Source organism: Phlebotomus argentipes, unplaced genomic scaffold (genome assembly GCF_947086385.1).
Source record: "Phlebotomus argentipes unplaced genomic scaffold, Phlebotomus argentipes genome assembly scaffold_4, whole genome shotgun sequence".
Classification (NCBI taxonomy): Eukaryota; Metazoa; Arthropoda; class Insecta; order Diptera; family Psychodidae; genus Phlebotomus; species Phlebotomus argentipes.
The window spans coordinates 9,262,345-9,801,109 of record NW_026776174.1 but is presented as its reverse complement, the minus strand read 5'-3'; the positions used below and the strand labels follow the sequence as shown (position 1 = coordinate 9,801,109).

Below are 538,765 nucleotides of genomic sequence, written 5' to 3'. Positions count from 1 at the left end.
CCTCGAGCTTTCAATCTCCCACCCTCCGGAAGGTTCAATAAATTTGATTTACGTGTGGCACGCACACTTGATGGTGAAAAGAAGACATTCCATTGTGTTTTCTCAAAGAAATTCCCTCCATCCGAGGGGAATGTGTAAGGTAGATAGACTTCTTTCACATCTTAGGAGAAAAGCTTGCGCTCAATCACATTTTTCCTCACTTTTACATTACTTCTTCTTCTGTCTGAATATTTATGATATGGGGAGCTTCTCATGCATGACACATAAAATATTAAATTGATTTTCCAACTCTCTCTCTCTCTCTCCCTTTCAAATTACTGTCACATTGCGTGGAAATTCATGGGAATTTTCAACTTTATCAATTTGCTCTTTCGCTTGGGGGTTTCTCACCTTCGCAAGTTCTTCTGAAATTTACTGGCCGCCGAGAAGAGTTGCTTGATGGTGGTCTTCTTCTTTGGATTCCTCCGCTGAAGCGCCGGAGTCTCCAGAGGAATATTGCTGGCATCCTCCGGACGTGCCAGACGCACAGCTGCGAACAACTCATCTAGCACTCTCTGACGTCCCACAAAGCGATTTTCACGCTGCTCCACGTCATACCAGCTCGATGGCACAACACTCGAGGGACAAGAAGTGCGATAGTGGCCGAATCCCTTGACATTCCCCAGGCATGCCCTGAAGAAGTAGCGGCGGCCCTGCGTGAGATCTCCAATGCGACATGTGGCCCCCATCGTGCCCTGGAAGCTATTCCACTCACTGATGTCGCACTCGCCCACGATGTTGCTAAAGTCCGCCCTGGATGACCATTGAACTGCAAAAAGATGAGATGGAGGAAGTTGTGGTCAGCGATAAAATCAATTTTCACCCTGGGATTTGACAAATGAGAAACTTTGTGCTCACACACGTCTTCATGACGATCTCACGGGATTCCTCATCAGCCACATCATCAATTCGCCCACACTTCCTCTTCATGGGGGACATTTTTAGTTGTGTCCATCAACCAAATGACTTCCATAGGGGAATAATTAGATGGGACACCTTTCTAATAGATCCCATTTAGACCGACACTGACACCCTCAATAAATACATGACAAGCTTGCAATGAAGACTCCCAATCGGACATATTGTGCTGTAAGGCGTCCTATTTACATTAAAGCTAGATCCTTCGACATGTCAATTGGACAACATTCAATTACTACGTATTTGATGGATTATGAGTGATTGTGGAGAAAAATCTATTCTTTTTTTATTAATACACCTGCCACAGAGACAATATCATGCCCAATTTTGGAATATGTAAGCCTTCCGTCTATTGACTAAAGTCTCCACAGAATGGGGCCACTTATTGGGTTCAAATACTCCCCCGTTCGTCATCCATTCATCCATGTTACGTACGGTTTCTGTGGCCGTCGTGTAATTGAGTATGTCTGCCGACCGTATTTACACCAGTCATTTTGCCTGATGAATATTTGAAATATGTCGCAACATTCTACAACAGCATGTTAAATAAACAGAGCAACCACAGTCCCGGTCATCCCCTGTTGATGAACATGAATATGAAGCCACAGTACGACGAAATTGGTCAATTGAAATGTTATGTTTCCGTACACCTGGTCGCAGAACTAAAAATATTTGAATTGCCCTTGAATGGGGGAGAAGGAGTTATATTTGGTGACGCACAAGGACATTATATATCTCTTCCACTCTGCTTAACTTGGGGACGGCACGAGAGGGATGATCAGTGACTCACCTTTAAATTTTGTGCCTAAGGGCCCTTCTACGGGCTCGTAGATGCGAATGGACACTGATGATGGTCCAACGACGTCCACGAGGACGGAATTTGGTGGATCCGGCGGACGAGCCTGATCCCATCCCAGCAGCATTCGTCGCAAACCTTTCACGCGACGCTCCCACAGGCCAATTTGCTTATCCGTCTCCGTTCCAGTGCACCCAGTGACAGAGGGTCCAGTGTAGGCATTTCCTGGAAAAGAAGATATTAATTTTAGCACTTTTCCAAGCCAAAAACTTCCAAACACTCGATTTTAGCAACGACAATAGCGAACTATTGATTTGAAGCAAATTAATTGTGATTACAAAAGCCAGAAAAACTTTTCCTCTTTCAGTGATAGAAAGCACTTTTTGGTCTTCCCAGAAAAGTTATGAAACTTCCATACTTTTCCAACTCAGAACTCCTCGTGTTTTGCTGTAATTTCCACCAAAGCCTCACAATGCTCACCTATAATACTGGAGAAAGACGCCCTTGTGCTATATGGCGTCTGGGGGATTTCTTCAGCACTGCCCAGTTCTTGAATGCGATTTTCAGCATCCCTCAGTAAGGAGTTCAGGTGATTACCCAAAGTGTTGCCGCCTTTGACTGCAAAGAGCAGAGTTGGGGTGAGCTTTTTCAATTGTCGCCCTGTTGGACCTCGTACGTATGATTTATTGCTTTATAATTGATGCCTCGTCCGCAGAGAAAAAGGCTGGCATACTCACACTGTGTCCTGTCTGTGGCGCCGTGCTGAAGGAGCATCTTTGTCATTGAGCGATTATTGCTCAACACGGCCACGTCCAAAGGTGCCAATCCATCACTGTTAACGCTGTTAACATCAACATCTGTGGATTCCAGGATTGTTCTTGCCTTCTCCAAGTGCCCATGCTCCACGGCTGAGAATAGAGCTGTGGCAATACAGATATGAGATATAATCATTGCTCAAGGAATAAGAGATATTTTCTCAAGAGGATTATATCGTCTCTTGAATTGTCGTGCGAAGATAAGCCCAAGACAAGAGGATATATGTGTGTGTGCGCAAATGGGGTAGAAAATATAGAAGATTTTCCCTGTCTGGCGGAAAAAATCCGCTCAGTATGATGGAGTGTGATTACAAGCAAAGTGGATACTTTAGCAGGGTATACAAATTCCCTTTGGAACAAAATTCATCCTAATGCATCCTGATGCTCAAAAGATTCACTCAAAGTTCGCTCCTTACCGTGCAGATGAATATTTATCTGGGTCAACTTATTCAACTGTGCTTGCGCCACCTTCAATTGCTTCTTCGTCATTTTGGCGTGATGCTGTGCAAATTGGCTCTGCTGCTGGTGCTGCTGCTGCAGGAGCTGGTGATGGCTCTGCTCGTTGATGCTGTGCGACCTGACGAAGGTCCCATTCTGCGATGATGCCATCTGTCGTGGCTGCGAGTTCGTCGGTGGGTGGGGAATAAGGAACTCCATCTGGCCGTTCGGCTGGCGCTTCTCGCACGGGAAATTATTGGATGGCAGGAGATTCTGGGGACTCTTGGCGGGCTCCGACCGTGTAGAGGGAATCGGAGATGTTGGTGGGCATTGTCCGGCCGTCAAACTCCGCTCCGGGAGGGTGAGTTCTTGTATGTCAAGGAAAAGGAGGACAAAAGAAAGCGCATAACAGAAAAGAAGCAAACGAAAACATAAAAGGAATATCAAATTGGGTTAAGGGATTCTTGTGAGTTTCTCTAGTCACCTAAATTTGGCGTGCACGAAACCCTATTTTCACGTTTAGCTGTCGACTGTGTCGCTTGCGAGCTTCTTGCGCGCCTTTGAATGGATTTTTTGGAGGACGAGACAGTTTGTGCACTTAAATTCGTCATTAGCGATAGTGGATCCATTGTTGAGGGCTGAATTTGCACCACCTAAAAAACCGCTTTTTAGGTGACACTCGCTCGTAAATGCGCGAAAATCTCTCAAAATGATTGTTTCCTTTTAATTTAATTAAGGCACATAAGGCCTCTCTCTCTCTCTCTCTCTCCATCTCAAGATTATCCCTCTGTAATCACAGTATCACCGATGAAATGTATTCTGAACGAAACCACCAAGATAAGTCGGAATTACATAACTTTCGAAATTCAAGTTTATTTCCTCCATCCTCGGCATATTTTTGGAACTTTCTTCCTCTTTGCCAGAAAGACGGAAAAAGCCTCTCCGATGAGGTGGGAAATCCAATATAAAAAGTTTAAAATGAGTTTTATGTTTATTGATCGATGTGACTGTATAAATATGCTAAAGACACCTTGTTTTCATACAATATTATGTACGTAGGTGTTCTTTTTTCGTTGAACACAAATATGAAAATGAAATTAACGATATAATTGAACTTTGCTATAATGCTGGCAGTGGGAAAGTTGTTTGAAAATTTGTTGGGTGGCTTTTGATACATTTTTTCTCTCCATTCATGTTCTATGGCGCGACTTTTCCCCACAACGATAAATAGAATTAAAAACTATTAATAGTATTTATCTCCTAACGTTGTTATTTGTTAGATATGCATTAACTTATCAGGATTCTATAATTATAGTTGCATTTTTGCAACATCCATTAAATGTTAATTTGTTATTCAGAGCTCATTAAATTAAACGAGGCATCCTTGAAACTTTCGCCCATGTCCTGAGAATATTTGTTACAATTTCCGAGCAGTGAAACTTTCGTTAGCATGTGAGAATGATTTTTTTCCACGACGATGAGTCTGATAAGAAGCTTTCTTTAGGGATGGCGAAATAGCATAGAAGAAACACTATGCGTACTTACGAAAATGGCTCAAAGCTTTTAGGTGCTTTTTAAATTTAACACAACCCTCGGACAGACACCAAGGCAAATGGTGTCCATGAATGTGAGATTCCATCTGTGAAAGGCGATAAATTCGTTATGGACACATTTTCGTGACTATCGGACAAATTGCCTGCGGAGGTGGGGGTGACTATATTGCTTTGGTGTCCCCAGGAGAAATTAAGACAAGAGAATGACCAAGAAAGTTGCAACATAATGAGAAAATCGTGGAAATAATGATTGTTTGAGTGAAGAAAGTCCATCATTGTCAGACAAGGGTTGGTTCGCTTGATTTTCCTTCAGGGGTTGGGGAATAATGAGTATTCAGATAATTCACTACTATCTTATTTAGCTCGAGACAACATCCAATGTGCAATTAGAGGCATTCTCAACAACCTAATTGTGTACACAGGCGAACTTTCACAAGGTTTGATTTGAACTTTCTTGGGGATTTTCCGTGAACGTGAAGTCCTCAAGAATTACATGGTGAAATCAGAGAATTAACACTAGATATCTCTGATCCGACAATTCGACAACGACTTTTCCAAACAACAAAACTTTGATTCGCCCCAAAATGTGAGCTTTCCTCAGCATACAATATATATATTCAATGCAAAATCACTTTAATCGAATTTTATGTTCAGAAATCCTGTATGTGTTCTACCGTACGAACTCTGGTAGGTGAAGTATTAAATAAATAAAACAGTGAACGAATCCAAATCCGTCTTATATTCTTACTCGTGACACTGTTGGCCCAAATTGATGCTCTTCTGATTGTGGCAATTCTTGGCGTCGACTGCTTCTCCTTGGAACTCTCAGCGAGACCACCCTTAAGCGAGATAGATCTCTTGAGTATCCTGAAGGCTCCCCTTTTCTTCGATTTCGGCGCCATTTCGCGTGACTCATGGTCACAATTGTTAGTCGGGATGTTCTCCTTTGTGGGATTCACCTTCTTTTGGGCATTCTCAGCCCACTTTTTAGCACACTGCTCAATTAGAAGAGCTCTCTCGTCGGAAGAGGACATTTTCCTGCCACTCGACAACGATGATGACCTCAAGCGAGAGCCGAGGAGCCGAAAGGAGGCGCGCATTGAGTTGGAGCGCGAAAGTCCACTGGGATGAGCCGCAAAATGCTCCATCGTATTTTCGTTTTTCGCGAAATGATAGTCACGTTTTCTTGAAGCGCAATGTAATGTCAGCCGCTGATCCTGTGTGACACTTTAACACGTTGTAATTGAACTTTTTCCTCACAGTATGTGGGATGAGGCGACAAAAAACGTCCCGACGACAAAATCAATTTCAATTGTATGGGCTTGAAGGGCAATGTCAGCGCTAGATGTTGCTTTCTCCACGCTCGAGCACTCATGAGAAATTCCACTTTGCACTTTTATCAATTTATGCAATATTCCTGTCAGGACGAAGGAGAGGGGGAGAATGAGAAAAAGTCACTTAATTTCCGACTGTTCAGCAAGACTGACACAACTTGAGTCAATTTTCTCAACGTCTGACGAGTTACGTAAAAAACACCCAATATTGCAGCTGTTAAACTGAACAGAACAATTTATTCTTTCGTCCGTCCATGTCAATAAATGATAAGAAACTCCATGGACAGAAGGTTCCTCTGCTCACGATGGATTCAATATTGAATTCCATAGACTATTACGTGATGTGAAGTCACATTGATTAAACACACTATTCACAGTTTTCCGTATTAGTGCGCCTCTCTAAGCGAATATGTGGCCGATATACTGTTGCAAACAATTATAATCCTTTGCGAAACATGTGAAAATTCCACCCTCTGCCAATATCACATGGCAACTGTGGCACTTTAGTGGGGCTTTTCGCGAACTCGCGGATTGAGCGATAATTGTGCACCATTAATATGTAAACGATAGCGATCACCAATCGCTTATCTTGTAAATATAACGCGCACTGAGGATGTGCTTTCTGGAAGTTAAGCACACTTTGCCAAAAACACACGAACTCGATTAACTTCTATTATCATGACTCTGTTTTTCCACCTTCGTGCTTTCCGCGTTGCCTGATTTTCCGCCCCTTTCACGCACACTTGTCGCGATTGAAGAGGTGAGAGACTTGATAAGAATTTCCTGTCACAGAGACTCACTGGAGAAATTGCTGAGTCGATGAGACTCAGTGAAAAAGTGCGAGCTGGCTGTTTTTCGGCCATTCCACGAATCTATTTTGTCATGCCTTTCACTATTTCTCTCCCCCACTTTTAGGCCTCTTCGGATCGTGGAAATGGACCTATTAATTTTAATTAGAGCTGAAATTGCCATAGACAATGAGTGAGAGTGGCAATTTTCTCCCTTATCTGCAACACCTTCTCAACTCTGATACGGATTTCACACATCAGCCCAAGATATCTTTCTTTTGCCGCAGCATCAATAAAAATTTCTCACAACTTTCATGACTTATTCCACGCGGGGATGGAAGTATAAAAGGCAAAATACATCCCCTATGCTATCGCCAAATCTCTCTGAAATGGGAGGCAATTTCCTCACTCCGTCGACGATGAGGAATTTGGCGGGAAATTGGTGGGAAAATCCACTTGTGAGGAAAGAAGAGTGTGACACAGTGTGTGGATTATTTCATGAAAATCACTTTGCTTCCACGCAATTGGCACAATGCGATAATCTCTCAGAATAAACACCCCTCCTTGGGAAATCGTTAGCAAGTATGTTGAGAATAATTAGTGAAAATCTGCTATTATATTATACAAGAATTTCCTCCGCGGAGCCGCACGTGGACAAGTTTAGGGGCAAAGACTTCAAGGCAATAAATGCCGAGATAAATCTAAAGCTATATATAAACTGGAAGCAGTTCTGAATGTTTTCATCTGGCGCGTGTTGAATTTTTACGGGGTGAAGGATCGCCCAAAAGCTTCTCGTTTGTCGCTTTAAAGACTTTTGCCAGTGGCGTAGCGCCAAAACAGTTATTTAAAACTCTTTTCACAAGTATTTTTAAGTAAATCTTGGATACTCTAAAAGCACTTTTTTTTCACAGCAAAACATTTTAATTCTTTGGAGTAAATACCATTTACTAACTCTTGTGTCACTGGTTTTCACGAACACTTCATGTTGGAAAGCAATTTGCTGACAAGAAAACAGAACTTGGAGCGTAAAAATCAGCAAAAAGCAGTTTGTAGAAAAAATACACAACTTTATGTCTCCTTTGGAAAGAATAAATTCAGCCATAAAAGTCACGAGTGAATATTTTGCCTGGGAAAATTCTATGAGTCATCTATGAGTATAATGTGGGTGTGTTTTAATGTAAATTTTCCCTGAAATTATTTACAATTACAACCCTTTTAACTCATCTTAATCCGACCTGGAATTTTTTCTGTCCGACTCTCTTTGATGGCATTTCGAGCGTGAAAAATTGAAAGTCTCGTGTCAGAGTGTCGTCAAGTATTTATTCAGTTGAAAAAATGTATAAAATGAGATGAAAAACTCTCCAATTCAGGGATTTTCTAGGACGACATCGCTGACCATGAAGAGTTTAACAGTCGAGAGTGATTCATTTTTAATTGATAAGTATAGTAAAAAAGGTGAAACAACAAGAGAAGCTCGCAAGTGAAGCAGTAGAAAGCAAGAGCATCATATTAATTAGAAAATTTAAATGATCGTGAGTGAATTTTCTAACATTCACTGAGTGTTTGAGCACTTTAAATGCGAATGAGAAGAGGAATGAGGGTGAAAACTTATGGGAAAAGTTAATTTTCGGCCACATACAGGCAATCACGTACTCATCAGTGAAATCTCTCAATTTTTGGGTGAAATTTACATAAAATTGTTTTGAGATGGTATTTTAGGCGGCATCAGCGAAAATGTAATTAGACGTTAAGTCATCAAATTACTATGGTTGTAAAACACAGTCTTTCGGTTTCCTTGGGAGTTTTCTTCCCGTGGAAAACACTGAATGATGGGGAGATTAATTAATTAAAATGAGGGAAAAGTTTATTATTTGGGTGAAATGAGGGGTAAAAATCACGACTTCCCCCCTCACAGGTCAATTCATTTGCTTAGAGAATGCTTAAGCGGAAAAAAGAGCACTTTGTGTTGGGGAAAATTGGGAAAATTACCTTGAACAGGAGAATCACAATGAGCTTGAAGGTGAAACGAGGAGATGATCACTATTAACCTACTTTGGGGAGAAGACGTCTGTCTTCATTCCACGATAGACAACTTCTTCCAGAAAGTGTCTAGACGCGCTAGACATATTTCACGACCTTCAGGAGGTAATCTGCAGTTTTTCACACATGAAATCATAATGCGGAAAATTTCCCGCCCATCTAGAGCAGTGACATTGCTAGAATGTTTTTCCTATGAGGGGAAAGAAGTGGAGTTTTGGGGGAGTTTTACAAAGGCGTCCAAGTGGTGATGTAAAATACAAGCGCACATGTGGAAATGTCGTGTGTGATTTGCTCTGTGTGTTGCCCTTCCTGTCGCCATAAATGAGAATGTCAACAACATAAAAATCATAATGGCAGATTATATTTTTACAATTCTCCACACTCTATGAAATTGATTTTGTCGCTAATGTGTACTTCAAGTTCACAAATTTCTAATCGGGAAAACTATGTCACTCGGTGTGAAAACTTCACAGTTTTTCTCTCAGCACTGCGAAGGACTTGGAAATCACAGCACATAAATCTCTTTGGGTGGCACAGAATGCAATTACACATTTTTATGAGTTGCTCTATGGGTGGAGAATGGACACTGATGGGGTGAAGAGTTCAATTTTCCACGAATTTTCTCCTCGCAATTGTATATTTTATCCCAAAGCACTCAAAACAAGCAATTTTGTACAATCAAACGCCACGAATTATTTCACCCAAACTGATGAATAACGATTGGGAATTGCTGTCAGGGTTTATGGGTTTCTCCTCCGAGGTCGGGGTTCGTGGAAGAATATACGGGTGAAAAAGAAGCCGAGGAGATGAAATGGGGTGAAAGTGTGTTAGTGATTTTGTCTCCCTGTCCCGCACTAAGGGTTGGAAGGGGGATTTTGAACTGCTCTTCGCACTCTTGCGCCTCTGCAAGAGCCAGGCCAATTCACGGCCAGCAGATGTGTGCGTTGAATTTTTCGGGATTTACAGATGGGAACCGGCGTGACGACCAGCCGGCGTCTCGCAATTGAAGAGACATTCTGGGCCCCTTTATGTCCCTTCCAGTATTATTTCCAGTCGCTAAAACACTGAGAGAAATCGTATTCAGATGGTAATATCTCTTGAGATGGTTAGAGACCGAATTATTCGCCTTAATCACTGTCTCGAGCGTGTGTCGCCGAAATTGATAATTAATATAAACCGAGAGAAATAAATTTTCCTTGCCTGTCTTAAGCCTTTTCACCTTTCCACCACAAATTCTTGCACTCAACTTGCTCATACGCTGGTGAAAATCCACCAAGTCAATGCCTGATGGAAATAAATTGACTGAAATATTTTTTGCATGTCACACTTCGCGACAATGTGACAGCTTTTTTCGATGGATATTTATTATGATTTCATAAGCAAATAAATGTAATTTTTCTTATCACTCCTATGACGTGTGGATGTACAGAAAAGTAGGGTATTACCTATGGGAAATAGATGGAAAGTTTATTTACCATTCGATTTGTGCTCGAATATGCGAACGATGATTAAATATAGAAAGTTTGAGGAAATAAATTCTCAAGTTGCATCATCATCGATTAAATTCTCAGCAATGTAATATTGGCGAGTGAGCACAATGTGCGAAATTCATTTACACCTTTTCTATTGTTTTAAGAGTTCTTGCAGGAAGAGATGAAGAAATTAAACACCAAAAGCCAGCAGACGTTGCTGTACAATTGAGAGATAATTTGAGAAAAAATCTCTGGCATCCGTATGATATCTCCAACTATCCATTGAACAGAAATTACTCATCGTTAGCAAATCCAAATGCGCAGAATTATACACTTCGCAGAGCTCATGGAATAGTGCGAAGGAGAGATAGACTCCGCAGCATTGTACACTTTTTCATGACATCAATTTGCTCGTGTGAATATGGCGAAGTGGAAGGTACAGGAAAAACCCGTGAGCACTTCAATGTATCGATGGAGCGATAAAAATCGCATTTCAGTAGGTGGGTGAATATCGAGGGAAGCAGTGTGGAAAAGGTGAGGAAAAAAGTCCGAACGATAACAATAAAAATCACATTAATATCAGACAAATAAAATATACAAATATTATTGTGAATTTTCTGTTCGTCTCTTCATCTTTTCTCCCCCATTTAGTGCCCATTTATGGGACTTCTTTCAAGTGATTTTGTGGTCTCGTTATGTCTTCCGGCGACATAATCAATTTGTTCAAAGTTTCCCGGAGAGAAGGAGTGAACGTCCCAGGAAGAGAACATCCAACAACGTCAAGAATGTCGTGACTGTCGTCAGCGAGAAATGTTAATTCGTCGTGTCAATAAATTCAATTGGAAAATATCACTGTAAATAGAGATAAAGAAATTTCTATTCCTCCGCCGCCCCATCATGTTGATTTGAAAAGTATCTATTTTTATTCTCATTTGGGTAAACTTGTCACCGTGACCTCGATGCCGTGGAGTCTTGGAGGAGTTCCTCGTAAAACGGTCGTGGTAAATTGAGATACACACTGCACATAAATAATAAATTTAATTTTTTACGACACGACACATTGATTAAATGGTCAGAGTGTCAGTGTTTTTCATGACCCATCAATTTTATCATGATGGATCTTCTGGCGAAGCAGTGAATGAAAATTCCCTCCTTTACCAATGCCACGCTCATTGGCGAAATTTCACTCGAGTGAACAAGAGAAGGTGTCAACCCAAATTTAATGCTTCTGATTCCGTGCTCTCGCTGTGTCGCTGGATGTGTCCAAAGGGGGGAAATTTATTGATATAAAATGTAGAGCCGGAGTCGTGGGGCGGAGGTGGAAGAGGATTAAGAGAAAATGTTCCATCTGCGTGAGGAGAAAAGTCAAGTATGGTGGGAAGAACTTTTGATATATGGATACGGGAAATTTCGGTGTTTGTCACTGTCCCACTCTCGGTCGGGATGCCGGAGAATCTCGAGAATACTCTCAAAAAGTCAACAAAAGTTTAATATGTCGGAAAATTTCACCCTCATCCATGTCCATCACTTTTTATCTATATTCCCTTCCCCGTCGCCATATCAAAGGGGATCCATAGAAGTAGAGCAGCAATTACTAAACCGCATTACATTTCGCATTATGTTTCGCTCGATTTAATATTATCTCAACTCTGAGCACGAGAATATTACGGACTTGTAATCATAATACTGCGAATCTCATAGAGATAATTTGCGAACTAATGAGGAAAGAGTAAATTCTACTGCCATTGGCATTACCTATTAGCAAATTTGCACTATTACCACATTTATGGCGTATTAGTGATTTAATGTCAACCTATATTGGCTTCCAGACATTTCTAGGTATTTGTGAAAGCTCTGAAAATTACCATTCCAAATGCCAGTGGAAAATCCATGAAATTGCACTGTTAATGAATGAAGTTTTCACTAACTACATTCTGTTATATATGTAGAATTCGTTAACCCTGTGTGGATAAAAATATGTTTTTGTCATAAATTTTATTTGATGTAACTTTAAAAGAAAGGCAATATATAATTGTTAAACCTTCTGATATCTTTTTGAATCCATTAAATAAATAGAAAATCTTGTAAAAGTTCATGTATCAAGTAAAGGATTAAGCGGAAATGCTATTCTAAGCTCTCTTTCACTAACAGCACTTCATTTCCCAATATTTTTATACGCTCAGAAGCAAACAGAAAATTGATTATATATATATTTTGATTTAGCAGTAAAGTTTAATTAATTTTTGTGCAATTCTGTGTCAGTGATGTAGAAATACTTCCAGTTGACGTGGGTGTCAGAAAGTTGCGCCAATTAGCAAACTCTCCAGTGAATATTGTTGTGTAAAACCACAAAACAAACAAGAGCATTATTTATGCCGGAAGTTTGCAGAAATATTTTCTTCAGTCTCCAGTCTCACTTGGTAGAATTTCGCTCGAGGCGCAATTTCCAATTACTAAGAAAACGCTAAAACAATGGGGTGAAATGCTGGAGTGTAAATAGGTAAATTTCAAGAGAATAAAACAATTAGTGTAGTTAAGTTTATCAAGAAGAAAGGGAATTGAGTCTATCTGGATTCTTGTGCAATTTCCCGCTCAATTTATTTATTCTCTCGGCTCAACCCCATCTGGGGAGGAGAAAAAATTCCCGCAGACAGGGAGGGAATTCGCGATCCTTGTCACACACACTTTCGCACCCTTTCCACCTTAACCGGATGATTCTAGCTGAGAATCTCGGGGTGTCTGTGTACTGTGGTAAATAAAAATAAATGAAGCCACCCCCATCCGATGCGGAGTCAATGACAAAAAGGCAAAATAGCTCCGGGGGGTGGCTTTCGCCTCTTGTTTTTCCTCCCTGTGCGTGTATGAGTGGAATATTACGGTTTTGTTATTGCTAAACAAACACTGAATCCCCAATAATTTAATCAAGGGACCACGACAATTCTCGCAACCACCCACAATTCATCGCCTTCTTCATACATACATACATGCCTGAGTATATTGCTTCGTGAGGGGTTGGCGAAAGGGGTGGAAAAGGCATAGAATAATTATTTGTTTACGCACAAAAATGTACACACAAACCAGTGGTGAATGGCTTTTGTGTTGTTGGACAGACATTTTCAATTAAAACCCAATCGAATCGATTGTGCGACAACATTTTCTGGACACATCTGTAGAGAGATGCAGAATCAAATTGCCTCGTTTGCGAGCATGTCTCATTTTACGCAATATATCCTCGCCTTTGCCTCTGTTTTTATTTATTTTCAGTACGATTGATTAGACACATAATCATCCAGTGAGATTAAATGGTTTGGAAATACCACACGAAATTTCTCATTTCCTCCCACTCGCACATTCTCCGTCACGAAAGATGATGCTTCGACATCAAGAATCCGTCTTACTGGAAATATGATACACCTTCAAGTGTACACAAGATTTAGAGAGTGTTTTAATTTAATCAAATTTGCTGAATAAACACATTTCTTTCTCAGCTTCTTCGGACGCAGAGCGATAAAAAATTGTCTTTTCTCCTCTCGGTTCATTCAAGAAGGACTCTCGGCGGGCCCTCAGGAAGTTAATTTAGAAATCTGGAGTTGGAGAGCAGAGAAAAGTTGGTTAGTGGAAAAACTTTTCACGAGGCACGAATAGATTTTACCAAATGAACCGAAAAAAGCCCGGAGAGACTTTCAATGTATATAATTCGATTTGAAATGTGCATAAGTTACGATTCTAGTTCCTCTCTTGTTCTACTTTTTCCCTCAATCCTTCCCATAACTTAACGATGGGTTGAATTTAATTTCACTTTCCCCAGAGACGAGATGGCAAATGGTAGATGTGGACAAGTGGATTGACTTCGATTTGTGGATCTTCTTTATCAAAATCTCCAATTCAGATTGGACACAAGAGTGTGGGAGAAAGCCGCAAAGTCCGCTTTTTGACTTTTAAATTTCAATTTCTTCTTCCACATCGGGCGTTGATGTTTTCCGTCGCTGAGCTTTTCCTGCTGGAAAATCGAAAAAAGCTCTTTTGCCATCCCACATCGTCAATTTATTGGTTTTCAGCTGCCGCTTAGACTATATGTGGCCGTTCGCTGTCTGTTTTTGCCATTTTTCCTCCCGCACATTTAATGAAAAATCAATGGATTTCCCTCCACAATGGCCCACTCTCCGCCTAACTCTGGCACGGGAACAATAAATTCCTCTATTGAATGGCAAAGGGTGATACACTAAATGGTATAATATTAACTGGCTAGACAGCATTTTTCATAATACTCACTTGGCGGTGTGAATTTATTGATTTAATTGACATGCTCACATGGGCAGAGTTTAATCAACTGAAAGCTTTGTGCTCTTCTCCACACAATTCCATCGTCTATTCAATTGCACCAAATGCGTTATATTCTCTGCAATTTCTCGATTCACTTTCATGCCATTTCATCACATATCAACTGTGCCAATTAATTGGTGTGTTTTTCGCCGAGGCGGGGAAGTGGAGGAAGATAATAGTTGAGGTATAGAATATAGTGAGAGTCCTCTCAATTGCCATCACAATGCTTCAATTAACTATTACACCGTTTACGTGCTGGTGATTTTTCGAGAGCACTGCCTTCATTGAAAATGAAAAGAATGACGCGCGATGGCATTGTGAGAGGCGCAATGGCAGAAAAACATAATTTACATTGTGTGTACTTTCAATTAACTCATGCAATTAAATTTCTTCGCAAAGCTCACAGAGCGGCCACGTCCATTGAGGAACCCGATAATCATATTCATGAGGGAGTGTGAAGAATATTCTTGAAGATTAGTGGCGCTTTCACAGCTGTCTTCACACTCTTTTCGCGCTCATGAAAGTCTCTCTCCCTATACTTAATGTCTTAATCCGAAATCAAATGGAGATTCCCATATAAAAATTAATGTGAGTGTCCAACAATGTTTGGAGACGTGTCTGATGGTTTTGTAAAGACTGAAGAGAAAGAAAGTCCGAAGAGAAGGTTTTAATGGCATTAATACTCTGACTACCAGATTTTTCAATTCCATAGGCGTATTAATGTTTAACTTGCACAATCTAACCAAGACTATATTTAGGCACACAACGATCTTCGTCAACGAGGAATGACAATCAGCGTAAGGTGCAATTTGACTTACGACGATTTCCTTAACAAATTAATAGATTTTGAGGTTTATTCCGCCATAGTTCAGTGATCCATCAATTTTACTATTTTTCATGGATACAATGTCAAAACATTGGTAAATATGGTGTTAAGAATGGATAGAGAACGTAAATGTTAGTAACATATTTGCTTTATTATTCACTCCACGAGGTGGAGCACAAGAAAGAGTGTATAGAACAATTTGTATTGTTGTGTTCACAATTCCATTCCGTGTATCATCATCAATTCATTTTTCGTCTCTTGAGGAATTTATTGACTTGACGGATGGAATATTTCTCTTTGGGAAAGAATTTGACCGACGCGCCACTGAATTACTCACGATTTAGTTGACAATTTATTCAATCACTCCTGGGAACTTCCTCTGGATGTGTCAACATTCAATAGTTTTTATAGAATATTCCCACGAACTCCTCAAGAAGAGAATCATTCAAATTCCGTGTCATTCAGAGGAACAGTCGGTGTATTGAGTGAGTTGTTAGGAATATTTGCACAAGTGTAGCATTCATGCTCAAGTGTAGCACTTTGTAGTGGCATTGTGCCACTAAGAAGCTCCAACGTGATTTTCCACGCCTATAATATTGATTTTTCCATCACGAAGAGACAATGAATAGAAAGATACACAGACTTTTTCTGCCAACGAAAGCGAAATCCACGATTATAGCGAGAGAGTTGGAAAAGGGTGGGAAAGAGTGTATAGGGAATTTTTCAATGTAGCCGTATTTAATGATGCATAAATCAGCAGAATATGATATGCGACCTTTCTTCTCTTATGTGAATTTCTTCATGGGCACATTTTGACGCTGATGCGATAAGCAATTGTCGGATGACAAAGAAAACTGAATTTCAGTGTGTGTTGTAAGTGTTATAAAAATTTGTTGTTCAAGTGTGCAGAAAGAGGAGTGAAAAGAGGAAAAAAAAGCAAACAACAAAGGCTGCAAACGACATTTCTTTGGACACGGGAAGTCTCCTCACTTCCGCTCTCGCAACGTTTCTCTCTCTCTCCCTCGTCTTCACTTGATATCAAAATATGGCCCTTTTCAGTTCTGGCGTCCCTCATAATAAAATATGCACGGTAAATTGATATTTAGGTTTTAGAGCACTGTCGCGCCTTCCTTTTACCTCTCCTCCTCGCGAAGAACATCTCAAAGACGGATTCCATTATGTTATCCCACATTGCAAGGCCTCTTCGCTGACGTCTTCTTCCCTCTAATAAATCCTGGGAACTCCGCCCCGGAGATCACTTGAGAACCACTTCTCTTGGCGCACTTAAATATCGCACTATTTGAGATTCAGTGTCTCACCCGGCAATCGGGCTGATGCGATAAGAGAAACTGATTGCTGGATGATGGGGGCAAAAGATGAGAAATGCCACTGAGTGATGACAATTGAGGGTCCTCCAGAGAAATGCTGGGGGATTTACTTTGTCGTGTTGGAGAGCAAATACCACCGGAAAATGGGGGGAGAGGTGAAGACTCGCCGAGCATTTCTCCCACCAACAAATCAAAGACTGTGAACCAAACCGAGTGTTGTGTATCTTCAAATTGGAAGAACACAAACTCAATCCCGAGAGGGATAATCTCATAGGAAAACAAGCGAATACAATAAACAACGTAATTGGGATGCATTCTACATATGAAAATATATATTCAATTATCCAATTGTCAAATTCAATCCTCTGTTCCGCCATAATTGAGCTCGTTGTCTCAATAAAAGGCGATAAAGACTATTGCTTGTGATGCACATCAGTCAAATATAAGACCATGAGAAGATATGAAATTTATCTCATTTCTCTCCCATCAAACGACAATTTCCGTAAAACTTCCACATTGGAAGTGAAGGAGGGAGAAATGGCTTTGCTGAGAAAGACGATGATCCAATTGTGGTTCATTTAAATCAATTAAAATTGGTTGAAGTTTAATAGCAAGTCTCTGTTGTTTACTGTAGTCATGCTCTTCGCAGAGAACATCGTCGTTCACTCGTCACTCAATGTCATATAAATGAATTTTCATGAAAATGTGAGGAAACACTGTCACGGCCAAGAGGGGACAAAGGAGATCCTTCAGTTTTCTCTCGATAAATCACCACAATAAAATGTTGATTGATTCATTGGAGGGAAATTGATTCAATCCAATGCATGAGAAGCTTCATTTTCTTCCACCGCTGAGAGAAAATACATTGTGGAAATATTTTGATATTTTCGACTTTGATACGCGCGCGAATTTGAATAGAATTGAGAAAATTTATATGTTTTGTGATGCTTAAATGTAATTACAGTGAGAAAGTGGTCTTTGTTTTCTTGCGCTTCTCCCACTAGACAAACTCACAGAATGAAATTGTTGGATGAGAGAGGAAGGGAGAAAAATGTGGGAAAATTACCTGATATTTTCGTCGGTTCGGACGGAAAAAATTGCAATAAAGATTGAGATTTCCAGGTGATATTTCACCGTCACACTTTGTCTCTCGGGCCTCCGGACTGATTTATATTAACTGCACACGAGCAATGAGATTGTGTCCTTCTCGCTGAGGAAAAATCGTTGCAATTTTTCTAGCCTTTCTATATCTCACAGTCACAATGCCTTCGTAAAATAATCAACTGTACAGCCACATGATTAATTGGACACGATAAAGAGCTCGATGCGAGGTTGAGATGCGATGCCGCCCTCTTTGACCTCTTGACACTCTCACGTCAACTTTATTCCTCTCAGGATCAAGCTTCTTCCAGACACCATCAATTTATCCTCCCATGAGCTTCACTCGCGCACCATCAGTGTTATTGTACACTTCTCGTCCGGGACTTCAATTAAGCACCAAAAGTAATTGATTGCAAAATGCTGTGACTCCGAGAAACGTTCTTTCGGTGTGTATTCTGTGCTGAATATTCCTTATGTGAAGTCACACGCACATCCACAACTTCAGTGTGCACTTTCGAGAGATCACAGAAGAGTATTGTACCCTTCATTAATTCCTCTACACATTAAAATACCTTCACGATCAATTAATCCATTTGTCTTCACCACTGATCACACTCTCGAGTGTGAAATGCACTCGAGCATTAATTAAGGCGCGAGTAATGATGAAGAAAGAAGATCAACATGGGGATAAATAACAGTCGAAGACGCGTAGAAAATGCACAGTTTCGATTGCTAGTGGTTGATGAGGAAACACACACCTTTCTTCCTCACCTCACAGATCACGGGTGGAATTGAGAGTAATTATATGGGTTGATTTGGACTCGTAGTTCACGGGGATTTGACACAAGAGAGCACAATTTTGATGCCTCATCAACGAAGAAACCGATATAAGTGGAGTTGAACAGATGAAATGGCCATTTTACAAGCGCGATCGCGAAGTCTTCACGGAGCAGCACACAAAAGGAAAGAAAGCCAAGCAAGACAGACAACAACTGAACACCTCGAAGCAAACCAGTCGGTGGAGGCTTGAAAATATGTTTTATGAATACACTGAGAAAACGCAGAGGCGTAGTTGCACTAACTCTTTCTCATGTCTGCATCTCTCGATTTTAACTCGAACTCTTTCTAGTCGCTTATCTAATTAAAAGATTCACTCGTGCTATAGTGAGTAAGCTCTCAATTAGTGAGTAATTCAGTATTGAAGAGACTTCGCCACTGGATTTGTGATCTCACTTGGCAATGATGTAAAACTAAAACGATCTCTTTCTTGCTCATGTAAAGGAACTTGCGTTGTAACCGTTTTCAAACGTACTTTTCTGTCTGTTCTTTATTTCTTCTTCCACGACACACATTTCTTGGCGATATTTTGTCTTGCTCAGTGATCTTTTCCCTTCCCCACGGCTGAGCAGCAGCAGAGCGAGAGACACCATCCAGAGCCATCGATCGTATCCAGCGTGTGAGGAAAAAATCAAGTGATCTCTATACGATCACGGATGTTCGGAGAAATTGCTTCTCTGTGCGATTTCAATCCAAAATCCATAGTTTTCGCCTCCATCAGGCAGAAGAGGGACGAAATTCACTTTCCACGATGGAAAGTAAAAGCTAGAGAGATAATTTTTCAACTATTTACCAACAATGAATTAATCATCATAGTCGAATATTTGTGTTGTTTTTGCTTTGCAAAACATGCGCGCTTCCGTGCTGCCGAAGTAAAAGTTTAGTAGCGAAACAGAAGGAAAATTAAAATAGAGGAAGACACTATCTTGAGGTATTGTTAATGTGTTTTTAAATTCATCAACTTCACTTCGTGACTCAAATTTCAAAACACTCTTTTGCACCATGTGCGGGATTGCGAGAGAAGCGCAGAGTGTCTAAAATACGTGTATTTTACGCGACAGTCGACAGCATGGTGGAGTCATGTGTGTTCAGGTGAAAAACCAACACAGATCTCAGAGAGAATTACAGGTAACATCGCGGCTGTGTTTGTTGCCGTACATGTGGTAGGAGGAACACATTTGTCCCAAGAAAACGACGTGAACAGGGTAGAGATAAAGTTATTGGCTTGTTTTCTTGGGTTGTAAAGAGAGGACAGAGACTCCTTCAGCTGATATCGAAAGAAAGAGGCTTATCGTTATAAGACCCTATCTTTAATACTGGAATATTATCCCATAAACAACCAGAATATCCGTAAATCCATCACAGAGTTGAGTTGGATGATTGAATTAACCCATAAGATTAACATCTCTGTGTTGTATTTATTCTGACTGAGAAAACTGTTTCGGGAAAAAGAAATCATTCTGCAGCACTTGAAACATTTTTTGACCAAGTAAGCGTGGTAACCTTGAAAAGACCATGTTTTTAGTCCAATAACGCAAATAACACACTCTAGTGAAAATTGAGTTGCCTCATAAAACATCCTCCATGTTAAGCCAAATAATCCCTCATGATGGGAAATTTACTTAGCAAAACTTTCCATCAAGTGAGTTAACATTTTACCACTTGCGCACATACATTAAAATTTTAATAATAATATCTCAAGCTCAACTTAATATTTGATATTCATCCTTCCACTCCCCTGATTTCTCGCCGTCTTCAGCTGACAACAGACAATTTCCGGCAAGAAATTGACTTTTCAATGACGATATGAGTCTTTGCCGCACTATTTTGATATCTTCGGAACTCAAAAAGCTCTTCAAACTTTACCATTTGCACACACACGGCGTCTTTTCGGTTGGGATAATATTCAAGAGGACACTTACCGGTAATTCCTCGGTACGCCTTGCTGCTCCTTCTGCCCGTGGAGGGGCTCAGAAGACTCTCGCGACGGCTGACGGGCTCTGCGTAGTTGACCTGCAGAAGCTGAGTGGATGGCGGAACTGGGGCCACAGTGACAATGGGCATCGGGGCGGAGGAGGGCGCGAGCGAGGGTCGCGGAGATTCACTCCAAACCGCCTCCACCATCGAGTCGATGCTGGCAGAGCGCGGAAGACGATTATTTTGGTCTCTCCTGCAAAAAATAAGACCCAGATAAGACTTCTGCGATAAGATGATAATGAAATCTGTCCAAAGTGAGGAAGTGAGACAAAAAGAGTGCGTCAGCCGAGAATCGAACTCGGATCAACTGCTTGGAAGGCAACTATGCTAACCATTACACCACTGACGCCGCTATAATTGGGCAAAACCCACGACGTCGCGGAGAAGACACTGGAGTGAGAGGAAGCAATGCCGGAGAGTGTGCGGCGAAAGCTCAAATTTCGCCAACACAAATAGCTCTCGATTTTACACTGAATGAAGCTCCATCAACTTCGTCAAAAGTTAAACTGCAGTCACGCCCAGCAAATATAATTTCTAGTTGAATTTTTGAAAGCTCTCCAGCCACATCAAAAGCTCTCCCCGAGTCCTCAAAGAAAATTGTGGAGGAAAAGTTTAATTGACATCCGAGATGATGGTATGAATGTTGAGCCATAATTAAAATTGTACGAGAGAGCTTCAGGTGGGGGTGGAATATGGCTAAATTGAATTTTCCTAAACCGTTTTCTCTCCTTTGGATATTCTTTAGTGTGAAATATGAGTGTTATTGGATCAACTTTCCCCGGGTATTATTCGCGGATCTGATGGAGTTGTCAGGCTGTATAAATGGTGGGAAATTCAAGGAGTTTGTGTGAGGGGGATTCTTATTGAGAAATTGCATTTCACACACATGTTCTCAGTTTCATCTTGAACCGCCACTCGATTGAATTTCTTCGCAATTCCATTTTCCATTATCACCCAATCTCCTCCGTTTTTCCGTGTCAAGTGCCTTCTATGCAGTGAAAACTCCATTCAGCCATTAATGGTATTTTTGGGGCATTACAGGAGCGAATTTCCCCACCCTTTCATCATATATAATTTTCCATGCAGTAGCGGTCAGAATAGAGACTAAAAGCTTCGTGTTCAACTGATTTGATGGCCACTCAACGAGCCGTGGATGAAAGTATAATTGTCTATATTATTATTTATTCATTAGGCCTGTGTGTATTTCCAGGATCATTCATCTTTCCGCATGGATCTTCCCAGGAGACTCCTGTTAATTGTCACGGAGACTGACAGTATCATATATTTGCCATCAATAATAAATGTAGCGTAAATGCGACATCAAGACGGAAGTCAAGGCGGGAAAATGTAGGGTGAGAAAGTGTGTGACACTCTTGATTTTCTCCACCCCGAGAGTCCCATATCAAGTTGAGGGATCCTACATAAATTATTTACTATTGATCAAAATGTCACTCCAATTTCCCCATCAACACTTGTCCGACACTTTTGGCATTCGTGTGAAAAGGTGTGCATAGTGTTGAGGTGCTTTTCAAGGTAACACAAACTTCAAGAGGGTCTTGCAATTTAATTGCCAAATCGATAAGCAAGCCAGAAAGATTACTTGACTGACCGAAAAATCACATAATCCACCCTCAGATTCACACTTAATTTCATTTCTTGCATATCGTGCAAAAAAGTGGACAGCAAAAAGGCAATAAGCGAGCTTTCAATATTCAAAACAAAGCGATGTTAAAGCTCTGTCTTGTTTTTCCTCCACAAATTGTTCTAATCTCTCTCTTTTGCCCTCTGGCATAAATCACCGCCAATGTGCTTTCCATCGACATTGTTTTTCCCCGAGAGTGATTTTCATAATTCTCCACATATTGCGTTTGAGAGGGAACAGAGCGAGCACAGTCGTTGAGATTGAGGGATTCCCCTAGACACGCGCTCAATCTTCAGCTTCGAAGCAAAGAAGTCAAAATATATTTGGATTTCGTCTCATCCTCGCAAGTCCATCTTCGTCTGGAGCATACACCCAAACAGATGATAATCTCACATATATGCATATCTTGGGAGAAAATGGAGCATTCGACGAGGGGTCTCGTCGCAAATATTCCCCTCAGTGGTTTCTTGTTTACTCAGTCAAAATTTCAATCATGTGCCAAAACGCTGGCTCTTGGCGGATGAAAATGGTTTGGAAACCGTGTCACTGGCTCTGTTTACAGCATCCCTAAATCACGTCACTTCCTGACTGTTCCCATTTTACTATTTACAGTGGTGCTCGAAAAAGCTAGACAGCACAAATGAAAGTTTTTGTCAACAATTCGCTTTACGAAGAGAATCTTTGTGACCAATTTGCAGTTACAAAGCAATTACGATCCTTCTTATCTCTATTTATTACTGAATTGAAATATAATTTCGTCGAAGATTCCGAGACAGTAATAAAGCGAATAATAAACTCAAAATACTCTTCAAAATTAATAAAGCGCATGTAAATCAATTCAATACGTTCAGTGTCTATATGAAAATCTATATTCTCGTGAAAATGTTTGATAGAAAGAAGGGCAAAGATTGCGTCATCGTTCTTTATGCAAGAAACTGGGTTTATTAGGTCAACCTCTGCCAGGGTGGATATTCCCACATTATAATTTCCGTTAGAAAATAGATTGACCACTCATTTTGCAATTACTTAAATACAATTTGAAAGACAGAATAGGAATAGAAATTTTGCTTCGCTGTCAAGCATATTTGGAAACATGTTCAATAAAGCGTGATTTGTAGAAAAAAGATAATGAAAATGCTCTTTTTTAATCATGATGACAACTTGAGCAATAAGAATTTTCCTTTCGTACTTTTTGTATTTAGTGTGTCTATTTCGATCTTTACCTCTCCCATGAAAGTCGCCGCGGAGCGTCGTCCTTGAGGACAGGACTTGACGTGGTCTTGGAGGACTGATTGAGGAGCCGGGCCAGTTTGTAAAGTGCTGTTCCGCCCTGGGAGCTCGTTGACTGACCGGCGCTGGGAGTGCTGCCGCTCGGGACCCCCAGAGTCGCCGGGGCGGCTGCAGCTCCTGATGGCCCGGAAGCGCTGCCGCCGGACATTCGATAGGCTCTCGCGGCGACGACATGAGGCGCAGGAATGCTGATAATAGAATTGTCTGGTGAGTCAGGATAATTGCGCTGCGCCATAATATTTTCAGGTAATTACTGACGACACGGGACTGTCTTTGTTCAGTCCTTGGCTAATAAATTAAATTACACCCGTGATTTCACGTTGAATGCTGAAAGGGTTTTAATGCTGAATCCCACCCACTCCGTGTAATGATTTAATTTCCTCAATCTTCCACATTTCCTCACCCATGGTCGGGAAATTATTGATTTGAACGATTTGGTGGGTGTTTTCCATCAAAAGTTCTTCGTCATCCGAAACGCAATTACAATTTCAAATAAGTTTTTCCAATTTCGCTCTAAAATAAGTTACAGGAAATTCTCCACAATTTGCACGAAGTAATTTGTACTTTAATCATGAACTTGCAAAGTGCTTTAACGCGTTGCCTAAAATATCTTGCTAAACTATTACACAATTATTGCTGTTAGTAGTTTTACGACTGTGGGATGTTAAGGTGAAAGTCCTCGCATGAGGCATGAAGACACGTGTCCTAGCAGCTCCTAATATTCTGTAATTGCTCCATTTGGTGTGTGAAAACTGAATTTCTGGGTCTCTCCCCATTTAATTTGCGGGTAATCCAATTGAGTGCCATGAGACAGTTTCCTGCGGAGCGGACACAAGATTTATGAGCGCACAGTCATTTTCTCCGGCTAAATTGCGCCCAATGAGGGAAGGTGGCTGGGAAAAAGTTCCCATAGTTGAATATTAATCTCGCATCTTCCTCGAAGCTCAACTAGCGTGCTCCCATTCTCTTCGCCTTTCGAGGAAATTGGTTTAAATGAAAATTAGAGGATTTATTGTCACTTTTCTCAGCAAATTTCGCACCATGGCTTTTTGCGAACATGTCTGAGAAAATTGCACTTTAATGAACTTTTCCCCATGCAAACACTTTAAGTGACTTTTCGCGCGATGGAAAACCTCGACGGTGGTGTAAAGAGAAAGCTCTTTATCTCACGCCAAAGTTCTCATTCGCTTAAGTGGTGCATAGTTGGATTTTTTGCGTCAAAACCTATAAAGTTTTCTTTCTGTACGTAAATTGTTTGCTTTTCATTAGAGTGGAATTTTATGTCAAATATTTATGTCTACAAGTTATAAAATTTGCAATGCAAATCTTCACGAGAGGTCAATTTAAAATAATAGCAAAAGGTACTCCAATCCCTCGCAATCTATCATGGAGAGGCGTTCACCCCGTGGAAAGGGGGAGTTTATTGTTGGAAAAATTGAGCTGCTGTGGGATTTCCGCGTAATTTGTCATCATATTGAGGCGAAACACGGTGCAATGACACGTACTTCGCGCCAGGAGGAAAGGTGAGAAACCCTAGAAGGGACGCGGGAGGGTGAGGTAAAAACTCAAGGAGACACTCACCGCAGCACCACAGTTCCGTCCGGATGGCGTTCCAGGTCGTCAAAGGCATAGATATAGGGCTCGGCGCTATTGATTGCGCTGTTGCTCGTTGTCGATGTCGTTGGGAATGTGTACGGAGAGCCGGCACTCCTGCGTCGATAGTCAAGACTCGTGTCATCGCTGGTCAGGGAGATCCTGGGCGATGTGCGTGGCTGGAGGGAAAGACGGGCAGCAAAACCCGTATTGGCGAAGCCCTCTGAAAGATCCACAAAAACCCTTGTAAGTAATTTGGCCAATTTCTTCTTTCGCCAGGCTGTTTTTTTTACCAAACTCTACTTCTTCTAAAGTCTTTTTGTTATCAATCACGAAGTTTTCGACAGGAAAATTGACACAAGGCACAAAAACAGAAAAACAGGATCAGAAAAGCCACAAGCATACAAAATAAATAAAATCTTGAAAAATATTTTGCAAATGAATCGTTTTTGTGTTTCCAAAAATTAATTAATTTGAAATGTTATATAATCAACACATAACATAATAAACTTCAGTGCGTAAATATTTGACAATCATTAAAATCAAATAAATTGTAATTCGCAGAATAAATCGATTGTTTCGCGATAAAATGCACCAAATTAATTATCTGTAATTTCAGCAGGTTAATTAAAATTTTTATGGAGATAATTTTAAACATTTAACATATTTTCACCTTTAAACAGAAATATAAGCTGTTCCAAACTTGCCCGAAGAAGCCCAAAACTCATAAACTAACTTAAGAAGATTGTTCTGAAAGTTAGCTTCTGTTTTTGTGCCAAAAAGAAAGAAAAATCCATGGGGGAAATCCCGCAAATCATCGAAGGTTTGGCCCCAATTTGTGTTAACATAAAAACAACATGGAAATCGAGATGGATTATCATTGATTTGTCCTAAAATACTGAGGGTGAAACCCTTTTTACTCGTGCCTTCTTTAGGGATGAATGGCTAAAAATAATTACATTTAACACAGTGATTTATGGGACACTCTCGCTGATCAGTGAAGTCGAGAGTATTTCCGGGCCGTGTGTTCTCCAAAATTAAGTGAATCAACATCAATCTCAATTAGATTTAGATTCTATCGAGGCTCAGAAGAGAGTTTATAGGTCGATCCTAATCAATTCTCGCTTATGGTGTTCTTTTCAACGGGAAGGGTTCAAGTGTATTCTTTGTCGAAAGCTGGTAAAAGTTCCCGTCAATATTCACCCTTGTGAAAGTTTATACTTTTGAATCACTAAGCATAATATCTAAAACTTCCAAGATATCTTCAACGTGACCCTCAGGAAAGCAATTCCAGTATGTACACTTTCTGATGCGATGTTCAGAGATTTGCACAAATTTGAAGGGAAATGAGAAAGAACCACAGAAATGCACTCGAAAATTCTCACAAAACTTGTCTCCCTGGAAATTCTTCCAAGCATATTCTCTGAAGAAGCGTGAACCCCCATCAAGAAGAGGGTTTAATTTATTTAAATGCTGAATTATGCAAAATATCACATTGAATTTTAATTGGATCACTTTCACGTGTTAGCGAATTTTAGCCATGGCAAATTGGCAGAGGTGGTATTGAGAGATACATTCAGAAATTCAATCAAAAGCCATTCTCTCTCATGTGTTAAGTGGATAATTTAGCAATTGAGGAATGAATTAAAATCATTTCAATGTTGTTTCCGCACCAATCCCTCATCCCCAAAGTGTCTAATGGAGATTTGAATAATTTTCCCCATTGTTCTTTCGCGTATGGTAATTAAATAATAATCTCGTGCGAGTGCGTAGCATCATAATGAATTAATTAATCTATCAATGGCAAAAACACCATTCATGAGTATTGAGGAAAGTCCATGACGAAAATTGCAATTACTCTCCCAATTTCCACAGAATTTATTGTCTTCAGCCGGGAAAATGCTGTGCAGAACGTGTGTGGGATTACTCATAATTGAATTCTATTGAATTCACGAGATTGATTTTTCTGGAAACAGCATAGATGATCAAATTTTCCTCTTTCTGCATCACCAGTGATTCCACTCCGACATTCATTATAAACGTATGGGTTCTTTTTTTGCGAAACATTTTCCCAACAAATTTCCAAGTCAATTTCCATGTGCATCAATTGATTTAATTATAAGAGACAAGCGTGACAACTCACCCGTGTGGAGGCGATTTGGGTCGATTTGCGTGTGCAGAATTGATATTCCGGGCACTATGATGGCAGGCAGTGTTCGGGAGCGTAGAAGTGGTGCAGGACGGCCTCTCGAGGACTTTCCGCCGCATGTCTGAGCGGCCAGGGCAGCGGCAGCTTGAGCAGCTCTGCAAGAGGACATGAAGTGGTGAATCCAGAGAATATGCAAATTGCAGCGCGCACGTATAGTTTTCAAGATAGAATCCACTAAAATTTGACGACTTCTGTAAAATTTTATTTCCATTCAGAAAATATTCTCACGTGTGAACTCGCAACATACTTAGTACGCAACACAGAAGTACTGCATACTGAATATATCTGACTCATAGCTGATAGACATCCCCCACTGAGAGCAATGGGATGAATAGAGAATTTTCCGTGACTTTTGCAATGTGATTGTGTAATCATTGATGGTCATTGACTCAGTGGGGTTGCGATGGAAGTTTCCATCAATATGAAACTTTAGTACGTCCATCAATGGTCCTCTGGCCAAATGAGCCCCATCATCAATATTCAATTACACCCATTCGCCAGGACCCCGGCATTGTTTATAGTTCCCCCATGATCGATTTTCACTCTCACGACCAGCTTTCAATGGAAAAAGTACACGACAAAGTTCTTCCTTACTCCGATTCCTTCTCATTTTTTCCGGCTAAGCAAGATGTACAAGAAAAAAATCAACATCTGCCGCAAATGCTGACTTCTTTTACTGGGAAACACCCAGAGAGAGCAAATGAAATTAAGGCAAAGAAGTGAGTCGAGAACGAACTCCGCGTGATCTTATTTTATTCATAATCCAATATTCTGCATTGTGAGGATTTTTCCACCAAGCACACACCTTCCAAGGAAATTTCCACTTGTGTGGCTGAAATGAAGGCGCACAGTTGGAAATATTCCAGGGAAGAATCGCAAACGAGCTTAAGATGATTCCATCTTGAGACGAGGATCATTTAGTGGATTTCAGTGCTACTTTGGGGGAACTTTTAGTGCCCTCAACGCTAATTCTATTTCTCAGTGCAATTAAGCCAATCCATTGTGGCTGAAGAGAAGGCAAATTTAATTCTTTTCACATGAAAAATTCTCACTTTTCTAGTGAAAAATTCATCTCTTTCATAACCATATACAAGTCAGTTGAGTGAGTAAGGAAAAGCATAAATAACCCAAGACGTAAATTTCTCCCTCAATAAGACTTCTCGCAAAGCACTTAGGCAAGATGCTTATTGAAGGAGTGAAAGTATTCGAGCAATATTGTAAATATTTCAACCACTGTTGTTCTCATTCTGTTCTAAAATTGATTTTTTTTCGCTCATGCACAAAGAAAAACGCAAGGAAAAATGCTGCGAATACGTGATGAAAATTCTTGTGCGGGAGTATTTTGGTTGTTTTATTTTTATAATTTTCACAGTCGTCTTGCAAAACATCAATCATTGACATTGACTAAGTGCTGAACCTTTGGTATTCAACTAATGAGAGAAATGTCCAGACTGAGAGAGGATTATTTTATTATCCACCAACGCTTTATCGTGGTGGGCAATCAAAAGGACGAAGGCTAGAGGAATCCATAGTAAAATAATCTACTCAATTTTAATTATTGCACATTAAGTGAAATTCTGCCTCCCATTTTATTATGAAATAACAGTCAGTCCTAATCCCAAAATAATTAAGACGTATAACTTTTTCGTCTCCTCGTCAAGTGAACAGCAAAAGTATGCTGATGACCAAATTGAATTATTCATATAATTCGTGATGATTTCATCTCTCTTTGTCTCTGGTAGTGACAAAAATATTCAGGAGCGTCCTTTATTATTGACAAAACAATAATAACAGAAAAAAACTGAAAATGATTAAATAATAAAAAGTGGCGTATACAAAATGAAAATATCTCACTGCAGACTTTGAGCTCATTTCAACTGCATTTGCAAGCATGAAAAATCATTGCATTATGAAGAGTGGAAAAGGAAAATGAGGACATGAAAAGTTTAAATTTATCCTCACGGAGTTACATTAAAATTCCTAATTAAGCAAGAGCGCCGGGGAAAAAGTTGTAAAATAGAGCACAGAGCACTGAAGGTGGAGGAAAAAGTGTTAGAATTGTATGAAATATTGGGCATTTTCTCACAATGCGTGATCACTTATGCGCCGTAAGTTTCCAGGAATAGGATTTAATACTCTATTTCCTTACACACATTGTCAGCAGCCATATTTAGTATTTCCCACCCTTTCCACGAGATTAACTTGCCGCTCATGTTGGCGGAAAAAACTATGTAAAATATTCATATGCCAAGCTGCCTTCTCGTAATTTTCAAGCATCACGCCAGGGGAGATTAATGAATAAAAGATTGAAACAAAACCACTTTATGACGCTTACCGGCCACATGGGACGGCGCTGCTCAACCACCCTTAAGGCGTGTTCCCAAGACTTTTTTTGCAACACAGGTAATTCTTCATGCTGCTTTCTGCGCTCATTTCAGCGTGGCAAGATAGGTTCAAATTATCCATCGTTCTGCCTCTTTGATTTATCGCGTGGCGTTAACGTATAAAATCGCAGACGAGGTGGTTTTTCCACCCTCATCATTTTCCACAATGAACCTCTGTGTGGCATTTGATAAACCCAACATCAACATCTTTCAGAGGTTCAAGAATACTTCCGCATGATATACGATGTGGACTACTATTAATTAATTAATCTCCAATTGCATGAGGCGCTTCTCATCTCCATTCACCTCGATGAACAGATAATTCACCCCACAGAGCGTGCAATAATTCAATGATTATCACGCAGAGAAGCATATTGAGCTTGACTGCACAAGTTGAGAGTGCAGAAATCGCTTGACATTTATCAAATACAGCGATGGACTTTGTAATGTTCCCGATGAAAGGGTGAATTTATGATCAATAACTCTAAATAGCAACAACGTTGTGTGAAACTTACAACTTTAAAGTAGAAAAGATACATTCTTTCTGAAAACTCTTTGTTGAACTTTCCCAAAATCATTAATTTAGTGCTGCAAATTTCATATTTCCACGGATGTGCAAACAAGAGCGGAGATATGTTTTGCAGGATTTTCTTAAGCTCGTTTCACACATAATTAAATGACAGGAAAAGTCATGGCACAATTATATGTTGCATCATTTAATTATCCTTGTTGGGAATGTGTCGTCTTCCCTGGAATTCTCTCACTTCCCTCTTTCTCATATTTACACATTCAATTTTCCACCTTTTGCCATTTGCACCTCGTGCACAAGATGTGTAGCAACTTTATTAAATTGAATGAAATCTAGAGTGGGAGAAATTGTTTATATCATCAAATATGGAAAAGGATTTCCTCGGCTCGCTCGCGACGGATTCTTCACCACGTTCCTCACCATGTAGAATCAGACAAATCAGCAAAAGGCGAACATAATGCTACAATAGAGACGACAGAATGAGCTCTTCGGCTACGTTATACAGCTTCTCAAGTTTATTTAAAGTGTCTTTTGTGGATGATTTAGCGCTTGAGTGGGTGGTATATAGGTTTTCGCACAGACAATAGTATTATCCACGTTTGCTGAATAAATCAAAAGACTATGAGAGACATAAAATAAATCATGACAATAAAACCTACGTACAGTGATGGCAAGGAAATATTTTGTGAGTCTATTCACTTCATCCTTTCTCGCCATTTGGCATCTCTCCTCCGTGATGCATAAGAAAGTTGAGCAAAATTTACACTCAAATTTACGACCATCAAATGAACCTTCGCGCCCTGCATTGCGCAAACATAAGGCGTTTGTGAGCGACGCAGGGGGAAGTTGTAATTTGTATGGGTCGTAAATAGAGGTGCTTTTTAATTTTCCCACGCAATTAAATTGGAGATGAAGCTCCCAAGGGTGCTTCTGTGGAGAATTCCAGATACGTTATCCGACGCAAAAGAAGGCGTTGTGACGACATGGCTGGAAAAAGCTTTCCAATCATGTGGAAATTAATTTAATGATGTTGCCTTGCTTCCGCCTTTTTTCCACTCTCCCTCCAAAACTCAATTGGGTGCCTCCGCAATTGACTGATACTGTGTGTCATTGGAAAAGGGGTGAAAATATCTTTCTACATTTCCCTCCCACTATGATTTCATCACTCCCCGACGAGAACTTTCTGCCAATGATGGGTGTGGAAATTATGACGTAAAATTAACGTCAAATGAGTGGGTGATTAACAAGTTTATTTAATAATAGTTGTGAAATGGGTGAAGCAATTCCTCACTCTGCCACTCATCACCAATGGTATAATTGTACTGCGAAATGTACTTCAAGTTGCCTCCACTTTATACATTCACAAGTTCAGAGGAAATATTTCAATCCTTTCGCCATTGCATTCACTCCCATGTCAGTCAGCGTGGTGTAAAATTTCACGTGTACACCACACTAATTCTGTCTTTCTCAGGATATAAATTGGCAGCAATTTGCTGCAATTATAGCGACACAGAGACGGTGCTTTTTTATGTGTCTACGTGGAGGCGCCTGGTGGGTGTGGAGGCGCCTAGTGAGCACTAAAGTCACCGAAATGTGTCGGAAAATCGATATGAATGCGACAGAAATGGTGCTCAATATTGATTTCCACGGGGAATATTGATTATAGGGCAGAGATAGAAACAGAGCTGAATGCGGAAATTAACAGAAAACAGCTCTAAATTTAGAGAAAACAGAAGGAGAGAAACTTTCCTGGGCAAGAGCCAAAATTTGAGGTGGCTTAAATTGTAGGGCTGCAGGCGTGGTAGCTCGTTAAATATTGAGAATTTTCACTTTCCCTCACACTCATCAGCAATGCAGCTTAATAAGTCAGGCAATTCTTCACCCTGTTAGTGTTGTTTGACCCAGAAAGCCTTTCTTGGGATGTGGAACCTATTGTGAAAATTCATGGAAAAAATCTTGTGTTATTTTTGTCTCTTTTTATCATAGAAAATCTATACTTTGATTGCTGCATTTTGATATGGCTTATCTGGGTCAGTGACTTGACATTTCAATTTTAGCATCAGTTGACCTAAAAGCTACGGATTTCAGGTGAAAATTTGTCAAGTTCGCTAGAAATGGGAATCACTTTATAGAGCAAAACATATAAAATTCTAGTTAAGGACGTTTCGACATTTCGTTATGGACGACTCTTTTCAATCCTTTTGAAAAATATCAACTTTACAGAGAAATTTTCAGCACAATTCACAGTGGATTCGACTTGCTGGCGTTTTATTCTGCTTAGGAGAAAAAGAAGGAAGGAAGCTGTCTCAATTACCCATCTGTGGCGCATAGTTTAAGAATAGTACTCACTGTTTCTCCTTTCGTTGTTGACGCTTCTTCTTGAAGGCCTTCTTGACGCGCAGCAGGAGGAAAGCCGCCCGGTCGATGGTGAGACTGGGCGCCCCCTTTTTCTGGGCCGACGAGGCCTCCTCCATGCTTGAGAGACCGTCCTGGTCTCGAACACAAGCACCCAGTGAATTCACCTTTTTAGCACCTTCACCATTAATTCATCACAAAATACTGTGGGAAAATCCCACGAAATTTCGCCACACACGGTTTTTCCACCAGTGCGTGGACAGAGGATCAAGGGGGCAGTTCGGCAGGGAGAGAGTTCTTTTGTGCTGCCTTCACTTTGCTTGTTCGTTCACCTGTCTGGGCGAGTGAAAATGAGAATGAGAATGTATCTGAAGGTATAATTCGAGGACGGGCTAAATTGTGGCTGGAGGGATGATTTTCCTCGGGCGTGGGTTATTTTTTCGTGGCGGCGTGTAAATTATTCAATTCACTACTTTCTCTCTATCACGATGCCCTCTTCTTCTCCCTCTACACATATATGCCTCTCAATTGTAACAGAAATGATTTGATTGTTTCTCTGAATGTCTTGGATTTTGATGGTTTCGCATTGATGCTCTCTTTGTCTCTATATGGGGGTAATTCTCGATCACGACATTTTTCCGGGGGAATGTACGGACAGGGAGAATAACATCATTTTTATCCCCCTTTCTTTCATCATCGTAAACTTGTTTGCCACAACATCGATTTGTTTTTTGCCCGTCAACACTGGTTTTCTGGTCATTTTTTCGATGGTGAGAGAAAAACTTTCCTCCGAAGGAGTGTCTCACACTCATCACACAATTTTCCCATTCATCTGTGACTCTGTGAATGCTATTTCACAGCTTGAAATTTTCCACTCTAAGCATCTAATGAATGTGACTTTCAGCAGTTGCTGATTTTTTCTCTCCTGTTTCTCAATTGCGTCTCAAATGTGAAATTTCTCTACATTTTGAGACTGGTATCTCAATTATTCATCCCCTTTAATTTTACCGCCCCAAGAGAGAGAGAGAGAATAGAGGCAAAGCCAAAAATTGTGGTGAAACATCAAAAGCTCCTCATGTCGTGGCACTCTAACAACCCCTTTTCTCCTGCTGTACAATTCCCTTCCGCCTCTCTTGGTCGTTATCGTGTGTAATCAGAGAATTACAACAAACACTAACTGTGTCAGTGGAAAAATTCTTGGTCAGTGCCGCAAAGTGGGAGGGGGGAGGAAAGGAAAAAGTGCTCCAGAGAATGAAATTCTATTCCATTAAGTTTTCTCATTTCTTCACTCGTTTAATTGCACATGGAATTCTTTCAGAAGCGCATCTAAACTCGCATTTGTCTTGTGCCGGACGGAGAGGGTGTGTTCGAGATGAGCATAAAAAGCCATGAGAAATGCCGTGGAAACGTAGGAAAGATACACGAATGCCTTAGATATAAAATAAAATATCATGGAAAAATGAGTGAGTACAACTACGGAATTTGTTATATTACTTTTGCTCTTGCAACGCACTTTTCCACATTCCGCTTTTCCTAGACTCTTTAATGTCGAAAGCTTTCGTAAAATAGATCTAAAGGATCAGAAAATGGTTGGAAAATTATTATAGGTATTTCCAAGCTCACATGATTTCAAACGGAATGTATTTGGCAGCTCGTGAATTCCTCTGAATTGCACTATTAAAAATACTTTTCAATTCCGCTAACAGGTGAAAAAAATGATTAATTAAATAATAAAATATCAATTCCGAAAAAATATCAAATTGCGTCAAATTGATAACATTATCTTATTCAATAAAAACCACATTACTTAGTGGGAGAAAACATCAGACACACTACGATTTGTCAGCGGTGCATGATGATGCTTCTTTCTTCCATTTTTCACATTTATTCAACTCTCTGGTGCCACAATGGAGTCAGTTTGAATAAGAGAGTTAATCTATTTGCATGACAAATGGCAATGGCAATGCACAAGTCTCACAAGGGATGCGCAACGGTAGATGAATGTCTTCAAAGGGTTGAACAGTGAAGCAACTATTTGCCAAGTCTTTCACTCCCCCGTCCCCAAACTAAAAGGAGCCGAATGCGAGGGGGAAAACCCCTGAAAATTATTTATTTATTGCGAAGAAAACGGACGAATTGAATTAACAACGAGGCGGAGAAGAAACTTTTGCTCCTCTGTTCTATTTCTGATCAATTCGCAATTTTACACGTTTTCATTCATTCCCTTTCTGGTCTGAGCATGGGAGCTTTTTTTCACCCCTCGAGGGATCATAAAACACCCACATTTTCTGACCAGGAAAAAAGAATAACACACGTGCAAACAAACTCTCACAGTTCCTTTTCCCACGCTGTGATGTAAAAAATGTCCTAATAGTGAACGCCGCTGTTGGGGTGGAAAAACGCGAAAAGTTGAGTGTTTGTCTTTGAGCTATTTGGGAAGTTTCCTGAGCCCACCCCACAATCTCAGTCACTCGCGCCTTTCCCGCTTTTCCGTCTGCTTCACACGAGGATCGCGACACGACTGAGGGACCTCAGCGCGGAGCGGCAAATCCTGTTGGCGCCGAAGAGTGAATCATTGGGGCTTACAAATCCTCCCCCATATGAGCTTCTGTAGCCACACCACAGAGGGACCTTGTGTGCAGTTGCTAAGTCAGGACACAATCAAGGAAGAGTGTCTCGCTTGAATCCATCTCAATTTTTCCGTTCCTTTTCTTCTTATTATCACTATTTCAAATTACACACAATTTTACAATTTATCAATCAGCACGGGGAAACTCACTTGGATTTCTTATCCTTGATGGTATACTTATCGTAGGTCTTTGTAGGATCGTACGGCTCCCATCTGCTGGCCGGGAAGATGTGCTTATTCCTCTCGTACCACGATCTGAGCAGGACTTTTCCTGCGTGCGACTCCTCTTTCTCGATTGTCGCATCGCTGATCATGCGGATGTCATCATGGACGTCAAACTGGAACAACGGTCCACTCTTGCCTCTCGCCTTCGTCACAATGAAGTCGTAGAAGGTGTAATGATGAGGCAGAATGAGATCTTCTTTGACGTACATAAGCTGATCTGCCATTACGGTTTTCAGTTCGCTGAATTCCTTCCGCAACAACTCGAGGCACTTCTGCAGGAATTGGTAAATGGAGTGTCCTTTCTTCATAGTCACACTGCGTCTGTGTCCAGAACCGTCCCAGTAGCTGAAGGTAATGGTGATTTCCTGGTCTTTCGTCGCCGCCTGCTGAGCTACCCATTCCTGCCTCAATTCCTCCCGCAATCGGTTCTCCCTCTCCTCTCGCTCGCGATCTGGCAGAAAGGATGTGTCCACATCTGGATTCTTCTTGATCTTCTTCTTGGGCACCTCATCGATGTCCATCCAGCTTCTTTTCTTACTCTCCTCCTCCTCTTCTGATTCCTCTTCATCATCTTCCTCTTCCTTCTCCGCCTCTTCCTCCTCCTCCTCATTGTCTTCCTCGTCCTCTAAATTGAAAGACAGCGCCTGGATTTGCTTCTGCTGCTTGTTCTTCTCAGCCTGTTTGGCCTCCAGAGCACGTAGCTTCTCCCTATCCTTCTCCTCCTTCTTCTGTGCCAACTTCTTCTCGCGCTCCCGCACAATGTCCTCCTGCTTGGCCTTCATCTCATCCAACGTGACCAGACCGATGGTGGAGCTCTTGAGCTGCTGCTCCACTGCATCATAGTGGCTAGCAAATTTATTCTCAATGTTGTGCACTCGCAAATCTTCCTCAATCTTTTTCTTCCTGAACTCAATCTCCTGTTGCGCTATTTCACGCTTCTTCATCAGTTGCATGGCGCGCCCCGCCTCACTGGCTGCTCCTTTGTAGTGAGCCATCTCGAATTGGCTGGAAATTCACTGATTTATATGAGAAAACACCACAAACAACCTTTGTTTACGTTTTCCTCCTCAATGTGTCAATAGTTAACAATTTTACCCGCTACGCGGCGATACTAGCTTACAAGAAGAAACTGCCCGCAGAATTTCTCTAAACAGCTTTTATTTCCTCCATTAATCTATTTCACAGTCTTCAAGCATGACCAGAATGCCTAGTCATCTAATTTATCGTCAGCAAACTGAGAAGACACCCAGGCAAGGCCCCACTTCAGATTTGTGAGCAGAAACTTGAGGGCCTTGGTCCACTGTTCCTCAGAGTTGAATTGGATCTTTATCGAATACGAGTTGCCAGTGGCCGAGTCCTCAATCTTCCCCTTATCCATCTTGTAGGGCAGGCAGAAGCCGGAGTCGCCCTTCTCCACCTCGTCCTTGAATTGCTGCAAACAGTCCAGGAAGGCCACCATGGCGGCATCGAATTTCGTATCCCAGTAGAATCGGATTCCTCCGGTCCCATACAGAGGCAGCTGTTTGCCAGTCTCCAGCTCCTCGATGTACGAGTGATTTCCATACGGCACGAGTTTGTAGCGCTTAAAGGTGAGGTTCATCTTGCGCGCCAGCGCTGAAAGGAGCAGCGCCGTCTGCCCCCAGGCTGCATTTATCTCTGACCAATCCACAGGGGCGGATGGCAGACGTCCAAGCCGGAAGTTGTTGATGGTGCCAAAGTGGCCAGAGTGCCAAATGTGGAAGGTGACGTTGAAGACGTTAGTCTTCTTGAGCCTGTCCAGCTGCGCCTGGGCAGACGCCAGATGATTCTCCACGCTCCGGAACTCGTCCTCTGTAGCCATAAGATCCCGTCTGTGTTTGGTGTACTCGCGCCAGTACTTTACTTGCTCATCCCGAAGGCGCTCCTGCTCCGTCTGTTGATTCTCTATCGATGCTTTTATAGCCTCTTCCTGCGTCTTCAGCATAGCCAATTCAGCCACGAGGCGCTCCTCTTCGCCACTCAAGTCCGTGAGCTCCTTCTCCAATTGCTCAATGTTGGGAATATCCTCAGAGGCCTCAAGTTTCTTCAAATAGCTCAGATAGTCGTTGAAATCATTGTCAGCCAGCTTCAACTGCTGATCCATCATCTCCAGCAGAGTGTCTGTGCACTCATCGCACAGCGGATGGTCAATTTCCGAGTTGGATGAGAGTTTGTCGAAGAGCTCAGCCTTTACCTTCATCTTGTGACTGCCCACGTCGCCCTCAGACACATCCGAGATCAGCATAAAGCCATTCGTTCCTGTTCCGGAGTCCGTCAGTCTGAAGGGTGGCACGAAGTGGTCGAAACTCATAGCCTGGGACTCAAGATCCACGTCGATGTTGGAATTGATGGGCACTGGAAGCCACAAAATAGAAGATTTCAAGGGAAAAGTGGGGGAAAACACTTGTTTGTCTTACGTGAAAGTTCAGCCAATTTGTGTTCATCAATCCTGTCAAAGGAATCGTCAATCTTGATGGGCTGCAGACATCTCTGACACGCAAAGCTCACACTTATCCTGCCGTCTCCCATTTCTTGGAGATTTCACTGAATTTCCTCGCACGAAAAATCCCCTTGTTTTCTTTTACCCAAAGCAAACGTCAACACACTGACGCACAGAGACCTCTGGCGTCACCCTCCCAACTCTGCATAATTTCCCCAATTTCCCTGAGTAGGTCAACATTTTATTTCATTTCTTTATTCTTGCAAAGATTACATGGAATAATTACAATATGAGCGTGCAAAGATGTTAAGAAAAATGTAATATGGCGATCACGAGGCCGTTCGAAACGATTGGACTTGGCCAGATGACCGCTCCATTGAAATGGCAAATTAACCAAGGATATTTATAGACGAGGTGGCCGAGTGGTTAAGGCGTTGGACTGCTAATCCAATGTGCTATGCACGCGTGGGTTCGAATCCCATCCTCGTCGTTGTTTTTTTCCTTCCTTTTCCTCATTCCTTTTTGCCATGATAAGGCTTCGTTCGATGGGCTCTGTACTCTTCGTCGTCGTGGATATCCTTAAAGCACTCCCGGCAAAATAGTTCCCCGTCGCATCCAAGGCACCGAATGCTGGCATCCTCGTTACAAACTGTGCACCACGGCAGCTCCTCGGTATCTCCGGACGGTGGAGGCAGACTACTGATAAACTCCTTTTCATCAGGATCGAGGATCTCCCCTTCAAGAGCGGATTCGGCAAGATAGCGCTGAGCAAGCTTTTTAGCAGCAATTTCCTCGTCCTCACTCTCTTCGTCGACGTTCGCAGTAGCACCAGCAGCTTCTGGGGCTTTGGCAGACTGACTAGAGCCAGACGAGGGAAGAGGATTCTTCTTCAAAGCTGCCAGTCGCTTTTCAACGTCTTTTGCGGGATCGAAAGCCTCTCTAATCGATGCTTCCTCCGAGTACTGCTTCATCAGATCATCCATCTTCTGCTGATCTGATCTCTTGTCCACGGCGAAGACATGAGCGTTTGAATATTCCTTGTATTGCTGTCCTCTCAGCTCTGCCAGTCGCTTTCTCATTTCCTCCTCGGACGGAACACTCTTTGGCTGTCTGTCTTCCCGTAATTTCTCCAGACGCTTCATGATTTCATCGTCCTGGGCAACTCCTTGGGATGCGCCGGCTGTAGAGCCCAACTTCTCAATGCGCCTGCAATGAGTCATCAACTGATAAACTCCTCAAACACATTCATAGAATTATGCAAAGTATACTTCAAATAAGCCTCTGGAACTGGACGTTCGCCATCCTCAGCCTCTTCTGTTGACGACTTCTTCTGGGCATTAAAGCAGGAGAGACACACTTTCAGTTTCCTCTTCTCAGGAGATCCGTCGATAGAGTATTTTATACAATTTTTGCAATAAGAAAATTTGCACTTGGGACACCCCACCTAAAAAGAATCAAAGAGGGTAAATGATTGCATGACACGTAGAGAAATGTGGACAAATTACCTCTTTGAGGAATAATCCGTACTTCTTTGTACACCCACGGCACGACATATTCCTGGAAAGTGCACTTTTCGTAACAGAAAATCCCTAGAAAGAATTCCTCGGGGACCCCTTCTTGTTGATATAGAATGAAGTTATGTGACAGTCACTGTCAAGAATCTCACCACAGAAGGGGAAATTTGTTTTGCTTTTGGATGTTTGGGAAAAGTGCGGAGAAAAAGTGATTTTTCGCCCAGTTATCTTGTGAAAATTGAGTGAAAAGTGCAGCAAAGGGAAGCTATGGATCCCGAAGACAATGGTCAGGGTGAGGAAGCTGAGGGAGAAGATGAGGCAGAGATGCTGTCCGATTCTTCAGGTGGGATTTGCGTTTCACTTCTTAATGTCACTTTTTCTATAATAATTTTATATTTTCCAGTGGTTGAGGATGATGGACAGGAGAGAGATGAGTCTGGCTTCAGAATTGGTGTCTTCAACATCATGCGGGATAGAAATGTGGCAAGGATTTTCCGGGGATTTCGCGGATTCAATCGCGAATCAAGTTCCGGAAGTGAGGATGTGAGTTGAAAAAGTTTGCAGGCTTTTTGGGGATATTCCTAATTGCTTGTTGTCTTCCTTGCAGTCCTTTCAAGTCACAACTCCCTCAAACGAGGAGAGCGACAATTCAGACAGCGCGAGCAACAACCAGCCCCAAAACTTTGACACAGAATTGCCCACAAATCACTCAGTGAGTTTTCCTGGTTCTTCTAAATTGCGGTCCATTTGTTGATTGTTTGGTGATCTCTTTCCAGTATCTGGGCAGGATGGAGTCCGTGTCAGGCGTTGAGTACTATGAGCCGGGGAGCAGATACAAGATTCACATTTGTCCGCATCACACAATCATCTTCCCTGGACAGACTCTGCCCGTGATTCTCTCCACGAGCCAGGCATTTCATCTGACCGCCCAGAGTGGTGAGCACTCGGTGGGACTGGTCTTCCCGCCGATTAACAATGAGCAGTATGGCGTCACGTGCCAGATGTATGAGAAGAATGTGAGGAATCCGCTGTGGAAGTCAGACTTGAGAGCCAAATTGCGAGCTCACCAGCGATTCCGCGTGTGCAAAGGCACGATAAGTCATCCCATTTTGTCCACCTTCGTGGGCGACGTGAGAGAGGCTGAGGTGGAGATTTTGCCTGAGTTGTCTCTGGGCGATCCCTTGAGCGGTCATATTCGTGGCAGCTTGGACAAATTCCTTCCTCACTCGTCACGAATCAAGCTCCTCTACTCTCACGCCAGAGCATGGCCACTTTTTGTCTACGAGCAGTATGACATTGGGAAGGTGATGATGAAGATCAAGCATTTCGTGGCAGCTCACAATCTGGGTAATGAAGCTTTCTGATCGCTGACTTTTAAACAATACAATAACGAAGAGTCTTTCTGAACAGAGAACATGCCCACGGATCCTATTGTATGCTCCTTCTGGTCAGCCAAGAACCTTCCTCTCGAAGAGAGCGACAGAGAGAAGATTTTTGCCACGAATTTCGTGGAAGTGCGCATGAAAATCATCGCAGAGAAGTTGAATGATGTGAGTGGAAAGTATTCCTGATGTGTTTGCTATAAGAAAACTAATACAAATTACTTCTTGCAGCCTTATTACTACCACTGCATCGAGTGCCAGCAGAAGGTGGCGAAGTTTAGTGAGGTCTTCGCCATGTCTAAGGATGGCGTGCAGGCAAGCTACTGCAATCCAGGCGGCTTCATCCACGACACAGTCACACTGTTCGGCGTGGAGCTAAATGCAGTGATTGTGGAGCGCTCAAAGTCTACCCAGTTCAGCTGGTTCCCTGGCTATGCGTGGAAGATCACCGTCTGTGGGCGCTGCCATAGACACTTGGGATGGCAGTTTGTGGCGGAGAAGAAGAACCTCAGGCCACACTCATTCTTCGGACTCACGCAGCGCAGCATTGTGCTGAAGCTGTAAGGAGGATCTTCTCTATGGACTGTTTTTAATGGGCATAAATGCAAACATTTGAGTATTTTGACGCACTCAATAGCCTTCTTCATCCGCCTCCAACTCGAGGAACGTCGTGAGCTTCACCCGACAGAAAGGACACTGACCCATGGCGACGGTAAACATTGTCTTGCTGCTCGGGAGAGTGGCGAAGTAGTGTTTCAGGCACTGCAGATGGAAGATAACGTCGCACTTATCATTATCACAGCGAATGATGGGAATTGTGTTGCCCTGGAGATAGTCGAAGCAGATGTTGCAGGGCGTCTCCACGTCATCCTCGCGCATTGGGAAGTATATGAGATCGTACATCCTCAGGAGATTCTTGTGTACATCCATTTCGACGTCCCAATCTGCTATCTTCTCGTTGTAGATCTCCCGAAGGGGCTCCACTTCGGCGATGGGTCCAATAAACACCAAGGCTACTTGGGACGGAATCAAGGGATCAATGCTTATCTTCAGGAAGATTTTCTCATTGAACTTTATAATCCTGGACGTGGTTTTTGTTGTAATGTTTGCTGGTCCCACGATGAAGCAGAGTTCGTCAATTGTGTGCATATTGTCGTAGAACTCATTCAATTGTTCCAGGAGTGCGTTGAAGTTGGCCAAGTGACTCTCGATGCTTCCTATTTTCCAGAACATCTTTTCCAGCTGTGGCGGCAAACTGTGCTCAGTGACTTTCACCTGAGCCTTATCGGTCACGGCGAATTCCAAATAATGATGCTCATTTTCAGATATTCCGTTGATCTTGATCTTCGAGTAGTCGGCAGTCACTTTAACGTTGTGACCAGATTTCTCGAGAGATTCCAAATTTTCCAGCAGCTTATCAAAGCGCTTTACACTATCCAAAATCTCATCTAATTCACACACTTCTTCACACTCATTCGCCTCGAGGTGCGCCTCCAATCGTCTCACATATTTCTGAATGGATTCCTTGGGATCCGGTGGGAGATCTAGAGGAATTTTCCTGCACGAGTTGAAGACTTCAATTGTAGCATTGCCGGCCTCTGGATATTCCGGCGCTGTGAGGTGAATCTTGAAGGAATTCCCCTGAAATCACAGAGATAATTTATCTGGCGCATAATTCGTTTAATTTTTACTTACCTTTGTCGTAAAGAATCCCACAAATTTGTGTATATTTTCGTCAATTTCCAGGAAATTCTCAAGGAAGTTGTTCATTTTGTTTGTTTACATTTCAATCTCTCTCCCCCCACTCCTGATTTTCTCCCCTTTCGTGAAGTTAGTCGCGAGTGGTGAATTCCATAATGGATGAGTTGTCAAGATATTAGTGTTTTTGGGCTGGAGAAAATTGCTACAAACTGGCCAATTTTCCTCTTCAATTCCCTCAAGAGTGACTCGAGTGGTCAGATAAAGTCCCCAATGAGACTGTGGGAGTGATTATGAAAATGACATATGTGTTCAGTGGCGAAATTGTGCATCTCAATGTTGGTGGAACAAAGTGAGTGGATGGGGGCGCTCCCTTTATGATTTTCCCACATTTTCACTCGTTTCTCCAACTCTTCGTAGGTTTGCGACGTCCCGGCAGACTCTCACTTGGATCCCAGATACTTTTTTCACGGCACTGCTGAGCGGACGAATCGCTAGCCTGAAGGATGACACGGGGGCGATTTTCATCGATAGGGATCCGAGCCTCTTTGGCTTTGTTCTCAACTACCTCCGGACGCGAGAGGTGGATATCAGGAACCATGACATACGGATGCTGAGACATGAGGCGGAGTACTATAATATCTCGCCACTGGTGAAGAGACTTATGCTGTGCGAGGATCTTGGGCACTCTTCCTGCGGAGACCTTCTATTCTATGGCTATCTTCCGGCGCCTAGTATTCCCATCCAGGAGTTCACACCGCCCCCATCAAGCTCCACCGCTTCCACGATGTCCCTGGGAAAGAACACATCGAGCTCAACATCAACTGTGACCACGAGCAACACTCAGGCGCGTCCGGGAAGCATGGTGAGAGTACCAGAGTTCCAAAACACGAGTGGGAGCGGGAACGGGGTCAGTGGGAATGGAAGTCGTCTGGCGGGTCACTCGAGAAATTCTTCGCTAGACCTCAGAATGCGCAATGGACAGTCCTGGGCCACGAATCACTCCCGGACGGCCTCGCTGGATCTCAGGCACTCACGGAACTCCTCAGCGGATCTCACGAAGGCGATCAGGAGCGATGTGGGACTGGTGTTCAGTGCCAACCAAGTATCCGGATGGATGGATCCGATGCGAGTGCAAATCATCAAAGCTCATCTCAACTGGATCTCCGTGGCGTACGCTCACTTTGTCACCTGCTACAGGTATGAGAGCGACAGTGTGGGCAATTAGTGTGTCTAATGATGTGTTTTCGGGCAGATTGAAGGACTCGTCTGGATGGCAACTCGTCTTCACGTCACCCTATATAGAGTCGGCCATCGAGAGGATCGCTATTAATGCCAAAGTCAACGTCTCGACGTCTGGAGAGCAGACGCAAAGCAAGATGGTGGCGATCAGCTATGGCTCACAGATCCGCCTGTGGGGAATCTCTGAGGACGGCGCCAAGACTGAGGTGGGAACGTTTAATCTGAAGGTGCGCGTGGAATATCTGTTCTTCATAGGGAGCCAATTGGTGGCCCTGTCGTCGTCTGGCAAAATTGGGGTGTGGCACGCGATGACACAGCACTGGCAAATACAGGATCTGGTGCCAATTCTCTCCTTTGACACAGCTGGATCCTTTCTACTTCTGGGATGCAACAATGGATCGATTTACTACATTGGTAAAGTGTTAATTGCATGGGCAATATTGACCCGAAGCTAAATCCTTATTGGCTTTCTTGTTTTTTTTGCAGACATGCAAAAGTTTCCTCTACGAATGAAGGACAATGATCTCCTTGTGACGGAACTGTACAAGGATCCCTCGAATGATCACATCACGGCGATTTCTGTGTATCTCACACCAAAGACTACAAGTAAGATTGTCTCTTTGCTCTCCTCTGATCTTAAATTATACTTAATTAATCTCTTGATCGGAGAAGAATGTCTTTCTTAATCATATTGCTCTTGAGCAACTTGAGATGCTCAAATTTTTGAATACTGAATTGCCCTTGAAGAAAGTTAATAAGATTATATACCATTTTGCATGCCAGCACCGGATAGGGGAAGAGAAGGTAATTTTTCACTCATTCTCTCTGCTACTTTGAGAGTTTATCACACAATTTAAGAGCCAAATTCACGAGGCAATTGATTTCTTTGGCATTTGTGGCGCTTTTCTTATATTCGGAATGATATCCAGTGATCAGAGCAGTGGCGTAGTAAGCACGGGACTCACAAATCACAAAATGAGAGAATGCTTTTAACTGTGTTTGATCCCTTCTGATCATCTCTTGTTCACACTTTGAATTCATCATGTAATTTGTTACTGCTTAATAGTTCCCATGGAATTGGAGAAAGAGTCCCTGAAGTTTTAAAGTTTGAGTGAGTTTATTCGGCAAGTCCTTCAGATACTTACTAAGCCACGTGATAATGAGCAATCACAGCAAACTTTTGTCGCTTTCTCGTCACTCTGTTCGTTTTTCTTTATACGTTTTCTTGGATGGCTTTTGAGGTGCTGGCATGACTATGAATCCGCTCTGCCGGAGAGTGTCTGTCTGTCTGTGTGGAGCTAAAAGGGAAGGCGTGCTTCCACGACTAATGAGGCTTCATTGCTTGCAGGCTTATGTGGCAACTGGATTGAGATTGCGTATGGCACGAAGTCGGGCTCTGTGCGCGTGATTGTGCAGCATCCAGAGACAGTTGGACATGGACCGCAGCTCTTCCAGACGTTCACGGTGCACCAGAGCGCCGTGACGAAGGTGACGCTGTCGGAGAAGTACTTGATTTCCGTGTGCAGTGAGTACAATCACGTGCGCACATGGCGAGTTACGCGCTTCCGTGGGATGATCTCCACTCAGCCGGGCTCCACGCCGGAGGCGTCCTTCAAGATTGTGTCACTGGAGGCGGCGGACAGCAACTACAGCTACGCGGCGGGCAACGATTTTGGGCCATTTGGCGAGCAAGACGACGAGCAGGTGTTCGTGCAGAAAGTCGTGCCGGACACTGATCAGCTGTACGTGCGTCTGGCCTCAAATGGGGATCGCGTGTGCGTGATAAAATCCGTGGACTCCACGACGATCACGTCGTTTTGTGTGCACGAGTGCGAGGGATCCTCGCGGATGGGCTCCAGGCCGAGGCGATTCATTCTGTCGGGGCACTGCAACGGAGCTATACAGATGTGGGATCTCACCACGGGCCTCGATCTCGCTGCCAAAGGAGAGAAGACGCAGCAGATGAGCGGCGGACCGAATGCGGAGGAGTTGCTACGGCTGTTGGATCAGTGTGAGCTGAGCAACAGCTACGCCTCCACGCCCTGCATGTCTCCGTGTCCGGCCAACATTCCATCGGCCAGGCTCAAGTCGGCAAATCTGGCATTCCTCAATCAATCCGACTCCGGCGCTTCCCAATGAACTCAACGGTTCTCATTCGGTCAATTGATTTATTATCAAGTGTACGTTTAAGACACATTTTCTTTGTTCATCGAGCATTAAGTATCAAGAAAGGGGGCTCTCGCGCGAGGGCGCTCCTAGGAGGCTGTTTCAATGTAAAATGCATGTAATCCAGAGGAGTTCTAGAGGCCAGTTTCCAGGCAAGACTAGAGATTTATGTGAATTAGGAAGTGTGCTAAGCATTCGAAAGGACAACTTCGCCAGCAGATTTCTCCTCGGGATCATAAGAAATTCCACTTGTATAACGTATGGCAATCTTTATCATATCCCACCTCCTGGAGCGACATCCCCTTGCAAATTTAGGCCCGGATGGCGTCCCTTTTCACGTTTCAATTGTGACTATATTTACAGAAAAAAGTGTAATAATAATAAAAACGTTATTCAAAGGTGGCAAAACGAAGCGCTTTAGAATCACACGTTTTCTTTTCGGAGAGGCTTGAGTCTATCTCTATCTTACAGAAGCGAGAAGGGCATGGATCCTGGAATCACAGTTGCTGGGCGTACAGGTGATTGGCGTAGATTGTAGGCGCCGTGGCAATGGGCAACAGCAGTATCCAGGAGACCAGCCCCAGTACGTAGAGGAACTGCAGGAGGTGCTTCCTGGGGTGACTGGTGAGCTCCATGACATCCGGGAAGCCCATGTGATTGCAGAAGGCGTGCGCCACGAAGGGGGCAACAAAGTGGCCGGTCTTGGTGAACAAGTAGGCTGAATAAATGCCGAATATGTACGTATAAGTGAATTGGAAGCAGGACATTGTCACGGCAGTCTTCACGTCCATTCCCGTCCGCAGACGCTCAATAATGTGGTGGAAGTGCGCCACTGCGAAGAACAGTGGCACCAGGAAGATGGCAGCCGTTGGCGAGAAGGACTGCAGCAGGAGCGGCAGCATGCACGCCCGGAAGGTGAACTCCTCCGAGAGCGGCGCTACCACATGATTCCGCAGCCACAGGATGTTGCAGAAGCTGGAGAACCAGTATGTGGGACGGAAATACAGCCGCCACATGCCGCTGAACACCTGCATGGAGATGGGGCCCAGGAAGAGGAGCGCCGTGAGGCAAAGTGGGATGACGAAGGCCATGAGAATTCCGTCCCGCCGAAAGCCCATGGCCTCCCACAGGGTGACGCGCGTGAGGAGGCTCTGCGAGGAGACCACGTAGAGGAACACTGGCGACACTGACATCACTAGGAACACGCTCAGGAACCTCTTCAGGATCGTCGATGGATGATCCCTGCGAAAAGTGAGGTTACACCACGGGCTCCTCAGCCATTCTATCCGGCTCCTCACCTATTCTCCTTGGAATTCCACATGTACAGGCTGGCCACATAGATGACGGAGAGCAGGAGGCACGTTCCGACTGACTTAGCGGGGGAAATCAATTCCATGGCGTGTGCGATAAATAATATAAACAGACGGAGCAGAGAGAACTGGAGTCGGCGCCGCGATATTTCCCCCGGCCGCGAGCGTTTGCGACCAACTTCGTGCCGTATCCCCGGTGAGAAATCTGGCAGCACTGTTTCTCTTTTGGCAGCTCATCGCGACGGAGTGAAAAAAGGTACCTCTCGAGAAATTATGCAATTTTCTCAACGCTTGTAGTGCGGAAAACGCGTGAAAAAGTGCGAAAATGCGTGCATAAGTGTCCAGTGAGTGGCAGAATGGTGGAAAATCCGTGAAATTGCGTGTGGGTGTGTGTAAAAAAGGCGTCTCGAGACAGTTTGCGAGCAGAGGCAAAAAGGGTGCCCCAAAGTGAATTCTCTCACCGAGCATCGTGCCATCTCGCTCGCGCGCGCACCATCGCGCATAGTGGCATCCCTCTTGTGCTCGTGCTGAGCGTATGCGGTTGTTTTTTTTCGGTACAATTAAAATGGCTGCGACCAGTTTCATCTCCTTTGTTTAGGACGGATCACTGAATTTTAGCCCCATATTTGGACTCGTGTGCCGTGTGACCGGGACATTTGGGTGGACTATCTGCCGTGATCATGCCGAGTGCCTCGTTCACATCATCGCGGTCCTATGTGAGGCGTTCACGACGAAAAGGTGGAAATCGTATAGCGCTGCCATCGAGAACTTCAGGTAAGAAAATGCCTACTTTTCCCAAGGAGTGCCGCCGCGATGGGGCGCCCGTGGGGGCCGAGTGGGGGTTGTCTGTCCGCCAGGGAATCGCCCGATGGGTCGATGGGCGAAGAGGGAAGCCCCTCAAGGGCGCAAGGAGGCGCTGGGTGGAAGCTGTTGCGGGGTTTCTCCCGGCGGAGCCTTCTGCTCTCCTTGGCCCTCTCGTGGGCTCCCTCTCGCTCTCCAGAGACACTCGCTCGCCCGTGAGGAGCGAGCGAGCGAGAGAGAGAAAGGGCAGCAGCCTTGTGGGTGTTGCACGCGCCTGAGCGAGATGGAGTGTGTCCGTGTATGTTTAATTCCCGGAAATTCGACCCCAAAATTTATCGACTCCGGATTCATTTTTTTCCTCCTCTCTCACCACTCTCTCGCTCTCGCTCTCTGGGAATCGCGAAATTGTCTGCAATTCCGATAAATTTGTCATATTTATGCCTCCCTTTGCACCTTTTTCCCCCATTTTCGCTGCCATAGCGTGACGACGATGGATGAGGGCTGAAGAAAGTGTGGCGACGGTATTTTTGTCCAAAATCAATTGCAAATTCCGCGAATCGTCTTTTCAGCTGAGCCGAGGTATGAGGCGAATTGATAAAAAGTGACGTGTAAGAGAGCGAGAGAGTGAGAGAGGAAATGGCTAAGGAAAATAGTGATGAGTGACGTCAAAATTCCTCAAGAAAATTGATCCAAAGTCGGTCTTCTTGGGGCCTCCCTGGGCATTCCCGGTCCCTCGCCGACGGGCAGATAATGACCCAAATAGCACACGCCAGCGAGACTTCCTCCTCTGAGCGACGTCGTGAGTGGAGATGATGGAGCAGTGGAGTGCAAGGGGTCACAGCCAGTGAGGGATTTTCCATAAATACTCTCTCAGGCACCGATTGAAGGAAGGCCGTAAGAAGAGCGGTGGTTATTTTCCATAGAACAACAAGCTGTTTGACCCCAGGCACAAGTGCTCTCCCCAAAGTCTGCCCAATAGGTGCCTCTCTGGGCTGGGGAAGAATGCAGACGAGAGTGTGCATAGTGAGATAAGGTGGAGGAAGTGGCCGATGGCGAGGAGGAAGAGTGTGTGAGACAAAACAAGCTCTCGAGGCGCTCTAGCATTTGACAACGGTGACCTCAAAAAAGGCAAAAAAGAGAATTATGTGGTACATATGTTCCCGTTTTATTAATTGTACTACACACAATTTAGCGCTCCACACAAACACACTCACGATCACACACATGTACAAATAGTGCAGACAAAAACGCTCAAAAGCGGAAAATGGACACATAATATATTGCAGGCTAAGAGTCTCTTTGATTTTATGCTCAATGTTGACGCTTTTACTCCAGGGGGATCGTCACACTAGACTAGAATTCTTAGAAGAGTCGTGCAGTGGCTGAAGAGCGAGAGAAAGCCATTTTCAGAATTCGTGCAAGATTGCTCTCGATGACATATCTAGCGAAGTGTTTCGTATTCTCCGATTCTTATGGGGAAACGCATTATAATTCATCGATGACAAGAGCATTCTTGGGTGGGTTGCATTGGTGGAAAAGTGAATCATATTGGATGCTGTAAAGTACGTCGAATTTGAAAGACGTTAGAGGAGACAAGGCGCATCCTTGCTTCACACTGCAGACTGTAGTGTTTTCGCCTGTGGAATAGAGTTGTAATGCAATGGGAGGAGTGTCATTCACCCCCTGACAATTAAAAGCTGAAAGACAAGATGTGAATGGGAGAAGAGTGTGTGTTGGTGTCTTCTCATGGAGATTCTGTGAGACCTCAACCTCTAACCCAGAATCTGGAGAGGATTTCCCACATGTCTCTCTTGGCCTGCTGTTATCTCGTCATAATCTGAAGATAAATGGTGGCGGATGATGTTTGATTGCAGAGCACATGGACACTGTGTAGAGTAATCTTGGTCATCGAACTATCATGTAGAAGTTTATTCTTTTCTCAGCCTCTGTCGACGCTCTATATTTCGTCTGTGTGTGTTTGTGTTCATTTCATTTGCCTCTCCAGACGAGACATTTTTTCCGTTTACCTGAAGGAGTCTCACTGTGCGCGCACGGTAATAGGAAAAAAAAGATATGGGACAGAGACTGACTGAAGAACCAGCTGTGCTCTGGAGTCTTGAGGTTTTTCCGTCTTAAGTCCTTCAATAGGGCTGTGGGATATTGTAAGAGGTACTCGTATTTGAGGAATTGGGAAGGTTTTTCTACCCTCGAGAAGCCCAAAAATAGTCCCCTCTCAGTGTCAGAGAGGTAGATTTTCCTTTCTTGTCCCTGTTTCTTGGAGAAGATTTCTTGAAAGAGAGAGAATTGATGAGACTTATGACATGCAAATGTTGCCTCTTTGCAGATCCATGCGAGCCACCATGCCAGAATCTTCCAGCACCCAATGTGGGTTCGGCCACGTCGTCCGGTGGCCCATCGACAGTTGCAGCGACTGGGACTAGCGCCTCCTCGAGCAGTAGTCCGGCCAATTCCACAGCCAGTGGTAGTGGTGCTATTACGGGCACGAGCAATTCCAGTAATTCACCGGCGGGAGCATCAGCAGTTGCCACCGCCACGAATGCCGCTTCCACATCGGCGTCCATCGCCACAGCCTCAACGTCTGCGGGCCACCAGTCGCCGTATGACTTGAGGCGAAAAAGCCCATCGGCCAGTCATGAGATCTGCAGCTGGAGTGGACAGACGCCGTCGACGAGTCACCATTATCAGAGCACGTCGATCGATGGTGGATGTTATATGCTGCCAGCTCGCAAGAGACCCAGACGCACCTACTCCACCAGCATTGACACCTGTACACCATCGGCGGCGCAGTATCTGCAGTATGAAATGCCCGATGAGGTGCTGCTGACGATCTTCTCCTACCTTCTGGAACAGGATCTGTGCCGGCTGTCGCTCGTGTGCAAGCGATTCAATACAATTGCAAATGACACGGAGCTGTGGAAGAGGCTCTATCAGAGTGTGTACGAGTACGACTTGCCACTGTTCAATCCCGAGCCGTGCAAGTTTCTATTCGTGAAGCCCGAAGACTCGGATTATGCGAATCCGTGGAAAGAGAGCTTCCATCAGCTGTACCGTGGCATTCATGTACGTCAGGGATATCAGGATAGGAAGTACAAGGGGCGCAATATTGCCTACTTCAATACCGTTCAGGCGGCTCTGGATTATTCAGATGAACGCACCACGGCCACGGGGACTGCCAGTGGTGCCAGCCTGACGACAACCACAGTGTCTCCGGGAGTTCCTGCTTTGGCCAATGCCGGAACGCCGGCCGGTCTGCCCTCGAATGCCGTCCTCGCGGCCGATGAGTCGTGCGTGTCGGAGCACCCAGGCAGTCTCATCTTCCTTCACGCCGGTCACTATCGGGGTGAATTTCTCGTGATTGACTCAGATGTGGCGCTGATTGGGGCGGCGCCGGGCAATGTGGCGGAGTCTATTGTGCTGGAGCGAGAGTCAGAGTCCACGGTGATGTTTGTGGAGGGTGCGAAGCACGCCTATGTGGGCCACATGACCCTCAAATTCTCACCGGACGTCACATCAACTGTGCCCCATCACAAGCACTACTGCCTAGAGGTTGGCGAGAACTCGAGTCCAACGATTGACCACTGCATCATCAGGAGCACCTCAGTTGGTGAGTGTTACACTCCTTATTGTCTGTCTGATGACGCTGTGGCTAACGCTTTTTTCTTTCTCTCTTGTTACAGTCGGAGCAGCCGTTTGTGTGAGTGGCGTAGGTGCAAATCCAGTGATTCGGCACTGTGACATCAGCGACTGTGAAAATGTTGGCCTGTACGTGACAGACTACGCTCAGGGTACCTATGAACATAATGAGATTAGCCGAAATGCCCTGGCGGGGATTTGGGTGAAGAACTTTGCCAGTCCCATCATGCGAGAGAATCACATTCATCACGGACGAGATGTTGGGATCTTTACCTTTGACAATGGAATGGTGAGTCTTTTGAATATGTATGTTAATTATGCAATTATAGGGAAGTTGAGGGACTCTGAGAATTTGATTAGGGTGGATTTAAGGGTGGAACATGTTTCATTGAGCCTTTCTATCTCTTTATATTCTCCAATATTGATTGTTATTATTTTATCAGTGACCAAATATTGGGAAAGTTGGAAACTGACTAAATGTGATATGAATTTTATGGGGAGCTTTGTGTAACTATATATCAAAGATCATCCTCTCAATACAATGTGGATTGTGGTCTGCATGAAAAGGCATAGACCACAAATCCAATTGTTTTGCTGTTGTGCAAAAGGGGGATTGATTTGCGGAAAAAGTACAATAATCGAAAGGAGAGAGAAGAGACTGTGTTCTCATCAATTCCTCCACTCTCGAGGCAAATGCAAATCTTGGATGGCATCCAATAAAAGAGACGAAAGAGTTTGAAGGAGAAGCTCAACGGGGGAGAAATAATGTGAAGAAAACGAGCTTCAAGTGTGGGAAAATGGGAATAAATTTTCATCAGATGGAAAACTCTCAAAGACGCACTGATGAAAAGTGGGAGAAGTGGGCAGGGAAAAGGAGGTGGAGAAGGAGAAGGAAAAGAATATCTCTGTCGATATCAGTCGCGTTGAAAATTAATATGGGCCTTTTTTCCTTCACGTCGTCCAATGTGAGGAAGTGCTTTTTTCTGCTGTAAAATTCTACTTTTTACATTTCAATGCTGAGTATCTCGAGTGACGATGGATAAAAAAGTGAAGAGAGTGGGAGATGAAAAGGCAATTGGAGAATAAAAATGGTGTGTAGTGTGTGTTTATGTGGAGGATGATTCTTAATGCGAGATATACACTCTATAATATTGATTTTTCCTCAGCCACACTTTAGCACAGTTTATCTCAAAGTCTGATGATGTTGCTTCTCTCACTCTTGCAGGGATACTTTGAGCGGAATGACATACACAACAATAGAATTGCTGGCTTCGAAGTGAAAGCTGGTGCCAATCCGACAGTGGTGAAGTGCGAGATACACCATGGACAAACTGGTGGTATTTATGTTCATGAGAATGGTCTTGGACAATTTATTGAGAATCGAATTCATTCCAACAATTTTGCGGGTGAGTTGATGAAGGAGACAGAAGAGAGAGAGAGAGAGAGGAAAAAATGTATATCTTATATTGATTTTGCTCCACACTCTTTATCTCTGAGTGTTCTTTTACTGCAAGATGGTTATCAGAAAGCGGATGAAGGTGGACTCTTTTCGCTGAAGCAATTGTGTAACCTTGTAGTACTACGAGTGATTTTATGGGCAAAAAAGCAGTTATTTGCTTCAAAATTTCATTGCCACATCAAGCATATCTGAATGTAATTGTATTTGCCAAGAACTAATCAGGAAAATTTGATATTTAACGTAATTAACGCAATTAAGCAGACAGAAGATAATTGTCAATGCTGTTTATTTGAGTAAAAAGCCTCTTGATCGATCAATATGAAGGAATTTCCACACATATTTCTGTAAAACTTGACCACGATTGATATAGAGAACTGACTTGAGTGTATTCTGTTCTCCGTAGGTGTTTGGATAACGTCCAATAGTAATCCAACGATTCGCAAGAATGAGATTTACAACGGCCATCAGGGTGGAGTGTACATCTTTGGCGAGGGTCGTGGACTGATTGAGCACAACAATATCTATGGGAATGCTTTGGCGGGCATTCAGATACGCACGACGAGTGATCCAATAGTGCGCCACAATAAGATTCATCACGGGCAGCATGGTGGGATTTACGTGCACGAGAAGGGCCAGGGACTGATTGAGGAGAACGAGGTGTACGCCAACACATTGGCCGGTGTGTGGATCACCACGGGCAGTACGCCGGTGCTGAGGCGCAATCGAATCCATTCCGGGAAGCAAGTGGGTGTCTATTTCTATGACAATGGACACGGAAAGTTGGAGGACAATGACATCTTCAATCATCTGTACTCGGGCGTGCAGATACGCACCGGTAGCAATCCTGTGATTCGTGGCAATAAGATCTGGGGTGGACAGAATGGTGGGGTGCTGGTGTACAATGGTGGACTGGGTCTCCTGGAGCAGAATGAGATATTCGATAATGCCATGGCGGGTGTGTGGATCAAGACGGACTCCAATCCCACGTTAAAGCGCAACAAGATTTACGATGGACGTGATGGTGGCATTTGTATTTTCAATGGTGGCAAGGGAATCCTCGAGGAGAATGACATTTTCCGCAATACTCAGGCGGGTGTGCTGATCTCCACACAGAGTCACCCAATCCTGAGGCGGAATCGCATCTTTGACGGCCTCGCGGCGGGTGTAGAGATTACCAATAATGCCACAGCGACGCTGGAGTTCAATCAGATCTTCAACAATAAGTTTGGCGGTCTGTGCCTGGCAAGTGGCGTTCAGCCCATTGTGCGGGGCAATAAGATCTTCAACAATCAGGATGAAGTGGAGAAAGCGGTGTCGGGCGGTCAGTGTCTGTACAAGATCTCCAGCTACACTTCCTTCCCCATGCACGACTTCTACCGGTGTCAGACGTGCAATACAACAGACAGAAATGCCATTTGCGTGAATTGCATCAAGACATGTCATGCGGGACATGATGTGGAGTTTATCAGGCACGACAGGTGAGTTTTCCAATAATACAGGTTGAATTGTGTGGAAGGGTGTTCCAAAATGTGTGTAATTATCTCAATGCCTCGATCAAATTGTGTGGTTTTGAAATTTTACGAGGGATAATGCGTTAGAAAAGCGTCCGGCTTGAATTACAAAAGGTCGATTGCTTATCTGCTTTCATTTGTACCTGCGATAATGTGACTAATGCATCATTTTGCGACAGGTTTTTCTGCGATTGCGGTGCCGGAACGCTCACGAACCAGTGCCAATTGCAAGGGGAACCAACACAGGACACGGATACGCTCTATGATTCGGCGGCGCCGATGGAATCTCACACCCTGATGGTAAACTAGGGTCTTGTTATTTTCATCATGATATGCTAAATCGGCCGACGAAGGAGAGGAAGTATCAGCACGATCGCACTGGATTAATATGCTATGCACAGGATTTTAGCTACTCCGTTTCTTCTGTTTGTAAGTGAAGGAGACACTATTTTTTCTAGCTCACATTCACTAGCTCTTGAGCGTGTTCTTTGAACTGGACTTTTTATTACTTAATCTCTCAGACATTTCACGATTAATGTATTGTTTTCTTCTATATATATTTTTTTATAAACTCCTAACTAACACTTCACTGTTAATTAGACAGACTTGAGTTTTTTTATACGTATTTATTTGGTAAATTTTGGGAATGGGAAGTAGGAAAAAGAAGCCATGCCTCTCTCGAAGGATCAAACAATCGAAATGAAGAGATTAGCCGGAGAGAGAGTGCAATGTGTGAGAATTTTCTCCTATTGACAGATTAAACATAGCAAAAAAAAAAACAACAGAATAACATGATAACAAAATTGTATGAATGTGTTTAGATGTTAGATGTGTGCCCAGAGTTTCCGATTTGATTTTTCCCGGAAAATTTATAATTTAAATGTATCAACGTTTATATCAGAGAGACTAATATACATACCTAAAGCATAAAATAATATAGTACATCTCCTTTGATGGGGGAAAAAGAGAAATATTAATTTTTGTGTATATATAGTGTGTTAATTGACGTGGAGCAGTGAAAAATGTTCAGCAAATTGCAAAATCAATATATAAAAAATGAGAGATTTTCGTCTTCTAGCGGCTATATATAAATGATTAGTAGTGAAAGATATTCACAGACACATTTTTTAGAGAATATTGAGAGAGAGAGCGTGAAGAGAGCAAGAAGAAAGAAAAGAAGCGAAGGGAGAGGAAGTAACAAGATTTTTTAGGTGCCAACATTTAAATAAATTTCTATTGATGCGCAGAGAAAGAAAGCAAGAGATAAAAAAAATGGGCAAATTGTTAGGAGGTTAAAATGTTATATTTTCTTACGTCTAATTACCGATGAATCTCAAAATTTTTTTATTATCAATTTCCTCTCACAATAAATTCTTTCTCATGTCATATTTAGTGCTTTTAATTTTTAAAAGAAAAAAAATTCTTCCAATTCACTGCAATTCTGCAGTGGTAGTGAAAATGTGGTGAATATTATTTATGTATTTATAGTAAAAAAAGGCGATTAATATGGAATATCACAGAAATATTTTCAAAAGGAATTACACGAATATTGTGACAATGATAAACAATTAGCAATTCAAAATTGCGATAGAGACAAAAGAGAGGAAAATGATATGAAGAAAGCACAGGAGAAATGCTTCTAAATGTGAATAACTATATTTTGGTGAAAGAGAAGAGAAAAGAATCAATATTGGAAGTAAAATATTAATAATATATCCTAAGGGAGAAAAATATTTATTCACGGAAAATTGCATATATGAAGCAGATAAGCAGAAATTCGAGTGAGACGCGAAGAGATGAAATATTCAAGTATTAGGAAACCTATAAAAAAGAAATTATAAATATCGAGATGAAGGAAGAAAATTGCTCGAGGGATTGTCAAGCAGCCCACTTAAGGAGAAATATTTATTACTCAATAATTTGTCTCTTAAATTGATATAGACTCTAAAGGTGAAGCAAGAGAGTATAATGTAAGTTCCGAGAGGAGTGAAGATGGCGGAGCAGATAATAGAATTTCTTTTTCAAGAGTGAGCGTGTAAATACAATAAATGACAATTAATTGATAAGAAAGGCTTACGGAATAAGTGACGTTGTAGTGATTAAAAAAATGAAACTGGCGCGAGAAAGGCAGGAGAGAGATGGAAGCAAAATTATAAAGAAAATACTGTATGTTGTGTAATTGTGTGAAAGTATGTTTTATTTTTGTGTGTTTGTGACTTATAAAGAAAAAGAAAAAACAATCTTAAAATCTACTATGCAAAACACGTTAGACATTAGCCTGTCCCAAAATCCCCATCTTTGAGAGGAGGAAAGCCAGATTGATAGTTAGCGATTATAATTAGTAATGAATAGACAACAAATATTTAATGAATAACTGAAAAATCTCTAAGAATAAAATCAACTCTTAAAGCATTGCCATAAAGAAGATCGATAACCTCTGAGTAGCTCTGAAAACGTAAAGAAAAAATCATGTTTCTAGCAACTAAAGAAATTCCCCACAGAAAATATTTCGAACAGACAAAAAAAATATAATGAAAAAAGTGTTTGTGACGTAGAAGTCTTACAAAATTAAAGAAAAAAAATCACTATAAAAGGAGAGGAAATATTTAGAGAAGTAACAAAATATTAAAAAAAAATTATATAAACTTTTTCACTGTGTGATGATTATCGTGTTGATGAAGAGAGAAGATGAAGAGGGATTTCATGAAATTAATGATGAAGAAAATAATGCAATATTAGTCTCTAAAAAAGGGAGAAAGCAAGAAGGAGAAACACAAATGAAAAAAATACAACTCTTTGTAAAATTACCTATTCAAAGTGAAAAAAATGTGTTTTCTATTCATTTTCCCTCCCTTTTTCAAGTGTTGTTCATTTTGTTATCTTTCCTTTTTCGTGCAACGTACAAGAAATGCATAAAAAAAATATTTAGACATAATTCTTGGAGCAAAGAAAATGAAATTACGAAAAAGTATTAAAGAAGGGCGGAAGTTGAGAAAGTATAAAAGTAAAAATAATCATAAGAGCACCAGTGTTAACTAAAGTGAAATCTTAAAGGAAAAAAATGAAGAGAAGCAAGTAAATAACTAATAATAGATAAATATTAAGGACTAGAGCAGAGGGATTTTTTCTTTGGTTGTTCTTTCTCTCTAAGTACAGTTGCATTTTTCCTCCAGAACTAAAAGAAGAAGAAGAAAAAATGATGATAAATAGCCAAGAAAACAGTGAAAAGTCATTCCTCAATCAATTACTTTTGTTTTCTCGATGTTTTTCTTTCTCTTTCATCGAATATTCAGCAATAGTTGGTGGATAAAGATTCTAAACAATATATAATTGTAGCTATTTTTTATATAAGCTCACAAAAAATACAAACACAATATCGTGATTTTCAATTGAAACCAGGCGAGATTGGAAGTGAAGAGGAAATAAGAATAGCAAAAAATATTACATATAAAGGATAATGAAGAAAAATTTGCAAATTATGAAAAAAAATGTGAGTGTCGTATAGTTGAAAAAAGTATTATTTAACAATTAGATGAGTGAGAGGAGAAAAAGAGTAAATTAGGAGAAGTATACATTTAAAAATAGTGTTCTTTTTCAATATGCAACTCTTCTTTCCTTGGGTCCTCTCAAGAGTGTCCAAGTTTATTGATTTATAAATAATTTATTTGATAAACACCGAAATACAAGTTTTTTTCTACGTAATAATTTGTCAGAATAACACACACATTTTTACTGATTTTTGTTCGCCTTATAAATTTCAACTTGTGTTTGATGGGCATAGTTGAAGGTAAATGCGAAAAAACACAACACACAACAAGAAAAAAAAGCAGATGAAGAACCTTTATATTGGATCAAATCAAATATACGCTTTATTATCACAATTTTTAAGTGAAGGCATATGCAAAATATACATAATATCCATTCTGTATAAACTTATAAAGGATGAAAAATAAAAATAATCAAAAATAGAGTGGTGTAGAGGCGGGAAAAAGACACCGACGAGGATGGGATTCGAACCCACGCGTGCATAGCACATTGGATTAGCAGTCCAACGCCTTAACCACTCGGCCACCTCGTCTGAGAGCCGCAGCGCGCAACATGACTCGTATAGTTTCGATGCGATTTCAGGGTTGTCATCACTTTTGGCGCGCTTTTCTCGCACACATACCCAGTGGCGTAGTCTTGATGAAATCACTCTTCTTGTCAGAGAACTTCTTATTTCCCAACAAGATTCGTCAATTAGAAGCTTTTCGCTAATTGCATTTAATTGAAAAATTTGAGAGATTCTATAATCAAGAGAAAGAATTTCAATACCGTCTAAATATTGTAAAATGCTCTAGAAATGTCTTCCCAATCCCATGAGTAATTTGCCATTGATTCACTTTCTGCGTCCATCAGTCGCGATCCTGGAGCTCTCCTTCTCAATCCATGGCAGATACTTGGCCACATCGGTGAACAAGACGTAGTGTTTAGGATTGCATACGTTTTTGTCTCGTTTCCTAATGCTGAGTGACACAATTCCTCTGATATGCCAGACTTTCTGCTCATCCTCGAAGGCGAGAGAACCACCAGAGTCTCCGGAACAGACATTCGTGCCATTTGTGTATCCTGCGCAGAAGTTGGTGTCCGACAGGAAGAGTCCGAAGAAGTCACGATCGCTCTCGAGACATGTGAGAGTGGGCACGATGGGCAACTGAACATATCTCAAGGAATCTGCCACAGTGTCATTCTCTGTGTATCCCCATCCCACTGCTGTGGCCAAGCGATTTTCCAGCTGTGATAGGCTCGTGTTGGAAGTCCAGAGGCAGATCGGCTGGATGTAGTCGGAGTATTGAATCTCTCGTGAAAGGCGCAAGAGAGCGATGTCATTGGAGAGCAGAGATGTGTCATAACGCGGATGAGGAATGACACTGAAGACGGTGAATTCCTTGGCAGAGTCATCAGCCACGTTCAGGTGATATTTTCCCACTTGGACGATAAATCTTTCGGCAGTGATTGGGCTGACGCCCTCGAACACACAATGAGCGGCTGAGAAAAGAAATAAAACAGGAACAGGTAAGCTATTTTGATTATTTAGGGAAACCCGGGAATTCCCGGGATCTCGCGCGGGAAGACACTCACCAGTCAACACAGTATGAGTATTGATGATCGTGCCTCCGCACTTGTAGCTCCTCTGGCGCCTCTCCAAGTGGAAAATGGCTGCATGCCAGGGATAATCTCCAGGACGAGTGTCCTCGCCGTATGTGATGAGTCCCTCATGATTGATCCTCCTGATTCCGCACTCCCCATTGCCCGAGGATGTCTTCACAGGTGCCTCAAAGTCATCCGTTTCAATTTTATCCATTGTCCCGAGAAAACTGGGCTCCCACTTTGCTGGCATCGGACAGACATCCGCTCCGTTGAGGTGCACAGACACAACGTTGGGGAATTTCCCACGTGGTCTTCCCCGCACGGTGAACTTGACTTTGTCGATCTTCGGTGGGGCTTTGAATGTGCTGATGTAGAAGCTGCGCCCATTGATGTGGATTCTGGCCTCATCCGGGTCAATTTCCATCCGCGCAGGAGCGTCCAATGTGATCTCGATACGGACTTCTGGGATGTTCGGCCAGTTCTCGAGATAAAATGTACCATCCCAGTAGTTTTCTATCGAGCAAAGAGATGATATTGTGACTGAAGTGGGCAAAAAACACAAAGATCTGTGAACTCACCAAGATTCGGAGGACCACCAATCTCACGATACATGCTAATGACACCATTTTTGCACGGATTAAATGCTTCAACTGCCGATCCGATGTAGCTCATTCCATCCTGAGCACGAGATTGAGGGAATTGCACCAGGAAAACAAGGAGGAACACGGAGAAAAATGCAACAGACATTCTCAGATGAGACTCAACGCAAGACTGCGAGATGTGATGTCGATTACTGGGAGACTTTTTGTGCATAGATGATGATAACCTGTTTGCGTAGTTGCGACTGGACACGAGGGACGGCGATCGCTGGGAATTCCAGGGCCTTGAGAATTCGCAAAGCCAACGATTGCGGACTTCGGCACATTATTCACGCGATTCACGCCGGTCGGAGTGTCTTACAGTCTCCCACCCAGAAGAAATGAATCAACAAATTAACACCCAATAACTTTCACTGGGAGCATCTCAGAGAATTCGCTCTTACGCGCTTTATTATTGTGGGTGGACAAATAACTTAAGAGGATGATCAACACTTGATGGCCAGAGAGTGCTTTTTGCGGAAATTCTCGCAGAGTGGCGTCGAGAAGGTCCTCACGAAGTTGTGATGCTTAGCTAGAGCGTGATTCGTGACCCGCAGCCGGATGCTGTACAGCGTGGCGAATCGGAGGTTGAAGAACTCGAAGGAGTTGCTGTGCGTCTTCTCGCTGCGATAATCTCCCGAAGTGGGATTGTCCAGGCAGTGTTTTCCCCGGCAGAGATCAATAGCATAGCTGGGTAAGGAAATGAAGCGAGTTGATTGTGAGTGAGGTTGAAGCTGATCATCTTAGAGCCCCTGAAACCCTGTCTTATCACCTTTCGTGAGGACTTCCAGACCAGCTGGCCTTCACGGTCATCTCGCCGGGCTTCGTGGCCAGGTATCTCATGGTGATGCTGTGACCACCGTGTCTAACGCCGTGGCGATGGTCCAGCTTGCCCGCTATGCCATCCTGGAACACTGTCCAGCCTGATGTTGTCACGAGGGAGGGCGGAGAGTCCAGGGCGGCCAGGACGAAGCTTCCTGGAATTGTAGTGTTGAGCAACTTTGTCTCTCGTCTGGACTTTAGGCGATTCTTCCCAATGCCCGAAATGGCCTGCACTTGAACACAATACACGGAATTTGGCTGGAGATTTCCCAACTCCATAGAGTTTACTGACTGGAGAAAAGAGTTAGGGAGTGTTAATCAGAGGAATTTACTAGTGAGATTTCAGCTCACCTGAGGGACAGTACTTTGGCTAATTGGTAACAATTTTCTCCTGCCGCGAATAAACCAGGAGACTTTGTACTTTGTGATGGGCTTCTCACTCTCGGGCGCTCTCCAGGACGCCACAGTGAAGATTGTAGAATTCCCGGCGATTTGCATTGGTCCGAATGTGAGATTCTGGGGCGGCGGAATGAGTCTCACGTCTGAAATGCATACAAGTAAATCATCAGAGATGGGGAATAAATTCAACGCTTGGCGCTCAACCGACTCTCTGTCAACTGAAAGGGCTTGGTGTACGTGGAGTAGCCTCTCGTGCCGTTTTCATTCACAGCAGCCACACGGAATTGATACCATCGTCCTGGCCGAAGCTTAACATTGCCCACGTGCCTGCAAACACAAGAGGAAGGATTGTAGGAAAGCATAATTCAGTTGAAAGAGAAAAAGTCCTACTTTTTCTTCTCCACCTTGACTTCTCTGTACTTGATCTCATAGACTGGCTGAACTGCAAAGGCATTCCACGGGCCGAGCTTCTGTTCGCTGAAGAACGCCCCCAAGTGCGATCGCCCTTCCACGAGGAACACCATCGGTGCCGTCCTGTTGATGTGCAGCTTGATTTCCCAGGACATCTCCACTGTTCTCACGCCGGGGCGTTTCTCGTGGAGCTGCAAATTGTACGGCATGGGTGGCAGCAGGGGATTGCGGTCCACGCCAGTGGGGCGGATGCACAGAGTGCCGCAGGAGTGGCGACAGCACTTCTGGACATCGGAGCACCGCCAATCGGACCCGTGGCACACGTCCCGACACGCGAATAGGTGCTCATGCTCGGTGGGAATGCTCGGGCAGATGCCAAGCTTCGCCGTGGCCCTCAACTCCTCCATGCACGCCTCGAGATTGCACTGGAAAATGTTTTTCTCATAGTCTTGTGCTGAATTTCAATACTTCGATCATTAACTTTCTTGATCGTCCGGTTTAAAAGGCGTTGTTAGATCAAGGTTTCGCAAGTAGGACATCATTGACTTGATTGGTTTTTTGAATAAGCAAGAAAGTATATTGATTTGCTAGCATAAAAGTGTATTCAAAGCATAGTTTTGTTGTTAGTCTTGATATCTCTAAGATGGTCCCAAATTCTTGAAATGTTTACTGATATGCTAATTCTTACTACATTATCTTCCTCGATTGAGGTGTAAAAATAGGTATGATAAATAGATTTGTTTTTAAATGAATCCAATGTAGTGTGTTACAATTATGTGTATTAATTCTAGGACAGAAGTAATTTAATAGAGCTGTAACTGAGACTTCAAACGGAGTTCACAAAATGATTTATCACAGCGTTGCAAGTAATTGTAGAGCTTCTTTTGCAAATTGTAGGGATTATTATTGTAATACTAACTCCAGCAATTAAATTGAAACTCGAACCACAGATTATCCCATCGAGTGTCGGAATTAAAATTAATCTCTTCTGACGCCGATGCAAAAAGTCTTTCAGCTAAATACGATCATATTGTATCGATCACTTCTATATTGTTCAGCAGGATAAATTTTTTGTCTTCTAACTAATGTTCAGTGTATAATTCGAAATATGTATTAATATTTTACAAACGTATCGCGACGTTATTCGACATGCGGTCAGTGATCCCACAAATACCGCGAGATTTGTTTAGTTTTATCAGTGGAAGACATGGAATGTGGGGTGGATAGAGGGCTTTAGACCTTCGCTAAGAGGGCAACGGAAATGCTCTCATATTGCACAATTTCCGCAAACAAATCACGCGGAATTTTACGGCATTTACTATCGCGCCGCGTCAAACAATTTTTTTTACCACTGGCAGAGAGGGTCATTGATAAGATGCGATCAATATTTACCATATTTGGTGGCTTATCCAGGCATTTGACCTGGCAGCGTATCATCGCGAGGCTATCAGTCGTTGAGTAATTGCCAAATCTCCTGTGTGTCGTTGCCCCATCGATGACAATTGCACAGAGAAGAGTGATTACAATTCTCAATGGCCAGAGTCCCATTTTAGCCCTTTAAGTTGTCTCTTGCGACGTGAAAGATGGATTGTGTGTAAGTGTGGTTGTCGTGCTTTGCTCCTTTGGAGTGTCTTGCCGCAATAGAGATGATTGATCAACGCACTGTGAAGATGACGAAGTGATTGCAATAAATAACAGGGTATCTACCAAGGAGTTTCTTTCACTTCACACAATTCGCAACAATGTTGCGGACCTGCAAGTCTTTCCCACCACTAATTTCATTTAAAATATTGTATTATATCTGCTATTCATGACTCTGTGGTGTGTGTCCTTCGTGCGCACGCAAGAGCGAAATGTTAAACCTGCGTGTCTCCTTCTCGGCCTGGTGTTTATTTAGTGCTGCACTTATATTTTCTTTTTGCGAATCTCTCTCGTGGCTTCTTTGTCAATTGCCTCACTTGAATCACTCTCTTTTCTCTGGGTGTCTTTTTTTCCCTTACACACAATCACAAATTAACACTTTCCTTCACACTTTCACACCATAGCAGCTGAAATGCATCTCCCTTGCAGAGAGGATGAAAAAAAACACACAATTTTGCGGTGGATGAACAGAGATTTGTGTGTGAACACAATACGGATACTTTTCCGCCAATGTGCAAGGAGGAAAAGTGCAGCAAGACGAAGCGACTCTTGCTGCAATGACGAACAAATATTTACACTGTAGTCTGACTTTAGCAGTATAAACAATTTTGGGCTCAATTGTTGATTGTACAGTGGGGGTGATCTTCGCACAAGTGCACACTCGCGGTCATGCTGGCTCGTGTCGATCACCAAACATGATCTCTCTCGCGGGCTTATTTTTCCGTGTGCACGGAAGTATGTGAGGAAAATGTAAACAGGCAATTTTCCATGTTTTGTGTACGGAAATGCCAATTGTCCCTAAACAGTATCACGAACACACAACACCCTGGAGTGGAAAAAGAAACGTGATATTGTCGACTTCTCGCGATGAACTCTATCGCCACTTCACTCGATCATCTGGATATGTAAAGTCACAGAGTGTTCTGTTTTCTTTTCTTTGCTTTGCCCTTCAGATGGGCCGAACAATCGACAATCACGCCACTGGGGAAGATAAGTGTAGAAGATGATATGCGAGGCGTGGAAATGATCGTCAAATTGCACTTCCGAGATCGAGGCACGTGTGCTATCGCATCGACGATATCTGACCAACTGATCTACGGTTTGCCAGTGAGAGAGAGTCATCCGGGGGCTTCGATAATCTGTGGCACGGCCACCGCATACGCTGGCAAGAGTGTGGTGCGGATGTTGAGAGTTCGATTGGTTCTTGGCTCCATTTCAATCACTCCAATACACACTTGCGATCCCACTTCTCCGTGGGATTCTCTGCGCTGTGTGGAGATGGCCTCCCCGCGAGAGCCTACCACTTGCCGTGGGGATACACTTTTTGATTGACGTGATTTTTGAGCGCCAACAACAAGATTCTTCTCATTTGTCTCTCTCCTCGCATATTCTCCCATGTGATGAGGGGCTATGTAGCAAAATTCCACTTGGGGCATCGCGCTCTCCTTTTTTCACACGGCTCCCCGGCCATCTCTCGTTCACTCCTTCGCGCGCCGTGCGCTCACCCTCCCCGCGATGCAAGTGCAAACACAGTGGGCAACAAGGAGGGCAGCAAACAGGAGGCATGATGCGGTGGCAACAGAAAAAGTGCAACAAAGATGCGAAGAAATGATGAAGAGTGAGAAAGAAGTCACAGACATAATGAGAAATTGATATCAATTTTATTATAAATTCCTCTTCTTCTCTGAGCAAATCCGACCACGGGAGGAATGTCTCTCAACAGATGATTCCGTTCCATTTTGCAACATTGTCCGCTGAACAATTTATCCATATGATGCGTATATGATATCGCCTCGGCACCGTAACTTTTCCATCCCCTTTTTTGGGCCGCGTGACAATGTTACACCGCCGAGGAGATCAAAAAAAGAGCTTCGCCGAGAGAGAAAGAACATCACGAGAAATCGAGATTATTGTATCAAATTATAATCGTGAAGTGCAGGAAAGATGAAAGCAGGAAAAAAGTGTCTCTCCTTTTGTGACGATTTGCCCATGGTCACGCGAGAAGTTCTTGCACACATCGAGCCATCGAGATGGCAGTGTTTATAGTTCCAGTGACTGGAGGCTGAACAGCATTCATTGGCACAAAGCAAAATGATAAGAAAAATATTTGCTGAGAAAAAGTAGCAAATGACAATTACGAAATATTAATTGTTCATGAAAAACTAGAGCATTTTCATATCCACCTAGATGCGATTGCGGTCATGGATTGAGAACATATCAGTTGACTCGCGTGTGCATTAGTGTGTGTGCGAGGAGAGATGATCGAAGATGGAATTGAAAAATATTGAAATAAAAATATGTAAATAAAAACTGTTGCAACGGATTTCTTTTTTCCATCCACCTTGTTTGAGAAGGCCTATAAGAGATCTTTTTCGCGTTGATCTTCTTTTTTTTGCGTATGCTCTTAAATTCTTTTGCCTCTTTTTTACCACTGCGCCTCACTTTGTCCGAAGGTGTAGTGAGAGGAGGATGATCACACGATCATAACTCGTCAATTATGACATGTAGACTTTTGCGTAATAAAATAAATTAAATTTAATACTTGTTCTCTCTTCGCACGATCGATGATCGCCGATGAGATCGGTGGCGAGGCTTCTGAAATGGGTGCAAGTGATCACCATTGATGATATGCGGATGCCTTATCGCACTCCCTGCCAGAGGATTGCCGACGATCGGGCGGGGGAGGGAAGGGTTGCCTTTTTTCCACTCGAACTTAATTAATCGCCGAGCGAAAAATTAAAGCGCACCATCCACCTCACTATTGGTATTTTCGCATTAAATTCCACCGTGGCGAGGGAATTTTCTCCTCTGCTGCAAGATCACACGCGAAATGAATAAATGAGAGGCTTAAGAGATGTGCGCCGGGACAAGATACCGAGGGAGCTTCTGATTGAATTAATTTATGTATTAAATAAATATAAATTAAAACTCCTTTGCGTGTTCAATCATCCTCCTTCGTCGAAAAAGAGCACCGTGATTTATATTATTTCTCCCTCTTGGTGTGTGACATGAATTCAATATAAAGGTGCTCTGGTCTCGTTGTCCCATCTTTTCGGCGCAATCTTCATCAAATTCCATTATTAATTTGCAAAGTGGAATGCGCCCGGCCGATGGTGCAATCTCCTGTGCGCCTAACTTGATCAAATATTTTGATCTTATTGGGAAGGACACAAGAATTACTGAATTGCATGAGTGAAATGATGGGCAAACATTGACGATGATTACCGACAAAATGAAGAGTGTGAGAGAGAAGGTGGAATTAATATGCAAATTTGATGAAGGAAAAGAGCATCGAATTTGTGCACGGCGCCAATAATTCCTGTACATACTTAATTTATAGCCACAATTTTGATAAATGAGCCAATAACATGGAGAGCGCTTCTCTTAAGAGGCAGCAGAGACGCGCAGAGAGCAAAGCAGAGACTCAATTTGCACAAAAGATTGGGCATTTCTGATCAACACACTATACTAATTTTCTGCTTAACGTCCTATTAATTAAATACATGTATATGTTGAGCAGAGGTCCTTGCGCATTACCGAAGAGAAAGCAGATATTCAGTTTACTACAATCAATAGATATCTAAGTTTTATCTGTCTCTTGTTAAGTCACGATGATTCGCTTTTCGACGTTCCCATCGGTGTTGGATGAGAATTGAGGGAAATGCATCGATGCACGGATCACTCATCATCGCAATTGGGATGTGGGCAACAGAAGCCAGGAGCCAACAGCCAAAGCGACGACAAAGTTGGATGCTTAAGAGGCTCGCGAAGAAGTGAGAGCAAAAAAGGTGTATTTGGCAAAAAGACGACCCATCCTCATGATGAAACTGAAGATTTTGCCGCGACCCGCGAGAGGAGGTGCTCAGCGCGCGATGAAGAAGGTGAAGGAGGAAGAATTTAGGCGCGAACGATGGAGCTTCTTGTGTTCTCATTTATCCCTGGGAACGGCGATTAATGGTGAGTCTGAGATGGGTGGAATATCTAGCAATTTATGCCATGTTTCAGTATCTTTATCACATGGATGTCAAGTCGCTGCTAATTTATTATCGCAAAATATAATTGAAAGTCAAATTTTTCGCGCTCACCACGATGAGTAGGGGACGTGTGGGGTATACGTGGTGGAGATTGAGAGATTCATCGGGCCAGCAATGCATTTTGCCTGGCAACATTGTATGTGGCGCGATGGGGAGAGACAGAGAGAGCGATCTTGGCGCACAAGATCACAAAATGTCTCAGCTGAATTGATCTCTCATCGATTTTATAAGAGAGAAGGCAATGTGGATGGATTTTCCCTGCGCTCGGTGCAGAAACATGTGAATTTGGTGTGTGGAGGAGGGACAGGAGGTGGGAAGCTGCAGAGAGACTCTCTTCCCTGGGCTGTATATAAAATGTAAAGAGTTGTAAGGAGAATTGAATAATCGAACAAATCAGCGTGTTGGAAATTTTCAATAAATTATTTCATATCCAACCAACTTGGCAGCCGCTGGTAGTCACACAATCTCCTCCAGCATTTCCAATTCCCACCTCTCTGCCACCTCCTTGGCCCGCACAGTACCCACCTTCTGCTGCCCAGGCGGTGGGTTTTGGCGGGAAATGGAGGCGCGCGCGACCGCGATGCAATTGATTTTAGAGAGAGTTATGAAATTGACACACGCGTTTGAATTATTTGTCAATTTATTATTTTAAATTTCATCATAATTTCCACACCAACGATAAATTGAGCGTGTCTCCTCAATGGTGTCTCTTCCTTTTTCCCTCGCCACTGCCACGGAGCTTCGTGCCCAGTGAGCCTCCGGGGCTATCACAGACAAGCAGAACCCACTATCTGCAGTTCAATTAGAAATTTCTTATAGTCCTCTTGCAGCATATTTTCCAAGAACATTAACTATCACCGCAAGATGGGCATATGGAGGACAATTTTATGTGCTCGCTCTGTAATGCAATTTTCAATTAATTTGTCATTTTTCCCTGGAAGATTGACCGTCGTTTTGGTCTCATTGCAATCATGCGGAGATGCCAGAGATTTATTGAGACATCTTACTAAAGAAGGTTTCATTGGAAGACCACTTTTTGCCATTATTTATTAGGTTTTAAAGTCCATATCTATCAAAATAATCGTCTTTTGTTGACTTCAGTCTTGCTTTTTACTTGCTAAATTACTTGTTAATGGTTCTGGTGTTTTGATAAAGGTAATTATGATGACAATATTTGCTTTATGAGTTTCAAATGAAATTTATACGGATATTTGTTGCGCTAATTTCTTTGCAATTTGAGTGCTTTTCCTCGTATAATTAACCTCAATAAATAGGTGAAAAAGTTCTTATGGTTTTAACAGATTGAAATGGCTAAAATTGTGCCTAAACATTTGTTTAGAATGCACTAAAAAGGCGGTTTTGCAATGAGAGCCTCGCATTAGCGCCGCTCATTTAATTTTAATGTGCTAAGAGCAAGTTGTATGCAATAAAGCCAATAAAGCACGAATTGGCAACTGTCAATCATTAATCCAGGGTGGAATAATGAAAGTAATTAACAGTTTAATTACTGTGCAAATGTGTAGGATTAGAGGATTAAGATTATCAATTATATAGCATGGAAAAGTGCATATGAGTATGGTTGGCAGGCGGAGAGAGAGAGAGAGATAATCATGAAAGGCGTTTTGTGGAGAGCAAAGAGAGGAATGTCAATAAATTTAATTTATATTGCCTTCCTTTCGTTTCCTCCTGCCACACACCGAGTGTGTGGCTTGGCGAGAGATCTTATTAAATAATCCAATATGCATATGTGGTGTATTTCTTCAATTTGCGACACTTCTCATTAAAATTATTAATTATGCTCTCTTAGCTCTTCAAGCGCGGGTTGTTCTCCTTTTTTCTGCCATCGCCACTTTGCCCGTGGATGTCCAACTTCTCAATTTGTCATTAATTCATCAAGTTGTGTGTGTTTTTAATGCTTTTTTGATCATTTGCTAATCATTATGGGGGGGCACGTCGGCTCTGGCGTTGGGCCATTTCAGGCCTTTATGGACGCGCTGCAGCATAAACTAAAATAATTATTATGCACATTCTCGGGCTATTTATGTGTCATTATGTTTAATAAAATTATCGATAATAATTGGATTTTACCGTTCGCAATGCATATGGAGAGATAAAAACAGGCAGCATTGGGTAGTATGATTGATGGGGGAAATCGTATAAATATGAATGCGATGCTCTCTATTATTATCTTCTTTTTCTTGTTAAACACCCGGCGATCAAGTGCAAATATTTTCTTTTTTCCCTCCGTCATGTGTTGGCCTTTTTTTGGCGCTGCCACTCATGGGGATAAATGCGTCGGCAAATATTGTGAATTAATTCTTTTGTTGCTTAATCAGCACTGAGATTTAGTAATAACACCTCTTACTAACGCTGCTAAGGAGCATCTCGAGGAGCGCGTGAGCTGAGAAGCAGCGCGAGAACACTTCGCCGCGCTCTTCGGAAATTCCATCGAAAGAGCGCCGAAAAATGGGAGGATGTGATGCAATGGGGAGATGATGAAAAGGCGAAGAAGGGTAATAAAACAAAATGCCATGTCGCGCTGGGGCAAAAAGAGAGAAATCTTTTTCATCGCCTCCAAAGTGGGGCGCAAAAAAGGGGCTCGCCGCGCGCGCGAGCGAGATGGCGACAGTGGAAAATGATCAAAAATGCAAGTCTTTCGTTTCTATTCCAGAACCTTTTATCATGCTTCTTTTGCATGGGATTCTCTCTTGTGGCCATGCAAAACGAAGAGCTGAAGTGAATTGAGTGTTTCGGTGAACTCTCAAAGTAACCTTCCAGGGCCTTCTCTCGGGCCGTTCAGTTTTCGGGGTGAAGAACCCATGATTGGGGCAAATAGACCAAAAATTTATTGTTCAAGGACCATAAATTGGGGGGCTTTTGTCGCTCTCGCGTGCGATCTCTGGCTCTGCGTCATGATATCAATGCCTGAAGCTCAGGCGTCACCTTCTGTACTGCTTTCGGGCGGAGCTGCGGGTGCTTCTGAGGACGAGACTGGGGCGGCTGGGGTCACTTCGCTTGTCGAGACTGCCGGAACGGACGATGATGATGGAGGCGTTGAAGTCTCCTGACTGCTGGGAGTTGCCGCTGAAGATGCTTCGTCTTCTTGTGTAACCGTGCAATTTTTACACTTGATTTTAACATTGCAATTGGAGCATTCCACTGAAAGTGAGGATAAAAGTACAAATGTAAAATTTAAGCATTCTTTAATTGCACAAATCACTCTCAAATCACCTTCTACATTCTTTATCACATTAGGCTTCTGCTCTTCGGATTCTTCTGATGAGCTCGTGTCGAAATACTGACCGTAGAAATCCGAAAAATCATCAAAAAGTATCTGCAGAGTGTAAACTCAAATCAATAATTTCCCTTATAATGTATAATCACTGGGAATCTTACAGGAAATATTGCCTCTGAAGTCACAAATACTTTGGCCAACACAATCGCGAAGATGAGGAGTTTCATTATATCGAGCACACTAATCAGGGAATGAAGAACTTCAAACTAACAACTCTCTGGACGTGTCGAAGTAGTGAAACAGACGCGGCTTGAAGTGAGTTTTCTGCTTTTTATATATGACAAAGGTGAGACTTTATGGGATGCTGACCGTGACCAACAAACATATTTCCTTATCTTGGCAAAGTTATACCAGAAAATTATTGTTTCACTCTGGAATTGCCCTCTAGAAGAGAGCGCAGAAATTATTGAAGCTTTGTTTTCTATCAATATTTATGCAAGTGTCTCAAAACATTTGGTGGGAAAACCCAGTGAGGAAAACACTATTTCCACTGCTCAATCCCATTCCATACCACGCGCCTCTCTGACAGATTATTTTCTCTTATCATTGGCTTTTGTGTTTTATATTTTGCACAAAAGAGGCGAATGTTACTTAACAGCCATGCACGTTGTTATCCTAATTGAAGGCAATTTCCTCGCGCTGATGACGGCCACACGTTGTGTAATTCTCTTGGTCAATTTCAGCGTTAAGGCTGCAATTTTCGAGGATGACTTAATGTCATTGAATATAGCTCTATCAAGGAAATTGCCTCCTTAAATCGTGTATTTAATAGAATGATGTTAAATGGATGTTTCTCCTGTGTTTCATCGGTGTTTCACATTCCTATAAGAATGTTTTTAGTATTTTTCTTCATGCCCAGTCTTATTTATACAAAAATAACACAACTTTTTTTTTAATGAAAAACGATGAAAATGCGATAATTATCACTTAAGCCAGGGGGCAGGAACTTTTTGTGCGATTTCACCCAAAATTTCTCGAATTTAATGAAAAGTGCACCGATCTCAGTGCTCAAAGTATACAGAAAAAAGGTATTATCTTTGAGTAAATTACAAATGTACTGCTCGAAGAGCGATTTCACGAATATTTTATTTTATAGCTGTGCAGAAGGTAATTTAGCAATTTGAGTGCGTGAAAAGCATAAAGCATTCGCATGGAGAAGATGAAATTGTGCAATTGCACTCTTTTTGTGCTCACGATCTCCTTTTATTAACTGTTGCGCTGTCCATTGGTTGGATGATCGAGGAGAGACACTAAATGGGTCACTTTCAGTTTCATTTATCTCCCCATTCTCATAATGCCTCTCTCGGGCCGTCCGTGAGAAGGAGACAAAGAGGAGTGAATAATGTGTGTGGGGGACAATTTTTCAATATCATCCTTCGTGTGGTGCACAACAATCAATTGACAAATCACGCTGCATTTTCTGTTCAAGCACATTTCTTTCTCTCCTTGAGCGTGTATGACGCGAATTGTTGGCAATTTATTGATGATCTTGCCAGAGATCGCTTTGCCCTCTTCTGCCACCGACCGGCCACAATTGCTCCTTGGCCACCTCGTCTTCATGCACTGCCGATAGTTGAGCAACTACGAGGAAACTCCGTGAGAAAATCACAGAAAATCCTTGCAAGAGAGACCCTCAATAGCACAAAAATCCCATCGCATTTTGCACACAAACACGATAATTTGCCAATGAAGGAGGTGCTCGCGATGGGTGAGCAAAAAGAGATTCCCGGGTGGTTTCCTGTGCCTGGACACGGTGATAAAATCCCTCGCTCGGCATCCACTGATCGCCATTGTGCCGGGAGAGCCTCTTTTCTCGTTTTGATGGGCGCTAATAAAAGCGGCGAGTCCGTAGCGTAAAATTCTCACCTCTTCTCTTGATCGCATTTCTGAGGACGGGGGCCCGAGGAGATCATCAAACGGCAGCGCTCCTCGCCAGTTTGTAAACAAATAACAAGTCGTAAAATGATGAGATTCCTTTCTCTTCGTTTCCCATGCTCGTTCATGTCTGTATTGCCCTTCTTTTGTCCCTTTTTTCACATTCTCTCCCCCGTGCAGATTCTACAAAGTTTCAGCATTTTTACTCATTTTTCCAATTCAGGTGAGTCACACTAAAGTGACACGATGATACAAAACTCACAACATCTTGTTATATTTTTTTCTCTTTAATTCATGGGATTATTCATTTACTTCATCGCCTTCAGTATTTTCTCTCAGCTTTTTTTCCCACTCTTTCTCTCTCCCTTTCTTCTCAATTTTATCATGAAATAATGTGTATATAACAATTTAATAGAGCTTTTCTCGCATATATAAAATAATTTCCACAGCGTGTGGTTATGCATGTTAATTTTGTTGAATAAATCTCCAAAGGACCAAAATAGGGAGAAAATGCTGAGCAATTATTCAAAAACCTTTGTTAAAAATTTTTCACATTGTTAATTTCAATATAGTAAAATAGAAATATAATAATTTTAGTTCTTCATATAAGGCACATCAACTCAATCGTAATTTTTCCATTTCACTCCTTCCTCCCTAAAATAGGGGCAATTACAAAAGAAAAAAAAATTGGGGGAGGAAGTAAAATAAAAATTGCTCAGCACTTTGCATTGATGGACAGAGAAAGAGTTATTGTGAATAAACAAATTGGATGGTAGAGTTGATGAAGAGATGCGAAAAGTGACGAAAACTACCGCAATACTTTGAGGGTTAACTGCGAATGCTCTTTTGCACTCTCTATACTTTTTTCTCTCCTCCGGCTGCGCCTTTGTGAAGATGAATGAAAGATTTCTTTGCCTTCTTTTCTCTACCTCACCACGAAGAGTGGCTCCACAGAGGAATCTTCATCTCTTCGTCAAAATATGCAGCAATTTCGTGTGTCTTTTTGCTCCCATGTCATCACATTTCAAGAACATTTACACAGGCGTTTCTTCATCTCTCTAGCATTTAAGCGCGCACATTTTTTTTGCTCTTCGGCGTCATTAGCGCAAAAATTCCTATACAAATATATATATATGCTCATGAATTTTCTCTCCTTCAATGCCTCTCACCCGCAGAACTCTCCCTCCGGAGGGATCAGAAGGACAGAGCAGAGTGTGAATTGTCCTCCCTCATCATTTGCTTGGATGCCATGAAGTGCTGGAACTTGTCGTCGGATTGCCCTCGTCCGGCTGGTTGTTAATCGCCGATGATGAGGGATTGACCAAGCTCTGCAGATCCCGAATTTCAGCCATGGATCGAAGGCTCGCGGACACGCCGTCACTAGATGCCAAGGAAATTGAGAGCGGCGAAGCATGATCCAGAGATCCAACCATGTCTACAAAGAAGAGTCCGTGAGTATTTGTCCATTTTCTGCTCACCACTTCAATTCTTACCAGTTTTGTCAGATTCAGGAGATTGAGCAATCATGCCAGAGTTAGCTGGACTCTTGTATAACTCCAGCATTTGCTCCTCCATCCTTGCAATAACAGCCTTCAGAGCGTTATATTTCTGCTCTTGGGCCTGTGAAAAAAATCACTCATCAGCACACAATTTCGCTTTAATCACACTCATTCACTTACCTCAAATCTCTCTTCAAATTCCTCCTTGACAGTCTTGAGGAGCTTCTTCTGCTCCGTCATAATCTCATCCCGTCCAGTCAAATTGGCCTCCAATTCTGCCAATCTAGCCTTTGTCCTCTCCAATTGTGATGACTTTTGCTCATACGCCGTCTTCAGCTCAGCACACTGCACCTCAAATGTATTCTTCATGTCCTCTATCTCCTTGTCGCGATTCCTCAGACTTGACAATTCGCTCAGCTTGTCGCGACATTTCGCTTGAATTTCACCCATCATGAGGATCTCCTTTTGCATCTGCATACACTCATCGCGATACTGACTGCCCAGATCCGCATGATACTCCACCTGCTGCATCTCATTCTTCAGGTCCATAAGTTCCCCACGCACAGATCCAACCATCGAATCGGCCTCCTGGCGCTGACGTGTCTCCTCCACAACGCGATTCTCCAGCGACTCAATTCGCTGGCGCAATTGCTTGTTCTCCTCCACCTCCTTGTTGTACTTCAGCTTCCAGGTGTTGCAGTCTTTCATGAGGTCCTGCTCCCGCTTATTGAAATCCTGGCGGGAGCTCTTGAATGTCGCTTGGAGGAGTGTGTAGTCGTTTGCCAGCTGCGCAATCTGTCTCCTCAGTGTCTCGTTCTGCAACTCCAAAGCCAAGTTGCTACGGTTCCGTCCGAGTAAACGACGATTGCGCTCCGCGTGCACCTCGCGACGGTGACGTTCGTACTGAAGCTGAAGCGTCAGCAACTGAATTTGCTCTCTGTACGCCGCCACCTGATCCTTGGCATCCATGGCGTGCTTCCTGCTAATGGAGAGCTCAATATAGCGGTCCAGCATGGCATAAGGCGACTGCACTATTGAATCCGCGGCATTATTCTCCTGGGTCTGCTTGATTTTGTTAGTCTCACTCAGCAGATTGATGAACAGATGCTCGTACGCGAGTGGCCATTGCTCGATGGTTTGTGTGTCCCTGTCCATCCTCTCGACAATCTCCATCCTTCCCAATTCTCGCAGTGGCTTTCGAGCAATGGGTTGCTGGCGATAGTGAGACGCTGCCTCCTTAGTAGCCACGGATAAATCCTCTCCATTCTGCTGAGGTGGCTTCACAGCCGCCGCTTCAGCACGCCTGACATCTGGCCACGATCGAGAACGCTTCATCACACGAGCCCCTGCACCAATTCCACCGACTGCCACGTCTGCTGGACTCGTTCCTGCACTGAAGCACTGGCTGGTGTCACCAAGACAATGACTATGCATTCGCCAGCGATTGAACTTGCGCGCAAAGTCCAGCATAGAGCGAGAATTGGGGATGTGAAGACCACCAGCACTGCACGGAGATCCCTCGGCAGCATCGTAATCCTCACAGTCGAGGGGAAATGTGGCATCGTTGGACTGACTGTAGTTCTCCTTGTTGTCCAGTGTCTGATTCACATCGATTGTCTGATCGTTGCTTGGAATATCACCTTCATAGCTCACGGGCGGTGATTTCAGATTATCCACGGAGGGATTCAGCAGTGGACTGCCGGGAATGCTTGCATGTGGCGACTCAATGGACGCCGTTCTTGCCACATCTGCATGATCTTGCACGAGTCTCTCGAACTTGGACGCTTTCAGAGACGGCTCAGGGAAGCGGAACGGCGACACGTCCTTCTTCATCGGCGATGACGGCTGAGATCCAGTAGCTCCGTACATGGCACGGACCACCGACGAGTTGGTGGGTAGCGGACAGAAGGTCTTCATGTTGTCCTTCAGCGGAGTCGTCTCCGGAGTGGCCTCCACGGCCGCCTCTGGCGGCGACGCCCCGCCGACAGAGAGAATCTGCTGACTCGAAGGCAGCGTGGGTGTGGCCATGGGCACAGAGGAGAAGTGTCCAGGCGTTGGGGTGTGTGGCACAGAAGTCGCACTGGATGGCGGAGTGGCCAGCACCACCTGACTCGGCGTCCAGACACTCTCGTACTGGTTCCCTCGCACAATGCCAGTGATTTTATGCTCCGCCGGCAGTATTAGGTCGCCCGCTTCGATGGGACGCGGCGGCAGATTGTGACTGCACTCCGACTGTCCCTTCCCCAGCGAGTCCAGTGTCAGATTGGCACACTCCACGACCACATCGTGGGGCTCCATGGTGCGCCACCGTTTGGTGTTGGTCTCAGTCTCTCGGTTCTCCGTCACCAGCATGGGGTGCATCTTGACTGTCTCCAGCAGAGGTTTGATCGTGTGCGTGAATATGGCCGACTTCTCCTTGTTGCCGCTGTACTCGTGCTGGAGGAAGCTGATGAAGTTGCACGGAAACATGCCGTACAGGCGGTGGAAGAAGTCATAGAAGCCGAACTGCAGGTGCACCAGGTGGTCCTCGGGTGGCCTGCTTTGGTTCTGACTACTCCACGACGCCAGGTGGCTGAACACATCAAAGAGGTCCGGCAGGGACTCCTTCATCTGGTATGGGATCATGGGCAGAAGAGTGATGACACACAGCAGAGCGCTGAACACAGGAACAATGTCCATCTCCGTCTGGAAGGAGGTGTGAAATGTATTATTCTGAAGATGGCAATAAACAAATAGCAAATTCTGCTTACTTTCAGTAATTTCAGCAAATCCTTCCAGAGCGGATGAGCAGTCACTCGGAAGAGCCACGTCGGATGACGAGGGATGATGAGACTGAGGAGTGTGAGTGCCGACACTTTGTCCGATGCCCTGAGATGCTCGGCGATGCGATCGAAGATGAACTTGTCGTGCGGTGACTGCACCTTCACCAGGATCTCCACGATGCGAATGGAGCTGGTCTGGCAGAAGTAGTCCACCATCCCGTGCGCGAGCCATGGATCCTTTGCTGAAATTCATCAACGGAGGTCTCTCAGAAATAATTCTTTATGTGGCCTTGATGGAGTGAATATTTGGAATACGACATTTACTGACTGAGCTGACGATATCCAAAAGCAATGAATTCCATTGATATCACTGAATATAGCGTATTTCAAGGAAAGTGGACAAAGATGGGAAAAGCAACGAATCCGTTCGGAAGTTGTCCGGTGAGCTGAAACCCAGGAAAAAAGCCCGGAAGCCGGACGGAAAGATACTGAGGCTGAGAGTGAGGTTAGACCATTTGACAGCTGATTCTTCTTTGGATATATCGATATATGGATGTGAGTGGGGAGAAAAGTCTTTGTTCCCCGACCACTCTGCCCAGGCTGATTCCCAGGGCCCAGCTAACGGGAGGCGACCCAGGGAGACATGCCTCAACTTACTCTGGCTGAAGCTCTCGATGAGCTTCTTTTTGTTTTCCTCCACCTCCTTCAGATCGCTGGACTCGAGAGCATTGAACATCTTGGCCACCACATCCATCCTGCTGCAGCGCGTCCTGCGGTCTCTCGCAGCCAAATACGAGTATCAAAGGGTTCCTCTGACCACAGGCACTCTATTGGCATACGTTTTCACACCAACAGCACTCTCCACCGACTCTTACACGGTCATTTTTCACAACCACCCCCTTTTCAATCACACTCGCTATCTCTCCGCCTCGATTCCGGAGACGCCAGCGCCTCTGGCGGACCACTTCTGACCACTCGTTCAAACGCCAACGGATATTGTCGCATGATTTTCTATATTCTTATTTCAACATTTTCTTCAATTTTTCCGCCACCAGAGACATATTGGCCCTGTTTTCGCTCTTCTTGGCCACTTCTCCCACTATCGCGTAGAACACCTTGGTTTTCCCAGCACGAAAGGCGGCTACGAGTTTGGGATTCGCAGCCAAGGTTTCTTCGCAAAGCGCCTCGATCTCCTTCTCGTCAGAGATTTGCTTCCAATTATTAGCTTCGGCCACTCTATTGGGACACTCATGGGGCTTTTCAAATAATTCCTGGAGAATGAGGCGAAGCATTTGAAGATTCACTTCACCTTCGTGAAGCATAGTAATCAAATCTCCGAGAGATTTTGACGGTATTGCACTGAAATGAAGGAATAGTGTCAGAAGTGGAAGAATTAATTAGAATTTGCCACCTCACCATTCTTCTATGAGCATCTTGTTCTTGTTGAAAATCGTCAAGAGTTCATTTGTAAGGATATTAGCAATTATTTTCGATGGAAGATCATTTTTTTCATTGGATATCTCAAAAAAGAGCCTCAAAAGATTGTCTTCATTCTGCAAAGAAATCCGTAATAGAGTGCTTTTCTTTACATCCTTCTTCTTGAAGTACATACCACTAAGATTATAGCAGTTTCCGAAGGTAAAGAGAGATCTTTGGTGAGTTTTTCACGCGTTTCTTCGGGTAACTCTGGGAGATTTTGCTGGAAATTCTCCTCAGTAAGCCTCAAAGGCGGTAGATTTGGTTCTGGCATGAATCGATAGTCTTGGAGGACTTCTTTATCCCTCATGGCAACAGTGGTCTTTGAAGATGCATCCCAGGAACGAGTCTCATTGTGAATTCTTCCTCCATTCTCGAGGATTTCAATTTGCCTGGCTATTTCATATGTTATGGCATGAGCTACGCCTCTCACCGATCCAATATTCTTGATTTCCGTTCTCGTGCCCAAAGCAGTACCTTCCTCGTGGACAGAAACATTGGCGTCGACTCGCAAGGCTCCCTCTTCCATCTTGCAAGAGCATGTCTTCAGGCGGGTGAGAATGAGAATGAGCTCCTTCACCAGCGCCGCAGCCTCTTCGCCATCACTAAGGTCAGGATCAAAGACAAACTCCATGAGAGGCGCTCCTGCTCGATTTAGATCCACTAAGCTCTGTCCAGCAAACTCGTCGTGCAGCGATTTCCCACTGTCTTGTTCCAACTGAAGTTGATGCAGTCGCACAGTCTTCTTGTACGGTTTTTTGGTGACGCCTGGCACGAAAACCGGGAAAGTCAGCTGTCCATTGCGAGCCAGCGGAGCTCTTTGCTGAGTTATTTGATATCCAGCGGGCAAATCCGCATAAAAGTAGTGCTTCCTGTCAAACATGGAGACTCTATTGATGTCACAAGCTAGCGCCAGGGCTGTAGAGACTCCTGCCTGGACACAGGCCTTGTTGAGGACCGGCAAAGTGCCCGGAATAGCAGCATCAAAGAGGGAAACATTTGCATTTACAGGAGCAGCAAATTCCACCTGAGCCCCTGAGAACAATTTCGATTCGGAGTCTATCTGGGCGTGAATCTCCAATCCAACAACGCTCTTCCACTTCAATCTGTGGCCAAAAAGAAAATTAGGATCTTGCGTAAAAATTCGTCGACTTTCTAATTTACTCACTTGCTTTTGGGAAGAGGCTTCGTAGAGAAATTCACTCTTTCTCTCCTTCTCAGGAAACATAAGCTTCTTCTACCGCCACTCCAGATGTTAATCATCATCTCTCTGGGCTGATTTTCTCTGGAATTTGAGAATATATCACTTTTGTTTTGGTTTTTCTTCTGGGATAAATATACCCCCACTCCGCCGCATTACAACTGTTATACGCGGGACATGTGACAGTCATAATTTGTGTGGTTATGTGAGACTTTGCGGAAAGGAATCTCGGTCACGAAAAAACCGTCCAGAAAATGGAAAATTCAGTAAGAATACGTGATTTTCGCAGGCTGAAGAACTACAAATATGACACCCAAAGTGTGGAGACAATTACATCGGATGAACAGGTGGGTTTAGTCAAGTATTCGCGCAACATTCCTGATGTTTTCATTATTCATTCTTCCGGGATCATTCTTATTAGATTGCCACAGAACGGCTGGTGGCTGCCCACTTCGATAGGTTTGCAGAATATGCGGCCATCGATCCGGATTTACCTCTGTTGCATCGCGAGAATCACATAGCATATTTGGAGAAGTGTCTCCGGGGGCTTCCTGAAGGCTACTGCAGCCTCGACAGCAGTCGCCCGTGGCTGGTGTACTGGATTCTCAACTCAGCTGCTCTCCTCAATCACCGATTCACCGACAGTCAGCTGCAGCGGACCGTGGAGTTCCTGAAGAAGTGTCAGAGTCCAATTGGGGGATTCGCTGGTGGTCCAGGGCAGTATCCTCACTTGGCCCCCACGTATGCTGCTGTGAATGCCTTATCCATCATCGGGACCGCGAGTGCCTTCGAAGCAATTGACCGGGAGGCTCTTGTGCGCTTCCTGCGAGCCATCAGAGAGCCAAATGGCGCATTTCGAATGCACATTGACGGAGAGCTGGACGTGAGGGGGGCGTATTGCGCCATAGCGGCCGCCAAATTGTCTGCAATTCCCGCAGAGGAGTTTAATTCGGTGTTTTCTGGCACGGCCGAGTGGATTGCTAGCTGCCAGACGTACGAGGGCGGCTTTGGCGGAGCTCCAGATCTCGAGGCTCACGGTGGATACTCTTTCTGTGCGGCTGCAGCTCTTGCTTTGCTCGGCAAGCCGGAAGTCTGCGATCTCAAGGCACTTCTGCGATGGACAGTGAACCGACAAATGGTTTACGAAGGCGGTTTTCAGGGCAGGACGAACAAACTCGTTGACTCATGTTATTCCTTTTGGCAAGGATCTCTCGTGGTGATTGTACAGACTTTGATGGCTAGTGCTGGTGAGTCTAGTGCGCTAGGAAATTTGATTACTTTTAATGTTTGTGAATTCCTTTGCAGATCCTTTCGCAAAAACACCCACAACTCGTCCAATGTTCTACAGCGAAGCTCTGCAGGAGTATATTTTAATCTGCTGCCAAAGACCCAGTGGGGGATTTATTGATAAGCCCGGCAAGTCTGCGGATGTTTACCACACTTGCTACGCTCTCAGCGGACTCTCAATTGCTCAGCATGCGGGATTCAATCTCGAGCCGGCTGTTATTGGCTACGGATCCAATGAATTGCTTCCCACACATCCTGTCCACAATGTCCCTCCGTCGGCGGTCAATGCGAGCTACTCATACTGCTCGCGAAAGAAGGGAAAGTCTCCCTCGGTGGCCACCACGGAGATTGAGGATATCTGGGATGATGACTCGGAACGGGATTATTGAATCCGGGAGACTCTAGACTTGAGGCATTTTTTAGATAGTTTGTTAACGTGCTTTTACCATCCTCGACCATTAGGTGTCCCTTGGGGATTTCCAGTAACTTGATTTCAATAAATTAATTGGCTCCGAAGAGGGAAGGCAGCATTTGAATTTTCCCTTTCGTAACAATCGTCGTCGCGTGGTTGTCCCAAAAGAGCGGGATTTTCGCAGCCCGCAGATGGCGTTGCATGCGCACGCGTTTTTTGACATTTACATTTTAGGTCCGTGGTGGCTCGTCAGAGAGGATTGCAGTGTTGATATTTTCGTGAGAAAAGTGGTGTGAAAAATCAGCTTGAATGAAATACTACGAGGAGAGCGCTTCCGCGAAGAACAGGGCTCAGGATAAGTACGACGCGATGAGCGATGATGACCGGGATATTGACATTGAGAGCGATGTAAGTTTGGGTATATAGCCAACGGGTGGGCCATATACACACAAAGAAAAGGCCACCCGATCGGTGGCAGAGCGTATTTTCAAGGGCACATTTGGCATCATTGCAGGAAGACAACGACTCCGATGGCACTCGTCATCAGCAGAGGAACTCTGTAAATAGCCAGTACTGCTCTCAGGTGAGCCGTAGGGTTGGCTGTGCGGGGGGAAAATTGCCGGAAAAGTCCACTCGAGTAGAGTTCATCGCCATTTTGTAGCTGTTTTTGCACTCGCGTGCGGCCCTCTTTCGCGGCGGTCGCAATCACGTGAAGATGGCCGTTACAAAGTGATTTTCCCCCCAAATTCCACCTCAAACCCCCCATTTTTGGCTCTTTTCTCACGCGCACCGTCGCATTCTCTTTTCCTTGCAGGCCGAGAAGCGGGCTCACCACAATGCGCTGGAGAGGAAGAGGCGAGATCACATCAAAGATAGCTTCACATCCCTGCGAGACTCCGTGCCATCGCTTCAGGGGGAGAAGGTGAGCATTTCTTGTAATTTTCTCAGTAAAAATCTCTTCCTGATTCGGGCGGAGTTGCTTGGCATATAGTTAGCTTTGGAGCTTAGAAAGCCTTGAACTTGAGAACTGGTTTAGGAAGAGGCAGAATTAATAACAAGCTCACAAAAGACTTGTTCGTCTTAAGAGCATTTATTGAATAAATTCTAAGTCTAAACCTTTGCAGGCGAGCCGTGCGCAGATCCTGAAGAAGGCCGCCGAGTACATTCAGTTCATGCGACGAAAGAATCACTCCCACCATCAGGACATTGAGGATCTCAAGAAGCAGAACAACGTTCTGGAAGCACAGAGTGAGTCCAAATTCCCAATGTTTCTCTCCACCGCCCCAACTAACGTGCGCCCTTGTCTTGCAGTTCGACAGCTGGAGCGCGCCCGGGCCAATGGGGCCACATTCAATGGCTCCGAGTCCGGCGAGATGAACCTCAACGTGAACAATTCCAAAGCGGACAGCTCTCGCGGTTCAGAGAGCAGTTCGGATGCGGAGGAGAGCAACTTGAGTGCCCGTCGCAACAAGAAGCTCAAGACGAGCGGCTCCTTCGCTTGAAAGTCCAACTCTCTCTTCGATCATACATTTTTATTTCATGTGTCCATTCTTGTATAATGGGGGTGCGCGGGAGGGATTTCGTGGCCTAACCAGGTGCCAGAGAGCCACCTCGGCCCGGCTGTCGCGCGGGTGGGTGGGGCGAACGTACAAGGACTGATTCACTGATCCCCAAACAGATAGGAATCCGCTTCACTTTTCAACCCCGCCTTTCAGAGACAACCGTGAATTTCTTTTTCTCAATCTCCCCCACTCAGCGCATTGCTCTTTAGGATTTAAGTGTTATTTTTCGCTCATTTTACTGAGTTTTCGTCTTTAATGTGAAATAATTGTTATATTTTCTTCCGAAATTACTTTACGTGAATTATAATATTCTCGATCATCCTTATTTTCTACATAAAACAAACTAATGTTTTAGAATTCTCACATACTGCTGGAGTATTTTCAAGTGATTATAGAGTTTTTTGCGAGTACAAGACAAGAAAACTGATGGGAAACAGGAATAATCACGAAGTTGAAAGGAAATATTTGCATTAGAAGTAGTAATTGAAGTTATTTTACGTTCTATTGTAAATCCTCTATGGAAAATACAAAATTCCAATAGAAATATACTTCAATGTATAGAAAAGACAGATGTTTTGATTGTGTGAATGTAAATTTATTAAATTCCGCACAAAAATCGTTTGCATTTGCATAAATTTTCAATACACGGCGAACGCGGCGAAGTGTCGGCCAAATTCGCCGTGAAATGGAAAATTTGGCCGACAGAAGGCAGTTGGCGTGCCGATTCAAAATGGTGTATTGTTTTCTCTGTGAAGAGGCTTGATTTTTCGCGAAATATTACGTGTAATTGATGAGTAAAGGAAAATGTTTGTGAACAATATCGAGGACAAGGATACCCTGCACACGGCAGTGATGAAGGAGCTCCGTGAAAATGGGATAAAGTACCAAAAACCGAAGAAGCGTCAGATGGGTCAGGTTAGAGACGACGAGATGAGTTGTTTGGGGGCGCTTTTCACCCTTTCTGTGTCATTGCAGGACAAGAGTGGCGGCAGGCGGATATTCCATACACCACTGCATCTTCTCGAGTTGACCGAGGTGTTCCTGGTGAATGGGAGCGTCGTGCAAGTGCCCCACTTTGTTTCCGATGCGTGCCAGTGGATTCTCGACCAAGTCACCACGGAGGGACTCTTCCGGAAGGCAGGCTCCACTGCCCGACAGAAGAGCATGAGAAGCATGCTGGAGAGTGGAAAGTTCCTGGACAAATCTCACCACGTCATCGATGTGGCCAACTTGCTGAAGAGCTTCTTCAGAGACCTTCCTGAAGCACTGCTGCCCACGGGCGTCATTCAGGATTCAATGCTACGGTGTCTCTTCACTGCCAATCAACTCAACACACTTCTTCTGACGTGTCTTCTCTTGCCACCACTCACCCTGAATGTCCTGGCCTTCTTCATGCAGTTCCTGCACACCGTGTCGCTTCACAGTGACCAGAATCGCATGACGATTGAGAATCTGGCCATCATCTTTGCGCCTAGTCTTATGCCACTACCGGAAATGTATCCCACACGCCTCAATAACTACGTGAAGATCATAGAGATGTTGATTGCGAACTCGGACAAGATTGGGATCGTGCCGGAGCGGCTTCTCAGCAAGAATTCCAGCCGCGATGTGGCTGAGAAGGAGGAGAAGAAGCGCAAGAAGCGACGCAGTGGCTCACTGACGAGAGTCTTTCATGGACTGAAGAAGATTGTGGGTGTCAGGGGATCCACTGATGATCTGGACAAGAGTCCGGAGATGCCGGGCGCCACTCCGTGCCTCACAAAGTCCTCGAAGAAGCGCAAGGCGGAGCAGAGTGGAATGAGTGCGAAGAAAAAGAAGCAGATCATGGCGCTTCTGCCCAACGGGAGTCTCCTGCCCAGCACGCCGATGCTGGTGAAGGAGAGCAAGAAGCTCCGTTTGAGTTTCGGCAGTTCACGGCGAATCTCAAAGTTTCCCGGCGTGGAGCCGCCGGAAACCATCACTGAGAGTCACATTGAGCTGCCACAAATGGAGAGACGCTGGAGTGTGGTGGGAACGCCCATCAAGAAGGCGAACTCCCCGGAATTTGACGGAGATGCGACGAAGTACTTTTCTCCCGTAGTCTCTCTGCCTTGTCTCACATTCTCAGAATCCAGTCTCAAGGACATGGGCGTGAGCACTGATCTGGGAGTTGACGGGATGACAGAGGAGGACAAAGACTACGTGAAGATATCCAAGAGCGAATATCAGGCTCTCAATGAGAGAGTTGCTGCCATTGAGGCGAGGATCAGTCAGGAATTCTCACTTCCCACGACTGTGGAAACACTGCCAGCGGATCCTGAACTCGTACAGGATGTCTATGAGCAGACCTTGGAGGAGGCGGAGTCAATTAGTCAGCCGGGCACTGAGGAACTGGCTCGCCGGCTCAGTCGCGATCTCAAAATTCGTCGTAGTGGTGACAGGAGGATTTTCCGGTCGCCGAGCGCCAGGAAAATTGGGACAATTCGCCGTCGCTCTCGTGAATCATCGGCAAAGCTGATAAGGACAAAGTCCTGGCATGTGGGCGCAAGTGCCGAATCAAAGGTGGACTTCTCATTCTACCCCAAGACTTCCCTCAAGCGCGGTCGTCCTAACACCCTCCAGACTGGACTGCGTCAGCCGAGCCCGGTGCCCAAGAATCCCGAGCAGGAAGACCAGGAGATTTGGACAAGTGCCGAAGACTTCTTCGTCACTCAGCCGCCTCAGGCGACGGACGAGGAGAAGATTGTGTTCATCACGGAGAAGCGCAAGGAGGTGAATCCCTTTGACACTCCACAAGCGGCGGAGCGCCGCCAGAGCCTGAGATCGGCCACAAAGACTGATGATGCCATGAGTCCCAGATTCAAGACCAAAATCACCGTCTCGGAAGCCACACCGATGCTTCCACCACGTGGAATGCCGCCCAAGAGGACGCCGCGATTCCCCAAAACACCTTTCGAGCAGCATCAGCAGCTGCCGCCCACGGGCAGAGCCTCGATTGCGCGTCTTAGGAGCCAGAACGCGGGCATGGTGGCGGCCAAGGCGAAGCTGTTCGATGGCCTGGTCGATGAGAGGGAGAATGCAACGCCAAAGAGGGGGCGCTGTCCCAGGGCCCAGCGGCTTCAAGTAGCCGAGGAGAGCAAGACGTTCCTCAAGCCGCCAGTCATTCGCCCGCCCCTGATGGAAAACACGCCGAGGCGCATCGTCAAGGTCTCTCAGCGACTGCACAGCCCCAATACGCCCATGAAGGCGTTCCGTGCCAACTCTCGCTCCCCGCGAGTGCCAAGGAATTATCGCTCTCCTCGCCACTAAGTCCGACACAACAAACTTAATAATCTTATCTTGTATAATTTGCTCACGAATAAAGAGCCCATATTCTGTATTAATCATCAGTGAGGAACATCTCGAGAAGATCCTCCTTGGAGATCTGCTCCACGCCCTCGAGGCGCTGCGGGCACTTCCAGCGGATGAAGGAAGGCAGAACTGAGAGATGAGTGTTCTTATCAGTTCTGAAGGGGCACTTGGGATCTTTCCAGCTGCAAAGAGACAATCCTTATCAGTTCACCAAACACTTGTCTATAATTTACAGCCCACTCACAATGGCCGGTCGCCAACGTCTACGTAGATGAAGTAGGACTTCTCCGGAGCCAAGCTGAGCCCTTGCCGGACATGGGGCTCAGCGTCATTGCAGTCCGGGCACCAGCTGACCCCATCAACTTTACTCCCCGAGAAATAAACATTCACATTCTCTCCTTTAGCGTCCAACTTGCTCATGTACTCGATGAAATTTTCGTAGCCCTGGAGCTTCACTTCGATCACCATTTCGCCAAGGGGAATTTTCTTTACGAATCGTTGAGGAAAAACGGGAAAATTAAACTTTCCGGCCACCAGCACAGGCAAACGCCAGCAAACGCTTTTTAGAAGCCACTCACCGATTCAAGCGCCACCCAGTGTGCAATGTAGTCGCCATCAAATTGTCAACAAGCAAAGCCAGAAAAAGAAAAGCCTCGGAAATTTTCTTCTAATCCCTCGTAGAGTAGTTTTACTTGGAAAAGTTGTGTTGTAAAGTGAGCAGCAGCGCATGGGAAATAGTAAATACCTGAAAGTTACATGAAAAACTCCCATTCCATTGAGATTTTGTGTGTTGAAGCAAAAGCGACGCTTTTGAGGTTATTGGGCTGAAGCTAAGATTGAGGAAAAAACAAGGGCCAGGACGGGAGAGAGATGAGGTGCTGTGTTCCTGGATGCACGAGTGCAAACCTGCACTGGGGAGGAGTGAAAATGAGACATTACAGCTTCTTCAGGTGAGCTCGAAGGGGTTCCTAGAGTCGGATGCAGTATCTCAATGACGTCTGTTTGCAGGTTTCCCGTTGATGTGAAGGAGGCAAAAGAATGGCGGGAAATTCTCAAAGTGAAGGAGGTACCGGGAGTGTCTCAAAAGATTTGCGAGAAGCACTTTGAGCCGAAGTATCTCGAGGCGTTGCCCGGGAACAAGAAGAGACTGGACTGGAGGGCAGTTCCCATGCCAGCTGAACATGTGAAAAATGTAAGAAAACAGACTGGTGAATGCCTTTGAAGGGAATCTCTTATATGTACAATCTAATTGCAGGACATCTGTGCTGGTCAGATTGTGGACAAGCCAAAGAGAAAAGCGCCAGATGTGAAGAGTGAATTCTTCAAGGTTCTACAAGAGTATAAAAGGGCGAAAGAGAAGTACTTCAATCTCTTGGGCATTCCAAAGGAGTTTGAAGATGATTTCGACGATGCGGAGTACTTTGGCATTCACTATGATGGTCTCCCCTGGTGGGCGCGTCCCGTTGTGCAGCCATCCTCGGATGAGGATGTCCAGATGAAGAATGAAGATGAGAATGCACACAAGAAACTGTGCCAAATGTGTGGAAAATTGGAGGTGAACCACGATCTGCACATGCTTTTGTTCCATCCTCCGGAAATTAAGGCGGACATAGAAGTTGAGGAGGTTCAGATTCAAGATGGTCAGCAGATTGTATTTGAAGAATTGGAACAGGATATTGATGAGCCTATGGACACTGATTTCCCCGCAAATGACTATGATGATGATGATGATGATGCTGATGTGACTCCAGTTAAGCAAAATGCTCCGGATGAGAAAAGCGAATCAGGTCAGAAATACATGTGCAGTTGCTTCAAGATTTTGCCCAGTATCAACGCTCTTGTGGATCATATCTCGAAGGCGCGCGACTCCTATCCAGCCCAAATGCACAATCTCGAGTGCACAAACTGCCAGTCGCAATTTAAGGATTTGGGCCTCTTCAAGCGGCACATTGACGCCGATGGCACGCTGTGCTTCAAGTCAGCCAACCTGGTGGCATTCGCTGAGCCGCTCGCGGTGAAGAGGGTGAAGGCAGCGAGACTGAGGGCACTAAATCATGGCGTGAGGGCCTCGAAGCTGAAGGAGTGCGGAGGCTGCGGAATGATGTTTCCCCTCGGACAGAGTTTCATGGAGCACCAGAGAACTGTGCATGGCATTGAGTCGGCGGATGAGTTGGTCAACTATTTGATGGAACCGACAGACTTCAGCAAATTGGACGAGCAGTATTCGAAGGAAATTGAGCATGAGGAGAAGTACAGAGAGAAAGTCAAGTATTTTAGAGAAATGGACATCCCTAGGGAGTTTATGCATGACTTTGACGATCCAGAGGAGTATGGCCATCATGAGGGACTTCCATGGTGGGCGATGCCTGTGAAAATTGAGGAGCATTCGTGAGTATTTCCTAGAAAGCTTCATATATTAAAATACGCTGACTCTTTTCTCTCCTTTATGTCGCAGGGAAACACGGAAGAAGTCGATGCTGCGAAAGATGGTGACTAGGAAGACGAGGAGCAAAGACATTGAGAGCGCAGGAGTGGATGAGAATGCAGAGGATGACGATAATGATGAGGATTCGTCATTCCGGTACGTACAGAGGGACAGAAAGGATCTCTGCCAGTACTGCGGTCATATTCGCGCTCACATCAATAAACATATCAACCTGAGGCACCTGTGCAAGGACAAGCCGTGTGATGACTGCGGCCAGCCGATCAGTTTGATGAAGGAGCACACGTGCATCGGCTATCCGCGGCGCAGGAACAAATATAATTGCACATGCGGAGAGGGCTTTAAGCTGATTGAGACTCTTCACGCCCACGTCAATGTGGAGAATGGAAGAGGCCGCGGGATCCACAGATTCAAGTGTGGCAAGTGCAATGAGAGTTACGACAACAAGACGGACTTTGACAACCATGTTCTGACTCATGCTGGTATTTACCAGTGTGACTTATGCAAGAAGACCTACCAGACCTCGTCTTCGCTGAAGGCTCACTTGAAGATTCACACGGAGGAGCGCAAGTATCCGTGTGAGATCTGTGGGCAGAGGTTCAAGAAGAAAATATACGCCGAAAACCACCTCGAGTTGGTGCATCGTCAGGTGCCAGTGCCGTGCCCACACTGCTTTGGCATGTTCAAGCCCGGATTGTCGCTCAACAATCACATACAGCGACAGCACTTGAATCGGCGCGACTACGTGTGCGATATTTGCCAGAAGTCGTTCAACTCACTCGGGGCGCTGAAGTATCACCTTACGATCCACACGGGCGAGCGACCGCATCCATGTCCCTTCTGCCATCAGGCGTTCAAGACCAACAAGGACTTGCGACGGCACTACGCCAATCACAAGGATCTGACCATCAAGTGCCCGATGTGCAAGAACCACTTCCTCAATGAGGAGGAGCTCAAGGAGCACTGCAACCGGTATCACCGCGGAGGCACCGACTCGCGAGAGCAAGTGATTGAGCAGATTGACTACATTACTGAGGAGATTGTGGATGATATGGCTTAAGGTGAGGATTCCCATTCTCATGACAACTCATCTTAATGTGTTGTTTATCCTTGGTTTTTTAGAGAGTACAATAAACTTTAAGATGCAAAGTTTGGAAACTGAAAATGATAACTTTTTAATCCATCTTTGTTGTCTTGCGTGTAAAAAGAAAGAAACTGTAGTTCAATTGTGAAGGTATTTGCGATCTCCCTTCACCAATTCTGTTTATTGCGTCATTTTCTTGATCTTGGTAATGAGATCCTCCTCTTTAAAGTGCGTCACAGCAAGTTGTCTCAAATATCACTAAAAACAGTGAGAAACTACTGTTCGTCAGAACACCACGTCATCCAGTTTGTGGCTAAGAAGTGTTGTACCTGTGCAAGAGATTTTACAGAATTTGTACGAAGAAATCTTAACAGAGTTATCAGGAGATGTGCTGATTTTATCGGCGGAAGTTTCCCACAATTTCTCCACGAACTTTCCTGCTTTCTGGTCGTTTGCTCGCATATCATGAGTGTTTTTGCAAAAATAACATGATAATTGATATTGACCTCATTCACCTCTCTCGCGTGCGCTCCAAAAAATACATGACATTTGCACTCACCCCTGAAAATCATCTCATACTTCTATCAACTGAACAAGCACTTATTCTTACTCACAATCAAATCTGATAGCATCTTTCAAACTTATTTAAAAAAAAACAACATCATTTAGGCTCCGATAAGAAATAGTCGTGTGATCTCGCTACAGAGTGATGAATAACGTGAATATATTGGCGAAGTTTATGCTAATCTGTTAGCGCATTTTCTTGGGCAAATTTAAGTGGATCACACTGTGTGTTCAGTGTTTCTTATTCAATTTCCCGATGTATTGTGATTTTTATGCTCGCTAATTGATAAGACGAGATGAAACATACGAGGAGAGTTCAATGCGTTGCGAGGATTTGTGGCAAACGGTCGGTGTGTAATTTTACTTAAATATTTCCACACATTTTCCTTTATGTTCTGACTGTGAGAGTGGCGCAATGGGAAAATACGAAACTGTTGGTGTTCTTGGTGCATTTATGATGGTGGCAATGACCGGTGTAACGCTCACAAATAAATTTCACCAAACATCTGACAATAATACTTACGAAAGTGCAATAAATAAGGACAATGAAGAAGATTTCACGAGCACACAATTTGTGCCACTTCAATTGGATTTTCAGGATCAAACAGAGAGTTTAACCAACGATGAGAAAGCTGATTATGTAAAAGAAGTATAAATAGATTTTTCCTTATCAAATCGCAGTGTTGTTGAGGGAAGAAAGTGTTGATTTTTCAGATGATGCTTCACGCTTGGAAGAATTACAAGCAATTCGCTTGGGGTAGAAATGAATTGCGGCCAATCACGCAGAGTCCGCACACGAATGGTGTTTTTGGAAACTCCAATGTTGGTCTCACCATCATCGACAGTCTGAGTACGCTGCATATTATGGAGCTTTATGAGGAATTTGAAGAGGGAAAACGGTGGCTGAGGCAGAGATTCTCCCTTCATAATATTGTGAGTTCTCAACAGTTATTTTTTTTACACATTTTAGTGAACAATTAATGGGAATTCTAGTGAAGTGCGTGCGTTTACTGATTAGAATTCAAATAGTAACGATGTTTCAATGTTCAGGCTGCAGATGTTTCAGTATTTGAGATAAATATTCGCCTTGTGGGTGGATTATTGTCCTGCTACGCCTTGACTGGAGATCCGCTGTTCAAGGAGAAAGCTGTTCATGTGGCTGATAAGCTGTTGCCGGCATTTCGAACACCAACAGGAATTCCCCTGGCAATGGTTAATCTTAAAACTGGGGTAATTATAAACTCTGCACCTTCACAATTACAATAGCATCTCGGCAATGTAATTTTAATATTTCAGATGGCCAAAAATTATGCCTGGGCGAGTGGAAGCAGCAGTATATTGTCAGAATTGGGTACATTCCATTTAGAATTCACATATCTCAGTGATATCACAGGGAATCGTATTTATCGCGACTCTGTAATGAATATTCGTCGAATTCTCAACAAATTGGAGAAACCTGGAGGACTTTATCCACTCTATCTCAATCCGAGGACTGGAAACTGGGGCCTCTGTAAGAAATGCAAGTTTCCTCCAAGTGTGAAAAGGGATTTAACAATGAATCTTCCAGATCACATGTCGCTGGGAGCTTTAGGGGACAGCTTCTACGAGTACCTGCTGAAAGCCTGGATTCAATCTGCTGGTGAGGACGAAGAAGCTCGTCTGATGTTCGACGAAGCAATGCCGCCAATCATTGAGCAAATGATCAGGACATCTCCAAGTGGTTTGACTTACGTGTCGGATATGAAATTCGGACGACTGGAGCACAAAATGGATCACTTGGCATGCTTCGCCGGAGGACTTTTCGGTCTTGCCTCACAAACGCTCGCCAATGAGTGGTCGACAAAGTACATGGAAGTTGCCGAAGGACTCACAAACACCTGTCACGAGAGTTACGTGCGAACGTCCACAAAATTGGGCCCAGAAGCGTTCAGATTCATTGACGGTGTTGAAGCTGAAGCCGTGAAATACACAGAGAAGTACTACATTTTGCGACCAGAAGTGATTGAGAGTTACTTCATCATGTGGCGCTTGACGCACCAGCAAAAGTACAGAGATTGGGGCTGGGAAGCTGTTCAGGCGCTCGAGAAGCACTGTCGAACTGCACATGGGTATTCTGGAATCAAGGATGTCTATGCAAAGGCGCCGCTAAAGGATGATGTGCAGCAGAGTTTCTTCCTTGCGGAAACGTTAAAAGTATAATTTGATGCGGATAAATATCCTGGAGAAATCTTATCAATTTGATCTCTTGTTCTTTCAGTATCTTTATCTGCTGTTCACAGACGATTCGGTCATGTCACTAGAAAAGTGGGTATTCAATACAGAAGCTCATCCACTACCCATAAAAGGAGTAAATCCACTTTACAGAGCAGCTGCTGTGACACCTAGTTTACATTTAAATTAGCACAGAAAACAGTTTTTAGCTTAATAATTTTATTATAGATTAAGCAATAATGTAAAAAAGAACCTAAAAACAATCTTTATAAGGTCGTCAAATGATTTCTGGGCAAATAAATTCCAGAAAGACTGAATTTACCAACAAAAAGTAGTGTATTTCTGCACTTTTCCAAAAGTTGCTATTAAAAGACGATGAATGTGATGATGTTTTTGTTTTATTCTGTCTCAAATTCAATCTACAGATTGATGTGAAATTGAGTGGTTAATTGTAAAATTATTCAATTCTTCAAACCTTCACTAAAATGCTATTTAATACCAATGCCAGCGTCCGAGACATAGCATTGATATTGTCCTACTTAAGAGACACTAATTATTGTGACAAACATATTTTCCTTCCGTGATAATAAAAATAAAATAATAGCGCAGTAAGGCAAAACACCTACTATCACCAAACGTACGTATATGATGTAATTTCAGCATTGTTCTGGAGTTGTGATGAGTATGCATGTTTTGTTTACTAGCTCTCGTGATGTTACTTTGCTTTGGTCATTTTCAATTTCTTCAGCTCTTTGGTCCAGATTGCATTGTTCAGAAACTCACCGAGGATGTAAAGCGCTCCGGTCATGCCAATGACAACGATGTAGAAGACGACGCGCATAGGGAATGAGAGAACTTCGAGGATTGGATACACCCAAACGCCGGAATAATGATGAATTACGTGAATCCAAACTAAGTAGGCGACCATGAAGATGATAAGGCCGAGCATGCCCTCGCGGCGTGCTGGATACTTGCGGAATGACATGAAGAGTTCGATCACAATGCAGATGAAGATGTTGGTGTGCAGTACGTGGTTGAGCCATCTGCAAGAGGATCAGTTGCGGTGTTTAGTGGACATTTTTGGAGCGAGAATAAAGATGAACTCACGTTGGAACGTAATCGTCCAGGAATTTGGGGAAAACCAGCTCCCGGTCGATGGCCATGAGACTCCAAAAGGTGGTGCTCACTGTGGCGGCAAGAGGGAAGGCCAGTGAGATCATTACATAATCCTTCACCCTGCGGATGAGTGGCAATTTCGTGTGGGAGACTTTGTTGGAGCCCACCAAGTCATTGAGGAGAGCAATGGTGTAGTAAACAGCCTGGCATATCTGTGCGGGTGCGGAGAATTATTATCATTCAATGGGATGAAAATACAAACAACACATTTCATTCATACTCACTGCATTGAGGAAGGTGAGGTATTTGAATTTCCCCCCAATGGCTCTCGCCATTGGGTGTTGATCCACGGGAATCTTTACAAAATTGTACTCATATTGAATGGCAAACCAGAACATTGCAGTTGCAATGATGTGGAAAAGGAGTCTCACTGAATTCGACACGGCCATTCTTTGCGTATGATTTCTTATTGCATAAGAAGTGGAATACTTTACAGAAGATAGGCAGCAGATAAACCAAATACCTGTTTCACTTTTACTACAATATCATATTGTTGATAAAATTAAATTACAAAATCTACGATAATGGATCAGGTTATGTTGCTATGTCAAATTTACGGTAATCTTAAAAGCCCATTAACTGTTATACCTAAACCGTCCGTTACATATCAAATGATAAAAGCTTTTATTCTTTCTTTGATTATAATTAATTCCAAATTTCATCATTTAACTACTGAAAGAGAAATGCCATAATGTGATGTTGAAGGTGAAGAGCATAGATACATTTACCGATATCTATAAATAACTACTAAATGCTCATAATGTTTATCTCGCCTGTCTTCGATCCCTTTTATGCTCTTCCGCACGTTCCGCGCCATAAATAATGCCAGGAGAAAAGCATTTATTCAAAAACATGTTATACTATTGATTATTATCCTTATTCACCATCGAGGACTTTCACCATTTGGAGGAAAAATGTCAATATTCATATGTGCGTGCATGCATAATATATACATTCCCCATTTCCATTGAAGCACCGTCGCTTGCCTAGAAGTCACATTGTTGCTGCGACCTGATATGGGATTTTAGTTCGTTTCATCACATCGACGGCCTAGCAAGAGCACCAAAGTGTTGAAAAATGGTAAGAATATCTTATTATTTAGCAACATAGAGGAGGGAAAAACATATCAATTCAGTAATCTGAGTGATTCTAAATGAGAAAACTTTTGTGTATCAACTCAATTACATAATTTTCTGCTTGATACAGTGAAATTTATGTGGAACAATAAATGTTTTTCGTGGTTATTTTTAAACACCCGAAAAACTGTCGTGAGTCAAAATCTTCTCAATGTTTTATTAGTAGAAAAAGACAACTCACGTTGAAAAGGTGCCGGGAGAGTTGCTCGGGGTGAAAATATACAAATCTATAGGACTATTGAGCTTTCAAATTTCCTTGTGATTCTGTGGAATAGCACAATAGTGATGGTGGGTGAAGGCAGCTTTTATCATGCAATCAATAACTCTTCTTGACTCCTTCTTCTCTTCTCAGATGTGGGAAACTCGAAACTCTAATATTCCACTTGCTCTAACCAAAGGCAGAATTTATGGTTTTCTCTCTGTATTGCGTTAGTTGTTGAAAGAAGTAACATTGAATGACAAAGAAGAAATTATGTTGTTAATTGCAGTTGTTTGCGTTGCATCAAATGAAAATGGAACAAGAGGCTAAAGAGGCCCAGAAATCCGTTCAACCTAATTCCTCATCGGGAAATGTTAGTTTTTTTTTGTAAGAAAGGTGTTTTGCTTAGAAGCTTTTAAAACATTGCCTTGCGAGGGTGTGCTAAAACGAAGTTTTATTTACACACAGTGGCGCAGCAAATGTTCTTCATGGGCTTTTTCTAAATGTATCACATATTTCTGGCATATTTACTACGCCACTGATATTGAGTAATCTCTGTGATTTTTTTAACCATTGCTTAAAGTTAATAATAAAAACATTTCGTAGTTTGAGATCGAGCGAAATGCATAGTAATTCTTCCCTTCACTTTGCAACAGGGCAAGGAGTTCAAGGTTCCTGTTGTGTGGATCCTGGGTGGTCCGGGATCGGGCAAAGGAACGCAGTGTGACAAAATAGTGGCTAAATATGGGTTCAGTCACTTCAGCACGGGAGATCTCCTGCGCGAGGAAGTGGCTTCGGGATCGGATCTCGGCAAAGAGCTCTCGGCGCTGATGCAGCGCGGTGATTTGGTGCAGAACGAGCACGTTCTGGCCCTGCTGGAGAAGGCCATGCTCAAAGTGGCCGACTCGACGGTGGGCTACCTGATCGACGGATACCCTCGGGAGAAGGCTCAAGGTTTGATCTCGCAATCTCTCACGCGCAATCATACATGATCACAATTCTGCAGGAGCTGCATTTGAGCAAGCCATCGCTCCAGTGGATCTGATTCTATATTTGGAATGCGCAGAGGACACAATGGTACAACGGATTCTATTTCGTGCCTCGCAAAGTGCTCAAGTTCGAGCTGATGACAACGAAGCTACGATTAAGAATCGCATTCATATTTTCCACACCAACACCGAGGAAATTCTATCGCAATACGGAGAGAAAGTGAAGCGGGTATTTATATTTTTTTCACCCACAATCGCTATGCGGTTAATTTTGTAAATTCACAAACATCCCAAACATCTCATGCTTTGCAGCTACCGGCTGATCGCCCTATTGAGGAGATTTTTGCCGACGTCTCCAAGCACTTGGACGAGTTGTTGGCGGCGAAAAAATGAAAAGGATCCTCAAAAGGATGTACACAGCAACGTTGACTTCAATTTTCATCTCTTCACGAATTAAATTATAGACAATTTGATCGAGTTATGTTAAATAAATTTAAAAATGTTATTTGAACAGATGTGTTTTCTCCATATCAAGGAATCACGTGGGAAGTGTTTATCTTGTTTATATACTTCATCATTTCTCCCATTTTTCCCTCCCCAGAATTCCTCTTTTCGTACTCATCATTATTTGAGTGTAGAGCTGTTGAATTCGCCGGGACAGGTGGCGCAGCAGTCGCAAAGCATTCGAGTGGCTCATCTGGCTGAATGCCACTCAATGGTGGGAAGACTTTCCCAAAACAGTGCGAAAAGTTGCCAAAACGGGGGCTGAAATGTTGAAAACTGTTGGCAAATATGAGACAGACGACAAAGTGATTGTATTTAAAGTTAGAACCAAAAAGGAGCCCGCGTGCATCAACATAATCGACTCCTCAGACAACTTCACTGAGGTTAGAATCCTTTGGACGCCCTTCACGGAAGAGTTTTAGAGTCTAATTCCATGCTTACCTATTTCTCATTTCCCTTTTCTCTGTTGCAGGAATTTACAATTGTACCTGTGGATTCGGCCCTGGAGATCTGTGAGGAGTATGCCGAGAGGAAGTGGGATAAAGGCGTGAAGCGCAGACTGAACAAAGTCTCTGAAGTTCCCGGATCACAGATAAATGAAACCTCTCAAGTCCCAACAGACACATCCAAGAGCTCCAGGTCAAAGCCGAGGCGCATGCAGACATGCGAGATCTGCGGAAAGCACATGAGGCATCGTCATGTGTGCAATCTCAAGCTGTACGGATGCACTTGTGGCGTGGCCTTTGCCCTCAAAGGGGAAATCGACGCGCACGTGAGGGAGTTTGGACACGACAACACTCCTCACTCTCTCCAGTGTCGTCGGTGTCCAGCGCTGCTGAACAGCTCCGATGACTTCGACAGCCACCTTGTGGCTGTGCACAGGATGTACATCTGCCTTCTGTGCTACAAGCAATTCTCCACGGAGGAGCGCCTGAAGCAGCACCTGGACACCCATGCAAACCGCCAGGTGATCAAGTGCAGCGTCTGCTTCGTGGAATTGGCTTCGCGCGAGAGCCTCAATCGCCACATGAAGTGCATTCACTTGTTTGAGGCGAAAATCACATGTTCCTTCTGCTGCACCAGCTTCATCACCAAGGACGACCTACGGTTCCATGTGGAGTCAGTCCACGAGGACCGCAGCGACTACGTGTGCACCGTGTGTGGAAATATGTTCGACCAGGAAGACACTTTGGCACGCCACATGGCCACTCACACCGAACCTAGACCATTTAAGTGTGCCTTCTGCCAGGAGAGCTTCAGGCTGCCCAGGGACTTGCGCAAACACAACTCAGCGCACCGGGAATACATGCTGAGATGCTCGTCCTGTGACTCATGCCATCTCAATCAGCAGGAGCTGAGTCTCCATCTAAAGCGTCACCCCAGTCATAGGAAAGTGCCTCCAGTGCCTGGGAGTTCTTCCTCTTCATCCAAATAAATTCTCTGGTAAGTCTCTTATCCTTTATTTCTCCTGGCCATTGACGCTGTTGATGTCTTCGTGTCAACCCATCCCCAGTCTGATGAGGAAGAGAATTGTGAAAAAGACCAGGAGACAAATCACTCATTTAGCCTTCTTCCTCTTCTGTTGCTGCGTCTTGGATTTCTTATTCTTGAAGAACAGCGCCAACAGGGCGCACAGGAATGTCAAACCGAATCCCACGGTGATGAATAGCACCAGATATGGATACTCATTCATTGCCTTCTCGGCGAATTTAACACTTTTCTGCACGACTTGCACACCCAAATCCACAAGATTGTCACTGAAAAAGCGAAAGAAAGAGAAGCTTAAGTATGGATTGGGAAGTTATTTCATCTCTCAGAGATTCTTACAAGGGCGATTGTGGCACTGGAACTTTGTGTGGCGTCGCATTCTTGTACCAGTCTTGGGCGAAGGTCACCAGAGACTTCACGTCGAACTTCTTAATCTCGTATTTGTAGTATTTTCCCTGGCGGATGAAGATGAACTCCGGCACTCGTTGGATGTTGAAGCGACGAGCGGTGCTGCTGCCAAGAGCGCCTTTGTTCACTCTGGCCACGTTTAGGCGGGTTTTGAGCGTGGCTCCCACGGCCTCCCACACGGCATTCAATCGCTGGCAGTCCACGCATTCGGGCGAGTAGAACATGATGAACCAGTCGCCCGTGGTGGCTCCACTCGAGGCCTGAGTGAGGTGCTCGAACGTGTCGTCTGAGAGCTCCTTTACGGACGGATCTTTGTTGTGCTGGAAGAGCTGCAAGATGGAGTCCTCGTTGAGGGGACCATCGTACAAGAGGGGGATTCCATGGCGGAAGAAAACCAGAGCTGGCTCCTTTGAGGGACTGTAGAGGCGCACCAGCTGACTATTGACTGCCTTCACCACCACAGCGTCCAGTGATTGCTGAAGATCCTCTCGGAGGATTGTCGTCAATCTCTCATAAGTACCGCATGGCTCACAGTCTTTCTTGGCTGCAAGACAATGAAAGGAGCGTTGAGGAAAATGTCTGAGACGTTGAGAACAAATAAACACACTCACTGAACAAAACCACAAGGAAGGATTCATCTTTGATGAGACTAACAAGACTGTGGGGAAGATAATATGTTCAGACAAAGATTTCAATGCTCACGTGGTAAGTTGAACTTACTCCTCGTCGCTGACCAGCTCGAGGTCCACGGAAAATGCCAATGGAAGCAGGAAAAGAAGGAAAACCAAGGACTTCATTGTCTCTGAGCGACACGCCGGCAAACTGTTGCTTGACACCTCGACTGTTATACTGTCATACGGTAAAAAAAAATCATCAATGAATGAGATTTCCCTCCTCATGTTACTGCTGATGAATTAATGATTTCAGTTTATTTGCTTGAGGAAAATTTTCAAGATGTAATCAACCAGTGAAAGGCAAAGTTTCAAATCCAATAGAAAATATTATTAACTTCCACTCTTTAAATGCACAAATTCTGGGGAGGGACTGCCAATTGAAGTGCTCCTGGAAACCTTTGCTCTATTTAACATGACCGCCTTCCTTCAGCTTTCCGATGAGGGTGTCCACATCAGGCAGAATGGATCCAGCCTGGCGCACTGGCGGATCCTCCACGGAGATTACCTCAATTCGAGCCGTTGTGTCAACTCCCAAGTCCTTGGGAGTCACTTTCTTGATGGGCTTCTTTTTGGCTTTCTGCTCGGCAAAGGAGAAACAACATTACAGTAACTTTCAATGTGTTTGGAGAGGAAATCTCACCATAATGTTCGGAAGAGTGGCGTATCTTGGCGTGTTGAGGCGAAGATCGGCGCTAATCACAGCTGGAACTTTGCACTTGATAGTTTCCAGACCGCCGTCAATTTCACGGGTGACCGTGAGACCATCGCCAGTCTTCTCCACCTTCGAGGCGAAGGTGGCTTGGGGCCAGTCCAGCTGGGCAGCGGTCATCTGGGCCGTCTGGTTGGCATCATCATCGATGGCTTGCTTGCCGAGGATCACGAGATCCACCTTCTCGTCCTGGGCCAGCTTTGCCAAGATCTTGGACACGTGGAGCGGCTGCAAGAGCTCGTATTCCGGACCAGCGACTTCCACGTGAATGCCGCGATCGACGCCCATTGCCAGGGCCGTGCGAATGACTTCCTGCGACTGAGCCGGGCCCACGGAGACGGCAATGATTTCCGATGCGATCTTCTTCTCCTTCATCTTCACGGCCTCCTCCACGGCAATCTCATCGAAGGGATTCATCGAGTGCTTCACACCCTCCGTCACGACGCCCAGCTTGTCCGGCTTCACGCGGATCTGCAAGGTTTAATCAATGAGTGATTGTGTAACAGTTCTCGCAAGGTTATCATGACTTCTCTCCCGGGCAGAAGGGCGCAAATCCCATCTTCTATCCTCCCTATTTCCACTGTATTTACCTTCACGGCGTAGTCGATGACACGCTTCACTCCAACTAGAACCTTCGACATGATGCAGAGATGGTCAGGAAATAACTCTAAATTCACGGAGATGAGAGCAAGTCTCAGCAAGTCCAAAGATCTCACACAAATTTCCCCTTATCCGACCTTCATTGACAGCTGCCACAGCTGCTCAGCTGTTATCCCAGTTATCTCAGGCAATATTGCAAAAACGTTTCGCGCGAATTTTCTAATATTATTCTGCACAAATGGAATCAAAAATGAGTATTGTGGTGTTCTTCTGCACGACAATATTCGCTTTGATTGTGATATGTGTATTTTGTGCATTCTGGTGGATTTTTATTAGGTCGAAGGATCATTCTGAGGTTCCCTGTCGAAGTGAGGTCCTTTTCTCCAATTTTCTTTTATAATTGTGACAGGAAGACTATGTATTTTGCAGATAATATTGTGGTCACACCTTCGAGTCACTCATCCTTGAGCCAAACTACTTCCGGACAATTTCACTCCCTCGGAAGGAGAGAATTGGATCATTCCTTTGGACTCAGAGTTGAAGTTCATGGCGTACCTGAAAGGAGTCCAAGAAGTCCTACTTCACCATTGCCTCCAGAAGCTACACTTTCTCCTATCGGCGATGTAGATCCACCTTCTTATGAGGAAGTAATGAGAAATGAAACCAATCACGATTTGACTAATAAGAAATAGTTTTACTGTAAATGTTTACCACCTTAACAGCCTTAACATAAAATTAACTCAGGGAATTTGCCTCATATTATCAGATATAAATTTTTTCTATATTTATTTAATTTATTCGTATTTTTTTTTTATTTAAAAAATATTTATAATAAATAGTACAAGATGCAAAAAAATGTTTTTAAATTAGCAAAATATATTTTTTGTTGATTCTTTTAGTGAGGAATTTCTCCTTATCCAGCATGGGGAATGTTTGAAATGACAATTTGTCGAATGTTCAGTATCGCACAAAAGCCAAAGGAAAAGTAATTGGTTTTATACACCGCAAATGGAGGGTTCCGCTATCGTTTTGGTTATGCTAGTCTGTATGATTGTGTTTGTATTGTGTATGTTGTATTTTCTGTACAAAGTGTCCAATAAGTGCATAGAACTCTTCTCCTCATCCAGTCAGACTCCAAATCGTGGTGAGTTTTCATTATTTTCCCACAATTTTGTGCCTAATGGGAAATCCCCTTTGTAGCCACAACGGAGATCAATTCTCCTCCATGCAATATGCGTACACAACACAGGCAAACTGATCCTGACGAGTGTGATGAGTATAATTTCACCAGGAGGAGAGAAATTGAAGGCGTTCCTGTTGATTTCACGAGGGAAGTCCGCAGAGTGCCTCAAGTGATCTCCAGACCAACAGCTCCTTCTGAATCTCCATCTTCCCCAACCAACGATGTCAATCCTCCCTCCTATGATGAAGTCATGAGGAATGAGAAGTACTACAATGCAAAGTAGTCCTGCATGATAATACTCTAGCGATTGCCTTGAAAAAACTCAGGATGCTAATCTACCTCTTTGTATGTGATTTGGCAACGTATGCTAAATGTTTCTACTTTTCTTTAATGAAAAGTATTTTATATAATATTTACGAATGTACATATTAAATGGAATTTGATTAAATATGTTTTTTGTCAAAAGATTCATTCATGTTTCAGTTCACCAATCAGCTGTTTTGCCAAAAAAAATCCCCTCTTTTTTCATTATCCAAGCTTGCTGACAGACTTCAGTTTTTTATGCGTTTGGAAGATGAGAGAATGAATACGCATTCAATATATATTTTTAGGCAGATTTTGCATAATAAATGGCAAAATGGGTAATGTTACAGTTTTTATTCTGTTTATATTTGTTGTTATCGGTTGTATAATCTATATTCTGTGTAAATCTTGTGACACATCTGGAGAAGATTCGGATGATTCTGAGGAGCCAATTCATCGCTGTGAGTTTTCTTTTCAATATGCTTTTTGGAATCCCGCAGAATTCTGGCACTCATTCAATAATTTTAATCGGCAGCGAACCTTATTATTACATCCTCTGGTCACATCCCTCTCAGGGAGACTGGCGCCGAGAACCTACAACCAAGAGGACCTCCTCCTATAGGTTTCACAGCTGCAGTGCGTGGTTCAGCGAATATTCCCGACGATGAGGAGAACCCAAGGCCTACTCCAGTATTTAATGCAACTGCACCTCCGGAATCTCCATCTTCGCCGGACGACATGAGCCCACCCTCTTATGAAGCAGTTATGCGAAACGAAGCTCTTTACAAGTTTCCGGATAAATCGCCTAATCCGCCAATGAAATAGTCGAATTTATTACCAATATTTTACTTCATTCATAAAATATTACACACGCATAGCTTAAAAACTATGCTGAAAACTACCTCATTTCGATACAAAAGCCAACAGAAAACATACAACCATATTTTCAAATACAATTCTTGTATATATTTATGATGTTCATATTAAAAAATATAATATTATACCTTTACTATATATTTGTACTCATTGTTATTCATCCAGAGGGTCAAGTAGATAATTTCGTCTGATTTTGGATCTGGTGGATAACTAAGCAATTGAGCAACAATCCGAATGTCAAAACACCGTGTTTTCATATTCTCTAAAATATTTTTTTCACGGGTTTTATAGGAAGTGTGGGGTGGGTAGAAAGTAACCGCAATGGATTTTGAACTATCTTTTGAGGAAGTTGCGTTAGGTGCAGCCCGTTTAGTCTTATTTATTATATTTTGCTGTGTTTCTGTCTGTATTTGGATGTGCATAAAAAGATGCAAATCTCAAAAACAAACAACACTGACTACACATATTGAGCATTGGAATAGGCACTCAGGGCACTCATCTCGCAGTAATAAATGAACCACAAGTGTTTTAGCATAATTACACTGAAATTGGTTTTTTTTTACAGATGATGATGTCAATTCGCCTTACCGCATCAGAGATATTCCACTCATAGAAGCCGAATCTGAGGAATTTAATTCTATCAGTGCAGATGACCGCAGAGATACAGAATTTCGTCGTCCTATTGGATTTACGGAAGCAGTAGTGGAACCCTCTGCTCCATATCCTGTGGAGAATCTCATGCCCGAGCCCGCAGAGTCTGTAAGACCAACAGCGCCTCCTGGGGAAATTCTTGATACTTCGCCCGCGCAAGATGATAATCCACCGTCTTATGAAGAAGTCATGAGAAGTGAAACTGTCTGCGATCAGTCAGCTGGGGCAACCGAGGAATCGAATTGTGTCGAATAGATTTAAACCATGACTTATATTACGTCCTGAACTACCTCAGCCCATTTACAGGGGATTATTCGAAGTACAACTACATATAATATATAATGTAGAAATTTTGGACGATTTATTGCTTACGTACGATTTTTGTATGTTATATGAATGTGCCTATAATAATAAACATTAAGCAGAGCTGTAATTGTTTATTTAATGTTCCGGGCATTTTAAGAGAATTATACCATAATTTTTATTATTCCCGCCAGTGCAAAACTAATAGAGAGACTAGAACCTAAACGAAGAAATCAAAACAATTTCTCTTCCATTGTAGATTTCACAATTCATCAGAATCGTGAAGCTCTTTACACTAAATTTATGAAACCTGTTCTTCTAAAATTGATAAAGAGGACAAAGAGTAATTTTTTAGAAGTTAATTGATGGTTTAGGTTCTGGGATCTTCCAAACTCACCAACACATTTCGGCAGCATGAGATAACTGAGCAACTGTCATTTACCGCAGGTTCTGTTGATAGGAATTAATCGCCTTTTTCATAGAAAAGGAAGTGTGTGAATTTTTGAATTAAAGTGCAAATAAATTGCTCGAAATGGATTTTCTATCATTTGATAAAGTTACAGCCGTCATATTGATAATTCTTGTATGTGTAGGCGGATTTCTCGGTATTGCCTTTTGTATAGAATGTTGGATGGATATAGATGATGAGGATGACGGATTGTTACCGCGCATTAAACGTTGTTGCAGTCAATCTTATGGTAAAGTGAATCTGAGTATGGTTCGGAAAATGAAAAATATATATATTCTTGCAGATGATGAAGGCATTACAGCACTTAATCATCTGAATGAAACGCCTCTTATGCAGCCTGACTCTGGACAGTTCCATTCTCTCAGCCTAAATGGAGAATCCAGCCGTCCTATTGGATTTACCGTGACAGGATCTAATTTGCCTTATCCTCTAGAGAATCGCATGCCCCAGCCCGCAGAATTAGTGAGACCAACAGCTCCTCCTCAGGAAATTCCAGACTCTTCATCTGCGACAGATGCGAATCCACCGTCTTATGACCAAGTCATGAGTAATAAGACTCTCTACGACCATCCAACCAAAGACTAAACTATTTTAATGATACTCGCATATCTACCTCATTTTTTTGAAGTGTTTTAACTATGACTATTTTGGGTTAAACTCATGCGTAACTCAATATTTTGAGTTTAGAATTGAGTATATGTATGTTAAATACATATGTATGGATGTGCCTAATATATAAAATGTTTACAAACAAAGCAGAACAACGAATAGTCTTATCCCCTTTGCGCACGAGAGGGTGGTCTATTGACAGTTGCGTAGTTATCCCAGTTTTTCTCGCGATTTTGCTAAAAGTGAAATGAACGATTTGCTCATGGATTCTTCGGAAAGTGAGAAAAATATAACAATTTTGTGGACGAACTTTGATGCTGCTGAACCAACAGGAACGCCAGAATGGGTCAAAAGAGTCCTTCTATTCATTTTCGTTGGTGTCATTTGCGGCGGTTTATACTACTGCCTGTGCAAAAGGCGCCCCAGAGATTCTAGCAACCAGCCTCACGAACGGAGTGAGTTCTCACTTTAGCTGTAGATGACTTTGTAGTGTAAAAATATCTTACTATCAGCTAACATCGTGGGAAATTCCGGCAATCAGACATCCCCAAGGAGGCGGTTTTTCATCTTAAGAGAGATTCAAATCTATCTACGTCAGAATCCTCAGAATGACCCCATGCCAATGCCATCCATGGTGCCCACTGCGCCTCCGGAACATCCACCTCCGCCCGCAGATGATGCAAAACCACCGTCTTATGAACAAGTCACACAAGTCATGGGAGATAAGAACGGATAAGAGTTTTCATTACAATTAAACTCATGCAATAGTAGTCATCTAGGGCCTCTTCTGAAGCCAGTAAAGCCTCAGTCTAATGTGCTTTATTTTACAATCTACCTCAATTTAAAGACTCTTTCTTAAAAGAGCCGATATTACATGAATGTTTAGAATTGTGATGTATTTATTATATGCAATGTGACAATAAAAAGTGTGCCAATTCACAAAGCATTCTTGCGCATATTCTTCAATCCAGAAAATCGCAATTAATTCCATTTTTCCATTCCCGCCAATCCGTGGGATCCTAGATTTTGCATTTCTACGCCACCTGTCTTATCTGTCAGGCAATTTTATACGCAGCAGACGCAGATCAAAAATAGATATTGTTTTCATTCGCGCAATTTGTGTGAAATGGAAGGTTTTGAAAAATTTGCTTTCATTTTTCTACGAAATACATACATATGTATGTATGAATGTGCCTAATAAATATAATGTGTACAAAATAAAGCAACAAATTCTTTAAGTGATTCGTTTTACAAGAAAAAAAATGCAATTTCAAACTGCGGCAGCTCTCTTGGCAACAGAAAAATCCAGTTTCATCGTTTCATCCCCTTTTACGCATGAGAAGGCGGTCTCTTGACAGTTGCCAATTATCGACCCCAGTTTTGTTCAAAGAAAAGTGAACGATTCGCTCATGTATTGTACGATAATTAAGAAGAATAGAACAATTTATTGGCACGACGTAGACACTGATGAACCAACAGGAAGATCAGATTATGTAAGAAATCTAGTCATCATAATCCTTATTGCCCTTGGCCTCTTTTTATGCTGTCTACGCAAAAAGCGCTCCACAGATTCTATCAATCAGCCTCACGAACGGAGTGAGTTTTAACTGTATTTGTAGTTGTTTTCAAGGTTGTTTTCCACTTAAAATATCTAAATTTCAGCTAACATTGTGGGAAATTCCTGCAATCAGACATCCGCAAGAAGTCAGTATTTTAACTTAAATGAGTTGCAGTCCGACCAACGTCCTATTGGAACTCCTACTACAACACAAGAACAACAAAATCCTCGTTCTCCTCACAATGAACCCATGCGCCCCATGCCAATGCCATCCATGGTGGCCACTGCACCTCCAGAACATCCACCTCCGCCCGCAGATGATGCAAAACCACCGTCTTATGAACAAGTCACACAAGTCATGGGAGATAAGAACGGATAAGAGTCTTCATGACAATTAAACCCATGCAATAGTAGTCATCTAGGGCCTCTACTGAAGCCAGTAAAACCTCAGGCTAATGTGCTTTATTTTACAATCTACCTCAATTTAAAGACTCTTTCTTAAAAGAGCCGATATTACATGAATGTTTAGAATTGTGATGTATTTATTATATGCAATGTGACAATAAAAAGTGTGCCAATTCACAAAGCATTCTTGCGCATATTCTTCAATCCAGAAAATCGGAGGGAAACATCGCAATGAATTCCATTTTTGCATTCCCGCCAATCCGTGGGATCCTAGATTTTGCATTTCCACGCCACCTGTCTTATCTGTCAGGCAATTTTATACTCATGTAACGAAAAAAAAATGCAATTTCAAATTGCGGCAGCTCACTTGGCAACAGAAAAATCCAGTTTCATGAGTTTCATCTCCTTTACGCATGAGAGGGCGGTCTCTTGACAGTTGCGAATTATCGATCCAAGTTTTGCACGAAGTAAAGTGAACGATTCGCTCATGTCTTATTCCATAATTGAGGAGAATATAACAATTTGTTGGCACGACGAAGATGCTGAAGAATCAACACCAACACCGGTAATAACTCTATCCATTTTCATTCTTGCCATTGGCAGCATTATATACTGCCTATGCAAAAGGTGCCGCAGAGGTTCTATGAATCAGCCTGACGAGCGGAGTGAGTTTTCACTTTAGTTGTAGTTGTTTTCAAGGTTGTTTTTCACTTAAAATATCTTACTTTCAGCCAACATTGTGGGAACTTCCGGCAATCAGACATCCGCAAGGAGTCAGTATTTTAACTTAAATGAGTTGAAATCCGACCTTGAATCCGACCTACGTCCTATTGGACCTCCTCTTGAAACGCAAGAACAGCAAAATCCTTCTTTTCCTCTGAATGACCCCATGCCAATGTCTTCAATGGAGCCCACTGTGCCCTCGGAAAATCCACCTCCACTCGCAAATGATACCTTAAATGAGTTGCAATCCGACCAACGTCCTATTGGACCTCCTCCTGAAATGCAAGAACAGCAAAGTACTCCTCATCTGAATGACCTCATGCCAACGACAACTCCTTCAATGGTGCACACTGCGACTCTGGATCGTCCACCTCCGCCCGCAGGTGATGCAAAACCACAGTCTAATGAACAGGTCCAGCAAGTCATGGGAGATAAGAACGGATAAGAGTCTTCATGACAATTAAACCCATGCAATAGTAGTCATCTAGGGCCTCTACTGAAGCCAGTAAAACCTCAGGCTAATGTGCTTTATTTTACAATCTACCTCAATTTAAAGGCTCTTTCTTAAAAGAGCCGATATTACATGAATGTTTGGAATTGTGATGTATTTATTATATGCAATGTGACAATAAAAAGTGTGCCAATTCACAAAACTTTCTAGCGTATATTCTTCAATCCAGAAAATCGGAGGGAAACATCGCAATGAATTCCATTTTTCCATTCCCGCCAATCCGTGGGATCCTAGATTTTGCATTTCTACGCCACCTGTCTTATCTGTCAGGCAATTTTATACGCAGCAGACGCAGAACAAAAATAGATATTATATTTATTCTCGCAATTTGTGTGAAATGGAAGGTTTTGGAAAATTTGCTTTGATTTTCTTAATTTGCATATCCATAATCACCCTTGTCTTGATTTGTCTTCTGTGTTGGCGAAGTGGTACGTCGTCAGAGGACTCTGAGATGACCACGCGACACAGACGCCCTGCTCATTGTAAGCGAGGTAGTGTGAGAAAGTGTGATAGCTAGTGAGCTTTGCGCCAAGAAAATACTTTCCTTGCAGCCAGCGTCGTAAGTACTTCTCAGCACACAAACCTCAGACAGACGGATTCCGTGGAATCTTATCTGCCTCGCTATTCACTCAGGACTTCAGAGTTGGATCGTCCTATTGGCTTTACACCTGAAGCGATGGGAACAAATCCTCCATATCCTGTGGAGAATCTCATGCCCACGCCCGGAAGATCACCAGCCGCGCCATATCCTGTAGAGAATCTGATGCCCATGCCTGCAAAACATCTACCATCCCTGCCGAAATACGATATGAATCCTCCCTCTTATGAGTATGCAGTTGGCTATCCGACTCATTGCAATCTACCACCCAAAAAGTAGTTCTCTCCTAAAGACTCTCGAAAAGACTTGAAATACAACCTAATATAATGTGTTCCTGCCGAGAAAATATCTCCCTTGAAACCCTCAAATACATAGACTTATTTGTTGTGTATTGTCGTGTACCTAACAATGCCAAAGAAGCATAAAAAATGCAATAAATTGTCATAAATGTTTCCTTTAATATCCTTCTATGTTATGTGGATTTTTGGGGTTAAATCATAGGGCCTAGATGTCCTGAAAATCCCACAATTTCCCCTTATCTTGGACTGCTCAGCTGTTATCTCAGTCAATTTCATCTTTGATCTCATCAAAGTTGCAATGCAATTGTTTCGTCGCGCGTTTTTGCGAAGAAATTGCATTAAAAATTAACGTGAATGGAAGTGATTGAGGAAATCCTCCTAATTTTATTCATTTGCTTTATCGCAGTTTCATTTGTCGTTGGTTGTCTTCTGTGTTGGACTTCTGGGAAGTGGTTGGAATGCATACAAGATTCCGAAGTCTCCACACGATCTACAAGACCTCTCTTGGGTGGGTAAATCGAATGTTTCTTATAACTGCGTAATAAATAATGTGTTCTTCTAGCTGACACGGTTAATTCGTCGTCCAGTCACACGAGTCACACATCGCTAGGACAGAGCAATTCCGGAGAGTCTCATTCTTTCAGCGCAAGAAGCACAAGCAGACAAGTGAGTCGTCCTATTGGATTCACTGAAGAAGTGGTCGGATCTCTTCAGCACAACACTGTTTGGAGGCCTAATCCTCCGTATCCTCTGGATAATCTCATGCCTGTGCCAATGAGTCCTGCAGCGTCTCTTGACACGCAATCATTCCCTTCAGGCACATGCACAAGTGACACTGAACCTCCGTCTTATGAACACGTTATGAACAATCAGATTCACTGGTCGTCCAGGAACTAATCCCATTGAGTATTTCTTATTAAATCTCGCTTACCTCAATTTTGTATTCCGACCTCATTTACTGGTCAAATTTCTACTCATGTTAATGTATGCAGTGATATTTTTATACTTTCTTTTGCTGATGGAAATGACAATAAAATTTATAAAATTCTCTGTAAATTTTCTGCACATGTAGCATTACTTCTTGGACTGCGCGGAACCTAAATCACGCCGCCACTGAACTTCTCCTTATCCGACCCGGGAATGACAAATGCTCAGCTGTTATCCACATTTATCTCAGCAGTTGGTCCGCGCAAAAGCTCAGAGAAAATGTGAAAATAGTGGCTTTTCACCTTTCTTTTGATAACCTTTCGCACACAAAATGGACTATTTTGACTCAGTGTTTGTCTGCATTGCCATCTTTTGCTCAATACTCGTCTTCTGCGTTCTGTGCTGCAACTCCGGCAAGGAGGACTCTGAAGTACCCATTCATCACAGTGAGTTTTCTCTGCTTGTCTATGGACTTCAGGACGCTAATGGCTCACTTTTATTGCAGCCGACGTTGTTATCACATCATCTAGTCACGCCGCCCTGAGACGCGAGGGTTCCACGGAATTTCAGCCGCTCAGTGGGAATCTCGAGCGCCCCATCGGCTTTACGGCGGAAGTGCGGGGCATTGACTCCCCCAGACCACCGAATCCTCCGTATCCCATGGATAATCTCATGCCCACACCCGACAGTCACATCCGGGCGCCCTCTGACCACCCACCATCGCCCAGGGATGATATAAATCCACCATCGTACGAGCAAGTTATGAGCAATGAGGCTTACTACCACCATCCATCCAGGAATTAGCCTCTCCGGATGAGACTTCACTTCGGCATCTCTTTGAAAATACTCCGGATGTGTTCTGCAATCTCTTTTCGACGTCCTGACCACAGCCATACGATGAATCTCATCTGATATGCAGGGATAATGTACAGTAACAGCGGTTTTCAGTACTTTTAAATGGAATTATTGTGAATCTCCGTGAGAGTGAGATTTTATTTAGATCATTTTGCGATCGTGTGTGTCGAATTCGATGCGCACGCCGTGACTGACGCAAACTCGTTAAAATAGCACCCATCTCTCTATGACTTTAGTGTTGAGGAGGAGTAAATAGGTGACAGCCAGAATGTCTCTGGGGGATTTCGAGAGATATCTCGCCTTCATCCCTATTTTTTGCATTGTTATGCTCATTTGTGTGCTCGTAGTGCGCTTCTTTCAATACTACATTGCTCCACAATTGATCCTGACTTCGCGTAAGTCGCTCACGAAGGACAATGGACTTTTTGAGAACAAATCTCCTGGATTTTTCTTCCAGAATACGAGCAAGACAGACTGAGGAATCTACAGGGACACCGTTTCGCCCCAAACTATCCGCGATATCCCTCCCAAGGGCTCCACAACAGACCAATTCCTATGGAAGAGTGAGTACAATCGCCCGTGGGTGGATTGCGAAAAGCTCAATATCTCTGCCTCTCGACAGGATCCCTTCCAACACTCCCTATCCCATGCACAATGTCATGCCCATGCCCCAAACAAGTCACCTGCCCCAGAACTCTCGTCTCGTCAACAAGAAGCTCGTGGTTTGCAAGATTTTCCCAAATGAGAATTAGACATTTTCAGTGAAAGAAAAACTGCGCGCGCAAATCATCACAAGATCATCAAGACGAGTGTCAAGTTCTGTGATCTGAACCGGAAGAGATCCACCTAGAACTGGTTTACCTCGAGATTTTCTCAAGGAGGACGCACAATTTTCTATGTTGAAAAGCATTCTAGCGAGACAAATTTTCGATCCTGTGGGACTTTTCTACTAGAATCGTGTAAAATCTCTATATCGTACTGATATTTCTCACATGAAGCATTTAAATAAATTAATTCTAAGCCAATAACAGCAAGAATTAATATATTGCACTTTTCAACTTTAACATTATTCACTCCTTACAGCAACTTCGACCGGAACATCTTGCCCAGAGCATCGGCTCCAGCCTGATTGATCTCATTGTAGCCAAATGGCTCGAGTTTGTCTTTGCAGAGCTGAAACCATGCCCTCACTTTCGGATAGGGGCCCAATTCGAAGTCAAAAGCCTCTATTTGAGAGATCGTCACACAAATTGTGAGGTCGGCGATAGTGAAATCTTCCGTGGCGATCCAAGTGCGACCCTTGAGGATCTCCTCCATCCATCCCAGTGCCTCAGCCAAGCGGGCTTTCTTGGTCTCATCCAGTGGAGCTCCCACGAACATTGTTGGAAACTGAAAAATGAGAGTTCACAAGTGATATTCATCCCCCACGAGGTGGCTTTGTGGCTCACAAAGTAATCTCCAGCGCGCTGATAGAGTGTACCCAAGTCAAACTGGATCCTCTGGTCGACCATTGCTCTCTTCTGCAGATCTTTGGGATATAGCGTGTCGTCCTCCGCATACGCTGACACCAAGTACATAAGGATGACTCGACTCTCCCACAGAACCAGATCGTTGTCCTCCATCGTGGGTATGCAATGCTGGGGATTCATCTGTATAAAGTCTGCTTTCAGTTGCTCCCCATTGAGAACGTTAACTGTCTTGAGATCGAAGTTGATGTCTAGGAGCCTCCCACAGAGCAAAACCACTCGGCAGGGCGGACTCTCGGGTAGATAATAGAGTTTCACGGGCATTTTCACGCCCCTGAAACGGACGAAAGTGGTGTTTAGCGCATGGGAATTCGGCACTTCCCACTTCTAATTCAAAGCAAAGCACGTGGAGTACCAGCGAATCAATAACTGTGATAGCGCTCTTTCCTAACCACCCTCATTAAGTATTCAGTATTGAATGGATTCAATGGGTGAACCATTGAAAATTACCACAACAAAATTGCCAATAGGCATAAAAATTTCATAAGGTCACAAGAGAGAGCGCAAATAATCAGCTAAGCTTTCAGCACTAATTCAGAGAAATCAATAAGAAGGACTCCTCACTCGAGCACTTCCTTCCCACTTACTTAATGGATTCCACGATTTTTTGCTGTACCACAGCAGTTGTCTCAATGCAATTACCCAGTTTTGTAAATTACCGACCGAATCTCTCCAATGGCAAGCTCATGCATTGATTTTGATCCTTAAATCCACTCTCTAAAAGTTTATTAGCAAATGAAACGGATTTGTACAAAATGTGGGAGAAAAATTTATGCGACACGAGGAAAAGAATTCGCTCCGGTTGATATCAAACGACACGCTCCCACGAACTGACGATGGTTGAGTTATAACAAGGAAAAAAATGTTGGCGAATGTTTCCACTATTGTTTCTAATGACAACCGACCAAAATACACAAGACACAAAAATAAGGACTCAATATTGCATCTTAGAATTTCGATCTACCCCATCCACACTTTGCCATGCCGCTCATCACTTTGCTCACCTTATTCATTTACATTCCGCAACTTTAATGCAAGGTCTCATGCGCTCTCAGGACAGGCAATTTGCATGGCATATGATTCTCAACCAGTCACCTGACGCTGTCGCACGCCACAAATGTAACGAAAACCTGCGACCTAGTGTGAATTCTAAATTTTTTTTTCCCATCCTATGAAACTTTTAACAATGAACACGTACGCTTTTCTATGCCTTTTATTTTATCAATATCGATAGACTTCATGGGATTCTTTATATCATAAATATTATGAGACACGTTTGTTATTAGTCGATGAGTAGGTTTACTGGATTTTTTTAGGCTTCTTCTCCTTTTCCTTCTCCTTCTCCTCCTCCTCATCCTCCTCTCCCTCCTCCTCCTCATTGGCAGGTTGCATATTCTGGAACTTATCCAGTGCCATCTTCACCAATTCCGCCGCCCTCTTCACTCTCTCCTCTGTTATTTCGTTCGCAAGAACTTTCGACACCGATTTGGCTGATTCTCTCAGCGTCAGGAATGGCAAGCCCATGAATGTGAGTCTGCAGAAGGGCGTCAAATTGCACAGAAGGGCCGTCACGCTGCCTCCCGCCAGGATGAATCCCACAGTTCGTATTAAATAGTCACCAACAGCGCGAAAGAATGAGAGGAAGCTTCTGGTCGAGGGCATGAGAGACCTTAGGTACTCTACGGTTGCAGGTGGCTTCTCTTCGGCGGGCACTAAGTAACCCTCGTAGCCAGTCTGGATTGTGAATCCTGCAGGTTGACCTGCACGAGCAGGCTGATGGTGATAGATTAGGGGAGGATAAGAAACTCCATTGTGTCCACTGTGTGCGAGATACTGCTGAATTGCATCCTGTGGCACCAAACCCGGGGAAATCGCGCCTTCGTAGGCCGAATTATCCACAACCTGCAGCGAGGAAATGATTAAAGTACGTCCAAATGGGGGAATAGCTCACGATCACTCACACTGTATGATTGCGACTGAGCTGGATGACTGTCCTCTTGATCAGTCTGGCTGGATTCACGGTAATAACTCTGTGCATCTGCCTGTTGATGAACTGTGGCCGGATACGCTGTCCTCTCCGCGTGCACCACGCAGAGGAACACGATGGAAATGTAAAACCTCCTCTTCAGCATTTTGATCTGGCGTCTAAAGCACTTCTCATTCACTACTGAAAACACAATGCAGCCGACACCCTGCCTAAATACCCTCCCAGCTAAATCCCTTCCCCAGCACAATTACTCATTCTGAGACTTTCTCACTGGTTCTAAATGATGATAACAGTTTTACGGGAATACTTGGCATTCCGCAAGAAGAAATTTTCTCGGAACTCAGGTACACGAAATTCTCTCGGCCGGAAGAGCGGAAATTTGTGGTTGAGATTACACCCAGAGACACTTTGACTCAATTGATTACAATAATTTCACTCCAAATTCACTCATGACCCAATTTGTTCATTGATAATTTCGTGTGATATGAACCATTGCTCAGACATAAAATATCACTGTAATTACTCATCCCTGCAAGAGTGATTTTACAGTAAGAAAAATAAATACATTATCAATAAAATTATGTTTTCACTCAACCCAGTTTAATGGCTTTGGCAGAGAATTAATTTACGCGTTTCAAATCGCCCCATTAATGTGTTATTTCCACTTTGGCACATCATTATGCTCAAAGACTATTACAAAGTTTCTCATTTCACTCATACGAACAGGTACAAAATAAACACCCTTCTTAGGTAAGTGAGTTGTGCATAGAGTGTCCAGGAAATCAAGCACTGCCATCTGGAAGTAGGAGGTAAAATGTTGTCCCTAGGAATATAATTATAGGGTCAATTGAAGCTCCCGGAGGACAAAGGCAATTAGTATGAAACGGATTGTGAAGTTGAGCGGTTGAACGTGATGTCCTGTGTCAGATAATATCAGTAGAAATAATCAAATACGCTTTTTTGCGGATTAGTGTAATTTCGCAGATGTAATTTAGCATAAAAAAGTGATAAAATTTTCAATTAAAGTGCCAAAAAGATAAATTTGTGACTGAAAAATATTTTGAATAACAATCATTGCATGTTTTGGAATTGAGTAAATTGAATTGTAGTGTGATTAACTGCATTTCGCTAAAACAATATTTTGATACATAATTAAAATTGTTTTGAAATCTGATAAACAGACACTGGATGAGTTGAGATTTCTCCCCCAATATTGCATTATATGCAGTTTAATTGAGCGTGTACAGATTTGTACGTTATACATTAGATCAAAGGACGTAAAGTTCATTCAACTGTGTATATAAAATACATAGCATAACGCCTTCCTTGCCAGCTTCCGACGGAGAATTGTGGCTTCAGAGATTAAAATAAAAACATAAGCAATGCGCTCGTCCCTACTCAACATGGCTTTGCACATATTAATTCTATTGGCGATTATTTCAACCACAAGCCAATCGTCCACTGAACACAACAGTAAATCAAACAATCAAATAAATCGGCAGCTCATGTTTCATGCATTTGCCTATTGAAACGCTTTTTTCAGTTTGCCACTGCTTGAGATATTCAGCCACCGAAGGGCTCGAGTGGGGAAACTTCGAAATAATGCCCCAGGATTTACCCAACAACACCGAGTGCATTATCATCTTCATCGTGGCGGCGAGTAATGAGATAGTGGAGCTGAGATTCATGGACATTCAACTGCGCCAAGAGTAAGATTAGCCGCACCTGCAGAAAAGCGTTCAAGTCTAAAATAGTGGCGGGTGTAATTTTAGCGCGCGGTACTTAGTTGCTGTACTAAGAAAGTACGGAAATTTATTAATAAGTTTCCTAATTAATGCAAATTCGTCACATTATTGATGTCGCCACATGGGCACCCACGAAAATATGCATAGCAGGGCGATGTCGTGGGGAACTCCCGGGACAGCGCCCACCCACGGTATATAAGGCAGCCTCACTGGAAATTTATTTTCACATCTGAGTGAAAAATCATCGATCGAGCTCGACGAGTGCGACGGACAGTTAGTGTGAAGTTGATCTCTATTATGAGTGTGGAAATTGGTTGAGTTTGGCGGAAATTCATCAAAAAGCTCATAAAGTGTGTATTGAATTATCCCACATAATAATGGGTGATGCTGAGGAGACAAAGAAAAAAGTAAAGATTTTCAACTATTTTCTCCTAGAATCAATTGTGCTATATTTTTCTCAATTTGTACTTAAAGAAAAAGAAAGGCTCACGGAAGGCTTCAAAGTGTGAGGATCCTGGAGAATTGGCTAAGGAGCCGAGTGAGAGCACAGCTGCAGTGCAGGATGAAATTGTTCATCCCGAAGAGTCTGAAGCGGAACCCAAGGATCCCAATGACGCCTCAGATAAAGGTGATAAAGCAATCAAAGCAATAGTTTCTAAAGACTTTGTCTCACAGCCAAAGAATGCTTTACAGAGAAATCCATGGCGGCTACACTATTGGAGGAAATCATGAACGAAGGTCCTGCTGCACTGCCGGACGAGAATGAACCCTACGTGGTGCCCATCGCGGTCAAGGCAGGCGACATAAACGCCCTCCGTGACTTGGACGAACGAAAAATCATCGAATTGAAGGAAGCTTTCAATCTGTTCGACTTGAATGGCGATGGATTTATCGATGCTGCCGATCTTAAGAGCACCTACGGAACGCTCGGACAAGAAATCTCTGATGATCAAGTGTCCTCAATGCTGTCAGAGGCAATGGAACCCCTGGACTTTGATGCTTTTGTCGTGCTTCTCGGGTACAAAACCATAGAACTCGATCCCGAAGAGGTGCTCCTCGAAGCCTTGAGCAAATGGGACAAGAATCGCACAGGATTGATCAGTCACGATCGGTTGGATTCTTATAATGAATATCGTGAAATGGTCATTCTAATTTTGTTTCCTTCTCATTTTCCAGCATCAAGCATGATTTGATGAAATTCGGCGACAGATTCTCCTTCAATGAGGCCGAAAGTGCTCTAGACGAGGCCCCCATTGCGAAGGGCACTGGAGAGGGATTCAATTGCCACGGCCCTGCCATGATTGATTATCCAGCTTTCTGCAAGATTATTGGTGGTTTTCGCAAACGCATGAAAACCAAAGCTATGGAAAATATGATGTAATTTAAATTGTGTTGTTCTTATTTTGTGTTTAATCCAATATTTAACCATATATCACACTTACTTTCTAAAAAGTCTCTCTTATGATATGATGCAAAGGGTAATGTAAGTTTTATATCAACATATGTATGTTTATCAAATAAATGCTATGGAGTTTTGTCACTTTTTGATCTTCTCTTACCCTTGCCCCCAATTTACCTTAAGAAGTACAAGTGTCTTCCAGCATTTAACGGCCAATGTTCTATTTTCAGGTGCTTGGACGAAATACGAATTTATCCGCACTTGAAGAACACCATCATAACTGACACCACACCATTTGAGAATGTAATTTGCGCCGCCAACGCATCAATCTTCTTCAACAATAACATCACGACAAACATAATGCATAGCTCGAAGATCGTGGATGCTAAGAAGAAGCCAAAACTAGTGGATGGAAACATCTTCCACATTCTTCTGATGAAGAAAGCCATCTTCAGTTCTGATTCTGTTATGGCAATTCAGATATTTCATCACAATATCACCACATTTTCCAGCGAAAGTTTCTCAATTTCAGGAAAATTTAGATACATCAGTAAAGGTATGAGATTCAGTTATTTAATTCTGACTTCTATTACATGCATTGATCTTGTTTCGAAGATCTTTATCGCACAACCGGAAATCTTCTGTCCACAACGTACTGTGATTACCAGTTTTTGCCACATTCTGCAACTTTTGCGAGAGAGAACAAATATGAAAATGCAATGTTCAGAAACTTTTACTCACCAAGATTCCCAGCGAAATATCCTAGTCACGTAAAATGTGTATATAAATTCATAGGACGGTGAGTGATTTCCTTCTAATAGTTAGAGAAATAATTCATTTCCGTTTTCTCTTGAAAGCCCTCAAAATAGAGTTGAAATCATCTTCGATGGAATCGTTCTTCAGAAAGACAATCGAAGGTATATTTAAACACATTTGTTTTATGCATTAAACTAGAGTAAAATTTATTTTCAAGCTGCATAAATCATCTGGATAAAATAACAGTGTATGACAGCAAAACTCTCAATAAATCCACGACAATCGACGTGTTTTGTGAAGTAAAGTGGAATAAGAGAATCCTGAGCACTGGCCCATACTTACTAATAGAATTTGAGACAAGTTCAAACTATTCATCTTATGGTTTCAGTGCAAAGTACAGGTTTATTGAGCTTGAAGAGAAAATCCATGAAAAAACCAGCGTGTTAAGTAAGGAAGAAGGAATAATTGTGAGAATCAAGAACATGAAACATCCTATTTTTTCAGACAAGCAACATTATTTGAAGACAACTATGCAACCAATAATTACAACAGCTGAAAATTTCATTACCCATCAGCATAAGACACTTTCCAATGTTAAATCGTACGGTAAGAATTTCATTCCTGTCCTCAGAAAGCACCAGAATAGCGAGTGAAATTTTTCAGGATCCAATTGTGATGAAGTGCTTCAGTCATCAGTATCTTCACAGGGAACAATTCAGTCCCCTTTATATCTAGGATCGTACTCTAGTAAAACCCTTTGTCGCTACGAATTTCATGGCAGAGACCAAGAGAAGGTTCAAATATCTTTCAGTGAGTTCAATTTCCCGCCAAGAAAGGGCAAAGAATGCGAAGAAAATGATATTATTCAGATTTATGAGCCAATAGCAAACCACTTCGAGCTTATTGACACACTTTGTGGAGGAATAATGCCCAAACCAATCATGTCCAGAGGTTCTGTGATACTGCTGGAGTTTCAGGGAACACATCTCAGCAACAAAAACAAGGGATTCAAAGCTGATTACGTGTTCTTAACGAGTAGGTATAATTAATTAAAGCCCTCTTCAAAATTTCACAATTGTTCTCGAACTACTTTTAGATTTCGGCATAGCAACAGGACATCAGCTTCAGGACCATTCTTGCTCCTTTGTCTACAACAGCACTGACATGAAAAGTGGCTGGTTCAACTCTCCTAATTTTCCGGGCTCTTATCCAAGGAATATTGAGTGCTACTACTATTTCTACGGAGCCCCAATGGAGAAGATCGCCATAAGATTCACGTACTTTGACGTAGAAGGAATCTATCCTTGTCACATGGATTCGGCCAGTGATTATCTAGAGTTCTCGAATTTTGCGAGTCAAGATCGAAAGTATACAAGGTTTTGTGGGCAGATAAAAGGGTTCACGATTAAGTCTGATGGGAACTATTTCCGAATTCTCTTTAAATCGAATGATTTACTGGATGGAACAGGGTTTAAAGGGTTTTATATTTTTGAAACTGAAAAGCCAACCACAGAAATCAGCATGGAAGATGATTCTAGAGCTTGCAGATTAAACTTAAATTGGAGTTTGAAGTGTTTTATCATTTTTTACATTATAAAAATGCAATTAATGTTGTAGTAATTGGGGATTGTATCTTGTACTCGTGTAGAGTGGTTTCAAAATAAAAGTATACTCAAGCACCTCTTAAGAGTCTCTTTAGCACCACCCTGTGCGCAGTGCGAACCTCACGCAAAGTATATCGAGAAGTCGGTAAATTCCACATCAGCATATCCAGTTCTCGAACCATTCTCTCACCAAAAGTCCTCAAATTGTACGTTTTATGCGCGAAATTTCCCCTTCTTCGGCCTGTCAGATGTGTCATTCTCTCTTCAGAATCAGCGGCGGACTCCTCCTCTCCAACAAATAGTTTTCAATCGTTCTGCTGTGCGACCCAGACTGGGAGGAAAAATCCGGACAAGAGTCAATCATAGGAGAGTTTAGTTAATAGATGTGCATATAAAATTTAAAGAGCTGGCTCAAATATGATGGCGCGCAATATTCTGTACGTATATATTTTTTTCTCCCCTGCAACTTTGTATAGTGTGTGCAGATTCTTACATCACCTCTAATCGATTTTGCTTGGAATCTCGTGGCCTCTTGTAAAGTCAATAAAACAATCATTTTTTGGCTGATTTACAACTGTAAACGTGACAAAAGAGAAGTGTCTCATACGTCCCATACAGATTATGGCGAATTAGAGGTGATTAAGCCGTCGAGGAATTTTTTTTAGAGCTCAGGACGGTCAAATAGATTTTATACTTCGCGTCTAATATTAGCAAAATTATATTGGAGTTCCCACAGAGCGAATCTAGGCAAATCGTTCTGTTATATTTCTCCACCTCTGTGTTTGCGCCGTGTCCAAAATGTAAAATACAGGAGTCACTCGGTTAATCACAAGTGGTTATTTTTAAACCCTTACATTGTATTCTCTTATAAAAATACATGGGAATTCCTTTTAAATGTTATTTTTCCCCGTATTTTTAGAAACAATCCCGTGTACAAGCAATTGCATTTGGGGGCCTTCGGACGCACCCTAGCTGTATGTGGCACCGCGAAAAAGGACATCCTCGTGCCACAGCGAGAATACCATGAGGTGAACGGTGACATTCCTTGTCCTGGGATGCTTCAGGGAATTGATCACTTGCGTGACCCGAGGCTAAACAAAGGCTTGGCCTTTACTCTCGCGGAGCGGCAAGTGCTGGGCATTCATGGCCTCCAGCCGGCCAGATTCAAGACGCAAGAGGAGCAGCTCCAACTCTGCAGAATATCCATTGATCGGTACAAGGAGGACCTCAACAAATACCTTTATCTGGTAGATTTGCAGGTAAGACAATTGACTATTCAATCAAGTGTTCATCCCTTTTCGAGATGATTACCGTGTAATCTCTTGCAGGATCGAAACGAACGATTGTTCTTCAGACTGTTATCAGAAAACGTGAAGGACATGATGCCTATCGTGTACACTCCCACAGTCGGATTGGCTTGTCAGAAGTTTGGTTTAATTTATCGTCGCCCTCGTGGATTGTTTGTCACGATTAATGACCGAGGCCACGTGTTTGATGTGATCAAGAACTGGCCAGAGCCAGACGTGAGAGCGATCTGTGTGACGGATGGCGAGAGAATCCTCGGTCTGGGCGATCTGGGAGCCAACGGAATGGGCATTCCCGTAGGCAAACTCTCACTCTACACTGCCCTGGCTGGTATTAAGCCTCACCAGTGTCTTCCCATCCTATTGGATGTTGGCACAAACAACAAGGATCTGCTTGAGGATCCGCTCTACATTGGATTGAGACAAGAGAGAGTTACCGGAGACGCCTATGATGAGTTCATTGATGAATTCATGAGAGCGGTTGTGAAAAAGTACGGACAAAATGTGTTGATTCAGTTTGAAGATTTCGGAAATCACAATGCTTTCCGCTTCCTGGATAAGTACCGACACAACTACTGTACATTTAACGATGATATTCAAGGGACAGCCGCCGTGGCTGTTGGAGGGTTGTATGCATCAAAGAGACTCACCGGGAAGAGGTTCACTGACCACCAGATTCTGTTCGTGGGCGCTGGAGAAGCGGCCATTGGCATTGCGGATCTCTGCGTGCGGGCAATGATCGTCGAAGGATGCACACTGGAAGAGGCGAGAAATAAGATCTGGATGGTGGATATTGATGGACTCCTGGTGAAGGGTAGAGAACATCTCGAGGGACACAAGGCGTACTATGCAAAAAATGTGGAACAGCAGAAAGATTTGTTGGATATTGTGAAGACTGTGAAGCCCAGCATACTTATTGGCGCCAGTGCTCAGCCGGGACTGTTCACGAAGGAAATCTTGGCGGAAATGGCTGAGAATAATGCCAAGCCTATCATTTTCGCCCTCTCCAATCCCACAGACAGGGCAGAATGCACCGCTGATCAGGCTTTCGAGCACACAGAGGTATTCAGGAGTGAGATTTCTTCAAGATAAGATACTAAAGGCAGTCTTCTTTTCAGGGACGAGTGATATTCGCATCTGGATCTCCTTTCCCACCAGTTGAGTACGGTGGGAAGACTTACTACACGGGACAAGGCAATAACGCGTACATATTCCCAGGCGTGGCTCTTGGAGTAATTGCAACTGAGACTCACCACATACCCGAGGATATGTTCTTAATCGCGGCGCAGGAGCTGGCAGACTGCGTCACTGAGGCAGATCTCATGAAAGGATCTCTTTATCCTGATTTGGCACGTGTTAAGGAGGTGTCTCTGAATATTGCCATTGGCATCACGAAGTTTGCTTACGTTAAAGGTGAGTTTTGAGTTCACTTTTCCACATGAATATGCAAAAGTGCATACCTTTGCTGCGCGCTTCTGAGCAGTTTTTTACATTTCATTTTGCTTTTTGCATAATACTCGAATTTTTATTTGCATTTATAGGCAGTTATCACACAGATGGCCAAAGTAAGTTGGCTCATTCGTGTACAAGAGTGTTTGTTTCTAACACTTTATTAGATTCTTAGATAGACACCAGAAGTGAATGTGCTAATTTCAGCAGATAATTCGCCCTCGCATGGCACAGATAATGGCACTAATTACATTTTTTCTGATCCGCAGGACTCGCGTCTACGTATCCGGAACCTCATGATAAGAGACAGTGGCTCTTGGATCAACTCTACAACTTCAATTACGAGTGCTCAATGCCGGTCACATGGACATGGCCAAAAGCCCCCGTCATAAAGACACGTGAATTAGTTCCCACCAAATTGACGGAACGCGAAGAATAAACGGAGCATTAAGAAGATAACAAAGTAATTGCAAAGTTAATCGAACAACATTTTAGACCAGTATTTTCACTAAATAAGTCAATATTCTCTTGAGCAAGATAAAAGTCAAGTTGTTAGTGTTGTGCCACATTTAAAAAAATTTATTTATGAAAAAGGAAAAACGTTAAACGCGAAATATCTCATTACGTTGTGTTTTATTTCAAATATTTATTTGTTTTAGAGAATTCGTTTCATACAATTTGTAATTTATTTACCCTAACACTGGACGTAAAGTCGAACCGTTCTTAATGCTATTTAACAGAAATTATAGTGAAAGAAGACGTGTTAACTATTTTACAATTCAATTTACAGTACTCTATATACACTCAACGTATTGTAGTCGTTAGAAGTGTACGTCCTGTTAAAGGAAAGTGGACTAGTGTTGCAAATAAATGTCTCCACTTAAAAGAAGTTTATTATTCCCCTAGTAATCCCAATTGTAAATGGCTCAAAGCACTTGAGCTGAGTCTATCTAACAGGTGAGTGCCTCAATGCTTGGGCAACTTGTTAGTGAGGAACCATAGGATGCCCAGAAGGCAGCTGGGCGGACTCGTCACGACAGATCCTTGAGTCAACATCTGCCGTGCATCTTCCAGTCCCAGTTCGACTACATCTATAATCTCTCCGTCGACACCGCCTCCGGAATTCACCTTATCGCCATCAGTCACCTCGCAGTAGTACAGATTCTGCAGAGCTCCAGTCGCTCCCACGCCAGAGCTGGACAGAAGGAATCAGCGTTAACAAGGACTGAATTGCACATTCTTAGACTCACTCACCGATAAGTCAGGACACTCTCTATTCGCTCCACTGGCACATTGTAGCCGCATTCCTCCAGAACCTCCTCCTGGGCAATCTCGACCAGAGCTTTGCTCTTGTCCACTATTCCGGCGCAGAGCTCCAGTGTTATGCCCAACTGCGGAGGATACTTCTCCAAGTCTATTGTGCTGATATTTCCTCCCTGAGCTGAGCTTATCACTCCGTGGTAGACAGCTGAAAACATTCACGTGTTTACTTTTGTAATTCAGGAAAGACTGTGCAATAAATTCTCTCACCTGGCCTAAATTGTTTCACGAGTAATAGCTTCTGAGATGTCTTGTTGAAGATGATAATAGCCACTGAATCGTGCACTTTCAGCAAGTCCCAGCTCTTCTCCTCGCCATTCTGCGTGTAGTACATGCGGAAGGGCTTCACATAAGGCGAATCCTCGGGCAGAGGCTCATAGCGCAGCGCTGTTATCTTGTCCATTTCAATATACACCTGGAAAGTGCTACTGTTTGATCTATATTCCTGAAGAAAACACCTCGTTTGACGTGTTGAAAGCAATTTTCTAAAACCACCTTTCACAAGCTCGATTGTGCGCAAATACATTATTATTACATCACTATCAGCTGAGCCATTGTCAAGCTCGGGCATCAAAGTTCTGTATTGAAAGTATAGAGGTCATTAGGAGTATTATATGCTCAAATATAAGATCAACAAGTGGCATGCTGTGATCGTGTGTTGTGCTGATTAAATACAATAAATGTAATTAACAATATTATAGACCGAATTATCCTGCATATCAATCGTACTTATCAATCCTTTTTATCCCTTTTGCAATGCTTCTTTCCCAAATTTTGCCAGTTATTGAAACACTTGCAATTTTAGTTCAATTTGCTCTGTAAATCAAGCTATGAATATAAAGAAACAGGACAATAAGGACGTATTTAATTATTTCAAGGGATCTAAAGAGATGAAAGAAAATCACATACTTGATCAAATCTGGCACATGGACAAGGTCTATTCAAATTTCGATACTTCGAGTACAGTTAAATACGTTCAATATAAAGTTAAAAGCTACGATTTTTTCTATAAAAAATTATTTTGGGTAATTTTGTCACTCCCGCATTCTATAAATAACTATTGTAATAATTCTGAGACAGTTAGAATTGCTATTTAAAAAAAAGGTGGCCCAACAGGCCTTGTCCTTACATTTTCTGTTGTATGTATCATCGTATTTTACTACATTATATTAGGTGCAGTTGTTACATTATATTACAATGAGGTACTTAAGAATACCGATATCAGAGTGACCTCAATTGCAACTGTATCATTGTAGGGCTGCGAGAGATAACTTTTTTTTTTATCACTACTTGCACTTGAGGTTTTCTCTCAGTGCAGGTTTTCGCTCACCACGTTCAGAGGTTGAGCAAAAGTCGAACAGGAGATTTACGTGAATTTGAATGAGAATTAAAATAGAACACCGAATTTTGCACGTATTACAAGAAAAGTCGGCGTTTCCAATGGCAAATGCGAGTTCATTTGTATCGCATTGGGCACAACTACATGCGCGGCGGTTCACTTACTAATTTGTTGCAGTGCGGCGGAGTTTTCATTTGGGGATCGCGCCACTCTTATAAGAAGCAAAATTGTTTACCGTGATATGAGCATATACCCAACTTCCAGCTTTCTTGTGAATTCAATTATGATACCCAATAGGTGAGCTAGAAATATTGCTAGACACGCCTTCCTATACACAGCGGCTTTTTCCGTCTTTTGCACTGCTGGGCTGTACGGCGAAATAAGCCAGCATTGTGGAAGTTTTAGACGATATTGCAATTATCGATAGTGTAATGCCATAATTTCGAAATGCACAGTTGGCTTGTAAATTTCGCAAAACACGTCTGCAAGGTATATCTCAGGGCCTTAACTACAGTAATACACCCATGGCATGAAGCTTCCGTGCTCTGAAGAATTTATAATGGAAATTGCAGATACATCAAACCACCGCCACAGCCGTCAATTGTGGGAAAATGCATTGGGGTTTCGGGATCATGGGGAGGTGGGAAAAATGTGAAAAATTTTTGAGAGTAGGTAGAGTCATTTTTAATTTTGCCAACTCTGGTGAAACAGTTAATAACATCTTGTACATATCTAATGCTGCAGCCACGTTGGCCATCAGAGAGCCTTCATATCTGTGGCACACAATCTCATATGCGCGAATAATTTGTTAATAAAATCACAACATAGGTTAGATCCTTCGAGCAAAGTGAGATTTTGCAACAATTCCAGCACGGTGTACAAGAGAGTTTGAAACGTGACAGCACCATATTGGTTTGTGATTGAATGATAAAATTTGTCGGGATTTTTCGTTAATTCTCAGCTCGACTGCGAGCACTCAAGTATAAATTAATCCCCGGAATTGGCATCGTAAATAAGTCTATAGCTGAATTTGTCGTTTTCATCAATTTATTCCCCTGCGCGGGTTTGTTAACTAATATTAACCTGCCAGTGAATCCTTTATGCCTCATTCAACTCCTGAGTGGACAGTCGTAAAAATAGAAACGATACATAGGCTGGCGAAGATGAGAATGAAGAAGAGATAAAGAGGAGAAGCGATGAGAAATGCGAGTGGATATCTTATGAATCACAGAAATCAAATGCTTAGAATTTAGTGTATTGACCATCAAGTGGCTCTGAAGATTCTTCCTCTCCACGATATGCTTGCCAAGTGTGTGCTTGAAATTAGATTAATCAAATCGAACGGTAAAGAGGGCTTATCAGCCCAACAGCAGCGACTCAATGGAGAAATAAACAAGATTGAGAAATCGTTCCCAGGATATGCACTCGTGAGTCGCGCCAAAACTGAATGACAGTGTCCACAGGAGATTAAGTATGAAAAGAATTAGCAATAAATCCCATTTGACTTGGACGAAAAATACCCCAAAGCTGAGATGTTCTTAGAAAGACTGCGCAAAGTTCCTCTGTCGCGCATGTTCTTTTTGTCTGTCCCCAAGTCCATTCGAATATTCATACTATATATAGTGAGAGATTTATATAAAACATTACGCGAAATGTTGGAATGCACTAATGAGCGGTTCAGTCAAAGAAATTAAGAATACCTTGTTTTCTACTGAAGCAGTATTGGCCTCCACTCAGATGGTCTTTATCGTGTAAAATCTAGTGCTACACTGATGTATGTATAAAAAAATGCGAATTTTCGGATTTCAAGTGATTGCTTGTGAGAATGACGCGCAGGATTGGAATTCTTCCTTAATGAAATGCCTTTTGGAAAGAGGCCACATGAAATATTGGCTGTTTGCCGTTCCTCAAGGAGATCCAGCATGCAGAACGCGGTCTCTAAGTCACACATTCGGGCCTCCATTCGGACAAATTTAGCCATCCACCGCGAGTCTTTCTCACAGCCCGCCGTCAGAATATCCCAGGGATTGTTCATTTAATCAATTCAAAATTGTAGATAATTATCACACAAGCAAGAGCCTCTCCTATTCGGAGGAGAGAGAATAAATTGTGGTTTGGCTATAACGACATGTTAAGACAAAAGTTGGAGGCACAATTACAGTCGGAATGGGGAAAACACGTAGATTGAAAAAATCATTGGTCATCAAGCGGGAAAAAATATCATCGGTTAATACAAGACCTTTATACGCTTCTTATATGGCGTAAAACTTGTCTGTCAATCAATTAACGATTTACATGCACGCCTTATAAATAAAATTAGGAAAAATGTGAACCAAATTGAAGATTATCGAGTAAAGAGGAGAGAGATCACAAAAAATCAATTGATTTCTTCAGTCAGGCTATGTGATTGACCTATTCTGTCGATCTCACACTCTCATATGTGCCCTCGCCACAATTATGAATAAGAACAGTGAACCTATTCGACTTCCAACGTTCCATCCACACAAAAAGCATAGTTTTACATACACCGACGAGTCTATCAACACACTGCATTATAGGGATCAAAGCCGCAACTTGTGTACAAAATTCCAAAAATCAAGCCAATCAGCCTCCCAAAACGCGCCTATTTTGCACTCAAAGTCGGCAATTAAACCTCATTAAAACAAATTCACACAGTCAACAGATAACTCTCGATAAATATGGGTAGGAGGTGTGTACTATATTGAGCGCATTTATTTAAATATCAAATCAATGCCAAGCCCCAGAAAAAATTTAATATGTAAAAGAACCGAAATTTATTATTTTATTATAATCAATTTGTATTCAAATCAAAGCGTTATAGACAGTGAAAGAAACAAATTGAATATTAATTTTCGACTGATATCAGCTCCTAAGTTATGATCTCAATATAGTTTAGTATATTTCTCAATAAGAAATTTCATCGGCCCATTGGCGCGGTAATTTATTATTGGACACACTCTCAAATGGCCAAAATAGAAGTTTAATTCTTTCGTCAGCATTTTAGTAGTGTTTCCGCCTCTTCTTAACGGTAACGAAATATATCAGAACACTAAATGATCACAAATTGACAAGGAGATTTATTCCAAGTACTATCAAGTCTATGAGGTGATGAAATTCTTTGAGGAGAAATATTGACTCTCTGATAAAGGCATTTTAGTCCAATTACTGATTTCTGAATATTCAGATAATGTGGGATCGTTCATCACGCTACAATTTTCCCAACACCCGTTATCATATCTGCAATTTGGCGACTTCGGCAGTTCAGACATGCTAAATATGCAAATATGGAAACTTTCGATTTACGTAATCAAGTTTGTGCGTTGAAATTCTATAAGAAAATTATCATCTAGAATCTAGACTGATCACAGTGCTTGTACTTGAGATTCATTAGTATTTACTCTTATTTCCAAAATGTTATTCCAAACATTTCAGGCAAAATTTGTATACAATTTTGAAGATATGAAATCTTTCGAGAGGCCAAAGTAAGGCACTTTCTTAAGACGCTCTTCTCTCGGGTATTTTGTTGACTTACGCGTTCTCAACCGGATAGTCTGAGAGCGTTTGCCCAGTGCCTTGCGCAAGAATTAAGCTTGATTATATCCCACCAATACGTGCACAGCGAACAGGAGTGCAATGGCAAATGCAGACGCGAGGTGCCCTTCACCGGCCAGGAGAGACTCATTAATTACCAGTGAAATTTTCAGGACCACATGAGCAATCAATAAAATCATGCTGCTACATTGCATGGTGAAATTCGCAATGTCAAAAAGTGTGTAATGCCAATTTTTTTTGCGACCCTCGACAAAGAGCGAAGATGTATTGTTGAAAAATGCAAAATTCATTTAGATACACATCCCCGATTATATTCCCGAGCCTACATATGCATCGTATATACCTATATACATATCTGAAGAAATGCACGAGGCTCGAAAGCACCACTTGTCTACCTTGCCAGCAGCGCTGTTGAGCACCTGTATAAATCACATAGGGTACATAATAAATTGAATATTTACTTGCACGATGAATACCACCAAAACGGTGAGTTCTTTGAAGTGTTGTAATGCAACTGGTCAGGTGATGAACACCCTATATATGGATTATACTCGGCTCTGGCTATATACGTGGGGCCATTTTTTCCTCAGCTCCCCGGCAGAAGGTAGGAAAAAAGAATGCATATGATTTTTCTTGTTCTCCGCGCGCTCTCCACTCGCATGGAGTATTAAGTATGATTTGAGGAGCACAAATATTTATATATTAAACGAACTCCAGCGCGAGATTCATCATTAGTTTGAATGATATACGCAAATTTTACAATAAATAATAGTGCTGCGCGAAGGAACATTAAATCATCTAAATATAGTCCTTTTTTCACGGCGCGAGTGTGAGAAATAATTGGATTAATTATTCCACCGTGCTTCAATTGCTGCTAATTAGGCCGCATAGCATCCTGGCAGCGATGCTGCCAGGATGCCACTGGCATCACCGCCGTCCCCGAAATTCATTCTTGACTCTCTGACCGTGGTGGAATAAATGAAATCTCTCAAAAATATACTGAACTAAACCGCCAGCAAACAAGACTAACAAGTAAAAAGTCAATCGCATCCCAAGAAAGCTTGTTTTTTCACACGCAATGGAACCCGTTTTGGATTCATCTCTTTTCTTGATTCTTGAATTGTAGTCTTATATGTAGTATACTATATACATAGATAAGTGTGTGCATATAAGAAGTTCCTTTTCTTAATACGATTTTACCATTTAACCCGCGTGATCGTCAAGAATGCCGTAATGTTCCTCACAACCACTACCAACGCCACAAATAAAATCTTTCCCTGTATACTCTCCACGGGCTGTATAGAGAGTACCAAAGGCAGATTGGAGGTTCTCTATCCTCTCTGCCTCTGTGTATAGTTCGGAGCGTTGCTTGTGGCGCGGTTTCTTTCCAAACAGACACTCGCCGTCTCATTTTCCAATTTCACTCGCTATAGTCATCTCATTCTTCAGATTTCAAATCGAATTAACTTTGTTAAAATTCCAATCCCATCGAGATGAATCAGTAAAAAAAAACGCCAGCCAGATAATCTATCGATGGAGCAATACAAAACACAACTAGTGTTTCTGATTGGGGATGTTACATTCAACAGGCGAGCGATCAACAGCAGAAAAAAAAATTCTACCGATTTTATCTACACATATTGGAATAGGATGATTGTGTTAAATAGAGATATTTCTCTTCATCTCTGATATACATAAATAAGTGATGGGAATTCTTTCTTCTCTCCTATACATTAAATCTCACCGCCCCCCAAAGGAGAGAATCACCTCAATGCTCATCTCCCTGATGGTCCATCTGATGGTGCACAATTTGCAATTTCACAGAGCTCAGCCACTATGTCACACATCTGCTGGGCATAATTAATTTAGTGTGTGTCCTTTTCCATCGTGTATCAAAAAGTAGCGTGAGAATATGATTACGCGCTCTCATTCTATCTCGCTATACACGCGTTTATACCCACTCTCTTAGTTCATCAGTTTCTCTATTCCACACTCACACAAGCGAGTCAGGGTAGAGGAAATGCGAGCTCCGCCTCAAAGCCTGAGGTCTTGCCGGAGGTCCAACATTGCAAACAGTAGATTTCTGCCTGCCTTCCGGCTTGCATGTGTTCGCTACCATTTTCGATCTCTCTCCCTATCGCCTCGCCACTATGCGTGCATTAATTGCGGATAATCCCACTGCGCTTTATCGATAGACTGCTGGTGAACTTGCATCGATATCCGGATTATTGTGACAATAACAAGTGCTTCGTAAATGGGAAAAAGAGCGTATAATTGAGTGTTGGGAGAAATTGGCGTGAAACATTCAGAAGGGTTGCTTGCTCTCGTGAAGATTATGTTGTGCGATATCAATTATGCAAGATAATTCTGTATGTGAACGACCAGAAATATTAATGATCTTATACAAACAACATCCTCACTGTGTGAAATCAAGTGGTGAAAACTTTGCACAGCTCTCAGCGACATTCTGTGGAATATCTTGAGAATTGAAGGAAGAATGTTCTCAACGTCACACTACATGATATGAATAATTTTGTGAAATTTCCCTCAGTTTCTGTGCTCTGCCAAGAGAAATCCTATACCTTTAGTGGCCTCCGTGACACCTTAATTCAGTGTGTGTGCATGTGAAAATGCAACAATATCTTGAGGACAGACACTGCACTTGTCGCCCGAGCAATGATTTCAATCATCATTAAGCACATCTTCTTCGACGACAACTCCTTGGAGTGGATTTAGCCCCAAAGTGTCTCCACGATTGTTCCCAACAATATGGGAATCAACAATTTCCGATCTTGGATTTGTGTTCTTGCACTGTTGATTGAATTTGCAATTCAAGTGAGTGAACAATCATAAGATAATCACTCTTTTATCTCCCCGGTGAACAAATATTTACGGACCATTCTCAAAAGCGTTTACAATAAAATTAAATCGCAACTTCTTGAGCTGCGAGATTGGAAGCGGCTGGAAAAAAGGCCAAAAGAGTCTATTAACCGCAGAAGAAACCACGGCTCATTTCAACATAATGGGGTAAAGAGGAGCTATTTCTTTCGTTTGGCGATTGCGCCGCTCTTCTAATTATCATGAGATATATAAGGAGGCAGAAGAAGGCATTATAAACCTTTCTTCATATACATTAAAACATTTTAGTATTTTACATTTATGTATTCTCTCGCGAAAACAACTTTTTGTGCCAGCGGAACATTGAGAAAAAGCTCCTTGATAGAACCTTCAAAAGGGCTTCCACCCAGTGGATGAATAAATAGTGGTACAACCCCTTCTTTGCCGTGCAACTCTTTGTTCCAGCCTATAATTACCTTTTATTTATTTATGCATTTAATTACACGCATATGAAAATTAACTTCCCATTTCAATGCGCCCTTTTGATAATTAAAAGAGAAATACCAGACTTTTTCACTCACTCAATTAGCATGGACTTCTTGAGGAATTGTATGAAGTACAAGATATTGACGAGCTTTATCACTTAGCCGACGCTCGCAAGTGGGAGAAGAAATAAGGCTAGTAGTACTCTTTCGCTATATACAACAAGTTACCAAAAGAGATAAGAATTATTCTGAATGGAATTTCTGTCAATCTCCAGACTGCCTTCTGCTGTGTAAAATACATTCCGAGCTATCAGCGAATACAAGTTTTTATTGCTTAAAGTCGCATGGGTCTTTTCCAAGCGCACTATCTTTCGAACAAGAAAGGGTAATCATGACTCATTTTCATTAACATCTAAATTATCAGTAACGGAATTTTAATTCTCTTCCGAGTGAGAGAGAGAGAGAGCGGCTGTAAAATTAGAGTCAATTTTATTGCAATGGCCTGTTTGAATTGAACACCCGAAAGATCTCAAATTGATACATTCGACCGTTTAGCCACCGGCTCCACATACATACATATTAGCGTCAAAAGTACACATCGTCAAGAAAGGGTGAAAGCAGGTCCCCTCGAGGAAGACTTGCAGTATGACTCTCCGCCAGCAATTAAAATTAATCGGCGCTTCCACGCGACTCTGCAAGAGTTAAAGTGTCAGTGAAGAGCATGAAGACGATCTTTGTAAATCACTTGCAGCGCATGAGATTTCTGCCGTGAGCGAAAGGGAGGACAGCTCTTGATTTAAACGATTCTATTTTACCTAAAATAAGTACAATCATCTTCCCTCCGTAAATACTATGTGCGCTCCGCGAGGTGAACATAATGAGGATGCTAATTAAGTGCAAAAGACATAATTTCCCCATTATAAGACATGTAATAAGGTAATAATTCAATTTTCAAACACAGGTCTCCTCGTCAGGGTACTTTGAATTGCAAATCTTGGAAATATCCAACAGAGACAATCAATTGTTGACGGGATATTGTTGCGGAATTCCGATGGAAGTCAGAGCTTCACGATTAAATGGTGAGGATAGTTTTGCCACATGTCCACAGCTCATTAATTCAATCTAATGGATATTGATGCAAACCTCTTCTTCCCAACAGGATGCCCCTCTTGCGCCACTTCCTTTCGACTGTGCCTGAAAGAGTACCAAAGTTCGGTTCCAACTGTTAAAGGAGTGCTAAATGGATGCTCTTTTGGGAATGCCAGCACAGGTGTACTGGGCGGTTCGAGCTTTGTGCTCTCCGATCCAGAGATCAGCTCTATTGTACTACCATTCTCCTTCCGATGGACGGTGAGTCTAGCATTCTTACAACACAATTTCTCTCTAGTCAAATGATAGAGAAGAGAGGAGCTATTCTTGGTTAAAATTTAACTCGCTGATATCTTCATTTAAACACGAATTCTTACCCCAAAACAGACTGCAACAGCTCCACTCTCCCCTATATGCAATGTACTCTTTTTTGTACGTTGAAAAATATCGCAAAAAATAGAAGAGTATCTGCAGTGATGAAATATTTCCCATATCCGCGCCTCACAGTGTCTCTTTCTCTTTACTGTTTCGGCTACAAGTTAAGTATGATAGATAATGCCTACAAAACAATGGGCAACATTCACGAAGCAATACAAAAAGTTTGCAATGGCTCTTGTAGGTATACATTTTCAACATGAAATCAATACCCCGTTTTCTTTGAAATTTCCTTTCTTCCTGCATTGTAATGGATGGATCAACTATATGAAAATATGGGACATATGTATAAATTGGCTAAAGGATACACAATGTTTCATCTCTCCAGTTTGCCAGTGTTCTTATTGTTGCTTGAATTTTATGTTGCACTTTTGCCAATACAACAAATCTCATATTTCAAATCGTGTAAAGTCTTTCTCTCTCTCTCCTAAATCTAATAACATTACACATCATCACAAGGGTTCAGCAGAACACAGTACTTGGATATAGAATTAGCGAACTCATGAACTGCAAAGTGCATCAACAACTGAAGATGACATGATGGTAATAAATTATATTTACCATGTAAAATATTCATGTGTCACTCTCATTAGGCAAACAACTGCCATAATGAACCATCATTACCTGGATTAAAACTTTAACGTTGAATGCACAGAGCAAGTCATTGGTTTGAAAGAGAATAAATCACTATGAAAAGCTTCTCCTGAACTCAAGCTTATGATTGCAATGGCTCTGATGCCTCCCTTCCAGGAGCCACCCGAGAGCGAGAGAGAGAAAGATCGTTACAGAAACTCCTCTTCAATTTGATCTGTATTTCCGCAGTTGCTTCTTCAATGCTAATTTATAAGTCATTCATAATAATTGGAAATATACTAGCATTATGGAGAAAATATGTTTTGTAATGGAAATATATTTGTCTCACGACTTATAATATTGGCTACATATGCACAGAAGATACCTGTCATACATATTTCAAAATCAACGTCTCCCTTATCTTAAATAATCAATTGCAATAACTTAAGCATAAATGCGCCTCTCAGAGGGAAAAAAATAAATAAAAATAGTTGATTCTTTTCACAATGTATGAACCACACAATACCTCTATAGTTCAAAAGATAAATATATTTCCTTTTCAATGCACTCACGATGGTATCAGTGCGCGTGTTAACATAATGTAACATAATGTTTTGACTGTGTGAGTGCTGTTAATCTATTGGGTTTACGATGCAAAAACAGCAAAAATACACTATGCTAAGACATATGCGATAGTAATTCTCTTTTTCACAGTTTTCATTAGTGAGACTAGTCAAATAATTATAAGTCGAAGAGCAATAAATTACAATTAGTTTAAATTTCGTTGTTGTGTATTTCCAATTTGACTTTGATTGAATGTAAATTTTTATGACTCTTCGTTAGAAAAAAATGTATAATTATCCCCCTATATATATATGATGCTTTTGGGTGTGCTCGGCTTTTCAGCCACGAGATACCTAACTGTTTTGACTGTTGGAAAATCTATCAATTTTAATTATTTAATCAGGCGAATAAATATTTTCTTTTGAGTCACACATCAAAGCTCAATATTTGGTCACTTGCAAATCATTATCGATGATTTTAAATCTTTCAGACCAACTATAAAAATCTTCTAATCATTTGACACATCTTCAATCAGCACTCAGCCAATGGCTGATGCCTTCGTCCTGTCTCTTTACTTTATACGCCATTAAAAATCATGAATACTGAGCTGCGAAAAATAGTTGTGCTTCGGATAATTAAGCATGAAAAAAGCAATAAACCATTTTACCCTCTGCACTCGAAGCATACGCCAAAGACTTTAAAATGTAGAGAGATATTACAAAATAATTCATTATATTTGCTCTTCACAATATTTCTTCTTATAAGCACAAAATGCAATCACATCTCGGGCCTCCCTTTAATCTTTCACCCATAGCCAAAGTGAGAAGACGGTATTCCGTACATGAAAATTGGAAATATCAGCATTAATACAGTGTGGAAAGTTAAATTGGCAGATCGACTGGGAGCTTCAATTTGAAATGCAAATGTAATCATGAAGGAAATATAACATCACTTTCTATGCTCATTATTGCTTATTGCAAAAGATTTTGAGCACATAGAATAGGCGAAATTTGAATATACAAGCATAAATAAGAATAAGCCTTCATCTGGGAGCTCTGAAAAATTTAATTGACAAGAATTTCCACACATATTTGCATTTTACATGTCATCTCGTTAAATTCTCTCATTTTACAAACCATAGTATGTACATATCTTTATTCTGACGACTGCAGCTCAGAATTGCAATTGGAATGAGTGAACTCCATCCAGAGTCAGTGGGCTTTTTTTCTCTTCTCTCCTCAATTTTCATTCATGCTCTTTCCCTCGAAGAGCAACACTTTATCGGAAATAACTTATCAGTTTCTGCTTATTTCCGTTGAAAAAATAATACTTTTTGACATTCAAATTGCTACGCAAGTCAAACTGTTGATAAGTTTTCTGCAAAATATTGTTCGCCTGACTTCGCGCAGGCATATGTGGAATGGAGAGTTTGTGATCTCCGCGGGAATGCTCATCAGGCGAGGAATTCGATAAAGTGATACAATAAGTTCAACATTCTGTGATAATAAGAAAATATGCTCGCATCTACTGCATATTCATTAGAACAGGAGGAGAAGAGATATGAGTGCAGAAATAAAAATCGATGTATGAAATTGTACAATTTTCTTTATGTATCATCTTCTTCAATAAGTTTTGAAGAGACTTATCCACGTATTAAATACGTGTTATCCCATACATCCGATGTTCGTGACTACTTCATCGTTTATACTGGCATCGTATAGATATATACAGTGAATATATGTATCGGGTGTTCTTTGCTTGTTCCTTTTGTTATTTCATTCTCTCCTTCTCCACTTAATTTAACGTTAACTATTTTATCTGACCGTCCAATAATTTCGCTTCTTCTTACTCATGTATGCAATTCTTTTCTGAAAGTATATTACAACGGGCCATCATACCACCACTTGTTTTGACATTTAATCGAATTTTTTCACGATTCCCAATGTAACACCTCGACGCGTACTGTACAGAAATCAAATTAGGCCCATTTGAGAAATGAACAGCAAGTTCATTACCCACACAGATGGAGCATCTCCCTCTCTTTGCCATCGGCAGGAATTCCATTCGCTTCCCTGTGCGCCACCATCGAGCATTTTGCCAACATCTCTGGCCTTTGTCCTACAGCCTTTATTTTACTCTCTTCCCGAACAATTTCAGATTTATCTGATCTTTTGTGATACATTTCCTACAACAATATTGACTACATGTTTTGATGGGTTTCATGTAAGCGTTGTTATACAACTTATCTAGAAGATCTCATTGGTCAGCATTTTCCAATCTCTCAAGCTCTTTTCGCTGTGCACAATGAAATTCGGTGAATTAAAATGTTTGACGGAACCTTCTCTATTGACTCTTTTATTTGGACATCTTTTGTTGCTGATGTCGAAACTAATATTTGTGATTTCATTTCAGAAATCCTTCACTCTTATACTGCAAGCTTTGGACTTGTACAATGCGTCATATCCAGGTAAGTTTCCCAATGATTCACGCCGTGTGGCAATCCGAGTCCTAACCACTTAACCATTTCTAAACAGTTTCAGAACGATTAATTGAGGAAACAACCTTTTCCGGAGTGATATTCCCATCACAAGAATGGCACACCCTCAATCCCAAAGGGAAGAACGCCAACATCACCTACAGGTGAGACAAATCAGCATCTTAAATCAATTAGACTTTTTGGGTGTGACACATTTCTTTTATCCACTTCTAGGGTTCGCGTTCAGTGTGATCCGAATTACTACAATACAACGTGCACCACCTTCTGTCGGCCCAGAAACGATAGATTCGGCCACTACACTTGCGGCGAGAAGGGTGACAAAGTGTGCCTGACAGGGTGGCAGGGTGTTAATTGCGAAAAGGCCATCTGCAAGCCCGGCTGTGACCCGACTCATGGAAAGTGCGACAAGCCTGGCGAGTGCGAGTGAGTCAAAACCTTACTTAAATAAATCTCTCGGCTTTCCTTTCCCCCAAAGTTGCGAAAAAACGCTCAACTCTGTGCACGATTTCGCGAGAGACGCACGTTGTTAATCATTCCCGGATGGATTTAGAACAGAAAGGGGTTAATTTCCGACTAACCTCTCGCCAGGCAATGTATAAATATTTATACGCTCCCGGAGAAATGTCACTGAATAGTGTGAGAAATTGTTGCATAAGAATCAGTATTAGAGCCGCGAGAACTGAACAATAGCATGTCTCGGAATTTTTTGCAAGTACATTTCGCGATAGCTATTGGTCTTGTTTGGCTCAGAGTTTCTCATCTCTCCTCAGTTGTTTGGCCTTTTTTCCACTCCTATCCCTCTCCTGATAGTACTACATTAACAGTAGATACAACCAATCTTACACAGAATGTGCACTATACATATATGAGTATTTCCCCCCATTCAAAGATAATGGACAATGCAAATACTGTATACTGTGATATAGTAGAAAGTAACAAAGTCAAATTCCACGTGATTGTGCGAGAAAAAGAGTAAAAGTCAAAGTCGCAACGACTGCAGGAATTGTAAATTGTAATTTAGAAGAACTGCTTAGGATGTTAACACTCTGCAAAACTATTATTTCTCCTCCATCTCTCCATTATTTAGGCCCTTTGTGCCATCGGGCACGGCGGAACATGCCCGATGGAGACACACAAACACACAATTGCTAGTATTTTGAATTAATTAAAGTCTCGCAATTAATTAAGGAAAACACCAACAGTATTAATCGCTGTGTAAAATCAACCCATTCTACCTTCATCAAGTGTTGTCCTGAAACAAATTTAAGTCATACCTTTTGGTAAATGGTGCAATAATGATTCTGCAACAGAGCGCTGTGCGGTATTTGCGATGCAACAGACATTTACAGTAGGATGAAATACCACCCAATTTTAAATTAAAAGCAGAGACAGAGTGAAGAGAGAAAGGAGAGTTCATGACATCGATGTACGAATGCTTATCACGAGTGATCACAATGTTCAGATTTTCGATACGAAATTATGACAGTCCAGGACCAGAACTGCATCGATATGTAGGACTTCCATATATGGAGGGAATAATTAATACATAAACTACACGGCACTTGAGTTCTTTTATCTCTTGCTCCCTCCTATTCGCGCGATTCCCGCACTCGATACCATCGCGCCCATGAGATTGCTGGGCTATGCCGTGGTCATCAAATGAGGAAATTGCATAGTTCCACAGTTACTGGTCCATAATCACAGTAGGAAAATTGATCGAAATCGCTACACGATGTCAGAAGTTTACTTCGGCCTCCACTCAATCATCTGTTGCATCAATTGCAAGCACACTAAAATATACCAAACACGTAGTTCCCTTCCAACTGGCAAGGCAGATTTGTCAGATGCTCTCATCGGCTATTGATCCGGTAAATCACTTACCTGACCATGTCTCCGTGCAGTCACTGATATTTCTGGGATCAGCGCGCAGTTGAGAAACTTCCCATATCGGGGTGTGAATTGTGTCAAGTGTGGTCGTCCTTTTGCTCGGCCCGCGAGAAACACAATGAGAATTTTATTGTTGCAGCGCGGCAAAAAGAATAAGGACAATTTAGCGTCACAGGTGTTATAATTGTACAGTTTTATTGGGGTGGGCAGAGCCTTTGTATGCAGTTGCCCTGTTAAAAATTGTCTTGCTGGCTGGCAATTTCACATACGTTAGTTGCGCTGATATATTATATATCGGCCGCAAAGACAATGGGTGCAAAGTGGACGAAGAAAAATTACCAGTAGAAAATGCGAGAGCAATTCAATAAGATTTATTGAGCGGTAAAGTTGAGGAAGATTGCTCTTTTCACATTTTCCGTGTAATACAACACACAAATGGCATTTTATACACCCAACTGTTGTACATTGTGTCGTACCGAAGGCACACTGGTGGAAATTTGATCGACTTTGTAGTCAATTAGGCACTCAGTGAGGTTCAATGCTAGGGAGAGACTCTTAGAGAGCGGTCCCCGAACAATTTATATACCGACTCCACTATATTCATTTCATGTCCATAAGAAAGGAGAGTATAACGCTTGAAATTCAAACTGAAAAGCCAACCACATAGCAAAACTCGTGGAATTATAGTGTAAATAACAAGAGAAGATAGCACTCCAGCATATTTTGAATGGCTGCACCAAACGGCAGCAATGGTTAGTGCTCCGTTTATGGTGTTGCAATTATTCCACGATTCTGTCCAATTTGTATTTGCAATCACCAATCTATTGATGATGCGCTGAGTGGGCATAACTCTGCCCTGTTCCCACTTCTCCCTCCACAATACCCACCGTTGACTTATTACCACTAAGGATTTGAATATATTACGTGAGAAAATCATTTTTCCCGCCAACCAACAAAGGTCCTCCTCCAGTCATTAGAAATTGACTCCCTTTAATGGGAGCTCAGCCTGGAATTTATTGTTTTGCCGTGTGGCCGCGAATTGAAAACTCCATCCACCGTCAATTGTGAGATGCTGTGCGAGAGATAGCACTAATGCCTGCAGATAGTTTAATTTCAAAAATGAAAAATTAAGTCATCCTTTTATTCAAGTAGTGGAACTTGGCAATACTTTGCATTTTACAATATTGAAGATCGAAAAGATATGGGAAAACGTGTTTGCACTCCTTATAAAACCTCTTGCATTCTACATATAGCCAACTTCTTCACAGCTTCGCAAAGCTCTAATCGATCGTTCTAGTTTCCGATACACCGACCTCCCACCTCACAGTTTCTAGCGGCAAATAATAAAAACGCTGTAATCGCTCTTTAAGACCTTCCTCAGTTTTTCACATGTGAATCGACTTCGTGCGGAGATCAAAGGGAAAGGGAAGGACTAAAGACATTTACAACGTGTTACCCTTCTAGATTAAGATTTTCTGTGTTCGGAGATTTTTTCCTCGATAAAACATCTCTCTGTAAACCATTCCAGGTGTCGTCCGGGATGGCGAGGTCCTCTCTGCTCAGAGTGCATGGTCTACCCTGGCTGTCGCCATGGATATTGCAACGGCAGCCCGTGGCAGTGCATCTGCGACACGAATTGGGGAGGAATTCTCTGCGACCAAGGTGAATATGTCATGCAAAAATTCCTCCTAATCAAATATCAATCCACTGCCCCGCTGACTTGTCAGCCAAACACACAAACGCCCCTCCTGGGAACACTTGTGATACCGAGGGTTGCATCTGGGGTAGTTATAAATTCAATAGTTCATCTAATAAAATATAACAATGAAATCATTTTCTATACAATTTCACCCTAATCAGTTTTTGCTTCCACTCTATTTGTGAAGTGGATTGCGGTCCTCAAAGGATGATCTATTAGTCCGGGTCACACTCATCCCCTCTCGTGAGTTGTGTTTGTTAATGATACAAAAGACACACATTTCACCCTCCTCAGTTCACACAACTCACTTTTTTTCGGCGGCGCCCATTTGTTAACCCAGAGAAAAAAGAACATGTGTGAAATGGAACAAGTGCAGCAGCACTATAGAATCAATGGGTTTTTGAAACATTTAGAAAAATACTTGATACACTTTCGCTTCTGTCGCGACAAAAAATCGCGCAGCAACATTTGTTCACTCACACGCCAAAGTTCACACGTTGTGAGATCATCGGATTATCCGGGGCTATTATCAATTCAGTCTCGGCCTAATCACTCTCCAGCCAGATAAATAATTCATTTGCCGTGTGTGTGTCCTTTTCCCCGACAAGATCTTAATTACTGCGGCACCCATGAGCCATGTATGCACGGCGGAACGTGCGAGAACACCGCACCCGATCAGTACAGATGCACATGTGCCGAGGGCTTATCTGGCGTACGATGCGAGATCGTGGAGCATCCATGTGCCACGCAGCCCTGTCGAAATGGCGGCACGTGCACCCTCCGGGACCCAGCCAAGTACGATGCGGCCAAGAACATAAGCGCCGTGAAGGATCTGCTGCCACCCACGGCGGTCACGGTGCGCAGAATGCGCGGAATGAGCTCGATGGGGAAGCCCGTCAGAAGCAGAGACATCGACAAAGACCACCTCATCCCGCGATCCCCGGCGAAAAGCTCTCCCGCTTCCCCTCCCGTCAGCGACTTCATCTGCTCCTGCGCGCCAGGATGGACAGGACCGACCTGCGAAACGAGTAAGCACAGCTTTTTTCTGCTATAATTATTCCAACGATTTGAGCGGATTTTTTCTATAGTCGAAAACTAACGCATGTCTAATTCATTTTTATTTCTTTAAATGCACTGCCTAATTATAAATTGCGATTAAAGACATTGCAACTCCTTAACACAGCCTACAATGTGTCTTCCTCTTCGGTGTGTTGAATAATGTAAGAGATTTCAATATGTATAAAATACGCAGCGCCCAACATTGATCGCCGCAGACATTTTTTGTGGGCTCCTCAATTCATGATTGTTCGGTGGCGTGAATGAATATTCAGGCGAGAGATGCTATTGAAGAGAAAACTATTTGCTTCCGAATTCATCGTTTGGTCTGCGGGGCCATTTAAAGTACAATCAGAGTCATTGAAAATGACGGTTGAAGAAAGGCGCTTCCATATACTTATCCATTCAGCGGCCCGGAATAAACACATGAATTTAGCCTTTTTTTCCACATCACAATCACTCAATCTCTCCGGCACAGATAAATTGGGGAGAAGCGCGCAAGTTATGTTAATATTAGAATTAAAACGTATTTAAATGAAAACATTTACCTACATGACGTACATATTGTGGCTGTCGTGACCATATATAAAATCTCCGTGTAGTTCACAATTTTGTGTAGGTGTACCTAATGAGGCTCACACTCAAAAGCGATGTTCACACTACATTTTAATGCAAAATTCCGCCTGTGTAATTGCTTTTAATCGGATTTATATTTTGTGTTGCTTTCACACTCCATTTCTTCACCACTCTCGGTCCCATTGAGGAGCATCGGAGACGCCGAGTGTGCATTAAAATCATGTTTAATTGAAAAAGAAGCACTCTGCGCGAGGGCTTAAATAAAGTCGTTGAGAGGCGACTTTTAAGAAAGAATCAACTGTGTACATAGGGCAACAATGAGCATAAATCTCTCCTCCACTTCTTGTCGTGTTAATATTGGCCATTTGCTGTGCTAGTCACACAATCGTTTGTTTTAATTTCATAGAACAACGCCTGAATTTTTATAAATGCCCTTCTTGAGATATGCATACGCAAATGGTGTCTGGCGAAGAGGTACAATTCTCTCTACCACTGCTCTTTCTCTCTTTTGCATTCGCAATTATGCATATAAAGCAAGGACAGTGTCAGTCACTGGCAAGGTGTATTTCACAGTGAGAAAATCCACAATTCTCCCAGTCAATCTGTGCCTGAAGCGCCTTCCTCTTATTACACTTTAATGAATGATTTATAATTTTAGACACGATACAAAAGGTATATACAAACACACCATTGTTTGGAATACATTATTAGTAACTTTGAAAGCAAAGAGAAAAGAATATTTGCTTTAGAGAAGAAGAATCCCAATGTTTGAGCTATATTCCTCTAAAAGTCTCTCGACGCGACTGGTAATGTACATTCTGTTTCTAATCATAAGTGGTATTAATGGTATAACTTTGAGCCTCCTTTTTCCCTCCATTAACAAAAAGAGGCCCGAAACGCGGTCTAACTAACCATCTAAAAACGCCTTCCCAACTCTGCTTCCCACCAGACATCGACGAGTGCGAAGGGGGGCCCTGCGAGCACGGGGGCACATGCATCGACCTGGTGGGCGGATTTCGCTGCGAGTGTCCACCTCAGTGGAGCGGTGACTTGTGTCAAGCGGGTAACTTTCCCATGTTAAACCAAAATGTTCTGGATCAAATTTCTAATTACACGCAAAATACCGCAGATGTGGATGAGTGTGAATCGAACGCAGCATCACCGCTCGGGCCGTGCATTAATGCTGAGGCATGCGTCAATAGTCCGGGCGCATTCCGATGCTTCTGTTTGGACGGCTGGACGGGCCCGACATGCACTAAAGACATTGACGACTGCATAGGACAGTGCAAGAATGAGGCAACCTGCATTGATTTGGTAAATGACTACTACTGTGCTTGCGCGTTGGGATACACAGGTGAGATTGAGATGATAAAAGGGGTTCAAGTGGAAAGAGCTATAGGGGAGAGCGAGCTCACTGCGGTGCATCTTCTTCCTTTGCAGGGCGAAACTGCGAAACGGATATTGACGAGTGTGCGAATACACCGTGCAGGAACGCGGGAGAGTGCGTGGACATGATCGGGACCTTCAAGTGCATCTGTCCTGTGGGATTTTCAGGGACACTTTGTGAGGTAAGAGAGCCATGCAATTAATTCTTCGTCTATTCGCCATTTTTTGACCCTAACTAATCGCCCCATTGCTATTTCCCGCAACATCAGATGAAATAAGAATTAATCTGCAGTCGTTATGCATTATAATAATTCACATCTCGCCATGCGAGTTATGTGTTATTATGTATTTATATTTTTATACAAAACTATTACAAGACGGAATACACGAAGTATACCGCGAACTCTTGTACACCCAATATTTCAATCATGCGCTATCTTTTTCAATATGAAATTACACTGTTCATTACTGTGACTACTATATAAGTATAGCAGCCTTTTGATATATATAGCTCGCGATGGACCAAAGTGTTGATCATGCAACAGAAGAGAAAAGATCAAAAGCACTGTTGTGGCAATAATTCCATAATTTTTCTCCTCGCATCGCGCGATGATCTACATTCTCTGATGCTATATAGCACACGGGCGCGCTTTTTTGTGGGGAGCTGTGTGCTATTTTATTTTTCTCAATACCATTGTTGTTTGGGAGCGTTTTAAAAACGATGAAAACAAATACTTGTACTGAGAAGCGTGACTTATTTGACGTGATTTATTAGGAAAGGCAAGTATTTTACCTATTCATATCTTATTTCTCAGATTATATGTAATGTTTCAAAAGAAGGAGACTTAGCATTCGACGGCGCACAATTGGTTCTCGCATGTTGACAACAGAGTAAATAAGGTGGTAAGAAGAATAGGCGAAAATCCCAATGCTGAAGACATGAATGAAGCTTTTAATTCTCCCAAACAATAACACCATTTTAGAGGTGCAACATTCAAAGGAATTAGTCCTCTGCCTACGGGAAGAATAATTTATCACAAGAGAAGAGATATGGGCCTTTAACTCTTTAGTGGCTTGTGAATGTGTGCCCGAGAGGCAGGTTTTTTCGCATCTCCAAATGGCCCCTACTGTTTCCTCCTCGACACGAGAATTCACAGCTATTAGTCTTGCTGGCAAATGCTCTTGATATAAACTGTCATCTATATTAACACTCTATGAAAGACTTTTAGATGACGGTTAATCTTGTGCAACAGCACACATGCGGAGGCTCACCAGAGTGATACATATTGCCGATTATTACATATTTTCAACATGGGAGAGAGAAGGAGGGAAAAAAATTCAAAGTAATCCGATTAAGGTATTTTACATATGAGTTCTCAAGTAAAAACAACTCAAACACAATCTTCTGTGGAACATCTCATTTACATGCCTATGGCCACCTCTCAAATGAGTGTCATTTTTCGACAGTTATGTTATAATGAAAAGTGCTATGTGCTCACAAGAGTCCGCGGTGAGCTGAAAGCCTGTAGCGGCAGTGAAATTCTCCAAAGCATCGACAATTCCCCCCGTGGATCCCAGGTCTATTCACTGTCACCAAATTATCCACATGAGACAGATCGCATTCAATTTGAAAAAAACAACCTTTTAGGAGGCATTGAGACCTTCTTTTCGGTGCCGATTTCTTCACTCCTGGAAACCCTTGACACGTTGCTAATATTTGCAGGAAGCGAAGGACTACTGCACACCGTCGCCGTGCCTGGAGGGGCAGTGCCTCAACACGCCGGGCGGCTACTACTGTCACTGTCCGGCAGGACGCTCTGGGAGGCACTGCGAACTGCCGCGGGTCTCCTGCCAGAATCCACCATGTCATGGTAGCGTATTAAGCTTAGTTTTTACGCCAAATGCCCCTGTAAACGACCGATGTTGCTTCCGCATGCAAAGAGATTGTGATTAGAGTGTCACTACGGCTGATCACGCAATGCCGTTTCTGCATTTTGGCCACGCGGAGTGGAATTAATTGCACGGTATTTTGCCAAGGAGCAAGATGAGTGGTATCGTAGTGGCAATAATTAGGAAAATTGACAGAATATATTTTCGCGAGAAACACATGTGGATACATGTATTATTGCGTGGCGCATTTCTTGATTAACGACACTTCTATTTTATTGCAATCACCACGGGAATTCTGGCGTCCCTGCACTCGGGAGAGATTCCCTCGTTGATTGCATTCACGACTTTCTGCCGAGATACAATTACAAATCTCCGCCACGCCATGTACATTTATAAAGTAATAAGATATACATATCTATTTCACAATTTTCTTACCTCATGACACTCGTAAATCACGAATCTTTGATAAAAATAATTATTACATCTTATTTCACGAGGGCAACATGGGCCAGATAACTTCTCTACGTGCCTCCCCACCATCTTATCTCGCGTCTCTCTATGACTGCATTTCCAGATTCTAGCTGCTCGCCACCACTGACAAATGCCACGGAATTATCAGTTCCCTGCAGCGGCAACGGTCAGTGTGAGACATTCATGAATGGACTATATTGTGTGTGTCAACCTGGCTATACGGGTCACTTCTGTGAGCACAGTAAGGCCCCCATAATTCACAAGAGCCTAATAGGTGGATAGATCCCAACAAATTATTTGCCTTTCTCTCTCTCCCCCCCTCAGACTTGAACGAGTGCACACCTAATCCTTGCAACAACGGTGGGATCTGTTTTGACGGAGTCGGAGACTTCACGTGCGAATGTATGCCCGGTTGGGCAGGTAATCAAACCACTTTTCCCCCCTTCTTCATTTCTCACAAAATTCACATGACCCCTGCTCACCAGGTAAAACTTGCTCCGAGAGGATAACTCAGTGTCTGCCAGGTCAATGCCTAAATGGAGGCACATGCGTCATTACACACTCCAACTCCCAGTGCTTATGTGCCGGCGGCTGGGGAGGCGCCTTCTGCGCCGATCCCCTGGATCAGTGTCAGGGTCAGCCCTGTCACAACGGCGGCATGTGTGAGTCCGGGCCGGGCTGGTTCAGATGTGTTTGCGCGACAGGATTCTCAGGCCCAGATTGTCGCATCAACGTGAACGAGTGCTCACCGCAGCCCTGCTTAGGCGGAGCGACGTGCCAAGATGGAATAGGCGGTTTCACATGCATCTGTCCACCAGGGAGACAAGGGATTCGCTGTGAGATATGTAAGTGTATCCTGTATCCTTCTAATTATTGCTGAGCCACTTTTTCTCCGTCAGTGCTCTCGGATCCATCTTCAGTGTGCTACAACTCATCAACCCTTTCACCCTACAACCCCCTCATCATGATCAACAGCTCTAAGCAAATCGTCCTGGACGAGACCAATTGCAACAGTTGCATCTGCTACAATGGGAAACCCAAATGCACCAATATTTGGTGTGGTTTGCCCAATTGTTCGCGCTCAACACGCGGAAATGTGTCAATGAGCTGCAACACGCATGAAGTCTGTGTTCCTGCTCTCTTGGAAACATGTCTCTCACCACCTTGCGATCCGCGAGGCGACTGCAGAGCTCTTGAACCCTCGCGACGCGTAGCCCCACCAAAACTTCCCGCTCCGACGGAATGCTGGCCCAACCAGGCTGTACTGGGCGATCAGTGCTCTCGCATCACCATCCTGATGGATCCTAAGCACATTCCACAGGGCACGACAGTTGAGGGTGTGTGCCTGCGCCTGCGAAGACTCTTGGGCGAGCGACTGATCAAGATACCCCAATCGGACTCTGCAACAGCGTTCATAGTTGTTCTCTGTGATATCAAGACTGGAAGCAACGATACGATAGAAATGACCCTGGTAAGTTCTGTGAGCAAGATTTAAATGTAGAATTCAAATTGCTAATTGATTTCTAATCTAATCCTACTAGTCGTCTCCTGGAAGTGGTTCTATTGGCAGTGCTGCAATAAGAGACGCAGTCAAGATCCTAGGCGAAGTGCTCTCACGCCAGGGAAGCAATTTGAGTGGCTCAAATCCCGAGGCGGCTCCCTTCGTGGCGGTGGTGGAGGTGAAGGTGGAAACAGCCTTGGTGTCCAACGAGTCTGGCAATTCCAACTATCTAATTGCTGTAGCCTGCGGAAGTGCGATCGCAGCATTGTGTATAGGTGCCATAGTTACACTTCTACTGAAGCAGCGGATATCTGGACAAACGGGCTCCGGAGTCAATCTGTCCACCACCGTCGATGTCAGTCGTCACGAAGAGGAGAAGTCCAACAATTTGCAAAATGAAGAAAACTTCCGCCGATACGCCAATCCGCTGAAAGGCAGTGCCAGTTCCCTGAGAGGTGCCATGGAATTGAGCCTGAATCCAGCACCTGAAATAGCGCCAGTAAGCAGTATAGCCGGTCCAAGTGTCCTCCACAGATCGCAACCTCTGTTCCCATCGTGTGATCCTGACTTCAGCGAGAAGGACTCTGACAATCCGGCTGGGCACAGGGGATCGCAGAATCTCCTGTTCAAGGCCCAAAATCCTGACGTTCAGAAGAACACAGTGGGAACCTTTGAGACGCCCCACAAGGATTTCGGGAAAAGGGCCATCAATTGCCAAGCCCTGCCCACAACTAATCTCCTGCCCGCCGATTCAGATGGGCTCACAGTTCACGTTTGAAAAAGAATCCTACAAGAATTTTAGTTAGATTTTGCCCACTTAACTGAAGAACGAGAGTTAATCTTAATTGCCACTCAAGTTGCCATTTTTTACTTCCATATTGCACGAATAGATAAAACATGTTTTTGCAGATTCAACTTTTTGTACTCTGTACTCAATGTAAAAGATGACATACTCTCAAGAGAAACTGTTTTACGGAAAAGTGTGATATTACAAATATTTTTTTTTCTTATGGAAGACGAAATAAATTTTCAGAATTACTTTGTAAATATCGATATAGGAGGAATTTCTATAAGAAAAGCTGAAGAAATATATGAAAAAAGTGAAAACAATGAATTTTAGTAAATTATTAGGGATACATAGGAATTATTAATGTATTATATAGGGTAGTGATTGTATTTAAACGAAAAACAAGCTTGTGATGAATTTATAAATGTAACATTTCAAATTGTATTTGAATAAAATTAGCCATATTGTAGAGTAGGTACTTAAAAGTGATAGCTTTAAAATGCTAAAACGAAAAGACACATCGAACATCAACATGTGTGACAAATTGCACTTTTTTACATAATGTATTCTCCCCCTCCCCTTTATATAAATAGATTGTAATATATTTTTAGTATTCACGAAGCGGAAATTCCTTTAAGAAAAACAATAAGTATAAAATGAGAAATAGAGAAATGACAATATTGCAAAGCGTGTCTTCCTTTCCTCTTAAGTTAAAATAACAGAGAATGGCCTGAAAAGGATGCAATCACTAGTGCAAAGTATTTTTTTTTAATAGTTTATTTATCTCTTCACCCCTAGACAATACAACCACTCAATCATTCAGGATTGTATTTATTTCCACGAAATCAAGTCTGATATAAAATGAAGAATAATAATTAAGAAAACAATAAATGATGTATTACCGACTATTTTATGCAATAAAATAAATCTATTTTTAAATTTCCCCAATGATCCCTGGCGTTTATCAGGGCACTGCGCCCTCACCGTTCGCTAAAACATTTCTCTATCTGCATTGAGAACTGCCGATAAGCTTCACACTACACCATTTATTTATTGAGCTTGTGATAGAGGGTCCTCGTGCGCTCTAATTTTGGCAATAATTTGATAGAACCCAAGGCTAAATTTGGATTATCAACTGCAGCGAGACGCAAATAAATGGAGCTGTTATATTTGCTCCGCAGACACAGATTGAATGCCAACAGTCTCAGAGGGAGTGAACACTTTCAGGAGGCGCTCTGTGTATTCCGGAAGATAGAAGAAGCTGGAGAAGGTCAACAGTACCAGAATGATCGCAACCAATGTATCTGAATCAACGAAAAGGAATGTCATTGCATGGTATTGGGTAACAATTGAGATAAAGTGCGATGCTTACTGACAAACTTTCTCTCCCAAGGCTCCAGAATTGATATACAAGTGGCCAATGTGTACTGATAGTAGCAATTCTCTACGTATTTCTTGATACTGCCTAACATGATTAGTGTGGAATGTCTTAAACTTACAACTGCTAAATAGATTGGCACTACTTTAATGTTCTACAATCACCGAATAACCCAGAATCACTGTTATTTCTTATCAGAGTGAACGATGAATCAGGAAAATATTTTGGGCTGTAAATACGAGACTGACAGTTCTCCAATGGAAACACCTACAATCCTCCCTTTCTGACCCACGCCCAAAAACGATAACATTGCCACGAAAGAAAAGAGACAGCAGCCTTTTGCTGTTCATCCACCGATTCCCGATTCAGACAGTCTGTTGACGACGTTTAGATACGCTCTCTTATCATAAGAAAGTCCATCTGGACTAAGAGAGTTCATTGTAAATCAATATCGAGATGATTAGTGATAAATAATCACGGCAATTATGCTAATGCAAAGCAATTTCAGATATTAATCTTCACTTTCAAAACACGCATTCAGGGAAACGTTAAATCAATCAGTGAATTTCAGTCGAAAACCGACCAAGAACAATGACACAATTTTCCAAATCCAAATTTTTCAATTTAAAATTCTACTTTTCCTGTGTCATCGTTGCAATACTAACTTTATTGCTGATAAATTCACTACAGCAGTTATGGAAGGCTTTTCACACAAAATCATTTGCATTCACAGTGGATACGAATTAGTAAGAATGTCCCTTTTCTTTCCATTTTCCTCGGATGATAAAGTGTAAAATTTATATTAATAGTTTGGATTGGAACACATCATTTCCTGCAATTTCCGTCTGCGAAATTCTCAATGGTGAGAAAATGTGGGATCTCAATGAGGAGCACTTTGGGTCAGACAGGGACAAATTCCAGGACGATTTGGTCGCAGACGTGGCCTTCTTCAAGGGTGTCTGTTCCTCCTGCAAGACCTGCGTTCAGCACATGAAGCCCGAGTGCCAGACGAACTTCTCAGTCATCATCGACAAGTTCAGGACTAAATGCGAAAATCTATTGACAAACTGTGCTTGGAATGGAGTGAATTTCACCTGTTGTGATGCATTTTTGCCCCTTCAGACGGAATTCGGTCACTGCTTCACCATCAACAGTGCTCACACTGATCCCGAGAAGCGCATGAAATTGATCAGCAACCGCGAAAGTGGGCCAGGAACTCTCAATTTATTCGCCCTGGAAGATGTGCAAATTCATCTGCACTCCCCAAACGGAGTGCCGTACATTAACACGGAGCACGATCTACAGGAGACCATTCTGTGGGGCCTACAGAAGGAGATCATCTTCAGCACAGCTGAAATATTCAACGACGCAAATCTAGAAGAGCACGATTTTTCGCAAAGACGCTGTAAATTGACATCGGAAGCTATTGATGCTGCGGAAGTGAGGCTCTACAATATTTATAGCTACTCAACCTGCATCACAACTTGCGTTGCAGAAGCTCAGTTATCAATTTGCAACTGTACGCATCATCTAATGCCTAAGAATCTAATTAGTAAGTGATCTACAAAATGTAATTCACATGAAATTCACACTCACTTTCCTTTTTGTCCATCCATTAGAAGATTATAATGAAATTTGCACGGTTGAAGGGCTTTTGTGCCTGACGGAGAATTTTGGTAAGAGCCTCAATAATAATTCCTTAAATTAATGAAATCTCATTCATTTTTCTTTAGAAACATTGACAGAAATTCGGAGGGATTGCAAATGCTTTGCATCGTGTGAGGAACCAGAATATAATATTGTCTATTCATCTAACGAGTAAGTTTATTGAAAATTCATTTTTTATTTCTTGAAAAGAAAAGAAGATTTTTCACAGCTATTTCGGAGAAGATTTAGGAAGTCCAATAACTATTACAATGGGTTCTCTTCCGACTACAAGATACATAAGACACACCGTCAGAACCACTCTGGACTTTATAAGTGCGTTTTCCTTTGTCGTTTCGTATCCTGTAAATACTAATTTCCTTATTATTTTCAACAGTATCAGTTGGTGGAATATGCAGCCTTATCTTTGGGTTATCAATCATGAGTGTTCTTGAATTTATCGAAATGTTCTTTTGGCAAATTATTCGGCTTGCTAAAAAAGTCCGGAAAGGTCGCAGTAAAATTTCCAACGGAACATTTTAAATTCACCTCTTACACTACTTTAGCGCCACGTATGATTTCACCAGAGAACTGCAAAACAGCAACATAACCTAATTTTCTCGTGTTGATTGTGGGCACTGTTTATATAAATGTTTATGTTGCCAAAGAGCAGAAAATGAATGTGTTTTTGAGTGATATTCTGCCTCTTTTTGCGAGGATCAACAAGGATCCAACAGTGATACATATTCAGAAGTTGAACGACCTTTTGGAGCGGTCAAACGATGGATTTGCCGGAAAGTTTTACGACAAAATGCTGCTCACGCTCTTGCCTCAGGTGGATTCTGAGGAGATCCGGTGAGAATTTCATACAAAACTAATAAATATTTCCTCTAACTGAGATTTATTCATTTAATTGCAGGAAGAAGCCCGAAGTTCAAAGGCATCTGGTTGCAACTATGGAGATTCTTCTGAGAAAGATTAACGTGGACAACATCAAATGTTTCAGCACCGTTCAGATTGTTTTGCTGAGGCAGATCTATGATTTCAAGAGCGGAAGCTTGGCCCAGACGTCAGAGGAACTGAAGACAGGCGTTTTGAGTTGTTTAAGGACTCTCTTAAGCAGAACTTTTAAGGATGTTATCGCGGAGTTTTTTGAGCTCAAGAATCGCAAGATTATTGCCAACCTTCTCTTTGCCTGTGTTCAAATCATCGAGCAAGAAGTCTTTGCAGGATTGAAAATCGAAGCAATCAACTGTATTCTGAGCTTCTTGCAAATCCACGATGAGGCAGACTTCGATGACATCGTCTTGAGGAGCCAAATAGCTGATGTGATCTACACTTTACTGCCCAGGATGCTGAAGTGTTTCATGGAAACCGCCATTGGGGATTCAATCAAAGGACATCAACTGGTTGGTGTCAGCATTAAGGCGATAGGCAGGATAATCTGCTTGATATTGGAGAGAACAGAAATGGATTTTGTCGAGGAGCCAATTAATCTGGAGGACTTCAAGAGAATGATCCTTGCGAAAGATGATGCGCGACCTGAAAATAAGGATATTCTGAAGCAACCATTGGCAGGAGATTCAGAGGGAAAAATTCTGCGCAAAGACCCAGAGTGGATCAGAGCTGTCTCTAAGAAGTTGAAGCCTTATCTGGCAAAATTGTTGGTATTCACTCAACATGATCACGTCAGCGTTCGTAGAGAGCTTTTGGCGGTGTGTGAAAATTTCTTGAAGAAGTGCGCTGAAAATATGCTGGATTGCCTTCAAAGTCTCCTCGAAGTGATCTTTGTCATGTCATTCGACGATGATGAAGACATAGCAAAGCAGAGTTGCAACACTCTTGCAAGCCTTAAGACTCATCCAAAGAACAATCTCCTCACTAAGAACGCTGAAGCCACAATCAATTCTGTTCTTATGACTCTGCCTCAGAGTATTTTGAGAGAAGATGACTACAAGCAGGTCCTGGGATTTTCATTGTTGCAAAGCGCACTAGAGTTCATCTCGTCGAACGATCTTCTCGCGCTGATAACAGATGATCTTTTCCTTGAGAAGCTGACAACAGTGATAATTCTCGGAGCAGAATTGAATACTAAGCAAGAAGATTTGTTGGCAGAATCCGGAGATAAATTCTCATGGCGTCTTAAGAAGTATCTAACAAATCATAAATGCCAGCGAGCCTTTGATAAACTGTGCTCAGCATTGAACAAACCTGAGGTGATTGGAATAATTTCGGGCAATTTCTTAAGAATCCTCGAAATGCGAAGCTCAACCAGTAATCAAGTTCTAGTGATCATGAACAATTTGTTATCCTGTGAAGAGAATCAACAAAGCAGTTGGATGATGGAATTTCTACTTGAATTACTGAAGGACATTCACTGGAATCTTTGTCTACAACTCTCAAGTGAAATGCCAAGTGAGGAAATTCTCACGAGAGAGGATATCAAATTTAATGTCGTCCATTCGTGCCTTGTCTTGGAAAGTGTTGGTCTCTGTGCGAAGCGAATGGGATCAGTTTTCCATCCTTATCTCTTCAAGACATTCCATCGAATCCTCGCCAAGGCGGGAAGCAGCAATTATTGCGTGCGAACAGCTGCTACCATGGCTCTGGAGGACATGAAGGAGTCTTTCAACGCAGCAACAATTGAGGAATTCGTGCACAGCAATACAGATTACATCATATTCTACGTGAATAAGTTCTTGAAGAAGAGTTACACGTACGACGATGGATTGGGAATGCTGCAGATAATATTGGAATACACTGCAGAAGATGCAATAACTCACTTCTATTTGGAGACAATTTTGCAAAGTTTGCTTCAGGATGGCGAAAAGATCAAGGATCAACAGAAACTGAAGGCACACTTCAAGATATATCACCTTTTTCTGCTAAAGATGCTCAAGTGGTCGGAAGAGAACAACAAGGAAATCGTCAACGAGGAGAGTTCTGATGAGATTCTGCAGCAGTGGTTGGATATCCTTAATCAGGAGGAGGAAATTGAAACTGAGGAACATAATGAGACAGCGCCGAAGGAGGAAATCGAAGAAACCGAGAAGATAGTTCCAAATTACGTGAAACTAACCGATGAGATGATGAGGCTAGTCATCAAGTACATCTCTTCAAAAGATCAGGACTTGTCTTTGCTTTCCTTGGAGCTGATGACAGTCGGCATTTCTGTCCTGAGCGGATGCGAAGAGAAACTCCTGCCAATTGTACATCTAGTGTGGTTTCCACTGTCTGAGAAATTCAAGTGCAACAATCCTGTGATCCTGCGACAGTGCTTCCGATTACTTCTGCTCCTTGCCAGAACATCCAAGGACTTTATACTCAAGCGAACACTGAGCGATGTTATCCCAACAATCAACCAGTGCCTAATTGATGGTTCAGTGAAGTCTGCGAAAAATTCCCACTACGGAATGTTCATGTAAGTGTTTTCCTTACTCTCTTTGTGGTTATCAGAAAGATAAGAATTTGCGCATTTCTAGATATACTCAAGATTTCAAAGTCATCTCCACGATACTGTCTCAATATGGGAAACTGATCTCCGACATTCAGATGCAGGAGAAGAGTCTAGACACAGCCATAGACTGTGCTTTGCTGTACATGGAGAAGAATCAACATACGGAACTACAGAAGATGTCACTGGCATTCTGCAACTCCCTTCTCAACTACGATGCACCAACCATTTACTTGAGGCTTCGCAAGTATCCTAATTTCTTGGACAAATTGAAAATCAAGCGAGAGTAAAAGCCTAATTATATATTATCCTTGTTGCAATTTTTAGAAAATGTCTTTTGGTGTGCTCACAAAAGATTGAAGTTCTTCCTCTAGCTTATCAAACATGTTCCGCAAGGTTTCATGGGAATTGTCTTTCTTGTCCCTAAACTTCAGAATATCCGCGACATTTGCGATAAAGCTGTTAAATCGTGTTTTTGTTCTATCAATCTCTTTTTTCTGCAATCCAATCATTCGGAATGCACAACTTAAAATTTCATCTTTGTTAGCATCGCCTGGAATATGGAAAAGGTATTAGAATATTTCAACAAGGAACAAATAACCTGCAGAATCTTACGCTCTGTCATGATGTCCAATTGCTCAATTGATCTTCTCAAGTCTCTGCTTGGATCTCTTCTGGGACTGAGAACATCCTTGAAGGCATCAGCAATGCTAATTCCATGAGATTGAAGGCTTCTGTGCATATCAGATCGTGCTGAGCGATCAAAAGTAGATGAAACTTGAGGAAAAGATTCATCAAATATGTTTTCAGCGGATTTTGAAGTTGAATAGTTTGGCATTGACTCATCTTGTAGATTCCTGCTCTCATCCAATCCCATGCTTATGAATTCGGGCGAAGATTCCTCATCGATATCACTTAAATGCTCATCAATTCTAGTCAAACTTCGCCCTCGATTAAATGCCAATTGATTTGGATCAACTTCACCCTCCTCAAATAGATCCTCTGTGAACATTTCATTGGATTTGAGAATGCTGTCATCCAGTTCTGAGCTTGAGTAGAATGGCATTGACTCGTTTAGCAATTGGTGAGATTCGAAAGATGATTTTATGCTAGAGAAATTAGGCATAGATTCATCTTGAATATTGCTTTTATCTATACTACTAAATTTCGCTGAGGATTGCGAAATTCTCTGATTTCGTCTTGGTGTATATTTGCTCGATAAGTTTGATCTCTCTACAAAAGAGCTCATATCAGGGAATGATACCTTATCTAGATCACTCACGAATGAGTTGTACAGATCAGAAATTGCTGAAAATTCCCCTGTTTCTATGTTAATAAATTCAGGAGAAGATTCATCCGCAATCTCACTCAGTTCTTCAATTTCTTTTTCCCTATGCGACTGTCTGAATGAAGGATGCTTCTCATTGAAAGATGACGCAAAACTGGAGTAATGAGGCATTGATTCATCCTCAAGATTGCCCTTGTCAGTACTGATCAATTCCGGTGAAGATTCTTCATCAATTTGACTGAATTCTTCAGACAATTGGGAAATATCCTTTCTCTTTTGAGGATACAATAGATTTGAATCCACTAATGCGTCCTTAAACAGACTTTCTGTGTCCATTTCTTGAGATTGTAGAATACTTCGATCACGTCCGGATGAATAACGACTAGATAAATTTGATTTTTCCACAGAAGAACTCATATCAGGGAATGATACCTTATCTAGATCACTCACGAATGAGTTGTACAGATCAGAAACTACTGAGAATTTTTCTGTTTCAGTGTTAATCAACTCAGGAGAAGATTCATCCGCAATCTCACTCAGATCTTCAATTTCATGTTCCCGGTTCGCGTGTCGGAATGAAGGATGCTTCTCATTGAAAGATGACGCAAAACTGGAGTAATGAGGCATTGATTCATCCTCAAGATTGCCCTTGTCAGTACTGATCAATTCCGGTGATGATTCTTCATCAATTTGACTGAATTCTTCAGACAATTGGGAAATATCCTTTATCTTTTGAGTATACAATTGATTTGAATCCACTAATGCGTCCTTAAACAGACTTTCTGTGTCCATTTCTTGAGATTGTAGAATACTTCGATCACGTCCGGATGAATAACGACTAGATAAATGTGATCTCTCCACAGAAGAGCTCATATCAGGGAATGATACCTTATCTAGATCACTCACGAATGAGTTGTACAGATCAGAAACTACTGAGAATTTTTCTGTTTCAGTGTTAATCAACTCAGGAGAAGATTCATCCGCAATCTCACTCAGTTCTTCAATTCCTTCAAGATCTCTGTGCGAATGTCTGAATGAATGTTGCTTGTCGCTCAAGGATGATTCAAAACTAGAATAATGCGGCATTGATTCATTCTGAAGATTATCTTGATCAATACTTGATTCGTGATGCATTAAACTGCGCTCACGCGATTCTCTGATACTCTTGTTCTGACCAGATGCTTCTTGATTAAAGACAGATTCCACATAGCTCGAGTAATCTGGCATTGATTCATCCTGGAGATTCGACATGTCATCACGACCAGCGCTAACCAAATTCGGTGATGATTCATCATCAATAGCACTCGATTTATCTGCAAAAGAGCTCAATTCTGGGGCGGATTCGCTTTCTAGATCACTGACACATGTTTTAGCGAGGCTAGAGAAGTGTTCATGTCCCGTACTGACCAAATCCGGTGAAGATTCATCATGAATTTGGCTCAGTTGGTCATCAATTACAACTGCATCTTTTCTTCGATATTGAATAACTTCATCAATATTTGCCACTCCTTGCACAAATAAATCCTGTATGTCCATTTCATGCGATGCCAGAACACTCTGGTCTCTATCAGATGTAGAGAGACCAAAAGATGACGCTTGAACAGATGAAAATTCTGGCATTGATTGCTCTTCTAAGTTTTCTACAGAACTCACGGAAGCCAGACGTTCTTCAATTAGTTTCTGATAATCGCGTCTTGGACTCCGCAGACGGTCAGTTTGCATGATAATCCGCTCTCTTCCTGTTCTTTGCTGCTGCTGAGATTCTTTTCGGAGCTGCGAGAAATTCTTGCAAATCTCATTATCAAGTTGTTGAATTAACTTCACAAATTCATTGACCTTCTCAATATGCGTTATCTTGCTGGCCTTTAATCTTGTCAGAATCTTCAGAGTCTTATCAATTAGCTCATTTACTCTCAGAGCCTCGACTGTATCAGCTTTTGTGGTACTCGAGATAATTTTCTGATTTGACCGAGCTGAAAGTGGTCGTTTCGACTGCAATTCAGCAGGAGCTTTCCCAATAATTCTTTCTGAAATTTGGGAAGGGATTTTTCAGAAGTCCTTTTGACTAAAAGAATTGCACAAGAAGAATAAAAACCTCACCAGTTTGCACAATTCTCTCATTCTTCACATTCAGTGGCTTCAATGATTTCCCGTAATGAAATTCAATTTTGGAGCTCGATGGATTGTTTATGGCAAAGTATTCCTTTTTATCTCGAGTCAGTTCATATGTGAAGGCCGGAAGGATTTTACTGATTTTCGTGAATTTTCCAGGACGCGAGGACATTTTCGCCGTTGGTGTAAAAATTAAACAAATTCAAAGCTGTCATTCCCGCGACTACTCTGTGCGGCCTTTTCCGCTCGACTACCAGTGACACTCGGTAGTTCATCGCCTGGCGACACTGCTTTTTCTCGTGTAACTTTTTAGTGATTATATTATTAGTGGAAATGTCTGAGGAGAACCCCAGCAATAATGTAGAAATTAAGGATGAGAAGCATCCCAAAGCTGAGGAGTACAAGAATCAAGCAAATTCCTTCTTTAACAGTGAGTTCCGTGATGCTAATCTATCTGCCATGAGTCACATAACCACAATTTGTGGTGTCTTTTCCGAGAAAATCAATGAAATTCGCCAATGTCTTGTTGTTTTGCACCCTGCAGAGAAGGAGTACGACAAGGCCATTGAGTGGTACACTGAAGCAATTAAATTAGACCCTGAGAATGCCGTATACTTTGCCAACCGAAGTCTGGCTCACTTGCGGCAGGAGAGCTATGGCTATGCCCTCCAGGATGCCATTTCAGCCGTCAAGGCGGATCCCATCTACATCAAAGGTAGCGCAAAGCACTCTCACATTGCTCATCCACAGCATAACTAACGAGACGTCCTCCGTTTGCAGGCTACTACAGAAGGGCGGCGGCTCACATGTCCTTAGGAAAGTTCAAACAAGCCCTGAGTGACTTTGAGTACGTCGCCAAACGACGACCGCAGGACAAAGATGCTCAAATGAAGTTCAAAGAGTGCCAGAAGATCATCAATAAGCAGAAGTTTGAGAGGGCAATCGCCACAGAGAAGAAGGAATTGTCACTGGCGCAGATGTACAGGGATTTGGATGGCATTTGTAAGGCGCTATTCATGTTTGCCACGTGTGTGTGCTGACTTTATCAAATCTTTGCAGCCATCGAGGAGGATTACTTGGGCCCCAAGCTGGAGAATGAGAAGGTGACGGAGAAGTTCATGCTGGACCTCATGGAGTTCTACAAAGCGGAGAAGAAACTCCACCGGAAGTACGCGTACAAGATCCTGTGTGATGTGGACGAGTATTTCCGCAAGCAACCATCCCTGGTGGACATTAAGGTGCCGGACGCCTCAAAGTTCACCATCTGCGGTGACATTCACGGTCAGTTCTTTGACCTGATGAACATCTTCAAGATCAATGGACTTCCCTCAGCCACGAATCCCTACCTCTTCAACGGGGACTTCGTGGATCGGGGCTCTTTCTCAATCGAGTGCATCTTCACACTGTTCGGTTTCAAGCTCCTCTACCCGGACCACTTCTTCCTGGCTCGTGGCAATCACGAGAGTGTCACCATGAACCAAATGTACGGCTTCACGGGCGAAGTGATCGCCAAGTACTCCAGCACAATGTCGGACATGTTCACCCAAGTGTACAACTGGCTTCCACTCTGCCACTGCATCAACGACCGCGTGCTCGTGATGCACGGCGGCCTCTTCTCGCAGGACAGCGTGTCCCTGGACGACCTGCGCAAGATCGAGCGCAACCGCCAGCCACCGGACGAGGGCCTCATGTGTGAGCTCCTGTGGAGCGACCCGCAGCCCCAGATGGGCCGCGGCCCGTCGAAGCGCGGCGTGGGCATTCAGTTCGGACCCGACGTCACCGAAGCCTTCTGCCAGTTCAACAAACTCAACTACGTGGTGCGCAGTCACGAGGTAAAGCACCTCGGCTACGAGGAGGCCCACAATGGAAAATGCATTACAGTGTTCTCAGCGCCTAACTACTGGTAAGGACTCCATCGGACCTTCTGGCTTATGATCCGAGTTAACTAATCCCGCTTCCTTTGCAGTGATACAATGGGTAACATGGGAGCCTTTATCACAATCAAGGGAGACGACTTGGAACCTAAATTTACAACATATGAGGCTGTGGTGAGTACAACTGAGCCAAATATCCAGCGCATTGAAGAAATTAATTAAAACCTCCCTCTTGCCTTGCAGCCTCATCCAAATGTAAAACCAATGGCATATGCAAATTCGCTGCTGAATTTGCTGATGTAGTCAATATTACAATAGCATGTAAATAGATTGGTTTGTACACGAAATTAGATATATAGATTGATATTTAGGTAAAAATGGACAGAAGGACAACAGCAACAATTTTACACCCCATCCTCGATATAAAAGAAGCCCACATTTTAGTTGCTCAATACATTATAAAATTTTCAGTTACACAATTTTCATAATTATAAAGAAAAAAAAACAGAATATACTTGAAATTTTACTGATATCTTAATAAAAATGTGTTCTTTATTTGGCATGGATTTCGGATTGCGCTTTCGAGAGTTCAAGAGCGCGCTTTTTTCTAGCAAAATATGCGCCACGAGCGGATGATCCGGGAATTGAGGAATGTCAACAATATTTTTATAAAATCACTTCGCGAAAGTGGGGAGAGGAATGTTAAATTTTATGCGATTTTTTGTCACATAAGTTCTATTCATAAAATCAATCCGTTATAATATATTCATATGTTTCCACTAGCTTACGCGGAGATTAGAATCGGGCTCAGATTGGCACTGTAGAAATCTCAAACGTCAACCAAAACAAGTGCGTGTCGCAAGAGCGCTTTTCTCTTTTTGTTCCTCCTCGAGATAGTGCACATCTCTTCGTCTAGCTAGAATGTCCGGAGGCAATAGCCTGACGATGGACGGCGAACTGCGGTACATGGTGCAGTGGTTCAATGAGTGGAGTGAGCTTCAGCGACAGGACTTCTTGCCCATCCTCCTGGAGTGCCTCTCGCCGGAGTCCTATGTGAATGGACTCGTGAGCGGAATGGCCGAGGCGTCGTGCAATGACAAGCCGATGAGTCTGTTTCAGTGTCGGGTGAGGCGCCCACTTTTGCTCCCAATTCGCCGCCCAATTAATTGACCCTCTCTGTCTAATCTGATTAGGTGAAGCTCTTCCGTGAGTGGTCCAGCAAATGGCCCCAAAACATCAAAGAGAAACTAAGTGAGAAAGTATCTGAAATTGATCCCACATTTGGAGACAAGTTCAGCAGTGAATTGGAGGGTTTGCAGACAAATGGAACCGAATCTGCCGAATCGGAATCCAATGATAAATCACCGACGACTGCTCAAGAATTCTAATTGGGACTCTACAAGGCATTCCTTCAGACCCTGACTGACTTCATGACCATTTGCGAACATCGAGGATTGATCCTCGGCATTTATACGGAGAATTTCTTTAGCAGCTCTCTCTTTTTTTCTATCTATTCTACCACTAAAGCTTATACATATTTATCATTCCCCGAAATATTTATGATAAAATAACAATAGTAAATAACATATAGTGTCACATTCCATTGCAGAACTAGTTGTGATACCCAACATATTCCCAAAAAAAGAGAAAAATCATTAGAAAATCATTTTTCCTATTATCAAATTGTATCTTGGAGTATATCAAATTATCGGTTTTTGATAGAGGAATATATATATTTCTTTATAAATCCCTGAAATAAATTTTTTTTGAAAAATCTACAATAAATTTGGTGTGTTTTCCGACTCTGGTTGCGAGTAGCGGAAGTTTAAAGTGAGGGGATCTGTCACTTCTATAGCCACCTCATCTTTCGAAACGTCAGAGTCCATGGGGAGGAAAGGTCAGATTGCGAGTGTAAGCAAATAAATCGCGGAAAATGCGGCCAATCATTTCAAAATTGCTCATCCTATTCACCTGCATATTCGGCGTGCGTGGGATTATGTTCAATCTCCTGCCTAACACGCAAAAATGCCTGAAAGACGAGATGCAGCCCAAACAACTCGTCACGGGCGACTACGAAGTGACAGACTTACCGGGCCAGAAGGTTGACTATGTGGTAAATATCAATCAGGAATCCCTCAATAACTACCTTCCGGCACTTCTTGCTAAATCAATTTCATTGCCTTGCAGATTAAGGACTCCAAGGGACACATTTTGTCACAAAAAGATCAAATATCTAAGGGGAAATTCACCTTCTCATCCGAACACTACGAAGCCTTCGAGATATGTTTCATATCCAAAGTATCACCACGTAAGTTCCGCCGATTTCTCCTCGTGTTTCTTGCTAGTGGCCTAAGAAATTGACAAATCTTGGCCTTAAATCGCTAAACGGTGTAATTTATATCCGAAAAATGCTTGTCTTCCAAACAGATCAACGTGGGCTCACTCATGACGTGTTCCTCTCTGTCAAGAAGGGAGTAGAGACCAAGAGCTACGAAGGGGTAAATATGTCTAATATATTCAACTGATCTCATTTCATTTATGTCTTAAAAATGCGTAAATGTCTTATTTCTCTTTATGGGTAAAAAAAATCTCAGTTCTTTCTGGTAAATATAGCAGATAATTTGCTAGTTTTTGTATGAGTTGTTTGCGCACTAAACTGAGTTTGAGATTCTTTTTTTTTTCAATTCCATACTAATTCCAATTCCACTACGGAGAGTGAAGTAGTTTCTGGCGATTAGTTCCGGGAACATACATATTCCTCACATCTATTTATTCCTGAGTTACTTTTGTATAGACACTGTTTCGCTCTCCCTTGCTGAACTTTGCAACACAGCGTTCTAATCCAATTTTCTCAATTTCTTATAGTATGGCGAAGCGGCTAAGCTGAAGCCACTGGAGATCGATATGAAGCGTCTTGAGGACTTGTCAGACTCAATTGTACAGGATTTCGCCATCATGAGGAAGCGTGAGGAGGAAATGAGGGATACAAACGAATCCACCAACAATCGCGTGTTGTTCTTCAGTATTTTCAGTATGTGCTGCCTTTTGGGTCTGGCCACATGGCAAGTCCTCTACTTGAGGCGATATTTCAAGGCGAAGAAGCTTATTGAGTAGAGAGATAGTTCAATTTACCGGGTGTTTCTGTTTCCTCAGCGTACGGTTAAGTGTGTGTGCATCAGAAATTTCGAATAGACATTGATGATCATTATTATTCCGCGATATCACGAAACTGTAACTTATTGGGCAAAAATGTTAAATTGTAAGAATTGTAAAGAAACCACACAATTTTTGGACTTGATTTACGACTTTTCAGATAAATAAACACTTAATTGTACATTCAACGCTTCTTACTATCATTTCGTTCCACTGAATCTTTGCCATGAAATTGCATCGAGTCTGCAAGGAATAAATTAACTACGTTTTGCATCTACACCGACAATGTGTGTCACAGAAAATTCGGCAATGATAGCGAAGGTGTGCTGTTCCTTGAGCACCGGAACGAAAACCGGCTTTTGACTAAGTGGTATTTTTTATATACCAAAATATCAATTGGAAATCATTTGTCACCAAATACGTTAAGAATTTATTTGAATCCGCTTTGAATTCCGGTCATTTCGACCGTATTTTTTATCAATGTATCTCATCGCGGTTCTTAATCATCTTTGGTGCTTTTTCTGAGTGACTCTTCTCACTTCCTGGGCTTAGTTTTACACTGCTGTAATTTAAACATAATGACAAAGACTTTTGGAACCTAAACCGGAGCAATCCGGTCTCTAGTTAGTAACTTGAATCATCCTCTTACTTGCAACCCACCATATAATTAAATCGACCAAACTGAGAAAACGAGCAGATGAAAAAATATATTTTCAAAGTCATTTCGCGGTTTTTCGAATGCCGCAAGCACACCTCAAAATTAACCGCCTTTTTTCGCGCTTTTCATCAAAGACTGGCTTTCAGAAAAATTATAATGATGTTAAAACAAGATCTTGCGGGTATGCATGAAGAATTCTTCTGCCTCGAAGGAATCTCTTGCGGGAAAACATACTGAGGGGATTCACCGTGTGGCTCATTGGCAAACATGACGAAGACAAGCAACAAAATACGCAGAAAATCCCGCGCATCGCTGGGAAATATGTTGTGTTTTCTTTTGACGACAACATCGTCGCTGAGGCCGTGCACTTTCACGCCGCGCGTCTCCCACGAGATCATGGTATTCCCTTTGAGGATTCCAGTCCGATCAACCGTGAGAGTGTGGGGAGAAAAAGACCCAGAGTGGGGATTCCTCGTGTGGTTGATCGTTAAGTCTGGTCATCGTCTGCAATATCTCCTCAACACACTCTTTGCTTCACGGTACATTTCGAGCATATACAGTCTCATTTAAGCGCTTAACGAAATCACAAGTCTCTTAATCACTCCTCTTCTCCACTATAAAGCCCACCAGCCACCGGAAGAACGGACTCATAGTGTTGAAACCAGTGCTCAGTGCTGTGTGATTAGGACAAAGAATTATAACTTTTATTAGTGGGAAAATGTAGAATGTGAGCAAACTCATTCCTTTTCCACAAACACTGCCAATCAATATACTCTCGGGGAGGAAAATCGCGGTTTTTTTATCAGATTATTCCGCAATGACCCGAAAAGTAATTTAGTGATTTCATTGCTCATCTCTTTTTTCCTTCTGCTGTTTTTCACAGTCAGCAATAAAGCGTTTTGTGTGCCGAGAACATTTGCTATGACACTGGAGAGGAGATAATTTCGCATAAAACATACAATTCTTTTTACAATCTTACTACGAGTTTGACTTGTATTGTGGATTTAGTGTAGACTTGAGACGAGTGAGTGCACCTTAAAGATGACCACTCTGTGTTTGTTGCCGATTTTACTTTGCCTAGCAAATATTGGTGAGTATCATGGGAATCATTCACGTGTAGCTCGTTTCACCGTTAGTACTTAATGCTTCAATAATGATGATTATATGCAAAATGTTTCTGGCAAATTAATTTGAATGAGTGTCTTTGACCGTTCTTTAGCATACACGTGGGATGATTTCAACTATTACGACCATTATCCCGACTTCTACAGACCCTTCAGGCGCTACGACAGCCCGGAGGATGATCTCTTCGACAGACCGTGCCAATGTATTAAGTTAAAACACTGCCAATCCTTCATTGACATTCTCTCCAAGACCTCTACCAGAGAAATATCACCATTCCTGGCTCAGAAGTTCAGAAAAGCCTCCTGTGGCTTCCGGAATGCCGAGCCAGTTGTGTGCTGTCCCACGCCAGCTTCGAGATTCGGCAGGAACAACCGAAAAAGGGAGCACACGAGCACAACCACTGAGGAGACTTGGGTGTGGGACGTGGAGAAGGAAGAGAGTGACACGAGTGAGGAGGGATTCGGAGGCTGGCACAGACCTCACAATCGCTTTGATCCCAACAATTTCCACCATGACCATCACTATGATTACGACTGGAAGCCAAATCGCCGAAGACATCACTACTATCCTCACTTTGAAGATCCTCACACGAAGAAGAACTGCCCGCCTGGCTTCTCTAAGGAGTTCGACCTTCCTAATACCGTGACACCCGTCGCTCCATCCCTAGATTCGCCAGGAAGTGCAGAAACAACCACAAGCAACAAGCAGTCTCTCGTCAACTCCGATCTGTGCGGAATTTCGGTGAATACAAGGATTATTGGCGGCGAAGACGCTGGTCCAGGACAGTTCCCTTGGATGGCGAGACTAGCGTATCGCAATTTGAGTGAGTAATCGCGAAAATAGCTCAATGAGCGCGAAGTTCATGGAGAAAAAATACAAGGTTGCAGCAAAAATTATGAAAAACCAAAGAAATACGCCAAGATTGTGCCATCGAGATAAGGCTAAAAGCTACAAATTAACAAGTGTATTGGAGTGCGCGCGTGTGTGCCTTCCTCAAATGACCACATTTTGAAATATTTATTTTCTTTATACCAAAAAATTTTTGTTTTACGAAATTCGCTCACATTATTAGTTAGAGAGTACAAAAAAGTTGTCGGATCATAAACTTTCGATTTTCATCTCGTAAAATTATTCCCTCCAAATGTACAATCAATAATAAAATCACGGACACAGAAAGCATCGTGAAATCAAGTACATGTGATATTAAGATCATGGTAAAGTGTCACCATATAGCATGCCAACGAATGCCTTCTCTATGGTACAATGAACGCCAGAAAATCGCAATAGTGAAAAAAAATTAGGTATTTAAATCAACTTCCGCATCCAAACCATTGTTCACCTGATGTGTAATATTTCTGCGGCGCCTCAATTTATGAACTTCTTCTTCCACACAGCGTCTGGACGGGTAACTTATCGCTGTTCTGGGTCAGTAATATCGGACAGATATATTGTGACGGCAGCCCATTGTGTGCGCAATCTAATTGATGATCTTCAAGTGTGAGTAAAATGAATGGAAAAACATCTTTGGAAAGGATTAATTTGATCTGCTTCATTGTACCTGCAATTTTTCACAGTGTTATGGTCCGCCTCGGCGAATTGGACACGCGATCAGACATTGATTGTGATCCACAGACATCGCGGTGCACACAAGCTCAAGACTTTGAAATCGAAAGGATTATCCCGCATTCGGGCTACGACTCACCGAAATATGCAAATGATATTGCTCTCATTCGACTGCGACGACGTACAAATTCATGTAAGTCGTATTTCGATATTTAATTCACTGAATTATGTTTTAAAAATGAGAGTAAAAAATCATCACTCAATTACGACGACACAGTCACAAATTAATAGGAGATTGTGGGGTTATAACGGACATGTTTTCCAGTATATAGGAAAAATTGAGGTGAAGAAAAGCAAAAATCAAAAACAGCTCAGTTCTCTCTTATACAAGTAACAACTACATCATCGTGACCTTTCCATCTGTGCTTCAATTTACACCGCTTGTATTTTATATATGGAAACTGAAGATAAAACGAGATTGTATCTTTCGCAGCTTTTATCAGTCCTCTGTGCCTCCCCTCGGGACAATACGCTGATGTTCTTCAGAACGAGGGAACTAGAGCCATTATAGCCGGCTGGGGATCGATGACCGCAGGTAAATGCCAAATAAAACCTTGTAGTAATTATTATTATAGCCTCTTTTCTTCACAAAAGACACATTCGTCATAGTTTTTATCAAATCACCTCAATTAATTAGAAGTGTTGAAATTCTCCGTGAATATTAAATCCGTGATCAGATGGCTTACGCAAATATTATGCCGTATTATTGGAATATTTGATTCAAGAGTGAAGAAACAAACATCATCATGTATGACATTGAGACGAGGCGAAGCTTTAAGGATGAACAATGTGGGGAAAAAAATCCCAAAAATATTCACAGTGCCAATATTTGAACACTCTAATAGAAATTTCTGTGGTTTTTCGCGGAGGAATTCTCTTTCTAATTGTCTCCGTGTGTCTATTGTCAGCCAGCAACACTCCGAGTCCAATGCTGCAATGGGTGAGGCTGCCCATTGTGGGTAATACAGGCTGTGCCGAGGCTTATCAGCGCTTCAGCGCCAACTCCCGCACGCCCATCATCGTGTCACAGTCACAGATGTGCGTTCAAGGCAGAGAGAACATGGATGCGTGTCAAGGTGAGGAAGAGTCAAATTCATCTTTCGCCCTGTCTAATTTAATTGCCTTTCCAGGCGACAGCGGAGGACCTCTCATGAGCGAAGGCATCCCCGGATCAGAGCGATACATTCTGCTTGGCTTGGTCTCCTTCGGGCCCAGAACGTGCGGAGTGTCCAACTTCCCGGGCGTTTACACACGAATTTCATCGTATATTGACTGGATAATGGAAAATATACAAGCTTGATGTTCATTTTATAAATGGTTTATAGTGGCAGACTCGAATTTTGTGATGTTCTCGGTATAGATTTTGGATAAAAATCTACCTCAATCGTGTAAATACCTCCCCAACAACATTTATAGTAGTTATAATAAATTCTATTTATATATAGAGTAGTTAATATCCAGTAGAAGTAATAAAAGAACTCAATATAGAGAATGCAACTATCGTGACATTTTATCAATACTCCACACGATTTACCACCTCAATTGTTATCACAGACATTTTTCCTTGCTAATAACTATAAAAGTGTAAAGAAATAAATAAATCAAAAGACTTCGCAACAAAGCAGCGATAGAGATCCATTTTTCCGAAGCTCATTAAATTACAAACATTCTGGGGAAATACACACTTCACGCTAAGATAGAGTTTTCCAATACAAAATTCCCACATAAAAAAAACGTCATCTTTATCAATTGGCAATAGAAATTGAGAAATTTAAAATTCCCAGCTAAAACTGCAAATGTGTGTGCGCATCTTCATTCATTTTTCTCTCCTCGAATCTACACGAGCATGAAGATCGTTGGCTTCAATACCAACTGTCGCAATTTCCTTTTCAGCGTTGTTTTTATATCACTTCTGCGGTAAACATATTCAATACTGATCAATTAAGCGTAAAATACCAATGAAATCAATCTGATGAGGCTTCAGAATAATTTATCAAGCCTGTTTTCAATGAGACAAACTTGCTAAGCTGAGTGTAATTCCCACAATTGCAGTTCCTGCGTCTACAAAGTCGAGATCTCGAATCAAAACTTGCGTTTTTCAGTCAAATTTTTCACGTATTCTTGCAAGAAAGAGACAGATTAGTCTGATAAGGGGAAAAGGTACAATTTAATACGACAAACACTCATGCAGCATGCGTCGTGGTGGGAATTCTGTCACTCCATTCGCCACCCTGTGAATTAGCATACACAATCTCAGCTTTTTGCTTGTGCTCCGTACACAGTAAAATCTATAAGATACTGTTTGTGGTCAGCCCAGCGACTGGTTTCCAACAGTCGTCTGTGAGCATTCCGCAAGTGCTCATCGTCTCGCAAGTTCGGTGACAATTTTGCGTATACATTGGATTTCCTATTTTCTATAATAGCATTTCCCTCCTAATTCCATTATGAGTGTCCAAATAAATTACCTCTGCGCCCTGATCATTCTCTGTGCAAATCTAGTTAATGCGGGTAAGTGAGAAGAGGTCAAGTTTACACGCGCAATCCCAAATCGCCACTTGATATTGCGACACGCGATTAAATCCGCAATGTTCGGGAAAGCCTGAAGAGGGAATATTTGGTGAGAGAAATTTCCCAATATTTCGATGGGGGGAAAAGTGTGTGTTGTGCGGGATAAAATGCTGAAAGATGCGTCATTCCAGTAAAGTCGTCCAACGACTTTTCGGGGGATTTTCACTGCAGACACTCAAGTTGAGTCTTTTTTTCCTGCAAGACTCCCATACAGTGGCAATGTTTCTTGCTAAACCTGCTCAACAGTGGTCGTGGAGCAAGACAACGATCTGGGAAAATACATCCATTAACATATTGAGTAGTCTTTTCAATGTCAAAAATCTGTCCAGGCACTACATAGCGTACATAGCATATGTATCATAAGTGATAGAGATTCATTAATTGCCAAGAAGACACATAAAATGCGTGAAGAAAGGCTTTTCCGCACAGAAAACCGGGAAGTTTTGCCGAGAAAAATGCATCTCATCCAAGAAATCCTTGAGATTAGCACTTCATTGCGAGTCACAAGCAGTTGTTAATTGCCTTCAGAGAGCTCATTAGTATCTCACATTGTCTCACTGTATTGGATGAGACTTTTACTCACATGATCTCTGCTCACTAGACTATACAACAACCTACGGACAATGCTACATGCCCGATGGATCCACGGGAGTCTGTGTCAATCTGCACGAGTGCAAGCACCTGTACGAGATCCTCACGAGCAAGCGACCACTAACTGAGGACGATAAGCAGTACCTTCGCGAGAGACAGTGCGGCTTCTTCAGTGGCACAGTTGGAGTAAAATCCACCTTCGCATCAGAATGTCGAGCGTAATGTTTTAATTGCTCTGTCTTGTAGGTTTGCTGCGAAGTCGAAGTGAGTAGCAACTCAGGTTTCAGCAATAATGACCTCCTGCCCGATCCCAATTCGGGTCAGTGCGGTATCGACACCAGCAATAGAATTTACGGCGGCGAGGTGACCAAGATCGACGAGTACCCGTGGATGGTTCTGCTGAGGTACAAGAAGCCCGGAAATCGCTTCGGCTTCCACTGTGGCGGCGTATTGATCAACAATCGATACGTTATGACGGCCTCGCACTGTGTCAACGGTCGAGACATCCCCGCTGACTGGACACTGTATCAAGTTCGTGTTGGAGAGCACGACACGGGCAAGGATCCCGACTGTGATCCCGATAACGACTGCGCTCCCTCACCCAAGGACATCATAATCGAGCAGAGAATCCCGCATCCTCAGTACGTGCCCTCATCGCGAAACCAGAGGAATGACATCGCTCTCCTGCGACTCGCTCAAACTGTGCAGTTCAATGACTTCGTCAAGCCAGTGTGTCTCCCAACGGCTTCCTACTTGAGGAATGACAATTTCGTGGGCAAATCCATGGACGTGGCAGGATGGGGAAAGACCGAGAGTGGTAAGGTCACCTTAATTCTTACCATAAGTTTAAGTTTAAGGCCAGGAAGTTCAGGGTCACGAAGAATTCAATTTCAGAGATAAAAACGTCAGTTGATAAAGGAGTGAGATAAAGGCCAAGACGCTTTTGCCCCTCGCAATTTGTGTTCCAAAAGTGTTTTCTTATGCAAACCAAACCAATCATTTTTACCCAAACTTTCCCTTTCAGTGAGCGCCAGCAACGTGAAGCTAAAGGTGAGAGTGAATGGCGTGAGCCAGGACTCTTGCAACTCAATCTACTCCAGACAGAATGTCGTTATCGGACAAGGACAATTGTGCGCTGGCGGTGAGAAGGGCAAAGATTCATGCAGAGGAGATTCCGGAGGTCCCCTTGTGGCCCTGGGTAAGACAACTACCGTCATTTGGATTATTTATGTGCAATATATCTCAATGATTCTATTCAGATAACAAAGCGGCGAGACCTTACTGGTTCTGCGTGGGCCTGGTGTCCTTTGGACCATCACCTTGCGGCCTGGAGGGCTGGCCAGGTGTGTACACAAGAGTGTCTGAGTACATCGACTGGATCTCTCAGACAGTCCGTGCCTAAATTCGTTGTGATGCCACATAAAGAGAGAAAACGAATATTTGTACTGCTGTTTTATAACTTCCGATTAAAGGCATTTTAAAAAATGTATAAATACTACTTACACGAGCACTACATCCGATGATCGTGCATTCCCTTCAGCGAATTGGATATCTTGATGGTCTTGTAGTCACTTCTCAGCTGAATGAAGTTCATCACCACGGACTTGTCCAGCGAATTGAGTGTTTCTCCGCCGCAAACCTCTTGCAGATTCTCATGCTTCACCAGCAACAGATTGCACAGGGCGTGAAGGACGTCGAATAGCTGCGTGACCAGGGGACTCTTGAGCTCTCTCACGCACTTCCTGTACTCATTCACGTCGCAAATTGCACACATCGCACCCGCCGTGTTGTACTGAAACTGCTGCAGATGATCGAAGATCACACGATGCAGCCTCACACCCAATTCTGTCATCACCGACGACAGATTCTCGCCATCAATGCAGCACTGAATCTGCTGGATGGCCGACATCAGTTGCTGCACGACGTGGTGACACGCCGGAGATGCCACAGTGTCAATGTCCGTGTCTGGTTTGAAGTCCGACTTCCGCTGCTCACTCTGCAGATAGACCTTCACCCATCCGACCAGTGCGTTGATTGATCTATCCAGTCCTGAGTCCAATTTGCTCTCAATCTGATCCAGCATGATTCGCTTCTTCTCCGTGCAGTCAATATATCGCGGAGTTGATCTGAAATTAACATAAAAGCCATTAACACACAGACAATAAGGTCACACAATTGAGGCGAATCTTACACAACGCACGGAAGAATGCTCGCACTGTATGTCTTCTCCAGCAGATGGACAATCGTGTTGCTCTTCTGTACACAATCAAAGAAGTATATCTGCGGATGATTCTTGCTCTCCACGAGTGGAATGGCATTGAGACCCAGTTCAAGGGCATAATCAACGTGCTCATGCATTAAGTATCTGAGGAGAATGTCTGCCAGACGAATGGCATTTGATGGCAGGACGCTCTTATTGGACAACAGACGACATCTCTTGAATGCCACCTTGGACTCTTGCAGCAGATTTATCGCCAACTCCTCAGACAAGAATGTCTCACCGCCATAATCCTCAATCTGGGCGATATTTATGTTGGCTCTGGTGCCAATCAGCGCCTGGACGTCGCGCTTCAGATCATGGAAGCGTTCAGTCTGCTTCTTCTGATGCTTCTTGCCTCTGTAGAACTCTTGCAGCTCCGATGAACACTTTCCATCCAAAACTCTCGCCTCAGTGTCAATATACGTGGCCAAATGCTTAGCGAAGATATTCATGGTGAGCTTGGACAGCAAATCATCATCACTCTCCATCGTGAACTCAGACAGATCACTGGAGAGCTTCATGGTGCGGGAATACATATCATACAGCGTCTTCAAGTACTTGTCCTCATCGCGACGATCCTCCAGCTTTGTCTGGGCGTATTGGTTGATCTTCAGTTGGTAAATGTTGAGGATGAACTTGGACATGACCTGATCCGGACTGGCGAACACCTTCTTGATGATCGTGTAGTGATGTCGACACATTGGCAGAATGCCGCCGAAGATATCCTTTCCGCCATACGTTGAAGCCTGACTTTGCTCAATGTAGGCATCAACACACTGAGAGTATCCCTTAAATTGCGATAAAATCGTCGCGATATGTTTCATATTATCAATATCTTCAGATTTTTGAGCTCTGGCAAACTCCTCAATCAATGCTCTTTCAATTTCATCGTATTTCGCCTCGATTTTCTTCTTTGCCTCGCCAAATTTGTCTGACGGCAGATCTTGGGATATTGTGTACAGTTTCTGGATGATATCAGCCGCCTCGAAGAGCTTACTCTTGTCGCTGAACACTTCATTAATCACCCTTCCGGGAGTGAGAAATTCACTCATGTGATTCAGCAGTCGCTGTGCTTCAACAGTTCTGCTTCTGGGCGTGTTCACGTTTTCCAACTGCTCGCCAAGGTGGATAATCTTGCCGGCGACAGAGTTGATCTTCTCATCCAGCTGATGGAACCAATCCACAGAGACCTGATGCTTTTCCTGCAGCTTATCTATGTTGGCACCATGGAATTTTTGCTCCTCTTTCAAAGACTCTTCGAGTTTCTCACACTTTCTCTGCTGTCTTTCTTGCAAGATGGTGAGATCCTTGATTGTTTGCACAAAGGTCTCGTGCAAGAGGTCAGGATCAAACTCTTCTGGGCCCAATTCATTGCTGGTCCTCCAAGTCAGCCTCTCGATGAACTCCGCCACATCGAAAGGCTCCTGCAGCAGAAAGAACAGTTGGAAATACTGTACCAATTGTTAGGAGAGGAAGAAGACTACACACCTGTTCCAGTTCTTCCATGTGGGACATCATCTTGGCCAGGAAATCTAGGAAATCTTAATAAATAAACACCCCACAGATTTTTGTTGTCACCCACACTTTGACAACACTGTTATACTGCCCGTCAGCGCCTCTGGCGGCGAGAAGCGCAGCCAAGTGCAAGAAAAACTGATCGAAAGTGCTATAATATGACATCACGTATGGCAAGACCAGCTACGTCAATCGTCTTGACGAAAGGAAAAAGTCGCCATTGTTCTTGTCAACTTTTGTACAAGTTTTTCCGTGATAATTTCTTCAGAACAATCCATTCTTTGTGCTTAAGTCACTGCTAAAGAGAATTCTACGTCCTCCTGCTCCATCACTAACCATTCGGTGTCACGAACAATGTCTGCTATGAGTCCCGAATAGTAAGTTGAAGATGCCTTGTTTTGCGCCCCGTCCCGTCGTCGAGGTGGCCAATCGTTGCCACCTCCAACCTCTCCTCATCCCATCGTCGCTCTTTCCTCCCAACTCCATTCAATACTCCGTGTTTTCGCTGTCGCTCGACTCTGCTGTAATGCCAACCACGAGGCAATGCCCCGTGGGTGAGACTCTGCCCCCGGGGGCGCTCTGTGGATCGCCAGCAAATGGAGTTTTGATGATGCAAAAGCCTCATTTTTCACTGCCAAGTAGCGCTTTACCCATTCACTTCAGCGCAATTTACGATACGAGACGCGCATTTGATGAGTCATCCGGAAGAAAAGTCATCAGAAGAGACTCCCGAGTAGCGACTCGCGTGGAAATCAGCCTCATTTTCCCAAACACACTCATTCCACGAGACGGAGACACAAAGACTTTGACCCAGAAATGGGCGTTTCTTTGTGACCTCACATTAATCTGCGATGCATTCTAAATACAATCTCCCTTTTTCCAGTGATTATCTGTTTAAACTCCTCCTAATTGGCGACTCTGGCGTCGGCAAATCCTGCCTACTGTTGCGTTTTGCGGTAAGTTTGCCAAACATCCCACAAGCAACGAAATTCCTCCTTATCTCAAGACTCTATCAATGCTTTGTTGCAGGACGACACCTACACAGAGAGCTACATTAGCACCATTGGCGTAGATTTTGTAAGACTAATCCTTTCTATTCAACTCTTCGATGACGAGAGTAATGGTTTTCTTCTTCTTGCAGAAAATTAGAACAATTGAGCTCGACGGAAAGACCATAAAACTACAAATTGTAAGTTGCAATGATTATCGACAGAGTGTAGAAAGAAATAGTGAAACTTCATTGCCAAAGAGTCTGTTGTGTGTGTATTCCTGACTTTCGGCTGTAGATTAGACACGAAGTGAATCCTTTAAGGATGTTAATTCTTTAAATTGGAATATCAGCAAACATTGGGAACTCTAAATAACGATATTTCTATAAAATCATGCATTTTCCATAAATATCAGGGTGTTAGGAAATCAGTTTACAGCTTCTAAATACGATAATCGTGCAGTTACAATTATGATACACACATTGCGCACATTACCAATGTAATAAACATCAAAATATGACTGAATTGCACACATGAGAATTGGTGATGAAAGCAGCAGTGATATAATAAACCCTCAGGATATTAATCCTTCCTATTTCGGTGGAAATACAAGGTTAGACGTAAACCTTGTGATATTTGCCATATAAAACTACAGTGTAACACACCCACAATATTGATTTGGTGATGTTTCGGTATACATATTTTGCTCTCTTCGGAGAAATACACACTGACTAACATTTTGGCAATGACTAACCTTGAGTGGAATTCCCGGAAGTGTTTTATACGCGTATTTCAAGACTTCTCACATAAAATGCTTCTCTTTCAGTGGGACACTGCTGGCCAGGAGCGATTCCGTACGATCACGTCGTCTTACTACCGTGGCGCTCATGGTATTATCGTTGTGTATGATTGTACAGATCAGGAGTCATTCAATAACGTGAAGCAGTGGCTGGAGGAGATTGAACGCTATGCATGCGAAAACGTCAACAAACTTCTGGTAGGCAATAAATGTGATCTTACAACCAAGAAAATTGTTGATCACACAACGGCTATGGTGAGTTTTAAAGCAAAGAGAGATATGATATATGACTAGATATCAACTGAAATATTCTCTGTTTGCTAACGCAGGAATATGCGAGTCAGTTGGGCATTCCATTCCTTGAGACGTCAGCCAAAAATGCCACGAATGTTGACCAGGCTTTTATGACAATGGCTGCGGAGATCAAGAATCGCGTTGGACCGCCATCCAGTGCAACAGAGGCTGCAGGAAAGTCGGTGAAGATTGATCAAGGGCGTCCAATTAGCGATACCAAATCGGGCTGCTGTTGAAGAGTGTGTGTGTGTTTCAAGGAGGGGAAGGAAGAAAATATGCACCATCGGCATTTTTATAATTTACAATACCATTCTTTTCTTTTGAAACTGGAAATCAGAAAGAGCGCGAAAAAACAGTTGAGGAGTTGAAAGAGTCCCAATTCAGCTACTATTACTTTAACATATTACATTTAATAATAGGGAAAGGAGGAGCAAAAAGGAAGCATCATGAAATAAAAAAGAAACCACAATTTTAAGATGAACTTAAAAAAAGGAGGAAAATTGAAGAATCGAGGGAACTTGAGAGAGTATATATATAAATTTGGTATGGCAAAGAGAAAAAAAATCCAGGATGATATAATCGATTGATCAAAGACGATAAATGTATTTAAGAAAAAATTAAATATTTCACACATAATGAAGTTCATATAATTTGAGCAAGTATTGATGGTTGGCTGAATGCAGCACTTTATTATTAAAGAGTCACGTAGATTTCAAGAAGAATAGAATCTGAGGTGTGTAAAGTATTCGAGGGCATCGATCGAGGTATAGTTTGAGTAAATGTGGGTGTACTGAAATCTACTTGATGTTTAATAATGAAATATATATAAATAAAATTATAATGAATCAGAATAAGAGTAAATAAAGGATAAATTGATAAATGAAGTACATTTGTGAAGATGGAAATTTAGATTCAAATAAAATACACACGTAATAAAATTCTATGGGTTTTTTGTATTCCTTTTTTTCACATTGGCGCTGTTAAATTTTTATATAGGGAAAAGTCAATGTTCTTTTTCAAAGAGTTTGTTATCATTTGCTGACACTTCCTCACAAATCTTCACACAAGTAGAAAGACAAAGAGTGTGTTATTAGCATCATTGCCTTTTATTGTTCCAATTCATAGCAGATTATTTTATAAAAGAATTATATGCATTAGGTCTAACTAACCAGTGGTATCTCAACTAGTTTTCAACATTCGGTAAATAAATTTAATTAATTAAACTCAAGTCTAAAGTATCTCTGTTATAAACATCATCATCCTCTGGCTGATCTCTCGATGTCTTTGATGTCCCTTCACCGGCACTCCTATCGACTTCTTCGACTCTCTGCTGCTTAGACGATGGACTGGTGGATTTGATTGGCGGCAACTTTTGCCTCTTCGGCAGAGGCACATCCTGCGAGCTGAAGTTGGAATCTTGGGAGATCTTCTGAGATCTCGACACTGAATCAGGATCCATTTCGCTCTCCGCCGAAATATTTCCTCTCGTTGACGCTGATGTGTTGCTCTTCAGTTGATCCTCCAGAGCAGCAATTCGTCGCTTCTTCGAGTTCAGCAGCAGGACGACTTTGGACAGAAGTTCATTATCCTCCTCGTTTTTCCCCTCCACGAATTTCTCGTACTCCTTAAGGCACTTCTCATTGACTCTCTGTAATTTCTCCAATTCTTCTGATTTTGCTGCTAACTGTCTTCGCAATTCCCTCACAATATCGATCATGCTGCTTCGAATCTCTGTGTCCGGAGTCTCAGGTAGTTGTTTCATATTCACAGATCCATAGAGAATTCTTATATCCTCAACCATCGTCCATCGGAAACATCCCTCCGTCAATTCATAGGTGAATTTCTCCGTGATCGCTGTTAATGCCTCCTTGGTGTTGCTGAGGAAGTTCTCCAAAGGCAACTCCAAATCTTTGGACTTACTTTCAATCTCCCACATTGGCAGAAATCCTTTCCAAGCGGTCTTTTCCGGTGATTCCTCCACAATCAGGAACAAGTTGATTCCGTCTTCTGTCCATTCGCTCTTCAGGAAGACCTTTCGATCATCCGAAAGCGTGATATTGTTGAAATCAACACTGTTGTAATCCATTTAACAAACCAAACAAACTGACATGCGGCGGAGCTTTAAAGAACTTAGAGAACCGCGTAGCAAATTCGCACAGGAAATACAAATTTGACAACATATTTCAGGACGAGGAAGAGAAGTTTGTTTCACAGATGCGCTCTAATATGTAATAAAGATTAGTAATCGAACTGAATTAATGCACAGAGATCAATTCTCAACTTTACAAAAAAGATCCCCTCAGAAATATCCACTCAGAAGAGTCCACTCTCCCCTAAGAGATTAGTACTGCGTGAGGTGTTGGGCATGTCGGGTAGCCGAAGGCGTTCGGGTATCATCATCAGCTGTTTTTATGTACTCCGCTTCGCGCCTATGTACCAACTGTCAGCTGGCTTTGTAATATCTTGACCAAAAGTGCGTGAAACTCTGTCCGACAAAATATCATTAATTGCACAATTCCGTGCGACATAACATTAATCGCAATGCAAGTGCAGAAGAAGTGATTCAAGTGCTTTACAGTTTGTCTACGACTTTAGCAGTGGCTGTGCCAATTTAGTAGCAAAATTGAGGTGAGGTGAGATTTCTTTCATTGTTTGGCCATCTTATCAGTGCGACAGACTAGTAAAATTTTCCTTGTTTATACTTAGCAGCTCACGAGAGAGAGAGATACCGAATGAATCACTGGGATTATCGGAAGCTCAAGCACAGTGGCAAGCAATGGCCCAGAAAGAAGCTGCTGCTGTGAGTGAGAATTCTGAGACGGAATTGCTAAACACCTTCTGGAGTAACTACAACCACAAGCGAACAGCAACAGGCTCTAATGAAGAGGTAATGATATTCGACAGAGGTGAAGCGCAGAATTAGAAATCACACAACCTCTTTGTTTTCCACATTTGCAGTACATTTGGTTGGAATTGTTCCTCTTTCACCTTCAGCAATGCCAATCGTCGAGCATTGCGAGCTTCGAAAAGAACTTCCCACACAGCTCCTCAATCTCTAAAGCCCTCTCGAATATTTTCATGTTCCTCAATCTCGCCGCAAGTTACGACTATGAGGCGAAGAAGATTCGCACTTTGATCCTCCTGACACTGCATAAGATCGGAATGAGGGAAGTTGACGAAATGTTTGCCATATCGATTGTCAGGAGGTTGAAGAGCATGTCAGAAATTGGCATTAGTGATACAGAATATCTTCTGAAATTCCCAATTCTCTGTCCATCGATCAAATTACTGAACTCATCAACCAAATACAGCAATGCCATTTCGCCAAAGAGCTCAAATCCAAGTGAAAACTGCTTTCTGCAGCAGAACAACATTGAAAGTCGCGTTCTGGAGTATGAAGACTATCTAACGGATGAATTTAAGGAGTTTTGTGATGTTAAGATTGATGATAAAATTGAATTTTTGGCTGTGCTGAGCACTCTGCACCAGATTCTAATGATTCAGGGTGTGGATGAGAAAGAAAACTACTTGTTCACAACAGAGTGCCTTAAAATTTCCGTTGATGGCATCACAGATCACACTTGCAAGAATTGCAATTCAGAGCTCATTTGGATAGACATTCTCTCGATGGTGCTGCAGAATGTCTACGCGAAGGAAATGTCCTTAATGCACAACATCCAAATGAAGGACGTGGTGAAAGGTCTGATTATCAAGCATACAGACTCACGCAGAAATGCCTCAACATTAGTCTACTACTCTTATCACTTGTTCACCATCATAAACAACACCTTCTTTGTGGAGAACGAACAAGAGAATGGCAAAAATGGATTTGGAGACTTCTATTTAGAAATAGAATCACGAAAAGAACTCTTTCTCGAGCTCTACAGAAACATAACGGAGAACAATCCAGAAATGAGTGCGAAAGTAATCAATCTCTGGATAGAAATTTATGTGAATTTCAAAGAAATCGAAGTGAAGCAAATTAAGCAGCTGCAAAGAAAGCAAAGTGCCAACAAAAAGTACTCTCAATCTCATCATTTGCACAAGCAGCAACCGTATAGAAAGTTCATTTGCTTCCTAGAATGTCTTCTTCTGCACGTCCTGCCCAATTGCATGGCACGACATAAAGGAAAAATCCTGACAACACTCAAGAATATCGGGATTTGCTGTTGCAATTGTGCACGATGGTCCATAAAAATCCTCTTGGATTTGAGTACAAACGATAAAATTGCCACAGAAGTGCTTATCTTCGCTAGAAAGCAAGTGATATCGACAATATACAGAAATTCTCACTGTCGTTTGTGCTTTGAGAAGACCAGCTCACAATTTGCAGATGATGATTTCGTGAATATGCACAGAAATGCATTTGTCAACATTTCTGAAGATATCTTCCTGCCTCACTTATCGAAACTGGCACACTTATTGCCCTTCTCTCTGCAAAGTCGGCTGCTTTTGGATGTTTTGTGGCCATTCTTTCTGCAAAAGTGTCGCAAATCAAACTTTGAGAATATCGATCAGTGCTTCAAGGCAATCTGTGGATACTTAAAAGATCCGGTTCTGATAAAAATATTCCTCACTGAGGACACGCTGGAATATTTGATCAGAATGATATCCATCCCAAAAGCCTTTCCCTACATTTACACCATTCTGCAAAATGCCCTGCTTATGGACACTGAAGATGAGATGCGAAGCTTAGAGAAGAGAATTCTAGCAATAATACTGGAGAATACAAGGATTGTTACTCAAGTACTTAAGATTTACATGCGGAAAATCTATCCGCATTGCATGCAATCGGAAGAAGCGTTGAGAGACCTGAGAGAAAATGCTATAATAAAACTCTTACTTTCAAAATCCATAACAGTGACGCACGTACTTGAAATGGCTGTTTTACAGTGGAGAATTATTAACAGATTGACCGAAAGTGATTTTATGCAAAACAATCCAGAATTTTACACACCCAAAGACACATTTGATTTTGCCCAAATGATTTTGTCATTTCTTTTGGGAATATCGAGAACATCAGAGCCAAATCCATTGAAAGATGCCAAGATTGAAACTGTGCCGATTTATGGAAAATATTTTACTTTACAAACAAGAAAATCATTTAAAGTGTCTGAGGAACAATTGACCAAGAAAATAACAATATTTGCAGAAAGATATGACTTGAATTATGCCAAAATATCGTCTGAATTGATGTTGAATGAACAAATGGACAATATAAACAATCTCAGCTTTGGTGAAGGCAAACAATCATGCACAGAAACAATAAACCAAGAAATTAAACAGAACAAAGCCGGCTCAATGCTGGAGAAATTCAATAGATTCCTCTTCAATGGTGTTATCGGCTTTGTCAATGATCAAATCGATAAGAATTCGCACAAAAGCGAAATGGTTGAATATGAAAATAAACTTTTCGATCAGTTAACAGTCAATGAAGATGCTCAGAGACATATTTGGGCAATTTTCCGGGCTGTATTGAACACCTTTGTGGCATCTCACGGCAAGAGTGACACTGGTAAGTGAACTTTCTAAGGCACGCCTGCGGTTAATATCGGCACTCTTTCATTTTTCCTCCAGACAGTATTAAATTTCCACCCATTTCTTGACCTGTCAACACTTTTTTGCCATTGTCGCATTAATGAGGAGTCGAAGCCCTACAAATAACTCTATTTATTCATGCACAAGCTAGTCTCAGTTTCGCACTGTCGCCCGTAGAAGCATGTTAGAGCCTCTTGCTTTGCCTAGAAATCCGTGTTTTATTGGCAATTAATTGCTAAATTGTCTTCTTACAGACTTCAAAATGCTCTTCGCTCTTCAGGAACTGAAAAAGCTCATCCTCCAGCACTCACTGGATACGTGCAATTCCATGGAAAGTGCCAAAGCAATTGTTCGTGCCTTAGAAACCATCCTATGTGTGGGAGAATCAATTTGTGAGTACGAGTTTGTCAGGAAATCAACGGAAACACTCAAGAGAAGTGAGGAATCCGGTGATGATGACTTCCAAACACCATCACAGAGCATTGATTTTGATTTCGATGACGACAACGCCAGCAGCTATTTAACAGCTGAAGATCGTGACACTCTTTGTGATTCTCCGAGTTGTGATAAATTTCAAATCCACGTCCAAAGTGAAGAGAAGAGTTTTGCAATCAATGAAAATGTCTGCAAAGTTATAGTGGAGATTCTTTTTGAGATTTCTGAGCTGTGCATCAAAAATCCATCAATTTGGGAGGATCAACTCTTGAGATTATTCGTTAAACTTCGCAAAGTCAAACACTTGGAAGAACTCACAACTTTCCTCATCAAAGGATTTTCTTCAATTCTTGAATTCAACGATAACAGATTGATTTATCTGCAAAATTCAATATTGGAGTTGATTGCAACGTTGGACACGTCAGAGGCCTTAGCTGCTTACTTCAAGCTCTTCACAGCTATTGATCCGCCAGTGGAACTGCTCCTGGCGAGACTCACAAGCCTAAGCACAGCTAAAAGGGACATCAATGTTCTGGTTGAAGTGAATTTTCCAACAACCAAAGGTTCGTATGATTTTGTGCATTCAGAGAGAGAAAAACTAATAAAATCTTCTTACAGATGATTTGCTTCCCGAGAGTGACCTTATTTTCTACGATAGCATGCAAATGTTAAAGATGAGGGCTTCCATAATTGCACCCTTGGATTCTGTAGCCTTCACGCCATGGAAAACGCAAGGATTTACCGTGAGTTTATGGATGATTTTAAAGGAATTCCCCTCGGTAGAGAAAATGCAGGATATCCGGAATTCAAGGGACAACAAACAACTCAAATCCAATCAAAATACGACGCATATCTTCACCATTGGCACCTCGAAACTCCTGTTGTCCATTCATTTGGACAATGCAGATCCCAGTCTATTGCACATCCAGTTGATAAAGCCAAGCAAGGCTGTAATCCATGAGAGTCTGGATGTTCACAAAGTGCGATCAAACTGTCCAGCGGGGATGCAAAGTATGTTGAACTTGACAAAAAGTGCTTTGAGAAATAACTGGGCTTTCATCCAGAGAGACAGTGATCAAGGAGACTTTAGAGCTGCATGCATTCAAACATCAATTAATGTGAATCTTCCACTTCGTCAGTGGACATTTTTCACTTTCTCAGTTATTCCCAACGATTCTGGTATCATCATAGACATCACAGTGAATTGCAAGGAAAAGTACAATGCAATAATTTTCGCGGAAGAAATTCACAAGTCCATTAAGAATTCAAACATCAGTCTTTTGGCTGTGGGAGATTCACAATTTTCGCAGAAAAATACCTTACAGCGAGTAAAGTACAGCATCACGAATCTTATGCTATTCCGGGAAGTCATTTTTGAGCCTCCCATACTTGCGAGTTTCATGAGTTTGGGCCCAAATTGTAATAATCTCATCTCCGGACAAATTGGCAATTCAATACCCAATTTTGGCTTCATCAATCCACTTTCATTCAAGACACATTTACACATCAGTGTCAATGAATCAATCAGACTTCTTCGAGAACACCTGATTCTCACCTTCTCTGCTGAAAATCCGTCAATTGTCATGGAATACATCACAAATTGCAACATAGGAACACCTCTGCACATCACAATGAAGAACAATGCATGTCAGGCTGAGAGAGTAAATTCCTTCTATTGTGCAATAATGCAAACTGGAGGACTGTCATCGCTGCTCTTCCTATTTGCCAGAGTCGTTGAGGTAACAGACAACTCAAGACTCCAAGCAGCGGCTCTCAGGATTCTCCTGAATGTGGCGCACTCGAATGTCGAACTGTACACAGAATTCATCAAAGGAGAATATCTCAATAAGATTGGATCGGTGTTAAAGAGCAGCAAGTGTTGCAAAGACTTCCTTATCTTGCAATGTTTTATGGACACAGCATTCGACAAGCCAATAATGTATGAAAAAGTCGATGGATCCTTTGGATTGACATCAAATAACAGCTATTTGATCTATCCCGAATTGGTGATCTTCATAATAACCTATTACAGAGATTGGCACACAGAATCCGGCAGGGTTTTGGAATTTACACTTAGAATACTGAAATCTCTAGCCTCAAGAATGTCAAAGGACTTCAACATCAGGCAGATGATGAATGTTGATATCCTTCCGAATCTCATAAACTTCTGCAAAGTATTCTTCGTGGGCGTCTCTCCGCCCATCAATATTACAATGAAATCGGCAAAGTTAATTGTACAGATTATATCAGGATTTGGACCAACACCACCATCAACATCCTTCATTGATGAAATTGCGAAACTTCTACTGCTTCTGCACGAGCCAAGTTACACTTATGTCACTCAGGATAGAGGAAATTACTACTATCTGCTGTCTAAAGCCACACCCAGTCCACCAAGATTCAATCAAATCGTGAGAACGGCAGAGAGGATAAAGACAAAGTTCCATTTTCAGCGTAAGAGAAATTCTTCCCCATACAACGCAATAAAAAGGAAAGTGAGGAGTGTCTCGATGGACTGCTTGTGTCCAGATACAGAATATTATGAGAGAGGATCTCAGAAGGAGAATTTCCAAGAAACTCTCAGTGAAATTGTCGATTTGGCGAAATCCGACAGTAGAATTAACAAAGTCTCCATGAAGGATGTGACAAAACTGGGAAAGAACATGCAAATTGAGAAGATCCTGAAAAGTAAGAGGACATTGAGGAAGAGCATAAGCTACAATAGGAGTTCATTTGAGTTGGGAATCAAAACTTCACCTCTTATTCAATCCAAGGCCAATTTGAGATCTCCGCTCACAGCTTCAGGCACATCAGCTGTAAAGGATAAGCCGAGTGTGGCTGTGGTTCAAAGAGAATTGCTCAAATTACTTCAAAATTTCATTGTTATCATGCCGGACAATGCTATTGCCGATGTTCTCTCCCATTATGTCACATTTCAACTGCTCCTAATCTTGGCCAACAATCCTAGTGGCGATGTGAGAGCAGAAATTGTCACTCTGCTAGCAAATCTCTGTGATCGCATGCCTCAGGAGAGAATATCCCAACACTTCAAATCAAACTATTTCTCACACCTCGCTAATCAAATATCAATCTACCCAGCGAATTACACTCTGATGATGTCCTGTCGAAAACTGGCCGCTTGCTTGCCTGAGTGTGCAAAGCAGAAACATAGAATAGGAGTTGTTTTGCTGATAGCAATCCTCCCACAATTGCTTCATGCTCATGAGCATTCCCTGAAGTCATCCTTGCTAACAATTTGCAATATCTACGAGAAATACGAAGATGATCGATCATTTTATATCGAAAGCGGACTCATTCCTTCGCTTGTGAAGTGTGTTATTGCTCTGTACGTTGAGCAATCGCACGTTGACTTCGCTCGAGGAATTGCTTATCATGTTCTTTTCACTATTTACTACTTGTCAAAGATGTTTCTCACCGCTCACGATGTTAAGCATCTGCAATATCTGTGGAATTTATTGAACTATATGGATTATACAGAGAGAGAATCAAGCTCTGAAGTTGTGCGTCAAGGCGTAAGAGCGGCACAAGCCAGAATAATCAACGGTTTGTTAAATGCTTGTCAGCAAAAGTACAAAACCCGCAGGATTATTCGATCGATTATCTACATTAGAGGATGCAGCTTATCTGTGCCAGAAATGAGATCGCGCTTTCAGAATCTCCTGGAACGCAGTATAATGTTTCTGCAGTCGAAAGGTAAGACACATCTTTAATCTAGATAAAGGAATTGACTCAATTATCATTTCAGACTCCAGACATGAACTCCAGAATGAGGAAAACGAACTAGTGAGATCGATCATACGCTTGGGACTCGTTGGACGAATGAAGATCGGATCAATGATCATTTGGTCACTCTGCCCCAGTCGAGGAGTGGACTTAAAATTCTTCATAATACGCTGCCTATCATATTTGATGAAGTCCAAACATGTCATTACCTTTGGCTTCAACCTATCATTGGTAAGTGAAATCAGTGAAATTATATTAAATGATCTACTATTCTTCTCTCTTTATTAGATCAGGACATTGGCAAATCACTTCCACTCAGTCGTGAGCGAAATGCCTGGCCTCGTTTCCACAAGCCAATTCATAATGCTGAGCAAATTTGTGAAATTCATCGGAGGTTCTAACAGTGCATCGAGTGCAGATGTTGAAAAAGTAACACTGAGAATTGATGAGATTAGCAAGGGATTAGATATTACTCACTTGCCGGAAATCGAAAGAAGCATCCATGAATTTGAGTCTATAGCCTTGTCTTGCGTGGAAACGTCCCTGAAAGTCACACGGACGTACTCTGAGCTACAAAATACTGAAAGAAGAAATTTACTGAATCAAATGCGCTGCGAGAAGACCTCAAATTTCAATTGGAAATATTTCATCAGCCAGATGACACACGAAGGAACTCCCTTCTACAATGAGAGATTCAACAAAGTGTCCTGGGAAATGGACGACACAGAGGGACCAAGCAGAGTGAGACTCAGACTAAGAAGATGCAATCTCACAATGGCTGAGCGCTTTCTGCTGCCCGAGGCGAGAGAAAAGTACAAGAATATATCTCGTCATTTGCCACTGCAGTACTTAATTGAGTCGCTAGAGAGAGAGAAGAACGCATTATCCGATCAGGTGCTTTACAACTTCTCATCGGCCTACATTACTGCGGATTCGGAGTTTCCGGGAGATCTTGTGGTCACGGAGACCATGATTAAATTCTTCCCGGATGATGAATCTCAAGAGATTATCATTGTGGAAATTGCCAATATTCTGGACATATGGCTGAGGCGATATGAGCATCACAACAAGGCAATTGAATTATTCACAGTGTCGGGAAGATCACTTTTCTTCGTATTGCGCGAATTGAATGATCGCAAAATCTTTGCAAAGTATTTCTCAGACAAGATTTGTGACTCATCAAACACTAAATGGCACTATTTTATGCTTCAACAGTGGAGAGATGGACAATTGACAAACTGGGAGTATTTAACAGCTTTGAATCAATTGAGTGGCAGATCATATCAGCATTTAATGCAATATCCTGTATTTCCATGGATCCTGGCGGATTATCAAAGTAGTGTCTTGGATCTTACCAATCCTAACATCTACAGAAAACTGGAGAAACCCATTGCAATACAGCATCCTGAGAGCGAAGAACACTTCAAGGAGTTGTACGAATATTTGGCTCAGCCCGGAAATCGGAATGTATCCCACTTTCCATATCACTACAGCTCTCACTACTCCAACTCTGGAACAGTTCTCAGCTTCATGATCAGAATCCCACCATTCACGAGCATGTTTATCAAATACCAGGACAACAATTTCGATCTTCCCGACCGCACGTTCTTCTCAGTGAGACACGCCTGGCGTCTAGCAAGCAAGGACTCACCTACAGACGTGAAAGAGCTCATTCCTGAGTTCTTCTCACTGCCTGAGATGTTCGAGAATAGTGAGGATTTCGACTTTGGCGTAAGGCAATCCGGTGAGCGGGTGAATCATGTGACTCTGCCTCCGTGGAGCAACAATTCGTCACGATTGTTTGTCCTGATCCACAGACAAGCCCTCGAGTCAGACTATGTGAGAAGTAGACTGCATCTGTGGATTGATTTGATTTTCGGATATAAGCAAACAGGAAAAGCTGCAGTTGCGGCTCTGAATGTTTTTCATTCAGCCACCTATCCTGAATTTCCTGAGCCTGCATCAACAGATCCTGTTGACAGATCAGCCTACACAACAATGATCAAGACATACGGACAGATGCCTAAGCAAGTCATAGCGTTTCCGCATCCACCAGCAACTAAATCTGACCAGATTTGCGACTATCAGGTAAACTATTTTAATATTAGTTTTGCAGTTCTTTTAGAAGTAAGAAATTCCTTGTTTCAGACCTCCTTTGCTACGTGCACTGTCAAGGGTCTCAAGTGGGGAATTTATACAGGATCACCACAGCTTCCCATCCCAGAATGTGTGGCAATTTATCAGCAAGTGGAAGTGCAACTAAGTAAAATAATCTGCATGGAGACAACTAATGCAGCTTATGGTTTATCATGCTATGAGAATTACATGCAAGGAATCGAAATTGACACCTTCTATTGCATCACATGGAAACATGAGGATAACATCGTTAGGATACGATCAATCGGCGAGGATATTTCATATGCAAAACCACTGTTTCAATCATCAAACTTTGATCCCATCACCAGTTGTGGCACTCATATCAATTCCAATCAACTCTGGTTTGGTCACCAATCCGGCAGAATTGTCGTGTACCAGTGTAGTGACTTCATCCCTGAGAAACTGAACAAAACCCGGTACTTAATGCACTCTCCGCTGGCCAATACCATGTCCTACAATTCGGCATTCCGCATGTGCAAATCCTCAGGCACTCTGGGAAGGAAGATAAATGAAACCATTGGCAAACAGATCAGAGATGTTGGCAATCTAAAGTGGAAAAAATCCACGACGCTACTTTTCCACGATGGAGAAGTGACTGGAATAAGCCTCTGTGTGGAATTCAAAGTGGCCGTCTCCATTGGAAAAGATGGCAAGACAGCAATCTGGGATACAAACACTCTGGAATACATTAGGCAAATTCCTCCGCCAAACACATCATCACAGCTGCCAATCACTCTCGCAGCCATCAGTCCAACATTGGGAGACATCGTCACTATTCACTGCAATGAGAATATGAGTGGAGAAGCCTTGTCAGATACTGAAGTGGAGGTGGATGATGAAAGTTACGAGGTCACAGAGTCAAACATTGATGACTTCGTGAAGATCTCGATGAATCTGACTGGGAAGACGCTTCTGCGAGTGCACACCGTCAATGCCAGTTACGTGAGTCACATAATGCTGAATGAGAACATCCTGTCCGTGTGCTATTCCAATGTGAAGGAGGGAACAGGAATCAATGTGATAGCCACAGGATTGGAGAGAGGCATCGTGAAGCTCTGGTCGAGTTGGGATCTCAATCTCATTCGCGAAATAGACACACAAATGACCGATGTTGTAGATATTTCATATTCGACATATCAACATTTGATCGTTCTTACAAGAGACAACATAATTCAAGTGTGGGAATCTCCCTGTCTTTTGGGAAATGCTCCCAAGTTTCCCCAGAGTATTTTTCGAAACAGCCAGTGGAGAATATTGTGAGATACTAACACCTTGTCACAAAATATAACTAATATTTTTAGAGAAAAAGTATTTTAATTATTGACTTTACATAAGTTTAGAAGGTTTTCCACATTTGGTTCGGGCTGTTCCAGCAAAATCTTCCTCAACTCCGCGATATTGACTACAGTGGCGGTAACAATGTGAGGGAACATGAATGTCTTGCCAATCTTGTAGTTGAACAGCAATCTCTTGCTAATATAATCACCATGAAGACTCACATTTGCAATTTCAACGTAAGCATCTCGGCTGGAGGAGTGCATTTGCAGAGAAACTCTCATCATTTCGGAGCTGTCCAAATGTTCAGGCACTACGTTAATAATCCGAAAATGGTTCCCCAATTTCTCATAAATTTCCTTCAAATTACGCATTATCTCATTAAATCTTTCTTCAGCTTCAGCACAATTGCCAGATGCATAGAAGAGTTGCACAGAATTTCCTTGCTCATGCTTGGGCGTGTAGCATTTCCCATTAGCAACAAAGGCGAGAGGCAATTGAGTTGAAAATACTGTAAGTCTTGCAATGAAACTTAAGAAACTCAGCATTGTTCCTCCTCCGGACAAGTGCAGAAGATTGATTTTGTTGTCTTCCTCCTCGAGGACTTGAAACAATCGGTTTTTATCTACCCCAGCAGCTTCGACGATCACTGATCTCACGAAGTCAGGATTGGAAAAGAACTCATATCCTTTCTCCTTGAAAATTCTCTGGCAATAGTTGGGAAAGACAAACTCAAATCTCGCCAAATTTCCCGTTGTATAGAGATTGATGTCATCCGCAAGTTTCCCAGGCGCTGAGGATTTTTCCTTGTTCAGAAACGTGTGCAAGACTTCATCCTTGACTCGAGGGTGAATCACATTGGGAACTTGCAAGAATATGTTGATAAACTCCTCTTCGAAACCATATGAGTTGTCTTTCAATTTTGTCAGTGAATTCCTGACATTTTTTCCTTCCGCTTTGAGTTTCTCAATTTCTTCCTTCTCAAGGTTTTTGTATTGCTGCTTTAAAGTGTTCGCAATCTCTGTCCTTTTCTCCTCCAGAGAATGTAATCTCTCTTGAAGACTTTCGTACTCTTTCCACTGGGAATAGAGTTTATTGATGTCCACTGATGACTTCCTCTTCATAAGATTGTCCTGAAGGGCTTTCTTATCTCCCAAAACTCCTCTAAAGTCCATGTAAGGATGCACAGAGGCATATTCCTCACGAGCCTTATCTCCAGTAAGATACAATGCTGAGAACTGCCGCATCTGTGATGACACAGAGATGCTGAGACGCCTCAAGATCATCGCAAATCTATTGCAAAAAACGAAATTGAAATTATTTATCAGAGAAGACTCCAATGATATCAGAACTCACAAGAAATCCGCTACTATTCTTCTTGGAAACTGAGGTTATGAGTTTGTTTACAGTCGTGACATTTTCTGACAATTCGCCGGCCTCATCGAAATTTTATCAGCTTATCAGGTATTTATTGATTTCTATTACGCCTAAAGTACTACACACCACTTGAGATCATTTTACTATTCGGAACTTGTTTCTTTTTCTAATAGTTCACAAAATTATTGTTTAAACGGTTTAAAATATGTGACACAGGACTTTTTAAAAAATTTTGTGAATACATATGAGTCACGCGGAAGAACATGCCACAGCAAAATACACAATAACGCGAATAACATTGAGAATTTATTATCGTAAAAATTCATATTCTCAACCTATTCCCAGTCAAGCGATTCAGTCACCTTACCAACGTTCACGAGTGCGGGCTTCAATAGCAAATCACGCAAATCACCTGAGAATGAGTTCGTCCAGTCAGCATATTTTGTACGGGGGCCCCGATCCGGACCCCACAGATGGTGAACAGTCCCTTGGCGAGTTCGTCCTGAACCGTCTGGATCGATTCAGCGAGCAAATCGTCTTGGTGAGTTACATTTACTTTGCATCACGCCATGAGGAAACCACGCAATCATCTTTTTCAGATTGATGGTGTCACGTCAGAAGAGATGAAGTATTGTGAGCTGAAGGAGCGCAGCATCCGATATGCCCAGATCTTGCAGGATGCCGGATTCAAGGAGGGCGACGTCATAGGATTGTGCAGTGAAAATCGCCTCGATTTCCCATGTGTTCTCTTCAGTGCTTTCTACCTTGGAGTCACTGTTGCGCCGCTCAATTTAACATATTCCGATAGTGAGTACACAAAATATACAGCTTGTTTAAATGCAAATTCACCTTCAATTGCGTGTTATCATTTGCATTTGCCGTTTATCGTTAGCACCGATAAAGCGACTCACTAATTCCCTGAACCTGCTATTGACTTTTGAAACGTCTTGTAACTCTTATCAAATGTTGGAGATAATGTTATCAATATTTGACTATTTATTGCTGTATTGATAGAGTATCAATTAGAATGACTTAACGGTTTTGCAAGGACGGTAAAAATGTCCCTTTCTTTGCAGGTGAACTTCATCATGCGCTCAACCTATCAAAGCCCAAATTCATCTTTGCTTCGCCGTATGTAATCGAAAAGATTGCTAAAGTCGCTCAGCAAAACACTTTCATAAAGAAAGTTGTAGTGTTTGGAGATGATAATTTCGCTCTTAAAGGAGTCCAAAGCAGCAAGGATTTTCTCGAAAACAAGCGAATTCCTCCTGTGAAGAACTTCAAAGTGAAACCAACAAATATTGAGGATACGGTCGCCTTAATTCTATGCTCAAGTGGAACTACAGGATTGCCAAAAGGAGTTCAGCTGACTCAATACAACATTCTCATAGCAATAGCACACATTGGGTAAATCAATTCTCCTGTGCGATCATCTCTACACGCTAATCTGTATGTCATTTCAGGCTGGGAATCTTCACAATTGACATGCCTCGCCAAGATATGGTGATTCTTGGAATTATTCCCTGGTTCCACGCTTTTGGCTGCTTGACTCTCTGCGGCATGTCGCTCTCTGGAATTCGCATGGTTCTGTTGCCAAAGTTTGAAGAATTCCTCTTTCTGAGCTGCATTGAAAACTACAAAGTCACGCAAATGTTTCTCGTTCCGCCACTGATGGTCTTCCTGGCCAAACATCCTCTCGTGGACAACTACGACATGTCTACTGTGGAGGAAATCATTTGTGGCGCCGCCCCGCTTAGCAAGGAGTTAGAAGAAGCCGTCTCTAAGCGCATCGGAGTGGTCGTTAAGCAGGGATATGGAATGAGTGAAATGACTCTCAGCACTTTGCTGCAGACCCACTTCAAGAAACCCGGCAGTGTTGGGGATCTCAGACCGGGAATGTGGGGAAAAGTCATCGATCCAGACACAGGGAAGCTCTTGGGGCCCAATCAGCCCGGAGAGCTGTGCTTCAAGGGATCTCAGAATATGAAGGGATACATTGGGAATGACAAAGCCACGAAAGACACTATCGATGCCGAAGGATGGCTACACACAGGAGATATTGGCTATTATGACGATGACAAGCAGTTCTTCATTGTTGATCGTCTCAAGGAGCTCATTAAGTACAAAGGGTACCAAGTCCCACCGGCTGAAATTGAAGCTCTCCTCCTGACCCACACGAAGATACGAGATGCAGCGGTTGTGGGACTGCCAGATGAGGCTGCAGGCGAACTACCATTCGCCTTCGTGGTGAAACAGGCGGGAGTTGATCTCACTGAGAAGGAAGTGATTGATTTTGTAGCAAAGAAGGCCTCTCCGGCAAAGAGATTGCACGGAGGAGTGAAATTTCTCGAGGAAATCCCCAAAAATCCGAGTGGAAAAATCCTCAGACGCGAATTGAGGACAAAACTCAAGACCATTGTAAAGTCCAAGTTGTAAGAGAAATTCCTCAAGATATTTTTTTTGCTTATATTGACACTTTTTTATGTTAAGAATTAATATGATTGATTGCCTGTATACTCAAATTGATTGCATAAGTATTCAAACATTCGATGATGGTTGTACGAACTTCGTTTTTCTTCGTGCACCATTCGCACTTCTAAGCGCAGAGCAACACTTTATGGTCATAATCTTGGAGTGGAAGTCTCATTTCGCCTCAGTAAAGCGAACAGTGCAGCCCGTGAAGGTTGTTTCAATTGCAAGTATGAGCGACGACGACAAAAACATTGTGTACGGTGGACCACGGGTCACGGATTTCACGAAACTCGTGGGATCCCTTGGTGAATTGCTCTATTTTCAACTCAACAACAATGAGGACAAAGTGGGAATTGTAAGTGAAAATCGACTTAATCTTTATGACCCGAAAGGAGATTGATAACATTTCTCTCTACACAGATAGACGGTCTCACTGGGCGGAAAATTACGTACAGAGACATCAAGCAGAAAGCCCTACACTTGGCTGAATACTTTCGTCAAAGTGGAGTCAAAGCCGGAGATGTTATTGGGATATGCAGTGAAAATCGTCTGGAGTTTCCATACACTGTGTACGGAGCATTTCTCGTTGGGGCCACCATAACAACAATTAATCTCCTCTATACCGAACGTAAGTTTGCGTGCAATACAAGATAGGCTGAAAGTACAAGTGTTTATTAGATAAGAAGACGGTTCTCTAGAGCGTAACCAAAGTAACTAAATATGCTAAATGCAAGGTAAAAGCATTGAAAAGAAAAGTAATATTTAAATATAAACATATGAAGCACATTCAATGCTAATTGAGGTATATTTTAATTACCCTTCCAGGTGAAATGATCCACACACTCCAACTGACACGGCCCAAAGTTATTTTCGGGACTGAACTTGCCGTTGAGAGGCTTCTGGATGTCGCCAAAACATGTCCATTCATTGAAAGAATTATTCAGTATGGAGACACAGCAATTGTAAATGGCGTTACAGTCTTCAATGATATACTGAATGACAAGAGATATGCAAAACCTGAAGAAGATCACGTTCACCCACCGGAAAACCTCGATCGAAGTGCCCTAATTATGATGTCGTCTGGAACAACGGGGTTGCCGAAAGGAGTTGAAATAACTGAGCGAAATATCCTGGCTACATTGGGTCAATCCGTGTAAGATTTGCTCATCAATTCTAAAACCTACAATTCCTTATCCTTACATTTTTCTTACAGGGACGCAAGAAATGAACTGTACCAAGAGGAAATGGAACTCGTAATCCTTAGCATAATTCCCTGGTTTCACGTTTATGGACTTATGACCCTGATTTCCTCCTCAATTGGCGGAATTATCCTCATTTCACTTCCACGCTTCGAAGAGCACCTCTTCCTGAGTTCCATTGAGAAGTACAAAGCCACACATGCTTTCATGGTGCCACCGCTAATGGTTTTCCTGGCTAAACATCCTCTAGTTGCCAAGTACAATTTGACTAGTCTCCAGGAGCTGTACTGCGGAGCTGCTCCTCTCAGCAAGGAGGTGGAGAAGGCAGTTATGGACAGGATACCCAACTTGAAAGCCATAAGACAAGGGTTTGGCTTATCAGAGACAACCCTCAGCGTCTTGTCCACGCGAGGAGTGAAAACTAAGCCGGGAAGTGTTGGTATAGTTACCATCGGGACCTACTGCAAAGTTATCGATCCAGAAACTGGGAAAATCCTCGGCCCCAATCAACCAGGTGAACTCTGCTTCAAAGGACCCCAAATAATGAAGGGATACGTCGGAAACAATGCTGCTACCAGGGAAACTATCGACTCAGACGGATGGTTTCACACCGGCGACGTTGGATATTATGACGATGATAAGTTCTTCTTCATCGTGGACCGCCTAAAGGAGCTCATCAAATACAAGGCTTTCCAAGTGCCACCAGCCGAGTTAGAGGCACTGCTTGTGGCTCATCCTAAGATCGCTGATGCGGCAGTTATTGGCCTTCCAGACGAGAGTGCCGGTGAGCTTCCACTGGCCTTTGTCGTGAAGCAACCCAAAGTGGATGTCACGGAGAAAGAAGTCAAGGACTACATAGCCAGCAAAGTGACCAACTACAAACAACTACGAGGAGGAGTTCGATTTATCAATGAGATACCAAAGAACCCGAGTGGGAAAATTCTTCGACGCGAATTGAGGCTGCTAATCAAAAATCCACAGTCCAAGCTGTAAAGATGTTGCGGATTGTATATCAGATTAATTGAGGTGATAGTATTTTTCTTGATATAATGATTTTCAGGTGACTGTATTGTGGAATTATAAAAATAGAATTCTTAACTGTGGAAAGCCACAGTGTCAACAATCATATGCGAAGATCGTACTTTGTGTTTGTTTGTAGTGCTTTATCAAAGCGATAAGTCTATCACTCTCTGATATAAGACGCTGTTGCTTACTTCAAAGTCTCAGTATTTGTGGAGTTGTCACAAAGTTGAGAATGGTTGATGAATCTTTCGTGATTTTCGGTGGACCGTGTCCAATTGACTACACAGTGAACAATAAAAGTTTGGCAGAACATGCATTTAAGAGCCTTAAAGCGAATGGAAATGATGTTGCAATTGTAAGACACCAAAAGAAGTGAAGTTTCAGTGTTATTATTGTTCGATTATCACTCCCTCTCTTTCTCCGTTTCTTCTACGGCGCAGATCGATGGAGTGTCCGGAGAAATTATCAGATACAGCGCTCTTTTAGACAGGGCGTTGACTCTGCTGAAATACCTCCAGAAGAAGGGCATCGGCTCAGGCGATATCATTGGAATATGTTGCGAAAATCGACTGGAATTTCCAGTTGTGGCGCTCGCCACGATCTTCGCCGGAGCCACACTCTCGACCCTCAATCCCAGATACGTTAATCGAGAGATCAAGCATGTCTTGGATCTCACAACACCGAAACTGGTCTTTGTCACTTCATCGGCCTTGGGCAGCATCATGGAAGTGAGCAAAGGAATGAGGTGCATCAAGGAAATCATTCAAATAGGGAACGAATCGGATGCCAGAGTATCTGGAATTGCAAGATTTGATGAGATTTTACGTGATCCGAAGTATAGAATGAGCCAAGAAGAGTTCCAATTGCCTTCCACGAGCAGTTTGGATGCTCATGATGCATTTATCTTGATGTCCTCAGGCACAACGGGAATGCCTAAAGGAGTTGTTCTTTCGGACAGAAATGTCTTGGAAGCTCTCGCTAATCTGGAGTAAGTTACATAACACTTTTAATGATAAAACACTCTAAAGAAATTTCATTTCAGAGAGACAAAAAGATCAATGTTCACCATACCGAATGTGTGTAGTATGGGAATCTTACCGTGGTTTCATGCCTACGGTCTCGTCACGCTCATCAGCATGACTACTAAAGGTGTAAAAATAGTTTCTCAGCCTAGATTTGATGAGAAAGCTTTTTTATCTTCAATTCAGGTAAATCGCAACATACAATTCACTAAAACTTACTATAACATCTTCTTATTTTCAGCAATATAAAATTACACATATGTTTCTGGTTCCTCCATTGATGGTGTTCCTGGCTAAAAATCCAAATGTTAAAAACTACAATTTAACTAGTTTGAAGGAAATATTTTATGGCGCTGCTCCATTAGGTAAAGACATCGAGGATGAAGTAAAAGAACGAATTCCCAGTTTAACTAAAACGCAACAAGGCTATGGAATGACAGAAACTACTCTAACCGTCTGTGGTGCAAGAGATGAACGTCCTGTTCAAGGCAGTGTAGGCAAAATAACAGCAAAGACTTGGGGCAAAGTCGTGGATCCAGAAACTGGAGAAGCTCTTGGACCCAACAAACCCGGAGAGATTTGTATCAGAGGTCCTTCTGTGATGAAGGGATATTACAAAAACCCAAAGGCCACTCAGGAGACTATCAGGAATGGCTGGCTGCACACCGGAGATATTGGATACTACGACGAGAAGAAGAACTTCTACATCGTCGATCGACTGAAGGAATTGATCAAGTACAACAGCTTCCAAGTGGCTCCTGCTGAACTGGAAGCCTTGATCCTGACTCATTTAGCGGTCAAGGATACAGCTGTTATTGGCATTCCCCACCCGGAAGCCGGAGAACTCCCTGCAGCTTTCGTGGTGAAGAAGGAAAACTACGAAGCGACAGCTGAGGATATTGCCAAATTCGTCTCTGATCGGGTATCAAATCCCAAGAGATTGCGAGGGGGCGTTCATTTCATCGATGAAATACCCAAAAATCCTAGCGGAAAGATTTTACGAAGAGTCTTGCGTGATAGAATCGCTTCTCTCAAATCCAAATTGTAATCTTATCTATTAGCTTTGTCGGTTAAAACTAACTCTTAAGTTTGGTTCATTATCATAAACTTATGATCTCTGGCATTTGCAAAATCATTCTCATTTTACTTTTTCGATTCGAAAACTACCTTTTTGAGTTTTATAAAGTATAAAGATACACATGTCTTCATGGTGCCTTCGTCAATGGTTTTTCTGGTAAACAACACCCTCGGAATGAATACAAGATTAGCAATTTAGAAAAAAAATTTAAAAAAAAATCCTGGTATAATTCAATTATGCGACTTCTGCTTCAAAGAACCAAAAAGTATGAAGAGATGAATAGGAAATAAAAGACAGATCAACGAAACTATCGACTTAGATAGATGGTGCCTCACTGAAAAGCGTGCATTTACAATGATGATAAGAACCTATATGCGAACTTTCTCTAAACAAACTGAGGCTGCTAATCAGGAGTCCACTGTCAAAGTGGTAAAGATGTTGCGGATTGTATGTCAGATTAATTGATGTGATAGCTTTTTATCTGGTTTCAATGACTTCCAGATGAGTTTTGTGGAAAAAACAGAATGCTAACGGATGAGACCAACATCAGTTAGGAGTATATCATAAATGGTATTTATATTACTTTATCAATATGATAACTCTGCAACTCTGATATTTAACGCGATGTTGTTCGCCTCAGAGCCTCAGTATTTGAGAATTTGTAACCAAGCTGAGAATGGCTGAAGAATCTTTCGTGATTTTCGGTGGACCGTGTCCAATTGACTACACAGTGAACAATGAAAGTTTGGCAGAATATGCATTTAAGAGCCTTAAAGCGAATGGAAACGAAGTTGCAATTGTAAGACACCAAAAGAAATGGAGTTTCAGTGTTATTATTGTTTGATTATCACTCCCTCTCTTTCTCCGTTTCTTCTGCGGGGCGCAGATCGATGGAGCGTCCGGAGAAATTATCACATACAGCGCTCTTTTAGACAGGGCGTTGACTCTGCTGAAATACCTCCAGAAGAAGGGCATCGGCTCAGGCGATATCATTGGAATATGTTGTGAAAATCGATTGGAATTTCCAGTTGTGGCGCTCGCCACGATCTTCGCCGGAGCCACACTCTCGACCCTCAATCCCAGATACGTTAATCGAGAGATCAAGCATGTCTTGGATCTCACAACACCGAAACTGGTCTTTGTCACTTCATCGGCCTTGGGCAGCATCATGGAAGTGAGCAAAGGAATGAAGTGCATCAAGGAAATCATTCAAATAGGGAACGAATCGGATGCCAGAGTATCTGGAATTGCAAGATTTGATGAGATTTTACGTGATCCGAAGTATAGAATGAGCCAAGAAGAGTTCCAATTGCCTTCCACGAGCAGTTTGGATGCTCAGGATGCATTTATCTTGATGTCCTCAGGCACAACGGGAATACCAAAGGGAGTTGTTCTTTCGGACAGAAATGTTTTGGAAGCTCTCGCTAATCTGGAGTAAGTTACATAACACTTTTAATGATAAAACACTCTAAAGAAATTTCATTTCAGAGAGACGAAAAGATCAATGTTCACCATGTCAAATGTGTGTACGATGTCAATTTTACCGTGGTTTCATACTTTTGGCCTTGTCACCCTCGTCTTCTTTATTACCAAACGTGTAAAAATAGTTTCTCTCTCCAGATTTGATGAGAAAACTTTTTTGTCTTCAATTCAGGTAAATCTAAATATACTATTTTAACTAGTACAATCTTTCAATAAGAGGGATGATCTGATTTATGTTGCCAAATATGTGTATTACTGAAATTCACTTTAATATCTTCCCACTTTCAGCAATACAAGATTTCACACTTCTTTCTTGTGCCTCCTTTGATGATATTCCTGGCTAAAAATCCTAATGTTCAAAACTACGATTTGAGCAGTGTAAAGGAATTATTTTGTGGAGCTGCTCCATTAGGAAAAGATATTGAGGATGAGATAAAACAGCGAATTCCTAGCTTAACTGAAATTCAACAAGCTTATGGAATGACGGAAGCTACATTGGCATTAACCGGAGCTAGAAACGAAAGTCCTATTGAAGGTAGTGTGGGTAAAATAATAGCGAAGACTTGGTGCAAAGTCGTGGATCCAGAAACTGGAAAAGCTCTTGGACCCAACAAACCCGGAGAGATTTGTGTCAAAGGACCTTCAGTAATGAAGGGATATTACAAAAACCCAAAGGCCACTCAGGAGACTATCAGGAATGGCTGGCTGCACACCGGAGATATTGGATACTACGACGAGAAGAAGAACTTCTACATCGTCGATCGACTGAAGGAATTGATCAAGTACAACAGCTTCCAAGTGGCTCCTGCTGAACTGGAAGCCTTGATCCTGACTCATTCAGCGGTCAAGGATACAGCTGTTATTGGCATTCCCCACCCGGTAGCCGGAGAACTCCCTGCAGCTTTCGTGGTGAAGAAGGAAAACTACGAAGCGACAGCTGAAGATATTGCCAAATTCGTCTCTGATCGAGTATCAAATCCCAAGAGATTGCGAGGGGGCGTTCATTTCGTCGATGAAATACCCAAAAATCCTAGCGGAAAGATTTTACGGCGAGTCTTGAGAGATAGAATCGCTTCTGTCAAATCCAAATTGTAATCTTTGCTATGAATTAACCTCTTAAAGCAGTCCTTTTTTCAAAATCTTATGATTTTGATTTCCTTATTAATTGGAAAAATTATACTTATTTTATCTCCATACTCTAAAAACACATTTACCTAACTAGTAGCAAACAAATCGCAGACACCGTTAAAGACATACATACTAAGCATAAATTTACAGTGCAAGCTGTAAAGATATTAAAATTCCTCAGTTTTATTAAAATGCTAGTACTTTTTTCTAAGTTCAATAACTTTCAGGTTCCTAAATTGTGAAATGAACAAATATTAAGTTTTTAGATGGGCTCTAAACGTTTTTCCAACAAAGGATCATACTTTGTTTTTCTAATTTGCATGTAATATAGATAAGAAAAATTGTTATAGAACTTTTTATGGTCTTCAACATTATTATATATAACGCAATGCTGTTTGCTCAGAATCTTAGTATCTGAAAAGTTTTCTCTAACTTAAGAATGGCTGAAGAATCTTTCGTGATTTTCGGTGGACCGTGTGCAATTGACTACACAGTGAACAATAAAAGTTTGGCAGAACATGCATTTAAGAGCCTTAAAGCGAATGGAAATGAAGTTGCAATTGTAAGACACCAAAAGAAGTGGGGATTCAGTATTATTATTATTATTTTTTGATTATCACTCCCTCTCTTTCTCCGTTTCTTCTACGGCGCAGATCGATGGAGTGTCCGGAGAAATTATCACATACAGCGCTCTTTTAGACAGGGCGTTGACTCTGCTGAAATACCTCCAGAAGAAGGGCATCGGCTCAGGCGATATCATTGGAATATGTTGCGAAAATCGACTGGAATTTCCAGTTGTGGCGCTCGCCACGATCTTCGCCGGAGCCACACTCTCGACCCTCAATCCCAGATACGTTAATCGAGAGATCAAGCATGTCTTGGATCTCACAACACCGAAACTGGTCTTTGTCACTTCATTGGCCTTGGGCAGCATCATGGAAGTGAGCAAAGGAATGAAGTGCATCAAGGAAATCATTCAATTAGAGAACGAATCGGATGCCAGAGTATCTGGAATTGCAAGATTTGATGAGATTTTACGTAATCCGAAGTATAGAATGAGCCAAGAAGAGTTCCAATTGCCTTCCACGAGCAGTTTGGATGCTCATGATGCATTTATCTTGATGTCCTCAGGCACAACGGGAATGCCTAAAGGAGTTGTTCTTTCGGACAGAAATATCTTAGCAGCTTTTGTTTTTCTGGAGTAAGTTATGCAATGGCTCTAATACATTCTCATAATAGCTCACTAATTAAATTATTTTCAGAGAGATAATTCAGTCAATGTTCACCATACCAAATCCCTGTACGATGTCAATTCTACCTTGGTTTCATACTTTCGGCCTTACAACACTTACGTATTTCATTTTCAGAGGTGTGAAAATAGTTTCTCAGCCTAGATTTGAAGAAAAAGCCTTTTTATCCTCAATTCAGGTAAATCTCAACATCCAATTTACATAAACTCACTATTAAATCTTATCATTTTCAGCAATATAAGATATCACATTTATATATTGTGCCTCCCGTGATGATTTTCCTGGCTAAGAATCCTAATGTTCAAAACTACGATTTGAGCAGTCTGATAGAAATATTTTATGGCGCTGCACCATTAGGAAAAGACATTGAGGACGAAGTAAAGCAAAGAATTCCGACCATTAAAATTATCCAACAAGGCTATGGAATGACAGAAACCACCCTGACTGTCTGCAGTGCAAGAGGATATTATCCTGTGAAAGGTAGCGTGGGACTTGTCACGCCAAAAACTTGGTGCAAAGTCGTGGATCCAGAAACTGGAAAAGCTCTTGGACCCAACAAACCTGGAGAGGTTTGTTTTAAAGGACCTTCAGTGATGAAGGGATATTACAAAAACCCAAAGGCCACTCAGGAGACTATCAGGAATGGCTGGCTGCACACCGGAGATATTGGATACTACGACGAGAAGAAGAACTTCTACATCGTCGATCGACTGAAGGAATTGATCAAGTACAACAGCTTCCAAGTGGCTCCTGCTGAACTGGAAGCCTTGATCCTGACTCATTTAGCGGTCAAGGATACAGCTGTTATTGGCATTCCCCACCCGGAAGCCGGAGAACTCCCTGCAGCTTTCGTGGTGAAGAAGGAAAACTACGAAGCGACAGCTGAGGATATTGCCAAATTCGTCTCTGATCGGGTATCAAATCCCAAAAGATTGCGAGGGGGTGTTCATTTCGTCGATGAGATACCCAAAAATCCGAGCGGAAAAATTTTACGAAGAGTCTTAAGAGATAGAATTGATGCTCTCAAATCATAATCTCAATTTTAATCTAGACTATTTGGTCTATGTGTTCTCCTCCATTCTTAGTAAGATATAAGAATTTGGTTATCTCAAATATTAACCAACCCTTGACCCAATGTTCATATAATCAGAACTGAGACAAGAGGCATAATGATAATACTGTTTATTACTGTTTAGACATCTGAGAGAGTGGGTTGTTAAAGCACGGTGTTAAGAGCTCATGAAAAGTGAGTGCAATAAAATGGGTACTGCGGAAAATAATTATCTTCTCTATGGGGGTGAAGTGTGTGATAATTTGGCGAAAAGATACAAATCTCTGGGTGAATTTTACTACCACAAACTGCAAGATGAGGCCAATGAAGCTGAAATTGTGAGTGAAGTCCTCAGATTTTCCAACAATAAAGTGCAAAGTTGGTTTTACTACCCGACAGATTGATGCAAAATCTGGTCAAAGAGTCACCAGGGAAGAAATGAGAATTGGAGCTGAACATTTAGCTGAGTTTTTGAAGCAAAACGGTGTCCAGACAGGAGATGTCGTCACTACACTCAGTGAAAATCGATTGGAATTCCCAGTGGTAATCTTTTCAGTGTTTTACTGCGGAGCTTCACTCAATGCTTTGAGTCCCTACTATACTGAAAGTGAGAAAATGCTCTTGTTTTCTCGATTTTACACATTCAATAGTTTTGATTTCCCACTCCAGATGAGATTTCGCATGCCCTAAAGATAGTGCAACCAAAGATAATTTTCCTAACGCCGGTTGTCCTGGACAGAGTAAGAAAGGTCTTGCAAGAATTAAATCTAAAAAGTGTTGTAATTAAATTTGACGAAGAAAATCTAGAAAACTCCAAGGAAAACCATGTCCTAAACTTCAGAGATATTATGAGAGATATAAAATATAGACCTAAAACTGAAATTGTACCTGTGAAAGTGAATCCTGAAAGCGATGTAGCCTTCATTCTGATGTCATCTGGAACAACAGGACTACCAAAATGTGTTCAAATATCACATAAGAATGTTTTGAGTATGTTTTCAGGGACAATGTAAGTTCAGAAGCTTGTTTACAAGCCACTTTATAGCCTTATCTTGAGGCGAGTCTTATATAATTCACTGTAACAACAATCATTGCAGATACATTTTTACTGATTTTCGCGAAAGAAGAGATAATGTTCTTCTGATAACACCATGGTAAACTTATCTCTCTTATATAGAATTTTTAAAATATATTTTTGAACTCTTTTTTGTGATTAAAATAGGGTCCATACTTTTGGCTTGATGGCAATGCTTCGCCTTGTGGCTTGTGGGGTCAGAACAATATCAATTCAGGGCTTTCAGGAAAAGTTCTATTTGCAAACAATCGAGGTAAGATTTCCACATACCTTTATAATGAAGATTTCCAAAAAAAAAGGGTCAGGAACTCCGCCAGGACGGTCAGGAAGTCGAGTCGGAAAGTTTCAATGTGTGTTGTTTGCAGTTTTCTTAATATTCCGCGATTTATCGCTTCACATTTTCTCCTATTCCATGTGAAATTCACTGCTAAAGGTGCTAAAACACTTTCCTTAGAGAATCACTTAAAAATTTTTATGCGTTTTAGCTTTTTTCTATCGCGGTAAACACAATCGGTGGTTTCCACCGATCCTGAGACGTTCAATCACGATCGCAGCTGGACGAAAGTTGACGATAAACTTGACGAAGAATTTTCTAGCAGTTTTTCAGTGCATGTTTTGGCGTGTATCTGACGAATTTCTGAGCAAAATTCTACAATTTTCTTGGGAAATTCACAAGTAAGGACGTTATCAGACATATGATTTTACCAGAAAAGTGTAGAAATGGAAAGAGAAAAGGATTTTAGTGAATGTGTTATGCTTGTTATTACATTTTAACGCAGATATTTGTGAGGTGAGTCTTGGGGTGTGATTTTCATGTTTTTATGGACACAGAAAACACAGCTGATATCGCTGAAATTGCTTCTTCGTATCGTGTTTGACTTTCCTTCCTGACCTCCCAAACCAATCTCTCGGAATTTTTCTTCCTCTATTAACTGGTCTACAGAACACCTCACTTTCCAGGACTACAAAGTGTCTGTGTGCTTTGTGGCACCTGCTTTGATGGTGTTCTTCAGCAAAGCCACTATTCTTGATCAGTACAATCTTCTCACATTGAGGACTATATATTCTGGAGGGGCTCCGCTGAGCAAGGATATAGTGGAAGGCATCATAAAGCGTCTTCCAAATGTTAAAGTCATTTACAATGGATACGGCTTGACAGAGACATCCGCTGGAATCCTCCACGCCAACTCAAGCATCAACAAACTCAACAGTATTGGAGTCCTTTACAGAGGAGCGTGGGGTAAAGTGATCAATCCGGAGAGTGGAAAGGCTCTGCCTCCCAATACTCCTGGTGAGCTGTGTTTCAAGGGGGATCAGATAGTTCTGGGCTACAGGGGGAATGCAGAGGCCACGAAGAACCTGATCGATCCTGACGGCTGGCTTCATTCTGGAGACATTGGCTATTACAATGAGGGCAGGGAATTCTTCATTATTGGCAGATCTAAGGAGGTCATCAAGTACAAAGGCTTCCAAGTGCCTCCGGTGGAGTTGGAGACTGTGCTCTTGAGTCATCCAAAGGTGCGCGATGCCGCCGTCATCGGGATTCCGGATGAAATCGCAGGGGAGTTGCCAATGGCTCTTGTGGTCAGAAACACGGGCGTCGAAGTGAGCGACAAGGAGCTCGTAGACTTTGTCAATAGCAAGGTATCGCATCCGAAGAAGCTGAGAGGCGGTGTAAAGTTCATATCCAAAGTCTCAAGGAATGTAAACGGGAAGATTATGCGGCAAGAATTGAAGAGCAGATTTGGCATGATGTCTAAACTCTAGTCATGGAGGGTTTTATTATTTATATTCGACATATTTTCAAAGTATACACTACTTTTACTTAAAAACATCTGGAAAAGGGGTGTTCCAAAATGGTTTTCTCTCGGCTTTAGCTATTTACAGTGGATTTATTGATTGATTATTCGTTACATTATGCTTCTAAACCGTGTAGTGTACGTAAATGGGTCGCAATTTCTATCGCTTTTCCTTTAACCTTCATGTAATCTGTACAAAATCTATCGTATTGCCGTTCATAGAAATTCTAATGCACCATACAAAAAAGTTTTCAAACTTTTCACGATTGTTATGGAGTGGTATTGTATGGGAGTACGCATAGTGAGATGTTTCCATCTGCTGTTGTCTGCAAATTACATATTTTATGCATATCACATCACAATATATCACAGTTTTGCAAATTTGAATATTTTCTACATTTTATGTACGTTTTGCAGAACAATTTTCCTACATCTACAAGTTGATTATATCCAACAGGATCAAATTAATATTTAGCAAGGAAAAAAACTTGCAAACTTTTTTTCCGAAATAAATAGACTCTATAACATTTTTCTCTTCCTTCATCTTCCTCTTGCTTCTCTGGATTCACCAAGTAAACAATAACCACGTTTCACGTTTTTGATTAAATTCAAAATATAACCCTACTAAAGACGATATGATTATTGCGCATTGTTATAAATTAATAAAAAATTATTATTGTACATAATAAAAGCACACAAGTTATTTGATTTCTTTTGCATCTTATATCTCAGGGATAAAGTGGAAAATATTGCAAACATTTGGTCTAAAACAATAGCTTCTGATATGGATTTCTTTTTTGATATTTCAAATAGGCCAAAATCAGTAAAAAGAATTTTAAAGTTTTTCTCCCAATTTCTCTTTCGATATGTTTTTGAAATTTTTCCTACCGCAATAAAGTTTTAATGGATTTTAAAATGTAAATTAATTAGAAAATTGTTTTTCAGCCATGTCTCAATGTCATTCCGCGGCGATAACAAAAGTATATCTTGTTACTCATTCAGTCTTCAGTGTTATTGCGTTTTCTTCATATTCCAAGATGCTCCTCGTTTTTCCATCTATTCACTTAATTTGTATGTTCGTGGGTGAAAAAGTCAAAAATCTAGGAAGTACATAAATATGTCAGTAAATGGACTAGCAAACAATGATTCTCGGATCCTAATAGTATAGTCTAAATACGTTATTGTTAGGGGCCTTATGTACACAATATGTATAGAATATGTAAGTCTTCAGTGGATGCTAAAATATTTAGATAATGTTGTCTACTGTTTTCGTCTGATTAACTTTTCAAGCACTAGACGATGTCTAAGAGTAATGTTACAGATACTTCCCTAATCCCCTACTTTCATGCTCTTTACAATGAAATGACTAGATTCTCTGCATAGACAGACCCTATAAGTTTATATGTGATTTACTGTAATCATCTGTGTTTGGAACACTTATTGCGATGGATCGATAGTCTCGGCGTACACGCACGAGCTCTCTTCACTGCACGAGCAGCATGTGTCGGTGTCTTCACGTGAGGCGTAACAGTCACTATTTTGATCAATAAGCTTGTCGTTTGTTGCGTAGCTATCGTCATTGCGATTGAATTCGAATGAACGCGTGGTGGAAATCAATCTCGGGTTTTCTCTTCCTCTCTCGCTGTGATCGGGCAGTTTCTTTTTCTGATGGCAGTGTCGCGCACATCTCACGGGTTGTCTCATTGAGTGGTCAGAGCACTCTGAGGAGCAGGTGTAGATTAGATTGTGTTGATAGTCCGGATTAATGATTTGCTGATGTGACGCCAGAGCATCGCAACTACTGAAAGTGACAGAGACTGCATGAAGAATGTGATTTCTTGCTGAAAACTTAAGCATGTGATGAAGATCTTACTGAGAATTGTTGCAATAGTTGACTTGCTGTTGGTTGTGCCGCTGATAGTCGGAATGTTGATTCGGGTGGCATTGCTTATGTTTAGGAACGTGGGGATTATTTGGCATATTCGGCACACAACATGTAACATGACCTACAGTTTGGCAGCATTTCTGATACTGAGCTCCCGGATACGGAAGCAAGCTATTGTAAATGTTTTCCGTGTTGATTTGCTGATGGGCATCCCACGGAGAGTAGCTGGACACTGAGTTTCCGCAGGAAGAGCCACTGTGTCCTGACACTTGAGAGGCAGTCATCAGCCTGTGGGGAAACAATATTATACTATGTGATCTAATTCTTTGCCACTGTTTTTTGAACTCACATTCCAGAACAAGACTTGGACGCTTGCTGACCACCTCGCTCAATGTTCTCCGGAGTGTAGAACAAGGCTGGATTGGCAGTTCCTGGAATAGGAGGGGGATGCTCCGGTGGTGGTGGTAGAAAATCTGTCCAATTATTAGGAACAACTGTAAGTATTTGACCACATTTAACATACAATCAACACAGTTCACAGGTGAGTTACGGTTCACTTACTTTGCGGAAATTGTGTATACGGTATTGAAGGTTGAGGTTTCCCTTGAATGGCGTTGGATGTGGGGCTTGAGGCACCTGATGAGTAAGGTTCTCGACTGCAATTGGATCGTTTTGTGCAAGTGTCGCTCGATGAGCGGCTGCTTCCGCTTGGATTGCCATTGCTGATAAGCATTGTTGTGGCGTAAGGAGTTGGATTCTCAGGTGACTGCAAGGGAGATAATAAGATTTACGTTGGGAAATTGAATTGGGGATTGAGTGGTTTACCTTTTGGCAACTGTAGAATGTACTGAGATTGCGAGTGTCCACTTCTGCATAGTCTGTGCCTATATCTCCATAAGATCCGGGAGCGTTGGATGAGTTGACTAGGAGTTTAGCTTCACTTAATCCGGAGTCTTTGTCTGTGTCACCTGCGCGCCAGCCTCTATCAATCCAGATGCTCTCTTTGCCATTCAAAGCTAAGGCTGTTATTTCACTAGCATTGACACTGGGAACTGCACAGCAACATTAAAAATAGTGAGATAATTACAATCAATCAAGGTGCAAGAGACAAAATTACAATCTTACCATTCAAATGATTCATTCCCTTGCTGAGTCGGTGCTTCTTGCGGAAGAATATCATGGCTGTGCCCGAAGCTACGATTATTGTCACAAGCATAAGAATTAGGAGAATCATGAACCACGGCTCGTGCACGATGTCACGCTTCTGCGGCTCCTCGGACGTGGAGGCGGATCCGCTGGGGTGTGCGCGTGGTGGTGAAATGATGTGTGATGGATCCATGAGGAGGGTGACGGGCTGCGAGTACGGACCGGCTCCAACTCGAGTGTAAGCCACAATGCGAATATTGTATGATGCGCCTATTGTGAGATTGTTCAGCATAACAGACATGGTGGTGGAGTTGAGAGTCATTTGAGCAAGGATTTTCGACGAATTGCCAGCTTTCACTTGGATTTTGTACCCCAATATAATGCCATTGTGATGCTGATTCTGCGGCGGAAGCCAACGTACCCAGCCGGCTGTGAGGTTCAGCATGCCCGTCTGTACGTTGTCAGGTGGTGCAGATGGAACTGAAGTGAGATATATGGGCGAGAATGAGGTGTGTGTGTGTGTGAATTTTGCATGGAAATATTTCAGTCAATTTACCATCTTCTAATGTCTGGACGATTTTCGAATTGCTCGGCTGACCCTCGACACTCTGGTAAAATGGGGCGATGAAGAATTCGTATTTGGTGAACTTTTTCAGATTCGCCACTACATGTGACTCAATTTTGGGACTCATGATGGTGATAATGTTGTAATTCTGTGAGCCGCTGCTCACGTCGCGGAAGCGCAGATACAAGCCCTGAATGTACTCATCGTTGAAGGTGATGTGTAGTCGCCAGTCTAGTCGAATGGATGTAGAGTTTGCAGCCACGGCATTAACAAGTTCAACAATCTGCAATAATGAAGACATTGAGAATGAGCGAGAGACGCCCCATTTTCGTGGGCCATTGTTGTGCTCTGGGTGCGGAAAAGCAAATTAATTCGGGAGGAAAATGTCACCTTTTCACTGAGAACAGCACGAGCTGCAATTAATTTTGATTGTGGTATTATTTCACTCCTGGCGCCCAATGTCTTGGCTGGGTGAGACAATAGAGACGGTATAGAGAGTCCATAGATATTTTCGGCACGTACCAAAAATACATAAGAAGTCGCTGGCTTCAGTTCTGTTATCTGTAAGGAAATCGTGGATGTCCTTTTGTATAAATTCAACACAATTACTCCGTCTCTGCGCGACTTACCGTAATTGTTTGATTTGGCACGCGATGGGCCGCCACCACCCACCCAGTCTGCAGATCCGAACTGAAATACTCGACGGTGTAGCTGAAAAATGCAAAATTATACATGTATTAAATTTCATGGGGAAATTTAGTCGTAAAAAAAAAGTTTTTCGCATAAAAATCGTCTCGATGGGCGTGTGTGATGAGTTGGCTGGAGTGCGTATGTATGTTGAAGACAAATTAGTGCAATATTTAATGGACATATTTAGGGACTCACCCAATTAGTGTGGACGCTTCCTCGCTTTGATTCCGCCTCCACGAGAGCGTTATGGCATTCTCTGTGATATTAATGATTCTGGGGGCCGATGGGGGTGCTGGAAAAGTGCTGGGATCGGGAATTCGGTGAAATATTGGCGAAGTGCTCTTTTTCACGCTCAGCGATGCTGACCACGACGTTTCGCCACTCTCTGAAGACGCTGTGCAAGTGTACAGCCCAGAGTCCGTGGATTGTAAGTCTGAATAGGACATTTTAGTATTATTTTCATAATCGATAATTCGTGGGTTTATGTAGCTAATCAAGCGCGCTGTAAAACTCACTCGTTATTCTGAGGGAGCCGTTCTGTTGTATCATAAAATGCCGCTGCCCCGCACTCAGCGCCACCCCATCCTTGTACCACTTGATATCGGGTGGCGGGCTTCCGATGGCCTGACATGGCATCTGAGTTGCGCCACCGAGAGGCAGTGTTTGGTTGCTGGGGCCGATTTGAATAATTGGGGGTGGTATGTCATCAACGGATGTCACCTGGAATAATTAATGATGCACTGATTAGTCCATTAGTGTCATATTGTTTGATATGTGAAAAACAAAATAGCAAATTAGGTGTACACCATTGCACGTATATAAAACAGAGGTACATTGTCATGCCGTTGGCCAGTGTGCATATCATAATTTTATTACTCAACTCAACCTCCCGCAGGCACATTGTCAAATCACCAGAAGGGTAATGCGGTGGCAAGTGGGGAGCTTTGATTTTTGATATTCCGACATACATACACGAACGAGGATATAAGTTGAGTGTTTTGGGGCCTTTGATTTATGAATATACTTCCTTAAATTTATTATGAGCTGCCTAAACTCTGCATTGACCCTAATTGACCCCAAATGAGAATATTGCCGCTTTATCCGAATGTCACTAATTAGGTAATGTCTGCCTAAATGACATCGTGTTATACATTGCAATTCGCACTTCACGCAGAATGATTAATACCTGCAGAAAGGCACGCGTTGTCGCGGAACCAGCTACACTTAAGGCTGAACAGACAAAGTATCCGGCATCTTCCTTCTGCACTCCGCGAATCTGCAGGGCTCCTTGCGATGTGATATGTATGTGTCCGTATGAATTGTCCGGAAACATGAGCATCTGCGATCCTTCCTTTGTCCAGAACACCGACGGAGGTGGGTTACCTTTGGCGAGGCACTCAAACAGTGCGATTCCATTGAGGCCGACCTTTTTGTCTTGTGGCCGAACAGAGAAGCTCGGAGGTGCTACAAGACAAGAATGTGTGTTGATTCATAAATCTAAAGAGGCAAGATTTTACCACAAAACAAGTCATTTTTCTCTTACAATTGACAATCAAGTGTGCTCTAGCGCTTATTTGTCCCACGCTATTGTGCGCCTCACAAATGTACATTCCCTCATCCGTTAGAGCCACATTCTTTATTATTAGGCTCTTGTCACTTTCCAGTATATCCGCCCTGGAAGTGAAAATAATTGATATACATTTTGCTGGGCACACGGTGTGAGAGGAGAAGAGGAAATCCGTGTATTTACCTTCCCACAGGCATATTTCCATCATCTTTTCGCCACAGTATCTGAGGTTGAGGGTCACCGCCCACGGAGCAGTGAAATTGAACAGTCTGTCCACTGAGAACGGTGACATCCGTGGGCTCCTTATTGAAGTATGGCTTCACTGGAGAGTGAGAGAAGAGAGAAAAAGAAATACTGTATATTGAAATTGGTTCGCGCGTGAAGAATATGATTTGAATGCATGAAGAGACAATTACCTTGTACAGTGAGCTTGGCGTAGGCACTCTCCCTTGTACCTACAACATTCTGAGCGGTGCACTGGTATCGTCCTTCGTCAAGTGGGCGCACGTCGTTGATCAGCAAATTTCCCCCGTCCACGATGCGCATCCGAAACGTCGGTTGGTTGCTGTGCACCATGTCTAAATCCAGAATCATGCCATCTTTCTTCCATATGAGTGTGGGTTCGGGGCTTCCCTTTGGTGGGCCACACTCCAGCAGGGCCGTCTCTCCGGCCGCAACTCTCGTGTCTTTGGGTTCCACTCGAAAGTCTTCCCTCAGCACTGCTCGGACAAGTAATGTGGGTGAGGAAAGAGGCAATAAATAGCCAACATCTAATAACTTTTACTTTAAATTCTGAAATAGTCTTTTGTGTTAATTGCTCCTACTACTAAACACCATTTTCCACGCTGTTTGTCGCTAGGGTGCTGTTTGTCATCAATATTTATTATTACAAGTCTATCTGCATTTGTGTCTGCAGTGACATTTAGTAGAATTTATGGTTGAAAACCCGTGTTTTGTACAAATAAGCATAATTTTTGATTAAGTGCTTACACTTATCTCTCCAAAGATCAATACTATGCGCTCCCCCTCAATCTCTTCGACTCAACACGAGTACAAGAGTGGCTTTTTACCTGCAATTTGCAGAGTGGCATTTCGACTTTGTGCCTTTCCAGCAACATTTTTCGCCACACACCAATAAACTCCAGCGTCTTGCTCTTTTTTCCCATGAACGGTGCGCAGGAAGAACAGGGATCCAGATGGTAATAATACTCGATGTGATTTATTGTCGTTGGGACTTGTCTTCACCGATTCGCCATCCTTTTGAGGTGGGGTGGGAAAATTGCGTTATGATATTTATACACAATTGGGCGCCATTCAGGGTTAATTTACCTTAAACCATTCAATCGTGGGCTCCGGTCGACCTTCTGCCTTGCAATTGAGTGTCACAGGCTCGCCCTTGGGCACAAGGATATCCGATGGATGTTCAGTGATTCTCGGTGAGCGATATTGAGCTGCAAAGATGATAGAATCAATATTAATTTTCAATTAAAGTTGGACAAAATTCATCTGGCATGTGAAACACGTTTCCCGATCTCTCTGAATAAATGGGGTTGCGATGCTGCACACTTTACATTTACTTATTATCTCATGTAAAGGATTGAGATTGAGAAGAACAGTGACAATTAACTCTCTACGCTAAGTAGAATGTCTGCGGATTGTGTGTATATATTTTTCTCCTCTATGTACTTTCGTGGACACATACGGTGAGTGTATGTAAAACAGAAATAAACAATGTAGTTATTTTAAACACTGGCTAAGAGCCCAAATGAAAGTGTACTTTTAGCATACCTCTTAAACACTTAATAGTTAAATACCATTCCATGTGCATATACTTCCACCATGTACTTATGTCTCATGTTCTGAAACATTAAAGACGAATAGGGTGAAGAAAAACCTGCTAACTTGCGACTATATAATTTGAAAATTGCATTAGGATTCATGTTCATCGTCATGTCATTCTGGCTTTGTCTCTCCACTAAATTAACACGATAGTTTTCACAGTGATTTCGCGTGAATTGAACAGTGCATGTGAGGTTTAATATTTTATGTCTGGTTGGAGGAAATTTCCAACTTTTCTATGCTGTACATATTTCCCCATTTGACTTTTTTACTGCGCGACTCTCAAAATAAATAGAAAGACAGCTTGTCTTCTCAAGACAATCCTTTTTATGTTCGCCTCTAAATTCTAACTCTCGCGTCTGTTATTCTAAGGTCTTTTCTCATCTGTCTACCATATCTTGTGGGTAATAATACTATAACTGAATAATTTGAGAGAGAAGTAAATATTTACCTCATAAATATAATTCATTTGCCTGCCATATACGGTTTTATTTGCATTTTGCACCTACGCATTCACACCTGATTAACATAATTTCGTTGACCTATGATGATTACCATTGTTATGCACAGAGTAACTCAATTATCTTAAGATGTTGCACACAGGTTGGGTTGGAAAGTGTGAAAAAACGTGCTCAAGAATAAGCATCAACTACACAGTTTGTCGTTCTCTCTCGATTACACCGCGATATCTTAGTCGTAACAAGAAATAATTTCAGTAGAATGATTGCGATTGTATGTAATTTATTCATAAATTCTGTATATAACATGTTGAGAGAGATTGAAATACTTCGACACCCTTCTGTTTTTCCACGAAACTCTTTTGCTGATAAAATCAACTTGCGTGCGCCATCCTTGGAGAGGACGAGTGGGGTGGGGGTTTCGTGAATATAACTTTTCCTTCTACTTTTTAAATGACTCATTATAATTAGATTAGAATTGTATTCACGTTGGAATTACATCCAAAATTAACCTACTTATCAGCTGTTTTACGTTACAATCTTAACAAAGCAAATTAATACGGGCTATGTATAACGTGTGGTTGTTTTTGGGAGGGAAGATGAATGGCAAATTAAAATAATCCCTATTTTATACCGTTTGGGTATTTTGTAGGCCTATGCTTACTGTAATTACGACTTTTCACGCATTCGCGGTCTACGGAAAGCTGACAGGATACGGAAAAATATTTTCATTTCAAAAGGTGGTAATTAATTATTAATTTTCAGCCAGTCACTGTGGGCATGCTGTATATTTCCAAATATATCATTTAGTCTGGCATAAATTGATAGGGAAATCAGGTACTGCGCCAGCATTTTACATTCACATACTATTTGTTGTGATATTAAGCCGCGCGCATAGCCAGAGCTGAATATCAATTATGATATTCGTATGAATTATACTGGGCATCTGTCGCTCTGCAGCAATGTTGTCACATGTGAATAAACAAGATATAGATTTGGATGCCACCCACTATATCATTTTCGTTGCTGCGCCGTGCAGTGTAGAAAAAATGTCAGTTGGTGGGCAATGGCAGTTGAAATCATTTCAATCCCGGCATCGCGTGTGATAACTCATATGTGCCATGCGACTAACAATACCATCGTGCGAGTTAAAAATATCTCGTAAATTAGCGCACACGAAAGAATGCATTCCATGATTGCGGGCTTGTTGTACAATCTCAAATATTCGCGCGGTGACTATAGAGATTAGGGGATTTTAGTGGGAATGTCAGTTGGCACCAAACAAGGGACAGAGAGTTAATTGTACATCTCTTTATTTGGAATTGAGGAGTTGTGTAAGAAGGTACAAGAATTATGACTGGGATTTTATTGTTCAGTGTGTCAAAAATAATCGAAAAGTCGCAACTGACAATCTTAGCATATCGACTCAACAATGGTTCATGACCACATTTATCTATCATTCATTTGTAACACACAACTATAAATAATTCATGTGAATAATGAATTCAGAACAGATCTACGTTTTCGTCTCTTGCTGCATACATAAGTGATTTGGGTAAATAAATACACCTCTATGCTGGGCTGCTCCAGGTAAATGCCAAAATCTTTACACGACCGTACAGACGAACGTGTCTGATTTATTTTAATTGTTTTATATCATCCTATATCCCCACATTGTATGCACATGTGGTGAGCATTTGCCTTTGAAGAGTCTCTCTCTACTGTGGACACACGATGACGTTATGTTGTCGCTGATGGCTACATTCGAATCTATCCTATTTGTCTTTAACCCCTTTACATGTTAATCAGAAAATATATATTTCAACAATACCATTTGCTAATTTTTGTATTTGATTGTTAGCGGCTTCTGATGGCAATCAAGAGCAGAAAATTGAACAGATGAAGGAATAACTACTGTCTAATCGCTGCAACTGCTTCGCGAAATACGACAAATGCTTATTAAGCCGACGATCGCAATAGGTATGATGGGTGCATGATAAATTGAAGTAAAAATATGCAATGGTCATTTTCATATATGCAATGTCCTATTTCATGCATTGCATGTTAGGGACTAAACGACAGGAAGGTAGTAAATCATAATTTATTCATACATAACGAATAGTGTTACATTATTGGGCAATAACATTCGCCTATATTATCGCCCATTTTGACAAATATTGGAATATTTTGTCGCTGATACAATATATGATACCCTCACGAGTCTCCTTCCCACTCCAAATTGAGCCGTGAAGGTTCTCTTCTTTCGCTGGGATGTATCAATAATAAAACTATGAGCGGCTCAATCGCGAGAATATGTTGGGTTTCTAAGAGGGACTAATTAGAAAATCATCCAGCATTCAGGGGGAGAATGATTGATTATAAAAGCTTTCGTTTGTACGAGCACACGTACCGGCATCTCAATAATTTGATCAACTAATCAAATCTGTAGGAAAGTACACATATTCACGGAGATGTTTCCTGATGCATATCTCTTTGATTGTCATAGGTGTATTAAAAATCGTGATTCCACAACTTTATGTGCCTTCCTCTTGTCTGTATCAACTCACTGGTGCTCATGTGTTTTGAGAAATGTTCTTCTATCGCGTATACATATGCGTATATCATTGTGAAAAAGCGCCGTCTGTATGAAATATTTTCTTGCATTTCTTCTGAGTGGGGGGGAGGAGAAACATAACAATATTTTCTCTTCTCCCTTGATAATATAGTGCAAAACTCACAACATATCATCTTACCGAAGAATCATGTAATACTTGAGCGAAATATATTTCGTCAGGTCATACGAAATGTGTTCTGTCTAATGGTTTTCCCCTTTTGCACTCTTACTTCATGTTTATCGGTATCAGCACGTACCATTGCGCTGTATTTACTGTACATCCACCTTTCGCTTCCCCCGTGATATATTAGGTACTTTAAGAAAATGTCACATTTTATACTGCGCCGTAATTCTAATGAGAAGTACCGCTTTTGCGCGGTAATTAGAAGAAATGACGCTAAATATAGAGACATTGGATGGTAAAAATTCAATTACTTTTCCTATATACTTTTCGCCTTTCTTGATGGCCAACATCTTGTCAAGGATAAACAATTATCAGTAATTATCATCGCCAATGTTGTCACTAATGGTTATTGTTTCGACAAAAATTATATACCGTCGCGCTCAAATCGCGCCGAGAGTTAATTTAAAGGGAAATGCTGCTAATGCATTTGCTTTGCCAGCGTAAAGTGATTTGGGAATGTACATAGTGACAGATTGCTCTTGGGTTCGACTTATGTGGCACATAAGGCACATATTTTGGGCCGAAAAATTCGGGTTAAACCGATGAGGTGGAAAGTCTTAACCAAAGATAAATAATCCGAGTGGGAAAAGTTCTCAATTCATCATATTTCAACATTTTATGCACAGATGCGCATGTATATAAGTTCCAGTAAAATTTAGTTAAATAATCATTTGCTCGTGAAAATAGGACCATTTACTCGGTGGATAAATAAACCACGAGCAGATTGAAATATCTTCTCAATGGACTGTGCAACTTTTGCTGCTTGACTTGGGGAGGGAAATATTAAAAAATTTAATTAGTTTAAATGATAAATATTTACATGAATCCGTGGCAACACACAGTGAAAGATGATCTGCCGATATGATCGTATTCGTCGCAAGGAATAAGTTCATAGTTGGTATATTTTTCCTGGCTAGGCTTCACTTATACTCGTAAATCTCTGAGTGCGAGGGATATTTACAGTGGAGTGTAATGTGCAGTATAAATTGTTTATATTCCATCTCCTCATGCGTGTGGAGATCTGTGCAGAATATGCAATATTTCATTGATATCTTCAAACGAGTTTTCTTTCTTGTGAATTGGGCAATTTTATTAGTGTATCACCTTTCTGTTACCCCATAAGTAATCGAGCAGATTTCCACATTAGGCAGAAATGGATAAAAACTATAAAAGTCCATAAAGAGAAATATCAATTTGATATCATAAAACTGTCGCTCAATCCCGTCATTTGATGAAAAGTCACATAAAAATATCACAAGTCATAAATCACTCACCATATTTGTAAATATGTGTGGTATTTTGGAAATGGTAAAAGTGTATTCAATGAAAAGTCAAGAGGTAAATATATAGCCCCGCCATGTGCACATATGTTACATACAATAAAACGATAAGCCCAGGCTTAATGTATGTTATGATAGTTTCCTCAAGACAGAGGAGGAAAAAATTGTCGCTTTTCTCGTCCAAACATTAGGCTGAGAGGTGGAAATTTAATTAAATATCAGTGAATTTTTACTGCTGGGAGAGGAACGCATTTTTGCTCTATCTTAATTCATTCGGAATTCCTATGGAGGTCTGCGCTGTGAACGATAGATTTTCCTAATGCTTCATTTTATAGAGATAATGATGCTCTTGAAGTTCTTTCGCAAGTTATGAGAACTTCTTAGTTATTTATGGTGTTTAATTCTAAAGAAGTGGAGCATACAGCGAATTGCTGTTTGCTTTCACGGCAGTCTTGCGTTGATAACGTGAAAAAATCAACGAGAAATAAATGTGACAAGAATTAGTGGAGAAGTAAAAGGAATTGTTCTTGGACTAACATATCAAAATTAGATTCACGACATATTGGTTGATTTCTTCGTATGGTCTTGTACGAGACATAACTGCTTCTCGGAGATTAAAAGAAAATAAAATTCAAATAGCTGAGAGGCAACGTTTCAAAAGCATTTCTTTTTCTGGAACGACGTTCCTTTTTTCTCACTCTCCAAATAGCGAGAATAGTTTTGACAAACAAGCCCATTATATATCGAATAGTATGTAAACTATTTATTTACTTTGCCTTCTAACAGCCGAACAGTGAAACAGAAGAGAGTCACAGAGAGTGAAAAATTCAGCTGTTTGCGATAAACAATTAAACGACAACTAATAATTTAGGAGGAGGTATATTAAGATCATTAGTTGATTGTGAACTCACCGTGGACGTGGATGAGAAATCTGCACCAAATAATCAGGAATGATAAATTTAAGTTCATTTTTCTGAATATTTTACGGCCTGTCTGCTCGATGAATGTGTGATGCCGACGGTATTCCGGTAGTCCTCAAATTTGTCCACCCATGGCAATGCTGGTGTTTTTTTTAGTAGTTTAGCGGCTCTCCACTGACAATTTCACTCACAATCCTCACAATTGCACATTATTCTTCATACAAACACAATTAATCCAGGTCGTTGAGGTGTCTTTCACTTTGAATTATTGATTTTGCATCTGCAATTCTTTCCCTACTTCACATGAACAGTCCCAATCCATGGTAAATGAGGGTGAAATATTCGCACTAGAGTGTCCTGTTGTTGAGAGATAAATTACTTTATTTTTGTCTGCCATCATTGTAACAATGTCACCAGCGAATTACTCTAATGAATTGGGCAGAGAAAGAGAGGATTAATTATAACAATTAAACAGAATGATTAAAGAGGATTAGGAGGAATTTTCGAGCAACAACAATTGTTTAATATGCAGGTAGGAAGTTTGACGGAAGCGCCAGAGTATGCACAATATGTTTGTGAGTTTCGGCTTATACATGGGATTTCCTCTAATTAAAACAACAATAAATGCAGTATTTTTGTTGTTCCAAGAACTAAAACAATTTTCACTTTCCTAGAGTTTATCTTTTGGAGAACATCCAATTTAGTCAATTATGTTGAGCACGACTCAACTGCCTCGGCTAGCGAGTGTGGCAATTTTTCTTTGTGTAGAAATTCACCATCTCTAAATTCTTTGCTTTGGTGGGGCTTTTTTTTGCCAATCCTCGCGAGCGCTTCTTTTTCTCCTCTTCTCGCGTCCAACAAGAAAAATGATGCTGAGGTTGAGCGTATAGTTATGCAAAGTGAAAAATAATTTGATGGTATATTGTTGAATGATCCCTATTGATTTCTGATATTTTTCACATAGGGCAGAATGTATTGAGGATTGTACGTTGCGGTTACAAATGGCTTGGTCTTTTGCTTCAACTCAAATTAGATAGTCATAAATCTAAATTTGTTCATCATTATATGAGCTGAAAACAAAGATTGTATGATTAATGAGTCACTTGTGAAATAAGGTAATCATACAACACCAAATAGTGGCATTCATTTCAATGATTTACATAAAATTCTCATTATATTATTTGGGTCTCTTTCATATAAAGGTGGAGAGGCGAGAAAAAAATTCAATTCTATTCAGCCAGTCATCTTCAGATTGAGTACATTCGCCTGAAGAACCTCAATTTTTATCACATTTTATGCTCATTCAATGAAATTTATCAGCGAGAGAAAGAGAGATGGTATGAATGAGGCGAATGCAGTAAAATTATATGGCTGAGGAAATCTGATGGAATAGAAAATCCTCAACAATACAACTCTTGAAATATTTGATGAAATATGGCCATAACGGATGGCAGGAAATTTATATTTCAACTATTTAGGAAAGATGATTTCATAAAAAAACCATTAGAGTGTTGAATAGTGACAAAAGATTAAAAATATTACATATAAATACGTCTTATGTCTGGTATTTCTTACAGCTCTATCACAATATTGAGCTCACATAATTCACGGATTATACCGACATAGGCGCACACAAATCCTCAATCTACTCCTCAAAAGCGTATCAAGCAATTTATGAATATTGAGTGAAAATGCAATATTTCCTCCTCCACTCAAGGATAATCCGGTATTATCGTGGGAAATGAAATTGTAAAATATCACACTGTGATTTTTGGCAGTTGATTTGGTGGCGAGACAAAAAAAGGGCAGAGTGTGTATATCCTAATTAAGATTGCGAGGAATGCGAAGAGCGAAGTTCTGCGAAAAGGGAGGTAATTGCACAGAAAATTAAATTATTGTACCGCACATTTGTTGATTATATTGCGGCCGGAGAATCCGGTGATAGTCAGTCTTTTCACGTACAACAAATGAGCTCGTTGGTACGAGTGAAGTCCGTGCGAGAGTGGGTGAAAAATGTATATTCCTTCTCCATGGAACTTTTCACGGATAATTACAAACAGTTTCTTTTTTATACAATGCCACACAATCCACGTAAATCCATGACGCAACCTCTTGATAGCGCGGAGTCCCACAGCGAACTGAGTACGAAGGTTCCAGTTCTGGGAAAAGAGACCGCGTTTGAGAGAGTCGTGCCAGGGGCGAATTGGATACATAAACATGCGTTGGTATATGAGAACAAAACGCATAATCGCGGGGCCCCGAGAAGAGCACACACAGCAAGCATTCGGATATGAAATAGAGAGGCACACGGGGGCACTTGGAGGGGAATTTGTGTATGTATTTGACTTTATGTTGTGCTGAAAAGTGTTAATATCTTCGGCTGAAGTAGCATCAACAGCGCGCAGTGGGTAGTGCGCAGAAGTGCAAGGGGTCAAAATACTAGGGAAATCGTGTGTGTTTTGTTTTAGATACTTAGCATTGTAAATATAAATTCGGAACACTAATTGTTGTCAAGATAATTCCCAATTTCTGAATATGTCTATTAGCAAGGGACACGACTATCTCAATATGAATGCCATGCCTTTGGGAGAGTCGCGATTTTGGGAAGTCACATGCACGAATTTATAGGTATAACGTACAATGAGGAGAAGAGGGACTCTATTTGGGATAATCAACGTCGTATGGAGAGAAGGTGGGTGTAGAACAAAGAACCTTCTTGGAAGGATACAAAATTGCCGAGCCGATTCATTAAATTAAATGATACTTTCGCGAGACTTTGGTGGCTCTGAATATTACGCTTCTGCTCTGGCTACATTTGAGAGCTGAGATTTCTTCATCCCAGCTCTACTGTTATTATGCAAAGTTCGCCAGACCCTGTCAGAGATGTTAAAATGAAAAATATGGGATTTTCAAAATAATTTAATCAAATGCTACACAGGTTATGGGGAAGTTTTCTTGCACAATAATTTAAGCTTAAGATTTTTTCCCTCAAAGACATTTATTATTTCTAAAAGTTTTAATTGTAAATTTTGATATTTTTCATAGGCCAATTTACACAAGACTGTGAATCCCTTCGAAGATATTTTGATTAATTCTTCACTGTCTCATTTTCGTGTATGTTAACTTGAAATCCCAGATACTCTGTTTAAGCTCAGCAACGCGTCTCTTTCTGTCTCTTTGCTGCTGCTCCTCGTCTTATTGCAGAAAGTTAAAATAAAATCCCACGATTTTATGAAATGAAAATGCCATTGATTCTGTTTATCATTTTGAAAGAGAATATTTTTGCGTGGGTCGTTCTTAGTAATTTTGCAATAAATAACACCACCGAGATGTTTGTAAGTCTCTTAATGCACCATATATATGTATGCAATGTCTTTTATATCTACAGTGTGCGCATTTCTTTTCTCTCTGCGAATATATAAAATCTTAATTTTCTCCCTGTCTCGTCACCTTTGCTCAAGGAAGACCAGCCAGCAGCATTGCGGGGAGTAGGAGTTTTTCTGTCGCTCTTGGTATAATTTCTTATCAAATCCATTATCTGACACTTCTGTACCTCTGCAGTGAGCTGGGGTAATGCCATAAGCATAATCTCTTAGACTACACTACGTAGCGAATTATTTTCTTAAAATGTTTTCACACTGACATGACAATCTGATAACTTGCTATGTATGATAAATTTATTGTCAGAGCGCATTTCTTGAAGTGGAGTCGAGAGGAGAGAAGGTAGAGAAAAGCGATTACAGAAGTCATTCAGGAGGAGATTACGCGTATTCCTCACAATTTTGTGGATTTTCATGTCAATTCACTTGTGCTTCGACGGGTGGCGCATTGAAATGTTGTATCGCAGGTGAATTGTAGACATAAAATCTTGTTTAATCACCGAGGAAGATCGCTTCGACGAGGCACAGTTCCTGGAGCCCTAGACCTTCACCTTCCCTATTCGCTTCATGCCTAGACTCAACTGCCGTCCAATGAGTGGTGCATGAAAGTTTATTACTAATTAAATATTACCTTATTCACGTAGAAGTGTTTCAAGATTTTATTACTTTCTTGTACTCCAACACAATATAAAATCAAATTAAAGGTTGATTTTTCCTCTCCTGCGCCTTTGTTTCTCACCCACTGTTCGCTGTTTGCCTATTGGTCGGACGGGCCACGTTACATAATGTACACGGGAGTACATATATCAACATAGATTGTAGTACGTGCCAGGATTTTAAGTACTCGGAAGTGATTCACTCCTCTATGAGCAATACCGTGAGCGCTTTCACAAAATTTTCTTTCAATCTTTAGCTTCTCGATCCCCACAGATTGGTGTCTTGTTTTTCTCGCTCTCTCCTTCGTCATCCTTCAAATATTAGATTTTCTCCCTGATGGAATTTATCAGACATTTATTTTTATGAGCGCGCGAAGAAATTTTAGAGAAACACTGGATGGAGGAGAGGGCATTATTGGAATTTTAGGGGAGTTAGCCAAGTGGCAGCGCGAAAAATACAGCTCATCCCATTGTCTTGTGTTGATGTTGTGTCGTCAGCTTAATCTCCTGCCATTATAATTTGTCGATCTCCAAGATTGAGCTCTGATTGAGGGCATTTGTGAGTTTATAAACACCGCGCAAGACAGAGTACTGCAATACCTGAAGGAAGGAACATTCCCAGTCAGAAGGTTAATGGTGTTGCGATAGTGGGTGATCGAGCTGACGATATATCAATATTGTGATTTTGTCACGAATCTATGTACGAAATTATACTATGTACGAGAGTAAACGAATTTTTTCGCCTTCCCGCTATCTCTGCCTCCTGAAATGTGGTGGAATATAATTTTATTTATTTCTACAGCTTTCGTACAATAGAAAATTATCGCCTGTAAATCTATGAAATATTCCACTTTTATGTGCGATGTTTAAACCCCCTTCTTGGACTGTTTTAGCAACCAAATACCATTATAGTAACCGTAGCTGAGGGGCTAGTGAATGTGCAATGAATTAATGGTCTCATTGTTTAGATCCGTGTTCTCAAAAGACGCCAACTATAGTGCAGTTTGCGCATATAATTACTATTATCTGGCTATGCACTGGACAATTGTTTGCCAACCCATAGTACATCAGAGAGAGAGCTCGCGAAATTTTATTTTTCGAGGTATCCGCGCGCCGGCAACTGTATCAGAAGGAGAAGTGCACAAGAGAAGAAACTCCTCATACACAAGAGAGCGCGCGTTGAATATATGTGCCTTTTATTTCCTATAGCAACGATGGAAGAGACCGATATGTTGGCGATTTTTCCTTGACTTTGCTCGCTTTTTCTCTGGGTGTACAATATAAAAAGATCCTCTCTCTCTCACTATCATGCTTTTTTCATGTACACACTAAACCACCGCACAAGAATGGGGGAATATGGTTAGTGTTGAAAATGTTTGAAAACAGTCAACTTCTACAAATGGAATATTTCCCGGGAAATTGGAAAAGTGTCTCTAGAGCATAAAATTTGGAATTATTGCACACTTTTTTCTTCGCAACACGCTGAAAAGTCTTTTATTTGAATCATTTGGCATAATGGAATTTTAGGAAAAATTTCCCTGAAGACAGCTGATGCAGCAGCATCCTCCATGCAGCTTAGATTGCATTTGGAGTTGCTGTGAAGTTTTATTAATGCTACGTTGCCTCTGGTTAGTTTCCGCTTTATCTTCACGATGCACCTTTTTATATCTCGTCATTTTTTATCCAATGAATTCCCCCTCAGTCCGATCAGCACACCGCGCTCTCCCTCTTTCGCTCAGTCTTTTCTATCTACCATAAAAATCCTGATGCATATTAAAATATGCGTATAGAGTGCTCTTTTGACGCCCAAAGGCGCTCTCTTGCATTCTTTATTATCCGAGTATGTTAATTCTACGAGAAAAAAAGTATCTCATTACACGTGTATGGACATATAAATTAAGTATCTATAATGGACTGTTATTATAACTTAATAAGTATCCTAAATCTACGGTCAGCTCCCCTTTGATTAATATTTTATATCAGTTTGGTGCATAGGAAATATGAATTATTAATGAGATCCGCGTGAAAAGCTTTATGTTTCTCATTTAATTGCAGGCAAGCTGTCCTCATCGCCAATTTGTGCTGCATGTCCCTGCAAATGCATTGGACCACTGCAGAGGCCAGTGGCTTTAATCGGCGTTGAACAGTATTGACACACAATAATGAATTCTAATGATGCAATTGAGAATACATCGTTTGTAAATGAAGATTTATCAGAGGAATATGAGCACTTGATCTCATTATGCTGGGATTCAGGAAATATGTCTGCCACTTTCATCACCCTGCAGACGATGGAAATGTTCGTGGTGCCGGAAATAACGGATTTGCGCCCAATGTTTTCCTACACCCACAATCTCTTTCGTCAACTCAACCCTATCGTGGTGCTGGCGAGTGGCCATGAGAGTTTTCTGCGTGAGATAATGACTCTCCTGAAGCTTCCTGAGGAGGCTGACCCCAAAGATTATGTGAGCGCGGCGAATCAGAGTGGCCGGAATAACTTTGTGGTCTTTCCGCAGAGTGAGAAGAGTGTGGGACAGAATCGCCAGCGCCTGTGGAATATCAATCTATCAGGTAATATTTGGTCTAAGCACTTGGGGGTTAATTGCCATGCTGATGTCGTATACTGGGTGTGTTTGAGATGGAATTCCTAATACTCAACTTGCTCTGTGATCACCTAACAAAGCCAGTAACGTTAAATTGAGGAGCGACTCGAAGGGGAACACTAATCACATTACATACCTATTTTCCCGATTTGAACATATATGTAGGTGAAAAGGATAATAATTATTTGTTGCTTTGGTGTTTAGATAGTGGCGCAAAAATTCTACTAATCAATATTGATCATTGTGGAAATTCAATTTGCAAAATTTTCCCTCTGAGAACCCTTGTATTTGTCCAATGAATCTCAATTTCTCATAAGCTCAACTAGGCGTAAACTTGTTTATTCGTTTTTGCATAGGTTTCCACAGTGAGGTGGAGAAGCAGTCGTACTTGAAGACCCAGATACCGCCACATCAGAAATTGGTGATTCAGAGTGCGGGCAATTTGCTGAAGTATATGGAAACAAATTGGAAATCCATATCGCCGCAAGACAATACCAACATGCCCATAATCACATCGCTAAAAGTGTTCTCCCTCAAAAGTCAAGTCTTAATCGACGACTCGTCATATCTGGCACTGGAAATCTTCAACACAGCTCCACATCCGTCGGGCTTCAAGAAGGGTCTCAAAGGTACCGAACAGACTGGCTTTTCGCTCTATCGATTGCTAAATCACTGCCAATCGAAAATTGGCTGCGATGAGATGAAAATGATATTTCAACAGCCGACTAATGAGATTTCCGTTCTCAACAAGAGATTTGAGACAATCGAGTGGTGCATGAGTGCACAAAATGCTGGCACGGTGGAGCGTTTGAGGAAAATGCTGAGGCACGTGTACGAGATAAGTCGGTGTTTTAGGAAAATTCTCGAGAATCCCAACAAGATGTATTTCTGGAAAATCTTCCGCACCAGCATCACAAATGCCTTCCATGTAGCCGAATTGTGCCGCGACAGCACACAGCCTGGTGAGAAGTGTGGAGTTGTTGGAGATTTGCGCGATGCTATAGAGAGTCAGGTTGACATAATGGTTGTGTTTATGGCAATCAACGAAATTATTGATTTTGACGAGGGTGTCGCACAGAATAAATTCACCGTGCACATGGGTTTCGACGCGGAGTTGGATAAATTGAAGGAGTACTTCAAGAGGATACAAGCAGACGTTCCGGATGATACCAAGGAGGAGATCAGGCGCCTTTTCCCCGCTTATGATAGCTGTGAATTTACATTGGTGCCCGAGATGGGCTTTGTCGTGTCCATTAAGAGCCCCCTCAACAGTCCTGTGAGCATTGACTCATCTAGTGCGAGTGCTGCGAATGGTGGTTTTAAATTCCTCTATAAGACCGAAGGATACTACTACTACAGTGCTCCATACTGTGTGGAAATGAATACGAAGTATGGGCACATTCACCATGACATCTGCTTGAAGGAGCAAGAGATATGCAGTGAACTCATCAACTCCATGGCGAAAAACATCGGCAAATTGCTCAATATTGTGAAGTACTGCGCCCAATTGGATTGCTTCATGGCATTCGCTGCCGTGGCGGCGACACGCAAATATGTTCGACCGCAAATGAGCCAGGATAAAGTGGTGAAAATTGAAGCAGGGCGCCATGCACTGCAGGAGGAGTGCGATAATTTCATACCGAATGACATTCATGTGGCGGAATCGAGAGAGAATCTCATAACAATAATAACAGCACCCAATTCAGCCGGAAAGTCCATTTATCTGAAGCAAGTCGGAATTATAGTGTACTTAGCTCACATCGGATGCTATGTACCTGCCGCCTCGGCGCACATTGGCACCATCGACTCCATCTACTCACGGATTCACAGCACTGAGGCTATGCACCAGGGCGCATCCTCCTTTCTCTATGATCTCCAGCAGATGGGCAAAGTGATGATCAACTCAAGCAGTCGCTGTCTCATACTCATTGACGAGTTCGGCACCGGAACGAATGTCAATGAGGGAAAGAGTCTTCTCGTGGCGTGCATTGAGGATTTGTCGAGGCGAGGCAAATCGGCACCCATTGCCCTCTTCTCCACCCACTACATGGATGTGGTGGATCTGTGTGAGTCACGTGAGATGGTGAAGGAGATCACAATCAAGAGCTACTTTGATGACAACGGCAGGCTTCAGACGACCTACAAGATTGTCGATGGGCGTTGTCCTCTGCAGTACGCTAATGAATTGCACAATATTCGACGATCTGAGGAGGGTCTGCGGGTGTTCACCGATGACAGGCTGAAGATGATTCAAGACACAATGTAATTTGGACAGAAATAATCGTGGGAGTGCTTTTGAAAAACTTGTGAACTAAGAGGCTTTTCTGTTCTATCCGTTGCAGGAAATCCACTGGCCAGCCTGACGCCGCGAAATTGGTGAAAAACAAGACAGTATGTGCGTTTGAAGTGATGAAGACATATTTGGCGTCAAACAGAAATATTGATGAGACCATTAAGAAGTTCTATGAATATGAAATTGAATAATAATGGTGAGTAATTAAATCATTTCTCCTTCCCTGGCAAAAAGTATATATTGTGGCAAAAAGAAGTACAATGACAGATGCTGTGGTTCGCATAATCAATAGTTAAGGGACACTCGCAGAATAGTCGCATTGAATGGAGGAGAGAAAAATGTATATACGCAGTTATTGTGTTACTTTTGTTACTCTTCCTAGACTCTTGCCAACGTCCATTGTTCTTGAATACAAAAGCGAGTGCGAGAGAGATTGAATATTCTTATGAGACATTATGTGCTAAAGGCGAGGAAGACGGCTTCCATTTTCTCCATCTAACTCGCAAATTCAGTATATCCTCGCTTTTATTATTAAAATATAGCGAGTATATGCAGGTACATTGTGTGGAATGGGAAAAGTCATGGGTAAATAGGGTAAATCTTGCTCTTCTCCAATTTGAACACATATAATAAAAGTGGGGTACTATTTTACATAATTAAAATCCAACTTTGGACATGCTCCTTTTAATTTGAATGGCAATGTTTCTTTCATGGCTGTGATTTTGAAGTCATACCAATTTGAATAACAGTCGAGAGAGTGAGAGAGGCACCGCGAAGAGACGGTTCTCAATCTTGTTGTCTTAATAGGAAAAGTTTTATGTATCTACGCGTTACATTTCCAACTTTTTAATCTCTCAAATTGTTTTTCATGCATTACCCGGACGGTAATGGTATTTTATTGGGGCACATTTCAGCATCAAAATCAATTTGTTTCTCTCAAGGAAAATGCCGGAGATAATTAATAAGAATGCACTCACCTGAGTGTGTTGAAAATATGAACTCTGCAATCTGTGGAGTGAGACAGTCGCGCAAAAGCGGGAAAAAGTCAATAAAGTGAATAAATGTCGATCATCCTACATGATCCAGTTACACGTTTCATTTCGTGATATTTCAGGCTCAACTTAAGGCGTAATGAAATGTTGTTAGCGGCGACAGAATGTGCGCAAGTGTTGGGACTTTTGCAGGGTGTCTGTCGGTGAGAATTATTCATTTTAAAATTGCAGGTATGTGTGATTGAGGATTTATTCATTTCACAAATTTAAATATGTAATATGGAGTTAGACAGGCGTAGGTTTGCAAAATATAAAATTGAGGAAGACCTGTTGCCAGCGCCTCGATAAGAAGTCTCTCTCTCTCGGTGTCTCTGTTGCTGTCTTTCTGGGGAGTGGTGGATTTTTAATTAGCAACTCTACAGCGATTACTCGATGGCAACTAATTTCAAGAGTCTAAATGCCTTTTGTAGACATTTGCACACAGTCAGTGAGTGTGGAATTATGCAAAAGTGGGCGGTAGTTCTAAATATAATGTGCATTGCATGCGAGACAACAATGATTTTTCCCACAAAGAAGACATTATTCTTGCACACTGTTCGAGATGTGTCTCTCAACTGCTGGTGTGGCGTTTAGTGAAGAGGTGATGCATGAGGCATTCTGCGACGGACAGCAATTATGGTAATCAAATAAAATTGATTACATCAATTAAATTTCTCCACTTCCCAAACACCCCACTTCTATGGCGAAACGTTCGCGCATTGGCACTACTTTTAAGAACTCTATGAGACAGAACGTGCGGTCATAACTTTTCGTCACTCTGCCGGCGGGGGGAAGTGTGAGAGAAGAGAATTGAACGACGAATTGGGTAATTGTCTTTCTCCTTTCTTGTTGATTTTTCAACGTAGTGTAAATGTAATGACTAAACTGAAGTTCATCTGTGCAAGGTCTGCGTGAATGTAAATCTTCAAAGTAATCGGCGTCTTTTGAGCCGTGCTAGGCAACTCTGGTAATAAATGTAAATATCCGGAGGCATACAATATAACTGCATTACCACCATTGGCTCACCGCACGGCGAAGTCTGTGTGTCACTGGTTGAGAAAATAAAGCTAAGGCGAGCGGCCACGGAGTCTCGGCGGGGGACGGAAACACACGGCCACAGAATGCATCTTTTTTTCCTCACAGAAAAGTAAGAAATTGAATTGGATAAGAAGCCGAGTGACTCATAGGTTCAATTGAATGTTGTATGTTTAATATAGCGTGATTGGTAAATAATTTAATTGATTTGTAGTAATTTGAAGTGACTGCGAGAAAACACCTCCATTTCAACAGTCTCTAGTAGATGAATAAAGTGGGAAAAATACTAATCTTTTTAGGCTACTGATATTAATTTGACACACTTCGAGGAAGCTTAGATAATTGCATCAGCTTTATTTTCAATGCAAGTTTAGCATTTTATATGAATTCGTCATGAGTAGGTAAATTGTCTGTAATTTTAAATTTCCAATTGAGCATGATATTTTCTTTAGTTGAGTGCCTTCTCTGAAAACATAACTACAATCCCTGGTCCATCACCAAGGGATTGCGGTGAGGCGATTCAGTTGTTGTGAAATTTTTCACAACACTTGCGCGTGCTAATTCCGTCTGCAAAATACCAAATTTAATTCCAATGCAAATTCTTGGACTCTCACCAAATGGCAAATATGAGCATTTCGGCCGCTTCTGGCGCTCCTCGGTGAATCTCAGCGGATTGAACAGCTCTGGATCGGCATAGATTTCGGGATCGCTGCATTTGATAAATCACCGTCAAGGCTTGTGTAGCTATTGCCCATTCTAATTTCGGACGTGGATACTCTGACACTCTCTCTGGGTGGATGGAGTTGATGGGATTTGAGGACGGCTGTTCCGGGCTGCACGACAAATGGCTCCTTTTGTCCCAGCAATTGGGGCGTCACATAGCGTTTTGTGCAGAGCTTGTGAAGTGTCTGAGCTGGAGCGTTGATGTGCATTGTCTCGTGTGTGACCAAATCCAAATGCGGCATTTCGCATTGATGGCCTCAGAGGAAAAAGTGTCTTCGAATTTTTCCCAAACTGTCAGAATTGGATGGTGTAGTTTTTCCTGCACTTGCCAAATGCGAACGAGTTGCCAAAGAGCAAAAGGATATAGCACAGCGCTAAGAGAATGACATCGCATGACCTGCAATGTGATCCAGTGTCAAATTGTGTTTGTCCTGAAAGCTCAGCAGTATTTGCAGCATGTCGTCGTGTTGCAATTTTTGACTCTCCCGGGATTTTTCGTTCTCCTTTATTAGCCTTCTGGCCCACTGGACTCAATCTCTCGCGAGATGGAGGAGAACGAGGAGAGCTCCGCGAGATATTGGAGGAAAAGAAGAAGGTCGTAAATTTGAAACCCATCCACAGGGATGGTCGGAAAATCTCCTTGCCCGTTCGGATGAATTCACAATTGGCATCTTCGAAGCAATTTGCCTCCACGCTAAAGGCGCACGAGGCCACATTTTCCGTGGTGAATTTCGCTGAGAGCTATATACATGGAGATAAAGAAAGTAATGCAACAAGAGACAATTAAGACACTCTGATATAAGGGGGGAATATATGCCAATTTAAATGCGAGACTGCAAAACCTACACTCTTTGACTCAATATCCGTATCATTGCGCTGTCGTTCAATATACTTAATCAATTTATCACATGCCGTTAGCATAAGTGGAAATATTGATTTCATCTGCAAAAGAGAGATGTATTTACATAACAAAATCAATCAATTGATGCCGGACGGAGCAGGGGGGAGGATAGAGCAAATCAAGCATGAAATGTAATTGAAAGTGCTATGAATATTCCATTACTTTAGTTGTTGTGAACATGGGAGACATCACAGCACGACTTAATTTCCATTTCTGCTCATCTGTTCGGATGAATGGATTGCCAGACAATAAGTCGTTGGGACCATCATTTCCCGATACGAACGCTCGACAGGAACGATGTAAAGTCTTTGATTAGAATGCTCTTCAATAGCTGCTCCATGTCTCGCACCAATATTGCCTGCCTGAAGACTTTGTACAGCTCAATACGAGGGAGGTTTTGGTATTTCCTACATAATTGTTCTCGTGCATCTGCATTTTTTAATTATGTTGTCCCAAATCACTCACTTTTGTGCCATTTGTTCAAGTTGAATGCCTATTTGTTCTTGTTTGGGTAACAATAGGAGCGAGATTGCCCACGAAAAATTATGGTTTTTGGTCAGAGTACAGCATTTCTTTGCCAAAATGAATAATTCCATTTCTGCCACAGGTACAAAATGCCACAGATAATAAGTACTGCAGTCAGAAACATTTTCTCTACAGTGTATAGCGCGACACGGTATGGAGTGAAAAGCCCGCCGGAAAGGCTATATTCCGAATGGAAAAGTTGAAGTGGAATTTGTGACTCAAAAAGACGTTATTACAGAAGGCCATTAAGGAGCTTTTTTGTTGGGAAGACTCTCCTACTAATGAAGAGGAAATGATGCGTCTAATGTTAAGGAGCAAAACATTTAGGGAGACGTATGAAAAGAATCAGCATAACTTGGCCCAATTGTTGGGCACGAGTCAGAAATTTGTATATTTATTTAGGGGTTATTGGATGTGACACTGTAATATAAGGTGGCGATAATGGCAAATTGCGTATTGTCATAAATAAACTGAGGAGGGAAATTCGCGGGTGAATTTCATCCGAGGCAGTTTCGTTCGAGAAATCATCACTTTAGACAATAAATTATTAATCTAATTTGCTTCGGGGATGTACTAAATAACAACTTTGTACATAATTTATTTAAATGAAATTTCTCCGGTGCTGTTCACTACCGAAAGAGCATCCATGGTTATGAATTTTAATTATGCTGGCTGGAAGAGAATAGAGCCCAGTCTGTATAATCTCAATGGAGAGTGCACGGATGAAAAAGTAATGAAATTGTAAAATAATATTCTCGCCAAGGAGTACAACTATGTTGGTCTCACTATAGGCTTTTGGTTAAACCCAAAATTAGTGGGTAGATTTTCAGTGGATTTCACCCTTTTCCTTCTGCTCGCCTGCATGACCGGTGAGAGCGATCGATATTAAATGGAATTTTTATTGATTGCGATTATGCTATGTATTCCATGCGATATATCTGGCATCCACACATATGTTTTAACTCACTAGATGGGAGTATTAGCAATAAATTCTATGTAATCCTAGTCATATGTTATTTTAGACATTTGCTGGAGAGAAAAAGAAAGATTTGGCCCCCGAGTCCAACCAGTAAAAGTGAGTTTTTGCCTGTCATCCTTACCAGCAATCTAGAAAGGATCCCCATTTATATCCCTTCCATTATGCTTGCCTTTTCTTCCTATCAGTTTCACTTTATTCTTATCGGGAATTGTACCTTCTCAAATGCTGGGATGGCGCTTGTGAGCTTTCTGCTGAATCTTTTTCATGCTTAAATTGTAGCAATATCATCTAATGATGGGTATTTGAAAAGCCGTGTTGTTTGCAAATTTCCTGGGCGAAATTGAGAAACAATTTATTACAATCACTGACCCCAGTGAATGGTTAATCAATTCATAGATTGAAAGGTGGTGGGTGTGGAATACCATACAATTGGACATATTGAATATTAAATTAACACTGCGCACAGTCAACATGGAAGTTAATTAATTAATTTAAATGCATTTCCTGCTTACTTTTGATTTTTTAGTCCCGAACCTCAAGTACTACATTTGTATGTATGCGAATCCTGCAAAAAAATCACTCGACTTTCTCTTATGCCCTCCAGCGCCTGTTTATCTCCTTTTCAGGTAGAGCAGGACTGAGGCTGTATATATAGGCGCTACATGGCGAAGGTATATCCTATGTTGTGACTGTTGAGTGGGGAGATATATAATACAGTGAGGCACAACACACAAATATTTCGTTTGGGGGAGCCTCCCTGAGGACTCCTGAATTCACAGCGAGAGACGATGATGCGTTTCCATGACGATAGGACACCCTTTTCAGGGTATAACAGCCGAATACTACGGCTCGACTCATTCACAGGTTTAGTTTTATAATCTCAATTTCTGACTTCCTCTGTTTTTCATGATAATTCCTATTCCGGGCGGGTGATATGGATATACTAGACGCAGAGAGGCATAGTACTCAGTATATCATTCCCTCTGCCGTGCCTGCAAATAATAGAAACTTTGCCAGATTTATTGATTATCCTGCCGGGTGTATTCAGAGCCCAGCTCACGCAGAAAGATATCGACTGGGGAGAAATTAATGTTTTTAAAGTGTTTCTACATAAAGCATTGGGGAAAAAAATGGATACATTAAGAAAATATTATACAGGGACTTGAAGGAGGCGAAAAAGGGCTCTAGTGTGAAATTTATTAATGCACATATGGTGTAGTTCCAAGGGTTGTGACATACAACGTGTAATATTTTGCCTCCAGACCTACACGAAGTGTGGCTGAAAATACTCCAGAAAAATATATAGAAAACAATTTGAGAGAAATATCGTATTTTTACCTTTCATGAATCTCTCTCACACCCACTTTTGGATGTTGCCGTTTGGGTTTAGCAATTCACCAGCGGGTATAGATTACACCATGTCTGCGTTAAAGCTCCTTATTCTATTTAAAGCTCTCTAGTCACCCTTGGCAAAACACTATGGAGAGAATTTATATGCTCGGCAAATGCTATGGTATGTTTGCTTAGGTATGGCGCTGCCGCTTAGGCTTATGCTGTTAAGTGAAACATTTTCAGAATTACGATTTAATTACGGCAGTGTACATTAAGGGTGTTCCTCTGCGACGACCGCCCCCCCCCCGTCAAATTTACGAGCCCCTGATATCATCCCCCGAGAGTGGAGGTGCTCATTATTAAAATACTGCATTTTTAATTGTTGAAAATGTGGCTGAACAAAGTGTTCACGTCGCGAAGAGATTTTATTTCTAAGTTGTCCGTCAAAATCACTTCCAATTTGAAACTGCAATTAAACTTTTCTTCTCCTCAAATCTCCGCAGATAATCATGAGTGCATCGGAGAAAAATATTTTCCAATTAACTTCCTTCATCGTCAGGGTTGAAATATTAAAAGATAGAACAAACCCGATTTTCTCCAAACTCCATCAAAGTTAATTACTGCTTGTCTGACGATAGTTTGCTAACGCTCAATTATGGGAGAGTGAAAATAGTGGATAGCAAGAGGAAAGAAGTGGGAACTTTTCCACATGCGGATTTATGGTAGAAACTGGTGAGTTTATATTACAAACTTTCTTGAGGGGGCGACACAGAGAGGAAGCGAGAGAGAGAGTTCATAAAGGAAAAAGAAAAGTGCATCCAGTGAAATATGCACTGGTGTCTTTCTCATCTATTGGCGACCAAGGGGGTGGCAGTGGGAGATATATTCGATCTGTGGTGGAAAGTTTTTGAGAGAGCGGAAAGTGCCCTCAAGGACTTGCAGCTGAATAGATTCCTTTCTAATGATGTTTTCCCTTCAAGTCAAATTAGTCTCTCGATACCATCATCCGCGCCATAATACTTTTAAAGTCAATAATGGACCACTTACCACTCCCGAGGAGTATCGATTGTGTGGCCTATTAAGCGGGAGTGTAGGGTGAAATCAATTAGGTGTAAATTTCAGAGACGCATGACGATGCTCGGATGTTGAAGTACCAGAAAATTGGGAGAGGAAGCACATGGTGTTGACATGTAGATGATCAGCCAGTGATACTGCAGGAGAGCACATCAACTTGAGCCCCATAGACTCCCCTTTACTATCAACTCCTCATATCGTTCACTGCATATACACTCCGCACAGGAGTCAAATGATGGAATTTGTATGATAATGTTATGTGGGGTGGATCCAATTGAGCATCCTTCCTTGCCTTTCTTTTCATGGGATATACAGAACTCAATAAAACTTAATTAAAGGACCTTAATCTGAAAAATTGTACCATCTCACGTATTGATTTATGGAATATACTCTCGTATAGAGTGTGCAGAAGGGAGAGAGAGAGAAGGGGAATTGCGTGTGGGAAAAGGGCACTTAAACTGCTGAAAGCACGAAATTATAAGTGGATTTGTATCAAAGATTTTCGAGAGAGAGAGCATGCAAATTTATTAAAGACATATTACAGTGCTGCAGAGTTTCTTAAGTACATTTTCTGAGAAGATTACATTCCGAGCCAAATCGAATAGCAGAGAAATGTTCATGGGCGCGAATAAGTCCGCAATCACTGTGTAAACGGATGAATATCTCTCATTCTGACTCTCACTCAAAAAGCCATATATTGAGACAAAATATTCTGTGAAATCATGCGAGGTTTCACAGTTTGACGCCACACAGTATTTATTTTTTGTCTTCAACAAATTACATGTGAATTCTTTCACTTTGCAGAGTGTGAGAGTCGCATAACACTTGAAAAGGCGCGGGGAAGTTTCACTTGAGTTTGAAAAATACTTTATATCCCTCTCATTCATCTCCATTTGTAAATTTATCTTCCCACACAATTCAATGTGCTGTTGAGTATTTGTCGTATATTTGTCATATAATTCTGTGCGAAGAGCCCACAGAGTGGCTTATGGTGGAGAGAATGAACTTGTTGATAAATTAAATGAAGCTCAGCAAACAATGCAGAATCTTAGGCGCGCTCTCGCAGGAAATTTCGTTACAATGAAATAGCAAATTTTCTTGAATTCCTATCACATAAGCTGCATAACTCCGAATGCTGTGTCTACAATCCAGAGCCAATGTACACAAGCCTCGAGTCTGTGCATTCATCAAACATGAAATGCCTCAAATTCTCAGAATATTTCTCCTATAAGGCGCATAAGTTTATTAAGTTTGTAAATTCATTGCGGCTTCGATAGGAGGATTTTCCGGGGCGGGGAGGAAGGAATAATCTCCATTATTTCAAGTATTACATCTGAATTTGTGCTGATAATTTCCTTGAATGCGGCTCGAGCGAGAGAGAGTGTGTGTTATCAATAGTGCGGAGTCAATCTTGTCATGTGTACATAAATTCCACTGCGAACTCGAATAGATTCTAAATGGCAGAATATTTATGCACTCTTTGAACTCACCGTTTGCATTATCGTGTTATTATATAGCAAGTACCTGATATTTTTCTTAACAGTACACCAAGCCAATGAGTCGGCGAGCAAATGTGGAAAATTTTCATGTTGCTCGCACGTTTGTGATAGCATGCAAATAGTGGTTAATTTGCGCTGAATAAATAGAACTTTATTTTCTCAAAACTTTCAATTAAAGTTACTTCATCAACTGAGGACTGCATAATGAGTGTTCCTGGGAAATTCCCTCTGTTAAAGCTCACACGTTGTGCTTTAAAAAAACCCATGTGTTTGCACCCACCTTATCATTTATTAAATTGATAGAGCAAAATTAGAGGATACGGAGAGATACCTTTCATGTGTCGTCTAAATTATGGCCGAGGCGTAGAAAGTCGATTTTAGGTGGAGAGGAGGAACACTTAAGGGAACATAAAAGAGTATTACATTCTCAGTAATTGTAATCATACCATTTTTCTTAGGAAAAGGAAGCCGTATATATATTTTTTATCTGACATTAATAGCCTCTCGTGTAATTTATTGCATTCACAGACGTATACTTGTGTGGAAGGAAATAGTTGTTTCTTTTTCGGTTTAATTAAACTCTCTTCATGCTGTAGCTTATTATTTTTAAAAGAGCTCAACAGTCGCATCCAATGTCTCTCCTCACTTTACTCTCTTTTATTATTGACCCCTTTGGTGGGTAAGACAAACAGAAATCGCAAATTACTTATTCACACTGCCGGGGTATGGATTTAAAGCTGGGATGTTATTCATTGCAGAGTGCGCAGACCTTTCTGATAAATTGGATATTTCTCCTATATAATTGAACATATCCTTTGGGGCGCCTCTCCATCGGAAGAGGGAACCTGTTTGAGGTGTTCCCACAGGCGTCTGGCGGAGTGCGGTCTCTCTATTTATTTGTGGGCTGGAAGAAATGGCTGTTGATACAAGACACCACGAGTGAGTTTCATAGCCGCTTACTCATCTCACCGAGAAGATGTTCTCCTTTTTTGCACAGTCTGTTTGCACGCCTTTGGCAAACATAACATGTCTACACATAAAAATTGAGGTAAACGCCGTGTTACAATGCTGTTGACGAACTTTTTCACAGACACTCGAGGAAGCACGACCTTTTTTCCACTCTCTCTCTCTCACACCCCACTTAGATTGACCAATTTCTAATGAATAATACACCCATGGGGTGCACCGGGAATGGTAAAATGAGCCCGGCAACGGAAAGACAGTTTTATATGAAATCAATTTTTTCGACGTATGCTCGATGTACGAAATGGGAGCAATAAGAGCGAAGTGGGAATAGCGAAAGAAACAAAGCACATAATTTATTTATGCAATAAAGACGTCTGGAAAGGAAATTTAGTGTTACCGTTGGTGTTTCCAGATTTTTTCCCTGATGCCACTAAACGTTGCTAAACTTTGCCCGCAAATTGAATTTTTTTTGCCTTTAATTAGAAACTTACGTACAAAAAGATTTATGGGCAATTTTCTTACATAGAAAAATGGTTGTTTTCAATTTTTTCGGGAATGCAGAACATAAAAAAATAAATAGTAAGAGAGCTTTACTGGTACTTTGCGATAATAGAATAAAGATATAAAGCGTGGCGAAAAATATCAATTGCCAGCATATTCAGTGAACATTTTGCCAATATATTTCATAACTTTATGATTATTTGATATCAATAAAGTGCTATGTCGAAATCCCATGGCGGGTGTTGTATATGGGAAAAGTGTTAGCAGACACGAATTGCTGAAATATATAGGGAGGGAAAGTCTCGGTGTTAGTCTAGAATCTATGAGGAAATCTCTAAGCACAGTACAAAACAATCCCTAAGACTTACTACATAGTATATACATAGACAGTGAGGCAAAATGCAAAGACTTAAATGCTCCTATTTACTCTCGGGAGGACTTTTTTCCCCATCAGCGGTCTCAGTGTGTTTAGACAGTGAAAAACGATTTTACATAAAATTTTAAACTCACCACTGCAAGTGGAATTTTAAACGAGATTTTTATTTGATGTGTATTTTAGTCTCACACCCCAACCGAGTTTGGATTTTGGCTGCTGGCCAAACTGGACACAAAGCCTAATTGATTCGCATCATTTGATAGAATAATTAATTTTTTCTCTCCCCCCTCGTATTTGCTTATAATTTACATTTTCGTGTATAAACATTTGGCATGGAGCAGAACCCAAAAATTATTGTTTTCAGGTATTTTATGTCCCGACACGGAAATGGTAAATATTTCAAAAGATAAAAAGTGTGTTCATTAAAGGGGTGTGTTGCCACTTCAATTAAGAAAGTTGAAACATTATGTGTGTATATATCTGCATGCGGGGCGGGTATTGATTTTTCATGCCACTGGGAGGACTGTGTAAACGACATTAATGCAAATATATGGAAAAGGGATAATTAACTGAAATTTATTTAATGATAATAGCCAAAAGTCATCAATTGGAAAACATGAATTGCTCTCTCCGTCCTTCCCACTCGAAAATATCGATATAACATTACGAGCACTTCCAGGTATTGAGAGGGTGGTTTGGACAACAAGTCGTCACATTCTTCAGCTCTAATCGTATTGAAGACATCACTAACTGTCTAAAAAAAATACTTTGGATGCCTCTCTCGTTTTAGAACCCGTGTTTAATAATTGAGCATTGCTTGACTAAAATAATCAATATCTGTGCAAAATCGTTGTAACATTATGAATAAAATGCGGTTACGTCAATTGCTGATGGAAGGAAGTTGAGGAAGTGCAGAGATGGGACACAATACATTTCTTGGTTAATTTTCTTTATGTTCACAATTAAATGAAAATGTGTGTGTTGCTTTCTTGGGGGTGTTGATAGTCCGCCACCCTCGTCCTGGCGTAACGAGGTTTGTGTGGCAGACAAACCGCGTTTGCCAAAACAGGGAATTTGGATTTCACCAGGGCCCACAGTCGTTTCCCTTATTAGATATATGCGTGGTGTATATTTATTACAGTCAGGCTGGAGTGAAACGAGGGTCTCCCGGAGAGACGCAGAGCGAAGTGTATTCCTTTTTCGCTGTGACTCCACTTCAACCCTCAAAATAGATGAAGTTTCACTGTGGGGGAGGCGAAAGAATGTGTAAATGCCGAGGGACTGCGGGGTGTTGTGCCATAGCATTAAAATTCGAGAAACAAAGGTAATGGCCATGTGTCCAGAATGTTAAATTCCGCCGGAGATCCAATAATATGGACAAAGTGTATTGGAATGTCTGTTTGTTGTATATGTTTTACGAGGGCTGCAGGATAACCTTTGGTGAGATTAACTGTGTATATGTATAGAGCTGAGAAGGAAGGGAGAGAAAATTGTACTTGGCGAAACACTTTTCATAAAGAGAGCGAGGCAGCAGCAGAAAAACCCATTGCGTTTTTCACCTTCACATGCATGCTATATGCCCAGGGTTTACGGGGGAGAAGTTTCACAATGTTTTCCTGGGGCGTCCTTTGGAAGGACTACTGCTGAATCTGAAACAAACATCACGTTACACATTGATTATATACAAGCACATAGCGCCATTCCTATTATGTGCCTCACACATAACTTTTTTGCTATATTTCGCCCGGAATATAATAACATATCAAAGAGAATCCCATAAATACTAAGTGAAAATACTATACACGGGGTTTAACGTGAGTTTGAGGGTGTAAACACCAGACAGAGAACAATCGTATAAAAAGTCGGAGGCTCACAGCGCGTCGATCAATATTGGGAATTGAAATCTTTCTTACACGATGTTTTTTTTTTATATTTTCCGTGCCCTCGTCACTGCCAAACCATAAAACCCAATTGGAATAAATCTTTAGACCTCTTATCCTGATTTCTTAAAGCTCTCTTTGTGTGGGCGGTGAATGAATTTGACTTAAGTGGCCCAAATAATGGAAATAATGCCAAGCTAGACAATCAATTAACAATATTAATAATGCTGTGGGGCTAATGTAATTAAAATGAGTATAATAAATAAAAACGTTAGTTGTTAATGTGTAGTTGAACACGATAAAAAAGGGCTGTCGCCTAAAACTAACTTTATATATAATACTTTGAGAGTTGTTTTGCTGGCGACGACGACGCTTTCACTATGGCTGAAGGGATATTGTACTTTATGTTTTGGCTGCACGCAATTTCACAACTCATTCTTTTGTCCCTCCCAAGCGGCTCAGAATATGTTGTATTCAGGTAAACTATCTAGATACATCGTGGTCTGAAATGATTGAGTTTTCGATTTTTAAAGGTGTTTTGCGCCATTGTGTCGGAAAATACAGCGAAAATTCTCCCCCAAAACTTGTATTTTCTAAATTCATTGCGAATGAAATTGAGCAGAAGAAACGAATTACTATTCGAAGCATTGCTTTATGCTCACCTGAGCAAAAAATATCTCATTCGCTGGTGTTTTGGAGAGACATATATAAAAATAAATCAAATTACAGAGCAATAGAGGAAGGATTGGAAGCGAAAAATTGTACACTAGTCCCGGTGTTAAATTTATATATCAAAGTTTAAATTAATAATTTCACGCAAGTGTTTCACATTTGAGCTGGAGCAAAATAGGATTGCGCACCCCCGGAAAGTTGGGGTTGCTCCTGCTTTCATCTTTTCGCTTAGAAAGTTCCATTTTACCGTGTGTTTTACGGTGTTGAATAAAAGAAGGTGAGCGCGGGAGGGGCGAAAACAAAAAAAGTAAGGCGAAAAGTTTTTATCTGTAAAAACTGCTTATGTAGTTGCTTTTCCAGGGCTTGTACTTGAAGATGAAGCGTATACAGTCTCTTTTTTCTTCTTGCCTCTTTCCCCATTTTCAATATTCCCCGTGGTGTACTCTCAAACAATGTAATATAACTGAATTTGTCTTCCATTTGGCTCTCTCTTTACCGCACCAACTTTGCAAAATTCATTACATTGTATAGAAGAGAGAGATGAAGAAATTTCACAGTGAATCTGGATGAGAAAAATGTCTTGATGCTGCACAAGATGTACCCTTCAGAGGAGGATGCTCATTTAATTTCACATATTACTGCTACATTTGATGTTTAATTCTCTGTAAATCCGTAATTCGATAAAGTACTTAACGTGATTAGGATTCTGGATTGAGCGTGCAGAGGAATAAAAAACAAACACATTGCATTGTTTTCTAAAACTCAAAGTTGTTTAAATAGCTTAATCCTATCACGATATTAAAAGTGTTTGCTCACATAATTGATTTTCCTTATATCCCCCACACAGAGTGTCCATTTGACTGTGTGTGGCAGAGGTGAACACGGCAGATCAATATACGTTTTTGGGGGAGAGCACGAACGTCCATAAGAGAGAGCGGGCCTTTTGCGGAAAGTAATTTAATTTTGACTTTATCTCTGAAGAAAGTATAAAAGTGGGTTGTGAAACTGCCAATGCATCGCGTTCGCTGGCTTTCAGAACATGCTTAGTCAATAGTTTGAAAATCGATAGTTTTTCCATGAGAGAATGTCTTCTTTGTTTATTCTCCATGAGTGAATCACGCTTGAGAAGGCAAATATTTTGGTGCACAGTTTGAAAAGAATATTGCTTTTTATGCGATTTCTTGCAAAATGCCACAAAATATACGAACTGATTCTTTACTAAACATCCCCACTTTCCCTTATGCATAACAATCAAGGTATGATGATGGATTTCCCGAGCTCAAAGAAATGCTAAATTGCTTATTTCCCAAATGTAAAGTTGGATATGTATTTTTGTCATTTTCTCCCGGGGCGCAGGCAAAAAGCTCTCACGCTATATTGAGAAAGGATGACTTCAACGTCTCATGGCATTATAAATTTACACATTTTGGGAGAAACATTACTGTCCACTTTATACATTCTGACGTGCGGGTGAGAGGTGAGTTTCGGCGGGGGGAAAAAAGGAGTAAAATTGGTGTCATGAAAGTCTTATACACTGTGGGAGAGAAGATTGGATAGTATGGCTATATGTGGTGTACTGTTGTGAGTGAGTTAGGGTGGGATATTGCCAACGACCGTACAATTTCCGCCACGATATTCAATGTGTCACGAAGGCATCGATTTACCATAAATTCCAGAATTGTAAGAGGGTGTTGGGGAAAATTTACTCAAAATTATACTCACAATACGCGTCTGTTGAATAAACTCTGGCTGCTGGTGCTTGTGCCACGTTATGTACAAATAATGTCTCTATTGGCATTTATATATGAGGCTAAATTGCTCCCGAAAGGGGAAATTAAAATCGACTCGTCGACAGATTCAAAATTTAAATGCATGTGGAAAAAAGCCGTGATTCGATTTTAAATGGCCACACCGGCAAATTACGTCGATGATTCTGCTTGTGGTGCTATTTATATATGTATATGGTTTGGGAGGAACAAGATTGAAAATGTGTTAATTTGCACCATAAATAATGCATGAATAAAATATTATTTTAATTGAATTGAATGTGATAAAAGCGGAATAATTCAGCATATTCACCCAGAATGATTCTGGATATGCTGTTAAAATGTGGCAAATGTGTGATTTATTGAATCCAATTAATACTCCTCCTTTCTACACAACTCTGATAGCATGGGTTATCAATGGACTTGCAAATAGATTAATATTTTCTCACCCATCACGCAACAATGTCTGACAGGCATCAGTATGGCAAATTGCTGGCTATGCCTTTAATTTGGTGGATTTCCAAAAGGCATCTCTGGAATGTGTGTGTGTGTGTGTATGCCAAAATTGATTAATTTTTCTCTGCCATGTGATGACCAGCCCAGCATGTCGACGCATTGTTCGCTAATAGTGTCAATCATATAATTTTCTTTTCAATTTATCATCCTCCATGATCGAGGGGCGCGAGAGATTTGAAAATTGTTCCTCAATTACAAGAATTACCCGACTGAGAGTGTGAGGAGCATTGAATTCTTCTCGACATTTCATCGATAGATATGCAAGTCATTGCGGTCTTTGAAATTGCAATCAATTTAACCACATCTCTGCGTGGCATGGAAATGGAGAAAGATTAATAATTGAGCGCTTGGGCGAATGTAGTTGATGGGACTCGTTAAAATTGGTGGATCGCAGAAAAAGTATATGAGGAGACAAGAGAGAAAGATTTGCATAGTTGAAGCTTCATATAATCATCTGTCGAGTGGATTTTTTTTTATCCACTCTTATTATTTCTCTGTGTTCTGCTGCGCTCTATAAATTGCTGATAAGACAATAAGAGGAGGGATATAATTTAAACGACTTCCCATATTTTGTACAGCGCGCAGAATGGAGAGAGCCTTAATAAGCTGGTCACGTACCTATGAATGCAGAAAGGTGCAGTTTTTCAGTCTCTTACAGTTTTGATAAACTTTGGAAGCTCCTTTTCCATCACGTTTCCAGCTTCAGTACATTTTATAAATTTTATATAATATGAATAGAGACATAAAGAAATTTTACAACCTGCAGGTATATGGAAAGGAAAGAATGAAATCAATAGGATTCTGCATCAATTTGCAGTCTCAGGGAGCGCTCGAAGCTCATGGGGATAAAGAGGGAGTCATAAAATTGATACCTTGTGCTGAAGACTGAGCTTATGTGCTCTGATATCGCATTATAACGTGCAGCGTGAGGCCGAGAGAGGGAGCACATAAAAAATCCATAAATATACATATGATATAATTAAAAATCTTACTCCCAAATGAGAAGGGAGAGAGAAGTTTCTCACTAAATGTGTAATTCATGATTTCCGTCGTACAATCGTTGCATACACTCGTACATAAAGTGAGACGTGACTTTTTACTCCCGTGAGAGGAGCAAAGACGATGAGGAAAATCCACCTTGATGGAGGCGTTTTATGAAAATTGAAAAGTTACAAAGTTTCTCTTCTCAAGACATCCTCACTCTCTCTCTCTATCTTTCTGCCAATGATGCAAATTTATTGCTCCCATCTACAAATGTATAATAAAATTACATGCATCGCTTTATAGACACTCTCAGATCGGGGCAATAAAAAATGCAGACTGACCAAAATTTCCGGGCGACCGAGACGTCGAGTGGGTGGTCTCGATGCGAATTTCACACTTTAATCCGTCGGGGGGAGAATAAATGAGCCAAAGTCCAAATATGGGTTGTATGTGGGGGAGCTTTTCTCCTCACTTCCGTCATGCGGGAAATTTTCAACTATGCGGCTTATTAAAGTTGGATAATCCTTGTGCACATCCTCGGCGGCACCTCGCACTCCCCGAGTGATCCTTCACAATGAATGGCTGCATATATAAATCAAATTAACTATATTCTAATTTTCCACCCACTCACACAATTGCCGGGGAATTTGCCACGGGAGTCACTTCGTCTTTCTCACTCGTCCCACGAGAGCCATGGCAGATGTGCGGTGTATTTCATTCTCACCACTATGTGTGTGCACTATAATCCGAAAGGACCGGCAGGTGCTTTTAATATGGGAGAATTGGCAAACTTTTCCACGTATCTGCACAGGTAGTGGCGGCGACTACCTGGTAAAATGTTTAGCAACGCTTCAACTGCGGTTTCATTCACTCTCGGAATGTGTGAAATTCGATTTGGCCAATAAAATATCAAATAGCTATATGGATTTCGCTATATAAAATGATATTCCATTGCATTTTCAATTTTAGGAGCTTTTTATTGCTTTTCACTCCGCTGTGCATTGATACCCACATATCCTCTATGCTTTTCATTCTCTTCCACACTGGCTCGAATGCTGTTGGGCGAGCATACGCTTCGTATATAAACAATTGCTTTGGGGAGCAATTAGAATAGGTTGGAGGCTTGGGGCCTTGCAGAATACCTTCTATTGCGGTTTTAATGCCAGAAATATGAGAATATTCCACAAGGATGAGAAGTGCTACTTAACCATGTTCAAAGTTTGTCAAAGTTTTCTTAGTCATGCTAAAAGCATGCGAAGAATAAAATTGTGAAACGAAAACTATCTCTTTCTCCTTCACAACAGAATTAGTTTGATCAAAAAGTTGCGTCTTTTGAGGCTTCATTCTTCTTAAGAAGGAAGAACTAAAAGTGTTCATAATTTATATTACAGAAAAGACTTTATTTGCTATTTTGCTTTTTTATCTTCGGCAGATTGCACTTGGCAATTAGCAAATAAGATGATAAGCTGAAATGAGCGCAGAATACTGATCAAACAGTGAGTTTAATGCATCACAGTATTACTCCACTTGCAAGATACCTTATCGAGTTTGCGCTGTTTAACGACGATCATGCTTAAACATTGAGAAATTAATAACGAACGCAAACGATATGGAGATAATTGTTCTTTAACATCGGCTTTGTGCCCCAACAATTGCATGTCTCCATAAATATATATGTACATATTGTCCGGTTCCGTTGGAGTGTTCAAATGAATGGCATGCCAGTCGTGGTGTTCTACGCCGGACTTTATACGGCTTTTTCGGTGGTCACCGGCAGATGGAGCTGAAAGTCAGCTGTTTGCCTGTCAAATATAACCTGAGTTGTGCAAAAATTGTTGATATTCGAGTGTTGTGACTTTGTTTTTCTTATTATTTCCCTTGTTTTTCCTTTAAACTATTACAGGTAATTGGTCGCTTGTTGCATTTTTCTATTGTTAGAAGTTAGTGAAGTAGAAATTGGGTGATATTTTTAGCCACGCGAGGTGATTTGATGGTGATAAAGCACTCGGCTCAGTAGCACCTCTTTGCAGTCTTACGGTCTTATCAGATAGATTAGCAACTTGATTTATGCAGTATATAGGGGATAAAGTGGTATATTTGATAGTGATAATTATTAATTGAAATCCCCAAGTCATGATACCATGCTATGAATGGCGCGACCACGCCGAAATGACAATTAAATGTATGCGAGCGCTTGCTCTGGAGTCTCTCTCTTCTTTCACGCTGACCCCAAATGGCTCGTAATTAATTTAAATTGACTATATGAGTTCCAGAGAGCAAGCATCTCACCAGATGAATCACAATAATAAGAACAATAATTCTATTAGTGATTCTGATCATTGGCACTGAATGACATAGTTTTCTCTCTCTCTTCCGGTCAATTTATCAATGAATTCTTCTCGGCGGGAGCCACACTCGGCCGGACAATCGCGGGGATTGCGAAGAAAGAAAGGCGCAGGGGTTGCCGAAGGATAATCAATTAGAGACTTGATCTGCAAGGAAGAGTTGAATGAGCAGGAATATTGAGATATGTGTGCAACAGATGGCAATTGCATTGGAGTCGTGGGCATAAAGTACCGCCGTTTCGTGAAATATGACGTATAAATTAATCAGTTGTGTGCGGACAAGACATCAGGAAGGGCAGGCAATTTTGATAAATTGGAATTGGATTCTTGCAATGTGCATTCCGGTGAGAATGTGGGTTCGACCCCTCTGGGGGCCTTCATCTAACACTGTGTATCACGCATTGGTGTGGTTTTTGAGCTGATTACATATTTCACCGGGAGCTTTAGTGCGAGCACTTAACACCTCTGTTTCTTGGAAAATTTCCATAATTTTCCATCAATTCCCCACCTTCACCTCTAATACCGGTAATTCAGTATTTTGTGGAGATGTACAGGAGAGTTGAATTGCTTTGAACAACTATTGTGACTCGATTTGAAGGCACATTTTGAAGTAGCTCTGCTTTTCTCCGCCGCATTTTGCGGCGATGTTCCGAGAAGTAGTTAGTTCGATGGATTTTGCTTAGTAGTTTTTAATATCTCATAAATGTTTCACTCGCACTTCTGAGCTCCTGAGCCGGTGACTTCCTTTTCTCGAGGTCTCCTAACACCTGGCAGGATGTTGTTTGGAGAGTTGAATAAATTATGTCAGTTGCTCCAGCGGCTTTGTCCACCCTTTCGGGTTGCGAGGAAGAGTGAATAAGTAATTAGTAAATCACGAGGGAGTTTCCACACCTTGGAGGAACACACTTGCGTCTTATAGACATCCAGTTTGGCAGCGATAGTATAGCTGAAATACACCGGAAGTGATTACATGTATAGGCGCTATGGGAGCTCCACAATGATTTGCAATTTAAATGATAACGACAATCGCTTCTTTTTTCGTCAATCTTCCTTCTCTTCCTCACTGTCGCGCGGCATTTGTGTGCATAAATTAATAAATTTCTGCTGAAGAAGCAGCACAGGGAGGGAGAAAAAGACCCATTGTCATATTGTCCTAATGCCCATTAAAAGACAAACACTTGAATTGATTAAAATATCTCGATGTTGCGGAATAAAATCCTTTATTTGCTGCGGCTGGTGGATTCAACGGCTCTTTTTGACAATCGCATTGTCGGAAAAAAGACGCAATTTCTCCAAAAAGAAAAGAAGAGAAATAACGAGCGACTTAATCCCATGTTTCACAGTGTTATGGCAAAATTGATACAAAATCTTGCTGTTGCTGTAGAAAAAAAAATGTTGCACACGCAGATAAAATGTGAACACATGAATAGAGTGCAAAGGAAAATAATTCTGCGCGATGCTACAATGTGCGGTGATGATAAATCTATACGTTTTGAGACTCAGAGTACCACCAGCAACACATATACTTAAGAATTCAACACCACAATCCAACAAGTATTTTGGTGTAATCAAAATATCTTTCCTCGCTCTTTAAGCAATGATTTTCTCCTCGAGCTGCGGTGAGGCATCTCGTGTCCCTCACCAACCACGTCCGCGATATATAGAACGGAGAGTGAACATCGAATCCAGGCAGTATCGCCAAGAGTTGGGCCCAAAGAGGTACACACGAGAGACGTATACATTTAAAACAGGGCGGAATATGTGACGCTATGGTCGGTTTCTACAAGTAGATGTGTGTTGGAGGAAGAAAGACCAGAACATACACGGCTTCTCGAAGTTCTGGAGGCAAGCATTGCGTTCAGTTCTGCTCAACCACTTGACCGGTATAGAGAGAGATATTGCATTGGGAGAAGAGTCCACATTGAAATAGACTTGGATTCCTTTTCGCACCTTCGGTGGTGAATTTGTCTTCGAAGTTAATCGTCTGTGGCAAATTGAGGGCATTTTCGCGAGTTTACGTGATTAGAGTCAATATGATTTGATAAATTGGAGCAAAAAAAAATCGAGTGATAGTGAGTCAGACTTATTGAGATTTCTTCAGCACAGTGCAAGAATTCTTGTTAGCTTTTTATTACTTCTCGCGGTTGATGTTCTCAAGTGTTACAATTTCTCGATATCTTGGTCTGTCGTCGCCTTGTATTCCCATGGATATTGTTAACAATTAAGAGACAGACAAAATTCAGTTTATGATAAAAATCTCATATGCGGTGTTTCATGTTGTGCTGGCTGAGGAGTTAATATCATATAGAGAGACAGAGGACAAGAAGGGAGATTTCAATGCGAGTAAGAAGAATTTATATGTTGAAAATACATATTAGTACTGTAGAGATTATAGTCGAGATTCTTTATTTTTTTCCTCTTCCACCTCTTCTCCCGTGTTGTATGTCTTATTGTGGGGAACTGGCAATCGCTTTCAAACAATCATCAATCAATCAGAAGTGGAGAAGATACATTTATCATTTTTATTCATATTTAACAGTACTTTGGTGGATGCTGGAATATACTAGGTGGAGAGAAAGAGTGAAGGAAAAAAATGTTCCACAATTTTGAGTGCCATACCTTAACTGATTTTTTTGCTGCGGCCCGAAGAGAGCCTCTTTTGCAATAATAGTTGCTCCTGGGCTGTAAGATTGTGCATCATGGGACAGGGAAGCAGAGAGAGAGAGAGAGAGAGGCATTCTTGTGCTATATGGCCCCTCCGCCAATGATGAAGATGGCGGAATTTAGTACCACCAGTGCATCAATACCCTTTATCATCGGCTTACAATCTTGAAAAGAACATAGCACACACATGAGTTTATGCAAAAAATATATACGTACGAAGGTACATAAGGAGGGCATCCCTCCGCGAGATGATCTTTTCATTAGAGCTCTGAAAGTTGGCATGAAGCGCGCTGATCTTCGATGGTTTGAGACTTGCATTCTCCCATATAGCACACGTTCCTCAGTGCAATAACTGCAAATTATTTTAATTGAGCTATAAGAAATGTATTTTAATTATTCCCCATAATCTATAGAGTTGAAAATGTGCGGAGGGAATTTACGAAATTCAGTAAGGCTTCCACTTGATATCACTTTGAAATTTTCACTGAAAGTCTCGCTGTATCACAAATGAAAGTTTGGTATATGGAACAAACTATTGTTCTTGCAGTAATAATTAGGATTTGTGTGGAGAGTTGTATCACATTTTCTTTCACTTCAATTCACAAATCCAATGTTCTGCAAGTGCACTGAGAAAAATGTGATGCTTTCTACGAAAAAATTTATTGTTGAAATAATATTTGGCGAGCAAGAATTGCTTTTTATGCAAGATTGGGCCAACCTTCCTGCTTTCCTTCTCAATTATTTTTCACCGTGTTTACCGTACACATATTATACGCTGTATACGTATCTTTAGTGTTATTGTTTTTGCTGATGATGACTTTGAAACAATACTTTCCATACATATGTATGTTCGTCTGCATAATGATACCTATATTAATTGAAGGGAGTTACCAAATGTGGTCAATATATGCGAAATAATAATTCATTTGTACCCAAACCAAGTGTTCACATTTCAACTCTATTGAATTGGAAATTCAATTCATAAATTCCACTGCATTATGGTGGAAGAAAGCAAATGTGTTATTATTTTTCAGTTGTATAATTAGAAAGGTGTACAACAGAGTGTAATTGGAGGAAGGGATAAGGATGTGCCATGTGAAAAATCACTATGTGGTTTAAGATTTCCGTACGCGGTTCGCATTTCTCTATGCGAGTGGGGAGGGGGGGGGGGGGAAGGCAATTTGAGGAGATATTTTCTAGGGAGAACAATAAATTAAATGGGATACCTCATTTGCGAAACTATACGGCAGTGCATTGGAGAAACTTGTCTGAATGCATGTTTTATTTAAATGATATTGGTTAAGTAGACAAATCGCGCCAAATTTAACAACCGCAACCAAATGCCACATTAACGAGGCAAAATTGTATATTCTGCATGATAAGAAGCGGTTATACATACATATATAGAGGCTGAACTTGTGCACATAAGACATCTCTTGAGGCACGTTTTTCATGTTAATTCAGGCGAAAATAGCGAAAAACAATTCATGTTTATGATATTCAGTTATGTTGAGCATTGGTTTACCCGCGAATATCGTCAATGCGGTGTTTCTTGAATCTCCTAGAAGGAAATTAGCTAAAAACCACGATAAAACTTAGCTGTGAAATATTTGAAGAGGGATATTTTGCAAAAGTGCCAAGCTAAATCAAAGTGGAGAGCGAGAGAGCGACTGTCTGTCGTAGATGTGCCTTTTCCCTTTTAATGTTTTGAGCTTCCTCCTCCTCTGCCTTAAGTATCCTCCTTCCATTATATTGTTAATAATAAATTATGCCAAACCGTTTTTTGTGTGTGATCTTTGGTGTGTGCTGAGTGAACGCGCCAATTGCAATTTACACACTATAATTATTCGAGAATGTGTGACGCCTCAACAAGAATATTGAACATCTTTTCTTATGTGGCGGGTGACTGCGAGAGAGAGGGTATATCTAAAAGAGAAATTCCTCTCAATAAATTCACTTGTGTGTACGTTTCATTTATCCATTTTATGTTAACGCACTGTCGGACGCGACGGATGGACGCGAGGGGGTGGACAGTGAGGCGAATGGGCAAAAATATTACAATTTACAAATACCTCTGGCTTTGGTGAGGCCATACAATACAAAAAGAAAATGCTAATAGATGTTATTTACTCAAATGATATACTCTTCTTGGAGATGTGTTTCATTTTGTAACTTCATTGTTGGGTGCGCTTCTCCTTCGATGCCTCATTCTTATTCAAATTCGTTTCAATTATTAATTTAATCATTTTGTGTCGCGATTGGCTACCATTCTCCACCAATAATCTACAAGTTAGATAAGAGGGAATTTTTGAGTTGCACGCTTGATTTACATTTATGAAATTCAAATGGCGCGACACGAGTACAAACAGCGAAACCATATTTTTGCCCGTAAGACATTAACACAAAATGAAAATGATGATGGAAAAAAGAGAGTATATACAGAGAGGAAGCATCCTCAAAGGGAGAGCGAGAGAGAGGGCGCGAGGGAAAGGAGAAAAAAACATTGTAATACAGATAAGACGTAGAGATAAAGTCGAATAATAAAGCGTATCATACAGCTTTTTTATTAATCATCATCCTCTCGACTTTGTGTATTTACAGGGCGTTATTTGTGAATAATTTCGATGTGGAGAATTATTGAATTGTGGCGAAGAGAGCAAAGAGAGAAGACGAAGCTGCTGCTGATAACATAGTCTGTAACATTCAACCCGCTATCCATACATACCTTCTTCAGGAGGAGAAAGATATCCTTAAGCGACGCGTAACAAACTGGTGAGTTTCGCAATATTTTCTATAATAACTAAATATCAGCATCTTCCATTCGAGTGAGCTTTCCATGTAATTGCGAGTGACCCTTTTGACAACGTGCGAACAATTTGATGGGGAAATTGAAAAGAGTCAACGGTTTAATATTGAATACAATAAATAAATCCTGGCGGTCGTTTTGCAATTTATTAGCATAACTATTCCTCACGATGCATCGCGGACGTGCGAACGATTTGTTGCCGCAATGGCAAGACACTTTACCTATCAGCAGGTAGGTATCAGGCGAAATAATGGTGATTTAATTGAATAAGTGCGCGTGCGAATGCCATAATTCAAATTCTCTCGGATACTATATTCCTTCTTATGCTGCATTTCTCCTGCGAAAAGATTCTCTCCGTACACACAATATTTCACGCAAAGTGCGTGGAACTCTTTCGCTGGTGATGTACTGGGATTTCCTTAGCTGAAAGCATTTTGCAAATTGAATGTACATAACCATTATTCTCCCAGATTGTCGGTCACAATATCTGTGGAGTGGCTCAATGGGGGGAACAAACAGCAACGGCATAGTTAAAGCTTAAACTGTTAGGAAGTACATTTCTCTGCGAGATATGTAGACCACCTGAAGAGTTGCTCGTACATCCGTCAGTCACAGTTTTTTCCTCACCACACAAATGAAATTACACATTTATATTTAATAAATCTATAAATCATCTTCTTATTCAGTCCTATGTACACAATGACCACACATGGCAAACAATGTTACAAATGATTTTCAGAAATGTTCTTCTGCGTTTAGAGATTTTTCAATGCGTGATTGGTGTTTTTTTTCCTCCTTTCCTTACGATTGTGCAATATTATTTTATGTGTTCATTGATCCTCAAGAATGCAGTTTTTTTCTCACTGAACAATTATTATTATTATCAAATGAACGACGCGTCAATGTCACATTTAAATGTATTTATTTTCTATTTTATACTTTTTTATAGGCAATAAAAGTTATATTGGCGCTGTGAAGCAAACATTGGGTACAAGCCTTTAGCTTTTAGTTTACAATCGTGTAAAAAAAGAGAGGCGAAATAAATTCTAAGTGCCTATAGATAGGCACCTGCCGACAAGAGAGCGTCATTCTAAATACCATTTCCTCTTTAGGAAGATTTAGGCAAGGCAAAAACGGCTGACACATTGCATGAGTTTCACTAGGTGAAATAGGATTACGCTGTGTGCACTGTGTGGCATAGAGAAAATGTCTATTACTAGATCAAATCGTCAAATTGTACATATTCCCGTCTTCCGGGATCGTGATTTGTGCTTGAGCGTTTCTCTCTCACTCTGCTGCACTGCAAAAAGATTTATCATTGCACGGCAATGGTGTGTGCAGAGCAATAATTGTATGATATTTACGTGGCTATGTTGCCCAAATATCTTTTTCACTGGGACATTTTCTCATCCATTTGTTTCCCATGCGCGGCAGACGGGGAAAAAGTCCGTTGTCAATTGGGTGAAAAGCAATAATTATAGCTGTGAAAGAGTGGAGAGAGATAAGAGGAGATAAAAGTCCGTTCTCTCAAAACTATAAAGCGAGAATAATTGGTTTTCCAATTTATGGAAATATACGATGTGCGATGGGTTCGACATTTTTTGCTGTTAAGAACCTATTTACTCTGTGACTTATCAATTTATGTGTTTACTAGGACTTGTATATCTCGACAGATAGGATGGCGATAGGAGTGAATAGAGACGGAGTGTGTTGGGTGGAAAATATCTGAGACTTATGACATGAGATGTGTTCTCGTGGCATAAGAATGGCAGTGATAATTGGAGATGAGACAGACTGTAAAGGGGTGGGCAGGGTGATTGGTGTGTTGAGAGAGCCGTGTATAGACATGACATTCGAGGAATTGTTGTGCACACACAATTAGAAAAGTCCCCATAATTCGCGTCTCTTTATCAATAAGCACCAAGTGTAATTTTCTATCATTATCGTTGAAATCATCAATTTGTATGTAATTTTACCTCTAAAGACGAGAGTGCGAGAGAGAGAAAGATGGGCGGGACACGCCTATGAATGGCCTATAGTCTGATGAATATGTCAATCAGAAGACAATATTGCTTTATGATGAAGCGCGAAAGATGTGTGAATATATATATTTCCTTACAATTCTGCGCCGATGGCATTGGTGGTGGGCTTTAGCATTTGCGTTGGAATTTCCTCTGATGGGAAAACAATCTTCTAATGTTGCTATTGTTATTCTGTCTTCTTCTCTGTTGCAGAAATAAAATGGTTCTAGTGTTAAATGGTGTTCTACAAGATGACTGTCCATTGAATACAACATCGCTATTTCTGCAGCATCCCGTCTACAGAGATCATGCCAATCAACTGCTATCGATCCCAACTAAAACGGTAATGTGAGTCAACTGGTGATGTGTGGACAGTGGATACTATCCTCCCCCTTTTGCCTGCAGGTGGGTCCCGTGGGACTCCTCTATGTCCGCCAAAGAGAGATGGCCGCTGTGGCGCCGCACGATAAGAATGTCACAATAATCGGCTCTGATGATGCAACAACGTGCATAATCGTTGTTGTCCGACACTCTGGGTCCGGTGCCGTGGCCCTGGCTCATCTTGATGGCGCTGGCACAGATGAGGCCGTCTCGGCGATGGTGGCGCGCGTTCAGGAGCTGGGTATTGGCTATCCGGAGGGACGCATTGAGTTGCAGCTGATCGGTGGCTTCCGTGATCAGAAGGGATACTCCGAGGATTTGTTCTACAACATAATGCGTGAGTAAATTTGCCATGAGATTCCATAATTGGGAAATATCCTGTTCATTGTATGCTGTGAGAGAAAATCAGATACAGCACTGCATTGAGGTGTGAGGAAGTGACGTTGAACTTAATTAATTAAACCGTCAGTGGAAGAGACAGAGAGAGAGAGAGAGAAATTGGATAAGGATGTAATGTGGCAATAGTATGGCGTTTAAATCAGTGGCGTCGGGAGTAAAGAGCGTAATATTTCAAATTCCTTTCTCAGAATAACATTTCTATGCAAACATTATATGAAAATTTCATTACAAGGTGATATTTTTAAAGTCTAGAAACCCAGGAAGACACTTAGACACTTTCTACGCTACTGATTTGCGTACATGTGTGCACAAGGGGGTGAATTTGGAGGGGTTGAGTGAGTGTCTGACGTGTAAAGAAGATTATATCTAGCTTTACGACTCTTCTTACATCATTTGTTTACCAAGCCATACACTCAAATTGAAGATGCAAGGTGGGCTGTGGAGCGGGAGTGGATTTTCCCTTATCCACACAGCACTATCTTGCCTATATAGTACACACATTGTAGATTATTCACTCTAATGATGTCCAGTTAGAGGCAATTTGAGATGAGGTGGAAGACTCTCGGCCAAGATATCGATATTCAGGACACCGGGAAGGAGGAACTTGTCGTAAATTGTATTAATTATATTTGAAGACTCTGTGCAAAATGTGCGATGGCGAGAGTGGGGAGTGCAAATGTGGATCATAAAAATCATTAATGCCAATTAAATTGGTCGCAATTAGTTGGTTGAGACAATCATTTTCAACATTGTGGCTGTAGATGGAATTGTGCCAATTCGACATGTTCAATTGGCATGAAAAGGTACCGTACATATATCTATGCGGTGTTTTTTAATCCTCCCATTAGTATCAGCCCCAGAGATAGTAAATTGATGTATAATTCGTTGTAATTGATATTGCACTCCTCTCCGTATGTTCAATTATTAATATGATCACTTTTCGTTGAGGATAGAGTGAGTCTCGAGTCCTGAATCTGAATTATACAGGCGATTATTGTGTGTCTCTGGCAAAGATTTTAATATGCTATATAGAGGAGTTGTGTGACCACTATTTAACCCCTGAGAGAGAGAGGAAGATGATTGAATTAGTGGAATATGGAATGGGATTGAAATTCAATAATGCTTTTATTTCCTCTCATCAAATATGACTACTCTTGGCAGTTGCTCTTGATGTGTTGAGTGAACGCTTCTCAAATCAAATCTCTATTGCCGCCTTCCCATGCCGCCGCTCGTCGGCTTAATTATTTAATTTACGCATTTGTAAAGTATGTTAAGTGATGACAGAGGGATAAGCCTATTCAGGGTGTAATTGCATTGAAAAACTGACCACACAGTAATTAATGGGGATAATTAGTTGAGTACATGGGTGATATTATGTTAAGGAGGAAACACAGGGTCTCTATTATGTACTATATTGTGCGTATACAATTGACGGTTTGACATGCAACAAGCACCAAATTAAACTAATCAATTTCTTGAGATGTGGAAAATGGACCCTTGTTGAGGGGACCGCCGCACAGTGACGATTACAACTCTCCCTTCGTCTTGGTCGGTTTTGTAACAACATTTTCCATGTACTCCCGGATTAATCGGTGTTATTTGTTCTTTTAAAGCCCCCAGCATGAGTGAGACGGGTGGGTGGATGCCGGACAGTGTACGCATTGAGGCGTTCTGTGTTCTTATGCTGTGAAAGGATATTCATGGCACATATAATAGTTGTGTGTGAATTGAACTATTTTGAATTAGTTGAGGTAGTGTGGTGGATGTTATATGTGCTGGAGGAAGTGTGCATATGTTGGATGGGAATAATTTAAATGGCCAGAGAGTGGGTGGAGGAAGAGAGTTTGGACATTGGAAACAGATTGATTTGCTATGGATGAAAGAGGACAAGCTGACCGCCATTCATAATGGGACAAATCTCCAACAAAGTTTCTGTCCATCAGTCGTTGTCTATTCCCATCGTTTGTGTAAGATTTGTTATTCTCCATGTCTCTCCTCACTGTGGACGGGGTGAAGTGGTGAAGGGAGGAAGGGGAAGGGGGGAAAATGAGACTGATGGTCAATGGAGAAATGGGGATTGAGTGAGAAATGTGAGATTTTGGTCTCGCATTTGAATATGCTGGGAGATTTCTCAGAGTGTGGAATTGATTGGGTCACTCGATTGCGCATCCCAATAAGACTAATCATCAGTGTTTGAATCATGTGGGATGTTTTTCTTCTTCTGGACTACACAGAAGCATTTCACAAGCATCCGCTGGAGATTGATCTGACACAGGCGTGCGTGATGGACCTCAACACAACAGTTCGTGGTGATATAAACTGGCCAATTATCTACGGTGTTGGTGTTAATGTGAAGAATGGTGACATCTTTCCCGCCACCTTTCCCGACAAGGGTCCAGACTTGCCGCTGCGCCTGGCGAGGAGTTTCACAGGAGGCCAAACAGTTGGTTGAAATCACTTTCTGTCCGTTAGCTATGCTACAATTTTTTCTTCTTCTCTCAGGTACTCGACATCTATGATTCCAACGTTGGGATGCTGCGAATTGGACCCTTCAACTATGATCCCCTGAGAGGTGTTGACTTGTGGTTGGCACAAAGTGACGAATTCCTCCTACAGCATCTCTCAACTAGTCCTGAAGTTGAACCGCCAACATTCGCCATGCAACTCCGATCCACTCTTAGATACATTCAGGACAATCAGTTTCCGGCCGTGACGGTGTTTCCGGACAACAGGCCACACTATTACAGGCGCGACGAGTCGACGGGATGTTGGCAGTTGGTGCGCTACTGAGCGGATTGTTTTTACACGATGGAGAGAGGAGAACGTTGCTGCGGAGGAACTTCACTGTGGAGGGCGAGATTGACTAAGCTGATGAAAGAAACAAGTGATATATTAAAATGAAATTAGATAGAGTAATGGTTAATTGCAATATGTGAGGAAGACAGAAATTGCTCCCGAGATGTGTGAGTAGAGAAATATCTGAGAGACTTGGAACATTTCTTTTTTGATATTGAATAATATGTTAGAGGATAGAACTGATCGCACAGAATGAAAAATTGTTTTCTGCCGAAATCACTACCGATTCCCGTAAAGCGTGTAATATTGTACATATGAATGTATTCCTCCAGATACACCACACTTGCCATATTCTTAATTTATTGAGAGAAAGAGAAACATTATTTTCTGTAGAGCTTTGCAATATGTTTATTTACACCTCAGTTACTGTCCCTTGTTATGAGCAGATAAAATATTCCAGGAAAAGAGATTATCTGTAAGAGAACACTTGAATTCATTGAAATCATGCTAATAAATAGATGCGCAATATTTACTAGTGTAGTTTTTATATATTTTCAAAAATTATTCCTATCACACTTATTTCAATTCTGTACACAAAATGCTTCATCCGGGGCTTCATCTGTCCTCTTGTTTGGGATCAGCCGGCTTAGGGAAGTACTGATTATATAACTTCTTGGCTCCCTGTAAATAACAATAACACATTGTTTCACTCGTGCTAATTTCATTGCTATGATTTCGTGGAATTAATTATCTGGCTAATATGCTTCATTATGATAAGGAATCCTTACGATAACGATGGGGAGCTCTCCTCTCTCGTGCTCTTTCACCAAACTATCGACATTCTGAATACTCGACCATAAGTAGTGGATCCCAAAGATTGAAGGTACCATCACTACCAGGACTATATTCTTTTTCATGAACTGCCCAAATGACATCTTGGAGCCTCACAATTGTTACAATTTTGGGAAAAAGCAATGAGACACTCCGCGATGAAAACCAAAACAATGGATTTGTGGTTATGTGTGCGTTTGTGCGAAAAAGGCCTATCGGCTTTTCGATATTCGATATGCTTAAATTCATAATTTTGTGGTGGTTGTAACGATGGCCTCTTTTCTTCATGTTCTTATCAATTATTAAAAATTTATTTTATATCACATTCGTCTACAGGTAGTACCAATAGGACTTATTCTTGAGCGTTGTGTAGCGCCGATTGTCGTAATTGTTGGTAATCAGAATTGTTGTGTTGTTCCTCAATGGAATATTTGCAGAGTCTGCCTCAGCAGTGGTCACAATTTGACTAGCATCCTTCGCTTGGAGCCTCTGTCGCCGCCGGCTGAGCAGGAAGCACAGCCACATGGACAGCGGGATGATGGCGAAGAGGACAGGGATGAGGAAGAGGAGGAAGAACTGATTTTTCAGGAACTGGCTCTCCGGCATCATCACATGCAGAAGTGTCTCTTGGATTCTGTACCCGTTGTAGTTCATGCTGACGCACACATAGAATCCACTGTCCTCTTCGGTGACGTGATTAATTATGAACTTACTTAAATATGTATCACGGCCCACGAGCTTCTGGCCCGACGATTCGACACTCTCAAACGTGCTCTCCAGGTGCTGGATCACGTGAGTGTAGCTGTCGCCGGAGAATGATGGGTAGTTGCTGGTGTTGTCCTGCTTCTTGAACCACCGAATGGACGGCGGAATGCGGCTGTAGACTTTGCAGGGCAGCACCGCAGTGCCGTCCAGAGGGACTGACACGTTTGCGCCGAAGCCCAGGAATTCAGGAGGAGAATCCATGGGATCAGAAGACACCACGTCCAGTTGGTATGTGTTGACCACGTGGATGCCCAGAACGGTGCGATTGTCTGGACGATAGGGATTCATGCTGCAACGGTAGAGGCCCGAATTGGCCTCCGAAGGACTCTTGATCACCAGCGTGGGCTGACAAGGCGAACCATCGCAATTCAGGCGAGTCCACGTCTTCTCCCCATCGGTCTTGCATGACGTCCTGTTGCGGGAATTTCCGCAAGGCTGCAGTGAGTGAGATAAATTGATTTAGGAAAGTCAGCAGCCAGTCTGAGCTGAAGATCATTACCTTGAAATACCACTCAATCTCTGAAGATACCATGTAGTCAGAATGACTGTTCCTGATGCCACATCTCAAGGTAACTTCACTGCCTTTCACCAATTGAATGTGTTTCAGTTGCTCGGGTTCTGTGTGAATTCTCCCCTTTCTGCTTTCTATTTGGTAAACATGATAACTTTGAGGCTTAGAGAAGATTGGAAAGTGATCAATTAAATGTGCATAAATACCTGATTTGATAAGTGCAATGCTGCCCAGCAGCCAGACGGTAATCCAAAGGAAAATCAGGTGATTTCTAATGGAAGAACTGCCCATGCTGAAGCCCCCAGTGTTCCTCCATTCGTGACTAGAGTGCGATTGGGAGAATCTTCAGACCATGTGGGCTTTTCTCAGCCGCGAGAATATTCCTCTCTTTACACGGTGTGAAATTTATTTGTTACGTTTATTTTCACAATATCTCAAATGATGGTACTCAACGTGGTTGTTTAAAACACCCAACAGAAAACAAACAATTGGCCGTGGCGCACGAGGATTACTTTTGGGCGGGAGTGAGAAGAAAAATTGCGAAAATATTTTGAAGAAATTAATTGGGTGTTGAAAGTGGATTTTCACCGCGATCATACGTTACACTCTTTCCCATGACTGACGCATTGATTTGGGCATTAGCACAGGTATAAATGTATTCTCTTCCACCCGAAATCTCTGGAGAAATTTGTGCACAGTGAGGCAGAAAAAGAAATCTGGATATAATTGTGTAATACGCGCCTCGATAAATCTCTCAACTTCAAAGGCGCACCGCAATAAACAGAAACTGATAAAGCAATGTGGTGGTGTACGATAAGTGATTCACATCATAGACTTGGCCATATACACACAATTTTGGGGAGATTACGAACTCCTTCAGGCGCTGTGATTACGTACAATTCGGCGCTATTTGCCCTACGCAATGAATCGCCTTCAGAGGCGCACCATTAGCGGGATTTGTTTATAAATATTCACACCAGCCCAATTGTACCACTGATCGCGTGTATTTTATTTGCGAATCTCAATGGGTATCGAAAGAAGTAGCTGACTCCCAACGGTCACAGATACGACTGACTTATGCCGCGCTCCGCAATCTAATCGCGCCTTCGTTCCACCGGGAATCAAGGTGTTCAGTAGAGTCTATCAATTTTATTGGGTGTGAGCGAGACGACAGAGGCTAACACTTGTGGAAAGAGTTGGTGATTTATCGGAGAGGGGCTGATATTGCCAGAAATCGCTGCTATTTAGCTTGTTGGATGGAAAAATTTCACTCAAATCACTGGATAATGAAGCCAATACATGAAGATTCCTCTGTCTATTCAATTGATGCAAAATCATTGCTTCAGTTTATGTTCTTATCCTATAGAAGAAAATTGATTTGCATCACATTAGCGAGCACACTGCGAAGCTTCCCACGCAGCCGTAAAGTTGTATTTATTGAGCGTCAGCACACACAGAAAGCGCTATATTGATAAGTTGATAAGTGAACAATGTTCAATTCAGGAGTGAATGAAGAGTTATTCAATTCTCACTTGAAAAGAGGAAAATGAAGAGAGGCCAATAAATTAATTATATTTGAGGGCGGCAAAGCGCTTTGTGGCCATAAATCGCCTATCACTGTGGGAGTAACAAATTAACTTCCGACGGATCTCTTTTATTTGGAGCCAATTCACAAATTGCTGCTGCTACTTCATCAATTTCTCCTTAATCTCAGTCATCTCGACCGTGTTCTCTGTCAGCAGATCCACGAGGATGTCCACCTTGAGCTGCAGAAGATTGTTCTCCTCGGAGAGTTTTGTGATCTTCTCTTTCAGCTGCTGATTATTGTTACTTGCTGATGCCTTGGCATTTTTACTGGTGGAACTCCAGCAGCCATTGGCGAAAGTGTAGCCACCGTCATCGCTGAGTTGCAAGTGAATATTCCTGAACTCCTCGAGTTTTTCATGGATCCGCGGGCAATCACTCTCCAATACTCGCTTATTTCGCGGTGGGGCACTTTTGTAGGAGAATTTCTTGGAAAATATTGGCATATTCACGGAAACTCAGATGATTTTCCACTTAAAAAGCACTATTGTTGATAAATAGAATTTCCATGGCAACGCGTCTCCCATAACATTCAGTGTTCTCATAACACGAACGAGGGTTTTTGTGGGGAAGAATCTAGTTAGTGATGTACTGTTCTTTTTTAATGAAAAATATAATAAGGTATTTATTTTTTTAAATATCCACTTTGCCAAGAGCACGTAAATACTTCCAGCAACTTAATGACTTTGTTAGCACATCTGCTCGTGTAGCATGTCCAAGGGAGAAGCACCTGGAAGCGAGAGTCAGGATGTCAAGTAAAGTTCAATAAACTCGTCATTTATGGCTGTGTTTTTTATCAGATATCAACTTCCAGGCGTGTAATCGGCAAGTATGAGGAGTGCATAGATAGCCAACAGAAAGAGATTGAGTTCTACAGAGAGGAAAACCAGAGACTGAGGGAAAATATTGAGTTTATTGTGGAGGAGAACAATAGACTGTCGTCAGAGGCGAAAATTCGAAATGTTTCTCAGGAGGATATCTTCAAAGGTGTGGACAATGAGAGGCAAATCCACACTGCAGCTCTGATGAATCTCAAGAGTCAGGTGGATCTCCTCAAGGAGGAGAAGAATGACTTGGAGACATTGTGGACGCTGTCTAAAGACACAGTGACGAATTTAGAGAAGGAAATTATCGAGTACAGAAAGCTTCTCAATGAGCCAAATTCAATTATCAGCCTCAAGAAAGAGTATTCCCGGACAATACGCTTTCTAGAAGAGAAGATAGCCAATCTGCAGAGAGACTTAGAGGCTGAGAGATCGCTGAGTAGTGATTTGCAACTGAACAAGGACGAATTGAGTAGAAGAATTGAAGTTATTGAGCTCAGGCATTCGACATCTCAGGAGGAATTGGCCAAAACTGAGCTCTTTCTGAAGAAAACCAAAGAGGAAATCGTCAGCATCATGAAAGACAGACTGTATCTGGAGAAGAACCTCCATCAGAGCTACCTTCAGGCCAGAGAGTACGCGGACAGAGAGATTGTGGCTCTGGCAAAGGTCCAGGAAGCCCTAAATATTGCCGAGTGTGCAATAGCTGACAAGGGAAGAGCCATGGCCAAAGAGGACGAAATGCGAGAAGAATACGATAAATTGGCTAGTGAAATGAAGAGGGTGATTACAGAGGCTGCGGCCAAGGTGCAAGAGGAAATCTCTCGGACGAAGAGCAAGTACATGGAGAAGATAAAGAGTCTGGAGAGTTCTAATCAAAAGGTAACACATAAATATTCAAATTGGCGCATGACTTAAAATGCTTGTCTTTGCAGACAAGAGAACAACTGGCGCAAGAAGTACGAAAATCTGCAACTGTGGAAAAGCAAATGAACCAATTGGAGGAGAAATTGAGAGATGTGATGCAGAACAATACCGCATTGGACACAGATTTGCGAATTGCATCGCAATCAATTGTAAGAATTGATTGAAATTGTAAAAAAAATGAACCAAAATTAGATTCCTTTTCAGATTGAAATGGAGGTGAAGTTGGAGGCGTTCCAGAAGCTCCTCAACACTGGCCAAAAGACCACGATGATCTGTGAAGAGAGGACGAAAGAGCTGGAGAACTTCCTCGATCATCAGAGGAAATTGAAGGAACAGTGGAAAAATGTGGTCAATGAAGTCACTGTCAAACTGCAGATGGAAATCAGCAATCTTCAGAGAGAAAATGCCTCTTTGGCTGCAGAGAATTCCAAATTGCGACAGAAGATGGATGGCTAAATGGGAGGATTACCTGCAAATAGTGATGCTACTGCCTCGGGAAGAGACTGGGAAAGTAGTAAATCGGCACTTCACTTTGCAGATCAACCCAAACCAGACCATCACCGATTATTTTATCCATTACTTGCTTCGCCCGAAACTCCGTCCATCTGCAAAAGAGGATGCATTTATCATTGCCTGTATTTTGATAAACACTTTTCATGCAATACTCACTCTAGTTTGCCTATGACAATCTTCAGAGTGATGCTGCCGTCCTTCTCATTGGCGGCAATGTTGAGCACAGCAGTGGTATCCAGGCTGAGTTCTCCTGGCACAGATTGAATCATGTATTTACTAGGTCCGACCGGAAGGACTTTGAAGCCATTCCCGAATATCTTCAGTTTTTTGGCCGCCGTCAGGATGTCGTCTTTCGTGATGGCTTGCTTATTGGCTCCTCTCGAGGCATTCAGGCGCTTCTTCAAGTCATCCAATTCGATCAATCCGCCGGTATCGTCGTTGGCAGCCAGGCACACCTCTATCACTTGAATGGCCAGCTCGTAATAGAAGTCACCCATGCCCAGGATGCTCCAGAAGCCCTTTCCGGACACCAGAGGATCCACACCAATTGTGGCGCACATTTCCTGAAACTGCCGCCGGAACTGTGGATTTTTCTTGATCTCGTTGCGATGCTTCATGGCAAATTCCTCCAAATTGCTTCTAAACACCTCCATTTGACGAGACATTTGCTCGAATTGTGTCTCTTGAATCTCGATTCCCTTGTCCTTGTACTTTTCTGCCTCCAACTTCTGCTTCTGGATAGCCCCAATTCCAGCTCGTCGACGCATCTTGCAGGATTTCTGAATTTTCCGTGATTTGTTAGAAAATGTATCCAGAAATGATATTTGATAAAAATTCACGATTATTACCTTATAAAAAGCGTGGAAAATAAAATATTTTGTGGACAGAAAATTGTCAGTATATTTCTTATGTTTACCTTTTTGCTATATGGAAATCCCGGTAGAGTCGCTGTGGTCACAGTGAGGAAAACATACGCGCTGGTGCCGCAGTGAAAACGTATAAACGCTTCACATTTTCGTTGGTTTTCCTGTGTTTTTAGTGGCAATATTGGTGAGACATTACTATATTTGCAAAGGTAAGATCAGGCTTTATGTGAATATATTGAAGAATTTCTGTGAGGTCGTGTTAAACACCGTTGAATTGAAGAAAAACATGACGCCGGTTTGTAAGGTTAAGTTCCGAATGTCTTCTTCAGGTTCCGTGAATTTGGTAATAAACCATGGATCAGGATTTGTACGATGAATTCGGCAACTACATTGGCCCAGATCTGGAGAGCGACGATGACGATGATCAGAGCATCTACGGGCAGCCCGAGCAGCCGGACGAAATGGATGAGGATGCAATTGAGGAGGACGAAATAGAGGCGGATGATGAGAAGCGTTCCCGGGCGATTGTGTTACATGAAGACAAGAGATACTATCCGACGGCCTTAGAGGTGTATGGGCAGGACGTAGAGACGATAGTTCAAGAGGAGGACGCTCAACCTCTGGACAAGCCTCTCATTGAGCCGGTGAAGAAAATGAAGTTTCAGCTGAAGGAGCAAGAGCTGCCCGAAACGACCTACAACATGGAGTTTCTCGCTGATCTGATGGATACGCCGCCACTGATAAGAAATGTGGCTCTTGTGGGTCATTTACATCATGGTAAGACCACATTTGTCGACTGCCTCGTGCGTCAGACTCATCCGCAGTTTCAGGTGATGGAGGAGAGAAATCTCCGATACACAGACACACTGTTCACTGAGCAGGAGCGCGGTGTGAGCATCAAGGCGACGCCCATCACGCTCGTCTTGCCAGATGTGAGACAGAAGAGCTTCTTGATGAACATCTTTGACACTCCCGGCCATGTGAATTACTCTGATGAGGTGACTGCGGCGCTAAGGATCTGCGACGGAGTTGTTCTGTTTGTGGATGCCGCCGAAGGGGTGATGCTGAACACTGAGCGTCTGCTGAAGCATGCAATTCAGGAGAAAATGGCCATCACAATCTGCATCAACAAGGTATTTATTGCCCTTCTTGTCTGTACAACTCTATTGTGCTGAGTAGTGCTTTCCGTGAGTGAGATGGAGAAGGAGATCCAAGGCCCATTTGGGCTGATCCAGTGGAACCATGTGGCCAGCGTCTCTCACTAGAATCTCTATCAAGTTCCCCGCTTCCTTCACATATCCCGCAATCTCACCATCCACTCGCCAAATGCGCCTCTCAGCCGCCAAGTATTGATCGTGATCCTTAAAATCCAATTGCTGCAGATAGTTTACAGTGAGCGGATAGGCCACGATTATGTCCAGCTGTCCGCTGTAGAAGACAATAGGGTAGTAGGATAGCAATTCGCCGATCCAAAGCGCTACAGATTTCATGATATCCCGGATGAGAAAGGTTCCCACTTTGTTTTCGTCCAAGCCGTGGAATGTGAGATTTCCCACGTGAATGGCTTTCCTCATCTCAGCATTTCCAATCAATTTGGCCATTGCAGCAGACCCATCGTCGGTGAGAGTGCTGAGATAATTGTAGTACTGGACTAAACCTGTGAGGTTTTGGAAGAGAGAATTCTGTCCGTTGTCTCCGTCAATTAGGCGATCCATGAGTAGAAAGGCTGCGGTGTAATCACCGTTTTCTATTAGCTTCTCAGCACTTCTTTGGTATTTCGCAAAGAGATTCTTCGCATTGTCATCAATCAGTCCAATTTGATACAGATAATCGCCATAATTGAGCTGATGAAGTGGATCTGAGAAACCATCACCAATTGCCATTCCTTTTAAATTGATCACTTCATTGTCGGCCACTTGATTCTGATGGTGAATTTGATAGCCCAATGCTGGTATGTATTTTCCTGCATAGGATTCTCCAGTGATGTAGAAGGGATTTTTTCTCAACTCTGGGAATAGCTTAAAGAATTGCTGCATAGTCTCGTAGAGATTCTCTCCAACGGACGTCTCACTTGTCGAATAGCCCAAATCGTTGTCCGTGAAGCTGAATCCTGTTCCAACTGGATTGTCAATGTAAATTAGATTATGGTGCATGTGCCAGGAGTATTTCCTGGGCGGATAATCGAGATCTTCAGTGACGGAGAAGGGGCCATTTTCGCTGAAGAGACCAAATAGCGATGAAGCTCCTGGTCCGCCTTGAAGCCAGAGAACAACTGGGGCATTGTCTTTGTCGTTTTGTGCCCTGAAGAACCAGAAGAACATGTTGGAATTATACTTCTTGTTCACTGTAAAGTAGCCTGCGTGACTCTCGATCCAGTCCAGTTTTGCATGAGTGACGAAAGATAAGTTTTGTGCCATTGATATCTTCCCGGCTTCGATCAGGGGCGTGAGAAAGAGAGGCTCTCCAGTGTCTTCATTGTCTTTCGGGGTGTGGGACTTGATTTTGGGATATGGATTGTGGAATTGAGCACACACTGAGGCAAATAACAAACAAACGTAGAAGAGAACACTTGATTGAATCCTCATCCTGGCGTCTGAGTTGATTTAGAGAATTGTGACTGCTTCTGACACTGTCAATTGCGTTAGTTATATCACATTCAAACAAAGAAGTTGAATAACAGGGAGAAGTAGTTAATTTGATGATGTAGCAATTCAGCAATCTCTGGAGTGCTTCTCTTTAGATTGCAGCACATTTAATGGGCAACCCTGTTTGTTATTATTAATTCAATATGAGGAGATAATAAGGCATGACTTTTGGGCAAAGTTGAAGTGATGAAAATGAAAAGATGAAGCAAAATGCTAACCAGAACCAGAACGATAATGCGTATCATGGAATTTTGACTATTTCAGATTGATCGTCTGGTGCTCGAGCTGAAACTTCCTCCTCAGGATGCGTATTTCAAGCTAAAGCACATTGTTGAGGAGATTAATGCCCTAATTGGCATTTACACCGGCTCTGGAGGAAATGCACCTGTTATCTCACCAATTCTGGGTAATGTTTGCTTCGCCAGCTCACTTTATGGCTTCTGCTTCACTCTCAAGTCCTTCGCGAAGATGTATGCCGACACTTATCCTGGTGTGAACATCGTGGAGTTCTCACGACGCCTTTGGGGTGACATGTACTTCCACTCGAAGTCGTAAGTGCAACTAAATAATAATGTGGAAAGTATTTCTCTCTGATGGCTTGAATTTTACAGACGACGATTCACCAAGAAATCGCCACACAATTCAGCACAGCGGAGCTTCGTGGAGTTCATCCTTGAGCCACTGTACAAGTTGTTTGCTCAGGTTGTTGGCGATGTTGACACCACGTTGATGGACACTCTGACTGAACTAAACATAAAGTTGACGAAGGAGGAATCCAAGAGCAACATTCGACCTCTTTTGCGTCTGATAATGAATCGCTTCTGTGGGGATTTCTGTGGATTCGTCGACATGTGTGTGGAGCATATAAAGTCTCCTCTGGACAACAGCAAAAACAAGGTGGATCACATTTACACGGGAGTCAAAGAGGGTTCACTCTACGATGACATGCTGAAATGCAACCAGAACGGACATCTTATGGTGCACAGCTCGAAAATGTATCCCACGGAAGATTGTACGTTTTTCCAAGTGCTCGCTCGGGTGGTCAGTGGAACTCTGCATGCTGGACAGGAGGTGCGAGTGCTTGGTGAGAATTATTCTCTGCAAGATGAGGAAGACTCCAGAGTTCTTCAAGTGGGTCGGCTCTGGATCTACGAGGCGCGGTACAAGGTGGAGCTGAATCGCGTACCAGCTGGAAATTGGGTTCTGATTGAGGGAATTGATCAGTGTATTGTGAAAACATCCACAATCACGGACGTTGATCACTCTGAGGACATGTATATATTCCGGCCGCTGAAATTCAATACTCAAAGCATTATTAAGATTGCTGTGGAGCCGGTGAATCCCTCAGAATTGCCCAAGATGCTGGATGGATTGAGGAAAGTGAACAAATCCTATCCATTGTTGAGCACCAGAGTTGAGGAGTCTGGTGAGCACGTTATTCTGGGTACGGGAGAGTTGTATTTGGACTGTGTGATGCATGACTTGCGGAAGATGTACTCAGAAATTGACATCAAAGTGGCCGATCCGGTGGTGGCGTTTTGTGAAACTGTCGTGGAGACGAGTTCGCTGAAGTGCTTCGCCGAGACGCCGAATAAGAAGAACAAAGTGACTATGATTGCTGAGCCGCTGGAGAAGGGACTGGCGGAGGACATTGAGAACGACGTGGTGAGCATTGGATGGAATAAGAAGAGATTGGGAGAATTCTTCCAAGTGAACTACGACTGGGATCTTCTGGCGGCCCGATCGATCTGGGCATTTGGACCGGATGTCACTGGGCCCAATATTCTCGTGGACGATACTCTGCCCTCTGAGGTGGACAAGAGTCTGCTGGGAACAGTGAAGGACTCCATCGTGCAGGGCTTTCAGTGGGGCACTCGCGAAGGACCGCTCTGTGAGGAGCCCATCAGGAATGTGAAGTTCAAGATCCTGGACGCGGTTATTGCAAATGAACCTCTCCATCGTGGTGGAGGTCAAGTGATCCCGACAGCGCGAAGAGTGGCATATTCGGCTTTCCTAATGGCCACGCCACGTCTGATGGAGCCCTATCTCTTCGTGGAAGTTCAGGCTCCTGCTGATTGTGTGTCTGCAGTGTACACTGTGTTGGCGAGAAGGAGAGGACATGTCACCCAGGATGCACCTGTTCCCGGATCTCCGCTGTACACAATCAAAGCCTTCATTCCGGCAATTGATTCATTTGGTTTTGAGACTGATCTCCGAACTCACACGCAGGGTCAAGCATTTTGTCTGTCAGTCTTCCATCACTGGCAAATTGTGCCGGGAGATCCTCTCGACAAGAGCATCATCATTCGACCACTGGAACCTCAGCCAGCCACACATTTGGCTCGGGAATTCATGATTAAGACTAGAAGGAGGAAAGGTCTCTCAGAGGATGTCTCCATCAACAAATTCTTCGACGATCCCATGTTGCTGGAGTTGGCGCGACAAGACGTCCTCCTCAATTATCCACTATAAGGCAAGTTTCAGTGCGTCACATTGCGAAAAGAGCCTCATGTTGAATTTATTATGTTTTACAGGTATTTATGTAAGTCCTCACTCCCACAAAACGATGCTCTTTTTCCTCTGGATCATTCGCTGCTGATGATGGAACTTCTGAACTTTCTGGAAGTGCTCGAGAAGAGCATTGAAATCTATACTACTTTGGTTTTCAACGGATAGCGACGAGTCTGCTGTGACGTTATGGCCCCAGTACATGGGAACACACTGGAGGCGGTTTTTGAGCAGATGGAATGCGTCAGTTTGCGGCAGGAGCATCAGAATGCCGAAGAGGGCTTGAGCCAAGTAGTGGCCATCTGGGGACTTCTTCTCCTGGGAGATCAAAGTGAGGCGAAGCGCTGAAGAAATGAGAAACAATGTTTTAAATTGGAAAATAGAGAAAAATGAGAGTGAAAATTCTTACATGCGAATATGGGAGATTCAATCAGCTGGACCAATTTGTCAATTTCAGTGAGAAATTCCACAGTGACTTCGAGGTTGCCGCTGTAAAGAGGATGGAATTGAGGCCAGGTTAAGGGTATTGAAGCGTGCATTTATACTCACAATATGACCACCAATGCGGACACGTGTTGATAGCATTGCGCCAAGAGGCAGAGTGATAGTGTTGATACAGGACAATGGGCCCAGCATTTGTACAGGCACTCGAATAGCGTGGCGGATTTCTGCATAGAACAATGATCACAGTTTCAGCACAAAAGGCACCGATGGTGAATGGGATAAAAGGTATAGTGTGTACCTTATTGCGGATATCCTTGAGGGAGTTTCGCAGATCAAAGAGCTCAGATGCCGTGAGCAGGATTGTGTTTAGCGTACGAACCATCGTTGAGGCGAACTTGATATTTGTTGTCTCTTCACAGATGATCTCAGCAAAGGTGCGGTAAATGAGCTCGGCGTTTAGGAGCACACAGAGTTGACGAATAATGAGTGATCCCTTGTTTTCTAGAAAGGATTTCTCCTCACTGAATAGATTGAGGAGGCTGACGAGGAATTTTCTGTATTGCGTTTGTTTGAAGTCATCATCGGCGCTGTTGGAGTTGATGATTTCGGCGAGGACAACCAATCCCTGCAGGACGACGTCGTCTGAGCTGTCAGAGAGCACGCCAAGGAGGACGGGAAAGAGACTAACGGAATGGATGGACATCTCTTCGTGGATCTCCGTGAAGAGATGGTGAATCCACTTGAGCACAGCAACTTTGGTATGTACAGAACTATGCCCTAAATACTGTCGCAATACTTCCATCACAGAGTCCAAGTCGAGGTTCTTCAGATTGTTCATTTTGTCCTCCTTGGAGGACACTAGTTCCAGCAAGTCTTTGTTCACCAGCTGGGCACACTCCCTAATCTCTGCAATGGGGTGAAGAAGGCTTAAACTGATGGGGAGAAGTTGAGAAATAACAGCTCAAACTCACGTTTTCGGGAGTCTCCTTCGTACGCCAGACAAGGGAGAATCGCTGTAAATATTCCACTAGCGAACTTCATCATTCTCGGCCCGGACAGCTGAACAAACTCACTGAGCCAAGTGATGGCTGTGAACTGAATCAGTTCATTGCTGGTCTGAGCATGGCCTATGAGGATGTTAGTCATTGCCGGCATATCAGCAGAGTCTGGGTCATTGCGAATGCTGCGTAGAAATTGCGCCAACAGAGTGCCGCACATTCGGTGAATTTCCACCATGTTGTCCTCCAGCATTTGGAAGAGTCCGTCCAGAATTTCTGGCAGATAGACAACCATGTTGATCTCAGGGACAGCATTCAGAATCTGCGAAGCAAAATGCTTAAGAAAATAAGTAATTCTGAGGTTTACAAGAAGCAAAACAATTACGGATATCCATGAGATGATGAACTGTCGAGCGAAGGAGTTCTTGGCATAAATTCTCTCCCTCAGAAGCGGAATGAATGAGTCCAGAGCAAAGGTTTGCGAAGACTCCGTGACAATGTCCTGCAATTCAGAGATTTGCATGAATTTCTCCATCACATGTTGCACATTAGAGAGAGAGTGAGAAAGTACCTTCAGCAGTCTGTCCAGCAATTCACTCCCATTCTTCACATTCTGATCCGGATCAGTCACCAGACGACTGAGTGCCGAGAAAATGTCCGGGAACAGTGGAATAATGCTGCTTCTTGCAACTTTGACGACATTGTACAGTGACTCAGTGGCTGCATACCTGACTTTCGTGTCGGCATCTGATAAGCAATTCAGAATGGGATTTACAAGTTCATTGATGAATAATTCCGTGTCTTTGCCCAGTCCAATGCTCGCCCCTGCCAATGCAATCAATCCGCCCTTTTTCTTGTTGGGGTCGCGCGATGTCACAAAGTCCCGCTCCAACACCTTCAGTATCTTCTGGATTTGCTTCGTGTTCTTGGCATTGTTGAACTCTGCCACCATTCTGGCGAGGAAGCAGGCAAAGTTAGTGATTTCCATGGGGATTTGCAGAGAAGGAGGATTTTAGAACTCACTTTTCAACTTCCTGGGAGGCCAATTTTCTCTTATCGTACGTCTTGTCGCTCAATGTCTTGGCACATGCTTCACTGAGGGGGGCGTAAACATTATCCATCTTATTTATTATTATATTTTATAATATAATTTATGAGAAATTCGAATTAGCGTCTGATGGGAATCGCACGAAACGTCACTGGAGAACTATTTTTGAGGTTAAAACAGCTGATTAGTGAATGTTTACATTTCGTTGTGAAGACATTTCTGAGAATCTTTCCTGCCTTTTTGACCTCTAAAAACTAGGTAAATAAGTAGTTTGCGGGTATTTGGATAATAACCGGTCATGTCTTCATGCAAAGCTAACATAATTATGTGGAATCATTAACGAATTTTCAACGAGTTCACCTGTAAGGCAAATGGTTGAATTCTATAAAGGGTGTTGTTCAGGAATGTTGCATATAGGATAAATAATGCTATTCAGACGAGTGATAAGGAAGCCAAAAATGTCTGATGTCCTCACGGGGTACTTGGAGCAAATTGGCGAGCCTCCGTGGACGTCCTTTTTCGTGAAAGTAATGCAATGGCTTATGTAATTTGCTTCATTTGCTTTGATGAATAAAACTTTCTAATTTCTTACGTAGTACAAAGACGTGGACAATGACTTTTTTGGTCAATCGCACTTCAATTGGACCCTAAAGTCTGGCAATAATTATCATATTCTGCGAACCGGTGCATTTCCCTACATGAAATACCACTGCACGATGAGACCCAACCGAAGATTTATCATTCGAGAACAATTTTTATGGGGTGATAAAAATTATTAACTTAGGTGCGTGGATAAAATTTGATGTGTGTAGTATTTGAGCTAGTATAGTAATACATTTTCTTATATTGTCGGGTTGCATTTGCAGGAATACCGCAGCTGATGTACGGTTTGGCGGCCACGCGGCTTATCAGACACGTGGAGTACGTGACAGTGGAACCAACAAAGGCACAAGTTCCCATCTACTTCCTCTACAAGGAGGACAAGGGATCGAAGTACTGAGAACAATTATCACAGACTTTCTGTATGATGCCAAGTAATCAAGGCAGTATAACTCGCGTGACCTTATTCTGAGCTGCTGAAGATATATTTATACAGTGATCAACACTAAAGTGATTGCTCAGCAAATAACATACTAAATGGCAATATTTGTCAAACGGATTTGCAAGATTAGTTGTAATTAGTGGAAAATTTGAGTGTTTGTTGTTGAAGAAAGAAGAGGAAAAGTCAGTGGAAGATGGATCCAAGTAGACGAGGATTGACGATCTCAGTGATCCTGCTGGGCACAGCTCTTTGTGCAGTAATGCTGGCGTACTTCGTCTTCGGCGATAGCAATGATGCGGAAGGACTGCGGACACTGCGAATGATTGCCATTCTGTTCAGACATGGTGACAGATCTCCGACGGAATTGTATCCAAATGATCCACATCAGAATTATCCATGGCCAGGAGGTTTAGGTGCTCTATCGGAGGTAATGTAGACAATATTCAATCACACAATTAGCAACTAAAGTGTCTCACCTTCGCAGAAAGGATCTCTGCAAATGTACAACTTGGGGAAGAATCTCCATATGAGGTACTATCGTTTGCTGCCTCCGAATGGTCTGTACTCCAAGGATGATCTCTTCATTGGCAGCAGTGCTGCTGAGAGATGTATCATGAGTGCCCAGAGCTTCATGGCAGGTTTCATGCCACCACTTGAGAGTCGCAATCCGTTGCCAATTTCATGGCAACCAGTTGCAATTCATGCTCCACCACGAGACCGTGATTACGTATGACAGTGATAAGGCGCAACACAGGCGGACAGAGAGATATGTGATTTTTCTTTTATCTTGACTCTGATTGCAGTTATATGCCCAGAAGAAGCCGTGCCCGAAGTATGAGGAGGTGTTGCGAAAGCTGTACATTAATCCACCCGCTGACATCCAGGAGATTAATGAGAAGAATGCAGAGTTATATAAGAGACTGACAAAGGAGACGGGTCAGAATGTGTCAACTATATTGGACGTGGAGTTTCTGTACAACACGCTGGAGATTGAGAAGAATGCTGGTCTCACACTTCCCGACTGGGCGGAGGGTGTATTCCCAGAGAAGATGCTCCCAATGGCTGAGCGGAGTCTGGCATTATTCACGGAGACGCCGTTCATGAAGAAAATCAAGGGTGGCACGATTGTGACGGAAATTCTCGATAACATGGTGAGAAAACTGAATGGTCTCCAGCACAGATCTATTTTCGTGTATTCAGCCCACGATGTCACACTGGTTAATTTCATGAGGGCCATCGGTGTTATCGGCGAGACCGCAAAGAAGCCAGAGTATGCTGCAACAATTGTGGTTGAGCTCCATCACAGTGTCATATATGAGGATGATTTTGAAGTGAAGGTATATCCTGTGGTCGGAATGTGGGGAGGAGGGGGTGTTATTGCTTATTAACAATGTTCTGGCATCATTTTGCAGATTGTCTACTACTTCAACAGCGAAGATAAGTTCCCCAAGGAGTTGTCAATTCCCAACTGCGAGTCTCCGTGCTCCTTGACGGCATTCAGCAAGTCTGTGGAGTCGCTGATTGTTCGGAACTACGATGAAATTTGCCAGCTTCTTTGATGCTCTACAGAAGCAATAATTTGGAGAGGTGAGTCCATTTCTTTGATTAATTTCAAATAATCTCCCACATTGAATGTTCGTCTTCACGTATGCGTTCGCCATATGATATTGATTGTTGCATTAATTCGTGGCTTCAGTGACATTGCACATTTATCCGGAGGGTTAATAAATCACACTTCAATGTGGGTGAGAGAATGTGTGAGGAGCAGAAACAAGAGTAATATGATTAATGAAAATTTAATAAATCATATATTGGGTGCATTGTATGCCGTTTTTGCTCCCCTACTTTACGATATATCCATCCATTAATGTTGGCGAGAGATTTCTCTTGTAATTTCTGCCACACTTTCATCGAGATTCTGGTGAGGACAAGTCATGTGTGATGTAATTGTGAAACACAAGAGATTTATTCCAGTTTTCTCTCGCATATTTACATGTGTTTCTGCTTCTATCCCAAGAGTTTATTTGAAAGTTTTGTGTACAAAATAATTAGAATTTGTTGTATCCTGCCGAAAATGTGCTTTTAATACACTCGAAAGTTTTCCCGTTGCCGGAAACTTTGTATAAATATCCTTTGCATATCACAGGATTTTAGAACAGACAACATCTTCTTACGGCCAAAGAAGAGTTTCTACATCTTTGATCTCTCCTTTTCTTTACTATTGTTTGCAAATAAATCTGATTCGAGTTCATCTGCTTACCAGAGGGGTTCTTTTTACACATACATTCTCTCTATCGCTCTCACCACTAATGCTAGCGAAGATAGATGTACCAATGTCCTATGAATTGAGTAATGTATGCATGAGTACATTTGCAAGATAATGGGACTCCTGAGGAGCTGGAGACTTTTGGACGATTTCAGACAAATGATGGTACGAAAATAGATAAATCGATTATCTGGGAAGGGAAGTTACTCTCCTCAAGTATGCTACAAACTGTGATTTATTTAAATTGTCTTCTCACAGCTTTATTTACACACCTGTAAATTTTCTCTTTAGCAGCTATTGATGTTATTGTACTTAAACACTGATGATTTGTCTTTTGTCATGCTATTTGCATAATATAGATTGGAGGAGAAGATTTGACAGTACATTCAAACTGAAGCTCGAAATTGAACAAGTTTCTATTCACTTATGAAAGTGAAACAAGGATTTTGATAACTTTTTGGGATGATTTATGCCTTCACTATATGATAACCATTCATATAAATTGACACTTTTTAAGACATCTTTAGAGATTTTGTGTTTGAAAATATTTAAAATTTTCATGGAAATTGTCCATAAACATCACAAAGTACATTTAAAGGAAAGACATCAGAGCGCGAAAAGCACATCTTAGATCACAACCACAGACTTAATAGAAAATTGGTGCATATAATAATGAAAGGCATTTAATATGTAAATTTACCTATTGTATAGATTTATATACGTATAGCATATATATACGCATAAGTTAGAGGCGAAGGAATATAGCGCTGTGTAATATGAAATATGATGACATTATTATTTATTGTTTCATAACGGAGGGAATATTGTATTTACGGTGAGATTTATTATATACCCTTTTGAGAACTCTTTGCGCGAGGCAACACTTCTACCTGGAAATACAAATATATAGTCAATAAGGGTTTAATATCAAAATTCGTCAAAACACCTGCAATGTACTGATTACAAATGTTTTGCTTCTGTAGAAGCCGATTGTGAACTTCTCACATTTGGGCAATAACAATTGATTTCCTAATGGTAATCACTGGGGATTTTCTACAGATTATTGATGAGAAGATAAGACTGTGAATGCATTGGGAAATCAAATTCCAAATGTAATGCCAAGGAGTCTCATTGAGAGGTTTAGGGATAGTTTATACGTCCATCAAGGTCACTCTGAGTGGCGAAATACTTCGTTTGGCTCGGAGAGAAGATAATAAAGTGATTGCAATAACATTTTTATGCGCGGGAGAGCGGAGTTCGGGTGACTTGGGTTCAGGGCTGTAGAGAGAAGGTGGCAAAAATGGTGTTCTGCAGGATCTTCACCCAAAGTGTTCAAATTTTTATGATCTCTCATGCATATAAGCTAAACGTACGTATCCATTAGGTATAATTTTAATATACTCCTCATGAGACACTCTTGGGAAATGTTCTTAATAGTCGAATGAATTTTCAAGATGTTCCCCATATACCCTCTAATGGGACCTTTTATTGATTAAATATTTCACATGGTGTGAAGGTGAATGTTCTTTCGGGCCTTATGAGATATTGAAAAGTGTTAAGCTACGTCTTCATATCACTGAACTTGACATATTTGAGCACAATGGATGGGTTTTTTTTCGGTTATTACGTTCCAGGCAAGTGTCATTTGATAGTTAATGCCATAAATACAATGTTGCAAATTGACAGTGTGCATAAAAATGTTAAATTCCAATCACTTAAACATTAACAACAAATGTTACATATCTATTGATTCTTGATTACTTATCCTATGAAGTGGATGCTCATGTATCGGCATCTCAAGTGCTGCAGACTTTCCAAATCGTAAGTGGGTTTGCAGATTGGAGTCTGATTCTAGAGCTTTTCAAAACGGAAGTGATAGATTGAGGCAATAAATTCATATCATTCTTGTAAGCCACACGACCAGGTTTTTTTGCTGACATTTCGTGGTTAAGGAGAATATAGAGCACACGGGTCTATGACAGAAAGTATTTAGTAATCCCCACTTAAGGTCATTTACTCAACTGATATCGATGGCAACACTCGAAGATCTTGAAATGATTTTGATAAGACACTCAATGCATTTCATGATTATCAATTTTCCTATAAATACGGTGACTGGAATTGTCTGGACATCATTCATTATTCGGTACTTTTGTGAAACACAATGATTCGCTTGGTGGTTCTGTGTGTGCTGTTTGCGGCAGCTTTTGGTGCTAATTTGAAGTACTTCCCGAAGCCGAGGCTGGACGGAAGGATCGTTGGTGGCTATGAGGTGAACGTTGAAGACGCTCCGTATCAAGTATCCCTCCAGACGTCCGGCCACATTTGCGGTGCTTCAGTCCTCAGTGAGAATTTCGTCCTGACTGCTGCCCATTGCACTGAGTATGATCACATTCACATTGCCACACACCCAATCTGGAATTCTCTAAACTCCTTTTCTCTTTCACAGTGGTCAATCTGCTGGCAGACTAACTCTGAGGGTTGGATCCAGCTACCATGCAAAGGACGGTGAAATGGTGAAAGTGAAGAGAATTGTACAGCATCCGAAGTATAATCCACGCACCGTCGATTATGACTTCTCCCTTCTGGAACTGGAGAAGCCTCTGAAGTTCAGCGAAGTGTGCCAACCAATTGACTTGCCGGAGCAGGATCAAGATGTTGAGGATGGTGCTATGCTGTTGGTGTCTGGCTGGGGCAACACTCACAACTCTCAGGAGTCCAGGAATAAGCTGCGTGCTGCTGTCGTGCCCAAGGCGAATGATGATTCATGCAACAAGGCTTACAGCGCCTACGGTGGCATCACAGCCAGGATGATCTGTGCTGGATTTGAGGAGGGTGGCAAGGACGCGTGCCAAGGAGATTCCGGTGGTCCGTTGGTGGAGGACGGCACCCTCGTGGGTGTTGTGTCGTGGGGATATGGCTGCGCCGAGAGAGGATATCCCGGTGTCTATTCTCGTGTTGCATCAGTGCGCGACTGGCTGAAGCAGGAAGCTGATCTCTAAAACTTCTGTAAACAAACATTAATCTCTGGCTTGTATCCGAAATGATTTAATTAAATATTTTCCATCATAACACTGTGCATTTTGATACCATAAAAACATTAATTTAGAAATTGGTTTTGCCCTAATCAAATTGTTCAAGTGGTTCAACTTGATAAATGGACTGTATAAATGCGCAGGAAATACTTCAGAAAGCAGTCATATTTCATTTTCTAATGCATACTGACAGAATGATATCGTTTGTGGAAATATTCATACTTCTCTTGTTAGTAAATTTATCCAAGACAACGGACAAGTTACCCGTATTACATAGCAGAATAGTTGGTGGTGATTTGGCGGAAATTGAAAATGTTCCTTATATAGTATCACTTCAAGTCAATAAGCGACACATGTGTGGCGGTAGCATAATTAGCAAAAAATATATATTAACGGCGGCTCATTGTATGTAAGTGTTGGAATTCACTGCAAATTAATTATTGTGTTTCACGTAATTGTTTCTGTTCCAGTTTTAATGGACAGTTGATCAAGGTGCAAGTGATATACGGCACTGATAGCATTAAAGATGGAGGTATAATGGTTAATGTTGAGAAGTCAAAATTCCATCCAGGATATATTATGTCCACTAATGAAAACGATATTGCTGTTCTCAAACTGAGCACAAACATTCAATACAGCGATAAAGCTAAGCCAATTCGACTGCCAGAGGAAGATGAATGGATAGATGATGGAGTTCTAATGGAAACTTCTGGTTTTGGACATCTTAAATGGAATTTCACCGAAACAGACGGTCTTTTGCGCACTGTTGAAGTGCCCAAAGTAAATCAAGCGACTTGCGTTAGAGCCTACAGAGAGAAAAAGAAGAAAATCACGCCTAAAATGTTTTGTGCTGGCTACGACATTGGCGGCAGGGACGCCTGTCAAGGTGACTCTGGTGGACCAATTGTTCTGGACGATGTGCTAGTTGGAGTGGTATCCTGGGGATTGGGATGTGCCAGTGCAAAATTTCCTGGAGTTTACACAAACGTTTCGGTTTTTCGCAAATGGATACAGCGTGAGACAGGCCTTTAATATAATAATTCTGTTTGGGAAATAAAGGATGAGAGTATTCAGAATACCTAATTTTCGAAAACTCCTTTGATTTTTAATGTTTTCAAATGTACAACTTGAATTTTTATTCTGAGTTGTTCACTAGTATTTGATGAAATTTACCCCCTGACAATGAGTCGTGCATCTTTGTGACTTTTGGAAATCTTCCAAAAATCATTTGTCTAATTTTTTATATCTGGAATGTTAATATATTGAATGTTCAGTATTCAAAAAATTGTATTGTTATCTTACACTCTTTTTCTCTTCATGCGAGTTTCCTTCTTCATTATTGAGCTGAAAGAACAGACGAGTAAGAAAGCGCGAAGTATTTCTACACTCATAAAGCCACTAAAGAAGGCAATAAAAGTTTCTTCCAAAGAATAATTTTATTGACTATTGAGTGTAAAGCTATAAATTTATAAGAAGGTTTGTTTCACTTTATCATGGTGTAATTTGAATTTTAACACTTCGCGCACTTAACTTGTTCCTATATAAGCACCATTGTAATTAATTCTGAAAGTATTTGTGTTTGTCAACCTGCGAAATGATACAATTTGAGAAAGTTTTCGTACTACTTCTGGCCATATATTTGCCTACGTTTTTGGGCAATTTACCAAATGCAGTCAATAGAATAGTCGGTGGTGAAGAAGTAGGCATTAAATCAATGCCTTATGTAGTAGCAATTACAAATTCGGATAATAACGATCGCTATCCGGGCCGCCGAAGGATTCTCATCTGTGTTGGCAGTATTTTAAATGAAGAACTTGTCTTAACAGCGGCCCATTGCATGTGAGATAGCTTAAAAGTATTCCAACTAATAATTTTTATACTAAATATATGTATTTCTTTTGTTTTAGCTATGATACACGTCCTTATAAATATGGGGTGGTATATGGTGAAAATTGCTTTTACGAGGGAAACCCAATTGAAGTTGCTGAACTGTTTATTCATCCAAAGTATTCTCTTCGCGTGAAGTATGATTATGATATTGGTATGATGAAAGTGAGGACCAAGTTCATTTTTAGCATGGATTATAAACCAATCTTATTGCCAAAGAATAGGGAAAAGGTTGGCAATGGAATTTATTTGCAATTAGCTGGCTATGGAGCCACGGATGCAGCCAATTTTGTGACAGATGGCAAATTACGCAGAGTGCAAGTTCCTAAGGTTGAAACAAAGATTTGCAAGAATGCTTACACTGAAGGGAATAACGAAACCAAAGTCACGTCAAACATGATGTGTGCTGGCTATGAGAGAACTTTCAAAGGCTTCTGTATCGGTGACAATGGGGGACCTTTGACTCATAACCGTGTATTGGTTGGGATAGTATCTTGGGGTCGTGGATGTGGGACACCGGAATATCCTGGAGTTTACACTCGTGTCTCACATGTTCTTGAATGGATAAAGACAGCGACTGATACACTGACATTTGAAACATGAGTGACGACATCAAAATATTCAACAATTACAAAAGATTAATAAATATAATTATTCAATTTCTCAGAATTCGAGATAATTAGATATTGTTAAACGTCATGTTTGAGTAACACAATAAACATTCAAGCACACATTCTTGATAACGTAGACACCGTTGATAGCAATTACAATTATTGAATTGAGAAACACACAAATTGAATGAATTGTGGAAGTAGAAAAGCCAATTTATACATTTTACTTCAGATATATACAGAATTTTCAGTGAATGGTGGTTGAATATTAAAGCTATGTTCGAAAACCATCTCCTAAGACATAAAAATATCGCAATTTGTGTAAGCTATAATATAAGAATAGATATCATCTTATCGTGAGCTGGTTGAAGAAAACTGTTGCTGTTTCTGGCACTCACTTTATGTTGCAGCATCACGAGAGGATTTACACTTTTTCCTTCAATAAACATAAATACCAAAAATTGATTCAACTTTTGCATGGTTTATAGTGTTTTCAGACGCCATGGGGAAATATGCATATGAATGTGCAGCAACTTGATATTTCTTAATATTACGGTTTCGTTCTGCTGGAATTGGATGAGAAATTGCGGAGTTTCACACATCTACATATGTGCATACGTAACATGTGCATTTTTACAGTGTTTTGTGATGCAAATGTTGCTATACTGTACCATGTCAGTTTATAAGAAAATGTTGAAGATCGGATTAAGTGACGAATTGCTGTGGAATCAGTCAAGAAAAATGGTGCATACATTTGACTGGATTCCTTAGAATAAAAAGTCTATGTAATATCTTCGCTGAATCTATACGGCGAAGCTTATTCTTGGCTGTATATGTATGATACATACATACATGTGGGTGGAAACATCCCGTAAGCTCGTCTCTTTCAAGTGATGCTCACGAGATAAAGTGAAGAGTCTGCGTGCTAAAATTGAGGCCATGTGCTTGGTGCAGAAGTACAAGAGAGAAGCCTGAAATATATTTGTTGGGTAAAACAATAGACTGAAATATATTCCGTAAGCAACATTTTTCACGATCTTAGTGAAAGAACTTTGGAAGCTTTTTCGAGCACTACTCTCAGACGCATGTGGAGACTGAATCGGTAGTTTCTTGTGTTCAAAGCTTAGAAGAGTAACTATCCGACCAAATTAAATCTCTATTTATTCAGCTCTTTTCCAGATCCTATTCTCGAACTGAAATCAAGGTGTATATCATCACTATGAATTCTATATGACATTATTAAAGACGTGATTGAGAATCTAATGGCGTGAACAAATTATGGAGAATGTAGGAAAGTTTCCCCTCTTCTTCAAGCCTTCTTTCCGCAGCTTCAGTAAGATTTGGTATTCTGGTGAAGAAGTGGCAAATGGAAGAGTGAAGAATTGTGATTATGATTTATACTCAAACTGTATTGCGTAAACATACACCATCTTTGGATGTGATGCTAAATGCCTTTGAATAATCGATTGCCAGACTCTGAAAGCTTAAGAGGGAGAAGTTGAGAAATATTGCTGGTCGTTTTTTGCGTGTCATTTGCACTTGTAGGTAGATGTTTTAGTAGTCTTTTCAATTTTCAAAACAGTGCCATTCTAACCTGATGTCTCGTCCCACTTCTTGGACAGGAAATCTTAATACAAATCCCTTTCACATGCTACATTTTCACATCTAAAGAGGATGACACAGGAATGCAATATATCATGGAATGTTTTCTATGTGATTTTCTTCTATTTCACCCCTAGATAGATGTGCTGAGGAGAAAATTTTCATATTTATTAGAAATACAATCACTGAGGGACATTTGGAATGTATCCAATTAACATGTTGGTGATATTTTTTGTTCGTGTAAATTTACCATGCGGAGAATTCATAAAATTGAGTATATATGAGATGAGAGGACGACTTCAATATGTCTGCATTTTGGCAGCCCAAATGGGAATTCCTGTATGATATTGTATGCATAGCATTACATAGCACATGACTCACACGTTCATGGAATAGTGTGTTCGATAATTTTTCAATTTAGATTGTGAAATACCTCCTCAAGTTTGAATTATTGAGCACTTGCAAACTCCTCGCATGAATTTAAATACCTATTGTGTGTATAACTATACGTGTGACGAGAGTGCAGGAAATCATGTCGATTTTCACATCCATGGCTCGCAGACTTTCTTAATATTTATTCATAGCCATTTTTCTCGTTTTGTATGTGCACTTGATGAGCATGTCAATATCGATTAAATCTATCACCACAAGACTTCATCAATCAAAGTCTAATTAGGTTTATGGTACACGTATCACAAATAAGAGATTGATTACCGACCATCTTCAGGGCATGGGGGGTCGCTGGAAAAACATCTTAACTCATGATGTGTGATAATGTGGGCCGGGCAAATGAATAGGGAGGTAATTGGATGATTCCTATTAAGATTTTTATCACATCGTGAATGGGGAAGTGTTGGCAAAAAAGCTCCATGACAAATGCCATCCCATATATTGGGAGCTCTTGGGCTTGTGGGGTGGATAAAAACACCCGAAATCTCATGTCACTTGTGTCGGGGAAACGCTTCAACATCTGTATCCAATAAATCAAGCATTTGAAAGAATCTATTTATCATTTTATGTAAAAACTTTTTCGCCATAATCCACAAGTTCAATATGATGAAGAATATACTATTTCTTCGATTTCTTCACCGCACACTCATGACTTGAATGGCAAATATTTAAAAGCAAAAAAATCTACGCGAAAGTTTATCCGCGCACAACTTGGGAAAAGTTAGTTTTTTTGTCCACCACAAACGCCTCAAGGATATAAATTATGTTATTCAATTGTTATTGAATATTTGTGGTTCATTTGTCTGTATCTGCCCTGAAGGTGGGGAGGATGCATTGTAGTTTTATGAGTACTCGAGGCTAAAATTGTGTGCTCCAGTAGTTAATCGTGAATGTTTGCTTTACTACTCAATCTTGAATGGTGACAAGAGGTGCATACACCGATGGAGCCACGCTTTCAATTTCAGGCTACTCAAATATGCATAAACATTCTCTAACACACCATTCACATGTAGGGTAAATCATCAAATCACCAAGCATAGCAAACTCTTCTTCCTATATTGACATTTTCACAATATTGCTCTTGTTCATTTCGAGAGCATTATAGTTTTATCAGATGAGGTGAATTAATACACGCACTATGTCAATGGAGCCACAACATTAATAGATCACCCGGATTTATTTGCAATCAGACCAAAGCCAAGCCGATGTAGACACAGAGTTATCTTTGATTGGAATGTGGGAGCAAAAAATAGGGCAAATATTGTAATTTCCATTTCTGATGAATGATTTGCAGGAAAAACGATGGAGATCCAGGAAATATTTATAGCCACAAGAGACCAGCATGATTGATAGGTATTTCGGCCTGGTGACTGGAAGAAATTTAAATGTAACGAAATGCATTATGTAATGTGATTTGTAATTCATCCCCTAACGAATGGAAATTGTGTTACGAAGGGTATCATTCAATGAAGAGAAAGAAGAACCACATCCCTTTTCCACTCGTTTTCCTCGCACTCTTATGTGCCATGGAGTCTGATGGTTTTCCCACGGTCTGTACAAATACCCAGTGAATTTCACTGGAGGGTGTGTCTGTGTGTGAGTGGAGACGCGATAGTGAAAAGTGGTACTCAAAGCCACTATTCACAAATAAAATATTTTTTTGCTCCACCACCACAGTATTCGGATGGCATGACGATATTTATTTGTAATTGAGGGAATTTCTGCCACCGGAAGACTTGGGGTGTATTTTGAGTGCAATGGTGTTCACAGATGGAAAGAAAATGAAGTTTATCTTTGCCACACGTATGTAAGCTTGGGGAATTGAAGAATTCTGTCACATGCTCCAATCGAGTTATTTGAAATCAATCAAACAAAATAGATGGACTTCTAGGAAGTGTTCTGCTGAGCATTCAACGATTTCCCTCTTTTGGGATTGGATCTAAAGGGTGTTCAGGATGTGAAAGAAATACATTTTGCCTACATATTTGATATCGCTTTCATCTCTCGTGATTATTGCAATTGTGCGAAATAGCGCAAAGTAGCAAATTTGTTATCTGCACTTCCGCAGGAAGATGAGATATTTTTTCTCATGCCAAACCACTCGCATGTACAAGCTTGTAGTCGGTGGATTTTATTTTAGCCAGTGAATTCATTTAATTTGTATGCAAATTTCACCTCAATTGCTATATTCACATGCTCCTTTTTACTACGATATGAGGATAACCACCCACATAGTGAAAATCTAAAATTACACACGCTCCCTTTGCTCGAACTCTCCTTGTTCATTATCCCTTCTCTATGGGTGCACCACCCCCAAAAAAAAAAAGTGTTCTTGTACGGAGGAGTAATTAAATTTAACCATTTATTAACATGGGTTTCTTGCCTACAAAGGGCTAATAAATCCCGAATGATGGGATCAAAGCAGAGCCATGCATATACACTCAATGTATCATTTGACTTTTGAGATTTGCTGGGTGGGGAGTGACAAACTTTAATGGAATTCGCTTTGCAATTGGGAAGTTAGCGGGAGGCAACTTTTCTATACTATGCCTAAATATTAGGGGATCTTATAATTCAATTCGAAAGACCTTTATCATGGTAATCTTCAATGGTTCTGCTACGTCAAAAGGGAAGAGTGAAAGAAAATGGAAAAATCTGTATTTGCCAGGAGTTGCAAAAGTATTTCCCAAGAAGTCTAATTTCAGAAGGTTAAGTCTTGCGGAAGGTGGAGAAAATTGAGAAAAGTTCTCTTCCGCAATATGGTCATCAATACCAGAGCGATTGGCAGAGAAAGTTGCTCTCTCGCACTTTGTCCACAGGCACACAGGAAAAGTTGTGCCCTATGTAGGGCGAGCTATTCAATTTGCATTTGCAGTGCGAAGTCTTATCCTTTCACCCCACTTAACGGCCAATTTACTATTTTGTACACTTCATGGCGAGTACTAAAAGAAGCGTTGAAAAAAATCGCTGTTAAAAGTAGTTTAATTGGATTTTTCCGCCCGTCACAGCCTGTCCCACTACCAATGCAATACGATGGGGGCTGTAATGAAAGCTGTCTGTATTCTTTTTTATGGATCATTGAAGTGGTTTTCCCTTTTATTTCTTTTTCGTCACTCACAGCATTGTCAAAAGGGGGGCGATGGAAAGCGGGAGATGTGCTGCGTATTTTATTGTAGTTTGGCGCTCAATAAAATATTCCGGTCATGAAGTACATTAAATCTCGATTAGTGCGAGATTTTCCTAGATTCTGATGAAAGAGGTATGGAGTTTACATGACTTCTATATTAGGGCAGGCAGTGACAGGGCGCTTTTGCAAATCGCCACAAGCTATGTACAATGTATACAAAGCCAGTCCTCTTCATAATTATGTGGCGCTCTTCTCAATCCGTATATTATGTCGAGAGGCCTGAGAACAAAACCACTTCATGAGTAGACAAAACAGGAAGTGCATTTTAAGTCCACAAGATTGAGAGAGAAATCACGGACGGCTTTCACATGAATCGTGAAGATATTTCTTGTGCTTCTCATGCTCTGACGATGAGAGGACGTCGAGATGCTGGATTACACAATCGACTCTGCCGCGAGTAAGTCTAATCGCATGCAATGATGGGAAAGAGAACAAAACAAGGCCATTAAAAATATTATGCTCTATTATAATAAGATAAGTGGCAGGATAAAATTGAGGAGCGAGGATGCTGTGCGGTGTCAGTAGTCTTGTTGTCTCACTTTCAATGCCCTTCTATCTATGTAGTACTGCGCCAAGCACATGGCCTCGATTTTACTACGCAGGATCCATCCATTGGGGAGAGATATGTGCTAAACCCCTTCATACAAGAGTAAATAGTACATATTCTTGCATAACACCGTGAAGAGATGCGATTTTGGATCAAGGATTTATCACTGCACCCACTCCCGTGTCACAGAAGATGCCATTTATCATCCCCCTCATAATTATTGAGCACTGATATGACCCAGTGAGAGACGCCACAAGAGACTCTACGCTGTCAACCATCCATTCTAATGCTCTGTGTTTACTTCTATTTACAGAATGGAATGAACTGGGCAGATGTCAACATGGAGAGATGCTACAGCACATGAGGCAGAAATTCTGGCAATTGGGATTCGGCTAACTCATGAGGATTAGCTTGTGTATCACCTCGCTCCACTATAACTTAAATAAGTACCTTGATATCGAAATTGACTGACTATGCATCTGATATTTGCTGCAAAAATAGATTGCTAATTGAAATGCGAATCATTATATTCTTCCAACGAAGCTATTGAGCCATAGTGGATTTTCCTCACTGCAGAATAAACATAATCTACTCTCTAAAGAGCTTCTTAGCCGTTTGTCACCACTCAAGAGCCCCATTGTGGTGCATTCGTTCTAATACAACGATGTGCAACACTTCTATGTTCAAGAAGTAATGTAACTTTCCAATGGAAAAACACCGGAATAGTCCCCCTTGAATGCAGAAGTTGTAGCAGAAAAGTTTCAAGATTCAAGCAGTAAATATGCTCTCACATTATTTACAATCAAGCTGAGAATAAGAGTCCCTAAAAGTCTCACTATTTCACACCATTTTATCGGACGTATTGGAATTTACTTGTATCACGTAATCAATGTTCAAAGCGAAAGTGGAGTTTCTATGGGAAGAATTCATAAGTATTAGCCAAGCATCTGAGACTCTGCAACTTATTCTGCACTGCCACAAATTCTCGGCACTGGAACGGTTGCATTTTTATGCTTATGGTATATAAAGTTTAGCAATTCAATGCAAATTGCCGCAGGGGAAGTGCCGTGGCGACTGCAAGTGTGACTGGCAGGGAGTATCAGTGGATATCAGTGAGGAGGGGAAATGTAGCCTATTTAGGGGAGCGCACGATGAGGCTGGACGCCTTGGGGAGACGCATTATATCACGCATAGATGCGTCCTGAGCATGCGCCGGTAAGCCAAGTTGATTGCCGGCATAGGGGAGTCACCCCATGAGCGAGCAGGAGGACTATATCACTCCAGTGGCCCGAGGTGAGTTGAGCGTGGTCAAAACCGATGTTATTACTCAATTTTTTGAGCAAATTGATTGGGCATGTTTGAATAGTGTGTTGAATATTAGGGAAAATAAGGTAAGAAGGAATCCGCCCTAATTACTGGTGAATGCAATCTAGTGAAAACCCATTAAGAATGCCACGAATCCTATAAAAAGTAGTGATTAAGTAGAATCACCCGAATTTAATGAGCACCCAAGTGGAGCATTCGCCACTTCACTTACCCTTAATGCTCTCGAATGTCTATCCTGATTCTTTATGTTTCTCTGAGTTCTGTAATAATGGTATAGTAACTATTCTGCTTTTACGACAGCAAATCCGTGCTGAATTTTCTATGACTTTCAAAACTATTAGGCCCTTTCACCACATGGTCGTACTTTTAATTTTTAATGCTATTGGATTTGCCTCAACTCCACGTCTCATTTGGAGGATTTTGCCCGAGTTTTGCACGAAGCCCGGCCACTGTGGGTTGGGGTGGGAGAGACACTTCCTGTCGCGTCGGGATGCTTGACTCTGCTCCACTCGCGATAGTCAGTGAGGAGTTGTACTCGGTTGTGAGAGCATCGTTCTGCCCAACATATCTCTCAGCGGGTGAGGTGTGACTGTTTGGCCGCCCCTTCAGTGGCGCGCGAGTCCGCATAGAGGACAAACATTCATTTGCACTTAGTGTGCAGATCAGAGTGATTCAGCACTGAGCGCCTTTGACCTGGTCAACTTTGCCACACTGACTCAATATAGCTGGCATTGCTGGCCAGAAGTGAACCTGGCCTGAGAGTATCAGTGGTGTGACCGTCGATTCACGTTGTGGACAATGTAGCAATGAATATGCTGCTCAATATTTGTACCAAGATGACGTTGGGTGTAATAGAAGTGTTACGTAATGCTGGATTTCGTGGATTTTTAGATAACAGACACACAGCCACCCGTCTGGATACATAGACACCGTTTGCAATTAAATACTGTGCTCTATTTTCTGAAAACTCTTCTCGACTCGTGTGTACGTCTCGTTGAAAAATGTTTGTTTATTACTTTCCACCACTATTCCCTACAACATCTTGATTGCTATCTTTTAATTCAATGCCATATCACACTTTTTTCCATTTTCAAATTAATTTCCTTCTCCCTGCGGGCGAAAAATAGGGGAGGACTTTCTTTTTCTGCTGCTCCCGTGATGTGTGTGTCCACTGGGGATGGTCGTAAAAAATCAGTTATAGCTCACTCATATACGGTTATATTTGACTTTGGGCGGAAGCAGCACTTCCGCTCATCAACGGGAAAATTTATAATCCGACTGGGACATTCCTGCGAAAATCTCTCGTGCAGTCAGTGACTTTGGTTAATTAAACACAATAAATTTTCAGCAAGTCACTGGTAGGATAGAAATTCTTCTCGCGAGTGAATCCGCCTAGGCAGCATAACAATTATTGTATTTGTCTAATTGTATTGTTCATTCTGAAAGTTTACGTGCTGTATGATGGTGAATTTGATTATATAACACATAAACATTCTTCTTCAGCCACCCTCGCGGCACTGATTAGAATAAATATGAGCTGAAGGTGAAGGTGCGAATGTAATCTCGCAGGGCAACATTTCAAATGGTACAATTTCTATTTTGAATCACACAAGAGATTGGTAAAATGAAAAATGAGGTGCTCTTTCAACATTAATGCCATGCATTTGTCATGGCTTTGTGTTAATAAAATATTATTGCACACTCAACATAAATATGTAGCGAGACACCACCCTATGAATGTACATTCTGGCGTGCAACTCCGTTGTGACACGCTAATTTTTGCTGGCCTCCCAGCCCAACTGCAGCGTCCCCCGCTGTTGCGATATGTGGAGTGGCTCATATGATTTATTGTTGGCTTCATCCAATTGGTATTAACACTTTTATTTTGGGGCGAAAACGGGCAAAGACGCCGTGGCAGGAGTATGAATTTTTGAAGACGTAACACTCTCATGGGGTGTGACCTCTCTTCTCTACGCGCGTGTGGAAGAGAAAATATCTATGAGTACATGTACAACTATTTATATACACCCCAAGAGTGTTGTTCAAGACTTCTATTCTGAAAATGCCAATTGGAATTCTAGACAAAGTGCTCGCTTTGCAATGCATCCACGGCACAGCCTTCTTTCTGCACACACTCACACACACACACCCTCCACGCCTAAATTAAGGAAGAAATGGAAGAAAGTGTGTTAATTTATTGCTTAAGAAATCAATAGCTGGTTCGTTGAACTATATACAAGTTTAATATATTGTTCTCACATGATAAACTCATTGCAAGTCCCTCCTGCACATAAAGGAAAATTGCTCAAGTCTTCCATCTCGTCTTTCACCCGCTGTACAACTGCTGTCAGATAGTTACAAAAGTTTATAGGAAGATGTTAATAGTGCTAATGAATTCAGTTATCTCACTTCTTGTCTAACCAGAATTGATTTATCAGAGGAATAATGTTGTCTGAAGAAGATCATGTTAATTACAAGAAGTGCGCACAGCACAATAATGATTAACATTCTCCACTTCTATCTGTGATAGTACACTTGTCTCTTGTGTTCTTCACTTTGCCGCGCAATCTACGGAAGGAATTTCCAGTGAATCACACAAGTCTTGTGTTATTTCTTGAATGCAGCAGTTCGTCACACCAACACTTGACTCTGACATATGTACTGGCCAAAATGTAGGTGATGATGTAGATGTCAGGCTGTGGAAGCTGAGAGTGATGTGGAGAGCGACATGGGGAGAGAGCTCAACACTATCGTGCAATCAAGGGAAATCAAACAATTTGCCCAACATTCAATTCGGTTAAATCAAAAATCCATCTGCCGAGATGGAGAAGATTTTGTGCGCCATACACAAATTAGAGCACACATGCTGAATTGCCAACGTTTTCTCCTAATGTCATCATTTTGATTGAAAATTATCAAATTTGCATCTATATGCATTATCGTGACAACACTACAGTCCACACACATGATTTCCTGTCTATGGCTTTTCTGCATTAATTTGTTGAACGATAGTAATTCATACATTTGCTGTACAATGGAAATTTATCATTAAATTTCACTACATGTTTTATTATTGTCATAAATGCAATACCGATTTATGTGGGGGGACATTATTAGGGCGGCCTTTAACGGATTTTCGGGTAAATTTCATTTCCAATTTAACTCAACGTAATTATAATATTGGGATTTTCAATTATCAAATAAATTTTCTCAATGTCATTCTATAAACTGAATTTAAAATGTTAATGTTGTATCCTTAAAAAAAATGAATGACAATTATACTCATTTGGAAATACAAGAAAATCCTTTGTCCGCCTGACGAAGCCAATTGAGTTTTAAATTCTGTCTAGGGAGATACGCACGAATATCTTCCTATTGTTTTGTGATAAATCACTCTGAATGAGATGTAAATTATGCTATATTGATCCCGTCGTTAAATGAGAAATTCATCAAAGCTATGGATGGACATATTCGGATACTGATTAGACTAATTATTTCTTCCCTTGGTTTTGCGCCTATAACGATTTGAAAATATGGGTTCATCATTATGCTAACATTTGTGATACTGACGATTGCCTTTGCGGGTGTTTATCCGATTTTTAACCTGTTAAGAGAGATGCTTGAAGGACGATAGTTCGGTTAGGGTGAAAAATATGCTCCACGCCTCGATGCGATTTCTAATTTGTCTCCCTTGCATGCAAAATGCCTTAGGTGGAAGTATGCTGAAGCGCCGTGCAGAAGTGTTTAAGTGCAAGATTCGCTGTTGAGTGGAGTAATAATCAATTAATTGAAAATGCCACCGACAACCGGTGAGACATTGAGAGCCTGGCTCCTGTCGGCGCTCGTGGTGCATGGCGCCGTGGCCGGGAATCCTGATGCCAAACGACTCTACGACGACTTGCTGAGTAATTACAATAAATTAGTGCGACCAGTCGTCAACACATCTGACGTCCTGAAGGTGTGCATCAAGCTCAAATTGTCCCAGTTGATTGATGTGGTAAGTACATAACGTGCCATATTCGCTTAATACAATTTTCACTGTCCTTTTTGTCGTCTGTGGCCTTCGTCAGCGGGTGTCTATCTGTGTCCTGGCCGTCCATTTTAAAACATTTCATAGGAAATTTAATATTACGTCCAAACATACAGAAAGCACAGGACGGCAAATGCCGTATAGCAATAGATATTGAGGGCTGAAAGGTGATTAAATGAGCTGTACGGTGGCATCCCCCCGATGACTGACAAGATTACTGACTGGAGATGAGATTCTTTTTTAATTAGCAAACTTTCTCTCCCCCGCAATGAAAATGTTTCCTTATCAAACAATTTTTTTTTTATTTTGTTTGTGAACTACAAAAAATATCTCTTAATACCCTCATAATTGGGTAGATGTGCACGATATATTATATAAGAAGTGAGTACATAGTGATGGGTAGTATTTTAAAATATCAAATGCTTCAGCATTTTCCGTTCTATTGTACTGTTTTCCACACTGGGGTTTTACTGTCGGAGAGCTATCAGTGTAAGGAGGAGGAATGTATGTATCTCCTCAAAATTGACAGCTTATTTTGTGCCATCAATATCGTTTCTATACACAGTGGGCGAGAAGAATAAAAATGATGAAAATGCGCCAATATACTGGAATACGTTCCTGTATGTGTTCAAAATTGCATTAGATTTGAAGTTGAAAATAAAACCTTGGCTCTGATCATCGCTAAGCGGATAAATCAGTTTATTGCATTACAACGTATTCAATACTAATATCAGTCCTGAATTGACAAAATTATTATTGCCAGTGGTGCCATTAAATGTGTAATTAGTGGAATCTTATCAAATACTATGGCTACAGCTGTGCCATAAAATATACCTCATTTAGACACCCGCGCTGGATATGCTCAATAAAAGCAGGACGAAATAAATCTAGCCATATAGCGGATGAAAGTAGCAATATTAATATTGGAGAAAAAAACACGTGGAATGAAGAGAAAAGTTTGTTTATAAATTCCCTCCCGTATGCTCTGCATCAAAATAGTTCTCCTCACTCTTACATAACGTCTTTTAACGCGGAAAGTTGCGAAGAAAAATGCCCATTCTCTCCCCCATACTTTAAACCCACACCAACAGCGGTTCTTTCCCGATTTTGCTGCAAAGAAGGTAGTTCTGCTAAGTGGAAAAAATTAGAAAATTTTGTAAGATGGCTTTGTTTTGGGGTCAGACCGATTTGTTTCGCTTGTTTGAATATAAACTGCTCGCATTTCCTACAATGACGAACAGTTGAATGGGAGCCAAACAGCAAAATTCACTTTCTTCCCTTCATCATCGTTGGTCTGAAAACTGGCTGAAACGTTACAAAATTGACAATGACATGCTTTAAGGACATCAGAATTGTTCCTCGTTCTGACATGATCATAATAAACAGTGAGGAGGAAGTGTTGTTCAACTATAGAATGTCTTTTATATTAGACAAATTTAAATTGCAAGAAAAATCTCCTTTTATACTACTTTTTTTATTTAAATTGGATTCAAAGACACATTTGTAATGTCACTTTCTTTGTATTCTTTTCGTTCCTCACTGTTTATTGAGGAAAAATCATGAGATGATGTATTACTGGTTAGACATCCTATTCGTCTGTGTGATGAATATCACCAAAATGCGATGTGACAATTTAACAGGCAGGAAAAGCAATGCCCGGAAGTTAGAGTAAATGGTTTATATTTAATTCTGTCCACTCATTTGAGCACCCAGCGGCGAAAATGTTCCATTTTGCAGTGACGAGAAATGGCAGAAACTTTAAACTGATAACATTTTCATTGTCCATTGTGTGTTTTGCAGAATTTAAAGAATCAAATCATGACGACAAATCTGTGGGTGGAGCAGGTGAGTTGGCAGTTATTTTGTGGTGTTTGTCAGTGGCTAGGTGAATAGACTGTACATGTATCCTGCTCCCAATGCGTGACTTATACCAAGTGAATGTCGACAGGTAAAGCCTTTTCAGCAAACATCTGACATGCCTCCCGGTGGACTTGTCCACTGTCAACGTCCCATTTATAAGGAGTTCGACACTTTATAAATCAAGCACTTGTGTCAATATATTAATATTATTGTCCACCTCAGGACAGTGTGTAACTTTGTGGAGAGCTCTGAAATGATATTTTCCTTTTGTTGAAAAATCTCTTCGACAGTCGTGGTACGACTACAAATTGCGATGGGAGCCTAAAGAGTACGGTGGAGTCCAAATGCTTCACGTCCCGTCAGATCACATTTGGCGTCCAGACATTGTCCTCTACAATAAGTAAGTACCAGCGCTATGCGTGGCGAGCGAAAATTTCTAACCATCACATACTATTCTTATCTCCCAGAACTGTTTGATATATGGCAGAATGGTTTAAAGGCAGAGATGATTCATATTTTTCCAGAAGATGCTTACAAGCCAAGAAATACAGGCGAAAACTTGAGAGGAATGCGAGAAAAAAAACTACTCTCAAGTTGCTTGTATTTCTTGCTTCACTTTCTGTTGTAACTTCTTACATTTTTCCCAAAGCCCCTCCTCAGCTCAACCTCCTATTTTTGCCGATATTAACTTTTTGATCATAGAGAGTAGCAGAATGTTTTTCGCGCATCTCAATTTCTCTATCTACATCCCCTTTATTTGCACGCATAGTTGCCACACAGACTCTGTCACGGGCAAACAAAGACATAATATAATTTATGTGCGCTTCAATTGAGAAAAACGATGTCTCCAATTGTGGGTCGTTTGTTTGAAATCCATGCATATAGACGATAATATAGAAGGAGTGTGTGGCATATCTATTTGGCGCTGTATAGTGCCGTGGCATTGGTCGAATAGTGATGATATCCTGAAATGGCCCATTCTCAGATACCACACCATCCACTATACATGTGCATATCTTCAGCAATACTGGAGAAAATCCAATCGCAAAAGATAAAACACCATCGATTTTTTCCTCCTCTTTCCCTCCCCTTTTCCCCCGGGTATTGTTCAGATGAAAATGAATCTGCAGCCATTCATTCACGCGGGGCCTCCGCTCGCAAAATCTCTCCAAACCACCCGTCATGCAATTAAAACGAGAATATATTAGGGAGTGAATAGCAGACAAGGTCATGCTGTATTGATGCAGCGAAAGTTCACAGTGACTGGAAAATTAAATTGATTCCCAATTGGATATAAGAAAAGTCCCTTTGGGCGGAGGAGGTTGAATTGTTGGGGTCGTTTCGGAATTTTATGGCATTCCCAAGTGTCCGGCGCTAAGAGGTGGCAACAATTACTTCCCACCATCTACATATATGGGAAGATTGAATGCACTCAATTGTGAAATTACACTTTTGTCCCAGTTGCTGAGGAGTTTTGGGGTAGAGATGGTCTGGCGGAAGAAATAATTGCAACCTTAAGTGGATTGATGATAATATGCAAAATATTCCTCTCATGTTCCAACATAATACTGCTTATATAGGCAAGTAAAATTAATGCCAGCACTTGAAGGTGATTAACACCAGGGTATTTCGGTTCATGCCAGCAGCCAATTAGTGATGTACTGTCGTTAGAAAATAATGCTTCATGTACTCACATAAAGTGCGTGATAAAACTCAGGAATGCTTATCATAATACATTCTGCTACTTGAAATTTTTTTCCTCCCCAACTTTATATCATTTTAAAATTTCTCCAGAACATAGACCATGATTACTCACTGTTGCATCAAGCAAAAACACTCATCCTCGTGTACTTGTAAATTTTCTGAAATTTATTATAATAATTGTATGTTTAACTTTAGTGTACATATAGCATAAGATAAAATGTTATAGTATGTATACAACCATGAAATAATGAGAAACATTTATAATAATGAAAATCACAGTGCGGATGGAAATTTCGAGGTGACTTTAGCAACAAAAGCGACAATTTATTCAGAGGGTTTAGTTGAATGGAAACCACCCGCAATTTACAAGTCTTCTTGCGAAATTGACGTCGAATACTTTCCCTTTGATGAACAAACGTGTGTTTTAAAATTCGGCAGCTGGACTTATGATGGGTTTAAGGTATGTTCTGTCTTTCTATGCTTCAGCCATATTTCCAACAAATCACACTCTTTCGCGACAAATTTATGCACATCACCAGATAAAATATATATTATATGAAAAAAAAGATGAAAAATTCGCGACTATTCTCAAAATTGTATATTTTATGAACACGACAGCACATTCCACTTCTCATACCAACACCTCATCGTCTTTGGATTGAAGCAATTTATTGCTAAGAATTTTTATTTGGTTGTTGTCTCAAATGTTACTCTTAAGCTTCACTTTCTCTGTCTCTTTGCCATTTCACACGCATTTGAAAGGGACATTTTGGATGAGAGTGTGAAATTGCGCCATTGCCTTGCTCGGGTTAAAGTCACCCTTCCTCTCTTGTCTATTTACCTAAACCTAAAGTCATTAAGAGTTTATTGTCGGGAAAATGTATTAAATTTATCCCGCGATATTTGATACATATAGCGTCAAATTTAAACTTGTTCTACTGCTCAAGATACCATGACACATTTTCGAAATTAGAGTGTATATTTTAGGGATGCTCATGCGAATATTTGACTATGAATATATTACTGAGCTTTATCTTGATCTCCATACCCGACCAACAAAATGAATATATCATGTTATTGACTTTGGTTGAGTTATTTTGCAAAATATGCAACGTTTCGTCTGCTCAATTTTCTTTGCTTTTCTCTCTTTCTCTCTCTCTCACACCCTCTCTTTTGACTCATCTTGTAAATAGTCACACGCAGACAATGCAAAGTGGAGAAGAGGGCAAAGGAGACATTTCCCACAAACAATTTAATATTGAAGTATCTCAGCTTCAATATTGATGTGCTACATGCATGGAAAATCAATATGAAATTTGACTACATACCATTAACGCAAGATACTACTCTGAAATACATTATCTCCCGCCTAAGTAGGTATATTGTACATATTTTTTTTCTTCGGTGACTTATATCAGAAGATAAGGTGAAGAAGCTGCTCTATGTACCTCATCACAGCCCAGCACAGTTGTCGAGGTTGCCGAGAGAAACACACGGGAAAAATGTAATATTTTAGTTTAGGACGTATTTATCTGGGGTGCGATTGTTGATGACAATAAATCGTGACTCCTCACGTGGTGCCCAAAACTCGGAAGACGATGCCGGAAATAATATTTCGTCTTCATTTGCAGGAGACAAACACCATCTTCCACGGTGCTTTGCTCTGATTTTCCAACTGAGACTTGTTAATATGAGGGCTTGGTGTAATAATAATTTTTCTACAATTATAACACAATATATACTCCCGCAAAACGCCACTTAGGGACTAAATTAGTGGTGCGCGAGTGGAATGGGGAGGGCAGGGAAAGGGTAAATGGTGAGTGTGAGGGATTAATGGAATGAAACGATGAAATAATAATAGAGACACGAGAAAGTTAATTCACTACAATTTCACTAATGTATTTAATCAGGAGACTATACAGTACACACTTGCCTCGCTACCTTTTGTCTGCCCCCCACATTCTCACACCCCATATGTGAGATCGCTGTACGAACCTCAGGAGAGACATCCTTAATGATAAATGAAGAGGGTTTTGCTAGAGTTATGTGTATGTGGCGTTTTGTAGGGAATTTTCCCCGCACTTTTATTGCTCAGAGATCACATTTTCAGTTCACTAATGGCAACCGCCCAACAATTGCACAACTCCATAAGGTGGACATGAATTTACAATTATTACTCTGCAGAAACGTGTAAATTAATAATGATTTCTTTCACCAGGATTTGTGCCATCTCACCCTGTGGCCTCGTCCATGTGTCTGTTCTGTCTTCATTAGATATTCTTTATGGCCAATAAAATCCTCAACAGGCTTCGGTGTTATGCAACGTTAAAGTGACGTGCGATCTATGAGGAATTGGCGGAAATGAATTCACTCAATTTGCATTGAATATTCGCACCATAAGAGAAATATGGAATTGAGTTTGTGGCTCACTGGATAGATCGGGCATTTGGACGGGACCACGGCGTGGTCAGTTTTTAAAAATCATCGTCGAAAATTGAATTTATCGCACGGAGACGCTGAGTAACAAATGGTAACAAAACAGGAGGAAGTCAGCGGGGCAACATCCTGGGCAATGTGATTTATAGTTACGGCAGAAAGGACGAGATCCTCATCATTGGTGACAGGAGGAGGATGTTTTGAGTGGTTTTCCTCATGGACTGTTTTGTCACTCCACTTCTTTTTTTTATCTATATTTGTTCGCAACGTGTATTTTGATCCCTGTTCTTGTCAACTTGAGTAAAATATCATCCTTTCCCACCCACAACCCAACATACGGCAAAATGCCTATAAGCCCCACAAAAGAGTGAAGAAATTAATGATCATTTCCCACCAAATGTTGTTTGTTTACAGCGCAGACGGCCACTACGAAGTAACTTTAATGACCAAAGCGACAGTTTACCACACGGGCCTTGTTATATGGCAACCACCAGCGGTATACAAATCGTCCTGTTCCATAGATGTTGAATATTTCCCATATGACGTCCAAACGTGTGTGTTAAAGTTGGGAAGTTGGACATATGATGGCTTCAAGGTGCAAGAAATAAGACACTATTCACAAAATTGATGCCAATAACCATTTGCCTTATTACATAAACCGGAATGTTTTGAGATTTTTGCGAATTTTATCAGTTTTTCCGTTTGGTTTTTAGAACGAAACACTTGTGATATTGTCAAGCAAGCCGTTGAAGAAATGGGAAAAAATGTTTGCAAAAGAAAGGCTCTCTCTCTCTCTCTCTCACACACACAAAATTGAACCACGCAATATTCGGGGACCTCTATGTGTTATGTACATTTTTTCCTATTTCACTACCAAGAATTTTCTGTACATTTGGTTTTCCTTTTTGACTCAATATAGTAATGATTTTTGGAAAGCAATTAGAAGAATTTTAAATTGCAACAACTTTTTTGTAAGTCGTTTTACTTTTTTATCCGTAAAAGTGAGATTCACTGGCTAAAGAACTTTTTTATATTATCTGCTCTTAATCATTGATTGACCAAAAGAACAACTTCTTGTCCTGACCAAAGATATATACATATATACATAGATGTAAATTTTGGCGATAATGAACTGTTTTTTGTGTTGTTATCCTAGAGGTGAGCCTGAATAAGTGGTCGTTAAGAGCAAAAGCACACCCAAATTCTATTAAATGTGCGTGCTGCCCATTTGTTGCAATGGAACTTGATGGATTGCCGTGAATAGAGTTGAAGGTTATTTAATAGAATTTTGGTGCTTAACCGGATGTTTTGAATATTGAATGACTATTTAGTTGCATCAACAACTTTTCCAACAAAGCTGAAAAGAGCGAAGAGTATTATATTATTGGAAATTTTCTCTCTCTCTTCTTTCTTGTTTTCCTTATTGTTTTCTACAAAGCAAAAAAAAAAACGCATTTCACAAAATAGTGTTTGAAGAGAATTTATAAAACAGAATATGTAATTTTAGTCCAGGACAATAATACAAAAAATATGAATTCCTCCCAAAATACCAGCACTTTTGGACTGTGAATGGAATATTAAAATGGGAAAGGTATAAAATCTCTACAACTTTTTGCTCTCATATTGACCGTTTTTTATAACAAATGTTTTTTAATCTCTCGATATATTTATGATTATATTTTTTCAAATGCAAATGTATTTTACAAAGATTTTTGAGAACCAAAACGAATTCCTGTCCGATTTTCTTTAATCTCCACCACATTTTTTATTTGTATCTGATTTTTGTGTACAACAATTTTTAAAACCAAAAATAATAATAATAATAATAATAATTGTTAAAAGCCGATGGTATAATAAATAATAGACAGAAAAACGATCTTCACTAAAATTCCCTGTAAATAAAATGAAGGCAAAACGCAGTAAAACCTACAACTCTTCTAAATGCCCACTTCATTGTCATAATTTCTGTTCATTTCTCAAAAATTTAATTAAAAAAAATATATACACACACACTTTCTTTGGTGAACTTTTGTGAATTTGCCTCATATGCAAGTTGCATGTTTTCAAGTGTCTCAGACTCTTCTCTATATGAATATTTCTTGTATATCGTAACTTGCTCGCACCTCAACTATTTTCACATTTACTGTACATAAATCATTCTAAACGTCTCGAAAATTGCTTGGTCTTTGAGAGAGATTTATTCTTAAACACCCTCTTTGTGTTGTACATATACTTTCCATCCCATTGACACTGAATTATAATTAATTGTGTAAAATAAATTTGGAATCTCACAAATTCATGAAGCTCTTGTGTAAATACATTCACCTTCATTTTATGTGTAAATTCCATTAAACAACTGAATTAATAATAATTATGTAAAATACATATAAATATGTATTCATTTTAATTATTCTATCCCTCACTTAACATTTACGTTCAATATCTTTTTTGATGACCAACATGCAAAAAATCAATTGGACTTATTTTATACCTTTTCCAAACTTCAGGGAGCAATTTTTTAGCTGTATCAATAAACCAATATGTTCACTTCTATGCGCCACAGAGTTTGCATGATTCTCTCTTTTTTAGCCAAATTACAATACACGTTGTTCTTGTGACATAATTGCAGATGGAAGTTATGATGCGTTAAATTGTACAAACATTTTTTTCTACTTCAAATGCATTCAGTGTAATGACGTTAGGATATATAGAATCAACCACTCGTAATTAGAAGATTGACGAGAGTAATGCGTTAACCATTTATTATTTTGTTAATTAGAAGAGTGCAGATTTTGTGTTCCTGCATTGTGACTCTCATGAATTAAACGGAACATTAGATTTAGCCCTCATTCGCTTGCGCTGTGAATGAGACGCTCTGTATTTGCGTGAATGCCGTATCGCCTGGAATGTACTATGAGATTTAATCCTGTAGCAATTAAAAGCCTTCTTGAGGAAACACTGAAGAAAAGACCATCATTCTAGTTGATCTAAAGTTACATTTAAATGGGAGTTTATAGGATTTACTGCAACCTCTTGATCACTCTGAGTTGTACTTCTTTGAACCGAAAGTCGTAATTGTGCCATTGATGTGTTGATTTCGTATAAAACCATTCAATAATCGCAAGTGGCATTCACATTGAGGATATTAAACCTTAGATTCTTTCACATTATTATTATTATTTTTGATCATGTCAATGTTTCCTTACATTAAAGAAAAATATCATTGTTACTTTTTCTAGACAGAGTAAATATTTCCCTTCTGTTGTGAAACTTTCACTGTGACTCTGCAACACTATCAAATTGTCAATTTTCGACTGAGAAGAGAACGTTTGGATAAATGTTTGTTGCTAATCCACATTTACAGATTTTGTATTGATAAATGAAGAAGCTCATTTGACTCTATATGTCGGTGTTATTTCAGGCCTTTGGATCGGTGGATATAGTGTTGTTATCGTTGCGAAACTATTATTATTTTCATTTAATTCTCCACTTACTGATATGATTTTGATAGTTACACTCTATCTCTGTCTCTTTTGATATACAAAGCGCTGTTAAATGAAATTGAACCTCGTAATCCCACTATGAATTGCTCTACATCTCTCACTCTATATCTCTCTCTTTCTCTCTCTCTCTCTCTCTGAATCTGAACCCAAATCCTTTTATGGTGTTTATCAATTTGAATGATGATTGAACTAAATGTGTAATCGAAAGCAGCATAGAAATGCATTTGTGGCCAAAAAAGTCATTCTTAACTGATGCTAGTTTATACAAGAAAACAAGCCAACCAAACAGAGACTCTGAATTTTTCCTTTTATACGTTGTTTTGAGCAAAATTGTGTCGAAAATAATTGCAGTCTCTTGCAAATTGCACTCAAATCCAAATCATTTTGCATGCATGCCAAAAATGCTTATCGTTCTCAAACGCCCGTCAACATTGATTCCATATCATGTCTATCATGACACATTGAACCAAACATTAAATAATACCTGTGAAATCCACTCTCACTTTTTCCCCTTCACATTCGACACAGAATGCTTCAATAGTCACACATCTAATTGTTCCTCCAAATTACGTGATGATACGTTTCGCTTTGGCGTACTTAATGAATTGCCTTCTTAACCCATAACATGCATCCACAACATATTATCCGTGCGGACAGGTGGATCTGCGACACATGGACGAGCAATCTGGCAGCAATATTGTTGATGTTGGGGTGGATCTATCAGAATTCTATATGTCGGTGGAGTGGGACATTCTCGAAGTGCCAGCTGTTAGGTATATGTTCTCTGTTTACACATTTACCCCATTGTCACACGCACTCAATGCCGCCCCCCTATTGTTCAGAAATTACCACAGTCGGGAATTCCGCCAAAGAGCTCCTTAAAGAGGATGTGTGAAATTATTTCTGTTTGTGTGCTGCATTCGAACTCTCAGTAAGCGAAAGTCGCGTTTCTGGGAGAAAGTCTTTCTAAATATTGGGTTATTTAATACAAATATGTACATATATTTTAAAAGCGGTAATGAGAAAATCCTTTGTTATTTGCTCAATTAATGAGAGAGTTATTCTATTGTGAATTTATGTATCTGTGCCATGATATAGAATTTTGAACACATATGGTGGCTGGTTTAATATCTGTTAACGTTAAATTCAATTTGTTGAATTTCACTGTGTTATTGCTTTCTAAAATGCTTGCAAGAATTTTTGATAAATTTTTCAAAGTGTGGTCGAATAAAATGAAAAATTCATCATTTCAGTATAAAGTTCAGACATAGAAATTCTTTGAGGAAGACTTTAGAGTAGTCAGAGAACCGCAACGAGCACTATAAAATGCACACAGTGATAGGAAATTTGTTCTTTCCGCCTCATTAACGTTGAAACCAACTTTTCTCTCTTCCTCTCTTTTGCGGCATCCTAGTTGAATTTTATATCTAATTCGACAACTGCTCATTATACTTTTTCCATTTATCATGGGGAATTTCAATTAATGCTCCAATCATTTTCTAATCACCCCAGTCAAGAAGGAATGTCGTGACAGAGAAGGAATTCATCTAAATCAGTTCTGATGTGTTTTGTTGAGCGTAAAAAATGTGAGTTGTCGAGTAGAGTAGCTTTAAATTGTTTTGCAGACTGTCTCTCTTTCTCTCTGTCCGCCCCCAAAGCGTTCATCCCAGCCGAGGGTTAGCAATGCAGAAAAAAATAACTAAAGCACTGAATGTAAAAAGAGCATAAAACGGTGCTCCACCCCTTGTACATATCAATTTGATTATTAATGCTATGTTGGCAAGCGGATAAAAAGTCAAATACTCTTGCCCCTCTGTAGAAATGAAAAATTCTACACATGCTGTGACGAGCCGTACTTGGACATAACGTTCAACATAACAATGCGGCGAAAAACGTTGTTCTACACAGTCAACATAATCATTCCCTGCATGGGCATCTCATTCCTCACAGTATTAACATTTTACTTGCCATCGGACAGTGGTGAAAAGGTAAAATATTTGGCGTGCAAATATTTATAATTGAGCCAACGTCGGTGCATCAACACCTCCTCAAATTGCAGGTTACGCTCTCCATATCAATTCTCATTAGTCTCCATGTGTTCTTTCTACTGGTCGTCGAGATAATACCGCCAACATCCCTGGTAGTGCCGCTCCTCGGGAAATATCTCATTTTCGCCATGATATTAGTATCAATAAGGTGAGTTGATATATTGGAGTCTTTTAATTAAAATAAACTCAAACCAATGGCTCACCGCATTAATTGCCATTTAATTCCGTGCCTTCCGCTCTCCCGCACCCTCATTTCAATTCCTCTTCTCCCCCCTATTCATGGCGAATCCCCGCAACTACAGGCACTTTTGTGCCAAGAGTCTGCGGTTTGAGTAAACTTCATCTTGCGATAATTTATATTAATGAACAAAATATGTACGGGGAGCAGAGAGCAATAATCCCTGAATCCTTCCAACTACACTTCGGTGAGGGAAAGAAAATTTAATTGACTGCCTTTCTGAGCCACAAGAGCCCTACGAGAGGCTTGTTTATACACAGCACACGCATATAATATCCAAACGCTCGCTTATTGTGGAACTTAATTCGGAAACAATAGCGAAGATTGATATGAGGTACACTTCGCGCGAATCAAAGGCTCAACTTGAAATTCTAGCATCACATATAGTACATTATATGGGTGTACATATATTATGTTCCATCGAATACTGAATGCGAGTGCAAATAAATGCCGCACGATAGCATTTTCACACTCTGCGATATTGTTCAAATATTAAACAGGGATGTGATGGGTGGTGTGCAAGGGAAGCACACTGCCGTGCAGAAATTTGTGTAATTTTGGTCCCAATAAAGAAAAATAATTGTATATATCTCAATTCCGCAGGTCGACTGCCATTGTTTATTCGCAAAAAAGTTACAATTTTCATTAGCAACTTTTTTGATTGTAGAAATATGAATGAGTTTGAGCATAATTGAAAATAACCAGAATTTTCAAAACCAGTGTAAAATTATTGTGGTCTTATTGGCGCCAGGAGTCAATTTGTGCTACTTAGACTTGTACGTAGTGCAGCACTCTTGCTCCCCAGTGTAAATGAGTACTAACTTTCTGACATGAACTCAACTCGCTCAACTCCGGTTTTAATTAATAAAATGTAATATTCTCCCTCAGCATATGTGTCACTGTGGTTGTACTCAACGTGCATTTCCGATCACCACAAACCCATCGAATGGCGCCATGGGTTAATTTCGTTTTCATCCAAATCCTGCCCCGAGTACTCTTTATGCGTCGGCCCCAGTACAGCTTTGAGTCGAAATACAGGTAATATGGGCAAATTCGTTGAATAAATTCAATTATCCTGGCCACTTTTTCTCCATGTGCTAAAAAATATCTTTTCTACGACACACCCTTTGTTAATAATGCAGGAAGCACTTGCTCCGGGATCCACACATCTCCTTCTATCCCTACTATTCAACATCGAATTTGGATCAAATAGCACGAATGAGCAGGTCGCCCTCCAAGGAGGACATGTCCCCGTCGAGGTAAATGCCCGCAAAATTAAGTATTCCGGTTAATAATGCATGAGCGGGTGAAAAACCACCGAAGGTATATTGTTGACTCCACTTTACAACAATCTCGCTCCCTTTGCAGCCTCACCGGCACGGGTCCTTTCGGCGGCAGTTGCCAGATTCATGGCCCAGTCACGGTGCCCCACTCGGAGTCGGAGGATCTGTCGTGCGAGGCGGACCTGGATGAGGGTGCCACCACAATAAAGAGCCCAATTATACCCAATCCGGGCTTCTCTCACGGACACTGTCCTCAGGACATGCATAAGAGCTGCTTTTACGTGCGATTTATAGCCGAGCACACGAAGATGCTTGAGGACTCCACAAAGGTCAGATCTTTCCCATAATTTATCACTCTCAGTAAAGGGTAAATAATGCAGAAATTTATCGGTAATAATATGGCAGAGCGAGGTTGATTTCAATATATTATGATCAGTGTTACATTTCAGCTATTTTACTGAAATTGAATTGGATACACTTATGCACATACGCCCACTATGTTATGATATATGCTATGCTAAACACCAACACTCCATATCATTTTCACCAATTTCCATTCATACGATTCATGCATGTGCTCTCTTTGTCTCTGCGGCGCACAGGTGAAGGAGGACTGGAAGTACGTTGCAATGGTGCTAGATCGACTCTTTCTCTGGATATTCACCCTGGCCGTGCTAGTTGGCACTGCCGCAATTATTCTGCAAGCCCCCACGCTCTATGACGACCGCATCCCCATTGATAAGAAGTTCTCCGAGTTTGCCACAACAACGGTGGTGCGATGTCCGCCGCAATAGCAATTCGCGGGCGTCATGCTAAGTCCCCTGGCTCCTATTTTCAGTATTGTGCATTGGAATTAGTGCCTGTATCTTGACAAGGAACACCTGGAAAAGCCAGAAAAAAAACAGCAGCGGCACACACAACACTGTTGTGAGCAATTCTATAGACGGAAATGTCCAATTTCTCATTGTACGGGTTCTAAAGAGCCAGAAATGGCAACAATTTATGTATAAATTACCTTTTATGACTGAGTTTCATCGTACCAATACAGCCCATAGTAATATAATTGTAATAGATGGAATGAACTTTTAGCAAATAACAGGACAATAATCTTTCTTGAAAAGTGACAAAAAGACACCACATTTAAGCAAGTCTCATTTATCAAAATCACACAGTCAAATAATTTAGCCACCATATAATTATTATGGAATATCGAAATTACGTCACGTAGAAAAGTAGTTTTGCAATTCGATTTGAGTAGGAGAAAAAAAGAGGAGAAAGCTGATGAAAGCAAGCTCATAAACATTCATAAAGAAAATCAAAGGAAAAAAATATATATCTATAGTCAAGAAGTTGTATTATTTAACCATTAGAAGAGTCCACGGTAGGGATTTCTTTCATATTCCTCCCAAAATATTCCATATATATATATTTTGTGACAAAAAAACAGAATATTTGTAACTACAGGAAAGCCCAATATGAAAAGAAATCACATTAGAATTGTTAATAAGAGTATAATTGAATTTATACTTTCTCCCAAATTCAATGAGCTAATTTGCCACAAGATTTGGAGCGTTATAATTCTAAAACTATGTAAAAGATGAGTAATTGACATATGTAATCCCCCAGCAATTAACGTAAAATGAAATACGAGTATTAAAGAGTAGAAAAAAATACAGAGAATAGATGACAACAGTATCAGTAGAAGTCGAGTGTTGGTTGGCAGAATTACGCAACAATATAAAAGAAGGATGAGAAACAAACATTACATATATACCAAATTGAATTTCAACCGTGTAAGGAGTATTAAATATAAAAGGAAACGCACAATGGAGCGTTTAGCAAATAGTTAAATGTAAAATTTTTAGTAGAACATTAACTGCCATTAAAGAAAGACAGTATTTGTAACTCATAAAATACCAAGATGTGAAGGAGAAAATAGTTTTAACCAAAGAATTTCAAATGAAGATAAAAGAAAAAAAACACATGAAATATGACTAGAAAGTTAACATTAATCATTAAGAGGATTATCTAACAAGTACATGAGTGGCGGAAAACAGAGAAGAGCAAAGAAGGCAAAAAAAACCGTATTTTAGTACACCAAAAAAAAGTTCATATTTTTTGAAAAGAAAACAAGGTGGAAGGACATTTGCAGAAAATCTATTGGAATTAGATGGTAGATATATCGGAAAATTCTTTTAGTGTTACGCACGATCGACACTTGGCGTAGTTGATCAGGTGGAAAACTAACGACTTATGATAGAAACTCTTACGATAGCTATACTAATCTATCTATAACTTGTGTTTCCTTCATCATTGATACTTTTCGACTTTTCACTCTACTCATAAATTATCTTTTTCGTGAATTTGCAAGCAGAAAGTTCCCCAGAGAGAGAGAGAGAGCAATGAGGCTCGGGCTGTTTGCGAGATGTTATGCTCTGTCCCTCGATTGACGTTCAAGACATCCTTCGAAACGAGCTTAGCTGTGTGGCAAAATGTTGGAGAAAATCAATTGATTGTTGTGCTTTTCTGCTCCCATTCGCAGGGGCAGAGCAGAGATACAGAATGCCTGATAAGATTCCTGAATATTCACATGAATTTCTATGTCCTAATGCACTATAATAGTCAAAATACTAATCGATAGAGACATGGAGAACCTCTCGGAGGCAAAAAGTAGAAAATTATTCCACATAACATAAAAATGCACCCCCATTTTCCTCATTCCCCTCATGAAGATTTAAATTGTAAATAGAGTCTGTACACATGAGATTCTGCCCCTAAACTGTACATAAGATACTTCTGTTATCACATGTTGAGAGTTCTGATAAAATCTATGGTATAATCTTACTCCAAGTTAGAGAAATCTTTGGCGATGGTCACCCATAAATTCAATTACAATTGAAATTTCGTAGGTTCCATGGGCACTTGTGATGTGTCTAGCCGGGCGGAATTGGTGTGCAGACAGGACAAATGGCAATGGAACAGACGATTTATGTAAATGTAAATTGACGATGAGGTCTATCGTTTCCTTCCCTCTTTCGGTCCCATTTAGCCAGACTGGTGTTCATAAAATGTAAAATGTATTGTTATACCACTGAGCCACTATTGTTTTATCATTTTCAACGAAATATATAATCAATTATGTAAATCAGAAGGTATTTTGAATCAATAAATGATTATGAGAAAACTTATGGGATAATCCCTTCTTCCTGGGAACTGACTTTTATTCAACACATCATTTTTACATCAACTTCTAAGCAATATGCAATTCAATAATACCTCAAGATTTCGTGTATTACACGGGAAATGATTTTGGAGAACTGATGTGCGACCAATTAGCCTCTGCTCGGGGCCACCAGGTCGTCCGGATTGAACATGCCCTTGGCGCGACGCAGAATGGAGTCCTTGGACGCATCGTAGGGGTGATCCTTCGAGGGAATCTCCAGAACGGCCGGCAGAGGAGCCGTGTGCTGGTCAATCACATGACGGATGAGCTCAGCCAGGTTCTGGTTGATGAGGATGATGTCAATGTCATCGCGCTTCAGGAACCGCTTGAAGCAGTCCTCAATTTCGCTGACGGAAGTGTCTGGAAGAGGATTTTTCAATCAATACCAACACTCTGTTAATCCCCAATCGAGATTCACGTACTTTTGTCCACGACCATGAAGTTGGGATGACGATTCTTGTTGATTTCTCCAACACCACCCAGGAGAAATCCCACACAAGTGTCCTGCAAGCAGAGAAGGATTCTCAGTGTGATTTCAATGGCGGCGCACAGTGTTTTACCTCATCTCCAATAACTGACAGCAGTTTTCCCTTAATTGCAGAGTGGAGGGCCATTTTCGCAGAGGAAAATTTCTGGGATGCACTGAACAGAAGAAACAAGGGTCAGCTGACTTGAGTCGTGACAGCACAACAGATTAGAGTATTGAAATTTTCGTGAAATTTAGCTGATCGTCAAATGAAAACCACAACGGAAAGAGATTGACGGAATGTCTCGACACCCACTTCGATATCTATAGAGGAAAGCGAGGCATTATCAAATTATCTATTGAGTTCACCTTGATTTGTAAAATTCTTGTACGACACTTCGCGAATATTTCAAGGAAAATATAAAATTCCAAGCCTTACCCCAGAAGTCACGAGAGCTCTGAGTACTGATGTTTCCACCAGAGAGCGTTTTAGTCGCATAGATGAACCTCCCTTTCAAAACATAACGTACAATGATGAGATGAAATTACACTCCATATCAAAATTTAATTACACACTCTTTTTCTGTGTTTTCAGAATATTTATTATATCAAGCATAAAATCTCTCTCTACAATTTTCCGTGTGTTCATTCATGGACAAACATTAATACTGTCTTTGGAGTGCAATCAGTGCCCTACTAAATAGATCCTTGAATCCTCCTCTCATTCCTCAACAATTCGTGACTAGTTTTATACGTGAAACATCGGAAAAAACCACATGAACACATCTTTTTTCTGAGATTTCCCTTTGGTATTGTAGCGTTTTTTTTTCTCAAATAAATATTATCCTCTTCTCCGCTTCGAAGAGTCGGCAGTGAAGTGATTATCTCTCTTCAATAAAATGATTACCCGACTAGATGTCTTCGATCTCCCGCCAATTCGCGGGGAGATTCATTGCAAAAATGCTGACTATTTGTAGCGTGGACTGTAGCCACTGTGGTGCTCATATTCCCTGCCTGAGTTTGGTGGCAAACTCAGAGAAACGGCACTGTCCAATCTGCAAAAAATTTCGTGTGTTAGCATTTTTATGGGAATAGACGAGAAATTGGACTCACCTTCTGGTCTCGCTCTCGAGAGTCATGGGATCGAGTGGTTCTTGGGCCACATGGCGAAGACTATCGCCCAGTGTCTGACGCAATTGTTGCATCTCTCGCCCAGCTCTGGTGCTTCTTAATATGTAATGCTGCCTCCGTTTCGCCTCCTGAGCCAGCTGCTCACGAAGCATGGAAATCTGCAGAAGACGCCCAATTACATCCACTGTGCAGAGCAGACACACGAGAACAACTCACCTGATTCTCTAGGCGCAGCACTTGCTGTCGGTGAGATTGCTCCCTGGCGTCCAAGAGCCGCTCAGCTTGGAGCTGAGCAGATCGATACTTCTCCGCATCACTGGACATACACTTGGGAATCTCAGCCATTTTCGCCTTCGCCCTTGCCAATTCTGACTCCTTCTCGGCCAACAGAGTCTCCAGACGGCGACACTTCATCCTCAAGTCCCGATTCTCCTGCTCAATCAGCGTGTGATCCAGTCCACAGTTGAACGATGAGCTCAGCGCTCCATGACCACCTCTGGACATCGAAGTGTCCGTCTCCAAGCGATTGGAGTCAAGTTCCCCACGCCCACCATCATAGAGACTCTTCTCTGATCTATCGAACTGCACCTGCCCAGAGAACTTGCTGCTCCTCTCCATGTTCCTCTTCTCATTCTCCAACGTGCGCACTTTCTCATTCAACGTGTCCACCTTCACTCTCAGCTCAGATCTCTCGCGCTGCATCTGTCTCAAGGCGTCTCCGTCCGCGGTGCTGGGCACAGTTGCGGACATCTGATCGGCGTTCTCCTGATTCCACTTGGCAATCCTCAGCTGAGACTCCAGAGCGGACTTCTGCACTTCCAATTCAGCCACTTGCTCCTGGAAACGCTGGCAGGAATCTTGCTGTGCCTGCTGAGTCCTCCTCAAGTCATTAGACACGCTCTGAGCAGCCTCAAGACGTTCCGCCAGGATGCGTCTCTCATTCTCACTGTTGCTCAACGTCTTCTGAATCTGCTTCAGCTTATCATGTCCCGCGAGGACATTGTGACCCTGCTCGGAGTGCGCCTTGTGCAGGCAGTTAATCTCCGCCCTAAGCTCGGTTTCCGTGATGGCAGCACTCTGGAGGCGCTCCTTGAGTTGATCAACGGTCGTCTTCAACGCAATACATCTGTAAAGAACACATTGAATATCATACTTGCCAAGGAATTGCATGTGAAAGGATAGCCAACCTGTCTTCTAACTGCGTTGACGCACGCCCTTGATTCTCAAAGCGCTCCTGCAGGCTTCGCAGATTATTCTCCTTCTCGTGGAGAGCCATCTGCAATCTCTGGATGTCTCCTTCGAGAGCCACACGTTGCAAATCCAATTTCGATGCGCGATTCTCACAGCGAGTGAGCTCCTCTTGCAGATGTCTCTTCTCACTCTCCAGACGACTGACGGATTGTCGGCATTTCTCCAGGCGCTCCTCACACTGAGCTCTCTCCTCAGCACTACTAGCCAGAGACACTTCCAGACTGTTCACCTTCTCCCTCAGCATGTTGACTTCCTCAATCTTCTGACGCAAATTCTCCTCCACAACTTGAAGAGCTGATCCCTTCTGGTTCAACTTCGCCTCCACATTGGCCTTCTCCTCTTGGACAGAGCGCAGCACCTGCTGCAGCTTGGATATCTTGTTCTCACCCTTCGCCTGAGCTTCGGCTCCCTCCTGGAGTTGCTTCCTCGCTGTGGCCAATTGAGCCTTAAAGTCATCCTTTTCGCGCTCAATTTGTGCCACTTGTTGCATCAGTGTTCTCACTCCCTTCCTCACCATCTCTGGGTCCACATCAATTATGGGTCCATCACCAGCCACACTTCGACAGTCATAGTCATGACCACCACGAGCCGGGCTGTAGCGCCTCGAGGGACTGAGAAGGCGATAGGGCAAACTCACAGTGCCGTCCAGTTGAATTCCGGCGATGCGCCGAAGAGTGTGAGCGATAGAACTCAATCTGTTCTCCACCTCACGTTTTGCACTCTCCGTCTGAATAAGTTGCTCATCCAGAGCACGAACACGACCTTCGCAACCGCCCAAACGTGCCTTCAACTCCTGAATTTGCTGCGTGGCATCGGCCAGGCACACTTCCAAGTTGTGCTTCTGATCCTCCAGTCTCTTCTCCCTGCACCGTCCCTCGTCCAAGCGCTGCAACAACTCTTGCTCTCGCCCGTGCCAGCGATGCTCGTCCTGATTCAATTTGCAACGCGAGCGACCCAATTCTTGGCGTGTCGCGTGCAAATTAGCATCCAAATCCGCCAGTTGCTTCTTCGCCTGATGAAGTTCCGCCTGGATGCGCTCCTTCTCCTCCATCTCATTCGTTAGCCTCGCGTGAAGCTCCTTCTCCACCACATCCTTCTGCGAGGCATTCGATGCCATCTTCTGCAGATTATTCTGCGCCTGTTGCAGCTCCTGATTTAATTTCGCAACATTATTGTCCGTCTCCTTGAGCAATGTGGCCAGTCTGGTCTTCTCCACCTCATTAGCTGTGCGCGCCTCCTCTAAACCAGCAATCTTCTGCAGCGCCTCTTCGTGCATACGCGTAGCCTCTCTCCTCTGTCCCTCAACGCGCTTCACATGATCCCTGAGATCTCTGTTTGTGTTGGCATATTTGTCCTTTTCAATATTACTGTCAGCCAGAGCACGTCTTGTGTCCGTCAACTCCTTTCGAGCAGCCTCAACCGCATTTTCAGCTGCAACATGGTCGGAAAAACTTTTAGCAAAATCCGAGATTTAATGGAAGAGATTCAATACTTACTTTCTTTCAATTTCCTCACAGTTTCAATCAATTGGTTATTCAGAGAATCACCTCTGTCCTCACAGAGGCGAATCTGAACACGAAGTTCCTCATTCTCCTTCTGAGCTGCTTCGCGCTCCTCGCGAAGAGAACTCAAATAGGACTCTAACTTATGAAGATCCTCTTCGTGTTTTTGCCTTAAACAAATCGCCACAATCAGCTTTAAAGTCACTCAAGAGACAAATTAATGAACTCACCTGCTCTCTTCCATCTTCGCCTTCAAACGAGTGATCTCTTCTCTCAACTGGTTGATTGTCGCTCTGTCCTTCTCAGCTCTGGCCGCTCCTTCGCGCCTCAATCTTTCGCACGTATCGTTCTCAGCCGCCAAATCCCTGCTCACAGCATCCAAACGCTCAATAACTGCCTGCTTGTCTCTGTGTGCCAACATGAGAGCCTGCTGCTTATCATTCTCGGCCCTTATCATCACTTCCTCGTGCTGCTGACAGAGAGCCTCCACGTGCATCTGCAGCTGATCATATCGCTCCTTCAAGGCTTCAATCTCTGCATCCTTGGAGGCCTGGAGAGCCAACAATGAGCTCTGCATCCGTTTCTCAAGTGATGCCCTTATTTGCTCCTTCTCCTCATTCAATTTCTTTGCGTTCTCCTCAGCCATTGCCTTCAAGTTGGCAATCTTCTGCAAGAACTCCGCTTCTTGATTCGCTGCCGCATTTGTAAGTTGAATCTTCATTTCCTGAGCACGTCTCTCGCTATTCTCAAAGTCCTTCACGAGTCTTGCAATTTGATTCCTCATGGATTCCTGCTTTATCAGGAGATCTTGAACTTCATGTTCCAATTGCTCTTTCTTCACCTCAGTCGCCTCGAGAGTTGTGTTTGTGTCAAATAGAACTGCTTCAAGAGCTTCCTTTTCACTCCTCAGCGATGCCAGTTGTTCCTGTAAATTGAAAAAACGAATAAATGGGGTGTACAATTTGTTTACTATCGGCATTGGACAAATAGCCTTCATATGCGTCAGTGGTGTAATGGTTAGCATAGTTGCCTTCCAAGCAGTTGATCCGAGTTCGATTCTCGGCTGACGCACTCTTTTTTCCACTTCATCCATAGCCAAGACACAAACCATACAATTTTGAGTACGTTTAAGAAAATATTTTACCTGCATTCGCTGCAATTCCTTCTCCTGGCCCTCAATAACCACCATCTTCTCCTCATTCTCCTTCACCAAGTCCTCGAGATTGCGATTAAGACGACTATTAGTTTCATTAGACTGCTCCATGCGCTGACGAAGTCTCATTAGCTCTTCACCCAGGCCTTCCTTCTTGCGCGTGATGACCGTGAGCTGATTGGCCACATCTCCACGCTCTCGAGTCACCTGAATCAGCTCCTGCTCCACCTTGTCCTTGTCAATCTCCAGGAACTTCAGCTTCTCACTGATGGACAGCTTCTCAGACTCCAAATCCAGACGAACTTGCTCGGCCGAAATCAGTTCCTTCTTCAGCGAAGCAACATCCACACCCAATTCTGAAGACAGGGTCTTGAATTTGTTCCGCTCCTCCTCCAATTCTCCAATCACGCCCTTCAATTGCTTCACTTCCTGCGACAAATTGTCACCAGAGTTGCTGCTCTTGTCCAGACGCTCAGATAATTCCACTTTCTCAAGAGACAACTTCTCAAATTCATACTCCAAGTCGGCTTTTTGCTTCTCTGTGAGCGCCAAAAGACTTTCCGCCTCCATTCTCTGCTGCTCCAGAAGGTCACGCGAGAGATAAACCTTGTTCAGTTCCTCCCTGAGGGTGATGGTCTCTTCACGCAGACGGCTGGTCCTCTCTTCCTCGGCTCTGTGAGACAGACAAAAAAATTATATCAGTAAAATGGAATAAAATGCAAAAAATGAACAGATGCCGTGACCAGGAATCGAACCTGGGCTTTCTCGGCCACAACGAGATGTCATAACCACTAGACGATCACGGCTACGCTGTTATGTATATATCGACATTCAGCTTCACTTAAAACATGAATTAAGTGTTCCACGCTATACATAAATCAGCCTATTTACCTATAGCGAATGCTTCAGAATTAATCGTAATACCCGAGATAACCGAATGAAATTGATTAAATACGACAACTGTTACATATTCCAACATTTCCCCACTCAAAGTCACTATTGATTTCCCCCAACATAAGTATTTGGGAATAAATATCAAATAAAATAGGCCATAAATATCGCTAGGCATTCATCCTGATTGTTCAATAAAGGACTACTTAATTCAACAAATAGGTAGGACATGAAAAATAAATAAGTGAAAATCGATAAGAAATTTTGCCTTCAAGTGCAAAGTTGCTTTCCTCAACACCAAGATCGTGTGGCCTAATGGATAAGGCGTCGGACTTCGGATCCGAAGATTGCAGGTTCAAGTCCTGTCACGATCGAATTTTTTTTCCTTCCCAAAACAATTTTTTTTTACCTCAAATTCATTTCCAGGATCTCCTTGTCCTTCATAGAGCGCTGCATCTCCAGCTCCAGTATCTTCTTCTCCTCGTCCAGAGAGTCAATTAGCTTTTGCATCTTCGATGTGTGATTTTGGAGCTTTTCATAGTCACAATTCAAAGAATCCACCTGAAAGAACATTTGAATTCATACTAATTCTTTATTACACACACACACACAAGATGTTTACCATTGAGTTTAGCTCCGCTTTGCCCCTCTCCATTGTGTGCTTATCCATTCGCATTCCCTCTAAAGTCTTCTGGAGACTATCACGCTCCTTGCACAGCTCCGATAACTGGTAATTCGTTCCATCCATCTTCTCAGTCATCTCTGTGAGCTTCGACGTCAAGATATCCCGGGTATTCTCTGTGCTCTCCAGCTGCTTCTTCGTGATTGACAAGGCATCATTGTTGGATTGCAACTTCACTTGCAAATCATGGATTGAGAGTTGGTACTTATGCAGAGCCGCTTGAACGGCTGAAATTGTCCCTTCGGCGAACGCCTGCGACGTGCGACAACCCCCACGTTTTGGGGATCTGGGAGGCAGTTGGGCGCCCTGAGAGAGATGCATATGATTGGCCACAGTCTCCACGTCATTAGAGGCATCGGCGTCCTGAACCACCGCGTGGGCGATATCCCTGAGAGCATGCTGCAGGCGCTCAATCTCATCATTGAGTCTCTGCGCCTGGGCAGCTTGATTCTCCGCGTGCATGCACCTGTCCTCCAGCGTCTTCAGCTCGTGCATCAGCTGCTGCATCTTCTGGTCGCGCTGCTCCAGTTCAATCTTACTCGTCTCGTACTGCACTTTCAGCGAGGCCATCTGGGACTTCAGATCCATGTTGTCCCGCTCAATCTGCATCTGATTGGCTTCTTCATAGCGACTGGCCTGCTTGAGATTCACTGTGACGCCACTGCAAGCACTGGACACCTCGCGATTGATGCCCATCATCTCATAGCGCATCTTATTGAGATCTGTCTTCATGGACGTCTGCATGTCCTTGAAATTCCTCTTCACAGCAACCACTTCTCGCCACATCCTCAAGAGTCTGGTGTGCTCGTTGTTGTAGTAATCATTGAAGGCCTGAAGATGAAAAAAATGTGTTCAAAAAAGCAGGATCAGAAGGATAAGGTCTGCCTGAGTCGTAACGTTAAAAAACGAGGACGACAGACTTCTAGCATCGATTGCTAGTCAAATCCAATCATCAATTCCCGCTTAAAACCCTAGAAGGATCAACCAATTTGTGCCCCACTCGCAGCTCTTCTCATCCAATTGCACGTGTTGTTTTCCCGAAGTATACAGTTCAGTACATTCACCTGCTCTTCTTCTTTCCACTCGCCCTCCTTGGCCAACATATCATCGCGCAAAGCCTCCCAATCAGTTGTCAACTTCTGCAAATCGGTCGTCAACATCTCATTAGTGCGATGAGATTCCTCCAACTGCTGCCTCAGCAAATTGTTCTGCGCCAAGAGTTGTTCGCATCTGAAAGAATTCACAATGTCTTATTATAAGCTCATAGATTAAGCTTAAATTTCTACCTTAGATGCTCTTCCTCGAAGCGACGCGACAATTCTTCTCCATTCTCATGGTGGTACGAGTGCATCGGCGGCGAGGGCTGATCACAAGGCACCGGACAAGGCAAACTCAAGGGTGCAGAAGTGGCTGAGTGACCTGCTGGCGGTGGTAGTGGAATTGCGGCCATCGAAGTCGGTTGCTGGCGGTCAAAACAAAGCGTAATTGAATTACTTTTTTACAAATAGGGTTGCAATTGCAGTACAACTCACATGAGTGCTCCTCGATGAGTAGGAAGGCACCGGTGGCAGAGTCTCGTGCACCTGACCTTCCAGATCTGAGCATCGCTGCTTGTACTGCATCACTTTCGACTGCAGCCGGCCCACGAGATTAGCCTGGTTCTGCTGCGCCTGCTTGTACGTGTCCAGGCGTCGGCGGTAGTTACTCGCCTCCTCCTGCAAACGCTGTCGTAGCTCCTGGTTCTGGCGCAGCAGAGCCGCCGTCTCAACGGGTGCCGGACTGGCCATCCTTACAGAGCGCCCTGCTGGATTGTCGAGACGGGACTTGCTAAATGGACGAGAGAAGGGCTTCTTCTTCTCCAAACTCTCGTTGCTGCTGGATCGTCTGAGGCTGCTGGTCACATTCTCCTTCGTCAGCTGCAATGAAGATTGAGAAAGGGCGTGAAAAAGATTGAAAATTGTGATTCATTGCGGAGACCCACATCGAAAGAGACCGACTTTGCCTTCCTCATGTTCAACACTGAGAAAAAGAGAAAAAACAGAGGTCGACAAGCACGTGGAGCGCAAAACAAATCCACCCCTAGTTACCACTATACGGAACGCGCCGCGGTGGACGCTTTTCAATAAATAGGGTGAGACGGCAATTAATTATGAATGAAGGCACACACTTCGGCCACTATGCCTTGAATACAAATTTATTATACATTCCCGCGCTTCCGATTTACACCCTCAGAGCGCGACTCTCTCAACTCAGCGCGTAATCACGTTGCCAATGAATGTTCAGTGACGAGTCAATTTGTGTGAAAACAATCAGTGCTGCACAACCGATGAATTCACAATGCAAACACTTGATGATTTCGTGTATAGCAAAACCCATTTCCAAACCGCGGTAATTCACTTAGATTAAAAAACACACGAGAATTGGAAAATGCTTTTCTCTCTCCGTGTGGTATAAAACTTGTAATTTTCAGCAAAGAAATCGAAAGCAATTTCCATCAAACTTTATTTATCCACATTTTCTGCCTCTTTAGCATGGGAAGCGTGTCCACACGAAAGTTTTCTTCACCCAAAAACCCAACTCTACACCGTGTATATAATTTACCATGCACCTTTCCTACATACATCGCACCACCCCCAAAAAGGATAACTGTGCCTCTGCACGCATGATAAACTTTGTCACATTGAGACTTTTATCGCTATTTTTATTATTAAATAGCGATCCCAATCCAAGATATAGGCAAATGCCATTTACTGTAAATAACAAACTCTAGCAAAATTTATTATTTCTCCCTCCTCCATTTTTAGTCACAAACCATCATGAGAGACACGAGCAAATATTCTACACCAGAGGAAAAAAAAAATCTAATTCTAAAAGTGTGACTCGCTGTAAAAAGAGTAAAATTTCACAGCTTTTTAGCCGTCATTATCTCGCGTTGGCGAAAATTTACATGGACGAGGTCAAAGGGTAGATTCTCTTATGTAATCCACTGCAATAATTACCAGCATTTTCGTCCATGTACCCACATATCTGAGATTCAATTGCCATTCCCAACTGACATGTTTATAGCCATGTGTCTCTCAAGACGAGAAATTTGAGAAGAATATTAAATTTAGCTATCATCTGAAGAGTGTTGCTACATGACGATGAGCACTTTCCACAGACGTGATTTTGCTGAGGAATATAAACTGCTAAAATACTGCATTCGCAGGCGAAATTGCTGCATAATTTCTCTTCGGCAAAATAATTATTGCGGTAAGCAAATAAATGCACAGAATGTGGTAACTCACATGTAACGCTATATAGCAATATTCGCAAATACATTTCATCCCCAAATCATTTATTCTACCTTAAGAATGTTCGTCAGATTTTCACATGCAGTTAAAGCACCACACTCTGTGTCTTTTCTCACACTCATCACGGAAATTGGATGATTCCACTTTTCCTTCCGCTCGAGAATACAGCGGAAGCTATCATTAAATTACCACTACGTGGAGCTTTTCCTGTTTCGACATCATTGCATAAGCCATCCCCTAGAGAGCATTTCAACTTTCTGCATTATAGTTTGAAAACCAGATGCATTGAACTGCACACTGATAAGATGCAATGCGTCAATATATAGCCACTTCTATTCGCAGTTCAAATCAATTCCTCCATTTGGCCAACACGTAAGAACATAATTTGCAACTCACTCTCTCGGGGGTAATAACATGCAAACAAAAATATTTTTGCATAGTGCTGCGAGTGTAAATTTAGCATGTGCATAGCATAGTGCAATTGCAGTGTATCCGCCATAATCAGTTCATATTATCTCGACAGAAATTATATTGTTTTCAATGGGCACAACATGAAAATGTTATGTAAAATTGGGGCTCTTTGCTCGGGAAAATTAAGGACACACCCTGAGAGGGTAGTTCTATTTTCGAACTTCTCCCAATAGTATGTTTTATGTGCAAACTGCGCTTCCTATTTTATTATTTATCACATAGTCTATTTTCAATCTATGTACAGTTTGTGAGATAGATAGAAGGGATTAGTCAGAAAATAGCAATCGACCAAATAAGAATGTCTGGAAAATGGAGTTTCCCATATACAAAATTTTCTATACTATGATTTCAATAAAAATTTCTACTTTTGACACCCGTATTCCTTATTTACGTCAATAAATTTATCCATTTCTATGATTATCAGCAAATTAAACTTACACGGGACATTTTTTCTTCAGAATTCACACTATGCAATCTCTCAAAGCTGGCCGTTAGGCACTTCACGCAACTCTCGCGTGCACAATTTTGCCTCTTGTGGCCAATTTGACTGCCAGGCAACTTAAGATGACGATATGTAGAGCTTGAGATAACAATATAAGACTGCAAGTCACTTCTTCTCCCAAGAGCCCGCCTAGAGTGCCTGCCCGATGCCTCCGGATTCCACACCACCTTAACAGGAACTGACTTTGTTCGTTTGCAAATCTGCAAATAGCACAGTGGGAGTTGTTTCTTTGAATTCGATTCATTTATAACGTCTCTCCTGGCAACCGCACTAATATTTGTGGTGTCTTCTCCGGGTGGCCCATTGCCATTACTTAAAATTCCTCCATAATCCACCCGTGATGACAGGGTGGGCGTAGCAACTGGGTGGCGAGGAAAAAAGCCGTCCCAGCCGAATATTGAGGGCGGCGTGGTGTGAGAGAAGAGAATGATAAATTTGTTATTATTACTAAGAGACTCCAAAAATCATAAGACTTCCTGAACTTTTGTCATGCAATCGTTTACCATATTTTTCTGTCCTCTTTTATACCTAATTGTTCTTTACTCGAATCCCCACTGGAGTTGATAGATATTCGCAAATATTGCTGAGGTGTGTTCGAAAAATGAAATCCTCGCCTCGTCCTAGCTTGCAGTGTTTGCAGAAATTCCTCGCAATTTGAATTATTTTGCATATTTTGCAAACTCCTTGAGCACTGGATGAACACAAATTTAATAGATGAGAAGAAGCACTCAACACTAAAGTTCTCCCTGGACTGAAGCTATTTCCTGACTTTTTCACACCTTTATAGACTCTGTCTTCTCTAATTTCATTCCAATACTCATTTGTGCATTGTAATTCACAAATTCTCATCAACATATTATGGGGAAAAAAAATGAAATGATTACGCAGTTTTTACAAGTTGTCATGGTATTCAATTGTAGAGCATATTCCATAACTCAATAACCCGAAAAATCCATAGCAGAACTAATTTGCATTACCATTCTCTCCCCCTTATCGACAGGCTCGCGATGTTTAGTCTATAGACCGCATTTATTGCCCTCCCCCTCATTCTCTGTCGCGAGAAATTACATGACAACTCTTCCAGTACGGGCCTTATCACGCAAAATTACACTGCAGATTTCAGCATGGATCTTCCACATGAATGCCAAACTGAACTCTGATCTCTCCTCCATGAATTCCTTCCTCGTTGCAGCTTTTTTCCGTGCCGGATCTCAGGCGTCTCGCGCTTCTCCTCGCGAGAGTGGGAAAAATATCATCATGAGCGAAGGCGAGCTCAGCACGCACTTTGATCGCCGGCTGAACTTTAACATTGAAGCGAGGGAGGGAATGGATTATGTGTTACACAACATGGCGCAGCGATATGAGAATCACCCAAAATACCATGACATTTTTTCCTCTCAACCGTCTTCTAATTATACAACATGTTGACGAGCAGAGATATACAATTTTGCAGTGTGAATTTACATGCTAATGACAATGAAGAATTCTACAAAGGATCCATTTGAGTCTCGAATGGAATGTCCTAAGTATCATCATGAAGAAATATTTGACTTTCACATGCCACCCTTTTCTGGGGTGACTGAGTATCTGAGTGTAGTTTTTGCAGGAAGAACGTGCTGAAGCGAACCTCTGAGCTAAACTTGTGTGTCTGTTTCACTAAATGGTAAAAATTCTGCTGCAATCTTTCCCCAACTTTACAAACTTCTGCCTTGTTGGCGGTGCTTCTGACATTCAAAAATGTTTCCCAGACGAAAAAGTTCACTAAAAACAAACGCCACCAAATTAGCCATGTTCTCAGCATAAAAAAACGGCAAGAATGAATTTTAAAACATGAAGAGGGGGAGAATTACATTTCATATAGCATTATCTCGCAAATAATACTGCATGAAAACAGAGCAAAAAGACGAGCAAAAATCTCAACACAGGATAAAAGCGCTCAAGTTGCAGGTCTCATACTGATTACAGCCACGCTTATCAGCCACATATTCAGACATGAAGGTTAATTTTCTGGGGTTATTTACAATTTCACATTATTTCACTTCTTATAAATGAATTCTGACCAATCAATATAACTGACATACAAATGCACATAAAAATTCTTTATATCAAAAATATTCTCTCTTTTTTACTTCACATATTTTTATGTCTACCATGTGTACGTGCCTTTCTTCTTGTCGACATTCACAGAAAGTGAACAAATATCTCATGGACAAAGTTCATTGATGCAAAAATTATGGTGTATTTTAAGAAAAGAGAAATATAAATGAGAACATTTCTGATACACTTTTTCTCCTTCTCCTTCATCGTCCCAAGATAGGCGTTCCACAACATAATTTCACTGCTATAGACGAATCCTCCTCGTCATCGATTATGCATATAACGTTATTTTTATAAGGATGGTGATTGTAAGGAATGTCTACTTTTTTTCAGCTTTATCACCCAAACGCTTTGTATATAAGATGGGAAAATATTAGGTGATGTAAGTGCACGCAAACAATCGCTTGATATAAATCAAAAGAAAACTCCTTTTTCGCCATTTATTGACTTTGTTTTCCCATGTACATAGACTTTATGGATTATATGGCATCGCAGGAAGTATATAGTAGACGATATTGACGCGAACAGAATAAATCTTATAACTATAGGAAATCTAACTAAATTTCTATCATATTTCGCATAAAATATTATTAGGAAAAGAGCATAAATTTCATTTATTGCTACTCTTACATTAAGTAATTCACGAGAACTGCCACTTTCTCGATATGTACGAATCCTAAAATAAATAAGTTTCACTGCTTCTTTAAGAATATCTCATTCATAAACTTCACAATAATATCGCAGTGCGATACGAAAATCTCTTATCACACTGTCCATTAGGTGATATCAGCTCTAGACTAATGAATAATAATAAAAAATGCATACAGAATAAATAACATTAAGATAGAGTAATATTTTTGTCTCTCTGCCAATACTCAAAAGTGAATTTCATTCATATACTACAATCACTACCACAGAAGTAAGAATTCTTAGCGATACTGCGTGAATCAAAACAGTATTTTTCAATAAAAATATCATTAAGAGGTATAAACTTTGAACTGTTTTTGTAAATTGTCCACTTTATCATTAAAAAATTAATGAATATTAACACACTATCTAGTGAAGTGACCACACCAAAAAAAACAGCATATGTCTTTATCTCTTGGTCACAGAGAAGGTTCAATATAGGAGTATTGTTGAAAGTTATCAATTTGGCGTGGAAAGGAAATTACCGAGTCCAGCAAAAAAGTCAATTTTTACACACGCTCCACAATATTGTCATGAGAGTTAATTGTACTCCTAGTCTTACATAATCCTAAGCATTTCTCCGCCTCTCAACACAGGCTAATCGATAAATTTCAAGGGATTGCCATATGTTTTGCAATGCGCTGTGCGGCCATAGTCCAGTTTCATCACCAGCATCACTTCAGTTCATCACATTTATGAATTCTCTAAACTGCGAAGAAAAACATAGAGAGATTAAGTGCGCCAGAGACAGACCTAATCTCCACAGATGTGAGGCAAAAACCAAGAGATGGTTAATGAACTGGTGCCGTCATTGTCGTTGCTGGGCTCCTTGAGGCCTGCCTCTTCTGCAGAAACTGCTTCACGGAGTTAAAGGGCAGCTGGAAGTGGTAGTAGGCACAATAGGGCAGTGGATCCCAGAACACAAAGAGCGCCTCTCGCTTGTCCAGCACCGTGCCGATCAACTTCCCCACGGCGTCCATCGAGGGATGACGCAGTGTGTTGAGGACAGCCTCGTGCATCCAGTATCGGCCGCCTTCCTGGACCAGTGGTCCCGAGTTTTGGCGCGAGAAGTGCGGACAAGGCTTCCACAGCACTCTCGGATGCACGCCAGTGTAGCAAATGTAGGGCAGAGAGACTCCAACGCGCGTCCCCATCGGCAAGAGATTTCCACTCAGGTCACACTTCACCAGCCTGAAGCTCACGTGAGCATTGATGGGTCGCTGAAAGCGTATCTTGTTGAAGAAATCCTTCAGCCATTTCTCCACCTCCTCATTGCACTCCGGCACGAGACTCTTGGTGTCCGAGTTGACCAGACAAGTCACATTCGCCACCACACGCGACTCCTTGATCGTGGTGCATGTGATGTAGTGCGATCCTGGCAGATCACGAATCACCATCCAGGGACGCTGTTCACTGATCTCATGTGTGAGCTTCAAGTCGCGTCGGTTGCTAGGCAAAATGAACTTATTGCGCTCCACTATGCCCATCGGCCCGCCAGAGATTATGATATTTCTGAAGCCCGAAAGCCATCCGATGTCGTACAGGCGGAAGAGGTCTTCCTTGCTCTGCACAATCCTGTGCGGTGGCAGGGCTATTCCATTGGATCTGCACTTCACCATCAGCTCCATTATGTCATCCAGAACGGCCACCTCCTGGGCGCCAGGAATGAAGGAGAGACAACCCAGGAGCTCCAGATGGGGCTTGGCCAGAGCATCGTAGTGCGCAGTACTGGTCGCCGATGTGGGAATGTAGAAAGAGGGCTTCTCCTTCTCAGCAATCTCGCACAAGGCCGCCACGTAGTCATGTGGGGAGTCTGCCGTTGGACAGGGAACAGTGTAGAACTTGCTGACGGCCGTTGAGAAGCGCGCCAGACCAAACAATCCTTCAAACTCAAACACAACCACTCGTGATCCGGCAGAGTAGAAATTCCTGGCCAGATGGAGTGTCTGAATTGTGCTGCCGCCACTGATCAGCACTGTCCTCTTCCGACGATTCCTCTCCGCCGATGGTGTGTGTATGCGGATCAATATCCACTTGAAAAGTGCCAGTGGGAAACCTACGAACTTCCAGAAGATCCACAATCCGGCTGAGATCCAGAAAGTAGGAGCGGCAATGCGAAAGGGATTCCACACGAAGCCCGACACTCGCCTGAAGATCAGTTGGAAGAGTTTCAGCAGGAAAATTGGCCACCACAGCAAAAGTCTGAAGAATATCCCATGAGAGTCTGTGCGGTACTCTCTCTCCTGGATCACGATGGGCTCATCCACGGCCCGATCCTCGGGAATGAGCGTGAAGGTGCTCGAGTAGCTCCGCCTGAGCGTCGTCGGGGGTGATGTGGATAGTGGCGATGTGGAGATTGGCGACGAGGGCAGCGATGCTGGCGAATTGTGGCGAGAATTGAATGGTGTGTACTTTGGGCTGGACGATCCAGCACGTCCCTCGTGGCGCGCCATCCAGGAGCCAAATAAATTCTCCACGTTCGTATTGGGCATGATCACTCAATCACTCATTGTTAATTCACACAACACTGCAAAATCAACTCTGTTCACCACTCAAACTGTGCAACAATCACTAGAAAGGCAAAGGAATTCCTTGGGATTCAACTGTCCGAATCGAGTGCAGGAGAATAACTGGAGGAGCTCATCGGAGCTCATCTCATTTTAACGTACGAGTATATAATTATCACATAATTGAAAGAGAGAGAGAAATAATTCTAATATTTACAATTAGCGTTATCGATTTGTGGGTCTATGGACTGCGTGCGGGATGTGATCTCAGATTTACCAGTCAGACACAGTTCACAGCTCAATCGCAAAAATCGGAGCTAAACACAAACTCTGCTCCCGAGATCAGGGCCGGGTTTCCATCCAAAACATCCCCAAAATTTCACAGAAACCTTATCAGCAAAAGCAACACCAATCTTCTCGGCCAACAAGAAAAATATCATTAAGAAATTTCCTCTCCAAGCGAAAAGTCCATCTCTGTGCAGTTAATGCGACTCTCATATCAACACTTCATAATTATTTTTATATGTAAATTCTGTTTACATTATAGTCTTGCATCGCTTGTTTTTTCGTCTTTTTAAAATAGCCATAAAGATAAGGCAATTGCTTTTCATCGAACTGCACTGAGACTGATTAGCTTTCCAGCCCGGAGACCGCCAGCATATAACCTCAAACATTCACCCAATAATTCAGCCAAAAATACCACAATTTTCATCCAGCTCTCAATTTACAGGTATTACAAGTCTTACAATAGGAAAGTTACATGATAATAAGAGAGATATATCCAGAAATGTGCAAAAATGCTATCTGAAAGCTCCGCAAATCACTTGGCAAAAACCATGAGAAACCAGATAATAATTTATGTGCAACTCACAAAATCATTTCTTCTCCACCTTGCAAGGCACTCACTGGTGATTTATCATAAAATTGTGTGATAATTCCAGAAAACTTTTCATTTCTAGGGCACTCTCAAAAGCACGGCGATGTAAACAATTTCAGCCCAAACAAACACCATATTGGCTGAAGTTTGCAGCACTTCTCATCGACTGTTCCGGAGAAGATCCGGACACTCATCGACTGGAAAGTGAGGTTATGGTGGTCTGCATCGCGGAGGCTGACGAAAATTGTCAAGTTCACATGAAAATGTGCGTTTTATGAGATTATTTCGCATAAGTTGAGCGTGTAACTTCTCACGAATTACCCCGTAGATCTCTTCTCTCGAAACATCCTGTAGACATCGCGATATCGACAGAACTTTGGTGAGTGGGTGAAAAAAAATTATCCTTCCGGATGATATTTTATTGATTTTGTTAGCTTGAGTTTTCTCGAATACTCTGGGTACTAAAGGTGGACTTTCGTGACCTCTGTTATCTGTTGGGGGCGAAATTGTGCATGTGGGGTTAGATTTTCACGTTCCTGGAGTTGTTTGAATGGATAATTACATAATCAGCTGAGAGGTTAGGGATGACCTTTTGCGTCTTTTCAGAACACGCTCGGAAATGGAGGAGTACGCCCGCGAGCCCTGCCCCTATCGCATTGTCGACGACTGCGGCGGTGCCTTTGCCATGGGGTGCATCGGAGGGGGTGTTTTCCAGGCGATAAAGGGCTTCCGCAATGCCCCGTCGGGCTTCAGCAGAAGAATGGTGAGTCTGCCTATGCGAACAGCGCCCCAATTAGATTGTAATGTGATCTTGTGGGATGTTTCAGCTGGGCAGTCTGACAGCCATAAAAGCCAGATCACCCGTGATTGCGGGGAATTTCGCCGTGTGGGGCGGAATGTTCAGCACAATTGACTGCACTCTAGTTCACCTGCGCAAGAAGGAGGATCCATGGAACTCGATAATCAGCGGAGCGGCGACTGGAGGGATTCTGGCAGCGCGAAACGGCGTTCCTGCGATGGCCGGTTCGGCTATCATTGGCGGCGTGTTGCTGGCGCTGATTGAGGGCGTCGGAATCCTGTTCACGCGACTCTCCGCCGAGCAGTTCCGCATGCCCAGTCCAACGGAGGATCCCGCCGTGCTGGGCGATGCTGGCCAGAGAGACGGCGGTGGCGGTGGCGGCTTCAGCTTCGGGAAGCCTCAGCCCAACTACCAATAGTAAGGTCCACAGATAGACGCCCTTCCGTGGACTCTCTACTAGTGCTTGTGTGAGTGTGGCCAGAGATTCGGTGAACATGTGATACCTGTGTGAATGAGGACTCTCGGGTGAACGAGAGAATTTTTGGATGAATCCTCGCCCGAAGAATCTCTTCAGTGGGGAGAACATAGAGTAATTTAATCCTGCTACTCTCCTCCTGCTCCAGGGATTCGAGGAGCATCTCAGGGAGACTGTGTTGCTCTGTCTGGTCATTCCTGAATGCAAAACAACTGATTTATTGACACAAACGGGCGAAGATTCAACAAGGTAAAATTCTCTGTATATAAAAATCATATTAAATAAGACTACCAAGACCAATCCAGTTATTTTGGCGAGACTTCCTGCCCAGCATTGGCGTTTGCTTCATCCCCGGCCGTGGAATCCTTTCGCATCGCGAGGATGGAGGGGAAAGCTTGTCCAACGATGGCCCTGAAGGCCTCATCAGTGGACATCAGAGGTTGATTGGAGTTCTGGAGGGCTTTTATTGCTGCGCTTTCCGCTTCTGTCATAGGCTCCAGGTTGTCTAGGTTGAGATCCTCGGGCATGCCCACGCCCGAGTGAAGCACCAATTGTTGCGAAATGTTGAGACACTCCGCCAGAAGGTCCACAGCGTTCGATGAGGGTAGTTTCAGTTCTCGCATTTGAGCCAAGAACTTCAGATTCCTGAGGATGTCCTTCGCCATGTCTCGCACCTGTCGCGCTGTCATTTCCAGAAGTTGTTTGTTCGATGTCACGAGCAGGTGGTTCTTCTGCGTGAGACTAGCCTTCCATCTGGCCAGTTCCTCCACCATGAGACTGCTGGCGAGGAATTTACTCCGCCACACTTCGCTCTGCCCAGCCAAATACTCTATTTGCTCCTGAAAAGGGAAAGCCATCAGCAAAAAAGAGTGGCACATTCGAATCAACAGAAATTACCGTGTGCGTTGTGATGTTGTTGGCGGAATCCAGCAGAGCTCTGGCCAATTGGAGCTTGTCTTCTGTGAGAACATTGACCCTCGTCTGTATATCTTCTCCCACGGCGGCTACGAGGAGATTCTTCAGTTCCGAATTCACCTGAACTTGGAACTTCAGTTGACTTTCAAAATACTCTTTCTCCTTCTTCAGCTCTTTCACTTGCACCTCCAGGGCATGAATCTTTGCCTCGGAGTCCGACATGCACCCACTTAAGCCACCCTCTGGCATTCCGCCACTTCCTTGCAACTGCATCAGCTCACAAGCTTTTATATCGGACAACTGGGACACCAGAACACCCAGATCCAAGTTGTTCCGACTTCTGCCACGGAAGACTGGTTGCTTCCGGAAGGGGATTATCGGTGTCACGGCTCCTTTATAGGGCTCGAACGGCACAAATCTAGGCTCTTTGTTCCTACCAAAGCCCGGCGATCGGCTGGCACTGTGCACCAAGTGAGGTACAAGATTGAAGATCTTTCCCACGGGAGCCAAGGGTGATTCCTTGGGAACTGCCCCCTTTTTCTTCTGGCTCTCTCCAAGGTTCGCTTGCTGGCGTGCTTTCACTGTCTTTCTTGCGTGACTTTGCCCCTCTAATGGCGCATCGTGCTCTTGACCATCTCCCTGAGTGCGTTTTCCTGCAAAAGGCGGATTGTTTACTGAGAAAATGGCAAATTGCACACAGTATCTCTGTCTATACCTGCTTTCTCCATGACTTCACAACACTTTCCCGTGGAATTCAATCTCGTGAGGCGTGAAGTTGGTCGCATAACGTTCCACTTTCCAGGCACGTCACAACGCTGTCAGTATTCCAGAGTGCCCGTCCATTTTTCTCGCGAGTTACCTATTTTCCACGAAAACCCCTAGATTTTCCCATCAAAATGGTAAGTTCTTATACAAATTTTCATCTTAAAGATGTGCAGTTGCTAAAAAGTAGTGATTTCAGTAGTTGCGATAAGTGATACTCGTAGAAATTGTAGGGTGTTTTCTGGCAATTTGTCAGAGTCTCAGTTGAAAGTCATCATGGCCGCATTTTTAAGAAAAACAAATATGCTGAGAATTTGCGAAATTTCTACTTGTAGATGCTTTTCATGTTGCTGTTCAGCCGGCAGGGCAAGTTGAGACTGCAGAAGTGGTACGTAGCACATCCGGACAAGGTAAAAAAGAAAATAACACGGGAATTGATCACGACAATCTTGGCGAGGAAGCCGAAAATGTGTTCGTTCCTGGAGTGGAAAGACTGCAAGATTGTTTACAAAAGGTATGTAAAGAGCTTTGGTCGGTGGCAAGAAAAGCTCGCGGTCTTCCATTGATGACCTACTTTTTTCAGATATGCGAGTTTGTACTTTTGCTGTGCTATTGAGCAGAATGATAATGAATTGTTGACTTTGGAGATCATTCATCGCTACGTGGAGCTTCTGGACAAGTACTTTGGCAGCGTAAGAACAGCAGTGCATGAGATTTTGATGGAAGAGTGTTTGAGATTAAATGTTTTATATGCAGGTCTGTGAATTGGATATAATTTTCAACTTTGAGAAAGCCTACTTCATACTGGACGAGCTTCTTGTGGGTGGAGAGATGCAGGAGACGTCGAAGAAGAACGTCCTAAAGGCTATAGCGGCCCAGGATGTGCTCCAAGAGGTCAGTACGCCTGATGATGCTTATGATTTATAAATCTCCCACACCTATATCTCTCTCTCTATTCCCATTTTATCCACATACAAGAATCGTATCGTCGACCTTTTATATGTTTTTACTGGCATTTTTGCTACATGAACTTATTTGTCTTGTGTTTTCTGCTTCTATCAATGGAATGGCCAATGTTTCGTCTCTGGGCTGCCTATTGCTGTCTATTTTTACAGAGGGATCTATTAATCCGATTTTACACTCAATTGACATTCATATAATTTCTAGATATGTTATGAATGGGATTTCTGACCAATCACAAACACACTTCAGAAAAAAAAATCAGGCAGCATACAATTAACACACTTAACAACTCAATCTTCGAGAGAGAAAGAAAGAAATAAACCAGCAGATGAGAAAACATGTGAGAGAATGTGTCGTGTGTGTGTCCATAAATGCTTTAAGATCAGAATAGAGAAGTGATCATTTTAGAGCGAGTCATTCGTCATCCGGGACTTGGTGCAATACAAACACATTTGTCAATCTTGTCTTGCCATTTTAAGAATAGCCAATTGAATTAATTTGTCTCTTCCATCAACTAAATTTCTTCTCTTGCAGATGTACGATGAAGACTTATATGCATATGATTTGTAGATGGGATTACTAAAAGCACTTTTGATCAGAGATTTAACACTAATGTCCATCTCTCGCGAAAGACACACAAGCACACGACACACTCCCTAAGATGTTATACTAATAAATCACAGACAGAGGAAAACCATTGATAGCAAAAGACACACAGACAAATTTGTTTAAACGTATGTGGATAATTTAGCAAGAGTAACAAAATATTTTTCTAAAGACAAAAAAAAACGTAAAATTTATACATATATCTAATTAGTATTTAATTGATGGAGAAAGATAAACAAAATTAATACAAGAATGACAGCATGAGAAGAGTAATAATAATGGATTAAAACAAAGAGAAAAAAAAATCAGTGAGAAAATGAATAAGAAAGAGGCTAATAGAATCTAATGCATGCAAGCATGAAATATTCTTTTAATAGCATTATACTGTATGCCCATGTTATTATATTATATTCTGTTCTGTTAGTGACAAGAAAGATGTCCTCCTCTCTACCCTTTTACCCCTTTCTATATATTACTGAGAAATATTTTATCGTTGCTACTTTATTTATCATAACATCCTTGCGCTGTATTTCTTAACCAAAAAATCGAATTTAGTGCGAAATAATAACATGGAAAGTATAACCTTTAAATTTGTAAACTATTACTATTTTTCAATGCTTACACGCCACAGGACCTCAATGAAACACTCAATTAGTGAAAAAAGAATGACAGTGTCCTTTTGATTTGTTGAAGAAAGAAGCGTCTAAAGAAGAATTCCTGTTGAAATTTTCAAAGGATAAAGCTTCAATTGCCTCAATATTTTGATGGGTAATTGAAAGATGAGTAATTTATGCATAATTTATTATTCCCAAAAAGTTCTATTTATATTGCGCTCCCTTTATTAACCACTTATTATATCCCAAGTAGTCATCTTGAGCCAAAAGCCTTTCCACTTCACACATTGCCAAGCGATTGATGAAGAGTGTGTTGCATGGAAAGGATGAAAAGAAGTAGTAAGAGAATGTAGTCTAGTCCTTTTATCAGCTAGTTCAAAAAAAATAAAGCAAGAAAAGCACTTGAGTAAGAGAGAAGGAATAAATCAAAAACTGCTTGACGAGAAAGTGAAATTAAGAAGAAAAAAATTATGACAAGGAAACCCTTCTAAGATTAGAAACTGTCAGCAGTGTATTTGTAGAGTTAAGAATGAGTACAAGAACTCCTAAATTTCCATGTCAAAATTACAAGACACGAGGAAAACAGTGAGATACATTTAATGTTTGACAATTTATACATTATTTTCTGTAAAGGAAGATGTGCAGTTGTGCATCTGCATAACTGTATGTCCCTGCTATTTTACACATATTTTTTGGATTTGCAATTTTTGTTTTGAAAATAAAGAAAACACACACTGCAGAATTTTTTCCCCTCTTCTGCAACATTTCTTTCATACATTTTTTCTGTCTCTTTTGTTGTGTTTAGTTTCTTCCCAAATGTAAATAGATCCTATATTTCGTTGTTTCTTGACGATTTCAGTCAACTCGTCGTGGTGAATGAAAAGAAATGAAGAAAAGAAAAAATGTGTAGTCAGAGTTTAAAAAAAATTATTATCCCAACAAGAGAGGACTTTGTGGGAGTTTGTTGGTGTATTTATTTCACGTGGGTTCTTTAATTAAACGACATATCATTTTGGCAATGAGGTATTCATAAAATTAACACAAATCAGTTGTATAAAAGATCATTTTCATGTGGATATTCGAGCAGAAAGGAATAATAATATAAATAAAAATTATATCATATTTTGTGGGTCACTGTAGGGAAGTAATCCTCTAATTTCTCTCTTTAACCGACATAATTTCTTATATTTGTGCTTCTTCTCCTTCTCCACCATGAATTATGATGATTTACAATGATTTTCTGTTAAATTCAGGATGAAGCAGTTGATGGAGCATTAAGAGATATTGGATTGTTGTAGGGCAACAGAAAAGCAACAGAGTTATGAACTGTGTTGCAGACGCACAAAATGTTTCTATCAATCGAATCAGTGATTATTTTTTGTTACTAATAGAGAAACAATGAATTCCATTTACTATAATTAATAAACTCAGGTGTCATTGAATAGGCGTGGAAAGAGAGAAAAGCCTTGAGGAAATCATTCTAAGGAATCCAATTTATATTGAGTAAATTTAAAGTTACCGTAGATTTTTTTACACGAATTTATTTGCAACATTTCTTGCCAGTCTTTTTACAGGGGAGAATTAATAAAGGAAAAAAAGAACAAATTGTAGAAAAGATGATATTTAAAGATAAAGAAGAAGATGATGGAATAAAATCAAAAGGAAAATCCTTGAAACAGTATTGAATTTTTATTTTGAATTCTAGACCAAAAGTATTTGTAAATAAGACATATACATAACAATGTAAGAGACAGAAATTACTTATTGAGAGCCAAAAAGCGTTTAACACTATGAATTAACTAAAGGAGTTTGTAAGTAATAAAATGTGGCTAACAAAGTGCTTTTTAATAATATCCTTAACTTTCTTAACAGAAAACCTTCTGCCTTTATCTTTTGTTACTAATCCTTACAAGAAAAAAGAACTTTCCTTTCGATCTGCGAGCAAAATGTCCAGTTGAAGAGAATTCACATCAGCTAATAATGATTTGGATGATGAAGAAAGAAACCCAAATATTGAGCTTGATACTGAATGTGTAGTGGAAGTTTGCTGAAGAGAAGGGAGACTGTATTTCTACACCCTAATTTGTTTTCTCCTTTCGAATATTTTGTGTGTAGTGTAGTGCTAATAGTTCTTTTAGCTGAAGAAAGAACGCATTCAAAAAGAAAAAAAAATACATAATAAGAAAATGACTTGGTAGAGAGAAAAGTAAATGAAATTGGAATCCAAACAAGGTATGTAAACACTGTCAATAATGCCTAAAATTAATTGCATATTAATTGTAGAGATAATATTCAGTAAATAACATCCTTGTTTTGATTCTGGTTTTCTTAGTGGCTTTAGTGTATTTATTAATCCTTTTGTTTAGAAGTACATCACATAAATCTCTTGAATTATTATCATTATCAACAAAAATCTATTACACAACTAATTAATGTCTTCTGTTCGTTTCTCGCAGGAGGAAACACCTCAAGGATTCTTCGATGATCATGGTTTGGGATAATCATCATGTCACAAAAATGGAAAAAAAGACATACAAAATCAGCAGGACAAGAGCCGAAAGCGATAATTGAAAATCACCCTCAAAGTTAAAAGTAATTCATATCACTATTATTGGAAGAAATTGCTCAGTCGATAGAGGATGTATAATTCCGTGTTGGGTGTGTATATTTGTATTAGAGTCTCCAAATTGTGATATTTTTCCTCAATAATAATTGTTTTGCTCATTATTAGAGATAAAGTGGTGTCTCATTTGGACAAGATTTATTAAATGTTTGATAAAATGAATTTATGCTCTTTACCATAAATGGAGGAAATTTTCTCGAAGCACTCTTAAACTTGAAAGATATTACATGTCATCCTCTATGTTTTTATTATTATTATTACTGGAATTGTTGATTTTGCTAATTTCGGGCGATATATTTTGGGTTTCATTACGCATTTATTGAGCTTTAATCAATTAGTGATGGATTAATCAGTGATCCAAATTCTGCCTGAGGGAAATTCCACAATTTTAATCGTTTCTTATCACGATATCGAAATCCTCTGTAGGAAGGATACATATATAATAAGACAGTGTCTCAAAAACTCTAGCAAAGATAAGGGATATCTCAGTAGATTTTAAGCATAAGAAAGAAATCAATAATAGTTGCGAAATAAAAGATATATTCAATGACTTTCACTTTGTCCCATTTTGCAGGTGATGTAGAAGGATTTTTAGTGTACGATGCGGGAGTTTTTTTTTCCAGAGAAAATTCACAGCATCTGAGCAACATATATTGAGCAAAAGTGCGGGAGTCTCGGGCGCCATCGGTTGGGAATGTGAGGAAAAGTCGCGCGGAGCTCTGACGTGAGAGTGAGGGAGACTTTTCTAATTTTATATCGCCAATCTTCGCCAAATGCGACCGCCGTCCGTCCCCGCGGCCCTCTCTGTGGCCCAACATCGCGCGAAGGGCACACACTGGCGACACCCACGAGCCATCTCGCTCTGGCGGACGCGCCTGGGCCGGGGAAGGGTCACCCATGGGAGCGAGATGGGTGCTGGGAGTGTGGAGTTTTGGAAAAATCTCCCGTGCACGCATGTGTATGCGTCTCGACGTTCATGCGCGCGGGCTCCATTAGCCCAAAGCGACCACTCGGCGGTGCTGTCGGGCGACGTTCGGGTGGCTGGTGAAAAGCAACAACAACGCTGGACTGGCCATCATTATTGGGAAAAGCGAAGAAGGAAAAATTTTCCACCATACAATTCGCGGCAATCGTGAGGAGTGAGTGTTTCTACTCCGAAGCCCAAGTGGACAGGAACACCCGTGACGGTGTGTGCGAGGAGGCAGTGAGTTGGGAACACTCCTCAGTGGACATTTTCCATCTCTCTGGGTGGTTTTGTGCGCGCCCCAGTGGCCTGGGCTGAACGAGTCTCGCAGAACGCACTTTTTCCCCGAGGAGGAAAAATCACACCACCCTTCGCGTGAGATTCGCTATCCAGAGTTTTTCCCAGTGGCCAGCGAGAGGAAGGCTGCGTTTTCGCGTTGGGTGACCGTCTGGGCTGGTGGACACGCGGGCTGGCCAGGAGTCAAATGAGCGTTGTGGGAAATTTTCCGTGAAGGGTGCGTGAAGGCGGCGGCAAGGGGAGGAGAGAGAGAGAGGAAAAAAGGTGTTTCCCCCGCGTGAAAAGTGAAAATTCCCACACGCGGAGACCCAAAAGTGTTAAGTGCAATTTCCGTGGCTATTTGATGAATTGCCAGTGTCTCCAGTGGATGTGGATCTGCTGAAGAGGTTGGAGAGGACATCTCACACACACAAAAGGGTGGTCTTCGTCGCATCTCGATCGCGTGGCAAAGGAAAAAAACGGGAAAAAGGCTCCGACAGCGGCGAGGGGTGAGGGACAGAAGAGTCATGGATTAGGAGGAAGGAAGGTGGCCCAAGGAGATACAAATAGGGTGGATACGCCGATCTGGAGGACGGATTGGTGGCCCTAGAGCATAAAAGTGCGTGCGGGGACAAAAATGGATGATGATGCCGTGTCGAGTCCGCACTTGATTGGAGTCGCGTGAGCCTCGAGGACCGGCAGAATCGTGAACACACCAAAGATACCACAAAATGGCGGATGGTGGACACTCATTTGGGAAGAAGACATTTCACAAGCCAACCTACTGTCATCACTGTTCAGATCTTCTCTGGGGGCTAATTGGACAAGGCTACATTTGCGAAGGTAAGACCATCCCTGCAAATGCACCGCACATTTCTCGGCAATTCCCAATGTCCTTGAAGCTCACTCTGGCAGCCCTTCGAAAGCTCTCTCTTTCTGTTTCTCATCCCCATGCAAATTTATCATTTTTTCGCACTCTTCCCGAGACAACTCCGCCAAATTGTGCTGCACATCTCGTGGAGAGCATTTGGGGCGCGCAGGGGAGCTTTGGGGTTCTCGGGGGTGCGGTGGGCAATATCATTGCCAGAATACATTTACGCATATCAATGCCTCATGACGAGAAAAAGCTCAAATGCCAAATTGAGTGCTTTTAGGATTACATGATTGCGTGTATGACATTGAAAATAATGTCACCCATATTAATTTGGTCGACGTCTCTCCTTCGGCGGCCGTTGAATTGCCATTGAAATGGTTGAAAAAGAAAAGTGACGGGGGAAAGGCGAGGTTTTTCACTCCATCACCCCCCGGCCCACCCTCCATCCCTAGTCGAGGACTGCAAAGTTTCTAGACACCTGAAAGTTTCACAAAATTGCACCCAAAGAGCTTGTCTTCATCAATCTACCTGGCAAAAATTGTATTTCCACGATAATTTATTGACTATCTTAAATGAAAGGAAAAGAAATGCTAGAAATTCTATGACATACACACACACACACATAAAAATGTATTAAGGACAAACGACTCAAGATTGTTCTTTCATGGTGGTTTTTCACGCGAATGGAAAAGTCCAAAACCTCTAATTGATTTGGGTGAAGTGGCTGAGAGAAAAGTTGGTAGATTTCCAGAGCTTTTAATCCTTCCGATGAACTTTTAAAGTTCTTCCACAACTTTTATCTTGTTATCGCATTTTAGTGACAAATTTCTTGTGCCAAAAGTGAGGGGCGAGGGTTATGAGGGAAATTGTTTTAAATGATTTCATCACAGATTACTGTGAGACGAGGACATATTTTCCCTCCATTGATGTTCTCTCGCGTGTCCTTCAGAAGAATGAATGAATTTTCACTGCGAATGAAAGGCAGTGTTTTACAGAATTGTAGTGAAAATGTAAGTGTTTTTTGGGCGAAATTTTCCAAGAGTTTTGAGTTATGGCAGATTAGAGGAATTCGCCTCGCATTTTTTTTATATAAACTCTTGACAAACATACAATTTAATTATGATTTATTTACACACACTGAGACAATAAGACCAGAAAAATATGAGAGAAGAGAATTCACGTCGTGCCACGAGGAAGAAGCCTTTGGATATTCTAAAGTCTGATATCTTATCACAGAGCATCTCGGGCCACAGTTTGCTTTTCACACTGATAAGATAACTCGTGGATTTCTCAGAATTGTTCTTTTTCTCGCTACGGAATAAGTGAGACAGAGAAGCGCGGATAATTTTATAACGTCCCGAAATAAAGAATTAAGTAGAAAAAACAACAAACCATCAATTAGCTAAAGAGTGAAAATATTCCATTGAGTAGTTGTAGCGTAAAGTGGGAGGGAAAAATCATTGAAAAAATTCTACAAATATCTTTCATCTTCAGCGACTGAATCCGGAAAATGAGTGTTTTTTCCTATCTGATGAAATTTCCTGAATTGATATTTTAGTTGAAGGAACTCTGTTTGACTGTGTGCATGTATATTTAGAAATTCATGCCTCCTCAATTCGTCACCCTTGAAGTCTCATATGGGAAATTTCCTTCCAAGCCGCGCGCCGCATGTGGAGGTGGGAGAATGTTCATTTAATCCAGGAAAATGTATTCAAGGATGTCAAAGATTAGGGGTTTGAAGAATTATTTGTTTATTTTTGGCATGAGTAAATTATATTAATAGGCTTTGGTCGTTTCTTTTTTTCATATTTATAGAACATTTCTCCTAGTTTCCATCCCAACTCAGCAGAACTTCTCATATATAAGACTGCACATAGAGATAGTGCAAAAGTAGAAAGAATCACGTGAAGAGACTTTCCGATCTGTCATGTCTTTCTAAATTACGTCGAAATAAGCGAGAAATACTACGGAGAAGAGGCAAAACCGAAGTTGAGAAAATAGTTTAGTGTTGTACCGAGAACTGAAGAGAATCTTGTTAGTTGGATGGAAATAAAAAGTTCGCAGGAAATTTATCAATAATTAATTTATTTGTACACAGAGAGGAGTTCCTCTCCTGAAAGCTTGTGCTCTCTCGCTAGATCTCCGAAGCATTCGCTCTTTGCGCCACACGCTCTCTCTCTCTCTCTCGCTCTCCGGGGCACCACATTGAAGAGTTTTCCTCAAGAAGCGCGCGTAACAAAATTTCAACACGTTGATGACGCACGAAAGGCCCTTCGACTGTTTTATTCAGGGGAATTCATGTCTTTTGACCTGGATTTCCCGTCTCTCGATGTGTTTATTGAGGGAACACACAGTGGCATCGGAGGAGAGGGAGTGAGACGCGAAGAAATAGACATTCTCCTTCACAGTCACTGTTAAATAATGCCTGAATGCGAGGGTGGGAGTTAAATTGCAAAATTGCAACCTTTTGCTCTCATGTCGTTCACCAATTCTATAAATAACCACCTCTGTCGCGATTGAGGATGTACTCTGGAGGAAGTGACACAGATCTAGTTTCTCCTTTTCATTACCTCTCTCCATTCTTCCTCAATGAGTTGAGAAGAATGGCCAAGGCACTGCTCAACATTGTCTCAATGTATAGACAATTTTCTTGACTTTTCCCCGTAGAGACGTCTTTCAAGTAAACATCTACCATCTTAATATGTTCGTGAAGGATTTTAAAGAAGAAAATCTCCATGCGAAAAAATGCAACAGCAGTCATACGCATTTTTTCACTTGCAATTCACAGGACTCTAATATCCAACATAGTCCTACTTCTCTCTATATCTTTTCGCGTGTAAAAGGAAGTTTAGTCGAGAGGAAATTCCTTCCATCTCTCGTGTATAGATTTTCCCTTTGAGTGAGATTTTGCAGAGGTATAGGGAAAGGGAAAAATCATGATATTCCGTTCATTGATTGTTCTTCTCAGAGGCTGTGAATGTTATTCACAGAAAGAGAACTGTGCGAGAGGTGTAGAGTTTTCATGAATGTAGAATCGTTGACACATTTTCCATATCTCTCTCTAGCCATGGTGTGGAGTGGTGGTAAAATGAAGAACTCCGGGTGGGAAGAGCGGGAGCGGGGGTTTGCTCGATTGTATGAGTTTCTGGGGTGTTCCGGGAGACAAGCTCGCATAATACGGGCCATGAGAGGAGAGTGAGAGAGAACGAATCCCGGTGACGTAGGTAACCTCACGTTCCTCCCCGCGCGCAATTTCCCGAAAAGCTCCACGAAGAGCGGACTCAAATACTTTTCCATTCCCACTTTTCCGAGTGCTGCTGCCCAGGAGAGAATGGCATGGATGAGGAGAGTGATGTGAAGGACGGAAAAGACATAAATTTAATACCCTTTCACTTCCCTGGACCTCGAATGAGCTTTGGGCCAGAGAGCACATGTCATATTCTCTGTCTTATTGCTCGATATCACACTATAAAAGGTTATTTTTGAACGAATACAGCATAAAAAAAATTGCCGTATAAAATTCCATTGGAAATATTATTTCATATTTAGTGCCACCCTTCGCTTATGCGCTTCTCTGCCATCCACATCATCGCATAAATTGATTTTAAATTGATGCGTGGAGCAAAAAGATGCTGTTTCTATCAATGGAGAGCTTTTAGTATGATTTGCACGAAAGTTGATGTGCTTTTCCGCCACCCTTTCCCAACCTCGAGGCCCATTTTCACCTTGTACGGCTAAACGTCTCTTCGTGGCGAGCAACAAGCCTCCGAATATTGCTATCGTGAAAACTTGCTGACAGTGTGTATCAGTCCAGATGAGGAAATTTTAATTTAACCTCGTGAAATGTCACAAGGAGAGATTTTATTCTAAACGGTCATATTTTTGAAAGAGCTTTTTCTGAAAGAAAAGAAATCCCGACAATTGATACACTATATCTTAAAGGGAACATAATATGAGCCAATCTGTTACTCATTGAAGAGTAGAGAAACCAAATCGTCTTCCGAAAGGGGATCCTTGAAGTCCTGCCAATTTATCTCGCAAAGAGCTTCCAAAAATACGCCTGTCCAGGCGCGGGTGGACAGAGAGAATTAGAGGATGAAGTCAAGGAGAAAGCAGTATAAAACATTTATATGTTGCCCATTAACATAGACCATACAGAGAATGGCTGTCGGGCGGAGGGGGTGGAGGAAAGGAGCAGAAAAAAAGGAGGGATTGTCCTTGTGGCGTTTGAAGGCAGTACACAGTGTATGTGCGATAGGGAGGGAAGAGATTTTTCATTCATTTTCTCTGTTTTCTCTCCCTTTTTGCGAGCAGGACGCGGGGAGGGACGGGATCCTTGGGTGAATTCACACGAAAAGCAGTTCAATTTGTGTCCCCCAACAACAACAAGTCATTGAGGCTTTGGGAAAATATAGGTCATTCATGTATTTCTCACAATCTCTCTGGGTTCGCTCTCTCTCTCTCTTGAATGCTCTCTCTCTCCCTGGATAAATGCCTGGTTTTATCCTTCACTCTTGGTCGTGATGTGGAAAATTTCCCACGAGAGACTTGCTCCAGCGTGTTGGAAAAGCACACGAGTGAAAGCGCAAGAGCAAGCTTTAGCACCAATACATAGAGAGGCGAGGAAAAGTTTTTCTTATGCGATGCCATGATAAAGGATAAATGTGGCATGGAATGCCTGAAATCGGCACGAGGAAGTGTTCTTCAAAGGGAGACTATTTGCAAGATGTAAATATATTTGTACATGTGCACATGTTCATCGAAAGGTCATTCGCCGAGTGATCAAAATTGCAGGACAAAACGGATTTATCCTGAAGGAGAAGAGAGCATTAAAATTAGACCGTGCATGACGTATAACGTGCGAGAAAATGTACGTCACACCAGAGTGAATTTCCATCAATTGGCGCATAATGTCGTAATTTAGAAAACGCGTGATTTCATCATTGCCCGAGGGAGGAGGAAGCAGACTCGCGGGAGATTGAAAATATACATGGAGGGCAAATAGACAAAATCTCGTCACATAACGCATTGGTGGAATATATTAATAATCTCCTACAATGTCATATCGTGAGAGGATATTTGGAGAGTGAAAATTTGTTTGGCCCCAATTTTCTTGTATGCAGAAAGATCCACTGTCGTCATCGACTTATGTATAATGTACCTATAGGATTTATTCGTTGATTTTGATAATTTTTACAATTTGTCGGTAGAAAATTGACACCATTTTCTTGTTTGGAGGCAATTTCTCTCAGTGCAGAGGTTGAAATATTCTCTATTGTCAGTGGCTGACGAGAGTTTTTGCTATGTATAGGGAAATCTACAGGTACCGATGGATGCGCCTGGTAAAATTTCTCCCCCTATCATATTCTCTTTCGAAGGCTAAAAAGAGAAGGGAAAAGTTTTTTTACAGGGCATTTTGATGAATGGAGGGACGCCTGGTTGTCGTTAGTTGACCTCATACATAAAGTTGATATTCATTCATGGACAGTGTCTCGATACAGCGAGTGACACATGTAGAAAATGTATACATTTGTTCAAGAGGATATCACTTGAATTGAGTGACATGGTGGGCATTCAACCAGGTGGACTTGTGGGGCCAACAATATGGCTTTTCAATTGCAATGACTGAGTTGGGAAAGCGCCTACACAGTGTGATTTTCATTCACACGTGGAAATTGTAATGTAAAAGCTCTAAAGTGTTCTCTAAAAGTGATGATTTTCTCCGTGGACAATTGTTCCGATACATGTGAATGTGAATTGTCATAGCGAGATGACTTCTTTATCTTCGCATCCTCACCCTTTGCCACCCAGTGGCAGCTTCCTCTGCTCACAGCTCATGTTTAAAAGTGTTTGTTAAACAAGTCAGTCCTCGACAGGATTGGAGATGCGAAAAGAGATGGAAAATTTACGTCAATGTGTCCCCATTTCCAAATGGTGGTGGGGTGAAATGCGCTGTGTGTGAGAGAGTCATAATCGAAATTTGAAAATAAGGCTCGACAGAGGAACAAATGAGTAATGACGAAATATTGCGCGGAGGGAAATCTGGGTACATTTGATAGAATGTGACAACATATTTCATAACATACAAAAGAGGGAAAACTTTCAGTCATACTCTCTCAATATAGCTGGATATAAACAAATTTATTATTATTCATTGCATTGTTGAAGTCAATAGACTTGGTTTATTCTCCCCTCACTTCGTCTTATGTCGTCATTCGTTTCCATTTCAAGCTACGTAGGGTTGGGAATTTTCATGCAAGATTGACACTTATTTGCAAGATTGGTTGACTCACAAATAAATATAATTATTTTGCAACTTTTCCCTGTGATTTAGATTGAAATATTTCACGATTACTTCATACTTTCCTCCCTAAGCTGCCCCATTTTAGATTTCTCTGAATGACACACACTCTGTTTATTGTGAATTTGTGTGAATTTTCAAGAAAGACCATGGCTGAAGTGATGGCGAGTCTCTTTGTGATGTCTACAACTCTTTTGTTTACTACAGAGACTTCCATTGTGACTAATTTTCCTCACTGCCTCTTGTTTAATTCATATACCAAGTGGATGGGGGAAAAGACGTAAATTGGATTTCTGGACTTTGAAATCTTTGCGTCGAAGGCGGAGGGAATTTAGTGAATTAGCGTATCTGAATGTATGTGAGGCAATAGAAGAAAATGGGAAATTGCGGTGAAATCGAGGGTGGTTCGAAATGAGCCGGGATCATGTTTGTTGCCCCACTTTGCTACGCATTCATCTCTCCCCAATGGTATTGCATTCGGGAGCTGCTGACGTCATTACACAATTATCTACTTGAGCTTATGTGCTCTACACTCACCTATATACTTCTTCCATGCTCTCCCTCTCTGCGGAGCTTTTCCGCTCGCGAGAGGGAGAGAAGAAAAACGAGGGAGACTTGGAAGAAGCGCACGCGGCGCTGTTGAGGGTGTTGCGGAGACACAAGCACGGATAGGACAATTTTGTGTACGAAAGACATTTTCCAGCAATCGGATGATTCTCTGGTGGCGCGTTTGGAAAAATCGCGCACTCTCGTGAAAAGCTCTCCCAATTTCTAGGGGGCGCGCACGAGAACTCTCTCTCAAAGGAACGTGTAGAGAGAGAGAGAGAAGCATGAGACTCTATGACGTCATGGGAGGTCACCGGCCTAGTTTTAATATTATTCCAAATAGCACAGGGGGTTGGGAGTGAAAAATAAACATCACCTCACTCCTGTCGAGTGTCATGAAAAATTCTCTCAACACCCAGGACACTTTTTCAGCAATGTTTGCACTAAACTTTTACGTATTCTCTTTTCAGTGTGCAATTTCATTGTGCATGAAAGATGTGTGACGAACGTGGTGACGCCTTGTTCAGGAATAGCCCCCAGCATCATCAAGAATCCCGTCGCCCATTGTTGGTCGGAGCCGACGCATCACAAGAGGAGATTCTGCACGGTGTGCCGGAAGAGACTTGACGAAACACCCGCCGTGCACTGCATGAGTGAGTAATGCTGATAAAATTGATAAAATTGCAGCTGCGGCAGTGGGAAGTCGAATGAATTCCTCAGAAGGATTTCTGGAGCATTTGAAGAGTTTAAATGGAATGTACGAGTTGAGACGAAAAGCATAAGACATAAAAGATTAATGTTCATCATGATTTTGTGTGGGAAAATATAATCTAGCAATTAAAATTATGTCAAGAAATGCATTATAAGAACCATAGTGATGCTTTCAGAGTAATTTCGGTCACAAAATGAGCTCTTCTAGCATTTATTAAGTGAGCTTTTCCCGAAGCTTCAAATTCTAGAGCGCTCTATAAAAACTTTTAGAGATAATAGGCATTTCCTGTGAATGCTTCTAAACCAACGCTTTCTTCACAGTCTGTGAGTACTTCGCCCATGTGGAGTGTCAGGATTTCGCTGTGGCTGATTGCAAGGAGAATGCCACGTATGTCCCCGGCAAGGATTTAGGGTCTGTGAAGCATCAGCATCACTGGCGAGAGGGTAACTTGCCACAGACATCAAAATGCTATCACTGCAAGAAGTCCTGCTTCTCCTCCGAGTGTCTCACAGGTGAGTGCGGTTGGCCCCCTATGGCGCTTCTGGCCATTCTCCCATGCGGATGCTGAACGTGTCTTGTCTTGCCAGGCTACCGATGCGAATGGTGCGGTGCAACGTGTCACGGTGGCTGTCGCAGTCAAGTGAATCCCGAGTGCAAATTCGGTGTCCTCGAGCCAATCTATTTACCGCCACATGCTGTTTCTATACCTCGTACTGAAGTGCCAATGGAAGCTATTATTGGTGTCCAAGTGAAATCAAGGACTACACCACTGCAGAGAGATTATTCCTGTCGTAAGTATGCCTAGTCAATCACCTATGAAGCACTTTCTGTTCTCTAATATTGCATCCTCAGAGCACAAGATTGCAATTTAATATAATACATACTACATTTGGGACTTTTCGCATAATTTAGAGATAACGGGGATAGACGTACTACTAGAACATACATGGGTCATAATTGGTATCATTGGAACATCTTTCGCATTATCTGAAAATATTTGAGATATGTGCAGTGTTCTCTGTGCAGAATTCTATTAAATGTGCGAAATAAATTTTGAAAGATTTGTGGTGTGAGAGAGTATGGATACGATAGACTAATTAGATTGTTCTGTGAATGTTGTCTGTTGATGGTTATTCTAGACTTGAGCACCACAAAGTATCTCTCATCTTAATATTCCTTTTTCTGCTCTATATTCTATTAATTTATTTTGCAAATTTATCCAGTATAATTGATTCTATAGTTGGTACGGTCTTGGAATAGAAAATTTTCTGTGCTTTTCTCTCTCTATCTATAGATATGCTTTATATGCAACAAAGCAGCATTTTCTCCATTGATTCATTTTGTATGCTGGGGGAGAAGAGAGGATATCTTGTGCCAATGTTAACACAACACTCAAAATGTCATATTGTGTATTTTATTTTGTCTCTATTTTCCAACCCATTTCTGTGATTTTTAATTTAATCCTTCAATATGTATGACTTTCACCAGCGGAATTGAGAACGATAGGTCTCTGTGATGCCACGGACAGTGAATTGTCGATAAGGCATCTCGATATGAATGCCAAGGAGGCGATAAGGCAGATGTACCTCCTGCCGTCACCTGCAGCGTCCACGGATCAGAGGAACCGCAGTTGGCCGAAGATTGGGGGTGGTGGCGACAAGAGAACGGATCATCTCGGGGAGAATCGTGATATTTTAGATATTGACTGTGCCGAAGCGCACAGTGACTTTGCCAGTAGCTGTAATTTAGACGTAGTGCGGACAGACAAGAGGGCTCACAGTGCCGAGAGTGTGGAGATGGTGAAGAGTCCCAGGAGTCGCCACGTGGAGCGCCTGAAGATGGCCGAAACGGTGACGAGGAGTCGATCGTTCCAGGAGCAGGGCGTTCAGCCGCCCTATCTCAAGAATGCGCGCTTCTTCGTGAACCGTCTGGGGCACTCCAACGCCAATCTGGACGACATGCTGGAGACTGCCTCGTCGCCTGGCGCCTCAATCTCCATGAAGACATCCCAGAGCGCCGACATTCGCATTGAGATCGGACATTATGGCGATGACGACAGGTGCACGCCGCCGATTCTGCCCTTCCAGCAGGAGCAGGGGGTGAAGAGTGGACACATTTTGGGGCGAATTTTCCGACGAATGCGAAAAATCTCTCTGGCGTGGCGAAAGTCAAGATGTAAAATTCACAGAGGTGAATTGGATTTTTTCTTTTATTTACTCATTTCCCCGTTTTATTCTTTTTTGAGTGATTTTTGAGTATTTTGTTCCTATCGTTTTCCAGATGGTTTTTGTGTTTCCTTTTACACACAATGAAACATTCATTCTCGTTTTACTTTATCATTTCACAATGGGGAAGGGAATTTTTTTTATGTTTTTAACTTTCATCTCTATCAGGATATTGACTAAATGGCAAAAAACATGATCAACTAGAAATTATCATTGAATATGATTGGAAATTAAGCAAAAAAAATATCGCGCATTGGGAAGATTTTTTGTTACAAATTATCTTGCTTATAGCAATTAAATGATAAATGTTACTTCTGTTGCTTAGACGTCTTTTATTATATGCTTTTACGTAAATTCTTATGAAATCGACGATATCCGAAGAAATCTTCAGTGGGAAGCTACGGTAGAAATACACAAAAATGCATATTTGAGCAATTATTACACTTGTTTTATGTTTGCATGCTTGGAAGCTTTATTCTTGGCACCACCTTCAGCACTTTTTCCTTACTAATGTGAATTCAAAGAGAACGTGAAGCCGTGCCTGTTCTGCTGTGTGTGAGATTTTCAGGGAATTTTGTCGTTGGAATCTCATCTGATTGGCAAAATTCATACCGAAATTGGCTGTTAAATTGCTATTGAGATTGAAGTGATGAAATTTTCAGCGGAGTCTCCGCCAGCAAGAATGCAGTGTAATTCTCTCTGAATTTTGCTGAAAAGGCTGATTGTTCTTTTGCCTCTACTCTCATTGCAGCGCGAAGCATTTCTGAAGAATTTAGCAGCGGAGACGCTGCCCGATTTCGCGATGAGGAATACACATCGAAGCCTGAAGGTGCCTGTGCCTCAGGAAGTCATCCAAGAGCAGAGTCGGCGCACAAGTCCGATAAGGACAAGGAGAAGAGGGATAAAGAGAAGGAAGAAAGGGATGAAGGTGAGCGTGATTGTTAGATTAACCGACACAGAGAGAGAGAGAAAGCTTTTTTCTTACTTATTTTGATATTTGGTATTTTTTCTTCTGTTTGTGCAGAAACTATCAAAGTGTTTGATGGAAATTCCTCACTGCGACGACGAATATTCCGAGCAATTACAGTTTCACGAACATGTACTTTAGATCAATTACTAACAACAGCACTTCGTGCATTCCACATTGCACGAAATCCTAATGTAAGTCGCCATTCACTGCTTCCTGAAACTCTAACTGGCTTTCGCCTCATCGGAAAATCACTGTAAATGCACTTTTTCATCTGCAGGAATTCTACTTGACGGACTTGTATGCGCCGGGCGGCGAGGAGGTTCGCCTGCAGGACGCACATCCGGTGCTGACACTCACCCGAATTGAGGGAAAGCGTCCAGCCATCTTCCTGCGATTTCGTGACAATGAAAATGACAAGGGCTTCGTGCGCGTGTACCCGGGAAAGTTGCAGCTGGATGACATTGACGAGTCCTTCGTGGCGGTGCCCGTGGATAATGACACAACCGTGCGCGATCTGATCCGCGACGCCCTCAATCAGTTCACGCTGGAGGGGAGGAATGTGGATGAGTATCGGTGTCTGGAGGTGTTGCTGGACAGAGGCGTGACAGAGAGGATCCTCTGCAATAATGAGCGACCGTGGGAGATTATGAAACAGCTGGGCAGGGACTCAATTCGTCAGATGGAGCTCATGAGGTTCTATCTGCAGCACAAGCAGGATCCACATGGTCCGAATTTGGCACTATTCGTTGGCAATCTACCTCCAGGTATGATTGGTACTCTCTCAACTCAAATACCAACTCTCGCTTATTGCCATCGCCTTTCTCAGGACTCTCCCAGAGAAACTATGAGCACATGCTGAACAGATATGTGTCCGAGGACAAGTTTACCAGCATTGGTCCCATCTACTATGAATATGGATCTGTTGTGATAACGTATGAAGACGCTTCGAAGGCGGTGAGTGCTTCGCTGGCGAATGATTGCTGTACAGATTGTGTGGAAATTTGATTTTGTTCCAGGTTCGTGCTTTTTATACACTGCGTGAGGCAATCTGCGAGGGGAAAAATCTTCTAGTGCTTCTGTTGCCAAACATCGAACCGAGCATGGTGCGTCCGGATACGTGGCCACTGCTTGTCTTTGTCAACGTGAAATCCGGTGGATGTCAGGGTCTCGAATTAATTTCAAGCTTCCGCAAACTCTTGAATCCCTATCAAGTGTTTGATCTAGACAATGGTGGACCACTTCCAGGGTGAGTTCTTTCCAAGTTCAATCTCTATGCAATTGGCTTATGCTCTGTGCCTCTGCAGACTGTATGTCTTTCGCCACATCAAGACCTACAAGATTCTCGTGTGTGGCGGCGATGGCACAATTGGATGGGTGCTGCAGTGTCTGGACAACGTTGGTCAAGACTCGGAATGTTCAAGTCCACCATGCGCCATTGTACCCCTCGGAACTGGTAAAATCTCCATCAAAATTCACTAGCAAACAATTTGACCAATTGGACAGTGACTAATCTGTGCGGGGCTTTTCCTCCTTGTGTCTGTGCTCTTGCAGGGAACGACTTGGCGCGTGTCCTTCGCTGGGGACCCGGCTACACGGGCGGCGAAGACCCGCTGAACCTGCTGCGCGATGTAATCGAAGCGGAAGAGATTCGATTAGATCGCTGGACAGTGGTGTTCCATCCGGAAGACAAGCCCGAGGACGCAGCGCAAAAAGCGCCATCAAATTCAACGGGTAAGAAGAAGAAGAAGGTCCACACAGCACAGCCTTCTCAACAGAATCAGCAACTTCATCTTGCGGCCATTGCAAATCAAGGTCATTTGGTGTCGATTAAAGAAGAGTCAAATGAGTCCAAACCAAACCAATGATGATATTTGAGATTATATTTAAAGTCTTGAAAGCAACAACTTTACCCCAAGACGCTCAATTGATCCGCAATTGAGCGCTGCATTAACTCTGTCGATGTCGTCTGTTGGATTTTGTGTTTTCTTTTTCTTTTAGTAACATATATAGACTTTACTCTGGTCTTGTTCATGACATGAAATTGGTCAAGAGTCGCGAGATTTTAGACCGCGGTATTTTGGTTGATACCCTTTAGTTGGAGTTTGTATTTTATGAGTTTAGAAACTGCGATTGGATAGAGACAAGTCAATAATATAATAGGTTGTAATTCATGCAATATTTTGGCTTTTTTCGATCTCAGCTCACTTCTCTTGAGAGCTTCTCTCTTCACAATTATTGACTTGTTCGTGTACAGAAGACAGATTCTATTCAATCTCAGTGATTTTCGCCGTCGAATGACTACAAAAATGACCGTATATAATTGCACTTTCACAAATAATAAGAGGTTCTTCATTTGAAATGAATATACAATTCTCTTTTCTTGATGCGCTTTCAGTATTATATCTTGTTACATTTTCTTTGGTCGTAGAACTTGCTTGCTCTTTGCAAAACATTAAAACTCTGCATGTTATCACTCGTTGAAATAGTTTAAAGTCTTGAGTATATTATCTTTTTTCTTCTGAAAATTACTGCGAAAAAGTCAGGTGAATTGGCCAAAAAGATGATGAGAGTCGAGACATTGGTTTTTAGAGTAATTTTCCGTTGAAAGCCAGCACGCATATAAAATCATTCATTTTTTGGAAGCATAAATAAGAAACACAGCAAATTGAAAAAATTACAGAAATTGCAGCTTTTAAATTTCCATGTAATTGCTTAATGACTTTTTCCACGTACTTGCTAATAAATCCGCTGAGGCCCTGTGAACGCGTGGAGCTCACGGAAACTCTGCAATATGTTTTCAGGTGGAGGAGCACAGAGTGAGGACAATTCACAGATCTTTGTGATGAACAACTACTTCGGGATAGGAATTGATGCCGATCTCTGTCTGGACTTTCACAATGCGCGCGAGGAGAATCCCAACAAGTTCAACTCGCGCCTCCACAACAAGGGCGTGTATGTGAAGATGGGCCTCCGGAAGATGGTGGGCAGGAAGATTGTGAAGGAGCTGCACAAAGAAATCCGACTGGAAGTGGATGGAAAGGTTGTGGAACTGCCACCCGTCGAGGGCATTATCATACTGAATATCCTGAGGTAACGTCGAAATATCTGCTGAGAAAGAATGTCTGCTGTATTGAAATGCTTCTGTGTTCTCTACAGTTGGGGTTCTGGGGCCAATCCGTGGGGTCCTGAGAAGGAGGATCAGTTTAGTAAACCGAATCACTGGGACGGAATGCTGGAGATTGTCGGAGTGACGGGAGTCGTGCATCTGGGCCAAATTCAATCTGGCCTTCGATCTGCAATTCGCATAGCTCAGGTAAGCTATTCAAATTCCTTCGCTTATGATACTTCCAGAAGAATGTCTTAACACTTTGTGTGCTTCTCTTCAGGGTGGCCATATAAAAATCCACATGTACTCGGAGATTCCGGTTCAAGTGGATGGCGAACCCTGGGTTCAGAGTCCCGGTGACGTCGTAGTTCTCAAATCAGCACTCAAGGTGAGTTTGGCAATCTTTCAATAATCTGTTTTTCAATAATCTCTTGCGATTAAGAGAAACCTTTTCTCTATAACTATTCAAATTATATCTACAAAAATATATATCATTTTTTAAACTAACTCTAACAATCTGCTTCAAAGTAATACATATTCTAATAAATTTTTCTTTTACAATTACTTTAACAATTGAATTTTCTTGTTGTTTCTTTTTTACATATATAATTCTCTATCTGCGAGAGAAATTTCTAATAAATAATTCGCTATATGTGTTTTTACATTGATATCTTTTCTAAATTTCAATTTCAAGAGATAACCATACAGAATCTCGAATATACATTTTTCTTTTCAAAGATTCTTTTTTGCAAAACTCATACAGGGTGTAAAAAGACATATTCTTATACCATAAATATTGAGTAGACATATTTTTGACAATTCAATTGTATTTATTGGTAGATTTTTTACACAGTATACGACACACTATTTTTGATTTTTCTTTAGTGTAATTTGGCAAGAAAGTACTTTTGAGGAAATCACACAGAAACACGTTTAGATGTAACAAAAATAATCCACACGATACACGTAAAGACACAATTTTTTTTGTGAATCTGACACAACTTCCAAAAGTATTTTTGAGAAAAATTTGAGAACACCATAATTTCAGACACTTTTCACCCTGTATTTGTAGTTTTATTTATTTTTTCATACTCTAAATTTATTTGCATGGAAAAGTCTTTGATTTTCAATACAGCATGAATTTTTTCATTTTGATAATATTAAATGCAGAATATTCTTTAATGTGTCAATTAAAGAATTTTTATAAAATTCTTTAGCAAATTATTGCAGTTTTTATATTGGTTTTTGTCAAACTTTATTTTAGATTAAGATAAAGGATTGAGAAATTGCAATATTTCTCAATTTCTGCAGCTAAAATTTATTAATTTGTTTTTAAATATATCTTCAAAGATATTTTTGATTATTTTTTTTTTAATTTATAATTTATTATTTCATCACATTTTCTATGAGGTTTCGGTTTATCTCAGAAAAAAATATTTTCACAAAAGAGTGATCAGAGAAAATATTAAAAATCTTTTCGTAAATTCAAAAATTTATCCGGGCTGTTTATGTATGAAAAATATTTTTTTTCTTCAATGAATACTTTTCATGCAAAAGCGCCCCGATTTTTCTAACTTCAAAGTTTGATGAAAGATTGTAGAGTTCTCTTTTTGAATGTTTCTTTCTTAAGAGCAAGAAAGCCAAGATGTTAATGAAACTTGATGTCCAATCTAGGCAACAATGTTGAAGAAAAGTAAAACAAAGCGGCGACTTACGGAACCGATAATACTGCCGGCCGTGGCGGGGTCGACGTCTCAAGGGGGGCCGCAGCCGGAAAATGGGGACCGAGATAAGGAGCCCCTTGGCACATAGAGAACCCGTCCGTCCGGTCCTAGTTTGCTTTTTTCCTGCTTTCTTTGACTCAGAAAATCAAAAAAAAATGCTGTGCAAAACACCTGTTCTTTCCCAAACTCCTCAAAAAGCCAAAAAAAAGAAAACCCTCGCCAAATTCCCCACCCTTTCGCCCACAAAAAGAAAAAAAAATCACTTCACATTTATTTTACTGTCTTTCAAGATCCTTTTCGTTGGTATTTTGTTATTACTTTACAACTTGATTGAGTTTTTTCAAAGTCTTTCCTTAATTGTGATTCTCTCATTTTCAAAAAGACGTGATTTATGTTCTATATATTTATTTCTTAACCTCTTTAGTGTCTCTTTTCTATATATTTGTAATTGTCTCTGTGGACAGAAAGAGTGTGAGGATGATAAGACAATCAGTAAGAGAAAAAAAATCATAGAAGCGCTAAGAGGAGATTTTTTTTTTATAATTTTTCAATTGAAGAATCGTGTGAAGTTTCTTATCCCCTTTGTTTCATGAATGTAAAAATGAGACGAAATAATTTGATTTAGCAATTTTATTTCTTGAATTTTCCTCTTGTGTTTATTCTATAGAGAATTTTTTATATGATTTAGAAACACAATAATGCTTTAGGAGCGCTTTTTCTGCTTGAAATCAATTCCTGATTATGCACGTCACCAGGCAATAAACAATGCTTTGGCCAGTGTTGAATTTTTCGCATGCTTTTCCACCCATGCTTCCTCTGAAGCCTTTTTTCTGCAAAATAATTTAGTCCGCATGGGAAATTGCATTTCACCCGAAGCTTTTCACTGTGCTTTCATGCTATACTATAATTTTGCTCTTTTTGCTACTGTCATAAATGCACGCATAACAACTATATGGCTGATGTTAGCGATAGGGGAGGAAGTGGAGCGAAAGCTTGCGCTTTCTGTGGCCTAAAATTTTATGTATTGCAGAAGCAGTCCACAAATGTCTCAGCTTGTGTGTCATTTAGCCTTATTTCCCCTTAATCTTCAGTTTGACTTTTTATTACTGATAACATAAGAATTTCTCGCAAACTAGTTTAAAAAATAAATGTAATGATAAGAGAATAATTTGAAAATTTGAGAGCGCAATTCTTAATTTCTATTCTCTCTTTTTTTCCTTCATCACAACATTTTATTGCCCACGAAAAACAACAAAACATAAATTAAAACCATATTTCGAAAAAAATGAAACATGACACAATTCACAACATTGAACAATCCCTTCGAAAATGAATTAAAAAAAAAATTACTGTGGCAATTGACCACGTGGGAAAATGACAATGATCGGTAAACTATGGACCGGACGGTTAGGCGACCATGTTGAAGAAGTGCAAAGGGAAGATGAAGCGTCGCAACACGGAACCTACAATGGCTCTGGGTCCGTCAACACCCGCCATGTCCCTCGCCGTGGCGCCGCAGGAGAACGACGAGAATAATGAGACGGATTTCTGAATTTGGTACAACGAGCGACTTATTTAACGTGCATTCAATGAAGTGGACAACTCACGCGAGTCGGGCAGCTCTCCGTGAGCTCTCGAGGCCCAGTTTGAGATTGGTGTGTGTTGAGTGAGGAATCAATTTGGGAAAGTGAGGCAATGTCGATGAAACAAGAAAAATAACCCACCAAAAAGATAAGAGTGGATCAAGAGAGATTAGATGCAATGAAGTGGATTTGAAGCGCGCCTAGGAATCGCCTTGTGCCAGTGAGCTTTTCTCGCCACGCGAAAAACTGACGGGGAATTTCCTCGGCGACAGCTAGAGACTTTCATTGTAGGATGCACTGCAATGGGAGCTTTTCTGAAGTGTGGAAACCAAGGAATTCCTCTTGACTGTGATTTTCGCCACTGGAAATTTTCACTGGGAAAATGACGTGATTCGAGCGCAAGCATGTTTTTTGACACGAACTACAGAGTTTTCCACAGACTTTCCATATACCCACCTTTAAAAAAGAAACAAGCGAACAAAGCAAAAGAAGTTCAACCAGTCATTGCTCTGCATGTTAAAGAAGTTGCTCTACGACTTTATGATTTTCCCAAGAGTGTCACCAATATGTTTAGTTTCAAGAGAACAAAGATCAAGTACCAAAAAAAAACTGTGTCAGAGAAAAATGTGTGAGTCAGATAGAGAAAAAAAGAAATCTTCCTAGAACATAAACCAGTGTGAAGAGGTGAAAAACAAAAAGATGGAGATAAGAATTGAGAAATCTATTTATTGCAAAGAATAGGAATCTTTATTTTTTGTTGACACTTTGAAAAATATTTTATGATATATTATTGTGTATAGGAGAATGAGAAGAGAAATTTGATAAATTATGATGGACGATGGGAAAATACTGAGATCTCGAAACTATATTTAGAAAAGAAGGAGAAGAGAAATGAAAATATAGTGTTATAAATATTTGTTGTAATTTTTCTAATTCTTTTCATTTGTCATTCAACAAAGAAAAAGATAAAAAATCAGCAAATGCAAAGATTTGTATTAAGACAAAATGAGAGATTATTTTTTAAGGAGAAAAACTTTTCTATATAGTATCTAAATGAATATAATTTCCATTTCTTCCTGTTTATGTAAAAGTAAACAAAAAAAAATTGTGTGAAAGAAATGACAAAATCTACTCAAGAATGAATGAGTCTCAGAAAATCATGAGATGAATTCATTACGCTTAGGAAAGAAGATGGTGGAAGTAAGAGAAAACGTGAAAAGTGAATTACGTCCCACAGAATATATTTGATATAAAAAAAATAGTAAGAAAAGAGTATGAAGAGAAAGAAAAAATGAACATAAACAAAAGCAGAATCAAATTTCATAGGAAAAAATATCATGGATTTTTTCTCACAATCATTTTTTCCTTCTTTCTCTTTTTTCTAATGATACACCATTAATTGTTAAATTGATTATTCCTAAGGACTTCTTTAAAGAACGAGAGTTTGGGAGACGTTTTACAAATCATGAATTAACTTGACAACATATATATTGTTATAAAATGTAATTTGTAATACTGTAATGCTAAAATTACGTTTTATGTATGGTATTTTACCAAAAAAAATAACAACAATGATGAAAAAGAGAGAATAAAAAAAAAGAAAATCCATGAATAATAGCAAATGTAGAAAAAGGAATAAAAGGCTCTGATAGAAAAAAATTCCACGGAAGAAGATTGACTTGAAACTTAGCGTGAACATAAATAAAACTTCATTTTTAGCGAAAAAGAGAATCAATTCAATCAAATTGTTCAATAAAGGAAAAAAAAACTTAAATAACTAGTGGAACTGCGTAGTGTAAATGATGGAGAAAACATACATTTAAATAATGTAATAATTCATGTTTGATTGCACTTTAAAGAAAATTATTATAAAAGAAAAATGATGAAAATAGAATAATACGATCTTAAACATAGTGAACAAAGTCTCCCCAAAAAGAAACTGATGAAAGTAATAAAAAAAAATAGTGAAGTGTATAAAGAAAACTTATTTCCATAGTAAAAAAAAAAGAGCGAAAATATTTCATCTGCGATATTTTGCGAGAAACATTTGAAGAATGAGCATTAGTTGCGCAAAGGAAAGCGCTGTATTAATAGAAAATTGCATGCAACAGAGAGTAGTTTTATGCAATTTTCCCAATTAGATTGGCCATTTTCCAAATGCTAAAATGCAAAATTGCATAAGCAAACTAACAACAACTATCCACTTTAGCCAGATTGATGAGAGTCCATACTTAGATAATATTTATAAAGAAAACTTTCTGAAGAAGAAAAAAAAATACACCATCTCTTTTTCGTTGGAATGCATTTTTTATAATAAAAAAAAACACACACACACACCGAATGTAAAACTTTTTCTATATTTGAGGAATAATTTTTTGAAATATTGTTTTTAATATAAAACCTTCAGTATTTTCAATAGAAAAACAAACAACTTGATATATAATGTGAAAAAAAAACTACCAACATAATGAATTTGAGAAGAACGTGCGTGAGATGTGAAGAACGAGAGTTGCAAAAATGACCAAAAACAATGTTTTTAATACACTCTAGTGTTTATAGGTGAAGAAAAAAAACTTTAAAGATGAATTTATTGTAATACCTCAAAGGACGACGACATCACACGAGATTTCCATTTAAGTTTTGGGCGAAAGATATTGCAAGGAGTGAGATTGAAAATTTTTTTGTAAATCTAACACGGGATGATATGTTATGAGAACGTTTATTGATCGTGCGGAAAAGTTGCCAAAAACAAAAACGTGTACTACAAAAACAAAGAGAGAGAGCGTGAGAGGTAAAATTGCTGTGAAAGAAAGTGTGCTATGTATGTTAAGATTGCGTGTGCCGAAGAGAGGATTTGTGATCCTGACCAAGAAGAGAAGACATTCTCATGGGCACGAAAATATAACGTTCTCTAATTCATCCCAAATGCGCGTTGGGCAAGAGTGATGCAAAAGTAGAGTGTATTGTGGCTTCTTCTGAACTAGTCTTCAGACCCGCGGATCCTGGCGCGCTCACTCGCGGAATGGTCAGAGAAGAGTGAACACGAAGCCACAGATTGAGTGACGTGGCCAGGATATCCACTGATTCGCGGTGACGATCAAAGTCTCCTCCTCTTCTCCCCCAGCAATGCTGCCTCACGAGGAGTCGGCATGCGATTTGTGGGTGAATCCACGAGAAGATTGTGTGTATTCACGCATAACTAACAGGAGCTCCTCCTGCTGGCACCATTGCTGCCCTATCTCTTCTTTTACTTAATTTGTTCTTCCAGTGTCGCACCGGGAGTCAGTGGAGACAACCCTTTCCACCTCATCTGCATTTTTTCCTTGGTTCAACTCATCCTCGAGTGCGCATACACACTCGAGAGTCACCCGCCGCGATTCACATCCATTTGCCCACTCTACGTGGCCGGAATGCGTAGAAGAGTGGCAATAATCACCCAAATATGTTCACAATCCGAACATGAGTAGGGGCTCAATGAGACACTGCGGATTCCGGGCATATCCGCTTTCCCGCTCAGACAGAGATTTCGCCTCGGTGGCCATTGTGGGTCACCCACAAGCTGTTGCGCAATACCATGGCTGCCGTCAGTGGGCCACTGAGGTGGGGCTATTGAAAAAATCCCTCATGACCGGGTCGTATCGGAATCCCAAATACCAATTTTGTACACACACTTGAAAACTACCGTCGATTCCATGCGTGGACTTCGCGATACCAGAGCGCGATAATTGCTTCCAATGTCTCTCATATACTTCTGTTCAGATTGTGACCATGTCCTCTCCTTCCTCCAGTTCTAGGAACAAAGAAGAAAGAAAACAACTCATCGTATCGCATTCAAACTAGTCCCCTCTGTCCCCCCAAGCTGTCCCCTTCTCCTCCTAATAAGAGAAAGAAAAAAATCGAGTGAAATCCAGAAACACTGCAAAGAAACACTTTTGACCACACAAGTCAAGGATTTTGAAGTGAAGGACAAAACATTATACCCTATTTAAGGAGATGAACACACACAAAATGAGTGAAGAGAAAAATCTTAATAGAAAATTAGCATTCGAGAGTAAGAATTGAGAGAAGAAATTTCATATAAAACTATTATAAAGAAAAAAATACTATGTAAAGTCTATTTCGATTTTTTGGTGTTTTCATTACCAAAACCAAATAGAAGCGGAAAATGCAAAATTAAAACAAAAGAATAATAACCCATGGAGAATTCACTGAATTCGCAAACACTCAGAGAGTCGAGAAAAACATCAATCTTGACCAAATAACACCACGTGAGAGAGAAAAAAAAGCAAAAGTTCTTCAGTCAATTCTCCATGGCATTCCACCACAGGAGAGCAAGATAAAACTGTCGGCAGTGTAGATGTATATGAGCAAATCCAAACCAGGCCAATATGCAAAATATGTGAAATTTGACTGGATTTCCAAATGATAAAATATTATAAAGAGAAAAAATGAAACCAAACTACCGAAAAATTATTATTAATTATTATTATAAATATATGTATATGTGATTATGTAAATTAGGATTAAAATGAAATATTATAAATTGTGAAATAGAAGAATTAAATGTAACTAATTGAAGGAAAAAAGAGTGTCTTTCAATATCTCGCAAAGCTGCGAGCTTTTGCACTGGAGTTGCCTGGTTATTTCCAGTCTGCTTTCCAGAGATTGCTGATGAGCGAAAGAGAGGGTATGAAAACACTGGTTTTCTCCCTTTCTCATCTGAGAATGAATCAGCTGTCAGTTGTTTTGGAAGGAAGACACACTGAAGTGTTTACAAACGGCGTAAATACACTGCAGAAATTCATATTTGATTGAGAAAACACCATTTATAGAGGATTGAGGAATTAGATTCTTCTCCAAATACCACATAACAGAGTTTGAAGATGTTCCATGTTGTAGATTACCTTATTCTTCACTGAATGCGCTGGATAGTTCCAATAGTAATCATATCAGTGGAGCATAGAGTCATTCAAACAGTGTAGCAACGTTCATTTTAAACATCTAAACCACCCAGAAGTTTCGCAAAAATTCTGCGTAGTGTGAATCATTGTTTTCAATTGGTCCACCCATATCAAAACACCCCAATTGAGTGGAATTAATCGCGAAAATGGCCCTCACAAACGTCCTATTGTTGTCCCAAATTGCCGGAAATGCCGTGGCGTTCGTCCTGTCTCTGTGCATTCTCGCGCCACTGAGCCTCCACGTCCATGAATTCAAGTGAGCTCCCCAGCAAAAGCGTCTTGTCTGCCCCATTGTTCACTGCCCTTTTGCGTCTTTCAGCGGAAAATGTCTCCTCTTCGCGCGCGGAACTTGGGGAGAGGAAGACGGACTGTTCAATGTCACCTGGCCATCACCCATCAACTGCAGCTTCCCTATCGCCACGGCTATTGTGCTGTTCATCGTCTCAATCATCCAGATCTACCGCTTCGCTCGGCTGTCCATCAAGCAAGAGGAGGCGAGCTTCTTGGGACTCTTTCTGGACGTCTTCTTTGGCTTCATTCTATCCTTGATGACCATCGTCTCGGCGATGATAATCACCATTGGCTTCATGGATTGGTGCTCAGATATCACACAAAGATTCCCATCGTGCGAAAATGCCGCTGGACAGAGTATCATGAAAGAGGATCAGAAGATCGACACTTCGGGCTTCTACATTCAAATGGGAACCGCACAATTTGGAGCCTGGGGCGCTTTTGCCACTTGCGTGGTGATCTCCGTGGCGGCGCTGCTGAAGCTAATCAACAATCACGAGATGACCAACATGAGAGTGTCCATGTACCTCGAGAGGCAACGCCTGGTCAACGAAGACGCCTCCAGGGAGAGTCTAGACGCGCCGGGAGACTTCTCTCACTAAGTCTCCCTCCCCAAGCGAATTTCCTTCTTGTGATTATTGCGGATATTTTTTCCAAATTATATTTCTACTCTAATTTATTGGACAGAAATCACCGAGAGCGATGATAATAAGATGATTTCTTTATGATTAAGGCAATGTCTTTACTGATCACAAATGTTGGGGACTCACCTCACTTGCTGTCGCTGCATTTGTGAATCATCTCATCAATGTCATCGCCCACATATTCCCCACACTGCTGACACATTCTGTGGAACTTCCGGATGTGCTTCTTCAGTGAGTTGGACTGCGTGAAATCCGCACCGCAGAAGGAACACTTGAACGGCCGATCTCTCGTGTGAACCCTCTCGTGCTCCTTCAGCATGTTCGATCGCCGGAAAGCCTTGTCGCAGTGACTACACTTGTGCTCCTTCACCATCGTGTGCATCTTCCGGTGCTCCACCAGATTTGAGTTGTAGGCAAATGCCTTGCCACACTCGCACTTGAACGGCTTCTCGCCACTGTGGCTGTTCTGGTGCTCATTCAGAGCCACTTGACTCTTCAACGTCTTCCCGCAGATCTTGCAGCGGAACTCCCTGTGACGTCTCTCGTGGGCGAACAGCAGAGGCATCGAGGGTAGTATTTCAGAACACTTAGAGCAACTGAACTTCTCCCCAGAATCATGCACGTTCCTCTCATGGCGATAGAGCAGGTATTTCGATGAGAAGACATCATCACATGATCCACAAGTCACTTTCGGTTGAGTCTCTTCGGCTGCTGCACATTCGTCGGCAGTGTGCTCCCGTGAGTGCTGCCTCAGGCCAAATTCCGTTGCGAAACTCAAGCAACAGACACGACAGGGGTGATCAGCTCTGTGGGCGCCCAGATGTCTCACAAGGTTGGATTTCCGGTTGAAAACATGGTGGCAAATTTCACAGACGAATATCTTTGATTCAGATTGTTTTGGCTCTTCTTCTTCCTCGACACTGAAAGGAGGAAAAAGAGGAGATATTTTAGGAACTGAGAGATTTATCGACTTTTAACGGAGATTGTTAGTGAAAACGACTTTACATCTGCTTTCTTACAACTATAAGAAGAAGTCTTACCCATCCAGAATATTGTTAGCTAGCTAGACCTTGGCTAGCTCCTCGTCAGTGAGGTGAGATGATTCCTTTTCATATGATGTGCCAGATATCGCTTCTGTGTGGTGTTGAAGCTACAGATGTGGCACTTGAAATATCCGCTCTCGTGTGTCTTGAGGTGCTTCTTCAGATTCGTCTTGAAGCCGAAGCGTTTTCGGCAAATATCACAGGAAAACAGCTTCTCCTTCGTGTGCGTCATCAGATGGTCCTGTAGTTGCTGCTTGAAGACGAATCCCTTGTAGCACAACTTACAAGAGAACCTCTTCACGTTCTCGTGGACCACCTTGTTGTGGATGTACAAGGACGAGAGACTCTTGAAGCTGCGTGAACATTCTCTGCAGCAATAATTCCTCTTCATCCCGTGAATGTGCTTCACGTGGTTGTTCAGTGTGGAGACACAGCCGAATAGTTTGCCGCAAATCTGGCACTTTTTGTCTTTGATTTTGTCATGAAATTGCTCAAGGTGATACTTAAAGCCACTTCTGGAGCGGAAAAGCTTTGAGCAAATAGGGCACTTTCCTCTTTCGTCCTTCTCAGTCTCTTGTGGATTCGCTGGAGGCTTCTCTGGCTGTTCGGTGGCTGAGATATGAGTAATCATGTGCTGCATGAGCTCTTCGCGATCCACATAGCCCTGGCACAGATCACAGAGAAACACTCTGTCAATGTGCTCTACCTCTGTGTGATTTCGCAAGAGTGCTTCATCTTTGAATGTTTGGGAACAGAATCGGCAGGGTTTCCTCACTCGTCTCCTAGCCTTCTTTCTCCTCAGCCGCCGTCGCCTGGAAATACACAGCCGTCATCAGCAAAGGATTAGGACAGCTTGGGAGGATGTTTGGCGTCCATGTGCCTCTTGAGATAGCGCTTCACGCGAAAAGTCTTGGAACATTCCGCGCACTCGAAGGGTTTCTCATCACTGTGAACCGACCAGTGTCGCTTCAGATCAAATTTTGTGCGGAACTTCCAATGGCACGTGTCACATTCGTAAGCCTTTTCGTCCGTGTGTGTCTTCTCATGCGTATGCAAAGCGGACAAGGAGACAAAAGAGTGATCGCAAGTGTCGCAGGCAAATTCTCGCTTCACAGAGTGCATCTTGCGGTGCACATAAAGAGCCGCCTTTTGCCGAAAAGTCTTCGCGCAGATCTCACACTTATGCGGCCTCTCGCCAGTGTGGGTCCTTCTGTGCTCAACGAGTGTGTAGTAATTGGCAAACAACCTGTCGCATGAGTCGCATTGGTAGTTCTTCGTCTTCAAGTGCACCTCGCGAATATGGCAATTGAGACCCTGGCGAATCCTAAATGATTTGTCGCACAGATGACACTTGAATAACCTCAAGCCCGTGTGAATTTGCCAATGCCAGATGAAGCTGTCCAGATGCTTCACAGTCTGCCCACATTCCTCACATCTGTACTGGATTTGGCCATTAACAGCCACACGGCATCGCATCAGCACCTCCGAATCAACCTTCGGGCGCGCTCCCATCAGTTCCTTCACATCATCGCCGAACTTGTGCAGCCTCAGCAAGTGCGTCTTGAAGTCCTTGCGCTTCGTGAAGGACGCATTGCATTTCGGACAGATGAAGATGCCACAGCGACGAGTCAAAGTACTCGATTTGCGCACTTCAGCATCTTTCGGAGCCTGTTCCTCCTCCTGTTCACTTCCCACCACTACCTCATACTCAAAGGCCTGGTACTCTTCATCGTCCCTAGCGTGAAGATCTTCGAAGCACAGAGACGAAGACATGGCCAGAACGTATCTGCAAGCAAAAACCGACACGTTATCTTCTGTGCTTCAAAGACATCATCACGCAGGAACATGGGCAGATAACCTACTCACCTGGCATCTTCATGAGTCTCCTCAATGTCTTCCTTGACCACCTCAATCATGTCCAGATTTTCTCCCTCATCTTCCTCATTTTCGTCTCTCTGCAAAACACATATTTCCATCAGCAATCTTCCCTGGTGAATATCACACATTGTCACATTACCAGGTACTCTATGTGCTCCTCCATATCCTCCTCCTCCATCTCTTCCTCCACAGCTGGAACTTCCTCTTCTTCCGGAACTTCTGGAGGATCTTCATTCTTTGTTTGGTTCACCATGTGAGAAAACTTCACATTCATCTCATGACAGCTCTCGTAGAACTTGTGCCAGGAGCTCAAGGTGTTGCAGCAGTGAATGCATAACTTCTTCGGCAACTCATCCTCCAAGGAAATCTGCAGAGCAGCGGAAAACAATGAAAATATTCCGGCAATAGAGAGTGAGGTTATGCTTACTGATATGTTGAGGTAGTCTTCGATTTTCTGTCGCTCCTCTATCTCATTTCCATCCTTGGTGAACACAGAAAAGGAATTTATGTTCACATTTCCACAGAGCCTGCACATGGAGTTGAAATCCAGCTCGATAGGCTCCAGATTCTTGGCGTTCTTCCCTGTCTGGAAGAGTGAGTCCGCGTTGGCCATTTTCACCTGATTTCCTCGATCGGGGTCGCTTGTATATTGATTTCCACTTAATTCATCATGCAGAAATAGTCATAATTATTAGGGAAACTAAGATAATAAGATGCTTTTCTAGGAATTCCTCGGGATCTGGAACGCTACTACCCTGTACACACTTTGAGAAAAACATGGCAAGAATTACTGCGGAATATTCCATCAGGTCGATGGAATATCAACGGGAAGGATGATTAGTTTTTAGAAGAAATTCGTCGATTTCTTCAATGAAAAGAATCAGAATACTACGTAAATGCAACACATTCATCCCATTCATCAATAAAATCTTTCATTTCATTGGAATACGACAGAATTTCCAATCTTGACAACACATGTCGACGATGTCGGCGAAGCATTGGAATTTTCCACTCCAAAATCCTCTGACAGAGTAGTTGTCTACGGGGGATTGATCGTCAATTTTGGAAAATTTTCAGATAAATTCGCAAAGATTCTCTCCCTTTTGAGAAAGTTCGCGTGCGTGACCATGAGCGTGGAGGACAGTGAACAAGTGGAGATGCTGGATCTGCTGGCGTACAACTGCAATCACTTGCGGCACGAACTGAAGGGCGCTCATGGTCCGGACGAGGAAGAGGAGATTCTCAAGGTCTACCTGCGGAAGGCGGACGAGACGCACCAGCCCATCGGGGACTTCAAGGAGGACCTGGACTGGTTCAACGTGGAGGACCCGCTGACGCTGAGCGACTCGCTGCAGGGGAAGATTGTGGTGCTGGACTTCTTCACGTACTGCTGCATCAATTGCATGCACATTCTGCCGGATCTGAAGCGGCTGGAGGAGATGTTCACTGTGCAGGACGGCCTGGTGGTGATTGGCGTGCACAGCGCCAAGTTTGACAACGAAAAGGACTCGGCCAACATCCTGTCCGCAGTCCAACGGTACAACATCACTCATCCTGTGGTGAATGACGTCAACTCAAGCATGTGGAATGAGCTGAACGTTCAGTGCTGGCCAACTCTGCTGGTTCTAGGTGAGATTGTCCCCCGCTCCTGGCCGAAAGCCCTCACTCCATCGTCTCTCTTTGCAGGTCCTCGGGGAAATCCGCTGTTTGTACTCATGGGCGAGGGGCATTTCGATCTCCTGGTGAAGTACATCCGCTCAGCATTGCAATTTTACCAGGAGTCCGGAGTGATCAGGCCCCAAAGCCTGCCCATCAAGCCCTCAACGGATCTTCTGATGAAGACCAACCTCAAGTTCCCGGGGAAGATTGCCTGCTCCAAGAGCAGCGAGAGCGAGGACATTGCTGAACTCTACGCCATATCAGACTCAGGGAATCATCGGATCATCGTGATAAATCCTCAGGGAGAGGTGCTGCAGAAGATCGGAGGCAAGGCTCCGGGCTTCGTCGATGGCTCCTTCAAGGTGTGTCGCTTTGACTCGCCGCAGGGCATCGTGTTCCTGGACAGTGACACTATCTTCGTGGCCGACACGGAGAATCACGCCATCCGGAAGATCGATCTGCGGACGAAGACCGTCCAGACGGTGGTTGGCACCGGGAAGCAGGGCACGGATCGCGTTGGTGGCAAGATGGGAACCGAGCAGGAGATCTCTTCGCCTTGGGACGTGGCTGTCTATCGCACGAAAGACATGGACATGTCGTTCCACATGGACGAGAACGCAATTCCCGAGAAGGTGCTGCTCCTCATCGCCATGGCGGGCACTCACCAGATTTGGGCGTACTTCATCGATGACCTCATCTGGTGGAAGTTCCGCAAGTGCTCGGCCGGGACGTGTGCCATGATCGCGGGCAACGGGAACGAGGAGAATCGCAACAACGCTTATCCCACGAATGCCTCCTTCGCGCAGCCGTCCGGACTGGCCGTGGCCAGGGACGCCAAGGAGCTGTTCATCGCCGACAGCGAGAGCTCGTGCGTGCGGAAGCTCTCGCTGAGCGACGGAAAAGTGTCTGGCGTTGTGGGTGGCGAGAGAAATCCCCAGAATCTCTTCGCCTTCGGCGACGTGGACGGGAAGAATGTGCTGGCCAAGCTGCAGCACCCTCTGGGCGTGACTTACAATCCCAAGGAGCGTCTCTCCTACGTGGCGGACACGTACAATCACAAGGTGAAGCGAATCGATCCGCTGGCGCAGAGCGTCGCGACACTGGACGTGCTGGGACACTCCTTTAACGAGCCAGGAGGACTCTGTGTGAATCCCTCCGGCAGTCTCCTCTACGTGGCGGACACGAACAATCACACAATCGAGATCATTCATCTGGCCACTCTTGAGGTCAAGCCGCTCACCATTTCCTTCAACGCGGCCGGAAACGACGCAATGAAGCACCCAGGAACACCTCTGCAGTTCGGGAAGTTGACCCTGAAACCGCTGGGCGGAAAAATTCGCCTCTCTATGAACCTCGTCCTCGAGCAGGACTTGGGATTCACGGAAGAGGCGCCCCAGAAGTGGAACGTCTATCTCCCCAATGACTCGTGGTACGTGAACCAGCAGAACGGCTCTCTTCGCAAAGGCCAGACAGTGGACATCGATATTACGGTGCCTCCAGCGAGCTCCAAGCTGCAGCTGGACAACTTCAGCGTCCACTTCAAGCTGGCGTTGTGCGCTCGAAGCCTCTGCTTTCCGCGCTCCTTCTCAGTCGCATTTCCCGTGAGTTACGAGAGTGGCGGCTTGGATTGTATCATTGAGGACGTTCTCGTGAAGATCGACGAGACAATGGTGAAATTGTAGCATTGTGTTTAATCGTTTTATACCACCCACAAAGAGAAAAACAATAAAGCCTTATGTGGAGCCATTTTATTCGTGAGTGTGAAACTCATCGGCTGTGCACCGGCCAGAGGATTCAATACTCCTCGGCGCCCTCATTCTCGCCCTCGCCGGAGTCCATGCCGACCTCCTCGTAGTCCTTCTCGAGAGCGGCCAAGTCCTCGCGGGCCTCGGAGAACTCGCCCTCCTCCATGCCCTCGCCCACGTACCAGTGCACGAAGGCGCGCTTGGCGTACATGAGGTCGAACTTGTGGTCCAGACGGGCCCAGGCCTCGGCGATGGCGGTGGTGTTGCTCAACATGCACACGGCACGCTGCACCTTGGCCAGATCTCCGCCGGGCACGACGGTGGGCGGCTGGTAGTTGATGCCCACCTTGAAGCCCGTGGGGCACCAGTCCACGAACTGGATGGTGCGCTTGGTCTTGATGGTGGCGATGGCGGCGTTCACGTCCTTGGGCACCACGTCGCCGCGGTACAACATGCAGCAAGCCATGTACTTGCCGTGGCGCGGGTCACACTTCACCATCTGGTTGGCGGGCTCGAAGCACGCGTTGGTGATCTCGGCCACGCTCAGCTGCTCGTGGTACGCCTTCTCGGCGCTGATCACGGGCGCGTACGTCACCAGCGGGAAGTGGATGCGCGGGTAGGGCACCAGATTGGTCTGGAACTCCGTCAAGTCCACGTTCAGGGCGCCGTCAAAGCGCAGAGACGCCGTGATGGACGACACGATCTGGCCGATCAGGCGATTCAAGTTGGTGTACGTGGGGCGCTCGATGTCCAGGTTGCGGCGGCAGATGTCGTAGATGGCCTCGTTGTCCACCATGAAGGCGCAGTCGGAGTGCTCCAGAGTGGTGTGCGTGGTCAGGATGGAGTTGTAGGGCTCCACCACGGCCGTGGACACTTGCGGCGCCGGGTAGATGGCGAACTCCAGCTTGGACTTCTTGCCGTAGTCCACGGAGAGGCGCTCCATGAGCAGCGACGTGAAGCCGGAGCCGGTGCCGCCGCCGAAGGAGTGGAAGATGAGGAAGCCCTGCAGACCGGTGCACTGGTCGGCGAGCTTGCGGATGCGGTCGAGCACCAGGTCGACAATCTCCTTGCCGATGGTGTAGTGGCCTCGCGCGTAGTTGTTCGCCGCGTCCTCCTTGCCCGTGATCAGCTGCTCGGGGTGGAACAGCTGCCGGTACGTTCCGGTGCGCACCTCATCCACCACCGTGGGCTCCAGATCCACGAACACGGCGCGTGGCACGTGCTTGCCGGCGCCGGTCTCGCTGAAGAAGGTGTTGAAGGAGTCATCGCCGCCGCCCACGGTCTTGTCAGAGGGCATCTGGCCATCGGGTTGAATCCCGTGCTCGAGGCAGTACAGCTCCCAGCAGGCATTGCCGATCTGCACTCCGGCCTGTCCGACATGAACTGAGATACACTCACGCTGTGGAGAAAAGACGAAAATTTCATTAGTCTCACTTCCTCAAAGGCCGGATGTCTTAATCATTTCAATTGAAGAAGGCGAGAGAAAAAAAAATCCAAAATGGCGCCATTGATGAGTCATCCAAGAAGCCGGGTGTGGCTCAATTTTCCTCCCATTTCACCCAATATTTCGCATCTCCGTGCCTTTCTCTCATCCAAATTCCCTGCTTTGACGTCAGAGGCTCCACTTTTTTTGCCACACAGTGAAAGTAACGGGGAACTTGAGGAGAAAGGTCAGTTTTCTTCTGCAATGCCACGTTGCCGCATTGCGGTAGATTTTTATCGCCCTCAAATACACCCTCTTTTGATACCGGAATTCCTCTAAAACCCTTTCGAACTGTTATAAAGTCTACTCACCATCTTGAATTGAGGTTCTTTTACTTGATTTCACTTGAGAATTAGAAGAAAATCTAGAATTTGTTGCACACACACAGGCAGTGATGTACCTTCGGCGTCAAACAACAAAATGATGTGGGGAAATGGTCCGCTACTGCTTTTATAGACCTCTTGACGTCACACATATGGCGACTCGTTGATTGGCTGGCTGTGCACTATGGTGGGAGATGAAATTGAAAATAGCGATTTAACGGTTGCGCTCTTGTGGGTATGAGTGTGAGGTGGAAAATGCAAATAAAGCTAATTTTTATATCTGCACATCTATAAAAAAAGAAATTGGTGAGAATCCAGTGATTTGGAAGTGCTTTTCAGAGCAAAAAGTACCCATTCGGCAAAGAAAGCCGAAGAAAAGGGGAGGTATGACGCGTATGCTGCATAAACAAGTTTGAGGAAGAATTCTCTCACGCAAAGATACACCACGAAAAGTATGGATTTTAGCAAAAAATCAATAATTGGTATGAATTTCGTGATTGCATGCACCTTTTGGTCGAGTTTCAGGGATATCTAATGAGGAATATCGGAGAAAAAGCCTTTATTATTTTCATGTGCAGCATTTGCTCGAAGGGCGTTCACTTGGCCAACTGTCAAATAAGGCTGGAGGAAAATTCAGTTTACCAATTTATTTTAGATGAAAATCTCCCAGATTGTGGTAATAATACCCAGAATCGTCTTCAAGGCAGAATCTAGACACTCCAAGAGAGATAAATCCCGGCATTCGAGAAGAAACACTCCCTGGAAGTCTAATTTTATCCTCCTCCAAATTTCTCTCAAAGGGTCTGCGATTCACAGAGACGTTTTCTAGCATCCCAAAATAGGGAGTCTATTTCTGGCCAGGAAAGTTCATCTGCATTTCCCCCAGAAGACAATTTCTCGGTGTCTGATGGCCAGTTTTTGCGGCGGCTCGCGACAGCGAGTGGGACGACTTTTGCACGAGAATCAATGACATCATTCACTGAATCGCGAGTGATTTCTCACTCAAGAAAATCGTGACCAAATCCGGAGAACTGGTTCTCCTCACCTGCCCACTCTCCAGCTCTCGCATTGATCGAGAAGCGCCTCCAAAATTGGCCGTCTGGTGAGAAAATACATACGCTTTTAGCATGAAAATCGATCTTCATGAATCACGAGAGTCGTGCCAATTTGTCCATTGATTTTCTTGCAATGTTGCAACTAATTTTGGATGAAATTCTCGCTGAATTCCCACAACAATGTGTAGTCGCACGGATTTTGCTCAAATGTAGAGGAAATGCAGAGTTTTGTCAGTGGAAAATCGCCCTCAATTTCATCTCTGACAATAATCGCGTGAGAAAAGAAAGTACAAATTAGGCGATTCAGGGTCAATAAACTGTTTCTGGCGTTTCATCTCAACTGTTGCTTCGATGGAAATATTCTGGGAAAAGATCTTAGAACTTCCTCTCAGTTTGTGGAAGAAAAATATTGGCGCCGCGAAGCATGAAAAATTAATTGGCTTCAAGTACGGCTCAATGAAGTTTGCGGGAGGGAAAAAGGTGAGTCACGCGAGCTTCTCTGCAGTATTGATAAACTGTCCTCTTCGTGCTTTTTCTGCTTTCCCCAAGCGCAGGACTCTTCCCCACACCAGAGAAGCAATTCAATTTCAAGGGCTTCCGAGGATGACTCATCGCACAGCGTCAAGGCGACTGTCGCTGAATTGATTCAACAAAGAGAAAATGCGAATGAAAGAAACATGAGATTTCTGCTTGAATTTCCGTTTATTTTTCACAGAGTGAAAAATGGAAATCGGGAATGATCCCTTGATGCGAACGACAGAGATTTAATACTCCTCGGCGCCCTCATTCTCGCCCTCGCCGGAGTCCATGCCGACCTCCTCGTAGTCCTTCTCGAGAGCGGCCAAGTCCTCGCGGGCCTCGGAGAACTCGCCCTCCTCCATGCCCTCGCCCACGTACCAGTGCACGAAGGCGCGCTTGGCGTACATGAGGTCGAACTTGTGGTCCAGACGGGCCCAGGCCTCGGCGATGGCGGTGGTGTTGCTCAACATGCACACGGCACGCTGCACCTTGGCCAGATCTCCGCCGGGCACGACGGTGGGCGGCTGGTAGTTGATGCCCACCTTGAAGCCCGTGGGGCACCAGTCCACGAACTGGATGGTGCGCTTGGTCTTGATGGTGGCGATGGCGGCGTTCACGTCCTTGGGCACCACGTCGCCGCGGTACAACATGCAGCAAGCCATGTACTTGCCGTGGCGCGGGTCACACTTCACCATCTGGTTGGCGGGCTCGAAGCACGCGTTGGTGATCTCGGCCACGCTCAGCTGCTCGTGGTACGCCTTCTCGGCGCTGATCACGGGCGCGTACGTCACCAGCGGGAAGTGGATGCGCGGGTAGGGCACCAGATTGGTCTGGAACTCCGTCAGGTCCACGTTCAGGGCGCCGTCGAAGCGCAGAGACGCCGTGATGGACGACACGATCTGGCCGATCAGGCGATTCAAGTTGGTGTACGTGGGGCGCTCGATGTCCAGGTTGCGGCGGCAGATGTCGTAGATGGCCTCGTTGTCCACCATGAAGGCGCAGTCGGAGTGCTCCAGAGTGGTGTGCGTGGTCAGGATGGAGTTGTAGGGCTCCACCACGGCCGTGGACACTTGCGGCGCCGGGTAGATGGCGAACTCCAGCTTGGACTTCTTGCCGTAGTCCACGGAGAGGCGCTCCATGAGCAGCGACGTGAAGCCGGAGCCGGTGCCGCCGCCGAAGGAGTGGAAGATGAGGAAGCCCTGCAGACCGGTGCACTGGTCGGCGAGCTTGCGGATGCGGTCGAGCACCAGGTCGACAATCTCCTTGCCGATGGTGTAGTGGCCTCGCGCGTAGTTGTTCGCCGCGTCCTCCTTGCCCGTGATCAGCTGCTCGGGGTGGAACAGCTGCCGGTACGTTCCGGTGCGCACCTCATCCACCACCGTGGGCTCCAGATCCACGAACACGGCGCGTGGCACGTGCTTGCCGGCGCCGGTCTCGCTGAAGAAGGTGTTGAAGGAGTCATCGCCGCCGCCCACGGTCTTGTCAGAGGGCATCTGGCCATCGGGTTGAATCCCGTGCTCGAGGCAGTACAGCTCCCAGCAGGCATTGCCGATCTGCACTCCGGCCTGTCCGACATGAACTGAGATACACTCACGCTACGGAGGGAACAGAGAAAATAACCGTTAGTGCTGCAGATGGTCATAGAAAGCGTCTCCACAATGGCCGCCAATTTTTTCAGCCGCCGCCCCTTTCTTTTTCCTTCCATATCTCACTAAATACTATGAATTTCCCGACAAAACTTACCATGATTGATGATTATAGCTTCTTCTTTGCAACTGATTGGAATTTAATGTGAAATTTGTAGGATTTGTCGCGTAGCTTACGAAGATTGTGATGGGACTTCGTCGGCCAAAGACAACAAAATGCTAAGGAGAAATGACGCTCACTTCAATTTATAGGCGATTCCCCTCCACTTTCTTCCCAGTCGAAGTGTCGCTGAGTTGCTGGCATGTGATTTGCGGTTGACTTGCAGGGGAAACGGGATGTCATAGGAAGTTGGGAAGCGGTTTGTTTTTATTCATTTTCTAATCAATTAATGATTTTTCTGCATATAAAATGAGTGATATAGAGACTATAGAGGTGCCTGACACGTCAGACGTTGAAGAGATGCCTGTGGATGGCCAGGAAGCGGCTTCGCAGGAGTCAATTGAGGATATCACGAAAGTAAGGTTAAGTTCCCATGTGTTTTAGAGCAAAATAATGAGTCCCAATCATTCCAGGACGGCCTCTCGAAGATCATCAGTGCCACGAAGGCTTCCATGGCTCTCCCGACTGGTGCCTCCAGGGACTTGTACACAGCGCAGCCCTCATTCATCAGAGTGATGAATCAAGAGTCGGACAAGATCCTGAACATATTGGGGAAAATTCTCAAGCATCAGAACATCAAGGGAAATATCAAGAGGAGAGACGATGACGAGAAGACAGACTTAATCCTGGAGTGCAATGATTCCATGTTGGAGCGGATCAACTCGAATCTGGACGAGATGTCTGGCCTGAAGAAGGCTCCAGAAGTTGTTCTCGTGCAGGCGGAGCTTTCTGGGAATGCGCCAGAGAAGAAGCGTTCGTCACTTACTGGGAAAACATCAGATGCTAAACTTCTCACAGCCAGAAACATCCTAAGACCGCAAGTGAACTTCAAAGTTCCAGTGGACAACAGAAATTCGACTCCTTTTGAGCCCAAAATCAAGTACAAGCCGAATAGCTTAAAGCCTCTGGCTGTCTTGCCTGAGTATGGCGAGGACGGGAATATAGAATCGTATTTGCATCCATACGAGACAGAACTCAACAGATTTGATGTTCCTGAGGAGCAATTGACGAAGACTGAGCCACAGAAGCCAAAGTCTTTGGCAGAAACGCCGCTAGTTTTCGTGGACAGTGCGGAAAAGCTGGAGGAAATTATGAAGGAGTTGGAAAAGTTCAAGGAGATTGCCATAGATCTTGAACATCACTCGTACAGGAGTTTCCAGGGATTCACGTGCCTAATGCAACTGTCGACGCGCGTGAAGGACTATATTATAGACACATTGGCGCTCAGGGAGGATTTGCATGTTCTGAATGAAGTCTTCACGAAGCCCAGCATTGTGAAAATCTTCCACGGAGCGGACTGCGATATCGAGTGGCTGCAGAAGGATTTCTCGCTGTACGTTGTGAATATGTTTGATACGCATCAGGCCGCCAGGAAGCTCAACTTCGCCAGGGTTTCTCTGGCGTACTTGCTGAAGCACTTCTGCCAGATTGAGGCAGACAAGACGTTTCAGCTGGCCGACTGGCGAATCCGACCGCTACCGGAGGAGCTCGTTGCTTACGCCCGTCAGGACACTCACTTCCTGCTCTACATCTACGACATGCTGCGCAATGAGCTGCTGAAGAAGGCCAACTTCCAGCCCAACTGGCTGAAGAGTGTCTATCAGCAGAGCACGGAGATTTGCATGAAGCGCTACGTGAAGGTGAGACTGACGCCAGAGTCTCACTTGAATCTCTACACGAGATCCAAGAAGAACTTCGACAATCGCCAACTCTTCGCCTTCCGGGAGATTTACAATTGGCGCGATGTCGTCGCCAGGGAGGAGGATGAGAGCTATGGCTACGTTCTGCCCAATCACATGCTCTTCTACATCGCGGAGATGCTGCCGCGAGAGATGCAGGGCATCTTGGCGTGCTGCAATCCCGTGCCGCCGCTCGTGCGGCAGCATCTTCTGCATCTGCACAAGATCGTGCTGAAAGCACGAGATCAGCCGCTGGAGAAGATCATTGTGGCCGAGGAGAGACCTCGAGTGGCTCCTGGAGAGTTGATTAACATCAACAGCTTCCTCTACTGTCCCCACGATCTGCCTCAGGGAGGAGAAATCAAGGACAATTTGCCAACACTGCTTGCTGGAAATCTCCTGGGCGCCAAAAGCAGTGTGATTCGTGTGAATTTAGTGAAATCCCATCCACAGGTGAGTGTTTTCGAAGCTCCTGCCGCCCAGAAAAGCCTCCCGAAGATCGCCTTCGTCAGTCCTTATCAGAGATATCGAGCTGTGATACCAATTGCCGAGGAGGAGAAGCGAAAGGCGCAGCAACTCGAGGAGATGCAAAAGCAAAAGCGTCGCCTTTGTCCAGATGCATCAGAAATCGTGCCGGAAGTTCTTGACATCAAGCAAGAACCTAACTTTAGTGGCAAAAGGAGGTCTGAGGGTTCTGCTGACGAGGTCAAAGCGAAGATTCCTCGCGTGGAGACACAGAGAGAGCAACCCAGAGTGCCTGAGAAGGACGAGAAACCGAAACTGAGCAGGAATCAGAGGAAGAAGATGAAGAAGATGCAGGCAGAAGCGAAACTTAATGAATTCGACTACACTTCAGTGGATTTCAGCAAGTTTCAAGGAGGATCGAAGTCGGGCGAGAAGGCAGGAAGGCAGCAATATGCCTCGCAGTTCAGGAGTCGCGGGCAGAAAGCGAAGAATGCCGACAAACGACTCAACAAAATCTTTCGTTAGTCATTGATGAATAAAGGAAAGAATATCACAAGACAGTGTCCGGGTTTTCTGTTGTATACAGCGTGCAGATCTTCCTGCTGAGTTCCTGGCCGACTTTTCGCTGAGCAGCCAAAGGACCGCCAGAGCGCCTCACTGGGATGTTCGCGAGGAGGTTTTCTGGATCATCCGAAGCATCGAGGGCCTGAAAGACAGATAATATCAGCGTCTTCTGTGAGTCCAACTGAGGTTTCCTTACATTGACCAACAGCCGAGGCATGGGATACGCTCCTGTGATGGCCTGAGCTGCCTCCAGGGCGACGTGCGGGAATTTAATGAGGTGTTCCTGCCACAAGCGTGAGTATCCGGCCCCATTTTGAATCTTCACGTTGCCCTTGCTGTGGCTGCTGAAGTAGCAATCCTCAGAAAGAGCTTTCTCAATTTCCTCCCTCCTGAAAATACCAGAAAACATTGTAATCACTAGTTCTGGTCAAGAATTCTTCCTGGAAACTCACTTGAAAGGCGTTTCGGCGATGCTTTTGCTGAACTGAACCACAGTGGCGGCTAAATCTGCAGGATTCTCAACCAATCTGTGGCAGCAATTGTACATAATCTGAACCTCAACGAGACTCATCTCAATATCCATCCGGGAAACAGATTTCTTACCCTTCCGGAAAGTCTCTTTCAGTCCATAAACAATAATCACTGGGGTTTTCCCGGGAAATATCCCTTTAAGACTTTCTATTCGTCCCTTGAAACTGTCCTCCTTCACGCTGTCCAGCATCTCCTGACCAAGAATCACATACAGAAGAAAATCTCCGGATTCTGGACATCCCTCAAAATCTCGCCTCCAAGTTATTGTCATGGGAAGCATTTGTGATTTAATCTCACTTTGCATGTCAGCCTGGGAAAGTTCCTGTGTAATCTGAGAGCCGCATTCATTAGCTATGATTCCAGGATCAATCTCAACAAGGATATGCTGGAAAAGTTGGGAAATTTACAAGATTTCTTAAGACGTTTCCAAGTACTCAAAGAAATGGACTCACTTTATGACATTCTCCAGGTTTCAGCAGGTTCTTTCTCTGTTTCACATGTTTCGTTGAAGACTGCGAGTTTTCAGCCATTATTTCTTGTGCGAATTAATAAATATTTTCAATGAAAAACTGTGTTTTCCACGAAGAAAAGCACGACTGAATTTGAATGTAAACAAAACAACTGCGCCGACAGCGTTTTAGCGGTGAAAAGATAAAGTACCCGTGCTGGAATATAGATGTCTCTGACGGTGGCTGGAGAATTTTTGGGAGCAAAAATGTTTCTCGCGAATAATTTTTATAAAAGTGCGTAAAAAGATGAGTATTTGTGAGTGAAAATAAGTCTAAAAATATTGAAATATGTTCTATCATTGAATACATTAATAAAAGTGAATATTTTTTACATAAATGTGCGTGTATTTTGTGTTGAAATTGAAAGAAAGAAGATTGAAAAGGTCAGTGGAATATTGAAAGTTTATCTCATGTTTATGGGAAAATTATGTTGATAAATAATATAAATCATGCAGAAATATAAAAGAAAATTCTTCTCGATTAATTAAAATTATCACTGAATAAGTATTTGCTTGTATTTCATTGAATTTTTTCAAGAATCAATTACACTATAGAAAAGCATCAAATCGCTTTATTTCAATTGAATTTCTTCGTATAAAAGTAGTTACAAAATATTTTAAGTCAAGTTTAGCTTGTGTTTAATGTGAGAAATTCTATAAAGAAATTAATAACAGTGAAATTCTGATTATCAGGAAAGAAAGTGAAGTGGAGTGAGAGAAAGTCCCGCCCACAAAGAATCATGGCTGACTGAAGACTTCCCTATTTTCCTCTACTTTTCACGCTAAATAAGTGGTTTTTTACACTAAAATGATGATTTTCTAATGAAAAACACCTTCCAAAGTGACTTTATACGGAATTTCTCGGTTGTTTTCCGCTTGAACAGTCCAAAATTGAAGAATCAAAATATTTCTGCGTGCACAAAACATTTGCAGGATGTTTCTCCTCTGCAAAGGATGCAATAAAGGGCAATAAAATGCATTTGATTCAATTCAGAAGGTTCCATTCGAGTTGAGATCCTTTGCAGAATGCCGAGAGATTTCCATGGAAAGAGCTATAAAGTTGATTGAATGTGATATTTTTAGTCATGAATGCCTAAAATGAACAAGAAAAAAGGATCTCAATAAAATCTCAGTTTCTCTTCCACGCTCATTAGTGCGCCATTCAATCATTTTGGCCGCATTTTGCGTGTGGCATCGACTTAATTATCGCTCACCTATCAAAGGTTCATTTTTACTCGAGAATTTACTTCACTGAACCGAAAACTGATGAGTCAGGAAATTGCTATAACGCGACTTTTCTCGTCATATAATAATCTCTGACGCCATTTCATCGGTGCCAGATGAACATAATCCGCAGAGCAGATGAAAATGGTGGAATTCCCATTAAATCACCCTCCATTAGAGCGCTCTTTTATTGCCTTTTCCATGCCATTGCGAGGGGTTGAACGCCCTTCAATGGCGACAGAGCTCTTTATGGACATTCCTGCGGGAAAACAGTAATGGCGCGCGCTGAAATTGCTTTTCGTGGAAAGAGGGCGGACGCAGAGAGTGTGAGCATCTGGTGAATCATCTCGCGAGGAGATTTAATGGCTTTATTTGCTGGCTTTTTATGTGGATTAAGGAGGAAAATTAGATTTTAATCAATGCGAAAGATATTGATGAGTTTCTGCATGCGAACAGAAAATAAAATCGGTGAACATTTTGAAGTTGAATTTGTTACATTCAAGCTCATATTCAAACCAATTGTGCACGGACATCTTTTGATGAGTAGATGACATTTTGGTATATAATGCTATCGCGAGATTCATTTAGGATAAACTTTTAACTTAAAATGCGAATGTTTCTCACTTGATTATGCTGTGTAAATTATTAATATCTTTGTAAGAAAAAGGCGCAAAGAAAATTGTTTGGAAATGAAACTTGTTTAATAAATATTATAATAGAAAATTCTTTCCAGTAATTTTATTGAATCTTTCTTTGATAATAGGACAATTTGAGATGATTTAAGCCTAAGATTAGCTACTTAGATATTTATTTAATACTTGATGAAATCCTCCTTTTTCGTGTGTCGCTATGAAAATGGTTTAAGATGTGTGATGGAGTTTTCAGAGAGAATCTAGCTCTAGTTTAATGTTCGATTCTTTTCTCAGGCCTTCTCTGACTTTTTCACAGCCAAACAGATGCCCAAAAGCAGAGTCATTCTGGGTTGGACGATAAAATCGAGGGGAAGTTTTCGCCTCTCGATAAATTTAATGTTAATTCGATTTTGCAAAAAGCGCCAGAATACAAGAAAGTTAATTTAATTTGGTGGATCAACAAAATTTTTACTGCTTTGCGCTGGGGTGGCTTTTTTCTTGCGCTGCTCCGCCCGCCAGAGCGTCGTAAAAGCCGGGCGGGAAACTCCATCGAAAATGTGCTGTTTTGGAGGGAGCGCGCGCGCGGGGGTGAAAAAAGGGAGGATATTGCGATCCTGCGTAGCGTCTTTTATTGGCGCACCCATTAAAGCGGAAGCAATTTAGGATGTTTGAGTGTAGAAATGCAAATATTGTTAATGGAAAATCCAACTTTTATGGCTGCCTTTCTGCTACATTTGTTCCTTATCTCCGCTCTGCCATGCGAAAATTGATGGACGAAGCGGCTTGGGAGGGATGAAGCCACCCCAAGTGCTCATCCGAGTGCCTCGGCGCGGGAGCGTTGGCGTGGTTGAGGAGAGAAGAAAGAGCGCCGACGGATTCAGCGTGGAATTTTATTTCCTCCATTTTTCACTTGAGCTTGAGAGGAATTTTTAATGAGTTTGAAATGTTTTATAGCGAGTCTGTGTGATTTACGATGAATTTAGAATATTTTGGGGGCTTTAAATTTTCCGATATCCACTCAAAGGGCGCGTCCTTTCATCCTCCATTCGGACTTTTACTTTGTTACTCCTCGCTCAATCTGAAGCATTTCTCAACTTGTTTTACACCACAATTGAATGCAGTCCACGCAATTTCCGCCGAGAAGATTCAATGGCAGAAAAATTTCTCGCAGGAGGGCAACTTTTATGGATTTGTTGTTCCTCCTCGTGTGTCTTTTCACCACAAGATGAACAATAAAATTATGTAAATTGACCAGAGAAGCCACACACATCAGTATTTTATTGTTACTATTTTATCATCAACAAAGAAATTGTGTGATATCTAATGCCGAAGGCTCAGGGAAGAGAATCATGGTGAGGAATTTTTCGTCGTGAAGATATGGTTGAGGAGAAGAAAGAGGCTTCATTAAACGCCATTTAAAGTGATTTTTTTTCTCTGGGGATTGTTTTATTGTGTCTCTCACAAGATGGGATTTTTTTGGGCCCGAAAAGCGCGCAGGATTGGTTGGTTGAGAGTCGTAAATTAAGATGAAATGTCATTTAGGAAAATTTATCGGCCAAGAGTGGATTCATTTGGGTGAGAATTCACTTGTGCGCGAGGCATCTTTTCTCCTCTGTCCGCGTGAGTTTGTCTAATAAATCACAACCATCTTGGCTTTGGATATCAAAAGATCACTTTTTGAACAACGACCCGTTCTTTCTCCGTTCCGTCCTTATAGATATTGAGGATTTTTTCGCCAGACTATTTGCATCTGATCACTTCGAAGGTGGCCAAGAAACTGAATGAAGGAGTTCCATAGAAATGCACTGCGTGGAAGGTGAGGCGATGTGCCAGGAAACAAAGTGAGAAACGAAGAGATAAATGTCTCTATTAGTTTTAATAATTCACACTTTGTTAACAATCTTCATTGTGTACTTTTGAACTGATCAAAACACACACGAATGCCTTTTGCCTTCGTCTTGCCGCCAAACATCTCCCAAGATCATGTCTCAGAATTCTCTCTCTCGCGTGCAAAGGAATCTTCTTGGCAGAAGTTTCACTTTTAACGGTCCCGAAGAAGAAAGGCAGAGCAAAAGGACTCTGCCATGTATAATAAAAAGTGAAACTTTCCGGGGCAAAAACAGGCTCGTCGCATGGAAGTAGCTCGAGAGTTTGCATACAAACCCATTGAAAACAGTGACCGCACATAATTGGTGAGAATGAAGGGAGCATTTTACGAGATGTTTGCCCGAGAGAAGGCCCGAAAAGGAGTTAAATGGGTGAATTTTTTACTCTAAAATCCACAAAGTAGCTCTCATAAAAATGTGATCCTTGTGTTCTCGGGAAGTCGGCAAAAGGGCGCGCGAATGTTTGAAAATTGAGCCTGGTGCGGAGGATTTTATTGCACCCAGAATTCATCCTTTTCGGGATGAAAAGTAGCGATGAGAAACCCAAGGGAATTCTCGAGAACTCACATTTGTTTAACACATAATAAATATTTGGGATTTTTGCTATCTGTTGAATTACTATTTTGTCTGATATGTGCTAAAACTTAGTTTTTCCTATACAAGAGCATCCTTTAAAGACTCCTTCAATGCGAGCAACGCTTTAAGGACGTTCTTCTGAAGCTCTCAGCAGTGAAACTTGTCCTCGTGGCTCCCATCTTGGATGCGTGTAAAAGTGGGATTAACAGTATTTGGGGCGAAAACCACATTTGCCAGCTTCATCAATTTTCCACCCTCTTCGCACCGCGCCCTCTGGGAGGCCCCCAGAAATGGCGCTGAGCGCTTGAGTGGGAAAATTTTATATGCGTCGAACGCATTTCATTCCCTTTTTTCGCACAGAAGATCCCATAACATTCCACCACCCTCGCAACTCGTGCAGAGAGAGTGGGTGGTGGATTTACGAGGGTGACCCAGAGTGGGTGGTCGGAATGGGGTCGTAAAAGGCAGAAAACAACCCTCAAGTTTCGCCACCAAAACGACAAAAGTTTCATCGTTGCCATAACATATAAAATTCAGTGGGTGTTATTGCTTGAAGGAGTTTATTTTTATGCCGTGGATGCTCTTCGACCTCTGACCCGGTGGGTGGGTCACTTTTATGGAGTCAGCTAATTTTCCCCCAAACGTGCCATGCTGGACTGCTTTTTTTCTTGCAAATTCTGCAGAAGAAAAATGGGTTTTCGTGACCAATTAAATTGATTCCACTTGTGAGTTGAGAGAGAGAGAGAAAGAGATTTTGAGACACAATCCCAAGAGAAAGAATAACGCTATTTTTATAGTGTTTTATTGTCTATCGCGTCGTGTGTTTTTGTCATCCACGAAATTCTCAATCCATAATCAATATCTTCTCGCATTTTTATGCCTTTACTGCCAATTGAGGAACACCATCGCGGACTCAGCAGATGAGAATGAGAGGAACTGGAAATTTTTTTCTAACCTTTTATTGGTACTGTAAATCTCCTCTTTTTTTGCATCCATCAGAGCGACGGTCTTATTAATTGATTGGAATTTCCATTTCGATGGATTTCTTTGACCTCAATCCAGCCACTCAATTGGCGTCAATTGAGGAAAATTGGATTTCTCTGGTGACCAGCAACTTTTTCACATCCATCGCACGCATTGGACGGCGAGAAGCCATTTTCCCCGGAGGATTAAATCTCTCTCATGTCTCGCTCAGTCACTTAAGGCCGCTTTTTTCTGGCCTTAGACAAAGGCACATCCATAAAAGTCAGTCTGATTTATGTCGCCTTTTTGTCAGATTTTTCAGCCATGGCTGCTGGCTTTTGATCACGATGACGCTCTTCTTCTCTGCCTCTGATTCATAACTCCTCCTCAGCCATCGCTATGGAAAGTATACCGAGATAAGGGTCTCGAATTTCACCCCGGAGACGAGCTGGAAGGGAACGGAGAAATGTGAAATATTTCTCAATCTCTCATGGGAGGTTCCGAAAGACATCCAGAGTTGGAAGACTGAAAGTTAAGATTATACCATAACTTTGTATTGGAGACTTTGAATATATTCTAGAATTTCTCAGCTCATTCTTTCCAACACATTGATTTCCAAATTAATTCTTATTTGCACATCCAATTGTTTAGTGATCCTAAAACTTTATCAAAGACCTCATCTCAACTCTGTTCCAAAATGAGTGATTTAGTAATTGACTGATACTTTGTAGCTGCAAAGAAAGAGTCTCAAAATTGGTATAAGAACTGTCGGAGAATGGGAGGGTGAAGGAGCTTTTCGTGGCAATTGATTTATTGAAGCGAGTGTCATATTTTTTCATTGAAGAAACGACAGAATAATTTATCTATTGCGTGTGTGAAAGAAATCTCGAAATTCTCCTGGCTTTTATACCAACAAATTGGCTTCGATGGAGTTCTTTGGGGTGTAATTTTGGGTTGTTATTGGATGGCAAATAGAAATTGGAGAAGAGATACAAGGGTGAAAAAATATTTGTTAGAAATTGGTCTATAAAATTGCCGAGACCCTCTATGAAAGCCAGGGAGGAGGATTTGGATATTAGGCGAGAAAAGTGAGATAGACAGAGGGATTTGTTAGTGTTTCATGGTGCAAATGGAATTCATTGTGATGTACTCAAATAAATAAACGTCCAAAAGAGGATGGCAATAAAGTGTCATTTGCTCTTAATAAATTTTAACGATTTTCTCACACCATTCATATGGAGGAAGAGATTCTTTAATCAGCTCAAGAGAGTTGCATCAACAGTCAACATTGTAGGGCAGCACAAAAAACCCCCCTAATCTTCACGATATGGATACAAGATACACGCGAAGACGCTGCGGATGAAAAAGAAACTTGTGCAATAATTCAACAATCATCCTATAAATCTGTGAGCATTGTCGGGGAATTATTCATATCTGGCAGATGCAAGGAAATTTTCCTTTCCATTCACCAAAGACCTTTTAGAACAAAGGCAATTGAATCATTTGTCGCGAAGCTCAAAGAGAATTTTATCAATGACTAAAGGTGGAATTTTATCAAATGGGTTTTGTTTGTCTTGAAATGTGAGCCAATTTCTCAACTGTCGCATGACTGACGGTGGGTGGGTTGCAAGAATACAGACATTTTTCACTGAATTTCCCAGGAAAGTCACCCATTTCTCAATTTTACCCGCAGATAAAATTTGCTCTATTTGAAGCTCTCTGTCCCCTAACCATCAGAGTCTGACGTGTTTTGTGAGGAAAATATGTGTTATTTATCTTAGAGACATGCGTTAGAACGTTGCTTCATTGTAGACTTTTTGTTTTGCACATTGCTTGTGTAAATAAATGCGTTGATTTTCTATTCAACAAACAGACAAATTCACTCTCAAGTGCGAAGCATATGCTCCATGTGAGTTTTCTTTTTTTCCCACCTCAAACTCGCTTTGTAGAGCTCTAGAAGGATTGTAGTGTCACCGATCAGAACAATTTTGCATTTTTCTCCTTTAAATGACACTCTTTGTTCAAACATGTAGTTCAAGCGTTCTGCTAAAACTCGTGCCATTTTCTCATTGGCGATATAATGTATAAAACATTGTTGCTCGAGTTGCAAAACGGTAAATTTTATCTGGTCATATTCACATCATAAATTTACAAAGTTTAAAGCTTTGGATTCGTGTCCGGCAATTTTTCATACCACATCACTTTCCACCCCCTTTCTTGGGTCGCTTTCACTCATCCCGTGGCGGAGCTTTTGAGTTTGCGCCTGAGCGTCAGTGGGTGGATTCTTGGGCATTTTCGCTGTGGAAATGTATCGATTTTGCCCGCGAAATTGGCCAATAAGAATTCACGCGTCTTGTACGCTTGAACAGGGTGGAAAAGCCTCCCTCGGAGCCGTAAAGCTTTACTACGCAATGAGAGAAATGATGAGTGATATAAATTGATATTGGAGCTCGCAAAAGGTGTGATATTGTTTGGGTTGAAATATGAGAAGAAATTACAAACATTTAATTTAATTATTGTGCGCTTTCACTCTCGAGGGTTGTGGGGGTGAAAGTGGAATACTTTCACTTTAATCGCCTCAAATAATAATTCTATTTTGATGTGCGCTGAAAGTGAAAATTATTAACCATTATGATGGAATCGTGAGAAAATTCTCTCCATGATTTTTCCACCCGCCAAATTCTTCCGCGTTGACACTGTCAAGTGGAGCTTTTCATTGACTTTTTACCACCACCCTCACGATATGACATTGCGGAGAGTGAATGAGTTGATTTAGTGAAGTGTGCCAAGTAGTTTAATGACTTATTTTCTACAATTTCACACTATTTACAAGTCATTCGGCTTATTGTGGCACAAGCACCGGCAATTTGTCGGTTTGAGAAAACGACTCGGAGTTGTTTAAAATCCATCATTTGAGGAGAATGAGGAGCATTTTATGCCGCCACTGAGTTGTGAGAAGCCTCAAGTGTTCATAAATTGGCACCCAATATTGTTATAATAATTAATATGATGTGATAATTTGTTTATTGCTCCTCTTCTTCAGGCCGAAATTCCTCATGAGAGCATGTCTCGAAATGGGATGTGTTTTTTTCGGGTGTTAAAAGCAATTTAGTTTTATATTTATCGTTTATTTGTTTTAACTCTTGCACTCTCCTCACACCACCATCTCTGTTTCCCCGCTTTATTTCCCTTTCACACATCACTATTTCTCTCAGACAAATATTAGAATGTTTATCCATTTGTATTTATTAAATATCGTTTGCTGTATCGCCGGATTTATTCCGCTAAAATGCCACAATCGCTTCACTAAAGATTTATGAGCTTTCAAAGCTTCCGCAGGGTCGGGAGGCAGGGCCTGTCCTGCCAGGCTTCCACCCTGGGAAAACGCGCTGGGAAACTCCTTAAAAATACAGTCGCAAGGCATTGCCTGTCCCACGGGCCAGAGCGAGAGAGGAGCTGCCCGCGACAGTCTCTTGGCGGCCAAGGTGACTGAGCTTGATGACTTGGTGGCGAAACCGGGCGCAGTTGGTTGGAAGCGTTGGTCGTGAAAAGTCGCTTCTTGCCTTCCGAGAAAGTGGGCGAAGAAGCTCCCGAGAGACATCCTGGAAGAATAAATCATAATAAGCTAAAATAAAAAATTATTACCACTGAGGCGGGCGAGAATTGTTATCACAGGCGAAAGTTATTATCATCGTTTAGTTTTTAAAATACAATAACCACCACGAGACGTGTAATGAAATATGGTGAAGAAATTGTTCATAAAATATTAATTGGTTGTTTATCGTGCATCAACACTGTATTCATAGTACTGGCAATCACTTTTTATTCGCATCTCATTGACACTTTATCTGCAGACATTTCTATACACAGAAAGAGAGACAGACGCACTTTTCCGGTGAGATTGTCCTACTGACTCAGTGTGCAAAGTGAGATGAACTTTTAGTGTAATAATATATAATTTTCAAGCTGTGAGAGACTTTGTGAATATTTTCAAATGAAAAACAACGATTTAATGCACAAAATCGACGGGATTAAGCAAGGTAAGTTCTGATGTCAGAGAATTTGTATTCATTGTATGGCTTGAAGAGATATTTTCCATCAATATTAGTACAGAATTAGTCACTACTTTGCCTTGAAATCATTCATCGGTATAAAATTTATGGTGATGAGACAACTGGAAGTGCGATAAAATTATTAACATTGTATGTATGCGAAAATCGCTCTTATTCCTTGTCTTGTTACGTTTGAGGCAAAAAATTGAATCAGAGATCAACAAACTTCTAAGTTGTTAAAAAGCGGGTTGAGAAAAGAATAGGAATCCATTGAGAATTTTCCATGAGCCAACGTGAGAAAATTGCTGCGAGTCTGAACGAATGTTGGTGGCACTTTACAATGAACGTATCATAGTAACTCTGAGGAACAATAAAATCTAAACTATCTTCGAGACACTTGCCATCTCCCTCACGGTCATGATCGCATTTTATGGCATTTGTACATGAGAGTGAAATGCATCACAACTCGTCACAAATTCCTTCACACACAACCCAAAACGAGAACTGATGGACAGGCCAAATGTTTGGCCTTTAATTCCGCTAAACAACACCTTGATTTTCTTTTTTTTTGGGGAGGATGCATTGCAGAGCAGAAGGAAAGAGACCCCCATAAAGTTGCTCGTGATGTGCGATGAAAAAAAGTACATGCCACGCGAACAAATTACATCGATGGCCAAATTAAAACGCTGTAAATTTTTCCGTGTTAATAAATTTTTATGGTAGACAATTCGAGACTCGCACTATTTGTTTTTGTTTTTTTTCTGCTGGCTCTCGTTGGCCCAAGGGATAATAAAAAATTTTATGTCCTGCACTTTACATCCACACAGTCTCTCCTGTGGCACTCTCACCAGAAACTGACCTCCCGTACTCCTGGGCAATTAGCCATCATTCATATTCGGTTGAGAGCGTCAAATTACCATGCTGGATTATCTGGGATTGAGTGTGAAATTTTCCCAATGGCGATGGGGAAGTTTGAGCACTTGTGCTCGCGGAGAAAACTCATCGCAGGGAACTGAAAGTTAACGCCCAAATTGCAATGGCATCGCGCTGTTAGGCGGAGTTACGTTCCTATTGGGCTGTTGTGCTATAAAATTCAAGTGGTGGGGTGGAAGAATTGAGTTTAAGAATACACTTAGATAATCACTATAAAACATATCTAAAGTTAGGGCTTTGAACTATGACTACTAAGTTAAAACGTAGCATGTCCGATAAAAGTGCAATTGAAAATTATGGTTTTAGTACATTGGATAGGAATTTTATGGTTCGTTTATGTGTCTAGGATAAATTCACCTTTATGATTTAACACTTAGTCAAGACACATCGCAATGTAAGGTGAATATGATGTCTTGTGTGCATATACACATGAGAGTATTAGAGATTATTTTTAAAATAATCTCCTATCTCATTACTACTGATGATGCCTCTTCAAAATGTAACATGATTCTCACCATGGAGAATTTGTGGTGAAATTCCCCACCGCAATTCACCTCTATGTACATGTGAGAGGGGAAATCCCAGCGGGAGTCTTGGGTATATATGGGGAAAAGGAGTCGTGGCGAGGGTTTTTGGGCGGGACTTTGGAATTATGGCTGCCAGACTCACACAAGCCCAAATCCACCTTCGGGGAGTTCTCTCTCGTTGCTGAGAGCAGCGAAGCCCGGGACTCGAGCGTGCGCCTTCAATGGAAATTCATCGGAAAGTCGCGTCCCGGATTCGATCGATAGAGCAACCTTCCATCATGGATGCGGGTTCAATTCCCTCTGGCTCTACCCTTATCTTCCGGTCCGGGTGTGAGGCAGATCCCATTTAGGTAATTACAAAGTTGAGGAGATAAATCACCATTTAAATCTGTGGCTATATTTTTATTGTGTGCCGTTTTTTTTCTCACAAAAGAGAAAAGAAACACATAGAATCTGTATGGGAAAATGGCTTGTGGAAAATGTTGCGGCGGGAAAAGAGCCGCGATGCTCCAATAAAATTAATTAAAATAATTTATAGCTAATTTATGCCTGAAGACCGCACATCTACAAGATGGTGAAACACATTGTAAAGCAATTAAATTAATTAGCAATTATAAGAGTGCAATTATACGCTTTGAATTTCAAACGCAGTAAAAAAGGGGGGCGAGCAGAAAAAAGTTGCGGCACTACACGGAAATCGCTGTATAAATGGGGAGTTGATTGTGGAATCATCAAAATGATTTTTATATCAACATGAGAAGACATGGCGAGACATGCAAGAGAAATAATTTATGATCATATGCGTGTGCTAAAATGGTCGAATTAAACTAATTGAAAAAGCATGCAAACGCCTCCAATCAACACATTTAGTGCACATAAATAATTTTTTTGCATGAATTTACGGAAGCTATGGGGAAAATGTGTACGTGAATGAAAATCCACGGGCCGAAAAAGCTCATTCTTTCCAAATTGAATTCCTGCCAGGATATTAACAGGCTCGTAAACAGGGGGACTTAAATGAGAATGGATATTCTATGAAAATCATATTCCATTGTTGTATGTCAATTAAATTGACGAATGTATCACGCGAAATTTCACTTTATCGCCTTTTACAGCAACCCCTTCATTGGCTTTCATGCCTGGGCTTCTGATATGCCACTTTTTCATCAAGTCTGTGAGAGCTTTTTCGTGTTTGGACTGAGAAAGAATTGCTAATGGTTCGACAGGCGAGGAAACGAGGAATAAAAAACATTTTGAAGAATGAGAAGTAATTGAAAATCAACTCACGCTCCAAATGTAACGTCAAAATGGGCACAGGAAGGAGAGGAACGGGGCGTGCACGAAAGGGAGGGTGAGCAGTAAAGGGAAAGAAAAAGAAACAATTAAATTGGAGCCTTTTATAATTCCAATTATACTGAAATTTAATTAAAGCTCTAGATTGTTTCTTATCTGTCGCCTTTTCTTACCTTCTTCGCTTTTTTTTTGGTTTCGTGGAAGCAGTTCAAGGGAGTGTTTTTGCCACGACGCCGTACAAACATCTGACAAGCTATTTTTCAGTCAGATTAATTACCACTAAGAAGAAAATTGCTGCCTTACGAATTAGAGATATTGAAGGCATCTAGAAATTCTTTAGTTACAGACTATATAGTTGTTATTTAATTGTACAACAAAATAATCCAAGAGACTTTCTCTGCCTTGTCTCGCTGCCATCGAGTGTTGAAGTGAGAAATTTGCATGAAGACTGTCTGGAAGAAGTCTTTCCCTTTTTTCCAAGCAGCACTCGAGATATTGTGGGTAATTATAATGGAGAAAAAAGATACGCAATGGCTGGAATTTACATAAAATACCTCTTAAGACAGAAAATGCATCGGAGTTTGCCTCACTGGCACGCAGAGGTGCGGGGATGCAATCTTCCCACTGAATGGTCAAGGTTTCTGATCCTTGAGTTCACTTTCAAGGTTTCCAACACTTATTGCCCCTTTTTCTGCCATCAAATACACACAGGAAGCCCACACATTCCGACGAATGCTTGCCTGTCCTCGCTTCGTGATCCAATAAGACGACACTCCAGACATAGAATTATTCAAAATTTCCAGAAGAGACGAAGACGGCAAAAACGCAGACTTTGTTTGTCGACCGAATGTGCAAAAAAGCTTTGTGAGAATGACTTTCGAGGAAGGTTTCACTTTCCTGCACGGCAAGGATTTTTATAAAGACTGTTTCTCTTAGTTTCAAGCCTGTCTTGAGGAGTTTAGGTCGGTTTCATCTTGTTTCACTGAAGTGTTTGTGTGGAAGATGATAAAGACCGGCGGTTTCTGTTGTCGTGCAAAAGTAAAATATTCTCGGTATATCATTTAATAATTCATATTTTATTAATCTCCCGAATTGGGCGATTCTGAGGCTCATAAAATCGCTGACAATTGACTGGGTGTTGGTCGAGAAGTTGCGAGCCTCGCCTAAGAGATTTCACAAAGAAGTGACTGTGTGACTTTGCCAAATTAATATCGCATATCTCAGCCTCTCTCTCTCTCTTTCTCTCTTTGGCCACTTTCACGATCATCTTCGACCGTTATTTCCCATTTCTTCACGGGAAACTCATGGCGAGATCACGCAATGAAATATGAGATGATTCTCCTCAGCTAAAATGCGGTGCAATGACATAAATAAGGGGGTAAATGCATCCATTATTGAGTGAGAGAATTTCATGTGAATTATTGCAATTGCAATTTTTCGTCGAGCAAACTTCCACAATAGAGGCGTTTTATTTGCCATGGAGACAAAGCCGCAGTTGGGAAAATAGACGGAGAGATGCGGACAAGAGAATAAATCATGTTGGCTGCAATTTCATCCTTACCAATTGTACAGGGGATGAGAAAATGCCAAGATGTTTGATAAGGATGAAGAAAAATATTGCAATATTTCATGCACGGCAGGAAATTGAGGGGCGAAATTCTGAAGGGAATTTGAAGCGAAAAATGAGGGTCCATCATGTTCCTCAGAAGCTATTAAGTCAAAGCCGCAAAGCTTGATAATCCAGAGCTGATGCATTTATGTTTTCCTCGTGACACCTTTCACTGTGAAAATTCACCAATTTCCTCCGCAGCATCCGCAATTTTAATCTCACTCGTAAAATTCTCCGGAGCTTATATGACTAGAAAATCCCCCGGGCAATTGAGCGAAGGATATACAGAGAAAGTAGACGAACATTTCTAATTAAGTTAATTCCCGGAAGTGCGCGCAAGACAGTGAAATTGCATTTTGGGGAATGAGATAGAGCCAAGTTGCCTCAAGACATGACAGATAAAGTTAAATGAAATGCAATTAGTGCCTCAGAGACTCCTCGCAAGCGCCACGGGGTGGTTTCTGCTCACACCCTCTTTCATTTATTTGCAAGCCCGGGCAACATTTGCGAGGGAGTTTTATTGCGGGGCCAAAAGTGCTTCTCTATGGCAGGGGCTTCTGGTAACGCATACATTTATCATTTGCCGACGGGGGTTGAAGCGAGAGATAGACTTTTATTGCCTTTCCCCCGATGTTTTCGGGCATGGAGCTTTCCACGGGGGGACCACAACCCTCGTCAATTGAGATGTGAGTTTGAGAAAGTTTTCGGAGGGTGAACACACAGCACAAAATTTTCCTTTTAAGTCGCTTCCCCCCAGACCATCAGCAGTTCTATTTTGGGGCCAATGGAGAGACGGATATTGCACGACTGTGTGTGATTTATGGGGGATTTTCATGCCAAACAATTTCTACGGATTTTCATCTCACACCCATTTAATCCCTCGCCAGGGAAAATCCTTCCATTTTGGGGGTGGCTTCGAGGGTGAATTCTAGTTTTTATGGGGCGGAAAAGATACTTTAGGGAGCGCCACCCACTATATATTTGGATATGCTCTGCAAAATTCACAATCCTTCGTCCCTTTTTGCGGGAGTGGAGAGAATTTCGCAGTGGAGGCGCCTGGTGAGAGCTTTCTCCGTCTGAATTCTGCAGAGAACATTGACGAGAGTGGCATAAAATGCTCGTGGCGTTGCAAAAAATCGAAAAATCTGTCAATGAACTTGATCGGGAGGAATTTCCATAAAAGACGATGGAATAACAGCGAATGTGGAGTGAGTGAAGAAAATCCAATTGCAATAAAACATTTCGGAGGACGACAGAAGAATAAAATGCGGACATCAAGTTACATATTATACAAAAATATGCAAATTTCACGAGAGTGAGGGGGGCTTTGTGCAGAAATGAGGGAGGCGGGTGGGCTTCGCCGTGTGCCCTTAAGGGTGGGCACGCGAGGAGAGGAGCTGAAGAGGAGAAAAATACGATCGTCATAAAAAGTACGAGATGGAAAACGAAATTTTTATAGTAATCTTTTTGTGTTTGTGCGCGGGAGGAAAAGCTTAAATAAATCCATGGCACGGAAAAAGTTCATCTATATTCAAAAAGCACTTTCGCGCAGAAATGAATTACATCTGACGGGGGATGAAAATGACGATGGAGCCTTTTTACGATGCGCAAGAGGGATGAATTGAAGTGTGAAAATTTTAATAAGTTATGAATTTTCGAGCATGCGATCTCCTGAATTTTTTTTTAACAGACTGCGTCACTTGAAAATTTGAATATTTAATTAAAATTCCTTCTCTATGCACTCAATTGTACTGATGTGAGCTCTCTGAATATCTAATCATCTTGGGAAATTACTTCTCTCGCTCTTTCCATTCGGCACTCCATCTCCTCTCGATTGTACGATAAGAATTTTGGACAAATAGCGGCTGAGAAATAAATTTCTTATAATGAGATTCAAAAATTTGTTCCACCATCTCGTATTCTTCACATGATTTACAGCTCTTGTGGTGGAAGAGGAGAGGAGAATAATATCATGATGTGGATTGTTTCATCAATTAGAAACAGAAGTCATGATGCTTTGGAGGCGCACAAAAGTCCACTTTAATATTATGCAACAAGAAAAACACTAGGAGATAAATAATCTCCCAGTGACTTTGGATTATTTGACTCGAAACTGAATAAATCGTAAATATCAATGTATCCTCAAAGCACCTTGAGCGTAGTAGCCTTCATTTCATGCATTAATTCTCTGTCCCTCTCCACACTGTTTCCATAAGTGGAAAGAAAATGAAAGATGGTGTGGATGAAATGCGTGGAAAACGAATGAAATAAGATTAGGAAAACAGCCCTATTGGCTGCTGAAATGAAGCAAGTTGTAAAAAGAGATTGAAAAATTCATGTCTTATCGCAGAGACAATTACAATTTTATGGTGTTGTTGTCGCTATACAATAAAATTCATATTCACATGGTACACGATATTACAGATATGCTAGCATTCAAATTATGCCTATTTTGAGAGATTTTTCCGTATACAATGCGCTCTACGCACATTTCACCCCCCGAAAAATCCCTTCCGTCACGCGTTTCCTCTCAATTTTTCCTCCGGACAAAAATAAGACAATAAAATAGAAATTTTACCAATTCACTCCAGAATTTATATCGTCTTATTTTTTCAACACTTTCCGGGGTTGACACGCGGCCAAGAGTCAAATGGAAAACGAGTTTTCTGTGTCAGATTCTCAACTTGCATTTGTAATGTTGGGAATATCAAGCGACAGAGCAGAAGAACAAGTTCCTGAAACAGAATTTAATGACAATCATGACATATTCATAACTCATTTGCTCCATCTCGGCACTTTTTGATGGAATAGAGCAACTTTTATTGGATGAAAATGTCACAAGTGGGCTGTATTTCAACCCCATTTACCTTCTCTGTCCATGGGGTCGAGACAAGGGAGCATGTTTTAATGCTACACACCGCGAGAATATCATTTGAATACGTATATCATGATAGGGCTCTAATGGAAAGTTCCCCCTCTTGTTGTCGAGTCACAAGATAAAAATGTACAGAAAAATATTTCGTGGATATATTTTATGGAGCAATGCCAAGGTAAATTTATATATTTTTCCTAATTAGACCCACCTTTCCCGCGGAGGTACGCCGCAAGTGAAATCCACGAAAACTCCATGCTGTGAGATCCTAATCAGGCACTCACATTTCTTGGGGAATTCTCCGTGCATGATAGAAGGCAATTATTCAAGGCAAAAGAAGGAGGGAACATGGACTGAAGTTCCTCCTTGCATATCATTTATTCCGAAAATGGAGAGTCTCACGTACATAATATTATATTTTGTGGATGTAAGAGACTGTCAAGCTATTGACTTCTTAATTAGGACTATTTGGATGGTGTGCTGGGAAGGAGAGATAGACCGGGGGTTAATAAAAGAAGATTTATTTCCTGAGCGTCCAACGAATCATTCACAGAAGTTTTAATGGTGATTACGAGTTGTTTGTGAGTGTCTTCTATCGATTAATGCTAATCCACTGGAAATCGTCTCGAATTTCCTGCTGTTTTCGGGAAGTTTTCCTTGAAGCATTCCTTTAAATGTCTGTCATACATAAAATTTTCCACTGTCTGAGAACCATTTCTGGCATTCTCAAGATCACTCCAGTGAGCGATAAGTGGCGAAAAAAGCCCCAATCTCTTGCCATAATGCTCTCTGGTGAAGATGTGGAAGGAAAAAGAAAATATTTAACATCATAATTAAGTTGGATGTGTTATGAAAGTAACATCCTTGCCAGCGTCTTTTATGATTTTCTCTCGTGGCGGAGCCAGAAGAGAGTGAAAAAAGTTTTAGTACAATAAATAACCAATAAAATAAACATTGTATTGGATTTATGTGGTTGTTCTCGAGAGTCTGTAAAATAAATTGCACACAATAAAATAATTTATGTTATAGGGCATGAGACTAATTAATTGAATGCATTTATATAGCGCGTATTACACACATTATTGTGCCAATTGATTCATCCCACTCATAATGTGTGAGAGCCTCCTTTTCGGGACGTGATTGCTAGTCCCTCTCAAGTGTTCTATTTCGAGAACGATGACGCCTCGTGATTATGTTGGAGACGGTTTTGGCGCATAAAACTTTCGTGATAAGCCCTGATAAGGGAGCCTCATTTTTTCTGCAAACAACCATCTTTTATGGGTGCTCCTTTTGCGACTGACTTTTATTTCTTTGCGACCAGGGACGGGAGAGAAAAATTTGCAAAAGGAAAAATCGTGACAATGGAGAATTAAAGGCCAGAAAACACACTCGCACAATACATTTTCGTGACTTCGGAAAGAGAGGAAAAAATAGGAAAAATGGAGAATAAGAACGTCAATATTTGTTTCGTGCAAACACAGAACCGCAAATTGAGGTGAAAAATGAGGGAAAAGAGGCAAGAAATAGGAGACTGGTGATAAGGGAGTCGCTTTTTGCGTGATGGCTGGACGTTTTTCTTCAGACATCGTTAAAAGTGACTTCACCTGCTTCCAGACTCGCAGGTCACAAGAAAAGTTCTGTACAATAAAAAAGAGGATTTTTACTGGCTGCGCAAGAGTGACACAAATAATTTTAATTTTTGCCTTATCCATATTTTTGTCTTGATTCTTGTTTTCTGGGTTTTTGTCTTCTTCACATCTGAAGCAGGTGTTCGCGTGCAGAAACTCTTGCTCGTGGACATTTTCATGTGAACTACAACTTTTTTCTGAGAAGTCTATCCCGAAAGAGATAGAGGAGAAAAATGGGAAAAGTTTTAACTGTTTGAACAAATATGACCAAAAAGTATTTATTGTCGGCTATAAAATATTTAATGAAGTTTTATTTAAGCATCGATATAGACACATCGTAACATGCTCATCAATGTCTTGTCTTCAAATCACTCTCAAGCCATGATTACATAAGAGAGTATAGAGGAGTTTTGCCTTATGGCCACCTCTTAAATCCATATTTAACGATTATGGCCAATAATTTGATGACACACTATTAAGAAATTAGTAGTGACGGAGAGGAACTCAGGTGACCCCAGAGATCTTTCTCTGCTCAATTACATTTGAGCCTCTGGGCAACAAATCAGTACTGACTGGATGGGAGATCAGCCAAAATAGTGTGATAGAGGCGCATCTTCCTTACTCGCCAGAAGGTGAGAAATTCCACGTACAGCGCGAGAGAGAAAATTGGCAGGAAGAGGAAGAAGGGTTAAATTTGCAATTGGTTTCGCCTCAAGTGTGGCTGCGAGTGAACTTTTCTCAACATATTCTAACAATCCTCCGCGAGGTGGAAGATAAATCAAATGCCACTTTGAGAGATTCCACAGGAAGTTGTCAAGATTTCCCAGTGTGAAAAGAAATTTGCTTGGAATGTCTTGAAGCTGCAAAGATATTGGTTTTCACGCGAAATTTATATTCACGAGTAAATGGAAGAATCGCTGATAAGGAATTGCCGCGGGAGATTGCAAACACCACATCCAAAGTTCAGTGGCTCTGCTGAGCTGCCAAAAGTTCACCAAAGTGTAATTTATAGCGCGGAATATTAAAAGAAAAAAAAATAATGAGAATTTGTGCACATCGGACGACTTTTCTCCAACAATATCCTTCAGTTGGATCTCAATAAAATGCCTAAAATATGTGATTATTCGGACAGGGAAACATCGGAATAAAATTAACCCACGTGAAATTAATCCACGAAATTTCTTTTTCGGCTAATTTATCGCCTGTCCTGTCACATTTTTCACTTATTTTATTTTCCAATTTCCATTTAAGTGCACGAGGGGCATTTTTCACGTCACACCATCCAGAATGGTTTCTCAGTCTCTTTGACATTCTTCCGACGCTGGATGACGCTTTCGCAAAAGCTCTCAGTCCGAAAAGTGTTCTGGACGATTATAGGGAATTTGATAGCACGCGGAGAGGACAACTAAAATGCAAAGAGCATAACTCTTAATTATGTTATTCTTCTCCCAAAAGCCAATCAGTTGACTTTCAATATTTATGAGGTGGTATATTCTATGATTAGTGAGGAGAGTTCATAAAGGAAAAAAATCAAATGGAGACATCAATGTTTAATAAAAATGATCGTTAAATTTTTATGTTTGTTAACAGTATTATGTACCCGGCGTTTACACATAAATGCGTACAAATAACGCCGAAAGTCTCTCTTCAGGTCCCTTCTTCCCACTTCCTCAGTCATTGCGAAAAAATATACGGAAAATTATTCACGGAGGTAATTAATTTTCCTTCCTGCGACCACTCTTCTGAGCAATTTGGAGACATTTCCGTGCGCTCAAGTAAACAGAGCACTACCGCAAGAGTGCTCTAAAATTGAAGATCAACTGAGTTGGAGTCTGCTAAAATGCTGAGGCTCGAGAGATCAAAGACATGCCTTCGGAGTCTTGAATTTCATATATCGAGAGACAGAGAGAGAGAAGCGAATATTTTCGTCATGGGAAGTGGTTTCATTAAGTGGCCACCAAAGACGCAATGCCTCCTTGCCACTGACTCTGTTCCATCCTCCGGAGCCACAGCGATCGACATTTTCCAATTATTTATGCAAAAATGTCAACTGAAGCACATCAAAGTTGCGAGAAGATCCTCCCGATGGCATATTGGCTTTAACCGTTCCAATCTGATTTTTATGTTGCTCCGTGGCATGCATAAATGAATTTCTAATGAACGTAAAAATGGGTGCCTTTATTTGAGGCGAGCGCGAGGAAGGCGAAAAGAAACTTTTCGATACACGCGAGTGGAAAGATTGATGTCATAAAATGGTGGAAAATAAATTTTTGCTATAAAATTGAATGAGGAAAAAATGTGATATATCAATCTTCTCTCTAATTCCCTTTTTTTTCTTCTCACCGCACCAAATTATTTGTTTTCATAGTTATCACACTGTTCTCAGTGCTGTGCGGCTCTCTTGGGCTGCCAATGGGGATCTTATCCAATCAATTTTCACGCCATTTTAATCCATCTGTCGAAAAAGAATTAAGTATGGCCGACATTCTCACCAGCGCCGCTTTCGCTAGAGTTGTTATGTTTCTAGAGACGATTTGCTGGTTGATTTTGTTTGTTTTAGAAATTGTGCGAGTATATTTAAACTATATGGGACTCTGTTCAACTCTGCAATTTGATGTGGTGGGCTGAGAAGATGATTCGAGGTTTATTTTTGAGACTCTCTGTGGAGAGATCTCTATCACCGCGGGGAAAAATTAATTGGCTCCCTCATGTTCTCTGCAATGAGCATAAATTAGGAGTCACGTATGGAGGTAGGAATGGGTCCGAGGGAAAAGTATAGGTTTTGATCTCAAAATTCGATGAGTAGTGGATTCTTTTCTGCAGTTGCCGATGATGGAATCCTCATTAAATATTTCTGTTTGTAGCAAAGAGTGGGCATTGCAGCAAGTGGAGCTTGCTTGCGGAGGCAAATTGTGGCCTTTTTGCAGCTCTTCTATATAATATACTTCAATAATTAACTTAATTGTTTTAATAGAAATTCTTTCTCAGCGAAACGTTCCGAATCACTTGAAAAATCTCACTCATCGCAGACACGGAATTCATTTTTGCCTCCATCATTCGCGTTGTCCAAAAGAAAAATTGTTGTTTTCTTGTTTTTGTGGCGGGGAAAAAAGGGAGGTGAAGTGAACAAAAAAAAACTCTCTCGAAACAACTAACACGCGAAATTTAGCTTAATTAATTTTTTGAAATTGATTGCTGACCATGTTAAGCTGTAACGTGGAGGCAAAAGGCGGGAGTTTCTTCAGCACTGTCTTTTGGGTGCGTTTAATTAACGCTGCCTCTTGTTTTTTCGATGTTTGACCAAATGAGAAAACACGTGAGACAGAGACAAAAATGCCATGACAATATATAGGAAAAAAGTTAATGACTGTAGAAATTTTCAGTTGTCCGAGTGGTTATTGTGTGTCTCTCTTTTTTTTTTTTTATTAATTATTGTGTTTCAAATCATTTTTATGAGTTCAAAATTCAGTACAGTCACAAAAGATCTACCCCTCCATAGCTCACGTGTTCGGCTAATGAAACATTTCCATAATTAATAGTTTAAAAATTAATTTGACTTTAATTAATGCCTTTTTATTGCAAAATGTTGCAGCCAGCCAACATGGCTGAAAAGAGTGAAAATAAATAACATCCGATTAACCTTCACCGCACATTAAATTCCTCATTCTGAGGTGATTTTATGGCATTGCACTCTGTGCTGTTTATAAGAAGGCGATCCGATGCTTTCATATAAATCAAAACCACTTTTCAACTCACTCCTATCGATGTTCTTCCCCGTAACAATACCATTCACTTCTTCGTCGCAGTTTTTTCCTGCTCGCCAAACCACAAGTAAAAAGTTCACCCACCTTGTAGTCCTCGTAACTCTCACCAAACCCAATTGGGTGGCTGAGAGAGTCAAGTTTTCATAAAGCTCTTTTTCTCAGAAGACTGCGTGCTTCTCTGTGTAATCAACAGCTATTTTAATTGAAGCAGAAAGTCAAGAAATTCTCAGCATTTTTCACCATCCGCAGCGACATTTCTGTATATTATCTTTCATTTCGTTTTGCTCTGCTTCTCAGCCAAAGGCGTCTTCCAACACATTTACCTCAGGTGAAAAATTCAATCTGTACCATCGATGCCTCGGAAACTGGTTAAACGAGAAATCTCAGGCTTAATTTATGTACATGAAAAAATACAAACCTCCAAGCTTGTCATCTTCAACCATTTTTTACTCTTTTCTCCATCCTCTCATCTTCCTCCGGCAAATTGAAGTCTTCCTCCGACTGGAGAATGGATTCCATTGGATGGACGATGTAGATTAAATTGGGAAGAGGTTTTGAAGTGTGCAAAGGATTAGCGTTTGACAATAGACAGCTGTAAATTGAAAAAATGAGTGAGCTGAAAAATCTCTCATAAGATTTTCGATCGAAGAGTTAATAAAATATAGCATGGATGGAGTATGACCAATTATGTTCAAATGACTAAGGTTTATATGAGTAGTTTAACTTTTAAATATAGCAGTATTATTCTTTTATGAAGTACCATTTTAACACGTCGTAAAGGCATAAAAGAATGGATAGGAGTGCAGGGATATTAGCCTCAATAAAGTTTCGGGTGCAAAACTACCCATTTTCTCGGCTGAATTTACTGCGTTTTCACACCGAAAAAAAGGTAGGCAATCGATTGTCCAGAATCATAGGGAAGTTCTTGTAAATTAGGCAAAAAGCTCGATTGTGGAATGTGTGTCTCGTCGATGTGATGATTGAGGAGCATGTAAAATAAAAGAAGCCAACCTCAGGATGTCAATAAAGTGCCATTTAATGGCCATGACACAATAATAAAGCAATCGCAGCACAAACATCGATCACTTTTCACATAAATCAAATTACTCTTGGCGATATTCTTTGCCTCTCGCGTGTGTAGGAGTGAAGACTTTTTCTGGAGCCGCCAAGACAGAGGATCTTTGGAAGGGCTGCGAATGGAGACACCTTTTCTGGTGGAGCTGTAAAAGATACTTGATGCTCTTTTTATTTAATCGGTCTCGGGGAGCATCTCTCAGTACATCATCTCGGGTGGTTTTATTGTGTGGCAAAGAAGTGGGCAAACGGTTGCAATTTCCTATATAATTTTTATTTGGTGTGCTTTATCTCAAATGCCCGCCAGAAGCTTGGCTTGCTGGCGTGTGTGGGGACAACTGGTGGACACGCCACCCAAAAATGGGTGGCCGAAAGCTCTGCCTCGCGGAGCGCCGGGAATCCAGTCATTGCCATCGTTTGGGCTGCCATTTGCCGTGTATATGTCGGGTGAGGTTGTATGAAAGTCCCCCACATCGCGCCAGAGATTGCCTGTCCCTCTCCAGCGCCCGGCTGCTCTCGTGCGCTCCATCTCCGTCCCGCCAACCGTCCAAAAGTGCTCTATGTAGGTATATAGCCATTTCTCACAAACACACCCAATCACTCCACTATGTGTCAGCGTCAGAAGCCACCATCGAGATGTAGAGAGACTCGGGGTACATAAGAGGAGTCGCCATCGTGTGCACGTTTTGATGTTTTATTTCAGAAATCTCTCACAATGGATTTTTAGTACCGCCGTATAAGTTGTTAGGGAAACATGCATTTTAGCTGTTTTCATTATTATGTTATTTTCTGAAGGAGACACAGTCACAAAAAATCCACTGCTCGCCTCTAGTGACACTTCAATTAATACCTTATTATTGTCCAATTCACCTGGTGATGTGATTGACTTTTGATTGATTTCTGTGGGCATTTTCACTCCACAGAGTCCAGTGAAATTTTCCGTCAAGCCGGCGAAGAGTCAGTGTGAAGGACGTGAAGTCAGTGTTACAGTGAAAATTAATTTCCACTCTCCAACTTAATTGTACTTTTAATTAAACAAGAGTGATTTACAGAAAAAAAGTCCTCATCAGAAGTATAAGAAGACTTTTACATCCCATCGTTAAAATCTGCCAAAGTGTTATGTGTATTTCAGCTTTCTTGCGACGAAGAAACACCCCCAAAAGATATACTTTGAGTTAATTTCCACTCAGTGCTGGTGCGAAAAAGGCACCACTGAGATGCACTTTGACTGCAAAAGCTCCAGCGCGCGGATTTTCGAGTGGGGTGGCTGGAAGAAAAGAGAGTTATGTGCTTTTTAATGCACCAATTTTATATCGTGATTATATTTTTTTGATGGGGCTCCCACACTAAAAAGGAGCTCATAAATCAGCAGATAAACAAACGATATAAAATCGCACAGCATTAATGTATTTATGTGGTGTCAATGTTTGTTATTTTGCACTTGATTTTTTCCTTCTTACTCTTGGGTGCGTGTTTTTATCACGCTCAGTTAAGAACTTCTTCGCGATGGCAAACAAATCGAGGCTCCATTTACTCATTCAATGATGTTGTTTAGTGATGATTTCTAGAATACCGAAGAAAAGAGTGAAATACACAAACATTTTTTACAAGATTTTCACGCTGTGGAGGATCTCAGTAAATCATCTCCACATTTGGGAGAAAACATGCATTGATAAATAAATCAACAGTTTAACTAATGCATAACTTCTCAATCTATTTATTTTTCGGCCTTCTCATGAAGGGAGGAAAGCGGCAGATATAAACAAGGATTCCATCAAAATAAATAAAGCAATAAAATAAGATTGATATTGAGTGATAAAAATCAATTATATGAATGACTGAAATGTGTTATTCTGGATTTAGATAATATGTGAGTATTAAATCCTCTTTGCAATTATTCACACATTTCTTACATCCCCTGGAAAATTAAGGATATTCTATTGCTGAAAGATAAATTCCATCGTCCATAAAGGGAGATTTAAGTGGCTGCATAAAGTGACGTAATTTTTCAACACCTCCCTTTTTTCAATATGAGCGATTTAATAAAATGAATTCAAGACGAGAATGAAAGAATCTCTCTCTCTCTCCGTGGCGCCTTTCTCCCTGCGGGGCTGGAAAAAAATGCGATGAAAGGGAGGAAAAGGTATTAAAACGAACACACCTTTTGCGCTCACTGCACACCCTTCTCTAATTCCGGAGAAAACATTTTCCTCAGTGAAAGACATAAAATTTATTATTAGATTGAGAAAGAGAAAATTTCCTCCCTTTTTCCTACCCTCGTCGTGCCATTCTCATTGGCCTTTTGCCATCCCCTCACACGACCCTTCTTCGATTTCATGGCTCCCTTTCTTCTCCTTCTCTACCCTTTCTATGTATGAAATGCCACCAAGAAAAACTCCGACGCTCCCTCGCCTAATTGATTTTTTTACGGTTAGATTTGACCCTATGAAAAATTAGGAAAATGTCTTTTTTCTCCACTCTAACCATATGTATTAACGACACGAGATCTAGAATGGTTGAAAATGCTTCTAAATTGAAAGCAAACTCTTTTTGTGTGGCGACAGCCGTAAAATATTGCGTCTTGAGGTCAAAATGCACTGTTGGAATGCTCAATAGAGTCGATGCAAATGTGAAACTGCCTTTATCCATGCAAATTAGCTACACTTTTGATTTTTCAAGGCACTGCGTTGCATTATGGCGGCAAAAAAAATTGGAGCAATTGCCGAAGGCTGAGCCTCTTTGTCGAGAGAGGATTTCTTGTGGCCGGCAGAAAGGAAATCGTGTGGAAAAAATGGGTTAAGAACGTCGCCCTCAAGGTGACACCGCATGTCAAAACTCACAAAATTATTATTTTATTGTGACCCCAATTTAGAGACTAAGGAGACTTTTGGACAAAAAAAAGTGTTTCTTTGTCGAATTATTGAGAAAATATGGTTCACAAATTAAATGAATAGTCAAATGCTGGCCCATAAAAATACCTTATTTATGACTCTCTTTGCTCATGCCTTCCACCCCAATGACACGCATATATGAAACTATGAGTTGATTGACAAAGGCGCATAAAGTGCATCTCTGAGCTTTCGCGTCCCCCCAGTTTTTCGGTATTGTGCACGCGAATGGGCCGAAAGAGGCCACCGAATGCGATAATTGGCAGAGACGAGGCATTATGGGGATATTATGGTGCTGAGAAATGCCCATCATTGTGATATGTGCACAAAATGTTAGCACGAGGAAGAGTGTTGGCAGAAGAAGGTGGTAGAAGGTAGCATCGGTCATAAATCTATAAACACTCAATAAACTTCCTTTTATTGTTATGGCTTCAATAAATTCATTACTGGTGTACAAATATGTGCATAAATGGTGGGCATGAATGAGGAGAGGATGGCTCGGAAGGAGTCTCACGATTAAAAGGGGTTGCTATTGAATTGACAGTATGGGAAAAAATGCCTTCATTTTCTCATGATTATTCCACATTTTATAGCACTCGGCTTTGACCTCCGACCAGGATGATTTCCTTCGTGCTTTCAAGATTTGTGTGACTTTGTGTATGGAAGAAGTCTGCCATTTTGTATCCCTCAGTAATTTATTCTGCATAAATTTCGTGCGGGCAATTTTTCCATAAATAATAAGCTGAGCCATCGCGGCGTTTGGCATATAAATTACAACGTATATGGGGATAATCACTGCACAAGATCGAGGAGAGTGTAATCTCCAAATGTATGGGCACATTCATTATCCCTCGGGCGAACCGCGAGGAGGAAGTCAAACAACCATGATTCCTGCTCACAGCGCACTCGTGACTGCGCCAATGGGAAGAGCGCCTGTGGCCGCCATGCTGGATCAATAACTTCCCACCAGATCCGCTCCGTGCTGAAGGAAGGCTCTCCTGGCGCCGGCTCTGTGGAAAAACCATCAGAGCCACGGGGGTGGAAAAACGCCCCACTGGAAAATCGAATGATTTACAGCTGGCAGACTATTTTGAGAAGTCACAGCACGAATTCTCGCAATTTTTATTGATGGGGCAGATTCTGGAAATAATTCAAGAAAAGCCAACATTAGGGTGTGAGTTTTCCTTCCTCTTTTATATGTTATTTGCCGAGAAGAAAACATTTTGGGGAATGACGGGAATTTTTACATTTCGAGTGAAATTTCAATATCAACTCAATTAAATTTGTAGAAAGTCAGTTATTTCTATGTCTACGAATCCTGATTAATTCAATATGCAGAGAAATAAAACAGCGCAACAAGGGCAATTCTCGTAACTCACATTCTTCGAGTGAGTGTAACAAGAACCATTGGCAATTCCCTCTGCAGTTGAGGCATTTACTCAGCATTTGTTAGCTATGAAACTGATCCGTTGCAATGAAATTACGAGTGTGATATACTTTCTAAGCGAAAGAGTCAATTATTGCCCATATTTTGACATCTCTGTTATATGAGATTTTCGCTGAGTGACCGACAGAATGTGATTCCAATGGAATACTTCACTGAAAATTCAATCTCTCAACTTCTCAGCTTGATTTATGACTCAGTGGAATTTGAATTTTGCACAACATTGTCTTGGGCAAGACGAGGAGCCGAGCTGCTCCACGGAGGGTGGGACGATGGGGAAATAATTGAGATGGGACGGCAGAGCCCAGGAGAGTGGAAGAGTATAATTCATTGGGGAGTCAGAGAAGAGACCCTAAGAATAAATTGGATGGTGCTCCCATCAAAATGAAATAGATACGAGGCCCAAATACCAAATACACTCTGCCCGCGCTCCATGATGTTCGGGCGCACGGAGTGGAATGGAATGGTTGGATGTATTTTACATGAAAAGTTCGGTTTATTTATGGCGATCATAAAGTAGCAGACAACATCTCTTATGTACCAAGCTTCACAAATAAATAAAGTGTACAACACGTACATTATATACTATTCATATAATTTTATCTGAAACTCAACTTATGTGGAGCCACGAGAGATGCGGACTTCTTTCTCTCTTCGACGATATATTTCACGTTTTTATCTTGGCGGAAGGGACGGAAGAGATGTATCGAGCAAAGAGGATGAATCTCTTGAGGAGATGAAAACATCAAAGTCATTAAATTATCTCTCATCCACTTGACGAGACTTTTCAATTGGGGATAATCTCTAGTTTGCCCACGATGGTGGCGAAGAATTAAAATCTTTCCCGTTTGGAATTGAGTTCCGGTGGAGAAGAGAAGCAGTGCGACAGCTTTTCGACGCTGAAACGGGTCGATGGAGGCGCCGGGTGTGAAGCATATGCATAGCGATGGAGGCGCCCGGTGATTGGAAGCTCTCTCACTGAAAGTGCGCCATTAAAATCGAATATAATTAATTGTTTTATAGTGGCGCGGGGCTTTTTTCTCCTCTTCCCTCCACACATTCCAGTATTGTTTTCATTTCTTACGCTAATTTGTTAAAAATCAAACTCTAAAATTGACGAGTGAGTAATTTAATTCTCATAAAAAGTTTAACACCCTCCCGTTAAATGGGATCGCATTGCTGTTATATGCGGTTCTTGTTGGTTTTCTAAGTAGCCTCATATTATTTATATATGTGTGTAATGTATAAGTTTATTGCAACATATAAAGATATATCTGTTTTTCTTGTTATGATCGTTTCAGATATAGACACAAAATTGTTTATTGCCAAGCATTTTAATTTATTGCTCGCCCCGCGCATACAATTCCCATTCATTTGCCTTCTCCTTGTCATTCTATGGTCGCCTGACAGCTCCCGCGTACGCTCTTGCATTGCCCAATTGCAAATTGCAAATTTGGCCGGAAAAACCGGCGTTCGGGTCATTTCCACGGGGAATTGGTTTCGCTCCCGCAACAAATGTGAGCCGCGCTGGGGGACAATAAATGTGTCTCCGTGATTGGGAAATTGGCAGAAATTCCATCAGTGCCACGGCACATTCCTCAGACGGAGACACAAAAGCAATTTAGTTGAATTTTTCATGCACAGTCAGCCATTGACGTGGCAATATTTTCACCAATAAATTACACATACGATGAAAGCAAATAAATTCAGCCGGTTATTGGCCAATAATCATAATTGTCCCATTATTGCTAACGGACGACCCTGGATGGGAGCCAGAAAAAACCGCGAAATTATTGATGATGAATTAATTTTACGGCTTAGACCTATTCGCAATGTGGGTGAAAAGGAGCAAATTGCCGTTAAACCTTGAGGAATCGTTCGGGGGTGTCTTTTGGCCGACTCTAGAGTGGGACGTCCTTAATAACTGCACGCTGGATGAGAGAGAAAGTAACAGTTGAGAGGTTTTTCAGCCAGACCACGAGTCGCTGTGAATGAATTCCATGCAACCTTCTCTCAATTGGCAAACCCCTAGACCAGAAGACACACCCCTCATCATCCAGGGGTGTGCATACATAGCGGAGAAAGTCGGTCCATTTCGAAAATGCTTTCACTAGATGTCACTGAAATGGTGGGCAGCTTTTATGGTTCCACAAGTACCAGTGCTTTATCTCAGCGAGTGTCTGTGGCCGAAAGAAAATGTTTCAAAATTTAATTGGGTCGTTATGTTGACTACACTCTGCGTGTTTTTTCCACCGGCGAGGCTCTCCTTACATTTTAGTACGTTGTTAGATTGTTGCAATTAACTTTATGAAGACATCTCGGTCATTTACGCGCGAGTAAAGCCAAGTGCGAGTAGTTGGGAAAAAGCTTCGCGCGAGTGTGTGTCTTGCCTTACCTACAGAGATGCAGATGGCTCTAATGTGGCCGATTTGCATGCTACTGGAAGTGTGTGCTTGGTAAAATATGATGAAATTGTAATGAGCACTTTTAGCAGCTATTAAATTATTTATTACCTCTTGTTGGGTGTTATTTTTGCCTGACTCTTGTAGACAATACAACCACCGGTGGGCATTGTCGTGCCGGGTTTCCTCGGCCGATGAAAAAATTTGCTCTTAGCATGTCAATTTTCGGGGGGGAAAATGGATAGCCTAATTGGCTTCAGGTGTGTGTGGAAAAATTTTGAGCCTCATCAATACCAATTACAGTGAAAGCTCATTAAAGCTGTGGAGGTCAAAGAGGAACTTCTCAAGATACCACATCATCAATTTCCCCACACTCTGCGCTTATCTCAAAGAAAATTCTGGGGCGATGCGGAGGAAAAAACACACACCCAAGAGAGCCCAGAGAAGGAGAATCAAAATAGAATTATGTGTGACAAAGGACACTGTGGAGGAGGACGAAAAAACATAGAGAAGAAGGAGACAGAGACAAAATAACAAATGAAATGGTACAGAGTCAGCACTATTATTAGTTTCAGGAAAGTCGTATAATCTGGGGATCTATATAATCAGTTTCTCCTCTTGTCGCTCCTATTTTATTTACTCACTCTCGTTGCGTCTCCTTCACAATTGGTCTGGGGTCAGGGGAGGGGCGGAGAGCAAGGAGAGAAAAAAAAATATGAGGATGAAGAATAATACAGTGCCAGAGGGGGAGGAAGCTCAGAATCTCTCTTGAGATTCTCAAGAAGCACCGCAAGACAGAGAAAAAACGACTTGGAAGATGAACAAATAAAAAATCAAGAGATATTCTCAAGGAGACAGAGAAGTTCTTTTTATTATTATTTTGTCCATCAAGCAACATTTCATATTATATTTATTCAATGTGGATACGACACAGAGGAGGCGGAATATGGACTGGAGAGATGAAAAATTACCCAGTAAAGTGGACACAATCCTCTGGCTTTTTCCATTCAAGCCATGCGAAGCAAAATCTCCGTCCATTTCATTTTCCATGCCCACATTATATTTTTCCTCGTTGTATAATTTTCCAATTTATGAAGTTTTCTCTTCTCGCTTCTTCCATGGAAAAGACGACCAATGGAAAAACATGCCGAGAGTGTGGGAGAGAAGAAGGAAAAGTGAGCTCATTCAATTTATTTTATTCTAACACACTTGCGACTCGACTTTATATCTATCCGTCACCATATATTCACCCAGATTTAAAATAAAATGATGAAAATTTTACGATTTTCTGATGGGGATCAGTGCGCTGCAAAAATGCCACGTTGAGAAATTTAAATTGAACCCGCGCCGAGGGGAAGAAAAAACCTCCATCTACGAATCCATTTATAGGAGCGATGAAAGGGAAACAAAATAGCATGAGGCGACATAAATTGAAATCACTCTGTCTAAATTGCACTCATTGACGATTTTTCTCCATTTCTTATTTCCACCTTCTGGCATGAATGCGTCACATATTCAGTGAGAATTTTCTAATAAACCACAGAGGATGTGAGAGGGAGGGATTCTCAAGAGTTACTCTTGCTCAATGGCTTTATTATAGCTTTTGAATCGAAATTGAGGGGAGTAACACGCGAAAGATCGTACAGTCGTATGAGCACGGTGTAATTAATCAACTAATCATTAATTATGTATATCAAGTGGAGACGCCTGGTAGACGCCGATTATGCATTGGGCATAAATCACTTTTGTGGTGATTTACAAGAAAAAATTATATTTACTACGCGTAGAAAAATCTTTCATGCGCAATTTTAATAAAGTGCTATTTAAATCTTCACGCAGCCTTGCGTGAGACCAAGTTGAGCCAGAGTCTGACGTTTATTTCTGCCTCTAAATTAAATAATTTGCATTAATGATGAGCACAAAGATTGAGAATCACTCATCTGCCGCGCAAAATATGCAATTCTCATGCGCAAAATTCGTTGCAAAATCTCCAAAATTTGGCAACTTTCAGTGGAGCATCTCTGGTGGAGTTGGGGGGACCTCTTTAATGGCATTTGATGTTAACACACATCAAAAGGCACATATTTTTCTCGTCGTGCCATCGTAAAACAATGTAGTGGCACTTTGTGTTGATTGCATATTGTTTTGACAACATATTTCCAACTCTGTCTCTCGCTCATGCATGTCGATCGGCTCCCCTTTTGTGGACCTCTCCCCCTGTGTCCCCACCAAGACGCCAAACTACCATTCGTCCTGTCACGTTGAGTTATTTTGTGCTTGAAATTGCAAATGGAATTTTCATATCCTTTCACGGAGTGAAAGAGAGGATGGAATAAATCAATTTCCACCCAACGAGAAAAATTCTCCCCCGGCGAGCTGAAAGAGGGGATGAAAAATAAATAGAAAAAAGTCTCTTTCTGTTTGCATGGAAAATATCCCACCCACGACATCAGTGAATTGACTATGAGGAGGAATTTCTCCCTCACGCGCTGTGGAGCTTTTCCAGGGCCTGCCGGGCATGTTTGCCAAGGGTGGCCCCATCGGTGGGTGTGCATTTATGTATAAATTATGTGAGAGACGATGAGGGTGGAAAGCGAAACTTTCGTATTATTTTCTTTTCCTATTTTTTCCGGCACATTTTCGAGCTTTTCCCCACCTCGCGCGCCATTGCGAATTTTCATGTTTTCAGGGTGTGTGTGAGTGTATGTTATTTTCCCGAGCGTTTGCCTGAGGAGGTGGCAAATTGCTGCTCTTCTTAGATGGGAAACTGCTTAGCATACTTGCGAGTTGTTCAGGGCGCAGCACAAGAAGTCGTCACTTGTGCGCCTCTGGACATGCGAAAAATGAACTGCCGAGGGGCGAGGGCGGACAACTGGGGGTGGCACTTGAGTGCTAGGGTGTGGGTAGGAAAATATCAGAGGTCCAGGGTGAAAAAGCACAATGAAAATTTGCCTGTGAGCGGCCGAAGGAGAGGGAAATTGTGTGGATAATGCATATGCGTCATGTGAGGGAAATTGATGTTGTTGACTCAGTGTAATTGAGGCTGATGGAATTGTTTTGATCCGATGGGGTGAGTGTGGGAGTTGATGTCTCGCTGCGGGAAATCTGGCGACTCAGTGGACCCTCTCCGAGTGCCACTAAGTGGATTGAAGGTTCTTTTTATCCATTCTTTCTGCTTTACATCGTGAGAGCGCCACTTGAGATGACTTAATGTCTTACGGCCATGGACATTTTATCAGAGTGACGAGAGACAGAGAGTGACAATGGTGGCCCCATCAGAATGTTGTCGATTCTGCACAAAAGGGGAGGCCAAGAGTGAAGATATGAGGAAAGTTGTACAAAGTTCGTATATACCCCAAACTTTGGGGTGAACTCTTTTTCGACTATGGATGGAGTGGGCAATAAAACGCCGGCGAAACACTTCCTTTCGTATGAAATTAAATGAAAAGTCCTCTAGGCGAAACATTTGTCTTTTATTCCCATTTTGAATATCATTATCTGCGACGCATGCGGCGATGGAGAGGCTCGAGGAGACTTTTCAAGTGCTCTCAATCTCCCACTTTTTCGACTGGTGGTATCAATGAAAAGGGTGGAAATTGCTCTCAGACTTCCACCCGGCGTGGTTTCCGCTCGCCTCCCGGCCATGAGATGCGCATTGTTGTAATGAAATTTCAACTTCGACACTAAATTCCTGTTTCTAATTAAGGAGCAACCGAGCGAACGAAATGGGGAGTGTAATTATAGGGGTTGTGAGGGGTGTGGGCGCGACTCATTCTGGCAAAATGGAGAAGAAAATGGAGACAAGGGAGCATCATTTCGAAAGTCCGCATGATATACACAACGAGAGCAATTCAACTTTAAACTCCAGCCGACGGCGCTTCACAATGCTCTCCGTATCTCTCTGTCGGCAACAAATTTACAGTCAGTGGCGTACAATTCACCCGGGAAAATTTCCACATTTTCCCCGGGAGATCGGGTGGGGGAAAAGGGGGTGTGGAAAATCACCCCTGATGGCGCTCGTCGACATTGATAAAATGCAAACGGAGCGAAAATGCGCGATAAATTTAAAGTTTCATCCAACACCCGCTACCCAGTCCCACAAATGAGGGTTGATAATTAGACATTTACAGCCACCCCTCGACAATTTCTCGCCAGCCCATCAAGACTGCCACCGGGGAAAAAATGCGCGACGTGGAATATAAATTGGCACTGATAAGGAATATTTTGCCAACGTGATGCTTTTTTTCCTGCCAGAGCTTCGCATTTGCAATTTAGCTGGGGAAATGTTCGTGGGTGGTGTGGGAAATTGACACACTCCATGTGGGTGAAAATTAATTTGCGAGCGAGGAATTCACAGGGTGGCTGGGATGATCTGTTTAATTTCACAACCCTCCAGGAAAGCGTGTCATGCCTCAGAGTCTGGCACTGGGACTAATTAAAAAGAAAATTCTTGACATGTTGTTATCATAATTTATTGCGCTCCTCGAAAATTATAACAAGATGCTCTTGTACCAGAAATTCTCGCTTGATGCAGAGGAATAAAAAATTTGGGAACTCCGTCTTTGGAGAGTTTTTCGGGGCGGAATGAAGAACACGCCGTTGTCAGGGAATGTGAGTGAAGAAGAGGATCACGGAGAGAAATCCGAGGAGGAGGAATGTGGAAGAATAATGTTGAATTGTGAGTGGCAGACACGATGAAATGCGCTTTGTGCAGGCTCTTTGGATATTCTGGGCACAGAATCAAAATCGTTTTGATTTCATCTCAAGATTATTGTACACAGTGGCAATGGTTATTGTTGCGCTGGAGAAAGTGGGAGAGATAGAGACTGCCATTCTCCCTCTCGGTATAAAATGAAATCTATATTCCCAGCGCGTACCACCCTTTCGAGGATTTAGTTCTGGGGCTCAGTTGGGATGTGCCATAGTGAGTGAGGGGCCTCCAGAAGGCGCTCTCATATGGCGCACAAAAGGTATATTCTCATAGAATGTCTGATAAGATTGTGAATCTCTCTCTCTCTCGCTCTCTATCTATTGTTTATCCCAATTTCATATGGGTCGTGATGGCTTTTATATTTGTCACTGAAGGATTTCCGAGCCGGGGAAAAAGGGTATCTCCACGCCACCCACCCTTGGAGCCCTTCGGCAGGGTTGTAGAGACACATTTTTGGGACACCATGGGGGTTTTATGGCATTTTTGATGCAGAGAGAAATGCCAGTTAAACTCTATTTAATGCAAAATAGCTCAAACGGGTGTCTTCCCAGTGATTTCGCTGCTGAAAGAGAGAATAAATTCATTTGCACGAAGGCTATTGATATGCTTGAAGCATATGCTTCTTGCCAATCAAATATCCATATAGAGATTTAATCGGATTCTCCTAAGCCAATTAGCGATCTCTCGACTGTCAAATTGGGCCTCTTCTGGGCACAATTTACTAGCAATCTCCCTGCAAAATAAGTCATGACCACGAGACCGTGGAACCCAAATTCGTCCGCAATATTTTAACTCAAACGTAGAGAATTTTAACGACTTTGGCTGGAGGGAATGTTTTTTTCCAAGATAAATTCATATAAAATGTGACTTGGAGAGAGAGAGAGAGAAAAAATATCAAATTCATTGAAATTGTGGGGGTGAAGAGAAATATCGTTACGGTTTTCCATATATATATTCACTCTGGGTGCAGGGTCAATTTCTTTAGCCGGCTCTTTTGTGTCTTGAGCTCGGATTAAGACTGGAAGGCGTATGAAATATTTTCTGGTGGCACGCAAAGCACGCGAATGGCTAATAAATGGTCTTTTCACTCCCATCGTGCTCATTTCCCGGCCGCGTTTTCCCTCACTCACAGTCTTTTGATGAAAAATTCGCCCCGAATATTCATAATCACTCATGATTTTCACATTATAACAATTCTATGTATTGTGGAAAAATGGCAAACATATTCTAATTCGTGGCTTATCATTTTATAGTTACAGCTGCTGTATGAGGAAAGCAAGCAGTTATGTACATTAGTGACTTTAGTAAGTACATGGATAAAATTATTCACCTTGAAATCCATTCGTTATCATTTCTTCTTCTGTCAAATTAATATTTTTCACTCCTCTTCCTTCCAATTTTTGTTTTCTTCATAAATTATTAACTCAAAGCTGTTTGTCTCTGTTTTTTTTCCTCCTCGATTAACTCCTACTAAAAAAAACACAAGACATGAAAAACGTACGAAGAGAGAGAAACTAATATACAAAACTGCTTGATCTTCCACTTCTAACGATGGTAAATAGAAATGTGTGGATGAGGGAATGAGTAGATAAATTGTATGGTTTGTATTCCTGTAACATTGGGGGAATTTGGTACATGGAAACTAACACATCTTTCCTTCCATTGGGTTTTTGGGAAAATGCTGCAATTTTCTTCTTATCTCTCTGTACGCTTCTTTGGCTTTTCTTCTGGCATTTTCCACTCTTCGCCTCCGACTCACTGGCGAGGAGAGAGGTTTAAAAAAAACCCCAGACGAAAGAGGATAAAAAGGTAAGAAATCAATAAAGTATCGATTTAGAGAGGAGGGCGACTCGAAGAGTGGAAATATCTCTATTTCCACTTCAATTCACATCCATTTTAGTGGTTAGTTGGGTTGCTTTGCGCTCTGGCCTCCGTGAAGACAGCAGTCTAACCTTGATGGAAATCCGCCATATGTAGTCCCGAGTGTGGAATTCTATTTAAATAAACTCATGCCTCGTTCATTGGCACCGCATTTCAATCGCTCTTGATTGAGACACAGGCGAAGAATTAAAAATAAATAAATCCCCACCGTCCACGCCTTTCGAGCGCGACTGTGGGAGAAAAGCTCAGTCATTTGGGATCACTTAAGCGAGGTGACACTCTGCGAGCATTATGTCTGGGGTGTGGATTAAATCTGATATCAATTCAGAGGAGCTGCAGACGACATGGGAATAACTCACCAGATTTATCGAACAAATCTGTGAATTTATTGTGCATCTCGATTCATGGATGATCTCCCTGGGGATATGACACACGATCATTTGGGAGGAGAGATCAAATAAAGATGACAATTTATACTCCAACATTGTCACTCCTTTTGGCTTCTTGTTGGCTATGTTGCAACTGAGCTTGGAGAAGCGTTGTGGCTTTCGTTTTTGGATGTCCAAACGAGAGGATCAATTTACAGAAAAGTTGTGATCAGAGGCTAGAATGGAATTCATGTATAAAGTCAGATATTTATGAGTGATCTGCTGGAGGAGGCTGTTTTTTCCCTCAATTGCAAGCCCTTCACTCACACGAGATCCAGTTTCCGGAGCTGGAAGCTGGCGAGAAAGATCAAAGAAGACGAAAAGGCGAGAGCCAAAAAATCGTCTTTGTTCTCTGCCGAGAAATTGTACAGCGATTAAAATATTTCAATTGACCCTCCTGAAAAGGATTCAACGAGATCGACACCATAATCATCAATTTTTCTGGAGAGGCGGAGATAATTTCCGAGTTATTGTGCCTCTTTCTCACTGCAGCATTTCGGGAGAGTTTTGTTGTTTTTGTCTTCTCCCTGGGCTCGGGGAATAATTTGATGTGAGCGCTGGAAAAATGGTTTGGGGTTTTTTGAACTCGGCTTTTTGGCATATGATTGGTGTGATGCGCAGCTGAAGATGTTGTGGAAGATGGGAGAATCGAAGGGGAGTCATTAAGGATCGGTGTGGCAGACGGAGAGAGCGATGAGATAGTCAGAAATTATAATTCAGATATTAAATATACCAGAAAACCGTTGGACTCCATCAACATTTTGGTATTTTAATTAATTCTATTGGTTGATTTTGGATTCATGATGAGAAGTGGAGGGAAATTTGTGAGATAGATTCTTCTGCTTTAAAAACTCAATCAAGCTCGGTGGAATTTTATGTTCACTTTGGATGAAATTTTACCAAGAAATGAAATTTATTTAATAATTCTTCATCTCTCCCTCATTCCAAATACCTTTTTTTTCTCGGCCATCGGAGAGGCACACATATACAGACCTCTCTCTCTCTTGACATGGTGAAGTCATTTATGGGAAAAGATGAAGGCAAGGAGCTGGAAAGAGCATCGCCATATGGTTCAGCTCTCTGCCAGTCAACTAGTGCAGAGAGATAGAGAGGAGATATGAAAACTGAAATTAAATTACATAAAGTTGAAGCTCAACCAATTCCAGACAGGATGGATTCATTTCCCTGCCACTCGCAACATGAAATGCATCAGTGAAATTGAATTTGTCGGTGAGGATTTCCCAGCAAAATTTCCACCCTTCCCGCCATTGAAATGGTAATGCAATCGATGGCAGATGGAACGTGATGGAATTCTTTGGACACCCGAGCGAGAGACAATCTCACCCAGGGGGAATTCCCAGGCAGAAGAATATCTAATTTCACGTTTTGGGGGGTGGGCGGGGGAGATGTCACTGTCACGGGAAAAATTGTGGGTGCGATGGAACGACGACAGTGACAGTGGGTGTGGAGATTTCCAGCAAAAATAGCAAAAGAAGCGACAAAGTGTAATAAAGTTGGAAGTCCCCGGTGTAATTTTGCTCCTTTTCCCGCCCTCTCTGTGCTATATTTGTGCGGAAAGTTTTTTTTTTCTTCCTCCCTCCTCTGCCAGCGTCACCCCCCATTTCCGCCCTCTGTCGACTCCTTCTTGGCACCGCCGCGCGTGAAAACTTTTAAATGGAAAAACTTTACACAACAATAATCATAAATCGAAAGCGATATCTCGCGCGCGCGGAGGGTGTTCTCTTTGGGGAAGCTCCCCTACAATCGTGGAGAAAAATCTCCCGGCAGAGAATCTTGGAACCATGAGTAAGAAATTCGAATTGGAATTACTGCGTTAATCTTTTTTCGCTTGCAATGTGCGTTATACTTTCTCCCTACGTTTTTTCCCTCCCTGAATTCCAACGGATTTCACCATTTCGCCATGAGAGGAAGCGTGTCAGAAGCGAAGGGATGAAAGAATATCGGATTTGTTTACAAAACATCCACCCCGTGGTAGCTTTCTCGGATTGTATTTCATTGTTGGTGTCTGTTGAGTTTGAGAAATGTTCCAATTTTTGACTCAATTTTCGTCCTCGGGTGAAAGTTTGACGTGGAAGGCGATGAAAGAGAGACATTCTCTTAGGGTCCTTGGTGCTGAGGAAAAAAAGGGCTTTCAGACCGTCTCTGATTTGCCTACACTTTGCATACAATAGTATGGATTTCTCGACTTTATGGCCCGGTCAAACCCCTTTTTTGCGTCTCACTTCGATGGAAGCATGGCATCGGGGTGTATAAAATGGCAAAGAGAAATTTCTCCGAAGGAAGGACAATCAAATGGGGCTTCTTCTTCTCCTCTCTCTCTGTCTAAAAGGGGTTGACAAATTATCGTTCTCCCAGGCTAATGGGTGAGACGCAGTTTTATCAGTGCGCCTCTGGCCAGAGATACAGCGATGTTGAGGCAGTGCAATTGAGGCGAAGAGCGAGTGGCATCATATCAAAATAATGGAGACCATCACGAAAGCCATAAATTCGAGGATTGTCCTCGCATTGCGAACAGATTTCCCAGTCCTTTGACTGCGTGTGTGTGTGTGTGGATATGCATTATTAAGTAAACTCTTCACGTCTCAACCATCGCAGTTTATTTAATTATGAATCCCGCCAAATTGCCAGCTCGTCATTTTTTCCACCTGATTAGTAGATTAAAAATTCAGATTGCATTTTGGTCCATTTGCCGGCCGCCCAAAATGGAGTTAATAATGATGCCATTGTTGTGTGGGACGGCACGGAGGGAGGGTGTTTCTTTTCAAATGGAAAACACGCGCCAACATTTTCCACCCTCGCCCTGCGACTCCCCCAGCATACAAATGCCGCGCGTATGCTGCACACGAATCCCTGGAGCATGTTTCACTCCGTGCCTCTTCCATTTCCTCCATTTGGCTCGTTTTTCTCCTCTGTCTCACTTCCCTCTTGTGAATATCAAGCAGCTCCGACATTCCCTGCGCCATGTATAAATATCTTCCATCGAGAGCCATGTTTTCAGCTCTGCTGGCCATCTCGCTCGCACGCAGGCGGCTCGGCAGCTGTGCCTCTCGCTCTGTCGCCTCCGGATTCCGGCTCAATCTTCTGCCATGACTTCGACTCTTCGTGAGAGTCATCTTTCCGGGTCTTCGCCACGATTCCATGTCAACTAATCGAACCGATAAATGGCCGGTGAAAGGTCATTGGAGATTATCCATAGCAATGATGGAAACTTCTTCGGCGACCATACTTTCGGGAGAATGATTTGTTAAAATTTAATTCTTGTCATTTCAGCCATTCTTAAGCATGCGTTGACTTAGATGAAATAAATTCAGGTATTCTCGATACAGATTATAGAGGAATTGCTTTAAAAACATTCTTTACAACAGTATGAAATATGCTCAGGCAATTCAATCTCTATTCAATGTTATAAATTGATGAAAACACTCAAGAATTCAAAGAAGTGTGCTGGATAAGAGATTCTTTATAAAAGTATGGCACAAAAAGCGGCGAGCAAAAGCCCTGGGCAAATGTTCATAGGGTTTCCGAATCACCATGAAATATATTTTCAAAGAGAACTTTTTTTCGAAAAAGCATTTAGCAGAGATAAATCAAACACGAAGACATCGAAAGATATTCTTAAATTGCGTTCTTCGCCAGCATCTATAAATAAAAATCCCCAGACGAATTTTGAAGAGTGAAAAATGCAAATAATCCTCTTATTTCGCCCTCGAGTGATGAAATTTAAAATCGCGATCTTCCCTCAGCGTCAGAAAATGTGGCTCTCTTGGCACATCTTCAGAGGGTGAAGCGAAAACTGCCATTGAAATTTCACTCGATATAATTTATTTGATACTGTCTGTCGCTTTTTTCTTCGCTTCCTCGAGCCGAAATTGGTAATCTGAGAGAAATGTCTCAATTTTCCCTGGGTTTTGGGTTGGGGAGGGAATAAAGGGATGAGCACACAATACAGGAACTTTCGAAAATTAATGGAGTGTGCATGTTTCCTCTCCCCACAAACATTCCCTTCAGCATAATTTATTTACGCTGTGAGTGCGCCTTTCCTTTTGGGGGGGTTAAGCACAGCGACGATAATGATAAACAGCGCTCTGTATTGGAAACATCTGTATCCTTGCGACAGGAGGTTGAGAATATCGTTACAAAGTTTCATGAACGCAGGGAGAGAGAGTGGCTTTCTCCTTTTTCACAGCCCAACAACCTGTTCTCGATCTTTCAGTTGCGCGCCTTCGAGAGGGAAAATGCTCTCTCAAGATAGTGACACTTTTTGGGTGAGAACAAGACTAACCATCTGCCATGGATCTTGATCGGTCGTCTTTTGATGGCATTTTCTGGCCACTCAATTAACACACCATATTTGAGCAGTCTTGTGGGTTCCGTGAGGTGCCTTTTGAGATCATTCACCGGACACGATAATCTCATGCGCATTCGAAATAGATGTTTTCTGTTCATTAAACATTCAACGATGGCTATCGCCATGGCCAGAGTGCTGAAATCTATTAAGGAGTTTCAAACCAATATATCTTCGATTTGCCACCAATTAACTCGCTCCGCAGCCAACTTCTGTGGCACATTGGGGAACATTTTAGTGCAAACATTCCACACCCACGAGCATCCATTCTGAAGAAGCTCACTCCTCTCTCGATGGGAATGTTAATGGATCCGAATGGAAATTTTCACACCTAAGCAATTTCCCGAGCGAGAGGGCGCTGAAAATGTCGTCGCCAAGAGCACAGATTTATTCACGCAGACAGCATTTAGTGTCACTCAAAATGATCTCATTGACAGAGGCTCAAAGAGAAATTTAGCCTTTTATCGCGATCGCGCATTGACGAATATCCGATGACACATTATTATGCTGGAGTGAATGGGAGATGGAAATTATTGACATTTCAACCATTTGTGTTGAGCCGAAAGGCGGAGAAGAATGTTTATTTCATTGTTTTGCGGTCCGTAAATACGCCATTAATCATGCTTTTGCAATAAGCATCACGGCGGAGTGAAGGTGGTACGAATTGCTCTTACAACATCCACTTGTATGATCGCTAATCACTGCGCATTCACTAAAATTGCTGAGGGTGTGAGACTCTGAATAGATCCAATCATCACAAAGTAAGCTCGCATGATCGCCAGTGTGACATTCCACAGATATACTAATCAGGAGAGAATTTGACTGTGAATTACTTAATTGAAAACTGCTTTCTTCTTTGCAGAGGCTTCCAGTAATGATAATTACTTTGGCGCTTACAAAGTCGGGAGCACAATAATCATTCCGAAGGTGAGACAGTCATACTTTTGCCATCTAAAATCACTTCCATATGCTGCCCGAAGCCAGATAGACATCCTCAGCTTGGGGATTTCCTCCGAAGTGTGCAATGATGCGGGGAAAAAGTCACATCCGGTCGGATGTTTAAAAAGTCACGCGCTCATTTCTCATTCCATATGTTTGGCGAAAAGTTCTCTGCACTTTCATCACCCCCGTGGCGACGAAAGCGACTAATCCATTAGTCCGCAATCTCATGTAGACGGGATTTATAATATTTGATGTTTTTATTGCACACGACGGGGAGAAAATCTTTGTGTGTCCGCCTTTTCTCCTGTGTGTGTGTTATGTTTTCGGGTAAACAATGTGAAGGCAAAAAGTGCCATAAAATTGAAAAATTAAATTAAATTTCCTCAATGTGACCAATTTTCTCATCTCGCCACCCTCAATCTCTTGCAGCTCTTCAACAGGACTCACGCTAATCTGGCCAGTGCGGCTTACGGTATGTATTTGAGAGATTACAAGAGTAAAACCTTTTTATAGTCACTTGACACTTGGCTATAAATCAAAAAATTTATTCTTTAGCCATTTTGATTCCTTCTTGTTTCTCTCCTTTTACATTCCCTCTCTCCACTTCTCTATAGAGCTGAGAAGCGCCCTTGGTAGAGAATATCATTGAAGTAGCGTTATTCTTGCAGAGTCGAGAGTAAAAATAGAGTGTTTATTACTTTAAAATTAAATTCTTAATTAGATTTTGTGCTAAATTAGTTTTCACGCAAATCACGAAACTCCACACACGTTTTTCCTCTCACGTCTGACACACAATTCGGGCTGAAATCTTAATTGAAAAAAAAAATACATTTTCAAATTCTAGCTGTTGATTCACCTCGCTATAATATGGAAACCATTTGAATTTCAATCCCCGGTGATTATTAAGAACGATTAGCAAGAGAACTTTATCACAAAGTTGGTGGTCTTCATTATCTCGTGCTGACTTGCATTATTTATAACCTCAGCTCCTCATCGCGGGCATTTTTTCGGTAGTCTCTCTCGGGGAACAGGTTGATTTTATTAATAAGCCACAAGAGTGGTCGAAGATGCCACTTGTGAAACTCTTCGAAAATGAGATGCACATTTTAAATGGGCAAGAAGATTGTTCTGCTCGTGATGGCACAAATCGTCGTCAATAAAGTGATGGAATTGATGCCCAATGCAGTTAATTTCCTTTCATTTCTGCTCCACCTCCTTCATTGAGCCATCATGATGGCAAAAAAGGTCCGCCGCGGAGTCCCGCGAGAGGCCCCAAGGCGCGCGCATCGGAGGGGGGAGGCTCCCACTTGGAATTGCAACATTTATAGAGCAACATTTTCATTAAATATGAGGATTATTAAAAGAAGTGATCTTGCGTGTGCCATTCTGTCGAGGTGACTCTTATCCGATCTCCCCATTTAAGTTCCCCCCGTGTCGCTGAGTGTGGGCAAGGAGGAATCCGACATTTGCCTTTTTCACATCTTCCGAGCGCATCTCCCAACACTTCACAAGACGATAAGCTCAGCCATAAAGTTGAAGAATTAATTGCATTAATGCAGTGGCGGTGTCATGTCTACTCCCGCGTCTCACCATCCGTGTATTTTTGCCACGGAAAAAATTGAAATTCATGCTGAGCTGGGAATGTTGTCTTGCTCCTTTTACCCTCGAGAGACATTCACCGTGACACAATCGCGAATGCCCGGCTTCATGCATTATTTAGACTGGGCTCATTTCGCATTCCATCGCTATATTTTAGGGGTGTTTCGCCTTCCCCGCGATAATCACGCTGAATTCAAATTATCCACCTCCTCTGCGCTCCGTCCAAAGTATATATTTTACAGCAACAACAGAAAAATATTGTACGACCATCGCCAAGGGACGGTTCTGGAGCGGGGTGACAGCAAAAAAAAATCAATTGGGGGATCGTGTGAGACAATTTCAAGTGGTGTGGAAGAACAAACAAGAAAGGGAAAAAGTGTTTCTTCAACGATTGATTTAACATGTCATTCGATATTTTATTGCGGTTTTTATCACCTCTAAAAGTGCTGAATTATCTCCACCCAGCCACCCTCCGTTTTCCCACAACACTCAATCTGAGTCCTCATTTTCACCCGGGAAATCGCCCGGCAGTCTGGGAGCGATGAACTCAATCAAAATCCCGAGATTTCTTTTCAATTAGCGACTGATTGTGCAGTAAAAATTAGTCAAAATTTTAGTTTTTTCAAAATTTGAGGAAAATTCTCAGTTCACGTGAGAATTAATAGAAGAAAATTCTAGTGACTGTGATGAAATCTTCCAGAATCAATGCAGAGGCGAATAGGAAATGTCACTTTCCTTGAGAATCCTCCCAAACGAAAGTCAGAGACGCACAAGAGCTTTTCACTTTCGTACACTCGTGAAAAGTTTATATGACCAATAAATGGGTTGGTGGTGAACATATGGCTCGACTGGAGGGATTGTTGTGAGAAAAACAATCACAGCCACAAGTGATGCAATTGCTCACCAATGTTTATGACTTTTTAATACCCTTCCACTCAGCAATTGAGGCATATTCCGGCTATCCGCTCTCCAGCGCCTCTCCAGGAAGACAATACTTCACAATATCTAATTAATTCCACTCACATTCCACACCATAGGGCTCAGTTGGCGAGAGGAGAGGGAGAAAAATTTTAAAAAATTATTATTATACATACATTCCTCCCGCTGTCCAAAGAATGAAGTTCACGAACTCGCACGTTCAGTCATTTGTTGAATAGTAATTTCGAGTTGTACGGCTGGGCGGAAAAGTGGTAGAAACAATTTTTCCTGTGTCGCACTTTTTAATGGCCAACAGTCGCTTCTTCTATCTCACTCGTTCCTTCTTGAACTACAATTTCTCCTAGCGGAAATAATTCAAGTGCAAGAGTGGAGCGCGTGAGACGACCGTATGATATTTCGAGTGAAGATACAAACAATTTTAATGTGTGTTATTATTACATAAAAATGTTTAAGGTGGTTTTATTACGACCGATTAGTGATATTGAAAGCGAAATTTATTATTGTTGTAAAATTTTTAAGTGGTCATTTGTCAAATTGTTGCCATAAAAGTGTTTTACACTCACGGTTAGAAGAAATAGGTGAAAAGCAGAGAGTATGGCAGCTAAGATCAAATTGAGACACAAAATCATCCCTCAAACGTTTCTGATTTCCGACACCGATGGAAAGGTGTTTTTTTCCCGGCTGGAGCAACTATCTTTTTTCCAAGATCGTTATCAGGGGTTCAAGAGGACACTTCGGGGTCGTCTGTAAATCAATAAAGTAGAGTGAAATGGAAGGGAGTCCAGGACAGGTATTGAGGAGAATGTCTTCACCTCCCTCGAGTGAATTGAGATGATTTTCACCCCTTCTTCTCTGCATTTTATGGTGAAATGGCTGCATGTTCGATAGCATCAAATCCCGAAATCATCATCACGGCCATAAAGTTGAACATCACCGGGAGCCAGAGGAGGTTCTCGAGCGCACAGAAACAAAAAAAAACCACCCTTCGAGGACGCGGCTCAGGAATGTCTTCCGACGAGAGTTTGGGGCAAAAAATGCGAGACAAGAAAGGGGTTGGGATTCCAGCAACTCGCTCTATCTTCCCACCCTGGAGGGCCTTCTTCTTCCCATCTTCGATTTCTTGCAGTGAATATTTAAATGAGCATTTAACCCCTTCTCGTCTAATTCATTAAGTCCCCATTGGAATCAACAAATGCTAACACACCACTTTGGTTTGTTCTCACATAACATTATTATGACTTTATTACCGTGAAATAACAATAAGAAATCCTGCGCCAAAGGTAGCTACAGTGGCGCAGCGATATATCCACGCATTTCACACGCACTGTTTTCCCTGGCCACGCCTCCTAAACTCTCGGGCTAATGAGGAGAAATTTTCAGCTCTATGCTCGATTTGTGGGCATAAAAAATATCTTTTCATAATTGGTGTTGAGTGAAAATTGTATTTCAAACATCGGAGTCACAGAGGTCGATGGGCTGATTTGGAATGTGATTTCTAAAATCACAAGTGATGGGGTTGCATTGAGAAACTGCGTTTGTTTGCTGAAATCAATCGGAAAACGAAGTTGTTGAATGTTTCTCAAAGGCGTTAGAGTCTGAATTTAGGGTGCATAGAAAAATATCATAAATCTTGTAGGAAATTCAGGAAATTATCAGTCTAACCTATAATCTAATCAGAAAAACCGTTCAAGATCTTAGAATATTAAGCCTAGACCAAACTGACTTCGTTCATTTGAAGGGTTCGTTCCCGTATTCTGACTTGGATCATACGAATCGTTCCAGTCTTTTGCTCTGGAGTGTATATTTAGGGTCCCCTTCTCAATTCCAACAAAAGGTCTGTTGAAGAAATTAGCTTCTCAACTGCTGTGTGCCTTTTGTTCACGACCCAGACCCTCAGCCAATGGGTGGGAACATCTTGTTGCCGAGACAGAGACGGCGAAAGTCGCCTCGCTGTGTTTGTTCAAATCGATTAACATGTTTTATTCTAATGATGCATCGCCATTAAAGTCTCTCCCCGTAATTTTTACAATCTCCTCTACCTGTTTATGATTTTCACTTACCGGAAAATTACACCGTGATTTATAGTTGGAAGTGTGACGCATCGCCAACCTTCGGGAGTTGAGTGCTGTGTTTTGTGGGAAATGTTGGCTGCGGGTCCGAGTTTTCGCGACGTGAGATGTGCATTTCCACCGGGAGTTATAATGCGTTGGGGCTGCAGTTCCGTCGATGGCCGGTAGATGGAAAGAGCAATATACGCACGCGTGGCGCACCACCACACCCGAGCACCGTGTACGGACGGGCGGCGCACACGGACGCGCGGTTCACCGTGTCCCTCGTCGAAACGCGAGAGAGAGCATGCCACTTGGAGGCGAAGCTTTCGTGGCTGCCGTCCCGCTCTGGCCTCGCGTCGTCTCTGTCGCGCCCACGCCGCCAGACGGCAGAATGCACCGCGAGCAACGCATGCGTTCACCTCGAGAGCCCGCTTCTCGGTATCACGCGCGCGATGAGCTTTTTTGCGCTCTCCGCCACCCAGCGCTGTCGATACAGTCTCTTGCGGGAAAAATAGAGCGAGATTGATGAGAGAGTGTCGCTGAGAGCGCGCCACCGAGTCGCTTTTCAGTGTAAAGCCAAGCATCGCGAGATACGGACGTCTCCCGTTCAGCTCTCAAGCACATCCAACTTCGGAGCTGCCACGGACTATCTTGTCGAGTCGTGCGGGTCAGCGCGGTTTTTTTGGGCTGTCGTGAGCGAGTGTGGGAGATGTGGTGGATTCTGTGCAGGAGCCGCGATCGTCGATCGCTAGACACGCGAACGTGAGCGCGGTCCTGTGGTCTTGTCCAATGGGCAAAGTGGCCCCACACTTGGACCCCATCCGTGCTCCAGCACTTCCAATTGACCGAGTGCGTGCTGGTGATTTCTCGGCCTGCGTGGCGACTTGGGGGCATCCTAATAAAAATATTTTAATATTCAAAAACTGTGCCTCCGATGGCGAAAGATTGTCGATCGGCTGATTAAGACGGAGAGAGCTGTGAATTGCGAACTGTGTGTTTGTGCCAAAATGCTCCAAGCGAGGTGAATCTGCGAACCTTAACAGCGTAACGGAAAAGACAGAGTTTGGGGAGGGAAAATTGTCTCTCTCTCCCCCGCTCGCGTGGAAAAGTCTCGGAAAATTCGTGTGGAGTTCGTGAGAGCGTGGCCGTAGAGCCAAATAGTGTTTTGAGAGAAGGAGGAGAATTGACGAAGACCAAAACTGATTTGTGTGTTTTGTTGTTTCTGTTTTCTTCTTGTACTTCCATGCAAAATCCCCATTTTGTGTGCACTCTGTGGATCACCGTATTGCGAACTGCATTTTTCTTTGCAACTGCACCATTTGCCGGTTGACAACGTCTCACGGCGAAAAAAAAACAAATATATAAACCACCTCTCGCCATACACAAATCAAAACAAATGTGAACCGGGACGAACAAAAACTGTCGTAAAAATTTGACTGTGGCTTGTTTGTTTGTGTGTGTGTGTGACACACTGGTAAAAAAAATCAATCGCAACACCTACACGCGCGTACACCTTCCCATGGGCTGATCGCATCTGCGGATGCATCGTGAATGGCCGCCAAATCGTATGACGTGCAATTTGCTCCACCGCGGCATTTTCGTGGGCTCGTGTGTGTGTGCGCTTGACTCTCTAACGCCAATTGCGTAACTGTTTTTGTCGAAACTGTCCCCCCTCCATAATTCGCGATATCCGCGTGAATCCGGGCAATTTGGTGATTTGTGCTCGCGCGGGAAACCCAAACGATCTGGACAATTGGGTGCACCCGCGACACCCACCCTCAACCATCGACACATACCGCACGGCCTAAACGGTGTGACGACTCGTGACTGGGCATCGACACGTCCGCGAAATCATAACTATCTCACCCCACCATTCTACAACCATCCCGCTGGCGTGCGCTCTTTACGACCCCCACGATGTCTCGGCAGGGTCGCACGCCACTGCCGGGGCCTGGTGGGGGCAGCACACACACACCCACGCGTCTGGTGCTGCCATGTACGAGGACACCGCCGGACAGGCGGGAGGACACAGTCCACCAACGGCCATCCAGCAGCAGTCGAGCCAGCAGGCGAATCACGTGGTGCAGCAACCCCCCAACCAGCCAAACACAGGTGGTGTCCAGCAGTCCAACGCGGTGGCGGGACAGACACAGATCGTGGCGCCGTCGACGGCGAGTGAGTCCCCGGCGAGCGTCAGCTCACAGCCGGCAGGTAAAGCCCATGCCCAGACCCCCCAGCCCCCCGTAGAGCCGCACCTGCACCTCAGGCACCCTCGACCGCAGCCCACGTCCGCGGACTACTCTCACTCTCACCCACTCGTTGCAGGCCCCCTCCACATACCCGCAAAACGTCCAGGATTTGAGCCTGACCCCTCCGTCATAAGACACCCACACGCTTGGGGCTATGAGACTGGTTTTGAATCACAATATCACTCCCACTCGCAATACTATCTCGAGAGGGACCGCAAGTCTGTCTACTACGGGTATCCAGAGGCGCAATTTCCACAGGTGAGTCTGGCGCGCTGCCACCTGCCGCTGTGCGGCCGAGCTCATGGCGTTTTGTGCACTTGCAGCCACCCTACTGGAACTACCGAGATCAGCCGTCCTACCTCACGGACGATCGCCACGCAGCCAGACAGACGGTGGAGGGCACAGGTACTCAGTCCACCTACGACACAACCTACGCTGCCAGCGGACTCAGGCCCTACACTAGCGATGCTTACTCTACGCCAGGTGAGTCCCCAGGTACCGTGTCCCAATTTCGACGGAACTGCCGTCATTTTTGCTATTTGTATATCTAGCAATATCTAGCATTTAAAATGCGTAGTAGTCTTTATGCGTAGTAGCTCAACTGGCTCTGTTGATCACACAGTGATATTTGGGAAACAGAGTGGCTCAAGTGAGAAGGAAGAGATCCTTCTGCTGTAAACTGTCTGCAGGATTTGCAGAAAGAGGAGGAGAAGGCAAGAACAGCGGCAAATGCTGGTTTAGTGCCAGGTCGTGCAACAAAAACTGCCAATTTTTGATCAACTAAGGGAATTTTTGTACTCTTTGAAGACATTGAAGCCTATTCTAATGAGCCAATTCGATATCATCCCAGTTTATCCTTAGTAAACGTCGTGGAATTTCATTGTATCTCATAGTAGATAAACTATTTGGCGGTTTAAGTTAATATAATTTCAATTGTTTTGAAAGTCAAAGTCAGTTGACAGTGAAAGTTTGGTGGGAAAATAAATTTTTGAGTGATTTGGAGATGCAAGAACTTCCCAAGTGATTCAGCGTCACACCGGAAATTCTCTGTCGTGGGAAATAAATCACGTGCCATTGCGCGGTATTTCGCCAGGCAATCGGCCCATAAATATTGCTCTGGGTGGAACTGGAGTCGAGAGTGTAGGAAGTCTCGTCAGGAGTGCAATGTTGATAAACATTTGGGGTCATAAAGTGTGCGAATGGCCCCATTATTGGGGTTAATAATTAATAAACATCGGTCCATAGGATGGCCATTTCGCATTCACGAGTGTTTGTAAACAATGACCGTCTGAGATGGGGTGTTAACACGGGCTCAGAGTGGGCTCTCATTTGCAATTGAGGGACAAATGTGTGTCGCTCCTCTGGCCACCTCGCTGTCTGGGCGGATTGTGGCAAGTCAGCTGATTGCGAGGCGGCATTTTTTTGCCTCTTCTTCCTGTCCATGCGGCACATCCGAGGAGCTCCTTCTTCATCACGGTGGAGAGACCCAGAGCAACAATAAATCCATCTCGTTCATGTCAATGGGAATTTAACGAGTATTTCATTGAGCAATAATATGGCTATAAAATTTTACTAGAGAGCCCCATATAAAGGGAAGAGGAGTGAAAGAATGTTTGTTCGGCGCGCGCGCCTTCACTTAAATTATATTTTCTATAATCCTCCCGATGGTTGAGAAGTCATACGAGAGGAGAGCTTTTTCGGCGTGTGTGTGTATGGATGTGTGAAATGCTGAGGCCCGCGGAGTGATTTATTAGGTCCAATAAACAATATTATTATGTATGTATTATGTAAGATCTGTAATGAGTGTGCAAACATCCAATTCAATGGCTCAACTTCGCGCGCGAACAAGAAAGTCGGGTGCACGTCTGGCGAGAGCGCCAGGGTGGGGGATATTAATTATTTTATAAGATTCCATAAAACTTTTATATCGTGCGCTAATAGGAGCTCACAAAGTGAAATTAGTCGTGATCTTGAACTTGACACTGAATTACTGTGGGAGCAAAAAAGACACATTTGCAATTAAACACACCTTCGAGTGATTTAGCGTTTTTGGGTGAAAACAGGTGGGAATTTTGCTGAATATTTAGTGTGAACGTTTTAAAAGATGGGGGCCTAATCTTTATCTGTGGCTTCTGTGGAGAGATGCTCGCTCTTTGATGTGGCCGGATTGTAATTTAGGATTATGTGAAGAGCATTGAGAGAACTGGAATTATCATAATTGTTTTCTAACTGGAATATTACATTGGCAATGCAAGTATAAATATAATTGCCAGTCGCAAGCATACTAATTTTCAATCGTAAAAGAGATATGACATCCAGTTCTCTCAATATATCCGTCCTTCTCATAAGTAGCTTGAACCCCTTGAACCTGAGAGAATGCACATCTCATAGTCTGATGCCTTCCCCTCTCAGGATCCAGCTTGACTGCGGCTGTTGGCGTCGGCACTGTGGGCTCCTGCACGCCATCCAACGCCCTAGAGTGGACGGGTCAGGTGACAGTGCGAAAGAAGCGCAAGCCCTACTCGAAGTTCCAGACACTGGAGCTGGAGAAGGAGTTCCTCTTCAATGCGTACGTATCGAAGCAGAAACGCTGGGAGTTGGCGCGGAATCTCAACTTAACTGAGCGACAGGTGAGACGATTCACAACTCTCGGGAACTGTTTTTGGTGGCTTTTACGAAGAGTGCTTGTGTGTGGCTTGCAGGTGAAGATCTGGTTCCAGAACCGGCGAATGAAGAACAAGAAGAACTCACAGCGCCAGGCGGCCCAGCAGAACAACAACAACAGCTCGAGTAGCAACCACAACCATGGTCAGGTTCCACCGCAGCCCCATCACAATCCACACCACATCAACTTGGGTCTGGGCATGACCCATCACGGCCCCAAGATGCACCAGTGACCCTCAGACCACGACGGCGCCATGGGATTCCCCACCTTTTGAGCCGCATCCCACCCAGCCGGAGGAGTCCCGGCGCCGCTGCCGTGTGGCCATGAGCCGGGGCGCAACTTTCAATTGACACTGCATTGAGTAACTAGAGATATTGTCATATTAAGATCCCTGTATTAGTAGCTAATAACACTATAGATTACTTGTGAAGGAATGCAAAAACACGATGGGGGAAGAATATCAACAGGAAAATTTACATTTTTATGTAAATAGCAATGTTGTAAATCATTTTATTTACTTTCTTTTGTAGAAGAAAAGGGGAATGGAGGAAGAGTGTGGAAAATATCACTGTAGAAGTGTGTGGAATAGAGAAAAATTGACGGAATCAGAGTCTGAAAAGGACTCTAAAAAAGTATTGCAATAGAAAAGTCTATAATTTATTCACAAACATGATTATTTCTCAAAGAATTCTTCACAGTCAATAAACCATTGTGTACAGAGAGAAAGAGAGAGAGAGAACTCTTTTTTCATTATACTTACAATGACATGTGATTTTTACTAATTTATGTTAATTTCAGTGAATTTGTATGTTTTAAAATATAAATCTTCAAGCACAATTTGAAGAAAATACCTTTAGATATGAGTATATTGAAGAACGAAATTCTTGCAACGCCAAACTGCGGTGAAGAGCAAACATTGAAGGTGAATGGATGAGCGAAAAAGCTTAATGATTTCTTTAATATTTCAATTAAAGTTGACTTTTATAGGTAATTTTTTACCCAGTGACTTAATAGTTGAGATAACTTATTTTTTTTGTATACAAAAAGGACAAAAAATAAAGATACACAATGCCGGATGACAGAAAAAGTGTGGGGACGAAGGACACGTGAATTAAAACACCATAACCGGGATACTTGCAAAAACAGTTGAATGTAATAGATAACTTTTAGACTTGTACTCTAAAAATAAAATCATATTTAGTCTGTAATTTCACTAAATTATTGTAAATACATAATTTAAATTCAATTAATAAATTAATCATAACGTAGTTTAACCAATAATGCTATAAAAAGGTAAAAAAATATATGTGCTCAAACAATTTATGTACTTGAAAGATGAGAAAAAGGCAAGAAAGAGTTACAGGAGAGAATCTAAAAAAAAATGGTAAAAGCTCTTTGAAACCCAGTTCTTACAAGCTTTTTGTAGCAAGAAAAAAAAAGATTTAAAAGCATACAGCAAATCTCGGTGGAAAATGAAGAATTTACAAATTGTCGTGTATTTATTTTAAGTTTTAATTTCTATTATTGTTGAATTTGATCTTTGCAATTATATAGTTTTTTTTGTACTATGAACAACAAGTTATCGGATTTGGTTAAACCCCGCGCTCAACTTTAAGTTTGTCTTTAAATGCCGAATAATATAGTCAGTGGATTTGGTGAAAACGATTTTATTGCAATTGTTGCAGTTTAAAGATTCCAAAGTACAAAATATGAGAAAAATATAAGGATTAAAATAAAAGAAAAAAACAGAAAACATGAAAATAATCTCTTAAAAAGAAAATATATCTTCACGGGAAAAATATCAGAGATGGATTTCTAGAAAGAAAAACATGGAAATAAATGAAAAACCTCTCTTTCAACCGAATTTAGTAAATAATCTTGGATGATAATTGCTGCATATTTGACGCGAAATCTCATAGAAATGGTGTTGAAAGCAATTTAAAAAAAAAATAATTTTCTTTGTGTTATTTCCGTCTATCTATAAAAGGGTGAATGCGAAGGTACAGTTTTTTTTTGGGAGAGGAGTGAAAGATTAAAGAACGGTTAGTGCCATAAACATTTTTCTCAACTCAGCAAAATAAATAAATCCGCAGTCTGTCTGATGTAGAATTAAGAAGATGCTGAACATGATTGTTTAGACAACACTTTCCCAGAATTTTCACGCGCAAATTTCCAATTGATAGAAAAGCTACTTTCAGTCATTTCTTTGATTTTGGAAGGATTCTTTACAATGTATAATTGAATTAAAATCTCCGCTCGAGAAGAAGAAAAAAAGGATGAAAAAAAAACAAGTCGCCAGAAAGAGGAAGCAAGAGAAAATAAGATATTTAAATAGTAGGTTAATTAAACATATTTAGAATTTGATTATAAAAGTGAATGAAGAAGGTAAAGAATAAATATTAAACCTTAATATTAAAGGAACAAAAAAATGACGCATGAAAATTGGTATAAAAATGATTGTATTTGATGTAATGTGAGCCTCACAGATTAGTTAAAAGAAGAAAAAAAAACAAAAATGGAGACACTAAAGAAGGGGAAATGACTTTTTTTTTCTGAAAATGCTGCAGAATTACAATGATATTATTTATATGCCCAAAATTAATCCCACATGCAACATTAAGATTATCCACTGTGTTTTCTCTGTAAATAGTCAAATTGAGAGTGAGTCAATATTGTAGGTGAGGAGAAGACATTTTGCGTAGTGTCGTGAAGGGAGTTTCACAACAAAAAAAAAACAAGATTTTAGGTAAAGAAAAAAACTATATTCACAATTTGGACAATGATGGATATATTATTATATCGAGAATGAGAATGGATGAGCAGATAAAGAAAGAGAAAATGAAACAATAAATAAATCATTGTACTCTCTGGTTGCTCTGCTGACTTATTTGTAGGTCCTATGCAGCATATGCTTCAAGGGGCGACGGCTCTGCAGGTGAGTTTCACACTGCCAGGATATTTTTGGCACGACTTTGCGTCTGGATTTCCTCTGCGGCTACTTTATGGAGATGCTCACAGATCCTTGGGCAAGTGGCTCCATCTCTGGACGAGACCTGAGCGACCATTGAGAGGCCACTTGAGAGTGAGGCAATAAAAATTCAGCGCATGCGAAGCTGAAAGCTCCGTGGAGGAAAAGTTGACGATGAGGATGGAATAGACAATGAATAAAAGATTTTTAATTAAAACATCTAAATGTCCATTGGCTACCTAATCTCTCGCATAAATTCTCACAAATATTGACTCTATCGGAAATCCAGCGGCAGCTCTTTAGCCTCCATCTTCATCGAGTCAGCTCTCTGGCCGAGCATACAATTTGCATATTTGAGTGACTTGTGGTGATTATGAATTTCAATTTGCAATTCGTTCCGTGGCTCAGCACTGTGGGATGCCCCGCGAAGGGGGAGGGCGAATGGGATGCAATAAATAAAATTTCAATGACACAGGTTGGACGATGATTGGAGTTCATGAGATCACACATGGTCGATAAAGGCCAATGCATGAGGGAATGAAAACATCGGGTCTGCTTAATACAATGTTGCAGATATTCATTCGTGTGATATTTCAATTTAAATTAATGCCTTTGGCTTGTAGTTTTTGCCGGCCAGCCACTCTCTGGGTCTCTGCGTCGCACGAATGTGAGCACAATTTAATTAAGTCTTAATTGATGGGGCGAAGATGAGGGAGCGAGAGAGGCGGCATGCGCGAGCGAGACGTGCGATGAGGGAGATGATGAGAGGAGAGAGCGAGGGTGGAAAAAGGGCGATGGTGGATGAAGGAAGTGGAAGTTATTGCAGTTGGTGGATGAACATTGGAAAACGCAACATAAAATGTGGAATGGAAGATGGCCAAGGGGATTCGACTGTATCTGAGCTATATGCCCTCCCTCTTTCTGGTGGGGCTTTTTTCCGCGTTAAATGGGCTTCAATGGCATGGAACAATTTCAACCCTTGTGGGGGGATTTGTTTATGAGATTATTGACACTTTGCCTACCCCTCAGATTTTTTTTCCACCCATCTCTATGGGCTTCGGGGTGTGCTGGCAGAAGGAAAAAAGGATTTCTCCCTTTTTCTCCCTCAGAGGCACCCCTCCTTTGTGTACAGTAGGGGTTCGTGAGCCCCAGCAGAAGGCAAGAGAGCAGAAAACACCATTATCGTGTCAGAAGTGAGTGACTTCGAAGCTCTATTTTGCGAAAATGCTCACTCAAATACTATATATGGGAGCATCCCTCTTGGATTCACCCCCATTCCGCCCTGAAATCCCATTTTGCATATACAGCATAGAGATGAGATGTTTTTGCCTCATTTCCATGCCAAGAGGATGATGGAAAGTTGGTGATGAGAGGGTGTGTTCTCCATGGAAATACATAACACGCTGAGTAAACATCCATATGAATATCACAGAGTCCTCGAGGCGTAATGTGTGATTTAATCCTGTATGCGGGTAATGTTTGCTTCACTTAACCCGCCGAATGGGTGGCCCTCCTTCACTCCCCGGGGGTGGAACTCGATTCCGATCGCTACTAATGCAGACATTCAAAGCCTGATCAAACACTGAATTACCTCCTCTCGCTGGGAAATCAACGCCTCGACAAGATTTCCATTACACTCTTTGCCTCTTCATCGCACATTTTGAATGCTGAGAGCTTTGAGGGTTGAAATATTAAGGAAAAAAATGTCTTTAATTCGCCGAAACAAGTCTATAATTGGGGATTTTCAGCACACATTGAAGACAGTTGTAGATAAATTGCTTCAGTTGCCTTTACTGCTCTAATTGATAAAATAAATTGAAATGTATCTCAAGCTTTGCGTGTGTCTGAACAGCTGAACAGGTTGGTCAACAACTTTTCAAGCAAAATAGGTAATTTGAATCGTAAAATCTTGTGTGGTTTAATTTTTTGGTATATTCGCAGTGTGATAAAGAATTTTGTCTGTCCGAATTTATTCTTTTCAATCAACTGGGCGTAAATTTCATTTCTCTGGTCTGAAGCAGTCACACCCTTTTCGTTTCTTTTGCTGAATTATGTATAGCACTTCTTGGCTTAATAAATAAGTCGGGGGATTTCTAGAATCTCAATGAGAAGAATATATTATCACTTTGAGAAAGAGGCTCAAGTGTGAGCGTGTTTATATGAAAATTGCAGGAAATTCATATTATTTATGCCCCACCAAATTAAGTCTCTCTCAACAATCTCTGTCTATTTTAATCAGCTCAAACGCCAAAACATTTTCTTTTCCCAAATACACAGATTTCAGACAGAGAGAAGAGTTGATAATCTCTCATTTTGAGACTCTAGAGATGAGATGTTTGAAGTTTTGAGCATTTTGAGAGACTTCTAGGCGTATTTTTCCGAGAAATTCCACTTTATCTCCGCGGTGAAATCTCTCTGTGGACGAGAAGGAAAATAACGCCGCCTCGAATACAAATGAGGGGTGATGGGTGAAACATGAAAAATCTCCTCAACACGCCCGAGGAATGTCGTGGGAAAATGCTGGGGAAAAGCAACCCCGAAAAAGGAGGAAATCTCCGAAGAGACGATGCTCATGCTCTGTGGATGGATGATGGAGGATTGTCGGATGATATTTTCTCGTAGCATAGCAGCCGGTTGCAGTTTTTATGTTTATGGGATTCTCTCTGTCCCCTTCACTCACGATGGCGCTATCGCGATACCATCTCATTTTCACTTTGATGGTTTGTGTTCCAATAACAACATCGGTAAGAAATTTCAAATGGTTCCGTGTAGGGAAAATATTTTATATATTTTCACTTAATGTGACGTTGTTAGTGTGCCCGCGATTTTCGACTGTGATGGATCTGTCATCCTTGGAAATCCTATTTTCTCTTGCTTTTGGGAGGATTTTAGCATATCGCCGTGGGCTGTTTTGTGGCGCGGTTATGAGTGATTTGGCAGAAATGACGCTGTGAGGTTTTGTAACTCGCTTCCTTGGGCTGTGCGGAAAATCTCAACTGAAAATTATGGGGACCAAGAGGTGGTGTTTCCAGCGGGAGAATGCCGTGGGAGGGGTTGGGGCGTAAATTGAGACAGTGGGGCACCCGAAAATGTGGAGAGAACGCATGTCAAAGGTTACAGTGGCAAAACAGCAAAAAGACACCCATACAGGTCCACGCCAGAGCTGTCTTTCTCACTTGTTACTCATGGCGAGGAAAGCCATGGGGAAGTCGGTGGTGGAAAACCAAGAGAGACAGCGCGAGAGACCCAAAGGAGGGCTTCTGCCACATGATTTGGTGGCTGGCAACGCCTATGGCCCTGCGAGTCCTCTCCGGGAGAGAGCAACGTCTTGCACGCCACATTCCAATTCCATCTGGCGCGCGTCTTTTTCACACAGACCGAGTCCGGGCGAGGGACGTCGAGGGGCGCGCGACGCGATGGGGATTATACTCTGCCTTCATGTTTGTACAAGCTTATGTAGCGAAGAGCCATATAAAATTTTATGTGCACGCTCTATGTGGTGGAGAGATCGAGTGGTACAAATTTTGGACAGTTTTCTATCACAAGTCTTCGCTCTGATAGCATCTTTTTTTGCCCACGGACGCCCGCGATGGACAGTCCTGCGGCCCAGCCATTTTCCACGTCCGCGTCGCGAGGGCCAAGAAACTGCCCCAAGGCCACCACGCACAGAAATATCCGCAGTTGACAGTGGCCAGAACAGCGCGCCGAGAGTGTTTATTTTGGGGCCAAGAAGGTCGCGGCGCAAGAAAAGCCCAGAAAGTGAAGTGTTTTTCCATATAGCGAAAAAGCCAGTGCCTCAGGAGCTCACTTACAATCTCAATTATTCAAGTGCTAAGTGATAAGTTCCATCGCGTCAATTATTTACAAACTTATCACTCATTCCAGCCACCTCATTTTCCAACCGCACACAACTTATCAATTTACACTCATGAAAATTTCACCAACTTCTCCCAATTAACCCACTCTTTTCCACTTTTCCCATCCCAAGTTCGCCTCTCCCCGGCGAAGATGTGATTATTGAGTAATGTAGCGCTTTTCTCGTGTGAATTTCCCAGTGAAATCCCATCCACGTGTCTGTGAAAAATGACAAAGTGATAATTAGCATTAACATGCAAGTCGCGCAAGTGGGAGAGATAAATTATTCATTTTTCACGCCTGGAAAATGTAAGTATCGTGCCTCAGATATTCATTTATCTCCTCGTGTGTTGATTTCGTTTGCATAGATTGTGTGCTTGGTGTAAAATGAACTTCCAGCGGGAAGCAAGTGTTTGTGATTAGCATAATTTACACATTCATTGACTCTCTGGCGGGGTTTTTTGGGGGTTGAGTGAATGTGGGAATGAATTTTAAAAACAACTCCAAGAAATCGCTTTCACTTTCCTGGGACATTTTTGTATAATGTGACTAAAGTGTTTGCTATATTTTTTTGCTTATTTCCTCAACAAATTGGCCCAATAAAGGCAACAATGCGCCGAACACTTTTTCTGATCTAGATATTATTCAAAATTCTTGGGAATCCTTCTGGGAAGTGTGCGTTGTAAAACTATTGTCCCTTTCGGAAATTGACACAATTTTTTTGCCACTCTTGCAAGCCTTTCACTCAAAGCATTCCGCAGTAGCGTGAAGGGTCAAATCACAACAATTCCTTTCTTCCGACGGATTTCATCTTCTTCACCCCTCTTCGGCCATTCCGATGGGTGGAGAATCGGCAAGACGCGAGTAACTTGGATGGCACTTGTGAAAATGCTGGGAAATTTCATTTATTTCTCTTTTTCAATTCTCTTATCACCGAAATCTATGCTTTTTATTTTCCGCAATTAATTTTCCCGTCGAGAGAAATTATTTTAGATAGTCGACTGACTTTGGCTGGGCATTCGCCTGATGCCGAGCTATTAGGAGCTGCCATTGTGAAAAAGGCGTGGTCTGTCTTCTCCGTCTCGTACACCACCCTAGCAACGTATCTCGCGCGCTGAGGAGCAACAGAGACGGGCGAAAGCGGAGTGGTTGCTGGTGGGATTCCTCAATCTTGAGGCTGTTCTGGGCATTCGCCGTCTGGAGACTGGCGGAGGAGGCAAGAGCGGCCCAGGGTCCGGTCAATTAGGCCAGTCCGGCAGGGAGATTCCGTGGAAGACGAGGGGGATCTTAATTAGGGTCTGGCAGGCTAGATTCGGATGATTTATTTTCCGATACAATCTCCTGCTTGATTAAAATAATTAAGATTTCATCGGACCGGACTTGCGACCATGGATGATAGTTCGTGTCGAAACCAGAAGTGTTATATGATAGAGTCGCCATCTGGTATTGGTGACCAGGATCCTGCGGCGACCTCTTCTATGAGTTAGTGAGCAACACAAGCAAAGCCTCACCACTACCACCGCACGAGCGCTCCCTCTCTCACCAACACACCCAGAGCCGAAAGTTCAGCCTCATGATAACTTCATTTGACATTTTATCAAGTGCGGAATGAGAGAGGGAGAGTAAAGCTCGCCCGCTCGCACTTGTTCGCTCAACTAGCGAAAAGCAGCGTGGTTCTTGCAAGACACCATCCGAATACACTCTCAGTTTCTCTCAGTGCATCACACTGTGAGAAAAGGAGACTCCAAGTGCGGTCTCTCACATCCCAACAAGAGTGCGGCTGTTCGAATTTGAATCTCACTCTCGGGGCCAACCGATGACGATGATGTATGGAAATTTGGGCCTCTTTTTATCCATCAAGTGGCATTCATAAAAATGTTTACTATCGTCAGCGATCATCAGACAAATTCGTCCAATTTACTAATGAACAGCATAAAGATGTCGTGAGAATTGGAGATGAGTTGTGCCATGTTGGCACATGTAGGAGAGAGAGAGATTTTTGGACGTGAATTTTAATTGCATATTTAATTATTTTGTAAGTCACACGTTCGCACCAGAGATTAATTGCTGAGGCGAGAGATTGGAGTCTCGTGAGGCTCCTCCAGCAAAGAGATCCCCCACTGTAAAAGTTTAATGGTGCAATTAAATAATTTTAATGGGCAATTACTTGTCAGGCTAAATTGATTAAATTATATTGGCGAACTCTATCATGTTTGGTGGCTTCTGACATGGGCAATCTTGTTCTTTCAACTAACCCGGTGGCGGGAGAAGAGCTGTTGGATTTGCCAGGTGTTGATCTTGTTTGAGATAAAAGATAACCCCGAAATATTAAAATGTTCGACATACAATCGATTTCCCAATCGTGCGGACATCTTTGGGGCCACTTTACAAAACTTTTATCTCGCAATATCGAAAATTTATGGCACTTGAAGCAAAAAGCTGCGATTTTTTTCTTAATGATTCGAGATTTTTCATGCGGGTGTTGCAAATTATTTTAAGTGATTTCATGTCATTTGGAGGAAGCTTAATATACACTTTGCAAAGTCCTCCTGAATTCCAAAGTTTCTCATCAACTTTTCGGAATGTTTTTATTTACCATTCCCCGAAAATATCGCGTGATATATAAAATTCATATCTCCGCTTAGAATTTCAACACATAATTTACCAGAAATGTGTTTTATCTCGATTAATCTAAGTGCTTTTAAAATTTCCAGAATATTCTACCGTCGTTATTGGATGACTTTGGCAGAATATCAAATTCTTACATGATTTCTCTCTATTTTCAAAATATTTATTGAAATTACATAAATCGCTAGATAAAATCACCCAAAATGCGTGATTAAAATCAGCAAAATATTACATCTTCCTGGTTAAAACAACATGTTCACTCTCTATATTGGAAAAAAGGAAGGAAGTATGTTTTTTCGGAATTAATAATAAAAATCTCTGTAATTTCCGTCAACATAGAGGCGCGCGTATCACACGAGAGGACGTGGTTTGTGAATAAAACGGCCTTTTTCTTGGGGTGCACGATTGAAAAATAAATACAGTCTATTAATACCTGGTGCATTTCAATAAATAGTCGGGCTGTTTTGCCGGTTAAATTTAATACGTGGGATTATATGGGTAGACATGAGGATGTTTCGTGTCACTGGCAATTCTACGATACATTATAAATAAATAATAATTTGACGACGACAGGAAACTCAAGGCTCTGGACATGCAATTGACGGTTGGGGACTTCTGAGAAGCGCTCACCGCCATGAAATGGAGGAAAATATGCAGCTAATTGGATGCAGTCAATTGGAGTTTTTTCCACACGGTGGGTCGCGTCTGTATCAATTATTCATTGCAAATTAATTCTGACATCCTCTTCGCAGACGATTAGCTTTTGTGATGAGCGTGAGCTTCAATCATATCACTGAGTGAATTTATGTATCGCAGAAGCTCGCAGAAATTAAGTGGTTAAATGCTGAAGGAGGGTCATTTGAATATTTACGAGATGGACAAAATGCCAGTGGACTTTCGGGGGCCTCTGGTGGGTTGTCGGAAAAGGAGAAGACTCGTGTTTATAACTGTTCATCTCTGGCGGAGTTTTATGGGATGGTTGACCACGTCCCATGACAGAATGGCCTGAGGGAAGTCAGCAAAAAAGAGGTCCTCTGACCCATTTCTCTCCTACAACGGCACATCCTTGAAGACAACACTAATGTGACCGTTTATTGGCATTTTCTTCCATCGCACCTCATTCTCTATATGCCTTCTCTTCGACGCCCAAATGCCGTGAGGCCTCCTCAAAGGTCCCAAAATCAGTCTCAAAATACACCTCGAGCTATTAATACCACCGCCTTGGAGAAGTTGTCTGGTGGAAAAGCTCATTGAATCGCGTGAAAATGGGTGTTATGGTGCGGTTCCTCTCTCTCTGTTTATTCTCACCAGCATCGCCGGAAGTTGCAGGTTAATCGATCAGCGCGGAATGAGATGAGAGAAAAGCTCCAGTAATTTATGAACTTTCTCACTTGCGTCACCTTTTTAAGACATAATATTATGTCTTCAATAAACAAAGAGGCCTCCACGAAAAAATTCGTCACTAGTTTTTCTTCATCCAATTGTGCCAGTGTGTTTACCCATCGGAACCATTTCAATTCGGGAATAAATATTTACACGTTTCGCCCAAACGCACGCCAACTCTTTTGGGGGATGGTTTGGGCCTCAGTGACTCCGGATTAGCTCTGTGTTCGGCACAGGAAAAATTATTATTGGTGTGTTTGTGTCAACATGAATCGGGCCATGAGAGACTGAATGAAATTTTCGATTGTGTGTTTAGCTAATTTCATTTACTCTATGCCTTCAGGCAGTGTAATTGGCTCTGGCAGGGCCTGAAAAGTCATCTCTCTCGCCCAGATATGAGGAAGAGTTTTCCCCCCACAGAAATGGTACATTCATTGGCCATGGCGACAGCCAGAGTTGGACAGATTAAAATGCCAATGATTAAAATATGGACAAACTTGGCTGAGTTTTGTCGTAAATTCGTGACTGATCTCCAAATTGGTGCTATAAATTCCCATGAAATATGCGTGTCTGCGAGGAGAGCAATATTTTGAATATTGCTGGTGCGCACTTTCTCAACTTCTAAAACCCACCCAGGAGAAGTTGCCTAATCCCCACCAGAAGACAAAAAAGAACCTAATTTCCCGCTTGAATGAATTTATGAAAATTTCATGGTTAGTTTGTGGCAAAGATTATGACATATATAAAATGCAATTAAATTTTTAATGCTTCAGTCACTCTCAACAAATTCTTATCCAGTCACACAAACACAGATTTTCTTGTCCTCTAGTGTTCACCAAGAGCGCCAATATATCTTTTCTAGAATTTCACCAAGAAATAGTGTGTCAATCACTCGAAAGCTTTCAGTGAAATTGAAAAAGTCAATTTGAAAAATGGACACACACACACAATTTCTCCAACCCCGCACGAATTCATATTACGGCGCAAGCATTTTTTTTCGGGGCCCGAGGGTGGAAAATGTAACGTGTTGAATGGTAATAAAAACCACGAGATTATTTCTCTATTGTGGAGACACATCTTTGCACTCCAATTGCATCATTGCCGAAGAAATAAAATTATCAAGTGATTTTCCCCCACATGAGGCCTTTATTTCGCTTTCTTGAGACCCCCTGACCTCAATATTAGACGCACTTTTGTTTCAAAGGGGCGACCAAGTGCGTATTTCCAGACATTATTGACGAATTATTGGACGGAGAGCAGCTTAATGGCCATCAAATCAGTTCTGAATTGCTGGCGCAATTCTAATCTCGCTCTTGCCACTCACGAGCCCCCTGTCTAGGGGAGGAAATAAATGCGAGGTCAGTCGACCGTGGGTGTGGAGGCGAAAAAAAAGTCCCGAGTAGGAAAAAAGAAAAAAAAACTTCTGGGGAGATTGTGGGGATTTTATCGTGGGCACTTGGACGGAATTAACATGGCAAATCGATATTTCTAATACAATCTGTCTTCTTTATATGCAAATTTTATCCCGACGGCAGCTTATCAGCCTCTTAAATCACAATTCGATTTTACGGCACTAAAGCATGAAAGGCATTCTCTTCTTAATTGGAATAAGACGAAATAGAGCACGAGGACGGAGAGTTGGTGAGTGAGAAAAAGATGTGGAATAAATCATTATTTCACCATGGGAATATCGCTCTGGGGCAGAGGGAGACTCTTTATTGGGAATTATTCCCATAGCGAGAAAAGTTCTCTTTTTGCGCATGGGAGCGGGGGGGGTGGGGGGAGGGAATCACGGTGAGGAATTCACCAGTGGAATTTCGTGGGATCACTCCGACGGGGGTGGTGGCTCCAGTGGGGGGGAGAGGGTGGCAAATGTGGGCAATTGTGAGACAATTGAAATCGATTTTCCCGGCGAAAGAGTGAAAATTAAAGTGAAGCGCTTGCGAATCCATGTTTTTCAGCAGCGGCCAGTGTGAGCAAGGGCGTGGCACTCGGAGAGTTTGTGTGAGCGCTCACACTGGCGTGCCTCGTACTAGGCGTCCCCACCTCGGCTGCCATGCGACAGAAGGAGGTGATTTCTTTGCATGGCATCCGCAATGGCATTCGATCGATCCGACAGGGAACAATTAGTGTGGCATTTAGATGGCTAGGAGAGCACAAGGAATGCAAATGCATCCGAACAGGGCTCTAGAGAGCATTTTCCGTGTCGTCTTTCATGGCGAAATTCCAGAATAGATCTTTTATGTAGAATTTAGAGGTTATTCTTGCATGTGAATTATGTGAAATATTCATGGGACAAATTTATGGATTTCTGCCTTTCAACGGGTGAATTATGTGGCATAAATTAAATTAAAGTGATTATGTTTTTTCAGAAAACACCTTAAAAAAAACATGGTTGTGGCCGCTAATTGACTTTTGCTAGAATTTGAATTTCTTTCTTAACCTCAAAAGTATTTAAATTCACTTTACTTATTTCAGAAAATCATTTGTATTGTATAAAAAATGTAGAATATTTTCTATGGTTAAATAATTAAGGTTTTCATTTGAAGTTGTGAGGAAACGTTTTCAATTATAGTCACTAATTGCTTAACTACATATTTTCTGTATGTATTTCTCGTGAGAAAATTTTTTTTTTTTAATATTTCTTTCCGACGCGTGAAAGTTTCTCAAATTTTCGTTGAAATTTTCGCTCACTCTCGCCAAAAGTCTCTGAGCAAAACTCGTCTCTAAAGAGCACTTTCTATGCGATGAGGCGAAAAGAAGGGTTAACGGAGAATCCCCTCAGCAAGGAGAGGAGATGATTCGGAAGAATGTAACCTCTCTTGCATGAATATTTCCTGAGCCTCGAGAGACACTTGAGGACGATTTCGTGAGGAGAAAGGAGAATCAATTTCCTCCGCTTGCCCTATTTTTTCCATCTCTCCAAGCGGCAAAATTTCCCTCCCCGTGGGGGGCTTTATAGGGATGCCGTGTCATCAAGGCGGGCGCAGCATCCCTTTTTATGACTTTATATCCTGAGCCCGAGCCAAAGTGTATTTTCTTAAAATGATGAGAAAATTTCGTTATCTTGCAAATTTGATATGGAGAGACGAAGCAGAAGGACGCCACTCTCTGGATTAAACAGTCCCGGATTTTCTCCACGCTGCTGATAAGGCCATAATGGTGGGGCTCCTGATGCTCTTCAATTTGATCTAAATTTAATGAAATCTTTATCTCTCTGGCAGAGCTGATTTGGGTGGCTCAATCTCGCTGGCAATCTCCAGCATCTCCTCACGCTCTGCCGGCGAATAGTGCGAGAAAAGCGCTCGTGTGCGATTGAGATGGGAGAAAATACGAAATCTATTTACTTTCGATTTTCTGTCTGTCTTCACGTTTGTGACTGCCGTAAAATTCAATCAATTCAGTGTTAGGGACAATCTCTGGGTCAACGACTCCCAATACAGATCCCATGATTGTCTTATTTCGCCTTCGACTCATCAGACAGCTGGAATTTCCATTATGGGCATCGCATCCATAATGAAATGGAGTTCTTTTTTGCTGCCACAATTCAAATTTCAAAGAACCCTCTGCGACATATCCGAACGGTGTTTCATATGCGCTAGTAAAGTCACCTCAGTTTGGCGCATTTTCCCAGCGCTCTTCCACCCCATGGCAGCTGATGTTTAATAATTTGCTGCGGGTGGAAAAATTGCAAGCAATTTTGGCTTTACAGTATCGTTTCATTTTCATAAACACACATAACTCCACTGTATTATTATTAAATGACAAGGGGGTGGTATTTTGTGTCCTCACCAACCCCTCGCGATGTTGATATTGTGGCATTTTTTCATGTCTCACTCATGTTACAGCACTGGATTATGGGAGATATTCTCGTATACGTATTGTCGACGCATCATCGAAGTCAGGCTGAAAAGCGCGACGAAGTTCACCGAGAGGCTGACAAATGACTTGAGAGAGGTGTTTTTTTCTCTGGGTTAGCAATTCATGCGGTTTTCAGTACTTTTCCGCCTTCATTGAGCTGAAGAGCGAGCACAAAGTAATCCAATTCCTTGTTCGCTACGATGAAAGAGAACTTTCAGCGGAGCATATTTGCATTTCCAAGACCACTTTGGCAACGATTGACTTGACTTGCTTCGCAAATGACTTTCCAGAGCGATTTCCTCAATCAATTCTCTCCAGGCCGCGCGACAAAAACGGTCCGATGACCAATCAGGAGGGCGATTTCGGCAGCTGGTGGTTCTTCGTGCCGAAAAGATGATGCCGAAGAGAGGGTATGAAACACATCAAACATGGCATTATGAATGCAAATGCGAAAATGATGGAGTCAAGTGCATCTGAGGGTGAATTTATTCACTAGAGCGCATTAACGAGGGACAGTCGAGTGTCTGTGGATGTAGTTTAAAATAAATTATTTAATACTTTTTTCCACAACACTTGAACACGCGTGGCAACTGGCGATGTTCTCTGATGTTTTTCTTTTTTTTTATAGAGAGTGGCAAGTGGAGAAAAATGCTGCCGGGAATGGTTGAATTATTCAAAACAATTTGCAAATTAAATTACTTATTCATCCACCAAGTGGAATCTTTCTCGTGTTCTCGCGCTGTCGATGGAGATTTTTCCTGCTGGGCGGAGGGGGAGAGGAAGCGGAAAATTATCCGCCTATGGGGATGTAAAAGCCAATGAAACGTAAGAAATGTTATTACAGACACTGCAAGGACCAAGGGTGGAAAAATACTCAAAGCGTCGAGCTTAGTCCTATATAAATTTTTTATATGCAGACAAAAGAGTATAACACCATGTTGTTAGAAATGCTCCCCTCCGAGCAGCCAAGGAGCTGCCCGAAATCTCGGTTAATTTAGGAAAATGCTCATGTCTTTACACGCATCACTAAGTCCGTTTATAAGACTTTTATAGGCATGCCTTGGGCGCTCGGCAACACCCACTTTCCCAAACGCCCGGCCGTGATTTGCCTCCTGCGTGGCGTCCTGGCCGTTGATCCTCAGGAGATCCTCAAAGCCCGGCTCCATATGTCATCCGGAGCGCTCCCGGGGCCACGAATAAGTGCTCAGTGGGCACAATTTCCAAGCGTGGCCCCCCGCGCCTTCAGCGCTGACGGGGAATTGAGTGTGACATCTGCCTCCAATCTCTGGGGCAATTCAGCGAGATAATTTGTGTGCAATTATTGATAAAAATGTGCGAGGACGGCGCGACATAAAATGCAAATGGAAGTGTCTTTGCAATAAGATCTGACTTGGGACACTTGTAGATTTCACTGAGGGGAATGGGAAAGTCATTTTAACTTGTACGAGTAAAGAGTATTTCAATTCTGCTTCTGCCAAATACAATAAAAATTGAAAAATATGTACTTTCGCAAGCTGCAAAGAGAAATAAAAGTAAGAGAAGGAAAAAATATATAAAACTAAAACCTCAAATCTCACATCTATGCACTCTTCAACTCTGTTCAGGTCTGCAAATTCTCAAATGCTGAAAACCGCATTTGAAAAAAGCCATTAAATATCAAAAATATTCCAATAGAATCTCGCACTATGGCAGGGACGCTGACAAAGGGGTTTTACTGCTGAAATATCATCGCATCATGTGTAAATGTCCAATTGATATCGATTGTAAATTAATTCGCCATGCGAGTGTGGTCTGAGTAATTGGCAAGGTTCCCCCAAGTCACGCAATTATGATGGCATTTCGACTCGCGTTATTGTCAATTGGCTTTCGCGTGGTTATTTTATGCAATGCCAAGCCATTCTTCTCAATACCTCGCCAATCCGCACCATATGCTGCATATATTTTAAGTTCTTTTTTCACGACGAGGCATTGAATTGCCTTACGGCAACCAATAGCTCGGATTGTGGAGAGGAATCCACTTGCTATGGGGAGATTCGGCCGCCAGATAAGCGCTAAATTATTTAAATTTTCATATTGCCCGAGTGAGAGAGAATATGGCGGGGGCGAATCTTCAATTGTGGCTTTGGGTATTTGATGGGGACACCCTGGGGATGAGGGTGGTGGAGCTTCATGGCAATTTCATCAAGAGATCACGATGGTATTTCATAAAAGGGCGCACACACACATACCAAATGAGAAGGTAAACTTTCCTCTCGTCTTGGCTTTTTCTCAGCTAAAGTTTCCTCCGACTGAAATGAAAGCCACCCCCGCACATTCGCCCCTCGACATCATCATGAAAAGGCAGGAGAGAACCTTTGCCACGCCAACCCTCATTCAAAATCCGACGGAGAGAGAGAGATAATCTAAAAATGTTGCAAAATCCGCCCAGTCTAAGCTCGTGCTGAGCTTGGGTGAGCTGAAAGCTCAGCCCCTAGACGGTGATGCCACCCCGAAGAGTTGCACAAGTTGAGATGGCGAGGAGATGGGGAGACTTTATGTACGGATGGTTGCTCCATTTTGGTGAAAATGTTTCAAAAACTTTCTCAGCAAGCGAGAGACGATGCGGTCAGAATGCTAAATATCTATTTGTGTGTGCCTTGGATGATGTTCAAGGCAAGAAGTTGTACTCCTCCAACATCCGACCGCAATTTCAGAGCTCTCAGTGCGACTGAGAAGGGAAAGCTCAGCGTGGAAAATGAATCGCGCGTCTCATCAACTTTTCCACCATTCACTTTTATTTGTGTGTCTCTGGGATCCACCAGCATTGGGCCAAAGAGTCTTCGGGCTATGTATATTCATGAACTATTTTCGCTGTGGTAGAATTTTCTTTTTCGTCGAAGAAAAACACACGAGTGAAATCCACTTTCATCACATAAATTATGTAAAACGAGGAGTGTCATTCCAGAAAGACGAAGCATTTTCTCCTCTGCACTAAATTCCCTCAGCCATCGCACCGAGGGTTTTTCTCCTCTATCTTTGGGTTGGATAGAGGAGGAGACCCAGAGTGCGGGGAGCAAAACATTTCAACCTCCATCAACTCGGCAAATAGACAAACATTTTTCCCCCAAAAGCAACATTTTTTGCTCTCTCACTCTCCCGTGTGCGCCCCTCGGAAAAACATACACAGCATGTTGATGAAAGCCATGAAATTTTCCACGTGGTAGAATCTGCATTGGGTGGGATTTTTCGGGGGGTTGGAAAAAAGGGTTCGACTTTCCTTCAGCCATCCGCCCACACATGAATTGTCTCTGATGGAGAAAAAGAGCCAAATAAGGGAAATTTTCGCAAGAGAGCTAATGAATATTTGTTTGTACTCAGAGAAATTCAAGGCAAGACTGTGTTTTCATTAGGAATTTTTCAGGCATTCTTGACATCGACTATGCAAAATGATATTTATGAGTAGATAAATTGATGGTAAATTTTAATTTATACATCATAAGATAATTTCTTGTGATTTTCAACAAGATTTTCTCTGAGTGCGCCATTCTCTCTGAAACATTGTTTTAGCAAATTCACCATCATGTTTGTCGACAAGTTGGAAAATTGAATTTTTTATCGAGTTGCCCAATAATAATTCGAGAAAATAGAACAAGCATAAAAATTGCGATTTGTTTTTCGCAATCATCGTCTCTGAGCAAAGTTGCTTGGCTGCCAGAATGTCTCGCTGAGTTGTTGACACTGGTGAAATTTATCTCTTTCTCTGTAGCTGGAATTTTCGATGATGAACGGATAAACATTTAATCCCATTTATCCAGTGTCTTGAGCAAATGCAATGGTGTGGATTTCATGATGATGATGACGATAATGGAGGCAATCACTTTATTTGGCGGTGGGTGGCTTTTTGGGGGCAAAATCTTGGACTTTTTTTCACTCTCTTTCTCTCTCTCTGGACAAAATGACTTGATTTGCTCTGTCCCAAACCCCAGAAAAAGGCCAACTCCAGCGACTTTGCCACTCTTTTTATGAGGGTAATTTGTTCCTCTTTGCTCCAAATATCGCTCATTTGAAGCTGCAAAATTTTCTTCTCAACTCATATCTTGTGCGTGGAAAATTCCCATCCTCTGAGAATATTAATAAAGTTTTTCGCAAATGAAACACAAAGAGTTGTAATTTGTGATGAATGAACTTTTGTGCTGCTGGGGTGAAGATATTGCGCTCTCTCTTGATTGCACAAACACGGAGTGAAGATTCGCCAACAGAAAACTTTTATATGATTCTCGGGGAGAATTTTCCCACCCCAGCGACCAGCCCTTGGCATCCATCTCTTGGAGGGGCTTGTGCGGAGATTAAATTAATTTGCTCGCGAAGAAGAAGATGCCTCCCACATTTCACCTTCTACGTCAATAGGCAATTAAGCATGAGGTAATTGAATGTTTTTCCAAGCTTCAAATCCACTTTTAGCACATCATTTGGCGCGCACCTCCCTTTTCCCATCGTCTTCCTATGCCTCGGCGCTAAATAAACATGTTCACGAATATAATTGCTCCCTCGCGCACAAATTTCCAACGTGCATGTAATGCACGCAATTATGCTAACATTGTTGATGCAATTTCGTTTCATTAGTTGCCATTAAAGTCTCTTTATCTGTCATCTTGGCGGTAATTTATTGGCGCGTGAATCTTCACGGTAAAGACAAGAAGTCTATGCGAGGTGTGCAAGGTCGAATTTGGCTGCAAGGCCTGTTGGTGAGTTGAAGCCCAGGAAGTACAAAGTCTCTAGTTAAGTCACAGAAGCTCCTCGTGAGGCGCGATGTAAAAATTCTTATTAGCATTCCTCGCTGGCGCTCTCACAAATTTTACGACCTTTCACTGATGAGTGTGCTCTTTTTTGGCGAAAGATGGGAGCAAATTTGACCCAATAATTCGATGAATTTGAGGGGCTAAATGACCTCTTTTCCTGTGGCATTTTATGGATTTCCTACGCGATTTCAGTGTGATGCGAAATGAGGCAAATTTGACTGGTGAGAGATAAAATGAATTGCGCTGTTACTAAAGGTGTTCATACCTTGATCCATCCATATTTCTTTTTATCGGCCAGAATATTTGTGTATCCAATTGCATGGTGAATTTCGATGGGAATATATTTTATCTGCCATGTGTCAGACATGGTGAAATACTTGGCGTATAAATAAAAGATGTCGAGGAGGAAGAGATGGCAAAAAAGTGCCTCTGAACGGAAAATAAGTATCATCATGAATAAGGTAAAAAGGCAGAGACAGAGAGAGAGAGAGAGAAACTTATATAGTGGGGATGTGAGAGGCCCTGGAGGCTGTTAAGAAATTCTGTATTCCTCAGACGTTGCCACACATAAAGAGGAAAGGCAAAATAGGAATAAATAAGCGGAGGAAATAACAAGTTCACATACACAGAAGAGGAATAAGGTATAAAAATACAATTTCATTTGTACACAGTCAAGAAAGACAAGCAAAAACTACACTTTTTCGCATTTATTTCACCTTCAGTTGAGACACCTGTAAATTAAACTTGGGGATTTTGCTAGATCCCAGCCATGCTGAAATACTGTGGGAAATCATAGTGTGCACATGAAGGAAAAATCAATTTCTTCGCTGAGATATTTTTCAGTGTAGCTAAATGGCAGAGGGAAAGAGATAGTCAAGGTGCAAGCACAAGTCCAAATGACTATCTTTCCGCCCCATCACGTCCCTCAGCCACCCCCCAGGGTCCCCCGAAAGCAACAAATATTCTGCAGCAGAAAACTTGTTTTGGGGCGGAAAATTGTGTAGTCACGAAATTACGGCGCACAAGAGTGCAAATAAACTTTCATCCAGAGAGTCACACTGAGGCAAAAATATAAACGTAAACTGAGCCCCCAGCCCGCCTGAGTGCTCTCTTGTCAATATTGCGAGACTCTCATTTTGGCCGGGTGGGAATTTCTGGGGGTAGGAGGGGCGGCTGGAATTGATGAAAGGTGTAAACATGGTCTATTCATGCGATCATCGTGAGCAATTTCACCCCCCGTGGCGCTTGAAAGGGATAAATTGGCGATATTTTGGCGATATCGACAATTAAGCTAAATTGAAGGCTTCTCACCGTTTCAAATAATGAGATTCTTAATTAAAATTCCTGTCACATGGAGCCTTTACGGCATCCAACACCTTTTCATTGGGGCTGGCATTGTCGCCGGAGCAGCGATTGAGCGCCAAATAATTGTGCCATAAGGTGAGATTTCACCATGGGTAGTCGCACCAGTGAAAAGCTCTAATCTATGGAGAGACAAGAGATTACCATAATTCACCGTCATTTGGTATCTCTTAGCCCTCCTCCACTGTTTAGAGACGACAGCGTATTCTTGGGCGTCAATTTGCGTGCTCGAAATCCCTTTTACAGAGTGGAAATTTTATGAAAAGCGTCTGAGAAGTTTTTCAGAGACAGATTTTACACTGGGTGTAATTTGGAGCTCAAAGTTAACTGAAAATCTCAACCATAAATGAGTTCTTTTCTAACTTGTTTTGTGCTAGAGAAATTGGAAAATGTATTCTGTGGGTATGAATTTATTCAAGGAATTTCCTCCAGCGCTCCACCGCAGCAAATGTCAGATCATTTTGAGTGACAATTCTTGGCGAAAGCTCATGTGTTGTTGAGTTATGTAAGAAATTTTACAGCTGCATGGAAATTTATGCAAAGAAGCCAAAAGACATTCTGTCTTGATTGCAAGTCATCCAGCAAGTCATATGCAATTCCACATAAGCTCGCTTATGTGTGTGCTTTTCTCCCTTCGTGTGGGGGTGAAATTTCTCAGGGCAAACATCACGTTCCAACATATCTTTTATTGTTTTTTGTTGTTACATAAGTTGGAATTTTCTGGGAAAATTCGGATACTCTCCACAGAGCAAATTTGGTGAGATGGTGATGAATATCCTCGACATTTTCCTTCCCACCCAAAAGTCACTTTCATAAAATTTCCCCTCCATGTTTGTCCGCAAGGAAAATTCACTTCCTTTCATCCATTTTCGTGGCACCCAGGAAAAACGCCCCATCGTCGACGAACGTGCTCTTCCATGGCTTTTCTTTGGCCACCCACACCACCCACTTGTAAATAATCTAGTGAGCAAAATACCATGCATAACAAGTTCCGTTTATGTCCACAAACACCCACACCAGGGCAGAAATTTTCCGAAATTTCCGCATCCACCCAATTGAATTTCCTCCCCCCTCGCACCCCCGGACTGTGCAATGAGGGTGAAATTCCATCCTGTACTTGTGATTTTCAATGGAAATTCATGAGCTTTCACGCTACGGCAGGAGGAGATAATTTATGAAAATGAGAGAGAGAGAGAGGAGCTTTTCCCCATGAATTTTCTTTCCTCTTATTATATGGGATTCCATTGGGACTTAATTCAGCGCTATTTTCTTTCAAATGGCCACCATCCATTAAATTGTCCGGCAATTGCGAAGAGGAAAATTAGCATGAGGATCAATTTTGTAGGATTCTCTGGCGGAATGTTGTGCCATTAAATTTTCACAATTTATTCCCCAATTGATTTGACACAGAGTGGAGAAAGCATTCTAGCCATGGCAAATTTATTCATGGCAATGCTGACAATAAAGAGCCCGGAGAAAAGCTCCGCTGGAAATTTATTGGGCGATGGGAAAAGGGGTTTAACTGCGACACAGTATGGAAATAGATGTGGTTTTATTTATTTCAAATAGAAGATCTTATTTCGAAAATTCCATTCTCGGGGGATTTTCCCAAAAGGGTGTGTGTAATATGGAATTTTGAGGGGGTGAGAGAGAGAGAGCATAAACAGCAATTTTTGCCATGAACTTTTACGATCCTTGTTGCTTTCTCTCATGGAACATTCTTGAGACCAATTATTGCCTCAACACTGCCCTCCATTCCATAATACATTTCTCGTATAGCACTTATTCATGCTCGACAATGGGTGACTGAAAAAATTGGTGCATCCAGCAAAAAATTGGGCCTTCGTCCACAGAAAACCCTTCTTGTGAACCCACAAGAACCTCTGATTTTTTGTCCACATTTTTATTGGTTTAGAGCTCATAATCTCACAAACAGTGTTACGCCAGAGAAACACATGATTTCCAACGCTGTGCCAAGGTCAAGAAACTTTTTTTCTCCTCATTCCCAGAAATCCGCTCTGCGGAGAAATCTCATTTCAGCGTTTTAATTGAATTCCCAAACCCCTCGGCGAGGGCGAACGAGAGAGCCCCCATTAAAATCCACCCGCGAAATTAATTGAATGGAAACACTCGAGAAAGTGCGGAGAAAACATCACCGCAAATTTCCCAGCAGTCGATGTTATCCTCTTGTTGCTCCCAAGACCCCTTCATATGTCCATAAATTTGGGGATTTTTTCACCACACTCTCGAGGATTCCGCAGGATGTGCAGGGAGATTCTGCGGCGGCTGAGGGGAGATGGATTTTATTGAAGCAATTTTTTCCGAGTTACTTAAGAAACTAATTGATCCTGGTGCTGGTGAATGGCGTTCGTGTGATAAAGCAACACAATCACAAGCAATGTTTACTCTGCCCGTGAGTAGAGATGGTCTCTGACGTGTAATCTTTCCTCCGCAAAGCTCCTGGCTGTGGAATTTTTCCGTGGAAAAGAAAGAATAAGAAATCAAAGCACGTCAAAATAAAATGTTCGATTGCAATAGTGAGTAGAGTTTGTAAAACTTTTCTCGTAAATTATTTAAGTCAAGACTCTTGAACTTTCTATTATTTAGTCGAAAGATAAATCCTATTTTAGGGAGGAAATATGAAGGACCGGATGATAAAATTGATACAAAATCCAATGAATCTTAGTGGAGATTTAAATGAAACACAACAAGAAAGAGAAGCGAAAATAAGCAAGATAAAAGTACAGTGAATTCTTCTTGTATTTTCAGTATTTAAAAAATATTGTACACGAAATTATTCAAGTAATTTATTGTCTACATCTCGAGACAAAGTTTACACTTAACATTCTGGGCTCCCCTCTGTCGTGTTGGTTTCGATTTCGTTCCACTTTTTTCATCCAAACAACTCAATTTTCATTATTTATAGACTTTTATGACATAATTGAACACTTTCCAGTGGCCTGAGATTTTTCCTCCCATCGCGCAGCGTCCGGAAAAGGCTTCTGGTCCATCCCTCGACAAAGGAGTTCTAAATCAACGGCTTATTAATCTATCTGCGTGAGCATCCAATTGAAGACAGCGCGCTTTGGCGCTAATCTTGACACGTTGTTGATAAACAAATTAAGGCACTCGAAACGTGCGTGCCAAGATGAAAGGGAATCGTATCGTAAATTTGGATTATTCCGGCCATATGCGAGAGAGGATTTTTCCCGCGAGGAAAATCACCATCAAGTGGGGGAGACGTGAGTGTTTTTTGGAATTCCGGGAGCCCGATAGCCGGGGGCACCCATGAGAATTCCTCCGGCTAAATGGCCCCGAATGGCTCGTCCAAGGGTGGGCCATGGGAATGGAATTGATAAGCGCGGCTCTCGCCATGTTTCCCAGTCGGCCATTTCTGCGCAGGGCCCATTTGCCCGAGGATTCATCCGATGTTCTCTATGCGGAACATCATCCCTTGCGCACAGATGCAGCCGCACTTCGTTTGCGCATCCACGGAAAATTTCTCTGCATTTTCACATCTGTCCTCCACCCTCCCCGAGAATTACTGGTGCCATTGGATGAGGTGAATCTTCCGTGTCTCCTTGGATGAGCCTGAGAAAATTCCTGATCATTTAATGGGAAATTTGACGCGAATAGGAGGAAAATTCAAGGTAGATGTGGCACAAGTGGCGCGTGAAATCCATCAGAGCTCGCTATTGCCGGAGGAAATTCCTGCAGGGGCTTCCAACTTAATGCAATTGAGGCTAAGCGACAGGAACTGAAAACGTATCACAACCTTTTCAGAGGAGAATTGGCGTAATAAAAAAAATAAATGCTAATAATCACTCTTTTACCGCCTTCAAGGTGTGAAGAGTCACAGCAGGAAATCCTCATGAAAGGAAGTCCCGCCTTTTCTGCACGAATTGCCAGCCCCTCGATCAAATTCTCGGAAAGTGTTGAGCCAGAAGAGTGTCAGGAGGAAGAAAATTCCTTCACGGGCGTATGAACTTGGGAGACTCTTTCAAATTGGATTAACAGGAAATTACCAAAGACTGTTGGATATAATTTTTCCTCTATTGCTCTCAGCATTTTCTCTGGCAAGTGGGGCAAATGCCTTTAGCCATTTGCATGCAAATCGACCGAGGAGAGATGTTGATGGTGGGTTATGCAATTTTCTCCACGCTTTGAGAAAAATACCTGAGCGAAATTGGCGCGATAAGTGTTATCGGAAATTGATTTTGAGCTCGGCGGCACAAAAGGGCTGGCTGGCTTTCCTCAGATTGATATCATGATGTGAAAATCAACCCATTTTTGCGGTATGAATTTTATTGGTGGTGTTTTATGGCACCACACATTGGCTGATAAGGTCTGTATGACTCCATTAACTGATTCAGCCTTGGCGAAAAAGTCTCTTGATTATGATTTTCAATTGCATTTTCTAATAAGACTGCAACTGTGCCTCCGCCACTAGAGCAGTGCAATTGTGGTGCAGCAGACGTGTGTTCTCGGCGATCCTCTTGGATTTGGGATGTGCTCAAGGGGAGTGGCACAGGATATGAGGTGAGGCTTTTGTGTTTTCCAATTGGAGTCCGACTGTAGGACCAGTGATTCCATCTAGTGCACGAGCAGGGAAGTGTGAGGCACGAAATCGAAATTTCAAACCGACAAGTTCATTGACTGAGCATGCGAACTAATTCGTCACCAACACACCCAAAAGTATCTCTCTCCCAGTGACTTTGCCCGTCTCTCAGACGTCCTGTGTTTGGGGAAAATCCTGGAGTTTTCCCACCGCGAGAGCCTCTGTGAGTCCCCCAGGAAGAATTCACGTGATGGGCTTTCGCCGGGCAGGAGCAAAAGCTCGCGCTACACTGTTAGAAAATGCGAGTGACGCACACCGAAATGTGTCGAAGTGGTATGGGTGACTTCTGAGGCCATTTGTGACGACACCATCAGAGAAATCAATAGAAATGCAGAGAGAGAGAGCTTGTATCCACCCACTTGCCACCATCATTAGACTGCCATACTTGAGTTTGAGACGATGTTAGACGCTATTTTCAGTGCTCCTGTCGAATATTCGGGCATCGATTTTTCGGACAGTGCCACGCCGACGGCTTTGAATATTTGCCAAAATTAAATCCGCACAGATGGAGGTAAATCCCCGAGAGATGAGCCAAATTGGCCCATTCAATCAGGCCGTCGGAGACCGTCTTAATCCCAACTCCGCAATGCGTTGTCATAGTCTCTCGGGTGAGGAAATTTGCTGCGCCATGTAAATTGCAAACCCTTCGGCTCCAAGGCTTCCTGTGTTTGTTATTCACCATGAGTCTTCTTGGCGGCGAAATATTGGTAACAGAGTTGTATGCAGATAATATGAGGCGGGCGGGAGGATGCACTCTCGAGATGAAATTCCTTGGCATTTCTCCAACATCATCTCTCGCTGCATTGCGAGATGGAATTTTGCGCCAGACGCCAAAGTCCAGACACATCCAATTTATGGCTATTTATCCCATCCGATGATTCTGGAAGTCAGACATTGAAGTCCTCATCTTGCTGGCGCGATAAAATGTGGCCATTGCTGAAAAATGACCCACCGATGAAAGGATTGCCAGCGTCTTTCGGGATGAAATTGGGGGATTTCGCAGAAAATTGAATGACTCTCCATTGCAGTGTGATTTCTCTGCTGCAGAATTTCATCAGACTTCAAAATGCAATTCCAGTGGTGAAAGTCTCTCAGAAGAATTTTAATAACAACTCATTCTTCTTCTGGGTCTTTTTCACAAGAATATAACGGGAGTATCTCCTTTTTTTGGGAGCGCGTGCACCCTTTTTTCTGCTCAGAAGCCACCAAAGGACAATGGCAAATGTTCTGTAAATATTTTCCAAGACACCACAATTCATGCTCTTCACGGCAGTTGAGAATTGGTGCACTCGGCAAACAGGAAAAGGGTGTATATTTATTGCCCATGGCAGTAAAAATCAATTTTTTGTGTGATTTTTCTGGGAAGTTTCAAAGCCTTTCACTCCAATTTCTTCCACTAGAGATGTGTGTTGCGGTGGGGAGAATTTTTTCCGTCATAGTTGCTGGAAAATTCCGTAAGAAAATCATCATCTGCGGGATGTGATATGATAATCTTGCGAGATTGTGAGCGCTTTAATTAAAAAGCCGGGAGAAGATTGACACGAAAAGTATGATGGCAAGTTTTGCTGAAGCCACCGAAATTATCCAATTAACATATTATTTGGCTGAAGTGGAGTCACCAAACTTTTCTCATTTTCGGTAGGAAAATCGTGCATGAGAGTTAATCCGGCAATCGTGAAAGAGGTGAATCGCAATATATGAGCTCCGCATATGCGAAAATATCAGCCTCCGGTATGGCTCCTGAAATAATTTCACAGACGAGTGAATTTATGCCAAACTTTAATCCCGAACCATCATGAGCACTTGCGGGTGGAGAATTTTCCGCTGAGGGAAATTCAGTGCGTAACGGTGAGGAGCGTCTATTCACAGTATCGAATAGTCACTCAACATCATCGATGTTGATGGAGTTGGCGTTTGAAGAGAGGCAAAAGAAAGGCCAGTGGTGTAAACAAGAAAAAATCTTTTCTGTTTTGATGTTCATAAACTGACACCACCACCTCCCCTTCCCACCCTATAAATATGTCTTTTTCCCATGAATTTTATACGGCAAAATGTAAATAAATAGCGCGAGTGCGGCCTCTAAGCGACTGCCTGTACAAGTGTATAAATATTTAGAAGGCAATGTTCCTTATTCCGTTTGATGATGATGCTGAATTATACCCACAGATTCTCGGGGGCCCATTGACAATCGGAATGGACTATTTTGGCACCAACATTCCGGATGATGTTTCTCTCTCACTCGGGGTGATGAAAAAAGATCACCCCAAAGGAAAATGGCAACCATTTTAACCCCCGGACAGCCAAACATGCGCACCCGCTCCCATATTGAAGGGTTAAAATGCGAGCTCCCTCACTCATCCCCAAAAGCCGCCCAGAAAACATCTCCACTTAATGAAGAGCGTCTTCAACTTGTGTTAATCTCCAGAGGGTTAAGTCTCATCACAGCGGAATTCGCATGGGATGAAACTTTTCCACTCGCAGAGCTTCTGCAAATTTTCCACTTCTCTGCGAGTTTCTGGGGAGAGAGAGAGAAAAAAATGCCCAATTTGCATGAGTATTTTAACGTAGTTGGAGGCTCGTGTTTCTCTGAGTAATATACATATTTTGACCCATTATATGCTAATTCATTTGAAGACCACTTTCAAGGTGAAAAGAGTTTTTGAGGAAAAACAAGTGGGAAAACATTGCGACGGTTTAAATGTCCACTGAGTGATTCGATGTTTGAGGCATAATATAAACTTGATTTCGATTCATATTTTCTTTAGTGGAAATTCCAGACATTTCTTTGATTTGTTGATTTATTAAGTGTTATCATTTTTCGAATCAGATGTTTGTACGGCAATTGTAAACAAGTATTCACCTTGAGAGCAACACGAGTGCTACAAAATCATATCACGAAAATGGTTAGCGTCAAGTCGGCTTCTGTTTGAGAGTCGGAGAATGAGGTAGAATATTCACATGGAACTCCATTAAAATATTCATTCACCCTGAAATTCTTTTTCCAGAGAACACAGTTTCCCCCTTTTGAATGATTCAGTGTGTATTTGTAGTGGAGAGGTTGCTTTTTTCGCAAAGGGAACATTCATGTATTTCCCTGGGGAAGTTCTGGGTGGAAAACTCAATAATTCTCACGTACAAATATGTCACATGCAATTTTCCCGCTAGAGCGCAAAATATTGCTGCTAGAGCATTTTCCATCGCACTTTTCTCGCCCATATGCCTTCATGGCAGAACTTCCTCTTTGGCTGGTGGTGTGAGAAATGGAATTTTTGCCATAGTCCACCTGCCCGAGGAGGGATTTGGCTGGGCTGATGGAGAAAGAGGCCCCAATGAGAAGGGAGTTCAATAAATAAATACAAGGATAGAGAGGCCAATAGTACACCTTACAGTTTATCTATCAATGAACGTCACACTTTCTAGACACGTTCTCGCTGTGCTCCTCCATCCATCTGCACTCGGGGCAATTTATTTATTTTCTGATCATATCGTCATCAGAACAGCCATATGCTTATGCCGATGGAGCATAGCAAATTGATAAAATTGATGAAATTCCATGAAATATTTCCACATCACATTCATGTCGACACGAGTGGATTCGTCTCAGCAATTTACAGATGCTCCAACTATTGAATCCAATATTGAGGCTTGTCCTCCTCCTCTGCCATCTCCGGGCCTATGTGTATTGCGAGCACAGAAAGATGAATGACATTTTCGGAGAAATAGGCTACCCAAAACTATAATATTCAATATATTTACTGTTTTTTTCTGCGTGTTCCGTCCAGAGTCAGAATAGCGGCATCTTGTGATCAATAAAATTAGTGAAAAATGGATTCTATTGCGTAAATCTTTGGTTTTTGTCCAGCGCGAATTGCCAAGACTTCCGACAAGTCTCTCTGCCCTGTTAAGGAAATCAAATCGACTAATTTATTGGGTGATTCATAAAAAGCAAAGACACTGTGTACAGAAAACGTGCAGAGATTTCAATGCTTCACACGCCATTCTTGGCATTCGAGGCGATAAACCAATGGACATTTAACCCTCAAGTGGACGGAATTCATCAAGAATTCTCCATCCATCACAGTGGCTGACGAAGGCTTTCCCTGGCGATGGTTAACAAAACCACATATTGTTCTGGAGTTGGCGTCAATTTCGTTCAATTTCCCCCAAGAGTGTCGTGCTTTGGTGAATTAGTAAATATGAAAAGAGATAATAAATAAATAAATCGTCGCCATTTAATCCACTCTCCTCGACATCTTCAAGGCGTTCGACGTTTAAACTGGCCGTCTTGGCCGATAGGCAGTGGTGACGAGGAAGACAACAAGAGCGAGAGACAAACTGATAAACAAATAAATAGATATAACATTGTGAAACAAGTTGATTTTCTGCTGACATCCCCTCATTTAGGCGCTCTTTTCAAGCGGGGAATTATTTTAATAAGACCATTGGTAAACATGAAAATGGGACACAATTGCGAGTTATTCTATCTTATGTGTCTTCTCTTACAGACGGCCTCCCGATTGGAGATGGTGACAAAGTATGGATATTAATGTGACCGCTGCGCCGAGGGAGCTTCGGGGCGGAATGGTGGTAAGTCGATGGCAAAAGGGGGAATCGCACTGTGCATAAATTGTCTACCTGAGACGGGTTTTTATCTCGCTCGTCGAGCCAATTAAGAAGCACACCAATTGCATTAATGAAGCTGAGCTGAATGCAACAATGGGGGGAAGAGACGGCGTGATAAGATATGCGCTGATTTCTCAGGTGGATGATTCGTGATGAAAGTCAATGGGGGACCTTTCTTGCGATGCCAGAAAGAGAAATTACATCCACCCTCCCTCTCGTGTCACACAAATTGAGCTTAATCGAATTAGAGTGAATTCTCTCCGTGCATCCTCAGGGGTTCATCTCTTATTGGCTCAACTCTTACCTCAAGCGTGGGTGTCCTCCTGGCGGAGGTGGTGTATTGGCATGTGCAGGGGGCTGTGGGGTGGGTGGGAGACATGCACGAAAAACAAGCATCTCTCAGGGAGACCCTGAGGATATTTTCCTGTTGCTCACGTGACCAATAAGTCTACCATATTTACCCTTAAACTTCTTCTATGGCTTTCGTGTTTTGCCATCCCAACGATGGGTTGGATACATCAAATTGTCTCGAGTTATACCTTTTTTTTCTTCTCCCCCAATATATGCCCTTCTCTGGTGCTCTCACCATGGGAATAAATTGTATGTGTTTTTCTCTCCTTGGGCTCCGTCTTCTCCAGTACAATATATGAAAAGCATGGGGTTGGATGAATTTATTTTATAAATAAATAAAATATCTACGTGACATCTTTTCCATCGCAATACCCACCCCCATGAGCCATCCTTTCGGGCCCTCAAGAATAGACACTCGCGTTTGCTATTTCATCACCACAAATATTTCTCCGTGTGTGTCGTTTTTTTTCTTTGCTCTTTCTCTTCGTCTTTTTTTGAATTTCCATCCAAAGGAAAAATCTCAATGTCTTTCTCTCGGGGGGATTTTCTTTATCTGGGAAAAATGTTAAATTTCCCTGTGCGATGGAGAGGGGAAGAGAGAGAGAGGGAAAAGATGGAGCGAATCATAGTGAAAGCCACAAAATATGACTTAAGATTTGAAACTATGGAAGGCACGATATTCGGAATAAATTTGCTCTATGCGGTGAAACATAAATTCTCAAGGCAGGAAGTCGATGAAATTGCAGCAAAATCCTCCTCATTTTATCCTTGGTACGCCCCATCCAGGGCGATAAGAGGTGTGGGAGGATGAAGAAAATTGTGGAGACGTGTTGTGATGAGTTCCCCCAATTTATTAAATATTATAAGACCATACATTTTAAGGAAAATTTGTAATGAGACCCTGAAGACACAGACGCCATAAATTTGACTACATCATTTAATTTATTAGTGGTGGGAGACACGGAGGAGAGTCACCCACACCCTCGGCAGCGTGTGCCTCAAACCCAAAAACTAAACCCACACAGAAAACAACACAATGAATTTTTCATTCAAATTCTTCCAGGGTATTTTCCTCCGTGATTTTCTACCAATTTTCTCATCTTGCTGTTTTTCATCCGCAAAATGGCACACAGACTTGAGAATCCCTCGTCTAATCTATTTTCCTCATCCTCGGGAGCTTTGCGACGAGATAAATTTTTCTTGGGGACACTGTTGGGGTAATTTGCATGCGACATCCTTTGAGACTTTTCGTCTCTTCTCCCACCCACACTTTCAATGGCTTCGGGGGCAAAAGTTGTGAGCTTGGCGAGAATTTTTTTCTTAGCATAAGAAATTTGTCTCTCTCGGCAGCAATTCCAATAAACTCCTCCATTTTATCTCATCGCCAGTGTCTTCCACACAATTGATAAACTCACCATGACGCCGTGCAATTATATTGATAATTCTTCTGTATTTTTCCCCCCTACAATCCGTACAATGTGCTCAAATGGCCAATGAATTTTTAACCCGCCTTCAGAGAGTGTCTTTCTTGGTGTCTTTAGTAGAACATTTTGCTTGAAAATGGAATAGTTATGCGGTCTGACTTTGTGGGCACTTTGTAATTAATTGAGATGTTTAGATGTTGATTTTAAGCCTAATTGCCTTTAAAATGCTGACGGTGCGTAAAGTCAATTAAATTTTCATATAATAGAAATTTATTTACCATTTTCATATAGTGAGTCAGAAGTAATGGATCGCTTTGTTCACTTAAACCACTCTGTCAAGCTGCGAGAATTATTCACATGCAATTTTCATATAAGATTTCTAAATCAGCTTTACAATTCCCTTCTTGATTACCTTAAAACTATGGTCATGCTGGTGCCCTCTAGCGCTGAGCTTTCATGCAAATCCATGCAATTTCTGATCTGAGTGCACATTTTCCACACTTCCCCATTCTCAGAGACCTTCTGTGTTTTCTCCCGGCACTGCGGCAGCACACTTGAGCTGTCGAAAAGCCTCATTATTTCGCGCAATATCTACTGATAATTCTTTTTTTTTGAGTCACCACAAGCTATCATGGCCCTTGATAACTTTTGCCATCCATGCACGCAGACGAAACTTTTTCGCCTGGGAAAAGTTGTTTTTCTCACATCAATTGGATGGAAGAAACGTGGCAAATTTCGCCTCTGAGGACCCTCAATCTCCTCATCCAGATGAGAAATGATGGCTCCTCCTCGCATGGAGCTCCTCGACGAGCATTTCGAGGCGAAATCAGACACGAAAATGAGATGTTCAAAGAATTGGACGTTTTTTTTGCCTCACGCATCCAAGAATAGATTTGTCGTCGTCTCGTGGGTTTTTGGGTGGATGGGAAATGTGTTATCATGTTGCTAAAAGAATGTCATGGCATGGCACCAAAAATAAAATGCAGCATCTTGAGCGCACGCGAATGGCGAAAAGATGGAATAAGTCGGGGTGGAATGAACCTCCGTCATCTTCTGATGACAGTGTGCCATGATGGCAAATACTCTGGCCATTTGTATGCACAATTTTCACAGAGATGTCACACGATGTGAAATTAAATCGCACTCGAGCGTCAGCTGTCGATGAGACGTGATTTTCTCACCAAGAACATAACGGCGAGATATCAATTTCCATCCAGTGGCTCCCAATTTGCCACAGCCGCACCCCCGAGTGTCGGGTGGGTGGTAAAAAATGCAGAAGGTGAATGAGTGTTCTGAGAAAAACAACCCCATCAGTGACACGAAATTGCTTTTCTCCCTTCGGACAGTCTCCTGGCAATCGGAGTCTTCGGAAAAACTCCCTCTGGCCCATGTTTTTCCAGGCCCATCCCCTGCAGAGGCAAGGTGGGTGATTCACCTTCCATCAGAGGGTGTGGAGGCCATCGAGGTGGATCAAATGAGTGCAATTTCACGTCTCTATTTGTCAAATGCACCCTCGGTGGTGGGATTTTCGCCACATGAGGATTTATTTGCGCCAGAGCTATAAATTAGAAAGGTATTTATTAAATTTGGCTCAAGATCTCTCATGAAAATTCATGTGGATGTGTCGCCTTATGAGCTCGGGAGTCTTGGGAGAGATGTTACCTGATGCGAAGAAGGCGGCAATTTCGCGGCTTGACTCATCATCAAGCGGAAAATGGGAATAATGAATTTTGCAGAGAGAGCACGATGGGGTTTATCTATGCCTCGAAACTTCACGTATATGTCGTCGTTGGAGATTGTTTAAGTTTTTGAGGTGTATTTGTGCAAAAGTTTGCACAAATTGCAGTATTTTTATGAGAAAAGTTTTCAATGCAATGTCGCGAAGAAAGATTTCACGGCATTGCTTAAAAGTTCCAAGAGTTGAATCGTGTTGTTTCTCATGGAGTAAGTTGAATATTCAAGAGTTCTTTCTATACTTTATTTATTGACAAATTAGAAAGTTCAAATATTTTGAATATTCATATTGATTCTAACGATGATTGTCTCTCTTTCTTGTATCTCAAGAACATTTTCGCTTTTAGCAGAAAAGCTCCCAAAATAGAAATATCTCTAACCCAATTGCTATCGCTCGAATTAATCAAATGTGACTTTTTGTGTGTTGTGTCGTCAGACAAAAGACAAAGTTTTGCGCAATAAAAACTGTTACGTAAGAAACCGTTGTCATTTCGGCGGAAGCTTCGGGAGCTTTTGTCAGCTTTTCCGCATGATGTGTATCTCCTTGGGAGGAAAACTCACGACAAGTGCATATTCTTCCCTCGGGAACTTTGCCCTCTGCCTTGTGGGTGCGACGAAGAGGGAAGGTGAGAGAGAGAGCAGCTGGTATTTCATAGTACGTCTAATAGATGGCGTGGTGTGGTGGAAAGCGAGCTGCGTGTGTTTGTGAGCTGAAAATAACCACTACAAGTGCATAAAAGTGATGATAGTGTGAGTTGCTGAGGCGGAGCTCTCGCAATTGTGGCGAAGTGAGACGAAAGCTCACACCAAAAGCTCTCTCTTGCCAGCCATCGCGGAGGATGAGTGGCGTATACAATGTCAGTTATACATAGAAATACTTATCAGTCTGCAGAGTTGAGGCTGTTCTGGGCGCAAGGATGGGAGGAGGGTGGGAAAAGTCAAAAGTCAAGGCAATTTGTTGTTAATTACAGTTGAAGTTATTTTGATTTGAAGTGCTTGTTTTTTTGCTCTCCTTCACATTCCCTTCCTTTTTTTCTCCGCCGCATCGCATCAATTTCCGCAATGAGGTATTTTTCTCTCTCGTCGCAAATACCGTGTTTGCGGACGATTTTTCACTGGCAATGGGAAAATTCACCTTGTGAGAAAAAGCCAGCGGGAGCAGACGGAGTGTGAGGGCGGCAGCTTTGGCAAGGAAAAGCCATGGCGCTTCCGTCCGACGGGAGTGTGAGGTGGAAATCCGAATGGCTGGTGTTTATTTGAGGAGTTTGTGGCAGCCGTCGCATCAGGCATTCCATCAGAGAGTGTTCAGCAGACGAGACCTGCATAATTTTGTGCATTGGCATGATGAAATTGGCAACGTGATGTGGTGGAAACTCCCGGGTGCAACCATATTTGAATGATATCCCCAGGAAAAGCTTCTTGGGGTGGAAAACTCTATCTCACTCATGAGATGCAGAAAATCACGAGGAAAGTTTTGTCATATCGCCAATGGACGAAAAAGGAAGGAAAAAGTTGATAGAATGCGTCTGTGAAGCTGCAAGTTTTCTGGGGGAAAATTCTCCACAGACTGCTGATGATATTTTCCATGCTCTGTGTATGTGGATATTCTTCCGACTTCCTCGGAAAATTGACGATGAATTGTTTATTCAAATGACGCCCGTCTTTCAATTTTGCCGCACTATCGGGGAAAAACTTGCTTGGAAATTGCTTTTCTTTTTGGAGACATCACAACTCCCGCGGGATGTCATTTACCCAGAGTTTTTGGAATGGAAACAACATCGCAGTGCTTCGTGAGATCTTACGTAAGGAGAGAAAAATAAAGAATATCTTGCTCACACCGCAATTTGCATGAATTTGCAATTAAGCTGCCATGTGGAAAGCTCCTCTCGTGCCAGAGGCAAAATGTCTGCGAGTATATTCTTAACGATCTCCCCACAATTTTGTACTCCTTCAGCTCTCCAGGTTTCCTCCATGAAAATGCCATTTTTATGCATGGCAGAGCACACAGAAGGGTTTCCAGCGCTGCACATGGGCCACTTTTGGGGGTCTAATCAACTCTCCTAATTGCACCTCTGTTTTTAATTGCATCTGCCGCTCCTTGCTGCTCATTTTGTTAATTGAGGAGAGAGAAAGAGTGTATTTTCGCATGTCTCCTGCATACCATATTTCTGGGCGATGGCCAGAAATTCTCAATTATAGCGCTATGGTTGCTTTTTAAGCTGAAAAATATTTGTACTCTGGGTGAGAGTCTCGTCGCAAGTAAAGGGTTGAGAGAATGTCTTGAGCACACAAGGTTAATCTTGCAGCCCACATGAAATGCAAAAATACAACCACTCAAGGTTTATTAGTTTACCCCGGACTCCCTCTTTCACACAACCCTTTTCCCGGAGCACTCTTTAGAGGCCAAGGCGGAAAAAAACGCACCGCATTTCTCTGCTGGAGAGAAGGTTTATTATTCCAAGGAGTGAGAGTTCTGCCATTAGCACAACACACCAATGTAATCAGAGGATGAACGCAATTTGTCTTTATGGTTCACGAGAAAAATATATTTCAAACATAGCATGTTTTTAATAATCATCCCTCGTTTGTCTTCTCTGGTGTCTTCTGGCAAAAGCTGAAGGGGCGAGAAAAGTGCTCGGCAACGACGAAACTTTTAATGAAATCGACGCAATTTTCGATACAATGCTTTTTAATAATCATCCAGTGGGCCAGACGATAAATTTATGGGTCAATGAATATCAGAAGCGAATGGTGATGAAATGAATTGAGACATTGAGCACAATTGAGACGACTCAATGGATTTCTGCAATTAGTCTCCATATGGAAGAGTTCAAGGGAGCAACTGATGGGGAGGTCTTATTAAAAGCACGCAGGGATTGTTGCACTCAGGAAAGCACTGATCGTGCGAATGTGTGAGGAAAAGCCTTGAAGATGTGAATAATTTACGACACATTTGCCACTAATAATGCTGAAAGCGTTTGACTTTTCAATAAAATATGAGTTCCCTAATCTGTTGGCGAAGAGAGCGGTTTCTCTCACAGTCCAGAGAAACACGTTTCCCGTTTACCCGCTCCTTTGATTTATATCCACATCCACGGAATATTATAATCTAAATTTATGCGCTTAGCCAGAGCGACTATGAGTATGAGAAAATCGTGCGATTTTTTCCCAGTGTATCAACACCATTAAAAGCCTCTGTTTGGGATAAAAGTTTTGTCGAGAGGAAAAAAGGAGAAATAATAGGAGGATGACATGTGCAATTTATTCCACCCCATGTTGTGACAACACACGGTGGAAAATTGCTCCCCCGAAAGCCGATGGGCGGAGGGTGACAGATGAGAAAAACAACCACCAAAATCCACCCGAAACTTCTTCATTCTCCAATAACTTTGTCAATGAATGGGAAAAATTGCACGCAGAAAAAATCATCACGTTCACCACATTGGAGGGCTTTGGCATCTCTGGCAAAATTTCCATGCCAAATTGGCAATTTTGCGTTTTTTTTGGCAGGGTGAAATCCAGCCATAGAAGCCACATTGATTATCGCAAAATTGCATCTCGCTGGCGCGAGAGTGTCTCAAATTGGTGGTTTCGTCAAGGGAGTTTCCACTCGCTGAGGAGATGATGAGATTATTTTTCGATAGAGTCAAATCAAAAAAAAAATACCTACAGCGCGAAGGTATAGTGGAGACATTCAGTCTTCAGTGGATTGTGGAGACGAGAGAGGGAAAATTGAGAAACTTTTGAGATTCAATAAATAAAGGAGTATAAATTTTGTGATTGAAGCCAGTCTGATTACATGTACGTGACATTCAGCACAAATTTTCTGCTTTTTTCCTCACAGCTCTTTCTTTCGTCTCACCGGAGCTTGAATAAAAAATATCCTCTTCTACGATTTGGGGAGTCGTGCAAGAAAATACGCGACACGTGCAATGCAAGAGTAAGTCTAGCTCGCCACAAGATAAGAGAGATTCTCAATGCCACACTCTTAAAGTAAAAGAGGGAGACTCTTTGGAATCTAGTAGAAATTTTTATTCATTACATTCAGAGATTGAATTTGTTTTTTGAGCAAATAAACCAGTTATTTTTTAATTAAGCAATTTGATTATATAAATTAGTGTATATTTTGGTGAATCATTTGTCAAGACAGAGTGATTGCCCGGACGAAGACATGTTAAGTAACCGGAAAATGCCTATTTCAGCAGAATTTATAACTCCTAGACAAACACTTAATCAGTCCATTGACATCGTCTTTCCCCTTCATTCACAAAATCCGTGACTTCTTCGCCGTCATAGCGTCAAACAACCAAAATATTTCTGTCATTTCGCTCCTCCTTCCCATCGGCATTCCGGTGAATTTACCAGTGCATAGAATATAAATAGGTGGGATTAAGTGGAGATGGCATTTATTTGAATTTATATCATCTTCTCAGGTGTACAATTTTCGGTCTTTTATCAGTTCCCCAGACTGGAATGGGTGGTGCAATTTGGCGAGTCCTCTGTTGATGTCAATTTAGCCCGAATTTACGGCAAATCCTTGCGGTCGCAAAAAGTGGTTTGGATGCAAAACATCGGAGATTTAATCCAGATTCCTCTTGAGAGAATCAACGGCATCTCGTCGGTGTGGTCAATAAAATAGCTTATTTATGCACAATGATGAAATTGATGAGGCAAACTGAGCATTTTCGAGCGGTATTTTTTCAGCCGCCAAAACACACCGAAAGTTATTATCATCAGGCATCATTTTACAATATGTCTGGAAATTTTTTTCCAACACTGCCGAGATGCAAATGTGGCGAACACGGAAACCTGCTGGGAAAATGCGAGATGGCTGCTTTGTGGTTAATTTAATCTCAAGAAGAGTAATTCTCTCGTTGTCACACTTTGGCCGCAAAACGCGCAAAAGGACGCCTTTGAGTCCCTTTCTCAGGGGCGCAATGTGAAATCTTTACCATCTCTGTGAAGAGGGTTGAAATATGTCATGAAAGTGAATGGGCTTATTTTGTTCGCTGTAAACAACTTTCGTAATGCGCAGGGAAGCATTTGAAAAATTGCAAAATTTCCATAATTGCACAAATCCTCATCTGAACTTTGTGTGACTTTGAGGAAAATTGGCAGAGACAGAGGGAATTGTAGTTGAAGATATTAATTATGAATGTAAATAGTAGAGAGCAATTGTGGCATTGTTTGTTTATTGTAATAAATTTCCCTGGGTCTCCCCATGGAAACCGCAGAGGCGAGCAAATACAAGACGATGCCACAATGTAATATTTTTTCCAGCCATGACATTCATTTTCCCGCATTATGTTCTTCAATGTTTGTGGGGAGCACTCGGTGAATTTCCCTCAATGAATTATTATTTCCGCTCATTTTGCTGGTGTGTTCTCTTATCACCCAAGGCAAAAAAAGTACACTGATGACTTTGTCGTTTTGAAGGCTCAAAAAGGGTGATTATCTAACTATAGCGAGAGGGAGAGAGAGTGTGTGTAAAAAAGAGAGCTGGATTTGGGACCAATTTCATGTTTAGATTGGAAAAACATCTCCGAGGCGATGGTTTGAGTGAAAATCACGTTTGGAATGACAAGAAAAATCCCCCGGAGGAATTGTATTGCAGAGAGAGAGCGAGAGCGAGAGGATTGGAGTCCATTAGGAATTCCAGAGGAGGAATCAAGGGTTGGAAAAATCACTTGGAGTGGGTGTAGCAACGAACTCATCGAATGAGTTGTTGAACGGAGGAAAATGCCAACCCCCGTCATGGCGAAATATCTAAGCAAAATGAAATCAAATTGATCCGAAAAGAGGCTAGACATGTTCATATTGTATTCAATATCGAATGTGAATTAGAGTGGAAAAGTGGTGAGAAAGGACTTTCCACCCTCACATTGTGAGCTTTGCTCAGGGAGCTTTTGCACAAATGAACAAATATTCCTTTTCAATTTTCTCAGCATTCCGACGGTGGATCATGAATAAAACATCTCAGACAGTTGTTCTTCTCCGACACAGAGAGGGTGGAGAACATTAGTTGGAGTCATCCCTCCGAGAAGAAATATGATGCTCTTTCAACCCCTTAATGATACACTTTTCCTATATACAACACCCACTCTGGATTTTCCTCCTCACACCGATTCATTTTCCAACTTGATAATGGAGTTCCCCGGAAAAGAATTCCCTCGCTGGGATAGAGTCATTTACGGCGATAAGTATTATTTACACTCAGGCAAAATATTATCATGACATTCGGCTGGAAATCAACTGAGGGCGCTTAGGCGTCTAGAGAATTTCCTCGTGTAGCTTAATACCTCGTGATTTAAGAAATGATTTCAATGTATAATATAACTAAAGTAGATCTTATTTACTCCAAAAGCACCATGATAACTGTTTCTCTGAGTACATCCACTAACTCTTGGCAGGAAGTTGGAGGAAGAAGCGTCCCAAAGAGTGCAATTGAATTGTAAAATTTACTGCCAGGTGCCAGGGGCAATGGCATAGTGCAATTTCCATTTTCAACCATCTCTTATTTATGCTGCTTTCTGGCCTCTAATGGATATCCTCCCATGATCCCATCATCGGAGCCAATGGATGCCTCTATTCGCGATTAATATGGGTGTTTATTGAAGACAGCACTAATGAATACGTCGAGAGTCACGTTGGGATGCAATTGACCGTAAATTCTGGACCAATGAGGACAACATGTCTGCCGAGGAACCCTTCCAAGGTGGGCTGAGGAGTTGAGTGACGCCTGCCAAAGAGTCTATGATGATGAAATGCAAATCCATCGTAAAGTTGTGTCACACGACCTTGTCCAACAAAACAATAAAATTCTCCAACAATAAAAGTGATGGCGTGTGAGGGAAAAAGCGTCACTCTTCATTCATAAATGTCTCGGTTTATGGGCCGCTCTGAGGAGTTTTTGTCACCCAAGTGTCGATCATCTCGGTGCTCTGGAGTGGCCGGCGGAGGGCCTCCATCGGCGGGGGCGGACGGGAGAAGTGTGCCGCCGTAAATCATCCAAATAGAGAGACAATTTAATGGAGTCAATTGAAATGGCTAAAAAGACCATTTCACCGGCAGTAAAGCCACTTGTTTTGCTCGCCTTTTTCCCATCATCCTCTCACCCATCCTCATGTATAGCATCGCACCCAGATTTACAGCCGTTTTATGCCATCGCCCATAAAAATGCTTAAGCTTCTGGCGCACTGTCACTTCCTGGCACCTTCTGAAAGCTCGCAGACACTCTGATTTTTGCCGATTTTACCACCTTCAGGTGATGATTTAGTCACATGTCGGAGGGAATCATTGAATGGAATTTCATGTGGTTTTGAAGTCGCTTTGGCTGGAATATTAATTTTTTATCTTTCGTCACATGAGAAGCAATTAAAATTAAGCGTCACATGAATATTCCATAACTATGAAATTTATGAATATTTAAATTGATTGAGAGTTGAAAATTTCACGAAAATTTGAGGATTTTTTAAGGAAAAATAAGGAAATTTTAACAAGCCTATAAATCTTGATCTGATCGTCATCGGCTCCTTGAGACAATCCTAGGACATGTCGCACAAAGCGATTCCAATATTTCTCAAATCTTCTGATGCTTCGAAAAAATACACTTCTTGAATTTCCTATTGCAAAAACCAACCCAGAAAACTTTGACAATCTTTGTAATTTAATTCACTTCACGAAATTCCACACATTCCATGTGTGGTGCGACAGGAAATTCAACGTGGAGGACGCCGAAGTGGTCACAATCTTAAGTGAAATATATCACGAAAAAAAGGTGGGAGAGAGGCGAGCTAATGGATTTTTCTCTGTTGGCGTGTTTCACCCAAAAAATTCAGGGAAAACGCCTTAAGACACGTCGGTATAATACAAAAGGAATTCAGACCACGCATAGAGCAAAATGAATGGGTCTCTAATGAGTGTTTTAATGAATTTATTTGACGATTAATTAAAGTGAGTGGCAAATTGTTGACTTTAATTGAAGCTTTTATGCTGTGATTTTTATTTCAAGTGGCGTGTGGAAAGCCAAACAAGTCCAATAAATGACGATTTTATTCCCTGTGCCACTCTTCCTTCGTTTTATGACACTTCTCGCACCTTCAGCCATACATCTCTCCGAATTGTCGACGTGGCGCTCGAAATTAATTTTCCATGTGGTGGCTGTGCTGCTCCCTGTGAAAAAAAGACGAACCTGGCAGCGGGAAAAAAGTCAACAAACGTGTGATTCTCGCCGTTTTTTCTACCACCTCACTTCTTGTGGCCAAACTTTTATGATCCATCGTTAACAGACTGTTAAATGTTTTATTGACTCTTAAATGTGTATTGTTATTGCATTTTGATTGCGACTAGACTGTTACAATAATAATCATGTCAGATGATAATGATGGAAAATAAAAGTGGCGTGTGTTTGGGGGCACTTTTCGCGGGACACGTGCGAAATATCGCGCGATTCCGTGAGAAAAATCCCACGCAGAGCCCAGCAATTTTCCACCACGCACATTCAATGCAATTCATAAAGAGAAAAAAAATCTCTCTCTCTCCCTGGTCCGATAAAAATATATCAGAAAAACACATTTGTGAAGCTTTTTCGGCTTTATCTGCTTGCCTGGCCCCAAAAATCGTCCGCGATGACGGCTGAAATGAGTGAGAGGAATATTTATGCACATATTTTTCCATTGAATTCACATCGGACGACTCTCAGCGGACTCAATTCCAATAAATTTTCTATGTATCTGCGCCTCTGGACTGTGTAAATTTTCAGCTAATTAAATTCCCCCGCGCTATCGTTCGGCAATGATAATGAGGGAGGTGGGAAGCTCCATCTCGCATGCGTGACACGTACTCACACCGATGCACACTCTACACTGTACGCTCGTCCGTGAGCAGGGACACCGTGTCGGATTTGTCTGTCGGAACACAAGGGGAGACGTCCGAGTGTGCGTCCGCCGAGTCCGCCTACTTCGGCATGGCTGAACACCAAATGCGATTCACTTCCAGATGTTGCTATGGTAATAAGGGAGACTGATGTTCATGGCCGCTTGGAGCGGACCAACCAGAAAGCGTGACATAACCTCACGCACACTGACTCATTCTGTCCGTGAATGCGACGCACACACACACGCGCAACTCGACGGTACGAAGAGGCAAGATATTATCTGCCGGCGGAGTGACAAGGAGGCACAGTCTAATCTTATGGCCAGAGGAGGGTTCCAAGTTGCAAAATCACACGGATAGTGTTAGACGGAAGCACTAACACTTGTGCCGAAAGCGAGTTTATCGATCGGAATGCGCACTCACGCACACTATTACCCTGCGTATCGGGAAGTTTCAGCTTCTTGTCGCCAGATTGCGCCACAGTGAGCAAAATCCAATTGGATTCGGACACAATATAATTACCGGAGAGATTGACGATACTGATAGACAGGAGATCTTCAAGGAGTAATTGGGAAAATTCCACTGGGAGTCCTCAGACCTCATTAAAGTTTCCTCATTTGGACACTCATAGGGTGGCCGCAGGGGTCACTTTGTGAAGCTCGCATCTTGAAAGTTTTGATTGCAACCACAAGTTTCAGCCAGCGGCAGAAGCTATTTGAGAGGAAATTATTTAGGGCTGAAGAGGAACTATGCGATAGGGAATTTGAATTGATGACTTTATGGGAAAACGGAGCCATTCAGGCATTGTCCTATTGTTTTCAATAACTACACAAATGTGTTTGATGGGCTGAAAGGGGAAATTATCAACAGGATGAGCAACACTTTATGGCTTGTAAAAGATTTCAAAATTTGCTACCTGGCTTTCTCAAATTTCATACCTGTTTCTACAATTTTATACTGGTGTCTAGGCTTGAAATGTGTATGGATTTCCAGGAATACAGTTTGTTCTCGCAACACTTTAAAAGAATTCAAGACCCTCAATTAACGTTCCTAAGTATATTGCATAGAATTACTCAGACAATCTCAAATTCCTCCTAAAATCACAATGCATCTCTTTGGAAAGTGTTAAAATTCACCATTGTAAATCTCTCAACTTCACTGAATATTCTCATGGTTATTGGAGCGTAAAGTTATTCTACCCATTTTTAAAATTCATGTATGTTTAGAAAACATTCTTCATGATTGTTTTGATTCCGCTCGCATTCTCTTTTTACTCCAGAAACACTACATTGAAGTTTTATGACTTCACTACATATTGTATCTCAATTAAAGTGTTTTATGGGTGCTTTAATGGTGTGATTAATTAAGGAATGTTTCTGACATTCTCTTTGGGTGAAATGACTCAATTTGCAAAATCGGAAATTCATAGATTTCTTGGACGATCCCAAAACTCCAGTTCCCATCTGCACAATGATTGTGATGATTTTTTTATGAAAGCAATTTGCGCTCTGAAAAGTAAAAAGCGTGATTTTATCAGCTAATGGCCGCGATATGGAATAAGTGTTAGCATTAATTTAAAAACACTTTGGGCGGCTATCCGGTCGCCTCATTGGAGCATCTGTCCGATGGAGATGGGATTAAAATACCAACGGTATAAAAGCTGTAATTTATTGTGTTGTTCGATGACAGAGTTTGGGGAGATTGAGTGGGCAAAGAGGCAGTAAATTCACCTGTATTTATTATTAAACAATCGTCTATTGCATGACAATGTCTAATATATTACCGGTGAATTTTTCCCTGCGTGGCAAAACTCTCCAAGAAACATTGGGTAATTCAATAAACAAGAAGAGGGCCTGGAACGAGACCCCGGGCGGATGGTGGAATATTAATTCCAGGGACAGAGGGTGGAGGATGCGTCAATTGCCGGGGGTTCTCATATTAGAAATTCGCAATGATTAACCCTCCCATTTAACACATTTGCTTCATGTGGGTTTTCCACTGTGGTCTCTATTTTCAACCAGGGCGGTTGGGGAAAGTTCTCATCTCTTTTTATCTGTGGGGGTTGAATTTTTTTTTCTCTCTGCCACAGCCTCACTGTCCCCATGAGACGAGACATTTTACACTGAAATGGCCAACAATAAAAGGGAAATTTCTTATGAATATTTATAGAATAATTTTATACTGCTGACAATTCGCAACCCTCTCGAGGAGAAATGCCTTTTTCTTTCTTCCAAGGCAAATTTAGCGTGTCAGAGCCATCAGAGAGAGAAAAAAAGAATGTTTGCAAGTTTTCCACACTGCGAAAATCCCCCAGACCAAGTCTAATTCTGCGGGAAAATAGAAACGACCATCCAAAAATTGAAGTGCGTGTCTATCGAGAGATATGGAAATTCAAATGAGGCTCTGCGGGGTGGGGTCCTCCGGATGGAGACGAGAGACGTGCTCGTCGAGGAAGGAGCCCGCAAATTGGAGCTGAATAAATTAGTGCGTGGATCCCACCTTGACATTTCAGTCAGGTAAATATTGTAGCAATTCATTGGGTTACAATTTTGCATTAGACGCAGATTAACTCCGTCTCAATGGGTTGAATTTTCATCAATGGGCTCGGGTATCACCGGGGGATCGCATTAGAGCTGGGCTTGGTACTGCGACGGTGCTTCGAGCGAGCGAATGGCACGAGAAAAAGTACCAATTGTCGACAATAAATCTGTCTCTATGGCTGCCGATGGATGAGGACGAATAACCAAATCTCACACGTCTTTGGGAGCGCACAGAGTTGATTTGCGGCGGAAAGGTATTGAGATAAAATGATGGGATTTGCCTAATTTATTTAGATTGATTAATCGACATAAATCCATTGCGGGAATGGTCGATTGTGAAGGCAGAAATCCGGCTTTTAGCTCCATAAGTCACAAAGAAATCCATAGTTCTGCTATCTCTTATCTAATGGAATGCCACTTCTGCGTCCCATGAGAGAAAATATATACGCAAAACAGTCTTGTGTTGGCGCGGAGTGTGGGTCTGTGAGGCACGAGAGAAAATCCTTTTCTCCGCCAAATTGCGCCTGGGAAAATCAATGAAAATTTCTCTACAGTCTCTCTCTGCATGTATCTCTGGCAGTGGGTTGAGACTTGGAAAATCCCTCGATTTTCATCAGCACCATTGTTTCGGGGGCAACTATCTCTCGTGGCTGAGAAAAAAGGTCGAGCCAAAATGCCATCGTCAGCTGTGGTGTCTCCTAGAGGGGGACGCCTAATCTCCATGGTTATTTTGCCAGAGAGAGAACCACCCCCCAATTTCCATTTAAAATCAACCCCTTCTCACAATCCCCCGGATTAAATTGTGACGCACCATCTGCAGAGTGCATTCTGTTGTACATTATGCCCTCACTCCGCCAGACAAGATTCCGTTTGCTGATCAAAATTCAATTTGCAACTGAAATTTCCGCCATGGGAAAAGAATATACCTTCCGCGTCAGCAAATTGGCAGCATGTGAGATGCATTTTGGCGATTGGATTTTCGGCATAAAAGAGAGTAAAACCCGGGTAAGAGATACACTCAAATTGCCCAATAAACAAGGTTTATTTATCGATGATGGTGGATGGCATGCAAAAAATTGCCATAAAGTGCATCATTTCACTTCAACTGCCAATGAGATTTTTTTTTAATTGTTCAAATCCATTTATTTATACGCTGGAATTAACGACTTCCATACCTCAGCCACAAATTTTCCTTTTTTATCTCGTGTACGCCTGTCTTCTCCGACGGTGGGGCTCCTTTGCCCGCCCATTTGCCGCTCTCTCTCTCCTCTGGGCAAATTAAAGACAAATATTTGACTATGTGTGGGGCTTTTTATCTGCAAGCCCAGGAAAAGAAAATGCGGCAGCATCTGTCGAGGGGATGAAAAATGCGCCACAAGAGAGGAAACGTCGGAGAAATTTCATTAGAGATGGGTGGAAATTAGGATGAAATTCCGGGCAATTCGATGCCAGGAAGCTATGTCTACTGCCTTTGGTAGGAAATTCACTTATTAATTATAGATGAAAGTGCCTCCTTTTGGGGCCTCACGTCGGACTGTATGGAACACCCTTGGAAGGCCTTTTCGATTTGCGCAAGGGTGGAAAAATTCATGTGTGACGACGAGGCGAACCCTCGTGCTGGGTGGAATTTGTATTTGGGGACACGCCATGAAATGTGTTTTGAGAGAGTGTCTTTGGCCATTTTTCGGCCCCAAAAACATGCCCAGCACCGGCAGGAGAGACGGAGTGGGGCGAGAAATTCCACCGAAGGTGGTGAATGTGGGCAAAAATAATATTGGCAAAAAGAAAACAGCAATAACCATTTAATACGATATTTATTTGCCATTCAGAAATCGAATGTCTCTCTCCTCCGTCAATAATGGAAAATAGCAATACTGTGCAGTGTTTACGATGGGGATAGTGTCAAATGATACCCGGACCCACTGAACCCAATGGTGGAGCGAGATAGCACGGAGGAGAGATTTAAAAGCTCTCTGCAATTTTCTGCAATTCTATTCTAACACGTTTCTCAGGCCTCCTTTCCTCGACTTTTCCAGATGCTTCCACACACAGAGAGCATATAAATTACAAAACTGGAGTGGAATTTCGTGATTTTTCTGGTGGTGTAGCTGTGCAAAATGTCACTAAAGGGAGGAGAGATGTGCTCTTAAACGACAAACTCAACTTTGACGTGGCTTATAAAATTAACCTGATCACCCTCAATACTTCTCTCTGCTTGGATGGTCTGAAGACCCCAGCGATGAGACTTCATTTTGCCTCGTGGGGATTGAAAAAAAGTATAAAGACATCCTGCAATAATATGCAGTAAATTATGATTAAATATTGGCTCTGGCGTTTCCCTAACACGACCGTAAATAAAGTTCTCAGTTGCATATTAATGGCGATCTGCGAGGCGGCCCAATAAAAAGTCATGGCTGTGCGGTGAATTTTTAAGCACAAAATTGCATAAAATTGCCTAAAAAATCGCCCATCGAATGGTTCGCTTCTTCTCTTTTATCTTTTTTTTTCTTCTCTCTGAGTTGTGAAGAAATGCGTCCAGTTATGGCACTTTTATGTTACTTCTTCGAGACAATTTCACCATGTAACCCTTTCCTCGCGTGAAAGTGTCTCTATTTGATTTTCTCTGCCCAAAAATACACACACACCCTTTGCCGTGTCGGGAAGAAAGTTGGTCGTTTTGTTTGCTATTGGAGGGTTATAAACATATTTTCTTCAGCAGAAGAATTTTTACGAGAGATATTCCTTGCCAGTGCCCCACAATAAACACCTGAAAGAGTTCATACTTTACTGGCTAGCGTCAACCCTTTTCAAGAAGAAAAAAATATGTATAATAACACACCCCGATCCGTGGAAGAACTTTCACTTTAAAGGGTTGAAAGTCATGCAGTTCTTGGGCTTAATTTGATTCTTCAAGGCATGCCACGGAGTGGAATGAAAAGGAAGTGGCAGGGTGTGTCGGCGTTGGTAAAAATAGGGAAATCACGTCACAGGAAAAGTCAATTTTCTAAATGAAAACATTCCTCTTCACTCACATATTTTTCTTTCTCATTTGATATTACGATATGACTTGAGGAAATTTCACCATTGAAACGCAAAATCACTTAATTCTAAATTTTCTCCTCACCCATAAAGTATTTTCTCCTGAGGATAGAACCGCATCTCTGAAAAAAAATATTATATATGCTTTTAATAAAATACCACCCACCTTTTTCTTGGCAAAAACTTTCCTCTCAACCACCATCGACAGTGGAGAAGAAAAGTGAAGCAGATCCACCCAATTCCATCCCGAACTTTTCCCAGTCGTGTGTGTGTGTGTGTTTGTATTTTATTTATCTGATAACGCTGAGATGATGCTCTCGAGGGTGGCGGAGGGATGGGTGGAAAATTTATGAAAATGGAATTTTCCAGAGGAAAACTTTCCCAATTGCAGACTTTTTAGGGAGTTTTTCCTCCGTCTCGGCCAAAATATCAGTTTGATGGTAATCGAAGATATGCGATGGCACTGTTGAAACATTTCATGCAATCTTTCAGGGTCTCTCAGCATGGGAAAATGGCCAAGTATTGATTTTCTTAAGTTCAAAAGTCCAACAGTGAATGTACTTTAATCCCTTCTACAAATTTATGTTGAATTTTTGCATCACTCTTAATATCATTTTGAGAATAAATTTGTTTTCTGCATGACTTCTTCCACTTTAAATCTGGATTTTGTTCACGTCATTGACTGGGAAAATTTGAAAAATTCAAACTAGAGAATCCTTGGTGTGTTTTGCTACGAAGTTTTGTACTATCCCCGCCCTCGGAAACTTCCTCAATGGTGGCTAATCCCCTCTGGAGACGGTGGGAAAATGAAGGAGGAAGAACGGAGTAACAAGTGTTTAATATCCGGCTATTGAATTAGTGGTTTATCACATTCTGAGCCTTTCAGCAATGTGTTTACCCTGAAGATGCATGGCATGTATGAGATTTGAACAAAACGCTATTGAAACATTCAAATTACTCTTTCTTTCTCTCTCCTTCCCTCTATAAACCCATAAACACCAACACGTAGTGGCGATTAAAATGATTTATTGCATATGTGCAGCAATCTTCGTCTTGTATGACACACAAAATAACTCTGGTGCGATGGCAATTTCAGATGTCTTACACCCGAATCCAGCACGCTCTGGTGTGCTTCCGAGGGTGTAATTAATGTTTTATTGTTCACAATAAAATTTATTCATTCTCCATGGATAAACAACTTCATCGTGAAATGGCATGGAAGAATGTTAATTGTTGGCTTTTACATCGGATTCGAAACACTTCCTCGAGAGACTCTCAAAGGGACAGCATTTCTCTGGGATTCAATTTTGGAGAAATGGACGAAATGAACGAAATGAATAAAATACTGACTCTTGTCACTTGTTAACTAATGAAGCATATTCAGCTCTTGACATAGTTCAATTGAGGGAGGATTCTTCATTAGATCCCTATTGAGGAATCTCAAGTGTATGACTTTCTTTACACCCTAATTTTCACATGAAAGGAGTGAATATATTTCAGCTCGAAGAGTGGCTCTTTTTTTCCTCCGAGCGGGTCCGTGGATTAATTAGTGTCACTTTTAATTTCCATCGTCTAGACACATGAATCACGCCTCTTTTTTCTGTGCCGTGAATTATCAGAAGCCACGTCACGAGAGCACAGAAAAACATGAACAATGCTGATGACGGTGGAGCTGCGAAAAATGGTTTGCTTGGCACTCTTTCTCACACCTACAGAAGCTCCACTGCGAAGGCAGTGAAAGTGCTGCTGAAAAGCTCACGAGTGAGAGAGAGAAGGAGAGCAGGAGCTTTTGATTACACTCTGGGAATCAATGGGGGGATTTATCGACGGCAATAAAATCGACTTGAGCCCACTTTAGAGCAATTATGTCAAGAGAAGAAGATGGTTCTGGCGATGCAAATTGCGTTGAAAACATGTATAGTGAAATTGGACGAGAGAGAGAGAGTCTTCGCATAATGGCTGACAGGGCGTTCCCATAGAAACCAGACAATCTCTGGAATGGAATGGTTGAAGAGACACAAACACACTTTCTTCTTGCCCTACCTTTTCCCTTCTAATTTCTCTGCCTCTCCACCGCCTGCAGATGGCAGGCGAAGTGTCTCAGAATCTCCCGTTTTTTGGGGCTCAATTGAGAGGGCAAAGTGTGCCCCCAGTCTAACCTGCCCTCCCAGAACCGCCCCAGACAACTTCCTGGAGCGAAAAGTGTCTCAATAAAGGTAAATGGCGCGAAAACTTTCTTCATGATTGATCCCCCAGCAAGAGGTGGTCCCCATTCAGTCTCGCTCGAGCTTTCGCCACCCCCCCGAGAGCTTGGTGGGGAGGCCAAGGCGAGGGAATGTTGATAGACTCTCGCCTGACGACAATTAAAACCGACACTCGAGAGCAGCTCAATGGGATGTAAAACGAAGATTACGGCATCCCAAAGACAATCTCTAGGCTAGAGCGTTTTTGTCCTCTCTGGACAGTTGGAAAAAAGCTCCCACTCGGAGGTCAATCGCAATCTATGGCTAAGCAAGATCATGTGTGGCGTCGGCGCCCCACCTCGGCGACACAGAAAAAAAAGCCGAGGAAAGAAGATGGGAGATTAAAACAAGAGCGAGATTTTTTCCCATCTCCCGTAAAAAGTGTTTTGCATATTTTTATCATAAATAAATACTTATGTTATAAAAATTAAAAGACCATAGCTCAATGCCGCTAAAACAGTTATGTTTATTGGTTTTACGCCATCCTAAGGCAATTAAATAAGATGACTCCGTGCTCCACAAATATTATGACATGGCATTTTACATGGCTTGATATTACACTTTAATTGCCCACGATGGTGTTTAATGAGCTATAGAGTGGCTCTAAAAAGAAAATTCACGTGCAACTCTTAGCGCCTCCGGAGTGTCGTGTAATTAATTTTGCAGAAAAATATCTCTCCCGCCACCTTGGAGGGCTTGTCTCAGCAGCATCAGCACGGCACCATTTCGTCTTATGAATAATTTTGCAGATATGCGATGTGGTTTTTGCTCCCATTCAGGACTCAACAGTTGGGGATGTGAGTGTGGGAAATTTTCAGTGAAATTTTCAGGATGCCAAGGCAAGTTTTTTTTTCTCCAAAAATCAATTCCGAATAAACTGAGAGACTGCAGAGACTCGATTGTGCGAAATTTTCACGCAAAATAAACCCTCATTTTGTCTGTGGAATGCAAAAAGCTCTGGAATGAGTGTCCCAAGGGGTGAGAATCGACCCATCCTTAGCCTAGACTTAGGGTGAATTCCTGCCGATGGTTGTTGTCCTTGGTGGCAAGCTGTAAATACGCGCGGTTGGTGTCATCGACTCCTTGCCATAGCATATATATATATGGAATTCTTTCGACTGTAAAATCCCTGTGAATCTCTCTTTGTAAACAGAAGCATGCAAACTCCAAGTGTTGTTGAGCAATTTATTTGGCGTTTTATGTAGCTTTTCAGCATAGCTGAGAGAGAGCGCGGAGAAAAACATAAGAGCTTGATAGGGTGGAATTTATTTATTTGTCATTGCATAAAGCTGAAAAGATATGCTTATATTGTGTGTGGCGGGCGGAGACTGCATCTGGCCTGTCGGATAATCTAATATGGTCCATCGATGATTGTGCCACCTCGTGTTACGTATACTGAAGGTATACCGGATAGCGAGCACTCAGGATACATTCAGTATACGTACACGGAGTGTCACGGAGCACCTAGACTGCAGCAGCATCGCGACGCTCCTGTTGAAGGTAAATATGATCTGCAAGTATGGTGAGATATGAATCGGCGAGACGGGGCTGGAAGGTGTTTGGCTCATTGCTCGATTTATTAAGTGATACGCCCGGAGTTGTCAACACAATTGACTGTTGTGGGGATCAATAAAAAGTAAATTGAATGGAGCTGAAAAGGAGACAAAAATCGTTGCCAACAGCCATCGGAGTCGTGTTGACATTGTCAATGTTTGCCACATAAGACTCCCAAGGCAAAAGTTCATATTGGATTCATCACCACCACCCCCCGACGCCGGAGGGGGGAGAGCGAGCTTTTCTTTTTGGTGGGGTTGCCCCGAGTGCGGAGGAAAAAACGTGGCCAAACAAGAAGGGAAAAAGCTCGGAAAATTGCGCTCAAGAGACACTTGCCGCAGTATAAAATTGTAGATATTGTATGTTTTTGCCCGGGGGAGGGACGGTTTGCGAGCATAGGGGATGATTCGCCTTCTGTGGGCCCTGTGGACAAATATACAAGACAATACGGTAAATTCTCTCCTGTATATCGCTAATAAAATGCCCAAGCGTGAGGTGTCGTCATTTGCCACTTCCCAACACTCAAATATTCCACTTCTTGCACTGCCAATGGGTGGCTTTCTTCTGTATTTTATATGCCTCTGTGTGTTCGCCTCGCCTGTCAATGTGTGCGCCATACAGAGATGGACCCCAAGTACTCTATACAACCACATTATCAACTGCCATTGATTTTCAATGCATTGACGACTTCCACGGGTTCAGGGTTAGCCTTTGGGGGGTGGCGGGTAAAAAATTGCTACTGAGATAATTGCAGGGTGCAATTTTGCATGGCACAGAGGGTGGCGGATGAGAAAATGGGCGAAAATCACCCCAAGAGAATGCACCATGCGCATTTTCTGCAGGGTGGGAGTAATTGGAATATATGACACTTCTTACCATATCTTCACCACCCGCCCAGAGGGATGGAATCACCCCATAGAGACACGAAAAACCATGGGAAAGTCTATCAAAGTCACTCGTAGACTTGTGATGCTCTAGGAAATGCTCTAGGCAACCCTTTGAAGAAATTACCTGGCGGAATAACAGAGAAAAAATCCCGGGAACTGACTAACTCGCCACGGGGAATTCGTCCAAATGCTTCTCGTCAAGCACTTATTTTGAGACTGGCCATGGTTTTTTTCGCCGTGCCCACAATTTGAGATGATCGGCCGTGTGTGTGCGTATATAGTTTGTCTAATGGGTCGTGCCAATTCATGTTTCTTCCATTGGGTAGACACCGAACGCTGCCATAAACACCGAAATAGTGTCGATTGAAGGCTTTCAGTGTAAGACGTGGATACTGATGTGACATGAGTTGGTAAACAGTGAATCTCGAAAACTATTGAAATCATGACACGAGGGGACTATAAAAGACAATTGGCCCAACAAATACCGGGGGGACGGACATAAAAAATTTAGAGCTTTCACCATCTTTCACCTCACACAGCTGAAATGCACTCTGAAATGTGGGGGCTCGTAAAACTTACAGTCAAGTCGGGGCTCCATCGCTGTCACATGGGCGGCTGGAGGATGTGGATTTGCACGGTCGAGGGTTGGATGTGAACTGAGAGGGCTGCAAGACCCTTCAGAGGGCTACAACACTCAGGAGGGATGCCTGAGAAGGGACAACTTGCTTGCGAGATGCTCTCGAATCAACGTTTAGCGACGCTTTGATACCCACAAGCGCCGTGACGCTGGCTCTGTGCATATCATAGAACCCACACACTCTCCAGCTCACCCCTACACTCGCACAGACGCCCCTTGCGGATGTGGTGGTGATGCCGTTTTCCACGGCGCTCGCTCACTCACACAGCCGTGCTTCGGTCTAGAGTCATCCCACTTCTGACGTCTTGGCACCAACCCATTTTCCGGCTTCATGTGTTGGTGTTTCTCTGAAATTTTGGGGAAACCTCTCTGTGTTTGTGATTTTCCCTCCTTCTCGCTCAGCCGTGAAGACCTCAAAACGCCCGCTCCATGTGTCACATTGGCCTTAGAGTGTTGGTGGGCACCAGCACACCACTTTGGAAAACTCCACACAGACTTGGAGGCAGCGAAGGAGGAAAAAAAAACGAAAGATACGACGTTCATAAAGAAGTCGAATGACATCTTTAATTCGCGTTCAAGCCATAAAGTCGCCGGCACTCGATGCTATTGAGGAGCCTCCAAAGCTCTCTTTCTCTCTCGCTCTTCTCCCCCTTGTCAGTAAAAGCGCCTCACCCTCGACCTCAGTCAAATCATCGAGACACTGTAACGATCTGCAGAACCCTTGTTAATTGCTCCAAGGCTCACATGCAAATTTACCACCCCCGCAAAATCACCCCTTATGCGGGGGTTTTAATTGCATGGCGACTGTTATGCGGGATGTGAGTCTGGATGTGGGAGTCTGAATTTCAGGAAATTTGACGAGGCTCCTCAGGGAGAGATGCAAGTTCAAGCGAGGGAGGCACTGATGGAGTCTTCTGTGGAGAACAGGGGTTGCAGAGACACCCTCTAGATGAGAAAGTCTCTATCTTGAAAATCAGCATGAATGACGAGGTATTCGGCAGAATATGCGCGCAGGCAGCGTCCAAAGCCGTCGGCTCTGCATTCCTCGCGATACAATCTTTGAATTGAGGACGGAATCCACTCGAAATCTGGTCTCAAACCATTAGATTTGGGGCCCTTGCGAAACCCTACTAAATCTACGAATTATCTATTCACGTTTCAGTTTTAAATCTATCCATGTGAAATGGTTTTTCTGCGTAGAATTTATTCTCCGAGCTCTAGTCAGAGCTCTAGTGCTAGAGTGTTTCCTCTGTTTGCCTAAAAATGAGAAGGGAAGAAAGAAAAATATATTACAGAATGTTTTTAAAACGATATAAAATTCATTGGTATAATTTACCTCACAATGGAGTGGAAGAGAAATGATTTGTTTTTCACACTTGTTCGGGAATACCAAAATAGCACTTGCGTCGGGAATTTCCTGACTAGCCTCTGGATGATCGGCTCACCTTACGGAGTTCCAGGTGACGTCGATAAGCAATTAAAAATAGCTGAGGAATGCCACTGTAAATCGATAGAATGCTGGGCGTCGTACCCTCGAGTGCAGATGAGCTTTCGATAGAGGCGTGGTGATCAGAGCTTTCAGCTCTACAGAGCGAGACGCACATAGAGCGTGTTATTTGGCCGTCGGGGGGAACATGGCGATGATTCTATGGATAATTATATCTAAAATTGAGGGCTTTTCCTTGAAGTTTTATGAAATGAAAGTTTGGAAGGACCTTCGGGAGCGTGTAAACCGTCTCTGGATGGATTTTCGCGGGCTCTCGAAGTCGCGAAAGCCGCTGAAGTGATATCCAAAGCTGCATAAGTCGATATGATTGTGTTCGGGGATGAAACGAGAGCGATATAGATGACTTTGGTCGAACGCCATGATGCTGCCGCTTGAGACAGCATGAGGGAGCTTCATGAAACGAGTATATGTTTGTATTTATCCCATTACACGCGACGGAGCCCGTGAGGAAGGAAGCTTCCCGCGCTCCAACTAATTACACTCTCCAAACAGTCATTCCTATTAGATGGATATAATTATAAACAGAGTAATTTTTGCTGAATGAGGGCAAAATACACATTCTCGCGGAATAATCTTGGGTGCACAAGGTAAGTACTGGGTTGGGTAACAATTTATAGTTTGCCACTGTGCACATACAATTGGGGAAAATATATTTTTCATCAAGCCAGGGTGTGCAATTTATCGAGCAGGGGTTTAGCTCATTGTTAGCACGTGTTATGCTATTAAATCGAAATGTCAACATTTCATTTTAAAATATTCATGCTCGACAGAAAAGCTTCCCAAACAGAGTGCGCTTGGTGGAAATTTTCAGCCAGTGCGTGTGTGGGATTTTTATCAGGATTTGCGAATCGCGGGTTTTTATTGCTGCTCGCCGGAAAAAAAGCTCGCCCCTAGAGAGAAGGATGCTGAGGCGAAGAAATTGAGAAAAAAGCGAGAAAAGATGCGACGGATTTTATCGGTGGTGCGGAGGAGTGCCTTTTCTGCTGGGGCGGCAGAAAATGGAACGAGAACTATTTCGTGGATCCGGTATATAGAATTTTACGAGTTCCTATGTTCATCCTTGGTGTGTCTCTACCACCCTCATTTCCACGTCTCGACAAACATTCTCCGAGATGAGCATCGCTTGCCGAGGAAAATGGATTTGCTCGGCGCGCCCGAGAGACCCCCCAATTAATTAGAAATCCATACATTTTCCAAGGCGCACAGATGGAGGCACACACAGACTTGAAGGCGAAACTGCCAAACTTGCCATGGTAGAAAAAAAAGCATCACAATGTCGAGCTGAATTTAGGAAGTTGAATTGAGTTGCGGGGCATCTTGTTTCTCTGTGAATAGATAATTAATGGAGTGAGTTTTGCCAACTGCTCATCGTGGCTAATTTTGTGGCCAGAGAGACTCAATGGGATTCAATTCAAATCACCATGCGTGCCTCTGGAGGCGACGGACTGTGATACATCATCCAACCTAGTCCAACAATTTCTCTGTTGCGAGAACATTTTGTGTGGCCCGCTGAAAAGTGTGTCAGTGGGGATCTTGTCGTCTGCCCTGAAAATCTGTCATTTACGCTGACGACTTGAGTGATATGCCTGGAAGGTGTACCGACACCCTCAAGCCATCATCTTCCCCCTTCATTGACGAACCACCCTTCGTTGTTGTTCTCGAGAGGCAAATCCATCTGGCTGGCTTTTTGGCATAATTTTTCTCAATGAGACAGATTCCCGGGGAGAAAAACGAGGTTCTTCTGCGTGTGGCTCTCTAGAGAGGAAGGTTACACACCAGAGTTTATTGATCTCTTGCCGCTAGAGGCTATCAATATTTCCAGAGGGAGTTTCATATCGTCTCGGGTGTTTTGTTTAAGATTCTGCAAACATTTGATGACATTGGCTGGTTGATTTTCACGATGAAATATTTGATATTGTGACAAAATCCCTTCCCGCTTCCGTGATAAGAGACTCGACAAATTAATTACTCATCGAATTACTCAAATTTGATGGCATATACACTACAGCAAAGTTTCTGTTTACACTCCGACATTCCCATTTTGTAAACATACATCAGGAATGTGGGATTAAATTGAAAGATTGTCGCCAGAGATATGACTTACCAGACATGAAATACACTTCTTACTCGACAATAAATTTCCACACACAAAAAAATACATCGAACTTTGGATGTAAAAAGAAAAGAACCCTTCATCGGCAATGAGTAGCCTCTCGTGTCCTCATTTCCATTGGAAAATCTCCGTTGAGCGATGCAGAGACACTTTTGTGAGTCAATTTCCCAACGGATGAGTGGATTTATGGGGTGTTAAGCAAAGAGCAATTTGTATGAAACGTGTGAAAGAAGCTTCATCGCCCCTTAAAGGGAAGCACAATCCCTCTCGCGATTGCTGTGGCTTTTCCACACTGGAAAAATCCGGCGCAATGGCTCAACTTGTCAATTTCCATGGCCATTAGGCTGGCGGTCGTTACAGCTGAGATTTATGCGGTTGCCTGGGAATCTCGCCAACCGCCACGATAACAGGATTTTCCATGGAATTAGCCTCTATTGTTGATGGGCGCGAGAGTGGACAAAAACACGCCAACTGGTTGGTCGCAACCCCATCTTTGGGATCCTGCTCTGCCCATAAATTGTCGCGACGTCGCCGAAAAGAAGCATACAAGGGAGCTAAAGTGGCTTTTGTTTCCATTCCACGAAATCCGCCATTCATACTCCTTTTAGCCCACAAATTGCTCCTGTTTTTTCTTTTCCTCGGCGGCACACATCTTCCTCTTCGAGACCGATTCTCCATGCTTCTTTCTTCGCGCCTTTAGCTTAATTCCTCTGCCATTCTTCGCATGTACGGAGAAAAGAGTGTGTTGGCCAAACTCCTCTCTGTACATATCCAATTTTAATCCACATTCACATTTTATGGAGTCTCTTTTGCGTAGCGCGAAAGAAAGTTTGGGTCATGCTTCTGCAATATTCACAGCATATGCTGCGTCCTTTCTTCAAGTTTCATGATGGGTGCGCGCGAGAGGGTGGGAAAAGCTCACAGGAGCAGCTTGTCTTCTCTGTAAAATTAAGGAATTTATTTTTAGACGAGAGACACGAAAGTGGAATATCTTGGACGTCACATTGCATAAGCTTTTTGCTCATTTTTCGCATGCCGGGCGGGAACAGCTGCCAAATGCGACAATCTTCCTCCCTGAGTGAGATTGTCTTTAATTGAAAATTTCAAGCAACTTCTTTTTCCTCCTGATGCTGTATAAATTTTCCACCCATGCTTCGCATGTCAATGGCACAAAATTGCCATCATGGAGAGAGATATAAATTCATAAAAGTCGCCTCTCTATGCAATTCTGCCCACCAATTAATTTATGACATCGGAGAATTGCATACAATGTATGAGAGGCTTTAAATTACTTAAACATCACCCGTTTAGTCGCCATTGGCGCGAATGTGTGTTTTGGCGTGACGGACACTTCGTGAAGTGAAACTATTACACGGAGGTTCGTGACAATGCGATATCTTTGCACGGTGAATGGCAACTTTAGCAAATGGAGAGATATTCTACTGAATTCAGAGCCGAGTGACTGAGTCAATTTATGATGGGTTGAAAAGTCTATTGGAATTCGAGGAATTCTGGATAAATTATTGGATTTCAGCAACGGAATCGATAACTTGGGACCGTTTTGCTAAAATATTGCGATCTCTCTCTCGAAAAGCTTTTATATGTAGGTTCAACTTATGTTAATAATCAATTCTCTAGCTTGACTGCCAATGAAGTCTACTAATCTTCTCGGTCTCCTTCAACTCTGACACTTCACTGCAGACGGTCAATTAATGGAGTTCAAGGAGATGGACACTCGGGGAGCACTCGAGACTGGGATTTATTTGATACTTCACCTATTTTACGTGCGGCGCTGAGCGGCGGGGGTGGACAGGACTCCCCCGGAGCAAGCCAGCGAATTAAATATTGAGGGGGAGGTGAAAATTCCGAGCGCACGAAAGACGCTATTGATCTGTGCAGGCGAGGGTGTGGTGGGCAGTGGTGGATTGTAAAGTTGTGCTTCTGGGGTCCTCCTCCTTCGTATACACGCCGAGATAAGGCATAACAGGTCGCATAAATTTTGTGTTTTATTATCATAGATTAGCAAGTTAGACGGTGCCTCGCTGCGCTCTCCGCCACGAAGACAGCCAACCATTCTGAGTCTGTGTGCCTCCTTCAGAGATTTTTCGCCAAAGATGAACCGGAATTTCGCCCAACCAGCGTCTCTCTCTCTCGTATAAAATTCTGCAAAATATTTAATAAGTTTCAGCAATAAATATGTTGACTTTATATGTTTGAGCACCCTTCGCATTATAATGTAAATCGCTCCGAAGGGGCCCCCTTTTCGCCCAGGAATTTCATTTAGGGGCCACCCAAGACACCGTTGACAGGCACTTTTCCTGGGAAATCCCCTTCCGGCTTCCGGGGGGGTAGTGAGCGGTATATTTTCCGAATAATAGTCTGTGGATGGTGAGAGGGCGTATTCTCTTGACCTGAATGGCGCACCCTCGTGTTGGATATTGTGCAGAAGACGGTGGGCGATTTCCATGCATGAAAATCTCAAAATGACATTGCAAGAGTTTAGATGTGGCTGGCAAAGAGAGAGATTCTATGAAATTGAGGAGAGCTGAAATGCCGTAAAAGCCATTACTCTCAGCATTTAATGGTGATATTGCATCGTATGCAAATTGCCAAGTCACTTCTATCCTTTCTGCCACTTTTATCATCTTTGTTGCAGTGGAAAATCCACATCGGGGCACATAAATTCTCCCATTGACTCTTTGGTGGTATTTTATGAGTTGCTCCCCACTTTCTGGCAAACGAGAAGTATATTGCCCAAATTCCACGTGGAAGAAATCCCTTGAATTCTCAGCATGCCTGGTGGCCAGAAAGACACACACCCAGAGCCATGAGGAATAGCGAGATCTCATCAAACACTCGTCGCTCTCGCCTAGAGTGCTCTAGACGAGTGGCATGGCAATAAAAAGTCTATTTGTATGGATGATGTGGTGTGTGGTGTGTTAAAAAAAAGTTGAAGTTGACTTTTGACTCGATTAGCGTATTAATGTGACATTTTATTATTTAATTCAAAATATTATTATTGATCCAATAAAAATGTGCGAAAATACTAATGAAACCGAAAGTGGACATCAAATGTCTCACTCTTCCTTTTCAACACGAACTGTCGTCCGGACAAATGCGCCAGTGTGTATAAATGAAATTTACAAGATGTGATGAGCCTCTCATTTCTCTGATTTGGCATCAATCATCTCACAGATGACTTCTTGACACCCCGGAGCGCACGATAACACCCGGGAATTATCATCAGCGCCTGATCCGCGATTGGGGGCGAGTGAAACGACATCATCTCACAACTGAAATGGCCATTAAATTAACGCATAATCGTTCATAATTCATTTGGGGATACAATAAAATTTTTTACTATCAATAAAATGATACTAAAAATATCGTAAAATAATCATTATGCAATAACAATAATGATATTATTCATCGTCAACAAACCATCACACATGTAAGGCGAAAATTGTCACTTTGTCCAACACTCAGGATTGTTTATTATTCGCTCTTCATCACCTCATTTTCCCGCCCCATTATGGGGCTCTTATATGCCCCACCAACTAAGGTGATCTTCCGCGATAGTGAAATGAAAACGATGCCATTCTCAGTCCCATTTTGGTGATCTCAAATTGACTCAATTCCACTCTCATGGGCTTCCATCCTGTGCCTATATATCGTTCTATTTTGAGATGTTTCGCGAGGTGTGTGGCTCTGCAGTTTCACGAGGATTAAGTTTGCGATCGGGTCGCGACAGATATTGGATGCTGTAAATTACTTGGTTAGTAAATTGCAGATGAAGAGCAAAAAAGCTCCCGATACAACGACTCAATTCATTACAGAACGAATCAAACATGTTACGAGCTTTTTTCAATTGTGATCGTGGCTGTAAAAAGAGAAAAATTATCTCGACTGTCATCTCTGCTTAAAGACACAATTTATTTTACAGTCGTTTTTCAGGCACTTCATTTTCGCGAGAGTGGCCACGCAAGGTGATTCGAGGGCAGCGCGAAGAATTGAAGTTTATTGGCGAAAATGTGACATTATTGAGCATTTCTCAGTAAATTGACAATCATATGAGAATAATAAGTGTTTCTCTATTATCTCTAATGCACAATTTAGGATATAATTTGAGTTTCGGACAGGCTAAGCGGCTATTTTCTTGCATCAAGCCTCATTATGGCTCCCATCTTTGGGTAAACAAGCAGTTAAATCGCCTTGAGAGTCGCTCTTCGTGCACAGAAAATGCGAAGGGAGATAAATAACATCACCATGATCACCCCTCGCGTGACTTTTTAATCTGCATTGGCTTTCGGGAAAAGCCTTCGAAGAGGAATTAAAAGAGTGGTAATGTTTGCATGAGATGCAAATGTGGATCTCCCGCGAGACTGTGATATAATGTTGCAATTTAGCATTCCCATTAAAAATCGTCAATTGTGCATCTTAATTGCAATCGCGATATCTTTATTTCTCCCCCTAATTGACCCATGAGTCGAGGGCATCCTGAACCATCTTTCACATGAGTGGGAAAATAAAGAAGAGGCTCCAAATTTGGCGATGGTGTTGAAAGGGGGAAAAGAGCCATGTTGAGAGTATTCGCGAGGCAAAGAAACTGCCAAAAAAATCACGCGCGCAGGCGAAGAGGATGGCAAAACATGCAAAAAGGCTTGTTGAAAAGAGTAGCGCGTTGTGGGGGGAAAACAATGGGAAAGCTCGCCATTTGATGATGTGGAGAGATTGGATAAATAAAGCACGTATAGTACATCAACCCCTTTTCCACCATGCTCTGTGTGTGTAACGCCAAAAACATAAAGAGTATTAAAATATTATAAGAGTTGCAGGCAGAGATAAGAAAATGCACGATGGCAACATTAAGGCAATGGCAGAAAATTGTCACGCAACTAAATTATTTTCAGTTATTTATGATCTTGATACACACAAAGTCAACCGCGGAGCTTATTTTGTCCTACGGCATCGCGTCTACGATTGCATGTTTTTCGATGGTGTATCTCTCTGTCACATATTTTATGTATTACCTTTGTTTCAGCCGCAAGAAGGTCAGCTATATTAATGCCCAATTTATGCTCTGAAGTTATTGATCAGGCCACTCGCCAGGATCAGGAGGAATGTGGAGAGATATCTGCAAGAGGGTCCTTTGAATAAAGTCCTCTGAATAGTTCAATTTCCGAGAAAAGGTCAAACAGAAGCACTTTGCGTGAGGAAATACTCGTAGTGCACACATTTGGGGCCCTGAGAGAGGCAATTTGTCAAATATAAAATAAAACTATCCTTGAGCCTGGCATTTTGGGAAGAATACGCGGAAAGGGTTACGTTTGAGGGTTTTTTTACAAGCTCATAGTGGTAAAATTCATGGTCATAGCAAAACTCTTCTATATATTTCCACAGCAATGCACTTTTTTATGTTTGCACTCAAGTCAATAAAGCCATTTTTTGCCTGGCAGTCCAAACAGCCAAAATATCAATAAAGTACACAAGGACTGACCTCGATGGCGAGGGTGCTGTGAAGGAGTGAGAAAGGGGTGATGCACAAGGTGCATCCCTCTGGAGGAGGTCCGTCAGTGACTCTCCTACCTCTGGCACCTCACCATTCGGTGTTAATTTGTGAAGAGATTTGCGGCTTGTGGTTCTCAGGCTGGAATTTCTTCATTATAATTTCTGTCTTTGCCCACAAAATTGATGAGTGTGGAAATTTTTAATCAACAAGTGAAAGTCTCGAGAGTGAGTTGCGGTGGCTGAAAAAGGAGACAAGAGTGAATTGGTTCAATTAAAAGTGTTATTGATGATGAGGGTCTCCCTCGGAATTGAGTCCTCAAGTGTGTTACTTGAGACACCCATGAGAAGATATTGCGAGGCCCAAAGAAACCAATCGATGTGGCTAAGGAAGTGTCTCTGAAAGTTTTGTGATCTCTGCCATCAGCCCGGAAAATTTCTTTTAATTAAAGTAAATACGATGGTGAGTTCAGTGGAGGATGGAATATTTTCACATATTGTGGGGTTGGGAAAATGTAATTTTAAGTTTTCCCATTTATTCCCCGGGATGTTCCCCTCATTGTCTGTCTCTCCGGCATATCGTGCGTGTTTGGGGTAATTTTTGGGGGCGCAGAATGGAGCCCCAAAGAAGAAGTAAAACTTTTCACTGTGCCTCTGTGAATAACAAATTCTTAGACGCCACCCACCCACTAGCCTGCCGTATATTTCCATGTATATTGGACATTTGTGTTGCTGTTGAATCAGCATACATTTGGCTCTCTCAACATAGAATTCTTCCAGTCACACAAATATGCTCCGGCAAGACAATTTTGAACAATTCCAAGGAGGAGAAGAGACGGAAAAATTTGCTTCTTCTCCTATCTGCATATTTCCAAGAGGATTTTCCCATACAACATATCTAATAATATTCGCTTTTTCTGCTCCAAGCCCACCCTCTCTGCGCCCTACCCTCACCTGGTCTATGAATGTGCTTGAAAACATGAAGATATATTTATGATGTGGTGTCGAAGTTTTACATTACTTCGCTCAGCCAAAGAATATTCCAATGGCGTAGTTGAGGAGTTTGGCTGGATTGAAAGTGTGAGAAAAGCAATATTCTCAACAGTGTCTTCTGAATACAAATAGAAAATTATATATTTCGCTCTTTTGGGTTACAAGTAAGAAAAAAAAGCAAAATATTAATATTCGATAGATCTCTTGCGAGAAATTCTTCTCCATATCGCGCACCTTCTTGTCTCTCTTTCGAATATGCAAATCTTCCACTCTTTCGTGTGAATTCTGCGAACGAGTCAAAAGAGATTTTCCACGCGAGAATATGATTAGGAGTTCTCGTTGCTGAGGAAAACTTGTGCGGCCATTTGAGACATTTTTCCCTCTCTTTCAATCGATTTCGACTGAGTCTGTTCGCCCCTCGACAACCAACAGCGAAATGGGAATAATCCTCACCCTTCATTTTGCTGCCAAACTCTCCCTCCCTGCGCGTCTCACCAACGATACAAAAGACATAAAATGGCAATCACACTCAACAGGGGGAAAATATTAAAATTTCTGCGAATACAACTGTTGATTGGGATGAATGAGCAGAGATGGTTCTCGACGAGGCTTCCGCAATTTTCTACAATTAATCAACAGCTAATCATTGACTGCAACTTGCTGAAAATGTGCTAGAAAAGCGGTTGAGAAATTAAAAGAATGCATCCAGTTGCGCTTCAGGCACTCCTGAAGGCTGTTTTTGCTTAATTAACGATAGTTTCTAAGTCGATGACGTAGTAAGAAATGTCAACAATATTAATTACAAACTTTATGTAGTTTTTTGGTGTCATTCTCCATTTCGTTCTGTTTGTAAGTTTACAATGAAAATTTCATCTATGCGTGAGAAAAAATTAAAAATAGTCGACAATAAGGCATGGTAGAAAACACATCACATCCCTGTCGTCTACCTAATTTCCTGCTGCCGCAGCGAGAGGGTGAGTTGAGGCGGCAAAGAGGAGGCGAAATGCGATTTTAAGATGGAAATTTCGAGGTACTCAGAAGTGCATTATCGACGGTGTCTCAGCCACACAACAGCAAAGTGGTTGACCTCTGAGGAAGCGTCTGGACGAGATAGCATTGAGGTGCAGAAGGGAGTTCATCGCCGCGCCATTCATTAATCACACGCCACTGATGGCGGTTGGCCGCAAAGGGATGCTGCCATGGCAGAAAAATCGACCATCTTGGGCATGGGAAGGTGAAGAGGAAGAAACCTGCTCTGTGGAGCCATGCTGCGCGAAGATGCCGCACAGTGGTAGACAGAGACGGAGAAATGCAAACAATTATGGCTGCTGATGACTGTTCTGATTCCTTTCCTCCGCATCCCTTCGCACCTCGCCCATGTGGAGGGTTGGATTTGCGTATTGGAGCGAATTTTCTGCTGACCAGATGTGTTTGCGGAGGATTTAAAATTTCGCCAGTGTCACGCTTTTTCCAGTCATCAGCAATTTTCCATCAATTTCCCCAAACGGCAATCTCTCCGTTTTTGGCACTCCATCGACAGGAAGAGCACACGCAAACCGTTTTTGGGGAGCGCACAGGAAAAAAAGTGCATAACTCATGCCATTATGACGTGTTCTTTGTTGGCGAAATTGCAAGGCAAGTGAACGTGACGAAATTGCTGATCGCAGCCAGAGAACATATCACATCGTACACATTAATAAGTTATGAATTCCTCCTGGAGAGACATGCTGAGGTGCTTCTCGAGCATTCTCGATGATGGACGAAAGTTTCGGCTGAAAGATTGAAATCTTGGGGCGATAGGAAATGCTGATGAACACGAGGAATTTGGCTGTGAATGAGCGGCGATTTGGAATTTCAAGAAAACAAGTTTAAGTGGAGGAAAGATCAGAGAAGAAACACCTGAGAATATGTGCCTAAGTGTATGTAGATGAGCCAAAATAGGAATGATTAAGATTAGGTTTTGTGAAATTTAGATCTTCATTTCCTTATATGTATATTTATAAAAATTAAAGTGCGCTGATTGGCTATAGTTCAACGTATAAATCCAGTTTGAGAGCTAAGATGGAATTCCGCGGAGATGAAACACATTTATTCAATTGTATCAAATTAATTATACATATGTTTCTCAGAGTAAACTATACAATTAAACCGGGAGAAAACTTGTGTACATAAACACTTTTCTCTACTCCGAATTAGCAATTATAACAAATAACTTACAAAAATATTACGTATAATGTTCGAGAATCCATTTCTAATGAAAACTAATTTTTCAACTAATTACTTTTGCCAAGAGAATAATTAAAGAGTCTTACTTTTTAACCTCTAAAGATTTTCTTAAAACAAGGCTAGGAAATATAAAAACGCATCGTTTTATAGACCAATATATGAATAACGCGGTAAAGTCGATGCGAATTATATACAGAATACTTTTTCATTTCATCTCGGCATAAGAACTGCAGTAACTTTTCAGAAATTTATGGGAAAAATTGAATCTCCGAACCTAAACGTACATTTGAGGTCACTCTCTCATTTGTGGAAAACAATGCGAGAATGGTTGAGAAAACACCATAAACAATCCCCTAATGGCGAAAATCACGTGGAAATTGTCGCCTGGTGTGAATCCCATGGGCGGGCACGAGCTTAATCTCCCCGGCGTGCCAATGGCCGAGGGGAGACCTCACAAAGGCGCTCCGAAATTGCAATATTTGCGCGATAATCGCTGCAATTATACGCAATGCTCGGGCATGAATGTTTATGGCGTGCAGTGTGTTATTAAAAATGATCACGTAATGTCTTGCGGACTCTCCTTGGTCACTCCTGGAGGCCGGACTCCTTTCGCCGGGGTCAAATCTCGGTGCACTTCGAGGGGGTGCGTCTTGAATCCAATTTCCATGATTGTCCCCGACCGATGGCGGTCCGTTCTGATCGATTTACTTTTATTGGTGTGTAAAATGGTCGGTTGGAGTGTGAGAAAAGCGAACGTTTATAGCATGTTTATTTTCCTGAGGCACACTTTTCATGGGGGCCCCTCGTGGAAGTCCATCACGGAGTGCACTCTGCCGGCTCTCTCGCCTTTGTGGTGAGAGAGTGGGAGAGCAAAAAGAAACCACATGTGAGCTGTGTGAGAAATGAAAGACAAGAGCAAAAATTTATCTGAATGTTTATTGTTATGTGTGCAATATTAAATATTTGTAAAAGTTGCTTATAAATTGATGCGGAATAATTTACACAATTGCATTAATGTCTTGTCAACAATTCATTTTACCATCAAGACTTCTAATTAAAATTTTGCACAAGCTTTTTGGCGCGAGCTGCTGTCTCTCCTTTCATCTTGCATTCGCGAGTGGTGAGAGCCTTTTTTTATTTTTAATCTGCGCCAATGCAAATGAGCCATATTTGCGCTTTCAAGTGGCCAATTAGTGAGATAAAATTCTCATTACGGTCGCAATTTGCCAAATTCCATGCGCCAGGATCGCAATGGAGGGAAACTTCGTCTCTATGTTACCGACACAAAGCTCTCACCGGCGAGACAAGAGATGGCACCAGGCGCTCTATTTCCTACTGGAATCTCCCTCGAACCACCCTTGAGCTTCCCCTTTGTTCAGCTTTCAACCCGACTGTCTGCCTGTGAAACCGAGAGGGTAGAAAGCCATGCAGAGACATTGCTCGCATCGGAACTTGCGGCCTTTCATCCCATCGCATGAGCATGCAGAATGATTTTTTCGGAGAATATTCCGGGCCGAAATGCGTCGAAAATTAAATTAAATTTTCATTTTTATCAAAATTCATTAAATTTGTGCTGAGTGGCAGCACCATATCATTATTTTCGTCCCTAATTATCACTCTTTATTTATATATTCTAATAATAAATGAGAGGGCACACAAGAATCTCGTTCGAGTCGTAAAACTTTTACGACTTTTTAATGGATATACTTGCCGCGACTTTTTTTCTCCTCTTATGTGTTGTTTCCATAATTTACAAAGTCACTCAAGAGTCCGCATTGGTGAATAAACATTTACGCGGGATGGCATGAGAGGCTGAAAAAATAGAGCCAAATAAATTGAAATTCGATTCAATATAGCGAGAGATGCCCACTTGAGATGCTGAAGAAGCTTTTTATTGAATATGCAGGGACATTTGAAAGGTCATAGGGAGCTTTCGTGGCATCTTCCATTGCCGCAGGTATTTAATTTGCATTTTTCTCTTTTGCACTTTCAGATGCATTCCGGCAGATGTGGTGAGTGAAATTCCGTTCATCGCCTCAAGGCGCGTCTCAAGGATTAAATGCGAAATCATTCGATAAAGATCACCCTCTGTTCCCGAGTCCTGCAAGAAGTCCCTCGAGCTGGATACTCGAGTCTGTCGCTTTGAGAAGTGTGAATAATGTGACAATACAAACCCTCAATATTATAAGCAATTTAACGCCCAATGAATTGATATAGCAATAGCAATAATCGTAAGGCCTGGGAGGAAAAAAGGCAGCCAGGAAAAAAAGTCCTCGGATGTGGCAGGAAAAGTCACCTCTCGTGGCATCCTCTCTCGCTCTCTGTTGCGCCCGAATGATGAGAAATCATCCAAGAGAGACACGACGAGCCCAAAATGGGCGTGGATTATGTGAATATCTCAAGTAAATGCATTTTATGTTGCTATAAAACCTAATGTGTATGACTGAAATGGCGATAATGTCATAATGAAGAAGGTGAGAGCTTTAAGTGTATGCATTAAGTTTCAGTCAGGCGTCGCAGTTGGTTAGACAAGGATGCCACTTCTGCACCGCAAGAGCGAGAGATCCATCGCACGGTGCCATTTGGCGACGAGTGATAGAGCGGGATGGGTGTATGATGAGTGAGATGGCTGAATGGTGTGAAAATTTGATGCGGAAACCCTCATGGATCGGATGAGTAAGTGAAATGACTGAGTGAATTGTTTGATGGGTGCGAAGAGGAAGAAATCTGGCTACTTGTTTACAATTATAGCTATTTGTATGGCAACACTATCAACTAGAAAGAGATAAAATCAAGTGTTATATGCCCTTTTGCGCCATGAATATTGCACAGTGCAGCCGGTGAGCAGTCAGCCAATTGCCGGTGGCGTGTACCTGAGCGAGATGCGAGATGTTCTGGCATCTTGCGTACCTGGACTTGACTGAGTCCTTCCCAGTGAATTTGCCAAAATGCAGTTCCTTATTTGCCCATGCATTCAATTGAAAATATAGGCTAGCCTTCAACTCTCATCAAGCACACGCCAATGGATGGGTGCATTTTGGGTCATTCTGCTCATCAGACGCGGTGACAATTGGAGCAAATGATGCATCGCATGAGCAAATTGCCTCGCAAGTGCATCTCCATTGTGCATTGAAGTTTTCCACCAGAGTGGAAGACCCGAGGAGAGAAAGAGACAGAGTCTCGGTAGCTGAAAGCTCTCTGTACTTTTCACACACCCTCAAATTCCCTTAAAATTCCCAATTATGCACCTCAAAAGCATCCTTCCGACCACCCCAAAGCCCTCGCGGGCCCCAAATCCTGCCCTCGAGACCGGAAAAGCACCCCAAAATAGCTCCTGTGCGAGCCTAGAGCGCGTGTGTGCGAGCGAGAGGGCGCGAATTCGATTCCAACACGAAAATCAAACAGTGCTCGTTTTCGAGAGTTTGCCATAACGTCAGACAAGAGCAGATATCATATCTTGGGTGCGGGAAGGAAAAAAAAGAGCCTCAGTTGCTCGGCGTGCGCTGAAGTGAGAACGACAGAGGCCACGGCGCGGTGCTTTAAGCGAAATCGTGCAGCTTTTGTATTGTGTCATAAACGAACTACTTCTCATAACGTAAACAGCTTCGGACTAATACGATCGAAAAAGTTGTTTCGCCCCAAATCGCCTCGTTTGCAAGACAGCCCCACACTGTTGCATCGTTTCATTTTTATATTTATTGTCCCTCTCCCGGTATTTCTGCAGCTGGGAAAGCGTCTGTCCAGGATTTTCACGGAGAAATAAGCAAAGAGAGTTTTCTCATCGACATGCAGACACTCTGACGGCATTTTTCCTGTGACTTGTGATCGCGGGAGGATTTTCCGCGGTGAAGTGATTTCCGTTTGTGAGTCAGTGCTGAAAAAGAGTGGTGAACTCAGGGAGGTAAAAGGTGAGAGCAGAGACACTAAGCAAGAGGAATCCACGTGCTTCGGAGGCAATAAAAATGTTGAGGGTTGTTAAAGTCATATTGTTTTATTATGGCTAAATTTAATGGTCAGTTGAGTACAATTGCGTCTCTGGGAGTGTGCCGAGAGTCCGTGAGATTGGCAGGCAAATGAATCAACTGTGGACAATGTTTGACACAGAACTGTGAGCCTCTGGGCCATCGGGAGTTGGCATGATACAGTTGTGCACTTGAGAAGAGAGACTCCATCACTGAAGGAATCACACACTTTATGACGATATTGCAGTCATAAAATTAATTTCTTTTATTGCCATCTGAGTGACACATGAGACGCTGAAGCATTTGGAGGAATTGCGTGATCACTGGTTGAGAAAAGACAAGAAGCAGCTTGAGGGTGTGCAAGAGAATCACCCCAATCACGGAAGACGCCGCAAGTCTATTGGCGAGAGAAGAAAAATAGCACCTGCCCATTGAGAAATCATCAGTTAGCATATTGTTGATGACCCAATAAAAATTTTTTACTGGCTGTTTACACTGTGGGCAATAAAGGCAAGCAAGAGTCTTACCCACACCGATATTTACAAGCACGCCAGAGAAAATATAGTTTGCCACACAATTGCCCAAGGAGAGATATCAGACAAACTGGGAGAGAGCTTTCAGCGCCTCGTGGAAAATTGTGGACTGTGTTGAATAATCTCGAAGAAGCCACAAGAACCGTATAAACAAGTGACTGTTGTGAAAAAGACTCGAACGAAGTGAGTAAAATCTTTGTTTATCCATTAACATCTAATGTATTAACACACCGGGATGAGAACCTCAGCTCTATTCTAATTGCAAATAATTTGAATGTTGCTCATCTACTAATACCCACAATCTCTTATAAAGAAGAGTGAGACTCTATCCAATTAACTTTTCGCCGAGAAGATTGTACCCGAAAAAGCGCACGCAAGGAGGCATATTAATCCAACTAATAAATAGTATGTGCGATGTCAAAATTCCTCTTTGATAGTATGCTACCAAAGTACTCACAGTTCCAGTCACTCATAAGTTCCCAAATTTCCTCGCAAACCCCAACTGTGTCACAGACGCCCAACTCCGAAGGCAGCCCCCTCGCAAGCTCCGAAGGAAGCCCCAGCTCGCCGCCAACTAGTAAAATGTACCCCTATGTCTCTAATCATCCATCGTCGCACACAAGTTTGTCTGGCATGCCGGGATTCTCTGGCCTAGATGATAAATCGTGCAGGTAAGCGCAGCGGTCCGTGGTGGTGAGCTTTTGCCGTCGGCACTCACTGTGGTTTGCTCCTTTTTGCAGATACACTGAGAGCATGATGAACACTTATCAGTCCATGGGTGTGCCGCCGAGTGCGTCCAGCTTCGCACAATTCTACCAAGCCGCTTCCGCCGTCTCCGCCGCATCCGCCGGCGCCATTGGGGTTGGGGTGGACTCACTGGGGAACGCCTGCACACAGCCCTCGACCGGTGTTGTCTCCACCGGCGGCACAGGGCAGACCATCACCGACATTCCACGATATCCCTGGATGACGCTCACAGGTACGTGGCATCTTTCCAAACACCCATGCTAAAATAAAACCGACGATCCTCACAGAGTCCAATGGAATTCTTCACAATTCTGGCATTTCCACCCATAAATTCTATGCGTGCTCTAGCCTAGAGCTGAAACTAGACTCTGTGCCTGCGGGGCATGGCCACAAACACGGAAGCCAGTGCCTCACCCACATGTAAAGTGTTTAATGTCTTGTTAGTAATGCTGTACAGGGTGGTGGCGAAGGCTCAGAGGGAAATTATGTAAGCATTGAGAGCAATTAAAGTCGAGACTTTTGTATGGTTCAGTGGAGATTAATAATAATAATTCGGGTGGCCAAAAAGTGTCGCACTGTAGCACACATTTTTCTCGTCTGATGGCCCCATTTCTGCGTGTGGGCATGTCTCAGTATGTCTGTGAAAAAAAGTCAGTCGGTGTGTTTTCACAAAATTTGACATGAATTATCATTTGGGCACTCACTACCAACACATGGTGACAGTGTCTGGAGGAGGAAGTGACGAGAGAGAGAGAAGCATAGAAGACTTGTAGTAAATTAGTCAAATGGCTGTGGCGATACTGAGAGAAACGTCGTGTGACATTGAACTTGAGGCTCAAAATACAATTTTGGGGCGATCAGTCGATGGGGCCGCAGGGTGTGTGGAGCATAGGCAGCATGGGCCACCCTCGATTGCCGCCCTCGGGGGAGGACGGGTGACTTTGGGGCGCAAGACGAAAAAATTGCGACTTATACAAATTTTCCGTCTCATAGAGCGTCGCCATAACACTTTCGCATCGGCCATCGAGGAACCCCATTGTATGGCCTTACAAATGTCACACCACATAACATTTTCACTCTCATCTCGCCACCCTCTCCTGCAAAATGCCGTCGGTTGTGCAATTGTGGAGAGTGATGTGAAAAATATTGACTCGAACGCACCATAAAGCTCCTGCGAATCGGGGTTGGGGCGGTAAAAGCTCGCACTATACCTCGGCAAAGCCACTCGAGGGAAAAGAACTCTTTTCCGGGCACAAAAAAATTACAAATGGGCGTCATTGCGAGGAAAAATTCACCCCCTATTCCGGGGAGGAAAATTTTTTTTTTTCGGGTGGTGCAGAAGATGAGGCATAGAAAAGCTATGAAGACATAGCGAAGAAAGTTTCTCCGCTTCGGGGATGGGGCGGTTGGCGAACACGATAGAATGAGGAGACGCGAGAGGACTATATGGGCAATAGTAAAAGCAAAAATTTATTATAAAACAAACCATAACAGTAAAATAAATCTATATTGTCCCATTTAACTGGTTTTTATTAAGAAAATTACGTCTATATGCAGAGGAAAATGACTTTTTTCATAGCCCAACAGAGTCATTTTTATAAACAAACCCGCCACATACGATGCCTCTGCACGTGGTGAGAGTCACTATTTTAGCGCCCATCGACACTAAAGCGCATAGCTCAGGATGATTGTTACGATGGGTGTAGGAGAAATGGCCAAAGAAACCACCGTCAGAGTCATCAATGAAGAGACACACTTTTATGCTGTGGACTTCACATGATTTAAGGGGCGCCCATGGCACGTAAAATTGAAATGCAGCGGGGTGGAAAAAAAATGGCTAAACACACAATTTCTCATCCTTACAGCGATAATCGCCATGTTATTAGCCATTTTGACATTGTCATAAAATTGATTTAATGACAGCGAATGAGCTGCAATGGAGATGCAAAAAGGTATCAAAGATCGTGTCTAAAAAAAGAATGTTGGAAAATATTCAAATGGTTTTCATCTTATACGAAAAGCCAAAGTCATAACTTAGGCCTTCGTGGGTGATTTCTGCCCTCATTTCCATCTGTATCGCGCTCTCCTCAATCAATTGTGGATGATTTTGGGATGAAATCCATACATTTAGACACTCCATTAGCATACAAAATATCTTTCTCACTCTACCACATTGTGTGTGTTTAGACAAGCCGAAATGGCCCGTTTAGAATCTCATTCGCGCCCATCGAGTGGCTTTTCTGCTGCCACAAAACGGAAATAGATTGGAAATGCTTCTCTGTGCGCAATTCAGGGAGAGAATCTCTGGCTGCTGTTTGGCATTATTTATAAAAAGTGATATTTCACGGATTTTTTCAATCACCAATTGACGTGTGGTTAAAGTCATGTGCGAATGGCCAATGTGCCCAATTCCAGTGGCAGCCAATTGATTGCGTGTATTTGTATTTCTTGAGAGATAAATTTTGTGGAGAAATTGCCAGTTGAATAGTTCCAGGTGGGAATTCCACCAGGCGTCTCCATCTCCGATACCTGTGCAGCTTATGCATCTTGGCAATTTGTGGGTCCACAAAGCAAGGCGTATGAAAAGTGTGGCCTTAATAATTTACAGAATTTCCGAAAGCATTCCATTGAAGAAAGCACGTGAAGAGGAGCAGAAAAATCACTCGAAATATGATTGAGAAAAATACACAGAAGCCCCCACTTCTTCACATTACACTAATTTTTGTGGGGCTATAACAGTAATAAAAGTCAAATAATGGCAATAATCATCATAATTTGACATGGTGATTTTTTTCTCTCTCTTTATTCCGCTTTCTCACTCACTCAACGTGCGACTCAAGTGATTGTGAGCAAAATAGAGGCTACCACATTTTAATTAATCATCCTCATACAAAGTTATATACGCATTTTGGGAGCGTGTGTTAAGGAGAGATTTGGCCGGCGTGTGTAAAAGAGTTGGGCCTGTGTGTGAAAAAATTGTACAATAGAGGAGCATTCCGATGAAAAGTGCGTGATAATATGTTTGTTAACACACCAATTTGGTGCTCAATAGTGTCGTGACACGACACATTAAAAATGCCCCTGTCGTTTGCCTAAAGATTATTATTTCTATGCGAGTGAGAGAAAAGCCTCATTACATTGGCAATTTATCAGGCGGCAAGACTTTGGCAGTGGGTGCAATTCTCGTGAGAGATATTTCATGATGGGGATAAATTATAAAAGAGCGTTTAGCATTTGTTAATTATCATTTGAGAGTCTGTGTGGTTATTGTAAGTAAATCGTTTGAAGTTTATATTATGTTTAGTGTTCGCGCGGAGTGTGTTGGAAAAGGAGAAAAAGAGAGGAATGTGATTTTTTTTCCACTGCGCTCTGTGTGAAAAAGATCAATTTGTTTATTTTCTCAAGCATAAACTCCTCAAATTAAACATTTAACCACAACCCAGAGCAATTTAAAATAAACAGGATATTTTGCCTCCACCCCCTCACGAAACGCCCATTCTGAGGCACTGATGGGGCTCATGAGAGGTGATATTCTGGAGAAATGGATTCTGTGAGGATCTCTTCGCATTTAATTGAATTCCCCTTTATCACCTTTTGATGGTGAGAATTAACACAATTTCTTGTTTTTAGCAGAGTGGATGAACGGACCCTTCGACCGTGTCGTTTGCGCTGATTTCAATGGTAAGTTCTGGTATTTAGCATTTTTAATCATACACTCTCCCTCTTCCCGGCCTCATAAAAGCCCCACGGCTATGATGTAGTAAAAGTTGTTGATATTGGCGCACTCTGGGTGAACCCTTTCAATCAAAACGCAAATGGGAGAGCGAGAGGGCCCATAAAAGAGGGCCTTCCAGAGGCGCATCATCTCGTGACATGGGTAAAAAGTCCGCGCTGTGAAGCATCTTTTGCGGCATGTCTGATAAATTAGACACCGGAACACATAAAATAGCATATAATAGTGATTTTTATGGTATATCTGAGGCAATTGACATTTTAAGAATCTATTTTACGACTTTTTAATGTGCTTTCTTCCCCACTCCACTTCTCAAACTGATGCATCGAAGGCCCTCCCAACACTTCTCACATGTCCTCTGGAACAGCCATGAGAATCACTCTCTGTTTCTCAAAATGTTTTGATTTGCGTCTCAAATAAAACTTTCACGTCGTAAAATATGTCACCCTTTCGTGTTTAGGAGACAATTTCCATTTCTATTTTTTTTTCTCCCGAACACATCAAGTAAAAAAATACGACACCCAGGGACGAAGGATTGCCTGAATTCCGTCCGTGGCTGTAAAACTTTCAAATAGTTTTATAACCTCACGGCGATATTGTCTGAACCCTTCCTTACTTTCACCTCTTCCAGCTGCGAAACATTCTTCCTGTGGCGTTTTCCTCACCTGTAGGATTTCGCAAGTTTTTTTTTTATTTTATTTTCTCTCCCCTGAAAGAAAGTAGAGAATGCTTTGAGATAAGAGACGCATTGAATATGAACATTATATTAGCTGGGATTTCTTTACCATGTTCACTTTATATGAGACACTAAATCTCTGGAACGTTTGCTAGGCCGAATAGTGATCAATTTTGTCAATATCTTCTTAGAAAGTGTTTAAAACTCACCACGGTTTTTTTGCTGGGAAAGTCTCCAGGGAAATTTGAGGGTGGCCGAAAGAAGGGGTAAATGGAAACAATATTATCGTAAGACAGTGTTATGAACAAATCTCGCAATTTACAATTGGCAATTTATCGTGGTTTTATGCGGATAAATTTCACCCTCGCTGCAATTCACCATTTTGCAGCGAAGCAACAAGAAGGGTTGGATGGTTGAAGATGATGCAAAAAGTGCCAGAAGGGTTCCCATAGTCAAAAAGACGAGGGGTGTGCAACTGTACATCATTTTTATCCTCACGATGTGTCAAAACAGAGAGGAGGGCTTCAAGAGTGTTGGGAAATGGCCGCGAATGACGGCCTTTGTGTGTCTGTAAGAATGATTCCTCAGAGAGACATTAAATGCAACTTTATTCTTCGTTCATTCATAGGCCAATTTTTTCATCTCACTCTCAAGTGTCTCATAAATAAGTAATATAAGTGGGAAATGCGCCATGAGGCGGGCAAAGAGGCCCTTTCTGCGATTGAAGTGTTAAAAAGACCCACCAAGAAGTTTCAAGAGAAGTTTCATAATTTCATTGAGAGACTTTTATTGCGTCATTTGCCATCTAATGCAAAACTATCGATTGTTGGGCGCGAGAGCGACAATGTCGGACTGAAATAGGAGGTATTTGCATGAAATGCTCCCATAATCGTGCTCAATGGCTATTCACTCACTTTGTTACCAATTGAAAATGGCCAACAATTAACATTTTGTCCCCATAATTGCAATTACACTAAATAGCGACAGTTTCACTCGCGTAAGATAAGACGGAGAGTTATTTGCTATGAGCAATATTATTGTAAATATTCCAGCTCTGGTGCGAGAAAAAAGTGTGTTTGAGGGCAGAAATGTTGAATATTTTACACGATCTCTTGCCCATGAAATTTTCACATCACTCTCGCCATGCGTCAGTGAAAATGGGTTGCTCGGGCGATTCCTTATCGGGAATCGCACGCATGTTTCACGCCAGTGATTTCTCAATAATAAAGTGATAATTGAAGGATTAAGAGATTCATGATGCGTGTTTATTCAAAATTCTCCAGTTGATGCACTGAATTTCCTGCCAAATGAAACTGCAAAGCACTGAATATTTCCCTATACAATATTGCCAATTAAATTGAGTCATTGGCGGCAATTTATGACGGAACTGATATCATCATTCGTATGGGATTTTTCTCTTGCGGTCCAGTCGCTTTTCCCAGTTTCTTGTGAGTGAGCAAGAACAATTTTTTGCAGTACTTTATGTCTGTGGGCAAATTGTACAGAATCACCACTGAAGTGTCTCTTGAGTTAATGGCCGCAATCACATTAATTACTTTATACGCCATTGATGATTGTTGAGATAGAAAATAGCAAAGAAAATACCGCTGCAGAGGATTCACTTTTAATTGGGATCGCAAATTTTCAACAGCACAGAGGAGCGCATTTTCATGGTAAATTGGGAAATAAATCAGAACCGCATGATATTTTATCTTAAGCAGTGCGCGAGTGGGTTCGATTGTGGTAAAAGGCGGCCCATAAATTCCGCGATGCTCGTAAATATTCTTATCCTCCCTCCGCCGAGGGGAGAGATAAGAGTGTTGCCCCGAAAAAGGGGTGGCAAGAATTTCAATTAAATCGAGACATAATTTATAGTTTCGCTCCAGCCACTCGCAGTTGTCGCGCATCTTAAGACAGAGCAAGATACTGGATTTTGCATGAAGTTTTAAGTGATTTCCACTGTAAATAGAGTGATGATATCAGTGTCATATTTTGAGGTGCTCTCGTCAGTGGTGTAGTGAAAACTTTCATGAGGAGGAAATACGCATTTTGGCTTTATTCAATAAAAACTCTCTGGCAATTCGCGCGATGGCGCTACGCCACTGTCTTTAGCCACAAAGAGACTTTGTAAATGCTCCCCGCCAGGTCTCCGGAGAGTCAGATTTTTAATTTACTCCTCAAATGGAGTGTCTCTCCCTAGGCGGGGGCCACCATAAATTTCCCACAGAAAGCGTCCTTTTATTGTCTCCTTCGCCCTCAAAAATTTTACGATCTCCCCACAATTTTTCTGGCCATCCTCCGAGTTATTAACACCCAGTCCACAGTGTCCAGAGGAAATTTTGCAGATTCAGTGGATTGCTCAAGTGCGTCTCGGGGGTTTTTATTGTATTTTTCTTGGGCCCATTTCTCTTCTTGGCCCCATATCAATTTGAGATGCGTGAGTGAGATTAAATACGGCCAAGGCAAGCAATATTAATTTCTTTGATAAACACAACATTTATACCACATTTGGACCCGCCATGGCGGAACTGAAAAAGACTCCCCATTCCCTGCTCAAAGTGCGGCCCAAGGGTCGATGAGCAGAGCACAAGGAGGAAAAAAAAGTAACGACAGAGAATGTTAGTGAATTTAACGCTTTCGCTTCCCAATTGCGCTCGGGAGATAAATTCAATGTTTTCTAATGCCATTTGGAGGGCCTTCTCGGCCCCATCGGAAGACTCCGTCATTCGTATTTTATGACTTATTTACGATCTGGCCACAATTGCGATCCGCATCTCAGCCATAGAGCGATTCGATTTTCCCTCCGAAAAAGGAGCGACCACAATTCGTCCTAGACCTCCTCCTTCGCTCCATAGTCACCATCAGAGAACATTGTATTGAAAAATTCGCACTGTTGTGCACATTTTATTGGCATCACACAAATTATATTTTCTCTCTCAACCCAGCAAAACAGAATGACTCTCATTCATTTGACTTGTCTCGTAGTCACTCAAAAGAATTTATGTACTTGAAGTGATTTAAATCATAAATTTCTCTCTCTCTCTCTCTGTTTTTCAGCACTCCTTTTTCCATAGTATTTGAAAACAGCTCCTCTGTGGCTTGAGATGTGGTTGAAAAAAAACCGCTGAACTAAAACATGCAAAAGCACGTTTTTAATTATATTTTCCATCTCTGGACTAAAGTGATTTATGGCACATAATTATGTGGCATGCACCAAGGTTGAAAAGTCTTGTTTCGAAACTTTAATGGTATCTCTCACTGTCTAACAAATTGCTTGGGAGCTTTTTCCACGCCAACAGAGACGAGAATTTATTGAGATTGAAAAGCTTGTAGGTTAAATTAAGGTGATAATGTCTGTGACAGGGAGACAGAAAGGTTCTCAGAATTTTGTCGGTGAAAAATTACACGGCTCACAAGTTGCAAGTTTCGAAGGTTTCCTCTTTTTCTCTCTACAATTTTACCAACTCTGGTTGCGTGAAGGAGACAGAAAAGGTAATTCTTTCCTCATTGGCCCCCCTTTTTTTCCTCTCGCTCTCTTTGTGAAATATATACGTTTCCCTTCGACGGGGGGAGAGTGAAAGATATACGGAAAATTGTGGCACGAAGGGAAAAGCGCCCTCGAAAGCGAGAGGCCTAGACCGAACAGCCTAATAACAATATAGACGTCGAACAATCCCCACTGTCGAGCGGCAATTGCAAATTTCGTTAAGCATAACGAGTTGTTCGTCGGCGTTAAATCCCATCGCACCATCCAACCCCAAAGCAGGGCTTCTCTGTCAACTCTCATGTGAGACAGAGTGTCAAAAATATCTCCTCGAAATTGAATACTCCGGCTGGAGGAGTGTCTGAAAAGTTTCTCGGCACACTTTCAGGCATACTCGAGCTTTTGATCAAATTGGAGGGAAATTAGTGGAGAGATTTGCCCCCCTCAAATGGGGGTTGATTCTTCCTGTGGCACGAACCGAGGGGTGGGCTTGGAGTGCCGCTGCATAAAGCAGCAAGTATTGATCGTGTTTTATATCCCCCCGAAAAATTTCGCGCATGGACAATATGCGCAATTTTACAGGGTTGTATTTCGATGATGGTGAACCTCCATTTCCTCCTGGGGAAATTAAATCATGAGAACCGTGCCATCAGATTCTGAAATGTCGCTTTTTCCCATCGTCCGCCCAGACCGGCCAAAAACACCATAAATTCTCGATGGACAAGACAGCCAGAAAAAAAGAAGCACCAGAGGGACTAGAGAACCCGATATCGCGCTTCAGCAATAATTTTCAGCTTGAGCACAATGAAATGCGAGAAGCAACCCCTTTTGGGCCGGGGTGAAGTCACATTCTAATATTAAATTGTGTATACAAACCGACATTTGCGATAAACGACCCCCGGAGACCGGCATTGGTCAACAGCCGAAAATCAGGGTGATTCGGTGTCCGTTGCGGACTGAAAATGACCCTGGAATGGGGGTAATTTGGCTGGTAGCTTTGCATACATTGAAATATGAATTTCTCATCGATTTTCTCACACTCCGTCTTTGTTGTTGATTTCGAATTAAAGTTGAAAAATTGTTTTCTACTCTGTAGAAAAGAGAATATCGCGCGAAATACGTTAAATTTCAAACTTGATTCGAGAACTTTCAGCAACAAAAGCTATAGATATTTTTGTATCTATCTACAAAATTGTCATCGCAGAATATTGTTCTTTAGTTGTGTCTTTCATCGCAGAACTTCGCAGTAATGTACTATAGTAAATTGGTCTCCGTTGCTCATCTATAAAAAGAGTGCACTCAATAGTAATTTCTCGCGTCCTGCAGTGCGCAACAATTCATAATAAATTCAAGTGACACATCATCTGTGGTGGCCTTCCAATGACGATGTGCAATTTAAATCAATTCTGGCGATACCATCCTACGCAGCCCCACACCACCCTTGATCTGTCTGGGCGCACAACAAATCGCGCGAAGGATTTCTCTCCAGCACTTGGCAAGTCATAAATTGGTCTTAGCATCGTCAATATGTATACCTTTTGGCAGTAAAAAGGCACTCACTCGACATTCAATTCAATTAACTAATTTATAAAGATTCCACCCGTGCTCTCCGTGCCTGATTCTTAATGTAATTGTGTTTCGTTTCCACCCACTAATGGAATTAGTTTCACTCTTGTTCCAACTGCAGCGGAGGTCAAATTGGGAGCCCTCCCCCAACCACTGGTAATTCCGACTGACTTGTAATCTTCCTCCATCCTCAATTGGCAAAGTTGGGATTTTTTTTGTCTCTGCGCTGGCTCCTTCGCCGAGACTCGGCAGCCATTAGAAGGAATTATCCATTGCAGTGCTAAAGAGACTTTTTCCTCTATATCAAGACTTTGAGGGCTGGAAAAGTCGCCCATTGTCTGAGAAAATTGATCTGTGTGGGTGGGAAAAATGGTGGAAGATGGTGTGAAATGGTGAATTAGTATTCAATGATGCACTCCAGTAAGACGTTGACATTGATAATAATCGAAACAATTCCCTCAGTTCTCTCCCTATCGCACGCACAGCACAATGAGATGATATTTATCACAATTTTATGGCTTTTCCCATCTTTTTCCGCATCTCTCTGGTCTCGACCGACCTTTTGGCATGTTGCAAAATCCCACCCACCAGGCGTCCCCATCGAGCATATGCACCATTGCTTTGCTTTTCCATCGCATAAATAAACACCCAGCGACCACCTAACGTCCCGACTTTGATTGATTTGCAAGTGATTTATCGCAAATATAGGGAAAATGCTTACAAATCACCACATTAATATTCATGGGAGGAGAAGCTCCATGCCCTCTGTGGCATGCCTCTCGCGTGGAATATTCTCGAGAAGAACACAAGATAGAATGAGAGAGATAGAATAAAAAATCCATACAAATTTTCAATTTATATGCTTGCAGAGACTGAAAAAAGAGAACTTTCAGCCATATAAATTCTCAGTAGAGTTCTTCGTCTGTTTTTCCCTCCAATTCCGATGGCAATAAATAAATGTCTCATACATTATGAGTTGTCTCATGCCTTTTGTTCGGTCTCTAGAGTCAAACAAATCTTTCTCTCGTCCGGAGCAGCGCTTCTCCAATGGAAATTGGGTGTCGGCATTTTTAATTTCTATCCACCAACAGCCTCCAAATGTAAATCTCACGTCCACCAGAGTATTTATTTGTTGATGTTGAATATCAAAATAATTTTTCTATTTCACTTTACCGAAAATGCCATGTGAGGAAAGGGTGGAAGAAGATTGTTTCTATCTTTCGGGCTATGATGAATTTGATTTGACGGAAAAATCCACAGACTGTGTATACAAAGTATTTGAGGAGAGAGAGAGAAAATGATGAATAAATGATGTTTAATTGATCCATTATTTATGTTTACGTACTGGTTGATTTATCACCATGTTCGATGAAGAGGAAATAAGCTCAGCGGCAAAACTCTTCGATAAATCATTGCTCATCTCCCGCACCTCACGCGAAGATTTACATTCAGTCCAGAACAAGCGGGCGTTTGCAGCGTTTTCCATTTGAGGTTGCGAAACCCATGGAAAACTGCAACAACTTCCAACCAGTTTCCACGCCATCGAATGAGGCCACAGACGGGTGCATGTTCTCAAATCTCTTGGTGGCACTTTTTCTCCTTGGCTGAATTTCTGCACAATTTATTGCGGCGATTTCTTTCTGCTGCAGATTGGCATTAGTCACTGTCGATTTGCATCTCAAAATATGCACGAGAGCCGAATTATTTTGCACTCTCTGTGTGACACAATTTTTTGCTTCTCCACAAGACAGAGAGAAAGATAAAATCATGCCGTTTAACCTGTTTCTTTGGCGGATTGCTCGCCAGAGATAAATTCAGCGAAAAAAGCCACCATCAAAATGGTCAATTTTGTCTGGCTTGCCTTTTCTTTGAAGTCACTCACTGTCGTCCCAGCGTTATGGCGTGATTTCGCTCTACACACTATTCCATCTTGTGTGGGATGACCCGATCGAGATGAGTGGCTTCAAAGGAACTGCTAAAGTGAGGCAGTTGTAGCTGGATTAGTAGATTTAATGGCGATTGTCATCAAACGGGCGATAGTAAGTCTTGTATCAATTATATCAAGAGTTATGGAGGAGATAAAATAAGACAATCCCGACACATTTTGACTCTGAAAATAACTCCGAAATTGTTTATGAAAAAATAATTGTGACTTCAACCCTTTTTCGCCAAGTTCACTTCGTCCATTCGCCAAATTTCGTGTGTGACGCACTTTTTCTACAATTCACCCCCAGGCAGGGAGGGTGGAAATTATAAGAGGATAAAATATTATTTTACCTCCCCCATTTAAATTAAAATCAAATTAGACCAATAAGGGGGTTGAAATAACGACAAAATGTTGACGATTTGCATACAAATTTGGGGTCGTAAACAGCACGCGGTGGTTGTCAAATGTGTCTCTCCTTCTCGCCCGCGGCCCACCCCCAGCCGGAGAGGGCGCTCTGTCTCCTGGCATCGGAAAAGCGGGGCCTAATCTAAATATTTGAATAATTTTTCGCCGAGGAGTCTCTCGAACGCGAAGGGTGGCACCATCGCCCTGACGACAACAGATACCCAGGGACCCATGAGGCGTGAGGAGAAATTTATAAGGAATAAAAAATATTTGAGATGGCTGCCAAAGGAGAATTCCGCTTGTATCTTTTGCTGAATCTCCAATATTTGCCTCATTTTTCAAATCATGCCACTGTCGAACAGATACACTCGAAATGTGCTTCGCATATTGATAGATCCTCTGCGCCCTGGAGTCTCTTCATCCCTATTCCTTCCTGCACTTTTGCCACCCACACCCCTCGAGCAAGGGTGGGTGTGGGTGGCAGAAAAAAGCACACAGAGTTCAGTGTTATTACACATATTATGATATTTTTGTACTCCTCCAGCGGGGGTATGGCAAATAAATACTCTCTCCTGCTCACCGGTTGGGCGGATGGCAAAAACACAACCCCTTAATTATGTATTCTGAAAGGGTAACATTTTGCGAACGCCGACTGAATTTATAAAGCTTGATTAACAACGGACTAAAATATTGTTATTAGTCTCAGGCGCAATTCTCGTCTGCCAAAGCTCCACTTGCCACCCTTTTTGTGCTTCCCAAATTCACCAGGGGGTGCCCTCCCTCCTCCCTCTTCATCCATATCTTCTTGGCTGGATGCCCCCCAATGACGTGGTCAAATGCTTTAATTTTTCGCAAAATCTGGCAATATGAAGAAGTAGGAAATATTGTCATATTTCTTAATTCTCTTAAAATATACCATCATATATACCTTCCTCCACTTGTGCACTCGTAAAAGGCAAATGAAATGGCTTACAGCGAGATATTTATAATTTATTATCAAACTATAAGTGTTCAATATCTCTTTTATGATGAGTGCTTTTATATAGTTCAATATTTATTGGCTGTGTTGGAGGGAATTCGTGGGCGCGAAATGACTTATTTCTGCAACTATAAAATTGCGAATTAATAAAAATATTATCCCTAATTTATTGGCTGTATAATAAAATTTTAATTGAAAAACAAAGTTCGCGAGAGTCAGCACAATAACTTTTCAGCTTTAAAACTCCTTTTAAAGCATCACTCAAGTTCCATTGAACCCCGGAAAGTGTTATCTGAGTCCCGGAGGGTGTGCAAAAGGGGTGGCTGAGTGTCATTGCTGGGGGTGGCAAAATTACAATCATTAATCAGTGGATTTAGCATGTTGACACACGCTTAAGCCTCCGCTATTAGTGTTAGATTCCCAATTCGGGCATCTTATCGACCCTCTTAGATCGAATCTCCACACCCTCGGACTTTTTTCGGCAAATATCCGACCCTCAACGAAGACAACTTTGGAAGTCGCTGAAGCGCTAAATTATGCAGAAAACAAATAATTTTCCATCAATTTGTTGAGGCAATAGAAACGTGATATTTAAATGGTAATTCGACTATTGTTTCCCACTCAATATAGCTTCCAATATTCCGTCCCAATAACTCTTCCTCCACCTTCATTGAATGATTATTTACAATTTAACCCATTTGCTTGGCAATTTCCACTCTGGTTTCACTCCTTCTTCAGCTACTGAGATGCTTTTCTGGCAACTTGTAATGATGTTTGTTGAAATTGCTGGCTGCCAGTAACAATGTTCTCACATTTCCCGGGCAAGAAAATGAGGTGATATCTTCTGGTGAATAGAGAGTGTCCTCAATTCTCGACAAGGTGTGCTTCTCCCGTGAGAATTTTACCCAAGTTAATTGTGATGCAAAAGTGGTGGGGAAATTTTCATTTTCCACCCACCCGCAAAATGATATTTGCATGCCAAATATGAACTGCACACAGTGTCTCAGGAGGATTTTCGGTGGCGAAAAGCACCTCTGCAACTTGCAAAATCCACTCGTGAGCATTTCATTGGAATGCACATGAAAATTTCCTGCACACTTTGCACCCCATTCCACATCCCTTGAAATTGAATCACTGCTGAGAGAGGGTGTGTCCCTTTAAATTCCCCACCACGATTCTCAATGGACGTCGAGGCTGTTTTTCCAGCAGAATTCATCCCCAAAATCACCCCCGGACTGTGGGCGCAATTTCCAGTGGGGCGAACTTCACATCAGAGGACGGGGGCGGAATTTACGAGGAGTCTAATAAAGAAATAATTGAAGAAAAGGAAACAAAAGGCAATAACATGTGCAATACAAAATGGTATATTGGTTGAATGGGCAAATGTGTTATTGTAAGTGATATTGTAATTCAAAGGCGTCTCAATATTGGATGCCACAGAGTCCCTCAAACGCTGCTGGGGTGGGTTTTCTTTTATTAATAACTCCCACACAGTTGCGCCACCCTCCCAAGCCAAAAATGTCTTCATGCCCGGAGACGCCATCATTATCACCCTTCTGCGAGATAAATTTCCTCATCCCGCCCGGGGTGTCCCCTCGGCCCACTTAATTGCCCGGATTACGGCACAGCGTGCATGGCAAAAAGTGGCGTAATTTATTGGATTAATTTCGATGTTTTCAAATTGTAATTCCTCCGCACCACTGGGCGTGCCCTCGTCTTTTTTCCACACCGTGAATCCGATTCACTCTCGCGTATCTCTCGTGAAAATTGCATGGAAGGAAAGAGTCGATTTTTCGCTGCAGTGGAGCGCTAAAATCGGCAAATGGGGTGGGAATGAGTCATTATGCCGAGGGGTGAATGGGGTGTTTAATTGGAAACACCTCTTGAGACTTTCGCAGGGGGAAAATTCACTGCCTTGTGCGACTTTGATCTAAACGATCTTTAAACTTGCTAATGACTGTTGAGATTTAAGTTCGAATTTTTCTATTCCAAACCACAAATATTACGCAATTTAGCTAAAAATAGAATTTAAACTAAATTATTAAGTTTTTAATCTATTTTGTAAAAAAATGACTTTCAACTTATGTAGCTGATCAAGAGGCTTCCAAAATTCAAATGTAAATTGCTAAAGTCATTGCCAGTACCTTTCAGCGGATAACAACCCCTGAAAATCCGTCAATGAGCCTTCCGTGACTGACGTTCATAAATTCAGAGCGCTCGAGAACAACCATTGAGTTTTGTATGAAAGCGATCGAGTCCAAACGTCACAACATTAATTCACGATTTATTTCAATCATAATCTTAATGAAAATTCACGCATCGCCAGACCAAAAGTCTTCCCTCTCCTTCTCTGTCTGCCGTCCAATTTCGTCGGCGCTCAATTCATGAATATTATTTCGGACTCGTCGTGCGATCGTTTGGCGCAAAAAAAAGTGGCTTTGATGGTTGGAGGTTTATATAAAATGCCCGTGGCGAGTGTGTGGATTAAAAAGAATATCCTCTCTGCCTCGTGTATTTGGCATAATAATTTTCACCGAGAGACGAAATTCATCTGAATGATGTTTATATTTGATTTTTGAATTGTTTTTATGATTTTTATAGGCTCTATAGTGTAACATTATCATGATTTTTATTGCATATTTACGTTTATTTTTATGTTTATTGTCGACTCTTGTATTAGTCTATAAGCCATTTAGTGTGGCGTAATGTTTTCATTGATGAACGCAAACATTTTTTCTCACTCTCTCACCTTTGCCTCTCTTCCATCCACAAAATGCGTCTATCTCTTGTCTCTCTTGCCTCAATTAACGGCCCCTCTTCGTGGTGCTCCTTTGGGGCCACGCCGGGGCCCGTTTGACAGCTCCTCCATGGGATTTATGAGGCTGCCTCGGCGACCCATCGGCAGTTTGTCTTGGGAATTTGCAAGCGCTGTGCCATAGGAGGGGCCATCCGTGGAATTGATGATGGCTGAAGAAGAGCTCCTTGCAGCCCATAAATTTCACCAGGAGAGTCCCGAACCGACGGCACAGAATGGTTGCTTAGCAACTGATAGCGCCATATTTGAAAGTCAATGCTGCTGAACTCTACAGACGTGTCGGATGGTGTTGGCCACGAGTTGACATGGGATTCCATCGATCCGCGACACTCTGTCAATTCACCTCCCGAAAATGCTTCGCCCGGCATTCCGCCACGTGAGACTTCGAAGCGTGGGTGAAGTTTCTCGAGATAAGCAAATTTGCAACGGGGAAAAAACGTCGGAAAGAAGTCTCTAGAGACACCTCTAGTGCAAATAAAAAAGCTGATCCTATAAATTACACATTCAAGCATCGCCACGGTGCGTGGCAATAAAAATGCTTGTATAAAAAATTAATTTGCTGAAGGTCAAGTGCCATAAACAATTGCTAACTCCACTAAATGGTCATCCGAATTCCATGTCACTCCTCCTCTTTGATATCTTCCTCATTTCCCATAATAAAAACACCCATTTGTAGTCAATAAAAGCTTAAAGTCGTAAAGAGCCATTAAACTCCTCATTAAACAGACAAAGTAGTTGAATGAGAAATTAATCCATTGGTTTCTCTGGCACACATGAAAAGTGTACTTGCACTCCCCCTGAGTGTGGGAAATAAATCAGTATTTTTCTCTCGTTCAAAATTCAATACAAGACATGTCCATTGAGGAATTATCTCGCGCGTGAAGAATTTTAATCCTTCGGCATCGCGGAGAATTCTTTCACGATTACACACCTCAAAATCTGTCCGATTGTCTGGCAATCGGGGAAGTGTTGAACACAGGAAAATTTCTCACCTCTCCCGAGCATGTTTCCTGATAAGACAACTCATAAAGAAGTGCCTAATCAGGTGTTGTAGCGACATCATTGCCTTTCCTGTTGGCGAGTACTTGGGGAAATTGTGGGCACTCGAGTGGACAACGGCGCGCCTTTGAAGCCACAAAGAGTGAAGTTTGTTGGAGAAACGTGTCTCGAGGCGCTTTCAAAATGAGCAATTACTGATTTATTGATTGTTGCAAGTTGCTTGCTTGCCTCTAATTAACACCACGCGAGATGTTGAAGAAATCCGAGACTATTTGGGAGTTTTTCGGTGTTGAATAATAATACTCTCCCTCTTTCGACGTTGTGTAAACATTCTTGAGATCGAATTTAAGAAAGAACTAAATGCATGAGAAGTTTAGTGGGTTTATTGGTCTTCTTGTGGGGTGAAAAGAAGTCAGTGTGGAAAATTTATGGGGGAAAAATTAATTGAATTAAGTCTTATCGGAAGATTTTCAATTAATTAATTTTTAATTGAATTCTCTTGTTGGCGAGAATCTCTCGGTATTTCCGCCCACACACACATTCCAAAAACCCCTTCCCACCAATATTCAAGAAGGAAACTTTCTCTGGCGATCCAAAAGGGTTTTTAGTGCCTGGAGAAGAGGGAGAGAAAGTTGCCGTGAAATATATTTTTTGCCCTCTCGGATTTACCCTTTCTTGCGTAACTGCAAAGTTGAATTTCTTCACGCAGTTTGTCAGCTCTTTTTATTCCTTCACTGGAAGTGAGTGTCCTTTCCTTTATTTATTTATTGCAAAGAGAGACATTGATTTTTTTGCGTTCCTTTCTCGCTTTCACCCTTTCACGAGGCGCACACGGGAAGTGGGACTTTCTCTAATTCTTGGGCTGGCGAGGCTGGCGATGTTGGGAGACGAGAGTCAGGGACAACAGCTGAAGGGAAGGTTGCAGATACTCAATCGACTTCCATAAATTTTATTGCAGGCCCAAATGGTTGTCCACGGCGAAGAGGACGTCAGACCTACACGAGATTCCAGACACTGGAGTTGGAGAAGGAATTCCACTTCAATCACTACTTGACGAGGAGGCGACGAATAGAGATCGCCCACGCCCTCTGCCTCACGGAGCGACAGATCAAGATCTGGTTCCAGAATCGTCGGATGAAGCTGAAGAAGGAGCTGAGGGCCGTGAAGGAGATTAATGAGCAGGTATAGGGTGATGAAGCATTCGCTCGCACACAGGCATGAGCAAACCGTGTTCTCTCTTTCCGTGCTAAAGGCCCGACGAGACCGCGAGGAGCAGGACAAGATGAAGCTCAAGGAGTCCCTGTCAACCGCCCAGCACAACAACAAACCACCCCAAGAGCACCCAATAGTGACGTCACAAAATTCAGGTAGTGGCGGCGGACACCATTTACACCACCACCCGTCAGTTCAGAATGATCTCAAAATGGGCCTGAGCATGGGCGTGGGGGTGGGTGGCAATCTGGGCATGATGGGTGGCCTGGACAAGAGCAACCAAGACCTCCTCAAGGCAGTCAGTAAAGTCAATGCATAAGTTTGCCATGATTTTCCACGACAATTCCCCATTCTCATCGCGTATTTATTTGCCTCCCCCTCCGATATATCACATGTATCACTAAATTGCCATCATGTTTTCAGTTTTCAAGTGGAACTGTTGATCAAGTTTCCAGGTAAGATCCACCATTCATTTCTAAGATCGCGCTCGCGATGCCATGCAGTTATAATTTAAGCAAGTTTAGTGAGAACAAAAACACTAATACGTAAGTAGAGAGTTTACATGGTGAAATGAATATTAGCAAAAGTCACTGTGGATGCGAACTGCAATAACATACAGCATTAGACTCTTCTCGAAGAGCGTAAAATATGCGAAAACAGTCAGAGATTGCGTCATCTTGACTCGCAATCTCTCAGGACAATTCAATGGGAGGATTTAGGAGGAGAGAAAACACATATACGTACTAGAAGTTAAGTGAGAAACCAACACACAAAATACTTGTAATGCATTGAAGAAGATGAAGAGAAAAAAACGTACTGAAGCTGGTCGGGCGACAGCCACATATAAGCATATTGAAGGAAAAATTGTAGCAATTAATGTAGCTGATAGAGGAGACAACAGATAGTTCAAAGAGAGAAAATCGATAAGAGGGAAAATTCCTCGATGGAAAGAATGCCATTCTCTAAAATTTCTTGTGCAATGTCAGTGTTGATTTTCTGTTGAAATTGAATTCTTGTGTTAAGCAAATAAAATGTAACTGTGAGTCTCGGATATTTTCTTCCCTCTTAGCCATATACAAAAAAAATTCACGACAAAATATGTGATCTTATAATTCTTTGCTTTACCTGTTCTCCAATTCGTTGATGTGTTCTTCCTTTTGACTTCTTCAAATCTCCGAAAAAGAAAAAATTTGCGTCTTCATGTCGCGAAGGCACACAACAGTATATATTGAATTTATAAGTTTTTTTTCCCCTCCATCGCCAAGAAAAGGAGAATTTGTGATGCTACTTTTGCACTCCGAGAGAGGTAATTATTTTCAATTGCGGAAGGTGAAACTGTGGGAGGTGTCTCTCCTATAATTGAATCTCTTATGGCAATTCCCTTCTGCAGCGCCTCTCGAGCCGATGAAAGAGTGACTAAGAAATCGCCATGCCTGATGAGACAGTGAGTTTAATTTCATTGGAGAATAAACTTCTCTTATATTTATACTAGGCATTTTAACGTGTGTCGGCGTGTCTGTGTTGTATCAAAAGGTGACGACGTGTGAGCGTGAATGTAATTTAAAGAGAAGATACTCTTTCTGTGCATGGAATGTAGCGCCCCAACCCCCAAAATTCCCCCCCATGAATGCCTCGAAGTGTGAATGGCAATTTTATCTAACTGTCTGTGGTATAATTAGGTGTAACAAGTGCGAATGATTTTTAATTGAAGACAAAACAACTACAATTATTAACTGTTTAATTGCATAAGATAATGTGTGTAGTTAATTGTGCCAAATGTAATTAAAAAAGAAAATCTTCTGAAGACAAAATCAACACATCCACGCGTCAGGCTTGACTTTGCCTTGACGGAATTTCTCTTTGAACCTATAAAGAAATATAAGAATCACGGGAGATTCACTTAGGAAGAGTGGCAAAATAATTGACAAAGAAAAAAATTCTATTCGTCCAGAGACATTGAGAAAAAAAGTGAAAATAAGAAATTGTAAAAATGATGTGACATAAAATTAAAAGAAAATCCAGAGAAATATTGATACAATTTAATCATATAAGGTGAGATAAAAAAAAAGCTTAAAGACGGTTTTTTGGCAACATGAGATAATAACTAACTAGAGCCTCTAAATAACCATGAATGAAATTGATAAAATTTTCATATCCGTTAAAATATATTTTCCCTCACAATACGTAAAGAAGAGAATTCTTTTGAAATTCTTATTGACAATCTCGATTTTTTGGGAGTTGTGCTGTAGTTGAGAATCTTCATCATTTTGTCAGACAAGCAAATATTGCTGATTCAGTGAAATCCCACGTAGTGATTGATATAACATTTTAAATACGTAATTTTGTCCAGGGTAGATTTTAATATTCAACAAGAGAGATGGAATAACTAAAAAAACATAGAGCAGAGAAAATAGTTAGAAAACACATTTTGCTCGATAGAAAAATTACATAATAATAATAATAGACTTTTTGAGAAACAGATTTTGCTCCTCACTGTATATTTTTGCTTTCTCCCGCTTAAAGTATCATTGGCGCGAATTTATCTGACGGAAGCTGCTAAGAATCGAATTTAATATAAAAGTTTTGCAGTAATTTCCTCCATCTGTTGCGTACTTATTAGAAGAGAAATCCTCTTTTTCTTACAAATTAAAGAGTGAGAATTCCATGTTCTTTTCCTTGTTCATTGCTAATAAAAAGTGAGAATTATTTCCACAAAGGTATCTCCAAACTGCCGTGTTAATTCATTGTATTTCATCCATTTTCATCTCGTATTTTAATTGCCATAGCGAGAACATTCTCGATATAGAATGAAATGAAAGGAACCATAACGTCAGAGTGAAACACAATTGCATCTTACTCATAATTATTATTGTAATAGTAATTGAATATATTTAAAGGTTTAATTAAAATAAACGCTTTGCTTATTCCTAACAAGATAATAATTAATAACTTAAGTGTATAAAAATGAGCTATTTCTTGCCACAATAGGAATTAAAGGGAGGAAAGAGAGGAAAAAACGTAAACAAGTATAAATGATATAGAAAGAAAACTTCAACACATCTAAACTATCCATAAAAGATGATAATATTCATTAGAAGAGCAACATGTTTACAATACACTAAATATACGTAAAGAAATATTATTAAAAAAAATAGAAATATTTACTAAATAAATATGCATATTGTGTAAATATGTATATTTTTTTTCACCAGTTTCACTCATTTGAGTCATTTATTTCCAACTGCGCTGTTGCGGACATCCAAACAAGAGAGACATAAAAGCATCAAATTTAGCCCAGAAAAAGTTTGTCATTTCAAATTTTCTTTTTTTGAAAATTTTTATCTGTGATAAGATTATGTTAATAATTTCTTCTCCAATCGATTGTCGTTTTTGTAACCTTTTTTTGACTATTTATCTTACTTTCCGAAAGGTCTTTTAGTGTTTTTTTTCAGAAAGATTTTTATGTTGACCTTTTGTTTGATTTTTCTTTAATGTTTTTCTAATTGACTTTATTATTATATTCTTATAATTCGTTATTTATTTTTCGTCAATTAAAAAGAATGCAGAAAAACAAATTTACCGATTTAAGTGGAATTATTTCTTAATAAAATGTGAAACTCTCTGTATCCGAATTAATATTTGTATTTAAAGAGAGAGAGAGAGAGAGAGATAGAGAGGAAGAGAGGGAGAAAGAGAGAGGTTGAAGAGAAAAAAGCTGAAACCTTCAGTAAATATATATTGAGAAAGATATATGAATTAAATGGAATGATATACATTATAAATGTAATTGACATAATTTTACTTTGACACCAACAATTTTTATATCCCAAGTATAAAATATCGATAAATTTGAGGTGGGGAAAAAGAAATTGTGGCTCAAAATGTCACGCAGAATTTATCGATTAAAGAAATATCTCGCCCATAATTTAGTGGTATAAAAAAAAACAGTGAAAAGGAAGGCAGAAGAGAAAATGCAGAGAAAAGCCCACAGATTAATATAATTATAAAAAAAAAGATATTCTTAAAAAGTGAGAGAAAAGTAAACTAAAAGTACTCTTATAGTGTAATAAAAGGATTTAGAAAGTATGAGGTAAGGCTTAACAATTATGTAACAACCTGTATAATATACAGAGACGAAATACAAATAAAAATAACAATTTCGAGAGCTTTTCTTCTCACTCAACGTCCATCCTTGTCCTCCTCCGCCCCAGAACCACCAACGCAGAGGTATATCGAATGATTTCGCATTATAGAATGTTGTACAATGGAAACTTTTTGTCCACTGTTTGTGTGTTTATTTTTTCAGCAACATTTTAACTATATTGTGTGCTTCACTAACCATCTGTTTGCTTGGCATTCTGTGATCAAATATCATAGTTGAATCAAGGCGCTTAGAGAAAACACGTGATATTTGTTTAAACAATTTCAATCTCTACGTTCACATTGAAAAGACAATTTTACATTCACTGCTTGGGCGTGTTTTGTATCTTGGGGGAACGAAACTTGGCACTTGGACTGTTGTGCTGAGAGAGAGAGAGAGAATGAAAGAAACTTGAGAAAAATATCTCAAGTGTGTGCAAAAAGGAAGAAATTGATACCCTATATAAAAGTTTAATTTACTCATTCATTGGCCGTTTTTTCTGCTCATTTGCCAACAGCCAAAACGGAAGAAATGACTCTCTTTTACATCTTTTTCTCGCGCGAGCACTCACTGATTTTCAATGGTTCATTACCAGCAATATTTATACTTTTCAATAAGTCCATTAAATGGTCCATTTGGCTCTCTCTGAGCCACTCTGAGCCTCCTTCTGCAAGTGTGTTAAAACCGTCAAGTTTATGGTAATTGCAGAAATATGCTCCTCTCGAGCAGATAACTCCGTATTTTGTTATCTTAATTAAATCGTAAAAATCGCCAGAGAATTTTCCATCTGTTGCTGCCTTCTTTTCCCCGATCTCATTCCTCTTCCTCTCTTCTCCGGCGTTGTCCCACTGGTGGGGATTCGGCCGGGAATTGTTCCTGCGGAGAGAAGAAGAATTGATGGGATTCTGCTGAATAAGAAATTACTTGCGAGATTTGCCTTAGACAAAAGTTTACGGCTTGCGAGGTGCGAGGGTATCAAAAGCAGGAGCGAAGAGAAGTTTGCAGAAAATTTATGGATTCCTGAGATCCTCCGAAGGGTGGCGAGAAGCCCTCCCGTGATTTGCTATGCGCCCTCGGATCGATTTCGAGGGTGTTGCCGGAATGCGAGATGCTCTCCACTGCCAAACTTTTGCGTGGCTGTTCATCTTCTGCTCCTGACGCTCCACCGCACGGAGGAATAAATTAAATGATTTAGTATGAGCACGGGAATACGATAAACATTGTGTATTTATACTTTGGATGCTCAGTGAATTATTGACACCCTCGAAAGTATCACGGAATTCTCACCACCCTCACCAAATCACTTGACTTTCGGTGCTCCTCCGTGACATTTTTCCTATTTACCAATTGACGTGACAAAGTATGATTTACGGCGTCATTTTCACTTACAAGGAGGTTTTTGCTATTTCTCCCTCAACCCGATGATAGAGTTGAACATTCGCCAAACTGCACGAACAATTTTTCCCACACTTCCACCAATCTTCAATCTATGTGAATTTGTTGGAGTTCTCGCAACTCGACTCCACGTCAAATTTGTCCTCTTTAGTTCCCCGTGGTTTTTTGCCCATTTTCATGATATTTACGGCTTCATGTTGCCGAAGACAACCCCAAAACATTTTCTTCCTCCCACATAGAGACGCATTTTTTGCACGCTGTGAAAGCTCTCTGGAAATTCTTCATTTCGCCATGAGCATATGGAAAAATAGATAAAAGCCTGGCGAGGCAAGAGAGCCACTGACTGGATGGAGATTAAGTGTGGATTTTGCAAAGGGGGCTCACAGCATAACCGTTGCAAAAAAGTCGACAAAACAGGAGAGAAACGATCAATAATCTCGTCTAGACTCTATTTTGTGGACTCTAATGACAATTTTGGTGGTTTTTTGTGTGCCCCTCCACGCATTATTGTTGTTTATGGGTGAAATATAGAGATTTTGTGTCTTTTCTCAAACTCCATTACAAATTCCATTCATTTTTATTTAAATGAATGGGTGAGTATTTTGCATTTTCCACGCAAGGCGTGCGTCTCGGGTGTGAAGGAAGATGCTGACTAGATGGGGAGGAAGGAAGGCGAAGCCAGGGAGCTAAAGAAGAGAGAACAATGCCATAAACATCCATAATGCACGTATAAATCTAATGGTGGGAGAATAAAGAAAGGGCATGTGTTTGCTCAAGTTAGATTAAAAAACATCCCCATAGATTCGAACATCGAAATAATTCAGAATTATTCCGACCCCTCGCAAGGGAGCATCCTTGGCTCCTTTCGCCTTTTTTCCGCCTCGCAGACATGTGTATACCTTTGGCAGTGGCTTTTTTTCGGCACACACCAGGAAAAGGGCGAACCGAGGGTGTGTGCTGGAAGTTGAGTGCAAGAAAATTGGAATTTATTATTCTAAACCCCCTCGTGGGCTTCCGTTGTTCTTATTTATATTTATTGCTGATTGCAGTCAGTTGTTAAATTAAAATTTTAATAATACACCCATGCATGAGTTTCGCTCGCACGAGAATTCCGCAAAAGAATGAGTTTAACTGCAATCCTTGGACATTTGCCGAGGAATAGTTGCGAAAAATACCCCGGCCATACATTCACTCGATTCACCGTGTGTGGTGTGGGAAGCTGTGTGCATTTCCCGGAAAAAAGTTGCCAACATTGTTGGAAAATCTGGAGTGAATGCAGAGGAATTTCATCTAACATCAAATTTTATACTTGAGAGAATTCTCCGCATAAATCTCCGTGAGATTTTTCTACAGATAAATCCATTTTGCGAGTCTCGGTGGAAAACGGCGGAGCACGAAAATACACCCCCGCCGAGTTAATTTACAATCATCATTTGGGTGTGGAATTAACATCTGCAGAAAGTTTTCCAGAGATCGCCCAGAGAGAGAGCGAGTTTGAGAATGTGAATTTTTTCCACACAATTTACAAGGGTGAATTTTTTCCCCATTGCAATTTCATGCTTGGCTAACATTTTCCCTGTTGACTCACTGGGGGATGGTATCTATCGGATGGCTCTTGAGGGATTTTCTTGTAATTTCGCCCCCGAAAAGACCATAGCACTACTTTCGACCGAATGTTTTCATTCGATGGACGAATTGACTCACCTCAGCTCGAAATCTCTGAAGAATTTCAAACTTGATTTCACATCTATTCGGTGTCTCTTTGACCATAAGAGCATGGACGTCATTAATCAAGCTTTATGGATTCACCAGGCGACCCCATCGGCTTTGGATTTTCGCTATTAATTACCACCAATGCGGACGAGTGCTTAGAATTCACGATAAACCTCCCAAAAGCGCCATTGGGAATGAGAGACAGCATTGGTAATTAATAAAATTAATAATGAATTATGGAAAACATGGGAGAATCCGGAGAGTGATTTGAATATTTCGGTGGAATTTGCATGAATATTCATTTGACTATTGTGAAAGAGACTTCCTTCATGGCAGTTTCCCATAGGCGCCATCCTTAAAGGGATCTCTTTCACCTGCCCTCAGATTTTCTCATCTTGTCACGATTGGGCACCTTTGAGGTTGCAATTTGTTCCGCATTGCCGGAAAGAAACAAATCACAGAGATTCTCTCAAGAGATTCCATTGTGTGCCATAAGAAAAACCCTCAATATTTACTGCAATTCAACCACGAACTTCTCTTTATCCTCGCCGCCATTGGCGTTTCTCACCTATGGAGAAAAAAAGAAGAAGAAAATTCCGCCAAGCCATGTCGAGGAGGAATCTTATGGCATTATTGATTGATGACCCTTGACCGTACTTTGCCGCAACAGCCACACTGAGCGCTGCGATGCTTGAGAAAATTGATTTTCTCCATGGCAAAAACCGCTCAAGACTGTGGCATCTCATGGGACACGCTATCTCCGTGGGGATGTAATTGCTTAAAATTAAACGTGACCCCAAAAAGTTTGTGCTTATATCTCTCGAGGAAAATCTCTCTCGCCCCCAAAGTGGTTGGATCGGGGAAGTGGCCTAAAGCAAATAAATCACGGGATGTGGGTGCGATTTTATCAAAATGAATTTCCCCACCGAGAGAGTCCCCAGCAATTTTTCCGAGATAAAACCATACCCCAAAGCTCACGCCATGAGAATTATCCAAATTGCCCTGAAGAGATTCCTATCGCGCGAGAAATTTTACCACAGAGACGAAGAAAATGCCCACCATTTTCTCAAGGAGGTTCTCGCATTCTTGAAAATGAAGGGAGAGAGTGAGAGAGAGACTGAAAAGGGTTTTCAACCATATATAGAGACTTTCGGAATCAAAAATCCCATGCGATCATAATGGCTTAAGATTAGCTTCTTCTGTTCACGCACTGTGGAAGCACATTTGTAGACTAACCGCGTAGTGTATGCATGAAAGAGAAGAATATTTAAAGACATAACGTAGACACACTGACAAAATTGTCGATTAGGTACTTACATTTTTAAGCATACTTCAATTTATGAACTTTATGTCAATGTTGCAAAAGGATGAAGAATTTTTTGATAATCAATCAGCTGAAATCCGCAATCTATGTTACAAACCGTTTGTTTAGATTTAGAATATCATTGGCGAATCTAGGCGTGTGTATTTTAGTGAATTTTTATCTCATGTTTCTTCCTACGTCATCGATTTTCAGCAAGTCACAAAAATTCCCCTGGTCACAACATTTCCACACCCATCGAACCTTACAAAAGTTCAAAGATAAGCTTATAGAACCGTTGTTTAAAATACCTTATCTTTAAACTACAAATTATTCACACAAAACGCTTATGATTAAGCCTCTTATCTTTCTCCTCTGCTGATCACTTTGTTGTATCAGAGGCACAATTAGAAGGCAGCACAAGAAGCCGGCGTCTTCCCGTCGGAGAGCGATCGCAGCCCGATCAATGAGATGACAGATGCAGGTTCAAGAATTGAGTCAAGTGTCACCACAAATCACCTCCCTAAGTACGATCAGGGCCTCCTTGGAACCTTCTCTCATCATTCTGCCATCAGGGTGATCTCATGTCACAACTCGGCTTGTCTGTCGCGCAATCTTGCCGGGTTTATGTTTACAAAATCCACACGGAATGCGAGAACCTGAGTCTCACTCGATGTCGATCTCGGCATCTTTACGAGGGTCATAAATTTTTTTTGGGACACACAGGGTGGGAGTGACGATCCGTGTGTGACAGTTGCAGGTGGCAAAAGCTCTTCCGTCACAATGACAGGAAAAATGACAAGACGGAAAAGCGAGAGTGTCGCTAGAGCATCGCACGGAGCACAGTCCAAGTGGAATGAATTGGGAAAGAGACGCGAAAAAGTGCAGGAGGGAGACGACTGTACGCGGTCTTAGGTAGGCTAGACAGAGATGGGTATTTTAATAAATATGGCCGAAGGTTTATTATTAAATTCTCCACCTCATTGGGCGGTCTTACAGCGCCTAAACTTGTAGTCTTCTCACTCACTCCACCGACAGTTGTCGATGCTGGAGTGAGGAAACTATCTGTCGACAGAGCTTCGTATCCTAACTCCTTGCGCCAAAGCTCTCACACCACTTTTCCATCGCTTTCAACACTGCCGCTGACATTTATCGCGCCAGTGGCATTTGAACGGCAGGGTTGCTCACGGGGGTTGGCATTTTATCTCTTGCGAGTACCTCTCAAGGACGATATCTGCCTTCTCGTGGAGGAAATTGTGAAAATGGCTCATTAAGACATGCTGAAACAACCCCTAAATGGCGCCCGAAGAAATAAGCCACCCCCGGGCCTGGAAATTTTCAACCCTCCCGCCCGGAATATTTGTGTGATATTTTACGGCCTCAGCATAGTTTCCACCCAAGAATTCTTCTGGGCTCTTCAATCAATTGTTGCTCCCTCGGGGGAGGAATTTTCCACCCCCCTCCCACACCCACCTCAAGATCTTACTCAATGCGGAGGAAAATTCATCGCAATTTTCTCATCGTTACTCAAAACGGCAGACGATGCGTGGAATCGATTGAAGGGCGTGTGTGTGAAAATGGTCTTGCGCCTCTTCTCAATTATGCTTTGTTTTTATTTTTCCGGGAAGCATGTTCTTGTGAAATTGTTATGAGTATGAAATGTGCCATTTCACTTGTAATACAACCCACCATGAAAATTTCCATCTCGAGGCACATTCTTACCATCAAACTGCTCTCACTCGCTCTGTGGGGAGTTTAGATGGAGGTAAAGGGCTTTATTGTGGATTTAAGTCCCTCAAAAATGCACCAAACACTCAATGATGGCCAGTTAGCACGCGACTGTGACAATTGACTGCCTTTCGCCCTCTCAAGCATGATGCTCGGTGGCGGCAAAAAAAACCGCTGAAATAGACGCCTTTTATGCGACCTCAAGTGCGTGATGGGAATTTCATGGTAAGATTTGCACATTTTATGCCCTCCTCAGTTCCCTTCTCACAATCCAAAGGCACCCATCTCCCGATCAATGAGTTACGCACTGCATCTCGCCCGAAGGAAAACTATATTTAATTATCCACTCCGCTCGTAAAACGCTCTCCAGGCTCACACACACTCACACACAATTTCTCATTAGATGGGGCAAAACAACCCATCAGCTACTGTTTCGATCCATCGAGAGTGGCTATAAAAAATCCACTATTTGTGAACTTTTATTGAGGCACAAGTGTGGGTACAAAAAGTGAATAGTGGCATAAAATCACATTTTAGGTGCTATTTAGTGCTCCTAATGAGTTGATGATGGTTGTAACAAATTTAAAACGCACAATAAATGTTAGTTTTTATTAACAATAAAATTCTTTTAATGACTCATGCTGCGTTAAATTTGTATCTACCGGTTGACAATACCATTGCCACGGTGATTTATGTGTGGCACATACTACATACATACGTCTCTCCCCTGCGAGCTTATGCACTATATATGCTTCCCATGAGTGTTCCCATTCTCAGGCGCTTTTACGAGCCACCTGTTGGGTGAGAGAGTAAATTTGTTCACGGAGAAATGCTAGTGGAAACAAAATCCCAACAAATGGATTATATACTCCACTTTAAAACGGCATTTTTATGGTTCTTCACACATTATCGCAGCAATTCATGCTGAATTCACTCATAGAGTCGTAAAAACCACATTAAAATGTGTAGAAGCAACTTTTCTCACAATTTGGCGAACCCTGCGCCGAGTAGCTTTGCATTTGAAGCCAAAATCATGCTCAGTAGTGTGTGTTTTTGCTCTCTACTTGTCGTATCGCTAGAGAGATGGCATAGAGAGAGCGGCAAAAAATTCCATCAACCACTAAATAAAGTTGCCAAGGAGTTCCGCAAAAAAATACTTCCTTCTATTAGCAATTTCGCTCAAGTACTCGAGAATGGAGAAAAAGAGACCACGACGTTATTTATGAGCTCATGGGAAGTATAAAAGAACGCGTGATTTTGCATGCGGAGAAATCTCATGAATTTACATCATGAATGTCAACTCAGACTCTCCATAGATTAATTCAGAAGTCGGGGTTGTTAATTTGCATATAAGGCTGTCTCTTGCAGTTTGCCTGTCCCATTTGTTAGCCAGTCATTGTCGCCGGAGATGAAGTTGCAAAAAGTCATGCATTTCCATTTTCTCGCATGACATTTAAATTTTTCCAAGTATATTTGTATTTTTTCTCTTCTTCTATATGCATTATTGTAAAAGAAGGGAGTCCAACGAAGATGCATTTGAATTAAGCCATTAATGTGTCGACATTTAGCTTCAATCAGAAGATGATGCTTTGAATATGTTTCACCAAGAATTACAACAATGTTATGAAAAAATTAAATAAATTTAAATAAATCTGTTTCTGAGCTGAAATAGAAAGATTTCAATGCAAATTTGACTGTTCGTTTATCTTTTGAAGGTGGCTTAATTGAATATTTAGAACGCAAGATATCAGGCACGTGTTACAGAAATCCACTAGAATTCATTCTATTCACGAGATAAATTATTAAGCAATATAGAATTTACATCGGATTTCTTTTAAATTCTTCTATTTATTTATATAATAGGTTGAAATATTAATTTTTGAAGCGAAAAGTGCGGAAAGTCACCAGTGAAGCATAAGCTGCATGATCAGCATACGGCGACGTTTCGTATGATGGGAAGTGATGTTTAGAAGGGACTTTTAAGCGCTCTCCACACAGCCATTTCGCAAATGGCATCATCTGAGGATTAAGAGGAAAATCCCTATGAATTATGAAACTGCAATTCTCCCCTTTCATCGTCATTCGCGTGAAAATAATGCGGAGAATTAGCAAAGCACCGCAAAGAGAGTAATTTCTATGGCCATTCATTCAAATGAATTTCAGAGAAAATACTGGCCAATAGCTAAAGTTATCAATTGTAAAAAAAAAAAATTAGATCGAATGAAAAAATGCCAATTAATTATGCAACCGGAAAAACGTAGTTAGGCGTAATTGCAGAAATAAAAAAAATGAATGCATTAATTATCTTAAATGAAAAGCCACTGGCGCATCAATAAAATAAAAATTAACTCTGCAGAATTTAATTAAAGTCCTAAAATAATTACAGAGTTATTAAACTTTTTCCATTTGGGAATATTTAGTCTGGGTGTCACATTAAAATTCCATATCATTGTATCGATTTTCCCTCTTGTGGTCATTCTGTTGGCATTCTGGTGGAAATTGTTTGACACTCTCCGGCCAACAAAACAGCATCATCAAAGTGTGGTGCCATTGATAAGGAAAGTTGTCCCAAATTCTGCTCCTGGCCAGAATCATGAGTGTGGGAAAGGAGGTTGTGTAATTTTGCCATTAAATGCCTTTTGAATTAAAATCAGGAGACAGATATGGGGAAAAGTTCATTCAGCAAGATTTATCCATGCAATTTCCTCCTGCCATCACAGGAATTTCCATTGGTTGGAAAATGTTATCTCACGAATTTTCCGGGGGGTGAGACTCCGAGGCGAAACTTTCTCCACGCGCGAGGGTGTTGAGAAAAAAATAACAAGATGCTGAGGCTGCGAAATTTCATGAAAAATGAATTGATGGAAAGTATGAGAGGAATTTCCCATATACAGAGGAAATGTTTCTTTCTCAAGTTTTCTCTGAAACATTTATCTTTTTCCGCATTGGCCACAAAGAAAGGCAAAAACTGCCAACGAAGCCTGTTAAAATGTGAGAAAATTTTTCCAATTGCCATTATCTCTGGGTGACATGAAAAACTTTTGCCATTGTTCAGACGGAAAGGCATCAGCAGAAAATTCCCTCAAATTGAGGGGATGCATTAAATTACCATTAGAATAGCAATCTTCTCGAGGGTGTCTCTTGCTTGGCTCGATCGAAATTAAATACTTTTATTGTGTGGCTCCGTTAAATTGATATTTAAAGATTATGTGCGCTTCCCCGCACGAGGGAAAACCTGGGTGCGGATTCTCTGTGTACAGACGCAATTCCGGAAGGGATGATGACGGAGAAAAGGTGAAATTTGTGGTGGTGGAGTGATAGTGAAAAATCATAAATTGGATTTATACTCAAGCGCCTCTTTTATTTGTATTCATGCAAAATCCACGCATAAACATAGATTAGATCCCGTGTTTCTCCTCGGAAAATTCTCTCTCCTCAGCACAAACTGCCGCCAATAAATATGATTTTGGGCTTAATTTCAGCGTCAATTCCCCACCGCACTCGAGTGGCAAGTTTCCCCATCCCCACTTGTGGGGGTGGGGGGCGAGAGCTTTCACGTGGAGCGGCCTCTCCGCCTCCGCAGCCAGAAAACTTGTATTTATGCCAAACTCCGTTTCCAAACATTCAACTTTTCTCCAGTGTGTTGGGGGGTGAAATTCATTTCTTCGGGGCACCCCCAGGATGAAGACGAAGGAGGAAGAAGTGAAATAGGAAAACGGAATATCCATAAATCAGTCCCCGTTCTCTTCCGGAGCCCCAGCCGAAAAAGAAAACTTCCTCTCAGCAAATTTCCCTCCGCCAGCCGAGAGACTTCGGAAAAGGCGCAAAAGGATAAATTTGTTGACTTTGCGAGAAGGGTGGCCCGAAATTCGGGGCGAATTTCAAATTCAGAGAGACCTTCAGGGGGTGGCCCGGGGTTGGAGATTTATCTCTGAAATTTTCATCTCAATTGCCAAGATAATTTCCAGCTTTTTTCTCGCGCGCGCTTCTATTGATCCTCTGGTGGAAATTCACCCTCAGAAATTTTCTCGACGCTCATTTGCCTAACAGTATGGATAATCCAGGGGTGGCGGAGGGTGGCGGGGAGACAGGAAAAAAGAGAAGTTTAGCAGAATTTCATTACAGCAAAAAGAGGTGCTCTATGTTTTAATTCACGACACAAAACTGAAGATTTCACGCTCACTTCCATACTTTTAAGTGAATTCTTGAGCGAAGGCATCGGAAAAATGCTACAGAAATCCCCAGAAAAGTTATGGCCAATGAGGTCAGATGAAATTGCGCCTTAAGTCTCTCCGGAATGGCAGTGCAACTCAATTGAGACGCGGTGAATCATCAATTGAATGACTGAACAAGCACCAAAAGACGCTTCTCAATTAAAATAGTGGGGATTTTGCAAGAGCGATGCAATTGCACGAGGAGCTCTCTTTCCGGCTCGAGTCTCCAAAGTGGCATGTTGTTGTCAGCGCAGTCTAATTTACATTCATTCTTGGGTCAATAAAAGCCAATTAGACCTATTGATTGGCCATTAAGGCGAGACTCCGACAAAACCCGTCTCCGCAGTGGCCTCTCGAGCTGATATAACCAAACTGGTGCTATTCCTCAAGATCGTAATTTATCAGGTCGCCAGACATTTTCATAATGGCGCGATTGTGCCTTTGCGAGGCACAATCGCGAGTCACATTCTGCATTATGTTTATTTTTCAATAAAATTGCCCGTTTATATTAATTTTTCGCTCCACCTCCAGATTCTTTTGTTCACGTTTTCGCTAGAATTTTAAGCGGAAATTCATGTTAGAGTGTCTCATTGTGGTGGAAATTCCTCAAAAGTTGACTTGAATTTTCACTTAATTTTCCCTCCGTCAGATCATTTACCTTTTCCTCGCTGCGTGGAAAGACAAGAGAGAGAGATGCCCCGAGGAAAAAGTCTTAATATTCTTCATCTAATTTCTTCTTCAGGAGCACACCTTTCGTCCTCACGCCCCCCAACTCACGCGCCCCTCCCCAGTTGGGGGGATGCAAAATGAAGGAAGCTGCCGCAGGGATGAAAGTTCCAAAAACTAATTAAAAGGTCTCTGCATCATTAACATGCAAAATTCCTCTATACGCCCAACTTTAATGAAAATTTATAAATATATCGGTGGTAATTAACAAGATAAATTTCCTTAATAAGGAACACAGACACATTTCGGGATGTTGAGCATTTTAATTAGAAGCGGAAACCAAATGGAGGAAACAACAATAGGTGGGCGCTTTAATTATTTTTTCGCCACTGAATTTTCCCTCGCAAAAGGCGTCGCCAGGATGGGAAAATTATTCTCTGGACCCCAGGACTTCATTCAAAGTCCATACATTTGGCTGGGTGAAAATTGCGAGAAAGACAATGTCCATTCTTCCGTCGGACAACTCTCCGAGGGGCGATACTTTAAATTCCAGACTCGATTTTTCACATTTTCCATCCTTTTCCACTGACTTTCGCTGGCAAAATGGGAAAATAAACACGGGAAAATGTCCTACAGCACACTGTACATAATTATTATTGAAGCATATATGAGTCAAAAGTGCCATTTCATTACGCTCCAAGTATCGATTTAGATGCTATCACTGTCAAATAATACATCCATTAGTGTGATAAGTCTTGCTCTTTTTCCTCCCTTTCGGCGGTATCTCCAAACTGTGTGAGGGTGAGGCTGTATTTTTTTGCAACTAGGGGAGAATCATTAACTATTTCTGAGGACAGAAAGCTTGACAGCAACTTGACTTGAGTTGAGAGTGGAAATTCCTCTGTGTTATAATGTATTCTTTCTGCAAAATATTTCTGTTTGATTCACTGCCTTGACTTTCTCATATTTCAATCGGTATATCGCAAAATTAACGGCCTATTTATTAATCATATTGCTTCATATGTAATATAAGAGGTGTATTAGCATATTAGAGGTCGGCGTATAAGATTACCATTGTACATTTATAGTCATCACTCATGCAGGTGGATCTAAATAACGCCGTTTTTGCCCACTTTTAACACAGCTGAAGTTTACAAACCAATGACCTGTGCAGAAAGTGAAATAAAATGCGGAATTTTTGTCACTTAACCACCCCTAAATTTACCCTCACAAAAGGAGTTAAAATGAAGCACGCATTATCCATTGATTGAGTGGGCAATTGTGAACCTGAACAATGCCACGAAACTTGATGTCTCTGTTAAGCTCCCACCCAATGAAGTGAAAGAGACGGGGCTCCAGATGACTCCTTCAGCTCCCAAGAGATCGTATTTTGTCCACCTCACGTCCCCGCGACTGGTTTGTACCTCTTATTGCTTCATTTTCTCAGGAAATTTATGTTGAAAATATTTAACGATTTGAAATTGTCGTGGGACCTAAGTTATTGCTTGCTTCGGCGTGTTTTTCAATCCCAAGAAAACCACCTGATATATGGAATATAAAATTGATATGTTACCCATCCCGCGGCTTCCCCCTCGAGCCTTCACCTCACCGTCCGTGGATAAATATCTCAGCTCCAGTGACATTTCAATCCCTCCGCACCGCCTCTGGCCTGCAGCAGCAAACGAGGCATTTATCTCGCTGGGCTTCTCTTTTTCTTCTCTCTCCCTGGAGTCAGAGAGAGCCACCTCAGGCGGCATCAATAAATCCCGTGTTGCCATCCAAGGAGTGCCCTCCAGTCCGGCCGCAGCTCGAGATTGGATCGAGAGACGGTGAAGTTTCCACGGGAAAATTTATTGGCACCATTTAGTTGTTGCCGCGCTGGGAGGATAGACAACATGGTCGGCAAGAAAAGGTGCCTCACTCAGGTATGGCTTCTCCAATGGGAATTGGAACGCTCGCTGTGTGAATAATTAAAACATAAATAAGTCAAGAGACAGCAGAGAAATCCCAAAGCGCAAATGGTGTCTTGTAGTCGTTTTATTAGACAATCTCTTGTTCAAGAGCAGAGAAGTCTATTTCATTCAATTCCACGCAGGAATTTCATTTTGTAATACTTGGCGGCGATTTTGGGGTTACGAAGACGATCTGATCTCGAGTTGATTTTGTAAGTTGCCTTGTCATTAAGTGCGACTGAAAAATTGCTGCAAGATGCGGAATTTTATATTCAATTTTCAACCATTGCCGGTGATTCTCCTCCTTCTCCTTTTTTTCCACATTTTCCGAGAGCGTGTCGCATTGAAAATTCCTGAAGGAGAAAATGTTTATCTTGTGAAATTGAGATTATGCAAATTAAAACACACATAGGTGGCTCATGCTGTGAGCTTTTATTATGCAAAAGCCATTAGGGCGTTATGACGCGAAAACAAACTTTCGCGGAAGGCGCAAGGCGAAAAAAAATCAATACAATACATATCCCATTATTGTAATTTAAATTTAATTCTGCGCCCCCACACACGGTATTAATTTAATTTTGCCCCGGATAAATATTTGCCACTTTAATTTACTCACACTTTTTGCTTTCTCTCCTTTTTCCAGGGACACGCGCTGAATGGCAGAGACAGAGAGAGAGAGGAAAGGGTGAGTTTTCGAAGAATGTAAAGTTTGGCTGAAGGAAAACTCATGAACATTTCTCTATTGACCATTATCAAATTATTGGCTCATTTTCCTCACATTTTGTCGCTGGTGGAGAGGCGATAAAAATCCCCCATTAGGCACTTTTAATATTGCCGCCGAGTGTGAAGGCGAAAAGCGTCACAGTGGAAGGACATAAAAGTCTCAGCGTGGAAAATCTCAAGATTTTCCACCCTCCATCGTGCCAGAGGGGAGCTCATTGTGTGCCGGGAATGCCTCTTCATCCCTCAAATGAATGAATAACTTAATAACTACGCCAGATTTGTCCATCGCGGCCATTTGAGAAGTTTCACCGCACTTGAAATTCAATGGCACGTTAAATGGATGAGAACAATTGCCAGCGACGATGATTAAAATTCTTTTGTCATGTGGCAGAGGAATCGTATAATGGCCAGTCATAACAGTTCAAAAAATATATCTGTGCGATGTAGCGAAAAGCTCCCCTTTGCAGCATATGCTCGATGCGAATTAAAGCAATTAAGCCTATCACCTGAGAAATTGCCACCGCCTTCCACCCTCTCTTGGCATGTCAATTCTGTCAGCAGTAACTCAGCTGAGAGAGTGTGCCATTGAACTTGAAGTGACACTTTTATTGGCCATACGATTAGTGTTGAGTGCATTTTTAGTGGGTCGTAAATATGTGAAACGACCTTCCCGAAAGGCATAAAACGTATGTGATGACTTGTTTTGTCGGGGGCTCTGACTTGGATGGATAGGTTGTGTCTCAACAATTTAGTCTGTGATATCCTGCAACACTCACCCCCACCCTTGACTGTCTCGGCCGCCAGGATCGCCGAGGACAGAGGCCTGACGTGCTGTAAGGAATGTGATCCCAGGCGGATGTCATGTCTAATTTGCAGCAATGTAAAGTCATTGAGCATTTTCTGCATTCCTGCAAAATTATTTTTTTTATATCGCACTATCATCGAAACAGTTGCGAAATGCTAATGAATTCGACATTAATGAGAAAGTTTATGCAAATTTCAACATAAAAATTTCCGATCATGGCTTTTTCGACGTAACCGAAAGTGTTTTTGAGCAATTTCAAGCTGAAATATAGTTTTTCTTATCTGGAACAAGTTTGAGCTTCAGACATGTTAGCAGATGGGAATTATTGTGAAGCTTCACGCAAAATTCCTGCGAGAATTTTCTCACAAACAGCGGCTAAACTTCAAAGATAGCGAGTTTAGGTGCGCCGCCTAGACTCTCAGCTGCACCCTCACTCATCAGGGATGATCTTGGACCAGTGTTGCAGTGCCAAACTGGCGGCAGAGCGACAAAAAAATGGCCCCCGGAGACTGGAAGGAAGGGTGATTTGTGCCATCTTCGCGGCACAGCAATTTAATGGATATAAAAAATTTAATAACCATCACCATAAAACGCACCCCTTATTGTTGGCCACCCTTCTAAGGTCTTTTCTTCCTCGTTGTCTTCCACGGAGATTTAATAAAGGAGCACAGTGTGAAATATTCTCCTCCACCTCATGGCGGAATTCCTTGATTTCTTTCCGTAGGCTCACATCTTTGGTGATCAATTTATCATTTGCAAGAAATCGTTTTCTTCCGCGTGCCCTGCCTTGGCTCCTTGCGCTTCGCCCTGAGTAATTTTTAATGGGATTGAAATGCGAAGCCGAGAGGGGGTGGTTTCTTGGGGCGCACACAAGAGAGAAATATCTGAGCATATAAATGTTATTTATAAATTCGCTACATTAAAATGAAAAGAACATCGCCAGCGCATGAGCATTACATGGCCTTTTATTGATTTCAGTGCCACTTTATGCTGTCATAAGAATGAGACTGCGACCGACTGGCAGTGCAGCGAATGGGGTGCGTCCCAGTCTAAGGTGCGATTCTTATCATGATGCCCCATTTCGCTCAGTCATGGACGCTTAGACTGGGTTCCGCCCCGCCACCCATTGGGGGTGGAAAGCTCACAGTCTAACGGAAGTTTTCTCAGAACGACTTCTTATTGGTCGTAGTCATTTTAGCGCAACATATAAGAACGCTCAAAACGATCTCCTTCTGGTCGTTTCTCCCAATAGGTGTTTTCTTCTCGCTTCAATTCACATTTTCAATTTTAATTGACCGCCTCTCCACCTCCCAGTCCACCTGCGAGCCTCGGGGCGCCCCAAGGTGTCCCTGGGGGCGCCCAGCCTCCGGCAGGACCCCATTTCTCGCTGCGAGTGCCCCCACTTCGCCGCCAATCTCGCCTCCAATGCCCACCCAGTGGGAGCTTCAGCTCGGAATTCGCACGAATCGCGTATGAGGAATAAATCTTGAGAGACATTCTCTTGGGGTGGAGTGGAGGGAAAAAAAATTAAAAAGCGACCCCCAGCGTGGGAAGAGCACGAAAATGGGGAATGCCAAGATATACCCATAAATAGCCACCCATGAGAAGGGATGGAGCGATGCTGCGGAGGAGCAAAAAAAACTTAATAATTTATTTATATTGCTAATGTACATCGAACCGTGTTGTTTTCTTGCGGGAGTTTCTTCTCTGTTTTTGGTGCCATTACGGGGAATTTATTGACAAAATTTAGATTGCATTTGATACTATTTCAACTGGCTGTTTTTTCTTTGTGACTCCCCAGGAGCGGGGGTTGATTCATGACGCCACTTAACTTCTTCTCTCTTGTGGGGCCTTCGATGGCGCATTTTCTGTCCTCCGCGCAAAAATTATCTAAATCTCTCGAAATGACTCTCTCCTTGGCTCAGTTTTCTCAAGATATTGTGGCTTTTCTTTTTCCTCAATCCACTTTCCCCTTCTCTATTTCTTCTTTTTTTCCGCCCACCCCAGGAAAAGGGGTGGGATAATGAATGATGCTATTGCTAAAATTAAAAATACCACCAAGGAAGATTTTCATTAAAAACACGGAAAAGTCGGGTGAAAAAATACCCCCAGGCGTGCAGGAATCATCGTATAATTTATGAATGTATTTTCTGCAATATTTAAGCAAACATGAGACATAACAAACATGAACTTGCACAACATACCACCTCTAATGGGACTATCGTACAAATATTGCTCCATGACATGCTGTATAAGGAGTTTAAGGGTGTGTTTTATTGCCATTTTTACGATTTCGATGTATCGCACCCCTTGAGCTGCCACGAATAAAGCACCCCAAAGGCATAGATTCCTGCGGAAACAGTCAAGGTCCTTTCCTTGCCATTTTTGTCGCTCCACTGCAAGATACATTGGCAAAAATTCCTACAAGTGCAATTCTCAGCCACAAGAATTGCATCAAAAGAAGGGTTTTGTTGCTTGAAGGAGAAAAAAAGAAACGGTCGAAAGACATAAAAAACGTGTCATAACTTTTTATGATTTATTTATCTCTTCCTCGAATTCCAACGGCTTGCAAGCAGAACATTTCAGTGTCAAATATCCCATTCGTGTCCTTCATACTAACGATATAGACAGTCATTGTCACCCCTCATTATCATATTCATTAATGGGAAGAAACAATTATTGCTGCAACCCCTTTCCTCAAAGCTGTCGGACGGAGACAGAAAAGCTCGTCATTTGATTTGCATTTATTGCCTCCCAAGAGTCTCTCGACAGGACTAATTAACAAGAGCGTCGAGTGGGGTCCTCAAGGGGGCAATTTTACGCATTTGTCGGAATTTTTTGCTCTCTGTTCACTGGAATTTAAAATCTGCAGCTCTGTTTTGGTGTCAATACAATAAATGGGTGATTCCGTATTCTGAATGTCACTGCCATAGACACGACATCATTAGGCGAAATATTGAGCCGAAATGCTCCACTTGAACACACACAGAAAGATGCTGAAAACGCTTGAGAGTACAAATGATGTAAGGGTGAAAAATTGGAATGTGCAGAGGCTGGAATAAAATGAAATGATGCTATGCAAATGTCCGCATTTGCAACTGTCCTGTTAATTGACTGGCCACTGCGGCGAAAATTACGTCATTTGCTCACTGAGTCATCGGATGTATTTCGGCGACCACGCAGATGCTTTTTGAGAAAAAAAATGAGGTGATCTCGTGAATGTCACGCTGAGTCTTCGATGGCAAATTAATTTTGAAAATCACACACACACACTGTAAAAACCACAGAACCTGGCAAACGACCTTTTTCGATTCCCACCCACAGGCTGAAGCATAAAAAGTAATGCTTTTGGAGCAGTTCGAGGAGATATCTGAGGCGGAAAAAAGTTGACTTATGACTCTGTGAGGAAGAAACCTTTTGCACTCATAATGCTGTGAGTATTTATTTTCCGGCAGAGACATTAAGAACACGTTTCTAGTGGAAAAGACGTGCCTGGATTGTTAAGACTGCGAATTTCCTCCTATTTCAACCCCTCCCGCTGCCACGAGTCGCGTGAGAAGGTTCGAAATGGCGCCCTTTTGGACTCCACCATGGCTCTCAGCTCGCGAGACAATGGGAAAACGATTTTTTCCACTGTCTCAGAAAGTACAATATTTAAATTATTGCCCGTACATTTCTGACGTGATCTCCATGAAGCCAATATCCATTTTGAACATTTTCTAGGACTGCCAGGAGTGCCAGGAGTGAAAATGTCATTCCAATTCCTAGTTTTACATAAGATATGATTTTATGAAAATTTTTTAATTTTCACCATGCCACGCTTGAGAGCATCTTTGGCTGGCAATGTGAAATATTTCACTAGTTACCCTCCGATATTCAGTGAAAGGGTGGCTTCCCTGAGTGATTATGCATTTCCATCCCTCCGAGAAATTCCTTCTAGTTATGATTAATGGGCCACGGTGGGCGGTGACGCGCCTTGTTTTCTTTATCTTCACAACCCCCCTAAAACACCCTCAGTTCATTCTTGCATAGTGTTTTTCTGGGCATGGAAGAAGGGGAGGAAGAGTGGCGCCCGAGACAAGAAAGGAGCCATTAGCGAAAAGCCATTTTCGAGATTACATTTTATTCACTGTGAGAGTGGCATGGATTAAAAACGTCCCCCTGTGAGCATCCCATGCAAAATACCCGGTGAATTGTCTCGCCAAAACATTAGAGCCAACATGAGTATATCTCATTGTTAATGGAGCCCGCTGGCAATTGCAGCACTACCCTGTCTATCTGAGTTCGAACGCATAAAATGCTCATGCAGTTGGGGTATCTCGTGCTGCACACCCCAATTGTTCCTCGGACGGGGTATTTGTTAGCCATTCACGGCGAAATATATGTGGATATTTGCGAACAATAGGGCGACATCGCCCACCTCCACAGCTGCATCATCGCGGAAGGGAATGGGCGGAATTATTGACAAATTCACCATGGAGTTGGAAAAATATTTTGCTCCAATTGAAACTGCTGACGCTCTCCCCAATTTTCTTATTGGCCATTCAATGGGGAATTTGTGAATATTTCTTGCATACACAAACTGACTATTTATGCATTCCGCTTCACTTGCTCTCCATTTCAATGCATTTCCTAAATGTCCTGTTTGTGTGCACTCAGAGAAATCCAAAGGCTTTTGTGTAGATAGTCAATTGCATGACCCTGAATCATGTAGATAAGTCTGTCGATGAGATCATTTTAAGCCAATCCATCAGCAATATTGCAATTATCATCACTTGGAAATCTTCCCTGTTTGCCATGACATGGAAGAGGAGGGTCTCATTCCCAAAAATAGCTTGCTACACAGTTCATTTTTACACGCTTCACGTAGACATTGTGACACCCTAGAGAAAGATCTGATCCTCCTTTTCTTCTGCCTTTTGCGCAGAAAAAAAACAGACTGTCAACAGTGTAGGAATCCCAGTGCGTGAGGGAATAGCTTACCCCTATATATATATATATATATTCTATATCGGCACCGCATGAAAATCCCATTTGATGGCATAGAATTTTGCTGTGAATTTACTGCAATGCCGATAGTCGTTATTTCCGTCACCACTGTTAATTTGTTATCATTCAACTCCACATATAGTGTCGATGGTATCGAAATTGGAAAATATCGACAGACATTCATCCCCAAGGCACAAAGAGCATATTGTTTGTGGAATTCCGGGAGGGTGTGGAGGAGACAATGAGGGAATTGGACAAACACTGGCGGCAGGATTGAGCCGGTGGGGTCGCAGACGAGGAAAGCAATTTGCAATAAAGTCTAATTCCATCGCAATTCCATGGTTTGGTGCTGTAACAGTCGCCTAAACGCCTATAAAATCTGATAACGACCAAATAATGTCCAAATAACATAGAACATACATGGAGACCCTCGCCTCGTGGTGTTAGCGGAGTAAATTATTGGTGGGTACTTTCCAATAATTCAAGGTAATGCGCTAGATTGAAATTTAGTGGTTGATCCCCGCACAAGCTCCGGGCCAGTCGAAGTGTATCTCATGCAATTAAGCAGCCTTCTGGGGAAGGCGAGGAGAGAAAAATTGTCGCCATTTGAGGTGAAAATGCACAATCAAAATGGTTGAAAAAGCAAAGATCAGTGGGCAATTAAAGAGCAAGAGTGTCGGTGAAGTTGCTATAAATTTTAAGTTGGGAAGAAAGACACTCTTGCAAGGCTCTGCTTTTCCGGATGGTTTCTCGTGCAGCAGATGACCACAAGTGCTTCTCCCAAGAAAATCAATTCAAACGCATGTGTTTCCTACATTTGAAACTCTCTCCCAAAGTATACCCATTGTGTCGCATCGGTTCTTGAGTCGAGGGGTCTCAAGCAGAGGGCTCTTCACCAAAGAATCTTCCGGGGCAAAATGCATTTCAATGCAAATGAACTCATTCAAATTAGTGAAATGTTGTGTAATTCTAGTTAATGTAAATTTTGAGATGAGTTTCTCGCCCCTTGTCTTTTGTCATTATTTTCCCCAGACGCCTGAGAATGGGAAGAAGTGCTTCTGAAGACACTAATT

At 42.0% G+C, this 538,765-nt stretch overlaps 91 protein-coding genes, 1 long non-coding RNA gene and 6 other non-coding genes across 135 annotated transcripts in view; 57 read left to right on the top strand and 41 right to left on the bottom strand.

Moving 5' to 3' along the window:
* The window catches only part of LOC132257714 (ankyrin repeat and fibronectin type-III domain-containing protein 1), a 23,832-nt gene extending 5,833 nt beyond the window's left edge, over nucleotides 1-17,999 (bottom strand). The window contains exons 1-6 of one of the 2 annotated variants that reach the window (XM_059754734.1): nucleotides 17,737-17,999; nucleotides 2,985-3,374; nucleotides 2,491-2,673; nucleotides 2,234-2,371; nucleotides 1,748-1,978; nucleotides 391-808 (exon numbers count right to left, since the gene is read on the bottom strand). In XM_059754734.1, coding sequence (XP_059610717.1) covers nucleotides 391-808; nucleotides 1,748-1,978; nucleotides 2,234-2,371; nucleotides 2,491-2,673; nucleotides 2,985-3,225 — 1,211 coding nt within the window. In that variant the 5' untranslated portion in view covers nucleotides 3,226-3,374; nucleotides 17,737-17,999. Of the gene's footprint in view, nucleotides 1-390; nucleotides 809-1,747; nucleotides 1,979-2,233; nucleotides 2,372-2,490; nucleotides 2,674-2,984; nucleotides 3,375-5,307; nucleotides 5,326-17,736 lie in introns of those variants that run through there. The other variant, XM_059754735.1, reaches the window with a different exon arrangement.
* LOC132258456 (uncharacterized) lies at nucleotides 16,650-35,088 on the bottom strand. The gene is made up of 7 exons (XM_059755784.1): nucleotides 34,902-35,088; nucleotides 32,582-32,923; nucleotides 27,254-27,414; nucleotides 25,099-25,333; nucleotides 23,451-23,705; nucleotides 20,531-20,778; nucleotides 16,650-16,894 (listed from the first exon to the last, which is right to left on the bottom strand). Exons 2-7 carry the CDS (start codon nucleotides 32,704-32,706, stop codon nucleotides 16,650-16,652), a joined length of 1,269 nt encoding a protein of 422 aa, XP_059611767.1. The 5' UTR covers nucleotides 32,707-32,923; nucleotides 34,902-35,088.
* Nucleotides 20,863-20,934, bottom strand: Trnag-ucc (transfer RNA glycine (anticodon UCC)). Its single transcript has one exon. It is a non-coding gene; the product is annotated as a tRNA-Gly (tRNA).
* Nucleotides 35,089-35,285: 197 nt separating the features above from the next.
* On the bottom strand, nucleotides 35,286-36,519 carry LOC132257716 (protein FAM50 homolog). The gene has a single exon (XM_059754736.1). It carries the CDS (start codon nucleotides 36,434-36,436, stop codon nucleotides 35,363-35,365), a length of 1,074 nt encoding a protein of 357 aa, XP_059610719.1. The 5' UTR covers nucleotides 36,437-36,519; the 3' UTR covers nucleotides 35,286-35,362.
* A 71-nt stretch (nucleotides 36,520-36,590) lies between these two features.
* LOC132258316 (beclin-1-like protein) lies at nucleotides 36,591-38,102 on the bottom strand. The gene is made up of 2 exons (XM_059755579.1): nucleotides 37,877-38,102; nucleotides 36,591-37,814 (listed from the first exon to the last, which is right to left on the bottom strand). The coding sequence occupies exons 1-2, from the start codon at nucleotides 37,986-37,988 to the stop codon at nucleotides 36,649-36,651; spliced, it is 1,278 nt and encodes a 425-aa protein (XP_059611562.1). The 5' UTR covers nucleotides 37,989-38,102; the 3' UTR covers nucleotides 36,591-36,648.
* Nucleotides 38,103-38,179: 77 nt separating this feature from the next.
* Nucleotides 38,180-39,536, bottom strand: LOC132258319 (abscission/NoCut checkpoint regulator). Its single transcript, XM_059755581.1, has 3 exons — nucleotides 39,405-39,536; nucleotides 39,168-39,343; nucleotides 38,180-39,105 (listed from the first exon to the last, which is right to left on the bottom strand). Exons 1-3 carry the CDS (start codon nucleotides 39,450-39,452, stop codon nucleotides 38,412-38,414), a joined length of 918 nt encoding a protein of 305 aa, XP_059611564.1. The 5' UTR covers nucleotides 39,453-39,536; the 3' UTR covers nucleotides 38,180-38,411.
* On the top strand, nucleotides 38,308-38,389 carry Trnas-gcu (transfer RNA serine (anticodon GCU)). The gene has a single exon. It is a non-coding gene; the product is annotated as a tRNA-Ser (tRNA).
* Nucleotides 39,537-39,547: 11 nt separating the features above from the next.
* LOC132258315 (protein cereblon) lies at nucleotides 39,548-41,463 on the top strand. The gene is made up of 6 exons (XM_059755578.1): nucleotides 39,548-39,756; nucleotides 39,817-39,956; nucleotides 40,021-40,125; nucleotides 40,190-40,760; nucleotides 40,824-40,963; nucleotides 41,027-41,463. The coding sequence occupies exons 1-6, from the start codon at nucleotides 39,681-39,683 to the stop codon at nucleotides 41,357-41,359; spliced, it is 1,365 nt and encodes a 454-aa protein (XP_059611561.1). The 5' UTR covers nucleotides 39,548-39,680; the 3' UTR covers nucleotides 41,360-41,463.
* Nucleotides 41,368-42,601, bottom strand: LOC132258318 (E3 ubiquitin-protein ligase FANCL). Its single transcript, XM_059755580.1, has 2 exons — nucleotides 42,491-42,601; nucleotides 41,368-42,436 (listed from the first exon to the last, which is right to left on the bottom strand). Exons 1-2 carry the CDS (start codon nucleotides 42,563-42,565, stop codon nucleotides 41,426-41,428), a joined length of 1,086 nt encoding a protein of 361 aa, XP_059611563.1. The 5' UTR covers nucleotides 42,566-42,601; the 3' UTR covers nucleotides 41,368-41,425.
* A 45-nt stretch (nucleotides 42,602-42,646) lies between these two features.
* On the top strand, nucleotides 42,647-46,309 carry LOC132258313 (BTB/POZ domain-containing protein KCTD3). Of its 2 annotated transcripts, XM_059755575.1 has the most exons (6): nucleotides 42,647-42,845; nucleotides 42,914-43,693; nucleotides 43,749-44,149; nucleotides 44,222-44,341; nucleotides 44,519-44,539; nucleotides 45,084-46,309. In XM_059755575.1, exons 1-6 carry the CDS (start codon nucleotides 42,787-42,789, stop codon nucleotides 45,872-45,874), a joined length of 2,172 nt encoding a protein of 723 aa, XP_059611558.1. In that variant the 5' UTR covers nucleotides 42,647-42,786; the 3' UTR covers nucleotides 45,875-46,309. The 2 variants fall into 2 exon arrangements, with proteins under 2 accessions (XP_059611558.1, XP_059611559.1); XM_059755576.1 differs by lacking the exon at nucleotides 44,519-44,539.
* LOC132258320 (CAAX prenyl protease 2) lies at nucleotides 45,884-47,371 on the bottom strand. The gene is made up of 2 exons (XM_059755582.1): nucleotides 47,200-47,371; nucleotides 45,884-47,143 (listed from the first exon to the last, which is right to left on the bottom strand). Exons 1-2 carry the CDS (start codon nucleotides 47,295-47,297, stop codon nucleotides 46,399-46,401), a joined length of 843 nt encoding a protein of 280 aa, XP_059611565.1. The 5' UTR covers nucleotides 47,298-47,371; the 3' UTR covers nucleotides 45,884-46,398.
* Nucleotides 47,372-47,433: 62 nt separating this feature from the next.
* Nucleotides 47,434-56,767, top strand: LOC132258312 (F-box only protein 11). The gene is made up of 6 exons (XM_059755574.1): nucleotides 47,434-47,985; nucleotides 50,357-51,637; nucleotides 51,711-51,955; nucleotides 52,892-53,072; nucleotides 53,529-54,603; nucleotides 54,816-56,767. The coding sequence occupies exons 1-6, from the start codon at nucleotides 47,892-47,894 to the stop codon at nucleotides 54,943-54,945; spliced, it is 3,006 nt and encodes a 1,001-aa protein (XP_059611557.1). The 5' UTR covers nucleotides 47,434-47,891; the 3' UTR covers nucleotides 54,946-56,767.
* Nucleotides 56,768-58,632: 1,865 nt separating this feature from the next.
* Trnas-gcu (transfer RNA serine (anticodon GCU)) lies at nucleotides 58,633-58,714 on the bottom strand. The gene has a single exon. It is a non-coding gene; the product is annotated as a tRNA-Ser (tRNA).
* A 169-nt stretch (nucleotides 58,715-58,883) lies between these two features.
* LOC132258314 (chymotrypsin-C-like) lies at nucleotides 58,884-60,644 on the bottom strand. The gene is made up of 3 exons (XM_059755577.1): nucleotides 60,345-60,644; nucleotides 59,758-60,279; nucleotides 58,884-59,664 (listed from the first exon to the last, which is right to left on the bottom strand). Exons 1-3 carry the CDS (start codon nucleotides 60,577-60,579, stop codon nucleotides 59,015-59,017), a joined length of 1,407 nt encoding a protein of 468 aa, XP_059611560.1. The 5' UTR covers nucleotides 60,580-60,644; the 3' UTR covers nucleotides 58,884-59,014.
* Nucleotides 60,645-60,790: 146 nt separating this feature from the next.
* Nucleotides 60,791-64,764, bottom strand: LOC132258170 (anosmin-1). 2 transcript variants are annotated; one of them, XM_059755314.1, is made up of 7 exons: nucleotides 63,790-64,764; nucleotides 63,429-63,698; nucleotides 62,016-62,461; nucleotides 61,834-61,952; nucleotides 61,578-61,768; nucleotides 61,177-61,517; nucleotides 60,791-61,094 (listed from the first exon to the last, which is right to left on the bottom strand). In XM_059755314.1, the coding sequence occupies exons 2-7, from the start codon at nucleotides 63,582-63,584 to the stop codon at nucleotides 60,851-60,853; spliced, it is 1,497 nt and encodes a 498-aa protein (XP_059611297.1). In that variant the 5' UTR covers nucleotides 63,585-63,698; nucleotides 63,790-64,764; the 3' UTR covers nucleotides 60,791-60,850. The 2 variants fall into 2 exon arrangements, with proteins under 2 accessions (XP_059611297.1, XP_059611296.1); XM_059755313.1 differs by having other exon boundaries at nucleotides 63,429-64,764.
* A 5,774-nt stretch (nucleotides 64,765-70,538) lies between these two features.
* Nucleotides 70,539-71,264, bottom strand: LOC132258927 (uncharacterized). The gene is made up of 3 exons (XM_059756480.1): nucleotides 71,108-71,264; nucleotides 70,943-71,045; nucleotides 70,539-70,870 (listed from the first exon to the last, which is right to left on the bottom strand). The coding sequence occupies exons 1-3, from the start codon at nucleotides 71,171-71,173 to the stop codon at nucleotides 70,644-70,646; spliced, it is 396 nt and encodes a 131-aa protein (XP_059612463.1). The 5' UTR covers nucleotides 71,174-71,264; the 3' UTR covers nucleotides 70,539-70,643.
* A 1,883-nt stretch (nucleotides 71,265-73,147) lies between these two features.
* Nucleotides 73,148-78,070, bottom strand: LOC132258924 (hamartin). 2 transcript variants are annotated; one of them, XM_059756475.1, is made up of 5 exons: nucleotides 77,800-78,070; nucleotides 77,131-77,384; nucleotides 74,561-77,065; nucleotides 74,375-74,501; nucleotides 73,148-74,316 (listed from the first exon to the last, which is right to left on the bottom strand). In XM_059756475.1, exons 1-5 carry the CDS (start codon nucleotides 77,894-77,896, stop codon nucleotides 74,114-74,116), a joined length of 3,186 nt encoding a protein of 1,061 aa, XP_059612458.1. In that variant the 5' UTR covers nucleotides 77,897-78,070; the 3' UTR covers nucleotides 73,148-74,113. The 2 variants fall into 2 exon arrangements, with proteins under 2 accessions (XP_059612458.1, XP_059612459.1); XM_059756476.1 differs by lacking the exon at nucleotides 77,800-78,070 and adding an exon at nucleotides 77,467-77,528.
* Nucleotides 78,071-78,113: 43 nt separating this feature from the next.
* Nucleotides 78,114-79,995, bottom strand: LOC132258925 (glutamyl-tRNA(Gln) amidotransferase subunit B, mitochondrial). The gene is made up of 4 exons (XM_059756478.1): nucleotides 79,787-79,995; nucleotides 78,755-79,724; nucleotides 78,559-78,695; nucleotides 78,114-78,501 (listed from the first exon to the last, which is right to left on the bottom strand). Exons 1-4 carry the CDS (start codon nucleotides 79,882-79,884, stop codon nucleotides 78,162-78,164), a joined length of 1,545 nt encoding a protein of 514 aa, XP_059612461.1. The 5' UTR covers nucleotides 79,885-79,995; the 3' UTR covers nucleotides 78,114-78,161.
* A 22-nt stretch (nucleotides 79,996-80,017) lies between these two features.
* LOC132258926 (protein farnesyltransferase subunit beta) lies at nucleotides 80,018-81,623 on the top strand. Its single transcript, XM_059756479.1, has 3 exons — nucleotides 80,018-80,166; nucleotides 80,241-81,066; nucleotides 81,125-81,623. Exons 1-3 carry the CDS (start codon nucleotides 80,074-80,076, stop codon nucleotides 81,493-81,495), a joined length of 1,290 nt encoding a protein of 429 aa, XP_059612462.1. The 5' UTR covers nucleotides 80,018-80,073; the 3' UTR covers nucleotides 81,496-81,623.
* Nucleotides 81,624-81,724: 101 nt separating this feature from the next.
* LOC132257487 (protein max) lies at nucleotides 81,725-83,647 on the top strand. Of its 4 annotated transcripts, none has more exons than XM_059754410.1 (5): nucleotides 81,725-81,926; nucleotides 82,033-82,101; nucleotides 82,333-82,440; nucleotides 82,643-82,766; nucleotides 82,830-83,647. In XM_059754410.1, the coding sequence occupies exons 1-5, from the start codon at nucleotides 81,828-81,830 to the stop codon at nucleotides 83,018-83,020; spliced, it is 591 nt and encodes a 196-aa protein (XP_059610393.1). In that variant the 5' UTR covers nucleotides 81,725-81,827; the 3' UTR covers nucleotides 83,021-83,647. The 4 variants fall into 4 exon arrangements, with proteins under 4 accessions (XP_059610393.1, XP_059610392.1, XP_059610395.1 ...); XM_059754409.1 differs by having other exon boundaries at nucleotides 82,628-82,766; XM_059754412.1 differs by lacking the exon at nucleotides 82,033-82,101.
* A 131-nt stretch (nucleotides 83,648-83,778) lies between these two features.
* On the top strand, nucleotides 83,779-86,401 carry LOC132258599 (uncharacterized). The gene is made up of 2 exons (XM_059755973.1): nucleotides 83,779-83,995; nucleotides 84,056-86,401. Exons 1-2 carry the CDS (start codon nucleotides 83,885-83,887, stop codon nucleotides 86,366-86,368), a joined length of 2,424 nt encoding a protein of 807 aa, XP_059611956.1. The 5' UTR covers nucleotides 83,779-83,884; the 3' UTR covers nucleotides 86,369-86,401.
* LOC132258607 (thioredoxin domain-containing protein 17-like) lies at nucleotides 86,394-87,091 on the bottom strand. The gene is made up of 3 exons (XM_059755985.1): nucleotides 86,989-87,091; nucleotides 86,655-86,896; nucleotides 86,394-86,592 (listed from the first exon to the last, which is right to left on the bottom strand). The coding sequence occupies exons 2-3, from the start codon at nucleotides 86,876-86,878 to the stop codon at nucleotides 86,439-86,441; spliced, it is 378 nt and encodes a 125-aa protein (XP_059611968.1). The 5' UTR covers nucleotides 86,879-86,896; nucleotides 86,989-87,091; the 3' UTR covers nucleotides 86,394-86,438.
* Nucleotides 87,092-87,253: 162 nt separating this feature from the next.
* Nucleotides 87,254-98,162, top strand: LOC132258455 (uncharacterized). The gene is made up of 15 exons (XM_059755782.1): nucleotides 87,254-87,360; nucleotides 87,419-87,602; nucleotides 87,666-88,798; nucleotides 88,866-89,910; nucleotides 91,216-91,434; nucleotides 91,552-91,731; nucleotides 91,798-92,694; nucleotides 92,759-92,848; nucleotides 93,461-93,535; nucleotides 93,633-93,827; nucleotides 95,880-96,177; nucleotides 96,230-96,441; nucleotides 96,525-96,586; nucleotides 96,859-97,099; nucleotides 97,189-98,162. The coding sequence occupies exons 1-15, from the start codon at nucleotides 87,281-87,283 to the stop codon at nucleotides 98,149-98,151; spliced, it is 5,874 nt and encodes a 1,957-aa protein (XP_059611765.1). The 5' UTR covers nucleotides 87,254-87,280; the 3' UTR covers nucleotides 98,152-98,162.
* Nucleotides 90,147-93,043, top strand: LOC132258600 (mannosyl-oligosaccharide alpha-1,2-mannosidase IA-like). The gene is made up of 5 exons (XM_059755975.1): nucleotides 90,147-91,434; nucleotides 91,552-91,731; nucleotides 91,798-92,011; nucleotides 92,069-92,694; nucleotides 92,759-93,043. Exons 1-5 carry the CDS (start codon nucleotides 91,216-91,218, stop codon nucleotides 92,900-92,902), a joined length of 1,383 nt encoding a protein of 460 aa, XP_059611958.1. The 5' UTR covers nucleotides 90,147-91,215; the 3' UTR covers nucleotides 92,903-93,043.
* On the bottom strand, nucleotides 93,080-94,348 carry LOC132258603 (androgen-induced gene 1 protein-like). The gene is made up of 3 exons (XM_059755978.1): nucleotides 94,113-94,348; nucleotides 93,820-94,040; nucleotides 93,080-93,755 (listed from the first exon to the last, which is right to left on the bottom strand). Exons 1-3 carry the CDS (start codon nucleotides 94,275-94,277, stop codon nucleotides 93,428-93,430), a joined length of 714 nt encoding a protein of 237 aa, XP_059611961.1. The 5' UTR covers nucleotides 94,278-94,348; the 3' UTR covers nucleotides 93,080-93,427.
* Nucleotides 94,843-96,723, top strand: LOC132258604 (adenylate kinase isoenzyme 1). Of its 5 annotated transcripts, none has more exons than XM_059755980.1 (5): nucleotides 94,871-94,968; nucleotides 95,513-95,596; nucleotides 95,880-96,177; nucleotides 96,230-96,441; nucleotides 96,525-96,723. In XM_059755980.1, exons 1-5 carry the CDS (start codon nucleotides 94,966-94,968, stop codon nucleotides 96,603-96,605), a joined length of 678 nt encoding a protein of 225 aa, XP_059611963.1. In that variant the 5' UTR covers nucleotides 94,871-94,965; the 3' UTR covers nucleotides 96,606-96,723. The 5 variants fall into 5 exon arrangements, with proteins under 5 accessions (XP_059611966.1, XP_059611963.1, XP_059611964.1 ...); XM_059755981.1 differs by lacking the exon at nucleotides 94,871-94,968 and adding an exon at nucleotides 95,178-95,312 and having other exon boundaries at nucleotides 95,377-95,596; XM_059755979.1 differs by lacking the exon at nucleotides 94,871-94,968 and adding an exon at nucleotides 95,421-95,452.
* Nucleotides 98,163-98,274: 112 nt separating the features above from the next.
* On the bottom strand, nucleotides 98,275-99,599 carry LOC132258601 (thioredoxin domain-containing protein). The gene is made up of 4 exons (XM_059755976.1): nucleotides 99,333-99,599; nucleotides 99,224-99,270; nucleotides 98,544-99,156; nucleotides 98,275-98,473 (listed from the first exon to the last, which is right to left on the bottom strand). Exons 1-4 carry the CDS (start codon nucleotides 99,509-99,511, stop codon nucleotides 98,275-98,277), a joined length of 1,038 nt encoding a protein of 345 aa, XP_059611959.1. The 5' UTR covers nucleotides 99,512-99,599.
* Nucleotides 99,593-100,759, bottom strand: LOC132258602 (electron transfer flavoprotein subunit beta). Its single transcript, XM_059755977.1, has 3 exons — nucleotides 100,586-100,759; nucleotides 99,927-100,466; nucleotides 99,593-99,863 (listed from the first exon to the last, which is right to left on the bottom strand). The coding sequence occupies exons 1-3, from the start codon at nucleotides 100,634-100,636 to the stop codon at nucleotides 99,690-99,692; spliced, it is 765 nt and encodes a 254-aa protein (XP_059611960.1). The 5' UTR covers nucleotides 100,637-100,759; the 3' UTR covers nucleotides 99,593-99,689.
* Nucleotides 100,760-102,289: 1,530 nt separating this feature from the next.
* On the top strand, nucleotides 102,290-103,100 carry LOC132258129 (uncharacterized). The gene is made up of 2 exons (XM_059755254.1): nucleotides 102,290-102,542; nucleotides 102,617-103,100. The coding sequence occupies exons 1-2, from the start codon at nucleotides 102,416-102,418 to the stop codon at nucleotides 102,904-102,906; spliced, it is 417 nt and encodes a 138-aa protein (XP_059611237.1). The 5' UTR covers nucleotides 102,290-102,415; the 3' UTR covers nucleotides 102,907-103,100.
* A 64-nt stretch (nucleotides 103,101-103,164) lies between these two features.
* LOC132258606 (uncharacterized) lies at nucleotides 103,165-104,025 on the top strand. Its single transcript, XM_059755984.1, has 2 exons — nucleotides 103,165-103,462; nucleotides 103,523-104,025. Exons 1-2 carry the CDS (start codon nucleotides 103,279-103,281, stop codon nucleotides 103,861-103,863), a joined length of 525 nt encoding a protein of 174 aa, XP_059611967.1. The 5' UTR covers nucleotides 103,165-103,278; the 3' UTR covers nucleotides 103,864-104,025.
* Nucleotides 104,026-104,352: 327 nt separating this feature from the next.
* On the top strand, nucleotides 104,353-104,965 carry LOC132258454 (uncharacterized). The gene is made up of 2 exons (XM_059755781.1): nucleotides 104,353-104,609; nucleotides 104,664-104,965. Exons 1-2 carry the CDS (start codon nucleotides 104,444-104,446, stop codon nucleotides 104,963-104,965), a joined length of 468 nt encoding a protein of 155 aa, XP_059611764.1. The 5' UTR covers nucleotides 104,353-104,443.
* A 246-nt stretch (nucleotides 104,966-105,211) lies between these two features.
* LOC132258453 (uncharacterized) lies at nucleotides 105,212-105,725 on the top strand. Its single transcript, XM_059755780.1, has 2 exons — nucleotides 105,212-105,444; nucleotides 105,502-105,725. Exons 1-2 carry the CDS (start codon nucleotides 105,237-105,239, stop codon nucleotides 105,723-105,725), a joined length of 432 nt encoding a protein of 143 aa, XP_059611763.1. The 5' UTR covers nucleotides 105,212-105,236.
* A 601-nt stretch (nucleotides 105,726-106,326) lies between these two features.
* On the top strand, nucleotides 106,327-107,321 carry LOC132258167 (uncharacterized). Its single transcript, XM_059755308.1, has 2 exons — nucleotides 106,327-106,585; nucleotides 106,652-107,321. The coding sequence occupies exons 1-2, from the start codon at nucleotides 106,399-106,401 to the stop codon at nucleotides 106,924-106,926; spliced, it is 462 nt and encodes a 153-aa protein (XP_059611291.1). The 5' UTR covers nucleotides 106,327-106,398; the 3' UTR covers nucleotides 106,927-107,321.
* An 86-nt stretch (nucleotides 107,322-107,407) lies between these two features.
* Nucleotides 107,408-108,336, top strand: LOC132258305 (uncharacterized). Its single transcript, XM_059755567.1, has 2 exons — nucleotides 107,408-107,617; nucleotides 107,684-108,336. Exons 1-2 carry the CDS (start codon nucleotides 107,440-107,442, stop codon nucleotides 108,118-108,120), a joined length of 615 nt encoding a protein of 204 aa, XP_059611550.1. The 5' UTR covers nucleotides 107,408-107,439; the 3' UTR covers nucleotides 108,121-108,336.
* Nucleotides 108,337-108,349: 13 nt separating this feature from the next.
* On the top strand, nucleotides 108,350-110,139 carry LOC132258307 (uncharacterized). Its single transcript, XM_059755568.1, has 3 exons — nucleotides 108,350-108,677; nucleotides 108,738-109,591; nucleotides 109,646-110,139. Exons 2-3 carry the CDS (start codon nucleotides 109,438-109,440, stop codon nucleotides 109,978-109,980), a joined length of 489 nt encoding a protein of 162 aa, XP_059611551.1. The 5' UTR covers nucleotides 108,350-108,677; nucleotides 108,738-109,437; the 3' UTR covers nucleotides 109,981-110,139.
* Nucleotides 110,140-110,236: 97 nt separating this feature from the next.
* Nucleotides 110,237-111,892, top strand: LOC132258308 (uncharacterized). 2 transcript variants are annotated; one of them, XM_059755570.1, is made up of 4 exons: nucleotides 110,237-110,456; nucleotides 110,516-111,260; nucleotides 111,323-111,428; nucleotides 111,488-111,892. In XM_059755570.1, the coding sequence occupies exons 2-4, from the start codon at nucleotides 111,134-111,136 to the stop codon at nucleotides 111,615-111,617; spliced, it is 363 nt and encodes a 120-aa protein (XP_059611553.1). In that variant the 5' UTR covers nucleotides 110,237-110,456; nucleotides 110,516-111,133; the 3' UTR covers nucleotides 111,618-111,892. The 2 variants fall into 2 exon arrangements, with proteins under 2 accessions (XP_059611553.1, XP_059611552.1); XM_059755569.1 differs by having other exon boundaries at nucleotides 110,516-111,428.
* Nucleotides 111,893-111,931: 39 nt separating this feature from the next.
* LOC132257619 (glutathione S-transferase D7) lies at nucleotides 111,932-113,319 on the bottom strand. The gene is made up of 3 exons (XM_059754602.1): nucleotides 112,979-113,319; nucleotides 112,314-112,665; nucleotides 111,932-112,254 (listed from the first exon to the last, which is right to left on the bottom strand). Exons 2-3 carry the CDS (start codon nucleotides 112,653-112,655, stop codon nucleotides 111,943-111,945), a joined length of 654 nt encoding a protein of 217 aa, XP_059610585.1. The 5' UTR covers nucleotides 112,656-112,665; nucleotides 112,979-113,319; the 3' UTR covers nucleotides 111,932-111,942.
* Nucleotides 113,320-116,353: 3,034 nt separating this feature from the next.
* Nucleotides 116,354-117,663, top strand: LOC132258723 (myosin regulatory light chain, smooth muscle). Its single transcript, XM_059756170.1, has 4 exons — nucleotides 116,354-116,530; nucleotides 116,598-116,751; nucleotides 116,817-117,234; nucleotides 117,300-117,663. The coding sequence occupies exons 1-4, from the start codon at nucleotides 116,501-116,503 to the stop codon at nucleotides 117,502-117,504; spliced, it is 807 nt and encodes a 268-aa protein (XP_059612153.1). The 5' UTR covers nucleotides 116,354-116,500; the 3' UTR covers nucleotides 117,505-117,663.
* A 106-nt stretch (nucleotides 117,664-117,769) lies between these two features.
* Nucleotides 117,770-119,895, top strand: LOC132258451 (suppressor of lurcher protein 1). The gene is made up of 6 exons (XM_059755779.1): nucleotides 117,770-118,078; nucleotides 118,138-118,321; nucleotides 118,380-118,439; nucleotides 118,496-118,884; nucleotides 118,942-119,313; nucleotides 119,375-119,895. Exons 1-6 carry the CDS (start codon nucleotides 117,883-117,885, stop codon nucleotides 119,893-119,895), a joined length of 1,722 nt encoding a protein of 573 aa, XP_059611762.1. The 5' UTR covers nucleotides 117,770-117,882.
* A 236-nt stretch (nucleotides 119,896-120,131) lies between these two features.
* On the top strand, nucleotides 120,132-123,256 carry LOC132257753 (NADP-dependent malic enzyme). Of its 2 annotated transcripts, XM_059754782.1 has the most exons (6): nucleotides 120,132-120,319; nucleotides 120,802-121,141; nucleotides 121,211-122,248; nucleotides 122,305-122,599; nucleotides 122,728-122,751; nucleotides 122,905-123,256. In XM_059754782.1, the coding sequence occupies exons 1-6, from the start codon at nucleotides 120,300-120,302 to the stop codon at nucleotides 123,072-123,074; spliced, it is 1,887 nt and encodes a 628-aa protein (XP_059610765.1). In that variant the 5' UTR covers nucleotides 120,132-120,299; the 3' UTR covers nucleotides 123,075-123,256. The 2 variants fall into 2 exon arrangements, with proteins under 2 accessions (XP_059610765.1, XP_059610766.1); XM_059754783.1 differs by lacking the exon at nucleotides 122,728-122,751.
* A 329-nt stretch (nucleotides 123,257-123,585) lies between these two features.
* On the bottom strand, nucleotides 123,586-124,523 carry LOC132257755 (uridine diphosphate glucose pyrophosphatase NUDT14-like). The gene is made up of 3 exons (XM_059754784.1): nucleotides 124,166-124,523; nucleotides 123,890-124,103; nucleotides 123,586-123,830 (listed from the first exon to the last, which is right to left on the bottom strand). Exons 1-3 carry the CDS (start codon nucleotides 124,479-124,481, stop codon nucleotides 123,602-123,604), a joined length of 759 nt encoding a protein of 252 aa, XP_059610767.1. The 5' UTR covers nucleotides 124,482-124,523; the 3' UTR covers nucleotides 123,586-123,601.
* Nucleotides 124,524-130,973: 6,450 nt separating this feature from the next.
* LOC132258130 (protein serrate) lies at nucleotides 130,974-148,598 on the top strand. Of its 2 annotated transcripts, XM_059755256.1 has the most exons (17): nucleotides 130,974-131,702; nucleotides 133,152-133,269; nucleotides 133,350-133,540; nucleotides 137,264-137,318; nucleotides 137,386-137,491; nucleotides 137,562-137,771; nucleotides 140,764-140,897; nucleotides 141,543-141,962; nucleotides 143,516-143,629; nucleotides 143,696-143,920; nucleotides 144,007-144,134; nucleotides 145,676-145,823; nucleotides 146,417-146,554; nucleotides 146,638-146,733; nucleotides 146,799-147,158; nucleotides 147,213-147,784; nucleotides 147,855-148,598. In XM_059755256.1, the coding sequence occupies exons 1-17, from the start codon at nucleotides 131,637-131,639 to the stop codon at nucleotides 148,590-148,592; spliced, it is 3,819 nt and encodes a 1,272-aa protein (XP_059611239.1). In that variant the 5' UTR covers nucleotides 130,974-131,636; the 3' UTR covers nucleotides 148,593-148,598. The 2 variants fall into 2 exon arrangements, with proteins under 2 accessions (XP_059611239.1, XP_059611238.1); XM_059755255.1 differs by having other exon boundaries at nucleotides 143,516-143,920.
* Nucleotides 148,599-150,759: 2,161 nt separating this feature from the next.
* LOC132258450 (uncharacterized) lies at nucleotides 150,760-152,068 on the top strand. Its single transcript, XM_059755778.1, has 5 exons — nucleotides 150,760-151,531; nucleotides 151,602-151,655; nucleotides 151,713-151,797; nucleotides 151,856-151,934; nucleotides 152,021-152,068. Exons 1-5 carry the CDS (start codon nucleotides 150,760-150,762, stop codon nucleotides 152,066-152,068), a joined length of 1,038 nt encoding a protein of 345 aa, XP_059611761.1.
* A 171-nt stretch (nucleotides 152,069-152,239) lies between these two features.
* Nucleotides 152,240-155,367, top strand: LOC132258449 (uncharacterized). Its single transcript, XM_059755777.1, has 3 exons — nucleotides 152,240-152,478; nucleotides 152,543-155,044; nucleotides 155,106-155,367. Exons 1-3 carry the CDS (start codon nucleotides 152,300-152,302, stop codon nucleotides 155,365-155,367), a joined length of 2,943 nt encoding a protein of 980 aa, XP_059611760.1. The 5' UTR covers nucleotides 152,240-152,299.
* Nucleotides 155,368-158,725: 3,358 nt separating this feature from the next.
* On the top strand, nucleotides 158,726-160,886 carry LOC132257941 (serine/threonine-protein phosphatase 5). Its single transcript, XM_059755009.1, has 6 exons — nucleotides 158,726-158,907; nucleotides 159,022-159,192; nucleotides 159,258-159,479; nucleotides 159,537-160,380; nucleotides 160,444-160,525; nucleotides 160,595-160,886. The coding sequence occupies exons 1-6, from the start codon at nucleotides 158,811-158,813 to the stop codon at nucleotides 160,652-160,654; spliced, it is 1,476 nt and encodes a 491-aa protein (XP_059610992.1). The 5' UTR covers nucleotides 158,726-158,810; the 3' UTR covers nucleotides 160,655-160,886.
* Nucleotides 160,887-161,006: 120 nt separating this feature from the next.
* On the top strand, nucleotides 161,007-162,136 carry LOC132257943 (uncharacterized protein C14orf119). Its single transcript, XM_059755012.1, has 2 exons — nucleotides 161,007-161,476; nucleotides 161,545-162,136. Exons 1-2 carry the CDS (start codon nucleotides 161,273-161,275, stop codon nucleotides 161,737-161,739), a joined length of 399 nt encoding a protein of 132 aa, XP_059610995.1. The 5' UTR covers nucleotides 161,007-161,272; the 3' UTR covers nucleotides 161,740-162,136.
* Nucleotides 162,137-162,198: 62 nt separating this feature from the next.
* LOC132257942 (transmembrane emp24 domain-containing protein bai) lies at nucleotides 162,199-163,685 on the top strand. Its single transcript, XM_059755010.1, has 4 exons — nucleotides 162,199-162,464; nucleotides 162,539-162,659; nucleotides 162,779-162,849; nucleotides 163,217-163,685. The coding sequence occupies exons 1-4, from the start codon at nucleotides 162,285-162,287 to the stop codon at nucleotides 163,463-163,465; spliced, it is 621 nt and encodes a 206-aa protein (XP_059610993.1). The 5' UTR covers nucleotides 162,199-162,284; the 3' UTR covers nucleotides 163,466-163,685.
* A 1,518-nt stretch (nucleotides 163,686-165,203) lies between these two features.
* Nucleotides 165,204-166,118, top strand: LOC132258448 (uncharacterized). Its single transcript, XM_059755776.1, has 2 exons — nucleotides 165,204-165,252; nucleotides 165,382-166,118. Exons 1-2 carry the CDS (start codon nucleotides 165,204-165,206, stop codon nucleotides 166,116-166,118), a joined length of 786 nt encoding a protein of 261 aa, XP_059611759.1.
* Nucleotides 166,119-166,619: 501 nt separating this feature from the next.
* Nucleotides 166,620-171,562, top strand: LOC132258447 (serine protease easter-like). The gene is made up of 10 exons (XM_059755775.1): nucleotides 166,620-166,784; nucleotides 166,862-167,043; nucleotides 167,344-167,445; nucleotides 167,819-167,986; nucleotides 168,041-168,204; nucleotides 169,334-169,418; nucleotides 170,080-170,255; nucleotides 170,316-170,886; nucleotides 171,094-171,267; nucleotides 171,329-171,562. The coding sequence occupies exons 1-10, from the start codon at nucleotides 166,630-166,632 to the stop codon at nucleotides 171,469-171,471; spliced, it is 1,920 nt and encodes a 639-aa protein (XP_059611758.1). The 5' UTR covers nucleotides 166,620-166,629; the 3' UTR covers nucleotides 171,472-171,562.
* On the bottom strand, nucleotides 171,286-173,925 carry LOC132258637 (exocyst complex component 5). Its single transcript, XM_059756030.1, has 4 exons — nucleotides 173,818-173,925; nucleotides 172,261-173,753; nucleotides 171,573-172,195; nucleotides 171,286-171,467 (listed from the first exon to the last, which is right to left on the bottom strand). The coding sequence occupies exons 1-3, from the start codon at nucleotides 173,845-173,847 to the stop codon at nucleotides 171,580-171,582; spliced, it is 2,139 nt and encodes a 712-aa protein (XP_059612013.1). The 5' UTR covers nucleotides 173,848-173,925; the 3' UTR covers nucleotides 171,286-171,467; nucleotides 171,573-171,579.
* A 110-nt stretch (nucleotides 173,926-174,035) lies between these two features.
* LOC132258639 (ras-related protein Rab-1A) lies at nucleotides 174,036-176,864 on the top strand. Its single transcript, XM_059756033.1, has 6 exons — nucleotides 174,036-174,221; nucleotides 174,728-174,800; nucleotides 174,874-174,921; nucleotides 174,986-175,033; nucleotides 175,660-175,887; nucleotides 175,962-176,864. The coding sequence occupies exons 1-6, from the start codon at nucleotides 174,199-174,201 to the stop codon at nucleotides 176,160-176,162; spliced, it is 621 nt and encodes a 206-aa protein (XP_059612016.1). The 5' UTR covers nucleotides 174,036-174,198; the 3' UTR covers nucleotides 176,163-176,864.
* Nucleotides 176,865-176,989: 125 nt separating this feature from the next.
* On the bottom strand, nucleotides 176,990-178,129 carry LOC132258638 (uncharacterized). Its single transcript, XM_059756032.1, has one exon. The coding sequence runs from the start codon at nucleotides 178,010-178,012 to the stop codon at nucleotides 177,137-177,139; it is 876 nt and encodes a 291-aa protein (XP_059612015.1). The 5' UTR covers nucleotides 178,013-178,129; the 3' UTR covers nucleotides 176,990-177,136.
* A 267-nt stretch (nucleotides 178,130-178,396) lies between these two features.
* On the top strand, nucleotides 178,397-189,108 carry LOC132258446 (lysosomal-trafficking regulator). Its single transcript, XM_059755774.1, has 8 exons — nucleotides 178,397-178,559; nucleotides 178,636-178,813; nucleotides 178,885-181,441; nucleotides 181,719-182,462; nucleotides 182,518-185,613; nucleotides 185,666-185,874; nucleotides 185,932-187,731; nucleotides 187,792-189,108. Exons 2-8 carry the CDS (start codon nucleotides 178,703-178,705, stop codon nucleotides 189,058-189,060), a joined length of 9,786 nt encoding a protein of 3,261 aa, XP_059611757.1. The 5' UTR covers nucleotides 178,397-178,559; nucleotides 178,636-178,702; the 3' UTR covers nucleotides 189,061-189,108.
* On the bottom strand, nucleotides 189,097-190,465 carry LOC132258719 (serine--tRNA synthetase-like protein Slimp). Its single transcript, XM_059756163.1, has 2 exons — nucleotides 190,432-190,465; nucleotides 189,097-190,368 (listed from the first exon to the last, which is right to left on the bottom strand). Exon 2 carries the CDS (start codon nucleotides 190,359-190,361, stop codon nucleotides 189,114-189,116), a length of 1,248 nt encoding a protein of 415 aa, XP_059612146.1. The 5' UTR covers nucleotides 190,362-190,368; nucleotides 190,432-190,465; the 3' UTR covers nucleotides 189,097-189,113.
* Nucleotides 190,466-190,495: 30 nt separating this feature from the next.
* LOC132258713 (luciferin 4-monooxygenase-like) lies at nucleotides 190,496-192,902 on the top strand. Its single transcript, XM_059756156.1, has 4 exons — nucleotides 190,496-190,993; nucleotides 191,052-191,259; nucleotides 191,529-191,859; nucleotides 191,916-192,902. The coding sequence occupies exons 1-4, from the start codon at nucleotides 190,697-190,699 to the stop codon at nucleotides 192,886-192,888; spliced, it is 1,809 nt and encodes a 602-aa protein (XP_059612139.1). The 5' UTR covers nucleotides 190,496-190,696; the 3' UTR covers nucleotides 192,889-192,902.
* Nucleotides 192,903-192,934: 32 nt separating this feature from the next.
* On the top strand, nucleotides 192,935-197,349 carry LOC132258445 (uncharacterized). The gene is made up of 9 exons (XM_059755773.1): nucleotides 192,935-193,279; nucleotides 193,345-193,552; nucleotides 193,750-194,077; nucleotides 194,138-195,112; nucleotides 195,232-195,238; nucleotides 195,283-195,501; nucleotides 195,587-196,134; nucleotides 196,189-196,354; nucleotides 196,410-197,349. Exons 1-9 carry the CDS (start codon nucleotides 192,935-192,937, stop codon nucleotides 197,214-197,216), a joined length of 3,603 nt encoding a protein of 1,200 aa, XP_059611756.1. The 3' UTR covers nucleotides 197,217-197,349.
* A 573-nt stretch (nucleotides 197,350-197,922) lies between these two features.
* LOC132258444 (uncharacterized) lies at nucleotides 197,923-200,297 on the top strand. Its single transcript, XM_059755771.1, has 4 exons — nucleotides 197,923-198,045; nucleotides 198,133-198,680; nucleotides 198,735-198,900; nucleotides 199,017-200,297. The coding sequence occupies exons 1-4, from the start codon at nucleotides 197,923-197,925 to the stop codon at nucleotides 199,821-199,823; spliced, it is 1,644 nt and encodes a 547-aa protein (XP_059611754.1). The 3' UTR covers nucleotides 199,824-200,297.
* Nucleotides 200,296-201,061, top strand: LOC132258443 (luciferin 4-monooxygenase-like). Its single transcript, XM_059755770.1, has 2 exons — nucleotides 200,296-200,418; nucleotides 200,510-201,061. Exons 1-2 carry the CDS (start codon nucleotides 200,296-200,298, stop codon nucleotides 201,059-201,061), a joined length of 675 nt encoding a protein of 224 aa, XP_059611753.1.
* A 470-nt stretch (nucleotides 201,062-201,531) lies between these two features.
* LOC132258442 (luciferin 4-monooxygenase-like) lies at nucleotides 201,532-202,140 on the top strand. The gene has a single exon (XM_059755769.1). The coding sequence runs from the start codon at nucleotides 201,532-201,534 to the stop codon at nucleotides 202,138-202,140; it is 609 nt and encodes a 202-aa protein (XP_059611752.1).
* A 16-nt stretch (nucleotides 202,141-202,156) lies between these two features.
* Nucleotides 202,157-204,999, top strand: LOC132258714 (luciferin 4-monooxygenase-like). The gene is made up of 6 exons (XM_059756157.1): nucleotides 202,157-202,495; nucleotides 202,557-202,764; nucleotides 202,827-203,166; nucleotides 203,255-203,311; nucleotides 203,380-203,485; nucleotides 204,193-204,999. Exons 1-6 carry the CDS (start codon nucleotides 202,346-202,348, stop codon nucleotides 204,997-204,999), a joined length of 1,668 nt encoding a protein of 555 aa, XP_059612140.1. The 5' UTR covers nucleotides 202,157-202,345.
* Nucleotides 205,000-205,104: 105 nt separating this feature from the next.
* Nucleotides 205,105-215,929, bottom strand: LOC132258440 (roundabout homolog 2). Its single transcript, XM_059755768.1, has 18 exons — nucleotides 215,920-215,929; nucleotides 212,214-212,335; nucleotides 211,955-212,141; nucleotides 211,301-211,603; nucleotides 211,068-211,206; nucleotides 210,861-210,991; nucleotides 210,504-210,781; nucleotides 209,833-210,037; nucleotides 209,513-209,750; nucleotides 209,257-209,338; nucleotides 209,018-209,188; nucleotides 208,619-208,910; nucleotides 208,042-208,542; nucleotides 207,742-207,968; nucleotides 207,478-207,682; nucleotides 207,266-207,410; nucleotides 206,905-207,204; nucleotides 205,105-206,832 (listed from the first exon to the last, which is right to left on the bottom strand). The coding sequence occupies exons 1-18, from the start codon at nucleotides 215,927-215,929 to the stop codon at nucleotides 206,469-206,471; spliced, it is 3,900 nt and encodes a 1,299-aa protein (XP_059611751.1). The 3' UTR covers nucleotides 205,105-206,468.
* LOC132258711 (protein N-terminal asparagine amidohydrolase) lies at nucleotides 207,315-257,818 on the top strand. 4 transcript variants are annotated; one of them, XR_009468286.1, is made up of 6 exons: nucleotides 207,315-207,412; nucleotides 224,271-224,786; nucleotides 225,175-227,080; nucleotides 227,161-227,307; nucleotides 228,226-228,334; nucleotides 251,482-251,652. XR_009468286.1 is itself a non-coding variant. In XM_059756154.1 (6 exons), exons 3-6 carry the CDS (start codon nucleotides 253,928-253,930, stop codon nucleotides 257,275-257,277), a joined length of 933 nt encoding a protein of 310 aa, XP_059612137.1. In that variant the 5' UTR covers nucleotides 245,667-245,774; nucleotides 251,482-251,652; nucleotides 253,921-253,927; the 3' UTR covers nucleotides 257,278-257,818. The 4 variants fall into 4 exon arrangements, 2 of the variants coding, with proteins under 2 accessions (XP_059612136.1, XP_059612137.1); XR_009468287.1 differs by lacking the exon at nucleotides 207,315-207,412 and adding an exon at nucleotides 214,961-215,161; XM_059756154.1 differs by lacking the exons at nucleotides 207,315-207,412; nucleotides 224,271-224,786; nucleotides 225,175-227,080; nucleotides 227,161-227,307; nucleotides 228,226-228,334 and adding exons at nucleotides 245,667-245,774; nucleotides 253,921-254,050; nucleotides 254,113-254,425; nucleotides 256,722-256,930; nucleotides 256,990-257,818.
* Nucleotides 229,655-230,142, bottom strand: LOC132258439 (probable cytochrome P450 6a18). Its single transcript, XM_059755767.1, has 2 exons — nucleotides 229,946-230,142; nucleotides 229,655-229,886 (listed from the first exon to the last, which is right to left on the bottom strand). The coding sequence occupies exons 1-2, from the start codon at nucleotides 230,140-230,142 to the stop codon at nucleotides 229,655-229,657; spliced, it is 429 nt and encodes a 142-aa protein (XP_059611750.1).
* A 30-nt stretch (nucleotides 257,819-257,848) lies between the features above and the next one.
* On the bottom strand, nucleotides 257,849-258,303 carry LOC132258728 (uncharacterized). The gene is made up of 2 exons (XM_059756180.1): nucleotides 258,072-258,303; nucleotides 257,849-257,964 (listed from the first exon to the last, which is right to left on the bottom strand). The coding sequence occupies exons 1-2, from the start codon at nucleotides 258,216-258,218 to the stop codon at nucleotides 257,899-257,901; spliced, it is 213 nt and encodes a 70-aa protein (XP_059612163.1). The 5' UTR covers nucleotides 258,219-258,303; the 3' UTR covers nucleotides 257,849-257,898.
* Nucleotides 258,304-258,404: 101 nt separating this feature from the next.
* On the bottom strand, nucleotides 258,405-260,446 carry LOC132258721 (fibroblast growth factor receptor-like 1). The gene is made up of 3 exons (XM_059756169.1): nucleotides 259,597-260,446; nucleotides 259,379-259,524; nucleotides 258,405-259,314 (listed from the first exon to the last, which is right to left on the bottom strand). The coding sequence occupies exons 1-3, from the start codon at nucleotides 259,679-259,681 to the stop codon at nucleotides 258,445-258,447; spliced, it is 1,101 nt and encodes a 366-aa protein (XP_059612152.1). The 5' UTR covers nucleotides 259,682-260,446; the 3' UTR covers nucleotides 258,405-258,444.
* Nucleotides 260,447-261,036: 590 nt separating this feature from the next.
* On the bottom strand, nucleotides 261,037-261,498 carry LOC132258358 (protein chibby homolog 1). Its single transcript, XM_059755658.1, has one exon. The coding sequence runs from the start codon at nucleotides 261,418-261,420 to the stop codon at nucleotides 261,076-261,078; it is 345 nt and encodes a 114-aa protein (XP_059611641.1). The 5' UTR covers nucleotides 261,421-261,498; the 3' UTR covers nucleotides 261,037-261,075.
* A 93-nt stretch (nucleotides 261,499-261,591) lies between these two features.
* Nucleotides 261,592-264,287, bottom strand: LOC132258356 (vacuolar-sorting protein SNF8). 2 transcript variants are annotated; one of them, XM_059755655.1, is made up of 4 exons: nucleotides 264,155-264,287; nucleotides 263,395-264,017; nucleotides 263,195-263,330; nucleotides 261,592-261,704 (listed from the first exon to the last, which is right to left on the bottom strand). In XM_059755655.1, exons 2-3 carry the CDS (start codon nucleotides 264,003-264,005, stop codon nucleotides 263,210-263,212), a joined length of 732 nt encoding a protein of 243 aa, XP_059611638.1. In that variant the 5' UTR covers nucleotides 264,006-264,017; nucleotides 264,155-264,287; the 3' UTR covers nucleotides 261,592-261,704; nucleotides 263,195-263,209. The 2 variants fall into 2 exon arrangements, with proteins under 2 accessions (XP_059611638.1, XP_059611637.1); XM_059755654.1 differs by having other exon boundaries at nucleotides 264,087-264,170.
* LOC132258438 (restin homolog) lies at nucleotides 261,644-263,181 on the top strand. The gene is made up of 4 exons (XM_059755766.1): nucleotides 261,644-261,729; nucleotides 261,789-262,680; nucleotides 262,734-262,874; nucleotides 262,930-263,181. Exons 1-4 carry the CDS (start codon nucleotides 261,686-261,688, stop codon nucleotides 263,179-263,181), a joined length of 1,329 nt encoding a protein of 442 aa, XP_059611749.1. The 5' UTR covers nucleotides 261,644-261,685.
* LOC132258349 (116 kDa U5 small nuclear ribonucleoprotein component) lies at nucleotides 264,205-269,398 on the top strand. The gene is made up of 5 exons (XM_059755648.1): nucleotides 264,205-264,313; nucleotides 264,434-265,237; nucleotides 267,014-267,300; nucleotides 267,361-269,222; nucleotides 269,284-269,398. The coding sequence occupies exons 2-4, from the start codon at nucleotides 264,458-264,460 to the stop codon at nucleotides 269,219-269,221; spliced, it is 2,928 nt and encodes a 975-aa protein (XP_059611631.1). The 5' UTR covers nucleotides 264,205-264,313; nucleotides 264,434-264,457; the 3' UTR covers nucleotide 269,222; nucleotides 269,284-269,398.
* On the bottom strand, nucleotides 265,224-266,823 carry LOC132258351 (venom serine carboxypeptidase-like). Its single transcript, XM_059755650.1, has one exon. The coding sequence runs from the start codon at nucleotides 266,687-266,689 to the stop codon at nucleotides 265,268-265,270; it is 1,422 nt and encodes a 473-aa protein (XP_059611633.1). The 5' UTR covers nucleotides 266,690-266,823; the 3' UTR covers nucleotides 265,224-265,267.
* Nucleotides 269,300-271,915, bottom strand: LOC132258350 (protein VAC14 homolog). Its single transcript, XM_059755649.1, has 8 exons — nucleotides 271,723-271,915; nucleotides 271,271-271,652; nucleotides 271,085-271,201; nucleotides 270,673-271,021; nucleotides 270,000-270,607; nucleotides 269,807-269,925; nucleotides 269,667-269,746; nucleotides 269,300-269,601 (listed from the first exon to the last, which is right to left on the bottom strand). The coding sequence occupies exons 1-8, from the start codon at nucleotides 271,818-271,820 to the stop codon at nucleotides 269,300-269,302; spliced, it is 2,055 nt and encodes a 684-aa protein (XP_059611632.1). The 5' UTR covers nucleotides 271,821-271,915.
* Nucleotides 271,916-271,943: 28 nt separating this feature from the next.
* LOC132258357 (uncharacterized protein C15orf61) lies at nucleotides 271,944-272,747 on the top strand. Its single transcript, XM_059755656.1, is given in 5 exon segments — nucleotides 271,944-272,005; nucleotides 272,150-272,274; nucleotides 272,344-272,469; nucleotides 272,471-272,531; nucleotides 272,614-272,747. Coding segments are annotated over 4 exon segments (423 nt in total). The 5' UTR covers nucleotides 271,944-272,005; nucleotides 272,150-272,172.
* A 49-nt stretch (nucleotides 272,748-272,796) lies between these two features.
* LOC132258352 (lysosomal acid phosphatase) lies at nucleotides 272,797-286,974 on the top strand. Its single transcript, XM_059755651.1, has 5 exons — nucleotides 272,797-273,216; nucleotides 273,274-273,516; nucleotides 273,593-274,126; nucleotides 274,202-274,376; nucleotides 286,688-286,974. Exons 1-4 carry the CDS (start codon nucleotides 272,983-272,985, stop codon nucleotides 274,346-274,348), a joined length of 1,158 nt encoding a protein of 385 aa, XP_059611634.1. The 5' UTR covers nucleotides 272,797-272,982; the 3' UTR covers nucleotides 274,349-274,376; nucleotides 286,688-286,974.
* Nucleotides 277,163-278,127, top strand: LOC132258354 (trypsin-1-like). The gene is made up of 2 exons (XM_059755653.1): nucleotides 277,163-277,437; nucleotides 277,505-278,127. The coding sequence occupies exons 1-2, from the start codon at nucleotides 277,220-277,222 to the stop codon at nucleotides 278,055-278,057; spliced, it is 771 nt and encodes a 256-aa protein (XP_059611636.1). The 5' UTR covers nucleotides 277,163-277,219; the 3' UTR covers nucleotides 278,058-278,127.
* LOC132258353 (trypsin-4-like) lies at nucleotides 278,213-279,231 on the top strand. Its single transcript, XM_059755652.1, has 2 exons — nucleotides 278,213-278,499; nucleotides 278,561-279,231. Exons 1-2 carry the CDS (start codon nucleotides 278,213-278,215, stop codon nucleotides 279,120-279,122), a joined length of 849 nt encoding a protein of 282 aa, XP_059611635.1. The 3' UTR covers nucleotides 279,123-279,231.
* Nucleotides 279,685-280,580, top strand: LOC132258437 (trypsin-4-like). Its single transcript, XM_059755765.1, has 3 exons — nucleotides 279,685-279,929; nucleotides 279,998-280,131; nucleotides 280,237-280,580. Exons 1-3 carry the CDS (start codon nucleotides 279,685-279,687, stop codon nucleotides 280,578-280,580), a joined length of 723 nt encoding a protein of 240 aa, XP_059611748.1.
* A 1,630-nt stretch (nucleotides 286,975-288,604) lies between the features above and the next one.
* On the top strand, nucleotides 288,605-305,617 carry LOC132258716 (acetylcholine receptor subunit alpha-like). 2 transcript variants are annotated; one of them, XM_059756159.1, is made up of 12 exons: nucleotides 288,605-288,684; nucleotides 291,412-291,697; nucleotides 293,531-293,575; nucleotides 293,881-293,990; nucleotides 298,145-298,226; nucleotides 301,891-302,006; nucleotides 303,053-303,221; nucleotides 303,293-303,429; nucleotides 304,408-304,557; nucleotides 304,662-304,778; nucleotides 304,888-305,131; nucleotides 305,405-305,617. In XM_059756159.1, the coding sequence occupies exons 2-12, from the start codon at nucleotides 291,494-291,496 to the stop codon at nucleotides 305,594-305,596; spliced, it is 1,566 nt and encodes a 521-aa protein (XP_059612142.1). In that variant the 5' UTR covers nucleotides 288,605-288,684; nucleotides 291,412-291,493; the 3' UTR covers nucleotides 305,597-305,617. The 2 variants fall into 2 exon arrangements, with proteins under 2 accessions (XP_059612142.1, XP_059612141.1); XM_059756158.1 differs by lacking the exon at nucleotides 298,145-298,226 and adding an exon at nucleotides 295,574-295,754.
* A 2,360-nt stretch (nucleotides 305,618-307,977) lies between these two features.
* On the bottom strand, nucleotides 307,978-308,885 carry LOC132258727 (V-type proton ATPase subunit F 1). The gene is made up of 3 exons (XM_059756179.1): nucleotides 308,586-308,885; nucleotides 308,448-308,529; nucleotides 307,978-308,385 (listed from the first exon to the last, which is right to left on the bottom strand). Exons 1-3 carry the CDS (start codon nucleotides 308,637-308,639, stop codon nucleotides 308,135-308,137), a joined length of 387 nt encoding a protein of 128 aa, XP_059612162.1. The 5' UTR covers nucleotides 308,640-308,885; the 3' UTR covers nucleotides 307,978-308,134.
* A 117-nt stretch (nucleotides 308,886-309,002) lies between these two features.
* LOC132258708 (rootletin) lies at nucleotides 309,003-325,647 on the bottom strand. 3 transcript variants are annotated; one of them, XM_059756143.1, is made up of 13 exons: nucleotides 325,530-325,647; nucleotides 316,634-317,017; nucleotides 316,388-316,563; nucleotides 316,166-316,331; nucleotides 315,042-315,932; nucleotides 314,829-314,980; nucleotides 313,520-314,201; nucleotides 312,606-313,300; nucleotides 312,370-312,545; nucleotides 310,810-312,304; nucleotides 309,839-310,748; nucleotides 309,605-309,780; nucleotides 309,003-309,546 (listed from the first exon to the last, which is right to left on the bottom strand). In XM_059756143.1, exons 2-13 carry the CDS (start codon nucleotides 316,886-316,888, stop codon nucleotides 309,459-309,461), a joined length of 5,862 nt encoding a protein of 1,953 aa, XP_059612126.1. In that variant the 5' UTR covers nucleotides 316,889-317,017; nucleotides 325,530-325,647; the 3' UTR covers nucleotides 309,003-309,458. The 3 variants fall into 3 exon arrangements, with proteins under 3 accessions (XP_059612126.1, XP_059612125.1, XP_059612127.1); XM_059756142.1 differs by lacking the exon at nucleotides 325,530-325,647 and adding an exon at nucleotides 319,304-319,412; XM_059756144.1 differs by lacking the exons at nucleotides 316,166-316,331; nucleotides 316,388-316,563; nucleotides 316,634-317,017; nucleotides 325,530-325,647 and adding an exon at nucleotides 316,022-316,078.
* On the top strand, nucleotides 313,375-313,446 carry Trnag-ucc (transfer RNA glycine (anticodon UCC)). Its single transcript has one exon. It is a non-coding gene; the product is annotated as a tRNA-Gly (tRNA).
* Nucleotides 314,263-314,334, bottom strand: Trnah-gug (transfer RNA histidin (anticodon GUG)). Its single transcript has one exon. It is a non-coding gene; the product is annotated as a tRNA-His (tRNA).
* Nucleotides 314,721-314,793, top strand: Trnar-ucg (transfer RNA arginine (anticodon UCG)). Its single transcript has one exon. It is a non-coding gene; the product is annotated as a tRNA-Arg (tRNA).
* On the bottom strand, nucleotides 321,897-324,811 carry LOC132257615 (uncharacterized). The gene has a single exon (XM_059754595.1). The coding sequence runs from the start codon at nucleotides 324,641-324,643 to the stop codon at nucleotides 322,943-322,945; it is 1,701 nt and encodes a 566-aa protein (XP_059610578.1). The 5' UTR covers nucleotides 324,644-324,811; the 3' UTR covers nucleotides 321,897-322,942.
* Nucleotides 325,648-325,734: 87 nt separating the features above from the next.
* Nucleotides 325,735-327,109, top strand: LOC132258725 (mitochondrial import inner membrane translocase subunit Tim17-B-like). 2 transcript variants are annotated; one of them, XM_059756173.1, is made up of 4 exons: nucleotides 325,735-325,800; nucleotides 325,864-325,914; nucleotides 326,142-326,298; nucleotides 326,363-327,109. In XM_059756173.1, the coding sequence occupies exons 3-4, from the start codon at nucleotides 326,155-326,157 to the stop codon at nucleotides 326,750-326,752; spliced, it is 534 nt and encodes a 177-aa protein (XP_059612156.1). In that variant the 5' UTR covers nucleotides 325,735-325,800; nucleotides 325,864-325,914; nucleotides 326,142-326,154; the 3' UTR covers nucleotides 326,753-327,109. The 2 variants fall into 2 exon arrangements, with proteins under 2 accessions (XP_059612156.1, XP_059612155.1); XM_059756172.1 differs by having other exon boundaries at nucleotides 325,744-325,914.
* Nucleotides 327,102-328,597, bottom strand: LOC132258718 (uncharacterized). Its single transcript, XM_059756162.1, has 3 exons — nucleotides 328,440-328,597; nucleotides 327,707-328,377; nucleotides 327,102-327,648 (listed from the first exon to the last, which is right to left on the bottom strand). Exons 1-3 carry the CDS (start codon nucleotides 328,507-328,509, stop codon nucleotides 327,115-327,117), a joined length of 1,275 nt encoding a protein of 424 aa, XP_059612145.1. The 5' UTR covers nucleotides 328,510-328,597; the 3' UTR covers nucleotides 327,102-327,114.
* On the top strand, nucleotides 328,531-333,842 carry LOC132258726 (AP-1 complex subunit sigma-2). Of its 4 annotated transcripts, none has more exons than XM_059756175.1 (5): nucleotides 328,531-328,623; nucleotides 328,822-329,000; nucleotides 329,070-329,178; nucleotides 329,243-329,380; nucleotides 333,126-333,842. In XM_059756175.1, exons 1-5 carry the CDS (start codon nucleotides 328,621-328,623, stop codon nucleotides 333,168-333,170), a joined length of 474 nt encoding a protein of 157 aa, XP_059612158.1. In that variant the 5' UTR covers nucleotides 328,531-328,620; the 3' UTR covers nucleotides 333,171-333,842. The 4 variants fall into 4 exon arrangements, with proteins under 4 accessions (XP_059612158.1, XP_059612159.1, XP_059612161.1 ...); XM_059756176.1 differs by lacking the exon at nucleotides 333,126-333,842 and adding an exon at nucleotides 331,923-332,303; XM_059756178.1 differs by lacking the exon at nucleotides 333,126-333,842 and adding an exon at nucleotides 330,687-331,442.
* Nucleotides 333,843-334,366: 524 nt separating this feature from the next.
* On the top strand, nucleotides 334,367-355,374 carry LOC132258710 (diacylglycerol kinase theta). Of its 7 annotated transcripts, none has more exons than XM_059756147.1 (16): nucleotides 334,367-335,375; nucleotides 342,724-342,906; nucleotides 343,286-343,477; nucleotides 343,553-343,756; nucleotides 344,454-345,155; nucleotides 345,942-346,118; nucleotides 346,215-346,351; nucleotides 346,438-346,924; nucleotides 346,987-347,114; nucleotides 347,177-347,406; nucleotides 347,465-347,613; nucleotides 347,712-347,891; nucleotides 348,962-349,250; nucleotides 349,317-349,473; nucleotides 349,547-349,654; nucleotides 352,402-355,374. In XM_059756147.1, the coding sequence occupies exons 1-16, from the start codon at nucleotides 335,264-335,266 to the stop codon at nucleotides 352,540-352,542; spliced, it is 3,576 nt and encodes a 1,191-aa protein (XP_059612130.1). In that variant the 5' UTR covers nucleotides 334,367-335,263; the 3' UTR covers nucleotides 352,543-355,374. The 7 variants fall into 7 exon arrangements, with proteins under 7 accessions (XP_059612130.1, XP_059612128.1, XP_059612131.1 ...); XM_059756145.1 differs by having other exon boundaries at nucleotides 347,712-347,972; XM_059756148.1 differs by lacking the exon at nucleotides 352,402-355,374 and adding an exon at nucleotides 350,941-351,506.
* Nucleotides 355,375-357,583: 2,209 nt separating this feature from the next.
* LOC132258724 (transmembrane protein 179) lies at nucleotides 357,584-358,586 on the top strand. The gene is made up of 2 exons (XM_059756171.1): nucleotides 357,584-357,790; nucleotides 357,854-358,586. The coding sequence occupies exons 1-2, from the start codon at nucleotides 357,681-357,683 to the stop codon at nucleotides 358,425-358,427; spliced, it is 684 nt and encodes a 227-aa protein (XP_059612154.1). The 5' UTR covers nucleotides 357,584-357,680; the 3' UTR covers nucleotides 358,428-358,586.
* A 10-nt stretch (nucleotides 358,587-358,596) lies between these two features.
* LOC132258436 (gastrula zinc finger protein XlCGF67.1-like) lies at nucleotides 358,597-359,513 on the bottom strand. Its single transcript, XM_059755764.1, has 3 exons — nucleotides 359,510-359,513; nucleotides 359,323-359,389; nucleotides 358,597-359,275 (listed from the first exon to the last, which is right to left on the bottom strand). The coding sequence occupies exons 1-3, from the start codon at nucleotides 359,511-359,513 to the stop codon at nucleotides 358,597-358,599; spliced, it is 750 nt and encodes a 249-aa protein (XP_059611747.1).
* On the bottom strand, nucleotides 359,278-362,266 carry LOC132258435 (zinc finger protein 835-like). The gene is made up of 6 exons (XM_059755763.1): nucleotides 361,818-362,266; nucleotides 361,530-361,757; nucleotides 361,379-361,467; nucleotides 360,366-361,298; nucleotides 359,510-360,324; nucleotides 359,278-359,389 (listed from the first exon to the last, which is right to left on the bottom strand). Exons 1-5 carry the CDS (start codon nucleotides 362,001-362,003, stop codon nucleotides 359,544-359,546), a joined length of 2,217 nt encoding a protein of 738 aa, XP_059611746.1. The 5' UTR covers nucleotides 362,004-362,266; the 3' UTR covers nucleotides 359,278-359,389; nucleotides 359,510-359,543.
* Nucleotides 362,267-362,305: 39 nt separating this feature from the next.
* Nucleotides 362,306-364,800, top strand: LOC132258712 (NHL repeat-containing protein 2). The gene is made up of 2 exons (XM_059756155.1): nucleotides 362,306-363,019; nucleotides 363,077-364,800. The coding sequence occupies exons 1-2, from the start codon at nucleotides 362,518-362,520 to the stop codon at nucleotides 364,729-364,731; spliced, it is 2,157 nt and encodes a 718-aa protein (XP_059612138.1). The 5' UTR covers nucleotides 362,306-362,517; the 3' UTR covers nucleotides 364,732-364,800.
* Nucleotides 364,783-366,724, bottom strand: LOC132258717 (tubulin alpha-1 chain). Its single transcript, XM_059756160.1, has 2 exons — nucleotides 366,589-366,724; nucleotides 364,783-366,193 (listed from the first exon to the last, which is right to left on the bottom strand). The coding sequence occupies exons 1-2, from the start codon at nucleotides 366,589-366,591 to the stop codon at nucleotides 364,844-364,846; spliced, it is 1,353 nt and encodes a 450-aa protein (XP_059612143.1). The 5' UTR covers nucleotides 366,592-366,724; the 3' UTR covers nucleotides 364,783-364,843.
* Nucleotides 366,725-368,338: 1,614 nt separating this feature from the next.
* LOC132258585 (tubulin alpha-1 chain) lies at nucleotides 368,339-370,041 on the bottom strand. The gene is made up of 2 exons (XM_059755947.1): nucleotides 369,918-370,041; nucleotides 368,339-369,769 (listed from the first exon to the last, which is right to left on the bottom strand). Exons 1-2 carry the CDS (start codon nucleotides 369,918-369,920, stop codon nucleotides 368,420-368,422), a joined length of 1,353 nt encoding a protein of 450 aa, XP_059611930.1. The 5' UTR covers nucleotides 369,921-370,041; the 3' UTR covers nucleotides 368,339-368,419.
* A 95-nt stretch (nucleotides 370,042-370,136) lies between these two features.
* On the top strand, nucleotides 370,137-372,682 carry LOC132258584 (exosome component 10). The gene is made up of 2 exons (XM_059755946.1): nucleotides 370,137-370,337; nucleotides 370,394-372,682. The coding sequence occupies exons 1-2, from the start codon at nucleotides 370,230-370,232 to the stop codon at nucleotides 372,647-372,649; spliced, it is 2,364 nt and encodes a 787-aa protein (XP_059611929.1). The 5' UTR covers nucleotides 370,137-370,229; the 3' UTR covers nucleotides 372,650-372,682.
* Nucleotides 372,675-373,858, bottom strand: LOC132258586 (crossover junction endonuclease EME1). The gene is made up of 4 exons (XM_059755949.1): nucleotides 373,672-373,858; nucleotides 373,141-373,604; nucleotides 372,885-373,077; nucleotides 372,675-372,830 (listed from the first exon to the last, which is right to left on the bottom strand). Exons 1-4 carry the CDS (start codon nucleotides 373,747-373,749, stop codon nucleotides 372,675-372,677), a joined length of 891 nt encoding a protein of 296 aa, XP_059611932.1. The 5' UTR covers nucleotides 373,750-373,858.
* Nucleotides 373,859-382,166: 8,308 nt separating this feature from the next.
* On the top strand, nucleotides 382,167-428,131 carry LOC132258720 (homeobox protein abdominal-B-like). Of its 5 annotated transcripts, XM_059756165.1 has the most exons (11): nucleotides 397,492-397,832; nucleotides 398,502-398,630; nucleotides 404,622-404,669; nucleotides 409,459-409,509; nucleotides 415,743-415,807; nucleotides 416,252-416,294; nucleotides 422,341-422,622; nucleotides 422,737-422,918; nucleotides 422,984-423,155; nucleotides 425,073-425,290; nucleotides 425,363-428,131. In XM_059756165.1, the coding sequence occupies exons 4-11, from the start codon at nucleotides 409,491-409,493 to the stop codon at nucleotides 425,555-425,557; spliced, it is 1,176 nt and encodes a 391-aa protein (XP_059612148.1). In that variant the 5' UTR covers nucleotides 397,492-397,832; nucleotides 398,502-398,630; nucleotides 404,622-404,669; nucleotides 409,459-409,490; the 3' UTR covers nucleotides 425,558-428,131. The 5 variants fall into 5 exon arrangements, with proteins under 5 accessions (XP_059612149.1, XP_059612148.1, XP_059612151.1 ...); XM_059756168.1 differs by lacking the exon at nucleotides 404,622-404,669 and having other exon boundaries at nucleotides 422,984-423,143; XM_059756164.1 differs by lacking the exon at nucleotides 404,622-404,669.
* Nucleotides 428,132-450,602: 22,471 nt separating this feature from the next.
* On the top strand, nucleotides 450,603-532,035 carry LOC132258729 (uncharacterized). Its single transcript, XR_009468288.1, has 4 exons — nucleotides 450,603-450,699; nucleotides 455,284-455,365; nucleotides 493,022-493,040; nucleotides 531,819-532,035. It is a non-coding gene; the product is annotated as an uncharacterized LOC132258729 (long non-coding RNA).
* Nucleotides 494,499-518,049, top strand: LOC132258939 (homeobox protein abdominal-A-like). Of its 3 annotated transcripts, XR_009468290.1 has the most exons (8): nucleotides 494,499-495,706; nucleotides 496,037-496,194; nucleotides 496,264-496,502; nucleotides 499,901-499,951; nucleotides 513,813-514,036; nucleotides 514,107-514,221; nucleotides 514,490-515,372; nucleotides 515,457-518,049. XR_009468290.1 is itself a non-coding variant. In XM_059756500.1 (7 exons), exons 2-7 carry the CDS (start codon nucleotides 496,106-496,108, stop codon nucleotides 514,507-514,509), a joined length of 735 nt encoding a protein of 244 aa, XP_059612483.1. In that variant the 5' UTR covers nucleotides 494,499-495,706; nucleotides 496,037-496,105; the 3' UTR covers nucleotides 514,510-518,049. The 3 variants fall into 3 exon arrangements, 2 of the variants coding, with proteins under 2 accessions (XP_059612483.1, XP_059612482.1); XM_059756500.1 differs by having other exon boundaries at nucleotides 499,904-499,951; nucleotides 514,490-518,049; XM_059756499.1 differs by having other exon boundaries at nucleotides 514,490-518,049.
* Nucleotides 532,036-538,765: the final 6,730 nt, after the last annotated feature.

Excerpts from the sequence above, each read along its gene's own strand:
- LOC132258456 (XM_059755784.1), bottom strand. The coding sequence starts at position 32,706 with ATGGAGGAGGCCTCGTCGGCCCAGAAAAAGGGGGCGCCCAGTCTCACC. Across the intron at positions 20,779-23,450 it reads CGGCGACTTTCATGGGAGAG|GAGAGACCAAAATAATCGTC; the intron begins GTAAAGATCGAA and ends TATTTTTTGCAG. Across the intron at positions 16,895-20,530 it reads GGCGTACCGAGGAATTACCG|ATACACAACACTCGGTTTGG; the intron begins GTAAGTGTCCTC and ends TCCAATTTGAAG.
- LOC132257716 (XM_059754736.1), bottom strand. The coding sequence starts at position 36,436 with ATGGCTCACTACAAAGGAGCAGCCAGTGAGGCGGGGCGCGCCATGCAA.
- LOC132258316 (XM_059755579.1), bottom strand. The coding sequence starts at position 37,988 with ATGGGAGACGGCAGGATAAGTGTGAGCTTTGCGTGTCAGAGATGTCTG. Across the intron at positions 37,815-37,876 it reads CAAATTGGCTGAACTTTCAC|TGCCCATCAATTCCAACATC; the intron begins GTAAGACAAACA and ends TGTGGCTTCCAG.
- LOC132258319 (XM_059755581.1), bottom strand. The coding sequence starts at position 39,452 with ATGTCGTGCCGTGGGTGTACAAAGAAGTACGGATTATTCCTCAAAGAG. Across the intron at positions 39,344-39,404 it reads ACGGATTATTCCTCAAAGAG|GTGGGGTGTCCCAAGTGCAA; the intron begins GTAATTTGTCCA and ends GATTCTTTTTAG. Across the intron at positions 39,106-39,167 it reads GTTCCAGAGGCTTATTTGAA|GCGCATTGAGAAGTTGGGCT; the intron begins GTATACTTTGCA and ends GACTCATTGCAG.
- LOC132258315 (XM_059755578.1), top strand. The coding sequence starts at position 39,681 with ATGGATCCCGAAGACAATGGTCAGGGTGAGGAAGCTGAGGGAGAAGAT. Across the intron at positions 39,757-39,816 it reads GATGCTGTCCGATTCTTCAG|TGGTTGAGGATGATGGACAG; the intron begins GTGGGATTTGCG and ends TATATTTTCCAG. Across the intron at positions 39,957-40,020 it reads CAAGTTCCGGAAGTGAGGAT|TCCTTTCAAGTCACAACTCC; the intron begins GTGAGTTGAAAA and ends TCTTCCTTGCAG.
- LOC132258318 (XM_059755580.1), bottom strand. The coding sequence starts at position 42,565 with ATGAACAACTTCCTTGAGAATTTCCTGGAAATTGACGAAAATATACAC. Across the intron at positions 42,437-42,490 it reads TGGGATTCTTTACGACAAAG|GGGAATTCCTTCAAGATTCA; the intron begins GTAAGTAAAAAT and ends CTGTGATTTCAG.
- LOC132258313 (XM_059755575.1), top strand. The coding sequence starts at position 42,787 with ATGAAAATGACATATGTGTTCAGTGGCGAAATTGTGCATCTCAATGTT. Across the intron at positions 43,694-43,748 it reads CACTTTGTCACCTGCTACAG|ATTGAAGGACTCGTCTGGAT; the intron begins GTATGAGAGCGA and ends GTTTTCGGGCAG. Across the intron at positions 44,342-44,518 it reads TCTCACACCAAAGACTACAA|CACCGGATAGGGGAAGAGAA; the intron begins GTAAGATTGTCT and ends TTTGCATGCCAG.
- LOC132258320 (XM_059755582.1), bottom strand. The coding sequence starts at position 47,297 with ATGGAATTGATTTCCCCCGCTAAGTCAGTCGGAACGTGCCTCCTGCTC. Across the intron at positions 47,144-47,199 it reads TGGAATTCCAAGGAGAATAG|GGATCATCCATCGACGATCC; the intron begins GTGAGGAGCCGG and ends CACTTTTCGCAG.
- LOC132258312 (XM_059755574.1), top strand. The coding sequence starts at position 47,892 with ATGCCGAGTGCCTCGTTCACATCATCGCGGTCCTATGTGAGGCGTTCA. Across the intron at positions 51,638-51,710 it reads CATCAGGAGCACCTCAGTTG|TCGGAGCAGCCGTTTGTGTG; the intron begins GTGAGTGTTACA and ends CTCTTGTTACAG. Across the intron at positions 53,073-53,528 it reads TCATTCCAACAATTTTGCGG|GTGTTTGGATAACGTCCAAT; the intron begins GTGAGTTGATGA and ends TGTTCTCCGTAG.
- LOC132258314 (XM_059755577.1), bottom strand. The coding sequence starts at position 60,579 with ATGCACAAAAAGTCTCCCAGTAATCGACATCACATCTCGCAGTCTTGC. Across the intron at positions 60,280-60,344 it reads TGGTGGTCCTCCGAATCTTG|AAAACTACTGGGATGGTACA; the intron begins GTGAGTTCACAG and ends TTTGCTCGATAG. Across the intron at positions 59,665-59,757 it reads TACTCATACTGTGTTGACTG|CCGCTCATTGTGTGTTCGAG; the intron begins GTGAGTGTCTTC and ends TTCTTTTCTCAG.
- LOC132258170 (XM_059755313.1), bottom strand. The coding sequence starts at position 63,584 with ATGGGACTCTGGCCATTGAGAATTGTAATCACTCTTCTCTGTGCAATT. Across the intron at positions 62,462-63,428 it reads TGGATAAGCCACCAAATATG|TGCAATCTCGAGGCGTGCAT; the intron begins GTAAATATTGAT and ends AACATTTTCCAG. Across the intron at positions 61,095-61,176 it reads TCTGGAAGTCCTCACGAAAG|CTATGCTATTGATCTCTGCC; the intron begins GTGATAAGACAG and ends TTCCTTACCCAG.
- LOC132258927 (XM_059756480.1), bottom strand. The coding sequence starts at position 71,173 with ATGAAACTCCTCATCTTCGCGATTGTGTTGGCCAAAGTATTTGTGACT. Across the intron at positions 71,046-71,107 it reads CTTCAGAGGCAATATTTCCT|ATACTTTTTGATGATTTTTC; the intron begins GTAAGATTCCCA and ends TACACTCTGCAG. Across the intron at positions 70,871-70,942 it reads TGTGATAAAGAATGTAGAAG|TGGAATGCTCCAATTGCAAT; the intron begins GTGATTTGAGAG and ends CCTCACTTTCAG.
- LOC132258924 (XM_059756475.1), bottom strand. The coding sequence starts at position 77,896 with ATGGATGTGGTGGCCAAGATGTTCAATGCTCTCGAGTCCAGCGATCTG. Across the intron at positions 74,502-74,560 it reads AATTTGAAGAGAGATTTGAG|GCCCAAGAGCAGAAATATAA; the intron begins GTAAGTGAATGA and ends TTTTTTTCACAG. Across the intron at positions 74,317-74,374 it reads TCCTGAATCTGACAAAACTG|ACATGGTTGGATCTCTGGAT; the intron begins GTAAGAATTGAA and ends TCTTCTTTGTAG.
- LOC132258925 (XM_059756478.1), bottom strand. The coding sequence starts at position 79,884 with ATGATGATTAACATCTGGAGTGGCGGTAGAAGAAGCTTATGTTTCCTG. Across the intron at positions 79,725-79,786 it reads AAGCCTCTTCCCAAAAGCAA|ATTGAAGTGGAAGAGCGTTG; the intron begins GTGAGTAAATTA and ends TTTTGGCCACAG. Across the intron at positions 78,502-78,558 it reads AAGATGCTCATAGAAGAATG|TGCAATACCGTCAAAATCTC; the intron begins GTGAGGTGGCAA and ends CCTTCATTTCAG.
- LOC132258926 (XM_059756479.1), top strand. The coding sequence starts at position 80,074 with ATGGAAAATTCAGTAAGAATACGTGATTTTCGCAGGCTGAAGAACTAC. Across the intron at positions 80,167-80,240 it reads CAATTACATCGGATGAACAG|ATTGCCACAGAACGGCTGGT; the intron begins GTGGGTTTAGTC and ends CATTCTTATTAG. Across the intron at positions 81,067-81,124 it reads GACTTTGATGGCTAGTGCTG|ATCCTTTCGCAAAAACACCC; the intron begins GTGAGTCTAGTG and ends ATTCCTTTGCAG.
- LOC132257487 (XM_059754409.1), top strand. The coding sequence starts at position 81,828 with ATGAAATACTACGAGGAGAGCGCTTCCGCGAAGAACAGGGCTCAGGAT. Across the intron at positions 81,927-82,032 it reads ATATTGACATTGAGAGCGAT|GAAGACAACGACTCCGATGG; the intron begins GTAAGTTTGGGT and ends GCATCATTGCAG. Across the intron at positions 82,441-82,627 it reads CATCGCTTCAGGGGGAGAAG|TCTAAACCTTTGCAGGCGAG; the intron begins GTGAGCATTTCT and ends ATAAATTCTAAG.
- LOC132258599 (XM_059755973.1), top strand. The coding sequence starts at position 83,885 with ATGTTTGTGAACAATATCGAGGACAAGGATACCCTGCACACGGCAGTG. Across the intron at positions 83,996-84,055 it reads AGAAGCGTCAGATGGGTCAG|GACAAGAGTGGCGGCAGGCG; the intron begins GTTAGAGACGAC and ends GTGTCATTGCAG.
- LOC132258607 (XM_059755985.1), bottom strand. The coding sequence starts at position 86,878 with ATGGTGATCGAAGTGAAGCTCCAGGGCTACGAAAATTTCATCGAGTAC. Across the intron at positions 86,593-86,654 it reads GACGTTGGCGACCGGCCATT|CTGGAAAGATCCCAAGTGCC; the intron begins GTGAGTGGGCTG and ends GTCTCTTTGCAG.
- LOC132258455 (XM_059755782.1), top strand. The coding sequence starts at position 87,281 with ATGAGGTGCTGTGTTCCTGGATGCACGAGTGCAAACCTGCACTGGGGA. Across the intron at positions 93,536-93,632 it reads GTCATGCCAATGACAACGAT|GCGACCATGAAGATGATAAG; the intron begins GTAGAAGACGAC and ends CAAACTAAGTAG. Across the intron at positions 96,442-96,524 it reads ACGGAGAGAAAGTGAAGCGG|CTACCGGCTGATCGCCCTAT; the intron begins GTATTTATATTT and ends CATGCTTTGCAG.
- LOC132258600 (XM_059755975.1), top strand. The coding sequence starts at position 91,216 with ATGATGCTTCACGCTTGGAAGAATTACAAGCAATTCGCTTGGGGTAGA. Across the intron at positions 91,435-91,551 it reads GATTCTCCCTTCATAATATT|GCTGCAGATGTTTCAGTATT; the intron begins GTGAGTTCTCAA and ends TTCAATGTTCAG. Across the intron at positions 92,012-92,068 it reads GACTGGAAACTGGGGCCTCT|ATCACATGTCGCTGGGAGCT; the intron begins GTAAGAAATGCA and ends TGAATCTTCCAG.
- LOC132258603 (XM_059755978.1), bottom strand. The coding sequence starts at position 94,277 with ATGGCCGTGTCGAATTCAGTGAGACTCCTTTTCCACATCATTGCAACT. Across the intron at positions 94,041-94,112 it reads ACCTCACCTTCCTCAATGCA|ATATGCCAGGCTGTTTACTA; the intron begins GTGAGTATGAAT and ends GCACCCGCACAG. Across the intron at positions 93,756-93,819 it reads CTGGACGATTACGTTCCAAC|ATGGCTCAACCACGTACTGC; the intron begins GTGAGTTCATCT and ends ATCCTCTTGCAG.
- LOC132258604 (XM_059755979.1), top strand. The coding sequence starts at position 95,432 with ATGGTTTTCTCTCTGTATTGC. Across the intron at positions 95,453-95,512 it reads TGGTTTTCTCTCTGTATTGC|TTGTTTGCGTTGCATCAAAT; the intron begins GTTAGTTGTTGA and ends TGTTAATTGCAG. Across the intron at positions 96,442-96,524 it reads ACGGAGAGAAAGTGAAGCGG|CTACCGGCTGATCGCCCTAT; the intron begins GTATTTATATTT and ends CATGCTTTGCAG.
- LOC132258601 (XM_059755976.1), bottom strand. The coding sequence starts at position 99,511 with ATGAGGAGGGAAATCTCATTCATTGATGATTTTTTTTTACCGTATGAC. Across the intron at positions 99,271-99,332 it reads GAGCTGGTCAGCGACGAGGA|TCTTGTTAGTCTCATCAAAG; the intron begins GTAAGTTCAACT and ends TCTTCCCCACAG. Across the intron at positions 99,157-99,223 it reads CTTCCTTGTGGTTTTGTTCA|CCAAGAAAGACTGTGAGCCA; the intron begins GTGAGTGTGTTT and ends ATTGTCTTGCAG.
- LOC132258602 (XM_059755977.1), bottom strand. The coding sequence starts at position 100,636 with ATGTCGAAGGTTCTAGTTGGAGTGAAGCGTGTCATCGACTACGCCGTG. Across the intron at positions 100,467-100,585 it reads TCATCGACTACGCCGTGAAG|ATCCGCGTGAAGCCGGACAA; the intron begins GTAAATACAGTG and ends TAAACCTTGCAG. Across the intron at positions 99,864-99,926 it reads CCACTCTTCCGAACATTATG|AAAGCCAAAAAGAAGCCCAT; the intron begins GTGAGATTTCCT and ends TTTGCCGAGCAG.
- LOC132258129 (XM_059755254.1), top strand. The coding sequence starts at position 102,416 with ATGGGTAATGTTACAGTTTTTATTCTGTTTATATTTGTTGTTATCGGT. Across the intron at positions 102,543-102,616 it reads TGAGGAGCCAATTCATCGCT|CGAACCTTATTATTACATCC; the intron begins GTGAGTTTTCTT and ends TTTAATCGGCAG.
- LOC132258606 (XM_059755984.1), top strand. The coding sequence starts at position 103,279 with ATGGATTTTGAACTATCTTTTGAGGAAGTTGCGTTAGGTGCAGCCCGT. Across the intron at positions 103,463-103,522 it reads CTCAGGGCACTCATCTCGCA|ATGATGATGTCAATTCGCCT; the intron begins GTAATAAATGAA and ends TTTTTTTTACAG.
- LOC132258454 (XM_059755781.1), top strand. The coding sequence starts at position 104,444 with ATGGATTTTCTATCATTTGATAAAGTTACAGCCGTCATATTGATAATT. Across the intron at positions 104,610-104,663 it reads TTGTTGCAGTCAATCTTATG|ATGATGAAGGCATTACAGCA; the intron begins GTAAAGTGAATC and ends ATATTCTTGCAG.
- LOC132258453 (XM_059755780.1), top strand. The coding sequence starts at position 105,237 with ATGAACGATTTGCTCATGGATTCTTCGGAAAGTGAGAAAAATATAACA. Across the intron at positions 105,445-105,501 it reads CAACCAGCCTCACGAACGGA|CTAACATCGTGGGAAATTCC; the intron begins GTGAGTTCTCAC and ends TCTTACTATCAG.
- LOC132258167 (XM_059755308.1), top strand. The coding sequence starts at position 106,399 with ATGTATTGTACGATAATTAAGAAGAATAGAACAATTTATTGGCACGAC. Across the intron at positions 106,586-106,651 it reads CAATCAGCCTCACGAACGGA|CTAACATTGTGGGAAATTCC; the intron begins GTGAGTTTTAAC and ends TCTAAATTTCAG.
- LOC132258305 (XM_059755567.1), top strand. The coding sequence starts at position 107,440 with ATGTCTTATTCCATAATTGAGGAGAATATAACAATTTGTTGGCACGAC. Across the intron at positions 107,618-107,683 it reads GAATCAGCCTGACGAGCGGA|CCAACATTGTGGGAACTTCC; the intron begins GTGAGTTTTCAC and ends TCTTACTTTCAG.
- LOC132258307 (XM_059755568.1), top strand. The coding sequence starts at position 109,438 with ATGGAAGTGATTGAGGAAATCCTCCTAATTTTATTCATTTGCTTTATC. Across the intron at positions 109,592-109,645 it reads ATCTACAAGACCTCTCTTGG|CTGACACGGTTAATTCGTCG; the intron begins GTGGGTAAATCG and ends GTGTTCTTCTAG.
- LOC132258308 (XM_059755569.1), top strand. The coding sequence starts at position 110,342 with ATGGACTATTTTGACTCAGTGTTTGTCTGCATTGCCATCTTTTGCTCA. Across the intron at positions 110,457-110,515 it reads TGAAGTACCCATTCATCACA|CCGACGTTGTTATCACATCA; the intron begins GTGAGTTTTCTC and ends CTTTTATTGCAG.
- LOC132257619 (XM_059754602.1), bottom strand. The coding sequence starts at position 112,655 with ATGCCCGTGAAACTCTATTATCTACCCGAGAGTCCGCCCTGCCGAGTG. Across the intron at positions 112,255-112,313 it reads AGCGCGCTGGAGATTACTTT|TTTCCAACAATGTTCGTGGG; the intron begins GTGAGCCACAAA and ends CTCATTTTTCAG.
- LOC132258723 (XM_059756170.1), top strand. The coding sequence starts at position 116,501 with ATGGGTGATGCTGAGGAGACAAAGAAAAAA. Across the intron at positions 116,531-116,597 it reads CTGAGGAGACAAAGAAAAAA|AAAAAGAAAGGCTCACGGAA; the intron begins GTAAAGATTTTC and ends TTGTACTTAAAG. Across the intron at positions 117,235-117,299 it reads GGATTGATCAGTCACGATCG|CATCAAGCATGATTTGATGA; the intron begins GTTGGATTCTTA and ends CTCATTTTCCAG.
- LOC132258451 (XM_059755779.1), top strand. The coding sequence starts at position 117,883 with ATGCATAGCTCGAAGATCGTGGATGCTAAGAAGAAGCCAAAACTAGTG. Across the intron at positions 118,079-118,137 it reads ATTTAGATACATCAGTAAAG|ATCTTTATCGCACAACCGGA; the intron begins GTATGAGATTCA and ends CTTGTTTCGAAG. Across the intron at positions 118,322-118,379 it reads GTATATAAATTCATAGGACG|CCCTCAAAATAGAGTTGAAA; the intron begins GTGAGTGATTTC and ends TTCTCTTGAAAG.
- LOC132257753 (XM_059754782.1), top strand. The coding sequence starts at position 120,300 with ATGATGGCGCGCAATATTCT. Across the intron at positions 121,142-121,210 it reads TTTATCTGGTAGATTTGCAG|GATCGAAACGAACGATTGTT; the intron begins GTAAGACAATTG and ends AATCTCTTGCAG. Across the intron at positions 122,752-122,904 it reads TTATCACACAGATGGCCAAA|GACTCGCGTCTACGTATCCG; the intron begins GTAAGTTGGCTC and ends TCTGATCCGCAG.
- LOC132257755 (XM_059754784.1), bottom strand. The coding sequence starts at position 124,481 with ATGTATTTGCGCACAATCGAGCTTGTGAAAGGTGGTTTTAGAAAATTG. Across the intron at positions 124,104-124,165 it reads CGTGAAACAATTTAGGCCAG|CTGTCTACCACGGAGTGATA; the intron begins GTGAGAGAATTT and ends GAATGTTTTCAG. Across the intron at positions 123,831-123,889 it reads GAGAGTGTCCTGACTTATCG|CTCTGGCGTGGGAGCGACTG; the intron begins GTGAGTGAGTCT and ends CCTTCTGTCCAG.
- LOC132258130 (XM_059755255.1), top strand. The coding sequence starts at position 131,637 with ATGGGAATCAACAATTTCCGATCTTGGATTTGTGTTCTTGCACTGTTG. Across the intron at positions 141,963-143,515 it reads AGGACCGACCTGCGAAACGA|ACATCGACGAGTGCGAAGGG; the intron begins GTAAGCACAGCT and ends GCTTCCCACCAG. Across the intron at positions 146,555-146,637 it reads GGGTCACTTCTGTGAGCACA|ACTTGAACGAGTGCACACCT; the intron begins GTAAGGCCCCCA and ends TCCCCCCCTCAG.
- LOC132258450 (XM_059755778.1), top strand. The coding sequence starts at position 150,760 with ATGATAAAGTGTAAAATTTATATTAATAGTTTGGATTGGAACACATCA. Across the intron at positions 151,798-151,855 it reads ATTGTCTATTCATCTAACGA|CTATTTCGGAGAAGATTTAG; the intron begins GTAAGTTTATTG and ends GATTTTTCACAG. Across the intron at positions 151,935-152,020 it reads CAAGATACATAAGACACACC|TATCAGTTGGTGGAATATGC; the intron begins GTCAGAACCACT and ends TATTTTCAACAG.
- LOC132258449 (XM_059755777.1), top strand. The coding sequence starts at position 152,300 with ATGAATGTGTTTTTGAGTGATATTCTGCCTCTTTTTGCGAGGATCAAC. Across the intron at positions 152,479-152,542 it reads GTGGATTCTGAGGAGATCCG|GAAGAAGCCCGAAGTTCAAA; the intron begins GTGAGAATTTCA and ends ATTTAATTGCAG. Across the intron at positions 155,045-155,105 it reads TCCCACTACGGAATGTTCAT|ATATACTCAAGATTTCAAAG; the intron begins GTAAGTGTTTTC and ends GCGCATTTCTAG.
- LOC132257941 (XM_059755009.1), top strand. The coding sequence starts at position 158,811 with ATGTCTGAGGAGAACCCCAGCAATAATGTAGAAATTAAGGATGAGAAG. Across the intron at positions 158,908-159,021 it reads AGCAAATTCCTTCTTTAACA|AGAAGGAGTACGACAAGGCC; the intron begins GTGAGTTCCGTG and ends TGCACCCTGCAG. Across the intron at positions 159,480-159,536 it reads CAGGGATTTGGATGGCATTT|CCATCGAGGAGGATTACTTG; the intron begins GTAAGGCGCTAT and ends AAATCTTTGCAG.
- LOC132257943 (XM_059755012.1), top strand. The coding sequence starts at position 161,273 with ATGTCCGGAGGCAATAGCCTGACGATGGACGGCGAACTGCGGTACATG. Across the intron at positions 161,477-161,544 it reads TGAGTCTGTTTCAGTGTCGG|GTGAAGCTCTTCCGTGAGTG; the intron begins GTGAGGCGCCCA and ends TAATCTGATTAG.
- LOC132257942 (XM_059755010.1), top strand. The coding sequence starts at position 162,285 with ATGCGGCCAATCATTTCAAAATTGCTCATCCTATTCACCTGCATATTC. Across the intron at positions 162,465-162,538 it reads GCCAGAAGGTTGACTATGTG|ATTAAGGACTCCAAGGGACA; the intron begins GTAAATATCAAT and ends ATTGCCTTGCAG. Across the intron at positions 162,850-163,216 it reads AGACCAAGAGCTACGAAGGG|TATGGCGAAGCGGCTAAGCT; the intron begins GTAAATATGTCT and ends AATTTCTTATAG.
- LOC132258448 (XM_059755776.1), top strand. The coding sequence starts at position 165,204 with ATGACCACTCTGTGTTTGTTGCCGATTTTACTTTGCCTAGCAAATATT. Across the intron at positions 165,253-165,381 it reads ACTTTGCCTAGCAAATATTG|CATACACGTGGGATGATTTC; the intron begins GTGAGTATCATG and ends ACCGTTCTTTAG.
- LOC132258447 (XM_059755775.1), top strand. The coding sequence starts at position 166,630 with ATGTGTAATATTTCTGCGGCGCCTCAATTTATGAACTTCTTCTTCCAC. Across the intron at positions 170,887-171,093 it reads ATGGGGAAAGACCGAGAGTG|TGAGCGCCAGCAACGTGAAG; the intron begins GTAAGGTCACCT and ends TTTCCCTTTCAG. Across the intron at positions 171,268-171,328 it reads AGGTCCCCTTGTGGCCCTGG|ATAACAAAGCGGCGAGACCT; the intron begins GTAAGACAACTA and ends GATTCTATTCAG.
- LOC132258637 (XM_059756030.1), bottom strand. The coding sequence starts at position 173,847 with ATGATGTCCCACATGGAAGAACTGGAACAG. Across the intron at positions 173,754-173,817 it reads ACATGGAAGAACTGGAACAG|GAGCCTTTCGATGTGGCGGA; the intron begins GTGTGTAGTCTT and ends TTTCTGCTGCAG. Across the intron at positions 172,196-172,260 it reads AGCATTCTTCCGTGCGTTGT|ATCAACTCCGCGATATATTG; the intron begins GTAAGATTCGCC and ends TGTTAATTTCAG.
- LOC132258639 (XM_059756033.1), top strand. The coding sequence starts at position 174,199 with ATGTCTGCTATGAGTCCCGAATA. Across the intron at positions 174,222-174,727 it reads TCTGCTATGAGTCCCGAATA|TGATTATCTGTTTAAACTCC; the intron begins GTAAGTTGAAGA and ends CCCTTTTTCCAG. Across the intron at positions 174,922-174,985 it reads GCACCATTGGCGTAGATTTT|AAAATTAGAACAATTGAGCT; the intron begins GTAAGACTAATC and ends TTCTTCTTGCAG.
- LOC132258638 (XM_059756032.1), bottom strand. The coding sequence starts at position 178,012 with ATGGATTACAACAGTGTTGATTTCAACAATATCACGCTTTCGGATGAT.
- LOC132258446 (XM_059755774.1), top strand. The coding sequence starts at position 178,703 with ATGGCCCAGAAAGAAGCTGCTGCTGTGAGTGAGAATTCTGAGACGGAA. Across the intron at positions 185,614-185,665 it reads AATGTTTCTGCAGTCGAAAG|ACTCCAGACATGAACTCCAG; the intron begins GTAAGACACATC and ends TTATCATTTCAG. Across the intron at positions 187,732-187,791 it reads ACCAGATTTGCGACTATCAG|ACCTCCTTTGCTACGTGCAC; the intron begins GTAAACTATTTT and ends TCCTTGTTTCAG.
- LOC132258719 (XM_059756163.1), bottom strand. The coding sequence starts at position 190,361 with ATGATCTTGAGGCGTCTCAGCATCTCTGTGTCATCACAGATGCGGCAG.
- LOC132258713 (XM_059756156.1), top strand. The coding sequence starts at position 190,697 with ATGAGTCACGCGGAAGAACATGCCACAGCAAAATACACAATAACGCGA. Across the intron at positions 190,994-191,051 it reads TCAGCGAGCAAATCGTCTTG|ATTGATGGTGTCACGTCAGA; the intron begins GTGAGTTACATT and ends CATCTTTTTCAG. Across the intron at positions 191,860-191,915 it reads ATAGCAATAGCACACATTGG|GCTGGGAATCTTCACAATTG; the intron begins GTAAATCAATTC and ends ATGTCATTTCAG.
- LOC132258445 (XM_059755773.1), top strand. The coding sequence starts at position 192,935 with ATGTTAAGAATTAATATGATTGATTGCCTGTATACTCAAATTGATTGC. Across the intron at positions 193,280-193,344 it reads ATGAGGACAAAGTGGGAATT|ATAGACGGTCTCACTGGGCG; the intron begins GTAAGTGAAAAT and ends CTCTCTACACAG. Across the intron at positions 195,502-195,586 it reads ATGGAAATGATGTTGCAATT|ATCGATGGAGTGTCCGGAGA; the intron begins GTAAGACACCAA and ends TCTACGGCGCAG.
- LOC132258444 (XM_059755771.1), top strand. The coding sequence starts at position 197,923 with ATGGCTGAAGAATCTTTCGTGATTTTCGGTGGACCGTGTCCAATTGAC. Across the intron at positions 198,046-198,132 it reads ATGGAAACGAAGTTGCAATT|ATCGATGGAGCGTCCGGAGA; the intron begins GTAAGACACCAA and ends TGCGGGGCGCAG. Across the intron at positions 198,901-199,016 it reads CTTTTTTGTCTTCAATTCAG|CAATACAAGATTTCACACTT; the intron begins GTAAATCTAAAT and ends TCCCACTTTCAG.
- LOC132258443 (XM_059755770.1), top strand. The coding sequence starts at position 200,296 with ATGGCTGAAGAATCTTTCGTGATTTTCGGTGGACCGTGTGCAATTGAC. Across the intron at positions 200,419-200,509 it reads ATGGAAATGAAGTTGCAATT|ATCGATGGAGTGTCCGGAGA; the intron begins GTAAGACACCAA and ends TCTACGGCGCAG.
- LOC132258442 (XM_059755769.1), top strand. The coding sequence starts at position 201,532 with ATGACAGAAACCACCCTGACTGTCTGCAGTGCAAGAGGATATTATCCT.
- LOC132258714 (XM_059756157.1), top strand. The coding sequence starts at position 202,346 with ATGAAAAGTGAGTGCAATAAAATGGGTACTGCGGAAAATAATTATCTT. Across the intron at positions 203,167-203,254 it reads AGTATGTTTTCAGGGACAAT|ATACATTTTTACTGATTTTC; the intron begins GTAAGTTCAGAA and ends CAATCATTGCAG. Across the intron at positions 203,486-204,192 it reads TCTATTTGCAAACAATCGAG|GACTACAAAGTGTCTGTGTG; the intron begins GTAAGATTTCCA and ends CTCACTTTCCAG.
- LOC132258440 (XM_059755768.1), bottom strand. Across the intron at positions 211,604-211,954 it reads TGCCACTCTGCAAATTGCAG|TGCTGAGGGAAGACTTTCGA; the intron begins GTAAAAAGCCAC and ends TTGTCCGAGCAG. Across the intron at positions 206,833-206,904 it reads AACTATTGCAACAATTCTCA|TAGTTGCGATGCTCTGGCGT; the intron begins GTAAGATCTTCA and ends TGTCACTTTCAG.
- LOC132258711 (XM_059756153.1), top strand. The coding sequence starts at position 224,378 with ATGAATTCTAATGATGCAATTGAGAATACATCGTTTGTAAATGAAGAT. Across the intron at positions 224,787-225,174 it reads GTGGAATATCAATCTATCAG|GTTTCCACAGTGAGGTGGAG; the intron begins GTAATATTTGGT and ends GTTTTTGCATAG. Across the intron at positions 227,081-227,160 it reads AAGATGATTCAAGACACAAT|GAAATCCACTGGCCAGCCTG; the intron begins GTAATTTGGACA and ends TATCCGTTGCAG.
- LOC132258439 (XM_059755767.1), bottom strand. The coding sequence starts at position 230,142 with ATGCCGCATTTGGATTTGGTCACACACGAGACAATGCACATCAACGCT. Across the intron at positions 229,887-229,945 it reads GAGAGTGTCAGAGTATCCAC|CGATCCCGAAATCTATGCCG; the intron begins GTCCGAAATTAG and ends TATCAAATGCAG.
- LOC132258728 (XM_059756180.1), bottom strand. The coding sequence starts at position 258,218 with ATGTCATTTGGGCAGTTCATGAAAAAGAATATAGTCCTGGTAGTGATG. Across the intron at positions 257,965-258,071 it reads GAGAGCTCCCCATCGTTATC|GGAGCCAAGAAGTTATATAA; the intron begins GTAAGGATTCCT and ends TGTTATTTACAG.
- LOC132258721 (XM_059756169.1), bottom strand. The coding sequence starts at position 259,681 with ATGGGCAGTTCTTCCATTAGAAATCACCTGATTTTCCTTTGGATTACC. Across the intron at positions 259,525-259,596 it reads CATTGCACTTATCAAATCAG|AAAGCAGAAAGGGGAGAATT; the intron begins GTATTTATGCAC and ends TTTACCAAATAG. Across the intron at positions 259,315-259,378 it reads AGATTGAGTGGTATTTCAAG|CCTTGCGGAAATTCCCGCAA; the intron begins GTAATGATCTTC and ends CACTCACTGCAG.
- LOC132258358 (XM_059755658.1), bottom strand. The coding sequence starts at position 261,420 with ATGCCAATATTTTCCAAGAAATTCTCCTACAAAAGTGCCCCACCGCGA.
- LOC132258438 (XM_059755766.1), top strand. The coding sequence starts at position 261,686 with ATGTCCAAGGGAGAAGCACCTGGAAGCGAGAGTCAGGATGTCAA. Across the intron at positions 262,681-262,733 it reads TGGAGAGTTCTAATCAAAAG|ACAAGAGAACAACTGGCGCA; the intron begins GTAACACATAAA and ends TTGTCTTTGCAG. Across the intron at positions 262,875-262,929 it reads GAATTGCATCGCAATCAATT|ATTGAAATGGAGGTGAAGTT; the intron begins GTAAGAATTGAT and ends ATTCCTTTTCAG.
- LOC132258356 (XM_059755655.1), bottom strand. The coding sequence starts at position 264,005 with ATGCGTCGACGAGCTGGAATTGGGGCTATCCAGAAGCAGAAGTTGGAG. Across the intron at positions 263,331-263,394 it reads ATTGTCATAGGCAAACTAGA|ATGGACGGAGTTTCGGGCGA; the intron begins GTGAGTATTGCA and ends CCTCTTTTGCAG.
- LOC132258349 (XM_059755648.1), top strand. The coding sequence starts at position 264,458 with ATGGATCAGGATTTGTACGATGAATTCGGCAACTACATTGGCCCAGAT. Across the intron at positions 265,238-267,013 it reads TCACAATCTGCATCAACAAG|ATTGATCGTCTGGTGCTCGA; the intron begins GTATTTATTGCC and ends TGACTATTTCAG. Across the intron at positions 267,301-267,360 it reads ATGTACTTCCACTCGAAGTC|ACGACGATTCACCAAGAAAT; the intron begins GTAAGTGCAACT and ends TGAATTTTACAG.
- LOC132258351 (XM_059755650.1), bottom strand. The coding sequence starts at position 266,689 with ATGAGGATTCAATCAAGTGTTCTCTTCTACGTTTGTTTGTTATTTGCC.
- LOC132258350 (XM_059755649.1), bottom strand. The coding sequence starts at position 271,820 with ATGGATAATGTTTACGCCCCCCTCAGTGAAGCATGTGCCAAGACATTG. Across the intron at positions 269,926-269,999 it reads TCAAGGATATCCGCAATAAG|AAATCCGCCACGCTATTCGA; the intron begins GTACACACTATA and ends TGTTCTATGCAG. Across the intron at positions 269,602-269,666 it reads TGAATCTCCCATATTCGCAT|CGCTTCGCCTCACTTTGATC; the intron begins GTAAGAATTTTC and ends TCATTTCTTCAG.
- LOC132258352 (XM_059755651.1), top strand. The coding sequence starts at position 272,983 with ATGGATCCAAGTAGACGAGGATTGACGATCTCAGTGATCCTGCTGGGC. Across the intron at positions 273,217-273,273 it reads GTTTAGGTGCTCTATCGGAG|AAAGGATCTCTGCAAATGTA; the intron begins GTAATGTAGACA and ends TCACCTTCGCAG. Across the intron at positions 273,517-273,592 it reads CACCACGAGACCGTGATTAC|TTATATGCCCAGAAGAAGCC; the intron begins GTATGACAGTGA and ends CTCTGATTGCAG.
- LOC132258354 (XM_059755653.1), top strand. The coding sequence starts at position 277,220 with ATGATTCGCTTGGTGGTTCTGTGTGTGCTGTTTGCGGCAGCTTTTGGT. Across the intron at positions 277,438-277,504 it reads ACTGCTGCCCATTGCACTGA|TGGTCAATCTGCTGGCAGAC; the intron begins GTATGATCACAT and ends TCTCTTTCACAG.
- LOC132258353 (XM_059755652.1), top strand. The coding sequence starts at position 278,213 with ATGGACTGTATAAATGCGCAGGAAATACTTCAGAAAGCAGTCATATTT. Across the intron at positions 278,500-278,560 it reads TTAACGGCGGCTCATTGTAT|TTTTAATGGACAGTTGATCA; the intron begins GTAAGTGTTGGA and ends TTTCTGTTCCAG.
- LOC132258437 (XM_059755765.1), top strand. The coding sequence starts at position 279,685 with ATGATACAATTTGAGAAAGTTTTCGTACTACTTCTGGCCATATATTTG. Across the intron at positions 279,930-279,997 it reads TTAACAGCGGCCCATTGCAT|CTATGATACACGTCCTTATA; the intron begins GTGAGATAGCTT and ends CTTTTGTTTTAG. Across the intron at positions 280,132-280,236 it reads GAAGTATGATTATGATATTG|CTGGCTATGGAGCCACGGAT; the intron begins GTATGATGAAAG and ends ATTTGCAATTAG.
- LOC132258716 (XM_059756158.1), top strand. The coding sequence starts at position 291,494 with ATGCCACCGACAACCGGTGAGACATTGAGAGCCTGGCTCCTGTCGGCG. Across the intron at positions 293,991-295,573 it reads GACATTGTCCTCTACAATAA|TGCGGATGGAAATTTCGAGG; the intron begins GTAAGTACCAGC and ends TGAAAATCACAG. Across the intron at positions 304,779-304,887 it reads GAGGACATGTCCCCGTCGAG|CCTCACCGGCACGGGTCCTT; the intron begins GTAAATGCCCGC and ends CTCCCTTTGCAG.
- LOC132258727 (XM_059756179.1), bottom strand. The coding sequence starts at position 308,639 with ATGGCCCTCCACTCTGCAATTAAGGGAAAACTGCTGTCAGTTATTGGA. Across the intron at positions 308,530-308,585 it reads TGTCAGTTATTGGAGATGAG|GACACTTGTGTGGGATTTCT; the intron begins GTAAAACACTGT and ends CTCTGCTTGCAG. Across the intron at positions 308,386-308,447 it reads CTTCATGGTCGTGGACAAAA|ACACTTCCGTCAGCGAAATT; the intron begins GTACGTGAATCT and ends ATCCTCTTCCAG.
- LOC132258708 (XM_059756142.1), bottom strand. Across the intron at positions 312,546-312,605 it reads GCGAAGATGGAAGAGAGCAG|GCAAAAACACGAAGAGGATC; the intron begins GTGAGTTCATTA and ends GATTTGTTTAAG. Across the intron at positions 309,781-309,838 it reads TGCTGCGCCTAGAGAATCAG|ATTTCCATGCTTCGTGAGCA; the intron begins GTGAGTTGTTCT and ends CGTCTTCTGCAG.
- LOC132257615 (XM_059754595.1), bottom strand. The coding sequence starts at position 324,643 with ATGCCCAATACGAACGTGGAGAATTTATTTGGCTCCTGGATGGCGCGC.
- LOC132258725 (XM_059756173.1), top strand. The coding sequence starts at position 326,155 with ATGGAGGAGTACGCCCGCGAGCCCTGCCCCTATCGCATTGTCGACGAC. Across the intron at positions 326,299-326,362 it reads CGGGCTTCAGCAGAAGAATG|CTGGGCAGTCTGACAGCCAT; the intron begins GTGAGTCTGCCT and ends GGGATGTTTCAG.
- LOC132258718 (XM_059756162.1), bottom strand. The coding sequence starts at position 328,509 with ATGCGACCAACTTCACGCCTCACGAGATTGAATTCCACGGGAAAGTGT. Across the intron at positions 328,378-328,439 it reads TGAAGTCATGGAGAAAGCAG|GAAAACGCACTCAGGGAGAT; the intron begins GTATAGACAGAG and ends CGCCTTTTGCAG. Across the intron at positions 327,649-327,706 it reads ACAACATCACAACGCACACG|GAGCAAATAGAGTATTTGGC; the intron begins GTAATTTCTGTT and ends TTCCCTTTTCAG.
- LOC132258726 (XM_059756175.1), top strand. Across the intron at positions 329,179-329,242 it reads TGGACAAGTACTTTGGCAGC|GTCTGTGAATTGGATATAAT; the intron begins GTAAGAACAGCA and ends TTTTATATGCAG. Across the intron at positions 329,381-333,125 it reads CCCAGGATGTGCTCCAAGAG|GAGGAAACACCTCAAGGATT; the intron begins GTCAGTACGCCT and ends CGTTTCTCGCAG.
- LOC132258710 (XM_059756145.1), top strand. The coding sequence starts at position 335,264 with ATGGCGGATGGTGGACACTCATTTGGGAAGAAGACATTTCACAAGCCA. Across the intron at positions 335,376-342,723 it reads ACAAGGCTACATTTGCGAAG|TGTGCAATTTCATTGTGCAT; the intron begins GTAAGACCATCC and ends TTCTCTTTTCAG. Across the intron at positions 347,407-347,464 it reads AATGGTGGACCACTTCCAGG|ACTGTATGTCTTTCGCCACA; the intron begins GTGAGTTCTTTC and ends GTGCCTCTGCAG.
- LOC132258724 (XM_059756171.1), top strand. The coding sequence starts at position 357,681 with ATGGCCCTCACAAACGTCCTATTGTTGTCCCAAATTGCCGGAAATGCC. Across the intron at positions 357,791-357,853 it reads CTCCACGTCCATGAATTCAA|CGGAAAATGTCTCCTCTTCG; the intron begins GTGAGCTCCCCA and ends TGCGTCTTTCAG.
- LOC132258436 (XM_059755764.1), bottom strand. Across the intron at positions 359,276-359,322 it reads TCTGTGAAATTTGCCACCAT|AGCTGATCACCCCTGTCGTG; the intron begins GTTTTCAACCGG and ends GGGCGCCCACAG.
- LOC132258435 (XM_059755763.1), bottom strand. The coding sequence starts at position 362,003 with ATGGCCAACGCGGACTCACTCTTCCAGACAGGGAAGAACGCCAAGAAT. Across the intron at positions 361,468-361,529 it reads AGGAGCACATAGAGTACCTG|AGAGACGAAAATGAGGAAGA; the intron begins GTAATGTGACAA and ends TGTGTTTTGCAG. Across the intron at positions 361,299-361,378 it reads GAGACTCATGAAGATGCCAG|ATACGTTCTGGCCATGTCTT; the intron begins GTGAGTAGGTTA and ends TTTTGCTTGCAG.
- LOC132258712 (XM_059756155.1), top strand. The coding sequence starts at position 362,518 with ATGAGCGTGGAGGACAGTGAACAAGTGGAGATGCTGGATCTGCTGGCG. Across the intron at positions 363,020-363,076 it reads GCCAACTCTGCTGGTTCTAG|GTCCTCGGGGAAATCCGCTG; the intron begins GTGAGATTGTCC and ends CTCTCTTTGCAG.
- LOC132258584 (XM_059755946.1), top strand. The coding sequence starts at position 370,230 with ATGAGTGATATAGAGACTATAGAGGTGCCTGACACGTCAGACGTTGAA. Across the intron at positions 370,338-370,393 it reads CAATTGAGGATATCACGAAA|GACGGCCTCTCGAAGATCAT; the intron begins GTAAGGTTAAGT and ends CAATCATTCCAG.
- LOC132258586 (XM_059755949.1), bottom strand. The coding sequence starts at position 373,749 with ATGGCTGAAAACTCGCAGTCTTCAACGAAACATGTGAAACAGAGAAAG. Across the intron at positions 373,605-373,671 it reads AACCTGGAGAATGTCATAAA|CATATCCTTGTTGAGATTGA; the intron begins GTGAGTCCATTT and ends CAACTTTTCCAG. Across the intron at positions 372,831-372,884 it reads TGCCTCGGCTGTTGGTCAAT|GCCCTCGATGCTTCGGATGA; the intron begins GTAAGGAAACCT and ends TCTGTCTTTCAG.
- LOC132258720 (XM_059756166.1), top strand. Across the intron at positions 416,295-422,340 it reads TCTGGCCAGTGCGGCTTACG|GGTCGCACGCCACTGCCGGG; the intron begins GTATGTATTTGA and ends ATGTCTCGGCAG. Across the intron at positions 423,156-425,072 it reads TACGCCAGGTGAGTCCCCAG|GATCCAGCTTGACTGCGGCT; the intron begins GTACCGTGTCCC and ends TTCCCCTCTCAG.
- LOC132258939 (XM_059756499.1), top strand. The coding sequence starts at position 496,106 with ATGTACCCCTATGTCTCTAATCATCCATCGTCGCACACAAGTTTGTCT. Across the intron at positions 496,195-496,263 it reads CTAGATGATAAATCGTGCAG|ATACACTGAGAGCATGATGA; the intron begins GTAAGCGCAGCG and ends TCCTTTTTGCAG. Across the intron at positions 499,952-513,812 it reads CGTTTGCGCTGATTTCAATG|GCCCAAATGGTTGTCCACGG; the intron begins GTAAGTTCTGGT and ends ATTTTATTGCAG.